Below are 575,452 nucleotides of genomic sequence, written 5' to 3' on the forward strand. Positions count from 1 at the left end.
ATGCTTGCCCTGTGTGTTCCTAATCATATTAATTATCTTTCTGGTTGCTGCGACCCACCACTTGGCATTTGCTGCACATCTCTCCCCAAGCATCCAGGCAATGTTGCAGTCAGCCTGCAGTGGGAGGACCTGGTTTTTAATCCATGCAAGTATGGCATATGGTGGCCGTTGGTGGAGCCGAGGCACTATGGTGTCCTGTCCCTCTCGTCATGACCTGTCCTCTTTCCGGGAGGAAGCAGCCAGCTTTAGGCAGGATGACTCCTGTTCCTCACAACACAGCCGGTCTTTCTCAGGCCTGCTGATGGTTTGGACACATTCTAGGCTCTGAAGATGGTCATCAGGCTGCACTAGCTGCTTTGGCTAAGGCCTCAACCATTTTTATGGAAGCTCTTTCTTGTCTGACCTTGCTTATCAAGCACTGACTAGGAAATTACAGTCCTCAGCACAATTCTGGATTGACGAATTGAGGGTTAGAAGCGGTAATCTTTCAGCCCAGTACCCAGTCTCACACCCACTACTCTCTGCATCACCTCCGTTCACAACGTCTCAGCCCTGTGAAGAACACAGGTCACAGTGTCGCCCTGACACACCTCGACACAGCTGTACGGGTCCGGTGGTCACCAGTTTTCAGTGACCACGTGATGAAACCAGCAAACCTACAGGGGTGTTGGGGGGAGGGCTGCTCCCCAAAGGGAGGATATTTAGCAGATTTCTCTACCAAAAATCAGATCACCAGTAGAGGAACCTCAGAAATTGGCTCTACTGTTAGGCTTTTAAGAGATGAGATCCCTAAGGATGGCCAAAATAGATTCAGGCCCACAGTTCTTGGAATTCTCTTGGATCTGGTTTACCTCGAAAGGCTGTTCGTGTTGTTTTATTTCTCATCTTTCACTTCAAGATCAATGTTTATTTTGCAGATACCATGACATCAGCATTAAGCAATTAGGAAAAAATCTAATCATTTTGTCTTCATTTTAAATGGTTCTTGGAGTTCCTCCAATCTCATTGTGAAAGAGGCAAGGAAAAAAAGGGTAATCTGATTTCTGTCCATATTTTCAGTGTTTTATGCTTTCCATGAAGCCTTGCTAATCTCTGGTGTGCTGTTCCTTTCTAAACTGCATGGTCAAAATTTTCCCCCTCCCCCACTTTTTTTGCCCCCCAGAGTGGCCTGTCTTGGAAAAGTATAAATACTATTGATCGTGGTATTTAATACACTAATGAAACCCATGGTTATTGACTACATAATTAATATACTGTCTAAAAGTGAAGTTTGGCAGCCCAGTGTATAAAGGTTTATATTGACTTGTGTTTCTTTGGCAATATGCCTTCTAAGGTTATTTATAGAAAACGAAACAGGTTGTTGAGACTCTTTTTCACTTGTTAGAAGGCCACCACTCCACTAGTAAATTGATTGTTTCCTTATCTCAATTTCTACCCCACTCCCCACCCCCACCACCACCACCATAAAATGTGTTTTGTTAGCTCTTAGTCTCATAATCCACTCTTGGTAGTGTTCTGGCTTTTATAAACACTTGGAAATAATCAGCTTTTCTCAAAAAGGATAGACTTTAGATGTTTTATTTTTGTTGAAAAAACCTCAACTAAGTATATTTGTTATTAAGCTGGTAAGTATTGTTAATGTCTGTTGAAAAGGAAAGAACTAGGGTCTCTTTGGACCATTGATTATTACTTAAGTAATCCATGTTTTTGTGGAAAAATAACCTACAGATAAAAAATTATCCATAATTCCACAAACCACTTGTAGAGCTGACTTTTCTGTGCATATATATGCATATAAATGTAGTTTTAATTGAAATAGGATCATAGGGGATCCCTGGGTGGCGCAGCGGTTTAGCGCCTGCCTTTGGCCCAGGGCGCGATCCTGGAGACCCGGGATCAAATCCCACATCCGGCTCCCAGTGCATGGAGCCTGCTTCTCCCTCTGCCTATGTCTCTGCCTCTCTCTCTCTCTCTCTCTCTGTGACTATCATAAATAAAAATTTAAAAAAAAAAAAATACGGGATCCCTGGGTGGCGCAGCGGTTTGGCGCCTGCCTCTGACCCAGGGCGCGATCCTGGAGACCCGGGATCGAATCCCACGTCGGGCTCCCAGTGCATGGAGCCTGCTTCTCCCTCTGCCTGTGTCTCTGCCTCTCTCTCTCTCTCTCTCTCTCTGTGTGACTATCATAAATAAATTAAAAAAATTTTAAAAAAGGATTATACTATGCACACTTCTGTAAAATTTTCTTATGGACATTTTTCTATTTCAGTAAAAATAGATGTGCATAATTTTAATTGGTATATGGTGATACGGATGTATAGGTTTATTGAGCTAATTCACTTGCTGGTTAACTCCAGGTTTTTTTTAATTTTATTTTTGTTGGGATCCCTGGGTGGCGCAGCGGTTTGGCGCCTGCCTTTGGCCCAGGGCGCGATCCTGGAGACCCGGGATCGAATCCCACATCGGGCTCCCGGTGCATGGAGCCTGCTTCTCCCTCTGCCTATGTCTCTGCCTCTCTCTCTCTCACTGTGTGCCTATCATAAATAAATAAATAAATTAAAAAAAAAAAAAAAAAAGAGCATGGCAAAACTGAAAGGCTGTAACACTGGCCAGGAAGTTGGTTCCAAGTCTTAAGTACTCAAGTTACTGGCAAATCCCAAACTCTTAGGGCAGGCCCCATGCAAGAGTCCGGAATCTGGCAATTTAAAATGTAAATCTCCTTCCATCACAGCAGTCAGATATTACTTAGAAGGAATGTCGTCCCCTTTGGTGCCATCTTCCTCTCATGGCATCTACACAGCTTCATCTGCAGTGACCCAGAATTGTTGGCCACTACCTGATGGTGCACTCGCTATTCTACGTGGATTAGATGGCCCTGATCTAAAGAAAGACTCCAATTTGCGAATGTCAAATCACTCAATTCTTTGTGAAATCTTTCCTAAGACTCCAGTCTCCAGCAATCTCTTCGTTTACTGATTTTTTTTTTTAAATCTCAAGTTATCGCTATATCCAACGTGGGGCTTGAACACAGCCCTGAGAGATCAAGAGTAGCACACTCTCTCAACTGAGCCAGCTAGGCGCCCATTCATTTACTGAATTTTAATTTGACTTGTGATATTACTACTTTGCCCCAAGCCTTGCTCCAGATAGATCACAGTTCTTGGGGACAAGGTATCTTGATTTCAAATCACGTATAAGGAGGGTAGAATGGGCAATCAAAGAAGACAAGTGTTATATACATTTTTAAGATTTTATTTCACACACACACACACACACACAAAGGCAGAGACACAGGCAGAGGGAGAAGCAGGCTCCATGCAGGGAGCCTGACGTGGGACTCCATCCCGGGTCTCCAGGATCACACCCTGGGCCAAAGGCGGCGCTAAACCACTGAGCCACTGGGGCTGCCCCACATACTCTTCTTGACAACAAAGCCACCATCACAAATATAATTAAAAGCTTTAATAATCATTAACTAATAGCTTTGGATGGAGAATCACTGGCACATACTGATTTATGAAACAAGTCCAATGTATTCTCGAGGCCATTTCTGCCACACTAGCAGAAAACTGGAGGATCTCCGCCTCTTCAGAGTTGCTGTCCCATCCCCATCCATGTGGTAGGTAGGGTAGAGCCACCTATGGCTTCGGAGACTTCCTTTCTCCCTCTCCTTCCTACATTCATCTACCTGCTTTTGCTCCAGAGGATTCTAGGACCTGCTCAAATCACCTGCCAGCCTTGGATGGCACACACGGTTAGAGGAGTTATCACTGGACTAAGGTACAAAGTCATCAGAAAAGCTAACACAGCAAGAAAAAAAGGCAGACCTTTTCACAGTGCCACAAAGGGTAAGTGTTCCTGCCCATCAAAAGCTGAGTTTATAAAAAAAAAAAAAAAAAAGCTGAGTTTATGATAACAATTAGAAAGTATGTGTAACTCTAAAATAAAGACAATGTTACATGCCAATTATATCTTAACAAAAATAAAATTAAACTTTTTTTTTTTAATTTTTATTTATGATAGTCACACAGAGATAGAAAGAGAGAGGCAGAGGGAGAAGCAGGCTCCATGCACCGGGAGCCCGATGTGGGATTCGATCCCGGGTCTCCAGGATCGCGCCCTGGGCCAAAGGCAGGCACTAAACCACTGCGCCACCCAGGGATCCCTGCCATGCTCTTAAAGCTTGTCCCCTTGCACTCCCTACCTCTTAGCTGTTGATAAATCCCTGAAATGTATAAGGAAATGTATAATTTTCAAGAAAGCAGTCTTCTTTTCTTCAGCCTTGACTATAGACCACGTGGAAAAACTTCATCCCACCCACCCTGTGAGAAATACTTATATCCAATTCAGAAGTAATCATGTAAACTTTTTATTTTTTTTAAGATTTTATTTATTCATGAGAGACACACAGAGAGAAAAAGAGAGAGGCAGAGACAGAGGCAGAGGGAAAACAGGCTCTATGCAGGGAACCTGATGTGGGACTCGATCCCAGGACTGCAGGATCATGACCCCTGTGGAGTCAGATGCTCAACCACTGAGCACCCATGTAAACTTTTAATAGTTGTGAGCCATTCTTCTAAAACTGTACCTGCTCCCTAGGGTATCACCCAGTTGGTAATTGGAAGTTTGTGCTGTCATTAAAAATGACGGCTGCCTCAGATAACATGCTTGGTGCTTGTAAAATGTAGATAACTCAGCCTATATATAACTCGTGTGGTGCAGCTTCCTTTCGGTGGTTAGGTTGCTCAGAGGCCAGTGCCTGGTCAAGCAGGGGAGCTCGCGGCAGGGAGCAGTAGCTTTGTGCTCATGAATGCCCTGCCCGGAAACGAAGTCAGAACAACCAGGACTTTTTAAAAAGAAGCCCCAATTGGACTCTCATCTCTCCTCTCACAGTTGACACTGCTGTTCATGTTGAAGTTTATTTATATCTTCAGTCAGCCATGGTGCAGAGGTCATTTCTGTTGGCCTAAAATTTTAGAGGCTTATATGTTTGCCTAGGAAAGCTGATCTCCCCAGCACTTAGGCTTGCAATTCAAAGCCTGTCTTTTGTAGAAGCTGTTCCGTCTCCATAGCACCCCTTCTCCCACCACCAAAGCCACAATTTCCTTCTCCACTGTTTATTTAAAATTTGAATAGCTTTAGAAGGTACATCCCTGTAAATGAGCTCTCCTCCCCGAAATGGGTTCTCTCCAGGCAGCAAACCTTCCACAAAGGAGCCACTAATTAAGCAGAAAACTGTTTGTCTTGCTTAGCCACATTCTATGAATCCAGCAGTCAATTTAGAAGATGGCAACATCTTTCTTTATAGCAATGATTTTAATAATATTCCTGTCTTTCTGCCTGTGGTTGGAGGGTGGGGGTGGGGGTTTTGTCCCTGTTTTTGTCTTGCTCTCCATCTTTAAGAGGCAGACCCATAGTCCACGGACATGGACATAGTCCATTTCATTCTTATGAAAATCTTTATTAAAGTTACTCTTTCAGGATCAAACCCACGCCAAGCCTTCCTGGTTGGATTGCAGTGCGGTGATTTGCAGTAGAGGCACGCACAGGCTTTCAGGGAAGATGCCTGTCAGTCAGATGGGTCTTGGGTGGGGAGAGGCCAGAGCTGCTCTGCCCTCGGCCTGAGGGAGAATCGAAGGTGTTAGCAGGCCTCCCCACCCGCACGGCTCAGCCGGTGCCGCCCGTGCCTTCTAATGGAATCTTTAGCTCCTGGAGCCACCAAGTCTCATTTTGTGTGTGATTAAATCTCGGGTGGCTAGGAAAAGCAGAGCCCTCTTAATTGGAGAGCAACATTCTTGCATAGTAGTTGTGTTCTGTTCAGGCATCATTGTCACAGCAAATTACCAGTTAGGCTAAATATTGAGCTGGTAGTTTTCAGAGCTTCAATTATTCCCCCACCTCCTCCTCCCCTCCCCATCACCTGCTATCCTGCACTTGTAACTTGATCTTCTGCCAAGTGGTAGCTTTTAAGTGAGGCTTAGAGAAGATACACTTTACAGCGGGAGCAATAAATCTGGCTTGGGGCAAGTGATAGGATGCTGAGAACATCTGAATGAGGGGCGCAATTTTTGCTTGGCGTGCGGGGGTGTGCTGGGTCATCTTATGGGCCTTCCAACTCCAGCTATAAAACTCCTAGGTCAGTCGGTATATCTAGCGTGGGTGTCTCTAACATGAAAACCCTACCATTGAGTTGCCACCAGAAATGCAAAGGAAATAGAAGACACGGTCCTTTCTCTCTAAATTTTAATCCATGATGGGAAGGCCCATAAAATGGAGGCACACTTTTTTATAAACAAGCAAAATAACACTGAGCAGACTTGAGTCTACGGTGGTGGAGAGGAGAAGAGAGTCTGGTAGAGGCGAGCTGTCATTGTAAAGGTGAGGACACCGGACTGGCAGGGAGAAGAGAGGTACACTTCCAGGTAAAGGACTGGCAGTCTGCAGAGCCACGGGAGGAGGGGAAGGTGAACCTGGCACAGGTGAGATACTAATGAAATGAGTTTGGTTCGAGTGGTAGACTTCTGTAGAGAAATAATAAACGAAACTGCTGAACATCAAAGTGCACCCTGATTTTCTTGGAGCTTAAGGCGTAAGCCCTGTGGAATGCAGGTCTCAGCGAGTGTCCTTTGTCTTTAATTGACCTTCCCGTTGCTTCTAGAGCTGGGGTTCTGGCGAGCCAGGTCCAGGGAAGGATTGCTCCAGTGCAGCCTGCTCTGCTTAGCCAACTAAAGAGCTGAGGAAATCCTGCAGGGGATGTTATTGGAGTGTTGTACACTCAATTCCTCACAAGCTTCATGCTGGGCTGCTCATTTTCTCTGGACAAAGATAGACTGGCTCCCTCTCTTGTTGACGGAATGAAAATTCTCTCTTGCATTGTGGCTCATGTGATAACTTTGGTGGCGGTGGTGTGGGGATAATGAAAAGTCTCTTAATGGCTCTAGTTAAACCCGGTAATATCACTCTATCAACCTTCAGCCGGCTGTGGGAATCTAACCCAGATTCGTATTCCTAAATGTCTAAAATCTGCCACTGGCATCTTCAAAGTGCTAACAGGGAGCTGGCCGTCACTCATCTGTTTCCTGGAGCATATGTATAAGCCAGCGCTCATTGCTTGACTTTAGAATTGTGCCTCTTCCAATTCCAGCTCCCCGGCCCAAGGTCAGTCTCCTTGGATAAACTTGGGAAGTCGAAGTTATTTCGGCTACAGCACCTGCCCTCGGCAGTCTCTTAGCTGCCGGCATGCTGGTTTTCATGCCCCCAGTCAATGGGAGAGAGCTCATTTTATTCTGGAAAATGGGTAGATGAATTTGCTTCAGGATCTGCCCAGGTCTAATGAATCCAGTGTGTAAGCAGGGCTTGCTCTGTGTCCGAGGCGTGTGCGCAGGTGTACGGCGTGTGTGTGCACGTGCGCGTGACCTGTGAACGCGAATGCCCTCGGCTACAACTAGACAGGTTGGCAGTGGCTGCTGTTGGTTCACGTTGGCCCACTTCACTCCTGCTCGCAGCAGAGTTGGTGCATGTGGCCACCTTCCAACCCACTCGCCTTCCTGGAGACGTCCTCCTGTTCACCCCCAGATGGAGAAGTAGCCAGGTCCAATGTCAAGGCAACTTTTTGGTGCCAGTTCGGAAGCGGAGGCCACAGGCCGAGGTGGAGGAAGGGGAAATGGAGAAAAGGCCTAGGTGGGGCAGAGGTCATTTTAACCTAAATTCAATAATGGGAATGACAATTAGGAACAGCGAGGAGGGCAGTGATTGGGCAGCCGGAACTACAAGACCATGACGAAGGGCTCTCCCGGGAACGGGGCTCAGCCTCCCCTCCTGGAAGTCCAGGCAGGGGTCCCTCCACCCACCAGGGGCGGGAGGCAGGGCCTGGGGCTGCCGGATTTAGCCTGGAAGTTAAAATCGCTGGAGCAGTTTATAGAAACAGCGGAGTGAGCTGTGGCGCACAATCAGTCCGCAGGCTCCACAGACGACAGCATAAATGTTTCAAATGTGCTCAGGGTAATTAGTTTTGAATTACCATGTGCATATTTTAGACATTTAAATGATCATCCCAGGTTTTCGAAAACAGTGTCACGCGAATTCGCGTGGCTCCCCTCCCCCTCCCCGCGACCCCAGGCTGCCCGGGCCGGAGCGGGCGGGCGGGGGGGGCTGCGCTCTAAGCCCCCCAAGCCCCCCCCCCCCCCGCCCCCCAGATCGCATAACCGGGTTTGGGCCGCAGCCTGGGGTCGCGGCTCCGCCCGCTCCCCCGGGACTCTCCTCCCTCCGAGCCTACGTTGTCTGTGCCAGTTTTTCAAAAACGATTCGTTCAGCTTTTAAGTTTTCCATTGAGCATGAAAAGGCAATTCCATCTGGGTTGAGGCTTTGTGTTTTGGTTGTTGGGGTTGTGGTCGTCGTTGTTGTTTTTCCCCCCCGTCTTCATTTTATTTTACGAAGACCCGGACAGCGGGCCGACTTGAAAGATTTGTAAGAACCACATGTGCTATTTTAAGCCTGCGACCATGTCCACCAGTCCATTCAGAGCAAATTGCCTTCCAGCAACTTCGGTGTCCCCGATGTTTGGCCCAGAACGTCAAGAGCAGTTTCTAAAATGCCTAAATCAGTACAGAGTAGCAAAGGGCCAGGTTTTCACGCCACAGCCCTGGAGCCTCCCTCCTCCTACAGGCATTGTTAGAGGGGGCTCCTCCGCACGGTACAGAGGTTCCCTCGAGGCCCTTTGGGCCCTGCGAGGAGAGGTTTAAGTCCGCCCTCCTAACTTCATGGACCTGAATGTAGGGCAGCGGCTCCGGAGCGCCGCCCTGCATCCTTTGCTCCCTGTGCAACGTTGTTTCTCCAGCAGGGGGAGCTGAGAGAATAGAAACTATGAGCCAGTGCCTAGGACCTTTGAGTGGGAGCTATCTCTGCTGAGATCCTGATTGAATGAAAATTGTTCATTATGCAAACTGTCTGGTTCAACACACAGAGGCAGCCCCCAGGCAGAAACCCCAAGTAGTTGCTTTTTCTCTCCCCAGATTAAAACATATGAATTGCTTTGATGTAATCTTATAACAAAGCCTAATAGAAATTTTATTTCTTCTGAAGTTGCCTGTCATTTCTTGTTGCCCCCCTTCTTCTGTCCTATTAATACCCTTATAGTCAGAAATCTGCGGCTGAGTTTAGACTGTGTTTGAGGATGAGAGCAGTATGCTTTTCTTGGTATGGCCCAGGTTATTTAAATACGTTTACTACACCACTTGCAATATGTTTAATCTCTTGGTTTTCCCCCCCTCCCCAACACACACAGTACTATTTATCATTTTAATGGAATGCTACAGAATATCACATTATGCAATGTGTTTAAATTGATAAATTGTATTAGAAAAAATATTGGATAGGATGTTTTAATGGTAAGTGGGTTTTTGTAGAAATATTTTCTCATTAGCAGATCAGCTGCTTGCAGGGTCGAAATTGTAAGGATTTGGGAATAAGCTATATTTATGACCTATTTGACTAATTAAAATTAAAGCATAATTTTAGCATGAAGTTCCTGCAAGACTTTGCAGAGAGGGTGGAGGAAGAAACTTGCCCAAATCCAGTTACTTTTAAATGTCAGTTGCCATAACAACTTCACATGAGCCATATTTTTACTTGAAAATTCCTTTTAGGATTCAGTTGCTATAATAATTTGCCTCAGCTCTTTTTAGGAGGCATATTTTCCTATTTTCCTTTTGTGATCATTTCAAGGCTTTCATTACTGGAACAAAAATGACCATGTAAAACTCAACTCTTCCTTTTTCCATGTATCTGAGCAGAGTGGCCCCCCAAAATAGAAGTGTGGGCTACAGCGAGTTCTTCTGCAGGAAAGGCTCTCCTAGGCCACCAGGTAAAGGGGCCCAGTGCTTAGGGTTCCTTTGCTGCAGGAGTCAGTGCCCTTCTTGGTGGAAATAATTAAGTCAACAGCATTTTTTAAGTGTGACTATTTACCTTTCCTGGGTCCTGGGGATTTGCATGAGGCAAAGACCAGTCTGACCCTCTCAAGAAGGTATGGGTCCACTCGTATATTCTGAAAGCCTGTTGGCTGCTGTCAGCTTGTTCAGTGAAAACACTGGCATTTGATGACTAAGTGAAGCAATCCCTAAAGTATTTACTTAGAGGCAAAGTGGTAGCAGAGTAAAGTTCAGTGGCCTTTCTTTCACTGTTCAGCTGTTAACCTTAATTCATTAGACAATATGACCTCAGAAAAGCACCTGCATCTAAGATCTCTTCTGGCCACAGACACACTGGAGGGGACTCATTGCTGCCAGCCTTCGAGATCTCTCATGGTTGAGGGCAACCTCATGGTCCCAAGGGAAAGGTCTTACAAGTGGGCAGAACACTGGATTTCAAAAGACTTACAGTGCCATCTCCTTGAAGGAGCTTGCCACTCATCTCCCTTATCCCTGGTGGATGCTGCGATCAGGTCTGTGACTTGACCCTGCCCTAGCTTCTGTGACCACTGCTTCTCTTCCTGGGTCTTGCCTTGGATCTTCTTTTCTCTCTCATCTCCTCCCACCCCAACTTTTCGGTGGGATCCCAAATTGTCATATCTTTTCTGGGACTCTGAAGCTTGCAAGGGGACCATGCAACTCCTGCAAAGAGGATAGTAGAGAAAGAGGTGCCCTGGTTACCAGCCTGCCTTCCTCTGGGGTTCCCCGCCCCAGGCAGACTCCTGGTGTCCCCTACCTTTGCAGTGAGGGTAACATCTACCCCCGACCCCGCCTCATAGGGCAGAAGTGACAATCAAATGCAATGGTCTGTGGGAAAGTGAAAGCATAAAACATTCCATAAAGGTAAAAAAAAAAAAAAAAAAAAACCATTCCATAAAGGTATAATAATAATTAAGATTTTATTTATTTATTCATGAGAGACACACAGAGAGAGAGAGAGAGGCAGAGACACAGGCAGAGGGAGAAGCAGGTTCCACACAGGGATTCCGACGTGGGACTCGATCCAGGGACCCCAGGATCACGCCCTGGGCTGAAGGTGGCACTAAACTGCCGAGCCACCCAGGCTGCCTGGTACAATAATATTTATTATTATATTTTCTCTTCTGTGTGACCCAGTCTTTGGAGTTATGGAGCTCATACTCTAGAAAAGTCAGCTGGGCTGGCAATATAAGCTGCTCTTTTCAAACCTCGGTGATGCGCCTCTGCAAGATACTTTGGTGAAGTTTTGCATCTGTTTGGGGATGTTCAACATTTTGATTGTTCTGTACACGTCTGCTAAAATGTAATACTTGACATTTCTCGAGCACCAGTTGTGCTTTAAAAAAAAATGGCTGCTTTTTTTTTTTCTATGTTCAGGGAAATTGAAATAAAACATTGTTGCTTGGTTTAGATGGGAAATTGGAGTTTCTGCTTCATCCTAACCCTCCTTGGAGGACTTTCATCCTTTCCTCTATCTTCCAGCCCCCAGGCAGAGGAAGTGGACTGTTCCTTCATGCTGGAGGGCAAGCAGCAGGCAGGTGGTGGGGAGGGCTCTGTGGTCAGACAGATCTGGGTTCAAACCCCATATCTTCTCCTTACCTGACCTCAGAACTCATTCCTTGCATACAAAGCACAGTTGATAATAATGCATGCCTTTCAGGCCTGTCATGAGGATTAAAGTAATATACATAAACACCTAACGGACAATGGTTTAAATTCAAATCCTGCAGTGCTGGTTGCTACCCATGCTTGTGGAAGCACTGAAATTCCTCTGGTCTATCTGGCCCAGCTGCCAATGACCTGTGACCTCTAGGGAGATATTTTCATCCCCTCAACTGATTAGAATGAAGCAGCTTCCAAGAGCCCGGTGGTGACCTTCATCTCTAGAGTTCCTGAAGGCAAATCTGGGACAGTGGGTGTGGATGGCATTATAGGTAGGTCAGTTTTGACTCAACTGAAGGAAACGTTTTCTAATTATTAGAGCCGACCAATGGCATAATAGGTCACTTTAGAATATAATGAGCTTCCACTTCTTTTCAATTAAAAGGCTGGTAAACATTTGCAAAGCCCCTGTAGGAGAGGAGCCCTGTGCTTGGCCCTTGCAACACAGAGCTTCAGGTGAGGACAGTTGGTGAACAGGTGCATCCTGGCTACAGTGTTTGGTCCAACACTTTCCTTCTGGTTCCCTGGGATGCCTTGTGGACAAGATGCTCTGCTGTGGCCTGCCATCTTAGAAGCTGCCTCAGAGACAAGGTTTTCAGGGCTGAGTGGCACTCTGAGATGGGGAAATGGTTTTGAGAAGAGAGGCCTGAAAAAAAAGGGGAAAAAAAATGTAGCCTGGTTTGAGGAAAGGCTCAGACTCCCAGTGGCTTTGTTACAGAAGCATAATCACAGGGGCAGGCATTGGGTCCAGTAGGAGATGGACTAGTCCTAAAGAGAAGACTCTGTCCCAGGAGCAGTTGTCTAGATGGCTTTGCCTGTCATAGTGGGTCAAATGGCAGCTCCCCAAAAGATATGTCTAAAGGAACCTGTGAATGGGACCTTATTGGAAAAAGGGTCTTTGCAGATGTAATGTGTTAAGCGTCTCTAGGTGAGATGATCCTGAATGCGAGTGGACCTGAAATCCAGTGACAAGTGTCCTTAGAAGAGGAGACAAGACACTCAGAGGAGGTGATGTGAAGACAGAGACTGGAGCTATGCCTCTACAAGCCAAGGAACGCCGAGGATTGCCAAGAGCCACCAGAAACTGAGAGGCGTGGAACTGACACGACCTCTGAGCCTCCAGAAGGAAGCGAAGCTATTGACACCTTGATTTCAGACTTCTGACCTCCAGGCTGGACAGAATAAATTGCTGTTGTTTTTAACCAAGCAAGTTTGTGCTTGTGTGTTCGGCAGCCTTAGGAAACTTGTACAGCGATTGCTCTGCCATCTTGAGTTCTCTCCCGCCCTTTCAGCTGGGACTGTGAGGAGAGCCATGGGGTCACTCATTTCCATTGCATTCTGTGACCAACTGTGATCCCTCTTTGCCGGGGCTGTGCTGTTAGGCTCCTTAGCTCAGTACCACCCCTTATCTCCCCCCAAATGTCTCCTGGCATCTGCTTTCTTCCACAGTCAGGTACAATGCTGTTGTATTCTTAATGGCTGGGGTTTTATTGCTTAATGATGTCTGAGCCACAGCATGAAGGAACACGGGGCCATTAGCACAAGGCCTATGCCCCATGCAAAAAAGGCACATTGCCAACCGGAAGAACATTTTTTGAAAAATCACCTAAAAAAAAAAAAAAAAAAGGAGCACTGAGCATGCCATAAACAGCTCTCAGCTGCAGTCTGCCAGCCATAAATGTAATCTGTTCTGACCTGTACACAGCTGTTTCCCCCTCTTTTTCTTCAGCATCTTATTCTGAACTGGCAGCAGCCAAGTGCCCATTGTCATTGGCAGTGAGTTTTCATGTTGAAAGACACTTTAATGAGAAGAGTTGGCACCACATCCTGCACCTTGGTGGGTATTGTTCCCTCAGCAAAGTTTTTAGCTAACGAGTTTGGGATTTTTGATCTCCAAAGCACTAGGGAGATAGGCTGGAAAGCCTGGCAGTGACATTCTTTTGGAGATGAGCGTGAGAGCCAGTGGGTTTTCTAGGAGCCGCAGATCTGCCAGCAAGGGGTCTGGAGGCTGACCCCGCAGGAGGGGTGGGAATGCTGGGCCCCTCCAGCCCACCCACAGCAAGCCCCCACCCTGGCTCCTGCCTTCTCCCAGAGAGAATACCAGAACTGCTGGGTATGCTTCTCTGAGCTAGGATGGCCCATCCTGCTTTTCTAGAAGACACGTTTCTTCTATGTGCAGCCCAGGATTAGCATGGAAATAGAGACATCATTCTTTAGGGGACCTCTGGTGACATCTCCTTCACATATCAGTATTGGGGAATCAGTCCCTGGGCTGTGCTCTGAGGAGAGAAGATACATTTATCCTGTCTCCTGGCAGGTGGTGCCCAAGGAGCTCTCGCCTTGGACCCTGTCGCTACAGAATGTCAAACATTCTGGTCCTTGTGGATTCTCCCAGCCAGGCCCGGATGTCTGAGGAGTAGTGGCCTTTCTAATTCTCGGAACAAATATAAACCCTTCAAACCTTTTGCTCTTCTTCTTTTTCCCTTCCTTTTAATATTCTTTTCTGCCTGTGTGAAAGCACCAAGCACTCAATGCTGCTAAAAATGAAGGGAGCTGTCAAAAGTCAGAAGGGGAGGCAAAAATCAAAGTCACCCCCAGCGGCAACAGCTGAAAGGCCCGCCGTGACCCGTCCCCTCTCCTCAGCGGGACAGAGTACCTGCCGCAGTGGGGCTGCCGCCAGTCTGTGGCCCTGTGCGGTGGTGAGGGGCATGGGCACCAGGGCACTCTCCAAATGATGCAGCATTTAAACCGCTTTCATGCACGCACCTCTGCTCCGCTTCTTAATCATCAGCAGTGTTTGACTTCCAAGGAAGACTCTCTTGCCCACGGAACCCATTCCTCCCTCCTCCCGGGCACCTGCCGTGGCCTCACGCAGACAGTAGGGTGGCACATGTTGTGGCAGCGGATTGTGATCTGGGGGGCAAGGGTGGTGATCCCCAGAATGGGAGAGATGCTGGGAGAGAGGAGGTCTTTTCCCCCTGGAAGGCGACTCGTGTGATGGAGTTGTCAGCGGATGGCAGAGGGAAGGGCGCTGGAGGGAGAGGCAGGAAGCTGCAGCACGAAGTGTAAATATGATGATTGTTGTCTCTTTTGCGGGAAGTAAATAAATCAGCTCCATGTAGATCCGAGAGGTGGCTGCTGATGCTGTGTATTTACACGGCATCCCAAGCCTGGCCCCTTCCAAGCGCTTCCGACGGTGATTCATGACGCGGGCCGGCGCCCACGGAGGGCGGAGGGGGCAGAGTTATTATCCTTCCTCCGAAGCGGGGGGCCGAGAGGCTAAGAGGCGGTGTGCTGGGAGTGGAAGACTGTAGTCCCAGCAGCGCGTCGCGTGTCTCCGCCACTAGATCATGCTCCACTTAGAAGCAAGTAATTGTCAGGTAACCTATTTTTCGGGGGCTAATTTCAGCATATGAGGACTTTGTCTCCTCCGTATACTTCTTTGCCTGAAAAATGTATGAGTTTATGGAGCAGGAGAGGACAACGGTAACCATGAGCCAAAGCTTGTCTGGGGAACCGAGGGTTTGAGCCAGCGGCAGGAGGATCTGACCCGGCCCGCCCGGCCCCCAGCCCCGCCTAAATGGACTCCCTTGGGCACACGGATGAGCACTTGGAAGGGGGAAATGGGTTGTGTATGGGGAATCGTGAGGCTTATAGCCTGAGGCTTCATGAAAATGTGGATCTGAAATTATTTTCTCATTAGGGATATGTTGCCCAAGTGTCACGAGGAAGGGAGACAGAAGGAGAAGTAGCCAGATGCTTGGGTCCTGGGTTCTGCTCAGTAGCCAGGCTGAGGCAGTGGGACAGCAGCTGGGGTTTGCAAATGGGCGGGAAGGGCAGGAGTTTTTGTCACCCCAGCCAGGAGCTCACCCTTGACTGTAGGATAGGGAAGTCAGGAAGCAAGGAAAGGATGAGATTCAGGCCCAGGAGGGGCAGCGCCTGGGAATAAAGCCTCTGCAATTCTGCTGCCCTGCGCCGGGCTGTCCAGGACTCTGTCCCCAGCCCAGCAGCTCTCTGGGGCGCCTGAGAATGGGAGGTGAGAGTAGACAGTGGCTGGCGGAGCTCTGTCATGTGCGTTACCAAGGAGCAGCCGAACAGAGGAAACTGCCTGCCAGGTCCCCAAAGGCCAATTTCCTCCAGCACCAGCAAGAGTGCAGAGCCGGCACCAAGTCCCCCGCGTCAGGGTGACTGTGGCCCGGCGTCTGCAAACCAGCGCCTCTGGGCACCTGAAGGAAAACAGATCCGGGCATGCCTGCCTGGGCATCACTTCCACCCCTTGTGTGTCCAGGATGGGGAGAGGAAGCTGAAGCAAGCCCTGTCCCTGTTTACTTGGCCCAAAGCAGCAGGGCCCAGACGGATCCCAGCTATATCGGGCAGGCCCCGTGGGGATGTAATAATATGCGTTTAGCACGGGTACTTGCCACCGTGAGAGCTATCTGCCGTGCAACTGCTCCCCCCTTCCCACTCCTCCACTTTATTCTCTCCCTTCTCCTCCCCCCCCCCATCTTCTCTCTTTTTTTTCTCACTTGGCCTCTCTGCTGAATTCTGCATTGACATCAGCGCTTCCAAAAACAACAACAAAGGAAAGTAGGTCACTGAGAGTTCCAGGTCAGAGCTGCACCCTGGTGTCAGCTGAGTCAGGGGTACGGCCGTCTCACTGATGGAGGAGGGACACCCCAAACTCTGTGCTGCTGATGGAGTTGGTTTGCCCTGTACCCTCAGGTGGAAGGGTAGGTGTGTGCACCAGTACTGTGTGTTTGCACACTGGCTCAGGGATGGGGCAAGGGGGAGGGGTGTACCTGTACTAAGGGCAACATTCCTCACATTCACTCTGTCCTGGTCCAGTGTTGGGATTCAAGAGACCCGGGGTACACATACCTGGTCTTGTGAGTGGGAGGCCAGCATGCAAAGACACACATGTATTGCCACACATGTACGTGCACAGGCCTGACAGCTCTGCCTTCTCTGCCCTGCTCCTTGGGGTCTTCACACATAATATTTCCTCTGCTCTCTATGGTCATGGAACTCCCAGTTCTACTTGAAAGATTACCCAACACGCTAATTGGGACTCCTGCTATGATTAAAAAGAAATTTCAGATTAGAGCCACCACATCATAGAGCTCAGGAAGAAAACAGCTCTTTATAAACCCAGCAGGAGCAGACTTTAAGGTGTTTTTGTTTTTGTTTTTTTCTAACTTTGAAGGAAACTGCTTCTTGCTATTGTTTTACCCACCAACAAGTCAAGTGCAAATAGCCATCAGGTACGGTCTGAACCATCAAGAGAGGGGCACTTGTGAAGAGATAAAATTGCCCCTGCCCCCCTTTAATACAACTGTAAGAGAGTTATCTCTATCAGCCTAGATCCTACCTCAGCCAGCACCTCTGGTCTCCTGACTTAGGAGATGACTCCTTTCATTCTGGGTCAGCCTTTGCCCAGGATAAAGCTCTTATGAACAACTGAGGGTGAGGAGCACATTTCAATCAAACTCCCTAAAGTGATTAGCTCTGGAGGTCCCCAGAGGTGGCTGGGGGAATAGGGGGATTAAGCTGTGGTCAGGCAGGAACAGAGGGGAGGACTGGACTTCTGAATGATTTCACTTGTAGGGCTGAGCTCATCACACTGATACTTTTAGATCTCATTAGCTTGGGTGGGGGCAGGCCACACTGTACCAGGCCCCCTGGGCATCTTGCCTTTTAAAGCACCACTTCTTGTTTCAAGTGGGAAAAAGTCCTCCCAAATCCTTTCTTGACCATTAGCCCCAGCTTCCAGCCCCCAGTTAAGATTTTAAAACTTTTTTTAAAGATGTATTTATTTTGAGAGAGAGAAAGAGAGAGAGCACACCAGCAGGGGAGGGGCAGAGGGACAAGAGACTCCCTGCTCAGCAGGGAGTCCCCCACGGGGCTCAATCCCAGATCCCCAAGATCATGACCTGAGCATAAATCAGAAGCTCAGCCAACTGAGCCACCCAGACATCCCAAGATTTTAAAACTTTAAAGTTGAACCCAACCCTCCTTTTAAGGTTCCTCCTTTAGGGGACCATTTGGCTTTATGTAAATAAGTGTCTCCTTAATATTGCCTCATTAAAAGACCCAAGAAAAGAACATCGATGTTTGCTGATGGAAAAGTATGACTGTCTTTAAGGATAATTGGTTAATTATTGCAGATAATCGCAGACAATGGAGAGGCAGGTAATAAAGAGAAACGGGGCTGTTGAGGGGGGGTGCTCTGGCACAGGTCAGCAGGCCCCGGGGCCTGAGTGGGGCAAGGCTAGGGCCAGAGGGTGTATGGCAAGGACTGCACTGCCCAACTCCTCCAAAACCACCATTGGCAGAAAGGATCCCCCAAAGCAGTGAAAGTGCAGAAAGAATCTGGGGGGCCTATCTGGGGTGGCCAGTGTTTATCTGGCCAACTGGAGACCTTAAGGAGCATAGGCTGCACCAGCACCGTTAGTCTTTTTAGGACACCCCCTCCCTCTCCCAACCAAAAACAGGGACATAGTTTCAGAATAAAGGATTATATTTAGATTGCATAAATTTGGCTTAATGAAAAGCTTGCTACATTAATATTTCATTGCAAATCGGTAGAATAGCAATCCCAGGCTCCCCTGGTCTTAGAACTAGCGTTTGCAAACGGCCACTCCTGAGGGGTTAGCTTCTGACGAGGGCCACAGCTTTTTGGAATAATGAGGAAGCTGCTCCTGTCTTCTCACCGCCTCTCCCTTGTGTGAGAGAGTGGGGAAGTAGTATGGGCAAAGCCAAATGAGTTGAAAGGACAAACTGGTCAAGAAAGTCTATTTCCACCACAGCCTCTGTGGCTTTTCCTGCCCTGGTTGCCCTAACAGCCAGTGACGTCATCCCAAAGGCAGAGCGCCACCTGTGGGAGAGTGTGGGAGCTGCAGCGACGTGGAGGGTTCCCTGAAGGTTTGCTTAGGGCGCATCTGCACCCCAGGTCTGTGACCTTTCCAAGGGTCTGATGGGAAGGTCTCTCTAGAAACCCTCACATACTCAGAAGGACTTGCATCAAATTCCAAGAGGTTTATGGACACACTCCGCCCTCATCCCCCCAACCCCGGCGTGGACTCTGGTTAAGCACCCTGAATCTGGCTAAACATTTCTCATCTTTCATTTCTCAGTCCAATGATATATTGATAGTCAAACTTGTAATATTTCAATCAGAAATATCCAAGCAAAAAAAAAAAAAAAAAGAAATATCCAAGCAAAAATGTGACCATTCACATCTTTGTCTCTATCAGTAGCTTTATTTTTTCCTTATCAATGTTGTTTAAATATAAGAAAACTCTACCTAAATAGGTAAACATCATTAGCCAAAAATAAATTTAGACTGGGAAAGGCAAAATAACATGATGTTATGCAAGAAGTGACCATTGGGGAAAACTGAGTGAAGATATATGGAACATCCCCGTACTTTTTTTTTTTTTTGGGGGGGGGGGTAGAATAATTTCCGAATAAAAAGTTTTAAATTTTATTTATTTATTTATTAATGAGAGACAGAGAGAGAGGCAGTGACACAAGCACAGGAAGAAGTAGGATGTGGGACTGGATCCCAGGACTCCAGGATCACGCCCTGATCAGAAGGCTGATGCTCAACCGCTGAGTCACCCAGGAGTCCCATAAAAAGTTTTTTAAAAATGGAAAAAAATGGGATGCCTGGGTGGCTCAGCAGCTGAGCAGCTGCCTTTGGCTCAGGTCATGATCCCAGGGTCCTGGGATGGAGTTCCCAATAGGGCTCCTGGCAGGGAGCCTGCTTCTCTCTCTGCCTGTGTCTCTGCCTCTCTCTGTGTCTCTCATGAATAAATAAATAAAATCTTCTTTTAAAAAATTGAAAAGAGGGATCCCTGGGTGGCGCAGCGGTTGGGCGCCTGCCTTTGGCCCAGGGCGCGATCCTGGAGACCCGGGATCGAATCCCACGTCGGGCTCCCGGTGCATGGAGCCTGCTTCTCCCTCTGCCTGTGTCTCTGCCTCTCTCTCTTTCTCTCTCTGTGACTATCATAAATAAATAAAAATTAAAAAATAAATAAATAAAAATAAATAAAAATAAAAAATTGAAAAGAGTTGGGGTGCTTGGGTGGCTCAGTCGAGAGAACATGCCACTCTTGATTTCAGGGTTGTCAGTTCAAGTCTCCTGTTGGGTGCATAGCCTACTAAAAGAAAAAGAAAAAGAGTTCTACTAAGATAAATTGTAAAAAGTTATAATATAACCTAGGATAAATTAATGTGTGAACCAGTGGTTGTCTGTTCATTTTTAAACCAATTTGCTACTAGCCAACTTAAAATTGGATACAAAATGTTTTTTTTTTAATTTTTATTTATTCATTCATGAGAAACACACAGAGAGAGGCAGATAATCGCAGAAGGAGGCAAGGCAGAAGGAGAAGTAGGCTCCTTGCAGGGAGCCCGATGTGGGACTCAATCCCAGGACTCCAGGATCATGCCCTGAGCCAAAGGCAGATGCTCAACTGCTGAGCCAGCCAGGTGTCTCTGGATACAAAATTTAAAAATTCATGAAAAGGGCAGCCCTGGTAGCACAGTGGTTTAGAGCCGCCTACAGCCTGGGGTGTGATCCTGGAGACCCGGGATTGAGTCCCACGTCGGGCTCCCTGCCTGGAGCCTGCTTCTCCCTCTGCCTGTGTCTCTGCCTCTCTCTGTGTGTGTGTCTCTCATGAATAAATAAATAAAATCTTTTTTAAAAAATTAAAAAAAGGGGGCAGCCCCGGTGGCGCAGCGGTTTAGCGCCGCCTGCAGCCCAGGGCGTGATCCTGGAGACCCTGGATCGAGTCCCACGTCAGGCTCCCTGCATGGAGCCTGCTTCTCCCTCTGCCTGTGTCTCTGCCTCTCTCTCTCTCTCTCTCTCTCTCTCTCTCTCTCTCTGCATCTCTATGAATAAATAAATAAAATTTAAAAAAAATTTAAAAAAATAAAAATTCATGAAAATATTCCAAATAAGTAAAGCAGACATATTTGACTGAAAATTACTATGATGATTTTAAGTTAATTTTCCAAATGAACAAAAACAATGACAAGAAAACACAAATTCCCAGAACAGGCTCAAGGTTCAAAAAAAACTCTGAATCGAGCCTGAAAATCAATGATCAAAAATGCTTGGAGCACAAAGAGTTGTCAAAAATGCAGTCACTTGAGGGAGACGGCCAGGAAGTTACCCGCTTTATGTTTATACATAGGAACCCCCATGTGGGATGATTGTCAGCTTCTAGTAGCCCTTAGCCCACTGTCTTCCTTTCTCATGGTGGGAAGAAATCTCCTCAAAGCACCTTCAGAGGGAAGGACTGTGGGGCCAGGTCTTCTTTCTCTGCTCTCTTGGAGTCCACTGCACTGTTTTTTTTTTTAAGATTTATTTATTCATGAGAGACACAGAGAGAGAGAGGCAGAGACACAGGCAGAGGGAGAAGCAGGCTCCATGCAGGGAGCTCGACGTGGGATTCGATCCCGGGTCTCCAGGATCACGCCCTGGGCCAAAGGCAGGCGCTAAACCGCTGCGCCACCCAGGAATCCCAGTCCACTGCACTTTATGTGGGGTCCTTTCAGAAACAGGGACCCAGCTGTAGCTGTCAAGAAGCTGTTGAGGGTGCCTGGCTGGCTCAGTCAGTGGAGCATGGGAATCTTGATCTCGGGGTTGTGAGTTCAAGCCTGATGCTGGGTGTCGAGATTACTTAAAAATAAAATTGAAAGGAAGAAAGAAGGAAAGAAAGAAAGAAGGGAAGGAAGGAAGGAAGGAAGGCAGGCAAGAGAACTGTTGAAACCACGCTGGCCATCATGGCAGTTTCCTGCCACTGCCCCTTGCTCCTGGAAAAGAAGGCAGAGAGCAAGGGCTCTGCAAGCCGCTTTACACCCCAGGATGGTGACCCAATGACCTAGTTTGGAAAACTTTAAGGGGTCGGGAGCAGAGAACTGCTTGGAAAAAGTTCTGACTTCCTCTCTAGGGCTTTTGCAAATCCATTCTTTGAGCCTGAAGTTCCTGGGGGTGGGAAGCAAGTGGTGGTCCCCCAGGGTGATCCCACTCTTCGCCATGGATCCTGTGGGGTGGGGTCTTCCACTCAGGAGACGGCAGCACAGGGCTGAGCTGGGGAAGAGCCTCTACCTTGGACTTGGAAGCACAGGTTTAAATAAGCAGGAGGCTCATTTCTACATCTATAAAATGGGGATTACAATCAAATCTCCTCAGAGGTGACACTTCCCAGTTAGTTATGAGGCTGTGTCTCCCAAAGGGCTTAAACAAATCAGAAATACTACCCAAGTCCCTGGACTTAGGATGGAGAGTGGACGAGGAGGAAACCTCTGCAAGAAGATAGAGCTGAGGCCCGGCTGGAGCCATGTCAGCAGCTGAAGTGGGTCCGCTACTGAGGAAGGTGGGTCTCTGAGTGCAAAGGCCCAGGGGGAGTGGGCCAGAGGAGGCAGCTGCTGACCTGGCCCTGGGAAGGCTGCTGCAGGACAAGAGAGAGGAGCTAGTAACCCAGGGCTGGGCATGCGTCGCCTGTGAGGCCAGGAAGGCCATTCTGGGGACAGGCGGGGGCAGAGACAGGAAGGTCAACCGGACAGATCTGGGATTGGGGGGCAGCTTGGAGGCATGGAGTTCACAGCAGCTGTGCCTACAGCAATTCCTAGCAGAATGACAGTCCCCACCCATCTCCCCTCCAGGGGCATGGAGCCGAGAGCAAAGTGGGGCTCACCTGGGGTGGGTGTGAGCCCCTTCCCATGAACTCAGGTCACAGCTGACAGGGACACAGGTGAGGAGGCGAGCTTGCAGCAGCTTCTGGAAAGAGGGCTGGTGTGGAAATTCAGAAAAGCCTGTATCTTAGGCTTGCAAAGTGCCAGACACTCTGTGGCACTTTAAATGCCACAGATAAAAAGTGAGAGACTCTCCAGGTGGCAGGCGAGAGGAGGGGTCAGGGACCTGGGGCTCCAGGTTTTATAAAGAATAAAAACACCTTGGAGACCCCTATGACCCTGAGTGTGGGGGGAGAATGTCAATGTGGCCTAGCTGGCCTGGAGCCTTGAGCTGAGACACATGCTGGACGGCACAGAATCTGGAGATTAAAGGCTAGCGGCCTCTTCAGAACCTCCGTGGTGCTGGGAGCAGGGCAAATCCTGTTAGGGTCAAGGCTCAGTGGGAAATGCGGAGGCTCAGGACTCAGACCACAATCTGCCCCTCATCATGCACCTGCCAGTGTCCCTGGTGGATGGTCATTAGCGTGTGGGGACAATAGGCTGGCCCTCTGCCCCTCTCCTGACCACCCCTCTTGGAATCAAATAAAAGGGCTGCTATCGGCTAGCAGGTAGGCCCCTTGTAGACGGGCACTCTTGTTCCATGGCATTCCAGGGTCCGGTGGGGACTTGCACATGCTTGGTGATCAGATCCGTGGACAGCGTGAATGTCCCATGCTCAGTTACATGAGGGACAGTGACAGGATGTGGTGGCTGAGTGATGTAATGTGTGCCTGCAGGTGCAAAATGCCCCTTTCCCTATTGCACCCTCCTGTCTGTCTGCCAGTCTGTCTGCTTCTTTGCCGGCCTCTGACTCTTTGGTGACCTGACAGCCCCCATAGGGCTCTGCTTCCTAGCTCTTGGTGACACTGCAGGTGCGCAGTCTTTGGGGTCTCACTCGGACTTCACCTTTCCTTGCCCACTCAGTGCCCTCCTGGCCCCAGCCCTGCCGTGAGTCCCTTGTGGAGTCATCCTGCAGGCCTCTCCTCATGAAGGAAGTCTTCCTTCGTCCCTCACCTCTCTCTCTGGCTGGAGTGGTGAGCAGCCACCTGGATGCTCCGCATCTCGATTCCAGCCAGCTGCACTCGGAGGGCATCACCGTGTAAACTGTGACTGTTCCTGTACCTGGGCAGTGGAGGGCTCGTGACCAGGAACCGGCTGGTTGCCAGGGAGGCCTCCCCCCTGCTTAGGCCCCCAAGCACTTGCATTTCCTTCTTCCTTAGAGCCTGCCTCCTGGGGAAATGGTACTTACGGAGATTGAAGAGTTCCATACCTCTCTCACCTGCTCTCTCTTTTCTGAGGCCCTGAGAGGGAGCAGCAGAAGCTGTGGCTGGCAGGGGCCCCCTGAGACGCCCAGGTGAAAGAGGAGGGGTGGCGTGGAGACTTAACCAATTTGGAAAGCACTGTGACCCAAGCACATTTTGCAGCAGTATGTCAGATTCGGCCTTTCAGGCATGCCATTAGTGTGCACGCTGCCACACAGAAATCAGCGTCGCAAAAGGCACAGCCTTCCCCACCCTGCCGGTGCTTAGGAACTAACAGCTCTAATGAGAAATGAGAGCTGAAAGGAGGGAGATGGGGGGCAGGCACATCAGTGCGGGCTGGTGCTGAGTCTTGGAGGAGGCTGACCCACTTCTTTTGGAGGTAAGCGGCCTTGTGGACCAGCCCACTGAAATGTCATTTGAATTAACCACTGCTCCCTGCACGGCGGGGGTGGGGGGAGGTGGGGGGGGTGGGGGGGGGTGGGCTCCTTTGTCTCCTCTCCCTTTGTCACTGTGGGAGGGAGGCCTGTCACTGGGGCACCCTTAGTAGTTACTCACTTTGCTTTTCCCTGGGGCATGCCTGGTCCCTTCACCTGGGGGACATTTCAAGCCCCCCCCCCCAGTCCAGCGGCCCCCTTGAACAAGACAGGTAAGGGACAGTCTAAGGGAGAAGGTGTGGGTGGCCACTCCTTGCACTGAGCCTCCCTTTTTTTTCCTGCCTCTGATGGTGCGGTGAGTTCTTTAGCCAACAATAGATGTTTATATCTATTTTTTTTTAGAGCTTGTATTTATTAACAGCCTGCAAAAGGGGAGACCGCGAGATTTATTCCAAAAGCGCAGTGAGTTAAAAGGGACAATTAGGGGAGCAGAGAGAGAGATGGAGCATGGAGCTGTAAAGTATATTTTAATGCACAATCAAAGGGTTCTTTTTTTTTTTTTTTTTTTTTTTTTTTTTTTTAATTTTTATTTATTTATGATAGTCACAGAGAGAGAGAGAGGCAGAGACATAGGCAGAGGGAGAAACAGGCTCCATGCACCGGGAGCCCGATGTGGGATTCGATCCCGGGTCTCCAGGATCGCGCCCTGGGCCAAAGGCAGGCGCTAAACCGCTGCGCCACCCAGGGATCCCCAATCAAAGGGTTCTTGAGATATTTTCCAAGTTGACAGAAGGGATAAGAAAATTGGCCCATTACACGATGATCGTGGGGAATTGGTGACACAGGGTGGAGTAAGGCTGACATACGAAACTCCTACTTGAGGACGGTGAATCCAGAGAGCCAGACTGGGAGAAGACGAGCCAGAACATGACCATGGCCCAGGTCAGCAGGCTCAACCACACGTGTTGGCCTGGCCCCCAGCGAAATGGGACACACAGCTCAGTCAATCAAGGAGTGTGCACAGGGAAAGGCTGGCACCTCTGGGTCGGTGTGGAGTAGGGCCCCGAGGAGCTGGGTCCCAGAGACAAGTCCTGGCCAGGGACTGGGCGGGGGTGGGGGTGGGGTGGGGGGACAGCCTGGGGAGTTGGTGAGACTATGAGGGAAGATTTGCTGCCGGCTCCAGGGAGCCCTCCCAGCAAATGCATTCTCGCTGACCCTGGGCCCTGAATCTTGTCCTCCAAGAAGCTTTCCTGACCCCCTCCCCCCCCAGGCTCTCTGAAACTTGCCAACAGGCCTTCTGGAACTGCATTTGCCATGGTGGCAGAGTGCTGGGTGATTAGTTAGGTGACAAGTAAACATTTGCTAAATGGGATTCTTGGCTCCCTGGTAATGAACAGCCCCTAGCAGGAGAGAAGAGGGGGAGATACTGTCTGGAGGGTTCTAGGGATTGCTGGTGGTCAGCCAAAGTGGGCACAGGTAGAGGTGGCCATGCCTGGAAGCAAAGGAGGGGCTGAGGGCTGAGCCCTGCATAGATGGTAAAGGAGGGAGCATGGGATACAAAACAGCTATGGGATACTTTCTGGGCTTGGAAGCAGCAGGTGTCTGGGAATGGGACTGTGGCCCAGGCAGATTTCCAGAGAGCACTCCAGCTTGCTGGCACGAGGGAAGAGGATCTGGCTGAGCCGAGGAGGCAAGTTAGGATGATGAAACCCACTGTTGAGGAACATTGGCAAGCATGCCACGAGTGAGGGACACGTGCTTGGAGAGATGCTGGGGGTGTCGGGTAGGGAAGAGGACCACAGAAGGGGCCAAACCTCCACTGCAGAATCAGAATCCAAGTCCCTGAGTAGGGTTCCCCCCAAACTTCCCCTTTCCAGGCTCACCTCCCACGCCTCCCCCACACAGGGTTCCCAGTCCTCAACTCACAGCTCTCTGCTGATACCCCAAGCCAGCATGGTGCTGCTGTAACCCTCCAGCCTTCTGCCTCAAATACTCCCCACACTCTGCTTTGGCTACCTCCTCATCTTGCTAGAGCCAATGGGTGTCACCTCCTTCTGGAAGTCCTCCTGGACCATCCTTACCCCAGCTGACTTTCTCATGGGCAGCACTAACATACGTATTTCCATATCTAGGCCCTGCATTCCTTATAGGAGAGTCACATTTTGCCACTTTTATGTCCCCAGAGCCTGGGCCAATGGCTGGCACCTATACGCTTTTGATCAGTACTTGTTGAATGAAGGATAAGGAGCCAACTGAGCTCTGAGGTCAAGGGAAGAGCCTCTGTGGAGAGCTGCTGAGCCGCCCAGCCCCTCCCACAGACCCTCTCCCCAAGAGAAGACAGCTGGGGGCAGGGGGTAAGGAGAGAAGAGGAGATGGCTGTCTTCCAGGGAGCAGGGAAAGTATTGAGTGAAAATGGCAGAGGGACTGGCCCCATCAGGAACAAAGGAAGGGTGGCCTCAGCCCCTGGGAGGAGGACAGGATTCCCAGGGGCAAGAACCCACATCTCCCAGCCCTGAACCACCAGGAGGGACCTATGTCTGGTGAACAGAGAGGTCTAGCCACTGGCTCAGTCAACTTGCTCTGGTGCTTTGGGCAATGGTGTCATCATACCTGCGTAGCATGTGAGCTGCTGAGTGACAAGTGATGTCATCCACAATAGAGCTGCTTTCATTGCCTCTACCCCTTAGAGGAGAAAGCTGCTAAAAATACACCTGGCTGCCTGAGCCCCTCTGCCTTGCCTCTAATACCAGTCGGCAACCAGAGACTGTGCTGCACTTGATAGATGCAGATCATTTGTAAAACATTAGCATTTCTCATACTGACATTTCACTTTCATATTACAGGATCTAAATCTTCTAAAAAATTTTAATAAAGTGCTTGGACTCTTGATTTTCCCACTGAGGACTTTGCTGTCTAAAGTTGGAAATGAGGGATCCCTAGGTGGCACAGCGGTTTGGCACCTGCCTTTGGCCCAGGGCGCGATCCTGGAGACCCGGGATCGAATCCCACGTCGGGCTACCGGTGCATGGAGCCTGCTTCTCCCTCTGCCTGTGTCTCTGCCTCTCTCTCTCTCTCTGTGTGACTATCATAAATAAATAAAAATTAAAAAAAAAAAAGTTGGTGGGATCCCTGGGTGGCGCAGCGGTTTGGCGCCTGCCTTTGGCCCAGGGCGCGATCCTGGAGACCCGGGATCGAATCCCACGTCGGGCTACCGGTGCATGGAGCCTGCTTCTCCCTCTGCCTGTGTCTCTGCCTCTCTCTCTCTGTGTGACTATCATAAATAAATAAAAATTAAAAAAAAAAAGTTGGAAATGAAATCAACAACAGAACATCTTCGGGTTCTAAGGGACAGCTGGGCCCTGGCACCAGCCCCTGGAGAGCACACTGCCCTCCGTGCACATCATTTAGCGCATTTCAAGCCTTGTACCGAGGAGGATTTGTTCCATCACGCCTGAAAACACAGCCCTCCCTCTCTATCTGGAGAAGGGACTTCGTTCTCTGAAACAAGAGAGGCAGGTGTAGCCTCCAGACCCTATTTGCTGCCATCCGGGGTGCAGGGGGTCCTTGGCCTCCTGGAAACCCTCTCTGGGTCCCAGGAACTGGCAGCTCCTTTCCAGCCACTCCTGAGCCCTCGAAGATTCGACAGCTCTGCTGCTGCGGCTGAGGCTCTTGGGAACAGGCCAGGAAGGATCCAGGACCAGCCCACTCCAGGAAGAGCCACAGAGATTGGGCCGACCCAGCACAGCCAGAGTTGTGGGAAGTGAGTCATGTTCTATGAGGGTGAGGGAAGAACCATGGAGCAGAGAACGTGTTTGTGTGTGTGTGTGTGTGTGTTCGCATGCGCGTGCACACATGCATCCCAGTGAGTCAGTGTGCCCCTGCCCCATATGGCTCCTCCTGCCAACAAACGTGCTGTGCCCGGCCAGCCTCACCCACCCCCACAAAAGCCTGGGATCTGCCACCACTTCGGGAATGCAGGGTTAGGAAATGAGAAACAGAGTTCTTGTCCAAGAGAAATTTTTTTATTATTACTTTTCTTTCTTAATTGGATTCGGTGTTTCTTGCTCCTCACACACATCCTCTCTGGTGGGAAATTCAGGTTTGTGCAAAGCTCAGAGGAGATGGTGCCTGCTGGGGCACTGGCCAGCAGCATGGCCAACCTTGACCGGGGTCACTGTCCCCTATCTGGGCTTGCCTGCTCCATTTCCTGCATGTTCCCACTCCTGACCCCTGAGTGTGGCCCACCCCTTCTGCCTCTGCCTGTCCCTGGGCATCTGCAGAAGGGCCAGGCGGGATGGGGCCTTCGTAATGCAGAAGTGCCTGAGATGGTTCTCGAAATGCCCTCTTTGTCCCCCTTCTGCTAAGGCCACCTGATGCTTTCCCTCCTGCCGCCTACACAGGATCCTTGCTGGGATGGCCATCAAAGAGCCTCAAGGAAAAATTCAGCAGTTGAGCCATGCTGGAGGCCTGGGCTCATGCCCGGAGTCTCCCAGGCCTGTCCAGACCGTTGCTGGCAAAACGCTAGGCTGATGACACTGCCCAGCCTGTTGGGCTAACACTGTGGATGCTACCTGCCCGTCGACAAAAAAGACCCTAAGCCCCTCTTTTCCCTTCTCCATCCAGTCCGTCCCCAGGGCCTGGCTCCCTGATGTCCAATGAGCTGCTTCTGGCTTCTCACCTTGACGATAACACCTACAGTGAGGGTGACAGGGTGCTCTGGGGTGGCAGCCAGACTTGTGTTGCGTATAAAAACAAGGTGATGCTCTAAACATATAAGAAGATTGGTCCCCTGAAGTGATTCTTGCTGCCTCCCCTTCTTCTCCATGGCTCTTCCCACTCACCCTTTGCCCTAGGCCCTGGCAAGCCCAGGTTACACGGGGACTATTGTTGCCAAGTTGAGATTCTAGACAAAAATCCTCTTTTCTTGCTAGAAATCACCAATACAATCCTTAGTTCAACAGATAATAGTTTTCCGCATAGTTTATAAACATGAGAAGACATACAGTTTGGTAGGAGAGTGGGGCAGGAGACCTGTGCATTTGTGTGTATATATATGTAGAGAGTGTGTATATATATATATAAGTGGACATAGTTATAAAACTGCACCTCCTGTGAGAAACTCACTGCACTTGATGCAGTTCTAAATTTCAGCCTCTGATGCTCTTTCCTTTGGTAATTGGTTCTTGGAGCCCAGCAGCTGGGCCTAGGTCAGGGTTGCCTGAGACATCAGGAATGAGAGGCGTTATCCCCAAGGAAGGGACTAAGGGTTGGATTCAGGGCAGGTTGACTATGTGGCCTCAGGCAAGAGCGAAAATGCCACCTGCCCCTGTGCTCCCAGATGGCTGGTCTACCCAGCCTCTTGGGTGAGCCTCGTCTGTTCTCTGAGTCCTGCTTCCTCCGGGAATGGCGGGGAGCCCTTCAGACCCCTCCAACGACCGGGATTCCACAGAGCCCAGCTCCTGCGGGGCACTGTCCCATTGTTGCTAATGAAGGATTCCTTTTGCGTGCTTTAACCACCTTGCTGGATGGATGCTGTCCATGGGCGTTCAGCAGGGCCTGGCTGGGACAGCTGGGTTGTGATGTACTAATCCCTTCCCACTCAGAGCTGTACACTTTGGGTTTATAATCCACTGGGCAGGGCCCAGAGAGCAGCCGAAGGCTATACCAGCCTTTGTCTGAAACCCAGCAGATCCTCCGCTTGTTAAAAAAAAGAAAAGAGATTCTGTTCCTTGGTGGATACGTGGCAGTGCTGGCTGCTGGCGCCCCAGGTCCTCAGCGGAGAGTGACCACCAGCCCCAGTATCCAGGCCAGGAGGGAGGCTCCCAGGGAACTGCCCGAGGAAGCCTGCTGCACCCCGCTGGGGGCACGGATGGGGGTCCTGCGGGCACACTTGCCCCTCCTCTTGGGCCGCATGGTGGGCATGATGTCAAAGCTGAACTTGTGCTGGTAGTCGGGTGCGTAGTCCTGCAACTCGGAGGCCTGCTTCCCGGTGCCCGCCTTGGACACCTGGTTGCGGTTCCTGTGGCTGGTGCAGTTCTTGCCCGGCTTCCTGTAGCCCGGGCGGGAGCCGGGCAGATGGCCGTGTGCGTGGCCCCTGTCCCTGGCAGGGCCGCGGGCCGGGTAGTGCTCCTTCCGGGCAGCCCTGTCGGTGGTGGTGAGCGTGTGAGACTTGATCTGGTGCGGGGATGCCGGCCCCGTGCAGTTCCGGAAGTCGTCGGCCCTCAGCAGCTTCAGGTCCTGGCCCTGGCGAGCGTCGGGGGACGCACAGGGGACGGCAGAGCTGGAGCCGCGGAATCTGCGCAGCCATTCCCACAGGGAGCGCGCCCGGCAGCCGCAGTCCCACGCGTTCCCGTTGAGGCGGAGGAACTCCAGGGCCCCCAGGGGCGCCAGACAGTCGCCCTGCAGCTCAGAGAGGCTGTTGTTGAAGAGAAAGAGAGTGGTCAGCCTGCGGAGGTCGTGGAAAGCCTTAGGGTGCACCCACTGCAGCTGGTTCTCGTGCAGCAGCAGCCGGTCCAGGTTCACCAGTCCCCGGAACGTGTCCTGGCCCAAGCTCCACAGCTTGTTACCGTGGAGAAACAGGTGGCTGAGGTTGACCAGGTCCACAAAGATGTCGTCCTGGAGGTACTCGATGTGGTTGTCCTGCAGGTAGAGGTACTGCAGGCTGTGCAGTCCGCTGAAGATGCCCGCCGGCAGGGCGCTGAGCCCACACTTATAGAGGTAGAGGGCGTGCAGCTTCACAAGGCCCTGGAAGGTCTCTGGCGCCAGCGTCCGCAGCTGCCGGTTGTCGCCCAGGTCCAGCTCCTCCAGGTGCACGAAGCCCTCGAAGGTGTTGGGGTCGATGAAGGTGATGTTGTTGGAGTAGATCCACAGGGTGACCATAGCGGGGCTGAAGTGGCCCTGCTGGAGGAGGGTGATGCGATTGTTCTGCAGGAAGATGCGCTCGCTGTCCTCCGGGATGCCCTCGGGGATGGCGGCGAAGTTGTGCGCCTGGCAGCTGACGGTCATGGGGGCCGGGTAGCACACGCAGTCCCGCGGGCAGCCGCCACCCAGGGGCAGCTCCCCCGCTAGCAGCAGCAGCAACAGTTCCACACAGCACCCTGGCGGGAGAGAGAGCACAGCCAGGTCAGGGTGGGCCGGGGTTGGGGGTGGGGGGTGGGGGGCGGGAGGCGGGGACGGACGGGGACGGACGGACCGACTGACGGACCCACGGGAAGCGGGGTTGGTGGGCGCGCCCCCAGCCTTAGGCCAGGCTCTGTCCCGGGCTGTGCCTAACTCAGTGGTCTGGGATCGGAGGCCCCTGGGGGAGGCTCCTGCTGGGGGGAAGGCAGGGGCCAGGCCCAAGGCGGGCCCCCCCGAGTGAGATCGCACTCTGGCGCCCCACCCCTGCCGAGGGTTCTAGCCCCCGCCGGCCCCGCTACTGCGAGGAGAGCTCCGGGCGCGCTCGGGGCGCCCGCGCGGTACCCTCAGCCCCGCCCCGAAAGCCTAGCCCCGCCCCCTGGCTCTCTCCCGGGAGCTGGAGTGGGGCTCACAACCCAGGGCCGGGGCAGCCAGCGTCTGGTTCCCGTCCCAGCTCTGTCACTTGCTCTCATAACAGCACACGATCACAGAGTGATTCAGACTCCGGGTCTAACAAAGTAAATATATGGAGGCCTGGAGAGTCTTTTTATTTATTCTAACAAAGCACGCATGCAAGGGACGCCTGGGTGGCTCAGTGGTTGGGCGTCAGTCTTCGGCTCAGGTCGTTATCCTGGGGTCCCCAGATGAAGTCCCGTGTCGGGCTCCCCGCAGGGAGCCTGCTTTTCCCTTTGCCTGTATCTCTGCCTCTCTCTCTGTCTCTCATGAATGAATAAATAAAATCTTAAAAAAAAAAAAAAAAGGGACGCCTGGGTGGCTCAGCGGTTAAGCGTCTGTCTGCCTTTGGCTCAGGGTGTGATCCTGGTCTCGGGATCGAGTCCTACATCGGGCTCCCTGCGAGGAGCCTGCTTCTCCCTCTGCCTGTGTCTCTGCCCCTCTCTGTGTATCTCTCATGAATAAATAAATAAAATCTTTTTTTTTTTTTAAGAAAAACTCATGCAAGACACCAAAGTTCATCTCAAAAGATGTCTCATTATGGTGCCTCCTGTGACAGCTCACAGTGTGCCTCAGTTTCCTGGTTTCTAAATAGTACTAGTTGTCCCTTGCGGTGCTGTGAGGATGTGTGAAGGGGACACGCATGTGTGGAGGACTGGGGGAGACACCGGGGCTGCCTGGCTTTGGGGACCCCAAGGCGCCACCAGAGTGAGGTTGCCCCCCATCGGGTCCACCTTCTGGCCCCTCTCCTCTCCCCACCTCACTCCCAGGCTGTGTGCTCCCAGGCTGTGGTTGTAAACCAGGCCCTGCCTCCCGACTAGCCGACTGTCCAGAGCATTTCCTCGGTAGCTTCCCTCTAATTGGGCATTAATTAGGCATTCGTTAATGGATCCTTAAAATAATTTATTTTCGGATGTGTCCAGCCTGTGGTCGGATAATAGCCCCGTGCTCATTATCGGAGCAGCCTCATTAAGGAGGATCATCATTACCTGCCTTTTCCCAGGGTCGCAGCTGCCCCGGGCTGCCCGGCAGGCGCGCCGGCGAGTGAGGACAGGCTCCAGGCGGGTAGACTCCCACCCTGCAGGGCCAGGCAGCCATCTCCTCCGGGCCCAGGTTGGCCTCTTGCCCGTCCCTTCCAGCTTGGTCAGCCAGGCCTCTCCGGGGAGGCTGGGGCAGGAGGCAGCTCAGTGGATTCCTGCTGTCAGCTTGGCCCAAGCGCGTAGGAAGAACCAACACTCCCCACCACTCCGACCGGCCGGCTCCCAGCCTCCCAGCCTCCCCCCAACCCCAGGCCAGGCTCCCAGGCCTGCTGCCGCCCTAGCCTCCTGGCCAGTCTGGGGCAGGCCTAGCCACCACTGCCACCCCGTCATTCTTGGCAGAAACAGCATCGTAAATAAGTGACAGTTCCCAGCTGTTGGGAGTTATGGGCTCCCAGAGAGTGGCAGCTGCTTCCCGTCCCCCTGTAATCACCCGGCTTCCACCAAACGTTTCCAACATAAAAATCATCGCATATAATTTCGTTTTTGCATAATTGGGTTCAGTTGTGATTTCAGAGCAATTATGACCTCGGTGGCGGTGGCGGTGGCAATGCAGCTGTGAGGACCCTTTCTGGGAAGGGCCACACTTTATGTGGTTCCTGCAGTCTCAGTCACCACTACCACTGGACAGCCTGCAGGCTAAGCCTGAGGCTGGTGCCTCCTCAGTTTCCCTCTCTGTAACACGGGTAGGAGATGATTGCTTTGCCAGTGTGCCCCATGTGGAGGCTGGGGTCTGACCTCCAGGCCCTCGCTGCCCACCTCAGTTTGGCAGGGGGTCCCAGCTGTGCAGGGGGAAGCAAGAGCGTGAGGGGCCAGGAGCCTGGACCCCAAGCCCCAGCTGACTGTCAGGGAGCCTGCGAGATGCCTTGAGCCTCCAAGGCCTGGGTTAGGAGGAGGGAGCAACACATGCTGGCTTCCACAGAGACTGATACCCCCTTTCCTCTCAGCTGGCACCCCTTACCCCTACCCAGGCTGCTGTCTCCCAGGAACCTTGCCCCAGGGCAGCGCGCCCACCCTGCCACTCTGGGGGAGTCCAGGGTGCCCCTCCCAGCTCACAGGCATTCACAGCCCTCACTGTGTTGAAGGGGACCAGGCCACGAGCCGTGTTTGTGGGACACAGTGCCACAGCAGACCTGTGGGGGTGGTGCTGCAAAGAAAAAGGCTTTTCCCGCCCTTCAGTCTGGCAGCAGAGAGACACTGGCCGTGGGGGCAGGGGTAAGCTGTGTCAGGCTCAGCACTAATACCACTCCATATTTGTGCAGCTTATGAAGTTTACAAGTGCTTCTGCTTGCGCTCCTCTGATCCTCGGCATTACTGTGTGGTGGTGGGGGGGGGTTCTCCTGCCCCTTGGCCTGGATGGGGGCAGACAACCTTCTACCTGCTGTTGTGGCTATGTCTCTGTAAGGTCCTGGAGTTGGGCTTCTCTGAAGTGTCCCCAGAGAAGCTAGGGCCTCATGGAGAGCCATAACCCGTCCTTAGGTGCCCCAGGGAAGGTGGGGGTTCAGGGAAACTAGGTGGAGATCCTAGTTTGGGTGAAAAAAACCAAATGCCCATAAATCTAGGCTGAGCAGCCAGCATATGAACACACTTCGGCAGGTGTGTGGGGTAAAGGTGGCCCCAGGGCAGGAGCCCCCTATGCACTTTCTATGAGAAGGGTCCAGAATGGATCCCTGGGTGGCGTAGCAGTTTGGCGCCTGCCTTTGGCCCAGGGCGCGATCCTGGAGACCCAGGATCGAGTCCCACATCGGGCTCCCGGTGCATGGAGCCTGCTTCTCCCTCTGCCTGTGTTTCTGCCTCTCTCTCTGTGTGTGTGACTATCATGAATAAATAAGTTAAAAAAAAAAAAGAAAAAATTTAAAAAAAAATAAAATAAAGGGTGCAGAAGGAGGCAGGGACCCCAGCCAACCACTTGGAGCTCTCTCCATCCTTCAGTACTGCCCAGCTGCCAGGGATCCAGGCCAGGGATGCTGCCCTTGCACTACCCCTGCCTCCTTCCACTGGGCACTGGGATGGGTTTCAGCTGATTCTGCTTCTCCACCCTGGAAGCTGGTCCAATCTGCAGGGGCCTGGACCAGCCCTCCCAGCCAAATTCACCCACCTCCTGCACCCCTGCCGGAGCCAGTGGGTGCCCTGATCCTGGATCGTCACCCTGTCACCCTGTCGGGTTTCTTCCCAGGGAAGCTGGTACTCCCGTCACTGTACCTCCTCCTGTGTCCCTTCCATGAGCTGGTGGGAGCTCTGACCCACTGATTGCCTGGTTAATTTACTAACAATGAGGCTGATGCCTTTGCCATGCACTTTAGGATTGCAAATTAGCAGCCATGTAAGTCTCTGTGGAGGAGCCTTGCACCCCCTCCCATCTGCCTCCTCAACCCTCTCCTGGGTGGGGCAGGGGTTGCTCTGACTGAGGGGGCTGAAGAGAGCACAGCTGGGCCTCATCCTCACTTCCTCTGGCTCTCCTCCCCCTCTCCTCCAGGACTGCACCCGTCTGACTGCTCCGCTGTTCCCAAACCTCATGGCCTCCCACACATCTGAGCTCACCTGAGGCTCTGCAGCCTCATTCATTCCTTCCTCCATTCAATCCTTGCTCTGAGCCCTGGAATGTCCAAAGTGCTAGGGCAGGGAGGAGCCTTGGGATGAACTGGGCAAGCCCTCAGGGGTTCATTAGCAGATAGGGGCACTCCCAATCCCAGGCAGTCTGGCCAGGTGCCGGGGCCCAGAGTAGGCACCTAAGGGTGTGTGTAGGGGGAAGCTCAGGGAAGGTCCTGCTACCTCCTCCAGAAAGCCTTCTGCTCCTCTGCTAGTATAGAGAATACACAGAAGAGTTGTATTGTTTACACGTCTTCCTTCCTGCAAATCCCCAAACCCTTCACCTGCTGGGCAGGGACTTGTGGGGGAGGGGCGAGTGACCTGAGTATGGGCAGCACCTCACCCAGTCTACTTAGCCACCCCAGATGCGCTTGTGAATGGTCCTGTGGGAGCCGGACCTGGCGGGATGGGTGGGAAGGGCATAACAGACAGAAGGCACAGCATATGCAAAGGCACTGAGGTGGGAGAACAGGCACTGTGTCCCCATCTTACCCCAGACGCCTTCTCTAAGTAGCCAGAGCTCCCAAAGAAGCTGTAATACCAGCTCTGCTAGGCTGGGGAAACCCAGGCCTGGGGAGGCCAGAGTGGTGCCCAGTGAGACTAGTACTGACAGGACCTCTGGTCCAATCCCAGGCCACATGGCCAGAGTGGCAGGGGTGGCAGCCTGCCCACCCTGGAAGCAGGAGGGAACAAACCAAGGAGGACCCTGTCCTAAACACGCAGTAGGTTCTTTATATGGAATCCTCAGACCACCACACCACTGCAGAGGAAATGAAGCACACGGAGGGAAGAGACTGGTTAAGGCCACACGACTCGTGAAGGGGGTGGTGGAACAGGCCTCATCCCCTGACTTCAAATCCAGGAGATCCCCATTGCATGGAGAAGACCAGCCTCATCTGAGGGCTGAGCAGCCCTCTCTGGCCCCAAGGTCTCAGCCTCCCTCTGACCTGAGTCTGGAACCTGCGGCACCAAAGGGGCCACCTTTCCCTACACCTGTGCATGGACAGCCCTGTGGACTGGAATCCCCTAAAGGCCCCTGGGCAGGTCTATGGGGCTCTCTGAGCCTTGGAGACTTGTCAGCCATGTGGCCAATCCTGGCTCTGCAGCCCATCCTCCCTCTGAACAGGGCTGTGCTCCCCCCCACCCCTGCCCTGCCCCAGCCTTGCCAGCTGCTCTTCCCCAAGCTAATCAATGCTAACCAAATGGCTCCGTTGGTCACATAACAGCCTCAGGCCAGGCCGGCTGCGCTCACAGAGCTACTGGCGCCCCAGGCCACTTGGCACTGCCCCTCCATGCCACACCCAAGTGCAGGCCACTCCCCATAGCATCGCCCTCGCCCCGCCCCCCAGCCTAGCCCAGCCCTGGAGACAAGGACGCTAACCCAGGGAAGCTCGGCTTCCCTGCTTGTCCCCCACTGAAGATGCCTGTGACGCAGGCACCTAGATGCCTCCTCTACGTCTCCATCTGGCAAACACAGTCTGTCCAAAGGTGAGCTGCTGCTCCTCCACCGCCTCAGCCTCCTCCACATGCATCTTCTCTGTCTCAGGTGAGGGTGGCACCTTCATTCTGGCTGCTCAGGCAGAGAGGAGTCCTGCCAACTCCTCTCTCTCACCTCGGACCCAATCTGCTGGGAGTCCTGTGGGCTCAGTTCCAGAAGGTACCCAGAGTCCACCCATGTTTCTTGGCCACCACCGCAACCTGGGCCCCCACCATCTCTCACTTGGCCTACTGCCAGAGTCCCCAGGGGTCCCGGGGCTCCCATGCTTGCCCCTACATGTCTGCTAACACCGCAGCGTGAGGGGGAGTCAGAGCGTGGGACCCCTCTGCTCAAGCCCTCCTTGGCCCCATGGTGCTAAGATCCTCTGGTCTTTCCAAGAGCCCTGGCCACAGCCTCTCCTTCCTCTCCCTTCCCTCCCTCCCCCAGCCTCTTCTTGCTCTTCTACACGTGCTGGGTGTGTCCTGCCTCCAGCCTTTTGCTGCTCCCTCCTCCTGGAGCACTGCCTGGGATATCTGCTGGGCCCTTGCCCTCACCCCATCATTCGGGTCTCTCCCAGGGTTACCTTCTCAGTAGACTTTCCCCAGCAGCCTACTTTAAATGGGCTCCTTCCCTGTTTTACTTTTCCCCTTAACACTCATCCTCTTTTTTTTTTTTTTAAGATTTTATTTATTTATTCATGAGAGATATATATAGAGAGAAGCAGAGACATAGGCAGAGGAAGAAGCAGGCTCCCTGCAGGGAGCCTTATGCAGGACTCGATCATGACCTGAGCTGAAGGCAGATGCTCAACCACTGAACCATTCAGGCTTCTTAACATTCATCCTCTTCTAATATATTATTTCATTTATTTATTTATCTTGTTCCTTTTCTGTCCCCTCCTGCTGAGTGTCAGCTCTACAAGGGTAGTGATTTTCTCTGGTGTGTTCCCTGCTGTGCCCTTAGCCTCTAGAACAGTGCTGGGAACATAGTAGATGCTCAATAAACATAGTGGTTCTTGTTAGTACTGAGGCCTCTGGTAAGAGCAGACTCAGTTGTGGCTCAAGCTTTCTCTCTCTCTCTCTCTCTCTCTCTCTCTCTCTCTCTCTCGGGCCCCTGGGCCATCATAGAGGTGACAGGTGGTGGGATGAGTTCTGCAAGGGAAGATACACACCAGGTCTGTTCAAGGCATGGGGCAGGTGACCAATGAAGCTTTGCCTGGGACTTGGGGCTTTCCCAGGACTTGGGACTTCCAGTGCTAAAACCAGTATGTCCCAAACAAACCAGGACAAGTCAGTCACCCTACCCTATTTGAGGCGGAAACTGTGCCTCCCTTCCAAAAAAAACAAAATCTCTGGGCACAGGAAGGGGAGGGGACTAACTGCATGTTTACTGGTGTGTGTACACACAGCCATGTATGCACGTGTATGCAGAAGCTACGTATGTGCACGGATGTGTGCAAGCATGTGTTTGTCTCTGGAGGCCACCAAGAGGGCTGGCAGCCTGGGCCTTTTCATCCTGTAGCATCCCTGAACTCCAGCCCAGAGAGGGGGCCTGGTCTGTGGTATCCCCATCTTATCTCTGCACTCACTCAGGCTTTGCCTTTAGCTCCTGCTCTCCTGACACGCTTTACTACATGCCTACTCCAGGGTCACCCTCAGCTGGGAAGCAGGTGGCCCCTCATCGGAACAGTCCTTGGCTTTTATCTGCTCTGGCTCACCCCCTGTATGGGCCTGGCCGGGATGCCGTGCTAAGTGAGCTGCCAAGCTCTCGGGGGTCTCTCTAGAATAACCTCAGGCTGCCCATCCTTGCCTAGCTGCCTGGCTTTGGGACTGGCCCCCCTGGGAGCACATTTTAGCTGGGCAACCTTGAGCGGGTCACTAAGCCTCCAACGCCTCGACTTTTCAGTCCTGGAACTAGGAGGCAGAGCACTTGCTTAGTGGGTGTTGGAAGCACTCCGTGAGGCTGTGCCCCTGAATGGTAGACCAGGGGGAGCTGAGGAGAAAGGCATTCCCGAGGGTGATGAGTGTGTTCCTGGTGCCATTATCAAAGGAGCTGCCTCTCACCCCCTCAGGACTCTCCCCAGCCCCCCATGTACCCTGGCTTTCACCATACCAACCCTGGCGCTCCCAGGCTCCAGAGGCCTGACAGAGGGACCTGACAGATCAGACACTGAGTCGGGTCCCAGACCCAGGTTCTAGTTCCTTCCTTGCCAGGCCTTGGCTGCCCCCAGGGCACAGCAGATGGGGATGGGGTCTTGACCTATCTGCTTTGCCCTTCCTCCCAGTCTGTTCATCCCCATCTGGAGCTGCCAGCTCCCTGCAGAATGCCCCAGGTGTTTGGGCTCTACCTTCACCTCAGGAAGCCCCTCTAGGACTCATAAGATATGTCCTGTGTTACTCAAATTTGCTACTTGGTTTGGGGGCCCCCAGAATCTGGGCTGTGGCAGCCTAAGGCTGAGGGCCAAGGGCCTCTGAGAGCCAGTCCCACCCAGGAAGTTTTGAGAAGGCTCTGATCCTGCCTCCTCCCTCCAAAGCCTGGAGCCTACTTCTCTCCCCCAGAACCACAGCGAACTATAGACCCACCTGCACCCAGGCAGGTTCACTGGAACAGGAGTGGTATCTTAGGTGTGTCAGGTGGGGCAGGTGAACCTCTATGGGCCTGGGACAAGCCTCAGGGGCAAGCATCTCACTGAGGGGATGTGAGGGAGAAAGAGTAGGGGGATCTACCAAAGTCCTACCTGGCATTGGCAAACACAAAACAGGAGATGGGACCCAGCCTTTGAGAAGCAGGTGCAGAACTCTCTTCCAGGAGCCCTTGTTCCTAGTTTCTGGAACAGCCACCCTTCCTTGTTCTCAGTGAAAGGCCTTCAGAACTCACACCCGGGGTATCGATCAACCTGTTCTGAATCCGTCCCCTAACTCCTCCATTCATATGAGAACAGCTCTGTGCTTGGTGCTGCAATGGTAAGATCTAGCTCCTTAACCATTCTCACAGAGCCTACACATTCTCGCAGGGAGATGATTAAGCAAAGGGAACAGACAAGACCAAACTGACAAAGGGTGGTAAACACTGGGGACACAACGAGGGGGTAAGGACTGAGACAAATGGGAGGACTGACATTACTTTTTTAAAGATTTATTTATTTATTTTATGATAGACCTAGAGAGAGAGAGGCAGAGACACAGGAGGAGGGAGAAGCAGGATCCATGCCGGGAGCCCAACGCGGGACTCGATCCCAGGACTCCAGGATCTCACCTGGGCCAAAGGCAGGTGCCAAACCGCTGAGCGACTCAGGGATCCCCCTGACATTATTTTTGAGCCCATGAAATGCCTCCCTGAGCAGCAGCACCGGAGTTGAAACATAAAGGAAAGGAAAGGAAGGAGCCAAGGAACAGAAGGAACAGCAGGTGCAAAGGCCCTGGGACAGTACCAAACTTGGTATAGATGAGGGAAGACGGGAAGGGTAGGAGATACAATCAGAAAGGTAGGAGGCAGGCTTTGTAGGGCCTTGAAAGCCTCAGTTGAATCTGGATCTAATTCTAGGTGTGGTGAGCAGCCACTGAAGAGCCCCAAGTGGGAGTAATATGATGGGATTTGGGGGGCTGCTATTAGAGCACTGATTTGGGGTGGGGCAAGAGATGGGGCAGGGTCATGGAGTCAGAGAGCAGCGGACAGAATGAGAAATGTTTAGGATGTAGAATTGGCAGGATATATGGTTGGACCAGTATGAGGGATAGGGGGAGGGAGGGTCATGGGGTGGCTCCAGAGCACAAGGGTGCAGTGAGACAGGAGGAGCCTGGGAAAGCAGGCATAGGGGCTGACAAGAGCTCCATTTAGGACACACAAAGTCTGCAGAGCCTTGCAGAGATGTTTAACTGGTGGAAGCTGGATGTGCCACCCTGGAGGTGAGAAGCACACTTGGGAGTCATGGGCACAGGGACGGTATTTAAATCTGTGGGAATGGATGAAGTCACCTGTCAAGGGAAGGGATACAGCAGGATTGAAGCCTCTGGCAACACTATTCTAGAACATAAAGGAGAAGGAATGGCCAGTGACATCAAAGGAAAGCCATGGTGTGTGGTGTGACCGAAGCCAAGGGTGTTTCAAGAAGGAGAGTGGACTTGGCTGTGAGGAGGGAGAGTTCACGTTGAGGGCTGGTTTGTAACACGGAGGTAACTGGTGATGCCAGAAAGTTCATTTCTAGGAGAAAGGTAGGGGCAGAATGCCTATTAGAGTGGGGAGAAGAGTGGATGGGAGACAGCACTGTGTCAGGACAAGTTAGGGCGTGCTAATGTAACAAGTGGCCCCAGGTCTCATTGGCTTACAAGAGAGGCTGGCTTCTCACTGAGGCGGGACAGCGGAGGCTCTGCTCAGGGATATGGGTGGAGAACACATCCTCCACCATGGACCCTGCCTGTCTCATGGCAGAGGGGGACAAAGGCCATGGCCAACTACCAGCTTTTGTTGCATGTAGCACACAGCACTTCTGCAGGTGTTTCATTGGTCAGTCAGTCACATGGCTCAGCCTGTCCTGAACCAGACAGAGAAGAATCCTGGGAGGGGGTGGGAGGGGGTGGGGGGCGTGGTGGTAGCAGGGAACAGTGTCTGGGGGCCCCGGGGGCCAGTCATTCAGAAACTTTGCTGTGGAGGGGGCAGAGAAACAGGGCAGCCCCTGCCTGGAGGGATGTAGAGTCCTGAGAGGTTGTTGTTGTTTTTAATCATTTATTTATTTATTTTTAAGATTTTATTTATTCATTCATGAGAGTCACAGAGAGAGGCAGAGAAAGAAGCAGGCTCCCCGCAGGGAGTCAGATGCAGGACTCAATCCCAGGACCCTGGGATCATGCCCTGAACTAAAGGCAAATGCTCAACCACTGAGCCACCCAGGTGCCCGGGTTGTTTGTTTGTCTCTTTGTTTTTAAAGATTTTATTTATTTATTCATGAGAGATACAGAGAAGCAGGCCCCATGCAGGGAGCCCGAGGTAGGACTCGATCCTGGGTCTCCAAGATCACACCCCGGGCTAAAGGTGGCGCTAAACCACTAAGCCACCAGGGCTGCCCCAGGTTGTTTGTTTTTTAAAGATGGAAGAAACTAGAGCTTGTTTGTGGGCATGATTTGGGAAGAGGGAGGGGGAAAGAAACTAGAGCAGTAGGAGTGGGAGGGCCAAAGAAACGGAGATCCAGAGTGCTGAAGAAACAGCTCTCCACCTGTGACGGAGGGACTCTGCAGATGACAGAATGACTTGGAATTAGTCCCCCAGGGCTCCTTTTCTCCCTGAAGTAAGAGGGCACATTAACGGAGAGCAAAGGTAGGGAGGAAGGCGGGAGTTTGAAGAGAAAGAAGACAGCATGAAGCGGGCATTCCATTTGGTGGGAAGTCAAGCTACCCCAGTCACATGAGAGGTTTGTGGGGGACAAGGAGGTAGGTGTTTCCGTGCCCACTGCCTGGGCCTCTGCCCAAGTCCTCCTCACCTCCTGCTGCACTGCCGGGGCCATCAGCCCCTGTGAGGAGGTCGGCTCACATCACTCCCCTGCTGACAACCATGCATCAGCTCAGCAAACATCCTCTGTGCGGGGCACCATGCCAGGAGGGCTCTGGGGACAAAAGACCCAGTTCCCGGCTTCCATAAGCTGACAGTCTTCCCCAGACACCTTCAGGATAGTATGATATGGACATCCTTCCTTGAAGATGGGCAAAGCCCGTAGCCCAGACTTTGAACTAGGAGTTAATGGCCTAATTAAGCTGGGACCAGTGGTTACAAGGATAAGGGCAGTGGCAGAGCCTGTGTGGGTGGCAGCTGTGCCGGGAACATTGGAGGTCCAAGCAGGAAATGTCTGTCTTTATTTGGGGCATTGCTCCTGTTTGTGGAGCCCTCAACCCTTTGGGAGACTCTGTGGGTTACCTTTAAATTGATCTGCTTTTTTATTTAAATTAGTCAAGGCTTGGGGGCACCTGGGTGGCTCAGTGGTTGAGTGTCTGCCTTTGGCTCAGGGCATGATCCCAGGGTCCTGGGATTGAGTCCTGCATCTGACTCCCTGCAGGAGCCTGCTTCTCCCTCTGCCTGTGTCTCTGCATCTCTCTGTGTCTCTCATGAATGAATAAATAAAATCTTAAAAAAAAAATTTTTGTCAAGGCTGGTTTGTCTGTTGCTTTCAAACAAGAATCCTCACTGATTTGAGGACCCTCCAGCTGAGCACGGCTTGCAAGCCCATCCGTGGTCTGGCTCTGCTCCTCTCATTCCTGCTCTTCGCCCTCATCTCAGCTCAGAGGCTTCCTGTCCCCCTTTCCCTGTCTTCTTACGGAAACAGTTCCCCAAGTTCCCTTGGGAGGACCATCCCTTCTCCACTGCAGGTGATTCAGGAGACAGGGCTATCAATCCAGTGGCCTGGCTCAGCTAATTAAGAGTGTCTCCTAGGAATTCCAACCTGAACGTGAAGTCCAGTGACTCACTTGAGTTGTATCACTCTGGTGGGGCCATCCTGGGGCCACTGCCTACTAGTTCTTTCCACCAAGACCCCCAGAGCCACCCTGGTTCTTGCCCTTCCCAGGCCTGGGTTATTCAGCTTCTTCTCTGGGTCCCATTTTCTTTCTGCAGCGGCCCACCTAACACCCCACTTCTTGGCTGTCAGGTTCCATATTTCATTCAGCTACCAGGTAGTGCTAAGCTCTGGAGGAGCTAGCTCGACTCCTCCCCGGGGGTGGGGAGGGTGGGGAGGGTGGGTGAGGCAGGCTCTATTAGTCTACGCCACTATCAGTGATTGGTTTAGATAGGACCATGTGATTCCATTCTGACCGATGAGACACCAAGAAAATCAACTGAAGGACTTGGAGGCGGGGCAGTGCTAATCTTTCGGAAAGGGACGTAAGGAAGGGATGGATGGATGTTCCCTTTTCTCTGAGTGTGGCTGGGCGAGGATGAAATGCCTGGTGCCTGGTGCCGATCCACTATCTTTCGGCCATGAGGGGACCTAAAGGCCTAAGGGCCAAAGCCAGCTTACCAAAGACTGTAGAGCGAAGAGACGGAGAGAACCTGGATCACAATGACCAAACTTCTCCTTCTTCTTCTTCTTTTTTTTTTTTTTTAATATTTTCTTTATTTAGGGACGCCTGGGTGGCTCAGCGGTTGAGCATCTGCCTTCGGCTGTATGAATTCATGAGAGACACACAGAGAGGCAGAGACATAGGCAGAAGCAGGCTCCCCACATAGAGCCCGATGTGGGGAATCGATACCCCGACCCCAGCATCACGCCCTGAGCGGAAGACAGACGCTCAACCCCTGAGCCGGCATCCCATAATGGCCAAATTTCTCACAGGACATAATAATTCTTGTTATGGCCATTTCGATTTGGGTTTTCAGTGACAGCCCCAAACACAACTTCCAGTGAGTTCCACTTTTGCTTGGTCAGTCAGACTAGATTTTTCTTGCTTACAACCAAAGTCTAACTTAATGTACTTGAATGACTTGGCTCAGACAGTACCGATCCAGGAAGCCTCCCCAGACCTTTCCCTCCGGGTTAGCTCCCTCCGCCCCTCACTGCTGCCTCCTCTCAAGGCCCTCTCCACTCTTAAAGTCACCTGCCTCCAACACCTGAGGTGTGGAACTGCTGGGGTGCCCAATTGGTGTATAGAGCTCATCCATACATGTGTGGAAAGTCAATGAATGAATGAATAAATGAATGAGTTAGCTGATGTAATTCTAGACAAAAGCAAAGAAACCAGGTGCTTTAGTTAGCTGAGGCAGCCTTATTGTGGGTAGATGTAGATACACGGTGATTTTTAGCAGACCGGGGCTCCTAGGTAGCTCAGTCAGTTAAGCATCTGCCTTTGGCTCAGATCATGATCCCAGGGTCCTGGGATTGAACCCCACATCAGGCTCTCTGCTCAGTGGAGAGTCTGCTCTTCTCTCTCCCTCTTTCCCTCTCCTGCTCACATTCTCTCTCAAATATAATCTTAAAAAAAATTATTTTTTAGGAGCCAGAGGCCACCAGGTACCTCATGCTTAAGAGGATAAATGAGTTTATGAGGCATTTGAGGCCTTGTCTCAAGGTCTTTTCCTTCTGACCCCTGGGCAGAGTCTTGACTGGCCACTTAAGACCCCTGCAGGGAATGCTTCAAATGTATTTGTGATGTTATGTATCTTAATCTAAGCAGTGGACCTGGGGATGTTAGTTTTATTATTCTCTATACCTTAAACATAATATATGTTGATGCATGCATTTAATATTTAATAAAAAATAAATCATGGAGGAAAAAAAAAAGACATCTTGCAGAGTCTAGCTAATAATCTCAGGTGTCCCAGGCCAGACTTGCCTCCTCCTTCCTACTATCCTGAGCCCTGAACTTTCTTCAGGGGCCTACCTCCAACCAGCAGGAATACATTACAGCTTCTGACCCCAGGCCTGGGAGCTGTGACCCAGGGAAAAGTGGCATGGGCTTTCCATGTGGTCCCTAAGCCCTATTCTCCCCCCACCCCCTATAAGGTTTTTCTTTTTTCTTTCTTTTTTTTTTTTTTAAGGTTTTTCTTTAAAGTCATCCTTCATAGTTTTAGGTTTTGGTTTTTTTTTTTTTTTAAGATTTTATTTATTCATGAGAGACACAGGGAGAGAAGCAGAGACATAGGCAGAGGGAAAAGCAGGCCCCTCACTGAGGTGGGAGGCCAATGTGGGACTTGATCCCAGTACCCCAGGATCATGAACTGAGCCGATGGCAGACAATCACCAAGCCACCCAGGTGCCATTTATTTTATTTTATTTTATTTAGTTTTATTTATTTTATTTTTTATACTTTTTTAAAGATTTTATTTATTTATCCATGAGAGACACAGAGAGAGAGAGAGAGAGAGGGGGGCAAAGAGACAGGCAGAGGGAGAAGCAGACTCCATGCAGAGAGCCCAATGCAGGACTCGATTCCGGGTCTCCAGGATCATGCCCTGGCCCGAAGGCAGCACTAAACCGCTGAGCCACCCGGGATACTCTATTTTATTTTTATTATTTTTATTTTTATTTTATTTTTTATTTTTTTAAAGACTTTATTTATTTATTCATGAAAGACGGAGAGAGAGAGGCAGAGACACAGGCAGAGGGAGAGGCTCCACACAGGGAGCCTGATGTGGGACTTGATCCCCAGGACCCCAGGATCATGCCCGGGGCCGAAGGCAGGCACCGAAACCGCTGAGCCACCCAGAGATCCCCCTATTTTAGTTTTAAAATAATACCTGCCAGTTGTGGAAAACATGGGAAGTAGACAAGTAAAAGGAAAAAAAATCATCACAATCCCATTACCCTGGACAACCATTGGCAGTGCCTTGCTTTGCTTTCTTTCTGTACTTCATTTATGTAGGGATATATAAAATAAAATAAAATAAAATAAAATAAAATAAAATAAAATAAAATAAAATAAAATAAAATAAAATATTTCACTTAAAGCTGGGAACCTGGGTGGCTCAGTGGTTGAGCATCTGCCTTTGGCTCAGGTCCTGATTCCAGGGTCCTGGGATGGAGTCCCACATCAGGCTCCCCGCTGGGAGTTTGCTTCTCCCTCTGCCTGTGTCTCTCATGAATAAATAAATAAAATCTTTAAAAATTTGTTTTATTTAAAGCAATAAAACTGGGATCATGCTATATATGAGCTCTGTATCCTGCGTCTTCTGCTTAACTTAGACCATTCATCCATTCAGGAGCTCCCCAGGTGCCTACATCTGTGAGGCTCTACAATAAGGCAGCTCAGCAGCCAGAGTGACCCCACCTCTCAGGAGAGTACAGTCTGAAACAGATACTTGTCAGATGGTCACATCCATATATAATCACATCCTGAAAAGAGGAGTCCATAGAGAGAATCCACGTAGATATGAGGAATGTGGGGGCTGATCCCCTTGGCAGTGGGAGTGAGAAGGCTGGGAGAGTGTGAAGATTGAAAAGAACTCCACTGGGAGGGTGGGGGTTGGGTTTCCAGCCAGAGGGAACAGCATGTGCTGAGGGCTTGGGCCAGAGGAAACACACAGTTAAGTAACAGAAGAATGATGTGGTAACAGGCATGATTTGTAGAGACTGCAGAGTATCCTTCTGTATGGACCGATAGAATTCATTTATCTGTGGAACATTTAGATTGTTTCTCATTTTTCACTGTTAGAAATCATCATGACAAAATTGGTTATATTAGTTGCCTCCTGGGAGGACTACTAGAAACTCAGGGATTAGGGAGAGGAGAACATCACTATATACCTGTCAGGAACATTTGGTTTATCATCGTGTAAATGTACTTACTGATTCTTTCAAGAGCAAGTCAAACTAAACAATGTTGGAATGAACATCTTTGTGCATGAAGTTTTGTCTGAATTTCTCAGGCTTTCTCTAAATCAGATTCATTGAAAAAAAAAATAAATAAATCAGATTCATTGAGTTCAAGTCCCCTTGTTGCAAGACGACAAATCACCTTCCAGAAAGTTTAGTTCACAGAGCCTTATTCTATACCCAGAAGATCTCCAGTCATAGGGACTTTCAGAGACCCTACTCTTCCCCGTTGCCTTCCCAACTAAGAGCTACTCAAAAGAGACAAGAGAATATGCCTCATATGGAGAGATCTCTGAGGCTGGGAAGCAAAGGAGATGAATGTGCGTTGAATTCCTCCCATGTGTTGGACTCATCCATAACTGGGGGTATCACATACACTCACTGTTCTAAAAAATTATTTTTTAAAGGTTTTATGTATTTATTCATGAGAAACAAGAGAGAGAGGCAGAGACATAGGCAGAGGGAGAAGCAGGCTCCTCCCAGGGAGCCCAGTGTAGGACTTGATCCCAGACCCCAGGATCACACCCTGATCTGAAGACGGATGCTCAACCACTAAGCCACCCAGGCGTTCCCCCCAAAAATTACTACAAAAGTATTAATATCCCCATTTTTCAGTTGAGAAAAATAAAGCTCAATTAAATATGGGGAGTCACCCAAGATAGTAGAGCTAGGATCCAAAGACCTCTCTCTCTTTTTCAAAAAGATTTATGTACGGCAGCCCGGTGGCTCAGTGGTTTAGCGCCACCTCCAGCCCAGGGCGTGATCCTGGAGACCGGGGATCGAGTCCCATGTCGGGTTCCCTGCGTGGAACCTGCTTCTCCCTCTGCCTGTGTCTCTGCCTCTCTCTTTCTCTGTGTCTCTCATGAATAAATACATAAAATCTTAAAAAAAGAGATTTATTTGAGGGGGGGGATGGGGACGGGGGGGGGTGGAGAGAAAGAGAGGGGGAGGGACAGAGGGAGAAGAAGAGGGAGAGAAGTAGACTTCCCGCTGAGCACGGAGCCCAGCTCGGGGCTCCATCCCACTACCCTGAGATCATGACTTGAGCCAAAATCAAGAGTCGGGCTCTTAATGGACTGAGCCACCCAGGTACCCCTAGACCTCTCTTTTGAGGCCACAGCTCTCTCATGGGCCCTCCTCGAGCCTCTCCCCCCGTGGCCCCCAACAGGCAGCTCCCCTACCTCCCATGAACTGTGTCCTTGCTTCTTTGCCAATAACTTCATTCCTGTCCTTGTCTTCATTATTTCTTTTCTCTCCTGATCCCTCACACTCATGAGGCTGGGGAAATGGACAAGGTAGCTGGGGAAGGAAGTGGAAATTCTGTGTAATACCATCGTCTGTATCACAAAACTTGTCTTAAGTGCCAGCCCCAGGGATTTGCTGGAGTTGGTGTGACAGAGGTGGGGCTGAAGGTCAGATTAAATTGGACTAGTAACCCCAGGGGGATACTTGAAAGGGGTTGCTAAAGAAAGCGTTTCTGGCAGGAATGGAGCGGCAGGCAGCATGTGGGCCAGCCGGCCAGGTCAAGCCTGCTTAGCGGGGCTTGGTGGTGACAGGCTTGGGTTCACACGTCCTCCCCCGGAAACCTGAAATCTTGCCTTTCCCCCCCCAATAATGAGTTGGTATAAAAATGGATCTTGAATAAAATTGTCTGGAGTTTTCAAATTTCAAACTGCATTAGTCAAAATATATCAAATTTCCATGTACTGACTTACCACCTGCTCAAAATCTGATCCTTTTTCAGCTGGAATATATTGAAATATGAATCACCTCTCCTGAGAGGAAAAAGGGAAAAGTAGCAGAGGGAAGGCCCTTTGAAAATGTGCCGGTGGGTGAACTGCAATCCTGGGCTGCTTTGAGCTCCCCTGTCTCCCCTCAACAACGGTTGCTGGGTGGTCCCAGGCCTCAGCCACTTCCCCGTGAAGCCTGATTTCTTGCTCTAACCCTGGGCTCCGGGCAGTCTGTGCCGCCCACTGCACAACATCATCATCTCAAGTCCTCCGATCGTCGGTGAGCACCAACGATGGAGGAGCATGGGTACACCAGAGACGCCAGTCCACACTCACATTGCCCAATCCAATAGTGACATCTTTGTCACTCCTTCATCCACTCACCCTCTTCACAGCGCTGGACACAGCTGGCCCTCCCTTCTGGAAATATTTTCTTCTCTTTACTTTGGAGGCAGGGCTCTGCCTCTTTTTCTCCTACCTGGCTGGTTGCTCTTCTTGGTCTGCTCTGCTGGCCGTTCCTCCTCGGCCTCATCTCTGCATATCCCAGTTCCCCAAGGCTCAGCCCTGGGCCCTTCTATCTTCCACGGCCACACCTATCCCTAGCATCTCTCAGGGGTGCTCAGGTTTTAAGTACCATCTCCATGGGGCGGAAGAGCAGATATGTGTCTCATTGCCACTCCCCTGACCTAGCCTCCTGACCAGCCTCGACGTGCCCTCAAGGCGTTTCCCCGCACAGGCTTCCCCATCTTAGTAACTGACAACTCCATCCTTTTGGTTGCTCAAAGTGAAAATGTAGACATCATTCCATATCTCTCTTTTCCCCCCTGTTCTTTTTCCCTTTAATCCATCAAGTCCCCCTCGCCCCCTACCCTTTAAATGGATCCCAAATCTGTCGTCCCAAGCTGCCGTCCTCCCTCCCCTGGACTGCGGCAGTGGGCTCCCTAACTGGTCTCCCTGCTTTTATTTCAGCTCCATCACCAACCGCAGCCCACACCACAGCCACAAGGATCTTCGAAAACAGTAAGAGCGATCAGGTTACTTTCCTGCTTTTGAAATCTCCCAGTGGCTTTCCATTGCACCAAACAAAATGCAAACTCCCTACCAACCCCCAGTGTCCTCCTGAGGGGCCCCCACCACCTCTCCAGCCCCACCCCAAACCCCCCATCCCTGGCTGCACTAGCCTTCCTGCATGGTCTTTTGTTTTGCTGTTTTATGGTTAAATACACATAACATAAGATGTACGGTTTTAACCATTTTAAAGTGTACAATTCTGTGGCATTTAGTACATTCCCGATGTTATGCAAACATCACCAGTATTGAGTTCTAGAACATTTGCATCATCCCAAAGAGAAATCCCATACCCATTAGCCGTCATTCCCCATCTTCACTCCTCCCAGCCACCACCACCCCGCCCCGCCCTGGCAACCATTAATCCGATTTCTGTCTCTGTGGATTTACCCAAGCTGGATATTTCATACAAACAGAGTGATATAATGTGTCTGTCCGGGAGGTTTCGAACTGCCTGTCCCTGACTGAACACTCTGCCCCAGGCCCTTGCAGGACCACCTTGTCCTTAGCATTCAGGCCTCAGCTCCAGCATCGCTCTCTGAAGCCGATGCCTCTACCAGCCCCAGTTCCTCTGGATTATTTAAGTACCCTGCTCCATTTCCGTCTTAGCACTTGACACTCATGGAGAGTATCATGTTTAATTGTTTGTTTACATGTTTATTGTCTTTTTCCCTGTCTGCTTATTCCCTGTGATGTCCCAGGACAGGACAGGCCCAGGTACCCAGGAGGTGCTCACGCTCACCAACGACTTGCGGGCTGAATGGACAAGCACGTCACCCACGCTGTGATGGAGCATCTAGAATGCTATGGTAACATGGATGGAGAAGAAAGCAGACAGTGCTGCCCCAGTGGAGTCCCAGCAGAAAGGCAACCTCCAAGGGCATTGAGGGGGAGGAGAGGACATTCTGGTGGAAGGGAACTTCACAGTCAGGTCAAAGGCCTGGAGGCAAGAGGGAGCAGTCCTGTCTGGAGGCCTATGCTGTCTTCTCTAGTTGTGATGTGTCCTCTGATTGTTTCCCGGCCTCCTGAAGAGAGGACAGAGTATGTGGCTGGGCACTGTTTGGTTGTTTTTTTTTTTAAGAATTTTTTAAAAGATTTTTACTGGGATCCCTGGGTGGCGCAGTGGTTTAGCGCCTGCCTTTGGCCCAGGGCGCGATCCTGGAGACCGGGGATCGAATCCCACGTCAGGCTCCCGGTGCATGGAGCCTGCTTCTCCCTCTGCCTGTGTCTCTGCCTCTCTCTCTCTCTGTGACTATCATAAATAAATAAAAATTAAAAAAAAAAAAAAAGATTTTTACTTATTTTTTTAACGATTTATTTATTTATTTATTTGAGAGAGAGAGAGAGAGAGAGAGAGAGAGAGAGAGAGCAGCCCTGATGGCCCAGCGGTTTGGCGCCGCCTTCCGCCCGGGGCGTGATCCTGGAGACCGGGGATCGAGTCCCACATCGGGCTCCCTGCATGGAGCCTGCTTCTCCCTCTCCCTCTCCCTCTGCCTATGTCTCTGCCTCTCTCTCTTTCTCTGTGTCTGTCATGAATAAATAAATAAAATCTTTTTTTTTTTATTTTATTTATTCAGAGAGAGAGAGAGAGAGAGGCAGAGTCACAGGCAGAGGGAGAAGCAGGCTCCATGCAGGGAGCCCGATGTGGGACTCGATCCCGGGTCTTCAGGATCACGCCCCGGGCTGCAGGCGGCGCTAAACCACTGCGCTACTGGGGCTGCCCAAATAAATAAAATCTTTTAAAAAAAAGAGAGAGAGAGGCAGAGACATAGGCAGAGGGAGAAGCAGGCTTCATGCAGGGAGCCTGATGTGGGACTCAACCCCAGCACCCCAGAATAATGCCCTGAGCCAAAGACAGACGCTCAACAACTGAGCCACCCAGGCATCCCCAGATTTTTACTTATACATGAGAGACATAGAGAGAGAGGCAGAGACACAGACAGAGGGAGAACAGGCTCCCCGCAGGGAGCCCAATGCGGGACTTGGATGACGACCTGAAGGCAGACGCTCAACCACTGAGCTGTGCAGGTGCCCCTGGGCACGGTTTTCATACTAGATGTAAGGTAACCAGCAGGAAGGAAAGGACAGAGTCCTTTTCATTTGTTTTTCCCACCCTGCTTTCAGCATGTGTTGCACATCCCCGCAGACACAAAGGAAAACAGACTTGCTCTGAGTTTTCTGATTTGGGGGTCACCCTGCAACCAACCACCTTTATGAGAGATAGATAGGGGTGCCTGGCTGGCCCAGTCAGGACAGTGTGCGACTCTTGATCCTGGGGCGGTGAGTTTAAGCCCCACTTTGGGTATAGAAATTACTTAAAAATAAAATTTACTGGGCACCTGGTTGGCTCAGTTGTTTAGGTGTCTGCTTTCTGCTCAGGTTGTGATCCCTGGGTCCTGGGATCGAGCCCTGAGTCAGGCTCTCTGCTTGGTGGGAAGCCTCCTACTTCTCCTTATGCTGCTCTCCCTGCTTGTGCTCTCTTGTTCTCTCTGTCAGATAAATAAATAAATTTTTAATAAAATTTACTTTTTAAAATTGGGGGGGGGAGTGAGCATGAGTGGGGGAAGGGCAGAGGGAGAAGCAGGCTCTCCGCTGAACAGGGAGCCCAATGAGGCAGGGGCTCCATCCTAAGACCCCAGGATCATGACCTGAGCCGAAGGCAGACACTTTACTGACTGAGCCACCCAGGAGCCCCTAAAAATAAATCTTTAAAAGAGAGAGAGAGAGAGAGAGAGATGGGAAAGTGGGAGAGCATGATGATGTATAGTATAGAGAATTGTCAACTGTGTTTTAAGGATGGGGGCCTCTCAGGAGGGAGGCTCTAGGATGGCCCTGCAGCCCCCACACCAGCCCTCTTCATTGGCCTTATCTTTCTGGACTAAGCCACTGGACCCTCTGGATACTGGCCTGTCTGTGAGCCCTCTGTCTTATTTCTCCTGATCAAATCAGGCCTGGCTGACCCAGGCCCTGTGGCTCTGGGAGTCCTGCTGAGCTCCCAGGAGGAGAGGCTCTTCCCCAAAGCCAGGAGGTTCAAGAGGGCAAATTCAATTGTGTGCAAGGCAGGAGCCATTAACCTGTCTGTGGACTTTGGGGCCCCCACCCTGCCTTCCCTCTGTCAGCTGGCCTGTCCAGGCTACTTCTGCTAGATTCCGGCCTCCCTCCATCCCAAGGGTCCTCTACTGCCCCTGGCCTCTTCTCAGCCTCCTCTGTCCTTTTGAGCCCCATAGTTGTTGTTTTTTTTTAAGATTTTATTTATTTATTCATGAGAGACACAGAGAGAGGCAGAGACACAGGCAGAGGGAGAAGCAGGCTCCATGCAAGGAGCCCGATGTGGGACTCAATCCCGGGACTCGATGCCCTAGGCTGAAGGCAGGTGCTCAACTGCTGAGCCACCCAGGGGTCCCAAAAAGCCCCATAGTTCTCATCACTCCTGTCTCTGGGGTCAGGGTGGATTTTGAGCTGAGAAGGAAAGCAAGTCCATGATGAGCTTGCCCTCCTCAGAGGCAAGCCAGGCCTTTGGCCTTTCTTATCCCTCAAACTCCTGGGTGCAATCTGCCCTGAAAAGTCATAAATGAAAAAAAAAAAGTCATAAATGGAGAAGAGGCCTTGGAAGCAGGCTGGGACCATCTGAGCAGAGAATTCTGAGGTCTCAAATACTAGTGTGAGGCTAAGAGCTGTGCAGTAGCTGCTACTCACATGTGGCTTCCGAACACTTGGGATGTGGCTATCTCAAAGGATTAGTACAAAAAAGGATGCTTGTTGTGTTGATTACATGTTGAAATGATAATACTTTGACTATATTGGGTTAAATCAAAACGAAAATATTTTAAACGACTTCACTTGTTGCTTTTTACTTTCTTAATGTAACTACTAAAAAAATTGTAAGTACCCATTGCTCGCATTTCTATTGGAGAGAACTGCTCTTAGAGTGAGTGATGGGCATGGGCTCCAGATAGGCACATCTCCTTGGCTCCATGGACTCCTGGCCCTTTGGGGAGGGGAACAGCAGGAAGAGGGCCAGAGCAGGGGGTGGAAACCAGTCCTGACACCCACCCAAACGGTGTCACACCTGGAGGACCAGTGTAGGGTGGGCCCCAAATGGTCTTGGAGACAGGCCCTGGGAAAGAATTCAAGAGCCCCAGAAGGTGGCTCTGAGCAGAGAGAGCACACAATGCTCTCTGGGAAAGTTGGCTCTGCAGATCCCCCCGCTGGAATGCCACAGACCTGAGAAGGGAAAGAAGAGAGGGAGAAAGAGAGAAGAGAAAGAAAAACTAAAGGAAGATAGAAGAAAGGAGAGTCCAGAAAAAGAACAAGGTGCCTGTGGGTGGTATGGCTCTGGTGCTGAGACCTGATGAGGCTGCTTGAGAGGGTCTGAGCAGCCGTGTAAGGATGCCCAGGATGGGCCCAGGAGGCTGACGGAAGGTTTCTGTATGGGAACGGGGAGGGTGGTGGGGTGCTAGGAGGCTGCCCAGGGTAACATGTTCTCACTAAAACCGGGAGCCGTGGGTGGCACCATGTGGGGACAAGCCGGGGGCTAGATGGAGAAGGAGGGGCTGTCATGGGGCTGCCGGGCAGGGCAGGCTGGGGAAACTGGTCTCCTGGTGGTCTGTTCTCCATGCCTCCCAGGGGCCCTCTGAAGGGACAGCCAGTGTGTTTCCCAAAGAGGAGGGAGGCAGGTTGGGAGCACTTCGAAGGAGGTCTGGCTGACCCTCCCAAGGGCTCAGGGCAGGGTTGGCCTGGGGCATCTTCTGGTGAAGACCCCTGGCCACTCTGTGCCCCTACCCCAGGCCTCAGTAACAGGTGCCACTGTGGTGAAATGTGTGGCTTCTGTCTCCCCACTACCCCCACCTCAGAAAGGAACAACTTGCTTGCTTTTCTGCTTCAAAGCCCACAGCACCCTTTTAGGCTCTCCACTCAAGCTCTGGCTTCCTGCTACAGAACAGGGCCAGCTCAGTTTACGCAGCCAGGGTGAGGAACAAATCGGGAGCACCTCCGGAGCTAATGAATGATCTGAGCCTTCAGCTCCGGTCAGCAGTCCCCCACCAGCCTCCCTGGCCCTCTGTGATGGCTCATTATTCCAGTATTCCCAGGAGACAGGCAGAATTTTCCCCAACATTGCCTAATTATGTTCCCGCTCTATATGATACAGTGACATGTGTCCAAGCCGCACACACAATTCCCAGTAAGACAGAGCAGAGTGTTCCCAAGGAGGGTGTAAACAGGGATGTTTTCATCTTGAAGTGTGCACTCAGAACTGTTACCTGGGAAGGTGCCAGAATGACACCCTCCCCTAGGTCAAGGGCAGGCCCCACCCTGGGTGACAGATAGAACTAGCCCTGAGGCCACAGAGGGGCGGACAGAAAAGACTTCAAAGGGAAGACGGCTGGGGGCGGGGGTGGAGGGTGGGGGGGTGGGGTGGGAGATATGTGTGTGTGTGTGTGTATGTGTGTGTGCGCGCATTTCCTGAGAGCCTGTAACAAGGGATGGCACATGGTTCTGATCAGGAATCTCAGGAGCAGTCCGATTTAATGCAGGGCTCTCTGGGAGTGATTCCTCCCCCATGCCAAGTGGAGCCTCTCATTGTGTTCCCAGCCTGGAAGAGGCCCTGGGGTGGGGGAGGACAGGCTGTCCTCTGGGGCCCTGTGTGGTCCTGAGTCTCAGGGACCTTCCACACCCACTAACAGAGCCATAGGACACCGAGCTGGGTATGGAAGCTCCTGGAGGACAGAGCAGGCTCCTCTGCACCCTCCTGTCCCTCCAGCCCCTGTTCCATCACTCAGGATGTGAGCTGGAGCCTCTGCAGGTCCCTGGTCTCAGCTCTGTGGCTGCCTCAGCATTGTTCTATGTGGCCTTCACAGCTTCCTATCCCAGTCTCCTCCCTGGCCATTCCAAACCTTCTCCTCTCTCCTGGAATCCATACCCTTGGCCTCTGGGCGTGACCCCTCACCTTCACAGCACCTTCACACATCCAGCCTCAGAGCTAAAGCCTTAGGCTGGCTCTGGCCTGGCCCTCTCATCCTTCCCCATTCCAAGGTTTCAATTCAAATGCCTACAGGGGTCAAGCAGGAAACGGAAAGGGGCAGAGATGGGCAGGTGGCAACCCAGAAGCCAGGCCCATCCAGGCTCTAGCCACTGCTGCCCCAAGAGAAGGGAGGCCCTGGGTTATTAGATCTTTCGATTTTGCCAGAAGCTGGAAATCAGGATTTCTGCATGCATTGATTGGCAGCAAACAAAACAAGAAAAAACAAAACAAACAAACAGAAAACACTGCGTGGGCCAACACAATCCCTGCAGGCTGATCTAAACCGTGCTTTCTGACAGCTGCCTTCCTGTGTGGTGTGCCCCCTCTCCCGGAATCTTCTGCTCCCTTTCTGCCTACAGACTTGCTCAGGTCTCTCCCACTGAATGACAAACACTGCCTAACCACAATCTCCCTGCAGCTACCGCCTCCCCGATCCCAGGCAAACTACTTGAAAGGTCTGCCTGGGTGCAGTGGGCCCCCTTCCTCTCCTGTCTCTCTCTGCAACCCACCACACCTGGGACTCCACCCCTTCTCACATACAAACTCCCAGCCCAAATCCAATAGTTTCCATCCAGGCTTGCCCCCTGCTCCCGGGCACAAAGCAGACCTTCCAATCTCCGGCCAGAACCTTTGACACGGTTCTCTCCTGGGTGCACCCTAACTCGGTCTCCTGTGGATATCCCTTCTCAGCCCCAATCATGGGCCCCCACTCCCCTTCTCACTTGACCCACAGTCCTGGGGGCCACCAGGACCCAGGCAATTTCATCTTCATTTGTCACTCTCCAATCCCTCTTTAGGCACCTTCCCTGGATCTCCCAGACTCTTCCTACTCAGCGTTCATGAAACAAACATCACCCTTCAAGCCTCCCCCCCCCCCCCGTCCTGGGCCATTTTCTTGGGGATCCCTACCTTCTCAGTTTGCAAAACACCCAGACTCTGCATTCTCCTTCTCCCTGGGGTCCAATTCACCAGGTCTTACAGCTTCTGCCTCTGGCTTTCAGCCTTGCCCTGCTCTATCTTCCCCATCTGAAGAATTTTTCTTAAACTTGGCTCTGACTCTAGCACTCTAAATGTTTGTGACCCTTCTTTCAGGAGAATGTCTAACTCTTTGCCTAGTGCCCTAGGTCCTAAACCCACATTCCCCTCCCATCATGAGCCCAGTCATGTCAATGTCAGCCTGTGGCAGTTTCTCTCCTCCCAACCCACCCCCTCCTTTTTTTTTTTTTTTTTTAGAGAGAGAGAGAGAAAGATGGTGGGGAGGGGCAGAAGGAGAGAGAGAATTTTTTTTTTAAGATTTTATTTATTCATTCATGAGAGACACACAAAGAGAGAGAGAGAGGCAGAGACACAGGCGGAGGGAGAAGCAGACTCCACACAGGGATCCCAGGTCCCCAGGACCATGCCCTGGACCGAAGGCAGGCGACAAACCGCTGCGCCACCCAGACATCGAAAGAGAGAGAGAGAGAGAAACAGAGGGAGAGAGAGAGAGAATCTTAAGCAGGTTCCATGCCCAGTGCGGAGCCTGATGCAGGGCTGGATCTCACGACCCTGAGATCATGACCTGAGCCAAAATCCAGAGTTAGATACTCAACAGACTGAGCCATCCAGATGCTCCTGCTACAGACTCTTGCACATGCTGTATTCTCTTCCATCTGCAGGCCTTGGGTCATGGCTGGGTCCCTCTGCCTGGGATGTCCCTCCTTCCCTCACCTGCCTGCTAATTCTCACCTGTTCTTCAAACTTGGCACAGGCCAGGAGGGATTCTCCTCACTTCGCACTTACCTAGATCACTGTGTTCATTCACCAGGGCCTCATAGTTGTCAGTTTGCATGTAGCTATCTATTGCTGGGTAAAAGACCGAATATACAAACAGGCCATGACAGACCACATATATAAACAGAACTCTGACCCCCAATCTTCAGTAATTGGCCCAAGAAACCATCCCATTATCTATAGTAACCAGTCCAAGAAGGCAGCCTGCTTCTTGTAGGAAGTCAGACTTGTAGAACATTGAGAAACATAGAGAATACATCTCTAATTGGACCAAAGTCACTCCCATGACAATCAACCCAAAATGGCCAGGACTTGATGAGCTTCCCAAATTCTTGTCCCCACTTCCAACTGCGGACCAAGCAGAGAAAACCAAACGTGCTCCTCTAACCAGTCACAGAGGATGCCCCACTCCTACTTATGTGGGTCCAGTATCCCCATCACAACAGTCTCCAACCGGGGCACACCTAAAGACTTCTCTTTTCTCGACTAAAACTTTTCCACTCCTCTGCCTGACTTGAGCCTCTGCCAAAGTGCAAGTGACAGTGGCTGACTCCCTTGGAATAGCATGCTCTGAATAAATAGCCTTTACCTGTTCTCATTTGGTTGGTGTCTATTTATTTCCATATGTGTAGCAAACCATTCTGGATTTGAGGGCTTAAAACAAAACCATGGCTCTGTGGGCCAAGTGGGTTCCACAGGATGGTTCTTCTATTGTTCTCACTCGGGGTTTCTCATGTGGTTGCATGAAGTAAGATGCTGGAATACCTGAGCCTCTCTTCCTCTCCGTGTGGTCTCGAGGCTTCTCTCAATGGGATCCCTGCACACATGACCTGTCTAGCATGTAGCTCTACTTCCTACGTGGTGGCTCAATCTCCCAAAAGCACAGAAATGAGGCTGCGGTCTTGCTTCAGGCTTGGGACTGGAAACAACACAACCTCACTTCCATTACATTCCACTGGCTAAATCAAGCAGCAGGGCAGCCCAATTCCTGGTAGAGAGGGACCCTCTCAAGGACGTGATGGGGGAGTACATCTTTGGGGACTGGCTGCAGCACCACTTCCTTCCCATGGACACTGCTCTTGGTCTCTAGGCCCTCAGCATCTAACAGGGGGTCAGACTGAGTCCGTACTTAGCAAGGCTTAAGGACCCAGTGAATGGATGGAAGGATGGTGGGTCCAACAGAGGGACAGAAAGGCTCCATACTGGCTTCCCTGCCTCCAGGCCCACACCATCCTGTTTCGTTCACATAAACACTGCTCTCTGCTGCTTAACACTCCTCTATTTTTAAACCTCTCAAGCAGTGAGTGGTGCTTAACATTTTTTGAATCAGGACCCCTTAGGGAATCTCATGAAAGCTATAGGAGACCCTCTCCCTAGAGAACGGCGCCTCTATATAATCACAACCATGCAGCACACTAATGCCAGCTGCCCTTTACTGAGCTTCTGACGGCATGCCGGTGGCTGTGTGCAGTGTGGCAAGTCCATTACCATTGCCTAGGCTTATTGCCCCCAACATGATCACAAGGTAGATGCTACCATTTAGTCCATTTTATAGATGAGAAAGCTGATGCTCAGAAAGGTTAAGGAATAACTAGAAAATGGTACTGGAACTCAGAGCAGGCAGTTTTGACTGCGAAGCCCATACACTTGCAAACCCTGCACTGCACGGTTTCAGGAGGTTCCTGGACCTCTGAAGTCTGGCTAGGAACCCCAAGTTAAGAATTCCTCTCAAGGGTAGCCCGGATGGCTCAGCGGTTTAGCGCCACCTTCAGCCCAGGGCCTGATCCTGGAGACCCGGGATCGAGTCCCACATCGGGCTCCCTGCATGGAGCCTGCTTCTCCCTCTGCCTGTGTCTCTGCCTCTCTCTCCTCTCTGTGTATTCTTATGAATAAATAAATAAAATCTTTAAAAAAAAAAAAAAAAGAATTCCTCTTAGGGAGCCCCCAAAGTCTTCCTTCCTGATTTAAGTATCCTACCTGGCTTCTAAGACCCGAAGTAAGCCAAACCCACTCTGTGCTCCCTCCTGGAGGTCTCGTTACTCTGAGGCCATACCTATTCCTGCCTTCAGCCTGGCCACCTGACCCTTCTCCCTTCATGGTTCTGCCCTTGAAATGCTTTCTCTACCTTTGGTCTTCACCCAAAAGTCAAGGCTCCCTTCTTCTGGAACTTTTCCTGAAAGTCTGCCCCAGACTTATTCCCTCATCTGCTTGAGGTTCTCATCATTTCCTGAGTACTAACTTTCCAATTTAGCTCCAATCCCCTTGGGATTAGAGACCCATCCTCCTGTTTTTCTCACCTTCCTAGACAGACACTCCTGTTCACAATATCAACTGTTCACAAACTCCTCCCAGGCTTATTTCTTCTGCTCCTTTGGTTCCTGGATCCTCCAACCCAAAAACTGAATGAGACCCCAGAGTGGACCAGGCCAGAGAGGGGCTGGCCGAACTGGACATGTCTCCTTCAGGCAGGGAAGCAACTGAAATGCAGTCTCAGAGCCAAGCCAGGACCCCACCCCCACTCAGTCACTCCAGCAGGGATATCTGGTGGCATCTGTTTCTTTCTTTTGCATTCTCAGGGGACACCATGTTGCAGGAGATCCCGTGGTTGCTTTGTTTCCCCGTAACAATGAACGAAGACTAAAAAGAATGTGTACATACTGATTCATTAGACAGCTTCTGTGGGAGATCATGAGACAAAAGAAATACCAACTTCCTGAATCCCATGAGATTCTGTTCTTATGCTGCCCTCCACCCAAACAGGGCCACTGGTCAGTGGTGCTCAGCAGCCCAGCTAATAGATGGAAAGCAGACAGCAGGATGTAAGACTACCATCAGATCAAGGACTGCCGAAGTGACTGATGCCCCCTGCACACCATTTCTGCACTGCATACACACCAGCTCTGTCCTTGCAGGCTGGCCTGTGCTCCTCACGACCAGCCTGAGGGTTGAGGTTACCATCCTCCAGGCCCTGGGTCAATCACTCTGTACTCATTGCAACCACACAAGCAAACTGTTTAACAGTAAAAATCATTTTAGGGACACCTGGGTGGCTCAATGGTTGAGCATCTGCCTTTGGCTCAGGTTGTGATTCCAGGGTCCTGGGATGGAGTCCCACATTGGGCTCCCCACAGGGAGCCTGCTTCTCCCTCTGCCTATGTCTCTGCCTCTCTCTGTGTCTCTCATGAATAAGTAAATAAATAATCCTTAAAAATAAAATAAAATAAAATAAAATAAAATAAAATAAAAATGATTTTATAGGTGAGGGAAACAAACTTCCAGGAAGTAAATGACTTGCCCAGGACTGCTGTTTTAGTCAGGAGTCATTGCATATTTTGAGGATGGTTTAACAGAGACAGTTGACAAAGCAGGGCCTAGGGAATCCACAGTGAAAGCACACATAACAGGCAAGAAACCACCAGTGTCACCATCTCTTGGCCTGGAGTGGGGAAGGGACTGGAAATCAGAGCCCTGAACAGAGCAGCTGTGTGAAGAGCACCCTTTGACAAGACTGACACCAGCCTGGAGGGAAGGGGAATAAATGGCCAGCAAGCACTCTCCCTCCTCCTTCCCTCCGATCACCTGCCAGTGCCTTCCAAACCTGAAGTCAGAAGGCAGGAGCCCCAGGTGTTAGTATACAGGTCAGCCTCTGGCCACAGGGAAGGGGGCAAGCGGAATCCTCCAGTAGCTCAGACTTGCCTGCCCTTCCACTACCGTATTTCCCTGGGGTGAAAGCCGGAGAGGCCCAAAGAAGGGAGCACACAAGTCTGAGGTCCCTCACTGCCCTGGGTTTTGGCACCCCTGTCGATCCCAACTTCTCTCCTTGCTTTGTATGCAGTTCTGACCTCAAAACAGACTTTCTAGTTCTTCCAGAGATATGGTGTTTGAGGAAGTCCCCAGCAGAGGGGGGCTGTGCTTCTACAATTAACTTAAAAGCCTTTTATTAGCGTCTTGGCCTAAAAGGGCCCAAACACCCACACAGAAATGGGTCTCCCCCACACAGACTGGCTTCCAGCTTGGGGTAGAGAAAGGGTTTCAGGGGCACCTGGGTGGCTCAGTAGTTGAGCGGCTGCCTTCAGCTCAGGGCACGATCCCTGGGATGAGCCCCACATCAGGCTTCCTGTGGAGAGCCTGCTTCTCCCTCTGCCCGTGTCTCTGCCTCTCTCTCTCTCTCTCTCTCTATCATGAATAAATAAATAAAAATCTAGAAAGAAAGAAAGGAAGGAAGAAAGGAAGAGTTTCAGCAATGGTGTGGGCAGTCACTCAGCGGTTCAGAGACATGGCACATAGCCCAACCCCCTTGGGCGGGGTTAGGCTCACCTCTGCCACAGGAAGCTCAGGGGGAGCTAATGTCACATCATCTCACCGAACCCTACTCCATTTGCAGATTTATTAAATCAAGAGCCAATTCTGACACAGTTTCTTTCAAGTATTTCTACCTTGCAGGTGTGCAAAATTTATTTGAGATAAAGAAAACCATTACAGAGAGAGCACAATCTTCAAAGCCCACCTCTGAGACCAGAAAGAAATAAAAACAGTAGCCCCAACAAATGTGCAATTAAGTTTCCAAATACTTGGGAGCCAAGAGAAACACCTTCCCTGCGGAGAGCAGGTCTTTAAGGCAATTTTCTTGAACTCTATTCAGCACTCACTCAAAATGCCTTTTAAAAATAACATATGATTTTCCTCCCTTTCCAAAGGCTCCCTTGTTCTTTCTCTTCCAGGTAAGAATGAGCCAGCTCTGGAGTGAGAACTTCAGTTGCTCATTTTGATAGGGGATGATGGACTATGTTTCCAGGAAGGCAGAAAAGAAAGCCAAACAAGCATCCCGGCCCGCTGGTGCAGGAATCTTACTGGGTGTGGGAGACCCAGGGATTGAGGGCTAGACCCAGGGATTGAGGGCTGGCCCCAAGGGTCTTCACCTACCCATAGAAGGCCACAGTGCCTGAAAGCAGACCTGGCTCCACAGCCAAAGCTGGGTTCAGCAAATGCCCACCTTCCTTCCCCAGGTGGAGATCTGATCCCCTGTGAAGGGGAGGAGGTTCATTCTGCTATAAGATTTGCTCAGAATAAAAGGTTCCTTTTTTTTTTAATTTAAGATTTTATTGATTTATTTGAGAGACAGAGAGCACAAGTGGGGAGGGGGAAGGATAGAGAGAGAGGGAGGAGCAGATTCCCTGCTGAGCTGGAAGCCCAGTGCAGAACTTGATCCCAGGATCCTGGGATCATGACCTGAGCTGAAGACAGATGCTTAACAGACTGAGCCACCCAGGTGCCCAAAAGATTCCTCTTTCTACATGAGGCTGAATGAGCTACAAAGAGGTGCAAAACAAAGTCAGTGCTGCAGAGGGAGCCGGGACACACATCCCACACTTGCCACTCGGCAACAGTGTGATTTGGGGCAGGTGGCTTGGATTTCCTGAGCCTCAGTCCCTGAAGCTGTAGAGACACTCAACAGGGCTGTTGGGAGAAAGTGTGGTTTATCTAATGGGTTATATTCCCTGAGGACAGGCAAAAACCACTGCAGCTGGGGCTCAAAACATTGCCTTAGTTCTAGACAGAGAGCCAAAGGTGCCAATATGCAGAGAAATAATAGCACAGGATGTGCCTAAGAGCCCAGTTTTTGGATGGGACTCAGCTATGAATCTCAGCTCATCATTTAGTGTCCACGTGCCCCTTGACCAAAGCCCTTAGCTTCTCTGAGTCTCGGTTTCCCCATCTGTGAAATGGGAATGTTAATACATAATACCAGATCAAATGAGCTAATGCATGGAAAGTGCTTAGCTAGCCTCTGGCACAGCATAAATGCTTAATAAGTAGTTATTCTGTTATCATTACGTTCCTCTAAGATCAGACTCCATGTGCTAAAATTTAATAACATTCTTTCTCTGTATTTATTTCTGTAGTTACTTTCTATTTATGGCAAGTGATACTGAGTTTCCATTTACAGAAGTGTTATCATTTCCTTTTAAGATACATTTATTTGAGCTAAAGTGGGTCAATACACAGAAGGAAAAGAGTGAACACACAGTGCAGGTGGTGCACGGATGGGTGAGGCACTGGGAAGGTGTGAGGCAGAGACGGAAGTTTGGGAAACACCAACAACCTGTGTGTAAAGCCAGAAGCCAGGCCCGGGCCAGGCCGCTTCCTACGCCGCGGACATCCCCAGGTTGCTCAGAGGCCAGGGACCTTGGGGCCCGCCCGGCCTCACCTTCAAGGTCTGGCCTTCGGTCCACCATCCTGTCCAGGCGGAAGCGCCCAGGTTCCCTGAGAAGGACTTTCCCAAAACGAGGCTCCGTGCAGAGCCGCCAGGGCCCCTCCGTGCAGAGTGGGGTGTGGTCCCTCTGAGGAGGGAAACCAAACGCCATCCTTCTACAGCTTCTAAGGAGAGGCTGGGAGCAGCCGGGAAATAAAACACACCCTGGCTCTCGCCACCGAGGTGTTACAACTCAGTCCCAGTTGCCTGGCAACCACGCAGGTGTGTGATAGGGCGAGCGGCGCTCCCGGGGAGCCAACCAGCGCCGGCCGGGCCCGCCCAGGTGAGGGCCTCGGGGGCGGGCCTCGGGGCGGGGCCCCCCTCCCCCCCGCGGCCCCCCCGCGGTCCCCCCGCGGCCCCCCCGCCCTCCTCCTTCCCCCTCCGAGCCGGAGCCTGAGGAGCCGCCGTGGCGTCCCGGGTCGCGGTTTGGTGGCTGCCAGGCCCCGCGCTCCTGCCTCCGCTGCTGCCCGTAGCCAGGGTCGGGGTCACTGGCTTCAGAATCCAAAGGCAAGGGCGCCTGGGTGGCTCCGTGGTTGAGCGTCTGCCTAGGATCCCCGGGTGCTAGGATCAAGTCCCCCGTTGGGCTCCCTGCATGGAGCCCGCTTCTCCCTCTGCCTATGTCTCTGCCTCTCTCTCTGTCTAATAAATAAATAAAATCTTAAACAACAACAACAACAACAAAAAAGAATCAAAAGCCAAGAGCCCTGACCTGGTCCCCGGTGGCCTCCCCCAACCCTCTGCCCCGCACAAGCTCTGGCACACACCAGGCATTTTCAGAGAAAGCCAAGAATGGGGACGGTGGCACCTCCCTCTCTGGCTCGCCTTTGGCACATAGGTACACTTTCTAACCTCCCCAGAGAAAGGGCCAATGGAGCAGAAGCCTTCAGAGGAGGGACAGGCTGGACTCCCGCAACAGGCACCCCACTGGAAGCATCTACGTGGTTCTGCAGCCGGCCTCCCAGCACCAACAGCTAGAAATAGTGGCCAGGAGGGCTGGCTTGAAATTAGGCCTGCATTTGGATTCCAGCTGGGCACACACTGACTGGCTGTGTAACCTTAAGCAAGTCATAAAACCTCTCAAGTTTGCTCACCTATAATATGGTAGAAGAAAACAGACTCACATTATTAAGTAATACATACAGAACATTTAGCAATGTTGGGCAGAGCTGGGCAGATTCTCAGTCCTCAATTTCAGAAAGACAAATAGTTCCATTAGGGCCTGGAAGCCGCTGCTATCAGGAGCAAGTATTGGAGTTGCTGGGGAGACTTCTAATCTCCACTTCCGGTAACATCTGCAGGTGGCCTCTCAGAGGTGGAGCCCAGTGAAGGACAGTGGGTTACTCTGCTCCCTGCGTGGAGGCTGGGCCCACACAGGAGAAGGCAGGGCCCTGGCACTTGCTGCCTTCTGGCACCACATACAATCATCCTAAAGAAATGCTAAATGAGGGGGTAGGGGGTGTGGGCCCTCAAGGTTTCTGCCTCACTCCACCGTTTCCAGGCCCTGCTTTTTCTCTCTCCGAAGTGGTATTCTCCATGGGATCCTCATTAGCCTGCAGTAATGACTTGCCTTCCCACGGCAGGGGCTGCTCACAAGCAATTCAGCACCACTGGCCCCTTCTCCCCCTCCCCCCAACATTCACAGACCCATGCCTTCAGGAAGGGAAAGGGGGCACCAGCCATCCCACTCCCATCCTTTGCCAGGTGGGGCAGTTCTTCTCTTTGGAGAGCGCCTCCCCCACTTCTTCCTTCCATCTTCTACCCTTTCCTGCCTTCCACTTGCTGACAGGCAGGCAAGCAGGCAGGCAGGCCAAGTGAAAGCGCTCCCAGCCCTGCTGGGAAGTGTGTGCAGAAGGAAATCAGTGACTGAGGCCAACCTCATGCAACCTTCTGGGAGATTCCCAGGAAAGTCTTGTTGGACTCCAGGGGGCTTAAGCCCCAGACTCTGTCCTGCACTTCCCTACCTAGGGGTACGTCCAAATCCCTGCATTCCAAATTCCGCTGGGCTCAGATGAGTTTTCTTAAACAGATCAATCCATGGAATCCCTGGCAGGCTTTGACATTGCCGTTTACATGGGTTTTTTAAAAGCTTCTGCTTTTCAGTGAAAAGTCAACATATTAACATGTTAACAGTTGTGCTTGACTCTGCTTTGGCGTGTGGGCTTTTCCTCCCTGTCTCTCTCTCTCTCTCTCTTTTTAAAAAGATTTTATTTATTTATTCATGAGAGACACACAGAGAGAGGCAGAGGGAGAAGCAGGCTTCCTGTGGGGAGCCTGATACGGACTCGATCCCAGGATGCTGGGATCACTACCCGAGCTGAAGGCAGATGCTCAACCACCGAGCCACCCAGGAGTCCCTCCTCCCTGTCTCTTTATAGTTTTCTGTACTTTTCAAAAATTTCCCCAGATGGCATGTTTTACTTTTCTAATAAACATAAATAAACAAAAACAGAAGATTAATTACTGGGCCTGCTCAGCAACCTGTTTATTTTTATTTTTATTTTTTTAATTTTTATTTATTTATGATAGTCACAGAGAGAGAAAGAGAGAGAGGCAGAGACATAGGCAGAGGGAGAAGCAGGCTCCATGCACCGGAAGCCCGATGTGGGATTCGATCCCGGGTCTCCAGGATCGCGCCCTGGGCCAAAGGCAGGCGCCAAACCACTGCGCCACCCAGGGATCCCTCAGCAACCTGTTTAAATTCTTATTGGAAATGAAGTAGGGTTTGGGGGGGAGGGCAGGAAGGGCAAGGAGGCCCTGATGGGACCAAGTAAGTGCTCCAGATGAGCCCCATCTGACCCCCACATGGAATGGCTGTGCTCACAGTGGGCAGCAAGAGGCCAGCAGTTTCCTAGGAGTCACCCGCCCAGGGCACCAGCCAGTAAGTGCCATCTTATGAGGCCTAGAAATGAAGCTGACTCCATCCTGGTACTTCCCTTGCTCAGCTCTCTCTCCGGGGACGTTGGGGAGATGGACCACAGCTGGGGGTATCCCTCTCTCATCCCTGAAGCCGCCTCACCTCCCTTTCCTGAGCCACCCCGTACATGTCTCTGCTCCCAACCAGCCCAGCCTGCTGCCAGCCCAAGGCACTGCCCCCAGGAGCTTTCAGCCTTGACCACTCTTGTCCCAGGAAGCTCTGGACCCCATGGGAAAGGGGCAGGGTCAGCTCTTCCAAAATAATAACTGCAGGACAGGCACTGGGCTCAGCCCTACATCTGTGAAATCCTTAACTTCTTCAACACCCCAGCAAGGTGGGTATTATTATTATTTGTTTTCTAGATGGCAAACTCGAAGCTCAAAGAGAATCAGAGGCTGCCATAATACCCACAAGTAGAAAGTGACAGACCCAGAACCAAAGTCAGGTCCCGTGTGGTCACCCTCTTGTTCAGGACGGCGTCTTTCTCACCATCAATCCTCAGTGCAGGGCCTGGCACACAGCAGGTACTAGTAGACTGAATAAGGCAGGGATGGAGGGAGCCCACAGCTTCTATATCCCAACCTTCCATCTTCCAATGGACCTATCCAAAGCCTGGGCTCAGACAAAATGTCATGCTCTGCTCATCCTAACAGAAATGAAGGGAAGGGGCTAATCACAAACATGGAGACCCTTCCTTGGATGCCCTGCAGGAAGCACTCCCTTCTTCCTGAGCAGAGGTAGATCACCAGGGCTCCCCTATATCGTCAGCCTGCAGATGGGGGGCGGGGGGGGGGGGGGCAGGCAACTTGCTGAGCTAAGGAAGACAGAGGCTCAGCAGGCAACAAAGTGAAAGCAGAGAAAGAGTAATGGCAGACAAGTCATTGTTTACCGGTGAACTGTGCCTGCCTTTACTAGGAACTTCTTGAGGGCAGTGCTGGTCTTTCTACAATTCAATCTCAAGTACCCTATAAGGCAGCAATCAGAAAACTGAGCAAATGCCTCTCCAGGGCACCAAAGGGGCCATTTGGTGGGTGAGCTATGTTGACCCCCACATTCTCCTGAGGACACTTGTCCAGTAAAGGGCACCAGTGGTGGCTGATTTACAGTGATGCTAACAAAGCACCCACGGCCCCTCCCCATGCCTTGCACCTAATTCTATATTCATGACTCGTTGTGCTTTTTCATAGAAGAGGTACCCAAGTTGTATTTAGGGTCCATGAAATCTGGATCTGGCTTAGAATGCCAAAACCTGAAAACTCCTTCTGCCTGACATGGGACCCTCACCTTGCTACATGCTGGCACGTGTACGCCGGTCTTCCCTGGGAAGAAAAGCAAGGCCCAAGCCAGTGACAAGGGTCAGTGGGGGCTGTGAGGCTAAGGAAACCCCAATGACGATCAGGTCTTGATCATGACTGGGGCCATGTATACACCAAACAGAGAATAATGAACGTAAATTGCAGAGATCCCATGCTTCTATTGCTTCAGTTCGTGGGGCTGAGATTCTCACCTCTATTCTCAGAGGTGAGAGGGGTGGGTGGGGCCCTCCCTTTATTCCCATTTAGTCATATTATCATAGAGTCCAAAAGGTTCTTAATCATTTGGCAGAGGGGGTGGTTTGAGAATGACAGGCCTGGATGCTCTAAACTGTGCCCACACAAGGAGGATACTTAGCATTTTAGGGGGTTATGGATGCTTGAGGTCCATCAGTTGGCCCCTGCTATGGAGGCAGCATGATGCGACAATGAACAATGGGCGACAGCTGGGGACTGGGTTCCATCCCAGTTTCTAAGTCTCTTCACTTCCCCAAACATCCTCAGGCCTTTGCATTAAGTGTTCCCTAAATTCCTTCTAATGCTAGAATTCCAATTTCTGTGATATATACAACAAGCATTTTTCATGCATTGCTCACTTAATTCTCTCAGTTACCCTGTGGAACAAATATTGCTGGCTCCATTTTGCAGATCAAGAAATCCCTCTGTCAGGATGAGGGGTAAAAAAACTCCCCAGAGGTGCGTGGTGAGTGGTGGGGGTTGGTTGTGAAACTGCGTCTTTTGCACTGCAGAAGCCTGTGCCTTTACCAGTGGCCACAACCAACGCCTTGGTCCCCTCCCTCTCGCACCACTGTTAGCTCTGCCTTGATATATGGGGCTTTCCCTCCACCTTTGCACTTCTTGTCCTCAAGCCACCTTCCTCCTACTCTCTGTCCCCTGGGCTTGCTAGCTTCCTGGCAGATGGGATATGAGCATCCCATTCCCAAATCCAGCTGGATCAAATTCTACTGCCCCTGACCCTTCCTGGGCCACTGCTTCATTGGAGGACAATTAACAACTGTGGTTGGTTACTGGCTACTTGGGCATGGAGCAGCATCAACCAGGTCTGCATCCCCAGCTAAAAGCCCAGATTAATTGCCCTGGGCTGCTTCTGTCACACACAGGGATATATTTTCTTCTTAGAATTTACAAGTAGTTCTATCCGAGAAATAAACAGCCAGAGATAAAAATTACATTGTCACAGTGCAGGTGTGATAGATGTAGGTAGCAAGCCATTGTGGTTGCCAAGGAGGTGCTCCGCCGACAGAATCTACCAGATGAGACCTGGAGGATCTCCAGGTAAGGGGAATGAGAGAAATACTGATAGGATCTCGGCCTCACGAACTGAAGCAATAGAAGCATGAGATCGCTGCAATTTATGTGTCATTATTCCCTAAATCCTAGGGTTCCAGGGCCAGCCTCGCAGAGCCTGAGTGAGAGGGTGATTGGCACCTCTCCCAGCCACAAGCCTCAGGATTGGGGCCTGCCCACATGGTCAACCCCACTGAGGAGCATTTGGGAAGACACCCACCTCATCTTGACAGCTCTGTCCCCAAGTTGTCAACTCCCTGTCTTGTTTCCACTACCACTAGCTGAAGGGACTATACCTCCCTGTGAAGAAAGCCACCTCAGAGAAGGATGAGCAGGCTGGACCCAGGGTCTGAATACTAACAACAGCTAACATTTCCTGAGCCCTTCCTTAGTGCCTGGCCCTCAATTAAGGACTCGACAGGATTATCTCACATGACAACCTTATGAAATAGGCACTATTTTCCTCTCCACATTACAGGTGACAAACTGAGGTTCGAAGAAGTTAAGTGACTTGCCTAAGGTCCTCGGAATGTATTGAATGGTGGCCTCCAAAGAAATATGTCCCCCTGGAACCTGTGAACGCTAGCTTATATGGAAAAAGGGTCTTTGTAGATGCAATTAAATTAAGAGTCTTGAGATGAGATCATCCTGGATTACTGAGATGGGCCCTAAATTTAATGATAAAATGTCCTTCTCAGAGACAGAAGACAGAGTGAAGCCTCAGGAAGACAGAGGCAGAAATCTGAGTGATGTGGCCACAGGAAGTGCCAAGCACCACCAGAAGCACCACCTTGCTGTTCCCAGCAAGGAGTAGAGCCTTCAAGGGGAGCTTGCCAGCACCTGGATTTCAAATTTCTGGCCTCTGGAACTGTGAGGATATAAATTTCTGCTGTTTTAAGCATCTAAATTTGGAGCAATTTGTTATGGCAGTCCTAGGAAAGGAATAGAGCCCCACGGCTAACAAATGGCAAAGCCAGGATTCGGATCTGGCAGGCTGAGCCCAGACTCAGGCTCTGCTCACTGGGTGATGCCTCCAGGCCCCAAGGATCCACTGCAGTTGAGCTGGGTGACCTTGAGAAAGTTGCTAATCCTCAGTTCTATTCATCTACGAAATGAAGGGTTTGGATGACATACGTGGTGGGGTGCCTCAGGGGCTGCCACACCAACAGGACAAATGGAGTTCTGAGAGGGTATGAAAAGGAGAAAAATAAAAACTTAGCAAACCACCTGTAGCCCACAGTTTGTGTGGGTTTCTGTCCACTTACAACATGTTCCCCTCTTTCTGGACACAGCACCCTGATTTTACTCCCAGGCTTCAGTGACTGGTTTGAGGCAGAATCTAGGCCGATGACAATAGGCCCACAAATTTATCCAAAGTGTGAGGGGGAAGAGAAGCTCACTCTAAATGCAGGGGAAATGTGAACTTAGAGCTGCTGGAACCTTCTGAGTACGAGGCCAAGTCGGGGAAAGCCATGCCAAGGAGCTGAGAAGCAGAAACCAAGTCCTGGTGACACTGTGAGATCAGGTTGCACCTGAAGATGAATCTTTTTAGTTTTGCAAGCTTGTAAGATCCCTTTTCTGTTCCAAGAGTTTGGGTTTCCGTCATTTGTAACCAGAGACTGCCATACCTCAGGTTACCAGTCATGCCCACTTCCAAGTGTCCTTCTAGCCATGAAGCAGTGTGATTTGAGGGCCAGAAAATCCACAGTGCATGGTGTGCGATGTATATGTGTGTGAGTTCACAGGCACATGCACATGTATTCTTTCCAACGTCTCGACAAGAGATCATGGAAACCACACTGCTTGATACCTCCTTTAGAAGGCAAACTGCTCCACTGGGGTCCAGAGCAAGCCTCACCAAACTTTTCCTGGAGTAATCCAGGTAACACCCTGGAGCCTTTGAGTCTAGTTCCTTCTCCTCCTTCTCCTCCTCCTCCTCCTCCTCCTCCTCCTCCTCCTCCTCCTTCTTCTTTTTTAAGTTTATTGAAGGTTTGTTTGTTTGTTTAAGTAAGTAACCTCTACATGTAACATGGGGCTTGAACTCATGACCCTGAGATAAAGAGTCACATGCTTTACCGAGTCACATGCTCTACTGAGCCAGCCAGTCTAGCTCCCTCATGCCTCTGGGGATTGGAGGCCCCCCACATCTCTTCTTCAAGGCAAGCACTCACGTGGTCCCTTCAGGAGTTCCTAATATAATCCATTTTTTAGCATCTTCACTCTTTCATTTGACAGGTATTTACTCAGTACATGACAGGCACAGGTGAGAGCTAGGGATATAAGGTAAAATAGTGGACATAATGCCCATCCTCATACAGCTCCCAGTCCAGAGATGCACGTAACTAATTATAGCACTAAGTAATTGACACAGCCATTCAGCCCTTATATACCACTGAGTGGCAGCTAGTCCAAGTGACCGCTCTCCTTAGGGGCACTGTAGTGTCTCCTAACTTCTCTGTTCTCTTCTATTCTTATTCCCCTGAGTCTCTTTCCCCCTTGGCAGTCAGGGTGGACTTTTAAAAATATGAGGCCCTTGAACATATAAACGAGCCCTTCCTATGGCTCCCCATCACACAGAACATAAATATGCATGATCTGACCAAACTGCCACCTCCCTCACCCTGGTCCCTGAGCCCCTGCCCCTGGGGCCTATCTTGCTGTTCCTGGAATGCACAGAGCACACATCCCTTCAGTCTCAGGGACTTTGCACTGGTTATTTCCTCAGCTTGGCTCTTCTCTTGGCCCAGCCTCCACGGGCTCCTTCCTTCATCTCCCCAGGTCCCTGATCCGTGTCATCTCACAAAGCTTCCTTGAGTACCTTATACTACTCCTCATTTTCTGTGCCCTCACCTCCCCAGTCCTCATCAGCCCTGCCATTGCCTTCTTGTCTACAAGCCCCCCACACCACCCCTGTCCGTTGCAGGACTGTGAGCTCCATGAGAACAGGTGGTGTGAGATGATGTCAAAGGGGGAGGCAGGGACTAGCTTACACGAGGCCTGAAAGCCCTGTTAAAAATCAGGTCTCTAGGGGTGCCTGGCTGGTTCAGTCAGAAGAGCACGTGATTCTTGATCTTAGGGTTGTGAGTTCAAGCCCCGTGTTGGATATAGAGATTACTTAAAATAAAAATAGAAATAAAAATAAAAATAAAAATAAAAATAAGGCCTCTATTCCCAGAGCTATGAGAAGCCTGAAGGATTTTAAGCAAAGTGATATGATCAGATTGTGTTCCCTAACATCACCTGTCTGCATGCAGCATGCAGCCTAAAGACCAGAAGCAAGAGCACCATCAGGAGGCAACTATAAGAGTCTAAGCAACAGATGTGGGGCCCTGGTTTAAGATGGTAGAGGCAGGGGCAATAGATGAGGATGAATTTAAGCAGGATGCTGGTGATGGACTGGATTGGTGGAAGATGACGAGAGAGGATGACTCAGTGGGTGCTCAGCAGAGAGTGAAGCAGGTCCCTCACTATCCTAGATTTGGACATTTCTATTAATGTGGCCAAAGATTATAGGTGCTTTTTTTGGGGTTTTTTGTTGTTGATGTTTTTGGAAGGCACATCAAACTTTCTGACTCACTGTGCCTGCGGGCAAACATTATCTCATCATCATAACCCTTAAGGGGACAAGAAGCCTCTACTGTGAGCGAGCTGGATGGGGGCCGGGGCCCAAGGCATGCTGCTGGATCACAGCCTTGAGAAAGGTGCCAGGGCATCACACACTGGCTGAGGCCAGAAACTGCTGGGGGAATTTCATTTTGAGAATGAAAAGTAGTCTTGGGCAAGAGATATACTCTCTCCTTCCTCCCAGGCAGTGAATTTTTGAGACAAGAAAAAAAGAAATAGGAGGAGAAATGTCACCACACTATATTACCTAAATCTCTGCTTCTAGAGGCTTCCATGACCACTACCCATGTTCTACTAGACTGCCAATGCTGGGCATGATTTCAGAGACCAGAGAAGGTATCCATTGAGGTGGAGGCTCCAGAAGCTAGGGTATGGAAGATGTAAGTGGAAGTCAGGCTACATCTGAGCAAGGGTACCTTCCTTAGGCAGAAATCAAAGGCCACTGAGAGGCGTTTCTCAGACCTCCCCTCCTCCCGCCCCTTTTAACAGCCGTGCTAGTGGTACCATTATAAATCATTAACACAGATCGCATACCAATGTGACTGTACTTAATGCCACAGAACTGAACACTTAAAAATGGCTTCAATAGTAAGTTTTGTGTTATGTATTACAGAGTAAATAATAAAAAATAAACCTTATCATCCACTGAAATAACCAAAAACCTCATACTTTAATTTCTACAAAATGCCTGTTAGCTGGTTGTCTTCCAGCCTATGGCTGTACATACACGACGACAGACAATTCACTGCCATGCTCAGGGACTTTCATCCCTGCACGGAACCTGCTTCTCCCTCTGCCTGTGTCTCTGCCTCTCTCTCTATGTGTGTGTGGGTCTCTCATGAATAAATAAATAAAATCTTTTTAAAAAAGAAAGAAAGAAAGAAAGTTCTTCGAATAGGGATGCCTGGGTGGCTCAGCAGTTGGGCATCTGCCTTCGGTTCAGGGCATGATCCCGGAGTCCTGGGATCAAGTCCCACTTCGGGCTTCCTGCATGGAGCTTGCTTCTCCCTCTGCCTGTGTCTCTACCACTTTCTGTGTCTCTCATGAATAAATGAATGGAAATTAAAAAAAAAAAAGTTCTTTGAATAAACTGGCTAACATTGAACCAGCTAATATTAAAAAAAAAAAAAAAAGTCATCATGGAGCTTTTGGATCCCACTACAGATTTTTTTTTTTTTTTAGATTTTATTTATTTATTTATGAGAAACATAGACATAGGCTGAGGGAGAAGCACGCTCCCCATGGGGAGCCCGATGTGGAACTCGATCCTAGGACCCCAGGATCATGACCTGAGCCAAAGGCAGGTGTTCAACCACTGAGCCATCCAGGTACCTCTGCAGGTACTCTTTTGAGTGAGAATCTTTCCAGAGCTGGGCCTTCCTATCACACCATGTTCCATCCCTGCCTCCTAAAGTCTCTCTGAGATGTGCTTCCAGGAGATGAGAGGGTATCCCCACCTCATCCAGCACTCACTTTCCTTGCATGTGTGGGCTCCTGCTTCCCTATGACTGTGCCCATGGGAGCAAGGGTTTGGGTTCAAAAAGAGCCAAACTAAGTGGGATTTGGAGATCTGACTTGAGCCAATTAGTACCTTGCTCAGTGTAACCGACCGAGTCACAGATTCAATTCAACTCAGCAAACATTTATTGAGCATCTCAGCGCCAGCTGATTCCTGTCTGTTCTATAAGTGCAATGAAGCTCAGCCTTCTCTCTGGATTAGTTATTTGTATTTCAAGGCAAAAGGGTAGGTTTTAAGTACCTGTAAGAGGTGGTAATGGATGCCTTGGGGAGAGGTGGGCATGGGCTGGGGCCAGTGGAAAAGGAGCTGAGAAATGGCTAGTAAGTCAGGGTGGCAAGACCTGGCTAGAGACAGGGGAGGTGAGTAGACTGAGAAGCCAGATAAAGCCAGATTTGTTTTTTCTAAACCGCCCCCCACTTCCTGTTTAATCAAAAAGATAATGCATGCACATAGTAAAAAATTTTTTAAAAGAACACAAAAAGGTATACAATGAAAAATAAGTCTCCTTTGCTCTCCCAGACCTCCAGTCCCTGGTATCTTTCTTCAGAGGCATCCCACTGTTAACAGTTTCTTTTGTATCTCTCCAGAAAATTTCTATCACGTACGAGTGTATCTTTCTTTTTAAAACCAAATGGTAGCGCAGCATATTACCACTGCTTTTTCACTTAGCAATACAAGTTGGCATCCATCCCATATCAGTGCATACAAGGCATCCATTCCTTGGAGCACAGAATCCCATTGTATGGGGGTGTTGTAATCTACTCAATCACTCCCCCACTGATGGACATTTAGGTTGTTTCCAGTTTCTGCTATTACAAGCAATGATAACAAGCGTGCTCCTGTATATACAGTTCTGCCTGCAGGTGCAAGGGAAGCAGTAAAATAAATTCCTGGAAGTGGAATTGCTAAACGTAGACAGCTGTTACTGGGATTGTGGCTGAGAAGTCCTGTTGGAGCTGTGTCTCCAGCAGAGGAGATGGTGTATAGTCTCAAACCACCATCCTTCTAGCCCACACAAGCCCCCAGTTCCCTTACTGACATGTGGCCAGTGCATGCAGGGAACGAGCCCGTCTGTGGGTTCAGAGAGAACCAACCTGTATAGCTGGGGACCTCGTGGAAGCTAAGAGAGAACAGATACCTCCAGTCAGGGGCTAAGAGTATGTAAATGGATCAAAGCTTAATGCTAAGGCTTTTAACACAATGCTCCATCAGCATGAGCTCTAATTGGTATTAGTATTAGTATTAGTATTAGTATTAGTATTAGTATTGTCCAGAGAAATCCCTGTCTGGTCAGTGGCCAGGAGAGCTCCCAGGGACAGTCTTTTCAATAGTCTAGTGGATTCAACAGGCCCAAACTGAGACCTGCTCAGGATTTGGGGCTGGGTGATAGCTGAGACAGGCATTTCCCACTCATCACTGCTTGGCATCTAGAACTCTCGGTCCTTTGCCAGTACCTAATAAACACCATACTTCATGCCTTGCCATTGTCACCCACGCATCCCCTGATGCCTGCTGACGTCTGCCACCGCACACAGTCAGCATTTCGCCTTGGCACGTGGCTCCTTTATGACTTGCTTTCTTTTTTAAGTGGTGGCTGCAGCCCGAATGATGCCACTGTGACATAACGAAACCAAGTGTGTGTTACTGAGGGCAAGCAGGAGTGGAGTCAGTACAACAGAATTTACACACCCAAAAAAGAACTGGCCTTGAGGGATCCCTGGGTGGCGCAGCGGTTTGGCGCCTGCCTTTGGCCCAGGGCGTGATCCTGGAGACCCGGGATCAAATCCCACATCAGGCTCCCGATGCATGGAGCCTGCTTCTCCCTCTGCCTGTGTCTCTGCGCCTCTCTCTCTCTCTCTGTGACTATCATAAAAAAAAAAAAAAAAAAAAAAAAAAAGAACTGGCCTTGAGTTCGGGGACAATGAAATCTGGGTTCCAAACCACAGCTCTGACACTTACAAGCTCCGTGGCCTTGGGAAGTTGTTTAACTTCCTCGAGCCTTAATTTCCCTGCCTGTGAAATGGGCCCAGTGCTTATTCTAATAGGATTGCTCCGAAGAATAAGCAAGATAATGGATTATTTATGAAATTTTTTTTTATAGACTGGCCTTATTCCAAAGATGATTTCAAGCAGTTGAGATAATGTATGTAAAGTGTCTGGCACATAGCAGCAGCTCAATAAGGCATCAGTTCCCTTCCCCTGAGCTTCCAGCAAAGTGGTCACCTTTGGATCCAGGCCCCCATTTCAGGGTAATGCCATCATGTGAAAGAAACACTTCCAGAACTTCCTTGTGAGAAAACTGGCCAAATTCTTGAGTCCCATCTTGGTTTTAACCTAAAAAAAAAAAAAAAAAAAAAAAATCCCAACAACAAAACAAACCCCATTCCGCAAATTGCTCATTCCCTTTATTCACAACACACAGCTTCAAATTACTTTTGGCCTTTTCCAAAAAATCAAACTGACCCTCAAAGGTCAAGGATTGACCACCACCGAGGCTATTAAGAGGAAAATGCTGTGAGATCTGAAGCAATTTTCCAAGAAGGCTCGTCCACTGTTTTGAGCTAGTGCAGCAGAACTGGAATAAGAGCAGGACGCCTGGGTGGCTCAGCAGTTGAGCATCTGCCTTTGGCTCAGGACATGATCCCAGAGTCCGGGATGGAGTCCTGGTCAGGCACCCTGCGAGGAGCCTGCTTTCTCCTTCTGCCTCTGTCTCTGCTTCTTTCTCTGTGTGTCTCTCATGAATAAATAAATATTTTTTAAAAAAGAACTGGAATAAGAGCAAAGCCATCCTCACCTCCCCCCACTCCCACCCCCCACCTCCAGCTCCCTGGCTACCTTGGGACACTTGCAGTCAAAACTTCTTTGCAGGGCAGCCCCTGGCGCAGCGGTTTAGCGCCGCCTGCAGCCCAGGGTGTGATCCTGGAGACCCGGGATCGAGTCCCAGTCAGGCTCCCTGCATGGTGCCTGCTTCTCCCTCTGCCTGTGTCTCTGCCTCTCTCTCTCTAGCTGTGTCTCTATGAATAAATAAATAAAATCTTAAAAAAAAAAAAAAACCCAAAACTTCTTTGCAGGAAAATCCAGCTCCTGCTCCCTGGTCCCACTCTGTGACTCACATGTCCCTGTCTCTGGGGTAAAAGCAGATGTTGCTGCCTCTGAGGAGTGTGTGCTGGGGTGCAGTCAGAGACACTGGGTGTGAGAATAAGGCACTGAGAGGGAAGTGTGGCAGGAGTCTGAGGGGATGAAGTGGCCTCCCCTTGATCTTTAAGGGGTACTGACGAAGGAGCCAGGGATTCTGGGCTGGAGATGGGGTGCTTCAGGGAACAGAGAACAGAAGCTCCCTTGTGCCCACACCCACTTTGTTAGGACAGACCCACAACTCTCCCAGCCAGAGACCTGCTTGACCCTTCCTGGGGCAAAAGCAGGGCAAACTGCCCATGTTCTGAATTTCCTTACCCTCGTCCCCAGAGAGTCTCAGGCCAGAAAATGCCAAAGAACCCACTGCATCCTCTCATTGTGGACCTGCTCCTCCCAAACCCACAATTTGGAAAAATCCCCCACTCCTAGCTAACCTAAAGAAGGCGGCAGGCAGTCCAGTCAGGTGAAAAGACACTAGACTCCAGAGCAGCCAGCTCCATGTGCAAATCGCTCGGATCGCACAAGTAGACTCTGCGGCCTCCCACCTCCAGGACTCAGTTTTCTTGTCTAGGAATAGGAATAATACATACTTGGGTTGGGTGGGGGGCAGGTGGTAGTCAGGAAGGGGGCTTGTAAAGATTACATGAGACTATGAAGGCCTTCCATAAATGGCAGCAAACACTGGCAAGGCCCTTGGGCACAGCCCCATGCCTGAAATGTGTGGCTCCTCTGCTCTCACAGGAAGCCTGGGACCATCCCTAAGCAGACAGGGACAAAACAAGCCACTGAGGCCCACTGAGCTCTGTGAAAGGAGGCAGGGGAGGGAAGCCTCAACAAGCAGAACTGGCTGAGTGAGGACAAGACCTTTGCCCTTCCCTAGCTCACGTCCTAGTGGCTCATCCCAGAGATGAGGGGCTTGACTCTGGCTATGGATGGAAGGACGTCTGCCATAAAGCAAGTAGAGCACCCTGGTTATGCCCAGTTCTCAGCACTGAGAAAACACCCTGTATCTGTATCATCCCTATTAGATGCATTGCTGCAAGATCTACAGTCAGTTAAAGATAAACAAGTCCTTATCCTCTTGCTAATTGGTTCAAATCGATTGACCTTATAAGTGTGTCTAATGTACAACTGGTAAAAGATGGCCTGTATGCCAAGCAACCCGTGCACTTAACTAGCTGTCGCTCAAGCAACTGAACAAGGCACATTAACCCAAATTTCTTAGAACACCTTCTCCTGATAGGCTGCAGAAACAGCGTTTCCCCCATTGGGCTAAATCATTTGCTGGGTCAACAGGCCTGCTTAAAGGCATCGGATCCTATTAGTCGGATGGTGATAATACTAGTGTAGATTCCTTGAGGAGATAGAGGGAGCACCCAGCCTGTGACAAGAGTCCCTAGGCCCTACCCTGCCCTGGTTCAGGCCATTTGGCAGGAAAACGGACTGGGTCCCAAGTGCTGGCACAGGAGGTGCAGGAAGGCAACTTTCCTGGCATGCTCATGATCTGGCTTACATTGCCTTTTGATCTGTTTCCTCACTCAGCCTTTTCCTAGGCAAGCTCAACTGTCTCATTTGAACCCATCTATAAGGCTGGGTCATCGCTGCTTCCCAGGTGGGAGCTGATGTTCAGCTTTTTGTGTTGCCAGTGTGTGGAACGGTCTGGAAACTGGTAAAGACAAAAGACCAGGAGATGGCCTAGAAGCCTTGGCCAGGGTGGGGGTGCATGGTAGCCCTCCCACCTGCCCTCACTCCCCAGTGCCACCCTATGGAGGGCCAGCTGCTGGCCAGGAGTGCCTCTCAGCCCCCAAGGGGCAGCCAGCCACCCCTAACTTTCTGCTCTACTAATAGACCTCAGCTGAGATCCTTCTGAGCTCCCCCTCCTTGGGGTTTGATCCTCACAGCTTTGCCTTATCAGCCTTGCTTTTCACAAGCACTTAAATTCATGAGAAAAGGGAAAAAGTGAAATCAGATAGAAATGCAAGTCTGTTTGCTGTTTTCTCCAATGAAATGGTTCTGGGTAAACAGCAGCCGCCTTTGATGAAATCCCAGCAGGCTTAAACAATAAAGCTGGCTACAAACTCAATCTGGCGGAGATATCAGATCTGAAATTGTTTCAAAAAACATGTCAACATTTTCTAATGCTCCTTAAAAAACTTCCAGGGTTGCCCACTGTGGAGTCTGAGTTGGGGAGATAGGATAGGGGCAACCCCTGGTCTGGGCCTCTGTTCGGTCCCGTGGGACTTTCCAAGGCAGGAGCTTAGGAGCCGGCTACTGGGGGCCCCTCTCATCTGTAGAGGCCTACATGGCCACTTAATTGTCACTGCCCAAGCTGTGCAGGGCACCACTCTCTCTTCTCATACAACACGGCTCCCTCCCATCCCAAACCTGGCCAGTCTGCCTCTATCCTTAATTCCTTAGCTTCTATTCTCCATACTGCAGCCAGCGGAAGCTTTTAAAAATGTAAATCAGATCATGCCATTCCTTTGCTTAAAACCTGTAATGCCTTTGCGCACTGTGCTTAGAATACAGTCCCAACTCCTCCCATAGCCTACAAAACCCTTCGGGATATACCACTGGCTACTTCCCCACTCACGACACTCCAGCCTCTCCAGCCTCCAGCCCTAACCTGGAACACCAGTCTCTTTTCTGCCTCTGGGCCTTTGCACACCCCATAAAAACGGCCAGGGATGCTTCTGCCTCAGCGTATTGTCATGGTTCCCCTCCCTAACCACCAGAGTTAGTGTAGTTCCTCTCCCTGGCCAAACGCATTTTCACATTATAGTTTACTCTCTACACTAAGTTCAGCCACTATCTGAAACTACCTTATGTGTTTACTTATTTACTGTTTCCTCCTTCAGAATGTAATCTCTCTGCAGACCCAGCCTTGTACATCTCCTTGGGTGCAGCTTGACTGGCACGTAGTAGGTGCTCAATAATCATCTGTTGCACGAATGAACAGCAAAGACGTGGTGACCTCTCTAGGTATCCTCCAGGGCAATGCAGCGCTGGAGGCCTGCAGCACACGCCACCGAAGTATTTTGCCAGTTTCTCTATTTGAGGCTGCCCCACTGTGACCATACCCAAGGCCCCTGCAGGCTTTGGGGCCTCCAGGCTTTGGAGGCCAGGTCTGGCCTAGGAACTGGGACGCCCCCCACTTTCACTGCTCCCTTCCCTGGGGTTGCCTCTCCCCCCAACCTCCACCGCACAACAATCGCAAACAAGTACCCTCGGTTCTGGGTGGGCAGGGGCGGGGCGGTGGGGGAGCTGGATCCGATGCCCTCCCAAGGCCTTCTTAGGAGGGCACTGGTCTGCTTGGGTCTGGGGCCCAGGGAGGACGGTGGCCCCCCACCCCCACCCGCCCAGGACGCGATCGATCCCTGCCACTCCCGCCTCATCACTGAGAGCAGCTGCCCGGGCTCGCGGAGGAGCCAGACGGCTGCGCAGGGGGCGGGGAGGCCTCCCTGGCTGCCCGGCCCGGATTAAATATTTACTATGTTTTGTTTGGCCTTTGGGGGAGGGGCGGGGAGGGCGGTCGCATCGATCCCGAGCTGCGGGCGAGGCCGGGGCCGGCGGAGGGCGAGGGCGGCGCCCCGGGCCCGGGCCCCCTGAGCGCCCCCTGGTACCCGCGACCCCTCCCCTCCCCGAGGGTCTCCCCGCGGAGCTCCCCCCGGCCGCGCTGACGCATCCGGGCTACGGCCCCGGGAGCCGCCGCCCGCCCTGGGAACCGTTCCTACCTTTCCGGCGCCGAGACCCGACGGGGGCGGCGAAGACGCCCCGCGCTCGCTGCGCCCGACGGTGGTGCCCGCGGCCCCCGCGACCCACCCCGGCCCAACGCCGTGGCCAGCGCCCGGGTCCCGCTAGGCCGCGCCACCAGGGCCGTGGCTTCCAGCCCCTCGCAGCCCCCAGCGCGCTCCGCTCTCCCATTTGACGGATGGGAAGTGGAGGCCGCGAAGGCTGGATGCGGGGCCAGACCGGTCCACCCCAGAGCCTGGAGGGGGTGGACCTCCGCGGGTCGCCCGCGCTCCGCCGGCGGCTGGCGGCCCTGGGAGCAGAGGGCACCGAAGCGAGGGGCTCTGGGAGGGCTCTGAAACTGCCTGCCGGGGGTAGCCAAATAGGACCCCAAGTCTCTTTACACGGATACACGCACACCTCCTGTCACCCACTTACTATTCCACACACGGAACAGGCCCCACTGGGGGTGAAGTGCAGCCTTCGCCCCACCAGAGCGGCCATGCCCTTCCAGCCCCTCCACTCAGATGTACAAGGTGACAAGGTGACACATGCTCACATGCACACACAAAGGCATGACCGTCCTCCAACAATCCTATTACACCTATGTACACGCACCCTAAAGAGCTGCTTACATCACACTCTACATCTGCAGGGAGATTCGCGCGCCTGTCCACACCGCTCCATCTATACATAGATATGTGTACATATGCCCACATACATGCACACATCAGTAAGGAGTGACCACCCACCATCACGTGTGTGCCCACTAATGTACATACATACATATACAAAGGACTGTCCCATCCCCATACATCCATACATGCACATGTATAAGCTGGCACACACACATTTACACACAAAGAACACCCATCTCTACCTTTGTATGTATTTGCATATACAGACACACACAGAGCGAACCATGCCCTCATCCCATCCCTGCACACACATACAAATGCACCAAGGTGTCCACCCCACTCCATCTCTATACATGTGTGATAACCCCCTACACACACACACACACACATACACACACACACACACAAGAACACATGCATGCGCCGCTGACTACAGGCGCTGGGGAAGAGCTGCAGCCTTCAGCCCTGCTCCTATTTAAAGAGAAGCATTGCTGGAAAGGAACAAAAGCAAAGCCGGCTATAAATAGCCACCTCCCTCCCAGCTTTTCCTGCCCTCCGGCCTCAGGGCCTTGCCTCTCCTCTCCCAGCTCTGGACCACAGCAGCCAAGGCAGAGCTGTCCCCCTGGAATGGCAGTGGGACCCTAGAGGCCAAGTGGCCAAGCACTGACCCCGAAAGCAGGCTAGCAGCTCTGGGCCTGGGTGGGTGCAGGGATAGCAGGGCCCCCATCTGCAGCCAGCCCTGTGTGCAGGTGCCCAGCTCAGAGGGAGGGAGGCCCACTTGGGCCAGGGCTGCTGCCTCAGCAGAACCGAAAGGCTGATAGCTTCAGGGAAAGGAAGGCAGGTCTGCCAAGCATCAGCCACACCTGCCTGGGCACTGGCCTCCCCAGGGCTAGTTCCTGCTTGCATTCATGGGCCTAGAGTTGGGGACACTGGGTGCCAGATAGGAAGCCCCAGAGGGTAGAGGAGAGCATATTGGGGCAGGAAGTGGAGGAGGGGATACAAGTCCACTTTAAGTCCCAGTTCTGTCCCCTCCTAGTCCAGCATCCTTGAGCAAGGCTCCTAACCACACCACCCAGCCTTGGGTTCAACTCCCTCTTCACATGGTGTTGCCAACACTGCATGAAAACAGGTATGCCTGGCAGGCCCTTGGGAACTGTGGAGTACCATGGGATGGGGGAGATTACAGACTGCTCTCTGTGATTGAGAAGAGCTGGATCAAGATAACACTAATAATTTTAGTTTATTCTGTATTTACCACGTGCTAGGCACTGGGCTGGCTTACTTGATCCTCTGTTAGATAGCTAGTTTATATTTCCATTGTATAGGTTGAGAAACTGAGGTTCAGTGGCCTGTTCCAAGGTCATACAGGCTGCTGAAGGGCAAAGCCAGGTTGCAAAGCTCAGCTGGGGCTGTCTGAGACCAAAACCCTCTTTCCTCTGTCCTTGTACTCTGGGGGCCTCAGTCCTCAGGAGCCAGAGGACGGCTGGACTGGGCTGCTTCCCCCAGGCTAGCTTGGGACTGGAACTGGATAGGCTGTGGAGAGGGAGGATGGTGTGGTCCTCGCTTCGGGAGGGCCCCCCCATGCTCCACCACCCACCACTCTGCTCCCCCCTCCCTAGCTCCCTAGAGGGGCCTGACTCCGCCAACCCCAGGGAAGGGTAAGGGAGGGGGTAGGGGAGAGCTCAGGCAGACCTACTTTCAAGGCTTTAATCCTTTTTGCTTAAAGGATTTTTTTTTTGCTTGGGGAAGACTTGGTCTGATCAGAGGAGAGACGCAGGGAGCTGACAAGCTGCAGAGGATGGGGGGTGGTGAGGAGAAAGAAATACATATTTATTACCCTCAATTATTAAAAAATAGATAGTACCAGATTTTAGGTCCTGGCAGACACTGCGGCGGCCTTTGCGCAGTGTCTCTCTTTCTCTCTCTCTCTCTCTCTTTTTTTTTTGTTAATTCTGTTGAGATTGTAATGTGGCTAGCCCGTTAGGAAAACTACCCTGGCCAGTTTCCAGCAGGTGGAGGAAGGCTGGGGTACTGGACAGGTGAGCAGGACCTCCTATTGAAGGTACAGGGAAGGGCCCACACCTTATCTCTGAGAAGGGCAGGGGGTGGGTGGCAGGGGTGTGGGGCCCTGGCCAGCAGGGATCCTCAGATCTTTCTCTCCCTCCATGGCTCTCTCAAGGATCCTGCTCTTTTCAAGGAAGTGGCCAGAGAGAGAAATCCTTTCTGGATTCCTCCCTAGGGAAGGTGACATAGCTTGCCCTGAAGCTTCTGAGGGCTCCACCCAGGGCCGGCTCCCCAGATACACCCTTCTCCTCCCAAGACTGTTAGCCTGTTGAAAAGAGGGTAGGATGTCAGCCTAGTGCAAAGACACTGAGGCATCCCACAGTCCCAAGACCCCCTGCGGCCTGATACACCCCCAGCCTCCCCTACAAGAGGGCAAGGTAGGGCCTAGAACAAAGGAGAGGGGGGTCTACAATGTAGAAAAAAGGCAGAGGAGGCAAAGCCACTGAGGAGAGGACTATGGCGCTCATTTTGGTTCTCAAAGTCCCCTTGGCACACAGTTGTTGAGTAATGGGCATGCGTGATGAAGACAGGGCAGTGGCAGTGGCTCACTGAGGCCTTGCTCCATGCCAGGAAGGTACTACATATCCATGTTGTCAACAATTCTCAGAACCCCTTTAAAAAAAAAAGAATTCTCAGAACCCCAAGAGGCAGGTGGCATTAGCCCCATAGTTCAGACGATGAAACTGAGGCCCAGAGAATTAAAGGCACTTGCTCAAGGTCAGGCAGCTGGAAAGTGGCAGAGCAGGTCCCTGGTTCCCGCCTATCCTGTTCCACAGCCCTTGCTCTCACCTGCTGCAGATACAGAGGGAAAACCTGAGAAAACCAGAAATAAGTTGGAGAGGAACCAGGCAAAAAGCAGTGACTATTTCACAGGTCAAGAGACCAAGGCTCTGGGCTGGGGTTGGGCTTTCCTTTCTGACTGAGGAGACCTTGTTTTGAAGAGAAGGCAGAGGTAAGCTGAGTAGAGGTCAGGGCCTAGGTGATGGGTTGCTGGGTGATGGACTGGATTTCTGGGGTAGCCCCCAACCTCATCTCCTCTTTCTTTTTTTTTTTTTTTTTTTTAATTTATTTTATTTTATTTATGATAGTCACAGAGAGAGAGAGAGAGAGAGACAGAGACATAGGCAGAGGGAGAAGCAGGCTCCATGCACCGGGAGCCCGATGTGGGATTCGATCCCGGGTCTCCAGGATCGCGCCCTGGGACAAAGGCAGGCGCCAAACCGCTGCGCCACCCAGGGATCCCTCATCTCCTCTTTCTAAGCCAATGAAAACCACTTGGGAATGCTTTCCATTGTTCCCCAGCTTCGCCTTAGGGGACTTCTCCCTGACCTGGGGCAGAGGGAGCAGGGAGTTCAGGACAGAATCAGTCTTCTCCAGATGGGGTGGCCCCCTCTGCCCAAAGTGACCCATGTCGACCTGACCACTCAGACTCAGCCCTGGTCACAAAGAGGCAAAACTTCTCAGGGTAGTCAGGCTTGGCCTGCAGGAAGGATGACATAGAAAGTTCTCGCTATTACTGCTAACATTGAGGGCAGCATTGGCAGAGTTCCTGTTGCAGTCAAGCACCAAGAATTTTATCAGGATCGTCTTGTTTAATCTTGACGACCATACAAGTCAGGTATTCTTATCAATGGCCTCATTTTACAAATAGAAAAACTTAAGTTCAGAGAAATCAGATCATTCCCCGGACTTGAACCTGGGTCTGGCCAGATCCTGTGTGCTTAAGCTACCCACCTGGAGGGCTTGTCCACTGACCCCTGGAATGATCTCTCCTTACCAGCCTCCACTTAGCAAGGATAGCCACCAGCACTGTGTGCCCCGCTGCGTTAGAGGTACAGGAAAAGTCTGGGATGGGGTCCTGGACAAATAGGGGCATGTTACCAATGCTACCTGCCAGCAATGCAGCATGCCTGGGGCAATCTAGAGCACACATTACTCCTAATGCTGTGTGATGTTGGGCAAGCCACAGCAGTTCTCTGCACTTCGGTTTTCTCAGCTGAGCTATAAGGTCCCCTCTAGCACCAAATATAAAAAGCCTACAAAACTGTCAAAATCACACAAATCCCCTGGTCCAAACCAGACGCAAGGGGTATGCTCTTCCTCATATTCCATCCTCAGGAGTTTTGGGTGCCACCCTCACCCCAAGGGATTATAACGCCTCTGTATATCTTTCCTTTTGGTTCACCCACAGCCTGCTTCACTGGAGACCTAGGCCACACTCACGGCCCCAATGCACGCATACACTCGCATGTGTGCACACGTAAACACGGACCTGCCTCCTCTCCAAATCACCAGAATCATCAGGTCTAGCTGGCTGCTACTGGGTAGTATCAAGCCCGCCCACCTAAGGGGTGTCACTGACATACCATGATGGCCTCCACACACCTGGCTCCCTGTGTAGACCTTGACATCTCACACTTTTTTCCTTCTCCTACTCAGAAGCCCACACAGCAAATGGGTGTGTGGCACAGGTGTTAGCTAACACCTCTAACAGCAAAAATCTGGGAAGAGCCTCTGTGCACAATCTGAAAGGACAGGTAGTCATTGGATGGAACATTTTGTAGCCATTGTAGCCATTTCTATAGGTTTAGAATTACCAACTTAGAGGGGCACCTGGCTGCGATTCTTGATCTTGGGTTTGTGAGTTTGAGCTCCATGTTGGGTGTAGAGATTAAATAAAACTTAAAAAAAAATTATCCACCTAGAAATTACTTAACCTAGTGTTTGAGATATACTATAGTATACTATAGATTCAACAAGACAGGGTACATTTTTATGAACACAGGAAAGCACACAGGATACCCCAAATGCACCAATCCCAAGTGTGGGATTAGCTTTCCCACACTTCACTCTTTGGGTTGTAGGATTATTGTGATTTTCTTCTTCTGGCCAATCCAATGTTTTCTGTCATGTGTATGCATTACTAGGGAAGTTCAAAAATTTTACTCAGTGTCTGATGAGTAAACCAACCCTCCTCCTCCTGGGAACTTAGGGCTCTGAAGCAATTGGGCTCCCCTCAATCTGCTCTACTGATACACTGCCCCAGGCCAGGAACAGCCAACATGGCCTGTATACAGTCATCAGCTTGCTCTCCAACCTTTCCACTCTGCCTGTCCCTACCAGGCCCTCCTCCACCCACAATGCCTTTGAGCAGGGACCTCCCCTCCTGCCACCTGCGCCATAGGCCCGAAAACACCTTACCCGAAAATCACCCTACCCTAGACTTCACTTCTCCTGGTGTGTGGCTTCTTTCATCAAATGGTAAATTTCCGGGATGGGGATGGATCCTCAGCCTACCACTCACTCCCCACAGTGCCTGGTCCAGAGTGAGAGTTTGATTATTTAGGAAACAACTACAAGGGAGCACAGGGGCTCAAGCCTGGTCAGAGATGATGGCCTAACTGGGGAGAAAAGGCTGATGTATAAATGAAAAAGACAGAACTAAGTTCTGTGTTTCATGCTCAGGGTAAAAGGGAAGGGCTTATGGGAACTGATCTGTGACCTTGTTTTCAGTCTGGGCCATGTTAACAGCTGAGTCAGAAGTATCTGACTTTAATGGGAAAGGGGATCCCTAGACCTACCACTCCTCCTCCTGCCATACTGTTGCTTTGGTTTGTACTTTGGCTCCTCCCCCTAGTCAAGTGGCTGATGAACTTGGGACTGACACCAAGTTCTAGTCCTCTCTCCAAAGGAACCTGACACTACTTCATGGGCTAGACCTCAGAATGCCAGCCCTGTCTATAGCCCCAGAGGCAGCCAGGTATTGTATCAAGAACACTACCACCTCAGGGCATTTGCACTTGTTATTCCCTCTGCCTGGAGAGCTCTTCCCAAGCAAAAGCAGGTCAGATAGCTGCAGAGAGCCCTCTTTCCCTTTACCTAGGCCTCTGTTCAAACGTCACCTTAACAGAAAGCCTTCCCAATCTTTCTAAAATAACACCTCTCTAGTCACCCTCTGTTCCTTAATTAACCCTCTAACAGGCTTTTCCTTTAAGCACCTATCCCTACCCGACAGAATCCAGTTAATTGTTCATGGTCTATTTCCCCCCACTAGAATGCCAGCTCCATAAGAACAGGGGACTTGGTTTTTATTCATTGCTTCATCCTTAGTGCCACGCCAGCAGTAGGCAGGCACTCGATAGTTGTTAAATGTTTGTCAAATGGAGAGACACCTCCCATCCTCCTCTTGGCTGACAGAATAAAAGGCAGCCAGCTCATCTATGGATAGACAATTCATAGGTGGCTGTGATCTACAACATAGAAAAACATGGCTGGCTCGCCTGAGGTCTTCCTTCTGGAAAATAAGGCTGGGATACAAAGAATGTAAGGCAATTAGCAGTGGAGGAGGTGAAAAGCCACCTTGAAGAGCAAGCAGCTCCGAGTGACCATAGTGGTACAAGGTGACAAGTCATGGACAGTGGGGCAGAAGCAGGGGCTGCTGGGTCGGGTGGAAGGAGAGGTGCCACAGAAACATGGCTACTTCCTAGAGCTGCTCCCTTTCCTGGAAGGCTTCTGGAGGCCCAGTCACTCATCTCTCAATAATCCCCCATTTCCAAGGAGCTACCCAGAATCCCTGCAATCAGATTTGTCCATTGAGGGCAGAAATAGCAGCTCACAAGGAGTGGCCGGCCAATTACAGGAAGATGAGAGCCACACCTACCTCCAGGGAGCCCCAGGGCCAACTGCCCTCCCACAGTTTGGAGGCACAATGTCCCCCTTGGCTGGTGCGTTCTCCTAAGTGTGGTCCTGTGAACTACTCTGGCCTCTCTCCCTCTGCTCAGAGATTCTGTTTCAACTGCAGGCTTGGGGCCTGGGCAACAACCCAGGAGCCCACCCACCCTCCCTGAAAGGAAAAGAAGCAGTTTGAAGTAACAAGTCATTTTCATGGACTGGAGAGAAGACAAAACAGATAGTCTCCTCACCCCAGGACCACTTGAGCTTGGCTGATCTCCTCATGTTCAGGCCAGTCTCAGGCAAACATTTCAGATCTCTGAAGCCCAGAGTGCCCACAAGAGGTTTTTATTTGCCACGTAATCAATAGTGCAAAGTTTGTCCCATAAAAATCTGCCAAGGACACCTTAAACTTTTCAGAGTAAGAGTGCTATTTCTTTGCCCAACACAGCTCTCGTCCTGCTAGACATCCTCTGTGGTCCAGCTGGCCCGTCTTTCTGTGCCTCCTGGCTTCCTGGGTCCACAGAGGCACAGAGCTGGGTTACGGTGAGGCAGCAGCAGCCCTGGGCCCTGGATGAGCCACGTAGCCTCTCTGAACCTCAGTGTCCTCATCTGTAACTTGGGCCAATAAGACCGGACTTTTCTGGAATATCTGTGTGGCTCAGCGGTTGAGCATCTGCCTTTGTTCAGGGTGTGATCCCGCCTGGAGTCCTGGGATGGGGTACCACATCAGGTTCCCCATGGGAAGCCTGCTTCTCCCTCTGCCTGTGTCTTTGCCTCTCTCTGTGTCTCTCATGAATAAATAAATTGAATCTTTAAAAAAAAAAAAGACTGGCCTTTTCTGCCTTTAATGAAGCACTGCATGGGAAAGCTGTAAGACTCGGAAAAAAAAAATGTATGTTCTCTTGGTTCCTAGTACTAAAGCCCCAGCCCCAGAGGCAGCCAGGTAGTGTATTGAGAATGCTCCTGCCAAAGGCTGCTGCCTCAGGGCCTTTGCACTTGTTCCCAGGGCCTGCAGAGCTCTTCCCAAGTAGAAGCAGCTCAACAGCTACAAGAGATCTCTTTGTACTTTACTTAGCCTCTGTTCTTTTCTTCTTCTTTCTTTCCTTTTTTTTAAAGCCCTAAGCTATCATGGTTTGATTTTTCTTATGCAAAACAATTCAATTAAAGAAAATGGTGGGGGAGGGGCAGAGGGAGAGAATCCTAAGCAGACTCCGTCCTGAGAATGGAGTCTGACATAGGCTCCATCTCATGACCCTGAAATCATGACCTGAGTAGAAACCAAGAGTCAGACACTCAACCAACAGCCACACAGGCGCCCCACAGAACTATTTAAAAATGAGGTTTTGGTACTACGTTTTTTGGGTTCCAAAACTAGTGATTGTGATTGTGTATGATCATTGAGTCAGCATTTCTAATTAATTCATAAAGACATGACATTATTGATTCAACACTACCCAATGTCACTACGTGCTATATCTTATTTTGTGCAGGATGCTTTTTTGATTGGGTCCTGGTAGTTAATTTGTTGTTGTTGTTGTTGTTGTTGTTGTTTAAAGATTAATTTATTTATTCATGAGAGACACAGAGAGACAGAGATACAGGCAGAGGGAGAAGCAGGCTCCCCGCAGAGAGCCTGATATGGGACTCGATCCTGGAATCTGGGATCATGCGCTGAGCCAAAGTCAGACGCTCAACCACTGAGCCACCCAGGTGTCCCCTGGTAGTTAATTTGATGAGTACATAGTACTCAGAGAATCTGGGCAGGGAAACCGGAAGAGATCCTGTCATTGGCCCCCACCTCCACCCCACCCTCAGGATGAGGGGAGGGAGCTCTTTTGAACCTGGAGCTCCTCCACTGGCAGGAAATGTGTAGCAGATGCTGTGGAGGCCTGCCTATCCCTTGCTTTCACCATTTTAGCACACACCAGCCTGACTTCCAACTGGCAGAACCTGCATTTCTTTGCCTGAGGGCTTTTTCTAGCAGTGGAGCTGGCTTTGCTCACCCACAGAGCAGGCCAAAAGTGGGAGGGGGGGGAATTAATCCCTACACCAGGAACAACACTCAGCCAATGATGGATAGGAGCTGTGTATAAATACCCCTGCTCCCTCCCTTCAGGGAGATAACTTAGAGGTGCATGTCCTAAACTGTACCCCCAAGTTCCCTAGGGGGGATTAAGTTCTGTTGCCCACAGTGTTCATTTGCTCAACCACGGGCCCCTTATTGGCTTCTTTCCTTCTCTGTCTCACTTCCCGACTCACCTACTGGCATTTTCTAGGATGCCTCCCAAATATACGCTTGAATCCTTATTTCAGGCTGCACTTCTGAGAAAATCTTTGGAGGATGATGGAGGGGCAGGAGAACTCATGGCAATTCACCATTGGTTTAGCCCCACTGGAAGCAAGAGGGTGGGGGAGCTCATTCTTGATGTTGGACAGGCCAACCTCCTGGGACAGAGAGCAGATCTGGAGGGATAGGGGGCAGACAGTAACCAGTCTCCTCCTGGAACCTACCTTCCAGTGTGGAGGGTAGAGGATATAAAAGTAATTGCAATAACATAGGCTGAATACAGACCGGGAAGCCACAGGATATTATGGGACATCCAGCTGGGAAGTCGGGACCACCCCTTGAAGAAAAAGAAATCTCCACAGGTGTTTTAAGCAGGGGAAGGGATGAGAGCAGGTGGCATTGTAGAATATAGCCACAGAGCAAAACCTGGATTGAGTGAAGGCAATAGCGGTGGCAGGTTGCTGCCCATAAGGTCAGGGAGAAGGCAGTCGGGCTAGGGTGGAGGCAGGGAGGGGAAAGGGCGGCACTCTGAGATGGAATAACGGGGAGGGGTGGGGTGAGAGGGTTCATGATGGATACAGTCTTGAGGAGAGGGGGCCTGGGAGGTTGATGGTACCAGACATCATGATGGGGGGAAATGGGGAAGGAGTTTCAGACCCCTCCCCAGAGGTGAGCAAAGGGTGAGACAGCAGCACCCAGGGCGATGCCTGTGGAGGTGCCATGTTTGAGGATGGCAAGAAGTGCTGGAGCTGGCAAAGAAGGCTGCGATGGAGCAGCCTGCTCTGTGGGCAAGCAAATTAGGAGAAAGACCAGGGGAGCTGCCATCAGGGAAGCCAAGGGGAAACTACGGCCAACAGTCAAATGCCACCAGAAGGTCAGATGAGGAAGACGGGTGGTAGGGTCAGTGTCAAGCCTGAGCGGTGACAGTCGAGTGACAGAGGACACAGCCTGAAGTCTGGGTTGAGAAGTGAGGTGGGAGGTGAGGGCTAGGAGATGCCAAGTGTAGACAGCTCCCCTCAGAGAGCTAGGTGGTCACAAGGGGTCCAAAAGGAGCTGTGGGAGACTCCTCAGTCTCTACATTGGAGGGGCTGTCAGGGTGTCAGTGAGGTCAGGGTTAGAGGCCCCTCTCCTCCGCTCTGACCAGGGCCACTGACGCTATCTTTTTTATATTCTGGGCTCTGACAGTGGGTATTATTTGAAAAAAACCTGTTCTATTTCTGAAAAACATTTCAAAAGCCATCAACCTAGTCATATTACCGATGGAGAAACTGAGGTCTGGAGAGGAGGAGGGAACATACCCCAGAGTCAGCCACAGGGATGGAACCTAACACAGGCCTGGGACTCCAACTTTGGTATTTTTTCTGCAACCCCATGGCCCCTAGGAAGAAAAAGCCATGGCCAAGCCAGAGCCAGGGTCACACAGAGCCACGGTTAGAGGCAGAGCCTGGTGGCCAGTGAAAACAGAGACAGACAGGAGAGTAAACACAAAAGGGTGTGCTGCAGGCAGCTCATGCCAAGGAGGTGGCCCGCAGTGCAGAACAGCGCCGCCTTCCCCCACGTAGGGCCTGCCCGGGCTGCCCAGCACTGGCCATGGAGTGACCTGGAGGGCCCTACTGCCCCCTAGGCCGGCTGGCCCACTGCTCGGCACGCTCCTTCCTTCTCCCTGCCCGCTCAGGCAAGCCCATGAATAGAACATGAAAGGCAAAATCTTCTAAAAGAAAAAGCAGCTCCCTGGTAGGAGTCGCCCCACTAAATGTCAAATACAGAACAAGGCTTTCTGCCTTGTGTGCTTCTCACTAATGGAGGCACCTTAGCCTCCATATCCCCATCATCCAATTTCCCTATAAATAAATCATTGTAAGAAAAATGCCAATTTTCCCCCTAGGGCCTCATGAATCTCTCTATATAACCATATGTAAAGGCCCCCTTCACTATGGGTTGGCACAGATGCCCAGAGAGAGATGGCAAACTGCTTGGGCAGTTTTAGAGGCAGAAACCAACCCTCACACCACCTCAGTGGGCTGAGAGTTGGGAGCCCAGCTTTCCTCCTGACTTGGGAAGACTTCGGCGCAATTTCCTGTACACCCACCCTGACTACACTGCCATGGCCCTCTGGTATCAGCCCAGGAAGCTGCCAAGAGGCCCATCTCCAGGGTCTGCTGTGGCCTGTCCCTGAGAAGACATAGTGTGCCCCACCCCACTGGGGAGCCACACGCCAGCTCCCCAAGCTCAGTTCCCGCCATGTGGTGCAGAGCCCTGGCCAGCTCACTCCTGGAGGCCCTCCACGGACTAGCTCGTCAGCCCAATGATGGCACCAATGCCGTGCTAGAGGTGCCCACGCGGGCTCCAGGACCCGTGGGTTGGGTGCATGCACCAAGATTCTCTGCCTCAACTCATCATCTTTCTTTTCCAAACCACAGGGGAAACTGGCCTCTGGAATTCAACCATGGCTGGAAAAGGGGCAAGGAGAAGTCCGCTCTGGACAGTTCTGAGCTCTGCAGTTACATTCCAGCTAACAGACTAGGGCCGGGCCCTAGGAACACCATCCCAGGAGTGAAGGAGAACTCCAAAAGTGGGGGGGGCAGCCTGTCAGCTACCATCCCCATGGGCCATATCCTGGGGCTGTTGCTTCCCATACAAGCACCAGCCAGTCTGAGTGTGGCTGTGTTAACAAGTCCACCAGGTTAGCCAGGAAGAGCAACACATGGGGAAGGCCCAGCTCCCAAATAAATGGTGTTCCAGCCTTTCTCAAGGGCATGAAAGCAGGCAGGACGGTACTGGCCCACTATGCCATCTCTATAATGAAGACACTGCAGCAGGAAGCGGCAGGGAGTGGGTGAGGGTGTGACTGCCCAGACACAAAGAAGGGTAGGGAAAAAGAGGACAGGTGAGACCCTGGCTCAGTCCTGGGGCCCCAGATCCCAGCCAGAGACACTCCTGGAGGTACACCAGAAGGGGAGCACATGGGAACTACCAGGGAGTTCTGTAACAAGATACACAAATGATTCATCAGTGCCCAGCACCCTGCAAAACAAATGTCATGTAAATTCAAGGCAGATGGGCATGTGAGATAATGGAGCTTAGGGGTTAAGAGATCAAGGGAAAGAGCATGGTGGCAAATGGATCTGGTATTGCATTGTGACTCAACAATGTGCCAGCTGAGTGACCCAGGGCAAGGCACTTCATTGGTCTGTGCCTCAGTTTCCATATCTGTAGAGCAGGGACCAGTACAGACTGACCTCAGAGGGTGATTGTGGAGATTACATGGCATAAAGCATGGAGTACACTTAGCTTGGCCCATCAGTAATTAATTATAAGCAGTTACTGCCAGTGCATGGACAGGGACTGGCACAAGTGGATCCTTGCTACCCCTGTCTCCAGCTAGCATGTATACCTCCTCCTGGAGGGGCCAACCAGGCATGCTCTGAGACCCAAGATGGTTCAGCTTTGCTCTAGTGATGGACACAAAGTCATTGTGCCTCCTCTCCCCAGTTCAAAGGCATCCAAGGAGGTCCCTGCTCTGGGCCCCCTCATCTAGGAGCTCATGTCTCCCTAGGTTTTGTCCCAGGCCTTGAGGAAGCTCTCACCCCAAAGTCTCTACCCCACTCCTCTTTCTGACTCACTTCTACTCAGGGTGGCCTGGCCAGCGCACCCCGAGAAAGGGCTGCTTCCGGCATTCTGCGCGGAGGTCCTGCCTTCTGCTGTCCCTGGAGGCTCTGTTCCCGTTTCGCCAGCTATTTTGCTTCCTTGGCCATCTGTTCCCTCCCTGTCATCTCCTCTCTGCTTTAACCTTAACCACTACTTTGCTGCAGATGGTACCAAACAGATCTGTTCTTGACATCCTTCACGATGCCTGCCCCCTCCTTCTCATCTCCAGCAAGTGAACTTCTCTGTCCTTTTTCAGGCTGTGATTCCAAAGTTTGGAGCTGGATTCACCCCACAAACCTCAGTCCTCAGTTTCATTTGCTGTCAACTCTGCCACACAGGTCAGAGGACAGACACCCCCCTTTCCCCTGTCTTTTCCTCTTCCTAATGAGACTTCCCCTATTCAAACTTGGCCAAGAACCTCTCCTGGCATCAAGTCCACTGTCTGCTCTAGCTATCTACTTGGTGTTCACAAATAGTGCCCTTGAACCCTCCAGAGGGCTCAGGATCAGTGGCCTGAGACAGAGATTAGAAACTCCAGGATAGCTTCCTGAGGTGCAGGAGCCAGTGTGCCCATGCTGGGAGTTTGCATCCTGAACAGTTTCTCTGTAGAAAATGGGCCTAGGTGGTGCAGCGAGGACTTGGTCGTGCATTTGCATGACAGGAATTGAACCAAAACACATTTGCTATGTGATCTGAGTTCACGAGGGAAACGGTGCACAGCTCTCCTTGCTTTTCTTCTGGCTACTGGTGAGAAAATGCAGGCACGAGCTTTATTTAGCCACTCACTTTGCCTCTCTTCTTCTATTCGTATGTCTTGGGCTTCCCCTAAAATTTCTCCTTTTGGCTTCTCTTTTCTGGCATAAGGACCAGGAGCTTTGAGGAAAGAAGCATCCCAGAGGCTCCCAATGAAAGAAACCATTTCAGTGACACTGGTTCCAACAGGCTAGGCTGCATTCCCTGGGTGGGATACAGTGAGGCTAGGAAGACTCATTTCGTTTCTGCACCAGGATTTGGGATAAAAAAGCCTCACAACTCAACCCTTCCGAGCAAGGCTCTTAGATTTCCCCTTTACACACCTCCTCTGCAGCAGAAAGAAGAGTGTCTTGGCTATCCATGGAATACTCCTCCCTTCTCTTCTCTTGCTAGAGCTAAAGAGGACCATGAGGCACGTACCTCCAAGAAAGGGAGCCTACTGACACCGGGCCACCTGGATACTCTCAGGTCACCTAGGGAACCTCTGAATTCAAATCAACCAAGCACTGACAACCCCACGGTCCCTTCCTCCCTCTGCCTCCCCTTCTTCACACAAAGGAGACCCAATCCAGCCACCAGGCCAGCCCATCTGCCTATGGAAACCAAAAGAACAAAATGATTCTTACTGGATTGCAGGCCTTAATCTAGCTCTTGCTGAATTATTCAAAGATGGCATTAACTTATAAATGAGTGTGTTTGACTGATTTTGTGGTTGATATACAGATAAATTCTAATGAAAGACAGCTACAAGATTTTAAATTATTAATTAGACTGCCACTTAACAAAGCCTATTTGGCACTCTATTTCCTTGCTTAACAAGACAAAAACTTTAAGGATAGGTTCTGTATTAGCCCAGAGGCTGTTGATTTGCATTCTGTTTTTATAGCTCTAAAAATGAAAACCATAGATCCTGACCTTAAGCAGGCCACTTCTGGCAATGCAAAACCCCCAACAAGCTGTCCTTTCTTCCTGGATGGTGCTAGGTGGCTCTGGGCCTGGCTTGCCCTGTCTGCCTCTCATTTCTGACCAGAGGCTTGCTTTTTATATCCCTGGTTCTGCCAGGGTAGGCCAGGAGATAGAAAAGAGGGCAGACAGCTGCTGAAGCCTTCAACTACCAGCACTGGCAGCAGCAGGATCCACTGACAACTCAGGCTGTTCTGGTTCACAGAGGTGTGGCTGTGGCCACTAGAATCCTTTCACTAAGAGAAACAAGGTAGCACCCTCAATTCCTAAAATGTCCTGCCAGGAGAAAGCACCCAGCTTGCTATAATAAGACAACCAGAAATCAGAGCAATGACCCTTATGATCCAATGCCTATACCCGCCTTCTTCCTCTGGGGCTTCAGACTACTGAGCCTCCTAACTCTGCAAAGTACTACTCCATCATCAAGACCATGAGCCTAACCCTTTTACAGAAAAGTAAGAGGGTTTTTCTCTTCCATCCTACCCTCAGAATCTAGGGATGGTTGCTCTTTGCTTTTTTATTATTTTTTTTAAAGATTTTATTTATTTATTCATAGAGACACACGGTGGGGGGTGGGGGCAGGGAGAGGCAGAGGGAGAAGCAGGCCCCATGCAGGGAGCCCGTCGTGGGACTCCATCCTGGGTCTCCAGGATCACACCCCAGGCTGTAGGCGGCGCCAAACCGCTGCACCATGGGGGCTGCCCGCTCTTTGCTTTTTTAAATCCCTTTCCAAACAGAGATTATGAAACTCCCTCAGGTCCAGGACCCTATGCAGGGCTCTGCAGCTGATAGGCAGGGAAACTGCAACAACTGTCTGAACTTACCCTATCACATTTTTGCTTGGAGCTTTGGGGAATAATTCAAGCAACAGAAACTTCAATGGCCACCTCCCTTGGCATTAGCCTCAGGCATACCTTTGGCTTTGAGCACACACCTAGAATCCATCCACACAGAGAATCCCAGTGTCCTGTATATGTGTATCAAAGAAACAAGTCCTAGGGATCAGGACCAGGGGCTGAGAGAGAAGACTGCCCAGCAAAAGACCAAAATAATAGTCCTTTGCCCACACAATGTACCAGCATCAGGCTGCAGGGCCACTGGAGCTGAGCCTCGCCCAGCAAATGGGCTTTTTTGCTCTGTTTTCCTCAAGCCATCCAGGTGGAAACCTCTTTGATGGTAGAACTGGTCTCACCAACCAAGCCATGCAGGAAGGGAAAAATAGCCTAAGTGGTGAATACATGACTGCCAAGCGTCCAGTGACCACCTCTGAAACAGAGCAACTGAGCCTTCTCCACCTGGAGAGGCCCCCAGAATGCACTGGGCTCATCCTGGGTTGGGTCTCTGGTAGCAAGGATGGGGGAGAAAGGCTCCTGGAGGCTGCTCAAGCCACCCTGGGTACCTAAGCCAAGTAAATAAAGTACACGGGCTGCGTTGTGGTTCATTTTTAACTATAAACTGCCCAAAAAGACCAAAAAGAAAATGAGATGTCAGTTCCCCTCTATTATCTCCACCACAGACCCAGTAACCCCAACATGGTGGTCTCTTAAAACTGCCTAGGAAACCTTACTCACCAGGGCAAGTGTACACACTCCAGGTCCAAACTTCTCAGGCCTGGACCTCTACTCGGTTCTGTAAAAATTCACCCTCTGTGTGCAGAAACTGACCAGCACCGCTAGCTGCTGAAACGACTTTAAAGTCCCTTTCTGCAGGGAAAAGGAACTCGAGTGTATCAGTGAAGAGGTTTCTCTGACCGGCCGCAGAGACTTTTCCCACACACAGAAAGAGGCAGTGAGCGTTTCCCCCGCACTGCCCCAACCCACGAGGAAGACACAAGTCACACACAAGTTTGTGACTATTGACACGATGGGGCAACCGAGGCTTCCCGGTAGCAGGCCTGAGCATGCCAGGACCACCACATAGCCCTTACTGCGTCCAGTGAAGGTGTGGTTTCTTCACCCACCCGTCCCACCTGCTTGTGGGGTCTCTTCCACAACCCCCACAGCTGCTCCGCCCCGCCTATCTTGGGGCTACAGGGACTCCGCTTCCCATTCCTCCGCCATCTCCCCCTGCCCGTTTTCTCCTTCCCCATCCTACTGTGAGGTCAGAATCCTGTGCTTACGACACCTCGGTCTGTTGCCATGGAAACAGGGGCGGATTAAGGCAGGAGCGCGGAGCGCAGGGATCAGGCCCCTCAACTACCTGAGCTCCCGCCTCTGCCAGCTCCCGCCTCTGCCAGCTCCCGTAGGGCCCGGGCAGCCAGACGCTGCCGCCGCGGCTCGCCGTCCACCCGGCCCGGCCCAGAGACGACAGGGTCCCGACGAGCGCCGCAGCTCGCCCAGACCTGGGAGGGGCGGGAGGCAGACGCAGAGGCCGGGGCAGCGGGAGACCGGGCTTGCGGGCTCACGGCGTGGTCACCTGCCCTCCCTGGGCCCTGGGGACAGCTCCCCGCGCGGCAGCCACGTGGGGGCGCGGCGGGACTTCCCCAGCACCCGCGCCAACTTTGCAACGCTCTTCAGTGAGCCGGGCTGCGGCGGGGAGCGGGGGTTGAGGTTAGGTTGTCGCGGGGCCAGCTCTCTCCAAGTTGAGCCTGGCGCACCTGCCCGGCACACAGCCGGCACGGCCCCCACCTTCCCATCTCTGCTTCAGGCATAAGGAAAGTTTGAAGAGCCGGACATCAGGCGCTAGCCACCTCCCCTGGGCTGCTGCGTGCCCAGAGCCCGTCCCTGAGGACCAAGGCAGGACTGCAGGGAAGGTGCCCGCGTCCTGGCCCCGCCTGAGAAGCGAGGGCGCGCAGAGAGCGCCCCGGCCGCGCGGCGACTGACCGCTGGCCGCCCTGGAGCGCGGGCTGCACCCGGCCCCGCCAAAGCGGCAGAACTGGCAGCATGTGCCCGCGCAGGAGATGGAGCCGGCAATTGCAAAACTTTGTAATGGCAAAGCAAAGGTCCCAAAAGGCCGGCTCCCCTGCCATCATGGGTAGCTCACAGTGGTCTCGAAATGACCTCGCCGAGCCAGATCCCTAGGCCTGGCCGTTCGATCCATGGTGCAAATCCCGTGTCTCGCAACCGGCCACCGACAGGGGCCGAGCTCCAGCAGCAAACCCTCCGCAGGTGTGTCCCCGCAAAGCCCGCCAGCCCGCCCGCCCGCGGCTGCTTCCCCGGCCAGGAGCTCCGGCGCCAGGATCTCTCGGGTGGCTCCGAGGCTCGAGGCTCTGCCGCGTGCGCACTCAACTCCAACTTGCCCCTTCGGCTCCAACTCACCTTTGCGAAGCATGTTGGCCGCGGGGCCGCCACTCCGAGGTCGGCCTAGGCGCGCTCCCTCCCGGAGTCGGGATTCAAATCCTTGGGCGCCGGCTGCAGCTAATCCGAGCGCGTCGAGGCGGGGGCAAGCCGGGGATCCGCTTGTGCCCGGCAGCCTGGCCCCTCAGGGGCATGGTGAGCCCCAGCCCTGCGCCCAGGGCACCGGCGCCCACTAGCAACCGCGGAGCTGCCTGGCAGCCGGGCGCGCTCGCTCAGCCCCGGGACAATCCGCTTGCTCCGCGGAGCCGGCGGCCTGCTTCTGCAGCCCCGAGCTCTTTGCAGGCGGTTTTGAGGGGGGACGCCGCCCCCCGGCCACCCGGCCGCCGGGCAGCGGCCCCCTCCTCTCCGCCCCCTCGGGCCGCCGCTGCCGCGGCTGCTGCAAAAGGGCGCTCGCACGCACCGCCGAGCTCCGGGGAAAGCGCCCGGCGCGCGTTTGCAGGACCCAGCGATCCGCGGAGCGGGGCGCCTCCCTTCCTCCCCCAACCCCCCGGCTTCCCCCACCTTTCCTCCTCCCTCCCTCGCTGGCTCGCTAGCTCCCTCCCTCTCGCTCCGCTCCCCGCCCCCGCTCACGGAGCGCCTCCCATACAAAATTTATGAAAGTGCTCTCAGCTCGCGGTGTCGAGCGCCGTCCTATTCCCAGGGCAGCGGCGCTCAGCCGCGCGGCGCCGCCTCCCAAGGTGTTTTCGCTTCGTCCGCCCCCGGGGACGATCCTCGGCCCGCTTCGGTCCAAGTACCTGCCCCAACCCCGGGCGGCCGTCGGGCCACTCGAAAGCCCCTCCCGGGCCCCGCGGGCTTCCTGGAGCTCGCACCCGCAGCCCAACCCCCGCCCGCTCGCCCTTCGCGGCTGGAGGTCAGAGAGAGGCAGCTGGAAGCGTGAGCTCTGCCCAAGGGCTGGGACCAGAGGACTGCCGCCCAGAGACCCCGATCACAAGTCTGCACCCCTGCCCATATCCTCTCTAGCCGGCTCTGCTTCCTTCTCGGAGGCTCGACGGCTCCTCCCTGCCAAGGACAGCTCCGGCAAACCCAGCAGCCTCGCAGCCCGCGTCCCAGGATACTGCTCCTTTGGGGGTGGGGGGGAGGTGTGGCGCGCACCCAGGCTGGTCTAGTCCTTGCAGCAAGCATTCAGGAAGGCCCAGTTGCAAATCCTAGAGAAAGAGAAGGATCAATGTGGGGCTTAAGGTGGGCTATCCCCGCCTGGGGCGGCGGGGTCTCTGATCCCCTTCAGTCTACACAGACCCCAGCTGGGGCTTCCTGGAAAATGGAAGAGGCATCGACTGGAAAGTGGTCCCGCAGGGGGCTAGTTGGGCTGAAAATAGAAGGTTCAGGCAGGCGAGATCCTGGGTGGAGGGGGCACCCCCTACTGGCCTGGGATAAGAGGGGTCCTGGGAAAGGAAAAACAGTGGGCCAAGTCACTCGTTCAACACACATTTATTGAGGGTCAATTGTGTACAGCGTTACTATTCCTCAGGATTCAGCCTGCCATTCTGGAGTTTACAGTTAATACGGACCAAATGATAAAAGTCCAGATGAGACAGTGCATGGAAGAAAAGCAAGCAGGGTACAGTACAGAGCTGACACGAGGGGGTCAGGGAGCACTGCAGGTGACATTAAGAGAGCTAATTGGAGGGCAACAATGAGTTGCAATTCCCTGGAGAAAAACTTGGTATGATAGGAAGGTTCAGAAGAAGGCCAATCTCATTCCTTCACTCATACATGCATTCAATGACACTGATTCTCTGGGTTTCGGCTAACTACATAGGCATGTGACTACAGACACTTAGGGCATAGTTGGGGAAAAAGACCCACAAGCCATCTTAGAATGTGACAGGAGATACAAAGTGTCAAAGGGAACTTGGCCAGCTCTGTAAGGGGGTGAAGGACAATCATAGGAAGCCTTCACCAAAGAGAAGCCATTTAGGTTGGGTCTTGAGGGCCGAGTTCATCAGTCTGAGAAGGAAAAGGGGCATTCCAGGGAGGAGAGAAGGTGCAAATGCTTGAAGGAGAAAAAGTAACCTTGTTCTGAAGATCATCAAAATTGGTCCATCTCGGGATGGAACTGAAGGTGAGGCATTCTTTCTCTTAGCTGGGACCAGCTGCAGGTCTGGACTGGCCCCACACCCTGCCTGAAGGCTGCCAGGCAGACATTAAAGCTAGTCTTGATGGCACTGCAGAGGCTTTCCAAGAGTGAACTGAGGCCCAGGGAAGCTGAAAAACTTGCTCGATGTCACAAAGCAGATCAGTGCCAAACTGTAGGCCTGAATCAGGGTATGCTAATCCTACTTCCAACTCCCTGAGCTACCACCCCATGAACCCCCAGCCCCACAAACTCCAGCATCTTAAAGTTGGCCGGGGCTGAGCGTGAGTGTGAGAAGCAGAGTTATTTCAGGCTTTAGGAGGGCTGGGTGCTGCTTTGGAGTCCAGCCAGAGGGTGGGGGTGACTACAGGCGGGTGTTGTGGTATAATGTGGGGGTGCACTGTGCCCGCCTTCTTGTCAGGCAGTAATTACTCAGACTGCTGAGTAACTCAGGCAGGGAGACCCCCCACAAACAGATGGAGGTGTTCTTGGCCCAAGTTGAATGGCAGCCCCCGAAGTCCTTCACTGCATAACTTGGGGGACCTGCTCACATCTGCTCTTGATGTCTAGTTCCCCTAGACATCACCTGGTTTCCCATGGGTGCCAGGGCAGCGCATTCAGCACAAGAGGCTGCAGGGCAATGCTATAAGAGGATGAAGGCCTTCAATCATCAACAGGCCCCACCTCTGCCTAGGGAAAGGCCCTAAGGGGTTGTGCCTGCTAGGGAGAAGCCACTACTCTGCTGAAGTCAGTCTCCCTCTCCCGCAAGTCACAGCCATAGTCAGAGTTATAACTGTCCATAGGCTGGGCTTTAGTGTCCCAAAGGGGGAAGGGCTGGACTAGGGGATCCCTGGAACGGGGATCTTGCACCCCAGGGGTCCACGGAACCTGCCAGAAATGAGAAGTCCAGGCTGGGCTCTTATCAAGGTAAGAGGGGTGTTCTTGGAACCCATATTGGCCACAGTCCCATCCAAAGCCATGACTGTCCTAAGAGTATGGGTCAGTGGCCTGAGGGGCAGAGCACTGACCCCTTCTGATCCTCCCCTTGGCTGCTCACTCTCAGCCAGCCCATACATTCCTCCTCTCTGGGCAGCCTCCCAGGCAGGCCTGTCCCCAGCTGCTTGTTTTTCACTTCTCTGTGCACCTTAATTAGGAGTTTCCAAGCAAGGAGGGCCTCCAGGGGAGCCCCAGGCCACAGAGCTACCTTAAAGGGCCAGCTGTGCTCACATCACCACCACAGAGAGAGGAAGATTGTGCCAGAGGGTTAGATGGGCAAACAGCCCTGGGGGACCATTGCTGTCTGGGGCAGACCTACCTTGCTAAGGGCCAGTCCTTCAGGTATGCTGCTCTTAAAAGGTCAAGGCTGTCTCGCTGGCTGTTATGCCTTCTCTTTGGGATACCAGGAGCCAGGGCCTGATCAAGAGAAAGGCTATCTAGGCCTGAGGGGGAGCCTAGGTGATTGGGATCCTTGGACTGCCCACTCCACCCCACCCCCACCCCAGGAAAGCACCCTCAGGCTTGGGGCCTTCCCTTGGTAGCAGTTTTTCACCGGGGAACCTTTGGCATCAGCACTGTTGATTCTCAAGGTAGAGGGCTCTGGAGCTTCGAAAATCTACCCCAGGACTCAGCCTGGAGCTGGGCTGAGGGGAGCCGAGTTCTGTCTCGCTGAGGCAGCGGGGTCCTCAGAGGTATGGAATGTAGGTAGGTAGGGCCCTACCTACACGGCCTCCACTGCTTACCAGGAGGGGAGACTGGGAGAGGAGCGGAAGGGATACCTGGGGACGTCCCCATTCACAAGACTTGGCCCACAGAACTCGGGCTGGGAGCCAGAAACTAGGGGAGCATGATCTGGGCGTGACGGGGCGGGCAGACGGGGCGGAGGAGACGCCGGGAGGCCGGAGAGCGCCTCTGCCAAGGTACTGGGCTGCTAGGGGCGGGGAGAGCCCGGTCTTCCCGGCTCGGGGGGAGGAGCCGCGGTAGCCCCGCCCCACCGGCGCCTTCCTGGTCCCCGCCCAGCAAGTCCCCGCCCCTCGCTAGCGACCGGCGGTCGATCGCAATGTCTGAGCTCTCGGCGTTCCGCTAGCGCTGCCTTTTTGGTCTCCGCGTGGTCAGGCCTATGATGGCGGCGCTGGCGGCGTCGGCGGCAGCGGAGCCGGGCAGCCGGAACGGCACCAGTCGAGGTGGGTGCTACGGCGCTTCGGCCTCGGGACCTCGCACCGCGAGTTAGGGCCCCCAAGTCAGGGACAGAACCACCCCCCTCTGACGGCGGCGGCGGCCTTTCTCCGCCAGACCAGGAAGGCCCCGCGGTCACTTGCTCCCGAGGCTTTCGCTGAAGCCCAGAGTGACCAGTCTTCCTTCTGCAGCCCTAGGGCGCGGTCGGGAGCAGCCCTTCCTCGGAGCTTGTAGTCCTCAAGCCTCCGTTGGCTGGCGCAGGAGGACTCACGGATGAGGCGGACCCGATGGGGAAGGAAAGAGCCGGGCGCGTTGCAGCGGCCTGTCCACAAGTGGGCCCCCAGGGAGCGCCCTCAGGAACGAGGCAGGTGGCCTCATTCACCAGGCTCTCACCGAGCACTCCCTTAACGCCAGGTCAGGGACTGCACGACAGCCCTGCCCTCAGGGTCTCCGTCTACCGGAGAATATCGATGTAAACAGACGGTCACAGACACGTGATGAAGGAGGAGGCGCCTACTTAGTCTGGGGACAAATTGAGCTACTAAGACCAGCAGCTCCCGCACCCCAACGACCACGAGGGACTTGCCCAGTCAGAGGAACTTCTGTGAGGGACCCAGGATTCTGGGCTGGTTGTTCCAAGGCATTTGAAACAACTGAACAAGAACGATGGCAGTGGTCACATTCAAATACGGTCTCGGGATGCCAGCCTGCCATGTTAATTCTCCACTGCATCATGGTCACTACTACCATCCACCCACAGGCAGAGGGTGAAGGGTCATGTCTGGGAGGGTCCCTCCCACAGTAGTAAAGGGCCCTAGCACAAGCTCTGGCACAGAGTACAGGTTCAATAAATATTTGTTCGATAAATTAGTTTCCTTATCACATTCCCAACCTATCTGGTTCCTAAAGAGATAACAGGGGTTGAGCTAAGTTGAATTGTGGGGAATAGGATGTGAATTAAGGGCTGAGCTTGGGACGCCTGGGTGGCTCAGCTGTTAGAGTCCGCCTTTGGCACAGGATGTGATCCTGGGGCCCTGGGATCGGTCCGCACCCGGCTGCCTGTGAGGAGCCTGCTTCTCCCTCCGCCTGTCTCTGCCTCTGTGTCTTTCATGAGTAAATAAATCTTTAAAAGGAGGGGGGTGGGATCCCTGGGTGGCTCAGCGGTTTAACGCCTGCCTTTGGCCCAGGGCGCGATCCTGGAGTCCCGGGATCGAGTCCCACGTCTGGCTCCCGGCGTGGAGCCTGCTTCTCCCTCCTCCTGTGTCTCTGCCTCTCTCTCTCTCTCTCTCTCTCTATGTCTATCATAAGTAAGTAAATAAATAAATCTTGAAAAAAAAGGGGGGGCTGAATTTTGCTGATGGGCTACAGTGTTTTGTCCTTTAACCAGGGGGTTGCAGTTTGTACACCCTCATTTGCCCCCCCCACCCCCACTAGACTGCTAGGCCCTAAAGGGCAAGAGCACTTATCTGTCCTCACCAGTTTGCCCACAGTCCTAACTAGAGTGTGTTCTTTCCATCTTTTCTGGGGTGGAACAATGAGACCAAGGAACTTGTTAACTCAGTCAAATGTTTGGTGTTTATTTCCCTTTTAAATGAGAGGGAAGAGTGTAGGAATTCACCAGTGTAGACACAGTCAGTGGGACTTGAGTAAAGAGGGCAGTCTCTTAAATTCTAGTACTTAGAACAATTTGCTTATAGATCTCATATCTAGGACCTCAGAACTTCAAGGTGTTCTTAGGGCCTGGGGTGCATTTTCCCAAGCTGCCAGGCTTTTGGGTTTTCCTCGGAGTTTTTTTTTTTTAAGATTTTATTTATTTATTCATGAGAATACACAGGAGAGAGAGACAGAGAGAGGCAGAGACACAGGCAGAGGGAGAAGCAGGCTCCATGCAGGAAGCCCGACGTGGGACTCGATCCCAGGTCCCCAGGATCACGCCCTGAGCTGTAGGCGACGCTAAACCACTGAGCCACCGGGGCTGCCCCCCCACCCTTTTTTTTTTAAGACTCATTTATTTATTCATGAAAGACACACAGAGAGAGGCAGAGACATAAGCAGACGCAGGCTCCATCTCAGAACCCTGGGATCCATGACCTGAGCCAAAGGCAGACTCTCAACCACTGAGCCACCTAGGCATCCCTACTCAGAGTTCTTGATCAAGGAGCAGTTGTTTGGGTTTTTTCCCATTTGCCCCTCAGTTCAGTCTCCTGGTATCACCTCTGTTCTCCGAAGGTAAGGGGTGAACTGTACCCTACTCATGGGCTCAAGGCTTTGATGCCCAGTAATCTTGCAACAGGGAAACGAATTATGCAGATCTCCTCCTGGCTTAATGGGTTGTCTTTCCAGTTTCAGAATGAACTCAGTGGGGAAGACAGCTGGGCCAACCCCCTTGGCATCTGAGATCTGGGCCTGAAACTTGGGTGGTGTTATAGGCTTAACTGGGTCTGGTTCTGTTTTAGGCCAGGTGCTAACTCAGGCCTTGCATTGTCTTAGGTCGAACCCCTCGGGGCCGCTTAGCCAATCAGATTCCCCCCGAGATCCTGAACAACCCCCAGCTGCAGGCAGCCATTCAAGTCCTGCCTTCCAACTATAACTTTGAGATTCCCAAGACCATCTGGAGGATTCAACAGGCCCAGGCCAAGAAGGGTGAGCCCCCCCAAACTTTGAGATGGGGTAGGGTGGAAAGGTTGCCTGGCTCAGTCAGGGGCAGTATCCTCATCCCAGCATTTTCCCAGCCCTCTGCTCTCATGTCTCTACTCTCTTTCAGTGGCCTTGCAAATGCCTGAAGGCCTTCTCCTTTTTGCCTGCACCATCGTGGATATTTTGGAAAGGTGAGATTTGGGCACTGGAGAAGCAGCTAAACCAAGACCTTCCCTATGCCCCTTAGAGCTCTGCCTGTCAACATTTTTTCCTTCTGGACCTCGGCCTTACTCAGCCCCTTCCCACAACCATACACACACAAAGGGAAAAAGCCAAGACTACACTCAGCCTGCTGAGATCCCAGCCTGTCTGGCTTGGCTTATCCATATAAATCTCTCCTTCCCTAAAATATTAAGGAGGGGTGGAATGAGTCGATTCCAGTTATCTTCAAAGCTGGCCCTAGAGCAGGTAGTGGGGCCTGAGGAGGAATCCTGGGAGCTGACCTGGAGTGAGCTGAGTTGTCAGCATCAGGTCTAGCCAAGGGGAACTCTTTTCTCTGTCCTATTTGGGGGAGTATGGCAAGGAGGGGTTTGGTGGGGGAGAAGTGTCTAGGAGATAGTATTCAGTTCCCCTCCCCTCTCTGTCTAAGTTTCTTCATTACCATGAGCCATCCTTGGGAGTGGGGGGTGGGGAGTGCTCAGCCATCTGGAACCAGCATAGAAACAGGGAAGGGGGTTGGGGAAAGGGGAGGTCAGCTCGTGATGGGAACCTCCCACTTTCCTGCTGCTGCGGGGGGCCCCCCCCCCCATCCATTGCCACAGACTCCCTGCCCAGCTCCCACCCTCTTGGCCCTTGGGGATGCTCTCTGGGGCTCGGGGCAATTTGCATACATTTTAATCTATAAAAAATTAAGTGCTCTGGCTGACTCAGACGCCTGGGCTGCATTTTAAGGAGTGGAATAATCTGCTTCTGTGCACAGACTGATTTGGGGAAGGCAGGGGGTTGCTGATTGACAGCAGTTTTGCTTGTACCACCACACCACCCGCAGAGAAGTGGGGAGACCCCAGTCACTAAGCCAGGCTCCATGCTCCAGGGGTGGGTCCCTCAAGGAGGAACTGGTCCTCCAGCTCCATTCCCATGGTGAGTTTGGGGAGTGCGGGGTCTTCCCCACCCACCCCTGTCCCCCAGTGATTCAGGCCTGGCAGCAGATCCTATGGCAATGTGTTGGCCAGAGCCCACTCTTTCTGACGCATGAGGTATGTGGGTGGTGCCATGTGCTGTGGGGGAGCTGTTCATGGGTCCCCCCCATCCTGGGCACAGAGGGCCTAACTCAGGGTGGGGAGATAGCAGGGGGTCTGGTTGACAGGGAGGCTGTGTGTATCCATACATGCATACCCACACACACCATAGTGTCTGGGCATGGGAGTGGGTGCCTTCACATGTGCGTACATGCTTACTGCGCCGGGTGGGATGAGTCAGGACATCAGTATTTGACCTATGTATGCCAGGCTGAGGGGTGGGGGGTCCTTCTTGCAGTCTGAGCTTGGACAGAGCAGCGTGCTACAGAGACCATCCGCGTACAGCTACAGATCCAGGAGCTGCTGCCAGGACTGGAGGATGTGGCAGCTTGGCCCCTCCTACTCTTTTTTGGCAGAAGTGGCAGCTGCCAGCCCAAGTGATTGTAGGGGGTAGGGAGAAAGGAGTTGGGCCCTGAGATAGCCCCACAGGGGTAGGTCTCTCTCCCACCTCACCCCTGTGTCACTGTCTCATTCCCCACCCCCCTCTGCTGCTCCACCCCCCCACAGGTTCACAGAGGCTGAAGCAATGGTGATGGGTGATGTGACGTATGGGGCTTGCTGTGTGGATGACTTTACTGCAAGGGCCCTCGGAGCGGACTTCCTGGTGCACTATGGCCACAGCTGCCTGGGTATGATGGGCCAGGATTCTGGCAGGGGGGCAGAGAGGCAGGACTACACGCTAATCCCCCATCACAGTGCCTTCTTGTTCTGCTTGCAGGCAGGCGGTCCCTCCCAGTTTCTGGGATGGCCTTGGCCTTCCTGCTCTGCAGGTGGATCTTTCCTTTGGATTTGGTTGCCTTGGAAACAGTGTTGCTGTCCCAGATGTGGGTGTTTGAAAGGCTGTTGGTGGCAGAGCAGGCTGGGCCCCTGGCCGAGTGATAGAGAAGGAGCTTCTGACGGACCTGTGACTGCCCCCCGCCTCCTACCCACTCCTTCTATCCGTAGGCAGAAGCCATTGTCCTGGCTGCTCGGAGACCTTGGCCCAGGCAGGCCCCCTGCCCTTGTGGCCTTCCAAAATAGTCTCCTGAACTCTTGCCTCCTCTCAGTTCCCATGGATACCTCAGCCCAAGACTTCCGGGTGCTGTATGTCTTTGTGGACATCCGGATAGATACTGCCCACCTCCTGGACTCTCTCCGCCTCACCATTCCTCCAGCCAGCTCCCTTGCCCTGGTCAGCACCATTCAGTTTGTGTCGACCTTGCAGGTAAGTGGACAGATGGCAGCCAGCCTCCAGTCTGCTCCTGTGCCCCATGGTAGGTGCTCCAGGCTGGTCCTCTGGCCCTGGCTCTCCCTCCTCACTCACTTGCTTCCCTTCCCCTCATCATCCTTACAGGCAGCTGCCCAGGAGCTAAAAGCTGAGTACCGTGTGAGTGTCCCGCAGTGCAAGCCCTTGTCTCCTGGGGAGATTCTGGGCTGCACGGCCCCCCATCTGCCCAAAGAGGTGGAAGCTGTTGTGTAAGTGAAAAACGGAGGGCCAGTTGTAGAGACATAAGAAATGTACCCTAGAAGGGAGCCTGACAATCACTGTGTAGGAAAGGAAACTGAGTCTAAAGCTTTTCAACTGTTGGCTCAAGGTCACTCTGCAAAATGGGGACCAGATAGGGTTTCAGCTTTCCTGTCTCCCTCTCAGGTGCTCTGTCCACCATCTAGGAGGCTATGCCCAGGGTGGGGCACGAATCAGAGGGCCTCATGGGGTTGGGGTGGTGGTGTTGAGGGTGGGCTAGAAATGGTGGGAATATAATTGGAGAAGATGGATGGGCACGTTCAGGCTGCAGCTCCATTAATTTAGCATCCGGACAGCTAACAAGCAGGAGCAGCATGTCTCCTGCCGCCTAATTATTTTAGGTAATGGAAATGCTTAATGTTGTGTGAATGCAGCCAGCCTCAGAGCCGACAGCTCCTCCAGCTGGGACTAGGGAGGGGAGCCCCATTGCTAGCTAATGGCAGAAAAAGAGGGAGGGGCACTCCTCCCTGACTCATCGCCACCTTTGGGGCTGTAGATGCTGGCCCCACAGGCCTTGCTGCTCCCACAGAGGACAGCCCTGCCCTTAGACAGGCTCACATCAGGGCCTACCCCAGACCAGACTTGGAAGCCCTGCTCCCCAAGGGCAGAACTCTGTGCCTGCACCTGCATAATGCTGAACTCCTAGGTGCCTACCCTTGGGGGCTTCGAGGTATATATTGGAGGGAGAGATACCCTGAGTGTTGGCCAGTCATCACAATTCAGTGTGGTCTCCAAGAAAAAAGGAGCTGCCATGGCAGATTGACCTCTATGCTCTGTCTTCTCCATGGCCTGAGGAGCTTCTTTTAGGGATAGGCTTGAAAAAGCCTGGTGGTTAAGCCTAGAGTGGAGTCCCAGATACACTGCTTTTTTTTTTTTTTTTTTTTTTTTAATTTTTATTTATTTATGATAGTCACAGAGAGAGAAAGAGAGAGAGGCAGAGACATAGGCAGAGGGAGAAGCAGGCTCCATGCACCGGAAGCCCGATGTGGGATTCGATCCCGGGTCTCCAGGATCACGCCCTGGGCCAAAGGCAGGCGCCAAACCGCTGCGCCACCCAGGGATCCCCCAGATACACTGCTTAATAGTTCTGTGACTACGGGCAAGTTTCTTAACGTTACTGAACATCAATTGTATCTGTTGTAAAATGGGGATACTATAGGTGGCTTGGATGGTTGTTTGATAAGACTGAGAGAAGTCCTACATGGCAAGTGCTTAGCCCAGGCCTTGTGCACAGAAGGCACAAATCCAGTAAAAGTAGTTGTTACAACTCAGTAACAAGGCCTGAGAGCTAGTTCGGACAGAGGGAGCCAGTGTATAACCCAAAACCTCATTTACAGCATCGATGATACCTTGAACCCTACCTACTTGCCATGTCTGTGTTGAGCTAGGTGAGGGAGAACCTGTCCCGCCACCTCTAAGTTAGGATCTCTAGAGCCCTAAGCAGCCTTTTCATGGCCCTAGGCTGCCCTGCTACTCTTCCCTCAGAAGGTTGGGGTGAGGAGCGGTTCCTAAGTTCTGTATTACATAACTAGAAGGGCCTTATACTCATCCAGTCACACTCCTTATTTTTGCATTTGAGGAAACCAAGGCCTCAGGAGGCAAAATGATGACTTAGGCTAGTGGCTAGTGTACAGACACACACACACACACACAGAGCACATTCAGCGAAGAACTCAATCTGGACCTGCAAGCCACTGCCTGCCTTTTCTACTGCTCCACCCCATCCCATACTCACCATCCCCTTTCTCCACACTGCAGATATCTTGGAGATGGCCGCTTCCATCTGGAGTCTGTCATGATTGCCAACCCCAGTGTCCCTGCTTACCGGTATGGACTAAGGTGGGGTGGCCAGCTAGGGAGGGGGTGGGATTTCCCTGCCACTGAAGCCCTCAGTTGGCCGAAACTTCCTGAATCTGCTGGCCTGACCCAGGGCTACTGCTGCATGGGACCCACCCACCCCCTGCGATTCACACTGAGATCCTAGATCGCCATCCTACTTTTGCCTGCTCCATCTGTAGGACTGAACTTTCCCATGATAATCTCTGCTCTTGCCTCTGTTCCTAATTACCTGCATGGAACCTACAGTTTCAGGAGACCAAGGGGCTGGGTCAGGGAGCTGTGTGTACAAAAGGTACTGTGAATGGCTGTCACCGTAACCCTTATAGCTTCTTTTCCAGATATGACCCATACAGCAAAGTCCTGTCCAGAGAACACTATGACCACCAGCGCATGCAGGCCAACCGCCAAGAAGCCATAGCCACAGCCCGCTCAGCCAAATCCTGGGGCCTTATCCTGGGCACTTTGGGCCGCCAGGGCAGCCCCAAGATTCTGGAGGTCAGAGGGCTTGGGAAGGCCTCTGGAGGATGGAACTGACTAGAAATCCAGCTGGAAAAATCAGTACATTAAAGGATTTAGACTTGGCTTGATCGTGGTGTTCTGAGCTTGGCCTCCCTCTTCCAACAGCACCTGGAATCTCGTCTCCAAGCCTTGGGACTTACCTTTGTGAGGCTGCTGCTGTCTGAGATCTTCCCCAGCAAGCTTAGCCTACTTCCTCAAGTGGATGTGTAAGTTTTCTCACCTTACCTCCCTAGCCATGACTCCGGCTAAGGAAGCTTAGATCTGAGTCCTGCCCAGCACATAATGAAGGCTGGAGTTGTTAGGAATTGCGTCCATGAAATTTTAATGTATACAGAGATTTCATCCAGCAGGGGCTACCTTTGGCTGTGAGTCACACACAGTTTGGCTTGGGGGCTCACCAGTAGCTGCATCATCACAGTCACTCTGTGTGAGATGAGTTTGAGTGGTGTTTGGCACCTGCAGTGTATCAGAACTAAATTAAATTTGATTCTGGGGATATGATCACAGATGAGCTGCCCAGGCCCCGCCCTCAGAGAGCTAACAGAGAGCTCTCCTGGAGGAAACAAGAGAAAACAAACAGCACTATAGTGTTACTCTAAATAGTAGGTGATTGTGTTTACTTTGGAAGTAATAGTAAGCATTCATTGGGTGTGTTGGGGATACAGTCATGTATTTTAGCATGCTGCCCAGAAGGAGGGTACCCTCTCCCCCCCACCCTTGGGTTTGACTTGACTTCCCTTCCTAGGTGGGTGCAGATAGCATGTCCACGCCTTTCCATTGACTGGGGCACAGCCTTCCCCAAGCCGCTGCTGACACCCTATGAGGTAACCCTATGTTTTAAAAATACCCAAGAGAGAGTGGGCTTTGCACCTGGTTCTGTCAAGGGAGGGATCTGCAGTGGGGTGGGCAGCACTTCTTACAGCTGACTCATTTCCTAGCTGTGTGGCCTTGGGTGAGTACCCTAACCTCTCTGAGCCTCACATTTCTTTTCTGTGTTCTGAGGATAATAGGACCTCCACAGGCCATCGTGAAGACAGAATTCATTAATCCTGTGCAGAAAAAGTTGGCAAATGTTATTGCCCCGTTATGCTCCTCTAGGCAGTGGTGGCCCTGAGGGACATTTCCTGGCAGCAGCCCTACCCTATGGACTTCTATGCTGGCAGCTCCTTGGGGCCATGGACAGTGAACTACGGACGGAACCGGCCCCCCCAGGCCCCCAGGCGGCCCCAGCTGGAGAAGGTAGGCAGGGACTGGGAGCTGGAAGAGACCACAAAGCCCAGGCCTGGCCCTGGCCGCCTCCCTAGTGACGCCGGCCGAGGCCGCCGCGGTGCGGCCGCTACGGGAAATGCACAGGAGCGGGGTGGAGGGGAGGACGTAGCCGAATGGAGACCCTGACCAAAGTCTGCGACCTCCGATGCAGGAGGAGTCCACGTGCCACTCTCCAGTCGCGGCTTGCGACGGTTGCAACTGCGGAGACGAAAAGGGAGCGCCGCGGGCTCAGTGAGATCCTGCCTGGGCGCAGGTACCCGCCTCTGCTCCAGCTGCGCCCTACCCCCTCTCTTTTGTTATGGGAACACCTGCTCGCCCTGAGGCCCGCCTTCGGGGTGGTGCCATTTGGTCCCGCCCCCCGTACTTCCGACTTCCGCTCGGGGAACGGCTGCTTCCGGCCCGTGGCGCGTTGCCCGGCGAGATGGCGGCTCAGCAGCCCCTGCGGGTGTTGGCCCTGGCCGGCTTCCGGCAGAGCGAGCGGGGCTTCCGCGAGAAGACTGGAGCGCTGAGGAAGGCGCTGCGGGGCCGCGCCGAGCTCGTGTGCCTCAGCGGCCCGCACCTGGTCTCGGGTGCCGAGGGCTCCGAGGGCGCCGGGCCGGACTCCGGTGAGACGGAAATGCACCTGCGTCTTCTATCGGGATTCGTCTCCATAACTCCCCTCAGCATACTCCCACGCTGTTTCCTCGCCTCATTCCTTCCCCCTGCCGAACCCTTCAGTTCTTCCTTCCCAGACTTCCGCCTTGATCAGTCTTCCCTTCTCCCAGATTTTCTTCTCTCCCCTCGGCCACCTCTTTGCACACATGGTCATTCCCAAGCCTTCCGTCCGTCCGTCCGTCCCTTTTTCATTTCTCATCCCCTAGGTACCTGCTTGCCCTGACCCCATCCTTTCCTATCACTGTAGAGCCCTGCCTTCCGCCGGAGGAGCAGCCTCGAGGCTGGTGGTTTTCAGAACAGGAGGCAGACGTTTTCAACGCCCTGAGCCAGCCCACGGTATGCAGAGGTCTGGAGGAAGCCTTGGGAACCGTGGCACAGGCACTGAAGAGACTGGGGCCTTTTGACGGGCTCCTTGGTTTCAGCCAGGGAGCCGCGTTAGCAGCCCTTGTGTGTGCCCTTGGCCAGGCAGGCGATGCCCGCTTCCCCTTGCCAAAGTTTATCATCCTGGTATCTGGTTTCTGCCCCCGAGGCCTTGGACCCGAAGAATCCGTCCTGCAGGGCCCCTTGTCTCTGCCGTCACTCCATGTTTTTGGAGACACTGACTGCGTCATCCCCTCTCAGGAAAGTATGCAGCTGGCTAGCCGATTCACTGGAGCCATCACACTCACCCACCCTGGTGGTCACTTCATTCCAGTAGCTGCAGCCCAGCGCCAGGCCTATCTCAATTTCTTGGACCAGTTAACAGAGTGAGAAATCAACAAATGTCTCTGCCCCTAATCCCTCACCCCCACATGACCTTGGGGCAGCCTCTGTAATCAGTTCTCTTCCCCCCCCACCCTGCGAGCTCAACTGCTGTTAGTGTTTATCACCATCACCAATTAAGAGACAAGTATCAGTAATTAAGGCTCAAATTATAAGAAGCCCAGCTCTACACTCAAGAAAAAAAAAGGGATTAGGAGCCTTAGTGGACATTGGCATTTGATACTCAAACATGAAAAAGGCCGGTGGACCCCCGGATGAGTGGAGGGTAAAATGGGAAAAGCAGGGGCTGGCAGTGTGGCAGCCACATAATAAAGTGGTGATTGTGATTTTGAGCATCCTTTTCCTCATACAGAAAAACCCATTTTGTAACAGAAGTCTGGATTCCTGCCCATCCACACAGCCTCCAGGGCAGCACCACACAGGGAAGTGTTTCCAGTTTTAAGCCCCCAGGACAAGCTCATGTCTGCACACATTTGGTAGCAGTCTCAAGCCCCAAGCTGAAGGAAAGGAGGCCTTGGTGGCTGAGTTGGAAGAATTTACCTCTGAGCAGTTTTGGGATGAGAGCACCTGGCAAGCTTCTGTCTGGCCTCCACTGAGTTAGGCTTCCTCTGTCCTGACTGTTGAGGGCTGTATGTCAAGCTCTTGGCCTTCTGTCAAGCTCTTGGCTTCTTGAGTTCTCTGCTTTCTCCTCCAGAACTGCTTTAGCCCCTCTGAACTATAAGTTTCAAGTGTGGGGTGGTGCTAGACCTTGGGTAGAGGCCCAGGACCACACAGAAGAAACCCTTTTGCAAATTGCCCAGAAACAGAGTTTCTGGAGCTGATGCTACTCTGTAGTGATCCATCTAAAGCCTAATTGCCCCTCCAGTTTCTTTTTTTTTTTTTTTTTTTTAATATTTATTCATGAGAAACACGGATTGAGAGAGAGGCAGAGACACAGGCAGAGGGAGAAGCAGGCTCCATGCAGGGACCCCGACTGGGACTCGATCCAGGGCCTCCAGGGTCACGCCCTGGGCTGAAGGTGGCGCTAAACCTCTGAGCCACCCGGGCTGCCCGCCCCTCCTGTTTCAGAGTGCATTTGTTCCTAGGCACTCTAGTGCACTTGTTCCTTCTCTTTTTTTTTTTTTTTTTTACAGAATTATTTATTTATTTATTCATGAGAAACACAGAGAGAGAGAGAGGCAGAGACACAGGCAGAGGGAGAAGCAGGCTCCATGCAAGATGCCTGATGTGGGACTCGATCCCAGGTTTCCAGGATCACACCCTGGGCTGCAGGCGGCGCTAAACCGCTGCGCCACTGGGGCTGCCCTGTTCCTTCTCACTTTAGCTGTTGGCCCTACTCTCAGTGTCCCCACCTGTGGCCCACCCTGCTCTCTGATTTCAGCCCTGCTTCTGCAGGTTCACCACCTTGTTCCTTTTCTGGAATATCACTGGAGGCCCTGGTCCAGCCCTCCAGCATGGTTGCCCTCAGAAAGTTTAGTAATGGAGTAGGATTTGGGGTTAGGGGGTACCACACAAATAGTACAGCCCATCCTGAGACAGACTAATGTCCCTTAAATTAACCCAAATCCTGAATTCTTTACCACAGATAGTTTTCTAAGTTTTTCTTGAAGAAAGTTGGGGGCACCTGGGGGGCTCAGTGGTTGAGCATCTGCTTTTGGCTCGAGACGTGATCCTGAAGTTCCGAGATGGGAGTCCTGCATCGGGCTTCTGCATAGAGCCTGCTTCTCCCTCTACCTATGTCTCTGCCTCTCTCGGTGTGTCTCATGAATAAATAAAATCTTAAAAAAAAAAAAAAAGTTGGAGTTAAACAACCCCCTCCCCAAACAGACCCAGTTTACTGGATTTAGGTCCTTTAGAGCAGAAAGTGGGGATGGGATAGGTTCCCCCTTGCCACAGTCTGCCTCTGCTTACACTTAGGTGTTTTAAAGGGATTCCTTCTTTGGCAAGGGGAGGCGACTTGGAAATGGGCCGAATTACTCCTGCAGACCTGTTGCATCTGGCCCATAGGATTTTAGAAAATACTGGATTTACAGTATCTATAATCTTAGGAATTTCACACACAGGAAATCAGATTGCTGGCTTCTCTGGAAATGAGCAGCTGAGAATGAAATGTGGACCTGCACTTCAGAACCTACGCACCCTCATGGCAGTCCTAGGCTGCCCCCTTTAGCAAGGTCCCAAGAGGTGAAAATGACAACTGCTACCACAGCTCTTGCTGCTTGGAATTTTGTGAGGATTAAAGGAGAGAGAACAAAATACAGTAGGGAATGAATTTTAAACCAGGGCTAAAAGGATGAGGGTAGAGCAGACAGTATTAGGTGGAGCAGAAGTGCTCAATGCTCAGAGTGGAATTCTCCCCTACTTCAAGAGTCAGAAAATGTCCACCCTAGAAGGAAAGAGATGGTCCACTGGTTTCCAACAAGTGAGATATCCTCTCTTGTCATGTCCTTCAGGAACAATGGAGGGAGGGCAGCCCAGGTGGCTCAGCGGTTTAGCACCACCTTCAGCCCAGGGCCTGCTCCTGGAGACCCGGACCGAGTCCCACATCCGGCTCCCTACATGGGGCCTGTTTTTCCCTTTGCCTGTGTCTCTGCCTCTCTCTCTGTGTCTCATGAATATCTATGTTTTGCTAAACTGTACCTGGATGTTGCCACACAACACAATAATTGAAAACCACTGCCTGGGGGATCCCTGGGTGGCGCAGTGGTTTGGCGCCTGCCTTTGGCCCAGGGCGCGATCCTGGAGACCCGGGATCGAATCCCACGTCGGGCTCCCAGTGTGGAGCCTGCTTCTCCCTCTGCCTGTGTCTCTGCCTCTCTCTCTGTGTGTGTGTGACTATCATAAATAAATAAAAAATTTAAAAAAAAGAAAAAAGAAAACCACTGCCTGGGATGCCTGGGTGGCTCAGCAGTTAAGCGTCTGCCTTTGACTCTGGGTGATCCTGGAGTCCCTGGATGGAGTCTCAGATCGGGTTCCCTCCGTGAAGCCTGCTTCTCCCTCTGCCTGTGTCTCTGCCTCTGTGTGTGTGTGTGTCTCTCATGAATAAATAAAATATTTATTAAAAAAAAAAACACTGCCTTAGTAGAAAATAAACTGGTAAATACGTGCTAAAAAAAAAAAAAAAAAACTCTGTCATGTTATTCTCATGCACTTCACTAGGGAGGGGGAGAAATCTCTCCAATTAAGAATCATTCATCTAGGGACGCCTGGGTGGCTCAGGGGTTGGGAGTCTGCCTTCAGCTCAGGGTGTGATCCCAGAGTCCCGGGATCAAGTCCTGCATCGGGCTTCTTGAAGGGAGCCTGCTTCTTCTCCTCCCTCTGCCTATGTCTCTGCCTCTCATGAATAAATAAAACCTTTTTAAAAAGTCATCCATCTAATATTTTCAATTTATATCTAGGGGAAATGAGGTCCAGAGGATAGGAATACCATTTATTGAGTGCTAACTATGCCAGATATTGTGAAAAGCAGAGCCTTTAGAGTTGCCCAATTTAATCTTAACAATTTCTTGAGGTAGATACCACAACTGAGGAAACAGGCACAGAGAAGTTGACTTACCCAAAGTTGGACTCAGATCCAAAAGTCATGTTCTTGAGATATTTACTAGTCATTGTTTTCTCTCATGCAACTCAGAGGATAAGCAGAGGCCACTCACCATTCACTACTGTTGGGCTACATGTCCTGTCTGGGTCTCATCTTTCTAATCCATAACATAAGTTTGGGGATGGGGTGCACTTAATGAGATACAGGATACTTAAAAAAAAAAAAAAAAAAAAAAAAAAAAAAAAACTCTCTACAGTCAGTTCTCTGGTTTCTACCCCTCCTCTGACCGACCACTTTCTCCAGATACGTTCAAATTGCAGACCATTTGGTTCCTTTAGAATATACCTACCATTTCTCTCTTTGACTTCTCACTCTATCTTAGATACCTAAAGCTCTTGAGTCCCTGAGCAAAGAATCGCTCCCCTCAACAGCCCCAGTCTGAGAGCTTCTGCTCAGAAAGATGTGCCCCCTTCCCCTGTTCATTTTGCCTAAGTGTCCAGAGCTGGGGTCTTCCCAAGGCCACCAGCCCCTCACAAAGATACAAATAGCCTAAATAGAATACTTAAGATTGAAATAGCATTCTGAAGTTTTCAAAGGTTTTTATGCACCTTTTGATTTGATCCTTAGAGCAAGTCTGCCAAAAAGGAATATTACCTCATTTTACACAAGGCTCAGAAACAACCTGGCTCCTTAAATAATAACCAGTAGGTGATGAAGCCAGGATAGACCTCCTGCTTCCCAGTGCACTACACATTATAATCTGCTCACAGATGTCCCCTGGATTCTAGAATCAAGTATATTTAAGTCTTGGGGTCCTTGAATGGGAGGAAGGAAGCTTGTGGACATTGATTAGCTGTAAAACCAGCACCAATTGTCTTAAAAGTTTAGCAAAGAGGGATTAGGGAGAGGTAACAAAAAGTTGGATTAATGAGTGGCATGACTGGGTTGCATTAACCATTTATTCCCAGCACAGTCCCTAGGGAAATCCATCAGTTAGCCCCTGCGAGTGTTGGCGGTGGCAGGTGACAGACGCGTGTTTTCGAAGAGGTCGTTGCTCACACTTCACTGGATCAATAGGACTTCTTCAGCCCCTCTGATATTCACTTTCCCACTGCAGCGCTAATTTGAGACACTGTCTCGACTTAGAATCCAGCACAGACTGAGGTGAGGCTGCTGATACATCAATGTTTTACCGGGTTTACTTTACAAGCACACTGGCTTCCTGTGGGTTGGGGACCCTTCTTATCTTACATGGATCAGAGGATGTGAGAGTGGGGAGAAGAGTGAGGGAAGGCTGTAACTCCACCAGGGAATGGGTTCAAGGATTAGTCTTGCTTTCTGCCTACTCAGCGAGGGGTTCCCCGGAGAATGCGGTTATGGCATATGAGAAAACTTTACTCCCTCTACTCCTTTCAGTCCCCAGGAGGCCTTCATGTCCCAGCAGTCTCCCTCCCATCGAGGAGATAAAAATAATAACACAAATCCCAGAACTACCCCTTTTCTCGCCGTTCCCTGGCTACAACCTTAGCTAAGAGAACAGGACGGTCACTGAGGCGGCGGTCAGACATGCTCCCCAGCCCGTGCTTCCTTTTCTGTCTCGGTAGACACGCAGCAGTCAGACCCGAGAGTGGCCCGCCCTCCAACACCGCACCTCCCTCCGCGCGCAGTACATCGGCTCTTGACTCGCCGCCCCCGCTTCCTCCTGCTCCTGGTCTCCCCCATCCCCGGCTGGCTGAGCGCGGCGCGGCGCGTGGGCGTGCTGCGGGGCGACCATGGCTGTAGACTGTTACCTCCGGTTCCCACAGTAACAATCGAAAGCCACGGTTGCCCTGGAGACGCGGGGGCGGGGCGCGCGCTGCTGACTGCACCGCGGCAGCTCCAGTCAGGCAGACGTCAGGACAGCGAGTTGGGGAGGGGGCTGGCGGGGGTAGCACGCGCATAGGGAGCGGGCTCGGGGGCCGTGCGATGTGCTTGTGAGCCGGCCGCCCCTCGCAGCCTCTGGTGACCAGGGACTGCACGGCCGGATGGCAGCGCCCGCGCTGGATCAGCACCGCGGACAGCGGCGGCGCGGACCGCGCGCGCGGGGCTCAGGGATCCTGGGGGACAGAGGGGTCGGGGGCGCGGTCCTGGGGCGGAGCCAGGCGTCGGTGGCCGTGACTGGAGACTGTTACTGAGGGCGGCCCGGGCAGTAAGCAGTCTAGAGCCAAGGTGCCGGCGCGCTGCCCGGGCGGGGGTGCCTCCATCGCCCGCAGCTGGGGGCGCTGCTGTTCTTCCTCCCCCGCATCTCCCGCCTTTCTCCGCCCTAGCGCTCGCGGACAGGCACGCGGCCCTTGACGTCAAAGCCCTGTGACGTCAAATATGTCCCTGCGGAGAGGCACTTCCGGCGGCGGGGAGGGGGTCCCCCCAGCTCGGTGGGGGAGGCGGGGCAGTCCGGCCGAGGCCCCGCCCCCGCCTGGTCCTGAGAGGACAGCTCCTCGCGCAGAAGCGGGAAGTCAGGGGCGCAAAGGGACCAGCCCGACGGGATGGGACGGGGAGGGGGAGCCCGGCTGGATGCGGGGTGGGGGTCCCGAGAGAGCTGCGGCTGGGCCGGCGGGCAGGTGGGTGTCTATCCTTCGCCGGCGGCCCTGCTCCGCCGGCCGGGGGTAGCGAGGCTGAGTCACTGCGCTGCGGGGAGGGGGAGGTGGGGGCGCGTCTTCTGGGGCGTCAGCACCTTAACCTCACTTTCTTGGATGGCGCAGGAACCCTAGGAAATGTCGCAGGGACCCTGGGGTCGGTCCTCTTTTCGCTGCTTCTCCGAAGTGGCTGCGTCTTCATCCGGGCGCGGGCAGGTGCAGCACGGGGTTCTGGGTACGCCTCCAGCCCGGCTCCACCAGCTGCGAGGGGATCTTCGTCCCCCACCCTGTTCCCAATCCCACCCGTAGGGGCCCCTCAACCTGCCGTCTGCCGGTCTCCTCATGGCCCTCCCATCCGTGTCCGTGCATCGGTCCATCTGTAGCCCGTCGGTCGGTCAGTCCCGCTTACCTGTCGGGCCGCAGCGCGCCCGCTCCCGCTCGCCGCCCGCAGCACCGCTGGCGCGGCTGCTTTTATAGGCGCGCGTAGTACTCGTGCGGCGGCTCATTCATGCGGCCGCCGCTCCTACACACTGACGCGCTGCCGACGTCAGCAGGGAATTTAGGAAACGGGAAGAGCGGCTATTTATAGTGGCGAGGCGGGGGGTTGGGAGGGGACAAAGGCGACGGGGAGTTGGGAGGGGGAGGAGGGCACACGGAAGCAAGAACAGGGAGGGGAGCCGGCCCCTGTACCGGTCTACAAAGGGTTAACTTTCCGGAACTGCAGGCTGGGGGCCGGCGGGAGCCTAGTGCGGGGAGGGCGGGTGGCCAGTTACACCTCTACTGACTCTGGGACACGGGGGTGCAGTCCCACTCTCCCCCGGCCTTCCGAGGGGCTCGCCCAGTAGCCCCTCACTCCCACTTCTCAGTTCCTGGACCCGACGGCTGTGACGTCACAAGATAACCTTCGGTGGCGTTACACCCCGCATGGCCACCTTCAGTGTCGTCACCCTGGGGTGGACCTGCTGAGCCACCCAAAGCAGCATCTAGAGCTCTGGCGTCAGGGACATAGGGGAAGAACAGTAGGGGCGCCCAGGGCTCTCAGAGGCTTTGTAGGGGTCTGGGTGGAGAAGAAATAGGGGGGTCTAGGTCCCAGTCAGGAGCTGGAGACCCCGGAAAAGTTGAGAAGGGTGGCTTGCCCTCTCTGGCCATGAGCAAGGGGTTCCTCTCTGGGGGTAGTTGGGGGAAAGGTGGCAGGAGAAGGGGGTGAGTGGAAGAGGAAGCCTCCACAAAGAGAGGGGAGGAGGACAGGTTGGCAGTGCCAGTTTCAGAGCCTGGCACCAAGCAGACTGCGTTCAGGACCCATTTGTGGGCACTGGCAGAGCTCCTATGAGGGTGCTAATGAGTGAGGAAGACCAAGGGCTCAGCAGCTTGATAGCGAGGGATCTCCAGAGGGTGGAGAGGCAAGACCACTTCCTGAAGGAGTTAGAGTTTCTGGAGGTATGAATTGACAGGAAGACCCTACGCCATATGGTGCAGAACTTCCCTGAACAAGAGCAGGAGAAAGACTTGAGTGTGGCTCCATCAACTGAGGAAAGTTCTAAATGGAGGAGCGTGAATGTGTTCAGAGAAAGAAGATGGATTGTGTGTGTACGTGGTGGGGGGGAGCAGGGCCACCTTAGTAGGGTGGGTGGTTGCAAGGGAGGGAGGGAAAGATCACAGGCTGAAGAAGTGTGAAGTCCACAGGAAGGCAGCGGGCAGGAGGAGGGGTTCGCAGGTCTGAGAGACCCTCCCATACTGATATATATCAGACAGACAGCCTGACAGACAGACAGCCTGATGGTAGAAATAGGGTCAATGAGTCAATTCAGGGAGTGGGGATCTGGGGAGAGTGTTGAGGAAAAACAAAGACAGTGGGCACAGGGGACACTGCACAAAGGTGAAACTGGGCTGAGGGGCTCCTTGTGGGGCTAGGATCTGGTCCTTTCAAAAGGATAAAAGATTACAGCAGAAACGAAGTCGGAGAGGTCCTGCACAACATTTGGAATCTAACCTCCTGGAGTCCGCCCACCAACTTTTTTTCTTTTGCCTCCAGCCTTCGTCCCTGTGGTTCTCTTCTCCAGGACTGCCTTCTGTCTAGGGGAAGAACTCCTATTCACCCATCAAAGCCCAGTCCTAAGAGCACTTCCTCCGAGGAGCCTTCCCGCCTTTCTCTAGCACTCCGTACACCTTTTTCCCCTTCAGCGCACAACACATCCACTCCGCGGCCAAGATGACCCACCGGAAGCTTCTTGGAATCTCCCTGCAACCCTAGTGAGGAGACCATGGGTAGATGGAGAGGGCTGGAATAAAATGAACCCAGAACACAGAGTAGAAACAGGGTGAGGACAGGGTCGGGACGCGGTGGGAGTCAGGAGAACCAGCGGGAACCGACAACCACCACCTGGCCCCCAAGGCCATGAAGACGTTAGCGGAGGAAAGAGAGAGCCTCTGGGGGGCGCCGGAGACCTTACTGTCCGTCGGGGACCGCGAGCGGCTGCGCAGGCGGCCCCTCAATGAGTGACTCAGCTACTACCTCTGGCGGGGGCGCCGGGGTGGAGGATGGCGCGAGGGGCGGCGCGCACCGCACCCACCAGCCCCGCAGCCCGCGCCGTTGCTAAGCTCGCCGAGGCCTGAGAGAGCCGGGATCTGCGCGAACCTCAGCGGTTACCATGGTAACGCTGCGCCCCAGCTTCTCGCGCGCGGCGGCTGAGGGAGGCGCAGCCAATCAGAAGCCGCAAGCGTTCTCGGGGACCCGCTCCCACCCCCCGGCGTGTGGGCCGGGGTCAGGAGGTGCGGGGAGGAGGCGCTGCGTGGGCCGCGGAGACCCGGCGCTCACCACAGGCCCGATGCAGCGCGGAGGGGGGCAGGCGGGGCCGCTTCCGGGGTAGCGGTGCGCGTGCCCACGCGCCAGAGCGGGGTCCCCTCCCTCCCAGAGGGCGTCACCTGCCAGAGCCGGGCCTTCACGTGGGAGGCAGAACCTTGCCAGGGGATCCCGGGCTGCAGTCCCTGCGGTCACGTTTCGGGTCAGGGGGTTGGAGACGAGGTAGCGCAAGCAGGTCCCTCGAAATGGCCCACGCGGGGAACCTGGGGACTGCGGGGGGGGGGGTCGCTTCTGCGGGATCCCCAGGAGGCGCTGTCCAGCCTTTCCCAGTCGAATATCCGGAGTTCCCTCCAGAGACCTCCAAAGTTCAGGGCAAGCTGTTTGGGTAACAGCCCTGCCCAGGCTCATGGAAGGCCCTACGTGACAGCCTCTGGACTATCCCAGAGAGCCGGGGGGGGGGGGGGGGGGCGGGGGGAAGGGGAGGGGGCGCCAACATGCGCGCCCGCAGGTGTCAGTGCCCGGAGAGGTCTGGGTGCGAATGGGTTTATTCTGTGCACACCTGAACCCGTGTGGCTGAATGAAGGTGGGCGTGTTGGGGGTGCGGCGGGTATAAACGGACAGTCCCAGCCAGGAATGTCTAAGGAGGCGCTCCCCGAGATCTTGTCCACTTTCTTCTTAGGACTTCTGTAATCTCCCTCCCCTCGTCTACTTGCCACCAGAGTCCCCTCCTTGCGGGCAGGACTTCACACCGAGGCAATGTGAGAATCTAGAAATAGGTACATGGGAAAGTTTAGCTCAAAACCCCAGAGTTTGTGGCGCTCGAGGTTCCGGGGCATACTGGGTCCTCACGGGGGCACCTCTGGGAGAGTGAGCCTGCGAATACAGGCCTCTCCCGGGTCCGGCTCCGGCTCCGGCTCCGGCTCCACATCTGTGAGCCTCCAGCCCAACCCAGGTGCGCGGTAGGGAGGTCGCGACTGTGTCGCGTAAAGCCCCGCACGGCCGCGAGGTGGCGCCATAGCTGCAGCAGCGCGTGCCGGCCCGGGCCGCTCCAGATAAGAGTGTGCGGAAAGCGCGGCGGGGCTGAGACGCGACCAGGACGCGGGGAGGACGGACCAGCAGGACAGACCGACCGGGGCCCCGGCGGGCGGAGGGCAGCACAGCCACGTCCCCCCTGGATCCGCCGGCAGCCGGGCCCGGGGCTTCCGACATGCCCCCCAGGTGGGTCCTCAACCTCGGGACCAGAAGGGACAGGGGATCCGGACGGCCCGGTCCTTACGCGCTGGCCGCCTCGGGCGCATCCTTCGGCCTGGGCGCCCCAACGCGGCTGGCGTCCAGGACTCCGGGTGTCGCCCCTAGAGGACTCGGGACCGCCGGGCCGCTGCTCCGCGCCGAGTTCACGGCCGGGTCAGCGGCCCGGGCCCGACTCTGCCCGCACATGGGCCGGAGAGGCGAAGGGAAGGGAAGGGGAGCTGGCGGGCGGGGCTGGCAGGGGCGCTGCCCTGGCACAGCTCGGCGCCTGGCAGCGGGGCGGGTGGGGCGCCGGCTGGGAGCTGCCACCGCCACGGGCAGTGAAGCCGGGTCGGGTTGCGGCCGCAGGTAACGGGCCGCGAGGCCCTGCGGGCCAGGAGGGGAGCAGGGTGGGCCGGCGAACGAGCGGGCAGGGGAGCGCCGAGCTCCGCTCAGGCCCCAGGGCCGCCTGGCTGCCGAAATTGGGAGCCGAGAGGAAAAGCTGGGAGTCGAGGGACTGGGGCTGGCCCGCTTCTCCCGGCCTGTCTGAAGTTGGGAAACTTTTCCCCAAGTTTGGGGCGGCGGAGTTCCCGTGGAGAAGGGGCCGAAGGGAGCTGGGGAGGGAGGCGCCGGGGCCCGCGAATGCAGAGCTGAGGCCGAGACCGGGGCCAGGACGCGGGTGGGGCGCAGGCCAGGGTCAGGGCCGCAGCCGGCTGTGCGCCGTGCCCGCCCGGGGCGCTGCCCCCTCCCTCCCCTGGGAGCTGCGTGGCTCCCCCCTCCCCCCCACCTGCTTCCTGCCTCAGCCTCCTGCCCCGATATAACGCCCTCCCCGCGCCGGGGCCGGCCTTCGTGTTCTGCCGCCACCGCAGCCTCTGCCTCCGCTCCCCGCGCCGCGGCCGCGCCCGGGCCCCAACTGAAGGCCTGACAGCCCCCGGGCAGGGCGGCGCCACGGCGGGCACCGCGCACCCCTCCACGGGATCACTTCCCCCAGCTGGGGCAACTTCTCCCGAGGCGGGAGGCGCTTTTTACTCGGCTCCCTTGTATCCCAATTGGGCAGACTTCTCAGCCCTGAATGACTTTTCCTGAAGCGGACATTTTCCTCAAATCCGGTAACTGTCTCCGAAGGGGTCACTTCCCCCAAACAGTGTTCTCCTCGGAAGTCCCCAGACCCCAGCCTGTGTGCCCGGTGCCAGCCGGGCCTGGGCGAGCGGTCCAGCCTGGCCTCCTCTCCACCAGCCACTCGCCTATGCCTTCTGGTGCAGGCCACCGGCCCAGGCTTCCACACCAGGAGGCCGCCGACCCCTCTGCCAGCGCCTAGGCCGCCGCGCGCGATGCCCCAGCCGAGCTGAGGGGAAGGGGAAGTTGGGGGGAGAAGCGCCGGGTTGGATCCTGGCAGCGAGGGCTCGAGGGCTCGGGTGAGGCTCTGACCCGGCTGCGGTGTGTCCCTGCAGGAGAGTGTGCTGGGCAGACGATGCTGGACACGATGGAGGCGCCGGGCCACTCGAGGCAGCTGCTGCTGCAGCTCAACAACCAGCGCACCAAGGGGTTCTTGTGCGACGTGATCATCGTGGTGCAGAACGCCCTCTTCCGCGCGCACAAGAACGTGCTGGCGGCCAGCAGCGCCTACCTCAAGTCCTTGGTGGTGCATGACAACCTGCTCAACCTGGACCATGACATGGTGAGCCCGGCGGTGTTCCGCCTGGTGCTGGACTTCATCTACACCGGCCGCCTGGCTGATGGCGCAGAGGCGGCGGCGGCGGCGGCCGTGGCCCCGGGGGCTGAGCCGAGCCTGGGCGCCGTGCTGGCCGCCGCCAGCTACCTGCAGATCCCCGACCTCGTGGCGCTGTGTAAGAAGCGCCTCAAGCGCCACGGCAAGTACTGCCACCTGCGGGGCGGCGGCGGCGGCGGCGGCGGCTACGCACCCTACGGGAGGCCGGGCCGGGGCCTTCGGGCCGCCACGCCCGTCATCCAGGCTTGCTACTCGTCCCCGGCTGGGCCTCCGCCGCCGCCCTCGGGCGAGCCGTCTTCGGGCCCCGAGGCCGCTGTGAACACCCACTGCGCGGAGCTGTACGCCTCGGGCCCCGGCCCGGCCTCCGCACTCTGCGCCCCGGAGCGCCGCTGCTCCCCGCTCTGCGGCCTGGACCTGTCCAAGAAGAGCCCGCCGGGCTCCGCGCCTCCTGAGCGGCCGCCGGGCGAGCGCGACCTGCCCTCCCGCCCAGACAGCCCTCCCAGTGCCGGCCCCGCTGCCTACAAGGAGCCACAGCTCGCCCTGCCGCCGCTGCCGCCGCTGCCCTTCCAGAAGCTGGAGGAGGCCGTACCGCCGCCGGACCCGTTCCGTGGCGGCGGCGGCAGCCCGGGACCCGAGCCCCCGGGCCGCCCCGACGGGCCCAGCCTCCTCTACCGCTGGATGAAGCACGAGCCAGGCCTGGGCAGTTACGGCGACGAGCTGGGCCGGGAGCGCGGCTCCCCCAGCGAGCGCTGTGAGGAGCGCGGCGGGGACCCAGCCGCCTCGCCCGGGGTACCCCCGCTGGGCCTGGCGCCGCCGCGCTACCAGGGCAGCCTGGACGGGCCAGGCGCGGGCGGCGACGGCGACGACTACAAGAGCAGCAGCGAGGAGACAGGCAGCAGCGAGGACCCCAGCCCTCCAGGCGGCCACCTCGAGGGCTACCCGTGCCCGCACCTGGCTTACGGCGAGCCCGAGAGCTTCGGCGACAACCTGTACGTGTGCATCCCGTGCGGCAAGGGCTTCCCCAGCTCGGAGCAGCTGAATGCACACGTGGAAGCTCACGTGGAGGAGGAGGAGGCGCTGTATGGCAGGGCCGAGGCGGCCGAGGTAGCCGCGGGGGCCGCCGGCTTGGGGCCCCCTTTTGGAGGCAGTGGGGACAAGGTCGCTGGGGCTCCGGGCGGCCTGGGCGAGCTGCTGCGGCCGTACCGCTGCGCGTCGTGCGACAAGAGCTACAAGGACCCGGCCACGCTGCGGCAGCACGAGAAGACGCACTGGTTGACCCGGCCCTATCCGTGCACCATCTGCGGGAAGAAGTTCACGCAGCGCGGAACCATGACGCGCCACATGCGCAGCCACCTGGGTCTCAAGCCCTTCGCGTGCGACGCGTGCGGCATGCGCTTCACGCGCCAGTACCGCCTCACCGAGCACATGCGCATACACTCGGGCGAGAAGCCCTACGAGTGCCAGGTGTGCGGCGGCAAGTTCGCGCAGCAACGCAACCTCATCAGCCACATGAAGATGCACGCCGTGGGTGGCGCGGCAGGCGCAGCTGGGGCTCTGGCGGGGTTGGGGGGGCTACCCGGCGTCCCCGGCCCCGACGGCAAGGGCAAGCTCGACTTCCCCGAGGGCGTCTTTGCTGTGGCCCGACTCACGGCAGAACAGCTGAGCCTGAAGCAGCAGGACAAGGCAGCCGCGGCCGAGCTGCTGGCGCAGACCACGCACTTCCTGCACGACCCCAAGGTGGCGCTCGAGAGCCTCTACCCGCTGGCCAAGTTCACCGCGGAGCTGGGCCTCAGCCCGGACAAGGCGGCCGAGGTGCTGAGCCAGGGAGCGCACCTGGCCGCGGGACCCGACGGCCGGACCATCGACCGTTTTTCCCCCACCTAGAGCGCCTCCTGCCGGCCCGCCTCGTCGCCGCCGCGTGGCCCCGGCCCGCGTCCCCGGGGAACGGCGGTGGCAGCGCGAGCAGGCACCCCGCGCCCGGACAACTGTAGTAGCAGCGGCAGCATCGCCGCAGTGGCGGCGGCCCCACCTGGCCTCACTGCTTTGTGCCTTAGCCCGGGGGTGGGGGTGGGGGTGAAACCCCGGGACGGGGGTGGGATGGGGGAAGGGAGATTTATATTTTTGATATCAGCTTTGACCAAAGGAGACCCCCGCCCTTCTCCGCCTCTTCCTGTGGTTCGTCGGCCCCCTCCCCCGGCTCCGTGCTGCTCTTGGAGGGAGGGGTGTCACTGTTGGGGCGCTCCCGGCCCTACCTCCGGCCCTTGCGACCACACCCATTCTCACTGTGAATCTCCCCGCTGGGGTCGGAGCGTCGGGCAGAGTTAGGGAGCGGGGAGGGGACTGAGCCGGCCGGAGGGCCCCCCACCCCCTGCTCCCGCCCGCCCCGGGACTGATAATGTGAAGTTCCTCATTTTGCACAAGTGGCACTAGCCCCAGGGCCAACCCTTCCCTCCCTCTGGAGTCAGAGGGCTGAGACAGCCCTGGCCTACCGGTCTCCCACTCCCGCAGTGTCCTCCCCATCCCTCCTTTCCCTGGGGCCCCGGACCATATTTATTGCATGCGCCCCGGGCGGCCCCCCACCCGGAGCCCAGGCTGGGCTGGGCTGGAATGTGGTCTCTTTAGCTCCCTCCTCCCCGTTTGTATATTTCCTACCTTGTACACAGGCTCTTCCAGAGCCGCTTCCATTTTCTATACTCGAACCAAACAGCAATAAAGCAGTAACCAAGGACCCTGGACCCTGCTGCTCTCTTCCGCCCTGCATAAGGACCTGGGTGGGTGGAGGGGCCCGATGTGCACCCTCATACAGGTGCAGAGAGGCTTGGGACCTTCTTCCCTCCCCAGTCCCAGAGACAGATGGGCAAGAGGTCAGGCATGTTCATAACTAAAAATTTATTAAGGAAAACAAAACCAGTGCTGCAAATGGGACAGAAAAGAGAGCTGGGTCTCCCACCCACCTAGTCATTGGCCTTCATCCAGGGGAGAGGATCTCACAGGAGAATCCGGGACCCTGTACCCCAAAGAGCCAGTCTTCTGAGGTCCTGGGGGACTTCATACCCCCAAACCACTGGTGGCTCTCCTGCACAGTACCTCCTCCTCCTGGTATAGTCTCGGGCCTCAGGGAGGTAGGTACAGCTTTGCTCCCATCCTCTGGGAAGGCTGTACAGTCCAGACAGGGAGCTCAGAGGGATGCCCTCTCTGATCCCATCAAAATTTACTCCTGGATCCTCCTCAAAGTCTTGTCTTCCTCCGAGTTCCTTTCATCCCTGTCCCAGGTTTGGGAGAACCCATTTCCAGTAGGAAGCCCCGTGAATGAGTCTTGGGACACAGGTGCCAGCTAAAGAGGTAACCAAAACCTCAAAGGCCAAAAGGTCCCCTGTCAAATTCTTTCTTCCAGGTCAAAGCTAAAAATGGTGTACACTCCAGGATAGGCAATGCCCCTCTCAAGCACTGGCCGCCCTACCTCAGACTGGGCTGCAGGACCTGGAAGTTTCTCAGAGCACAGGGGCCTGAGAAAGAAGGCCAAGGCAGGAAAGCTTTATTAGGTTCCTGCCACAGAGGAGGAAGAGGTACCAGAGGAGAAAGAGTCAGAGTGGGAACCCCCATGGCAAGGACCTGAGGTGAAGAATGTGAGGGAGGTAAGAGGGGTCAACAGGAAAGGGAATGAGGATAAGGGGATGATTCAGGAGGGAGGGAGGGAGGGAGCTGAGAGGAGGGGGGGAACTGAGAAGAGTCTGAAGAAATTTTGTGAAATGGGAACTAGAGCAAAAGGAAGGCCAATGAGGGAGAGGAGCAGGCAAAGGCCACCCAGGAAGCATGAGCCTGAGACCAGATGTCCCTTCCCTCTAGACCCATGACCATCCAAGGGAGAATGAGTGGCAAAGTGTAATGGACCCAGAATGATAAGGACAGGAAGAAGAGCAGTGATGGATGTGTGTTTGGGCAGGGGGTACAAAAGGTGGGGCCTAGGGCTGCTGTTGGGGACATGGTGTCCAGAGAAGACACACCCTGGGCACTCTCTTCATGGCATGACCAAAGCCTCTTGGGACACATTGAGGACAGAGGTTGTGAAGATTAAAAGGACCCATCGTTTCACCTGCACCTGATGGAAATGCAATCCCCTGCTCTATCTCCAGCTGAGAGAGTGGCTGAGTCCCTGGGCTGAGGAGGCCTTCTGCAAGCCCTTGAACTAGACAGGGGGAGGGAGAAAGGCTGAAATCATGGGCGGCCTGTCTGGCTCACCCACCTGCTGTCACTGCAGCCAGCCACCTCTCTGCTAAATCTTGGCAGCCCAGGAGGGTCCCAGCAGCTTCCGCCCGACCCTCAGGAGGGGCTCTGTGAGGAGCAGCTCCCCCACAGCATGGCCACGGTGTGGGTTGGAAGAGGATGGTTTATTGTCTGGGTGGATTGGTGGCTCAGGCACGTGGGCATCTTCGGTGCTACACTGGGCGCCTGGTGGCCTCTCAGGAATGGTTCCATGGGGGGGGGGTCCCCAGTGTGGCCCCCTCAGCCCACCTGGGCCCACGTGAGGAAGGCTGGGATGTCCCGCACAGGCACATTCCTCGTCAGTGCCTTCACACGCAGGTTGCGGTCATCTGTCAACAGCACCACCTCCCGCAGCAGCCGGATTGGCTCTTCTGTAGGCATGAGAGAGTAGAAGGACTTCACTGAGGGCAGGAGGTAGAGAGAGGCAGAGGCTCCCTCTCCTCTCTCCAAGGGGGAATGTGGCCCAGGAAGGGTCAGGGCCAGTTATTTCTTGGCTCTTTTACAAGTCTTTCCCTCACGCCATCAACGAGGGTACCCCTCCCCTACTGGCTTAGGGAGGACCATGCAGGGCCAGGGCTGGCCTTCTGCTTCAGACCCCAGCCTCCAACCCAGGACTTAGTGGCCTCATGCCCAGAGATCTGCCCATGCCACTGGCCTCCACTGACCCCTCTCCCAGGACACTGAACTGTGGGAGCAGATGAAGCCCTTTTCCTTCTGCTCCTTCGGACTGCATGGCTGGTCCTGGGCTCACAATGACTCCTCTCTTCTTGTGCATCCTCTCCCTCCAAGACTAGCAGGTTACTGCTTTAGCTCAAGATGGAATCTAAAGTGTATCCAGGCCCCCAGATGTGAGGAGAAGGGTTAGTTCAACGTAGCTCTGAGGAGAGGAGGGCAAGCAAGGGTCCCTGGTAGAGCCGTGCCAAGATGGCTGAGTTAGAGGCAATTTCCTCTATTACATGAAAGTAATCAATGTAAAGGTAAAGGGTGAGAACCTCTAACAATACAGAAGAGGACAAAGGAAATGAAAAGTCAAAGTCATCCTCCTGGTTCTCTCCCTTCAGGGCTAAGATCTATGCATACTCTGAGATTTTTTGATGCCCATGTGCAAGTATATATACTTGTTACATAAGCTTTTTTCCCAACAACATTACAATCATACTAGCCATATTTATTTTATTCAAATGTTTTTTTTTAAAGATTTTATTTATTTATTCATGAGAGACAGAGAGAGAGAGAGAGAGAGGCAGAGACACAGGCAGAGGGAGAAGCAGGCTCCATGCAATGAGCCTGATGTGGGACTCAATCCTGGGACTTGATCCCGGGACTCCAGGATCATGCCTTGGGCCGAAGGCAGGTGCTAAACCACTGAGCCACCCAGGGATCCCCTATTTTATTCAAATTTGATATATTTTAAAGCCCCTTCTGTATCAGCACAAGCAGCCTTTGTTCTTTTCAGATGACCTCTTAACAAGATGTCTTCCACTACCTCTCTTTTCCAAATTCCCTAACCTTTCAATGTACTGGAGAGAATTTAAGCCAGGGCCAAGTACCCACACGAGTGACATCCCCACCCCAGGTCAGGCCGCTCAGTGGTAGGCCCACCCCTCAGCCCTTAGTCCCAGGCTGGGTATTTCCTGACGGAGGTCCGGCAGACAGTGAGGCACAGGAAATGTCCTGCGGGGCTTACTAACTGCGGGGGGGCTGGCGGGGCTGGGCAGTTGCAAGTGTCCAGGTCTGGACCTGAGCAGTTTCAGGCTTGCCAACTCCAGGCGGGGAGGCTGAGAACTGGCTGTCAGCCTGGGAGGAGTTTGGGGGAAGAGGGAGGGAGAGGCTCATGAGGCTGACACTGGTGGGAGAAGGGGACGGGCGGAAGGAGAATGGGTGGGAGGTGAGGGCTGCGGTGGGCAGACAGGGAGAGGAAAGGCCACATGAGCAGAGATGATGCTCTTAGATGGCTCTGCTGCCTGGGCCTGGCCCTTCAGGCGTGGGTGTGCTGGCTGTGCTTTCTGGGGTTCCCAGCTGGCTGCTCGAGGTAGCCCCACAGCTCCTGTCCTGGGGCTTAGACCAAGAGAGTCCCAGGCCTTAGGATAGACGACTAAGGCCCAGCATTGCTGGCAGGGGTCTGCAGGGGTTTCTGTGGATACTTTCAGACATTTTTAACAATAAACATCCTCTGTTTTGACACTGGTAACTTCACTTTGTTAGAAACCAGAGACTGTCATCTTGTCAGGCCCCATCCGCCATAATCCACATGATTTTAAAATTCAACATCGTTTACACATAAACATTTAGTGACGGTTTCTCTGTGAATCTGACAAGTTAATCTGCTAAGAATTCACACTGACAAATGGGGTTTGATTACACTAGCCATTGCTGATGTAATTCTGATAGGGGCGGTCCCCAGGATGGCAATGGGTTCCTGCAGGCTGTTTGGGGTGAAGTGGGGGTGGAGAGACTAGTAAGGCCAAAGCCAAAATGTGTCTCAGCTAAGAAAGAAACAGTTCCGAGGCTGGGTGGGGCCGTGGCAGTATTGGAACCATACTTCTCAACAAGGCCTTCTGCAAGGTTGCCTACCTCTCTCTCAGAAGGTGCCCCTCTAAGAAGCTGCCTGGGAGCAGAGCCCAAGCTCCTCTGTTGGACCCCTTTCTACCACTTCACTGCTCCAGGTCTGGCCTCAAGGGACAGAACATGCAAGCATCGTGGCAGGACTCCCCTGAAGAACAGCACTGTGGGCTCATTATGAGCCCCTGATGCAGAAAGCCAGGCAGGAGTGAGGGGCTACATGGACACAGGTGGCAGGAGCAGCAGAAGAGAAGACAACCTCCCTACCGGCTTGGAAGCCAGGGCTAGCAAACTGAGCAGGGAAGTGAGATGGGCAACAACCACCAAAAGAAAATGACAAGATGTAGTTCCCTATACATAGTTAGAAACCTAGCAGTAAGAATGCCCAAGTCCGCAGATAACACAGAGCAAGGATGTCCTAGGAAGACATGTCAGAGTCTTGGGAGCCAGGAGCAGAAAATACCCAAGCCCTGCTGACTCTGAAGGGCTGTGCAGGAAAGCGTTCTGGATTGAGGATGCGGTGCTAAAATACCTGAAGAGTCCCAGAGTGGGCCTTTGGCCCAAAGACAGGTCTACTGGTCACCAAGGAGCCCTTGAAAATTGGGCTGAGGGCTCAGTCTTCAATCTGTTGCCTGCCCCCAAAGTCACATGACACAGAGACAGGAAGAAAAGGCCCACTACTGGCTGGGGAAGTACCTCCACTACTGGCCTGCTGGAGGGTAAACATTTAGGGATGAACTGAGAGGGTGAGAGTGGCCAGGAAAAGGAAGGTGGGCCCTAGGGACCAGTGGGGACTGTCCTCTCAGAGCTGCAGAGGGCTGGGTTCAGGAGACCATGGCCAGAATAAGCTACACTGAATCATAGACATTCTTGCTGTCAGAGGACTCACTGAAGACCCAAGAAAGGAAATGGAGTCATGTTGAGTGGGAAAGCTCACTGCCTAGAGCCTGGCTTCCAGGGCTAGGTCACCCCTAGTTGGCCCAGGGTCCACCTGGGATGCGGGGAGCTGTGACAGAGAGGTAGGATTTCCAGAAGGCTGGCCTCAGGCTTGCATCCACCTTCCCAGGCCAGAATTGGTGAAGGGACCCTTCCCTAAGGCTGAGGGTATGGATGATCCTGAGGCAGAGGCAAAACTGTACCTTTGTTGGTGGGCATGAAGTCCTTAGCCTTGTCTTTGCAGTAGTGGAGGCAACAGGAGAGTATCAAGTCATCGTTGTTACCCTGGGGGAAGAAAGTGTAAGAAATGCCACTGGGCAGGAGGGGGCGCCATTCAGAGGAGGCACAGGTATACTTGTGCCATCTGGGGTCTTGGGGAGGATCACATCCCAGAGTCCCTCCCCTACATGTTCTGGCCCTGCTTGGCCAGGCCCAACTGTGCCAAGTGTGATCTAGGGGACAAAGAACTGCCCCTCTGGGGCCTTGATGGTAGCTGCCTGCCCCCAAGCTGTCTGGGCTGCCTGAGCTGTCCGAGCTCCTGGACACCCTGTTCTGAGGGTGGCTATGGGCTCCCCCTTTTCTGCTGCAGGTCTTACCAGTTGCCCAGTGATGTCCTCACTGCGAAAGGCGATGGATTCAAGTTCATTGCCACGGCTGGTCAGGGCCCGTAGACAAGTGTCCCGACTCTCAAATCGCCGCTCGAGGAATTCGATGGACTTCCGGGCCTTTTCCTGCACTACACGGGCATAGCCCCCAGCCCGGTGGTCTGTCTCCTGCCCCTTGGCCAGGCCGTCCAGCTCATTGATCACTGATAAGACAAAGTCCCACAACGTATCAGCCTCAGCAATCAACAATTCTGTCCTCACACTTTAGGCTCACTTTCCCAGCCAGTCCCCCGTCAGACTACAGGCTCCATCCTGTTCACAGGAGTCTTCCAATGATGCTAGGGAAAGGTGGGGGGGCAAGAAGTGTTCCTGACTTGTCACAGAGCTCTATCTTTATGCCTCCTCCTCTGGGCCCCACCCTCCTCCTAGAAGGAACCTACAGGGATTTTCTGGAGCTGCTGTATTCAGAGGAAGAAACCTGGCCCCTCTAATCACATTCCTCAGTTATAGGATCAAATTGAAAGGGTCTCTCAGGAGAGGCAAGGGTAGCCACTAAAGGACAAGAGGTCCTCCCCCTCATCAATCTGGATTTCCAACCACAGCAGTTCATATGGGGCAGAGTTCTCTGCTCCATCCCTTGGCATAGTGCAGGGAGGTCACCAAATGGGAAGCAATAGTCACAGCCTTACTTGCAAGGACCCTGGTATCCCTCAAACCATGCCCTTGGCACATCTACTCCTGATATTGCACGTGTGTTTGTGTGTGTGTGTGTGTGTGTGTGTGTGTGTGTGTGTGTCTGCCTGCCTATGTGTCTGGGACACGGCTTCATTTTCTGGTGAAGATTCTTTCCAAAATTCCAGCCAAAAGCCTGAGGTCAAGTGGGAAATATGTACTCCTTGGGGGCTCCGGGAGAGTTTGGGGTCTGAGGCCTCTCCTCAGTGCAATGATTCATGGCTCAGGGAGTCGGCATGAGCATGCTGTTCCATGGTGAGCCTGGCACTCACTGTCTGGGTATTCGGAGACACTTTCTGGAAAGGGCCTTGTGGGAATACACATACAGACACACACACAGAGCCCAGACTTTCATCAACCTGAGACTGCTGCATGTCCACACAATGTATGGTTGAGGCTGGGAAGTAGTGGTGGACGAGTGTATGGTACAGCAAACAGAACATCAAACACGAAAAACTGGTATTCCATCCCAAAATCTCCTTTCCTGCTTCCAAACTAAACAGGCTTCAAAGGGGAAGCTTGTTTGTGCTTCTGCACCAGGCGGGGCTTCTTCATGCTAGGGTCAGGTCTAAGGAGCAGAAGCAGGTTAAAGAGACAAGAAACAAGCAGGGAAGGCTGTTGGCTTAACCCTTTGTCCTCCGGACACAGAGTGGGAATCCACTGAGGGAGCCTCACTGAACAGGAGTTCCCTTTACAGATCCTGAGAGTCGGGACACTGTCCCACTGAAGAAGGTTCAAAGAGGCGGCCCTGCCCTTCTGTGGCAGAGCTGTCATTTCCTAGCACCCACGGAGTGGGGGGGTGGGCATCTATCTATTCTATGTGTGTCCTCCCCAGGGTTTTTTTTCTCATATATTTGCTCCCTCCCCACCATCTGGCTTTCCCTGCTGAACAAGCTTCTCAAGGCCAAGGGCTTACAGCTCTGCCTTTTGCTGGATCCTCCAGGAATAAGGAGAGTGTGAGCACACAGTAGGGGCACAATCGGTGCTGAGGACCAAGAACCTGGCTAGCCTGGTATGGTGTCTGACACTCTTTCCAAGTCTTAGGGAGCTCCTGAGATGTCAGCAATCTCTCAGTTATCCATTTCCTGACTGTTAGCAAAAGTGACCACTCACTTTCTTTCCCCTAAAAATCTCCGGAGTAGGAAAGAACAGAGACATATTATCTGGATAGCTATCCCATCCCAGGATGCAGTGAGGGAAGAGAGGAAGCTAAAACAACTTGATGGTCTTGCTGCTCTACTTTTGAAGAACAGAAGGCCTTCCCTTAGGTCTAAGGCCTGGATTTAAGAGGTTCTGGCCAGGCCACATGGGGAGGGGGAAGGAAGACAGGGAGGGTGGAGGCGGGACGAGGGCTGCTTCAGTGCCAACATTCTCAGGTGGTGCTAACGTGTTTCCCACAACCCCCCAGGGTTCTATAGCCTCTGCAGGGGCGGATGTTTCCTGCCCTTTGTTTCCACCCTCCTCTGGCACTAAGACACTTGGGACTAGGAGGGGAGGCCCAATGGAACATCTTGGCATGGATGTCAGAGGTGGCTTGGCAGGCAGACTGCCAGTCTGGCAGCTTTTCCAGAGGATGAGGATCCCGAACTTGCTCCAAGTGGCTTCTGAGAAGGAGACACTGAAAAGCCAATCACCTCCCAGACCCTCTCCTTCCATAGGATAGCCATCAGCTGTATCAATTGTATTAGGAGCCCAGAGCTCAAAGCCCATCCTCAGGCTGACCCACCACAGAGCTCCAAGAACTAAGACAGTGCCTAGACAGTTCCCTGGAGACAGCCCAGCTGGGCTCTTCTGGCCTGAGGGTGGAAGAGAGCTAGCTGGGTCCTGAGATGCTGACCCTGCACCAGCACCAGTGACCAGACAGTGGTGAGGGCCCAAGTGGCAGGAATCCACAGGCATGAGCCAAGGGCTTGCTCTGGAGGGTTTCCATCAGCCTGGCCTTAGGGTGACACTAGCCAGAAGAATGCTACCTCGAACCAACAGAATGATCATGAAAAGCTACAAGACAATCAGACCAAAGGCATCTAACCACTTCAAAATCCTCCCAGCCTCCCTGCCAGACCACCCAGCAGCACTGCCGTTATCTGCCAGGGCTGAGTGTTTACCAATAACGGGAACCAGCTTTGCTGTTTTACTGCAAGCTTTATAAGGATAAAAACAAGGGCTGGGCTCATGCAGCCTCTGGTTGCTGGGACACAGGAGTCCATTTGCTCAAGCAGTTTAAGCCATGGATCAGCCATAATAATTTGAACTGCTTTGATTATTAAACAAATTTCCTTGCCCCCCGCATACCCTACTTCCCTGCAAATCCTGTCATACACACATAGCAGGGCTCTCTGCCTGCCCAGCCACCGGGCTGTGGGGCATGTGTGTAGAGGGGGCTGCAGCACACGTGCAGGGTTGTTCTGGCCTGACTCACCAATGAGGGGCACCACCAGGATGTACTTCCTGCTCTCCAGCAGCCGTGCCAGACTGGCCAGGTGGTCAATGAAGCCGTTGGTGTCTGGTACAAGGAACAAGGGTCTGATCTCGAGCTCCATCTGCCTCATCTGACTCTGGTCCTCCAGGACAGCCTACAGGGACACAGAATGGTGAGTGAGCCAGAGTGAGTAGGCAAGCGGGTGGATGAGCCAGGACCCTGACTTCACAGTGTGTCAGCATCCTGCCCCCTGAAACTCTTCCCCCTCCAGAGGGATAGCCAGCCCCTGTCAGGCCTGAGGGTCAGGCCCAAGGGCTGGACAAAGCACTGCAATAAAAATAAACTTGGACTAAGCAGCCTGAGGAATGAGGTGTGCCTAAAACCCTGCCTGGGACAGAGTGGACCCTGATGGGATTAATAATAACAGGTTTCTGAAAGTAAGACCCTGGGCTAAAAGTCAACCAGGGAGAGTCAGTCAGTTTCCTTGGACATGAAAATGGTTTCACTGATGTTATCTAGACAGCGTAGAAAGGGGTACTGCTCAGTGCAAATACGTTATACATGTATCATTTGTTATTTCAGTTTACTGTGTAGTTAGGGAAAAAAAAAGGTCACACTCAACGGCTACACAAAAACAGTGCCGCCACCAACAACGAAATCATTAATACCCGCAGCAGGAGTGTGATGGATTTGGACCCAACTCACATGCTTGCAAAGAGCAACTGAGAACTGCACCCCCCACCCCAACTCACCAGCAGAGCGTTTCTTCAACGTGAGTCTTTGTGTTCTACTTGTGCTCCTTTGCTGCACTTTTGTAGGATCTATTCTATTATTTACTTGATACCTTTCATTAAATTGACTTTAAGTCAACTCACTTTTTCTGGCTTAGCCACTTCTTAAGCAATGATAACCACAGTATCAAGTTTACTAGTGCAAGTTATACTTCCATAGTAAGAAGCTGAAGGTCTCCTCTGTATCACTAAAAAAACCACCTCATGCAGCACCAGTGAGTGGCCTGTGCACCACACCTCGAAAAACACATGGCTGAGGCCTTGTCTGATGGAGGCTCACATCCTTCAGGGAAGCTCCACACACATCTGTGAAAGCCTGACTTTCTCAAGTCTGACAGAGCCCTGAGTGGCAGAAGGGCCTTTGAGATAGGCTCTGGGTATGTCTGTCACTCGAGAACATGGTTGCTGTTGTGCTGCTTCCTCTTGTGGGTCCATGGCCAAGAAGCAAAATGATTTGCTGGCATCTGCCTGGCGTGCTCCCTGTGTACATAGCAGGATGGCACCAGTACAAGCCTTGCAGGGACTGGTCCTGTCACCCCACCTCATGATCTCGCCACACACCAACGTGCAAGGGTAGAGACACAGGCTCAAGGCAGGGGAGGAGATGTGCGTGCCAACTGAGATGGGTCCCACAGTGCTGGGCCTGGCCACTAACAGTCAGTGAGGGAGGCGCTCAGGTTTCACTGGCAATGACAGTAAAATTGAAAGGGCATGCCTCTGAATGCTGGGGGTGGCTTCTCTGTGACCTACTGGGGACCTCTTCCTATGACTAAGTCGTTGCTGCCACTGCCACCACAGCTGGTGGAAGGCACAGGCCACAGGCCACTGGCAGGCATGAGAATTGCAGCTGAGAGCCCCAGTCTGCTGGTCTTCCTACTGCTCTCACCTCATCAGGGGAAAGTACCCCTACTGCTGGCCATCTTCCCAGGGGACTTGGGTCACAGTCCCTCCCCATGGGGCTGCCAACTATAGGATGACACACATTCCACTAAACTCGGCTTGGGGCATTTTCTAAAAAAATTATCTTTTCTTAAGGTATAACAGACATATAACATTGTTTAGCAGCTCGGGACTCTACTCTTCCTCCTCATAAGGAAGCAGCAGCATTCCCATTGCTCATTTCCCCAGGTCTTGCTGTGCTCTATCCAGCTTTTCCACTGCCAGGAACATATTTTTTGGTATCACAGGCACCCAGATCTTTGCCTTTCTGGGTAAGAAGGAACAGAATGGTGACACAGGCTCCGAGAGGGCAGGGGCTCACGGTCCTAAGTTAAGCACTAGGTCTCTGCCACCGCCCCACTGCGACTCTTCACATCTTAGTTTTACTGCCTCCAGAAATGATAGTCCAGCTCTGGTGTGACTCTAAAAAGGAACTGGCTGCCATTCTTTACTCTGTATGAACAGTAATAAGCTCCTTGGACCCTGTACCGGTAATTCCACCTTTAGAGAGCTGGCCTTTAAGCCAGGTGGCCGAGGGAGGGTGGGAGGGTGGGGGCTGGACAGCCTATTTGTGTGTGTGGTTTTTTTTTTTTTTTAAGATTTAATTTATTTATTCACAAGAGACACACACAGAGAGAAGCAGAGACACAGGCAGAGGGAGAAGCAGGCTCCATGCAGGGAACCCGATGTGGGACTCGATCCCTGTATCCCAGGATCTCGCCCTGAGCCAAAGGCAGATGCCCAACCGCTGAGCCACCCAGGCGTCTCTTCACTTGTGTGTTCTGAGGGCAGGGCAGAAGCAGCGCCTAGGAGCAGGGTACAGGGAATCTCTAACCGTCTGAATTCTCTGAGCTCTGGCTCAGGGCCAGAAAGGTGAACAAAGGCCACAGCCTCTTAGGGAGGTGGCAGCCCTGCTGGTTCCCCAGGGGTGGGGTGGGGTCAGGCTATATGAGGGTGGTTGGAGCTGTGCTGCCATCATCCGGTCCCAGGGACGCCCGCAGACAACTTCCCTTAACCTGGCTCTGCCTAGTGAGTCACCACACAACTGCTTCCTGTTCCCCACATACCCTGACGGAGTCTCAGGAGGTTAAATGAAGCTGTTCCCCCTTCTCCTGGGGTACCCATGGGCCTTGAAGGGGTGTCATACCTGGGTCATGACACTGGCCCAGGCCCCTTCAAAAGAATGGCAGACTGAGGAGGGACTGGGAGTCTGCAGGCTTCTTCTGTGGTGTCTGTGATTCCGGCCCTCTCTTACTGGTGGTGGTAGTGGTGGTGTGTGTGTGTGTGTGTGTGTGTGTGTGCATGCGCGCGCCTATGCGCGCACACGTGCACACTTAGCATTTGCCCTCCCAACTTTTCCAGATTTTACCCGTCAGATTCCTGGCAGCTGTGCACGGCGCCTGTGCTGGCCGTCACGTCCCATTCTGATCTCTGGGTCGCACGGTGAGAGAAGGACACAGGATGCGCAGGGAGTGAAAAAGTGATGTCGGTGGGGAGAGTGCCAAGTCCCCACTCATAGCCATGGGACGCTTGGGGAGACGGGGGAAGCAAGCTGCTGCGGAGTTCAGAGGCCGGTAGTGAGATTTATTTTTGTTTGTATGAGTAAAAAGCTGCAGAAGCCTCTGGTGGGGGTGAGGGGGGCTCAATCGGAATGCTGTGATTCAGACAGGCTGGCCCTGGACTGGAGTCAAGTGTGCTGACCCGGAAGGAGAGTTCCACAGGAACCCTCCTTCTGCAGCTAAGACTGGGCCACAGTGGTCCTTGGAGAATGAACTGAGAACTCAAGGAAAGCATGGATGCTTTGAATCAGATCACTGAGAATAAGGACCAAGTTGTCATCAAGCGTGGAAGAAAAAAGAACTCAATTCTGTTTCTGGAAGTGACCAACTTTTCTCTGAAGTATGAGAGCATCCTTGAGTAGGCTGGTGGGAAACTGGAAAAGAGATAATCCACAATAACATCTAATGAGGAAGCTAACAGGCTTGGGAGAAGGGCTCTTTCACAGGTTAAGTTCCTTCTAGATAGTGGGGATGATTTGGGGATGCTGACCCACTAAAAATTGAGACACTGAGAATTACAAATAAAAGGTAACACAATTAGCTCACATGGGAACTGTGGAACTTGGGAGAACCCATGTCATGAAGCAGAGCCACATCAAGAGAAGGCCTTTTCAGGTCTTCCTTCTGCTTAGGGCTCCACAGGGAGTGGGGCTGCTTCCTTCTCTCCTGGGTGACAGGAATCAGTTATCCTGGGCCTCTCTGGCCAGAGCCATGTCTTCACCAGAAGTGAGAAGTTCTGTACCACAGCAAACTTCTGTGCTCACTCCATATATGAAAGTATCTAGGAAAATGCCTGATCCACACATATCAGTTACTTCACAAGTGTCACTTTCCTTTCCTCCTGCCCAGCTCCACGTGTCACCTTCTAAATATCCAGGAGGGAAAACTTCTGGGGAAACCACTCAGGGGCAGAATGGGAGATGGGGAGGGGGGACAGAGAGGACTAGTGATTTTTATGATAAGACTCATGATACTTATTGTTTCTTTTTTTTCTTTAATGACATAGAAGGGTTTTTTTTTTTTTTAATGAAACATGAAAAATGGAAATGAAATAAAAAATAGGAAGAGTTGGTGAGATAACCACCAAAAAGTGCAGATAGGCAGTTCCTTCTTGAGCCACAGAAACCAGAGGGAGCAGATGCTGCGTTTGTGAGAGAAAGCAGGCAGGACCATCCGCCACCCTTTGGAATGTCACGTCACTGATTTAGTAGGGTGGGAGCTCATGGTAAAGTTCCTGCTTAGGATCCCTCCTCTGGTTGTTCAAAGTCAGTACCACAGAACTTACTGAACACTTGTTCTCTTTTTAAAAGTTAAGAGTAGGATGATTTGCTTGTTAGTTCTTATCATTGTGAGGAATGATTGTATTCTCAAATTAGACTGTGAGGAGCTCAAGGAGAATGGCTTCTCTAACAATATCTAGCATAGGTTTTGATATATTATAAGAGCTCAGTAAGCTCAATCACAGAATGTCACAGTTGGAAGGCATTTTAAAGGTACTCTGATTGAATTTTACCCACTAGCTCTCATTGTGAGAATGCCAAAGACCTGTGCCCTTTCCTGATGGAGAGGGAGTGGCAGGGCTGGCATGACCCCTGAGCTTGCTCTAAGCAGCACTGGTCAATGGGTGTGTTCCAGCCAAAAGCCTGACCATTCTGTAGGCAGACAGGACGTTGTGGATGCTGGAGTCTGCAGAGAAGCTAGATTGGGCTCTCGAATGGCTGGAGCAGGGTGGGCGGCTGCCCAGCTCTGCAGGCTGATGTGCTTTCCTGCCCCAGCGTGAACGTGCCCCTGGCCTGGTAGTACACTGGCTCCCACCCTGCCTCCGACAGCTAGGAGCCACGGTTGAGTGTCGGCCTTCCGCTAGCTTCCATACAGGTGTGGGGGGCTCTGTGTGTGCCCCATTGTTCCACAGCACCACCCTCCCCCAGCTGGGTGGCAGTGTGAATGGGCTGCAGCTATATTTAGAGTGAAACTCCTGGGGCCACCACAAAGGAGTGACTGCATCTTCAGGAGGGTGGGTGGGCGGGAAGGGGACAGGGGAGCCAAGCTATTTTCAGAACACATGTCATTGCTGGCTACAGAGCAAGACTGTGGCCATAATGCTGAGGGAAACAATAGCTGTGGCCAGAGGAAGAGTCTGTTATGTTTCAGGTGGGATGTTTGCAACTGCTCAGGAAACCCGACCCCGCCCGACAGCAGCACAAATCACAGCAAAGCCTCGTGGAGGCAGAGAGGAGGCGGGGGATTCACAAGGCCAGGATGAGGTGCCAAGAAGCCACGCCTCATGCCTAGAGGCGGGTTTTCAGTGACTGCTTTGCCCTAGGGGCCTAATGGGGACTGAAACACCTCTGACCAATTTCCCAGACAAAGCATGTACCCTGCGCTCTGGTCTCTGGGCAGCCCCCAAGAATGGCAACGGGAAGGAAAAGGACTCAGTCAGAAAGCATCGAGGTGGGCAGAACCAACCTAATATGAAGAGGTGTCTCTGGCAACAGGCAAAGCCTGGGCTGAGCCAGAGACTCAGCGGTCTCAAAGCCCCAGGTGGGTGGACCTGGCCCCCCAATATTCAAGGACTTGCCTAGGTGCCATGGCTCCAGCTGCACAGGCCCTGAGAGCTGCCCACACCCCTATTCTGACCTCCACTTGGCCCCACTCACCAGCCTCTGTGCAACGCCGGAAGCAGGGAGGGACAGGCTGTGGAGGGAGGCCAGGTCTCGCCTACCCCAGCCCACAGATGAGCTCGGGCCCAGGGGTCTAGGTGGGAGAAGGGAAGTGGGGGTGTGGCTGGAGCCCCAGATCCCAGTTGGACTTTATAGTCATCATGGGGGCCAGGAGGATTTTTTTCAACTCTATCTTCATATCCCCTTCCCCAAACATGTGTGGTTCCTGTTTTGCTGCATCTGTAAAAGGCGCCGGGAGCTGGGGACTTGCCTTACACCTCTCGGTTAACACCCCTGGAGACTGATGGAGTTCAGAGCAGTGTAATTTACAGCCCATCTCTCCGATCTTAATTCACCCGATGCTCCTCTCTTCCTTATTGTATTAGTGTGACCCAGGTACCTGCCAACAATAATGGCCTCTCCAGCTCGGAGCCTCTCCCTGACTCCCAGGACAATTTATACCTTTTCCTTGGGATTTTCCCCCCTTAAATTAAACAAAAAGAGGAAAAATAAGAAAAGGTTAACATGGGTTTGGAGTGCTGCAGCCCCGTGGTTCTGGGCAGAGAGCCAATGGCCTGAGGGCACACACATGTGTGTGCTCTCCCAGAAGGGCCTTCACCGGCCCTGTTTTACAGCCACCTCGGCACAGACTCCAGGGTTCACGCATATGGCCAGACAGATGTGTCTGGCTTACGTTCAAGGCTGGAAAATGAAGAATTATGGAAGTGAAGGGCCCCGGGCATTAAAAGGGAGGGGGGGTGGGAGGAAGGGGGGAATTTTTCCTCTGCTGAGAAATCCTCCTGTGGCTGTGAGGCTGGAGGAAGAAGGCTGACAGGAGGCAGGGCTGCCAGCAGTGGTACATGTGGGGCCGGTTCTTAAAGGGCCCACAGCAAACTCAAGCCCCAGCAGGCCTTTGGTGCACAGGCCTGAGCAGCCTGTTTTGAAGGAGGTGACAGGGACAACATGTGTCTCAAGCAGGGGCAGCCACAGGCACCAGACATCAAGTCTCATATAAGACCTCCTGTTTGCAAGGTACTGCATGTTGCCCGATAGGCTAAGGTGAGAATGGTGCTCTCGACAGGTCATGCCCCCATGGCATGTGCTCCCACAGCATCCTGTATTTCTCTTTGGCAACAATGTACACTCGCCTCAAATCACTGGCTTCTCCATTCACTGTACACTCTGTACATTCTGGGGTGGAACTTCTTTGGTTCACTCCTGTGTCCCCTGACCAGCAGCCTCACAGATGCTCATCATCACTTATTAAACTGAGCTGAAGACACAGTACTTGCTTCTAAGGAGTTCAGAGTACTGGGGGAGAGGGGGTTGGCGGGGGGCGGGGAACAAGTCCAGAAATAACTGTAATATGAGACATGATATAAATATCACAAATGAAGTATAAATCAGTGCCACAGGAACACTGAGCAAAGAGAGATGAATTCCTCCTGAGGGGTATCAGGGAAGGCTTCACTGGGGAGATGAAGTTTCATCTGAGGATTGAAAGAAAAATAGAGTTTCAACAGGTAACAGGAAATGTGGAGCAGAAAAAGGGTATCCTTCTGAGGGAACAGCATGAACAGAGACTGGAGCGTGGGTAAGGGTAGAGTATGTCAGGGGACAGTGAGAGGAGAGGACGGTCAGTGTTGTCCAGGGAGAAGGGCCTTAGTGTCCAGACAGATACTTTACACATAACTTTTTGAGGTAGGTGTTGTTATTACTTTCATATTACAAATGAGGAAACAGTTTCAGAGGAGTGAAATTATTTTCCCGATGTTATACAGCTAGTAAAAACTCATGGGGGATAGGAGAAGAGGCTGGAGAAAGACTGGGAACAGATGAGAAAACCTTTAATGCCATAATCAGGATTCAGACTTTATTAGCAAAGCAAAGGCCCTGATGATTTCTGAGCAGGGGAGTGGCTTTTCTGGGAAGAGAATGATAAAAGCACACAAGGTGCACTGAAAGTGCTGAGGTGGACAGGGGCTCAGTACCACACGACTCTAGGAGCTGCCATTCAGACTACCAAGTGAACAGCACCCCCTGGAGTTGTGCAATGCATGAGCCTTGACTGCTATGATCCAAGTCAGCACGTGGACCAAAATAGCAGTTGTGGCAATGGGAAGACAAGAGAGAAGGGAGTAAGTGAACACATAGGGTTTGATAAGAAATGAGACATAAGGGGTTAAAAGCCAGTGAGGAATTTTAAGAGGATTCTCTAGTTGCTACTGTCTATTAAGTCACCGAACAAATATTTGCTGAGTGCCAACTCTGCAGCTGAGACTAAGAAGTAATAAAAAAGGAAGGAGGGGACCAAGAGGAGAATGGTGGTGAGGAAGCCTAAAAGGGTGGTGTGGCCAACAGAGAGGAGAAGACGAGGGCTCACTTATGCTAAGCTATGGATGAGAGGGCCCATCACTGCAGAGATGCCAATTGTGATGGGGACTGAGACTTGATAAAGACAGGGACTTGCTGACTTCCGAAACAACAATTTCTATAACTGCTGGGTTGAGGGTCAAGACGTGGAGGTGGTGAGTACAGGTAGAACTTTTGGGAAGATTGATGGTGAGGAAGAAAAGAACCACAGGATGGGAAGAAAGACAGCTTGAGGATGAAGTTGCTTTGTAGGTCACAACAGAGAGTTCCATACAGACCCCATAAGGGCAGTCATACCATAACAATGACCTGGCAGAGGTATCACACACTTGACACCAATTGGCAAGAGGGCATAAATGTCTCAAAAACAATGGATCCCTGCTGGTATCCATTCCTCTTCCCAGGGCAGAGTTCTGATTGGTGTTCTGACAAGTATGAGACCACAGTGACCATTTATGGAGTACACACTGTGTGCTACTCATTGTGTTAAGTGCTGCACAATGCACTGGCTCCTGTAGGCTGCACAGTAATTCTAGGAGGTAGGCACTATTACCACTTTCACTTTACAGATGGAGAAAAAGGCTCTGAGAAGTTAAACAATGTGCCCAAAGTCACAAACCCAGTAAATGGTGGAGTCCAGAATGTGATCAGGTCTGCCTGACCACAATGTGCTAAGCTCTGAGCCAAAAGCAAGGGGTGGCTAAAGAGAGGATTAAAAATAAGACATTCCTAAAGAGTCCTGATGCTTCGCCATGCTTATAGTCTTTAAAGGGAGGAGCATGACTGGCTCTTCCCTGTCTGCCTTGAGGCCTAGATAAGAGGAAGTGAGTTTATAGTACAAAGGACAGATCTGGGAGAGCCATAAAGAAAAACCTGCTGCAAGTGGAGGCAGGGGACCAGAGAGCTGATGGGTGGAAGAATCTTGTATGGAGAAGTAGTTTCTCTCTGGGAGGGTCCAGAGTGTCCTGCTCAGAGGGGCTTGGCCATTACATTTGGAGCCCAGATAATCAGACTGTGGCTATGACTTTCTCTTCCCTGGTAAGAGGTGTCCTCTACAGAGTACCTATGACCTCTCTAGGAGTATCGATAAGGTTTAGGGGGAACTCTGAATCTCCTGAGATTGTGTGGATGAGTGTGTTATATGTGGGTATATATTCACAGATCATGACTGGGGAAGAAGCTTTCATCAGATTCTTTGAGAAGAACCTGCTTTTGCCTTCAGAGTCCACAAGGAGGGAGACTCCAGGCACCATATGTGCTATCAGAATTTGGTAATGGAGGAAGAAAATGGGTGGAATCAGTAAGGACACTGCCAGACAGTCTCTTTCTGAGAGGGTCCTGTTCATGCCTACTCTCAACTCACACCCTCCTCATACCCTGTACAGTCACCACCCTGATGGGAACCACCCTCTCCAGACAAGCCCCACCTGGATCTTTTCTTGGCGACGCTGTTGCTCAGCTATCTTCCTTGCCAGAGCCAGCTTCTTGGCCCGAAGTTCCCTGATGTCATCCTCACCCCCGCTGCCTTCGGCCTCTGAATCTTCCTCAAAGTCTTCAATCACCACGTCCTCCTCCTTTGGATGATGGAGTAGGTCAGGGGAGAGAGAAGATGTGAGCCCATGGCCCTTACCATACCCACCCTTCTGTCCGTCCAGCACTCCCAATTCCATGCTTACTTGGATCTTTCTTGCAAAGGGCCTTAAGGTGTGTGCTTCCCTTAACTGAAGCAGAGAGGGAATAGAGAGAAGCTGCCACCTCCCCCCCCCCGCCTCCCAACTGCTCCCTTTTGCACTCCAGGCTCTTTCCTTCTGGAGGCTCACAGGTCCTATGAGAAGTCACTCACACACAAATATACTTCCATGCTTAAACACACAGCTTTCCATTCTCCTCTGCACTCACTAAGTAAAGCTTTGAACCTATTTCCATTTTAAAATCATCAAAGGGGAAAACAACAAAGAAGGTTAAACCACTCAATTTAAGTCTAATTTCTGCTAATGATCTGATAGGCATCCATTCTGGCCATGAGCTGGGAGTTAGGCATGGAAGCTCCCCTGCTCCCCCAGATGGCTTTAGGGAGCAGATGCTGTAGTTCAGCAGACCTTGTCCTGATTTCTTGATTTCTTTTTTTCCTGATTTTTTTTTTTTTTTTAAACCACAGCCTGACTGTGAGGGCTGCTGAGCCCCATTACAGGAATTCACATGACATGACCTTGCTCAGCTGCCCTCCTGGGTCTGGGCAGGCTAGGAGATGGCTTGCTAGCTTCAGGAGCCTCCTGCCAGGCTGGTGGAGCCTTCCCCAGGGATGGCCCTCCCTGCTTGCAGCCTCAGCTTTAAGAAGCCCCCACTCTCCGGGTGGTCCCAGGCTCTGTTCTTCACTCTCTCACTTCTGACCTTGGTCAGCAGAGAACATGCAGCTGCCCAAGAGCATGTCCTCTGAGGGATAGGATTAGCATGGGTAATGGAGTCATTAGTAGAAGATTCCTGTGTTTCTACCTGGATGATGATAATGACAGTGATTATGACAATAACAAGTACATTTACTGAATGCTTACTATTGGCCACCTAACTGGGCTGTTTTTTCATGTATCAACTCATTTAATACTCATGATGGTCTTTTTAAAAAAATATTTTATTTATTCACAAGACACACACACAGACACAAGCAGAGGGAGAAGCAGGTTCCATACAGGGATCTGCTGGGATCATGCCCTAAGCTGAAGGCAGACGCTCAACTGCTGAGCCGCCCAGGTGTCCCTCATGATGGTCTCTGAAATAGATGCTACTATTATCCCTCATTTATTTATTTATTTATTTATTTATTTATTTATTTATTTATTTATTTATTTATTATCTATCCATCCATCTATCTATCTATCCCTACTTTAATAAATGAACACACTGAGGTTTAGAAAGGTAAACAATCTGCTCAAGGTTAACAGCTAGTAAGTGGCAGAGGAGGGATTCAAATCCCCATGAGTCTGACTCCAAAGTGTGTAATCTTACCAAGAGTAGGCAAGAGCACAGGGCTGGGCTCTTGAATCTAGACAGTAAGGCCAAACCAGCCCTGAGTGCCTCAGCTTTGCCAGGCTTCCAGCAGGCCCACCTGGGATGTGTTCCATACAGTCTGCTCTCTCCTCTAACTGTCCATCTCAAGATGATATTCTGATGGATTTTCTTGGCTGAAAGTCATTGGTAAAGTGTGTGGGTGGGTAGGTGATGCTTTGTCTTGGGAGCAGAATCTAGAGGGGTAGGAAGACAGGTGTTTTGGTAGTATCCCTAAGGAATAGGACTCTCTTTGGCTCATGAAGAATGACATCTGAAGAAACAAAGAATCTTCCTCCCCCAACTAGCTTCAGTGACTCAGTCTTTTGGTTTAGGGGGTCTCAGGATGAGGCTAGAACTGCCACCATCCAAGAAGTCTCAGGGGTCTGGGATGCTATCTACAGTGACCATACATCTTACAACCCACAGGCTATAGTGTCACAGGATTCATTTCCAGGAGGCCCAGCATATGAGAAGGCAGAAGACTCTTTGCACACTTACTTCCTTGCTCGTGGGGTTAACCTGGACCAGAGTGAGTGGGACAGGATGGTGGGCCAGCCTATGGGGCAACACTGCCTCTGCCTGCTCTCATCAGGGATACACAGGGTTATCGTGGGGATTGGAGTGAGCTTGACTGAGGTCAAAAGGGGGTCAGTGAGGCTTGTCTGAGGTTCACTCAACTCTCACAGCAAACGAGGAAGTGTGGGGTTATGAAATTACACAGACTAGGGTAAGCAGGGTTTCCCAGGGGCCACTAACATAAAGGAACCCAGGAGGCTCGTGGGAAAAGGAAGAAGTGGGCAGCATGGCGTGGGTCACAACCTCTGTCTGGTCAATAAGCCTTAGGAGAAAGAGTGTGGCACAGCCAAACTTTGGGCCCAAAGATCTAGTCTGCTCCTTGTCAGAGTGGTGGAGACCCTCCTTGGCTTCTACACTGTGCCCTTCTCTGGGGGCCTCACCAGCCTAACTGGATTTGGTACTACAGGCTTCACTGGCCAGAGGACATCTCTCCTAGCAATCCTGGAGAGCTGGCCTTGCTTACTTTCCACTGTCTGCCTCAGCCTTGCAGTGTGGGTGAGAGAGCTGGCTGAGGTGCTGCCCACCCATGCTTCCCTGCACCGTGCCCAGAGCTGGGGTGACACAGCTGTCCTGCTCGAAGCCTGGACACCCCGATGGCTTTAGCAAGCCTGCTGTCCCCTCCCATAATGACAGCTCATTCTTTCCCATTATTCCCTGCCCAGGTTTCATCCGAGTCTGGAATCATGGGCTCAGCTTTATCCCTGGAACCACCTCTGTCCTGGAAGCTGAGCCCTGTGTCATCAGGGGTGGGGTGGGGTTCTCCAGTTATTCTAATGAAGCCAGTCCAAGACTCTGCTGCTCGGAAGACTCTGAACCAAAGGTGGCCACTCTATCACTGCTTCAGATCACAAACGCCAGCTCCCAGCTGACATCTGGCTTCCCCAGCCTGTTGCTGATTTCATCCCTGCACCCCACCCTGCTCCACCAGGCGCTCGAGACCGCTGTGGGCCAAATGACTGTGTTGGCCTACGGCTGACCTGGCCTCTGGCTGGAATCACTTCCGTCCCTTCTTGAAGCCCCACGTTCCTTCCCACCTAAGACTCCTCTGTCTTTAACACTGTGGGGTAAAAAAGGAGAGTCAACTTCCAGGCAAAAGTGGTCTGTGTGTGTGCATGCAATCCCAGACAGGCTTACCCAGACATACAGCAGTGCAGCTGGCAATACTATCAAATGTACACATGTGCCAACACTGTCACACACTCACACTTACTCAAGAACCCAGAGCCAGCAGGGAAGCTGGCAGCAGAGTTCAACTTCAACTGACACACAAACCTAGCACATACAGGCCCATGACAACAATCACCCTCAAAATATACATATCTGCACACATACACGCATAGGAGGGCAACTGTAGGTGGGGTTTAGCCAGGATGGGTACACAGGTTCGTGCGCATGCGTGTGCACACACACATATACACATGGTCTGGAGTGAAGCAAGGGCTACAGGAACAACCAAGGGCAAACAAACAAGAGGAGAATTCCTTAATCACATCAGGATGTGCAGGAGGGAGGGAGGGAGCAAGGGAGGGAGGGAGAGTAGGCCAGGGGAGGGGGTGATTTTCCACACGGGGCCAGCAATGTCAGCTCTTCCTGTACGTGTGCTGGAGGCTGGAGTTCAGGCCTGTGCTGCACTGAGCTCCACACATCTATAAACTTGATCCTCAGCCTGAACCCTAACACCACCCGCTCCCCCCCCTTTCCTAAGCCTCCCGAGCTGCACATTATTAAACTCTTTCTTTCCCTCCCTTCTCCTCCAATGCAACATTAAAAAGAAGCATCTGGAACTCGTAGCAGAGTGAGATGGAGACACTGGGGTGGGACTGGCAGGAAGGGGCACCAGCAGAGTGCACTCTTGAGAAGTTGTCTGGTCACGTCCACATCCATATTGCTCTGAGTGGTTATAAATAACCGGGTAGGAGCAGAAGAAATGGGCAGAGCAGGATTGGGGGTGGGGAGGGGAGCCCTCCCTCTGCCACAGCGGGCTCTCCCCGCACAGTACCTCATCTTCCAGTTGTTTTCCCTCTTGGCTTCCCATTTCCTTTCCCATGGTGTCTGGGACGGGTGCCACTGACACATATTTTCCACCCTTGAATGCCAGGAGAGGCTCTTCTTGTCCACAAAGGGCTTCCAGAAAATACTTCAGCACTGTGACCCTTTTGCAGTCGGCTGCAATAACCTACAGGGCAAGAGGGAGAGAAGAGAAACAGCATTTCTGAAAGGGTAGATGAAGATGACAGGAGTTGTTTGCTGGCAGAGGGGCACATGAGAAGTGTGTCAAAGTTACTGGATAAGGCTGCAGGGTGAACAAGTGGGACTTCAAGTGTGTATGAAATCGTGAAGGAGGGCTGGGGGTGGAGATGAAAGGGCCAAGATCCTCTAGAGGAATAAAGTCACTGTCTCTCTTTAGGTCATCCCCGGAGGAGCAGACAGCCCCATGACCAATGACAGGTACCCTCTGGGGCTTTTGCCTTTCTTCTGAATTCCTGATATAAAAAAGGAATAAATTAAATTTGTCTAAGTTTCATATTTAATTGACAGAAGGATGGAGTGCAGAACACAGCTTCCTGGTACCTTCACTGCCTCCCATTCTCCTCCCAGCTCCCCTCTCTCTAGGTTCCCAAGAGGAACACTTCTAGCCTGAGTGCAGAATGAAGGATGAGGGCTTTCTTGGCTGTTTCATTTCAGCTAGATCACTTTGGGCTTCCCCTGACAGGTTCCTGCCCCACCTAAGAGCTTCTCATACTCAAGAGATTGGGGTCAGGCAGGAAATTGTTGTCAGGAGAAGGGAGACAGGCAAAACAGGTAAGGGGTGTTTCACCAAAGCTCTGCTCCTTCAGGAGTTCACTCCATCCTGCTCCCATGTGGCCACATCAGCACATAAACCAGTGCTGTCAGAGAAGCTGGGGCTGATTTAGCTGAAATGAAATTCAATATCTTGAACAATCGTCAAATCTGTAAGTGTCTCAGATGAAGTTTCCATAGTCACTCTGTCTGGGGTCCTTTGCCTGCTAGACCACACAGGTGTGTCCTCACTTGCAAAACCATCTGCATTGCTGGCACCCTCTCATGATCTGCTCTTCATCTCTGGCCTCTGGGGTCCTTTTCTCCAAGGGAGAGGAGGAGCCCTGCTTGATCTGGAGCTTGGAAACTGGTGAAGACCATCACCCCTTCATCAGCACTGACTCTAGCCCCTGCTGAGTGTCCCGTGTTCCAGAACGTGAAAGAGACTTCTATGTCTATATCACATAGTAAAGTCCTAACTTGGAGACCAGCTTTGATTGTTTGCTCATTGTTTCACAGGTGCATTATGTCCCTCACCTGGACAATAACCCCACTGGTAGCAAAGGACACATTTTGTATTCTTCATGCTTTCCTATTGAGGGGTGCTAAGGACAAGCGGGGCACCCAGGAGGCTCACAGTAAGGACAGATAGGCACAGAGAAGCTTGGCTGGGTACCACAGGAGAATGAGGCAGGCATGATCCAAGTCTTCTAGGACACTGTGGAAGTGAGGAGTACTGTGCCATCTGGCTGGCCAGGGCAAATACAGCACATACTAGTGAACTGTGATTCTATCCTCTGTTGCCTCTCTGTGCCAAACCTCCTCTTCTCCCTGCCTGAGAGTGGCCGTTGCTCACCCTCACCAATGACCCTGGGAACATTATAGGCTTGAATTTCAGGCTAAGTACCTCGACCACCTCCACCTGAGAAGCTGACCTAACAGGTGCTCAGCTACCCAGAGAAGGCTTAGGAGAGGACAGCCATCTTGAATTTGGGGTGCCCAGTGCTGGACTTGGGCCAGGGCAGGTAATCATAGGTCCCACTGCGTGTATTCAAACATGTCATGAGGAAGGCTGGAAATACAGAAGCAGGGCCTAAAACACATTAAAGAAGAGAGCTGCAATGAGTAATGGCCTGGCAGGCAGCACGCACAGTGGCCTCCCTGCATCCCCAGCCTCTCACTTGCAGAGGAAACTTCTGCATTTCCACAAGACTGCCAGTTTCCTCTCTGTGGTCTAATTTTAACCACCTTGTCGTTACAGTGTGTGTCAGCCATCTGACCCCACTATGACCTCTGACCTTATGCCCCAGCTACTGCTTGCACTATGGAGAATTATGTAATGGGTCCAGGACTTTCCTTTTCAGTGTGAGGCTGTTACCACTGAATGGAGAGGAGGTGGGGGTGGAGGGGTGAGAAGAAGACAGAGAAGAAGCTTGCCATGGTCCGTGGCATCACCTGGATGGTGAGAAGTATGCTGGCACTCCTGCTGAGTATGCAGCAGAAATTTGCCCAGAAGAGGAATGTGTGTCCATGGTTGTGTGTGCCCACTGACAGGCAGTGAGAAGAGTTCCTGCTGTTTTAGCATGGGCTGGGTGGCTTGCTCAAAGGCTCAGGAAGAGTGTGATTCCTGGCCAAGAGGGAGAAAGGGCACATGTGTGGACGTGGAACTCTTGGAGATGGGGATTTCCAGGGCACAGTGGGACCCAGGGATGCAGACATCCTGAGCCTGCCTGCAGCACATCCTTAGGGGATCAGTGGGGATTGTCATTCACATGAACACAAAAGCAAAAAAGAGTGCCCCCCACCTTTGATTGTCACTGGAATGTTTAGAAGGAACCCAGTTTCCTTGGGGATTTTGTCTGCAATGGCCATTAGTCTCTTTCCTAGGGCAAGGGCACTCCTGGCTGATTCTGAAAAGGGCTTTGATCCAGTGGGGTCTCTGAGCTGCTGCTAAGAGGTCTGGAAAGAATCCCACGCATTTGCAGAGATAAGAGCCACCCAGCCTTTTGGAATTGTGAACTCTCTACCCTGCAATCCAACTTGCAGGCAAGACAGCTAAGGCTGTGCAGTCTCCTCAGTTTTCCAAGAACACTGTGCATGAGAAATGGGCTTCTAGTTATTTAGTAGATAGGGGAACTGAGGCACAAAGTCTAGGGCTTGTCCAGGGGCAGAGAGAAAACTCTGTCTCCAGCCTGCTGGCCTTTTTTTTTTTTTTTTTTTTTAAAGATTTTATTTATTTATTCATGAGAGACACAGAGAGAGAGTCAGGGACACAGGCAGAGGGAGAAGCAGGCTCTTTGCAGGGGGCCCGATGTGGGACTCGACCCCAGGTCTCCAGGATCATGCCCTGGGCTGAAGGCGGCGCTAAACCGCTCAGCCACCTGGGCTGCCCCCGCTGGCCTATCTGCTAAAGCATTCTGTTCTAAGGTGCGAGGAATGAGCTCAGCAGGGTGAGGACCACTGTTTTCTTGCTCGTGTAGTGTACAAGTGGCTTATGGAAATACTCTCCCAGACAAAGCCTCCAGCACTTGAGTCAGGGAAAAGTTTAAATATGGTTAATAAGGGACACATCATGATGGAAGAAGCCCTTCGATGCACCCACAAAGAGCCAACTCCAAGATGATCTTTGGCTGGTCAAGGAAGACTTCCTGGTAGGCCAGGGGTTAAAGCTGGGTTCCCTGCTTGGAGAGGAAGGAGTCCAGCTAAAGTCTATGACATAATCTCCACAATACTCTGTTCATGAGTACATTTTTCCATTCTATATCAATGAAAAACACAGAACGTAAGTTATTTGTACACTGTAACTCTGGGCAAACTCTAGATTTTCTAGAAGAGGAGGCCTCCTTCCTGGACCATTAACAGGCTGGGCTGGCCTGGCCTATAGCTAGAGGCAGGTATAAGGGCTGCTGGCCAGGGATTCCCTGGGGGAACTCAGGATCCAGCACCTTTCTGGAGGGAGGCGTTGTGTAGGAGAGATTACCAGGAACTCCACAAAGTTGATGGACAAAATGTCTCACACAAATCACTCCAGTCAGCTTTGAGAAGAAAACTGGGACTTTATGTCAGGGAAGAGCTAAAAGAAAGGCACCTTAAGAAAGCCCCTTTCCCTTCCCCTGAAGACTATCTGAGGCAGTAAGCCCCACTAGTGGGAACTGAAACCTCTAGTTTCAGGGCTCCAGTTATCACTGGATCAGGTCCACACGCAAAGAACCAAGCAGAAAGGAAAACTGAAAGTGAGATGTGGCAAGGCGATACAGGAGCCTGGCCTGTCCGAAGCTCAGTTCCTTAGAGATTACAATGTGAGCATGCATAGGGTAAGTGGAGTCTGGAGCTACATGGAAGGTTAGGTCTTGTGGAAAGCAGGAAAAAACCTCTAAGGGTCAAGAGAAAAGAGGGAAGGCAGACTGAGCCCCTGGTCTGGGGTACTTTAGGTGGGGTGGTTGATAAACAAGGAATGGAGTTCTCTGGAAACTCTCTATAGCCACTCAGGAGGAGACAAGCCCAGCCTGGGCAGAGGTGCCCTGGAAGGAACAGAAAAAGAGATCTAAGCTGTCTTATGGAAGATGGGGGAGGGCGAGGGAGAGAGAGAAAAGGAACTGAGCACCAGGTACCACAGACTGATGAACCCTGAGTTGCAAGACTTAATACCTTAGAGCTGCCATGGGGAAGGGAGAACACTCCTCCCTTCCCTGCACCCATGTAGCCAAGGAATAGGAGGAGGTGTCAGAGAGCTGAACCAGGTCTCTGGATGCAAGCTCTAGGGAATGAAGGGCTCATGTCATCTTGACTGGGTTCCTGTTATCTCCAAACAGGCCACTTGGAAGGCATAGGAGCACAACAGCAGCTGGTTATATTTTACAAAATTTCTTTTTTTTGAACTTTTGGTTTGGGGGAATCAGAATTTAAACCTATACAATCAGCCAGTTCTATTTTTCCTGGTCTTAAAAAGCCCTGCTTGCTACTGCTCCTCTGGTTAAAGAGAAAAAATAACATGGGTTTTCCTCTACAAACTTAAGTTTACAGGTTGTTTTTCTTGTTTCTCTAAATGGAGCCAATTATTCTCACATTTGTTGAAACCTTCAATCAAACTTTATAGCTTGTTAATTTTACAGAATGTCCTTAGAGCAAATAAGATGCAGACAGGAAAGTGAAGTCTTGCTCAGATTATTAAGAAAGCTTAAAATAGCCTACAAATCCACCACCAAGGCTGGTGAATAGAGGCTGCTTGGCTGGCTTCTGAGGTCAATTAGCAATGGGTTAATCATCATCTTTAATAAGCCAAGCCTACAAGATTAGCTACAAGAAGCTAAAGTCAGACTAAAGTGTTTTCACAAACTGGGAACCTCTAGTTATTCACAACTCACCCTCACAGGAGCCTGTAGGGTGGGAATGACAATTCTGTAGTGGCCAAGGGTGGGTCAGGATAAGAGGTCTGCCAATGAAAGTTCACACACAGGGAATCCTCTGGAGCTGGGAGAACAGAGGAAGTGGTTTATTCACATTCTTAGCGGGAGGGGCTTCAAGGCAGGGAGCAGACTCCAGAGGCAGGAGGGAAGATAGCCATAAGGATGTACAAGTACTCTGGAGACACAGAAGTAGCTTACAAGACAGACACTTGCAACCTATCTGAATCAGAAGAAATTGGTATTGAATTGTGAGAGGGGGTCATGGGTCAGAGGGGAAAGAAAGGAAGACCCTGTGCAGGTGCTGAATGATAAAGGCAGAGTGAGAAGAGGCATGGGTCCTTGTGCTGGATGCATAACCTAATAACCCCTGAGAGTTATTAGAGTACCATCCAAAGGATCAATTGGCATTTCACTCTTTCCCTATCCCTGCTGCAGCAGGGCCCCATATCTATGCAAGGCAGCTAAACATAGTTCTCTCCCTTAGTCATTTTTGATCTCAATGTCCAGACCCAGCACTCCTTAGTCCTACAGTTAGTCTGTGTTAGTTGAGAGATCAGTGAATCACAAGATGAGATGCTAATGTCATAGATCATCCTAACCTACGTGGCTGTAGGCTGTTTTTTCCTAGTGGAGGCAATGGGGGTCATTATCCATCAACTGACAGTGCACAGATACCTATTCAGAGTGGTATGGCAGCCTGCTCACCTCACCCACACTTACTCTGTGTGTGTTGCATGCACTTGCATCCCTGCACTGCCCTTAAGTCTCATAGTGAATGGTGGGTGAGAACTAGAAGATAGGTAGGTGAGAAGAGTCAAATGCTTAACTGACTGAGCTGCCCAGGCACCTCTTGAGTTCAAATCTTTTAAAAAAAAATATTAACAATTTTACACTTTTATTTATTTTTATGTATTTATTTTTAAAGATTTACTTATGTTTTTGAGCTAGAAAGGGAGAGACTGAGAGGGAGAGAGAGAGAGAGAGAGAGAGAGCGCTCATGTGCACACAAGTGGGAGGGGAAGGAAGAGAGAGAAAGAATATCAAGCAGATTCTGCACTGAGTGCCAAGCTCAACACAGGGCTGAATCTCACAACCCTGAGACAACAACCTGAGCAGAAACCAAGAGTTGGATGCTTAACCTGACTGTGCCACCCAGGCACCCCAAGTTCATGTCTTTTTTTTTTTAAGTTTTATTTTTTTATTTTTTTAAATTTTTATTTATTTATGATAGAGAGAGAGAGAGAGAGAGAGAGAGAGAGGCAGAGACATAGGCAGAGGGAGAAGCAGGCTCCATGCACCGGGAGGGCGACGTGGGATTCAATCCTGGGTCTCCAAGATCGCGCCCTGGGCCAAAGGCTAAACCATTGCGCCACCCAGGGATCCCCCAAGTTCATGTCTTAACTACAACTGCTGGCTGTGTGTCCTTAGGTTACTTAGCATCTCTGAGCCTCTGTTTGCTCAAGTTGTTGTATAGTCTGGAAGTGATAATGCATGTCAAATATTTAGCAAGGTGCCTGAGCCAATGATAAATGAATGGCTATTTTCTTTTTCTTCCTTGCTACATCACTTTACTCAGAGATGTGTGGAAGCCAGATTCAGAGGTAAGGAAGGAAGCATGGGGCTGGTACCCTGGAATGCTCACTTGGCTGAAATATCATATTCAGAACCAAGGTGCTGGATCCAGGCTGCTGGGTAAGTCACCTGCTGGAGGCAAGGCCCAATCTCTCTCTTGTGCCTCTTCCTATTCTCCAAAAAGATTCCTAGACCTAACCATGGACAAATATTCTATGGGACTCTACAGGCCCCAAGGGCCTGGACTTTAGCACAAGCATGCCACTAATGCACACAACAGAAGTAAAGTCCTGTACTGAGTATCATGATTGCCTTGCCCATCTGGTCTCTTCCTTCTGGGGTTGTGTGGTGGCTCTGTCTTTGTTAATGATATCCTTCTGAAATAGGACCCAGCTGGATCGTTGGTCCAGGTTTCTCAATACAAAGGAAATGATGAGGAAATCCCCAATGTGGCATTTTCTACCCACCTGAATTTTCTGAGCTTGGAATTCTGAACAAGGCAGACAGGAGTCTGGATTCTCCTGTGCAAAGTACAGCTTGCTCTTCTTGAATGTTCCGTCATAGAAAGAAACTATTCTCTTCTAGAGCTCTGAGCTCTGGCTGAATGAGCAAGGTACATTCTTGACATGAGCCCGTTGCAGAGAGCAAACTATAGGCAGCAGTAGCTTGGGCTGCAGTCCAATCCACTTCCCCTGTAGAGTGCTCTGAGAGCAGCCACCCACATTGGCAGGAGTCAGGAGTGGATACTGGCACTGCCAACACAAGCCTTTCAGGTCTGGCTGGCTTCAGCTGGTCTGAAACCTGGAACACAGGCGCTGGGGACCTCACTTACTGAACCAGCAGGGGAGGCTACAGGCTCAGCCCCTGGGGATGGAAGTCCTCATGTCTGTCTCAGCCTGCAAATATCCACATGCAGTCTGTTTCTACATTGCCAGTTAGCTCTGGGCCAGGAGCACTATATCTTGGGCTCTAGTCACTCTGAGCTACATTCTTATTTGTTTTCTAAACAGCCAGGATCAGGAGACCACTCTTTAGGTTTGTATTTAGGCTCCTTCACCAAATTTCTTCCTAGCTTTATTTCATGTGTGTCAGGGAGAGCACCCTTTCTGAGACATCTGCAGCATTCAACACATTTAGCTGATAGTCAATTCGACAAATATTTACTAAGTACCTACTGTGTGCATTAGGCACTCTTCCAGACCCTGAGGATTCAGCAGAAAACCAAGTCTTGGCTGGCTCCAGGGGGCTTAAGGTCACATTCAGATCAGGTATATGTAAGATGCCCTGTATCAAGAAAGAAATAAATCACCCTGGCCCTATGACCCACAGCACTCAGGAGGGCAGAATCCTCATTTCTCTTCCCTTAAGGAGGAGGAAGAGGCAGCCCACAGAGAAGAAGACCTCCCTGTAGAGACCTAGCACATTGTTTCTTTATCCCATTTAGGCTGATGGGTCCTCAGGAAGTCAGGATGGAGAATTAATTTGCTTAGGCCCAGCCATGCTACAAGATGAAATCCCAACCTCCCTTAATGCTTTCCATGACCTGTCCAAGCCCTCTACTACCCACTCATCCCTCCCTGTTCTATTTTGCCACTCTTACTTCTTGCTATTATTCTGTAATCCTCAACTCCAGGCCTTGGGCAACCCTGTCTGATACTCCGCCACATGCCATTTGCTCCCTTTTGTACCTCTGAGACTTTACAAGTTATTTCCCCAACCTGCAATGACTTTGCCTTTATGCAATCAATTCATTCCCTCACTTTCCTTTAAGTCTGATTAAAAAGGGGACACCTGGGTGGCTCAGTGGTTGAGTGTCTGCCTTTGGCCCAGAGCGTGATCTTGGAGTCCAGGGATTGAGTCTCGCATCGGGCTTCCTGCCTGGAGCCTGCTTCTCCCTCTGCCTGTGTCTCTGCCTCTCTCTCTGTCTCTCGTGAATAAATAAAATCTTTTTTTTTTTTTTAATTTATTTATGATAGTCACACAGAAAGAGAGAGAGAGAGAGAGAGAGAGAGAGGCAGAGACATAGGCAGAGGGAGAGGCAGGCTCCATGCACCGGGAGCCCGACGTGGGATTCGATCCCGAGTCTCCAGGATCGCGCCCTGGGCCAAAGGCAGGCGCCAAACTTCTGCGCCACCCAGGGATCCCAATAAATAAAATCTTTAGAAAAAAAAGTTTGATTAAAAAAAAAAAGTCTTTCTTCTTAAGCAGTATTATCTAACATGCCAGCCAACTGCCCACAAATTTTTCCTGAGGCTCTACTATGTGATAAGGACTATGCTTAGACATCTTGGACACATGAGACAGACAGAACAAAGCAGATGCAATCCTTGACTTCACAGAACTTCGAGCTCAGAGAGGGATTTCAAAGTAACCTACACTAACTCTCCCAAGTCCATGGGCATCCCTTCAACACCTGTGGGCCACCCTTACACTTCATTCACCTTCTCTGACGTCAGCAGCTACCCTCTGCATGTGTATTACTATTTCCATGCCACAGAGTTACCAGTCATTCAGAGCCATGCTAGAACCTCCTCTGTATCATCTCCTAGGGACCCCACCCTTTTTTGAATATTTCAGGTAGGGAAAAACTCAAGTCCCTGGGGAAGCCTTTAAAACCATCATTACAAAATAATAATAATAATAAAAAAAACCATCATTACTTGGGCAGCCCAGGTGGCTCAGCGGTTTAGTGCCGCCTTCAGCCCAGGGTGTGATCCTGGAGACCCGGCATCGAGTCCCACGTCGGGCTTCCTGCATGGAGCCTGCTTCTCCCTCTGCCTGTGTCTCTGCCTCTCTCCTCTCTGTTTCTCATGAATAAATAAATAAAATCTTAAAAAAAAACAACATCATTACTTAATACTTAAGAAACGTGTTAGTAATTTTATTATCACCTACTTAACAGGCTCCTCTGTTTTTCCTGTTGCCTTCCAGTCTTTTTTTTTTTAATTTTTATTTATTTATGATAGTCACACAGAGAGAGAGAGAGAGAGAGAGAGGCAGAGACATAGGCAGAGGGAGAAGCATGCTCCATGCACCGGGAGCCCGACGTGGGATTCGATCCCGGGTCTCCAGGATCGCGCCCTGGGCCAAAGGCAGGTGGCTAAACCTCTGCGCCACCCAGGGATCCCCACCCCCCTTTTTAAGGATTTTATTTATTTATTCACAAGAGACACAGGCAGAGGGAGAAGCAGGCTCCATGCAGGGAGCCTGATGCGGGACTCAGTCCTGGGTCTCCAGGATCACGCTCTGGGATGAAGGCGGCGCTAAACCGCTGAGCCACCCGGTCTGCCCTTGCCTTCCAGTCTTGGCCATGATGTCGGAGAGGTCTGTTACTATCTTGACTCTATAAGGGGGTTCCTTTCCTACTAGGGAAACCATTCCAGTTTTGGACTTTTCTAATGGGTAGAAATGTCTATCTCTTTAAAGCCCAAATCTGCCTCTGGTGCTTCTAATTCTGTTCCCTGTTCTGTTCCACATAAAATTCTGTTCTACATAAAAAAGCTCAAATTCTGCTTCTATCTAACTGGCCTAATATTATTTGAAGTCAAGTGTGTTATACCTTCCCTAGGCTAAACAGTCCCACTTCCTTTAACTGTCCTTCACTTCAAATGTCTCCTCGACATCCTGCTTATTTTCTTCCACTAATACTTTCACTAAGACTAATGTGTGTCTCTTAGAGTGAGTGCCCACATGTGGTCTGGCAGCCGAGAACAGATGGCATATCTTTTCCTTGTTCCATTCTGGATACCTCAGTTTTTGAATTGAGGCCAAAACTGTACTGGTTTTATTGTTCACCACCTTATAGTAAAGACACAATTGTAAACCCCCCCCCAAAAGATTTATTTATATTAGAGAGAGTGTGCACAAGTGGGGGAAGGGCAGATGGAGACGAAGAGAGAGGGAGAATCTCAAGCAGACTCCTTGCTGAGCACAGAGCCCGACATGGAGCTCCATCTCACAACCCTGAGACCAAGACCTGAGTTGAGACCAAGAGTTGAACACTTAACTGACTGAGCCACCCTGGCGCCCCCACATTGTGAGGTTTTTAACCAACAAATCCCCAAATTGTTTTCACATAAATGGCTAAATAATATCCCCCCCCACCACTACCTACAAGTCCTCCACTATTCCTTTTTCTTTCTTTAAAATTTTATTATTTATTTGAGAGAGAGCAAGAGAGTGAGCACAAGCAGGGAGGAGGGTAGAGGGAGAAGTGGACTCTCCACTGAGCAGGGAGCCTGATGTGGGGCTTGATCCCAGGACCCCAGGATCATGACCTGAGCTGAAGGCAGATGCTTAACTGACTGAGCCACCCAGGTGTCCCCCTTTCTTTTTTTAAAGGTTTATTTATTTGAGAGAGAAAGAAAGAGTGTGGGGGAGGAGCAGAGGGAGAGGGAGAGAATCTCAGGGAGACTCCCCACCAAGCACAGAACCTGATGCAGGGCTTGATCTCACGACCCCGAGATCATGACCTGAGCCAAAACCAAGAGTTGGGTGCTCAACCGACTGAGCCACCCAGGTACCCCCACTATTCCCTTCTAAACAATCCTTCACTGAGGCCTCTCCATGCTATATTTAAAAAAAAATTGTTTATCTACTATTGTGCTGCATGCTACTTGCTATGTGCAGCTGACTTTTTGGATAAAGTAGGATTTCATATTTATTCCTATTTGATTTTATCTTTTTTTTTTAAAGATTTTATTTATTCATACATGAGAGACATAGAGAGAGAGAGAGAGAGAGAGAGAGAGAGAGAGGCAGAGACATAGGCAGAGAGTGAAGCAGGTTCCATGCAGGGAGCCTGATGTGGGACTCGATCCCGGGTCACGCCCTGAGCTGAAGGCAGGCGCTCAACCGCTGAGCCACCCAGGTGTCCCTGATTTTATCTTGTTATTTACTTCTTTCATTGTACTCAATCAAGTTCTATTTGGATCCTAAATTTGTCACCTGAGAATATATTCCCTCTCAAATTCATGACATCCACAAATTTGATCTTTTGTTTATGCTTCTCAGTATCTTTCTCCCATTAATCTGTCCTGCTTTCTCTCCTAAGTAAGATTCATGAGGATAGGCCCTGTAATTTGTAAACACACATACACACACACATGCATATATTTAAAGAAAAATCTATCTGCAGCATCTAACACACACTGGGTACGTGGACAATGTGGATGCCATGATTATGGAGGGGAGCCAGCCACACTATATAGTATGTGAATCATGCTCCTTGTGTTGTGCAATACACAGACACTGGACAGACTGAGAGATGCTACTTTTCTGCTTTGGGTGGTGCTCCCCATGGAGGTTTGGGCTCAGTAAGCAACAGGTGCTCTCTTTTGACAGGCTGCCTACAGAATTTTGGATTTGAAATAAGATACCACAACAAGCTAAGCTCTGGGCACGGTCTGCCTTGTCTTAACTGGAGGGTGTTGCCCCAGGGCAAGGCAATAACACACTTTAGCAAGAGGTAGGACTTACGTTCTTCAAAGCACAAATGTCATGCTCTGAGAAGAAAATGCAGACTCCCCATGGCATATTAAAACTATGGCACACAGAGATTAGGGCTGAGGCAGAAGGCCACATTAAGTTGTATTTTCAGCTTCTATAGCTAAAATCCTGAATCTTAACATGGGGCTCATGCTGGAGATAAGACACGCTTGGCTAACTGAAGCTAACCAACTAAAATCCATCCACAGTTTGAGATAAGGTGTAAGTAAGGTAAATGCCCAGGACACAGAAGAAATTCAAGAAATAATCAGTTCCCTTTTCTAAACCTCTAAACACTAAATTTTTTTTTTTTTTAAAACCACATGAATTGGGATCACATGGTGAGCTTGTTAAAATGCAGACTCCTAAGATTCCACTTTGGACTAAATAGATGAGTGCTTCTAGGCCTAGGGCCCTGGAATGTGCACTGTAAGTAAGTGTTCCAGGATTATGAACACTGAAGTTTGAGAATCAGTGCTTTACTTATTTATTTTTAATGATTTTATTTATTTATTCAAGAGAGACACACAAAGAGAGGCAGAGACATAGGCAGAGGGAGAAGCAGGCTCCCTGTGGGGAGCCTGATGTGGGACTTGATCCCAGGACCCCGAGATCATGACCAGAGCCAAAGGCATATGCTCAAACACTGAGCCACTCAGGTGCCCTGAGATTCAGTGCTTTAAAGGTTAGAAGACTAGGTGAAGGTGGTCACAATTTTAGTCCATTCTTCATAATGCAATTCGTCTTTAATAAGGTACAAAAATGGACATCTGGGTGGCTCAGCGATTGAGCAGCTGCCTTCAGCCCAGGGCGTGATCTCAGGGTCTAGGGATCAAGTCTCGCATTGGGTTCTCTGTGGGGAGCCTGCTTCTCCCTTTGCCCTTGTCTCTGCCTATGTCTCTGCCTCTCTCATGAAAAATAAATAAAATCTTGAAAAAGAAAAAGGTACAAAAACTCCTATGATACATTTTTCTTTTTTTTTTTAAGATTTTATTTATTTATTTATTTATTTATTTTTTTAATAATGTTTTATTTATTTTTTTAATTTTTATTTATTTATGATAGGCACACAGTGAGAGAGAGAGAGGCAGAGACAGGCAGAGGGAGAAGCAGGCTCCACGCACCAGGAGCCCGACGTGGGATTCGATCCCGGGTCTCCAGGATCGCGCCCTGGGCCAAAGGCAGGCGCCAAACCGCTGCGCCACCCAGGGATCCCAAGATTTTATTTATTTATTCATTAGAGTCACACACAGAGAAAGAGAGGCAGAGACATAGGCAGAGGGAGAAGCAGGCTCCATGCAGGGAGCCTGATGTGGGATTTGATCCCGGGTCTCCAGGATCGCGCCCTGGGCCAAAAGCAGGTGCCAAACCACTGAGCCACCCAGGGATCCCTATGATACATTTTTCATGGCACTTTTAGGATCTGGCCATCCTCAGCACCCTATGAAGCAGTTACTATTGCATTCAGGTAATGATAATAGAGAAGAAGAAACTGAAACTTGAGTAAATTCAATGAGATCTGAAGCCAGATGCAAGGACTTCCTAGCCCAGTGTTCATGCCATCTCATTGAAGCTTCTTCCTGAGAGAGCTTTCTGCCACAGTGCTTTAGGCATAACAACAAAACCTGCTGTGTGCTTCACTCCCCCTTAACAGCTATGGCTAACACTTAGCGGATGGCTGCTACATGCCAGGCACTATGCCAAATACTTTACATGCACCAACTCATAATCCCTACAACCCTGTGAAGTAGATGCTGTCATTAACTCAATTTTACAGATGAGGAAATCAAGGTACAGAGAAGTAACTTGTTCAAGGTTATATAGCTGGGAAAGGCAGGAGCTGGAATGTGCTTCTGCTTTTTTTAAAAATTAAGTTTTAAATTTTAATTCCAATATAGTTAACATACAGTGTCATATTAGTTTTAAGTATACAATATAGTAATTCAACAATACTATACATTATTCAATGCTCATCATGGTTAAGTGTACTCTTTAATTCCCATCGCCTTTTCCCCCTATCCCTCCATCCATGTACCTCTGCTCTTAATCAGTGTTCCAACTGCCCACAGCTCTCAATGAATCCAAAGCATTTACCTGTGCTTCAAGGCACAGATTCTCAAAATCCCCCAAAGGGGAAAAGTCCGATTTAGTACAGAAATTCAAAGCGGGCAGTCTCCTGTTGCACACTTCGTGAAGACTGACCTCCTTTGGGCGTGGTACTCTTTCCACAGGCGGCTGACATGCCACAAGTCTGGGGGGAGCAGGGTCTAGCAGAGCACGCTTTCCTAACTCATGTGATCTTGGGCAAGTTACTAAACCTTGTTTGCAAAATGCAGATGATTCTGAAGGTCTCTTTCCATTCTTCAAGGTTTCTATGATTCTGGGCAGTCATCTTGGGAAAGCAGAGAGGAAAGACAGTTTCTGCTACTGACCTTGATGCTGGAGTTCAGCTCTGTCACAGGGGATCAGTGCCAAGAGCAGGGGTTAGCCTTTTCAGAATGGCTGAAGCTTCAGAATCTGAACTAAAGGGAGAGGCTAGAGACAATACATGATGGAAAAAGGCGGCATCGGTTCTTCTCATATGATAAGCCACTCAGGAGGACTTGGAGGGTTTTATGGAATCATTAGCACAGAGCTCCCCTCTGGCCACAGAGCAGGGGAAGAAACAGCAGACCAGTTTATAAAGCTCCAGAGCGGAAAATTTCTGTTGGTGTCCAAACTAAGTTTTGGCTTTCTGTAAAGTTTGGAAAGACTTATACTGATGTTTTAATCACCTGTTTAGTGTTCTGCAGATTTGTCAGCAGCCTCACTGAGCTTGCTCCAGCAGGCAGTGGGGAGCTGCTGGCTCACACACCGTGATCTTTCTGTGAGCCATTTCTTTCCCATGGACATCTCTGACACCCTGTAGCTCTCTCCAGGCCACTTGGAGGGTATGAGCCAAAACTGTGTGCCCTATAGGAGGCTGGGGGCAAGCTTTTTGGCTAACTTCTCACCAAATTCAAAGGCAAGAAGGGCCCATTAAAAAAAAAAAAAACAAAAAAAACCAAGGGGCAGAGAGGTAAGGAGTGGTCTCTGGAGATCAGGGCAGGGCACATTCTACAAACAAAAACTCATGAGCATGCAAGAAGCCCATTAGGGAGGTTGAGGGTAGCAGTATGTAGAACAAGTCAGCATTTTACGGGCAGCCTGGGTGGCTCAGTGGTTTAGCGCCGCCTCCAGTACAGGGTGTGATCCTGGAGAACCGGGATCGAGTCCCATGTCGGGCTTCCTGCATGGAGTCTGCTTCTCCCTTTGCCTGTGCCTCTCCCCCTCTGTATGTCTCTCATGAATAAATGGATAAAATCTTAAAAAAAAAGTCAGCATTTTACTTCCTCTGCAGTTTTCACTGGTCACAGCTTCTCAGTGGCTGAAATACCCCATTTTACTGGGAAAGCTGTGGTAGAGATGAAGTGGTAACTGCTGGTTGCCAGGCATTATTTTATTTCATTTGGCTATCACAGTAATCCTTTGAAACAGAAAGAGGAAGAGGAAACTAAAACTCAGAGGAAACAAACATCAAGTAAGTGGCGAAGTTGGGATCTGAACTCAGATTTGTCTAATTCCAAAGTCTGTGCTCATTATACTTTGTAGCCTCTTGGGAAAGCAATGGTACTTTTGGAGAAAGAGACTCCAAGCTCTGTTCATACCCTGCTTCTCTGCTCAGCAGCAGCCCAAAGGCCCAATAAACAGTTTTGAGGAGTTTGATTCAGGTGAACACAAATCAAATGGATGCCTGGCTAAGCTATGGAAAGAACAAAGATACTGAAATTTAACATTTCTGAGTACCTGTCCTAAAAGGAGTTCTATCATTCAGATTAATTTCACTTCTCTGGACAGAGTATGAGCAAGACCTTAGCTGATCAGTTGATGTGTCTCCTTCCACCTGGCACCTAAAGGCTCCAAAAATCTCTTAATCTGAGAAATTTTTACTCTGTAAGCAATAGGGTATATTGTTCATCTGGCAACTCTTGGTCCTGGAGCAAGATATGAAGGCAGAGAAGGGAAAGAATAGTTTAGTTCTCAGTAGAAAGATCAGGCTGAGGAAGGAGATGGTGGTTTCTGATTGAGTTCTCAGGGCAGCCCGGGTGGCTTAGGGGTTTGGTGCCTGCCTTCGGGCCCAGGGCGTGATTCTTGAGTCCCCGGATCAAGTCCCACGTCAGGCTCCCTGCATGGAGCCTGCTTCTCCCTCTGCCTGTCTCTCTCTGTGTGTCTCTCATGAATAAATAAATAAAATCTAAAAAAAAAAAAAAAAAGATATATATTTGATGGAGTTCTCAGAGAGTACTTCCCTGCCACAGAATTTTGTCTTTCCTGTCTTCTCTCTGCTTTCCAGGGGAAGCTTCCTCAACTGTATGCTCTCTCTGGTTGAGAGTGAACTTCCTTTTGTCTAGCCAGACCACTCCACACATGCCATTGTTCCCTGCCCCATTATGCCTGAGTTCAGGCAGAGAAGCTGCCAACATGGCTTTTAGTAGAGGAAGAGGAGTCTCAAGGGAACTCTGCTTGCTGAGGAAAAAGAGACTCTAAAGTGGCAAATGGCACAGACTGCCCTTCCTCAGTGATCTCAGAGAAACCTAGTTACAAAAGGTACAGTTACAGAGAGGAGGAAGTGAAAGAGAGGGAGACGAAGATCAGAAAGGTTTTAAGTCCCACAGGAATAACTGAGGACGAGGAAAAGGCTGTCTTCTGATGAAGGCAAAATTAACCAGACCCATCTGATTATGACAGAGGGAAGGAGGGTGCTGGGATTATGAATGGGGGCAGAAGCTTACAGACCATTGCATGCATGAGGGGATGTAGGAGAAAAGTGTTCCAAAGCTGATGACAAAGCAGACAGGAAACTTACATGTCCTTGCCGACAGGAAAAAAATAGTGAAATTATGGGTCTCCTCTCATGTGCAGGATTTCTAATAGGCATCTGAAGTTCACCCTCTTCCCAAGGATATGCTGACAGCTGGGAATACTGCCCTTCAGGTCAGGCAGGGCAGGGGTCTAGACCTCTCCAGGGGTTCACAAAGAAATTCAGTAAGGACTCAAACCACGATCCAAAACACAAATGGGACTGCCATTTCCTGTTGGGTTTCCATGCTGTAAAAAAGTGGGAAAGAAATGCCAACTATAAAGTGCTCTGTCTTCTGTGGAAAATGGAGTATGCAATGTATCCGGCTCCAGGTTCTGACTTGTAAATCTAAGTGAGAATTAGTTGCTAGCCTTTAGAGGATTATACTGCTAAAGAGATATTCCAGCACCCAACTTTCCAGCCTTTCTGCTCATTGTCCATGGACTTCTAGGGAGCTGATGACAAAGTTGTCTTGGACCTCTGTGGGAAGGGCAGCCTTGGGCTTTGGCAGCTCCTTCAGGACCTCAGTTCACTGTCCTGTATTCTTAAGCAGCTCTGATGGAACCAGCCATCTGTGAGGGTTATTTAGCTTGGAACTGTAAGAGGGTAAGGATGTGGAAAAAATAAACTGAGCAGCCAAAGGATGGGGCCAGAGAGAGAGAAAGGCAGGTGGCATGTTTGTGAGACTGACTATGTGCCAGGACTGAGAGCAGGGTGGGAATGCAGAAAGGAATGGTGCCGGAAGGAGGCCAGTGTGGGAAGTGCTGAACGCCCACAACAGCATGATTTTATTTCCCAAGTGTTTGGTGTTCTCTGAATGGCTCACAAACCGTCACTTGAGGCCTTTCATGATAGGAGAATCCTGGGAATGTAACTGTTAAGCACACCTGAATTGCTTTTGGAAAAACTACTTGAATCCTGCCTAATTTCTCATTGGGCCTGAATCCTAGCTTGGAAGGTAAATCTAACAGGTTTTCTGCCTCCAAAGTCACCAGATAATGGTGACAGCTGGAAGGGCAGAAAATGGAGCCAGTATAGGGTTCTGAGGGAATCTTGACGAATTAGAGAAAACAGCAACCACAGGGTGTGACCTGGAAGGGATATGGAAATCTGGTGGGACTGAATTGTGACTGGTTGTTCATTTGGAGTCTCCTTAACTGCCCCTCTGCCCAGTATGAAGAAAAAAATAAACCGAGGGAAACTTTTATTTTTAAAATCTAGGCATTTTCGCTTACATTATCTCATTTAATCTTGAAGGAGAGATTATGAATGGATGGACTATCACCCCCATTTTACAGAGTAAACTCAAGCCCAGACAAGTAACTTCTATGGAGATTTTTTATGACCAAAATAGAACATAATGAAGACTATGACTTTCATCTAATTCAGGGAGATTTATTTTTCTACAGGTCATTCTGGCAAAACAACATTAGAATTGATGGTATCTCATCTGATCCATTTCTGATCACCAAGACTATGTATATGTAGTATATCCTCACAGGATTTGCAAGAGTCCAAAAAGCTGCTGTCAGAATATATTTCTGGTTCTTTACTAAATATTTCCAAGTCACTGTACTAAGAACAGGCCTGGACATAATAAGCCAGTAACTATGAATGCTGCTTGTCCTACTTTTAAAGCACACATATAGACATGCAAACAATCATAGACTATAGCTGACCCTTGAACAACACAGTTTTGAACGGCATGGGTCCACTTACATGCAGATTTTTTTCAATAAATACAAGTACAGAGCTGTAAATGTATTTTCTCTTCCTTATGATTTTAACATTTTTCCCTGCTAGCTTACTTTATTTAAAAATTACAAAATATAATACATATAACATACAAAATATGTTAATCGACTGTGTTATTGGTAAGGCTTCTGGTCAACAGTGGGCTATTAGTAGTTCAGTTTGGGGAGCCAAGATTTTTATGTATATTGCCAACTGCACGGGGGGTTGGTTAGCCCCCCGAAGGCCTGTGTTATTCAAGGGTCAACTGTACTCTGAAGTACAGTTTCAGTGCTTCATACTGGTAAGACAGCCTATACTAGGGAAGCTCCCACACAACCTGAATCTTTTTAAATTGACAACACAGAATTAAAAGCTGTCACTGAATTTTGTTATTTAGACTAAAGCCACTCTTGCTGCTGACAAAGCAGAAAAGTTCAATGAGAGCATCTTCTAGGAGGCACTGAAGATATGGTGGCACCTCGGCTTCAAGTATTAGGCCAAACTGAAGTTGCTTAGTAATGTATAGTTTAAACACATGGCACGTGGCAGAAACAAACAGTACAAAAAGCTGAATTTGAAAAACAAAATCTTCTCATTCTGATTTCCTGTTGCCAGTTTCTGGTGTGTCCTTCAGAGATATTTATGCATACATCACCATATATGACTGTGGGCTCTCCCTAAACCTTTTATAAATATATTTGTATCAATGGTGATACACTGCCATTTTTTTTAAAGTTAGGTTGTTTATTTAAGATCTTCCTTCTTTCTTTTTTTTTTTAAGATTTATTTTTATTTATTTATGATAGAGAGAGAGAGAGAGAGGGAGGCAGAGACACAGGCAGAGGGAGAAGCAGGCTCCATGCCGGGAGCCCGACGCGGGACTCGATCCTGGGACTCCAGGATCGCGCCCTGGGCCAAAGGCAGGCACGAAACTGCTGAGCCACCCAGGGATCCCCCACTGCCATTTTTTTTAACTTAACAGCATATCTTGAGATCATTAACATCATTTAAAAAAATTATTTTATTCATAAAGACACACACACACACACACACACACACACACACACACACACACACAGAGGCAGAGACACAAGGCAGAGGGAGAAGCAGGCTCCATGCAGAGAGCCTGACATGGGACTCGATCCAGGGTCTCCAGGATCACTCCCTGGGCTGCAGGCGGTGCTAAACCGCTGCGCCACCGGGGCTGCCTCAACATCATTTTATTTCCCCCAACATCATTTTTTAAAAAAGATTTTATTTATTTATTCATGAGAGACAGAGAGAGAGAGAGAGGCAGAGACATAGGCAGAAGAGAAGCAGGCTCCCTGCGAGGAGCCTGATGCAGAACTCCATCCCAGGACCCCAGGATCATGATCTGAGCCAAAGGCAGATGCTCAACTACTGAGCCACCCAGGTGCCCCTAACTTCATTTGTGAAACACATTTCATACCAAATGCTAAAGAACATCAACAATAAGGTTCTGGAATCATATCCAGAAAACTTAACTAGTTTATTGCAACAGAGTTTCTCTGTGTTGGGAGGACTGAAAAACCTAGAAAAGAAAGCAAAACAAAGCAGATTGGAGAAAAATTCTGTTTGTCAGTCAAGTTCATCAGGCCTGGGAATAGTCTCCAACAAGAGACTCCCTCAACCAGGTATGGTCTCAAATGACACAAAGGTTGGTCAAAAGAGGCTGTATTTACATATCACAAAAAAATATGAAAAGCATATATATGTACTCCCGTCTGTATGCTGCCCAGAAAGAGTACTATTTCTGAAGTACACAAATAGAAAAACATGCAAACAATCATAAAGTACAGTTGACCCTTGAACAGTATAGGTTTGAACTATACGAGTCCACATACACACAGATTCTTTTCAGTAAATACAGGACACAATACTGTAAATGTATTTTCTGTTACAATTTTCATAACAGTATTTTCTCTAGCTTACTTTACCAGAGTGATCAACTTCAGGAGGGTGTTCAACAAACTTGAGGGCCAGAAACAAACATTAACATTTTTTACTGCAAAAATGTAAATGTCTTAATTTCATCTTTAAGTGTAACCCAGATGTTATGGCAAAAGGCACCTTGTACATTCAAAGGCTCAGGCACTGCTTGCAAGTACTAGTCTCCCTGTTAGGGACAATATGCAGCTACCACTGAACACAAAGTAAGGTATTTGAAGTGTTTCTGGCTGATCTCACAGTCTGAGGTTCTACTGTATAAAGGTACCCTCTACTAAGGAAGGGTATAACTTTTTTGCTCCCTAGACTGTACTTCTAAAAACATTTTAAGGTATTCCATTGAATTCATTCAATAAATATTTACTAAGCAACTGTTATGTGTCACAGCCCTTATTCAAGGCATATGGAATAGAGCAGTGAATAAAACAATGTTCCCATTGTCATGGAGCTTAATGTTCTTGTGAGACTCAGAAACAAATAAGCAAATAAACACAGGACAAGTAGTGAGAAGTCCTATGAAAAAAATTAAGTAGGGTGGGATGCCTGGGTGGCTCAGTGGCTGAGTGTCTGCCTTTGGCTCAGGGCGTGATCCTAGAGTCCCAGGATAGAGTCCCATGTTGGGCTTCCTGCAGAGCCTGCTTCTCCTTCTCCCTCTGCCTCTCTGTGTCTCTCATGAATAAATAAATTAAAATCTTAAAAAAAAAATTAAGTAAGAGGGACAGAAAGTAGCAGGGTGGGGAAAGGATAGCTATTTTATAGAATTTGAAGAGGGAAAGGTTCCTGAAAGAAGTGCCATTACTGCAGATGTGAAGGGGTGAGCCACAAAGCAGAGGCAGCCTTGGAAGGGCCTGCCAGCCACACAAGGTAAAGAAAGGAGAACACCCTCTTCTAGCCCAGCTGCATGAGAGGAGAAACCTCGAGAGTTTACACAACTTGCAAGCCCTCCATGCTGTTTCTGGATAGTTTCCATCACAGATGAGAGTTTTATGTTGAATTTTAAGTTGACCACAAATATTTAGCTTCCCTGGACCACAAATGCAGTATCTTCTTTGTGGTTTAGCTGGCACCAAGCACATATTTATGAATCTCTATATGTCTGCCTGCTATTTAAATTTCTTATAGAAGTGCCAAGGTCTTTAATAGTGATTTACTCTCTCCCATTCTGTATTAGTGGGTCTGAACCCTAATCGGACCTGATTCTTAGAGAAAGAACATATCTTTACGCTTGAAGTATAGGGACGCCTGGGTGGCTTAGTGGTTGAGTATCTGCCTTTGGCTCAAGTCATGATCCTGGGGTCCTGGGATCGAGTCCTGCATCGGGCTCCCCTCAAGGAGCTTGCTTCGCTCCCCTCTGCCTATGTCTCTGCCTGTCTCTCTCATGAATAAATATATAAGAACTTAAAAAAATACAATTGAAGTATAGGGTCTTCCTAGTTCAATTTCCCATTATTGCTTTCCTCTTCAGAAAATATCACTGGAGGGTCAGTTCCGAGTTCTTGTATTTGAATTACAATGTAAAAATTAAAAAACTTCTGTGCTTTTTTTCAACCACAAGAGCATAAAAAATAAATCTGAGAAAATCTACATACTTTTGCTACATAAAAAAAATAACAAATAAGCTAAAAAAGCCAGGTGTAATGAACCCCAAACTTCTAAATGTGTGTTCTTATTTACATACCAATTCCTAAGAATTATAACTAACACTAGAGTTACAGAGAATATAGGAAATAGTCCTTGCTCCCCAGCTGTGTCTTCACGAGCTGGCTTGAGCAAGAGCCTCTGCTCAACAAGAACACAAAATTCTGGGTTAGCCCTAATTCTAAGGCCAGTGTCTCTTACCCAGCTGGCAAAAGATCCATGTGGAACTTTAACCAAATAAAGGCACAAAGGCAGATGGTCTGAAACTCCTGAGTTTTAAAACAACCATTCCTACCCCATCGTGGAGATCTGACATTGGCTTCATCTTTTTTAGTACAGCCTACTGAACCTTTGAGCTGCTCATATTCAGGCTGTGATATTGGGGGATATTCCAAATTGCAGAGCTGAGACCAACACAAAAGACTTATGGGACATCTTCATGGATGGTTTCTTCCTGAGTCTTACAGACTAGTACAGCTACTTACCATGAAGTATTAAGACACACCTATAAATCCATGCAAGTATATTTTAAGAATAATGCTTACCTTAATAAAATGAATATGACTCTCATAATATTTAACTTGGAAGGCCAGAAACTCATTAAAAAAACAAAACAAAACAAAACAAAAAACTAGCACTGGCTTGTAATTAGAATGGCTTTAAGTACATGCTTCTATTTTGTCCATGCTTCCAGTTTTCCACTGAAATGCATATGTCAGACCTAGGCAACCATATACCAGAATCCATGAGGAATTTTCTGCAAGACAAACTGCAGATGGGACTGGAATGAGGGAAATCATGGGATGCCTCGGTGGCTCAGTGGTTGAGCGTCTGCCTTTGACTCAGGGCATGATCCCGGAGTGGCGGGATCGAGTCCCTCACGGGCTTCCTGCAATGGAGCCTGCTTCTCCCTCTGCCTGTGTCTCTGCCTCTCTTTCTCTCTGTCTCCCATGAGTAAATAGATAAAATCTTTTTTTTTTTTAAAAAAAAAAAGGAATGAGGGAAATCATAACTGATGTTCAATCCTCTGCTTGATATGTACATAGATGAAACCTTAGCAGTAGTGCCCCACTAACACCCTTATCTTGGAGCAACCAGGATGAGAGCCAAGGTGGGTCATGGTACACTTAGGACTCAACTGGATCCTACCAGGGTATCAGAAGAAACTGTGCAGTTGCTGGCTTATAATTAGTGTGGGTGGCCACATGAGGCAGAGAGAAGACAAAGCTGAGGTTGGCTTCTTTTCTAAAAGAGGCAAATAACCTAAAACAAGAAGCCTAAGTGGAGAAACCTGGTCTACCACAGAAAACAAGGGTTTAGCTCTTTGCAGTAACTATCTCTAGCTCTAGTTTCTTTTCTCCTCTAGCAGAGTTTGACATGAGAAATGTTTCTCTTTTCCTTTTATCTGCACCTGAAAATCTTTTAAAGATTTATTTATTTGAGAGAGACAGAGAGAAAGTGAGCATGAGGAGGGAGGAGGGACAGAGGAAGAGGGAGAGAATCTTGAGCAGACCCCCTGATGAGTGCTGAGCTGGACGAGAGGCTTGATCCATGACCCTGAGATCATGACCGGACCTGAAATCAAGAGTTGGATGCTCAACTGACTGACCCACCCAGGTACCCCTACACCTGAAAATCTTAACAGAGACCTATCAAAGTCCCCAGTATTAACAAATAGAGACTGCTTCAATAAGGATGAAAAAAAATCAAACACATGAAAAGGTGCTAGATTTCGGGGTGCCTGGCTGGCTCCATTAGTGGAACATACGACTCTTGATCTTGGGGTTGTGAGTTCAAGCCCCACATTGAGTGTAGAGATTACTTTAAAAAGAGGTATTACAATTGAACAAAAGGATATAAATCTAAAGAATAAGTAAATCTCTCTCTAGAAGAGTCACTGAAAATTCTGGAAACTTTTAAATTAATACTAATTAAGACTTAACAGTAATTGCACAAGGACAGATAAGCAGAAGAGAAAGTCAGAAAAAGACCCCCCCCCCCAAAAAAAAGACCCAAACATATACAATCACACAACTTATAAGATACCACTGCAGTTCAGTGCAGAAAATGGAACTGTATAAATAATTGGTGCTGGACCAACCAGGTATCTAGGAAAAAATTCACCTTGACTCTACCTCATGCCTTAAACAAAAACTTGAGATGGACTACAAACCTAAATGTGAAAAGTAAAATAACTTCTAGAAGAAAATACAGAATAGCTTCATGATCTTGGAGTAGCCAATATATTTTTTTTTTTTGAAAGAGAGAGTATGTGCTCTCTTTTTCAAAAGGGGAGTCAGGAAGGGGAGAGGGGGAGGGAGAGAGAATCCCGAGCAGGCTCCATGCCCAGCATGGTGCTCGATGCAGGGCTTGATTTCATGACCCTGAGATCATGACCTGAGCTGAAACCAAGAGTCAGATGCTTAACTGACTGTGCCACCAAGGCGCCCCACAGAAATATTCTGTATCTTAATCTGAGTGGCAGTTAGTATGAATACAAGCATGTATAAAAATGTACTGAGCGGGATCCCTGGGTGGCGCAGTGGTTTGGCGCCTGCCTTTGGCCCAGGGCGCGATCCTGGAGACCCGGGATCGAATCCCACGTCGGGCTCCCGGTGCATGGAGCCTGCTTCTCCCCCTGCCTGTGTCTCTGCCTCTCTCTCTCTCTCTGTGTGACTATCATAAATAAATAAAAATTAAAAAACAAATCAAAGCCTTAAAAAATGTACTGAGCTTAAGAGTAGTGTACATTACTTTATTAAAGTTAAAGCTCAATAAAAAAAAGCCACACATACTAAATTGTATTTAAAATTAGACCAGGGGACGCCTGGGTGGCTTAGTGTATGAGCGTCTGCCTTTGGCTCAGGGTGTGATCCCTGAGTTCTGGGATCGAGTCTCACATTGGGGTCCCCGCAGGGAGCCTGCTTCTCTCTGTGTCTTTCATGAATTAATAAATAAAATCTTAAAAAAAATAAAATTAGATCAGGCAGTCATATGAGAAAATGACAAAAACAATAGGTAAGGCAGCAAGTAGCAGTTAAATACAACACCAAAAGAGTGATACAGAACGCTTGCTTGATGCTCTTCTATAGTACAGAATTAAAAATAGAGATGAAAATCAAGTAAAAGAATGTGGAGACAGATCCCTATCTTTATTATTTAATTTTTTAAAAAGATTATTTTAGAGAGACTGAGTGAGTGAGAGAGCACATGAATGTGAGGGGCTGAGGGAGGGGGAGAGAGAGAATCTCAAGCAGATTCAAGCTGAGTGTGGAGCCTGATGCAAGGCTCCATCCCATGACCCATGAGATCATGACCTGAGCTGAAGCCAAGAGTCAGACACTCAACCAACTAAAGCACCCAGGTGGCCCAGATCCCTAATCTTTAAAAGCTACTTCATAAGAGACCAAAATAGACAGGAGAAGAGCAATGATTTCAAAAAATAAGAAAGGGATTCATAAAGAGAGAAGAAACTTCTTTCTTGAAAGATTTAAAGCCTGAACATCCTGAAGACATGTGAAACTTTTTTTTTTTTTTAAGATTTTATTTTATCCATGAGAGACAGAGAGACAGAGAGAGAGAGAGAGAGAGAGAGGCAGAGACACAGGCAGAGGGAGAAGCAGGCTCCAAGCAGGGAGCCTGACATGGGACTCGATCCCAGGACTCCAAGATCACACCCTGGGCCAAAGGTGGGCACCAAACTGCTGAGCCACCCAGGGATCCCATGAAGACATGTTAAACTTAATAAAAGACGAACACTTTCATCAGAGATGGCAAAAAAGTGGGTCTTTTTGGTTGTTGTTTTTTTAAGGAATCAGAGGCTTCATTCGTGTTCAGTGGGAAAGAGTGCTGTGATCAATTAGTAATGCCTACCTTTGGCACAGAATGAAAGGACACCTATCAGACATTTGCCAGACATATCTTGGTTCAGTCTTTAATTTCTAAGTACAACCAGAAAAAAATAATCCTATAGACATTAAAAAACCCCCATACACATACAAATTCAATTGGCCTCAGACTTTTCTGCCTGAACACTAGTTAGCCATGCATATAAAAGAGCAAAAGAAAAAACATTCTCAGGGATACCTGGGTGGTTCAGTTGGTTAAGCATCTGCCTTTAGCTCGGGTCATGATCCCAGGGTCCTGGGATTGAGCCCCGTGCCAGGCTCCCTGTTTGGCTTGGAGCCTGCTTCTCCCTCTCCCTCTGCCGCTTCCCTTGCTTGTGCTCTGACTCTTGCTCTCTCTCAAATAGATAAATAAAGTCTTTAGGAAAAAATTCTCAGGTAAATTAAGACTTAGAAAGATAACATTTTTCTTGCAGAAAAAATATTACTTAAATATGTATTCCAGTAAAATAGGGTATTAGTAAAAACTCAAGAACATTGTTTAAATCAAGAATATCTTCAACAAATAGCATTAAATAGCATTTAAAAAGGGGAGAGATGGGGGACACCTGAATGGCTCAGTGGTTGCGCATCTGCCTGTGGCTCAGGGTGTGATCCTGGGGTTCTGGGATCGAGTCCCACATCGGCCTCCCTGAATAGAGTGCTTCTCCCTCTGCCTGTGTCTCTGTCTCTCTCTCTCTCTGTGTCTCTCATGAATAAATAAATAAAATTTTAAAAAAGTAATAAATAAAAAAATAAAAAGGGGATATGGGAGGGGCACCTGGGTGACTCAGTTGGCAAATGTCTGCTTTTGGCTCAGGTCATGATCCCAGGGTCCTGGGATAGAGCCCTGCATCAGGTAGCCCACTCAGCAGGGAGTTTGCTTCTCACTCTGTTCCTCTCCCTCCTCAAGCTCTCTTTCTCTCAAATAAATAAATAAAATCTTAAAAAAATAAAAAAAATTTAATTCTAGTATGCTTAACATACAATTTTATTAGTTCCATATGTACAATACAGTGATTCAATAATTCTATACATTTCTCAGTGCTCATCATAAGTATATTCTTAATCTCTATCACTTATTTCACCCAGTCTTGTACCTACCTTCCTTCTGGTAACCAGTTTATTTTCTATAGTTAAGAGTCTGTTTTTCTCATTTTCTTTGCTTGTTTTTTTAAGTTCCACATATGAGTGAAATCATACAGTGTTTGTCTTTCTACGACTTATTTCACTTACCCTTTACATCCATCCATCGATGTTGCTGCAAATGGCAAAATTTCATTCTTTTTTATGGCCAAGAAATATTTCATTGTGTGTGTGTGTGCGCATGCATGCATGCATGCATGCACATGCCCTCTTCTTTATCCATCCATCAATGGATACTTGGGCTGCTTCCATAATTTAACTATTGTAAACAATGCTGCTATAAACATAGGGGTGCACATATCTTTTTGAATTAGTGTTTTCTTATTCTTTGGGTAAATACTCAGGAGTAGAATTATTGAATCGTGTGGTAGTTCTATTTTTAAAATTTTTTTGAGGAATCTCCATATTGTTTCCTTTTTTTAAAAAAGATTTTATTTATTTATTTATTTATTTATTTATTTATTTATTAAATATTTTATTTATTTATTCATGATAGACATAGAGAGAGAGAGAGAGAGAGAGGCAGAGACACAGGCAGAGGAAGAAGCAGGCTCCATGTCGGGAGCCCGACGCGGCACTCGATCCCGAGACTCCAGGATCATGCCCTGGGCCAAAGGCAGGCGCTAAACCACTGAGCCACCCAGGGATCCCCAGATTTTATTTATTTATTCATGAGAGACACACAGAAAGAGGCAGAGACACAGAGGGAAGAGGGAGAAGCAGGCTCCATGCAGGGAGCCTGATGTGGGACTCGATCCCAGGTCTCCAAGACTACACCCACCCTGGGCTGAATGTGGCCCTAAACTGCTGAGCCACGGGGGCTGCCCTCCATTGTTTTCTAGAGTAGCTGCATCAGTCTGCATTCCTGCCAACAGAGCATGAGGGTTCCTTTTTCTCCACATCCTCACCAACACTCGCTGTTTCTTGCATTTTTTATTTTAGCCAGTGAAACAGAATTTTTGGGATAATCTGGAGAATTTGAAAATGGAGTATGTCGTATTTACAAATTATTCATTTTGATATGTATAATAATGTTACAGAAGTCATGTTAGAGGGAAAAAAGCCTTACAAATCATAGATACCTACTGAAATATTTTCTTTTCTTTTCTTTTTTTTCTTTTCTCTCTCTCTCTCTCTCTCTTTCTTAGATTTTATTTATTTATTCATGAGAGAGAGAGAGAGAGGCAGAGACACAGGCAGAAGGAGAAGCAGGCTCCATGCAGGGAGCCCGATGCAGGACCCGATTCCAGGACTCCAAGATCATGCTCTGAGCCAAAGGCAGATGCTCAACCATTAAGCCACCCAGGCGTCCCCTGAAATATTTTCAATATGACGAATGGAGTTGGATTTAAAACCTCCAAGGATAAAAATCTGGCAAGGGGACATGGAGAATGATCGAAAAGAATATTGGCAAAAGGCTGACACCTACTCAAGCTACATGGTGAGCTGCATGCTCTTTACTTTTCCTGTATGTTTGAAAATTTCAATAACAAAAACCAACTAAAAACAAAACCTAAGAGTAAAAGTAGATAAATTGTTTTAAAAAACAATGGCAAAAACAAAAAGAGTAAAGATAGTTAATCTATATTAGCAATGTTAAGATTTTTTTTTTTTAATTTTTATTTATTTATGATAGTTACAGAGAGAGAAAGAGAGAGAGGCAGAGACATAGGCAGAGGGAGAAGCAGGCTCCATGCACCGGGAGCCTGATGTGGGATTCGATCCCGGGTCTCCAGGATCGCGCCCTGGGCCAAAGGAAGGCGCCAAACCGCTGCGCCACCCAGGGATCCCCAATGTTAAGATTCTAAAAATAGTACCAATGTTAAAGATTATTCTTTAAAGAGATGATACACAATATACACACCGTATAATATTTATTTATTTACTTTTAAAAAAGATTGTATTTATTTATTCATGAAAGACACAAAGAAGCAGAGACATAGGCAGAGGGAGAAGCAGGCTCCCTGCAGGAAGCCCGATGCGGGACTCAATCCTGGACCCTGGGATCATGCCCTGAGCTGAAGGCAGATGCATAACCGCTGAGCCACCCAGGTGTCCCTGTATAAAAATATTTAATGATAGGAGTGCCTGGGTGGCTCAGTGGTTGAGCATCTGCCTTCGGCTCAGGGAGTCATCCCGGGGTCCTGGGACTGAGTCCTGCATCGGGCTCCCCAAAGGGAGCCTGCTTCTCCCTCTGCCTGTGTCTCTGCCTCTCTCTCTGCGTCTCTCATGAATAAACAAAATATTAAATATTTAATGATAATAGGGTTGAGAGTGTCAAGTGGTTAATCTTGACACTACAGCATAGGTTTGAATTACAGATGTGTGACTTAGGTAAAGTGCTTAATCTGAGTCTCAGTTTATCTGTAAAATAGGGATATAGCAGTATTCACCCCAGGTAAGACTACTGTGAAGATTAAATACTGGCACAATGTAAGCCTAAATAAGTAGCTGATATCATCTAAAATCTCACTGACACCTATAAAAATTAGGAAATGGAGGGAGTGGTGAGACAAGGAGAATGTAGGAAGTCCTATATTTATGCATATGGAGGTATGACAGAAACTGCAAGTTGTATCCCATTATCTGTTCTCCTACTTACTCTTCCTCTGTAACAGGACTCTTGATTTTTAGCTATACATATGACTGCCTAGAATAAAAATATTTCCCAGTCTATACTGCAGCTAGGTTTAGCTATGTAATTCAGTTCTGGCCAACTGAATTAGAAGTGTTTATGAACTCTCATGATAGGTACTTAAAGGGAGAGGTATCTTTAAAATTGTTTTTATAATTGTATTCCTTCTTTTAACTCTTTCTATTTCCCACAGGCTCTGCATCACATGCCAATGACCATCTTAGACTTTATGGGCCCCTGGAAATGAAAATGATATATAGCAGAGCAACAAAATGGAAGGAGGCCTTGGTCCATGACACCATGAAGCGCCAAACCAGAAAACCTCTGGGCTTTCTTTCATTTGAGAGGAAAATCGACTTCTATCATATTTAAGTTACTGTTACTATATTTTGGAATTTTCTGTTTCTTGCAGATGAACATAATCCTGACTCAGATGAGAGACTGCTATCCTGTTTAATTCTTAATGATAAGTAGAGAAAAATAATTTAAAGTATTTTTTTTAATTAAAAAGGAGTGGAATTAAAATTCAATGAATATAGAGGGGGTGGTTGCACAACACTAAATGTTCTAAATGTCACTGAATTATTCACTTAAATGGCTAATTTTGTGTTATATGAATTTCATCTCAGGTTTTTTTAAAAGATTTTATTTATTTATGCATGAGAGACACTGAGAGAGAGAGAGAGAGAGAGGCAGAGAAACAGGAAGAGGGAGAAGCAGGCCCCATGCAAGGATCCTGACATGGGACTCCATCTCTGGTGCCCAGGATCCCACTCTGGGCCAAAGGCGGTGCTAAACCACTGAGCCACCATTGCTGCTCTCATCTCAATTTTTTAATGCAATGTTGTAAGTACAGTTTAGAAGAAACATACCTAAAGCAATGAGATTTAGAAATAAAGGGAGTGAAGGGGAAGATAAGAAAAAAATCTAGTAGGCGGAGATAAATACCAAAACAAAATAAAAAAACAAAGTAGGATTCAAGGCAAGAATGAACTGAAATGAAAAAACAAAACAAAACAAAAAAAAAAAAAACACCGTAAAACAATCAATGTGATTCATCATATCAGCAAGAGAAAAACCAAGAACCATATGATCCTCTCATTGGATGCAGAGAAAGCATTTGACAAAATACAGCATCCATTCCTGATCAAAACTCTTCAGAGTGTAGGGATAGAGGGAACATTCCTCGACATCTTAAAAGCCATCTACGAAAAGCCCACAGCAAATATCATTCTCAATGGGGAAGCACTGGGAGCCTTTCCCCTAAGATCAGGAACAAGACAGGGATGTCCACTCTCACCACTGCTATTCAACATAGTACTGGAAGTCCTAGCCTCAGCAATCAGACAACAGAAAGACATTAAAGGCATTCAAATTGGCAAAGAAGAAGTCAAACTCTCCCTCTTCGCCGATGACATGATACTCTACATAGAAAACCCAAAAGTCTCCACCCCAAGATTGCTAGAACTCATACAGCAATTCGGTAGCGTGGCAGGATACAAAATCAATGCCCAGAAGTCAGTGGCATTTCTATACACTAACAATGAGACTGAAGAAAGAGAAATTAAGGAGTCAATCCCATTTACAATTGCACCCAAAAGCATAAGATACCTAGGAATAAACCTCACCAAAGATGTAAAGGATCTATACCCTAAAAACTATAGAACACTTCTGAAAGAAATTGAGGAAGACACAAAGAGATGGAAAAATATTCCATGCTCATGGATTGGCAGAATTAATATTGTGAAAATGTCAATGTTACCCAGGGCAATATACACGTTTAATGCAATCCCTATCAAAATACCATGGACTTTCTTCAGAGAGTTAGAACAAATTATTTTAAGATTTGTGTGGAATCAGAAAAGACCCCGAATAGCCAGGGGAATTTTAAAAAGAAAACCATATCTGGGGGCATCACAATGCCAGATTTCAGGTTGTACTACAAAGCTGTGGTCATCAAGACAGTGTGGTACTGGCACAAAAACAGACACATAGATCAGTGGAACAGAATAGAGAATCCAGAAGTGGACCCTGAACTTTATGGTCAACTAATATTCGATAAAGGAGGAAAGACTATCCATTGGAAGAAAGACAGTCTCTTCAATAAATGGTGCTGGGAAAATTGGACATCCACATGCAGAAGAATGAAACTAGACCACTCTCTTTCACCATACACAAAGATAAACTCAAAATGGATGAAAGATCTAAATGTGAGACAAGATTCCATCAAAATCCTAGAGAAGAACACAGGCAACACCCTTTTTGAACTCGGCCATAGTAACTTCTTGCAAGATACATCCACGAAGGCAAAAGAAACAAAAGCAAAAATGAACTATTGGGACTTCATCAAGATAAGAAGCTTTTGCACGGCAAAGGATACAGTCAACAAAACTCAAAGACAACCTACAGAATGGGAGAATATATTTGCAAATGACATATCAGATAAAGGGCTAGTTTCCAAGATCTATAAAGAACTTATTAAACTCAACACCAAAGAAACAAACAATCCAATCATGAAATGGGCAAAAGACATGAACAGAAATCTCACAGAGGAAGACATAGACATGGCCAACATGCATATGAGAAAATGCTCTGCATCACTTGCCATCAGGGAAATACAAATCAAAACTACAATGAGATACCACCTCACACCAGTGAGAATTGGGAAAATTAACAAGGCAGGAAACAACAAATGTTGGAGAGGATGCGGAGAAAAGGGAACCCTCTTACACTGTTGGTGGGAATGTGAACTGGTGCAGCCACTCTGGAAAACTGTGTGGAGGTTCCTCAAACAGTTAAAAATATACCTGCCCTACGACCCAGCAATTGCACTGTTGGGGATTTACCCCAAAGATACAAATGCAATGAAACGCCGGGACACCTGCACCCCGATGTTTCTAGCAGCAATGGCCACGATAGCCAAACTGTGGAAGGAGCCTCGGTGTCCAACGAAAGATGAATGGATAAAGAAGATGTGGTTTATGTATACAATGGAATATTACTCAGCTATTAGAAATGACAAATACCCACCATTTGCTTCAACGTGGATGGAACTGGAGGGTATTATGCTGAGTGAAGTAAGTCTGTCAGAGAAGGACAAACATTATATGTTCTCATTCATTTGGGGAATATAAATAATAGTGAAAGGGAAAATAAGGGAAGGGAGAAGAAATGTGTGGGAAATATCAGAAAGGGAGACAGAACATAAAGACTGCTAACTCTGGGAAACGAACTAGGGCTGGTAGAAGGGGAGGAGGGCGGGGGGTGGGAGTGAATGGGTGACGGGCACTGGGTGTTATTCTGTATGATAGTAAATTGAACACCAATAAAAAAATAAATTAAAAAAAAAAAAAAAAAAAAAAAAGAACAGTATACATTTACATGGATTAGAATGTGGCCAAAGTACTAGTAATGGCATATTCAAAGCTCTAAAGCTTTTAAGTAAACTAATAAAAAACAGACTAACATAAAAGATTCAACAAAAGTAAAACTCTAAGACTAAAAGAAAATAAAGATAAAAATAAAAATTGTAATAGAGCTAGTTTTTGAAAGCTAAGAAATTCATACTGCTAATGAATTTAAGAAAAAGAATCCAGAGAACATAAGTCAAATTAGCAATAGAAAGTGGATATAGGGGATCCCTGGGTGTCTCAGCGGTTTAGTGCCTGCCTTCGGCCCAGGGCGTGATCCTGGAGTCCCAGGATCGAGTCCCGCTTCGGGCTCCCCGCATGGAGCCTACTTCTCCCTCTGCCTGTGTCTCTGCCTCTCTCTTTCTCTCATAAATAAATAAAATCTTTAAAAAAAAAAAAAAAAAGAAAGTGGATATAACAACAGATTCTTTTTTTGTTGTTGTTAGTAAGGAGATTAATAAATGTGATGTTAGAGAAATGGATGATTTTCTGGATTATGTAAGTTAACAAAATTGATATAAGAGGGGCATTTGGGTGGCTCATTGTTTGACCATCTGCCTTAGGCTTAGGTCGTAATCGGGGGATTGAGTCCCACATCAGATTCCTATCATCAAGTTCCCTGTGGGGAGACTGCTTCTTCCTTTGCTTATGTCTGCCTCTCTCACTGTGTCACTCATGAATAAATAAAAATAATAATAATAAAAAAAACCCGGGGTGCCTCAGCAGTTAAGCGTCTGCCTTCGGCTCAGGGCATGATCCCGGGGTCTTGGGATCAAGTCTCATGTCGGGCTCCGTGAGGAGCTGAGAGGAGCTTCTCTCTCAGCCTATGTCTCTGCCTCCTCTCTCTGTGTCTCTCATGAATAAATAAAAAAATAAAATCTTAAAACAAACAAACAAACAGAACTGATAAAAGAACAGATAGAAATGTTCCATATCATGATTGTGGTGGTATATACTCTTTTTTTTTTTTTTAAAGATTTTATTTATTTATTCATGATAGTCACACAGAGAGAGAGAGAGAGAGAGAGAGAGAGAGAGGCAGAGACATAGGCAGAGAGAGAAGCAGGCTTCATGCAGGGAGCCCGATGTGGGATTCGATCCCGGGTCTCCAGGATCGCGCCCTGGGCCAAAGGCAGGCACTAAACCGCTGCGCCACCCAGGGATCCCCGTGGTATATACTCTTAGTGTATATTTTTGTCAAACCCATCCAATTGAACATTTAAAACTAGTTAATTACAAAAATAAATAAATAAATAAATAAATAAATTCTAGTTAATTACTTATTCTACATATTTGTTATATCTCAATAATTCTGCCTAAAAATTTGACACAAGAGCTAAAAAAAACATGAAAAGACTAATAAGGAACGAACAGAAAAAGGAGGAAGGTGTCCAAGTTTTTTTTTTTTTTTAAATTTTTATTTATTTATGATAGTCACAGAGAGAGAGAGAGAGGCAGAGACACAGGCAGAGGCAGAAGCAGGCTCCATGCACCGGGAGCCCGACGTGGGACTCGATCCCGGGTCTCCAGGATCGCGCCCTGGGCCAAAGGCAGGCGCCAAACCGCTGCGCCACCCAGGGATCCCGGTGTCCAAGTTTTTCTTTCCACAATTACTACAGGCAGAGTTCCTTCAATTGATCCATGTATTCAGTCAATAAATACTTGCTTATTAGTGGTATGGGAAGGAAAAACTCCAGGAATTGTCCTAAGCACTGGAGATTAATACAGCAAATAAGAATAAAATTTCTACTTTCTGGCAGGAGATAATAAATAAGCAAAGCAAAAACAAAACCCTGTTGTCAGGCAATGGCAATTGTGAAGAAATAAAATAAAGTCCAATAGGGGACAGAGTGCACCTGGGGTAGAATATTCATTTCTATAGATTACAGGTAAAAAACTTTCTGATAAGGCTAACTCCTGAATTGAAATCTGAAGGATGCAGAAAGTAAACTACACAGTGAATGCAGTAGAAGTTCAAAAGCCCAGAGCATGAATTATCTGGCGTGACTGAAGAATGAGTAGGCTGGTTTGGCTAGTGAGGAGTAAGCAAAGAGAAGAGTGGTGGGGATGAGGTCAGAAAGGAAGTAGGCCCCAGTCAGTGCTTGATATTTCTTTCTGAATGAGAGACCCTCTGGAGGGACTTGGAACAGTGGTGTTAAATGATCCAACTTATATATAAAAAGATCACTCTGGTTGCTGTGTTGGGATTGGATGGAAGGGGGCAAAAGTCAGAATAAGTCTACTGTGTAAAAGACGAAGCAAGAGAAAGGAATATTTTAGACCAGGGTAGTGCTACTGGAAATGGATTATGCATGGAGTTGTGTGTGTGTGTGTTTTTTTTTAAGATTTATTTATTTGAGAGAGAGAGAAAAAAAAAATATGAGGAGGGGCAGAAGGAGGGGGAAAGAGGGAAAGGAAGAGAGAATCTTAAGCAGACTTTTTGCTGAGCGTGGATCCTAATGCGGGGCTTGATCCCATGACCCTGAGATCACAACCTGAGCCGAAACCAAGAGTTGAATCCTCAACCAACTGCTCCACCCAGGTGCCTTGGATTCTTTTTTTTTTTTTTATAATTTTTTTAAAATTTTTATTTATTTATGATAGTCACATCAGAGAGAGAGAGAGAGAGAGAGAGAGAGAGGCAGAGACACAGGCAGAGGGAGAAGCAGGCAGGCTCCATGCACCAGGAGCCCGACGTGGGATTCGATCCTGGGTCTCCAGGATCGCGCCCTGGGCCAAAGGCAGGCGCTAAACCGCTGCGCCACCCAGGGATCCCGGTGCCTTGGATTCTATGTGTATTTTATTATTTTATTTTTTAAGATTTTATTTATTTACTCATGAGTGACAGAGACAGAAAGAGGGGGGAGACAGACACAGGCAGAGGGAGAAGCAGGATCCATGCAGGGAGCCCGTGGGACTTGATCCTGGAGACCCAGGGCTGAAGGCGGTGCTAAATCACTGAGCCACCTGGGCTGCCCTATGTGTATTTTAAAGATAGAGTGATAGGACTGCTCAGAGTCTGAAGGTAGAATCTGAGAGAGAGTCATTCTTGACTCTCAAAGTAATGTATACTTCTCAGGTCACAGAAAAAGCAAAGCTGCTTCCCATTCTTTTTATAAAGTCAGCACAACCTCATACTCAAATATCTAAAGAATAAACAGCAAAGACAAAAAGGAGAGGGAAGGCTCATTATGGAAATGTAAGTAAAATAACAGCAAATTGAATTTAGCAGACCATTAAAATACAACTACACCAAACACAACAACAAAAACCCAAACAAACAAACAAAAACTACACTGAGTCCAAACAGAGTTTATCACAATAAGAAATGGACAAGTTTAGAAAATATTATTTAACATATCACTCAAAGAAAGGAGTGATTATTTTAATAGTATTTTGATGAAAATACATCTGTTAAACTTTAGTATACTTTTTTTAGGAAGGGAATATTATAAAGTTTGCATAAAGCATTTAGATGGGAAAAGCCAAAGGATTACCACACCAAATATAAAAAAGAATATGTATAAATTCACTTTGCTAATATTAAAACATATCACAAAGCTACAGTAACTCAAAGAGTAAAGTTGCGTTTCAAGAATATACAAACATAAAACAGCCGAGAAAAAATGCAAGTATGCATCTCTATACCTACAGAATCTAGCACATATATACATATATAAAATATATTATATATAATAAATATATATAGCTAGTATATAATGAAGCTTAACTTTTAGTTAAATAAGGACAGAATAAATTATCTGATAAATGATGCTAAGACCATTTGTAAACTACTTTGAAAAGTTAAGTTAGATCTCTACCTCATATCATTCAGCACAGTAAATTCCAAATAAAAGTTTTAATAATAATTTTTCTAAAGGTAAAATAATAAGACTGTATGATTAGTCATCTAATTGGAGGTTAGGAAGACTTCTGTATGCAAATTTCATAAAGGGAAAATGGAAAGATTTTACATAAAATTTTAAATCATTTACATGAGAAAATTCCATAGATAATGGAAGATAAGTGACAAATTGTATAAAATATTTTCAATATAAATGACTGAAAAAGAATGTTACAACCCTTGCTAGAAAGGCCTTTAAAAAAAAGTGAAAAATATTCAATAAATAATGGGCAAAGGACATGACAAGGTAATTCCCTAACAAAGATGTACAAATGTCAATGTTCAAAAGTACCTGAGGATTCCTCTATTTTTTCTTTTTTTTAAAGATTTTATTTATTTATTCATGAGACACACACAGAGAAAGACAGCAGAGACACAGGCAGAGGGAGAAGAAGGCTCCATGCAGGGAGCTGACTCCTAGGTCTCCAGGATCAGGCCCCAGGCTGAAGGCGGCGCTAAACCGTTGAGTCAACCGGGCTGCCCAGGATTCCCCCCTTTTTTTTTTTTTTTTCAGGATTCCTCTTTTAAACATTTTCAAGATGAGTTTATTAGTTATAGTGGTAATTCTCATTATGTCAAAGACCCATTTTATTTTTGATCCTATAAAGGAATAATTCAACTTCCTCATTTTATTTAATATTTACTGGAAAATATATTTACTATTCTTTTATTTTTTGAAAGGTTTTATTTATTCATTCATGAAAGACAGAGAGAGAGAGAGAGAGAGAGAGAGAGAGAGAGAGAGAGAGAAAGGCAGAGACATAGGCAGAGGGAGAAGCAGGCTCCATGCAGGGAGTCTGATGTGGGACTCGATCCTGGGACTCCAGGATCACTCCCTGAGCCAAAGGCAGACGCTCAACTGCTGAGCCACCCAGGCGTCCCTATATTTACTATTCTTGACTCCAAGTATTGTTCTGGTTATTTATTTATTTTTTTAATTTTTATTTATTTGTGATAGTCACAGAGAGAGAGAGAGAATGAGGCAGAGACACAGGCAGAGGGAGAAGCAGGCTCCATGCACCAGGAGCCCGACGTGGGATTCGATCCCGGGTCTCCAGGATCACGCCCTGGGCCAAAGGCAGGCGCCAAACCGCTGCGCCACCCAGGGATCCCTTGTTCTGGTTATTAAAAACAAAAATCAAAACTAAACTTAAATTCTAACAATTTGCCATCCTTAAGGATATTCAAAAGAATGTGTCATGGGTCCAGAAAGCAGAGATCCCAAACAAAACCCTAAGTGATAGAAATAACACTAATATATATGTATACGAATTTCTATGTTAGCTAGTACAGGAGTTCTGCTTGCATACTTAGCTGTTCACTAAGACAAAAATTTTTCTATCCTCTTAAATTAAAATAGACATCTAATATATACAGATATATATGGGTGGCTCAGCGGTTGAGCACCTGCCTTTGGTTCAGGGTGTGGTCCCAGAGTCTTGGGATCGAGTCCCACATCAGGCTCCCCTCAAGGAACCTGCTTCTCCCTTTGCCTATGTCTCTGCCTCTCTCTCTGTGTATCTCATGGATAAAGAAATAAATTCTTTAAAAAAAATAGATATATAGATCTTCTTAAACCAAAAATCATAACATTTTACAAATGGTGCTGCGACAACTAGATATCCACATGCTAAAGAATTTAGCTAGATCTCTACCTAACACCAAATACAAAAACTCAAAATGGATCAAAGATCTACACTTATGAGCCAAAACTATAAAACTCTTAGAATAAAATATAGGGGAAAATCTTCATGACACTTCATGACATGCAATGACTTACTGCATATGACACCAAAAGCACATGCAACAAAAGAAAAAATAGATAAAATGGCAAATTTTATGTCATGTATATTTTACCATATAAAACAACCTTATCATGGGCTTCAGTATTATTTAAAACATTTTCTGGGACACCTGGGTAGCTCAGCGGTTGAGCATCTGTCTTTGGCTCAGTGAATAATCCTGGAGTCTCGGGATCGAGTCCCACATCGGGCTCCTGCATGGAGCCTGCTTCTCCCTCTGCCTATGTCTTTGGCCTCTCTCTCTCTCTCTCTCTGTTTCTCATGATTAAATAAAATCTTAAAAAAAAACCAAACACATTTTCTAACATTAAATTAGTAAGAGGGGCATCTGGGTGGCTCAGTGGTTGAGCGTCTGCCTTTGGCTTAGGTCATGATCCCAGGGTCCTGGGATTGAGTACCACACCAGACTCCTTGCGGGAAGCCTGCTTGTCTCTCTGCTTATGTCTCTGCCTCTCTCTGTGTCTCTCATGAATGAAAAAATTAAAAAATTCTTTAAATTAGTAAGAATAAAGTTTGTATGTCTTTGAAGCAAAAACAACAAAACAACTCCGTAACATTATCATGTGGGGTTTATAATATATATAATATGTTACATACATAAGTATGTTATGGTATATACTATATAGCAGCCATAATAATAAAACATAGAGCTACTGGTAACTGAAACTTTATGGTTACAAGGTTTTTACGTGTTATGTGAAGTGGTACAATAGTAACTCAAAGTAGACTAAAAAGTTAAGGATGTCTGCAATAATCTACAGAGCCACAACTAAAAAATTGTAGACAGATATAGCTAAAAGCCAGTGAGTAAATTAAAAGAGAATTCTAAAAAAAATTCAAATAATCTAAAAGAAGTCAGGAAAGGAGGTATAAGAGGTATAAAAAGGAGGAACAAAAATCAGAAGAGACAAAACAAATCATAAAACTGTAAGTCCAAACGCAACCACAAAAATAATTACATCAAATATTAAATAAACTACCCCAAATAAAAAAAAGAGATTGTCAGTATGGATTAAAAAGTAAGATCCAACTATATGTTGTCAATAAAAGACACATTAGCTATATAAAGACACAGACTAGTTAAAAGTACATGGATGGAAAAAGATATACCATGCAAATAGTAAACATAAGAAGGCTGAAGTGGCTATATTAATATCAGAAAAAACAGAATTCAAAGCAAACTATTACCAGAGATAAAAGAAAGACATTTCACAATAATAAAATAGCCAATGCATCAGGAAGAATAAAACTATCATAGTTGTATATGTGCCTAATAACAGAGCATCAAAATATAGGAAGCAAAAATTAACAAAATTAAAAAAAAAATACTTGGGAGATGTTAACACTCCTCTCTCAGAAATTAATAGAGCACCTAGATAAAATATTAGTAAAGACATAGAGGATCCAGGGATGCATGGGTGGCTTAGTTGGGTAAGCATTGCCTTTGGCTCAGGTCATATAATCCAAGGGTCCTGGATAGAGCCCTGAGTTGGGCTGCTTGTCTGCTTCTCTCTCTGCTCCTCCCTATTGCTTATATTATCTGTCTGTCTGTCTCTCTCAAATAAATAAATAAAATCGAAAAAAAAAAAAACAAAACCCAAACCTCACAACAACAACAACAACAACAAAAAGACACAGAGGATCTGAACACTATCAACCATCTTGATCTAATTGATATTTATAAATCACTACACCTAATAACTACGGAAAACATTGTTTTCATATACATACAGTATGTTCTTCAAGATAGAAATGTACTACTCCATCAACCAAGTCTCAATGGACCTAAAAGGACTGAATAATGCTCTCTAATCACAATGGAATTAGATTAGGAATCGATAAAAATGAGATACCCAGGAAACCCCTGATTATTTAAAAATAAAATAACACACTTCTAAATAACCTATACATCACTACAGATCCTACACACATGAAAATAATAGCAAAGAATTATTATGAACCATTTTATACCAACAAGTTTGACAACTTAGATGAAATGGACAAATTGCTTGAAACCTAGAACTTATCCAAACTGATACAAGATAAAATAGAAAATATGAATAATTACATATATTAAATAAATGGAATTCATTATCAAAAAGCTTCCCAAAGGAACTCTAGGCCAAGGAGGTTTTATAAGTAAACCGTATCAAACATTTAAGGAAAAATTAACACCAATATTACATAAATTCTTTCAGAAAATGGAGAAATAGGAAGTTATACTTCTAAGTCATTTAATGAAGTCAGCATAACTCTAATGCCAAAGCTTGACAAGATTGGACAACAACAAAATTATAAATATTTCTCATGAACACAGACACAAAGATCCTTACCAAAATACTGGCAAATCCAAATAGTGAATAAGGTTTATTCAAGGAAGGCAAGGTTATTTAAACATTTAAAAATACATCAGTGACTCTTAAACTTAATAATGGGAAAACAATCAAACCAATTAAATGGGTAAAATATCTGAAAAGATACCTCACTGAACTACATATGCATATGGAAAACAAGCATATGAAAAGATGCTCAATATACTAAGCCATTAAGGAATTGTAAATTATTATTATTATCATTATTATTATTAAGATTTTATTTATTCATTCATGAGAGACACAGAGAGAAAGAGAGGCAGAGACACAGGCAGAGGGAGAAGGAGGCTCCATGCAGGGAGCCCGACATGGGACTCAATCCAGGGTCTCCAGGATCATGCCCTGGGGTGAAGGTGGCACTAAACCGCTGAGCCACCCAGGCTGCCCGGAATTGTAAATTAAAACAAACACTCGGGATGCCTGGGTGGTTCATTGGTTGAGCATCTGCCTTCGGCTCAGGTGGTGATCCCAGGGTCCTGGGAGGAGTCCCCGCATCAGGCTCTCCGCAGAGAATCTGCTTCTTTTTCTGCCTATGTCTCTGCTTCTCTCTGTGTGTCTCTCATGAATAAATAAATAATCTTAAAAAAATAAACAAAAGCTATCAGAATGGCTAAAACACAAAACACAGGCAATACCAAATGCTAGTAAGGATGTGGAGCAATAGGAACTTTCATTCATTGCTGGTAGGATGCAAAATGGTATAGCTACTCTGGAGGCAGTCTGGAAGTTTCTTACAAAGCTAAATACGGTTTTATCATATGATCTAGAAATTGCTAGATTTGGGTAAAATTAGGTATATACTCATATAAGTTGAAAACATTCACACAAAATCATGCACACAAAAGAGGAGCTTTATTCATAATTTGGAGTGGCTTTATTTATAATTTCCACTACCTGGTTGCAAACAAGATGTCCTTCAATAGATGAATGGATTAACAAACTGTGATACACCCATACAATGGAATATTTTTCAGGAATAAAAAGAAATGAACTATCAACAAGCCACAAAAATAACTTTAAATGCATATTGCTCAGTGAAAGAAGTCAATCTGAAGAGACTGCATACTATATGATCTCAACTATATGGCATTCTTGAAAAGGCAAAACCACAGAGATAGTAGTAAAATCAGTGGTTACCAGGGCCTAGTGATGATGAAGGGATGGATGAACAGGTGGAGCACAGGGTATTTAGGGTGGTGAAACTATTCTGTATTGATACTGTTATGGTGGATACATGTCATTATACATTTGTCAAAAACCAGAGAACTGAAAAAACACAAAGAATGAACCCTGATATAAACTATGGACTTCAGTTAACAATAGTGTATCAATATTCACTCATCAAGATGTACCACACTAATGCAATATGCTAATAACAAGAGAAACTGCTGGGGTGGTAGAAGTGACAGGAGAAAGAGTATATATGACTTAGGTCTTTTAGCTCTCTTAAAGTAAGAGCCATAAAAGAAAGACATAATAAGCTAGACTTTATCAAAGTGAAAAATTTCTGTTCACCAAGATAATATTAAGAAAAAGGCAAGCCATGGACTGAGTGAAAATATTCACAAAACCTGTATCTGACAGAATACTTGTATCCAGAATACATAAAGATATCTTAAAATTCAACAGCAACAAAACAATTCAATTAAAGAAAATGGGCAAAATAAATGAAGAGATCCTTCACAGAGATATATAAATGGCCAGTAGGGGATGAAAAAATAGGCAACTTCTATATTAGTCATCAGGAAAATGCAAATTAAAAAAAAAAGGAAAATGCAGATTAAAGCCAAAATTATATATTGTCAATCCACCAGCCTCTGCAACTACCATGAGGATGTAGAGCAACAGGAACTCTTACACATTGCTGGAGTATAATATGATGCAATCATCTTTGGAAAATGGTCTAGCAGTCACCAATTAAAAAAACAAACAAAAGGGATCCCTGGGTGGCGCAGCGGTTTGGCGCCTGCCTTTGGCCCAGGGCGCGATCCTGGAGACCCGGGATCGAATCCCACATCAAGCTCCCGGTACATGGAGCCTGCTTCTCCCTCTGCCTCTCTCTCTCTCTCTCTCTCTCTCTCTCTCTCTCTTTCTCTCTCTCTCTGTGACTATCATAAATAAATAAAAATGTAAAAAAACAAAAAAACAAAAAAACAAAAAAACATACATTTACCCTACAACTCAGGAACTCCAATCCTAGGCATTTACCCAAGAGAAAACACACGTCCAGAAAAAGAATTGTGTAGACCTATTCACAGCAATTTCATTCATAATAGTCCCCAAATGGAAATAGGCTAGATATCCATCAATCTATTAGTCAGAGAATGGCTCAACTGTCTCATATTCATAAAATGGAATGTTACTCAGCAGTAGAAACAAGCTACCAATAAATGTAAAAACATGGAAGACTCTAAAAACCACCTGTACATAAACCAAGGAAGCCTTTCTAAAAAGAGTGTATGCTATGATTCCACTTAAATGAAGTTCTAAAAAACGCAAATCTAAGCTATGGTGGAAAACATTAGAATAGAGGCTGCCTCTGAGGATTTAGGTGGACATAAAGGATCATGGTAAGAAGATTATATATATATATTTTAAAGATTTTATTTATTCATTCATGAGAAACACAGAGAGAGGCAGAGACATAGGCAGTGGGAGAAGCAGGCTCCCTGCAGGGAGCCCAATATGGGACTTGATCCCAGGACCCCAGGATCACGATCTGAGCCAAAAGGCAGATGCTCAACCACTGAGCCACCCAAGGCTCTCCAAGGAGATTCTAGATTTTGATAGGTTTTGGATTATATGCATTTGTCAGAACTTAGCAAAGATACACTTAGTATTTGTCCATTTCATTTCATGTAAATTTTATGTCAAAAGAAAAATCCATAAATAAATATTGAACTCTAGCTAATGATACATAAGCACGCTAAAGGATTGAGGGACAATGTACTGATAACATAAATCAAAAAGGAACTGATGAAAAGCACCCAGTTGGCTCAGTCAGTAGAGCATGCAACTTTTTTTTTTTTAAATGAGTTGATCTTAGTGATTTTTTTTTTTAATTTTTATTTATTTATGATAGTCACACAGAGAGAGAGAGAGAGAGAGAGGCAAAGACACAGGCAGAGGGAGAAGCAGGCTCCATGCACCGGGAGCCCGATGTGGGATTCGATCCCGGGTCTCCAGGATCGCGCCCCGGGCCAAACAGGCGCTAAACCACTGCGCCACCCAGGGATCCCCCTTTTTTTTTTAAGAGCATGCAACTCTTGATCTCAGGGTTGTGAGTTCAAGTTCCATGCTGGGTGGAGAGATTACTTTTAAAAAATTGAAAAAAGGGAGCCTGGGTGGCTCAGTTGGTTGGGTATCTGCCTTAAGCTTGAGTCATGGTCCTAGAGTCCTGGGATTGAACCCCACATCAGGCTCCCTGCTTGGCGGGGAGCCTGTTTCTCCCTAACCCACTTCCCTTGCTTGTGCTCTGTCAGATAAATAAAAATCTTTTGAAAAAATTGAAAAAAAAATTGATGGATGGAGAGAGATGTATGATAAAACATGATACAAGTATAAAACAAGTATAGTAAATAAAAAGAGAATGACAGAATCTAGATGCTAAGGATAAGTTTTTTCAACTTCATAGTATGTGACTAAAAACTAAAAAGACAATATACATTTGAATGCAGTGGACACAGTTGTTTGGATTAAAGAAAATCTCTTTATCCCTGTTGCCTTCCCTAAATGGTTGCCTCACTAGCTATTAAGTAAAACATGGTAAGTGTCGGAATGCTGGTTTTGCCACCTAAAAGAAGTTTGCAGCTGCCTGTGTCATAACATTGGCTCTTATATAAATCCCCAAATTCTAAAGGCCAGAAATGTTGAAAATGCAGGCAGTTTCAATACCCTGGAGGGAGGACTGAGGGAATTGAGAGAGATAAATTTGGCTCTAGTACTGGGTAGAGAGGAAGAAATGGCCAAACTAAGCTAGAAGTGGCTGGTCACTTAGAGCCTTTCCAGCTTCAGCAGTTAGTTCTGTATCTGGATGTCAGCCCCACATACTGGCTTAAAAACCTCAAGAAACTAGAAGATCTCACCAGTGGGACCAGCCAGAGCAGCTGAAACATGTCCCTGTAAACAATAAATGTTTATCTGGGCAGATAACCTGGCAGATAGCCGTGTCCTGATCTTAAGCAACTTGAAACCCCACAATAGGACACTGAACACAGAGGGGCCCTTTGCCATTGCCACACGAGTAGGGAGGCAAAGATGGAAGGTGGTCCTGGCTCCTACTACAAGAGAGGCAGCAGGAAGCCACTCTGCAAATGCCAGCTTCTTTTCTACTGAGCCATGGCCAGATTCCCTTAAACACAGAGGGTGGGGACAGAGAAGTCAAGTCAACCAACACTAAACAATGCCACCGCATAAAGCTGGCTGTTAGACCACAGCCCTGAAGGTATGAGAAGCTCTGGTATATTTGGCTGCTGCCACAAGAACCACATTGGCTGAGGGCTTCCCTAGGCCTGGGTGGGAGTCTCATCACTGACTGCGGCCACACACACAGGCTCAGTTGCCACCTTGGTCAGTGGCAAACAGCTGCTGAGAGGGGAGAGGCAGACCCAGGGGTATTGTGCTCTGCACAGCACAATCTGCCACTTTCAGACACTTCAGACAAGATTCACTAAGAGCTATATGGCTGAAATCCCATGAAGGTACCAGGTGAAAGGGAAAGAGGCAGTTGGAAGGAAGGAATCGAAGAATGTTGATGGGACAGAGATTCCTTTCACTGACAACTGTCTCTGCAAATAATTGTACTACTAGTTCTGAAAACCTTACTCCCTTACAGAGAGATTAAATCTTGCCATTGGTTACTCCTGCCATCTATATGCTTCTGCCCACACTCCTATAGGGAAGGGAGAGGATAGGGAAATGGAACTCACAGATTGCCTTTATGGAAATTCAGCCCTCATTCAGCAGACTGGGTCTGAGTTCTCTTCCAGGGAAGAGAATGGAGATAGTTTAGCAAAGGTTCTTTGCTCTGAAATAGTAGCAAAGTTAAGTCCAGCAGAACAATAAGGGTGTGGATCTGGGAAGGAACCTAAAGGAGTGTAAGAGTGTGTGTGTATGTGTTCATCTGTTTTTGGGGGGGTGGGGAGGGTGCCAATCCATTCTTTTGACTTCATTCGCACTTATAGCTGCTTTATAATCATTTCCTGAAAACACAGTAGGAAGAGAGTGGTATTTGTTCACCCCACCCTCCATCTAACACTGGCCCAGCCATCCAACTACGTGCTTTAAACTGAGAGTAGGCCAGCTTTTTGCCTTTGGCAGCACTGAAGGCCAGACATTACCAGCACTCCTGTGAACAGCTCAAGGCTCCACCCAAGTAAGACTGCACATACTGAAATCCAAGAGGAGTATCATTCCAGCATAACAATCTAGGAGAGAGAAGAGAGCTGAGGAGGCTGGGTGGGACAGCTGGGACACTTCTAAGTTCTGATACCAGAACACCCAAGTGGTTAGTACAGGCATTTTGATAGAGTGGTAATAGAGCAATTCCAGTGTGGGAAAATCCAAATGCTGTAACAAAGAACTTATCTCTGTACAAGGAGAGGGGTGAGAATGAGAGTGGGGTATATCTATAGGGCAATAAGGTGGAGAAATCATTTTTAGAGAACTAGGTAGCCACTCAGCTAGTCTAATACTGACTATGCAGGGAGGTTCCAGCCTCTTTTCAGGAGAAGGTAATGTAGAGTGGTTATGGGCAGGCCAGGACACACAAGCTCCATTTTTGGAGTTGATTGGAGGACTCTTCTGCAGGAGAGTCATAACAGAATGTTTATACAAAACCCCACAAACTTACTGTTCCTGACTGTTCAAGGCTTAAGGCATTTTCTTCCTAGAGAGTTGTGTCTGACAGCCTTTAGGTTTTAAGACTCCCAATTTTATTTATTGAGTTTTCCTGTTTACTCCAAGAAAATCTGCAGTTCTCCCTAGGGAGTCTTTAGAGAGATGCTAGGGAGCAGGGTGGCAGGAAGACTGTTGTGAAGAGTACTAAGGACCCACCTCTTTTGTATCTTATTACTTCTTACTTGGCGGGAAAAAGAAATGGACAGGGTAAGGGGTTTCCTAGTTTGACAGCCTAACTAAGTAACTAAAGTGTCTACCATTTGAAAATGGAATTGGATGTACAACAATGCCTCAAAGCATTTTCTGGTTGTTGTTCCTGAAAGAACAAAGTGATGAACAAAGTATAAGTGCTTTAATATAATCACCATCTTCATTTACAGAAGGAATTTCTTTTAAAATACATACCCCATTTAGGGTACCATGGTCTCTGCTTACATGGAAATAGAAAAAGGCAGAAGAAATTCCATTTCTACCAGAGGCAGAGTTTGTTTTCCTGCTAAGTTTTTTGGAAAGCAATAGGTTCTCTTTGGTTCAGAGGAAGGCAGACATTTCTGAGGAAAGGAAAACAGAAAAGGAGAGATCACCTAGAGGAACCTAAACCATCCTGTATGCAGGTCTCTCTAACCATGCTTTCCACATAGTGCAATTATTCTGAGACCAATGATGATTCAGGTGCTATGAAGTCTCTGTAAATATTACTGTAGTTCAATGTCTCAGAAAGAAAAGTAGATCTGAGGATGATTCTCTAGAGCTATGCTATCCAGTATGGTAGTCAATAGTCACATGTGGCTGGACTCTTAAGTTAAAATTACCTAAAATCAAATGTAATTAAAATTTCAGTTTCAGTAGATAGAAAGACATCCCATATTCATGGATTGAAAGACTCAATATTGTTACGATGTCAATATTACTCAAAGTGATCTACAGATTTAATGCAATCCTTATCAAAATCCCAATGGCATTTTTTGCAGAAACAGGAAAAACTGATACTAAAATTCATATGGAATTTCAAGGGACCTCAAATAACCAAAACAATTTTGAAAAAGAAGGATAAAAATTAGAGGACTCACATTTCTCAATTTCAAAACTTATTATAAAACTACAGTAACCAAAACAGTGTGGTATTATTTTACAGACATACACACTAGTAGAACATAATACAGAACCCAGAAATAAACTTTTACTTATATGGCCAATTGATTTTTGACAAAGGTGCCACGACCATTCAATAGGGAGAGGAAAGCTGTCAACAAATGGTGCTGGTTAAAAAAAAAAAAAAAATGGTGCTGGTAAAGCTGGATATTCCTATGCAAAAGAATGAAGTTGGACCCTTGCCTTAATACCATATTAAAAATGAACTCAAAATGGATCAAAGACCTAAATGTAACAGCTAAAACCAGAATATTCTTTATTTTTATTTTTTTTTAATTTATTCATTTATGAAAGAGAGAAAGAGACAGGCAGAGGCAGAGGCAGAGACACAGGCAGAGACACAGGCAGAGGAAGAAGCAGGCTCCACGCCGGGAGCCTGATGTGGGACTGGATCTTGGCTCTCCAGGATCATGCCCTGGGCCAAAGGCAGGCACTAAACTGCTGAGCTACCCCGGGATCCCCCTAAAACCAGAATATTCTTAAAAGAAAGCATAAGGGGAAATCTTCATGATACTGGATTTAGCAATGATTTCTTGGATCTGACACCAAAAATATAGACAACAAAATAAAAAATAAAATGGACTTATCTTCTTCAGGCAAAGGAAACAAAAGTAAAAATAAACTACTGGACTACACCAAAATAAAAAGCTTCTGCACAGTGAAAAAAAAAAACATCAGCAAAATGAAAAGGCAATGTACTGAATGGCAGAAGATATTTGTAAACTTGAATAGACATTTTCCAAAAAAGACAGAGAGCAAACAGACACATGAGAAGATGTTCAACATCACTAATCATCAGGGAAATGTAGATCAAAAACACAATGAGAGGGCAGCCCAGGTGGCTCAGCGGTTTAGCGCTGCCTTCGGCCCAGGGCCTGATCCTGGAGACCGGGGATCGAGTCCCACATCGGGCTCCTGCATGGAGCCTGCTTCTTCCTCTGCCTATGTCTCTGCCTCTCTTTCTGTTTCTCATGAATAAATAAATAAAATCTTTTAAAAAACCACCAAACACAATGAGATACCACCTTACACCACTTACCAGGCAAGTACCAAAAAGATAAGCAATAACAAGTGTTGGCGAGGATGTGGAGAAAAAGGAACCCTCATGCACCATTGGTAGGAATGTAAATTGGTGCAGCCACTGTGGAAAATAGTGTGGAGGTTCCTCAAAAAGTTAAAAATAGAAATACCATCCATATGGTCCAGTAATTCTATTGGTCATTTACCCAAAGAAAACAAAAACACTAATTTGAAAAGATATATGCACCCTTATGTTTATTTCAGCATTACTTACAACAGCCAAGATATGGAAGCAATCTAAGTGTCCATCAACAGATGAATGGATAAAGTAGATATGGTAATACTTAACAATGAAATATTACTCAGTCATTAAAAAGAATGAGATCTTGCCTTACGAGACAACATGGATGGACCAAGGGTATAATGCAAAGTGAAATAATCCAGGCAGAGAAAAAGAAATACCATATGACTTCATTTATATTTGGAATCTAAAAAAGAAAGTAAAGAAAAAATAAATTAAAAAAAGCAGAAATAGACTCATAAATATAGAGAACTGGTGGTTGCCAGAGGGAAGAGGTTGAGGGGATTGCCTAAAAGGGGTGAAAGGGAATGGAAGGTACAGGCTTCTTTCCAGTTATGGAATAAATAAGTCATGGGGATGAGAGGTACAATATGGGGAATATAGTCAATGGTATTGTAATAGTGTTGTATTGGTGACAGATGATGGCTATTAATTGTGATGGGCACAGCATATAGAGCTGTTGAATCACTATGTTGTACACCTGAAACTAATGTAACATTGTGTGTCAACTATACTTGAATAAAAAATTAAAAATTTTTGGGATCCCTGGGTGGCGCAGAGGTTTAGTGCCTGCCTTTGGCCTAGGGCACGATCCTGGAGACCTGGGATCAAATCCCACGTCGGGCTCCTGGTGCATGGAGCCTGCTTCTCCCTCTGCCTGTGTCTCTGCCTCTCTCTCTCTCTCTCTCTCTCTCTGTGTGACTATCATAAATAAATAAAAATTTAAAAAATTTTTAATTTTTTTAAAAAGATTTTATTATTTATTCATGAGAGACACAGATTGAGAGAGAGAGAGGCAGAGACACAGGCAGAGGGAGAAGCAGGCTCCATGCAGGGAGCCCGATGTGGGACTTGATCCCGGGTCTCCAGGATCATTCCCTGGGCCGAAGGCGGCCCCAAACCACTAAGCCACCCAGGGATTCCCAAATTTTTTAATTTTTAAAAAATTAAAATGGACTTACTAAAATTAAAGACATTTATTTGCATATCAAAGGACACACAACTTTTGCATATGAAAAAACAACCCACTGAATGAGAGAAAAATTTTCAAACCCTGTGTCTGCTAAAGGATTAATATCCAAAATATATAAAGAACTCCTACAACTAAACAACAACAAAATAACCTGATTCAAAAATAGGCAAATGACTAGAAAAGACTTCTCCAAAGAAAATAGGCAAATGGCATAAGCATGTAAAAAGATGTTCAACATTATTAGTCATTAGGGATATGCAAATGCAAACCACAGTGAGGCTATCACTTCACACCCATTAGGATGGCTACTATGAAGAAAACTAGAAAATACTGTTTTGGAGAGGACAGAGAGAAATTGGAAGCCTTGTGCATTGCTAGTGAAAATGTAAAATGACGCAGCTGCTATTGGAAAATAGTTTGGTTGTTCCTCAAAAATTTAAACACAGAATTATCATATGATTTAACAATTCTACTCTTTCCATATACCCCCCAAAAACTGAAAGTAGGGACTCAAACAGATATTGGACATATCACTATGTGTGCCACTTATACACCATAATATTCATAGCAGGACTATTCACAGTAGCCAAAACATAAAAGCAACCCAAGTGTTCATCAACATTTGAACAAAGACACAATGTAGTGTATACATACATTCGATTACTACTCAGTCACAAAAAGGAGCTAAATTCTGACACATGGATGAGCATTGAAAACATTATGCTAAAAAAAAAAAGAAAACATTATGCTAAGTGAAATATGCAAGATACAAAAGGATGAATATTATATGATTTCACTTATATGAGGTACTTTCAATAGGCAAATTCATAGAGACAGAGTAGACTACGTGTTAGCAGAGCCTGAAGAGAGGGGAAAATGGGAATTTTTGTCTAATAGAGAGTTTCTGTTTGGAATGATGAAAAAGTTCTGGAAATGAATAGTGGTGATGACTATACAACATTGTGAATGTACTTAATGTCACTAACTTATACATTTAAAAATGGTTAAAATGATAGATTGAATGTTATGTATATTTTACCGCAATTAAAAAAAAATTAAGTCATTTCCTCAGATTGCACCAGCCACATTCCAAATGCTCAACAGCTACATGTGGCTGGTGGCTACCATACTGCACAATGCAGAGTAGAAGATTTCCATCACTGCAGAAAGTCCTATTGGACAGCACTGCTCTAGAACCACATTAAAGACTACCTGATTCTGGGAATCCTGAGTGGCTCAGAGGTTAAAGCGTCTGCCTTTGGCTCAGGGTGTGATCCTGGAGACCCAGGATCGAGTCCCACATTGGGCTCCCTGCATGGAGCCTGCTTCTCCCTCTGCCTATGTCTCTCCCTTTCTCTGTCTCTCATGAATAAATAAAATATTTTAAAAAATAAAAAAAAGACTACCTGATCCTGTTTTCAGTAGCACCATCCTATGTGCTGCCTCTAGCTGCTTTATCTAACCTAATTCCAGTACACCATCCTGCCTACTCATCTAGTAGTCTCTCTAACCACTGTAAACTTCCTTAACGTTGCAAATTTGAAAGTTCGCAGTATTATTTCACAAGTACCATTTCATTTAATATTCAAAACAATTGCTGGTGGCGGTTGTGGTAATCCTTTATCTTAGGATAAAAGATTCGTGTAAAAACGAAGGTCCATAGTTTTGTAAGTGGGGTTGGGATGCAAACTTTTGATTTTAAATTTTGTGTTTTTCTTCACCTCTCTATCACTCTGCCTCTTAGAGGGATTTGTTGTTTTAGTCACACTGACATCACCAAAAAGCACTCAGCTGCATATGATAATATCCTGGAGGCTGTACTGAGGTGGTCATCATCTCCTTAAGAGTGTCCAACCTCAAACATGTATCCCCAAAGGCTTCCTTTTCCAACCTCCCCATTTTAATCAACAGTAGCTCAAATTTTCTAGTTTTTTTTTTTTTTAATTTATTTATGATAGTCACACAGAGAGAGAGAGAGAGAGGCAGAGACACAGGCAGAGGGAGAAGCAGGCTCCATGCACTGGGAGCCCGACGTGGGACTCGATCCTGGGTCTCCAGGATCGCACCCTGGGCCAAAGGCAGGTGCCAAACCACTGCACCACCCAGGGATCCCCTAAATTTTCTAGTTATTTAACCTCAAAATTTTGTAAAAATATTCAATTTTCTCCTCCTTTAACCTAATTATATTTAAACAAATAACCAAGTCATACTGTACTGGTGCCCTCGCATCCATCCTTTCCCTTTTGTTATTACAGATGCTAGGGTGAACTAGATTGTCATCACTATAATCTTAGACATTGCACTACTAACTGGTCTCTTGTTATACTTTTCCTCCTCTCCTAAACGTTGACACCAGATTAGTCCTCTGTATATCCAGTTCTATCATGCTATTCCCCAACATTTTTATTTTTATATGAAAACATTTTTTAAGTATAAAGTATTTTAAAATACTTTAAAAAATTGATATCCCATAAATCCTCACTAACGTAAGGTTGTCCTTTTACTGTAGCATACTCATATTTGATTCAGGTTTCCTCTCTTGTATTCCCTTAGCACAATGAATGGTATTAAACATATAGTTGTTGCTCGAATATTATGTACAGAAGAAATAAATGGCAGGTAGGCAGAATAAAAACACAATAGAATAAATGAAAAATAAGATGTATCTACCATGAAAAAAGTATGGTCAAGAATATGTTCTTTCTGGGGATGGGAGAGTTTAAGAATACACTGAGCTATTTCAGGAATGATAGTTCTACATTAGAAATTAACTCATATGCCATTTTTAAAAAAGTGTTTTTATTTATTTATTTATTTATTTATTTATTTATTTATTTATTTATTTATTTTAGAGAGAGGGAGCATGCTCAAGCAGGGGGAGGAGCAGAGAAAGAGGGACAAGCAGACTGTGTGTGGAGTGTGGAGCCTGATGTGGGAGTTGATCTCATGATCCCAAGATTCCATGATCCCATGACCTGAGCGGAAATCAAGAGTCAATGGGCAGCCCGGGTGGCTCAGCGGTTTAGCGCCGCCTTCGGTCTGGGGCCTGATCCTGAAGTCCCAGGATTGAGTCCCGCATCGGGCTCCCTGCATGGAGCCTGCTTCTCTGCCTCTCTCTCTCTCCCCCTCTGTGTGTCTCTCATGAATAAATAAATAAAATCTTAAAAAAAAAAAAAAGTCAAACACTCAACAGAGTCACCCAGGCCCCCTCCTCCCCATATTAATAGGTCAAAAAAGGAAGACCACATGATCAACAGATGAAGAAAAAATATTTAATAAAATTTAATCTTAATTCATTTATGATTAAAAATAACTTTAGCAGACCAGGAATAGAAGGGAATATCCTTAACTTGATAAAACATATTTATCAGAAATCTATGGCAAATAGCAGATTTAATGACATAACTTTTATTTTTTTTTAAAGATTTTATTTATTTATTTATTTATTTATTCGAGAGAGAGAGAGAGAGAGAGAGAGAGAGGCAGAGACACAGGCAGAGGGAGAAGCAAGCTCCATGCAGAGAGCTTGATGCAGGACTCAATCCCAGAACTCCAGGTTCACGCCTTGGGCCGAAGGCAGGCGCTTAACCGTTGAGCCATCCAGGGATCCCCTAATGACATAACTTTAGAAGCATTGCAATTAAGGTCAGAAACCAAGTAAAGATTTCTCTTATTATGGCAACTATTATCAAAACAAATAACAGTAGAGTTGGTAGACAGAAGATCAACAGAAAAAATAGTACTTATATTTATACTAATAGCCAATGGAAAAATATAACAAAAACTGTGCAACTATTTTAAAAAAAATTTTATTTATTTGAGAGAGAGTGTATGAGTGGAGGGGGAGGAGGTAGGGGAGAAAGAGAATCTCAAGCAGACTTTGTGCTCAGTGCAGAGCTGGATGTGGGGCTCAATCCCACGACCCCAAGATCACTACCTGAGCTGAAATCAAGAGTTGGATGCTTAACCAACTGAGCTACCCAGGTTCCCCAGCTATGTAAGCGTTTTTATGGAAAAGATTACAAAATATCCTCAAACGGCATAAAAGACTTGAATTAAATTAACAGTATATCATGTTCACAGATGGAAAGACTTAGTATTATAAATATGGCAATCCTCCCCAAATTAATCTTTGGGTGCAGTGCAATTTACAAACAAAATCCCTACAGAGGTTCCGTGGAATTTGAAAAGTCAATCTCATCTGGAAGAAGGACTAGGAAGAGTCAAGATATTCCTATAAAACATGAAAAAGGTGAAGACTTGTCCTCCTAGTTTTAAAGACTTATAAACCATAATGGTGGTACTGATTGGCCCACTGGATTAATGAAACAGAACTGAGAATCAAAAAATAAAATAAAAAAAAAAAGGAAAAAAAAAAAGAACTGAGAACCATGAAACTGACCCACATGCAGGAAAACTTGATTTTCAAAAAATAAATTTCAGACAGATCAAAGATATAAATATATAAAGTACAATAAAACTTTAAGAAGAAAAAATGTAGGTATACATTCCTTGTGACCTCAGGGTAGACTTTCTCCCCCCCACCTCCCCCAGGTAGAACTGCAATCAATTCTTCTTGTTGACAGTTTAACCTAACAACAAAGTGGTTTTTAAAAAAAGATCAAATGACAAATCTCATATAGAGATAAAAGTAGGGATCCCTGGGTGGCGCAGTGGTTTGGCGCCTGCCTTTGGCCCAGGGCGCGATCCTGGAGACCCGGGATCGAATCCCACGTCGGGCTCCCGGTGCATGGAGCCTGCTTCTCCCTCTGCCTGTGTCTCTGCCTCTCTCTCTCTCTCTCTGTGACTATCATAAATAAATAAATAAAATTAAAAAAAAAAAAAAAGAGATAAAAGTAATTCTTTACCCCACCAAATTATAAGCCTTGGTCTATTATTAGGGCAATCGATTTTTCCATACAATGAAACTTAGCACATTTGCTATTAAATATATCCCAGCGGACTTATATTTTAAATTTATTTAAGTTTTTAAATTTTAGAATATTTCAAACATATACAAAAGTAGAGATTAGTACAAGTAAATCTGACTACCACCACCCAACTTTAACACATGGCTAATATCATATGCACGTCTAGGAAAATTTTATTTCTTTTTTTAAAGATTTTATTTATTTATTCATGAGACGCACACACAGAGAGACAGAGACATATGCAGAGGGAAAAGTGACGGGGGAACCTGATACAGGCCTGAGGTGAAGACAGATGCTCAACTACAGAATGTCCTATAGGAAGAATTTCTTAAATAAGATATAAAGCATAGGGCAGCCCCGGTGGCGCAGCGGTTTGGCGCCGCCTGCAGCCTGGGGTGTGATCCTGGAGACCCGGGATTGAGTCCCACATTGGGCTCCCTGCATGGAGCCTGCTTCTCCCTCTGCCTGTGTGTCTCTGCCTCTCTCTCTGTGTGTCTATGAATAAATAAATAAAATCTTTAAAAAAAAAGATATAAAGCATAAAGGAACAAATTGATAAAATTTGTCAGAAAAAGAATTTCTATACAAAACACTATATATATGAATTTAAAAGATAAGCTATAGATTAAAGATTTGCAATAATGCACATAGCTGACAAAGGATTAATATCCAAACGTGTAAATAAATAAGGAATCAGAATAAGGTGAGAAAAATGAGCAGAGAATGTGAACATGGAATTCAAATAGGAAATTCAAATGGCTAATTAATAAATGAAAAAATTTTTGACTCCTTTAAGCAATAAGGAAAATGAAAACTAAAACAAGACAGGATTTAAAACCCATCACACTGGCAAAAAGAAAAAGTTTGGAAATGTCTAGTATTGGTGCAGAATACTAGAGAATGCAGAAAACTTGGAACTCATACTTTTATAGGTAGTGTAAACTGGTATGATTATCTTGGAAAGCAATTTGGCAACAGCTAGCAAAGGTGATGGCAAGCATACCTCATAATGCAGCAATTCTGCTCCTAGATATATTTCTTAGAGAAACTCCTATATTAGTATAAAGAAAGTACAGTATTTGTTGGTAGTGGTAAAAAACATTGTGCATCTGTAAGACAGAGATCAATAAATTGTGGTATATTCATATAATGGACTATTATACATCAATTTTAAAATTAAAGAAGGAGGGATCCCTGGGTGGCTCAGCAGTTTGGCGCCTGCCTTCGGCCCAAGGCGTAATCCTGGATATTGGGTATTGGGTATCGAGTCCCGCATCGGGCTCCCTCTGCCTGTGTCTCTGCCTCTCTCTCTGTCTCTCATGAATAAATAAAATCTTAAAAAAATAATAATAAAATTAAAGAAGGAGAACTATACATATCAACATGGATAAATCCAGAGCTGTAATACTAAGGAAAGCAAAGTAGATAACAGAGTATGTCATGTATATAAAGTCTAAATATGCAAAAATACTACTATATTGTTTATGAATATACATACATATATTAAAAAGATACACAGATATAATGAACTCAGGATAGTGGTTACTTTTAGGGAAGGAGAAGGAGAAATAGGATCCAAGACGGATACAGAGAGAGTTTCAACCATATCTATAATGTATTCTTTTACTCTTTTTATTTTTTTAAATTTATTATTTTTAAAAAAAGATTTATTTATTTATTTGTTTGTTTGTTTGTTTATTTATTTATTTATTTATGATAGACATAGGGAGAGAGAGAGAGAGGCAGAGACACAGGAGGAGGGAGAAGCAGGCTCCATGCCAGGAGCCCGATGTGGGACTCAATCCCGGGACTCCAGGATCGCGCCCTGGGCCAAAGGCAAGCGCTAAACTGCTGAGCCACCCAGGGATCCCCTCTCTTTTTATTTTTAAAATATTTTATTCAAAAAAAATATTTTATTCATTCATTCATTCATGAGAGAGAGAGAGAGAGAGCGTGCACGCAAGAGCACAGAGGGAGGAGAGAGAAAGGGACCAGCAGACTCCACTCCAGAGTTCAATCTCATGACTCTGAGATCATGACCTGAGCTGAAATCAAGAGTTGGATGCTCAACTGACTGAGCCACCTAGGTGCCCCTGTATTATTTCTGTTAAAAATGAGTGGATTGTGGGATACCTGGGTGGCGCAGCGGTTTGGCGCTTGCCTTTGGCCCAGGGCACGATCCTGGAGTCCCGGGATTGAGTCCCACATCGGGCTCCTGGCATGGAGCCTGCTTCTCCCTCTGACTGTGTCTCTGCCTCTCTCTCTCTCTGTGACTATCATAAATAAATAAAAATTAAAAAAAAAATGAGTGGATTGTACCCACGTGTTTGCTGACTATTCTGTTTTTCTTTGTGTAAAGATTTCTTAAAAAAAAAAACAAAAAACAAAAAACAAAAAACAACACAACACAACCCCTCCCCCCAAAAAACAACTGAGCAGAGATTAGGATCAGTTACTAAGAGAGTTCTGTGTTGCACAAGGGTGGAGAGGTCAGCCTCTGCTTATGACTATTCACTATCAGTTTTTCTACTTTAAGGGTGGTAAAACTATAGCTCTTAGTAGTAGGTGCTACAACAGGTTATGTGATGGATTCTATCCACTTCCACAGTCAGTCTTTTATCAAATTTCCCCATTTTATTTCCTTCATGGTACTTAACATAAGATGAATTTACCTTATTTCTGGGTTTTCCATTTTTTATTTTTATTTAAAAAAAAATTTTTTTTTATTTAGTTATGATAGTCACACAGAGAGAGAGAGAGGCAGAGACATAGGCAGAGGGAGAAGCAGGCTCCATGCACCGGGAGCCCGACGTGGGATTCGATCCCGGGTCTCCAGGATCGTGCCCTGGGCCAAAGGCAGGCGCTAAACCGCTGCGTCACCCAGGGATCCCCATTTTTTATTTTTTTAAGATTTTACTTATTTATTCATGAGAGACACAGAGAGAGAGGCAGAGACATAGGCAGAGGGAGAAGCAGGCCCCCCATAAGGAACCCGATGTGGGACTCAATCCTGGACCCCGGGATCACACCCTGAGCTGAAGGTAAACACTCAATCACTGAGCCACCCAGACGCCCCAATTTCTGGGTTTTTATTTATTTTTTCAATATTTTATTTATTTATTTGAGAGAGAGAGAGAGAGAGAGAGAGAGAAAGAAAGAGAGAGAGAGGCAGAGACACAGGCAGAGGGAGAAGCAGGCTCCATGCAGGGAGTCCGACGTGGGACTCGATTCCAGGTCTCCAGGATCACGCCCTGGGCCAAAGGCAGGTGCTAAACTGCTGAGCCACCCAGGCTGCCCAATTTCTGGGTTTTTAAAATATTTATTAATTTATTTGAGAGAGCGAGTGAGCATGCAAGTGGGGGAAGGGGCAAAGGGAGAGTGGGAGAGAGAATCTCAGGGAGACAACCTGCTGAGCACAGAACCGGACACCGGCTCGATCTCACAACCCTGAGGATCATGGCCTACCTGAAACCAAGAGTCAGACACTCAACCTACTGAGCCACCCAGGCCCCCCATTTAGCTTTCTCTCTCTCTCTCTCTCTCTTTTTTTTTTTTTTTAGCTTTCTCTTTACTTGATTAATGTCTGTCTTTCTTTACAGCATAAGGTCCATGAGAAAAGAGATAGTGTCTGTTTCATTCACCACAGAACTACTAGTACATGAATAGTGCCTGGCAAAGTAAGTGCTCAATAAATATCTCATGTTAATTGAATGTCAGGAGTCAAACCTACTAGAGTAAATTAAGGGGAGATTTTTAACCCTTGCAGAGATGCCCAGGCTATATACTGACTATAAGTTCAAGTACCAATCTCTATGAGGCATCCACATGGAAGAGACAAGCCACAGTAACAACTAGAACACTGAAGGAGGGGAAGTGGGAGTAAAGAGAAAATACAAAATTAGGAATTATATTGGTGGGGGGGCACCTGGGTGGCTCAGTAGGTTAAGCACCTGCCTTCGGTTCAGGTCATGATCTCAGGGTCCTGGGATTTAGCCCCATGTCCCTGCTTAGCAGGGAGCCTGCTTCTCCTTTTCCCTCTGCTGCTATCCCTGCTTGTGTTCTGTCAAATAAAAACAAAATCTTTAAAAAACTTATATTTGGAAAGAAAATTTCCATTAACAAGATATAGAAACTTCAAGCCTCTGGATTCTCTACAGACATGTAATTAATTACCCAGCACAATCATCTCCTGTAAGTTCCAACATGAGTTCAGGAATATGAACTTTCTAAAAACCTAAATAAAGCATGGTACTTAATCTCTTTTTCCAGGTTCAGGTTTAGAAGAAGAATAGAAGAAGAAAGAACAGGGAATGGAAAAAAAAGAAGACACATCAAATGTATTGTTTCTTTTTTTTTTTTAAGATTTTATTTATTTATTCATGACAGAGAGAGAGAGAGAGAGAGAGAGAGGCAGAGGGAGACGCAGGCTCCATGCAGGGAGCCTGACATGGGACTCGATCCCAGGTCTCCAGGATCACACCCTGGGCTGAAGGTGGTGCTAAACCGCTGGGCCACTGGGGATGCCCAAATGTATTGTTTCTAACACAGTTTCTGAATAATCCCGAGGAGGAGAGCAGCAACCCTGTAGGCGGTATCTGGAAAGCTCTTCCCATGGGGTGTGGTGAAAGCTACCATCCACCTTTAGGTAATTACAGCACTTCCTTAAGAGGCCCTGTAGAGTCGCAGGTGTTCAAATGGGCTCTGGGATTAGACTTCTTAGGCTTGAATTCTGACTCTGCCATTTACTACCTGTGTAATCTTGGGCAAGTCAATTAATGGTTCTATACCTTAGTTTCCTTAAATATAAAATGAAGGCTAATAATAGTACCTACTGAATAGGACTGTGAGGATTAAATGTTTTCATACATGTAAAGCTCTTGGAATAATACCTAAGACACAGTAAGCCTTCAAAAACTGGTAGCTTTTATTATAATCATTCATCTGGGACCTTAATGTTCAATTCTTTGAAAAAAACTGCTTGCCTTGGAGAAAAGGATGACTAAATCATTAGCTAATGAAACAGACAACATGAAACGGGGAAAGCACTAGACCTAAACTCAAAATCCCCGTTGAGGCAGAGATTGCCAGTTACCCCCCAATATCCAATTTCCTACTCTTCAGTAAAAGAACTTTGATTTTTAGCTGGGTACATTTCTGTCTGACTAGGTGTCTTTATTTCCAACTTTCTCTGCAGCTAGGGTAGCCATGTGACTGAGACGTCAGCAGAAGTTTTATGTAAAACCTCAAAAAAATCTTTTAAAAGGTGTGAGGGGGACCTTCTGTGTCCTCCTCCATTATGCTGCCTGCTGATGCTCTAGCAGCTAACCTGGGATGGGGCTACATCCTAGGATATTGGAGTAATGAGCTGGAAGAGGCCTCAGTGGCTGCCAACTAGCCCTCACACTAATGCTGGACTGCCTATTTCTGGACTGTGAGAATAAAACTTTATGTGTGTAGGACTTTGTAGTTGCGGTTCACATTCACTCAAACTTAATTATCTGGGTTCAGGCCTATTATTATATCGTTAAACTGTCTCCCTCTTCTATATTCTTCCTGTCATTACCCCTAATCTTAAATAATTAAGTCACACTTCTTAACTTTACCATAAAGCAGAGCTAACAAACTTCTAGCAATGACAGAAATTTTCTTTTTTTTTTAAATTTTTATTTATTTATGATAGTCACACACACACACACAGAGAGAGAGAGAGGCAGAGAAACAGGCAGAGGGAGAAGCAGGCTCCATGCACCGGGAGCCCGACGTGGGATTCGATCCTGGGTCTCCAGGATCACGCCCCGGGCCAAAGGCAGATGCTAAACCGCTGAGCCACCCAGGGATCCCTGACAGAAATTTTCTATACCAACTCTTGACAATATGGTAGCCATTAGTTACATGTCACTATTAACCACTTGAAATGTGGCTAGTGTGACTGAAGAATTGAGTTTTATTTATTTTCAAGTAATTTAAATGGACTCATATGGCTATTGGCTACTGTTTCTGGACAGTGCAGCCTATAGAGTAAGCTCTAAGAAGGAGGAGGAAACTGTCATTTCCTCATTCCTATTTGATCTCATTTTTAAAAAAGATTTTATTTATTTATTCATGAAAGACACACACACACACACACAGAGGCAGAGACACAGGCAGAGTGAGAACCAGGCTCCATGCACGGAGCCCGACGTGGGACTCAATCCCAGGTCTCCAGGGTCACACCCTGGGCTGAAGGCGGCGCTAAACCGCTGAGCCACCCCGGCTGCCCTGATTTCATTTCTTTACAACACCTATACAAAATGTTTTCTCTTAGCCTATTCCTGATTGCCCAGGAGAGGAGAGGATTTTCCTCTTCCTTCCTCAAAATTGCCCATTCTTGGGCAGCCCCGGTGGCCCAGTGGCTTAGCGCCACCTTCGGCCTGGGGTGTGATCCTGGAGACCCAGGATCGAGTCCCACGTCGGGCTCCCTGCATGGAGCCTGCTTCTCCCTCTGCCTGTGTGTGTCTCTGCCTCTCTGTCTATCATGAATAAATAAATAAAATCTTAAAAAAAAACAACTGCCTATTCTCCTATTCAGGATTTGAGTAATTATTGCCTTCTTTTCAAAGGAGTAAGTGGATTTCTTTCAACACACACACACAGTTCTGAGTGAGACAAACATCCTTTGGGCAAAGCTTTATTCAACACACTAGAAATGATTGGATTCAGTGAATCTACCAAAAAATGCACAGATGATTACTTCCTTGAAAAGGATGGACTGTTTTTTGGCTTTTTGGTTTAAAGATATCAGAAGTTCAATTATCCTTCTTGATAAGCCATTATATATTCAATATAAAACTAGTATGTTCTTCTAACAAGATAAAACAGGTGAGAAACATGCCAAGTCCTGCTCCTAGAAGACCAAACTAAAAGAAATGGCCTGAAACAATGTTACTGACCACGAAGTCTTGCTATAGTAAATAAAACTGTCAAAATAAGGAATCTGTCAGGATGCCTCAGTGGTTCAGTTGGTTATCCGCTTTTAGCTCAGGCCATGATGCTGGGGTCCCAGGATGGAGCCCCACGTGGGGCTCCCTGCTCAGCTGGGAGCCTGCTTCTCCCTCTCACTCTGCCGTGTGCACTCTCTCTCTCAAATAAATAAAATCTTTAAAAAAGATAAGCAATCTATCAAGTGGAGGAATTAGTATCTATGATGGCAGATGGGAGAGGTTGGTTAAAATAATATTTCAGGTAATTTAACTTCTCACGAAGGACAATGCTTCTCAACAATGCTAACTCAGTCTCATGAGGTAAAACTCAATAATTTACTGGCCTGTTCCACCTGCCTGGACAATGCAAGGCATCTTGATTTTTTAAATCATGAGAAACAGATAGAGGCAGAGACACAGGTAGAGGGAGAAGCAGGGTCCCTGTGGGGAGCCTGATGTGAGACTCAATCCTGGCACTCTGAGATCATATCCTGAGCTGAAGGCAGATGCTCAATCACTGAGCCACCCAGGAGTCCCAATGCTAGGCATTTCTAAGTAAGATCGACATATTTCAGCTCAGGACTGGGAAAATTCTCTTAGGTGTCTACTGGTTAGTCTGACAGGCAAGACAGAGAAGAAGCTCCAGAAGAAGAGGGTCCCAGAGGAGGTGGTAATACAGACAAATGTCTTTCTAGCTTCAAAAACATACTAGAACAAATACCCTGACCCTGATGACCCCTCCAGGCTGCTACTCAGGTGCTCATGTTTTAGATGTGAGCAAAGTGTAATTCCTTCAAAAACTCCTTGATGTGAATCCAAGAAATGATGTGACAGTACTTGCTGCAGATTTCCCTTGGAGGCATACCACTACGACCTTTTTCAAATGCAAATTGCCTTACTCATTATAGCTGTCAGGTTTCTTTGGGAAGAGTTTAAAGAAAAGGCAACACTATGCTGTGATCTGAAGAGTATACCTGACCCTAAGTAAGAAGGACGGACTAAGGACACCTGGAGAATGACCCCAGTGAGAAAGCTCCATGGGACTGGATGGGACAGAACTCAGTGGGAAATGGAAATCTCTGGCTCTGCAGATTCTTGCTTGAGAATTCTTGCTTGGACCACCTTGATTTTGGCAGCCCCCCACCCCCTTTGTTGGCTTAGATATTCACTGATCTTAGTACAATATCCAAAAGTCCACCAGAACTCTAAGTCAGCTCTCCCTTATCTTTGGGGCAGGAGTGTCCTAAACCATGTCATCCAGCTATGCCCCACTGGCTTTGACTCACATAGAAAATATTTATCAGGGGATCCCTGGCTGGCTCAGCGGTTTAGTGCCTGCCTTTGGCCCAGGGCGTGATGCTGGAGACCCGGGATCGAGTCCCACATCAGGCTCCTGCATGAAGCCTGCTTCTCCCTCTGCCTGTGTCTCTGCCCCCCTCTCTCTCTCTCTGTGTCTGTCATGATAAATAAATAAAATCTTAAAAAAAAAGAAAAGAAAAGAAAATATTTATCAAACCCTCATGAAATCTGCAGCACCAGATTAGACACTTGGGGATGTCTATGAGAGAGCAGTTACAAGGAGCTCATAATTTAAAGTTCAGTGTGGGGGAAGCCCGGGTGGCTCAGCGGTTTAGAGCCGCCTTTGGCTCGGGGCATGATCCCGGACTCCCGGGATCGAGTCCCACGTCGGGCTCCCTGCATGGAGCCTGCTTCTCCCTCTGCCTGTGTCTGTGCCTCTCACTCTCTCTGTCTCTCATGAATAAATAAATAAAATCTTTAAAAAAGTAAAATAAAATAAAGTTCAGTGTGTAGCCTTAAAGGCAGATGCAGGCAGAAGGGGGGGATAGATGCCCCAGAAGAACTGTGTTCACACAGTTAAATGCCTCCCTATCTTTCTAGGAGTTGTTATACCACAACATGAGAATATAGTTAATTAGTAAGAGGTGGAGGGGAAAAAGCTCTGGAATTTCAGAAATGAGAGAAAAAAATATGGAATAAAGGTAGTACTTAGGATTAATGAAAATGACAGAGTAGAAGCTTCAGACTCTCAAACATAAAGGCCAGGGAAAGGAGGCCTGGAAATTGAAACATGCCTAGATTAAGGAGCCTGTCCCCATCTACAGGAAGTTTATTCCTAACATCTAAATAGTCATGTTTTAAAAATCAACAAGTTTGCTGGTTTTCAGCTGCCACTGACCGGAACCACCAGTGGCTCTGGCTCACAATGTAGACAGACTGTGCCCAGCCGGACTAGATGAAGACATGTAGCCGGAAGTCAGCTAGCCAGCCGGACCCCTCCGAGCTTTGGGAGAAGTTTGAGCCAAATGCTACCCAGCTAAATGAATAGTAGGCAGGACAGTTTAACCCTAGCAGAACAGGGCTATACCAAGGACCCTGCATCTCAATCAGCGGATTCAGAGAGTAGGTGGTCTAAGATCCCAGGGGACTCCAAGAATGAGAACAGAAACCCCACTAGCAAGTTCACCAGGACCTTTGGTCCTCCACTGCAGTTGCATATTCACATTCACAGTCGCATATTTTAAAAATTTGATATAATTATCTCCTAGAAATTACTGTATGTAGCCTCTTGGGATCTGAAGCAATTAAGTGAAGATAAATTTCTTTCATGGAGCAAGCTGTCAAAGGATGAAGCAATTTCATTCCCCATTTGAAGTGGAAGCTTTGGGTCATGCATGGTTTATTTGAAACAATGCCATCACCTAAAGCTGCTGATCTTATCTCTAACTCCATTCTCCATTTCAAACTGCTGGTGATATGTAGCGTGGCACTGCCTGAAGTTATGACATCTGGCTCAAGGCCAGCACAGAACAAGCCAGCTCCTCTTCTAGGTTTTAAGCATAAGAGGACAAAAATCATATTAAAAGAAGATCACTATATAGGTGAAAGTGTGTTAATCCCTGAAGAGGGGAGATGTTCCCAAGGTATCAGTTGTGACTACAGAGGCACCCTAGTGAAGGGGAAGTGGTACAAGAGCAGGAAGGAATGATCCCCCAAAGGGGGAAGAGTGAAATACATGCAGAAAGCAACCAGATTTTTTTCTTCTGGAAGACACCAAACCAAACCAAAGGTGGGGCCTTATTCATGAAACAGCCCAATAGACAGAAAGCATACCAGGCTGAGAATGAACTCTGGGTTCTAATACCAGTATTTGTAAGACAGTGCTTGTGAGATTTGGGGGAAAGTTCTCATTAACTCTTTTTCTTTTGAATTGCAACTGGTACTTTATTTAAAAAATTTTCTTCATAACCATGTTTTACAACATACCAGTTAATGTACTATCTAGGTAATATTATTCAAAGTTTTTTTTTTTTTTAAAGCCACTAAAAGATTCTTAAGGTGAAATCCATGCACATCAGATCATGTTCGAGCACTGCTTTCAACAGGAACCTCGAAGAACTAGAACTGGCTTTCAAGTGTTAGTGCATTGGAATCACCAGAAGAGCTTGGTAAATGTGACTACTAGGGGTTCCACCCTCAGTTTCTGATTGATGGGTCTAGAGTAGGACCTAGAACATTACATATTCTCAGGTTAATCTCATGCTGCTGGTCTTAGCACCACAATTTGAGAACCAGTGGTTCCAGAGGAATCTGGCCAGGAGAATAATTTAGAATTGGAGTGTCTAATACAGGAACCAATAGCCACATATGGGTATTTCAATTTAATTAACATTTCTAATTAAATCTTTGAAAATCTTTAAAATTTCTACTTCTTTCCTGCACTAGTAACATCTGAAGTACTCAAGAGACACACATGTCTAGTGGTTACCATACAGGATAGTGTAGAAACAGATCATTTCCATTATCACAGAAAGTTCTATGGTGATATGCTGGTCAAGAATCTATTTGAGGGCACCTGGGTGGCTCAGTGGTTGAGTGTCTGCCTTTGGTTCAGGTTGTGATCCGGGGGTCCTAGGATTGAGTCCCACATCAGGCTCCCCATGGGGAGCCTCTGCCTATGTCTCTGTCTCTCTCTGTGTCTTTCACAAATAAGTAAATAAAATCTTTAAAAAAAAAAGAATCTATTTGATTTTGGGGTATCTGGCTGGCTTAGAGTGTGTGAATCTTGACCTCTGGGTCGTGGGTTCAAGCCCCACTTTGGGTGTCGAGATTACTTAAAAAAAATAATCTTAAAAAATGAATCTATTTGATTTTGCTAGTGAATGTTTAGCCTAGAGAAAAGAAAACTTAAGAATTTCTCAGATGTTGGGATGCCTGGGTGGCTCAATGGTTGAGTGTCTGCCTTCCGCTCAGGTCGTGATCCCGGGATCTGGGATCGAGTCCCGCATTGGGCTCCCCGCGAAGAGCCTGCTTCTCCCTCTGCCTATGTCTCTGCCTCTCTCTCTTTCAGTCTGTGTCTCTCATGAATAAGTAAATAAATCTTTAAAAGTAAGTTCAAAAAAAAAAAAAAAAGAATTTCACATTTAAGATGTGTCAGGTATTAAAAACATAGACTCTGTAACTCTAAGAGGATCTCTCTAAAACCAGTAAGTGGAAACCATAGAAAGGTAGGCAGTGTTCAGTTTGGGAAAGAATTTTTAAATAATGGCTATTTAAAGATATAGCCACTCTGGGAAGCAGAGTCTATGAGGACACAGGAGATTTATTTCTTAATTTGGTAGAAGACTGACCATGATGTTTTCTAGACAGAAGCCCAGAGGGGAGGGGGGAAAAAAAAAGAAAAAGAGAAGGGAAAAAAAAAAAGAAAAGAAAAGAAAAGAGAGACAGAAGCCCAGAGAGGTTAAATGAATTGTCCAAGGCCACATAACCGGCCTATAGCAGAGTCAGGATCAGAGCTCATATCTGACACTTTCTCTTATTCTACCTTGCCTTCCTTTGCCTCAAAGGGAAAAAGTTAATGTTTGGGTATCCCAAAGCCAATCAAATGAGAAAGTAGAAATTATATTTTTAAAATGTACACAATAAATAGGCACGTAACAAAGACACTCAACATCATTAGTCATTTAGGAAACACACATCAAAGCCACAAAAGGGGGGACGCCTGGATGGCTCAGCGGTTGAGCGTTGGCCTTTGGCTCAGGGCGTGATCCCACAGCCTGCTTCCCCCTCTAAGTCTCTGCCTCTCTCTCTCTGTGTCTCTCATGAATAAAGAAATAAAATCTTAAAAAAAAAAAAAAAAAAGCCACAAAAGGATACCACTTCACACTCATTAGGATGGCTATTATCAAAAACCCAGAAAAAGGGGCGCCTGGGTGGCTCAGTCCATTAAGTATCTGCCTATGCATTAAGTATCTGCCTACGGCTCAGGTCATGATACCAGGGTCCTGCTCAGCAGAGTCTGCTTCTCCCTCCCCCTGTTCTCATGCATGTGTGTGCTCTCTCACCCTCCCTATCAAATAAAAACAACAACAAAACCTAGAAAATAATGAGTGTTGGTGATGCAGAAACACTGGAATTTTGGGATGCTTGGGTGGCTCAGCAGTTGAACGTGTCTGCCTTTGGCTCAGGACGTGATCCCAGAATTCTGGAATCGAGTCCCGCATCGGGCTTCTACATGGAACGTGCTTCTCCCTCTGTCTGTGTCTCTGCCTCTCTCTCTGTGTCTCTCATGAATAAATAATTTTTTTTTAAGATTTTAAATTTATTTATTCATGAGAGACACAGAGAGAGGGAAAGAGAGGCAGAGACACAGGCAGAGGGAGAAGCAAGCTCCATGCAGGGAGCCTGACGTGGGACTTGATCCCAGATTTCCAGGATCACGCCCTGGGCCAAAGGCAAGCGCCAAACTGCTGAGCCACCCAGGGATCTCCCAAAATAAAATCTTAAAAAAAAAAAAAAAAAAAAAAGGAAGCACTGGAATTCTTGTGCACTGCTGGTGGGAATGTAAATGGGGCAGCCACATGGAAAGCAATTCCTCAAAAAACTAAACACAGAAGTACCATCTGATCCAGCAATAACACTTGTGTGCATACATCCAAAAGATGTAAGGATGGACTTGAACAGATATTTGTACATTACTTATGTTCATAGCATTATTCACAATCACTAAACGGTGGAAGAGACCCAATTGTCCATCCCATGGTTGAACAGGTAAACAAAATGTGGTGTGTGTGTGTGTGTATATTATATACATACAATGTATATACAATGTATACATATATACAATGGAATATTATTCAGCCTTAAAAAGGAAGGAAATTTTGACAGGATGAACCTTGAAGATGTTATGCTAAGTAAAATAAATCAGTCACAAAAAGACAAATATTTCACTTATATGAGGTTTGTAGTCAAATTCAGAGAAAGTAAAATGATGGTTGCCAGAGGATGGGAGAGGGAGGAAATGGGGAGTTAAGTGTTTAATGGGTACAGTTCCAGTTGGGGGAAAATGAAAAAGTCCTGGAGATGGATGGTTGGTGATGGTTGCAAAACAATGTGAATATATCTAATACCACAGAACTGTACATTTAAAAATGGTAATTTTTTTTTTTTACGTTTTATTTATTCATGAAAGACACAGAAAGAGAGGCAGAGACATAGGCAGAGAGAGAAGCAGGCTCCATGCAGGGAGCCTGATGTGGGACTCGATCCCAAGACCCCAGGATCATACCCTGAGCCGAAGGCAGATAGATGCTCAACCACTGAGCCACCCAGGCATCCCCCAAATGGTAAATTTTGTATTATGTATATTTTAACAATTATAATTTTAAAAAATGGAATAAGTCTGTTTTAAATAAAACTTTAATGAGGAAAATCTCCCCTCGTAGCTCCTCACCCTCTCTGAAACATTGGTATAGCCACTTTCTACTTTCTGGCATTGACACATAAAGAAGAACAGATTAAAGCTATCAGTGAGCCAAAAGCTACCCTCTGAACCTGGCACATTTTGGAGCAAAGAGCAACCTACGCAGGCCTGTAGTTACTCTTTTGACTTCATGGCCTGATTCTCAAGGCCAAAAACTATCTTCAACTCTTTGCGTGAGATTCTCAGTTCAAGGAAGAACACCAAAGCCTCTCTTTAGTCATCTGCTTATGGGTTGGGCCATCCAGAAAACACAGTTGACTCTTAGTTCTAGAAAGCTAAGTAAGACTTGTATCAAAATGTAAGCCAGTGGCAAAACATCAATTCCAACATTTAAGTTCCATGTCCACGACTTGACTTTAATGCTGTCACAGGGAGGATCCTGCTCATGTTTTTTTGTTGTTGTTGTTTTATTTCTGCTCATAATCTATAATCCTGAAAGGCAGAACTTCCTGCTCTTTAACCTGAGGGCCAGAGGGAATGTAGACTGAGTTCTAGGAAGGTGTTTTTGAAGTACCAACTATATTCATATTCTTGAATATCAAGGGGCTAGTATCAACGCATTGGACAGATGATGTTGTTTTCTACTGTGTTCATCATGATCCCCCCCAAATGAACATGGGTGTGTCCCCACCTAGTCAGGAGTAGCTAATCTCTCAGGTTTTGCTCCCCTGACTGCTAGATGCTATGGAAGTGATCAGACCAAACTCTGATATTCTTTATATGCTGTTTCCAGAGTTAGACAGAAGGCAAATCACTGTAGATCTCTGCCTATATAAAATGTAAGTCTAAAGTAATAAGATAGGTTTAAAAAAAAATCACAAATCAGTATCAGAGTAATTAGGGTACGTGGTAGTTACATCTCATACCGAGGCGGTGAAATACTCTTTCTCCCAGCTTACAAGCCCAGATCTCACTTGAATATGGAGGAGGGATTTTCTTTTTAATATCCATAACCCAGCTGTGACACTTCCTTCCACCTCTACCTGTACATCTGTTTCCTACAGAGTGCTGCTGCTGCAAGTGAGATGCATGAGGCTTCTGTAGATGCTGGGGAACAAGATGGAACAAAAATGCTTCACACCTGGCTCCCAAATTACAGGAACGCTGGACTGGGGCCAACATAAGCTGGCACAGCACCAGCTGAAATGGACATCAATTAAGGAACCTGTCATCTTTCAAGACTGCAGGGTCTTTTTTTACTCTGCGATCCACACTGCTCTACAAACCAGCCGAGGCACCAGTGGTAGAGTTTTCCAGATGGGATCATTTCCCTTAGATTCCACACTTGCAGATTTATTGCAGAACTTGTTTTTAACCCCTCTCTTTGTTGTTAAAGCCTGAACTATTAATCCACATTACAATTTTATCTTTAATTAAATTTATTTGCCCTTAGTAAAGTGAGAAATTTGTACCTACATGAGCAGAAACAGTTTTAGGCCTGCCTAAAAGATGTATTGTTTACAAAAAGGCATTCAAATAACTGAGATTAGTGAAGGGTCAGAAATTCTTCTCTGTATACATCACTCCTACTGGGGTCAAAAGCCAGAAAGCCTTGATCAGACTACATTATCCTAGAGAAATGGACAGACCTCTGGGACTAAAACAGGCCTTCTTTGACCATCACATGCAGTGTTAGTAATCCATGGTATGTGCAGAAAGAAACTACTAGTGTCTAGTTAGTGGCAAATGTTATTTAAGAAAAATACCTTAAGAGTGTCAGCAATTAAAAAGGGACAAGAGTCTGGGAATTAGCCCAGCTGATCAGGATGATCACAGAAGTGCAGCTCACCATCTTTGCCAACATGTTGGGTGTGTCACTCTTCCTGCTTGCTGTTCTCTGATTACTACGTGGCTGTCAACAATCCCAACAGATAGGAATAAAAGTGGCGCTTTCTCCACCCCAGGGTTCCAGGACATAATTTGAGGCAAGATGGAGGGTAGGAGGGGCCTTCACACTGGACTTCATTCCTCCACACATTACAACACACATAGCAACTACACCTGGATCTTTCCAAACAACTTTTATTTCTTCAAAGTCTTCCTTAACCCTATGGAACAAGAAGCTGCCACTAAGTAGGGCCCAGTATAGAGACTTTCTTTTCTACTTCCTTACTCCAATATAAAAATATAGATATATTTGCTTAAAAAGTGACAAGATTCCACCTACTACCTTTTCTTGACTTTTGTCCAATGGGGCAGGACCTATTTTCTGCACTGTACCTAAGTGAGCTGCTGTGTGGAAAAAATTCCATACAACATGAAAGAGTCCCATGATAAATAAATATCTCATCCACATTTAATGCATGTTATGAGAGCTGAATTCCACTGCCTAAGGGGGCTGCCTGTTGCTGCCAATTTGCTTCTCATGGCAGAACCCTGTATGGCAGAGCTCTGACTAGGCTCTGCCGATGCTTGTTTGGAAAAGAGTCCAGCTGAAGATGAAAGCAGCTCTTCAAAGTGGGTGACTCCTTGGAGGCTATCACTTTAGGGCTTGGGAACGATTACTTATCAAAAACGCCTTCAGTGTGGAATATATTTTGGGCAAGAAGCTGACTTGTCCTCTCAGGTGTTCCACTGGAGTTTGCAGAGTTGGAGAGGCCTCAACAGATTTGCAGTGATGGCAGAAACTGAAGAACCCAGTTGAAGGTAAGAGCCCCAAATCCACATCGTAGGTGGGGACAGGAGAGAGAGAAGGAATTTAAAAAAGCTTCAGACATCTGTCTGCACAATTCAATCTTGGCCCACCCCTCATCTTCCTCTTTTATTTTAAATAAACAGCTTCAAAAGGGGTGGTCCTCACATTTTTCTGCCGACTAAGGTCTCGATTTCCTTACTTTCCTCTACCAAAAGAGCCTGAAACCTCTAGCTCTCGGCATTTAATCAGTCAAAACCTAGTCTCTGAAGTAAAAGGACAAGCTAGATCAAGAGAAAGTATGTGTGCCACATATATAGCTAACAAAGGACTTGCATCCAGATTATATAAAGACCTCTCAAAACTCAATAAGAATTTAAAAATAGACAGAAGATTTGAAGACACTTTACTAAAGATATACAAATAGTAAATAAACACATGAAGAGATGCTCAACATCATTAGCTATTAGAGAAGTACAAATTAAAATTGCACTGATGTACCTATTAGAATGACTTAAAACAACAACAGTACAATGTGGAATCAAGTGCTGGCAAAGGATGTGGACAAACTGAAATTCTCATACACAGCTGATGGGAATGCAAAATGGTTATAGCTACTTTGGGAAAGTTTGGTTCTTTCTAACAAAATTAAGCATACCAAAAAAAAAAAAAATTAAGCGTACCACGTATCAAATGACCCCTACATTCATACCTAGGTATTCACTCAAGACAAATGAAAACTTTAGTTCACAAAAAAACCTATATATGAATATTTGTTGTAGTTCTATCCATAATCACCTAAACTGCAAACAACTCAAATGTTCAACTGATGAATGGATAATGGATAAGCAAATCGTGGTCTATCCTACAATGAAATACTACTGTGTGACAAACAAGAATGGATTAGTGATATAAGCAACAACATGGATGAATCTCAAATGCATTACGCTATAATGAAGCCTCAAAATGTTAACTGCTGTATGGCTAATTTACACAACATTCTGGAAAAGGCAACGTCATCTCTATGGGAGAAAAAAGATCAGAGGTAGGACTAGGGGTGGAGAAGGGTTGGTTGCATGAGGGATTTTTTGTTTTTTCGGATGATGGAAATGCTCTGTATCTTAATGTGATGGTTATATGACTGTTTGTTAAAACTGTACAACAGAGTGAATTTTAATGTGTGTAAACAAATTTAGGTCTCTGGGGAAGGGAATGAATTAGAGAAGCACTGTTGCACTCTGCTGGCGGGGGGGCGGGGGGAGGGGGTGTTGGGATACCTGGGAATGCATATGGCCAGAGTGTGACAGGGCTGACATAGAACCCATTTTTACCCCAAAATTGGAGGCAACATTAAAACAGATTCAGATTTCTCTTGCAGTAAAAGGAACTATATTCTCTGTCCCCAAACTTTTCATTGTTGCAGAGACAATGCAATCTTCTTTACCAAGATAAAAAGATACAAAGTCCTGGCGTGGTTTTCCTCTCCCCTTTTCATTTCCTGTTTCATTTGGGCAGAGATCTCCTTTCTACAAAGAGCAAAATGTATACAAGTTTAAAAATCATGAGGGAAGGGACGCCTGGGTGGCTCAGTTGGTTCAGTGGCTGCGTTCGGTTCAAGTCATGATCCCAGAGTCCTGGGATTGGAGCCCCATGTTGGGCTCCCTGCTTAGCAGGGAGCCTGCTTCTCCCTTTCCTTCTACTGCTCCCTGCCCCCGCACTTGTGCTCTCTCTAATAAATAAAATCTTTAAAAAAAAATCATGAGGGAAATCAGAGATTTAGGCTAACTAGAGACCTCTTGGTCTAAATGGGTAAATGTGCACAGAACCCAATAAAACTAAATCCTGAAACATTTTTTTAAAATAATAAACACCTGTGAAACTCTAATTAAAAGTATTCTCCAAGAAATCTGTCATGCTGTCAGTGAGTGAGGTAAAAAAACAGAAAGTATATCTGTAATAATAAAATTTATTTTACTGTCATCATTATCTAATAGTGAAATGATGAGGATGGGCACCTCTGAAGGGGCAATATTTTGAAAGAAAAATTATACCAGAGGATCCCTGGGTGGCGCAGCGGTTTAGCGCCTGCCTTTGGCCCAGGGCACGATCCTGGAGACCCGGGATCGAGTCCCACGTCGGGCTCGCGGTGCATGGAGCCTGCTTCTCCCTCTGCCTGTGTCTCTGCCTCTCTCTCTCTCTCTCTCTCTGTGTGACTATCATAAATTAAAAAAAAAAAAAAAGAAAAATTATACCTTTTATAGTGTGGTCGGAGTTTCATAGAGAGCAAGAAGGTCGAGTAGCTAAAGATGTGTGTTCCATTATTCCCATTCTCATTTTAGTAGCTTATCTTCACACCTCTGCTTCACAGCTTACTCCTTCTAGTACTTCTTGGGTGCCTCAAGTGAGAGGAAGGAAATGGTACTTGGAAACTAACTAAACTAGAAACTCTTAGCTCCCACCTTCGAAGAGCCCAAGTATGGAAGGACACATACACATACAAACGCAGAGAAAGAGCTTTTTAATTTAAATGGAGGAAGCTGCCATGTCTACTTCTATAAGCAAAAATATTAATCATCCACCGTCTGGTTTTAATCCACACGCTCCTGATCCTGCATCTGAATGTATTGTTATCAGGGGAAGGAGCATTTCTGCTCAATCTTATTCACCAGCCAAAAACCTGAAAATGTGAAAACCACATCGGTGAAGTGCCTTCTTGGGGACTCAGAAAACTCTGAGCTGCTCCTTTTTTATTGTTTTCTTTCTTTTAAAATGATGAACAAATGTGAATTTTAGAGGGTCTGGAAAGGAAAAAAAAAAAAAAAAGCTCAAGTTACAGGTCCCTCATATCTTGGAGTGACACTATCCTCAGGGAAATTAGCACTTTCTCTTCTCTATTTCCCAAAGGGGATCCAGCCACACAACCTGATTGATATCAGCCCATCAGAGACAAGCTCGGGCATCCAGGTGCAACGCTTATTGAGCATTTACAAATGAAATGGCAAGCCCAAACAGCAAGTCTTTGCTTCTGGTCTCTGTTCTTCTGGTTTGTGCTTTGCTGGCAGTAAAAGCAGGGACTAACACGCCATTTGAATGAGTCTAAGCATGCTTCTCCCACTATCTGTGGAGACCCTTCCCTCTCCTCTGGTTCACCCTAAAAAGGGTCTCAAAGCCAGTATGTGGGCTTGAGTGCCTTCAAAGCCATTAGTCACCACCCTTGCAGCCTCACTCCAAACTGCAAATGGGGCCACCCGTGACACAAAAACTCTGGCAAGATTAGAGCATAGCAAGAGCAGAAGAAACCACAATACGCCTGAGACTCCCAGGAGAACAATGACTAGTGCTGGTGGGGAACAGACTGACAGACAGAGCAGACAGACTCTAACCAGGCCTTGCTCTGTTTTCGATGCAACACAAATGTTTTCCATTAGAAGTTCCCTGCCCCACAAACACTCATACATGCGGCTATGAAATCCACATACTTAACTTCTGCTTTTCTGGCACTCTGACCCAACTACCTCTTCTTTTCCTCTGGAACAGAGCAAAGTTGAAAGAAAAGAGATTCTAGTACCCCCTGTACAAAGGTAAGGGAAAGAGAATCAGAATCAGATGCATGCTTACTAAGTACTATCTAACATGAGTATGACAGAAAAAGCTAAAGGGAAGGAGGGAGAAAACAAGCACGTTTCTTTTGCCAAGGGAGAAAAAAATACTATAAAGCTCTGGCTCCTATGCTTTCAGTTTAAAGTTTGGCTTTACTGTCTAGTAAAGTCTGCAGCTGATCTTCATCAGGAGATGTCCATTGCCATTAAAAGCAGAATAAGCAAAAACCTCAGAAAACTCATTAGAAGCTTGCAAAATTCCAGTACTAAGAAAGCAGAATACTGGCTGATCAGTAACCGATATTTCAAACACTCGGAACCAGCCGAGTATCACAACTGTGGGAAGAAATCAAACCAGAAAGCTTTACAGAGTCAGCAACCATCCTCCCACTGTCTACTGGGCTTGGCCCAGGCTCATTTCTAATCACAGAGGTAGGGACACATGGCTGTGTGACTAATTAATCTCTTCCCTTAAAAGGAAGGAAGAAGAAAACTACAAATAAGAATTCAAAAGAACAGGGACGTCTGGGTAACTCAGCAGTTTAGCGTCTGCCTTTGGCCCAGAGTGGGATCCTGGGGTCCGGGATCGAGTTCTGCACTGGGCTCCCTACATGGAGCCTGCTTCTCCCTCTGCCTGTCTCTGCCTCTCTCTCTCTCTCTGTGTCTCTCATGAAAAATAAATAAAATCTAAAAAAAAAAAAAAAAAGAATTCAAAAGAATAAAGAAAAAAAAGAATGAACACTGAAAAGAAGGGAAAAAGTGAATTCTTAAAGTGGCATGTAAGAAATAAAAGGAAATCCCCTATTCGGGCAGCTCTGGAGTTCCCTAATTGCACAAGAGCAAAGGACACCCCCCAATATGGATGCCTTATTAAGCAATTGCTCAACCTACACGCGTTGTGCAATTCCAACCCTCCAAAGCTTCTTGCTGCACATGTGCAAACCACGTTTTCCACTGCACTCTAGAATTAGGAACAGTTTCTCATTTTTCTCTTCTTCACTTTAGGGGGACTGTGTGCACGAGGGAAAAAAAAATCTGCTAGATAAGCATTCATTACAAATGAGCTTTTACATTATTTTATCTGGTTATTTCTGAGTTTACTTGTAGTTAAGAAACATTTGGATTTATTCTTAGGCAGCTAAAGATTCATTTTTTCCTGTCACTGACAATAATGATATCACAAAAAATTGTTCATGAAAACATTGAACCTTCAAAATCCTTTGTTCCAAATGGTGGCTATTCTGGAATATTTGGAGTACTTAAAAGTAGCAGTTCCTACTTTGCAGACAAAATTCCAATGGAAGCCTCGGTAAATCACAGTGTGTCTTATTAATCATGATCCTTTATTTTTAGAGAAATCTAGTGAAACAATCAACAAGAACAAATAATAGGTGTATACAACGATAAGGAAACCATGACAAGAAAACCCAGAGGTCATGCAGGAAAAGACAGATTTGACTTCATAAAAATTTTAGGTTTTACACTGTAAAAAAAATATAAAGATTATAATTTAAGCTACCAACCAGGAGACAATATTTGCAACATATAACTACAGTGTTTATGAACTCCCACATATCAATAATATATAACAATATAAAAATAAGCAGGGCCATAACTCTGCAAGTCAGAATGGAATATAAACAGACAGTAAATATACAAAAAGATCCTTTACTCCACTAGTAAGCAAATTCAAGTTAATGTGAGATGCATTTTTTAACCCCCCAAATTAGCAGAAATTAAAAATTTTGCTCTGGGGTACCTGGGTGGCTCAGTGTTTAAGTGTCTGCCTTTGCCTCAGGTCGTGATCCTGGGGGTCCTGGGATCGAGTCCTGCATCAGGCTCCCCACAGGGAACCTGCCTCTTCCTCTGTCTGTTTCTGCCTCTCTCTGTGTGTCTCTCATGCATAAAAATAGAACCTTAAAAAAAATTGGTCTAATACATAGTGTTTGTAAAAGTATGAAGAAACAGACATTTGTAAACTGTTAATGGGAGTGTAAACTGGTATCTTCTTGGAGGGCAAATGGCAGTATTTGTAAAAACAGTAAAATTTGTGTATCTTTCAATAAAGCAATTCTACTTGTAGGAATCTATTCTAGGGGATCCCTGGGTGGCTCAGTGGTTTAGCGCCTGCCTTTGGCCCAGGGCGTGATCCTGGAGACCTGGGATCGAGTCCCACATCAGGTTCCCTGCATGGAGCCTGCTTCTCCCTCTGCCTGTGTCTCTGCCTCTCTCTCTGTGTGTCTCTCATGAATAAATAAATAAAATCTTAAAAAAAAAAAGGAATCTATTCTAGAACAGTATTATAAAAATATAAGGATTTAGGTACAAGGAAGTTCATTTTAGTACTGTATGTAATAACAAAAATGGGACATAGCTAAACAGCACCTAAAAGATGGTGGGAATCTATACTGGTACAGCCAATAGGGAAACCACTATGGAAATTTCTCAAAAAACAAAAACAAAAACAAAACAAAATTAGGGACGCCTGGGTAGCTTAGCAGTTGAGCGTCTGCCTTTGGCTCAGGGTGTGATCCCGCGGTCCCAGGATTGAGTCCCACATCAGGCTCCCTGCATGGAGCCTGCTTCTCCCTCTGCCTCGGTTTCTGCTTCTCTCTCTGTCTCTCATTAATAAATAAATAAAATTTTTAAAAAGTTAAAAATAAAACTACCATACAATCCAGCAATTCCACTCCTGGGTGTTTATCTGAAAAAAATGAAAACACCAGTTTGAAGAGATAAAAGCATCCCAATGTTCACTGCAGCATTATTTACAACAGCTAAAACATGGAAGCAGCCTAAGTGTCCATCAACAGATAAATGGAAAAGAAGATGTGATATAAGTATACAATGGATTATTATCCAGCCATGTGTAATGAAACCTTGCCATAGCGAAATGAGTCAGAGAAAGACAAATTACTGTATGATTTGACTTATATGTGGAATCTAAAAAAAAAATCAACAACAAATGAACAACAAAACAGAAACACACTCAGAGATATAGGAAACAAACTGTTGGTTACTAGAGTGGTGAGTGGTTGGGAGGGAGTGGTTGAAACAGGTAAAGGAGATTAAGAGGTAAACTTCCAGTCATAAAATAAATAAGTCACAGGGATGGAAAGTACAGCATAGGGAATATAGGCAATAATATTGTAGGAATTTTGTATGGTGACAGATGAACTACATTAATTATGGAGATTTCACAATGTATAAAAATATAAAATCATTATGATGTACACCTGAAACTAAGAGAACACTGCATGTCAATTCTTCAGTAAAAAAAAAAGATGCATAAATTTTATCTATAAAATGGAGTACGATACAACTTGAAAAAGACTAGTGTAGATTTATACATACCAATTCAGGAATAGCTGCAAGGTATATATATTAAACAACAAAAAAAAGAGTAATGTATATACAACATGCATTTTTATTAGAAAAGCTAATATTCTGTATTATATTATAATAATATTCTGTATAATAATATAATATTCTGTATTATAATATAATATTCTGTATTATATTATAATTACATTATGTATGTCTGTAAGAATGGTTACCAGACTGTTATTTGCAATCATCTTTGGAAGGAGGGGCTGTACTCTTTTATTCTATAGTTCTATATGATTTTAATATTATTTCAGGGAGCATGGATTACTTCTATAATTGACAAAAACAGTTTACCTTCTGTTTCTCAACATGATGGAGTAGGTGGTACTGAACTAATCTTCCCACCATAAACAGGTTTAAAATATCTGAGGCAACTGTTTGTAGGCAGTGGACAACAGGCAGTGCAAGACTGTGATCCCTAAAACACCAAACTCATTGAGAAAGAGTTCAGATTGTGGTTACCAGAGGTAGGGATAGGGAGAAGGCAAACCAGAGGAAGGTCGTCAAAAGGTGCTCCCATTACAAGACAAGTACTAGGGATGTAATGTATGACACAATGACTACAGTTAACACTGCTGTATGATACATCAGAAGGAGAAATTTTTTTTTGCTTTTTATTGCATCTGTATGAGATGATGGATGAGTCAGCTAAACTCCCTGTGGCAATCATTTAAAAATATATGAAAGTAAAAAGAAATATATGAAAGTCAAACCATCATTTTGTACACCTTAAACACATACAATGATGTATGTCAATTATTTTTCAATACAACTGGGGAAAAACACTAGAAATATTTTTTATGATTAAAGTCTGTTCCCCTTTCATGAGAGGAAAAAAGGACTTTCTCTCTGAGAAAAGAGAAATTCATAAAATGAACCCATGATCACTCAGTCCTCTGCTTGGGGATAATTTTCTAACCACGACACAGAAAGCTGAATCCCAAGGAAATTATGGTGGTCCATTTGAGCTGAAGAGGCAGAGGCAGAATTTGAGGTAGCTGAAGGAGATGGAATCAGCAAGTAAGGAAGAGGACAGGAAGAAGCTGTACAAAGAGAGGACATGAAGTACATGTGAGAATCTTCACTGAATAAGGGGATAAAGGCTGGACTGTACATATGCAACTAAGACCACCAGAGGCTGATCAGAAAGCAGCTGCTGCAGGGTGGTGAGTGGAACAGAAAGCGATCCCACAGCGGTGCAGGAAAAGCACTGCTTTAGGATGGGGGAGTTGGGAGTTCCAACACTGCCAGAGTGAAGAGGTTTTAACATCTTGTTAATACTCCTTGGCAACCATCTGAGAGTCCAGTGGAGCCACACCCTAAGGAGAGCTAATCTAAATCTGCCTTCGTAAGGCCCAGCAGGTTAAGTCTGCCTTTGGCTCTGGTCAATATCCCAGGATTGAGTCCTGCCTTGGGCTCCCTGCTCAGTGGGTAGCCTGCTTCTCCCCCTCCCACTGCCCTTCTCCCTGCTTCTGTGTTCTCTCTTTCAAATAAATACATAAAATCTTTAAAAAAATATATACATTCATAGATCCTAAAACGCAGCCTAAAACAAAGTCTGCAGGGGAGACAGGGCTTGGAGGCTAACAAGTTACTGCGGCTTGGGAAACATCCTAGGTTCCTTCATAGCTGCCCTAATATTATGTAAAAACCAAGCCTACAGAAGTTCAAGATGATAAAGCAGTAATTTAACTGCCCGTTAAAAACAAACACCACAAAGGTACTCTCCAGAGGAAGGTAACAAGATCCAGAATCTCTCTAACAAATTATCCAATGTTTAGTGACTAAGCAAAAATCACCAGACACAAAGAAACAGGAAAATGCAATCTACATTCAATAGAAATCAAATGTGATGGCCCACATGTTGGGACTTGCAGGCAAAGACTTTAAAGGCAGCTATTATAAATATATCCAAAATATTAATAAGAAAGATGTTCATAAATGTGACCTTAATGAGTAAACAAATAGGGATAACAGCAGAGAAAAGGAAATTATAAAACAGAATTAAGTAAAAATTATTTTTTAAAAGATCTTATTTTATAGAGATATTATTTTAAAGATATTTATTTATTTTAGAGAGAGCAGGAGAGAGTGTGCGCAAGAAGAGGCATGGGGGGAGGGAGAGGGAGAGAATCTCAAGCAGACTGTGCTGAGCATGGAGCCCTACTTGAGGCTCAATCCCACAATATTGAGATCACAACTGGAGCTAAAACCAAGAGTCCCGGGCTCAACTAACTGAGCCACCCAGGCGCCCTCCCTGCCAAGTAGAAATTCTTAAACTGAAAAGCAAACGAGTGAAATAAAAAGTTCGTTGGTGAAACATTATATTGAAAATGGCAAAGAAAGAGCCCATGAACATCAAGACAGATTAACAGAAACTAAGTAATCTGAGGGCACCTGGGTGGCTCAGTCAGTTGAATGTCTCACTCTTGGTTTCCACTCAGGTAGTGATCTCATGGGTCATGGGATTGAGCCCTGTGATGGCTCCATGCTCAGTGGGAAGTCTGCATGGAATTCTCTCCCTTTCCTGTCCCTCCTGCAACTTGTGTGTTCTCTCTCTCTCTCTCCCTCTCTAAAATAAATAAATATTTGGGGCACTTGGATGGCTCAGAGGTTAAGTATCTGCCTTTGGTTTAGGTCGTGATCCCAGAGTCCTAGGATCGGGTCCCACATCCATCTCCCCATAGGGAGCCTGCTTTTCCCTCTGCCTGTGTCTCTCTCTTTCTGTCTCTGTGTCTCTCATGAATAAATAAAATCTTAAAAAAATATTTAAGAAAAAAATAGAAACTAAGTAATCTGAAGGCTAGAGAGATAAAACACTAAAGATAAACAGAGACTAACATATGTGTGAGACTACTTAAAAATGTCTAACATATACATAATTGTAATTCCAGAGGGTAAGTAGGGTAGGAAAAAAAAATAATGTCTGGAAGATATCCCAAATTTGATGAAAAATACCAACTTACAGATCCAAAAGGGTCAGTGAACATTAAGCAGGATTAATGTAAAAAGAACTATACCTATGCACATCCCAAACTTCTGAAAAGTCAAAGATAAAAAGAAAATACTCAAAGCAGACTCACCCCAAAAGATACATTTTACAGAGAGGCATATGAATGCTGATTTCTCGAGAAAACACTGGGTGCCAGGTAATAAGAGAACCACATTTTCAAGATGCCGAAAGAAAAAAAACCCTTCAATCCAGAATTCTATATCCAGTTTTTAAAAATATCCATTAAAACCAAAAATAAAAGGGGTGAGTGGGGGAGAAAGAGGCATTTTCAGATACACAAAAGCCAAAGAATTTGTGATGAACAACCTGCTATGTCCTTCGGGCTCAAGAGAAATGATTATCATCTGGAAACTTAGATCTACTGAAAAGAAGGAAAAACACAAAAAGCGTAAGTAGATAAATATTAAAGTCTATATTTCTTTTTGTTTGCAATTTACTTAAAAGACAAGTATTTAAGTTTGGTAGTTTCTTTAAAGTAGTAATATACTTATATGACTGAGCAATTCTATTTCCAGCTATTTACCCCAGAGAAATAATAATAATAATAATGGTAAGGTTTATACTATATGAAAAGCCAAAGAGAAGACAAATGCACTAAACAAGAGGGAATGGGTAAATGGAATTATATTATTTTAAGATGATTACGTTTGTAAAGTATGAAGCAGAAAACAGGAAGCATAGGTGTGAAGTGTAAAAAGGTACAATAGTTACCTTAAAATATATTCTGAAAAGGTAAGGATGCAAATTGTTAGCCCTAGAACAACAACTAGGAAAAAAAAATTTAAGGGTATAGTTAAGAATACAAAAACAAAGATTTCTTAAAACAGAAAATCATAATGGAAAAATTTAAAAACTAATCATAAAGGAAAAATAAAAAAAACAAATTTCATCAAAATTTAAAACATCTGCGTTTCAAGATTCCGTCTTTAAAAAAATTTAAAAAGCTAGTCATCCACTGTGAAAAAATATTCACAGGACACATATCTGACAAGGATTTGTGTCCAGAATATATGAAGAATTTTTACAACTCTATGAGAAAACATCAATATCCCAAATTTTAAAAATGGGCCACAGATCTGGACAGTTCTCAAATGAGGATCTATAAATTGCTAATAAACACAAGAAAAGATACTCCTCATTAATTATGCAAATGCCAATAAAACTAAAATGAGACCATATCACACTTTACTAGAATGGCTAAAATCCTAAAGATTAGCAAATGTTGGCAAGGATGTGAAACAACTAGAATTCTCAAGCACTGCTAGTGGGAATATAACATGGTGAACTCGCATTGGAAAACAGTTTGGTAGTTTCTATAAAGTAGTAATATACTTATATGACTGAGCAATTCTATTTCCAGCTATTTACCCCAGAGAAATGAAATATATATCCACAAAAGACTTATACATTAATGTTCACAGCATTTTTATTCATAACAGCCAAATATATCCCAAAGTTGATGAAAAATACCAAATGTCCAAACCCAAAGTGAATGGATAAACAGACTGTGATATATCCATAAAATGGACTACTACTCATCAATAAAGGGAATGAACCACTGGAAAAACACAACATGCATCAGTCTCACACATATCATGCTGAGTAAATGAACAAGACATAAAAGTACACACTGTATGATTTCACTTATATAAAATTCTAAAATAGGCAATACTAATCTACAATAATAATTAGGGGCACCTAGGTGGCTTAGTCACTTAAGCATCTGCTTTTGACTCAGGTCATGATTCTGGGGCTGAGCTCTAAGTCGGACTCCCTTGTCAGCAGGGAGTCTACTTCTCCCTCTCTCTCTGCACCGCCCCCACCCCCACCCCACTCCACTGGTGCATGTGCTCTCTCTTAAATAAAATCTTTAAAAAACTGGATCAGAGGTTGCCTAGGATAGGGAGAGGGAATGGGGAGATTAACTGCAAAGGGGCACTTAGGAATATTTTGGGGGATGGTAAATTCTGTATCTTGATTGGGTGGTTATTATATATTATTATATAATATTATATATCATATATATTATATATGATCAGTACACCCAAATGTATGATTTTACTGTATGTAAATTATATACCAACAAGTTGATTTTATTTATTTATTTATTTATTTATTTATTTATTTATTTATTTATTTATTTATTTTTTGATAGTCACACAGAGAGAGAGAGAGGCAGAGACACAGGCAGAGGGAGAAGCAGGCTCCATGCACCGGGAGCCCGACGTGGGATTCGATCCTGGGTCTCCAGGATCGCGCCCTGGGCCAAAGGCAGGCGCCAAACCGCTGCGCCACCCAGGGATCCCCAACAAGTTGATTAATAAAAGTAAAGGTATTAACATTAATAAAGATTACTTTTTTCAGATATCTAAAATTTTAAGTAAAAACATGATTTCTTTTTTTTTTTTTAATATTCTTTTACATATGTGAGAATTACATTAAAGAAAATAAAGGGGGATCCCTGGGTGGCGCAGCGGTTTAGCGCCTGCCTTTGGCTCAGGGCGCGATCCTGGAGACCCGGGATCGAATCCCACGTCGGGCTCCCGGTGCATGGAGCCTGCTTCTCCCTCTGCCTATGTCTCTGCCTCTCTCTCTCTCTCTCTCTCTCTGACTATCGTAAATAAAAAAATAAAAAAAATAAACTTAGAAAAGAAAAGAAAGGGTGGGACAGGAAGTAGGGAGGCAGACGTTTGTATCAATAGTTAAGTCCTCTCCTTAGGTATCATACTGTTTCCTCTTGCCCATTTCAACTTTGTCTTTTATTATGGCTCATGTTTATTTAGTCTTTTTTAAAAAAAGATTTTATTTATTTATTCATGACAGACAGAGAGAGAGAGAGGCAGAGACACAGGCAGAGGGAGAAGCAGGCTCCATGCACAGGGAGCCCAATGTGGGACTCAATCCCCGGTCCCCAGGCTCACACCCCAAGCTGAAGGCGGCGCTAAATCGCTGAGCCACCAGGGCTGCCCTGTTTATTTAGTCTTGAGCCAAAGATGATTTGTATGTATGTCCGTTGATAGACAGGCAAACATTCATCACTGACCTTCAGGTTTTTATGCATCAGTTACCCCCATCAACCAACTCCATAAGTGCCTGTTCACCTCCAAGCAATTCTGCCTGTAAAGTTTGGAGCCCAAGGCATTTTTCTGATTTTTTGGTCCTTATAAGTTGCACCATCACTACTCTTAAGATTTTTTTTGCCCTTGGACACACTTCCAGAATGATGTATATCATCCTGTGCGTAAGTTCAGTCCCTCTTAGAGCACCCTCAAGGGCTTCCCAAAAATAAGTTCGTTCTCCAAAAACTCATATTCTAAATACTCAGGTATCTTTGGACTGCGGGGCATTCCAAGATTTGAAGAACACCTAACTCAGAGAGAAAGAATCAGGTAAATTCAATCTAAGCATCCAGTCTCCTCATATGAACTTTTATTTCTTTGTTCATTCTCAAGAACGCTTATGGGAGATCATATAATCTCTCTAAATCAGGTCAAGAATTCCTAAGCTCCTGGTGAGAAATCAAGCTCCTGGTGAAAATAAAAAGACTGTCAAAGAAGAGAACTAGAGGTATACCAAAAATGTTTGTTCAACCACTCTACTACTGTATTTATATTCAAATTAAGAGTGTATGCTCTAAACTTAGATTGCTTGGATTTGATTCCTTCATTATTACCTGTCATCCTGGACAAGTTCTTTCATAAAGTCAAATTCCCACCAGGTCTTTTGTGACATTCAAATGAGATAATGTAAAGCATTAAAACAGTACCTAGTACAAGATAAACACTCATTAAAAGTCAGATATTTTGCTCAGGGCCTTCCTGGTAAAAGAGATCAAGACATGTGACTTTTCACATATGCTCAGGAAAAACATATTTATAGCATTCTGAATACAGCTTTCTGAAGAGCTCAGAAAGCTGTCTGGCAAACATGGAGGCAGAGTATATGAACTCTTAGGTAATACGCCCTACATTCTAAAGTTAAAGATAGAATGAGGAAGAAGACTATTTTACCAGATAACTTTATTATTTTTATCTGGGCTAAAATCTTTGCCTGATGACTACAACCCTGGCAGCCATCAAATTCCTAAAACCAGTTCTTCTCAAAGTGTGGAATTCAAATCATCAACATCACCGGGGAACTTGTTAGAATTAAAATCTCTTTCCCTCTCGAATAATCAGAAACCACTGGGGTTGGGCCCAGCAACTGTTTTAACAAGCCCACCAGGTGATTCTGATGAATGCTAAAGTATGAGAATTACTATCCTAGAACAAAAAGAACACCTAGCCATTGACCTATCCATAGCATGAGCATAAAGATAACAGAGGTCCATTTGGGGAATTGGGTTTATAAATCAGGCAGTAACTGATAAATGTGAAAGTATTGGAGTAAATGGAAATAGTAATCAGTAATTCTATAAATTTATAAACAATTAGTAATAAGCTAAGAGCATAAAAAAAGTGAGAGAGGGCAACAATGAGGTAGGCAGAGAGATGTACATAACACATATGGTCAACACCAAAAGGCCATTGATGAAATGAGTCATCAAAGCATTTAATACACTTCAAATGAGAAGGGGAAAAAAATTTTATAGCATTTGCTAGATAGAAACCAGAGGGCTTCTCAAAACACTGCATAACTTTTACTAAGTTTATACCCCCATCAAGAGCTTCTTCCACTAAATAGGCAAAACAGAAAAGGAAATAGATACAGTTCACAGTTCATTTCTAAATATCTGGCTGGACATGGTTTTCCTTTAGGTATCTATGGACTGATAGGAAAATTTAAGGAGAAGAAACGGATTCAAAGGGTGAAAACAAAAGATCTTATCTAGCATGGTGACAAAGGAACATCCATGTTCCTATTACCTAAAACAAAGAATGTTGCACCCCTCCCAAGTTTCCAAAAGCTATCATCTCATTAAATACGAAACACCTCTTGTATAAAGGCAACCAAATAAAGTTCAAAAGTTATTCATAAATAGCTATCACGTCATTATGAAAAAAATGGATGAGCATTCTAATAGTAAAATGGACAAAGAACACAAGGCAGTTTATGAGAAATGTAATACCAATATATATAACCAACAAGCATAAAAGTTTTAGTAATTAAATCAACTCTACTGGTAATCAAAGAATGAAAATAAAAACAATAAAATATTGTTTTTTGCCCATCTCTAGCAAAGTTAGAAAAAACTGAACCATTCAGTATTGGTGAGGATGCTAGAAAACAAATACCCTCATATACTGCAGTTTAAATGGCTTATCTTTCTTTGGAGGACAATTTAGCATTATCTATCAAAAGTCTTAAAAATATACATACCCTCTTTGACCTACTAATTGCACTTCAAAAGTCAACAAAAGAGGTTTGTAAAGATTTCTGCCCAAGGGGTCATCATTTATAAAGCTGAAAAGTCAGTAACTTTCTAAAATGTCTAAAAGTTGAAGACTTCGCAAATATTATGGTATGTCCACCCAAGTTAATATACTGCATCGATTAAAATTCATGTTATAGGTGAACATGGAAATACATGCAGGATATATTTATTGCTAAGTGAACAGAGTACATTACAAAACAGTATATATAATCTGATTCTGTTAAAAAGCAAAAAATTTCACAAATGTCTGCCTATCTACCCAACCAGGATAGAAGGATCACAAAATCTTTACTTTCCTTATTGATAATTTTGATTATCAAGATTTTGAAAAAAAAAAAAAAAAAAAGATTTTGATTTTTCCTAGTATTTCTAAAATAAATATCTATTTTATAATACAAATAAATATTTTTGTAAACAACAACAAAACTTAAAAAGCACAGACCTCTGAGTTAAATAATTCTAACTTTCTGATATCCCAACTATCCAATATCCCTGTGATCCCTGTCTACTGTGTTCACTGCCATGAATTTGGTATCTAGAATAGTGCCTAATACACAGCAGTCAATAGCTCTTAAATGGGAAAATGCCATCTTACCTGCCGTAAATCATAAAGAATTACTGCTAGGTGGATAGAGGACAAGTGGAAACAGGTCATTAAGAGCCAACTGACAGTTGTATTCCTAAGAAATCCACTTATGACTTATTTTTTTAAGAAGTCAATTTTTAGAAAAATTTCATTTGGTTTGATGTTAGTATGTAGATAAGGAATTGATTTTTGTATACTGACTTTATACCAAGCAACTTTGTTAAATTCACTCATTGTTACTTTTTACTTTCTTTCAGATTTTCCAAGTATGTTTCACATTATTTGCCAATAAAGATAGCATTAGGTTTATTTTTTCCCCTTTTCAACCATTTTTCTAAGATTTTAATTTTTTTTTGAGAGAGAGTGCATGTGTGTTTGTGGACGTGTGCACACGAGCCAAGAGAGGGGCAGAGGGAGAGGAGCAAACAGACTCTTTGCTGAGCAGGGAGCCTGATGTAGGGTTCGATCCCGGGACTCTGGGATCATGACCTGAGCCATAGGCAAACGCCTAACCAACTGAGCCACCCAGGTGCCCCTCCAATCATGTTTTAAATACTTTCTTTTTCTTGTCTCACTGTACTGGCTAGGAACTCCAACATAAACTGAATGGAACTGGTAATTATTACCCTTGCATTGTTCTATTTTTTTACCTGCTTGGTGGTTATATAGTTCCTCATTTTGTGGCAATTTTGTTTAATGCATTTCAATATGTACATTTCATAATAAAAAATGTTAAAAAAGAAAAAGCAACAAGAGAAGTAAGCAATGAAGAGCTTAGAAAAATTCTTCAGTTTGAAAGGGTTGTATTAGTTACCTATTGCTGCTATAGCAGCAATTTAATGGCTTAAAACAATACGATTTATTACCTTACAGTTCTAAAGGTCAGAAAACCTAAAATCAAGGTGTTCACAGGGTGTTGTCAGTTTTGTCAATTGACAAGGTGTTGACAGTGTTCTTGGAGGCTCTGTGGGAGAATATGCTTCCTTCCTTGTCTTTTCTGGCATCTAGAGGCCACCACATCTCATCTTTAAGGCCAGCAGCATACTATCTCCAAATTTTTCTCTCTGGGACCTCTAGTTCTAACATCACATCTCCTTTTTCTGACTCTTAATACTCCTGCATTCTAATAAGGATCCCTGTGATTACATTAATCATACCTGGACAATTTAGGATCATCTTCCCATCCCAAGATCCTTATTTAACTACATCTGCAAAGGTACCTTCGGCTTGTAAGGTTAACATTCAACACATTCAGGAATTAAGAGGTAGCTCATCTTTAAGGGGCCATTATTCTGTCTACCACAAAGTGTGAGGACATAGGGCAGATGCAGAACACCAGTTGGAAGCTTTTTCACTGCTACAAATCAGTAGCACTTATAATCAACCTTTCAGACAGGCCAAAGGGTAAACTACCATACTAAATGGGAAGTGGCCAGGGGCGCCTGGATGGCACAGTTGGTTAAGTATCCGACTCTTGGTTTCAGCTTAGGTCATGATCTTAGGGTCCTGCAACTGAGCCCCACGTCCAGCTCTACGCTCAGTGCTGAGTACTGAGTCTGCTGGGGATTTTCTCTCCCTCTGCCCTCCCACTTGTGTTCTCTCTTAAAAAAATAAAAAAATAAATAAATCTTTAAATAAATAAATGTGAAGTGGCCAGGGAGTAGAATTTCTTCTTGATATGGTAGGCCACAGCTCCAGTGAGGAGGTCAGAAATTGCCATATCGCTTATGTGAAACACAGATCAGACGCAGGAAACTAGCTCTGGTGTAGTAGCTCCACTATATACAGAACAGCAAATGTAGAAAATAAATTCATTTATTAAAATTGCAGGCAGCCCAGGTGGCTCAGTGGTTTAGCGCTGCCTTCAGCCCAGGGCGTGATTCTGGAGACCTGGGATCGAGTCCCATGTTGGGTTCTCTGCGTGGAGCCTGCTGCTCCCTCTGTCTGTGTCTCTGCCTCTCTCTCTCTCTCTCTGTGTCTCTCATGAATAAATAAATAAAATAAAATAAATAAAAATAAAATTGCATAGCACCTGGCCTCCTCCCCACTCTCTTCAGGGTGGTAACTTGGTAATAAAAACTTATATCAACCAGCTGTAGACTTGAGAAGGAGATTCTAAATAGTATTTGTAGACAAAGAAAGAATCTCTTGAGAATCTACATAATCTATTTTGGAGTAAATATCAGACCTGAGGAAATGTTTTTTTTGTTCAAAGAAATAGAAATGGCCAAAATCAGATTGTAGAAATCCAAGTTGGGGCCTTTGAAAAGGATGTGCAACATAAAAAAGGGAGAACATAGCACACAAAGAGATAGAGAAACAAAACATATGGGGGGGGGGGGAGTCAAATGAAGAAGAAGATATTCTTACACAGAATTGTAAAAATCAGACATTGTGAAGTATGATGAAAGAAAAATGACAAAACAAAGACAGATAAAAGGGACTTGGATAAAGGTGGGCAAAAATATAAAGGTTCCAGGACAATACAGGGAAGTGACGTAATGAAACATATAATTCAACAGCAGACATAAAAATTGAGTTAGAAGTAGTAAAACATCAGCATTATAAAAATCTCAATCAATTCCAGAGAAGATAAACTTGAGAAGCTTTCCAAGGATGCAGAGGCAAAGCAAAAAGATTTTAAAGGAGGCAAAGCAAAAAGATTTTTAAAATGATGCCAGAGTGGGACGTCTGGGTGGCTCAGTGGTTGAGCATCTGCCTGTGGCTCAAGGCATGATCCTGGAGTCCAGGGATAGAGTCCCCACACTGGGCTTACTGCATGGAGCCTGCTTCTCTTTCTGCTTATGTCTCTGTCTCTGTCTCTCTCTCTCTGTCTCTCATGAATAAATAAATCTTTTTAAAAAATGATGACAGAGAAAGAGATGTAAAAGAGTGAAGAAAAAAACAGAACATTATCAATCAAGGACACAAGAGATGAAAACTTTCCTGGTTCAAAGATCGAACTGGATCTGTTTATTAAAAAGCTCATTATGGGGGATCCCTGGGTGGCTCAGTGGTTTAGCGCCTGCTTTTGGCCCAGGGTGTGATCCTGGAGTCCTGGGATCAAGTCCCACATCGGGCTCCCTGCATGGAGCCCGCTTCTCCCTCTGCCTGTGTCTCTGCCTCTCTCTCGCGTGCGCGCACGCTCTCTCTCTCTCTGTGTGTCTCTCATGCATAAATAAAATCTTTAAAAAAATTAAAAAAAATAAAAAGCTCATAATGCACAGAGACCAACATCTAAATAAATACTCATACAATCTGAAATTCAAGATTATAAAAACTTGTTAAATCACCCATTTTGGACTAAAAGAAGAGTTTGCCTTCAAAGGAAGAAAAGTCAAACTTTTCTCCAATTCTTCCTCATCATTAGTGCAATGGGATAATACCTATAGCTTTAAGGAGAAAAAAAAGTTGACCTAAGCTAAGTTGACATTTATGTGCAAGGGCAAAATAAGAACAATTTCAAAATGCAAGTGTTCAAAATCAGTCATGAAGAAGGTCCTTGATGAATCTTTTAATGAAAAGAGCAAAGTAAGGAAAAAAATGCATGCCACGCTATCATTTTGATTTTGTAGGTATATATGTATATAAATATGTTTCAGTCAGTATAGAAGTAGTCTAAAAAGGTAAATATCAAATCCTTAACAATTGTCCATGGAGGGTGGTTTTTGACTATATATATGTTTGTGAATTGATTCTTTTACATGAGTATGTGTATTACCACTATATTTTATAAAGTCACCTTAATTTTTAAAGGACATCCATGTTATCTTTGATGAAAATATTCCTCAGTGTCGCATTTGAATAAAAGATGAATCAAAGGACATATAACAATGGGAAAGCCATAGAGTAACAGAACTGATGTTGAGCACTGAGAACACTTAATATAAAATCAATTCTAAATAATTATTGCAAATTTAGAAACAAAATACATATTTGTAAGCAGTCCTAATTTCCGTATCTTAAATATGAGTCAATAGTTTAAGCTTTTTTTCTATTCTTGATGTTGATACTTTGAGAACAGAAGCTCAAGTATGTTTTTTTATAAATTAGTCACTGGTACCACTTAAATATTTTCTAGACCACCAAACAACAAAGGCAATATTTCCCCCAAAACTATATATATGTGTGTGTATATGTGCATGCACATGTATACGTGTGTGTGTGTATACACAATACTCTATATATATGAGTATATAAAAAACATAAAGCAAGAACAAAGCATATATCATATGGTCTAATTTTATGAAAAGAAAATAATAAGTAAACACATAAAAGCATATGGAGGGAAAAGACTGGAAGGACATAAACTAAGCTATTAGCACTGGTTAATTTTAGGTGGTAGTTTGCAGGCGATTTTTATTTTTTGTGCTTTTCTGTATTTTCCATTTAAAACATTTTGGGGGATCCCTGGGTGGCGCAGCGGTTTGGCACCTGCCTTTGGCCCAGGGCGCGATCCTGGAGACCCAGGATCGAATCCCACATTGGGCTCCTGGTGCATGGAGCCTGCTTCTCCCTCTGCCTGTGTCTCTGCCCCCCCCCCCCCCGCCCTGTGTGTGTGACTATCATAAATAAATAAAAATTAAAAAAAAAAAAACATTTTGGGGTAATTATATATACAACAAACAACATTCCAAAAACGTCATTTAACAAATAAATAAGCAGACAAACCAGCAGTTTCAAAAGCTGGACAATTTAAGCCCCACCTTTAACCTTAACAACATACTTTAAGAATGAATGGGATGTGACATGAAACTTAAAACACTCACCTTATAATATAACTTAGAATAATTTATTCCCCAATCAAGCCAAAGAGTGGCCCCAGCATTAGCTTGTTGAAAAGTTCTTCACTTAGTTCTTGGCCAGACAATATGGGGAGGAAGACAAAGAAAACTACAAAAATTAATCTACCTGGGGATGCTAAAATAAGCACTGCTTACATCTATTCATGAAATAAATGCATTAATACCATTAAATAACTAGAGCTTTAGGAAAGAGCGGTTGGGGTTTCAATGACAAAATGAATGTAACAAGTTTAGCGCAGTGCCTGGAACATGATTAGTGACTGCAAGAGCTTAACTTTATTATTATTACATTTTGATTACTTTTTAAATCATTTATGCACTACAATGCAGCAGAAAAGACAGAGAATTTTACTTGTTTTGCTTCCTTTTGGGATGGTTATATCGCTACTCCTTTTAACCACAAGTTATTATAGAAAATTTCACACATATACAAAGGTAGAATACTGTAATGAACTCAATCCACCCATTATTCAGATGTAATAATGACCAATATTTGGCCTTTTTTCCCCCATTTATACTTCTATCCACAAATTATTTTGAAGCAAATCCTAGAAATCAAATAATTTATTAGAATATGAGGGGCTTAAATTTTTTTAAATTAATTTTTCTTAAGTAAACCCTATGCCCAACATGGGGCTCAAACTCACGACCTTGAGATCAAAAGTCACATGCTTGGGGCGCCTGGGTGGCTCAGCTGGTTAAGCATCCAACTCTTGATTTCGGCTTAGGTCATGATCTCACCATCATAAGATTGATCCCTGCATGAATCCCTGCATCGGGCTTCATGGTCTTTGGGGAGTCTGCTTGAGATGCTCTCTTTCTCTCTCTCTCTCCCTCTACCCCTCCCCACTCCCTCTCAGGAAGAAAGGAAGGAAGAAAGGAGGAAAGAACGGACGGATGGATGGAAAAAGCATGCATGCTACACCGACTGAGCCAGCCAGGAGCCCCAGAACAAGAGGCTTTAAAGGACTACAGAAAAGGAAAGGTTCTAATCCTATACTTCCTTACTAGCTACATGACTCTGGGTAAGTAAATTACTTAGTCTTCTGAATTTTGATCTCTGGCAACCACACAACAAATCTAAGATCACTTTCTTTACCCTGGTTGGCTCTAACTGGTTTCAATATCTGTGATATTTCTCTCAAAATGTAACCAGCTCCACTCTATTGCTTTTACCCTCATCTGTACTCTTTATTTTACTTCTGGATAATTCCAGTAGCAACCTGTTTCTTCCTTTTTTTTTTTAATTTTTTTAAAATTTATTTATGATAGTCACACACAGAGAGAGAGAGAGAGAGAGGGGCAGAGACACAGGCAGAGGGAGAAGCAGGCTCCATACACTGGGAGCCCGACGTGGGATTCGATTCCGGGTCTCCAGGATCGCACCCTGGGCCAAAGGCAGGCGCTAAACCGCTGCGCCACCCAGGGATCCTCGCAACCTGTTTCTTACCTCTTGCTCATCCCATTGACAGGTTTTTTTACTTTCTTGTTTTTTAAGCTGAATACTAGTCCTACAAGATGTTCAATAAATCAAAAAAGATCACGGCTGAAGCAGGTTTGGGAAAGATTGCAAAGGATATTCTCATGTACACTATATTAAAAGCTCCAATAAGTCTTAAAGTGTTGGATTCTGTTTAACAGACTTTTTTTTATTTTGAGAGAGAGAGAGAGAGAAAGCACAAGTAAACAAGCACGGGGAGGGGCAGAAGGGGGGGAGAGGGGGAGCGGGAGGGGGAGAGGAAGAGAGAGAGAGAGAGAGAGAGAGAAGCAGACTACCCACTGAGCAAGGAGTCTGACGATGCAGTGCTTCATCTCACAACCCTGAGATCATGACCTGAGCTGAAATCAAGAGTCAGATGCCCAAGTGACTGAGCTACCCAGGAATCTGTGCTTAACATTACTTTACTTATATGATCAGATCATGAAACTCCTTTTCTTTCACCTGACAATTAAGAACCTGTAAAACTAGTTTCATAGAACATGCTTAGAAAATACAATGATATGTTAATGTGAAATCAGTGCTCCTTAAGCAATGCCTTCATTGGACTATTACAGCTCAACAAAGTTTCAAGAGTTCCTCCTTAATTACGTTCAAATTAACTTATGTTGCTTCTCACATCTTTATACATGCCACAAACTACTTCCTAAACTAGGATGTTTGCCTTACAAGTCTAGATCTCTCTTGTTATAGAATACAGATATGCTCAGTAAATACCTGTTGAATGGCCATTAAGGTGGGACCAAACATGTGACCAATCTGAACCAGCAATGAAATTGCACATGTTGCTGCTACCTCAAGTCCTTGAGATACCTTACATTTCTTAGTACTGAACACTAAATGCTGGACAAAATACCTATCTTTTTCAGGTTTTTATAAGGTCAAAGTTCCTAGACATCCCCTCTAACACATTCATACTAACACTCTAGGTCAGCGATGGAGATGACCCATAGAAGTTTATCATCATTTTTCACTCTTATCTTGAGCCTCAATCACCTCTTTCAAAAAACAAAAATAAAAACAAACACTCCCCTGTCCAAAACACAAAAATACTAATATCTTTTTGGCAGGTCCCGGGAGACCTAATCCAGGGACCAGTACATGCTAGATATTCAAGAGATGTTGTTTTTCTCTGCAATGGAGAATAAAGCAGAATAAAAAGAAAAGGAAGGTACAGAATAGCCCGGGAAAACCCCTCTAACAAGGTGACATTTAGAAGGAAGTGAGAGAGCCACAAAGCTCTTTGGGGACACAACGTTTTCAGGTTAAGAGGAAAGTAAGCGCAAAGACCCTTAGACATGAGCGCTTGGCTTTTGTGAGGAATAGCAAGGATGCCAACGTGACTACAGCGTAACACATAGGAAGAAAGCAGTAGGAGCTGAGGTCAGAGTTAAGGGCAGGTAGAGGTGGTATCATATCAGGAGGGTTGCAGGATATTAATAAAACTTTGGCTTTTATTCTGAGAGAAGAAGCCATCAGAAGGTTTTTTTTTGTTTTTTTTTTAATTTTTATTTATTTATGATAGTCACACACAGAGAGAGAGAGGCAGAGACATAGGCAGAGGGAGAAGCAGGCTCCATGCACCGAGAGCCCGACGTGGGATTCGATCCCGGGTCTCCAGGATCACGCCCTGGGCCAAAGGCAGGCGCTAAACCGCCGCGCCACCCAGGGATCCCCATCAGAAGGTTTTGAACAAAGAAGGGACATAATCTTATTGATTTATTTTTTATTTTAAAAAGACCATTCAATTGTTATGCTGAAAACAGACCCGGGAGTAGGAAGGAGGAACTAGAGAAACAGGTCAGAAGGCATTACAATGAGCTGATCTAGGGTGCGGTGGTAGAAAAGAGTTTGTATTTGCATTTATTTTGAAGGTAAAGAAGACATGAACTGCTGATGAATGAGATGAGGTGTGAGAAAAAGTAGCCAAGAATAACCCCCAAGAATTTTGATACAAGCTACTCAAAAGTCAAAGCTACTATTTACCAAGATGTGAAGAATAAAGAAAAACCAGGTTTAGGGGAGAGCATGGGTCTGGAGATGTTATGTTTGACATACCTATTTCAGTCCTTGAGGCAGAGACCTACCTGAGTCTTGAACTGCCACCAGCTGTGTCTGTGCCAGGGTAGCCTGTGAACTACTACTACAGGCTGAGGGCATGGACTGCTGGCTCTGTATTCTTCTGGCCACATCATATACTTATCATATGCTGCACTGTATCATATGCTGTATGACATACACTTATCATCATATATTGACACTACTGCTGGAAGAGTTGATGAGGAGATAGGTGTTAGGAAGTCTGAAGCTGGTTAGGACTCCTTCCTTGTTCTGCACCAAAAGACAGATAAGCCAATATCCAACTCCCAAAAGTACCCTCTACAGTCAAACTCACCTGGAGTACAGAACAGTACGAGGATCCCCCAGCCCAAGCCATGCTTATCCAGTTTCTCTTATAACTGACCATCTTCCACAATGTGTGACTGTGTTAGTTGTCCTCAGCCTCACATATTATAATTCCTCATTATTATCCTCTTCTGAGACTAGAAGAGCAGGATTTCACTCCAACTTTTCATTGGAAAAGCATTAAATGAGTATTCCTCTTGGGAGAGAGAGAGGTTGTCACATTCCCAATATCCCTATTAGTCATTAAACACATTCAAAGAGGAAGTTTTTTATTAAGTCAATATATTTAACTAAAAGAAATCTGTACAAAAATTCTACTATAAGGAATTATATTACTGTTTACAGTAGTGAAAAAATTGAGAATAGTCCCTTGGTTCAACAAAGCAAAGGCTGGTTAAAGAAATCTTGGAATACAAAGTCATCATCAAAAATGATTCCATATGGAGTGCCTGGGTAGCTCAGCTGGCTAAGCGTCCAACTCTTGATTTTGGTTCAGGTCATGATCTCAGGGCCTGACATTGAGTCCTGTGTTGGCTCTCACCATGAAAGGGAATCTGCTTGAGATTCTATCTCCCTCTTCCTCTGCCCCTCCTGCTTGTTCTCTCAAATAAATAAATAAGCAAAATCTTAAAAAAAAATTCCATATAAAAATTTATTTTAAAAGATTAAGTAAAAAAGCAGATTATAGTCTGTATAATGACTCTTAGTTTGTATTAAAAAAGTGTATACTAGAGGTTAAATATGAGTATGATTAACAAAAATAACAGTGATGTTACCACTGGGTAAAAGGATTGTGGATAAATTTTTTTCTTTTTCTTTTTTACTTGTCTGCAATGAACATATACTCTTTTCTACTAAGAACAAGTTTAAACATTTTAAATCTTCAATATAGCAATATTTTTAATTCAATACTATCTCTCTCATATCTCCAGTTTATGGCTGGGATTTAGTTTTTACTGTCTGACATTTAAAAAAAAAACATCTACCTGGGGCACCCAGGTGGCTCAGCTGATTTATCGTCTGACTCTTGGTTTTGGCTCAGGTCACTCAGGGTTGTGGGATTGAGCCCCGAGTCAAGCTCCATGCTTAGCGAGAGTCTGCTTAAGGATTCTCTCTCCCTCTGCCTCTGCCCGTTCCCCCAGGTTGCACATGCTCTCTAAAATATATAAATAAGTCTTAAAAAACAAAACAAAAAAGTCATCTACCCATGTCTCTCTATATGCTTCACCTAGGTCAAAAGACTTCCACCTAAGAAGCCAGTTGTGGACTCTTCCCCAGGGGATGTGATGCTAACAACTCCGCAGAGAGGTCAGACACAGGGTTCCCCAGATCAGCACAGGAGATTTTGTTCCTGGGGTGTGTGGGTACGACTTCTCCAGCCTAGCAACTGCTACATGGGAATGTGAAGCAGAGCAGACTGCCCTACTCTCCACACCTGGCCAAAGACCCAACTGTTAAGCAGAGACGAAGAGTTCCACAGTCCCCACCAGGGCAACAGGCAACGAGCTTTGTTTTCTATAAACAGACCAGGAAAAAGTTCAGGTTAAAACACAGTCCTTAGAGGAAGAAAAATAGAAACCAGGCAGCGGGGAATGCTTCATATTCCTAAAAGCTTTTTTTGTAAGTTAACACATGGTGTCTGCTTCTCTCTAGTCACCTATTTATCACTCTCCTCCTTAGAGAAGGGAAAAAGCCCTGGCTGTTTTCCTAGTGCAGAGTTTTGTGGCTTGGGGGGGGGGGGGAGAAGGGGGAGGAAGGAGGGTGCTTTAAGCATGATGCAAACCATTTGGAGCTGACTGAGAGCACTGCCAACACAAGCTGCACTATTTAAACAAGTGAGGAAATGATCGTATATACAACATGCCAGCGAGCACACACACACACCAAAGGAAGTCGAGAGGGCTTTTTTTCAGGACACAGAGCTGGATGTCAGCGGCTAAAAGGTCGATATTTTCCCTTAACACCCTTCTCAATGACTTAATCATGTTCCGTTTGCAGAGAAAACTTCCCAAGAATAAAAAAGTCTGGAGAATTAAGAGGAGGGGTGAATGGGGAGGGATGTTTGGCCTGGGCCTGACCTTATCCGAGGTTTTCTCCACGTAGCAGGGGTCCTGAGGGGCAGCCAGTAAGGGGACAAAACCCGAGAGAAGCCGATCCTCTTCCAGGATAAGAAGGGTGAGGTCATCGTCCGGGTCCTTGTACAGTGGCACCTCAGACTGATTCACTGCAGTCAGTATGTTACAGAAATCAGCCAGCATCGACCACACGTCCATAGCAACCCTGTGAGAAATAAGGTCAGAAAGAACAGCTCCAAAGAGGGACCAGTTAAAGTATTTTAAGCACTTGTGAGAAGGGAGGTACTGGTGGCAAATGTTGTCTATGGCTGGCAACTGGCAGAAAATCTTACCCAAAAAGGGTACAAAATTGCATCCCTGGCAGTAATCTGGTGGGCGAATGTCCATCTTATGCAAAGTTGAAATTGATTAGGGGGAGTTTTTTTTTTTTTTTTTTAATACTAACCAGAGAGGAAAAAGAATTTAGAGAATCAGTTGCCTAATGCAGGTCCTGTCACCTTTCCAGACAGTGTGCCTGAGACACTTACTCAAACATTCTAGACACCCAGTGCCTGAGGCAGCTCCCAGAATTCCCCCACTTCTGCCCAGCCAAGTATATGCCACAACACAGCAACAGAGCGCCAATCTCCCCTCCTCCCATACAGCCAGAGGGGCCAGTCACACCACGAAGAGAGTCATGTGAGGTTTTTTCTCCCTTATAATACTTTAGAAATCTCTTCCTATATATAAACAGGAAAAAAAACACACGAACAGGTGAAGGGGATGAAGAGTACGCTTATCATGATGAGCACTAAGTAATGTATAGAATTGGTGAATCACTATCCTGTATACCTGAAACTACTGTAACATTGTATGTTAATTATATTGGAATTAGGGGATCCCTGGGTGGCTCAGCGGTTTAGCGCCTGCCTTCGGCCCGGGGCGTGATCCTGGAGTCACGGGATTGAGTCCCACGTCAGGCTCCCTGCATGGAGCCTGCTTCTTCCTCTGCCTGTGTCTCTGCCTCTCTCTCTCTCTCTCTGTGTCTCTCCTGAATAAATAAATAAATAATCTTTTAAAAAAATTGGAATTAAACACCCCTTGGGGCACCTGGGTGGATCAGCAATTGAGTGTCTGCCTTTGGCTCAGGGCGCTGGTCGCGAGGTCACAGGATTGAGTCCCACATCGGGCTCCCTGCATGGAGCCTGCATGCTTCTCTCTCTGCCTATGTCTCTGCTTCTCTCTCTCTGTGTCTCTCATGAATAAATAAATAAAAATCTTTTTTTAAGTCTTTATTATTTTTTTTGGTAAAGATTTATTTAGTTATTTATTCAGAGAGAGCGAGAGAGAGGCAGAGACACAGGCAGAGGGAGAAGCAGGCTCCATGCAGGAAGCCTGATGTGGGACTCGATCCCAGATCTCCAGGATCACACCCCGGGCTGCAGGCGGCGCTAAACCGCTGCGCCACCGGGGCTGCCCAAATAAAAAAAAATCTTAAAAAAAATAAAGGAATTAAACCCCCCTCACACAACCATCCACCTAATAAAAATCTCATTCCTGGCCTGCCAAGATCATCCCAGGACAGTAAAGCTTCCCATGCATCTCGGCAGATGAAGCAGTCTCAGTGCTGTCTTGGCCATCCCACTGCCTCTCCTTTCTCTCATTTGTGGACAGTTAGATATAGGGTGACCGACCATTCTGGTTTGCCTGGGACTGTCCCAGTTTTTGTACCTATGGATGCTAAGTTGTGCCTCAAAAGGAGTGAGCTGCAAAGAAAAGTTTTACAATTAGGGTCAAGAGGTGGAGTGGCAAGAGGCAAGAAGCAAAGAGAGCTACGAATGAGCTACATCCTGGAATCTTCCCAGAGGAGTTACTGCGCATGAGCCAAATCTGCTAGGGAGGGGCCTCTCAGCCTTAAGCAATTTGTTTCTCCTGCAGACTAGGAGCCTTTGGGAGATGGCAGAGAAGAGGGCATTCAAGGGACATGCCACTGAAGGTGATGCTGGGGGAGAAAGTGGAGTGGGGGTGTGGGGACTCCCTGACTGGCTCCAGGTGGAAGGAGCCTGTACTGGTTTATTTACTGTAATCACTACACTAGGAAAAGGCAATGAAATGAAACATCTTGTTTTCAAGAGTGTCCTGGGAACCAGGCGGAACACAGCCCCATTAATCACACAACGGCACATAATCAACACACGTGTACTGCAGAAGTAACTTGCTTCACAGGCTTTGCCCAGGAAAAAGAACATGTTTGGGAAGAATCACCGGAGGGACAAGAGTTTTCTAAAGTCTTCTCTCTGCACAGACACCAACATCCAGACTCATTCACAAAGCTCCATCTTTTGGCTCAGCTGAATTTGGCTGTCAGAAATGTTTAAATATGGAAAAAAATAAACAGTTGCAACACGTTTCTGTGCAGAGATCTGCCTGAGCCCCTTTGTGATGTAATGGGAAACACGGCATTCAGGCTACCAGCTGTAGAATAAACAGAACTTTGAGGGTTAAAAGGAACTGAACTTTCCACGACCCCATCTGCAGAGAAGAAAATAATAAGAGGAATGATGCACTGCCTCACAGCTCTGATAGTTTATCCTCCGGTCCCGGCTGCAGAGACAAGCACCGGATGTGATAGGGCTGCTCAGGGCCGCCTCCGAGGTTAGTGCTGCCCATGGGAGACGCACAGGGAGGCTCTTCCAGCTCCCCACTTCCTCCCCCAGTGCCCTGCTGGCCACTTGAGCCCACTGCCTGAGTCCAATCCCACAGCGCTGGTGAGCTCTGGCCAACAGGCACTGCTCGGCTGCAGAGCAGCAATTTGGAAAATAAACAGGAAAGACGACAGTGAGAAGGAAGAAGGTGAAAAGTCTCCCAGCTGAATTCTTGGCTTAGGGGCTTTGGTTGGTGCTGTGCAGGTCAAGGACCTGACTGCTTCAGGACGTGATCAGGGGTGGGGAGGTGTGGGCAGCATCGCCCATCAGGGAGAGGCAGCAGAAAATTACCCATGGCTGCCACAGTGGGAGGCCCCACATCCCTCTCTCATCCTCCCACCCCTACCATCTTGGATCCAAGACGAAGAAATATGTGGTACCATGTGGTTCTCATTACCATGCTCCCCTGTCCCCTAAGGCTCAGATAAACCAAAATTGACTCCTCCCAGAGACTGCTGGCCACCACCAGGGACCCCTGCCCACAGCTGCCTTTTGCCCATTACCACCCACCTTGTCCCAAAACCTTAAGACTTGCTGCAAGAATGAAGTGGATGAGAGTCTCTACCCGGGTGTTGGTTTGCAAGATAGCAGCTGGTGCCAAAAGACAAAGGAAGTGTCCTGAGTTCCCAACTGAGAAATATAGCGGGGCCCAAGGGCCATGCTAGACTAACCAGAACGAAGGGAATATACAAAATGCTTCAGTGAAAGGTCACTTCTGCCCTGATCCATTCAGACTGGTCTTGTGTGTGAACTCTGATTTTTCAGTGGTTCTGGTATCTCAGTGAGACTGCCCACTTCATCAGTTACCTCTTCTTCCATTGAGCACCATGGACACACACACTAACCAAGCACCCATGAACCATACATTGACTCTCCACAGAGGGAGGGATAAGGAGTGTCAGGAAACTAGTGCTAAAAGGAAGAGGTACTTAGAAAAACTAGGTGAGATGCCTGAACTCAAAGCTAAGGAGGAGGTAATTCCTGGAACCTGGGCATTATCATCTCGGCTTACCCCCAACCAGGCCTCTGGGCTGAGAGGTCAGTTCTGTGGGTGAACATAGGTTTTCTGTCTGAGTAGAAGGGGAAAAGCTTAGCTTTTTCCTGCTCTAGCTCCTTATCCCAGGTAGGAGTGCCTCCCAAGCTTCACCCCTCAGCAGCCCTTCAGTTTTAAGGGCTCAGGGTTAGCCTGGGCCAAGGAGCCCAAAGTCAAATCTTCTAGAAACTCTTGGGAAATGACTCTCCAAAAGGTTTTTCAGACAATCTCCAAAACAACCTTGGGTTCTAAATAGACCCTCCAGAGTGCTATGAACCTGGGCAAGTTCACCTTCAGCTTGCTGTGGTCCCAACTCATATTTTGGGGAAGGTCCCAGAACCCACAAAATCCCACTACAGTTAGGATGCGTTCTTTACCAAGCATACACAAAGCAGCCAGAGAATATGCAACTGCGTCCAACAAGTTCATTTATGGCTCGCAGAATGGTGGCAAGGGAACCTCTCAAACAGCTGTAATGTGATTAGTGAGCAAGGATCAGCAGTTGCTGGGTGACCCAGTGGCCCAACCCCACAGAAACACCACACACCAGGAAAGCAGACCTCTGGCTGGAGTCTGAACACCAGATCCTAGCTTGGGACAGACCAGCAGTGGCTGGTTAGAAGCATGTACTCAGGACCAAGGCTCACTCACTTCCCTACAGACATGCATTCACTTACTCCACCAGGAAAGGAAAAAAATAAGAGTTAATTTACTTTTTATTGCCTCAGAATTCCAAGGTTTAATGTAGCTGTCAGTTTGAGTGCAGTGCAGCTGCTGGCCGATACAATGCAGCCCAGGCCAGCCCAGGTGACTGGGGAAACACATTTCACAGAAATGAACCAACACACACTCTTGGCTGGTTGTTGGGGGGATATTGACTTGGGGAATCAGATTAACCCTTCAGGCTGGGGTTTTTTCTGCACACTGCACTTGAAAAGCAGCTTCAGTCCAAGGAACCAAGAAGCCCTGGTATCAGGTAATAGGTTTCTATGTTCCTGCACCTTTGGAGTTTTCTCACACAGGGTGTTATTTAAAAAAACGCTCTTAAAGGTTAAGGTGTGAGATAGGTGAGGCAAGTTATACCACAATATATCTCCTTCCTAGAACTCAGAAAGAGAGGCAGATCTGCCAGCTCTATAGGGAAAAGGTCAGGTAGGAACTTTTCTACAAGTTCCATCTGGGGCGGGGCCAAGGGAAGGAGACACTTTGGAGAGTGGAGTGCTAAAGGTCCAACCAGGTCTCAGGCCATCCTTCTGGCAAGTCTGAGGAGGACTGAGCCCTCACACACCCCTACATATTTTTACTGGGGGAACAGGCTGACTGGTGATTAATATCAAGTACAATGACCCCATGTTACAAGCCTGCAGGGGCCTGTGGAGGTGGCCATTTCCTGTGTAATACCAGCTTGTTTAAACACTAACATTCAAACTCCACAGCTGCAGAACAAACCCGGAAAGAGTTGAGTGAGAAGAAGCCCTGCATTGTGTTTCAGAGCTATGGAAGATCAGAGTTGTAGTACAGATGGGAAACAAGTTGGGTCTTCTGATTCCTGGGATATTTGAATTCTGCAAATATAGCCAAGGTGGCACAGAAACTAGGCATAAAGAAGCTGGAAAAGAGAAAGCCAAAGACTATAGACACAAAGGGGAAAGACAAAAGGCCACAGCAAGAGAAATGTTCTTAAGATATGCAGTATGCTCTTTTATTTTTTTTTTTTAAAGATTTTATTTTATTTATTCATAGAGACAGAGAGAGGGGCAGAGACACAGGCAGAGGGAGAAGCAGGCACCACACAGAGAGCCTGACGTGGGACTCGATCCCGGGTCTCCAGGATCACGCCCTGGGCTGCAGGCAGCGCTAAACCGCTGCGCCACCGGGGCTGCCCCAGTATGCTCTTTTAAAAACTTGTTTGCCTGTGGATCATTATATTCTAGCCCACAACTCCCAAGATGGGGTTCCATGGGCAACATAAGACCACTGTAGCCCTGAGGACTTCCCACTTATCTGCAGAAAACTGCAGGTGGTGAGCAGCTAAAAGAAAAGGATCTGAATGAACCTAATAGGTATGAAGAATCAAAAGAATAGTACATGGGCTTAAAATAGCTTAGGAAGCCCCTCTGTGAAGCTGAGATGTCATGCCAACTCTGTTTGCAGTGGGATGAGGACCTGGTCCAGTATCAATGCTAAGTAGCTCAACAGGCTCTGGGACGGGGTAGAGATGAGGGTGGTGGGAATCTTTGCAGCTCTGAGATTAAGGAACTGTAGTGTATTTTCCAGACACTGTCATGATATAAAGAGGAGACATGGGTGTCAGAGTTAACTGTTTTAGGAGTCAAGACATGGGCAGCAAGATACCATCCTCCAAGAATAACAGCTGTTTATTAGGTGAATATAAGAACATAAGACTCAGTAAAGGAGAATCCCTTCTGCCTTTCTAGTTTAAACAAACAAGTCAACGTGGGCCCTTGGGAAAGTGTCCAACGTGAATTAATTCTGCCCCATAGGGCAAATCGAATTCTGAAGCCCAGTCACCCTGCACTACTCCAAGAACATAAACTTCTTCATGTTCTAAGCAGTACAGCTGTAGCCTTTTGGCCAACAACAGGTCACAGTAACCTCATTCCAGGATTTCTCAAGTACCTCTACTATGCCTCCCTCAACCTCTATCTAGGTCAGTACCATATGTGATTGCAGTTTTCCCAAGCTACATTCAACACATATAGCCTCTGTTGCATCACTATGGTGTGTTAAACCCATCAGCACTGTGTGTTTGGGAAAGAGCAGCCCCCAAGGGACCTCAACATCTCCACGGCATGAGTGGAGCCCTCGGCGGGCTCCCTGGTGCGGATTCTCACGGTTCCTGCCTTTCTAAATTTTTAGCTGTAACCACTCCAACACGTCTTCTTAGTTTAGCACACACTGGACCCAAATAACCTCAGCCTAGAGCTGGAAAGTACGCTCCCTGGGGTCAGCTGCTATACCCTGTTGGGGTCAGGCTGGAGCCTTAGGCCAACACCCCTTCCTCTCACAAGTCCTGTGAGAGGAGTTGAGAGGGGACAGAGGCTCCTGTTGTGAGAGAGATCACGTGTGTCTCACACTCAGCACTTGGAGGAAGAGGAACCCCCTGGTGCCAGGCTGTAGTGCTGACGCCCCAACCCGGAGCCAGGGAGACTGGGTGGGGAGCCAGGGTAGCAAAGGGGCTTCCCACAGTCACCACCACTTCCTTCAGGGAAGTGCTGATGGACTATTACTTAGTGACCTCCTAAAATGCCCTTTTGGGAAGACGTATTAAGCGTCCTTGAAGGGGTGCCGATTAGACTTGGGATTAGTTCTTATTTTCAGAGCTGCCCTGTGAGGGTGAGTGAACTAGCTGTTTTTTAACTCAAGAATTTCTATCTCGTCTACAGGGTCAACACATGTAGGTTCCCTGAGGAAATCAGCTTACTGCATACTCCCTATATATCCCTATGTCTCCCTATGTGACAGCACTCAGAGGGCTCCCTACAAGCCTTTTCCAGCATGCTCTGTAGACTATACAAGACAAGCCATGGAAAAGTAGCAAGTCCAGGAATTTCTGGAGGGTTTTTTTTTTTTCTTCTTCTTCTTCTTTTTTTTTTTTTTAACAGTACTCCAATCCAACAGTGTGATAAATGCATCCGAGCTACAATTAGGAAGATATATAGCATCAGAATGTGAAGGTCTGGGCAGCCTGGTGAAACGCGGGCTCTCCAGAGCCCCAGCTATGTTTCCCATTATGTAACCCTGGTCATGGGCAGACAGCCAGACTCCAAATGAAAAAGAGACTCTGGCTTGGCACTGGTTCTATTTTCCTATCCTCATTCGGGGTCAGCGCAGTGTCATACAGCTGCAGAGAAAGCTCTGGGGATTAAACCTGGGAAAGCCTCCAAGACCAGGACCTGGGTTCAAGTACCAGCTGAAAGCAATAAACCAACTGCCACAGCTGGGCTAGGTTTGGATGTTCTCAAAGTCCCCTGACTCTTTCACTTACTGAGAACTAGAGATCAAGATGAGGGAAGATTTGGCTTCAGCAGAGACTATGAAATGAGGTAGGCTGTCCCACTGCCCTAGCTTGCCAAAGGTCCCAGGATGTGAGGGGTGACTATGCTTAGGCTCGTGAAAGCCTGTTGCTCTGCAACTCTCCATCACCTAACATTCACAGCTTACTTCGTGCTCACTTGGTAAAGTGGGAAGTAGCTATCTCTCCCTCCTAATGAAAGGCCTAGTGTAGAAACCATGTTCCTCACTCCTCCCTCACACCCCACAAGTAGATGGTCCCTTCAAACAGACTGTAGTCTGTTCTAAATAGACCAAAGCACACTACACTGTCTTTTACCGCAGCCCAAGGCAATTTTCCATACCCTGCTACAATCCCCCGTACTAGAATCTCCTGGGCTATAAAGCCATCCTATTACAGGTACAAATGGGAAGTCGACCTACTTACTTGCTGACTCCAAAACACATACCTATGATGACCACTGTGTGGGAAGGCACTAATGGCCCTGAAATCCTGCCCCTATCACTCTGTGGTATTGGTGATGTCCTGTCATCATCATCCTATGTGCTTCACATCTGCTTAAGTGGCTACTACTGCCTAGGAAATGTAGATTTGACAAGAAGAAAAATATGGGCAAAAAAGGAGAGAACCAAGGAAACTAATGATGAGCTCTGGAATTCCCCTAGGAAAGCTCTGGAATGATTCTGTAACTGTACAAGAAGGTAATGAAACGAAAGACAGAATGGAGCTGGATGAAATAAGGGTCCAAGTGTGTCAGGGAGACAATCTGAGAGTGAGGGTTTCTGGAGGAGAAGCAAATTGAAATGTAAGCTATCGGGGCACCTGGATGGCTCAACTGGTTAAGCATCTTCAGGTCAGGTCTTCTGTCTTCAAGTCAGGTCATGATCCCAGGATCCTGGGATCGAGCCCCAAGTCAGGCTCCCTGCTCAGTGGGGAACCAGCTTCTCCCTCTCCCTTTGATTGCTACTCTGCCTACCTGTGTGCTCTCTGTCTCTCTCTCTGTCAAATAAATAAATAAAATCTAAAAAAAAAAAAAAAAAAAAAAGGAAATGTAAGCTATCTGATCACCTTATTTTAGGATCATTGATGGATCCGTCTTTGCAGAGAACAAATGCAGCCAAAAACCAATGAAAACATGCATAGGAGAGATGTTAAGTAGAAGCCATTTCCTTCCTACTCTCTTGAGAGCATTCCTAAACCCTCCAAAATGAAGATCAGCACAAGAACCTTAGGAGTGTCACAAGGATTACTGTTCTGACATCTACTGAACTATTTGGAGGATGTTATTCCCAATGGCCTTAAAAGAAAAGACTCCAGAGTATGAAAATCAGTGAGCTTAAGAGGCCACTTTGAGATCCACCAAACCACCACACCTTGCCAATCTCTCAATCACAGTATCTACTCAGTAAATGTTAGGCAGCTATATGAGAAACTGGAAAGGAAGGTGGTAAATTCTCATTCCACTTTTCCAGCACTTGGCTCTGACAGCTATGAGGTGGGACTACCCTCAGTGGTGGTCAGGCCAGGTTTTGCTCTGTCCAACAGAGGCCCTAGCCCTCAAACCACCACCATGTCTTGTGGTCAGGCCCCAGGACACCAAAGATCCTCCTTTATGTTTAAACATGCATTCCAGAAACAACCAGCTGCTGATCGTGATTGCAGAGAGAGTGCAGAAGGGGACTCCATTCTCTACCATGCTGGCTGCTCTGGCCTATACCAGATTCCTCAGTGGTGCCCACAGCTATAAAGGAACTTGTTTACCTAGCCAATCAGATTCAATAGATTATTTGGTCATATGTGCTCTCCCTGGGAAGAACAGTCTGAAAAGAAAAAGTAAATTTGTTCAATGTCCCAACCCCCTCTGCCTCTCTGTAGCCTTGGAGGTGAAGCCTAGCTGGGGATGGCTGTAGCTTGGACCACGTGCCCAGCTGCACATTGAATCCTTGCCCAAAGATGGGCAGCAGCTTGCATATGCCAGCAATGGGCCATTTGCTACAGTATCCAAAGAGAAAACAGACTCAGCACCTCAAGCAAATGAGGCCCAGCACTTCCTGTGTGAGCTTTCCATTTCCTCAGCCAAACAAAAGCCAAAGGGAGTGGGAGAGGGAGGAGGGATAGAGGGAGACGGGTCACAGAAGAGAGTTAACAGGACTGATGGCCAGAATATGGACAAACAGGGGCTGGGTGGACCATATCTAAGAGACCTGTGGTTGTGAGGTGAGGTGACCCAGGGAAGGCCCAAGCTCCAGGGACAGATGGTCTGCCTCCCCACCCCAAGAGGAAGGGAGGAACACTCTGTGACCCCTGTGCAGGCTCAGAAGCAGTGGCTTCAGATACTTGGAGAGGAGACCTTCCTTGTCAGTTTCTTTCCAAATCTGCAAATTGCCTGGTCGGCATTATAGATTAACAGCCTGAAAAGTTTGAGGCTGTCCATGTTAACTCTTTAGGGAACACTGCCAGAAAACAGCTGCCCCTAAGCCAGCAGATCAGTCCATTCCTTTGTGTGGCCCCAGCTGCCTAGCTGAGGGCTCAACTGTGGCTCCTAAAGCCTCAGCCTAGGAGGGTTCACGGGGGATGCAGAAAACTGATGCCGTGAGCATCACCCACAGTTACAGAGCTAGAGCTGAGAGGGAATGGGGAGAGAGGGCTTGACAGTCCAGGGGAGCTTCTTGGCATGAGGAACAGGGAAGAAATTTGAGGAAGAAAAGGGGGAAAGAGGCAGACAGTCCACACAGAAAGGTCAATAAACTACTGGCCAGAAATCTCTCCTGCAGCCTTCCCTCTGTGGGACACCCATGAGTTGAGAGAAGCCCCTGGCCCAGAGAAGTGCTATCGGCAGCAGCCTAGGTCCCCATACTCTGCCCTCCAGTATGTGCCCCTCCCAGGGGAGAGCACCAAAGAAGAATGATGAAATGCTGGGCATCTCAAACACACATACATATACCCCACAGAGCCTAAAGGAGCTGAGGACACTGCACCTGCCAGACACCACAAAACAGCACGGGGTGGAGGGGGTAGAGGCGAGAGAAAGAGAAAGGTAAAGGGGAAAGAGACAGAGACAGAAAGAGAGAGGCGGAGGGAAGGAGAGAGATGAAAAATCAACAGAGTTGACCAGAGATGGGCGCCAAAATGCACACACATTAAGAAACTATAGTGCAAACATGAACACACACACACACACACACACACACACACACACACAGTGACACTAACACAAGAAAAGAATAGGATGCATATAGACCAGGAGTCAGCAAATATTCTGCAAAGGGCTAGAAAGTAAACATTTTAGGCTCTGCAAACTGTAACATCTTTATTGTGACTACTCGGCTCTACTGCTGCAGTGTGAAAGCAGCCATAGACAAAGTGTAAACAAATAAGCCCAGCTGTGCTCCAATATGACCTCATGGACCCTGAAATTTGACTTTCTTAATGATTTTCACAAGTCATGAAATATTATTCTTTTGATTTTTTAAAACCATTTAAAAATGTAAACCATTCTTAGCTCCTGGGCCATAGTTGGCTGACCCGATACAGATACACACAAACATCAGAGGCAGGCAGACAGGCAGTAACACCCCAAGATACGCAGAGGCAGGCAGGCGGGCCTAGGTGACGCAGGCAGGGAGAGACAGATGAGGCAGGCAGAGGTAGGTCAATACAGGCAGACTGACATACACAATACTTCCCTTTCCAATAGAGAGATGCAGACTGGCACAAAATGACATGGTCATGGACAAACATGGACACGGATAGTCAAGAACATACATATACACCCCTACAGGACTCAGTCCCACACATAGAGACATGGATAGGGCCAAAGCACACACGGACTGACATGGACCCAGAATCAGAGAGAGACACAGACAGACAAGGATATGGACAGAGACACAAACTGAAACAGACCCCCCATGGAGATACATGAACGTTGCAAAAAGATCCCTACACCCAAGGATAGAAAGAGACATAGACACAGATATGGACACAGCACACAGAAACACATGGATACATATACATGGACAGACACAAACAGGTACACCAAAGATCCTTAGATAAATCCCTAGACAGACACACACAGACCCTCTGACACAGAGAGACAACCAGAGCCAAAGAGGCACACCCAGAGGTAGAACCTACACATAGATATGGACGTAAGAAACAGCCATGTGTGGTGAGCACTTGGGTGGCTCAAATGGCTGAGCATCCGACTCCTGGTTTTGGCTCAGGGTCCTGGGGTGGAGCACAGAGTTGGGCTCCCCACTCAGCAGGGAGTCTGCTTGTCTCCTCTCCCTTTGTCCCTCCCCCCACTCACACACACTCTCAAATCAATCAATCAATCAATCAATCAATCTAGAAAGAGGCAAGCAAGCAAGCCATGCATGGTTAACATCTATGTAAATATAATATGCCACTGAATTGTATATTTAAAAATGGTTAGGATGACAAATTTTGTTACATATATATTTTACCAGAATTTAAAAAAGAAAAAAAAAAGTCACATAAACATATAAACAGATCTATGCAAACACACCCAGGCAGACACATGTACCCCTAGACCAACAAACCCCATATCTAAAATGCTCTGACAGAGAGCACACTGACTCACAGAGATGGGAAGATGGGAAATGAAGTGAGTGGAAGAGAGAGGTGTGCACATTTACCCTCCTCACACATTTCAGTGTGTGAGAGGAAGGCCCAAGCAGAGTGTAGAAGGCAGCACAAGCGGCAGCAGGACACACCCTGAAGGATGCATGGAGATTAACTGAAAGGTAGAGTAGGAGACAAGGCCTTCCCCTCACACCGACGGGTGCCCAGACAGGCAGCTGCAGAGACGATGGGCACAAGCAGCATGAAGTGAGAGCAAGGGAGCAAGAGCAAGGACAAAGGACAAAATAGAGCAAACTATGGAATGACAGAGAAGGACAGAGGAGGAGGAACAGACCAGACAGCAGGGAAAAACAGCTGAGATCATCAGAGGACATGGATGGTGTTGAAGGAAGTGAAAAAGCTAAGTTTAAATGAGGAGGGAAGAGAGGAACAAGCAGGCGGCAGGTAGGAAAAACAAAGAGGACCAAGAAGGAGGCTGAGGGAGCACAGGTGGGCTGAGGCCAGCAGCACCAACTCACTGTGAGGGCAGGTCCAGGGATGTGGGCGGAGGATTCCAGGTGTCTGGGTAGCCAAGCATCCAATCTGACCAGACTTTCACACTGGGGAGCAGTTCCTTCAGGTCCGGGACGAAGGAAGACACCTTGATGTCATCTTGGTCATCCTCGTCCTCAGGGGAGGACAGATGAGCTGCAGAGGCAAAGGGTGAGAGCTGGGCCTAGGTCTGCTGTGGCCCAGGAGTGAGGCCTGGGGCGCTGGGATGGCAGCAAGCTCTTAGGGAAGGGAGACCAAATCCACAGGAAGGCTGGACCCAGAGGCGGAGGACAGGTGCCAGCACCTAAGAGGATTCTGAAAAGCAGGACAAAGAGAGAACCAGTGCACTGGGTCTGCCCCTGCAGACAGCTCTTTCTGCTCTACCTGTGGCCTGGCCGAAGTCGCCACTCAGGCCTCTGGCCACCACCCCCCTCTTTAGCTTTCCTTCAGCATGGCACTGAGATGGCACTAGAGTTCCCGCCAAAATAACCCGAATTTGACCATGAGGAAATATCAGAGAAACCCAAACTGGGGGACATTCAACAAAATAAGTGGCGTATGCATGTATGCTTCAAAAATGTCAAGGTCATGAAAGACAGAGAAAGACTTGAGAAACCACTGAAGAAACCATTCAGGGCAAGATTGCAGGAAACTAAAGGGACACAGCACCTAAATTGCAATGCTTGATCCTGGTGTGGGTCCTAGACCAGAAAATGACTTTTTTTTTTTAGGACAACAGGTACAAACTCAGTAAAGTCTGCAGATTCAACAACAGTACTGTTATCAATGTTGGCCTCCTGATTTTGATAACTGTGCTGTCATGTAAGGGAATATCCTTGTTATTTGGAAATATTCAGTCAACTATTTGGGGGGTAAAGGGCTACCATGTCTACAACTCACAATCAAATGGTTCAGAACAAAAATAAGCATAAGTATATGCATGTGTAGGGAAAGAGAACTTAAAGCAACTACAGTAAAATGTTAACAAATGGGGAATCTGGGTGAAGGGTATGTAAGAGTTCTTTGTATGATTCTTGCAACATTCCTGTAAGTTTGAAATTGTTTCAAAACAAAAAGTTACCTCAACCCTCCCTCCACAATATGGCAGCTGCAGTCTGGAGGCATTCACAAAGTTGAAGTGGCAGGGAAACAATAGAGGGGCCTCTATACTCACCAATATTGGTCTAGGACCTAAGAGAAAGGGGCAACCTTTAGCCCTACTTTACCGGGCTCAGCAGGCAGGATTAGATTTCTAAAGGCAACCTTAATGCATACGGGGACGCGGAGCAACTCAAAGGTTACAAAACAGCCCCTGATCTGGTTCAGTGAGTTGTCCAAGGTGGCTGGTCCACAGTGGTTACAACACCTGCCAGTACCGAAGAGGGACACAGAGATAGAGGGGGGAAACCAAAATATCAATTATGAACAAAAAAGGAAATGTACTTTGCTGGTTTTCTAATGTTGCAGGAACCCGCAGTAGCTCATAGGTACAGTGAAAATCTCAACTATTAGAGAAAAGGGGGAGGGGACAGTCCCAGTCCCCCCAAGGACAGAGGGCCACAGAGGTAAATGGAATGCAAGAGGAGCTAGGGCTGGTTAGGTGGGCAGAGGAAGGTGGAGTACTGGGAAGAGGAAGAACGTCAAATAGAGGGAAGAGATGCTGAGAAGGCGAGGTGGCATTGTGAACTTGTCTGCACGGGACCCAGGCAGGGAAAAGGCCAGCAGTTGGGGGGTTCCTCATCTGCTTACCTTTGGCAGACTCCTTAAGTAAGTAGGTACAGCGCCGCACCAGGAGAGAAAACATGGCCAAGCCCAGTGCTGTGGCTTGCTCCTGGATCACAGAGCGACACTCCTCCGAGAAGCAGTCTGAAAAGAGGCAAATGAAACTCTATCAGTGCCCTCTTCTCTACCTTACTAGGTGCACGTCTTTGGTCAGGTCACTGAACTCCCTTTCCTCATCTAAGACTGGAGGTACTACTATTTCTTCTCTCAAAGTATAATCATAAGGTGAAATAAAATAATGCACATGAAGCACTTACCACAATGGCTAGTGTATGGGTAAGTACTTGATAACATTATCATAGGGATCCCCTGTGTATATTCTGCATCACTTCCCCAGGACCAGGCACTCCAAGGTGGACAGTTTGAGCCAGAACTATATGCTCTGTATCTAGTTGGCTACTAGTAATGTTAAACTATAGTAACAAGAAGTCATGTTTAACTAACTCAGTTCCTCTAATATATAGGTAGCAGGAGTACAAACATCAATTAAAATCACAAAAATACAAATTTAAGTTATCTTCTTGAATCACTAACTTTTCGTTCCATCCTTACCTCCTGTCACTCCTCCACTTACAAATAACCTATTTTCACTGAATGAGCTACTTTTACATAGGAGAATGGGCACATAATAAGCACTTAACCAGTGGTACTTTTTACCTTCACAAATTCTTTCCCCTAGGGCTAGAAAATAAATCTGGCTCCCAATACCAGCACCGTCTCCTCCTCACTTTCTCAGCCTGGCTAACTTCCTTCTGGCTGCAGGTCAGCGAAAGAAGCTATCTTAGTGGTGGCCACAGCTATTCTTTGGCAGAAGCTACAATATATACTCTCAAAACGCTGTCTCTACCTACTCCTTGTCAGTGGCCCGCTCTAATAGCCACTTGATCCAGACTTGAGAGGAATTGGTGACAGAGGGCAGCAGTCCAACTGCAGCCTCAGAGAAGGAGATACCCAATATGCACAGGAGATGGAATCAGGTGCCCGGTCACTTGCTCTGACATCAACTAATATGTTAATTCCCTCCTTCCCACAGGAGAATGAACCCTCAGAATCTCCACGGGTTAAAAGGATAATTAGCCATATGTTTGATCTCTGTGCCTGTTTGCGTGTTAACCTCACAGCTAGAGGAAAGCCCTCCTGCCTCTCTCCTCATTGACACTAGTCTTGTCAATAGGGCCTAATTGAAGTCTTTACTCCAGGAGATGCTCACAACCACAATTATTCCTAACCGCCTTGGCCGCAGTAGCAAACATGACTGGAGTATACAAAGCCAGCCCCAAACCACTTTAGAGAGCCCTAGGAGTGAGAAGGAACAGGCTGCTGCTCAGAAGGTCCCAACATATGAATAGCATCAGTGTAGCAAAGTATTCGTCTGTTGTGGCTTTCCTGCCATCCTTCCAGATGCCCACTGGTCCCAAATGTCACCCTCTAACTTTCCAACTCAATTGTGGCAAGCAGTAAGGAAGTGGTAACAATCCATGTGATTAGAATAGGTCACCACTCTCCTTCTGGTAAGGCCCTAAACCTCTGCTAGAGAGACAAGATACAAGCATCCAAGAACCAAAAGGGGAAAGGGTAGAAAGCAGGGAAGGGGAGGATGTGTATGCCATCAAAAGAAAAATGGCAACTTTTCCCCTGCACACCTTACTATGGGCAGCATCACTGTCTGTACTGCCCCAGCTCAGACCAGGCCTTGCCAAGCGCTGCCAGCAGCCTGCTTCTAATTAGCAACGAGGCCAGCCCAGAATGGGGGAGTAAGTCCAAAAAAGAAAAAGCTACAATAGGATAAGGGAGGCCACATCCTGGTAGCTGACATTAGTGACCCCTTATCAACTGGGAATCTTGGGCATAAGTTACCTGCACACAGAAGGCCCTGAGAAGGTATGAAAGGGGGTGACTTAGCTCAAGGAGATTGGCATTTTGAGAAGCCCAAAACTACAATAAGATACTCTCACTAACCTGAATATGGATAAGATGGGGCAAAGGGAGATTAGTTCCACCAAGCCCATTTCTATTTTTATGACAAATGGCAATCTTAGGTGAGGCTACTTCCCAGAGTGCAAAGCTGTGACCAGGGTTCAAAGGGGAGAATGAACTGCTTAAAAACAATGACAACTGTGGCCTCTGCAGAGTTCAGGTTGACTCTCTTTTCTTTCTTCCTCCTTTCCGTTTCTTTTTCCTTTTTCCTTTCCTTTCTTTTTTCTTAAAGGTTTATTTATCTAAGAAAGAGAGAGAGCACGCATGCGAGCATGCAGGCAGAGAGGGGCAGAGGGAGAGAGTCCCAAGCAAACTCCACGCTGAGCAAGGAGGACGATGTGGGGCTTGATCCCATGACTGTGAGATCATGACCTGAGCCAAAACCAAGAGTCTGACGCTTAACCAACTGCACTACCCAGGCGCCCCTAGGTTGGCTCCTTTTTTAAGCCTCCTGTGATAAGGTCTGGGAGCCAGGCAGGGTAGTAACAACTGGAGCCTCTTTGCTTTAAGTGCGGAAGGACTCGACTATGTCTCAGCAGCAGTTGAAAAGGTAGCTTCATGAATGTTCCATTCTTAGCCACAGTTATGTCACCTCAAACCTTTACCTCCTCCCGTCTCTCTATTCCTGGCGAGGGTCTGGAGATGTGCAAGCACTAAGCCATTCTGCCTGATCAAGCAGGTGGTGTATCACAGCTTTACGGGGGTTAGAATGCCTGGGTCTCAGTCTGCCTTCTGACCACATCATAGGGAGTACTTTCCAGGAGCCCTTCCCTTGTCCATGCTCAGCGGTACCACAAGCACATACTGAACATCTATAGTGTGCCTCACCCTGTGCTGGGTATTATGGAGAACACAGCTACAAATAAAACAGTCCCTGAAACCTTAGGACCTTTCAATTGGATGGAAAAAACTGCTATTTACCTAAGTAACCATGGTAACTCAGACCCAGTGCCTCCAGTGAGTACAACATTAAGTGTTACGGCATCTTTGGAGATATTCTTCGCCTCACTTTGGTTTCTGTAGGCTAGAAGCCATAAGATGCCACTCTTTGAAAAGTATTCACTTTCATATAAGTAAGTTGGAAAACAACATCCAAATTCCCAGAGTCCACCCACTCTGGGGCTAGAGCTAGGAAATTGGCCCTAGTCTGACAAATGCCCATATATATCCCTAGAGTTGGGCTGGGTCAGACCAACAAATGATGTGGGGTGGGGAAGGAAAAAGCATTGTTTGCCTTGGTATTTGCCTGGGTTCCTCTGGCTTTGTGTCAGGTAGCAGGAGCCTGACATGAGCTGAGGAACTCATTAACACTGTGAAACAGCCTTTCCCCTTCTTTCCAAAAGCAGGCTTGCTCAAGGGTTTAGGGGGATGGTTTTGGCTAGGCAAGTCAGATGGAAATATTTCTTACCAAGAAAGTCACCTGAGGTCTGAACTTGATTCTGCGCTTTCCCACATGCTCTCAGATGGCCAGGTGACCAGAGCTCCCACTATTCCTATGCCCAAATACCTACTCAGGCAGAAATATTCTTCTCACTCCTATCTAATGGGGAGACTTTCTCATTTTTCTGAGAACATATTCATGGAAAACATAAACCAACTGTCGTCAAAGTTGTATGAAATCAGGAAACGGAGCGGCCGGGAGAAGGCTGCCATGTGGCCGGATGTTATGTATTTCTAATTAGTGCTATACATCTTTCAACAGCAAGTGTCCTTCTGCTGGGAAACACAACACACTGCCCTTGTTATTGTAACTGTCAGAGAAGTGCTTAAACAGATAATCTCCAGGAAAAGTGATAAACACGTCCCCTCTCCCACCAGTGTATGCGAGACGGTGCTGCCAAAGCAAAGCTGTGCTTGACGGCTCCAGGATGGCAAAGCAACCTCCTGCAGGAAATGGGAATGAAGCAGGAGGAGGGAGAGGGGGCAGGGAGGGGAGAAGAGGCAGGCCCACCTGCCTGGACCCTCTTTGTCTAGCCAAGGGACAGTGGTTCAGAACCCTCACTTCTGATTAACTCCTGGGTCAGGGAGAGAATTGGAGGCAACCAGTATCAGCAGGGATGAGGTTTGGCTGGACACAGAAAAATCTGGCAGCAATGAAACGAGCAGTTTCCCTGATGCACACAGCCTGCTTCCTGGCAAGAGGATGACAAGAGTGCTAAAGGGGAGACACAGGATGGATGACACAGAAGTCTGGTACCCTGACAGTAGCGGAGGGATTCAGAAGGCACTGGGGTCCACTAGCCATTCCAGGAGAGAGAACCAACTATTTGGTCAGCTGTTTCACTAATAGCTGGAGAAAAATGCAGGCAAGACCACTTTATTCACTGACTCCCTTCCCACCAGCTCCTCCCAAAGACAGGAAATGAATGGTCAGTCACCTCCAAACTAACACCACCTGGAGGCGATTTGTTGGCTCTTATCTTTCAGACATAAGGCTGCTTTCTCATGAGTCAGTCACCAGTCAGACACAGGGTTGGCATAGTTCCTGAGCAGCCCACCAAAACCTCCTTGTCTACAGGAAGTGGGCAGTGAGAGCATCTTTCAACTGCTGCTGTTTGGACTACAGAGTTCCCTATGGCAGTTACTGACTGAAGTGGGGTGGAAGAGGCAGTCATTGTATAAGAACCAGATAAAATCTCAGAGCAAAGGCAGAGATGTCCATGCCATCAAGGCATGACTGTATTCCCTGAGAAGTAAAATGAATGCGTCAGAAAAATCAGGCACCAATACACCCAAGCAAATTATTCATACATAAAGGCAGAACACAGGCTGACAGAAGGCCGGCCATGAATGACATATCCCCAAAGAGGGTATAGCCACAACAAAACAGAGGAGCTTGTTTCAGAGGAGCCTGAAAGGTAGTGTTTCCTCTCTAAGAGCCCCTACTGTCATGCTTGCTACTCCTTTTGGATTTTCTAGGATTGTAAAACTCTAACTTCTTTTAGTGGGTAGATGTGAAGGCAAAGGAAATCTCAGCCTAACAAAGTGATCTCTCTCATTAGTTCCAAAGTTATTTATTCATCCCAATGGTGGAGGGCATAATGGAAAATAGGATCCATCCGTAAGAAGATGATAATCTAATGAGGAAGACAGGAAGAATACACAGACTTAAATAGCTACAATTCAAAGAAGATGGAAGTAAGATACTTTCTTTCACCAGAGGGAAAAAAAATCATTTTCAGCTAGGGTATAGCAGAAAAGGTTTCACAGAAGAGAGTACTCCTGAGCAAGTATGCAGAAAACAGAGATGGAACTGGTAGGATGAAGGAGAGACTGAGTGTTGCTAAGGAGGCCATGCAGGTAGGGGCACACCAGGCACACTCCCACACTCAAACAATGCACCAGTGTGCCATATGACAGGGACCACAAAGCACTGGGCCTGTGATGTCAAAGCAAGGAACACAGACCTGACTTGGCAGGTAGTGAGGAGGGCACCCGCTCAAAATTTCCAAATGAAATACAGGTGAGTATTTTATAAAGATTAATCTAGTTAAAACATTTAGGATGGATTAGGGTAGCTGGAAAAATATAATAGGAAGGGAGTCTGGTTGGGAATCCAAGACGGCATGAACTCGTTTGAGCAGAGATAGATTATATGCAGTGTACTTCATAAATTTTATAATGCCAAGTAAATGTAATACCTTTCTTACAGGAGCTAGAAGATGGAATGGACAGAAGTGTACAGATGTGAGAAATACTGCCGAAAGAAAATCAAGAGAAGGTAGAAATGATGCGTGTGGGAGGTAAGGGATTCACTGAAAGGGGCCAAAGACTCTCACCAATAATCTCAGCAGGTTCAGAGGATCCTGAGACCTCAAAAAGGATAACACCTACCAAAGGGGGTCCAGGAAAGGGGCAGAAGTTTGGGATTGCAGAACACCTGGAGTGAGGGGAGGTATGCATCCAGGAGTCCCTAGACTCCCACCCACTTGGCTCTGAGCCACTCCTGTCTTTCCAGAACAAAGACACCTTAGGGGGTCAGAAATATTTGAGGAAGACCTTGCATAAGGAGGCCTGGGAAGTCTGAACTGGCTCTCCCTGTGGAAGCCATTAGATATTCAGCACTTCATTTGTTTCCAATTCTTGCAAGAGTGCAGCTCCAGGCTGTGGGGTGAGAGGCTCCTCTCTGACGTAATCAGGAAGCAGCTGCAAAATTAAGGAATCCCTCATGACATCATAAAAAGAGTAGATGGTTTACTGGGGAAAGTATAAAAATTAATTACATTTTCCCACATGAATCCCTTCCCCTAAATCTGTACACACTCCCTCCCACCCCCATGTATTCTCTCATCAACAACATCCCAAAGCCACCTTACTGAGCAGGATACAAAAGGGAAAACAAAACTCAGGAAGACAAAGTTTTTTGATGCACCCATGGTCTGCCCCATACATTTGGAACTTAACAAGTGATACCCTGTCCTGGAATTTTTATACATATACCATGTTTCCCCAAAAGAATTATAAGCCCCTTGAAGACAAGAGCTATGTCAAGACTTCACATCCTTGAAAATTAGCGCTATGAAGGGGTTCAAAACATGAATGCTGTTCACAACAGTAGGTACACTATGCCTCTCACCTGTGAATCCTAACCAAAAACAACATGATTCCACTGTGGCCTAAAAAAATAACTAAGATATACTAAGACTTCTGTTAGGCACATAGAGAAGAGAGGGTGTGTGTATGTGTGTGTATTTATGTGTGTGTATGTGAAATCTCAAAACTTTAAAAAAGATTTGCACAGGAGGTATTATTTTCCCTCTCTGACAGTTAAGGAAACAGTCAGAGAAGTTAAATGACTTGGGACACCTGGGTAGCTCAGCAGTTGAGCGTCTGCCTTTGGCTCAGGGTGTGATCCCAGGGTCTGGGATTGAGTCCACATCAGGCTCCCTGCAGGAGCCTACTTCTCCCTCTGCCTGTGTCTCTGCCTCTCTCTCTGTCTCTCATGAATAAATAAATAAAATTTAAAAAAAAAGAAGTTAAATGACTCGCCCAAGGTCACAAAGCCATTAAGTGTCAGAGATGGGATTTGAATTCAAGTCTGTCAGCTCTTGAACCCATGCTATTCCCATACTTGGTTTTCAAATGCCTGTGATTCAAGCTACAAGCTCCAACTCTTCCTCTGCCGTTTATATGAACATGAAAACCTCAGAAACTCTCCATTGTTCTGCACAAAAAGCTCTAAGGTAACAAATATGTGGAATCTAAAATTAAAAACACTATACCATTTCGGGGCACCTGTGTGTCTCAGTCGGTTAAGAATCTGCCTTTGGCTCAGGTCATGATCCCAGGATCCTGGAATTGAGCTCCATGTGGGGCTCCCTGCGCTCAGCTGGGAATCTGCTTCTCCTCCTTCTGCATCGCTCCCCCTCCACTCCTAGACTTGTGAGTGCATGCTCTCTCTCTCTCTCTCAGATAATTAAAATCTTTAAATAAACAAATTAATTAATAAAAACACTATCTCATTTAAAATACCAAAGAAAACAAAAAACCTACATATAAAATATTAGATATTTTCAATATTAAATCTAACAAAATATGTACAGAATCTCTATGCTGAAAAATTATAAAATACCAATGGAAGAAATCAAAGACCTAAATAACTGGAGAGATTTACTATGTTCATAAGTTGGATGACTCAATATTGCAGAAAGCAATTCTCCTCACACAGACCTATAGGTTTAATGCAATTACTATCAAAATTTCAGCCAAGTTTCTTGTAGACAAAGACAAGCTTATTCTAAAATTTATATGGAAAGGCAAAGGGCTTAGGATGGTTAAAACCATTCTGAAACAGAATAACAAGTGGGAAGAATCACTCTTCCCTATTTTAAGTCAAAGAAAGGAAAGCCTTTTCTTTTTTCTTAAATATTTTATTTACTTATTCATGAGAGACACAGAGAGAGAGGCAGAGGGAGAAGCAGGCTCCATGTATGGAGCCTGATGCAGGACTCGATTCTAGGATTGTGGGATCATGCCCTAAGCCAAAGGCAGCCACTGAACCGCTGAGCCACCCAGGTACCCCGAAAGCAGAGCCTTTTCAACAAATGGTGCTAGAGCAATTAGACATCCACAGGCCAAAAAGTGAATCCAGACATAAGTCTTGCACCTTATACAAAAATTAAGTGACAATGGATCAAAGACTTAGATGTAAAACAGAAGACCATAAAACTTTTAGAAAAAAAACTGAAGAAAGTCCTCAGGACCTAGGACCAAGTGAAAAATTTTTGGACTTAATGCCAAAAGCACAATCTACAAAAGGAAAATTGAGATACTGAAGCTCATAAAAATTAAACACTTTTGTTCCGTAAAACAATGTAAGAGGGTGAAAAGGCAAATTACAAATTGGGGCAATGTATTTGTAAACTACAAAGGACTGGTATCTTTATGATATAAAGAACTCTCAAAGCTCACTGGTGAGAAAAACAATCTAATTAGAAAAATGGACAAAAGACAGAGCAGACATTTCATCATAAACAGATGAAATATAAGCGCATGAAAAGATGTTCAATATTGTTAGTCATCAGGGAAATGAAAGCTAAAAGTGCAAGACAGCACTACACATCTATTAGAATGGCTAATATAAAAAACAGTAACAACACAATACCAACAAGCTAGTGAGGATGCAGAGGATCACACATCCCTAGCTGACTGGAATGTAAAAATGGCATAGCCATTCTGGAGAATAGTTTGGCAGTTTCTTCTAAAGCTAAAAATGTACTTATGATATGATACAGCAATTATCTTGGGCATTTATCGCAGAGAAATGAAAACTTATGTGCGCAAAAATCTGTACACAAATGTTCATGGCAGCTTTATTCATAACGGCCTAAAACTGGAAACAACCCAAATGTCCTTCAATGGATGAACAGTTAAACAGACTGTGGAACATCCACGGCACAGAATACTACTCCGCCATAAAAAGAAAAGTGATGTATACAATAACTTGGATAGACCTTCAAGGAATTATGTGGAGGAAAAAAAAAAGCCAATTTCAAGAGGTTACATATTATGTGACCCCATGTATAGAATACTCTTGAAATAATGTAATTATAGAGACAGAACAGAGGTTAAGATCTGGGAACAGAAGGGGCCAGGATGTTTCTAAAGAGGTAGCCTGAGGGAGCTTTGCAGTGAGGGAACAGTTCTGCTCCTGGACTGTGTAGCAGTTACATGAAGCTACCTGTGTGATAAAATTGGATAGAACTATACATACACACAAACGTGCAACTGTATAAATGTGTAACTGGCAAAATCTGAGTAGGGTCTGTGGATTGTACCAAAGTCAATTTCATCACATTGATGTTGCACTAAAGTTACACAAGATGCTAACATTAGGGAAGGAGGGATGAAGGGACAGGACCTCTTGTGTGTGTGTGTGTGTGTGTATATATATATATATATATTTTTTTTTACAACTTCCTGTGAATCTTTAATTCAAAATATGAAGTTCAAAACAAGTAAACTCCAAAAAGATCTAACCTAGGATTCCAGAAATGTTTCTCTTTTACAAAGAACAGGGCTACTTAGACATTTTGGGGACATTTTCCCAATTAGCTGATTATTCAGCACAGATCCTGCAGCCCCTGTTCCCATCTTGTGCTGCCTGGACTGAGCTACTAGAGACTACTGTGGCATCTGGACTAAGCAAGAAATTGCCAGGGGCAACCAAAAGGGAAATAAGAAAAAAGAAGGGAAAGTTTACTGAAGACAGAACTTTTGTCTAAAGAATAAGGAGTAAAACAAGAGAACTTCATTATCAAGGCTGTGACTCATTGGATCAGTAAAATCCATGTCAAGCAGCACAAAGTGAAGGTGATGAGAAAGTGAAGAAAGATGACAAGAAGAACAAATTGCAGAAGCTAAGTGATCTGTTTAAACATGTTCTTGCTGCTCAAAAAATAAGGCAAGGTATAAATCTCAAATCAGTGGTATGTGTTATCTTCAAACAAGGACAGTCAGGAGGAAAAAAGTTGCTTAAAACATGTTGCTTAGCACTGTTTTCTTCATAAATGAAACTGCTTATGCATTTTCAGCATGCAATGCTTTAGACTATTAGTCAAGATGTATATTAAGAAGTTTTCCTTTAGTTGGAAATATTAGCTTCAATACCATGTGAAACTATCTCTTTGTCAACAAATCTGTAGACCAAAGTTTAAAGTTAAAAAAAAACCCCAAAAACAAAACTTCATTAAAACAAACACTTCTCTCCAAAAGACAAAAATGAAAAGAGAAGCCAAAGAGAAAATTTTCTTCCTGGGAGAAAGTATTTATAAAACACTTATCTGACAAAGGACTATCTAGAATATATAAAGAACTCTTTCAACTTAAAAAAGTGAGCAAAGAAGATATATGGATGGCAAATAAGTGCATGCTCAACATGTACTTCTGATAAAATTCTCAACATTGTCAATCATTAGGGAAATCAAAGCCACAAATACAACTCCATATCCACTAGGATGGCTGTAACCAAAAAGAGAACAAGTGTTGCTGAGGATATGGAGTACAGGGAGTTCTCACACACTTCTTTGGAAAACAATTGGGAAGTCTCTTAAAGAGTTAAAACAAGGGATCCCTGGGTGGCGCAGCGGTTTGGCGCCTGCCTTTGGCCCAGGGTGCAATCCTGGAGACCCGGGATTGAATCCCGCGTCGGGCTCCCGGTGCATGGAGCCTGCTTCTCCCTCTGCCTGTGTCTCTGCCTCTCTCTCTCTCTCTCTGTGTGACTATCATAAATAAATAAAAATTTATAAAAAAAAAAAAAAAAAAAAAGTTAAAACAAAAAATAAGTTAAAAACACTTATTTACCAAATGAGCTGGTTATACCAGTCCTAGGGATTTACTTAAGAAATATGAAATCATAAGTCCACACAAAGATTTACACTTGTATGTTTGTAGCAGTTTTATTCATAAAAGCCCCAAACTGGGGAAAAAAAAAAAAAACAACTGTCCATCAATAAGAGAATAGATAAACAAATTGTGGTATATCCATACAATGGAAGACTACTCATCAACAAAAAGAAACAAACTACTGAATCGTTCAACAACATGGACAAATGTCAAAATCATTACTGTGGAGTAAAGAAGACTGACCAAAAGACAGAGACAGAGGGAAAGAAAATACTGTCAAATTATAGAAAATGCAAACTCTTCTACAGTGACAGAAAGCAGATCAGTGGTTGCCTAGGGATTAGGAGGAAAGGTTAGGAAAGAAAGGATTACAAAGGGGCACAAATAAATTTTTGTGAGTGAAGGATATGTTCACTATCTTGACTGTGGTGATGGTTTCACAAATGTATACATATGTGGAAAATTCAGCAAATTGTACACTCTACATATGTATAGTCTGATACAAATCAATTAGATCTCAATAAAACTGTTAAAAGTTTTTTTTTTTTTTTAAGAGAGGAATGACATTAAAAGGCCATCAATCTGACTCATCATTTAAGACTTTAAGATCATAACTTAGAGGCTGATTTGACAAAGCTGGACATCTACTGAGTGCCTAATATAAATTTGACACTCAGAAAAACCTTGCAAACTAGCATGGATATTCGCAGTTTATAGACAAGGAAACAAAGCCCCAGAGAGGATAAGAACTTTCTTCATCAAGGTCACACAAGCTGACAAATGGCTGAGTAGAGAATTCAAACCCTTGATCTGGTTGATTCCAAAGCTCTCTATACCATTACAACACAACTGCTACCTTCTGAATGTGAGAAAATGATCTCTAAAAGTGCTAGTAGGCCTTCTCCAGAAGACATCTTGGCTTACCTTCCACCTTATATGGAGCTCTAGAGCCAAGAAGTATCCTGAGGACTTTATCAAAACATCTTGGCAAGACAGACAGCAAACCATCTCTGCTCTCTACAAGGAAAAATGAAAACACTCCTAAAGGAGTGCTTCGTTTTTTCCAGAAAATACCCATGCAATTTTAGAAATGGTACACCTATAGATTTCCTGGAGAAGGCAGGCAGGCAAAAAGGGAGGGAGGGAGGTGAGAGAGGAAGATAGAAGTGGAGTGGGGACAGAGAGAGAAGGAGGGAGGAAGGGCCAGCAGGCAACCAGTCAAAACATACTCTGGCCATTTCCACTTTAGTGTCTCTGGATTGATATTTTTGTCACTCAGAATTTCCTGCCTGATTCCAGGGTTATTCAAATATACATCCCCTCTTAGGCAAGAAGAGTTGCTACAAGCAGAATGGCATGCTGGCACCAGCTAAGTCCCTCAGGGATGGGGCCCAGGGGAAGAGGGCCTGCCATTCCAGCATCTCTTCTGAAGAGTTATAAGTAAATCTTGAAGGACAGAGTTTCTGCTTCTACACTGATTACCACAGGTTTTGTGAGGCTTGCCTCTCTCACAATGTTTGGGGGAAGCAAAGGAGAAGTAAAAAAAAAAAAAAAAAAAGAGTAGCAGCTTCTTAATTACATCAAGCAGGTAACTGTCTCTAGGGAATTCTCTCAAGAGACCTGGGGTGTCTTGTGTCAGAAATTATTTAGGATTGTAGAGGAGAGGAGAAGTGAAGGAGGCTTCCTAAAAGTCATACCCAAAAGGAAACCTTTGCTGCAACAATGAGAAGGAATTAATATAGCCACAACCCTTCTGATGGAGTAGACAGGTTTGGCAGCTGATTTAGACAAACAGCTTGAAACCTGTCATTGTTAGTATGAAGCTTCAGCAGCACTTTGGGTGTCCTAAAGTAAAAGTTAATGAGAGATAATGCCTGCAGACAACCTGATTCGAAGAAAGCTTCTCTGATAGGGCAGGCAGAAGGGCAGAGAAGTGCTCAGCTTCCATTTTAACAGATTAACGCAATTTGTTTTCATTTTATGGCTTCCTGAAGCATTTTTAAGAGTATGATAGAGGGACTCCTGGATGGCTCAGTGGTTGAGCGTCTGCCTTTGGCTCAGGTCGTGATCCCAGAGTCCCAGGATCAAGTCCATCAGGCTTCCTGCATTGGGCCTGCTTCTCCCTCTGTCTATGTCTCTGCCTCTCTCTCTGTGTCTCAAATGAATGAAAAAAAAAGTATGATAGAGTTTACAAACAATGCTAAAATAAGACAATTCTGAGAAAGGTAGGACACAGAGGTACCTAGGATAGGAAGGATCTCTTAGACTCCTTCTGAGAAGCTTCTAGAATGCAAAGATTAGAGCCATCAAATAAATCTTGAGGAGCCAGTATTAAAAAATGAGGTCAATATTAGACATAATTCTTGGGTAGATTTCTTGTGAATATCCAAATCTGCACATTCATCCTGCTCTGGTCTAGCAACTCACTCTAAAAAGTTCCTCAAAGCTTTATAATCTAAGATCAATGCCCAAACTAGATTGAGCAAGCAATGACTTCATCCAACTCCATCCACTGCAAATGGTGTAGTTTTAAAGTAGAATGGAGGTCAACAGAATAATAGCCAAATAAAGCAGTTAAGCCAAGGAAAGGTAGCATTTGATGAAGGTGACCAGAAATCCAATGAGGCATTAGCTAGTCCTCTGACTCAGAAGCTCTAGAAAGGATGTCCCCTTTAGTAAATAGCCCTTCCAAATTTGTAATCAGTTGGCTGATTGGTTAATTTGTCAACAATATAAACTGAAACCTATAAACATTATTTTAAACTAAATTTAATTGTTTTTTTTTTACATTTATTCTTTTATGCCTCACCCCACAAAAGACTTTTGACAACTTAGAGCAAAATCATCTACTATTAAATAACATTAAAGTAGAAGTAGAAAATTAGGATGGAAGAAAAAGGAAAATGCAAACATGCCTATCATGTGCCATGAGTGAACTTAAAATTTACCTCTGATTTTCCTGGCCGCCAAAGCAAAAATGGAAACACCAACAATTGTACAGTTGCCATTATTGGAAAAGGAGAAATAGATCAGTTACTTAGAAAAAACAAATTTTTTCTCAGCACTGAGTTCTAAAATCATTCTTTTTTTTTTAAGATTTTATTTATTTATTCATGAGAGAGAGAGAGAGAGAGAGAGAGAGAGAGGCAGAGGGAGAAGCAGGCTCCCTACAAGGAGCCCAATGTGGGACTCGATCCCAGACCCTGGGATCATGCCCTGGACCAAAAGCAGACGCTCAACTGCTGAGCCACCCAGGTGTCCCTAAAATCATTCTTTTAACATGGATTCTATGCAAGGGATACTGTATGAAAAACATGAAGAATAATTTTGAAAGGTCTTTATAGCACATGGCTTTATACTACATACTGTTAAAAAATACCCAAGAAAAATTGGGGATCCCTGGGTGGCGCAGCGGTTTGGCGCCTGCCTTTGGCCCAGGGCGCGATCCTGGAGACCTGGGATCGAATCCCACGTCGGGCTCCCGGTGCATGGAGCCTGCTTCTCCCTCTGCCTATGTCTCTGCCTCTCTCTCTCTCTGTGACTATCATAAATAAATAAAATAAAAAAAAAAATACCCAAGAAAAATTATCCTGAAGTTATTTACGTAAGTATCACTATCTAACAATGTTTTACCAAAAGCACAGATACAGGAATATTTTATATACTGATAGTATATAGTACTTAAAGAAAATCCTTAAAATTCAGTTAAAATAATAACTAAGTTAGGAGATGATGATTCTTATTTCAAAACAATCCATATAGGGTTTCTTTAAGTGGATAGACCCCTGATGTCCAATGCATTTGTTTGCCCAACATTTAGTCTGACAGAAAGACTGTGAGAGTCACAGAAACCCAAGTATAAGTGGTATATGCAACTGATGACTAAAGACTGAATGAAGTATTCTAATATCTAAAGAAAAACCCTAGATGAATGAGAAAGTGACATGTGCTATCACATGCTATAAAAGATTCTTGTTTTAAAGGACCAAATGAGGGGATCCCTGGGTGGCTCAGCAGTTTAGCACCTGCCTTTGGTCTAGGGCATGATCCTGGAGTCCCGGGATTGAGTCCCAGATCAGGCTCCCTGCATGGAGCCTGCTTCTCCCTCTGTGTCTCTACTTCTCTCTCTCTCTCTCTCTCTCTCTCTCTATCTCTCATGAATAAATAAAATCTTTAAAAAAAAAAAAAAAAAAAGGACCAAATGACCAAATGAGGGCACCTGAATGACTCAGCAGTTGACTATCTGCCTTTGGCTCATGTTGTGATCCTGGGACCCTGGGATCGAGTCCCGCATAGGACTACCTGCAGGAAGCCTGCTTCTTGCTTTGCCTGTGTCTCTGCCTCTCTCTCTGTGTCTCTCATGAATACATAAATAAATGATATAATTTATAAAATAAATATATATAATTATATAGATACAAATATAGATGCATAGATATTAAAGGGGAATTGTCTAATTTGTAAAATTCAATTTCTGCATTTTGGAGATATTTCCAAAACAAAAAGTTTAAGGGCATGCTATGAAGCAGAGATTTATTTATTTTTTATTTTTTTAATTTTTAAAAAATATTTTATTTATTTATTTATGAGAGACATGGAGAGAGAGAGAGAGAGGCAGAGACACAGGCAGAGAGAGAGGCAGGCTCCATGCCGGGAACCTGATGTGGGACTCGATCCTGGGACTCCAGGATCGCGCCCTGGGCCAAAGGCAGGTGCTAAACCGCTGAGCCACCCAGGGATCCCTGAAGCAGAGGTTTATTTATTTATTTATTTTTTTATTTATTTATGATAGTCACAGAGAGAGAGAGAGAGAGGCAGAGACACAGGCAGAGGGAGAAGCAGGCTCCATGCACCGGGAGCCCAACGCGGGATTTGATCCCGGGTCTCCAGGATCGCGCCCTGGGCCAAAGGCAGGCGCCAAACCACTGTGCCACCCAGGGATCCCCTGAAGCAGAGATTTAAAAGCTAAATTTAATATTTGAACATTGGTACAGAGAACAAAGCTCTATAATTCTGGGATTAGCACTCCCTACACAACAGTTTTTAAGCACCAATTCAACTTCATTTTCTTGGTGAGATATCCTACATTTGGAGGACAGAATTGATCTGCTTCTACCTAGTTCAAAAGACCTAACAGATTTATTTATAGAACACTGCCTTACTTCTTTAAAAGGACTACTAAACATCAGAGGAGAAATAATTGAAATAAAGAACAGAAAAACAAAAGATTGACTAAACTAAGAGTTGTTTCTTTGAAAAGATAAACAAAATGGAACAAACCTTAGCTAGTCTAACCAAAGAAAAAGATAAATGACCCAAATCAACAAAATCATACATGAAAAAGAGACAATACAGTGATACCACAGAAATTCAAAGGATTATGAGAGGCTATTTGCCAACAAACTGGACAACCTAGAAGAAATGGAAAAATTCTTAGAAACCTACAACTTACCAAGATCAAATCAGAAAGAGATAGAAAATCTGAATAGATCAATTACTAGCAAGGAGACTCAATCAGCAATCAAAATCTCCCAGAGCAAAGAAAAGCCCAGGACCACATCACTTCACTAGTAAATTTTACCAAATATTTATGGAAGAATTAACACCAATCCTTCTTCAAACTGTTCCAAAAAACCAAAGAGGAGGGAACACTTCCAAATCCATTTTATGAGGCCAGCGTTATCCTGATACCAAAACCAGAAAAGAATACTACTAGAAAAGAAAACTACAGGCCAATATCCCTGATGAATACAAATGCAAAAAATCTCAGTGAAATACTAGGAAATAAAATTTGGCAGCATACTAAAAGGATAATTCATCATGATCAAGTCAGATTTATCCTGGGGAAGCAGGGATGGTTCAACATATGCAAATCAATGTGATACATCACATTAACAAAAAAAAAGAAAAGAATCATATAAATATTTCAAGAGATGCAGAAAAAGCAATAAAGAGATTCAATTACCAGCCATGATACAAATTTTTAATAAATTAGGCATAGAATTCTGGCACATATCTCAACATAATAAAGACCATATAATGACAACCCTGGCTAACATCATACTCAATGCTGAAAGAATGAAAGCTCTTCTTCTAAGATCAAGAACAAGACAAGGGTGCCCATTCTCACCTTCCTATTCAGCATAGTACTGGAAATCCTAGCTAGATCAATTAGGCAAGAAAAGGAAATAAAAAGTATCAGAATTAGAAAGGAAGTAAAAATATCTCTATTTGTAGAAACAGGATTTTATTATAGAAAAATCCTAGACTCAACCAAGAAACAGATCTAATCAATGAATTCAGTAAAATTGCAGGATACAAATTAACATACAAAAATCAGTAGCATTTCTATAGCACAAACAATAAAATTTCTGAAAAATAAAAAATAAATTGATCCCATTTATAATAGCATGAACACAATAAAATACTTAGGAATAAATTTAACTAAAGAGGTGAAAGACCTCTATGCTGAAAACCTAAGAAAATGATAATAGGGATAGGACATAAAAAATGGAGGGCAGCCCCGGTGGCGCAGCGGTTTAGCGCCGCCTACAGCCCAGGACGTGATCCTGGAGACCCTGGATCGAGTCCCACATCAGGCTCTCTGTATGATGCCTGCTTCTCCCTCTGCCTGTGTCTCTGCCTCTCTCTCTCTGTCTCTATGAATAAATAAATAAAATCTTAAAAAAAAAAAAAGGGAAAGGTACCTCATGTTCATGGATTGGAAGAATATTGGTAAAATGTCAACTATAGATTCGATGCAATGCTTATCAAGATTCCATTTTTTAGAGAAGTAGAAAAAAAAAACCTCCTAAAATTTATATGGAACTGCAAAAGACCCCAAATTGGCAAAGAAATCCAGAGAAAAAAGAACAAAGCAGGAATGATCACATTTCCTGATTTTAAGTATACAATAAAGCTACACTCATCAAAACAGTGTGGTATTGGCATAAAAACAGATGAATAGATCAATGGAACAGGATTGAGAACCCAGAAATAAGCCCAAGCATATATGGTCAAGTAATATTTGACAAGAAAGCCAAAAATACCCAAAAGAAAAAAGATAGTCTCTTCAATAAATGGTGCTAATTGGATATTCACATATAAAGGAATGAAACTGGATCTGTATCTTAACACCACTCACAAAATTAACTCAAAATGGATTAAAGAGGGGCACCTGGGTGGCTCAGTGGTTGAGCATCTGCCTTTGGCTCAGGTTGTGATCCCAGAGTTCTGGGATCAAGTCCCGCATCAGGCTCCCCACAGGGAGCCTGCTTCTCCCTTTGCCTATGGCTCTGCCTCTCTCTGTATGTCTCTCATGAATAAATAAAATCTTTATTAAAAAAATGCACTAAAGACCCCCCAAAATGGATTAAAGACTTAAATGTAAGACCTGAAACCATGAAACTCCTGGAAGAAAACACAGGAACAAAACTCCTTGATGTTCCTGTAATAACAGTATATGTAATAAGGAATTAATATCCAAAACAGAAAAAATTCATTAAAAAATAAATTACATTAAAAAAAAATAGGGGTGTTTGGGTGGCTCAGTCAGGTAAGTGTCAGCCTTCAGCTCAGGTCATGATCCCAGGGTCCCAGGATTGAGCCCTACTGTGGGCTCCTTGCTCCAAGGGGAGCCGGCTTCTCCCTCTCCCTCTGCCTGCCACTCTGCCTACTTGTGTGCATGCTTGCACGTGTGCTCACATTCTTTGTCAAATAAATAAATAAACAAATAAATAAATAAAATCTTTTAAAAAATTTTAAAAACTCATACCACCCAATAGCTAGCTAAATAAATAAATAAATAAATAAATAAATAAATAAATAAATAAAACGACTAAAAAATGGGCAAAGGACCTAAATGGACATTTCTCCAAAGAAGATATACATGAAAAGATGTTCTACATCACTAGTCATTAGTGATGCATAGAGAAATGCAAATTAGAACTACAATGAGATATTACCTTATGCCTGTCAGAATGGCCAACATCAAAAAGACCAGATATAAGAAACATGGATATGGACATGGAGAAAAAGGAACCCTTATGCACTCTTGGTGGTATTGTATATTGATGCAAACACTATGGAAACAGTACAGAGGATCCTCAAAAAATTAAAAGTAGAACTATCATATGATCCAGCAATTCTACTTCTGGGAAAGCTGCATACCCATAGGTAATGAAAACACTAACTCAAAATGATACTTGCATGTTTATAGCAGCATTATTTACAATAGTTAAGACATGGAAACAACCTAAACGTCCATCAATAGATGAATGGATAAAGAAGTTGTAGTGTGTCTGTGTGTGTAAAATGGAATATTATTCAGCATAAGAAAATGGAAATAGGAAATCCTGCCATTTGTGACACGAATGGACCTAGAAAGGCATTATGATAAGTGAAATAAATCAGAGAAACCAAATACTGTACAGTTTTACTTATATGTGAAATCTAACAAAACAAAACAAAACAAAACAAAAAAACAAAAAAAAAAAACAAAACCAAAAAAGAAACAACAAAAACAGCACTCATAGAAAAAAGATGAGACTTGTGGTTACCAGAGGTGAGGGATTGGGAAGCAGGAAGGATGAAGCAGGAGATCAAAAGGTAAAAATTTCCAGTTGTAAGATAAATAAGTGATAGGAATGTTATGTACAACCCAATGACTATAACTAACACTGCTGTATGATTTATAGGATAAGTTGTTAAGAAATCCTGGGCAGCCCAGGTGGCTCAGCGGTTTAGCAACGCCTTCAGCCCAGGGCGTGATCCTGGAGACCTGGGATCAAGTCCCACATCGGGCTCCCTGCATGGAGCCTGCTTCTCCCTCTGCCTTGTGTCTCTGCCTCTCTCTGTGTGTCTCTCATGAATAAATAAATAAAATCTTAAAAAAAAAAAAGAAAAGAAGTCCTAAGAGTTCTCATCACAAGGATATATTTTATTTTTCTTTTATTCTTTTTTTTTCTTACTGCATGTTTATGAGAAGACAGATGTTCACGGAACCTATTGTAGCAATCATTTCACACCTGTAAATCAGACCATCATGCACTACACTTTAAACTTATGCAGTGATATATATCAATTATTTCTCAATAAAACTGGAAAAAAATTAAAGAGCAGGGGCACACCAAAAGATAGTGAATGACAATAGCCAAGAAGAAATAAAATGATAAACTTGCCTTTTTAGCCCCAAATGGCCATTCTTCCACCCTTACTCTCCAAAGCCCACCTCTCTCCTCCCCATTATCTAAGTCCTTTCTTCCAATTCTTTCTCCCTCCTAGCCTCCTCCATCTTTTCTCGACATTTTTTTGTCACCACTCCTCCTCCCTCTCCTGCAACTCCTTGCTCAGCCCTGCTGTGTTCACAGCCCTGTGCTGCCTGGGGACAAGGTGACAGACAGCATCCTTCACTGGTTCTGTCCCAAATATCATTCTGCCTTCTCAATCCCACAGGTCCTCAAAAATCAGGAACTAAAAAAGAGATTCCATGAATAGAGAAATTCTGGAATTAAGAATCAAACTATGCAAACAAGAGTTTCCGTCAGAGTCCAGCTGAGCTTTTGAAGACCACCAATCAGCAGAAGGAGAGGACAGAGCAGTTTATCTTCAACCACTTGACACTTGGTGTTTTGAAGAAGGTCAGGGCTAATTTGGAGGTATGGAAACCACTACACCAGTCAGAGCTGTGAAGCCCAACCCAAAACCATTTCCATCTGTCCTCTGAGTGTGCAGGTGATCCCTGACCTACCTTGACCTTTCAAGAGAAGATTTCCAGGTCACCTGTAGGACAGACTCTTAATAAGCATCTTTCTAGTCTTTCCCTGTCATCCCTCCCATCACCAGCCCCTCCTCCTCTGCCATTTCTGTTCCCTCTCACATTGTCATCATCTTCCCTCTTCACTCCACTTACCCCTTCTTTAGGCCAAGTCAGGAATCGAGAGAAATGCAATTCAGTTGGTTCTCAAGGTCAGAGGACATGCAGAGTCTACCTCTGAATTAGCTTCCAATAAAAGGGTCCCAGGGCCAGTTATGCATTCCAGTGTTTCTTAAATAACTTTCTGAAAAAATAAACGCAAGATGGGAACTCTCCTCCTTCTTCCCCCACCCAAAAAAACCTGTACTGTGCTGCCTAATAGGCCTCCTCTTCTATCTGTAACACACACCAGGCACATGGCTCAGAGCTGTCCTAGCACAGGATTCACAATTCATCAAGCTTCTCTCACTAGGCTGGAAATCCCACTATGGCAGGATCTGCAGTACAGACTCCAGTAATTTCCAAGCACTTCTCACAGGGCCTAGTCATCAGAGATAATCTGCTCTGGGTAGTACTTCACTAAGTCCTGGATCATTTCCTTATTCACACAGTCAGCCTTTACTAAGTGGCTACTATATGCAAGGCTCAGTGTTAGGGATTTTGCTTTCAAAAATGATTCAGACACAAACTAGACCCCCAAGGAGCTGAAATCTAGTAGGATTCACACATGTAGTTAATTAACTATAAGTCAAAAAAGAAAGTGAAAAATATCTTAAGATGTAAAGATAATGTATGAAATGATATGAATGAGGAAATTCACTGCTACATAGGTTTGGACAGGAAACAACCTACATGTCCATGAATAGAGAATTTCTTAAATAAGTTATAGGATATACATACAATGGAAGAGATAGTCATTGAAAAGGGTGAGAGAACTCTATTTGTAAAGAGGCATTACACAAAAATAATATAATAATTAATTTGCCAGGAAGGGGAGAAAGTTGAAGAGCAAGAAATCTGCAGAAGGAAGCAGAGGAGAAGATAACAGTTTTGCTGGTTCCAGTCCATTCTATAGGCCTGGCTATATCCTTGTCCTCAAGTTCCTTGTGATACATTTCTTTTCTTGTTTAAGCTATTTCAAGATGGTTCTTGTTTTCTTTTTCTTTCTTTTTTTTTTTTTTTTAAGATTTTATTTATTTATTCTTGAGACACACACACACAAACAGAGAGGCACAGATACAGGCAGAGGGAGAAAGCAGGCTCCATGCAGGGAGCCTGACATGGGACTTGATCCCGGGTCTCCAGGATCACACCCTAGGCTGAAGGCAGCACTAAACCACTGAGCCACCTGGGCTACCCGGTTCTTGTTATTTTCAAACACTCCTAACGTATAGGGTAAAAAAAGGAAAAAAAAAAAAAAGTGGGTTTGGCATTTGTCAAAGGTCATCAAACTGAACACTTAAAATCTATGCATTATTGTTCTATGTGAATTATACTTCAACTTAAAAATATGGGACTCCCTGGGTGGCTCAGTGGTTGGGCACCTGCCTTTGACTCAGGTCGCGATCCCGGGATCCAGGATCAAGTCCCGCATCTGGCTCCCTGTGAGGAGCCTGCTTCCTCCTCTGCCTATGTCTCTGCCTCTCTCTCTCAGTCTGTGTGTCTCTCATGAATAAATAAATCAATCTTAAAAAAAAAAAAAAAAAAGAAAGAAAGAAACAGTGAGGCCGAGATAGCCTGAGTATATGGAGGACACTGGTACCAATAACAGAAATATCATAACATAGGAGGAACCATTCTGATGGGGGAGGAGGTGATTTAGTGCACTGACCAGCACTAAAGTACTCATTCTCCCAACTACCAGGAGTGTTGGCAGTAGATCTCAGCTGATCCCTTTCCCCAACTTGCTCTCAGCTGAAGAAAAGCCCTTCCCCAATGTCATTCCCCCTGCTCAGGAATAATACCTATCCATTTGCTGATTGATGGAGGGGGTATAAAAGGGTATAAAGATCCAGCCCCTTTAGTCCAATTGGGACTACTCTGAAGAGCTCCTTATAGGACTAGCAAAAGCCTTTGTTATAGCTGTAGTGTAGTTCAACTTCTCCCTGTGGTCTATCCTATTTCTTCCATGCACCCTCAGGTACTGACCCTGAGGGCATTCCCCAACCAGCTTCCTGGGCATGCAAATCTACATCTCAAGAGTTTTGTTCCTGGGAAATCTGGCTTGCAACACATGAAAAATAGGATGCATATATTTTTAATAAGCTTGAGATTCCAGGTGACAATGTCTAGAAGAGTAGAAATGTGGGCTAAAGCTCAGGAAAAAGATCTAGGCAGGAAAGAGATTTGGGAGCAATCCACTGAGAGGTGACAAGTAAAACCATGAGATTTTACAATACACCAATAGGGAAAAGATTGAAGACAGGAAGGCCAAGATGATATCTTTAGTCAGTCCTGATACTTAGGATGAGAAAGGGAAGACCCAAGAAACAGGTGAAGAAGGGGAGAACAGAGAGGATACAGAGTTATGAACAATAAAAGCTATTTCTGGAAAGTCTGCAGTCAACAAAGGCAAATCCTACCCAAAAAGCTAAGAAGAATGAGACACAGAATGGATTCTTAACAAACTCTTGTTAACTGAAATGAATGGGACATACAGCCTGCAAGATGCTCAGCTTTTTGTTGGATTGTCTTTGGCAGCTTCTGTCCAATATAGGCACAGAATCTATCCATATGCCCTGGAGCAGACCCACTGTTAGGCTGGCAAGCAAAGTAAAGTTGAAATGGTACATAAACCTTAGCTACATAAACCTTAGTGAACCAATGCAGAGTTGAGCTGCTTGAGCAATGTGGAAGAAACTCCCTTCTGAAAGGCTTTTTCAAGAACATTCCCAGGGATCATCTGAATAAACAGCCAGGATCCTTGAGAAGGATCATGTCTTTATGGACCAAATTCAAACTTCAGTCAAACCCACAGATGTTTAAATATATAGAACTGATTCTAACTTTTTTTTTTTTTTTGGCATTGGCCTATAAGTATAAAAAGAGTGATGCCATCATTTATAGACATTAGCAACATCATCACTGCTTTGAATACAAATAAGCAAACTCATCTTAGCCATGCTATTTTAAAGTAAATAACAACCACACAAACAGGTGTTATTTGACCTTCAGTCCTTGGCTGGAGTAATAAACAGAAAGATTTACCTTCTATGAACAGAAGGAATTTACCTTCTGCTTCTGTGCACAACAAAGCTATGCGATATTCATCCCTGACTCACTAACTTTCTCTGTTTTCATCTGGGTGGCTGGGGGGATCTCCACATCTACATCTCTTGCCCCAACTCCTCCCGCCCAACTTGCAGTCAAAGGCCATGGCACAAAGCATCGTGGACTCCCCAAGAGCCAGTGTGGATATTTTTCCTGCAGAGATCTACAAACCTGTGAGAGTCCCAAAAGTCAGCACCAATTTCAAATCTGATCGGCATCTCTGAAAGTCACAGTTACCATACAGCTGAATAAAATATTTTTTCATAAATTTAACGCCAGCATGTCTGTGTTTGGAAACTTTGGAAATACATGTTGTATGGTTTACTGCACTGGAAAAGGTGCCAACAGACTTTCAAAGGAAGGGAAGTGTATAACTGTTTCCTTTCAAATGCATTTTCCAATGGGATCCATTCAGGGAAAAGGCTGGAACTAACTAAAACATTATTAAAAACTGTTATGGAAAGAGACAGGGAGATGGAAAAAGATAGACTCAAAAAAGTGAAATACATAAGCAAGAGTGAGACAGACATACAAGGAAAAAGAAAGGGGATCTGGGCAGAAAGACAGGTTGGACAGGGAAATGGGGTGAGATGGAGTTTTGTCTGGCAGTTGCTGCTCGTGGTCTCATATTGTTGCAGATCAATCGATCAGGGCTGCAGTGCTGCTGGCCCAGTGGCACAAGACAAACCACAGAATTGGCTTTCAGTTCGGCACTTGCGAACTGCTGACCTTCAGTTTTCAAACCAAAAATATTCTTTGGGAAACAGTAATACCAGGTTCAGCCCAACCAGCCAAGCAAAAACAAGGACTACTAACCTGAAGTAACATCCTATTTAGTTACATCAGGCACCAACCCTTCAGAGGAATCAACCTGGAAGTCTGCAAACCTGCAACCACACCCCACCAAAACTAACTCCAGGTTCTGACTCAACCAACTAGGCAAGGATAACCAGAAATGCTAAAACAAGTGGCATGGTGTTTCAAAGTTGGCTTTACTAGGCCCTACTAAAGCAGGACAGCCAGTCTTCACTCACAGAGCCAGAGATACAGCAATTCTTTCTGAGGTCACATGTGCATGACTCCAGTGGAATCTGCATGCAATGCTTAGGGCAGGGTTTGGCATAACTTACAAAGCCATTACATTTCTAGACAAAGTATTAACAGTTTGTAGCGAATGAGTATTTTGTTTGTTTTTTGCTAAAGTCATCTAAGCTAGGGTGATGCTAAAATTTATCTCCCAAAGTGGGATATTTCTGAGAACAAAAGGATGTGCTATTAATAATTCATAAACAGGGTCTATCTCTGGGCAAACCAGGACTTACCGTCACCCTAGCCTAAGCCTAAGCCATAAGAAAAAAAGCCATAGCTTTTTTTCTCCCTGGGTCAGTATTATAAAATTTTAGCTCACAAGAATCTTTTTTAAAAAGCCAGGACTGAGCAGCCCGCGTGGCTTAGCAGTTTAGCACCGCCTTCAGCCCAGGGCGTGATCCTGGAGACCCGGGATTGAATCCCATGTCAGGTTCCCTGCTTGGAACCTGCTTCTCCCTCTGCCTGTGTCTCTGCCTCTTTCTCTCTCTCTCTTTCTCTGTGTCTCTCGTAAATAAATAAATAAAATATTAAAAAAAAAAAAAAAAAAAAGCCAGGACTGCTCCTGATTAGTGCCAAAGCACTTTCTCTTTGAGATCCTCCAATGGAGAGGTAAACAAATCAATTAAGTTAACTGCAAAAACTAACAAGAAAGATTGAGCTGACAATCTAGGATTCTAGAGAAGCTAAAAATTCCAGGCAGCAGCTTCAGGGGAAAAGGGAAATGTGCCACAGATGGAGCTGTTGAGGCTGATCCACCAGACCTCTCAGTGCTGGGTCCTGGTGCCTCAGCCAGCTTCAAACAGCCGAATGGAGGGCGGGCAGACCCTGGTGCAAGTTTGCTGAGTTCCAGGCCATCATTCTTGAGGGTGTAATAACCATGGGCTGTAGCACACATGTTGAGGGATGAGGGAAAAAAATAAACAGAGAGACAAAAGAATGAGGATGCACTGCCAATTTCAATTGTGCAGCTTTTATTTTTAAATGCTTATCAAGCTGAGAGAGAGCAGAGTTCTTGGAAAACAAGGTTTCCTTTTTTCCAATGCCAGCGTAAAACACCCTCAAGGACGGGCACTGCACAGACTGTAACAACAAGGAACGCAGCTCTGCATCTCCCAGCAGCCAGTCCGCCTGGGTCTCACGCCGCTCTGATTTCGGCTCAGCTGAGAACTCAAAATAACAGGCCCACTGCCTCTGGTAAAAACTGCTCTTTTTAAATTTTTTATTAATCTCTAAACTGGCTGTGTTAGAGTTATAGCCCATTACCTACCAACTCTCTTCACTAATAAAATAAATTTGTAAAAGGCCTAATTACTACTTTTACTGAACTATACTGCCTGGGGATCAAGTACAGGAAGCCAAGGGCTCAACTAGTTAGTTGTCAGTGAGGGGAAGATGGGGAGGGGATCAGGAGAAGACCTGGAGTTACCAGCAGGAGAGAACCGGAGGTCTACAGACAAGCCTCAGAGCCCATGCCCGAAACGAAACAAAAGGGCACTAACCCTGTTCTGTTTCTAAACAGCACCAGGAAGATCCATGCCATCATGGATTTGGGGAGGCCTGTCACGAGTTACATAGGCCTATGCTGCCCACACCCCAGCTGAGTACAAAAAGAGAACTGCAGTCCAACACAGATGGACCCTGGCTGGACTATCAAAAGAAAGCCTGGAGAGTCTGACCAGTAAGGAAACAAACAACCATTCTTCCCACCTATCCCACTCCACCCTTCCACCCCAATCCAGACCCCAAGGGGGAAAAAACAAACAAACAAACAAAAAACAACAACAGGCAATTAATTGCACAATGCTGTATCATGAAGGCGAGGCGGACTACAACAACTTCTGGGCTGTGCCCTGCACCTCATCCCAGAACACTGATTACAAGCTGGAGACGTTATTCACGTGCCGAGCCAGGCAGCCCCTCATCTAGGCTGGTGCTGAGAAGTCTGACTAGAAGCCAGCAGTCAACTCTGACATACTCATTTTTAACAAGAGGTGTGTATTAAACAGACTAGTCCAACTTCAGACAAAGAGTAAGGACAAAACGTGACCTTCATTCTTAATTGTTCACAAAGAACTCTTCTAGGCAAATCCCATACATCTCTTGGACTTTAACAAACAGTATTTCTCCTTGAGAGAACACTAAAAAAAAAAAAAAAAAAAAAAATCAACCACTGCCAAAGAACCTCTTTTTAAAATAATACTGATAAGAAAACCTGCTATGGCAGGTGGGTTAAACCTGTAGCAAAAACCCTTTGGGAAATGAACAGAATGGAACATGGTATTTCACTGAGGCAGAGAGGTCTGCAGTTACTCTCTGCCTGCCACATGTCTCACCCTAAAGAACTGAGGAATGCTCTCAACAGGAAAAACATAGCAGCAAATGCTGTGATACCAAAGCCACAACTCCATGGGCCCCTGGAGCCTCTCAAACTAAGTTGCCAGCTAGGGAGCTAACACTAGCTTTGGATAAAATGCAGCTCTGGTAGAGTAATTAATTTTTTTCTTAACTGGGATTACATTAATTTTCAAGGACTAATGGAGTCCAGCTGTAATGGGAAGAGCGGCTGCCGATGCACAAAGGCACTTGTGCGTACAACATTATAAACACACACATACACACACACACACACACACACAGACCTATAAAAAGGATCCACTATAACAGGATATTTTTAGTTTCTACAATGCTGCACTAAAAATATAGCCCCGGCTGATACATCATGGCAGAACTATTCTCTCTCTGTCCCTTCAGGAACAGTTTAAAACATTTATTTTTGTTTCCTTTTGTGATGGTCAGAGTAGAGAGAAAATAGCAGCTCATTGATAAGAGGAAACGAGAGAGACATGAAAAATTGAAAACTACCTAAAAACTCATGGAGAGGTTTATTTTATTAGTTCTTAATAAATATCTTGCAGATTTCCTCAGGAAATACACCAGATCACATGTAAAATAGTTTGATACTGATGTCAACTGCATCAACATATGAAGTCTATTAGGGTGAAGCCGCAGCAGGGTGATCAGCGTGCTGAAAAACTCCACAGTACTTGGGGGGGGGGTATCTCACGGCCTTCCAAATTCTTCGAGAGGTAAAAAAGTCAGCCAAGACGCAGAGAGAGAGAAAGAGAAAAAAAAAAAAGATCCCACATCCTGCTTTCAGCTGCCAGCAATGTGAAGTGCCCAGAGATTAATTCTACGTCTGGCCTGGAAATGTGACTTTAAAGCATGAGGGAGGGGAGTTGTGGGGGGTGGGGGTGAGGAGGAAAGAGGAAAGAGAAGGGTAGGCTAACTGAGGCTGGCAGTAGGCCACCAACCCCCTCCCAAGCCATGTTTCAATGTAGACAGAAGTAAACCCCAATAGACAGCAGCGCCTCAGCCTGCCAGGCCCTTACACCAGCTGCAGCGCATCTCGCTCTCTGCACTCAGGCCCAAGTGCAGATGTTCCCTACAGCATCACTTCCGTTAGACTTTCTTTTAAAGAAATAGCACACATATGTGGAGGTATTTCCACCACTTTCTAACAGGACTCTCTTTGCCTTTAAGGGCCTCAAAGTGAGGGCAAAAACTCTGACAGCAGGTACGACAGTAGCTGAATAAGCTGCTCTAGTCTCCCTTGCAAAGGAGCACCAGTAGCTAAAGAGCATTAGTTAATTAGTAGCAATTTCTTTATAAATTTGGCTTCCTAATGTCTTCAGAGGAAGAACCTCCATAGTATGGGGCTAGAAAAAAGGGGGAAAAGTATATCACAGATTCTAATTTGGGTTTCTCAAAGCAGTCTCCTATATAGTATTACCATCTCAGAGTTCTCTGATGGCTTTATTATCATGGAGCCTGCATAAGGCAGTTTAAAAAAATATAAATATAATTTTTTATATAAATTTCTTAAACTCATTATATATAAACTCACATATAAATATAATTTAAATGTAATTTCTTCTATGCCTAAACTCCTTTTACACAACCCCAAACCTTGACAAGTTAGCCAATCAATGGATCATTATTGATTAAGTGCCTAATTTTGAAATCTGCCTTCAACACTGTTAGGGCTTTGATAAAATACTATATAGTCTTTCATCCTCATAGAGTACATACTCTAGTTGAGAAATCTATGCATTTTATAAAGATAAAATAATTGCATTTTCTAGAATAGCTGAATATTCTCTACTTGACCTATCAGGTTGTTGGTTCCTCTGGAATGAAAGAAGAGGGTTAGGAGGATCAGCAATGTCAAAGGAAACAAAAGTTGGTAAACCTTCAAAACCAAGCTGCTTAGTTTGAAATTCAAAGTTCAAAAGAGAAAATCATCTCCCCTTAAGGGAAGGTGAGAAATACTAGCAAATCAGTGGCAAACATACCATAGCATTTAAAAATTTTTTACTTAAATTCTAGTTAGTTAACATACAATGTAATATTGGTTTCAGTAGTAGAAATCAGTGGTTCATCATTTACATCCAAAACCCAGTGCTCATCAAAACAAGTGCCCTCCTTAATACCCATCACCTATCTACCCGCCGACGTCCCACCATTACCCTCCATCAACTCTGTTTGTTCTTGCTCATTAAGGTTTTCAGGGTTTGTTCCCCTCTATCTCTTTTCTCCCCTTCCATATGTTCATGTTTTGTTTCTGAAATTCCACATATGAATTAAATCATATCATGTTTGTCTTTCTCTGACTTATTTTGCTTAGCATAATACACTTTAGCTCCATTCACATTACAAATGGCAAGATTTCATTCTTTTTGACAGCTCAGTAATATTCCATTGTATGTACATGTGTGTGTATATAAGAAGGTTTCATTCATTTACTACTTCTTAAATGTCTTCTTTGCACAAGGTACTAGATGTAGAAACAGACTGAGAAGTGGTTAAATAATCTGCATAATACAGCAAATAACACAATCACAATTAGAACCTAGTTTTATCTAACTTCATTTTTTGTCATTACAATTTCGAAAACAATTTCTTACAAAAATATTGTGATTACAGAAAACAAAAAAGCAAGAGAAAACAAAATTTTAAACACTCATTAATTCCACCACCCTAGAGAATCATAATTAAGTTTTGACGTACACCCATCAGTCTTTTTAAATAAATGTATGTACAGTATGTGTAATGTTACAAAAATGTGATTAATTACAAAGTTCATAACCACAACAGCACATGACTTTCAGAGAAGAGAGATTATATTTTTGGTAGATGGCCGCATCCCCAAGATCAATCACCCAGAAAGAGGAATGTCATGACCTGACTCCATACAAGGCAACGTACAACTGTTCCACTTATACCTTCCTCTGAATTCCTTAAACCAAAGAAATGTCAAAAATATATCATTATCCTCTACCCTTCTCTTGCACATCCCTAACCCTAGGACAGTCAGGTACACTGACTAACTCAGCAGAAATGCTGCTCTCAAAGCCAAGACTCACCAATGAAAAGGGCCATCAGAAATATAGGAAACAGCTGTATTGAAAATGTCTCTGGCTGAGTACAATCCCATGTGCTGGTGGGTCAAAGGCCCCTATTGGCACAGCCATACTCCCTTAGTACTCAGCTCCAATGATGGTTTATTCCAGGAGTTTTTACTCCAAAAGAAAGATGTACTTGCTTCCTCAGTAGTAATAGTCTATTAATGCACAGATGATTCATTAGTTAGTGAAAAGAAGGAGAGCCACAAAAGGCAGCCAGCCATATTCTTTCCTCCCTAAAATGGCAGGACAAAATGACTACTCACTGACATACCATGCTAACTTTCCAAGCTTCAACTATTCCCAGCTGGCAAGTTTTCACCTAAAGTGAGGTGAGGTGAAATAAAAGGTCTGACAATGTAGTTCATGATGACTCTAACCTTACCTCACTCAAAGTAATATATATATATATATACCAGGTTGATCTGCTGGTTAGGAACTTTTATATCTGATACAAAAGATCTACTCTCACAGGAGAGCTTGGGTGGCTCAGTCAGTTAAGCCTCTGACTCTTGATCTTAGGGTCATGGGTTTGAGCCCCATGTTGGGCATGGAGCCTAGTCTAAAAAAAAAAAAAAAAAAAAAAAAAAAAATCTACTCCCACAATGTTGCTGTCACATAATTCAGCAGTAGGGTTCCTCATAGTGCTAGAATTTCCTCCAGTTGGTGGAAATGAAAATACATTTGCAGAGCTAGTTAAAAACTTCTCCAGTGGAAAGACCTTATAAAGACTGAGCAACAGAATAAATTACAAATGAAAAATAATGACATTAAAAAAATTTTTTTAAAGATTTTTATTTATTTATTTGAGAGAGACAGAGACAGTGAGAGAGAACGTGAACCGGGGAGGCGAGGGGAGGACAGAAAGAGAAGCACATTCTTTGCTGAGCAGGGAGCCTGATGTGGGGCTCAATTCCAGGACTCTTAGATCATGACCTCAGCTGAAGGCAGATGCTTAACCAACTGAGCCACCCAGGTGCCCCAAGAACAACATTTTTAACTAAATAAAAATTCAAAACTTTTGTACAATGAAAAAAAACCACAGACATACTTAAAAATCAAACACAAATAAGAAAATTATCAGTGAACATAGTAAGGACTTGTTATATTTACCATCTGTAAAGCTCAAATAAATTGATACAAAAGATACCAAGTTGGAATGGAAAAATGAGCAGAGAATAAGACTACAGCAGAACTATAAACAGTTTAAAAAGTAGGAAGAAAATGTCCATTCTCACCAATAATCAAAGAATGCATTTGTTTATTTATTTGAGAGAGAGAGAGAGAGAGAGAGAGAGAGAGAGAGGGAGAGAATGCACAGTGGGGATGAGGAAATGCAGAAGGAGAGGGAGAAAGAGAATCTTCTTAAGCAGGCTCCATGCCCACCATAGAGCCCAACATGGCTCAATCTCACACTCCTGAGATAATAACCTGAGCTCAAATCAAGAGCTGGACACTTAACCAACTGAGCCACCCAGGCACCCCTAAAGACATGCAATTTAAACAAGCTGGAAAACATTTTAGCAGTTTCTTACAAAACTAAACATAGTCTTATCATATGATCTAGTAATCTCATTCCCTGTTATTCACCCAATGAGTCAAAAACTATGTCCACATAAAAACCTGCACACAGATGTTTATAGCAGCTTTATTCATAATTGCCAAAACTTAGAAGCAACCAAGAGGTTGCTTCAGTAGGTTATACCATACATAAACTGTGGTATATTCAGGCAATGGAATATAATTCAGTGCTAAAAAGGAATGAGCTATCAAACCATGAAAAGATGTGGAGGAATCTTAAATGTCTATCAGTAAATGAAAGAATCTAATCTGAAAAGGCTACCTATTCTATGATTCCAACTATATGACATTCTGGAAAAGGCAAAACTATAGAGATAGTACAAAAATCAATGGTTACCAGAAGTTAGGGAGAGGGAGGGATGAAGAGGCAGATCACAGAGGAGTTTAAGGGCAGTGAAATTTTTCTGTATGATACTATAATGGTGGATATGTGTCATTATATATTTGTTGAAACCCATAAAATGTACAAGACCAAAAGTGACCCTTAATGTAAACTATACGCTGTAGGTGATAATTATCTGTCAATATAGGTTCATCAATTGTAACAAATGACTACTCTGGTTCCCGATGTTGATAGTGGGAGAGACTGAGCATGTTTGGGGGCAGGCGATATATGAGTACTCTCTATTCTTTCCAATCAATTTTGCTATTAACCTAAAACTTCTCTGAAAAAAAAAAAACAAAAAAAAAAACATGGGCAGCTCCGGTGGTTCAGCAGTTTAGCGCTGCCTTCAGTCCGGAGCCTGATCCTGGAGACGGGATCAAGTCCCATGTCGGCTCCCTGCATGGAGCCTGCTTCTCCCTCTGGCTGTGTCTCTGCCCCTCTCTCTCTTTTTCTGTGTCTCTCATGAATAAATACATAAAAATATTTAAAAAATAAAAATAAAAAATAAAAAAACAAAGTCTATTAAAAAAAAAAGATGGGTTTTCTTCTATCATTTATTCAATAAATAGATGAATGCCTACATTGTGCCAAAAACTATAAAACACTAAAAACACTTGAAGCCAACAAGAGGTGGTAGCTGGGCATTCTCAAACACTGCTGTTAAAGAGTGTAAGCTGGTACAACTTCTTAAGAAAGTAATCCAGCATAACATACCAAAAGCATTAGAAGGCTTCAAACCCTTTAACCCAAAAACTGAGCTTCTTTAAAAAAAATTTTTTTTAAGATTTTATTTATTTATTCAAGAGAGATACAGAGAGAGGGAGAGATATAGGCAGAGGGAGAAGCAGGCTCCCTGCAGGGTCCCAGGACCTTGGGATCATGACACGCGTCGAAGGCAGATGTTCAACCACTGAGCCATCCAGGTGTCCCAAAAAACTGAGCTTCTAAAAATACATTCTAATAAAAACAATGAAATGCAGACAAAGGTTTTATGTACAAATGTGTTAATTATAGCATTATTCCCAATAATGGGGAAGTGGGGAAAATGTCTGAAAACAGGGTAAGGATTAAGTGAATGCTAACATATTCATATGAGAAATTACTTAGCCATTAAACATGATTATAAAGAGTTTTATAACTGAATACCGCTAAGTGAAAACAGTAGAATCAAACATTTTATATCTAGTCTTCTTTCAACTGTGTTAAAAAAGAACTTGAATATTCATACATTCCTATAGGAATGAATGTCATTTCTGGGGAGCTGGTTTACAGGTGGTTTCTAGCCTTTTTCCTACTTGTTTTGGTACTCTCAACACAACCCAAAATGTTAAATCTTCTAAAAATATTATTTAGGGCTGCCCTGGTGGCTCAGCGGTTTAGCACTGCCTTCAGCCCAGGGCACAATCTTGGAGACCTGGGATCGAGTCCCGTGTCAGGTTTCCTGCATGGAGCCTGCTTCTCCTTCTGCCTATGTCTTTGCCTCTCTCTCTCTGTGTCTCTCATGAATAAATAAATAAAATCTTTAAAAAATAATAAAATAAAAACATTAGTTTACATAAAAAGGACAGAATTGCTCCAGTAAAGTGAGTAAAGATACGATAAGTGAATAAGTGAATAAAGGAGAAATAAAAGAGTAGTACGCACAGGAAGAAAACAGAGAATAAATGATGGAAGATTTAGAGGATGAAAAAGGACAGAACTTATACTGTTCTCCAAGAAATTTTGCTTTCCAGGGCCCCAAAAACATTGACTTCAGGATTAGCAGTAAATATAAAAACACATTTAATGTATTTTAATTCAATGTCAGGATACAAAATATGTATTTGGAAATTATATTTTCTGAAATGTCACCATAACAAAACACAAAGATAGACAGTGAGATTACAAGTGATGACCCCTGATAATAGATGTCCCTGGCCTTCCCATTCAATCTGCATTGCGTAGACTGATTTGTTGAACATTTTTATTGAGAACTTACAGCACACTAGGCACTGTTCTAGAAGCTCATAATCCATCAGTGAATAAAACAAGTCAAGGATCCCTAACAACAGGGAGTTTACATTCTTGCAGAACAAGAGTTGGAGAAATTGAGTAATAAACATATGCACAAAAAGTTACCTAGTATTTAGAATGCAAGTTATAAAAAAAAAATTGAGGGGATCCCTGGGTGGCGCAGCGGTTTGGCGCCTGCCTTTGGCCCAGGGCGCGATCCTGGAGACCTGGGATCTAATCCCACATCAGGCTCCTGGTGCATGGAGCCTGCTTCTCCCTCTGCCTATGTCTCTGCCTCTCTCTCTTTCTCTCCGTGACTATCATAAATAAATAAAAAATTAAAAAAAATTGAGCAGGATAGAGGTGATCAAGGAGTTCAGGGTGGGAGTGCAACAGTGTTAACAGAATAAGGGTAGTCCTCATGGCAGTATCATTTCAATAGACTTATCAGAGGTGAGGTTATTTGCCATGCAGATAAGCTGGAAGCAGAGTATTCCAAATAAAGAAAATTGCTAATGCAAAGTTTCAAAGGTGGGAGAATCCCTGGTTTATCAGAAGACCTGCAAGAAGGCTAGTGTGGCTGAAGCAGAGTAAGCAAGCCAGGGGAAGAACAGTAGTAGCAAATGAGGTCAGAGAGAGGTGATGTAGGAGGGCGGGAAGGAGGGGGAGTTCTCTTGTAAAGACCATGGCTTTTACTCTGACTGAAATGAGAAGCCAGTGGAGGACATGATCTGATGTTTTCAAAAGAATGACTGCAGGTATAGAGAGCTGTGTGTGTGTGTGTGTGTGTGTGTGTGTGTTTAGAGTAGGAAGACAGGGGAATCAAGAGAGACCACTTTGGAGTTTCAAGTCTTTCTGGGTTGTCTTTCTCTTTGTGTTTAAAAAGTTTACAGGGTATGCAGGCCATGTTTGCAAAGAGGATTTTCTCTTCTAATGTGGAATCCAGAACAATGTGTCAACGGCCTGCAATTGTGTCCTTAGCAGGCATCTCAAAATAATGATTACCAAACATTTCTTTCTGCTCATTGCCCTGACATGAGTTCTGGGCATCACCCTTTCTCAGGGGAGAGGTGAAAAGAGGTTATGCAGAACAAGCAGTGATAACAGAATGACGTCACAGGTGTGCCTCAAAGAAGCCCCCAGTGAGTTCAGCTCATAACCACTCTACAGTGATTTACTCTACCCTGCCAACGCCAGCTGGAGAAGGGATGAAGCAAGCTGACACAGCCAAGCCTTGGGCAGGCATTATAAGATCTTTCTCCCTCCAGTCTCTTGCCAGCCCCTCCCCTCTTCAACTGCTGATCCTTGCTTCAGAAGCCAAAGTGTGAACAGCACGTGTCTGGATTTCAGAAACCTGCCCAGCAGTTGGAAATTCCCTACAGTGTGTCAACTGCTGCATCTGCTGTTGGCACTTGGGGCAAGGGATCACACGGGCATTTTCTGAAATAAGCTTCAAGATGGGAGTCCAGTGTCTGAAGAGGGGCCTAAAGAAGCCAGAAAACTGCAATTACAGCAAATAAATTTCTAAATATGTGACAATCTGAGACACACAATTAAACCAAACAGCTCTAAGAACAGCAGAAGTCAAGAATGAAAGCACAGAGCACCCTGACTAATGGAAAGGATTTTATGGGCCAACAGGGCTTACCAGATATGTAATGTAATGTGGCTGAAACTAGAGAACACTCTTTCCAGATCTCCAGCTCAGACCCTCTTGGTAATACATGATTTCTGTCATTTCAGCTGCAAGCCTCCCTCTCCCCTCCCTTTCTTTACCTTTCTTCCCTACCCAATTAGCCTTCTAAGTAGGCTATACCTTCAACACTCTTGGAAAAAAATTAAAAATGTGAGCCTAGTAACACCATCAGTTGTAAAACTAGACTGTAAGAGCTAGAAAAACAGCTACTCTTTGAAAAGCAGCCTACACGCCCTTGGTACCCTGGATACGGGTGCCCCAGCCACAATGCTCAAGCAGGGCTCAAGAAACGCTCATGCCTGGCAGTATCTTCTTTTTTAAAGATTTTATTTATTCATGAGAGTCACACACAGAGAGAAGGAGAGACACAGGCAGAGGGAGAAGCAGGCTCCATGCAGAGAGCCCTATGTGGGACTCGATCCTAGATCCCAGGATCATACCCTAAGCCGAAGGCAGATGCTCAACCACTGAGCCACCCAGGCGTCCCACATGAGTTAGGAAATTAAAAAAGAATCTTCTGGTCAGAAGTAGAGTAAAGATGGGAAACTAGAGATGGAAATGGAATATAGCCAGGCTTTACCCTAAGAACATCTGCTACCTGCTGAACTCAAGCTTTGGATTCCAAGGCTTCATGGGCATAGCTAACCCTAAGAGAGTCCCCAAGATCTCTGCCCTTAAGCTGGATCCCACAGAGCTACATCCAAGTAGGAGAGTGAGTCAGAAAGAACCCTCAATTCCTTGAAAAGACAGCTGAAAAACTGACTATGTCAAACCTGGGCTGACTAGAAGAGAAAAAAATACTGCACTGAAAATATGGACCATACGAAAGCCCTCATAGGAGTACACAGCACGAATTCACATTACCTGCATGGTCTCTAAACCCTCAAGCAGATATTTTAATTTAGAGTGATTATTTTAGATTGTCCATCACCAGGTTGTGGGCAAAAGGAAGCCCAAGTCCTTTGCCCATTTTTATCCCAGATTTCTAAGAATTCTCACTAACAAAATTCCAAAGAAAATAAGATTACAGAAAAAGAAATTTTTTAATTGCACAGGAAACAAGGCACAGCAGAGATAAGAGATTAGCAGAAACTCACCTAAAAGGATCCCTTTTTTATAGTCTCTAAAATAACCATGTTTAATATATAAAATAATATATATATAATATATAAAAGACATGCTCACAAATATGTTCAGGGAATAGGAAACTACAAAAAACCCCAGCAGATTTGAAAAAAAAAAATATCTGGAAATAAAAACATATAATTGAAGTAAAAAACTTATTGGAGCTTATTTAGTACATTAGATATAGTTAAGGAAAGATTCAGTGAACTGCAAGTTATTTGGAATGCAGCGTGCACACACACAAGTCATAGAATGAAAAAGAGGTTTAAGAAATATTAAAGACAGAGGAAGGTCTAACCTTTGACTAAGCAGAGTCATTGAAGGAGAAGAGAAAACATGGTGAGATATAATATTTTTAAAAAGAAGCTAACAATTTTCCAAAACTGCTGAAATTAACTCATAGATACATGAAGCCCAACAAATCCCCAGCAGGAAAAAAAAGTAAATCCAAGTTTAGACAAATCATTAAACTATACAACATCAAAGAGTTTAAAATTAAATAAAAAAAAATTTTTAAGATCTGGAGAACACCCAGAGAGAATAGATTACTTTTGAAGAGTAACAATTTGACTGATGGTTGGCTTTCTTTTTTTTAAGGTTTTATTTATTTACTCATGAGAGACACAGAGAGGCAGAGACACAGGCAGAGGGAGAAGCAGTCTCCATGCAGGGATCCCAATGCAGGACTTGATGTGGGACTCGATCTCGGTACTCCAGGACCATGCTCTGAGCTGAAGGCAGATGCCCAACAGCTGAGCCACCACCCAGGCGTCCCTGTGGTTGGCTTTTAATCAGCAACAGTGAAACCTCAGAGACAATGAATTATCTTAAATGGGGACTGAACGAAAGTAACTGTTAACCTAGAATTCTATTACCAGTGAACATAGATCTTTTAGGAATAAGGAAATTAAAGCCTTTTCAGACAAATAAAAACTGAAAAAATCTGTCATCTAAAGAACTTCACTGGGAGTGTCTGGGTGGCTCATCTGACTCAGGTAGTGATCTCAGGGTCATGGAATCGAGCCCTGTCTCAAGGCTCCATATCAGTATGGACTTTGCTTCTCCCTTTCCCTCTGCCCCCCTCTTCAACCCCCCACCTTGTGCACTCATGTGGGTGCTGGCTCTCTCCCTTAAATAAACAAACAAACTTCGCTAAATACATTCCAAAGAATATACTTCCGGTAGAAAGAAAATGATCCCAGGTGGAGGGTCTGACATATAAAAAGGAATGAAAAGAAAGTAGTAAATATATGGGTAGGTCTAAAGAAACATTTACCAACAAAATAAACAACAACAATTTGTCCTATAGAGTTTAAAAGGAAAAAAAGAACGAAAATTCATGACAATAGCAGTATATAAACTGGGGAAACAATGAGAAGAGAATGAATAGAATTTAAGTATCCCATGGTCCCTGTATTATATAGGAGGAGTGAAAATGTTGAATAACTTGACTTTTGGCAAGGTAAGTGCACATGCTTTAATTCCCAGGGTAACCACTAATAAAAGCAAAGGAAACTAGTAGGGAAAGGGGGAGAAAGAATGGAAAAAGAAATCCAAAAGAAAGAAAAAAGGAAATGGAACAGGTAATGGGAAAGCACTGGGAAAAAATATCTACAAAACATGTATCTGATAAGGGGCTTATATCCAGAGAACTCAAAACTTCAAAATAAAGGCAAACAACTTGACTTTTCAAATGGGCAAAAGATTTAAACAGACACTCACCAAAGAAGATATATAAATGGCAAATAAGCACATGAAAAGTCACTCATCATCCTCAGTCATCAGGGAAACACAGAATGTATTAAAATCAAAACAAAATGGTACCACATATCTACCAAAATAGCTAAAGAAAAAAAAAACAAAAACAAAACAAAAAAACCCTGACAATACCAAATGTCAGCAAGGATGCAAAGAAACTGAACTCTTAGGCCCTGCTGCAAGGAATGTAAAATGATTCAACTACTTTAGAAAACAGCTTAGCAGTTTCTTATAAAGTTACACATATACTTAACATTTGACCCAGGACAACTACTCCTGGGTATTTACCCAAGAGATTAAAATACATTCTCACAAAAAGACTTTCACACAAGTGAAAAAGACTTCTCATACAAGTCTTTGTGGCAGCCTTATTCATAAGAGCCCTCAAAGAGAAACAACCAAAATGTTCATCAACAGGTAACTAGATAAACAAAACTGCAATCTATCCTTACAGTAGAATACTATTTCGTAATACAAAGGAATGAAATATCAATTCACATAAGCAACATGAATCTCAGACACTTTAGTCTGGGCAAAAGAAACCAGAAACGAAAGAGTGCATACTATATGATTCCATTTATACGAAACTCTAGAAAAGACATATCCCATTATAGTGACAGAAGGTGGATCAGTGGTTTACCTGGGACTAGGAATAGGAAAGGAGATCAAGTAAAATGCACACAAAGAAAACTATTTGGGATGATGGAACGCTCTGTATCTTGATTGTGATGATTAGTTACCCGGGTATATAAATTGGTCAAACTCACTGAAATGCACTCTTAAAATGGGTTCTTTTTATTGTGTATAAACTTTACTGTGATAAAACTGATATTTAAAAAATAGGATAGGGGCAGCCCAGGTGGCCCAGCAGTTTAGTGCTGCCTTCAGCCCAGGGTGTGATCCTGGGGACCCGGGACTGCGTCCCAGCATCGGGCTCCCTGCATGGAGCCTGCTTCTCCCTCTGCCTGTGTCTCTGCCTCTCTCTCCCTCTGTGTCTCTCATGAATGGATAAATAAAATCTTTAAAAAAATAAAAATAAAAAGTAGGATAGTATGTATAAATCAAAATACACCAATTATTACAGTAACTGTCAATGGATTGAGTACTCATAACAGCCCCAAAGAGAAAACAATTCAAATGTCCTTAAAATAAGAATGTGTAAACTGTGAAACATGAATAAAATGGAGTTATTATAGCAATGAAAATGAATAAACTACAATCACACACATAAGCATGGACAGAACTCACAAACATTACATGGAACAAAATAAGCCAGAGAGAAAAGAATGTAAATAATATGATTAAGCATGATTCCATTTATATGCAAACAAAACCAAACTACATTTTAAGAGTACATACTTAAAACAACACTATAAAGAAGAGTAAGGGAATGAACTCCACAGGTCAGGATGAGAATTACCCGTGAGAATGAGGGAGAACTACCAAAGGCAGGAGACACAACAGGGAGCTTCTGAGGCACTAACAACATTCTCCTTTTAACTCAGGTGGGCTTCCATGTGTATTCACATTATTACCCTTTCAAATGTTCTACATTCTCATCCTCTTTTCTGCATGAATGGTATATCTACTTTCCCAAGCCCAAAATAAGAATCACAGTCTCCTCTAAAAATGGCATGTAAAAAGGCTTTTTTTTAAAAGCAAGAAAGATATTTGAAAAGATCATGAAAATAAGAAATGATGTTCCGAAAAAGTCCTTTAAAAAAGAGCGAGAGCAAGAACGCCACTACATTTCCCAAAGCAAGACAAAGATGAACATTTCTTTTCCCAACTGGTTGTGAACAATGCTTTCCATTTTAAGAGGGAGGTTCCCTTTTACCCATGAGAATAGTAAATATGGAACCCCAACAAGTCTGATATCCCCAAACCATATCCTTCTGCCAGCTTATTACCTGTGGCCCCACAGGAGATTCAAGCCGCCTGGAAGAATTATGACTCCCCCCAACTCCCTCATCTCTACCTCTCTTCCTCTTCAGTCTCAAATCAGACTCAAGGATCACTTTTTGCATCCAAAAACAGCAGCTGCTCAGATTTTGGGGTGAAGGTGGGGGAAGAAGATGCTTGCATTAACTGTCTCAATTAAGTCCAGAGAAGTTTTTGTGTCTTCTGATACTTAAGATGTGGGTGTAATTTGCTAGCTGTGCAACTTTGCTTAATTAAACCTTTCCGGGGCACCTGGGTGGCTCAGTGGTTGAGTGTGTGCCTTTGGCTCAGGTCATGACCCTGAGGTGCTGGGATCAAGTTCCGCATTAGGCTCCCTGCGGGGAGCCTACTTCTCCCTCTGCCTATGTCTCTGCCTTTCAATCTGCGTCTCTCATGAATAAATAAAACCTTTAAAAAATAATTAAACCTTTCTGATACATTCCTTATCTATCTATCAAATAGCACAGAAAATATCTGTCCCACCTGACTCTGACAGCTGAAGGAAAAAATCAAATGAAAATACATATACAGCCACTATAAAAGGTCATCAGGTATTATCAGTGTTGTTTTGCTGTTATCATCTGTCACTACCTCTGAAAGCTACAATTCTTCCTCAGACCATTTAGTTGGTTAGGATACAAAGTACAACTTATGCCCTTTCACCCCATCCCCAGAACACACCCATTTCCACTGGGTATTCAGCATACAGTACCCATTTGGCCTAAGCCCCCTGTAAGCTACATGTAAAATTTTTCTCCTCAGGAAAAGCTTAAAGAGAACTCTGGAAAGGCAGTTATAAGAGCCCTGCTGCCAACATTCTTCCCAATATTGTCTTCTTTTCAGAAAAAGTCCTTCCTGGAGCAAAAGAAAATCAAATTGGGAAGCTATAAAATGGCAAGAGAGGAGATATCCGGCCCATATTAACTCCTGGGCAATGACGGGATACTGCACTTCAGAACTCCAAACCAAAGACCAAGGACACCAAACCACACTGTCACCTTGAGACAAACACAGAAACGATTTCTTCAACTGATATGGTAAGGGTTTAATTTTATTAATATGATATTCATTTCTTTCACTTTTCAGAACTCTCTTCCCCCAGCCTAAAGTAACAGATACATTCTGAAAACAAGGATCCTGGAAATCAGAGTCAGGAAAGATAGGCAGGTCCCCTGACATACTCGCTTCTTTAATTTTTTTCTTCTTTTCCAGGGAATTCTAAGGAAAGAAGTCTGTAGTAAGCAACCTGCTGAGAGTTATATCTCCCCAAGAGGGATAGAGGGCATAGCTGAAGGATGTGTCCTCTTCTGGCCTGCCTTCTCTGACCTTTGAATAAACTTCTCAAAAAATTTGTTGGCCAAGCTTGCTCTTTCTTTGCTAATTTACTCTAAACTGAGCAGTTCTGAAAATAAAGGTCAGGAAGTGCTGATTACCTGGAAAAATCTACCCATAGATCCTTTAGGAGAAAAAGCCCAAGGGCTTCTACTACTAGAGATAATGGAAGGAGGAATAGAGGACAGTTTATACAGCTAAACTCAGGCCTAACCCTTTATGAAAGGTGGATTTCCTGTACAACTGTTCTGACAAGCAGAGGATTAGGCACTTCATACATTCTGCTTTGGTAAGAGACCCAGAAGCAAATTTTCATAGAGAAACATTGCTGTACTCAAGGTCTGTAAGGTACTTGTAGCTGGAAAACAAAGGAACTCTGGTTGTGAATCAAACTTCTCACCTAGAGTCAACCATCATAAACAACAACAGCATGAAGGTGTGAGGTCTCCACCTCAAGCAACTCAACACCTGGGTTAACCACTGTCAGTTCCATGTAGACAGCTGTGATTCTTTACCTTCTGGAGACACACATGTGGCCTCCCTCTACCTCCTGCAATTCAGGATTACTAACGAACCATAAGAGAAAGCATAAATGGTAACAGAAGGAATGCCAGTCCAGGCCTACCTCAATCTCAGCCCCAAAATGCTTCCTAAAAGCAGGGAGCACCAATGGCACACACCAGAAGTATCTCTTGGGTGTTCTCTTGCTTCCACCAGGGCTTTTCTACAAGGCTGAAATGGAGGCCTAGTCTATGAACTGATAGAGGAGGAAAAGGAGTAGGAAAAAGAGGGGGCCAGGGCACAGAAAAGGGAAGTTATTCCTGTGGTGGCCAATGAATAACATCCAACGATTTATAGGAAGTATAATCCAATAATACAGTAAAATAAAACAGTGTGTGCCTGAGATGGTTTTGATTCTAGGAATTATAAAACATATTTTTTAAAAAGAGAGAGAGGAAGAGGGAGAGAGAAAAAGGGGAGGGGGGGGTGGGGTGGCGGGGTGGCCAGATTGGAGCAAATTGGGCACAGATGGGGGATGCAATGGGTTTCAGTGATGCCCTACCACAAACGTTGCTTCAATTATTCCTCTTTAAGAAACTAGAGTTTATTTCCTTAAATTACAGAATTTTTGAAAAATTAAAATTCTTGGAGTATCTGTGGTTTAGACCAACAGTTCACCCTCCAGCATCATGTCAGCCAATCAGATGGCCACTGAAGTGTTAAATACTGAGGCACGTGGAGAAGGCCCCATTTCTCCCTTCAGGCTCTGGAATGTTGTAGAGAGATTACCAATTGTGACATCACTCTGGGAACCACCTATCTCACCACCATCCATCACTCTCCAAAGGACAATTTTGGATACGGGCCAGGTAAGGAACACACTGTTCAGTGAGAGCTGGCTTGTCCAGAACTGTGGCCTTCTTCATCCATGCATTCAATACAGACTTACTGAGTGCCTAGTAAATACTGGGCACTTTGCTAAGAGCCCCCAAACATCTCTCAATTATCTGTCTCCAACCACTTCAGTGCAGGATTCCAAACTCTAGAGTTCCACTAAAGTAGAATTTTTGCAAAGGGCCCATATGGGAGGAGGAGATAGAGGTTTCCCCCACCAATGGCCCTCAAAACCCATGAATTTTGAGATCACTGCTGAGACCTGAAAGTTTAGTTGGTTAAATGATGTAGCAGAACTCAATTTATTTTCCCCTGTGTTCTGGGGGGGCAAATCTGACCTCATATCTTCTGCCTCCCTGAGCTCCAGGTAGAACTATAACCTGGGAAAGGGGAAAAGATGCCTTTTACCTGTCACTAGCTAAGTATTTTTCCTCCATTTTTACTTGTGCAGTGTCCAATGCTTTTAAATAGTTCTATGTCTCTCTTGACCACGAGGAAAGCACATTTAGAAAGTAATCACATTATAGTGTTAGTAGCATTTCTACCCCTGAACTATTGATATTTTGAAAAAAGGACAATTATACAAAGGCTGGCACTGAACACACACAAAAATGAATCAAAGGCATCAACAAATAACATACTTTTTTAGTAAGGATGTCCCTGTTGCTCTTCAAATCATACTCCTTAGGTACCACATCTACAAGGAAGGCCCAGGCACAGACTGAAAGGATCCCGACTGTCTTGGGGACCACAGATCACCTCTGCTTCAAGCTGGAATATTCCTTCTCCGCAGAGTCCAGGAACTGACATATGCAAACACCCACCCAGTAGGACATGTCCAAGAAAGAATGGAAAGAAAAATGATGGTCCAGATGTTCTGTAACTCGCAGTGACTGCCAAATCACCAAGACCCCAAGCACCTGGGAGGGCCAGGCAACATCAGGCCCTTGCTTCCTGGTTTCAGACAGCCAGGGTTCTGTGGCTGGGTGGCGACTCTGACAGCAAGCAGACTGGCCTGGAGAGAAGCCTTCAGAAGGGCACCAGCTGACAGGACTTGGGGGCTGAACACTGAGGGCTGATTTATCACTTCCTTACTCATAAAAATGTGATTCAAACTGCTGCTGATTAGTGAAGGATTTAAATCTTTACCCTCTCCCCAACCCCCTTCCCTCTCCACCCCCGGCACAGATGCTGCTACTCAGCCACAACACCCCCTTCTTGCCACTGTCCGTGCAAGCACAGCACAGGGGCCCAGAGAAGATGACTCATGTGCTGGGAAATGGAAAAGTGCATCTTCCCACCAACCAGCCCCGCTGAGTGCTCTGCTCACCCCTCTCCCCATGGCAGCCCACACAGTGGGGTCTGGACAGCCGCCTCAACTGCACACCGGGTACTTGGCAGCACATCCGAAGAGCTCTCTGTCCTACTAGAGTGTTATATCCTATGGCCCAGGCTGTTTTTCCCTAAAACATTCTTGGAGCTTCTGACCATCTCAGCTCGTGCTTCCCTGGGCTCCAGGTGCCTCATGTAGGTGACCATCAGGACAGGGCCAGAAATGAGTAGTCTCAAGCACAGGCTTTGACATATCGTTCTAAGCTAGCAGGTCCTCATTATGACCAACCATGGATAGAAAAGAGTCCTAAAAAAAAAACCTTGGCCTCAAACGGTAGAACCACCTTTTTTCTTCTTTCTCTGTTCTCACCATCTCACCTTCCTTTTACCCATATTTTCTTAACCTTTACTTAACAGCAGCTATAAGAAAAGGATTCACTGGTGGCCTATCAAAAGGCCAAGGTATTCCTTTTCATGGAGCAGAAGCTGCTGACAACAGATGCTTCACAGGCAAGAGCTGCAGGTCCTTTACACTCACACCTCCTGAGACTACAGGTCACTTGAGGATGGAATGATATTGTGGCAGGGGCTACAGTTCTGTGACAGGCAACTCACTTTTTAATTGTTTCCTGCTGTTACAGGGAGGCAGGCAAATAAATAGGAGGGCACCACAGGAGGCCCCATCTTCTGACCAGTGAGCTTCCCACTTAGGAGAACCAGCAGAGTAATGATGAACGAATCAATCTCCCTCCCCTTTGGACTTCATAGCTCACCATGACAGCACTTCACAAACTTTATTTCCTCCTTCCTGGAAACCACTACTGCCCCTCAAGATTGCATGCTTCCTCACAGGTATTCTCAGGAATAATTAGCCAAGCTCAAAAAGGCACCTAAGTCTCTGCATCTAGACTTCTGCTGGGAATTCTAAACGCTGTAGCAGGCAGCACAAGAGGAGAGTATCCTCTAAGATTCACATATGATTGAAAACCCAGGCAGACTAGCAGAGGACTTACAGAAAGAGTCCCAGGAGGAGCTAAATTTCAAGGGAAAGTGTGGCACATACACTCATCAGAGGAGAAATCCTCCACCTTCAACACCAGTAAACTGAGGCATAACCCCCAAGTACAAATGGGAAGGGAAATAAATCAACTTCAGAGTGAGAAAAGATGCAACAAGAGAACTAGCGACAGAAAGGCCAGGTCTGTTTTACAATAGAATCTGCAGAGGATAATTTCCACTTCTTGGCATTTCAGATAACAACCTTCCAGTCCTGAGACCAAACACTCTCTGTCAATGCTCTGAAACAATTCTTTGGCAGTGTGGGCCAAATAAACACACAAAACAATGTCACCCTCATGCTACATATTTCTGTCAAGTCAAACCACATCATCCTTACCTAAGGGGGGTGGAGGGGAGGGAAGTGATCCTGGTAACATCCTTCAACAGTGACCTGGTCATCAGAACATTTAAAAATCCTGACAGTCAGCCCCTCCCTCCACCCCCCCCCCCATGTCAAAAAAACCCAGTGTTCAGAAAAGCATGTCAAATGGACACCAGTATAATAGCCAAATTCTAGGCCTGGTGATTTTTGTGCTTCCAGTCTGAGTCACCAAAGCTCATCAATTCACTGTTCATACTCCCTGGCAGGCTCCCACAAGGGATAGCCCATAGGGAACTAGACTTTTCCATACTGAACAAACAGGGTACATGAGTCCAGAAACAGCTATTCCCAATCCCTGCCAAGCGTATGGTCTCTGCAATGAAACATTTCAGCAATGCTTCTCCCCTGGGAGAGGCTCTGGGTCTGTAGCCTCCAAGAGGCCTTGCTGCTGGCTTTAGCATGGCCAGATGTGCAACAGCATCTCTGGGTTGCATATTAAGCTCTATACCCATGATTCCTTCCTTTCATCCCACCCAAGCACTAGAGAGTCATACAGATTTCAGAGAGTAAATTAAAAATCTGAGAAGCAATGATAGGGGTGTGTGTGTGTGTGTACACACACGCATGTGTATAAGGGGGAATGTAGTGGTATAGTAGCATTGGAAAGCAGCCAGATTCAGCTTTATCTGTGTAGATAAAGACGCCAGCCATTCCTTACCTTTCAGCTGAGAGTTGTGTACAGCAAACATGTTGATGGTCATAAGCTGCAGCATGCGGGTACTTCCAATAGGAGGTGGGCTGTGCTGCAGCAGCACCTGGAATTCCTTGAGGACTTTCTCAGCCACCGCAGGGAATGTCTCCATCCTGCAAATACAGCCAGCTCATTCAGGGAGGCACATGCCCAAGAGTGGTTGGTGAGCATACGTGCAAATTCTCACCCCACCTCACCCTGCTATTAATGCCTAGGGGATTTTCTTTCACAAACCTTCCTGGTATCCTAAGGTTGTGACCATATTTAAAAGAAAGAATTGATCAGGGATCAGAGATGGAAACAACTCAACCTGTGGATATATCACTATGAACTATTAGGCTTTGGTATGCTATTTCCTAACCCCTGGTAATCAATCACTGGATTCAAGCTGAAATCAAAGTTTCTCTCTGAAACATTCAGTTTTTGTGAATAGTGAACAAACTTCCTTAAAGCTCTACAACATACATATTCCCCAGACTCCCTGATATGAAAACTGTATTCTATAAAAAGAGGTTCATGAATCTAGAGAGTCTTCACTCAAGGCTTCTCTTCAGGAAACCAGACATAGTTCTGCTGCTATCTTTTAGGTACTATTGCACTAATTGTTCCACCTAGGGATCCCAGACTTCCCCTCAAAGAAACCTTAGACCAAGGGCCCCCATGATCTGTTTCAGTCTTTCCTGTGTTGCTGTCCTCCCTCTCACAAGTCTCTGCTCATCAGGGTCTGTATGTTTTCAGGCCAGTGGAAATCTAATGCCCTGGCCAACTGCCACTCCCAATACAGGAAGAGTCTGTAATGTAGGGAGGTAGAAATCCCGCCAGTGACCTAGGGCTCCTAAAGAGAGGTCATTCAAACCACCGCTTGCCAAATGTGGCCACTGGATCCCAAACAGTGGTGCATGCCTGGAGCTCCTCTGGCAACATGAATAAACCACAGCTCAAGTCCTCAGAAAATAAAAAGCAAATTCAAACTTGGTGCTAGAGAGAGAAACCAGGCACATGGGCCTTAGAGCCATGCTGAACAATTCATGGTCAGCAAAATATCTTTTATCCATCCTCTACCCCCATCCCCCAAACAAACAAACTCCTTGTGGTACACTGGGGGGTGGCATAAGGAACAGCTCCAGGCTGGATTAATAAATAGCTTCTGGAAAGCCACAGGAAAGGGAATCCTTCTCAAAAGATACAAAATGGTTTCAAGTCCTAAACCTTGGTTTTCACCTGAACCTTGGCCCTTCCCCCACTGAGTAGTACCCTCCCCAGGTTAGAAAAAAACTCCAGAGCTTTCTGGCATCTTAGCAATATTCCTTCCCTGCCCTTGGATGGCAACTCCTATTACTGACCTTTGGGTACCCAGGAGTCATGCCACAGTTATGGGTCATTTACAGTTTATACTCCAGTTCCCTTCTCTGCTGAGCTCCTCATTTTCATTGGCACAAAACATGCCATGCCATGTATTTTTTTTCCCCAACGTGCCATTTCAAGTGTCCCTCCACAAAAAAACAAGGAAAAAAAAAAGAGCCTTGTTTTTACTTCCAAAAGTTTCAGAACCATTAAAACTTGGTAGGTTTGGAATGGCAGAGAGTGATATGTTTGGGGCTGGAATGGATCCATTTTTCCCCATGGGCTATAACAAAGGTTTCATTTTAAATCTTGACACTGTGCAGCACTCTTTCTGGTCAGAGGTGGGGAGGGGGGCTAGCACTTCTCATTCCGAGAATAGCAGTGTTCACTCTGCTTGAAAAGCAGTCACAATGGGCAAGTTTCAGAGCCATGTGTCTCAGCGTTGAAAGGCAGTGGAGAGCCAGCACAGAACGACATGATGGAAGTGTCACATGGGACAGTCCTGCTTCGAAGCTGTGTCTGAGGAAGCCTCTTCCCTGGGATGGAAATTGACTCCAATAACTCCCCAGGTCAGACTGAAGTCTCGAATGAGCATCAGGTCAAATAGCCACATCTTTTTTTCTTTTTTTTTTAACTTAAAAAAAAAATAAAAGCTCCTCCCTTTGCCTTTCAACTAGTTCAACATGATTAAAACAAAAGAAAAATCAAATATATAAGGATAAATGTTGAATTAACTTCAATTCTGAGAAGATGAATCCACTCAGACTAAAGCAGCTTTGTTGGGCAATAACTGAGGGATACACAGATAAAAGATCCTTCCTCAGAGCTCAGTAATGGGGTTTCTGCTTCCCAGTTTTAGTGACAAAATCAGCATTCGGCCTCAAACTACCTGTAAGTAGTTTTACGTCTTTCTCTTTGCTCCACTCAATATTACAGAGTAAAAATTATACTAAAATGGAAATAAATACAATGTAAAATTTATGTTTAAAGTTTTATAAAATTATAAAAGAAGTAACAGCAGTAGTAGCAGAGGAGGAAAGTATAAAAAGATGGTAATTTATAACCAAAAAAAAATTGAAACAGCCTCAAATGCCCAATAATCACAGATCATTAAGATGGCACATCCATAAAATTGAATATTATTTTTTAATTTTTCATTTAAACTCAAGTTAATTAACATATAGTGTATTATTAGCTTCAGAGGCAGAATTTAGTGATTCATCAGTTACATTGGAGCATATAACACCCAGTGCTCAAATTCTGTTTTTAAAAGTTGTATTAGATTTTTAATCACGTGGGGGAAAGTTCAATATATATTAAATGAAAACAAGGTAGTTTAATATCATTTGTTATGCATATTTGTAAAAATAAATTTATGATATGTATAGATAAAAAAGATAAAAATATACATCAAGTGTTAAGTGTGAAGAAGTTATCTCTGGAGAGTGAGAAGATGGGTAATTTTTTATTTCTTCTTTTGCTGGGTTTTCTTAATATTTTACAATGAGTACTGTAGATTCTGGAAGTAAGCAGATTTTCCCTACAATGAATATGTCTGGCTTTTGTATTTAAAACTTTTATAATTTTAAAAATAAATCAAGACATAAACATTGCATTTTTCACAATTCAAAGACCAAAATAAATATATCAGTCTTTGAATTCTAAGAGAACTTGAAGCTGTGCAAATAGCGTGACTAAGCAAGCAAGTAAAAACTAAAGTGGTAACTTTAACCAAGGCAATAATGGGAAGCAAAATGACTGTATTCGTCACAAATCAAGTCTCCAGGCTGCCGGTTTCCCAGTCTCTTCAGTGGAGTTCAAGCACAGGTCTGATCTGCCTCTCACCAGGAAAGCAAGCATCTGTGGGAGCTATACGGAACTCCCGACTGAATTCTCTGCCTGAGCCTGAGAGGATTCTGTCCCTATCCTTAAAAATTGCAGAAGATACAATCATTTTCAGGATAAGCCTTTTGCAGACTTAAGTGACTGCTTTCTGAAGTGATCTCTAGAGACACCTTGTCTCATTTGAATGGCAGTTTCAAGAAACCAGTCTTTCGGACAACACCAGGACCTAAACTAGGAGTGGGAGTGACTCAGACAGTGACTAACGGGACAGGACCCAACCTCTCAGATGCTGAGGAACACAGCTGGGCTAGATGACATTCTCTGCAGAAAAGAATCAGGCTTCCTAAATTTTTTCAACTTCTTCATTTTTAAAAACTGAACAAGATAGGAGAAATCCAGTAGCTAAACAAAAACAAACACAACTAAATCATGTGACAGGATACAGAGGAGAAAAAAATCATAGTGCTACAGGACATAAGGACCGGAATGGACCTTGGACATCATCTATTTAAACTGCTGATATGGAAACTGAAGCCCAAAGAGGCTTTTACTTGTTCCCTCTCGAGGTCTTATAATTAGTCAGAGGTGAAAAACAAACTCTTTCCGGCACCCAATTCCATCTTTTGCTCTGAACCTCTTTTTCACTGGACACTGAGGGAGACTTGTGTTGCATGCAGTAGGCATTCAAGTGGGTACAGACGCAATTTGGAACACCTGGCACAGAGGAGGCACAAGCCCAGAGAGCAATGCAACCCGGGGCTTTTCCCAAAAGGCAGGCGGGACAGTGGATGTGTCTTCAGCTGCTCCCCATTACAATCTCCTCACTCTTAATTCGTTTTCAACGCCTCCCACATTTCACATCTTCTCGGTAATTAGGCAACAGTCCATGTTGTTGTGTGTGGCTTGGGCTGTTTTTCTAGTCTTACAGACTACTATTACTTTTTTTTTCCCCCAATAGAAGTTACTGCTGTTTCTGCCTTCCAGAATAAATATGGGGGCTCAATTCTTTTCCCTCCAGGAGAGCACAAGAAGAATACTTACCAAGGGGCTAGAGTGCCTAGAATTTACATATATTTTCCTCATGTGAACACAACTGTAACTCATTTTTTATGAAGGTGAAACTAGACTGGCCTATGCCTTATCTTTTTGCCAATAGAATATGCTATATGCAGGAATGGAAGATGTCCTGGACCACAGCAAACCACTTCTGACAAATGAGATTATCTATTCCTTTTTAAAGCCTTCCAGAGAAGAAAATTCCCAAACATGTTCCCTCTGTGAAATTTTCTTACACCTATCCCAAAATCTCTTTAGCTATAATATAAGCCTATTTTCTCTTGCTGTCATTCTATAGAAATAAAAACTATCTGGTTGACTCTTTTAAACACAGGGTACCACACATGGTACCTCTAAAGAGACCTTTTTTTAACCTTAATTTCTTGTTCTTGTGTGTCTAAGATTTTATTTTTAAGCAATCTCTATACCCAGGATGGGGCTTGAACCTACAACCCTGAGATCAAGAGTTGCACGCCCCCCCCCCCAACTGAGTCAGCCAGGTGCCCCTTATCTTAATTTTAAGATTAATTTTTCCTCTCAGAAATAATTTTCTAGCTTTTTAGTCATTATTGTGGTTCTTTCCCAAAGTTCCTCCAAAATCTATGTATCTATGTGAATTTTTAAAGGGAACAAAAGTAAGATTCTACCTAATACTTAAACTTGACAAAAATATATTGTAAATATTTCCACATTCTAGACCAAGTTTATAACTTCTTTAGCCCCCCAAATCTCTAAAAGAACATTAGTTCCCAATGCAGAGCAATTTTGCCTCCCAGGGAACATTTGGCATTGTCTGATGACATTTGTAATTGTCATGACTGGTAAGGAGAGGAAGGGATACTACAGGCATGTAGTGTGTGGAAGCCTGGGATGCTGTTAAACATCCTACAAAGCACAGGACAGCCTCCAACAACAAAGAATGATTAAGGCTCAAAAATACCAATGATATAACGGTAGAAAAATACTGACTCAGAATACCACAGTACGTGAAAATGGACAGAACACAGGAAAAGGAAAAAAGGAGAGAAATACAGAGTAGAAAGGCAGGAAGGTAGTAAGAAAGATTTTTTTTTTGAGAGAAAAAATGAGAAAATTATGATAAAAATCTGAGAAAAAAGATGATAAAAAAAGGAGCCATAGTTCCTATTTTAAGCGCAGCATAATAGTTGTTTCTTGCTGTGATGTGATTATATGAAATGACATTGATATTATCTTGCCCATCTTGTAACTTCAGCTTTACATGACCCACTAGTGATTGGCCTGGGTCTACTATAACCTACTAGAACACTAGATCCTTCTTTCTAGTCTTTCATAGTCTATCCATTTCTTGTAATGATTTACTCATTCATACAGCAAATATTTTACTGAGTACCTACTGTGTGCCAGGCACTAGGGATACAATAGTGTATCTATTTTTAGTTTATCTATTTTAGTTTATCCATTTTTACTCAAAATAGGAACTATTTTGAGTAAAAACTCCAGGGCAGAGCTTACAGGGAGGGTGGGGAGAAGGGAGAAGCTACTGACACACCTGATTTCCTTTCCCCAAGTTAGTTACTTTACACTTAGTTCTCCTAATAGAGATGCATCAGTTGGCACTACTTCAAGTTTCCCAAGCGATTTCAAAATCAAGACTACCCCTGTGCTAGCCATCACTGTCACTCTTGCCCAGGCTGATGACAAATGAGTATGTACTAAGCATGCTTTCTGGTTCATCATCCATGGAACAGGGATTCCTGAAGGACAAAGCCTTTTAGCTTCTCCCACTAAGGAAACCTTCTAGAGCATTACAGATAGAAGGCTATGACAGAAGGTGAGGGAAACACTAACAACAATCTATAATCCAAAAGATATCACCTTCAAGTGTAGCTCATGATAAAACCTCCAACTGAGAAAATATGAAAACACAGTAGAAGCCCTATCAGAGAGTACTGCCACTTATTCATCTCCTAGACTACAGAAGCATTAGCATACACCTCTATTGTGGTGTGCAGGCATTCATCAGGCTATAAGATCAATCACTAGTTTTATACAGTGAGGAAAAACTCTGATCCACCAAAACATGATCTTGTTTGATACATCAAAACATCATCTTTCTAGGGATTTAATGGGAAGTAACAGGGTTTTGCACATACCACCTTCCCTGAGATTTCTATGTAAATCCATGGCGGATGGGGAACCAAAGAAACCTCTTAGCATTAAGAGATCAGCAATACGGTGCAGGAACCTGAGCAGAGGAGAAAGGAGTATAGTTCAGAAGAAAGAGAAAATGTTACTCTTCACTTTAAGGGACAATTAGTGGATACCATTCTCCCCAAGGAGGACTCCTGGCAGCTGTAACCAGGGACTGAGTATGACTTCCTTAAGGAGCTCACTAGGGGCTGAGCTGGAAGGCAGAGGAAAGAGAAACCAAAGCGATTAGAAGGGGGGGGGGGTGTGTTTAAAAAGGGGCTTTAGTAGAGAAAGAAGAGACAGACAGATGCGGAATAGTATTTCCCAAACTTCACGAGCAGAGTGAGTGAAGAGAAGGTGGAGGCCTCTAAGAATTCACACCCTGTGCCCTCAGTTACAAACACAGTCTAGTTGCTAACAATATTAAATTCCAAAATGACTTGTAATGTAGGAAAATAAAATAAACATCCTGCACACTTACCCAATCCGGGTAAACAGCTTCCCATGGGCATGGAGAAAACTGAGGATGAACCTTTTGTTCAGCTGCATGGGAAAAAGAGAGAGGAGAAAACAATTAAACTTTCCCCAGTTTCCTGTTACTGAACAGAGTCCCTAGTGACACAATAACCTGGCCAGGGTCTAAGGGGTGGGCACTAGAGATGGGAACCAAATGAACATGCCCAAAGTCTCACACAGACCCAGGGCACATGCCCAACAGCAGCTGATCAGCTGAGCCAACATGACGGCAGGCTCGGTGAGTGGACAGCACCCTCTGCTGGCAGTGGTGTCTGTGTACAGGGAATGAAGTGATGGCAGCTCTCTGATCCAGGAGTCAGTCATTCTGGCCCCACAATGATGGAAATGAAACAGAGATAAAGATAGGGAAAATACTTTAATTTTGTAAGTCCCTAATCTTATTTATAAGCTATTTTTCTACCTACCCAAGAAAGCAGGACTATTGTAACCACCAATAAAGTAACTCAGCACTAGCTAACTCATCAAATTGTACTTCTCCAGCTTTTAGGACAAAAATTCAAGCTCTACAGCAGCCCCGATGGCTCAGCGGTTTAGCGCTGCCTTCAGCCGAGGGCGTGATCCTGGAGACCTGGGATCAAGTCCCACGTCGGGCTCCCTACATGGAGCCTGCTTCTCCCTCTGCCTGTGTTTCTGCCTCTCTCTCTTTTTCTGTGTCTCTCATGAATAAATAAATAAATCTTTTTAAAAAATTATTAAAAAAAAATTCAAGCTCTAGGTCTAGAGCTGAAAATTCAAAAGTCTACAGGGACCAGGTACAAAATAGGCTACCAGAGACAGTAGTGCTCACTGCTTGTTCCACTCTAGTTCTGCTCTTCGGAAGCCTAGAGACCATCATCTCTTCTCCCCTTCCTCTTTTAAAGAAAAGCCAAAAGCTAGGTTTTATGCGAAACCGTCTCTCTGCCTTTTAAATGTTGGCTACAAATGGAAAAAATTTAGACATTAGGCAAGCCAAAAACACGCATTTCCCAGCCACATCTAGCTCATGAGCTACCAAATTTAAAATCTTCAGTTCAAGGTTCCAGAAAATGCTTCTATCAAAACCAAGGGGAAAGATTCCTCTGATCAAACCAAAGGGGGGGCGGGGGGAGGAATTCAACTAAAAAAAAAGTGGAGGTAATCTAAAGACCAAACCTTGTTGTCACCTTCTCCAGTTTCCTAGAACCAAAATGCTCAGGGCCCTCTAGCCAAATAGAAAGAGGAGTCAAGTATCTTGATCTCAGGGGAGTGCTCAGAGCAAGGAATAGGCCAGAAACCCTGGATACTTTGCCCAACAGGACAAACTCTTCTGGTTTACACTCTTGCAAAAGAGAACACCAATTAAATCATGGCAGCTCTATGTATTTCATATGGAAACTAGGTGTGGGTAAAGAAATGTATTCATACCTCACCATAACTTCAACAGCAAACTCTATACAAGCTTTAGTCTCTTTTCTTGCTTAAATTATATTTAATCAGCAATAATAGATCGAGCATTGATTCACATAGCAAAAAAGCTTAAGGTACTTCATTGATGGTAACCTGTCTCTACAGTGAGGTGACTCTTGACCAGGGACACTGGGTTCCATGAAAAGAAGGAAAATTGCTGGAAAACAAAGGAACCGCTGTGAAATAAACTGCCAATGACCATATCACTGTTAGTGGCAAAACCTGGGCTAGAATGCAAGTTTCTAGCTCCACTAGTAAAGGAAGGTGGCGAAAAACATGGACTTTATCAAACCCCTGCCATTTACCTGCTGTAGAATATCAGGCAACTGATCTAACCTCCCTAAGTTTTTCTTTCTACACAACAGAAAGAAATAACAGCACCTATATGTTAATGGATTGGTGTATGACATAAGGCAAGTAAAAACATGCCTGACATGCTATAAACACTCAGCTCTTAACTGAACATTCTCTCTCCCAATGAATGACAAAGCAAGTGGTAAAATGTTAACAACTGAAGAATCTGGGTAAAGGATATGCAGAATTCCTTGGATTATTACAACTTTTCTATAGATATAAAATTTTTCCAAGATAAAAATGTAAAATAAAATAAAAAGGTAAAAATGTATTATCTTCTCTCTCTATTCCTATTTTTGCTCAATTATCCCTTTCTCACAGCTGAGAATAACCAGGAGGAATGCTGGTTATACTTACACATATAGGGTACTCTGGTAGGCACAGAACGATACTAACTCCCCTCATCCAAGCTAATTACCATTCTCTAAGGCCCAAGGCAGCTCAGAAATTTAAACAGTTTAAACCAGCAAATGAAGAATTAGAACTGGAACCGAGGTATTCCAATTTCAAAAAAAGTTTTTCTTCCCCTGTACTACAAGTATCTCAGGAAGAGAACTGATGAGACCATACATAAAGGAAGGGATAATGAGGGAGTAAGAGTAACTAAAAAGCACTTCAGTTTTACTTTTAAGTTTTCCCATGAGGTAGGAAACTCATACTGTACAACCCACAATATCTCTTTGGTTAAAATTAAGAGCACTGAGAAGCTTTCTTAATACTGTGGTTCTATCAGGGAGCTTGGTTGGCTCAGCAGGGTGGGCTTCCACTCTTGATTTTGGCTCAGGCCAGGATCTCAAGATCGTGGAATCAAGCCCTGCATCAGGCTCTATGCTCAGCATGGAGTCTGCTGGAGATTCTTTCTCTCCCTCTCCCTCTGTGCCTCCTCCCAGCTCAACCTCTAAATAAACAGTCTTAAAAAAAAAATACTGTAGTTCTATCCATATTTCCCAAATACCCTTCACTTAGGGCAATAAATGAAGTCCACTTAACTACCTCAGTTTATATTTGTCATTATTATATTTCAACTGTATTTAGCAGAATGTGGATTTCAATGCATTGTTTTTCAACTAGTGAAAGTGAAGGAAATCTTAGGGAACTTTTTCAAACTGTACACACATTCTCCCTGACCTTGGTTAGTAAGAACCACTGTTTTATTTTTAGTCTGAAAGTATCTGTCACTCTAAACATAGTTTCTCTTTAAAGTCATCAACAATACTTCAAGTCAGAAAAAAGTTAAAAATGCAGGTACACAATAGAGAGAGGTAAGGCCTATTCTATTGAAGAAAGAGATTTATTCTACATTGATCAAATGGGCCTAAGCAACACTGCATGTAAGAATATGAAGTCAGCTAGTACTCCAGGAAAATTTTTGGAAAACAACTGATACCAAGTCCATAGTAGGAAAGTTTTAGTCTAAGCTTCCTCCCTCTCTAACACATCACCCGGTAACGGCTTCCATTTTGGCAACTTTTGGTTCTTAACAATACAATGGTCTCACTAGGGTACAGAAAGAAATGTTACTCTTTGAATGGTGAGACTATCTGCCTCCAGATCTTCCTCACATATTTACATACTGTTCACCAAAAACTAAAAATGCTTCTTGGGTATACCCTGACAGCCAATATGAGAGTTATTAAGGCTCTTGACTCTTCAGTTCAAGTCCAAAATCAATTCACAATGGACTTTTATAAACCACATTGAGTCTTTTATAAACCATCTAAAGCAATGACCCAAAAAGACACTAATGGCAATAGCTAGATGGGTAGGTCTCTGGATCCTCACAATAAAGTCTATCCTGCCATTAACTATGGAATTATGAGTGAAATGGTGTGGGTTGTTACTCAACTATAAAATTAGAATCTCCACCGCCGGGATCCCTGGGTGGCGCAGTGGTTTGGCGCCTGCCTTTGGCCCAGGGCGCGATCCTGGAGACCCTGGATCGAATCCCACATCGGGCTCCCGGTGCATGGAGCCTGCTTCTCCCTCTGCCTGTGTCTCTGCCTCTCTCTCTCTCTGATGACTATCATAAAATAAATAAAATTAAAAAAAAAATCTCCACCGCCATCTAACTCAAGAGCTTAAAAAGAATAAAACAAAATAATACAAAGTAAAGCATTCTGAGGAGTAAATATTTTATGTAAGCCCTGGTTAACTGTCAGCCAGAACTGCCTAAGTACTTTGTGAACTATGGAGCAAAGAAGAAGCTGCTTAGAGGCAGCAATACAACACAGGAAGTAAGAATTCCAAAATATGCCCAATTTCAATTCCTAAACAGCTGCTCCTCCTTCTGAATACCTGTGTGGAAAATTGAATTTCTGAGAAGTGAATCATTTTAAAGATAGTAAGAGTACTCAGTACTAAAAGAAATGCCAGTGTGCATTTTTACAGTGTTGTGGGGAGCATAAATTATCATTCTCTTAATTTATCCATGTGGAGCACCTCTACAGATATGCCAAATATTAAAAAAACAAACAACAACAAAAAAACCCATAACTTTGTTATGTTTTAAAAAGGGGGATCTATTCTCTTAGATAGGAGCCGACATAGGTGGAAACCCAAATTTCAATGGTACCAGGACTTTCAGAGCATGCAACCAAAGCCCATCTACCATCTCCATAAAGCACTGAGATCATAGGGTACAGGAAAATGTGAGCACAGAGGTGATGCTGTACACTTTCATCCCTGTGCTCCTCCTATCCCAGGCATGATCAAGAACAAACCAACAAGACGGGATCAGCAGTGCCAAGGAACTTGTCCAAAAACAAAAGATAAATAATATGCCAACTTGCCAACTTCCCATTTATGCTCCAAATCCTAAGACAAGGCCCACTGGCTATGAAGGTATCAGGAGACATTATGTTTCCCTTATTGTTACTATCCCTCAATCAGGAAAGTCTTTGAAGGTAAGATCTAAGGAGAAGACAAAGTGAGGAAAGGGGGCCTGGCACATAAATGTGGAAGTCTATCAGTAAGTCAGTAATGCAATACTCATTTAGTAAAGGTAAAAATTATTCATGGGGTGTCTGGGTGGCTCATTTAAACATCTGCTTTTGGCTCGGGTTGTGATCTTGGGGTCCTGAAACCCACGCTGAACTCCCTGTTCAGTGGGGAGTCAGCTTCTCCTTCTCCCCCTGCCCCTCCTGGCTGCTTGTGCATGAGCGCTCCCTGTCTCAAATAAATAAATTTAATTAATTATTCAGTAGGACTTTCAGTATTCCTCCTTCCAGGATACACATAAAGAAAGAAGTATAGGCAAGCCAGGTAGCGCGACTTAAATGTCTCATAGGAAGACAGAGCAAATTCAAAATCAATCCTTCCATTTCTTACCTGGACCAAACCAAGGCTGAGGTAGAGTAGGGACACTGATTACTTGTCACCTTTAGTTTCTCCACCCCTGAACTATTCTGGGCAAAATGACAGCTCAATTAGTTCTAATTCAGCACAAATTCCACGTAGAGATGTCCTACTTAGACAGCTGGATCTGAGCCATGTGAATTCAAGTGTAAAATATGTCTCTTAAAACCACCTCTTCCATACCCCTTGAAATAATGGCTCTCATTCTCACACTGCAGCTTAGTGCTGCCTCAACAAAGTCTTACTTACGTTAAAGCAATTTACTTGCTATTACTTTATTATCTCTCTTTAAAGCAGGGAGACTGGAGGGAAATTAGGCTAAATGTCAAATCAGCAGTCAGCTCCAGAAAACCCAGCCAACAAGCAGAGAGACAGCAGAACTTAGAGTGCCCAGCTGGCTCTCAGGAGGGAAATTGGCACTAGATATAAGGAAAAGAAGGAACCCCACTCTTTCTCTTCAATGAGGTGATGAAACGGTTTGGTGGCACCAGTCTTACAGCAGACACAGACATGCAGACCTTTGTGAAGACCCTAATGGGAAAGACCATCACCCTCGAGGTCGGGCCCAGTGACACCATTGAAAATATCAAAAATCCAAGCGAAAACCCAAAACAAGGAGGGCATCTTGCCCAACTAGCATCTCATTTTTTTGCGGGCAAACAGCTGGACGATGGCCACACTCTCAGACCACAATATCTAGAAAGTGCCCCCTGCACTTGGTGCTTCGTCTGTGAGGTTGTATCATTGAGCCATCCTCCACTAGCTGGCCCAGATATAGAACTGCTACAAAACGATCTACCATGAATGCTATGCTCACCTGCCACAAGAAGTATGGCCACACCAACAATCTACGCCCCAAGAAGGTCAAATAAGGCCCTTCCACCAGCTCTTCCTTTGCCCCCAGGGAGGACTTCTGCTGAGCCCCAAAGCCCTAGGGCCTCGATAAAGTTTCCCTTTCAAAAAAAAAAAAAAAAAAAAGGAAAGAAGGAACGCTGAGTTTGTGACTAATCTGCACTTCAGCATCCGTAAAGTTCTATTGAAACACAGCCACACTCGCTTGTTTGTTTTTTTTTTTTAATTTTTATTTATTTAGGATAGTCACAGAGAGAGAGAGAGAGAGGCAGAGACACAGGCAGAGGGAGAAGCAGGCTCCATGCACCGGGAGCCCGACGTGGGATTCGATCCAGGGTCTCCAGGATCGCGCCCTGGGCCAAAGGCAGGCGCTAAACCGCTGCGCCACCCAGGGATCCCGCACACTCGCTTGTTTACATCTTGCCTGTGGCTACTCCTACAATGGCAAGGTGAATAATTTCAGTAGAGGATATAGCCCCCAAATAGTAAAATATATACTATCTGGCCCTTTACAGAAAAAGTCTGCTGATCCCTTGCCTAGATTTATATAACTCTAGGGTCTCAAAATATTTTTCTATCTGCACAATACTTGAGGGCTACCACACACATGTATTGGAAACAGCAATGATTCTCATGGGCTGACAAGTGAAGAAGGGTAGTGAGGAGGAGGGAATCACCAGTCTACAGTCAGTGTTCCTTCCAATTCTAAAAAGCCCACAAATGTATGATTCTAACTAAATCTAACCTTTCCTGCCAGCTTTTGAATAAGCACCATTCTATTCTATGATAGCAAAAAACTCACCAAATGCCAAAAGAGTGTTCTCAAAGCTTTTGAACTCAAATGCCCCAAAGGCAACAAAGAAACATAAATGGGGCCCTCCAGTTTTCTACCTTCGATGCCACTATGGGGCTAAGTAGCCAAGTGGAAAGAGAACATATCTAAAGCCAATAAAGTTTTTACTTAGGCCAGAGGGCCCCTGGACACTTTCCAAAACATCCATAATCGAGGGAAAGTGCCAGATTAAGGTTTATGAATCCCTGTGCTATGGTCTGACAATCCATAACAACCAGCTCAAAAGTGCCACCAGCCTGTTATCTAAAGGTATACAGAGAAAGAGAGAAAGTTCAGCCAAAGGGCAGCACTGTTGCTCTGACTGGGCTACTTTCTGAATGACTCTTCTTTCTGATTCAGCTCTCTCAGTGCCTGGGAACTCTCATGCCCATCCACCCGAAAAGTAGGTGAGCTGGGACACCCTGTGCCTGCACTGCACAAAGTGAGAGACAAGAGGAAATGGCTGAAGCTCCCACTGAGTGATCAGGTGGGCACCCAGAAAAATAGTTCTCCAAAGGCACATACACAAGCTCAGCCCATCTTACAAATGAATGGGTTGACAGAGTGTGAGGGTGCTAAAGTCATTTATTCATCCAACAAAAACTAACTGGCACCTTCTATGTACATGACACTACACAAACCAAGAACAGAGGCAGAGATGATCCCCGCTCTGTGGGTGACATTAATAAAGTACCATAATTAGGGACATACAGGATGCTCTGTATTTCCATAGCAGGGGCATCAGAGATAGCAGAGGAAGAGATCTTTGAGTTGAAACCTGAATGCTGAGCAAATAGTTGGCTTGGGAGCAGGTAGGGAGTCTTGCCTATGTGTCATAAGTAAATGGAACAGCATATGTGGTGGTCCCAAGGGTGGTATGTGGTAGACTGGCATGAGCAGGTAAGTGATTCTGTAAGAGGGAGGCTGGAGAAACAGGTTGAGCCAAGATGTACAAGTTGTACTCCTTAGTAAAGAGTCTGATCTTAAACTACTGAAAAGTACTGAACAGGGAAGTGACATGAGCAAATCTCCATTTTTGGAAAAACATGCTGGCTACTATTTAGAAATTCTGGTGGGGTAGGGACACCTGGATGGCTCAGCAGTTGAGCGTCTGCCTTCAGCTCAGGGCGTGATCCCGGGCATCTGGGGATCGAGTCCCGCATTAGGCTCCCCACAGGGAACCTGCTTCTCCCTCTGTCTATGTCTCTCATAAATAAATAAATAAAATCTTAAAAAAAAAATTTGGCAGGGCTGGGGGGAACTGGCCAGGGGTCAAATGTGTAGAGTCTAGGAGACCAGTTAAGAAGCTACTCTAGGGATCCCCAGGTGGCTCAGTGGTTTAGCGCCTGCCTTTGGCCCAGGGTGTGATCCTGGAGACCTGGGATCGAGTCCCACATCAGGCTCCCAGCATGGAGCCTGCTTCTCCCTCCTCCTGTGTCTCTGTCTGTCTCTCTCTATGTCTATCATAAATAAATAAATAAATAAATAAATAAATAAATAAATAAATAAATAAATAATAAATAAATAAATCTTAAAAAAAAAAGAAGCTACTCTAAGGGGCGCCTGTATGGCTCAGTTGGTTAGAGGTCTGACCTCAGCTCAGGATATGATCTTGGGTTCCTGGGATCAAGCCCGATATTTCTGTTCCCTGCTCAGCAGGGAGTCTGCTTCTCCCTCTCCCTCTGCCACTACCCTCCACTCATGCTTGCTCTCTCAAATAATTTTTTTTAAAAAAGCTACTGTAATCACCCAATGGCAATGAAGACAGAAAAGAGAGAGAAGATAAAGGAAATGGTTATTCCATACTCAGACAGATTCCTGTCCCTAACTCCCAGAGGTTCTAGTTCTAAATAACTCCACCTACAGAGACCAGCAGTGGCATCAAACCAAGTATGAGTCTTTAGAAAAAGTCCCAAACCAAATGAAACACTGATTTCATTTTTTAAAAATTTTTATTTATTTATGATAGTCACACACACACACAGAGAGAGGCAGAGACACAGGCAGAGGGAGAAGCAGGCTCCATGCACCGGGAGCCAGATGTAGGATTCGATCCTGGGTCTCCAGGATCGCACCCTGGGCCAAAGGCAGGTGCCAAACCGCTGCACCACCCAGGGATCCCCACTGATTTCATTTTTAGAGATAATTCGGATATTCTTATTTCCTTTCAATGATTTTAAATGGCCTAGCATGGTGGCTGGTACTTAAGTACATGATTCAATAAGTGACTGAAGAACATATAAAACACAGATTTGATGGTGATTCTATCCAGGTGCTACACTAAACTCTCCAGAAAAACAGTGCAGTACTAATATTAATGCTGCAGGGAAGTAACATACTCATGACTATTTATGAGAATTTAAATCTAGTTCTTTTTGGAGGATAATTTGACAAAACCCAGACAAAGGTATTCAAAGAAAAACAGAGTTCTATCAGGAATTAAGGATTCTGATCCTGAGTAATAGCAATTCCATCTCCTACATTCCAGCCCAAGAGACTGGACAAAAAGAGACCACAGTTAAATTCAAAATAAAAGAAAAGGCCAGGGCGCTGAGCTGGCTCAGTTGGGGAGGTTCAAGGCCCATGTTGGGTGGGTACAGAAATTACTTAAAAATAAAACCTTAGGGCAGCCCCGGTGGCCCAGAGGTTTAGCGCTGCCTTCAGCCCGGGGTGTGATCCTAGAGACCCAGGATCGAGTCCCATGTCAGGCTCCCTGCATGGGGCCTGCTTCTTCCTCTGCCTGTGTCTGTCTCTGTGTCTGTCATGAATAAATAAATAAAATCTTAAAAAAAAAAAAAAAAAGCACAAATAAGGCTCAGCCAATGAGAACGAAGAATTGGAGAACCTATGCAGTATCCTACTCTTCTACCAGTTTATAATCCACAGAGCAAGGGGAGTGTGATCTAACACCTTACTGGACTATACCTTTCAGAAGCTTGGAGGCAACCCCCAACTGAGGACAAGCTGAATTTACAGAACTGGCTCTGTGCTCTAGGAGTTAAAAGTACCCCAGGCTACTACACATAATTCAGATAATAAGAATTCAAGTTTTTCTAGCTGAACAAGTGTGACGCACCCAAGCACCTTAATAATAATAGTCCAAACTTATACAGCACCTGCTATGCATAAGGCACTATTCTAAGCATCTTGTCTATTAACTCATTTAACCTTACAACAATCTCATGAGTTCAGTAACACTATAATTTCTATATTACAGATAAGGAAATAGAGCAACAGACAGGTTAAGTGACTTGCCCAAGGTTAACCCAGGCAGTCTGGCTCCAGAGTCTGAGCTCTTAATCTTTCACCATTAAAGAAGGCAATCTTTTTGGCAGACCCAAGACAGCCACCAAAGATGTTTATAAAGGCCAAAAGCTAAAGTAACCCCAAGCAAAAACCCACCAATGGCTCCAGCTATCATTCACTAAGAGACCACTAGCTCAAACCAACTAAGAAGTCTTACAAATTAAGGGAAGTAGATACTTCCAGCCCACATCATATCTTGCAAGTCAGTGGAAGCACTTTAATAGATACAGCCTAGGGGTGCCTGAGTAGCTCAGTCAGTTTAGCATCTGCCTTTGGCTCAGGTCATGATCCCAGAATCCTGGATCAAGTTCTACATCAGGCTCCCTGCTCAGCCAGGGAGTCTGCTTTTCCCTCTCCCTTAGCCCCTCCCTCCTGCTCAAGCTCTCTCATGCACACACACTCTCTTTCTCTCTCTCAAATAAATAAGATCTTAAAACAAAAACAAAAACAAAAACCCAAATGCACCCTAGCATAATGCCAGCCAAAAAAGAGAAAAGTGAGAAAACTGAATTAAAAAAGTTTGCTTTCCATACCAGTGAAACAGCAGTAATAGAACTATTAAAATAAAAACCCTAATATTTTTCTAGATGGTCCACAAACTACCTGGTTAGTAGAGAAATAGTTCTTCAAGAGTCAAAGAATGTGTACATTCACACACCATCAAGGGACTGTGCATAATCCAGAAAAAATATCTGAAAACATACCCTCCTGCCTACCCACCTACCACAATACAGGAAAACCCCTGAATCTCTCAGGAAAGGGAGGAGCAAGAACTAATCTAAGAACTCAAAGGAGAACAAAGCTTCAGGTTAAGAAAGATGTGGTCACAAAGAAGGTTTCACAAACCACTCTGCTGTGGGTACCAAAAAGCAAATAATCAGCATACACAGAGCTCTGGCAACCTCATGCAAGCTTCAGATTTAAGCAGGGCACCAAATAAGGGAAGGATTCTGGTGCATCAACTCCTAGGAAAAGTGTTTCAAGTTAAAAATGGTTATTCAGGTTTGGATGCAAACTTCTGTATCTGTTCTTTATCAACAGAGACACCTCTACCTCACTTTCAGCGAGCAGCAAAAAGAGAAGAAAACTGTTAGACCAAAACTAGGTTACACACAGACAACATGACCTGGTACAGCCTGGCATTTTACCTGAACCCCAGAGACAAAACTATAAACATGGCAGCATGGAACTTCTGAGGTTCTGCATCCCAGCTGGCTCCAAGTGTCTCCAGAAGCAAGTGGGCTAAGATGCACACTCTATCCCTAGTCCCCCACAGCCAGATTGTTCAGCATTAAGGCCAAAAACCACAGCACTTTTGGTGAGAAACTCAGTCTCTCCATGACCGAAGGCAAGGCCTGCTTCTATCTAGCTTATGTCAGTTGTGTCTTTTCTGTGCTTGTTTCCAGACCCAAAATACCTTGTTCTAATGACAGGGCAAACATCTTTAAATCTCTTACCTTTGGCCCAAGTCTCCTTTCCTTCTCTCACCAATGAAAAAAATCAATCTTAGCATAGCAGAACATATTAACCAGGGAAAACATGAGCATCAACTTCTTCCTAACTTACAATGCTCTGTCCCCATCACTATTCAAATGGCTTTGATATGTACACTTTTCCGTATGTATTTTACTTTGTATTAAGAGTTTTTCTGGGGGGACGCCTGGGTGGCTCAATGGTTGAGCATCTGCCTTTGGCTCAGGGCATGATCCTGGAGATCCAGATTCAAGTCCCGCATTGGGCTCCCTGCATGGAGCCTCTTCTCCCTCTGCCTGTGTCTCTGCCTCTCTCTCTCTCTCTCTCTCTCTCTTTGTGTCTCTCATGAATAAATAAAATCTCTAAAAAAAAATTTTTTTTGGGGATCCCTGGGTGGCGCAGCAGTTTGGCGCCTGCCTTTGGCCCAGGGCACGATCCTGGAGACCCGGGATCGAATCCCACATCAGGCTCCCGATGCATGGAGCCAGCTTCTCCCTCTGCCTGTGTCTCTGCCTCTCTCTCTCTCTGTGTGACTATCATAAATAAATTTAAAAAAAAAAAATTTTTTTTTAATTACCACAATCTTTTCTGCTATTCCACAAAAATCCTTTTTCCATGGCCAGTACCCCTAACCCCCACACCAAGATTCTAACTCTGAAGTCATAGAAATGAAGGTGACTATGCTAAAAGTTTGGGGCTCCACCTATGTGCAAAAAGCTACACTGATGTCAAATACCAGATCTATTGATAGTGCAGACCAGAGTCCTATTTTACAGATGCAGAAATAAAGAAATTAAGAAATGTGTTCACAGAAATAAAAAACAATTTAAGAATGTATTCCAGAAGATAGAAGTCCTAGTCTCCATTAGCCACAGGGACAGTTTATTGAAAACACTAAGGGCATCTATTAGTGCCTTATTCAACCTTTTGATATGTGTCACTTCGAAGTATTTTAAAAAGCCATACTGTTTTACAGACCTGTCCAGAAGTTTAAAGGAAAATCTGCCAAAAAAAATTCCTCAGAGAGAATGTCAACTGACTTACACATAGTTTGCTTTACAAATTAGGACCTAGTATCTCAGAGATTTGTAGCACAAGTCAGCTCAGAATCTCATTAGACAGAGTAAAGTTTTAGGATCCTTACCAAGAAACACTCCAGAAAAGCATAAATCCACAGAGGGTATTATCCCAGCTCCTCCTTCCCATGTGCTTCTGTACCTGCAGCCCTACTGTGCGTGTGCAGGGCAAGAATAGGACTTATTGCCAATGGTTACAACACAAAACATAACTTCTTCCTAAGCCAAAATGGCCTTGGCTCAGAAAGCTTCCCAGAATGATGGAAGGCATGACTTTAGGATGACTCAACTTTTGCTAATGCATAAAATAAAGCAGAGAACTATTTGAAAGATCCACTTCTAAGCTTGAGCCAAATCAAAAGCCTAAAGTATCTACTTTGTGATGAATCTTCAGCTACAGCTGACTGATTAAATAGCATCAATTTGGATGTCTATAACATGGCCTAAGATACTCTAATTACAGACTCTTGGCTAGGAATCCCAGGAGCAACCACTTGTAGTTTCTAACCATACCATATTTTTACCTATTTGTTCCTTCTGCCAGAAAAGCTGGCTACTCCTATATACCTAAAGAACATCTTTCATCCTTCAAAAGTAAGGACAGATCATCTTTCTAGGTAGCTTTCCCTGTTCATGAGTTAATGTCTTTCTCCTCTGTATTATCCCCGTACAGTGTACATATTTCTATTATCGCCTTTTTAACACTTTTTTCAAGTATTTATTTACTATCTATTTTTCCTACTAGACTGTATTTTGAGGGAAAGATCAGTATCACTTACCTTCTGCATGCACTGCCTAGGATAACGATTAACATATAAAGGGGACAGGGAAAACCTTGATCCCCTCAGAAGAGGACTAGCTTACCTGAGAAAGAGGTTTTACACAACTGAATAAGCAAGAGAAAAAGTCCATATAGAACTGTTATTTAAGGCAATGTACAAAGGTATATACCATACTGCAGCATAAAATAAATTGAAACTGAGAAAGAGGAACAAAAGAGAAAAAGATCAGAAGTCACTATTAGTAAGGACAAGACACAAAATGCATGCCAGAAAGTCCTTTACATTTATTAAAGGAAGTTACAAGTTTGATGCTAACATCTGGGACAATTAAGACATAATTATTCTTAAAAACAAATTCATAAATGTGCATGAAGTTGAATTTAAAAAATGCACACAGCATGACTATCTCTTGATACTAAAAGCAGAAATTTCTTCCATGGGTTTCTAGAAAGAAGATGCCATGTGACACAAATAGCAATGATTCCGTACACCTCTTTACTATTACCTACCTTAATGTAAGCTGATGACCTTACACCAAAGTATAATTTGGTCAAAGCAATACTATTAGGGACCAATATATTACATCCAAGTACACAGTTCTCTGATGGTTCTAGGCATGAATGGCATGGAGAGAACAATAGCAGGAAATGCCTAGTGATTTCCATAACAGATATTCAATTAAGTTCTAGATCAGTGGACAAATGGAAGACAATCTGAATAATTAGTGAAACTCTCAAAAATAAAAATGTGTGGTAAATACATTTTCTAGAGACTCAAGTATCAAAGAGTCTCCACAGTATTTTAAGTTCCTTTAAGTTCCTGTATAATGTCTATACAGTAATACTTGGAAAATATAAAATTGAGCAATACTTCAATATTAAATATTTATGAGTAAAGCGAAAGGCTTCCAAGAGAGGGAAAATCCTGGAGTTTCCCCCTGAAGCCCAACAAATAGTCTGCCGACTGGGAAAAGATCGTCAGCCAAGAAAACAACCTTTTCATATTCTCTATCTTAGCCCAACCATTACATACAAGACAGTGAAAACACAGTAGACAGATGAAATTCTGGAACCTTTAAGAGTAGAGAGGGATTACAGAATGATACAACTGCAGATACACCTCCCCAAGAGTATGGTCAGAAACAAAAAACGATATAGGCAATTAGTGAGAAAGGCAACAGGGGAAAAACGAAAAGTTCAGTACAATCTCTTGTCCTACACAACAGGCAGTATGTTACTATATAAAATGAGCTGCTCCCACAGTAACACCAAATCACTGCTCTATTCCTTCCTAAAGCAGCTGCAGAGTGACAAGGATCCTATGTAAGGGTCTCATTCTTATTTGGAAGGCTCTTCACAAACTGGGAACTGGATCCTAAGGGGGACGATTTATATACACCCTCACATACATTCCAGTTGGCTAGAACTCAGCAGCTGATTGCTCCCTTGTCTAACTTGGTAAGGAGCCAAAGGAGGACTTTTCTCAGTCAACTCTCCCAGGCTGGAAAATTCTCCAACCCCAGAGTTCTGGCTTAAATCTGGATATCAGGTTATTCACAAGATGCCAAAACTATGTCCTTACATTGGCTTTGAACAAGTCTCTCAAATATACCATATAGATTTCCCACAGATCTCAAAATCATCTGGACATTAAGGCCAAAGATGGCCACTCTTCCTCTCACATAGAAAGAAACAGGCTTTAAAAAAAAGAAAAGGAAGAAGGAAACAGGCTTTACAAAGCATGTGCAACATCAAACAAAACTTTCGTAAATTATACATCAATCTGAACAATTCTTTAAGGGCATATATGCAACATATTCATTAAATGGCCTCCTTAGGGCAGCCCGGGTGGCTCAGCAGTTTGGCGCCGCCTTCAGCCCAGGTTGTGATCCTGGAGACCCAGGATTGAGTCCCACGTCGGGCTCCGTGCATGGAGCCTGCTTCTCCCTCTCCCTGTGTCTCTGCCTCTCTCTCTCTCTCTCTCTCTCTCTCTCTCTCTCATGAATAAATAAATAAAATCTTTAAAAAAAAAAAAAAAAAGGCCTCCTTAAAACCTTTTTATTCTACCCTACTGAGAACTCTCCCTATTCCACTAGTTACGCTCTCTCTCACTATGGTCAATCCTATGCCTCAAAGAGCCAAATCCCGAACCTGTCTCTCTAAGAGGAAATGAGAGAGGAAACCTTAACAAGGGTGTTTTTGATCTCATCAAGCTCCGATATCAGTGATTCTCAACCAGAATGGTAGCACTCCTTCCAGGGAGTGCTTAGAAATGTGTGGGTGTCACTAATGGTATCTAGTGGGCAGGGCCAGGAATGCTAAACATCCTGCAGCGACAGTCTCAGAAAGTGAGGAACTGCCCTCCCCACAAAAGGCAAAAACACCCTTAGTAACAATCAATGTCCTAAATGAAGGAACTGCCTTCACCCTTCCCATTCTAGAGCAGTGGTCAGCAAACTTTTTCTGTAAAGGGTCAGACAGTAAATAGTTTAGACCTTGTGGGCCACATTTATCTCTGGCACATATTCTTCTTTTTTTTTTTTTTTTTTTCAGACCACTGGACTTTATTAAGAGGAATCACTGCTAATTACTTAGAAGCTATTGCCTAAGCCAAAATCCATGAGGTCCACATGAACGTACAGTTAAATACGAAACAAATGGCATGGTCAAAACCATGAAATATCCTGATGCCCGGGTGATGAAGGCTGGGGTGAAGTATGCACATTTATTTCAAACTGTGTTTGTGGGCCACACAGTGGTCCTTTGCATGCAGGAAGTCAAAGAGCTCCTCTGTGCAATCCTCCTCTGTCTGTGACCTGGAGGATACAGGCTAGTCACAGAGCTCTAGCCGCTCCCGAGCCTTTACACATTTCTCCAACTGCTGGTATTGCTCTCTCACTGTTGTTGGGGGATCCACTAATTCCTCCTCCTCCTCCTCTTCCTCCTCCTTGGGATCTCCGGACCAGGTCAGCATCTTTTGCTCGTCCTCCAGCCCCATGTCCCGCTACGGTTCTGAATTCAACACCAGCAGCAACAGCAGCACCTATTCCACTTCCCATATTCTTCTTTTTAAACAAGGTCTTATATAAGTATGTTATAAACCACTCCTAGCTTGCAGGCCACTGGCAATCTTTTGTCTATCCCTGTTCTAAACCCCTGTCTATCCCTCATTACAGTCTGTTCACACTGAGAGATGCCAATTAAAATAAAATGTGATGAAGTGTGTTATAAACAACTTTAACAGTGCACTACAATTTTAATGAATGTACTAAGAGCTTCAGAATTTAGACTTATAACCTAAAAACTGGGGCATTATTTACTTCTAGGTAATTAAATAATTCTCTCCTGTCCTCTCCTCCTCCTCTATGCATTTTGGTTGAAAGTCTTCTCCTGAATATTCTTTTTCAAACATGTTTCTCAAAGAGTATTGGTACTGCCTTTCCCCCTCTTCTCAGGATGTGTTACTTCCTATTCACTATGTATGCCGCACAAAAAGTCTCTATAAAATTACTACTGTTAACATTTTCTAAAATGTCTAAACCAAACCAAAGTCTGGAAATTCTGACTGGTATCTGGGTCCTGACTTTCCGGATGGTAACTAAAGGTCACGTGGGGTGGAAAGTGGCCTGTGGGTAACACAGAATACACACATGCACGCGAACAGGATATGTTGGTAATCCGGTTTCCTGAGACCTGGTGAGTTGTGAGAGTTCTCACCAACACTGTTGGGGAAGATGAAAAACCTTAAACTCGGAAATACTGGATTTTAACAAAGTGTCCATTCTTAGAATTAGATTTCTGGCTAGAGCAGAATGGGCAGGTATACTTCTTTCCCCTCACATTTTACTTATCTAAAAACACAAACAAAACAAACACAAAAAATAAATGAAGTTAGTATCTGACAAGGTTTCTTCACAATGTGGAAGCTGGTGTTTGCAGCATGGCTTATGTCACGTCTCAAGCCCAGAAAGATGAAGAGTGTGGTTTTGGTGTTTAACCAGCCTCAACTGCACCCTGGCACTCTGTTTCTTCCCCCAGAGAACTTTGCTCTGCTGAAACCAACCTCACATCTTGAAACGAAACGGCTAGGATAAAAATAAAGCCCTGAAGTGGTTTGGTGACCGAGGTCATATGGGGCGTTAAGGGTTTGTAGGTAGGGCCAAAGTACTTTGAGAAACTTCCACTCACTGCCAACCACAAAGAGACAAAGACATCAGCCCAAAAGTCCAGCAATGATCCAGGCAAGCAACCCTGGTCCTTGCCTGTTAGGGGCTGTTTTCACAGAACACATGATCAATATCTAAAAACCCAGTCCTGGTTCTACCTTTGACACAATCTCACCAAGTTCTATTTCTTACAGCCCAAGAAAAGGAGAGCCAACCTTTAGCCTCTTTCTATAGAAAAAGGCTTTATATACTCCTGTCATCATATGTTCCCAAATCTCAGTTCACAGAATACTTTCAAACAGCTTCCGGGTAGAGGAGAATGACATAAGGCACTACTACTTAACAAAAGTAAAGGGATATATAAAGGACATGATATTCATTTAATTCCCATAGCAACTCTGCAAAACTGTATGGTACCCACTCTACAGATATGATATCTTTATACTTATGAGGCCAAAAAATTAAGCTAACTTTCTCTGCTTTAGTAATTATGGGGCAATGAAGTAACCAAGTTACCACAGAAAAAACATTTACCTATTAGCACAGAGACTCAATTCTTCTCTCACTATAGATTAAACCAATCCTTATGTCATTCAGAGAAAATAAGGCCAAAAGTTTTTCTGAACTGTACCTAATGGCACTGCTTCTGGAAGCACAGCCTAAAGGTTCACAATGCCACAATGGGACCTAAAACTCACTCCAATACAAGGTGAGTCATCTTGTTTAAGAAAGCAGGCCTTCGGGACACCTGGGTGGCTCACCGGTTGAGCATATGCCTCCGACTCAGGGTATGATCCCGGGATCCAGAATCGAGTCCCACATCAGGCTCCCTGCCGGGAGACTGCTTCTCCCTCTCCCTGTGTCTCTGCCTCTCTCTGTCTCTCATGAATAAATAAAATCTTTAAAAAAAAATTGGCCTGCTTCTCCCTCTGCATATGTCTTTGCCTCTCTATGTCTCTTATGAATAAACAAATAAATCCTAAAAAAAAAAAAAGAAAGCAGGCCTTTTAAAACTGTGTTCCAAACTACAGTGTTCATGGGCCAGTGGAGGTGAGGAGAAGATGGAGGTATTAGAGGTGTACCACCCACACATCACAGCTTTCTTTTCAGCACAGTGGTGGCAGTGGCAGCAGCAGCAAACAGCAGCAGCTCAGGTGCACAAACTATGCAAGGGGCACTGAAAAAAACAAGACAAATGGTCTGAAGAAAATGCCACCTGCAAAACACACTTTAAAAATAAAAAAGCCTTCAAACAAATATAACAAGTTGAGCATGTGAAAGCTCTATGCTACAGGCCACCTGATCTGGGTTTCTCACAGTGAAACTGCTCCTTTGTTGGCCAATGTTTACTTTGCTGGTCTCTTGATTAAATGCAAGAAAAAATATGCTCATATACTACCCAGCCTCAAAGAGCCATGCATTCAGTAAAAAAGAAAATCATTATTCTCAACTTATAATAGCACCCTCTAAGGAAAAAAAACCCACTGTGGAAACATGGACACAGGAGATTCAGGCAGGGGCAGTATGCAAAGTTTCAGGCAGAAACCAGGATTTCCAAGCCTAGGGAAACAAGATTCTCACTCTGCCCGAGATTTCAGGTAACAACTAAGAGGCCTGGGGTTAGGGAAAACTACAAGAGACAAGAAATCAATTGGTTTGGTGGATGACATTCAGACTTTACTAGAACATAACCTGAAGCTTTCCAGTTCACACACTTGGGCAGAGTAACTTCTCACTTTTCACCAAGCTTGGCTGCAACAGGATGCTGAGGAAAGAAGCTGTCCCAGAGCTGTGTGTATAGGCCTCCATTCCCAGAGGTACAAATTTCATCATGAAACAAAAGTGATACCTACAGATTCCTTAGGCTCACTACTACACTGCAGACAAAGAAGGAACCAGCCTGGCAGCAGGGCCTACTGCTAACTAGTTTCTGGATCAACACCAATGATAATACCATGTAAAGCCAAGCAAAACATTTATGCCCCCACCCACCACCACCACAAAAAAAAAAAAAAAAAAAAAAACAACCCAGAAAAAGGAAAAAACAGAACAACACTTATGGTCCAATGATTAAGACATTTCCAAGCCGTGACAAAAATCAGCCCTGATTGGGAGGGCTTGCCAATACTAAACAATTTCTGAGAAACAACTTAAAAGCCTAGATTGCAATAACCCATTTTGGTGGCACTTTGAAAGCACCAATCACAAAATTAAATGCCTACACAGACAAGGTAGGTGACAAAAGTGAGCAGTATGTGAGTACAGGAGGGGGATGAGGGAGGTGGAAGGGTAGGGGCAAACTAGAGAACATAAGTTGATGAAAAAGGGGTAGCTTGGCTCTAGGGTTACTTGGCTCTAGCAAATTGTTGCCAGATCTTGATTTTTTTTTTTTTTGTAAATTAGCTGACAATTGAAATTTTAAGACAAAACAAACAAAAATCCACTAAAGTCCCACTTGAACCATCTAATTAGTCTTAGTATCACTAAAAGTGAGATAATCAGACGCCTCCTAATGCAGTGCAAAATGAGGCACACAGCATCACCTATGAAGTACTCCAGCCGAAAAAAGGCTGAACCTGAATCTAACCAAGTTTCTAAAGCTAACTCTCATTTACAGGAATATGGGGGACAGAAAATGGCTAAATGATACTGCAAGGATACAGAGATAAATTCAGAATGTGGGAATTCTATAGGACAACTAACTAGCTTCTTTAACAAGCTTATGACATGAAGAACATTTTTAAAAGGGAAGGCAGAATTGTTTTTGCTTAAAAGAAACTTAGGAAATAAAACAATCAACCATAACATGTAGGTCTTGATTTGAACAAACCAACTCTAAGACATTTGTTAAATAATGTGGGAAATAAAAGTTATGGATCAGATACCAAATGATGCCATAGATGGACACAGCAATGGCACTGTGATATATGAGAAACAATCCATTATTTTTTAAAAGGTGTATACAGAGGTGAAATATGTAGGCTGCAATGATGCATTATCTAGGCTTTGCTTTAAAATACTCCAACCAAGGATGTCTGGGTGGTTCAGTTCATTAAATTTCCAACTTTGGTTTCAGCTCAGGTCATGATCTCATGGGTCAGGGGAGTATGCTTGAGGATTCTCCCTTTAAAAAAATAAAAATAGGGATGCCTGGGTGGCTCAGAGGTTGAGCGCCCACCTTTGGCCCAGGGCATGATCCTGGAGTCTCAGGATCAAGTCCCCCATCAGGCTCCCTGTGGGGAGCCTGCTTCTCCCTCTGCCTATGTCTCTGCCTCTCTGTCTCTCATGAATACATAAATAAAATCTTTAAAATAAAATAAAATAAAATTTTAAAAAATAAATAAAATACTTCAACTGGGAAGCTTGAGAGGCTGTCGGTTAAGTGTCTGACTCTCGATCTCAGCTTAGGTCTTTTTTTTTTTCTTTTTTTTTTTCAGCTTAGGTCTTGATCTTAGGGTCATCAGCTCAAGTCCCACATTGGGCTCCACACTGGGCATGAAGCCTACTTAAAAATAAATAAATAAATAATAAAATGAAATACTTAAACCAAGGGGGGTGGCGCATGAGGGAAAGCTGAAACCAATGTGGAAAAAATCTTGGTAACTATTAAATATGAGTGACAAGTATATGGGGGTTCCTTTTATTATTATTTTCTCTTGTGTGTGTTTGAAATTTGTCATTATTAAATAAAACTCTTCATGTCAAACAAAACAGGTCTGCATTTAAACAGTTGGCTCCCGGGCAGCCTGGGTGGCGGTTTTGCGCTGCCTTCGGCCCAGGGTGTGATCCTGGAGACCCAGGATCGAGTCCCACATCAGACTCCCTGCATGGAGCCTGCTTCTCCCTCTGTCTGTGTCTCTGCCTCTCTGCCTCTCTGTCTCTCTCTGTGTCTCTCATGAATAAATAAATAAATTTTTAAATAAATAAACAAACAAACAGGTGGCTCCCAATCTGTGAATTATCAAGCCTCATAGTTCACTTTGGTTAGAAACAGTAAAAGAGGCAAAAATAAATTTAACAGCTTAAAAGACTATAACAAAATTATAAGTATGTAAATAACAACTACCACTACCAATATATGAGAAGTTATAATATGCCACTCATTTTTCTTCACATGTATTATTTCATTTAGTCTATCAGTATCACCATCTTATCTTCAGAGAAAGAAACTGAAGTGCATGCCCAAAGCCTCACTGCTGATAACTGATAAAACTAAGACTTGAACTTAGAATTTCTCAAAGCCCAAACTGTTAAACTCTGCACTATCCTCCCTCTTACATATCAGATGCTGGACAAAATTAGTAAAATCTATCAAGCTGCCAGCCTCAAAGAGAGATACTATAGACCTGTAGGCAAGCATCATGGAAAGATCTCCCAAATCCAACAGTAATATAAGGAGGGGGGAAGCAAAGATGAGTAACAGTGTGTATGATATGTCACTAATAGTGTAAAAGAGAGAACCATATATATAGGTGTATATTATACACACACAATGTTTTTACCTATTCAAAAATATTTCTTTAAATAATTTAAAAATGCAATCACTCTTCAGCTAGATCTTTCAATCTCCATTCCTACCAATTTAAGAAGTCAACCCCAACACTGCTGCCTAGAAACTTTTCCAACGAGAACCCAGCTTTTCAAAGTCACAAAGTTTCTATGCCCAGGAGGCCTTAATTTAATCCCTCATACCCCAATTTATCTTTAGTTCAAGCTGCTTCCCATTAAATGGACCCTTTCAGATTAATCTTTCAAAATAATAATCAGTCCTATCAGATGTCTAATCTTTCTTGAAGTTGTGCTTCCTTATTCACGTGGCTTGATAAGTTTCTTTTTACAGAGGAGAGGGAGGACATTATCATGTCACTCTAATTGTGCTACTTCGATAAACAAGATACAGGTACCCGTGTTGAATTCAGAAATTAGAGTACCACTTTTCCAATCAAGTTCTGAGTTCACAATTAGGCATGGATCTCTTCTGATTTCTCAGGTTAATGGGCATTAGACATTTCCAATCTAAGAGCTGTGCCCTATATAAACATGCAGGAAAAGCATACCCTAAGATGTCAATAGTAGTTATTGCTAGATGGTAAGAACACATTGTTTATCTGCATTTTCATATTTTTTACACTAAGGATATGCTGGCTTTGTAAATTTTTTTAAAGATTAATTAATTTATTTTTAGGGAGAAGGTGGGGAGGGAGAGGGATGGAGGGTACAGGGGTGGAAGGTGGGCAGAGGGAAAGGGAGAGAGAATCCCAAGCAGACCCTGTGCTGAGAACAGAGCCCCAAGTGGGGCTTGTTCTCAGGACCCTGAGATCACGACCTAAGCTAAAACCAAGAGTCGGAAGCTTAACTGACTAGCCACCTAGGTACCCTGGCTTTGCAAATTTTTAAAAGCAATAAAAATATCAAAATGAAAAGAAAAAAGAGGTTTGCCCTACTTAATTGAAGCCACTGGCAATTTCCTCCAACAATCAAGAAACAAAGAAACACCAGCATCTTCTGCATATTTGAGTCTGGAATGCCTAAAGCACTTAGAGAGTAGCCCTCAAATTTTAATCGACAAATTGTGAGGCAAAAAAAATCAGTTAATTCCATCCTACCTAATTTAATGAATGAAGCAGTACTGTTTTTGCTGGATTAACACTGCAGACATGAGAAGTAAACAATGAAAAATTCCAGAATCCAGAAGTACATCATTTGGGCCCAGCCCATTGACCGCTATCTTATATATACCATAGCACCAAACTAGAAAGTGATTCCCCCAGAAGGCTCAGTCTCTCTCCCACTCCAACTTTCTCACATGATCCTCCAAATTACCATAGATTTAGATATGCTGCAACCCCTCTGCTGTGTCACACCTCCTCTGTCTTGGCCCATGCTGTCCCTTCAACTTGGAACACTCTTTTCTCAGTTGGCCTAGTTAACTTCCAGGAAGCCTTCCAAAGTCCCTCTTCTTTTCCTCACTACAACTCCTACTTCCACCAGGACTGAACCAGGTGTTCTTCTCTGTGCTTCCAGGGTACCCAACGCACGCCTCCCTCACAATACCACAACATAATATGGTCATCGTTATTTGTGAATTTCATATTTGTGAATTCAGCTACTTGCTAAAACTCATTAGTAATACCAACATCAATACCCATAGTGCCTTCACAGTCATTTGTCAACATATCCCAAGTGGCAAAAAATTCAAGTTGCCTGATACACATGTTCCCAGCTAAGGTTCAACAAAATGACTCTCTGCCTTCTTGTCCAAGTTTTCATCCTTTCAGCAAGTGCCCTTCTCATGGTCTATTTAATGCCATGTTTTTCATATTTGTGTGCTTTTTATTGGTGACTTTATTGTTTAAAATAGCCTCGAAGCATAGTGCTGAAATACTGTCTAGTGTTCCTAAGTCCAAGAAGGCTCTGATGTGCCTTACAGAGAAAATGTGTGTCTGTTTAGGCACAAGTGATAGTGGGTCTTGTCCATGAGCTCAATATTAATGAATCACAATATATATTAAATAAAGTGATTTTGTAAAAAGTGATATGTAAACCTACATAAAACAAGCCACTTGGGTGGCTCAGTCAGTTGAGAGTCCAACTCTTAATTTTGGCTCAGGTCATGATTTCACGGTCATGAGATTGAGCCCCGCACTGGGCTCCACAATGGGCATGGAACTGGCTTAGGATTCTTTCTCTGTCTCTGCCCCTGCCTCAACTGCCCCACCCCTCTGAAAAACAAACAAACAAACAAACAAAAACAAACAAGGTATGTATTGATCACTTTATGAAATTCTTATAACCAGAGGCTCATAGAAACCTAATCCTGTATTTCCCTTAGAAGGTAAATGTTTAGTATTCACTAATTCAGTGTCTGTGGTAATTTTATAGCACATAACTACCGCACATTACAATAGCCAACTGTACACTGAAACATTCTGTTTATGTGGCCATTACTTTCACCAGAGTTTGGCAAACTAGGTCCAGAGGCTAAAGGCAGGCTGCCACCCGTCTTTGTAAATAAAGTTTTACTCAAATACAACCATGTTCATTATTTATGTACTATCTATAGCTATTTCGGCACCTCAACAGCTGAGGGGAGTAGTTGTAACAGAGACCATATGTCCTACAAAGCCTCAAATATCAACTATCTGGCCTTTTTCAGAAAAATCTTGCTGACCCATGCACTAGACTCTAAGCTCTGTGAAGTAATAATACTGTCATATTCATCTTTACAACCCTAGCACAAAGCTGGCACAACAGGACAGGTAAACTAAACTTTATTTTGATTAAGCACTGAACCCAGCAATAGCCCTCTACTCCAAAAACTCAAGAGTAATTGCAGTAAATTCTGGATGTAAACAAGTCCTGAGAAAAAATACTATGCTAAGGAATAAAATAAATATTGGCATGTGCAGAGGGAAGAGGAGCAAAATAGGAAAAAGACCAAGGCAAACAATACCATTTGGTGGGTGAAATAAGAAAGATTCAGATAAAGAAAGGCCAAATAATAGGTATTAGGAGCTACTAAGGTACAGTCCAGTCTGAACCTCAAAACACACTTACAATGATGAAAGAGCTTAAAAGGTTTGTCAAGAGTCTGGCCAAATATACAGTGACATTTCATTACCTAAAGCCATTTTCTACACATAGCACCAAACATGTTATAGGTATAGCAACCACAGTCAGTTGAGGAAAATGCTGGGAATGGTAAATCAAATCGTGTTAAAACACGAGAACTCACTAAAGTTTGAGAGACAAAAATCTATCAATGGTTCCCATTCTTTGCTCATTCTTCCCCAGTAGACAGATTCAAGTTACATTCTATTCAAGATATGAACAGAGCAGTTCCATCAGAAACCGTGGCCTCTCAGTGTGAAATCTTTTTTTTTTTTTTTTTTTAATTTGAGAGAGAGTGAGCTCACAAGTGAGATAGGGCACCCTGGGGGTGGGGGCTGGAGGGAGAGAGTGGAGACTCCCTGCGGAGCAGAGAGCCTGACCAGGGGGATGCCATCTCAGGACCCTGAAATTATCACCTGAGCTGAAGGCAGCCACTTAACCGACTAAGCCACCCAGGTGCCCCATGAAAACTGTTTCTGATGCTATAATCCCTTAATTAACTATCTGCAAAAAGTCATTTGTTAAGCAGCAATTCTTTTCTGATTTCCAAAGACAGCCGAGGCATAGCAGAAGGCACATCCACTAAATAAAGAATGCTTGTGATCCTAGTGACATTGAATTTGAGTAGCCTAGCTGGCAGGGATAGAGTTTAAATATAAGTCTCAATTAGTTTAAAAGGATGCCACTTACAGTTGAGGTTGGCAGTCCCTCCCCAGGTAGTACGTTCAGTCCAAACCACATCTCAAGGCTGAAAACCAACAACCCACAAGCTAACCTCCTGTAGCCATTCAGAGAGAGATCCAAAGCTTGTGCTTGGCAGAGAGAAAACAAACTAGTTGGGACTCTCCTATCATTACAACAATTACCTGAAGCCAAACTTTCTGTTCCTTATTCATGGATATAAATTTTAGTAGTTTGTGGTAGAGACTCTCTAGGAATTGTCAAAGGAGCAATTCCTAGTAAGGCTAATCACCCAAAAAAAGACCACTAAAATGAAGAGGCATACACAGCAAATAATCAAACAGATAAGATAAACAAATAACATATACCTTTATAATGAAGTATTATTCAGTAATACTAAAAACACACCAAGAAAAGATATTCTTAGCCAAGTGGAAATACAGACAGTTCTGCTAATCTTTGCTTTGAAAATATGTATTTGTACTATTGCCATAAATATACTGAGGAACAATTTGAGCATAACACAAATTTTGCATCTCCTTATGTGTGATTTTGTTCATGAGAAACACTGAGTGAACACAGAAAGCTGCACTTTGCTGAACTGAGCTACAAAGGAATAGAAAACACACACTCGGGATCCCTGGGTGGCGCAGCGGTTTGGCGCCTGCCTTTGGCCCAGGGCGCGATCCTGGAGACCCGGGATCGAATCCCACATCAGGCTCCTGGTGCATGGAGCCTGCTTCTCCCTCTGCCTATGTCTCTGCCTCTCTCTCTCCCTCTCTCTGTGACTATCATAAAAAAAAAAAAAAAAAAAAAAAGAAAAGAAAACACACACTCTCTCCAAATATCTACTAGCTACTGCAGTTCACCAGGTGAACTCATTCGAAACCACACTTATCCATATCTGGTGTTACACCTACCCATCCAATGTCAAAAAACCCTCCTTTCGCCACTTCACAGTAGCAACTCAAGCTGCAATCCTTCTAAAGTCCACTTCTATAGACAAAGTTCATTTCTTCTTCAAAACCGTATTTATGCATTTCTTAACCAATGGACATGTATAAAACTGCACAGTTTTACTAGGTTCATATCTTTTTTTAAAAAAAATATGTCACTGAGGATATTTTTGAGTGTTGTGCCCCTAACCACATCTTGCTTACAAGCTCTGTGGCTTTTTTTCTGTGCAATTTTACATAGCACAGTGATTTTTAGGACTGTATGTGTTACATTATAACATTAGAACAGAACTGACTGCATGTCCAATTGATAATTTAAAAAAGCAAATTAGGGCAGCCCCGGTGGCACAGGGGTTTAGCGCCGCCTGCAGCCCAGGGTGTGATCCTGGAGACCCGGGATCGAGTCCCACATTGGGCTCCTTGCATGGAGCCTGCTTCTCCCTCTGCCTGTGTCTCTGCCTCTCTCTCTCTCTCTGTGTTTCTCATGAATAAATAAATAAATAAATCTTAAAAAATAAAAATAAAAATAAAAAAGCAAACTAGGCACCTGGGTGGCTCAGTTGGTTAAGTGTATGCCTTTGAATTTGGTATGATCTTAGGGTCCTGGGATCAAGCCCCGAGTTGGGCTCCCTGCTCAGTGGAGAGTCTACTTCTGCCTCTCCTTCTCTCCTTCTGCCCCTCCCCACTGCTCTTGCTCATGCTCTCTCTTTCTCTATTTCAAATAAATAAATAAGAAATCTTTTTAAAAAATACATAAATAAAAATTAAAAAGCAAGCTATAGGGGCCACTGGGTGGATGATGATTAGGCTAAAAACAAAGTTTCACAAAATAGTTTTAAAAAGAAATGACCACTTTACTCTGTATATATCTCTAATTGTTTGAAATTTCTACCAAAAATACATCTATATTATTATTTGTATGATTAAAAATAAAATAATTAATACAAGTTAATAGATCTAATGACAGCCCATATGCTGAAAATGCCTTCTCTGAGATGCTTAAAGTAAGAATAAAAACACAAACTTATAAACACATTACTTAAAAATCAATGATATACCTAGTGGAAGAGAGAGATCTATAGAATATTAGTCATAACCTTAACCCTTATGAAGGATACTGCCCAACCTTGAGGTCAGGTCAAAGAAAGCTATTAAATGCTTTCTCAGGGAAGCGCGGGTGGCTCAGCAGTTTAGCGCTCCCTTCAGTCCAGGGTGTGATCCTGGAAACCCGGGATCAAGTCCCACGTCAGGCTCCCTGCACGGAGCCTGCTTCTCCCTCGCCTGGGTCTCTCTGCCTCTGTGTGTGTGTGTGTGTGTGTCTCATGAATAAATAAATAAAATCTTTAAAATAAATTAAAATAAATAAATAAATGCTTTCTCAAATTGTTACTTTCACTTTATTTATTTTTAAAAATTTATTTAAAAGATTTATTTGAGAGACAAACAGATGCAAGAAGACAGGGAAGGGCAGAGGGAAGGAATCAAGCAGATTCTCTGCTGACCATGAAGCCCGGTACAGGCCCTGAGATCATGACCTGAGCCAGAACCAAGAGTCAACATTCAACTGACTGAGACACCCAGGTACCCCTGCTGCTTTCACTCTAAAGGCAGACAGTGGAGCTAACCCAATAGAACAATTTTTCTGTAATTCAAATAGGCTTCCTATTTGGGACTGTAATATCCAAACTAGAAGAGGGCAGCAGTGAGAGAGTCTACCATAGTGGCAACTCCTCTGAAGCACCCATGCAAACCATGGCACATGGCATATTGGATGTTTCATTTATAAATAATGACTACTTGCTTGTAAATCATGCAGAAAACAGTTAAATACTAAGAAAAAAATGGAAAATTTATTTAAGATTTTATGTATTTATTTTAGAAAGAAAGTGAGAGAATAGGGGGCAGAGCAGAGGAGAGAGACAAGCAGACTCCATGGTGAACATAGAGCCCAACTCAAGGCTCGGTCCCACAACCCTGAGATCATGACCTGAGCTGAAACCAGGAGTCAGGTATCAACCAACTGAGCCACCCTGGAACCCCAGAGAAATGGAAATTTTAAATTAAATCCCAAAAAAGAAGTCCTCCTATCCCACCACCTTTGATTCATTCTTAGCAGACCACTACATCTCCAATTTCAAAAAGAAAACATCAAAAACGTCCTCCCTCATCTTCCTCCTACAACACCCACAAACTTACCAGACTCCCTATTACCTGTTCCTTCTTTCCCTCAAGCATAAGAAAGAGGGATCTCTCACCCACATTCAAGCTAATCCTGCACTTGTGCTCCAAATTCTACTCCCTTCCAATCCTCTGCAAGGACCTCTCCCTGCCATCTATCTCCTCTCTTAGTTGAAGATCTAAGAGATTGTTGTTTTTTTTCTCAAGTGACTAAATCAACTGTAATGACTTCAATTCCATCTGTAAGAGGATGCCTTCAAATATCTTCATCTCTAACTACAATGCTCTCCCCAGCTTCAGATGTTAGCCTTTAAACCTCTCTTCAGGGACGGGGATCGAGTCCCACATTGGGCTCCCCACAGGGAGCCTGCTTCTCCCTCTGCCTGTGTCTGTATCTCTCTCTGTGTCTCTCATGAATAAATAAATAAAATATTTAAAAAAAAAAACTCTCTTCAATGTCCTATAGAAATTCCAACATGTCCAAAACTAAATTCATTTTTCTCCTAAAACCGATTCAATTCTACCTCTATTCTCTATCTCAAGAATAGACCAGCATTCACCCAGTTTCCAACCCAGAAACACCTCAGTAGATGTTACTTCTGACTTCCTCTTGTCCTTGAGCCCCCTCACGTCCAATCAAGTTCTTTGGATTCTACCTCATATTTGTTCATTTCTCTCCATCTCCAAAGCTGTTCCCCAGTTTAGGTCCTTTTCACATCACACTTGGATTATTGTAGCATCTCTTATACTCTTATTTCTAGTTTTATCCTTCTCTACATTTTTCACAAAGCAGCCAAAGTTGTATTTCTAAAATGTGTATCTGACAAGTTACTTCCTTACTTAAAGCATTCAACAGTTCCCTACTACCTTCAGGATAAAGGTCAAATTGTTTACTGCATGACCCTTCAAGATGTGGTCCCCTCTGACCTCACCACCTACTCCACTGTGATTTTTACTTTCAAGGGACAATGAACCAGCCATTTGCAGTTTTCCTACTATGCTCTCTCCTCCTAGCTTCATATAATCCCAACAGAATCCTAAAGCATCATATTGGTGACTCCAAACCCAAAGCAGCAAAAAATTCTCATACTTTATCTCAGTAAATCTTCCTTTAGAAAAACCAGTTTTACCAAATTCTACAGTGCCACATAGTGGTAAGAGAGGGAAGCACATAATAAAGATGAAGTGTCTTCAGAAAGCGTGAAGCGATTTACCTTTCCTTTAATGGGAAATGGCACTTCCCTTTAATGGAGTGCCTCACTGCAACTCCACGCAGTTGCATGTACTAGGGCACCTATGATTACTTAGCTAGTCTTGCTCATTATATCACCCTCAGGAACTTACATCACTTGGGCTCAGGCTGCCCAGCCCATTCTCCTGCTCAGAATCCTTCCCAGATTCAGTGCCCTGGGAGGACCGGGGATGTGATGGATGGATCCAGATCTCTAAGCGAGTGGTGTCATCTCCCACATGCCGGAAAGTAGACTTCTTTCCTTTCCGCCACTGGTCAGGGCTCAGTTCCAATTCCTCATGTTGCTTTTTTTCCATCTGTTCTGCCTGTACAATATACAAACACATAAGCTCAGACTCTCCTGGGATTCAGCTAATAAAAACAGGCAGTCACCTCATGTGAGTTTATTGCCCAGGGGCTATAAAAAGTAAAGACTTTGCTATAGTCCCTAAGTAGCAAAGTATTATCTTCTTTGACTCATAGAAGTTATTAATTCCATAATCTAGATGTACATCCAAGGGCCCTGGAGAACCCTCCTAAAGATGAGTTTGGTTCTACATAGGGGCTGACTGGCTCCATCAACATAGCCCAATGGGACTCCTTGAGGACATTATATGTCATTCCCCTGAGGACACAGAAGCACTGAGAAACACATTCTTTTACAAAGAAATGAATCTGCCTGCATCCCCACTCACCTTTCGTTTGGTCTCCTCAAACAAGCTCATGAGACTCTCCTTGGCAGTCAGGATAGGGTTGCTGGCAGCTAAACTGCGCATATAGTAATAGACAGCATCAAGCTTCCTCCTCTGCAGAAAGAGGCCAGAGACATCAAGTCAACCAATTCTTTTCCTGACTCTAGCCTGAGTCAACTGACATAGAAAACCTTAGTATCTCTCCCAGGCTGTGAGGAATTCCAATAAGAATATCAGAATGCGGGCAGCCCGGGTGGCTCAGCGGTTTGGTGTTGCCTTGGGCCCAGGGCCTGATCCTGGAGACCCGGGATCGAGTCCCACGTCAGGCTCCTTGCATGGAGCCTGCTTCTCCCTCTGCCTGTGTCTCTGCCTCTCTCTCTCTCTCTCCTCTCTGTGTATTCTCATGAATAAATAAAAATCTTAAAAAAAAAAAAAAGAATATCAGAATGCTATCCACAGTAGAAGCCATGGCAATTACATAAGAGATCTTTCCTGGAGCAGTACTCTATCTTACATGGAGAAGTACTCTAAAAGCCAAGTACTCACAAGAGGGAGAAGAGAATAAAGAGCCTCATAAAATATAAAATCCAACTACATTTTGGTTTTAGAGAAAGAAATGTTCAACTCACTAGGTATTGTTCAAAAAATTATATATAACAATGACAACATCATTAAGCATAACGAGAAAAGTGACCATCACTTCACAGATTTTTTACCTCTAAACCTAAGAACACTGCCCCATAGGCATTATTATTCCCATTTTATTTTTTTTTTTTTTTTAATTTTTTATTTATTTATGATAGTCACACAGAGAGAGAGAGAGAGAGAGGCAGAGGCACAGGCAGGGGGAGAAGCAGGCTCCATGCACCGGGAGCCCAACGTGGGATTCGATCCGGGGTCTCCAGGATCGCGCCCTGGGCCAAAGGCAGGCGCCAAACCGCTGCGCCACCCAGGGATCCCTATTATTCCCATTTTAGAGATGAGGAAATAAGAGCGCAGAAAGACTATTATCTAACAACATAACATGTCCTACAAGGTCTCCAAGCCAAATCCTGGATATACCATTATATAAACCTAGGTCTGTCTGGTTCCTGAGTTCAGGTTTTCACTATTTCATACTGACTCTGCTGAGAAAGGGAAATATGAATTACTATCCAATGAATTCAGCAAATAAATATTTCAAGTCTGTTTTACAACCGACTAACAAGGAAAAGAAGTAAAAGAAAGGGAGAAAGTCAAAAGGCGAAAGAGAAACACTAAGCAAAGGGGGAAAGATGTCAAAAACCTTTCTCCCAAATTCATATACATTTCCCCCCTTTTCTTCTGTTTTAAAATGCATCTAGAATACTAACTTCTCTCTCTCCCCAGTAACTCATTCTTTAAAACTTACATCTTAAAAAAAAAAAAAAAAGGAAAAAAATCTCACACCTTCTATTCAGCTAACATGGTTAAAGCTACTCATTCTAAGGTCAACTGCCTAAGTTTGAACCTGGTCCTGCCACTTACTAGGTAGATATTTATTAGAAGATATTTATAAACATATGGCTTCTAAAATGAATAAAAATTCATATAATACATACAGTTTAACAGAATATCTGACATACTGTTAAATGTGGGCTATTTTTTGGTTTGTTTCTTGTTTTTTGAGATTTTTTTAAGTAATCTCTACTACACCCAATGTGAGGCGTAAACTTACAATCCCAAGATCAACATGCTCAATGAACTGAGCCAGACAGGCACCCCTAATGGGGGCTATTTTTAATATTCCTTCAATCTATACTAATCTCGGGCTATACTACTCACTTGATTTTAGACTGTATTTTGTTGATTCTACAATGATTTTTTTCAAATCTTAACATTTTTGAAATCAAACAGAACTTACAATCAATATCTACCATTATGTCCCACTTATAAGAATCACATATTCTTTCTTAGTGGTCCAGAAAATAATGGTACATCTAATCAATTGCATCACATTTTATGACATCTAATTTGTATCACTGTCTACACACCTCACTTGTCTTTTTAATGTATTTTTCAGAGCAGAAACCATATCACGTATTCATGACTCATAGCACCTAGCAAAGTACTGTACACAAGGCATGCTCTCACCGAGTTTTTAGATTCATTGAATGACTGGAGACAGAAAATAGAGAAAGTGATGTTAATAGACAACTAGGATAAAAGGGAGACAGAAAAAGAGGGACAGAGGAAAAGAGCTTGAAAGGAGTACTAATTTAGGTCAGAGGTCTATGAAAGAAAAATACGCTGATTTAATCAGAATGGCAAAAAGCCACTGAGGGAATTCAGTGAAGTTGTAAGACATTATGATCAATGCTCAAAAATCAGTTATATTTCTACACATTAGTAATAAACAATCCTTAAAAGAAATTAAGAAAATAATTCCATTTACAATAGCATCAAAAAGAATAACATACTTAGGAATAAGTTTAACCAAGGAAGTGTAAAACTTAAACACTGAAAATTATAAACATGTCTGAAAGAAATTAAAGAAGACCTAAATAAATTAAAAACACCTGTGTAAATACTCTGTAAGGCAACTACACAGTCAATGTAATTCTTATGAAAATCCCAATGACTTTTTGCAGAAATGAAAATGCTTATCCTAAAATCCATATGGAATTATAAGAAACCCCGAACAGCCAAAATAATCTTGAAAAAGAACAAAGGTGGAAAACTCATGTATCCTGATTTCAAAATTTACCACAAATCTACAGTAATTAAAACAATGTGGTGCTGGCATAAGGGTAGACATATGGATCTATGGAAGAGAACTGAGAATTCAGAAATAAATCCAGACACCAACTGATTTTCAACAAGGATTCCCAAGACTAGTCAATGGGGAAAGAACACAAAAGAATGAAGTTGGACCCCTATTTCACGTCATATACAAAAATTAATGAAAAATGGATCAAAGATCTAAATATCAGAGCTATAACAATAAAAACTCTTGGAAGAGGGGCACCTGGGTGATTCAGTCAGTTAAATGTCCAATTCTTGGCTTTAGTTCAGGTCATGATCTCATGGGTTGTGAGATAGAGCCCTGCATCAGGCTCTGTGCTCAGCCAGGAGTTGCTTGAAGATTCTTTCCCACTGCCCTTCCCTCAAAACTCATTCACACTCTCTCTCTAAAATAAATAAATCTTAAACAAAAAAACTCTTAACATGATGAGATGAGCATTGGGTGTTATACATTGGCAAACCGAATTTAAATAAATAAAAAAAAAAAAAAGCCTCTTAGAAGAAAACACAGGGACAAGTCTTTTTTTTGGGGGGGGGAGGGGACAAGTCTTCTTAACTCGAATTTGGCAATAGTTTCATAGCTATGACACCAAACACAAGCAACAAAAGAAAAAACAGTTAAATTGGACTTTATCAAAATTTAAAGCTTTAGTGCATCAAAAGACACCATCAAGAAAGTGAAAAGACAATGCACAGAAGAAAATATTTGCAAATCACATATCTGAAAAGGGTAGGAATAAAGAATTCTTACATCTCAACAACATAAAAGACAACCCAATTTTAAATATGCAAAGGATCTGAATACACATTTCTCCAGAGATGATATTCAGATGGGCAACAAGCACACGAAAGTATCACTACTTATTAAGGAATGCAGGCCACATCACCATGCCATACCACTTCAGACCAGCTAGGTTGAGTACTGTTTAAAAAAACAAAACACACACACATAAAAAAAATAAATAAATAAATAAATAAAATAAAATAAAATAAAATAAATAAAATAAAATAAAATAAAATAACAAAACAAAACAAGGGGTGCTTAAGTGGCTCAGTCAATTAAGCGTCTGCCTTCACTCAGGTCATGATCACAGGGGTCCTGGATCGAGCCCCCGTCATCAGGCTCCCTCCTTCAAGGGGAGTCTGCTTCTCACTCTGCCTCAATCCCTGGCTTGTGCTTAACACCCCCCCCCCCCCCGCAATCAATCAATCAATCAATCAATCAATTAAATCTTTAAAAAAGAAAACAGAAAATAATGCACAAGGACAAGGATGTGGAGATACCGAAATCCTTGTGTGCTGTTGTTGGGAATACAAAATGATGCAGTTGCCAGTAGGGTGGCTCCTCAAAGAACTGAAAATAGAATCTAGCAATATGATCCTGCAATTCCACCTCTGGGTATATTATCAAAAGAATTGAAAGCAGGGTCTTTTTATTTTTCTTTTTTAATATTACTTGTTTATTCATGAGAGACACACAGAGAGAAGCAAAGACATAGGGAGAAGGAGAAGCAGGCTCCCTGTGGGGAGCTGATGTGGGACTCAATCCCAGGACCCTGGGAATCACAACCTGAGCCAAAGGCAGATGCCCAACCACTGAGCCATCCAATCTCTGAAAGCAGAGTCTTAAGGAGATTTTTGTACACTCACATTCATGGCAGTATTATTCACAATGGTCAAAAGGTAGAAGTGTGCACTAACAGATAAAATGACAAAATACGGTATATATATACAACTAAGTGCTCTTCAGTCTTAAGGAAGAAATTCTGACACAAGCTGCAACATGGATGGACCTTAAAGATATAATGCTAAGTGAAATAAGCCACAAAAAGACAAATACTATATGATTCCACTTACACTGAGTACCTAAAGTAGACAAATTCAGAGACAGAACCTAAAAGGGTAGTTGTCAGTAGTTGGGAGGGACGGGAAAATGGAGAGTTGCCTAAGTAATGGGTTTAAAGTTTTAGTTTTATTATATGTTCTCATTCATTTGGGGAATATAAATAATAGTGAAAGGGAAAATAAGGGAAGGGAGAAGAAATGTGTGGGAAATATCAGAAAGGGAGACAGAACGTAAAGACTGCTAACTCTGGGAAACGAACTAGGGGTGGTAGAAGGGGAGGAGGGCGGGGGGTGGGAGTGAATGGGTGACGGGCACTGGGGGTTATTCTGTATGTTAGTAAATTGAACACCAATAAAAAATTTTAAAAAAAAAGTTTTAGTTTTGCAAGACGAAGAGAGTTCTGGAGATCTGTTGCACAACAATGTAAATGTAAAATGGGTAAGATGATAAATTTCATTTTATGTATATTTTACAATTAATTTTTTTTCAATTTAAGAAAAAAAATGAAAAAAAAAGAAAAAATGGGCAAAGGATTTTTTTTTTAATTAATTAATTAATTTATTTATGATAGTCACAGAGAGAGAGAGAGAGAGAGAGGCAGAGACATAGGCAGAGGGAGAAGCAGGGTCCATGCACCGGGAGCCCGATGTGGGATTCGATCCCGGGTCTCCAGGATCACGCCCTGGGCCAAAGGCAGGCGCCAAACTGCTGCACCACCCAGGGATCCCCTGGGCAAAGGACTTAAATAAACATTTCTCCAAATAGCCCAAAAAGGTAGCTCAGTATGATTAGTTTTTAGGGAAATGCAAATCAAAACTACAATAAGATACTACTTTAAAATCAACAGATTTGGGACAGCCCCAGTGGCTCAGCGGTTTAGCGTCACCTTCAGCCTGGGGTGTGATCCTGGAGACCCGGGATCGAGTCCCACATTGGGTTCCCTGCATGGAGCCTACTTCTCTCTCTCTCTCGCTCTCTCTGCCATGAATAAATAAATAAAATCTTTAAAAACAAACAAACAAACAAATAAATAAATAAATAAAACCAACAGATTTGGGACGCCTGGGTGGCTCAGCGGTTGGGCGCCTGCCTTTGGCTCAGGTAGTGATCCCCGGATCCGGGATTGAGTCCCACATCAGGCTCCCTGCGAGAAGCCTGCTTCTCCCTCTGCCTGTGTCTCTGCCTCTCCTCTCAATCTGTGTCTCTCATGAATAAATAAATAAATCTTAAAAAAAAAATAAAATAAAATCAACAGGTTTGTAGATAACAACAAAAAAATTCTAAAGTTTATATGGAAAGGCAAAAGATCCAGAAGAGCCTACACAAAACTGACAAAGAAAAACATGGTCAAAAGACCAAATTACCCAACTTCAAGACTTATTATAAAGCTACTGCAACCAAGATAATGTGGTACTGGCCAAAGAACAGACAAACAGATCAATGGAAAGCCCAGAACCACACAAATACAGCGAGCTGATCTTTGGAAAAGGAGGAAAGGCAATTCAATGGAGAAAAGATGATCTTTTCAACAAGCGGTGCTGAAAGAACTGGATACTCACATGCAAAACAATAAATCTATGCACAGACCTTACACCTTTCATAATATGTAACTCAAAATGGATCATAGACCTAAACATAAAATGTAAAACTATACAACTCCTAGAAGATAACACAGGGGAAATCTAGGTAACTGTGGGCTTGGTGGGGAGTTCTTAGATATTACACCAAAAGCAAAATCCACAAAAGAAAGCGCTGGAAAGCTGGATTTCATTAAAATTAAAAACTTTTGGGCAGTCTGGTTGACTCAGTGGTTTAGCGCCATCTTCAGCCCAGGGCATGATCCTGGAGACCGGGGATCGAGTGCCACATCGGGCTTCCTGCATGGAGCAGGCTTCTCCCTCCCTCTGCCTGTGTCTCTGCCTCTCTCTCTCTCTTTCTCTCTCTCTCTCTGTCCTTCATGAATAAATAAATAAAATCTTTTAAAAAAAATTAAACTTTTGTTCTGTGCTAAGAAAATGAAAAGATACAGAAAAATATTCACAAAACACGTATCTAATAAAGGACTGGTATTAAAAATACACTCTTAAAACTCAATTAAAAAAAAAACAAAAAACCAACCTGGGGCACCTGGATGCCTCAGCCAGTTAAGCATCTGCCTTCAGCTCAGGCTATGATCCCAGGGTCCTGGGATGGAGGCCCACATCAGGCTCCTTGTTTAGCAAGGAGCCTGCTTCTCCCTCTCCCTCTGCCTGCTACTTCCCCTGCTTGTGCTCTTTCTATGTCAAATAAATAAATAAAACCTTAAAAGCAAAACAAAAACAGGCATGCCTGGGAGGTTCAGTGGTTGAGCGTCTGCCTTTGGCTCAGGCCGTGATCCCTGGGTTCTGGGATCCAGTCCTTCATCAGGCTCCCCACAGGGAACCTGCTTCTCCCTCAGCCTATGTCTCTGCCTCTCTGTCTCTAATGAATAAATAAATAAAATCTTTAAAAATATATAAATAAATAACCAAACAAAACAATTTAAAGATAGGCAAACGATCAAAACAGACACCTCACCAAAGAAGATACAAAGATGGCAAATAAGCACATGAAAAGATGTTCCATATCATATGTTAAAAATGAGTTAAAATGAGATAACACTACATCATTATAGAATGACCAAAATCCAGAACACTGAGGACACTAAATGCTGATGAGGATACAGGCAACAGGAACTCTCATCCACTGCCTGTGGGAATGCAAAATGGTACAGCCACTTTGGAAGACAGTTTGGCAGTTTCTTCCAAAACTACATACACTCTTATCATACAATCCAGCAATCACACTTAGTATTTATCCAAATCAGATGAAAACTTATGTCCACACAAAAACCACACACAAACATTTACAGCATTTTTATTTAGAGGAACAGAGAAATTATGGTACATCCACACAATGGAATATTACTCAACAATAAAAAGAGCTATCAAATCACAAAAATAACCCTAAATGCAATTACTAAGTGAAACAAGCTAATCTGAAAAGGCTGCATACTATATAGTTCCAACTATATGACATTCAGGAAAAGGCAAAACTACCGAGACAGTAAAAATTAAGAATGCTAGAGGTTGAGAGGAGTGAGGAGGGATGAATAGGTGAAGGATAGAGCATGGGGAATTTTTAGGATGGTGAAACTACCCTGCATGATACTGTAATGATGGATGCATGTCATTAGAACTGTTCAAATCCACAGAATGAACAAATCAATAAAAGTGAACCCTAATGTAAACTAGCAACTTTAGCTAGTGATAACATATCTATACTGGCTCATCAATTAAAACGAATGTATTACATTAATGCAAGATGTTAATGACAGGAAAAACTGAGAGGGGAGTTGAGGGAGTACACGGGAACTCTTTGTACTTTCTGCTTAATTTTTCTGCAAACCTGGGGATCCCTGGGTGTGGCTCACCAGTTTAGCACCTGCCTTCGGCCCAGGGCATGATCCTGGAGTCCTGGGATTGAGTCCCACATCAGGCTCCCTGCATGGAGCCTGCTTCTCCCTCTTCTGAGTCTCTGCCTCTCTCTCTGTGTGTCTCTCATGAATAAATAAATAAAATCTTTAAAAAAACAATAATAATAATAATTTTTCTGCAATCCTAAAACTGACACACAAAAAAAAAAGAAAAAAAGGAAAGAGAAACATTAAAGAAAAAAAATGTTTCCAAGTGGGGGGAGAAAACCCACCATGAGATATCACTTTACACTCACTAGGTTGGTCATAATCAAAGAAATGAAAATGTTGGTGGAAAAAAAAAAAAGAAAATGTTGGTGAAAACGTGGAGAAATTAGAACCCTTGTACATTGCTGGTGGGAATGTAAAACGGTGCAGCCTCTATGAAAAAGTTAAACAGAGGGGGTGCCTAGGTAGCTCTGTCAGTTAGGCATTTGACTCTTGATTTTGGCTCAGGTCATGATCTCAGGGTCATGAGACTGAGCCCTGCATCATGCTCCATGCTCAGCAGAGAGTCTGCTTCTCTCCCTCTCTCTCTGCTGCTCCCCTCACTCACACATTCACACTCTCTCTCTCTTAAAAAAAAAAAAAAATAGGCGTAGCCATGGCAGCCAACGCTACCACTAACCCATCGCAGCTGCTGCCTCTAGAGCTCGTGGACAAATGTATAGGATCAAGAATTCACATTGTGATGAAGAGTGATAAAGAAATTGTTGGCACACTTTTGGGATTTGATGACTTTGTCAATATGGTACTGGAGGATGTCACTGAATTTGAAATCACACCAGAAGGAAGAAGGATCACTAAATTAGATCAAATTTTGCTAAATGGAAATAATATAACAAGGCTAGTTCCTGGAGGAGAAGGTCCTGAAGTATGAATGGATTTCCTTACTCTCTTTTGTCCTATAATGACAACAAAATCGATTTTTTTTTTAAGCCTTTTAATGTTTGGATTCTGTAAAGCTAAGTTTCCCGTTAAAGGGAAATGTTTTGAAGATGCATTGTAAATGCCCATTTTTGTAAGTTAATCATTATTATTTTGGAAAAAGAAGAACAGTTCTTCTCTGAAGACAAAAATGTTTTTGGTTAACTGTCAAAAAATAAATAAATAAATAAAATAAACAAACCTTAAAAAAAAAAAAAGCTAAACACGGAATTACCATACAACCCAGAAATTCCACTCATAGGTATAGACTCAGAAGAACTGAAGACAGATATTCAAATACCTGTATCTCACAAAAGCACTATTCACAACAGCTAAAAGGTGAAAACAATGAAAATGTCCAACTACTGATGAATAAAATATGGTATATCCATACAATGGAATATTATTTGGCCATAAAAATGAAGTACTGAGACATTCTACAACATAAACAAACCTCAAAAACTTTATGCTAAATGAAAGAAGTCAGATGTAAAAGGTCACATACTGGATGATTCCATTTATATGAAACAATCAACAGGTATATCCTGAGAAAAAAGCAGACTAACAGTTGCCAGAGGCTGGGAAGTAGATGAAATGGAGAGTAATGGGTATGGAGTTTCCTTTTGGGGTAATGAAAATGTCTTGAATTAGAGCTGATGGCTGCACAATACTGTTAATGTACTAAAGAGAATAAAAAGTGAATGAAGACATTCAATAGATATAGATGGAAGTGTCTCTATCAACCACACTACTTAATCAACAATTTCAATCCATCATGAAGTGTTAGGAATTTCTTTGAACCTTTTATTGAACATAGGGGAATAAAAAATAAAAATTTTAATTCAAATATTGTTTACAAAAAAAAATAAAAAAAAAAATAAAAATAAAAATAAAAATAAAACAAATATTGTTTACTTGGGCAATGAAATTTACAGCATTATGAAAACTCTACCAGCTAAATGAGTATGTTAGCTGCTTTATATTTAAATCTTTTTTTTTTTTTTTTAAGATTTTATTTATTTATTCATGACAGACACAGAGAGGGAGAGGGAGAGACATAGGCAGAGGGAGAAGCAGGCTCCATGCAGGGAGCCCGATGCAAGACTCAATCCCAGGACTCCAGGATCACACCCTGGGCCAAAGGCAGGCACTCAACCACTGAGCCACCCAGGCATCCCTATATTTAAATCTTTGATACCTCCCGTTGACCTTCCCCCCTTTCAATTCAATTTCCTTATTAGGGGCTGTTATTAGCTCCCAAGGCTCTCTGATAGAGGCATATTTAGAGGAGTCTGGTAAGACCTAGGAAGATACAATTTAGCACTAAATGCTTCTGCTAAAACTTAATAGGAATAGGGGATAATCTGAGGAAAGGAAGGAAGGATCTCACTACTTAGGGCTTTAAGGAAAAGTGAAAGTTCCCTGGAAATGAGTAACTTCATTCAACAGGACAGGGAAGGAAAGCAAGACAAGATTCAGTGCAGAAGCCTTGGTCAAAAACAGAGTGGTGTTTGGCTATAGCATGAACATACCCTGAGGAACTTAAGTGCAATGAAAGGGGATGAAGTACAGATTCAATTGGAATAAGGAATCACTGACAACTAACCTCTGAAAGTAACAAGAGGAATGTGAGGATGGAAGACAGGAAAGGATATTTTTTAGGTTTAGTGTTCAGATGAACTTTAGCCCCAGGAGCAGAGATGCTATCAAAAGCCATTCTTTCTAAGATACTGCCTGCAAAACACTCCCCATCCATAGGATTGCTTACCGTGTACACTGCCAGCAGAGCCAGCTGGTTATAGGGACGCCCATTCTTGGGAGCAATATGCTGTGCCTTTAGATACCAACTGGAATAGAAAAACAGTAAAAAAATGCTAGCTTCATATCAACACTTTCCCAATTCATCACCTGATAACCCTAACTGCTTAAGACATAAGCTGGAGTGTTAGATGTAGTTGGAGTGGTAAAGCCTGATTACAAAGACCCACAGGGACAGCTGTAGGGCTTCCATATGGGAGGCAGCTTGGGTGGCCCATTGTCCTAACACGGCTTAGCTTAATGCCACAAGGAAAGAGAAGCAATGAACAAGAGGCAAAAGTACCTGCGTGCTTTCCCGTAGTTTGCTGTGTCGTTGGCTTGTTCCCGATACCTAGCGATATCTCCTTGGCAAATCATACATCGCTGGGCACTGATCAAAGCATATTTTACCTTCAGGAAAAAATGATCAGTTAGCAGTATACCCAAGAAGCTCTAACTTCAACCCCAAAGGACAAAGATAGGATCAAAGTGACCAAACAGCATTAATAAATCAGGCACTAGTAGTCCTCAACAAAGTAAAAAGTTTTTAGTCTAAGCTAGGCTAGCAAAAAACATGTGATACAAAATTTAATGAGAAGAAATGACAGAAAAGAGAAGAGGTCATTCTTATTTCATGTCCCAGGTAAACAGAAGAAAACATTCTGAAACCAACAGTCAGGAAACCTAACTATACGAAAGAGTTGTGTGATCTTCCATAGGTCTTTGGGATTGTTTTGGGGACTCAAATTTCTTTATCTGAATACAAAAATACATATTCCATAGGGTAAGTGGAGAGAATAAGTGTTAAATACTTCGCAAACTATAAAGTGATATACAAATACTATGACAACTGTTTATTCTGTTATGTTCCTGTCATCACTATAGTCTCTCTCTCCTCAAATTCTTTTTTTTTTTTTTTTTTTTTTTTTTTTTAAATTTTTATTTATTTATGAGAGTCACACAGAGAGAGAGAGAGAGGCAGAGACATAGGCAGAGGGAGAAGCAGGCTCCATGCACCGGGAGCCCGACGTGGGATTCGATCCCGGGTCTCCAGGATCGCGCCCTGGGCCAAAGGCAGGCGCTAAACCACTGCGCCACCCAGGGATCCCTCAAATTCTTAATATCACTGCACTGTTACTGCATTACATTCACTTTGCAAAACAATAACAAATCCCTAAAACAATAGCATAGTTACCCTTTACCAAACACCTACAAGAGGGGATCCCTAGGTGGCTCAGCGGTTTAGCGCCTGCCTTTGGCCCAGGGCGTGATCCTGGAGTCCCGGCCCGCGTCGGGCTCCTGGCATGGAGCCTGCTTCTCCCTCTTCCTGTGTCTCCGCCCCCCCATCTCTCTATCATAAACAAACAAACAAACAAATAAATAAATAAATCTATGTATCTATCTATCTACCTATCTATCTATCTTTAAAAAAAAACAACAAAACACCTACAACAGTGCCCTGGACTGGGTAGTTCTCACTCCCTCTCTATATGTGTTTTCTCACTAATGGGATTTGCATCTGTCCCTCAGTGAGAACACAACAGAGTACACCCTTAACAATCACAAGACACATGTCCAACCAAAAAACCTAAGGAACATCACTTCATAACATACAATTCCACTCTACTTCACACATAAGAAATTAACACATCACTGAATAAAGAACAAAGCCTTCAAGGAGAAGTAGATGTTGCCCTTAGGAAGGCTCATCCACTAGCTAAATAACTAGTTACTGTACATCAACCTCTTAATACATAATAAATGTGTGCCTCAGCAAAGTTATATACCACTATATGCCATATACCTTCAGAGTCCTGACCATTCCACACTTTCTATGAACACCAAGAGCCCTTTGTATTTAACTAATGAAGTACAAAGAAAACAGATTATGTTTCCATACCACAGCATTCTGCTATCTCAATGCAGGGAAGAAAAAAACAAATTTCACCAAAGGCAGCCTGCTATCCTCTGGATAAAGTCCCAGATGATCTAGCTTCTGTTCACCTCTTCAGCACCATTCTCCCCCACACTCTGTCCCTCAGTCAGACTAGACTTTTCTCAGTCCCCCCAACACACCATGCCTCTTGCTTGCTTCAGGACCTGCACATACACTATTTCCTCTCCACAGAATGTTGTAGCATCTTCACATACACCTCCACCTGGCTATAACATCTCAGGTCTTCAGCCCCAGCTTAACTGTGACTTCCTCAGTCTTCCATGATCCTCTCAATTCCTTTATATTATACCACCACCACAATATCCTTTCCAGAAATCACTATATCTGCAATTACTAATACACCATCTATACTCACCCCTAATCAAACTCTAAACTCCATAAGTTGGGATCATGGCTTTCTTGTTCCACAATGAATTATATGTGCCTAGAAAGACACATGGCGGGAAGCCTGGGTGGCCCAGTGGTTGAGCATTTGCCTTCGGCCCAGGGCATGATCCTGGAGTCCCAGGATCAAGTCCCGGATCGGGTTCCCTGCATGGAGCCTGCTATTCTCTCTGCCTATGTCTCTGCCTCTCTCTGTATGTATCTCTCATAAATAAAATCTAGAAGAAAAAAAGAAAGAAAGAAAGAAAGAAAGAAAGAAAGAAAGAAAGAAAGAAAGAAAGAAAAGGAAAGGAAAGGAAAGGAAAGGAAAGGAAAGGAAAGGAAAGGAAAGGAAAGGAAAGGAAAGGAAAGGAAAGGAAAGGAAAGGAAAGGAAAGGAAAGGAAAGGAAAGGAAAGGAAAGGAAAGGAAAGGAAAGGAAAGGAAAGGAAAGGAAAGGAAAGGAAAGGAAGGAAAGGAAAGAAAGGAAAGAAAGAAAGAAGGAAAGAAAGAAAGACAGACAGACATGTGGCATGTAGGAGAGTCTCAATAAATACTTGTTGATTAGTAACAGAGTTTGTGTACAGCAATCATCAGGAGTAGAAAGACAAGAGGAAGTCTCTGCTCCATAAATCATGTGCACTTTTCTAATGAGTCTTTAACCTCTTCCTTTCCCCTGACCCTTTCCTCTCAATATAGAAGTCTCTACCAGCTTAAAAACAAACTTCTCAGGGGATCCCTGGGTGGCTCAGCAGTTTAGCACCTGCCTTTGGCCCAGGGCATGATCCTGGAGTCCCAGGATCGAGTCCCACATCAGGCTCCCTGCATGGAGCCTGCCTCTCCTTCTGGCTGTGTCTCTGCCTCCCTCTCTCTCTCTCATTAATAAATAAATAAAATCTTAAACAAACTTCTCTTGACACTATGTTCTCTTTTATTTATTTATTTATTTTTAAAGATTTTATTTATTTATTCATGAGAGACACAGAGAGAGAGAGAGAGACAAAGACACAGGCAGAGGGAGAAGCAGGCTCCATGCAGGGAGCCCAATGTGTGACTCGATCCCGGGTCTCCAGGATCACATCCTGGGCTGATGGTGGTGCCAAACCGCTAAGCCACCAGGGCTGCCCTATGTTCTCTTTTAATTACTATCTTCCCTCCTTGCATTCACAACCAAAATTCTTACAAGAATGGTCCAATATATTACTCCCTTCTTGTATCTACTGTCTCACTTCTTATTCTCTGCAATTTGTCTTGCATCCTCTCCAATTGAAATAAATTGGGTAAATTCATCCAATCCAATGGACACTTTTAGTAATCTTAACATTCAATGACTCTATAACACTTAGCAATTCTACCCACTAACATCTTGAAATCTGATCCCCCTCGCCCCACTCTGGCTGACTGGCCAGTATCCCAGTATCCCAACTTCTGCTTCAACTATCACTTATAGATTGATGACTTCTGAATCCGTATCACCAACTTAGCTCTTTCCCAAGCTTTGAACAGACCAGAACATTCATCTGCTTATTTTCAAGTTCCTCCATTTATGTAAGCCAAAACTGAACTAATCTCTTCCTTCCCTGCCACTCTCCTAGACCACAAGCTGGGAGATGATATAGACTCCTTATGCCTCCTATCTCATCATTCGCACCAAATCAGCCAGCAAGTCAACTCTACTTCCCTTATATATTTCCAATTTGTCTCCTCTTTTCCACTTCCACTATCTCTACCTTAGTTCAGGCCTACAACCTGATTCTCCAACCTCTATTCTTGCCCAAACTCCTCTACTATTTGCCAGAATGACTGGTTCTAAGAAGAAATCAATCCATGGCTCTGCACTACTTTCAGAATAAATTCCAAAGTCTTCAGTATAGATACCAAAGTTTCTGATCTATCCCTTTCTACTTCAGTTTTACCTCCTGTAACAGCCCAATGCCACATTACAAAAACCAGAATACTGAACTTCTTACACTTTCCAACAAGCCCTGATTCTCTCCTGCTGTGCCCTATACTGCCCCTTCAACTCCTAGTCGTGTTTCAAGACTTGATAGTCTCTCAGAAGTTCCCCTTGACACCACCAGTCTGAATCAGAGCTACTTCACTCTATGCCCCTTCCACACTGTATATGTAACATTACCATAGTACTTACTACATGATTATTACTGGTTTACTTGGTCTGTTCCTCCACTGGACTGTATCTTTTTTTTTTTTTAAAGATTTTATTTATTCATAGAGACACAGAGAGAGAGGGGCAGAGGCACAGGCAGAGGGAGAAGCAGACTCCACGCAGGGAGCCTGACGTGGGACTTGATCCAGGGTCCCCAGGATCACACCCCAGGCTGCAGGCGGCGCTAAACCGCTGCACCACCGGGGCTGCCCTGGACTGTATCTTTCATTCTGTACCTCAACATCCAGCACAGTGCCTAGCACAAAACACTAGACAAATGCTTACTAAACGGATGATTAAATTTAAGATAAAGAAGCTGGCTTACTGTCTTGCGTAATGGCTTGCTGCGAATGGCAAGACCATCCATGTAGTCCTCCAGTTTGAACTTGTAAGTAACCTGCAGCTTCTGAAGCAAACTATCAAAGAAGTCACTACCCTATAAAGACAAAAAATAAGAAACAGCTGAATCAGGCTGTTGTGATCCAATCTACCTACCAGAAACTAGGACAAATAACCTGTTCACAGTTCTGCTAATGTTTATTCATCCCATGTAAAGAGAGTATACACAGTATTTAGTGGTCACCAACTAAACACATATTCATAGCATAAGCCCCTTTTTGAAAGCCCAAATGATTTTCAATTGTTTTAAAAATATGAACACACATACACACCACAGACACACTTTCTCTCCCTACAGCCACCAACCCCCCACCACCAAATAAGACATTCAGAAAATTTCCAAGCTCAGAACTAACTCCAATTGCCAATAAGTTATGGTCCCAAGGAAAGCAACAAGGTAGGGTAGGCCTAAACCCAAGAAAAGAACATAAAGTTTTTGTCAATGTTCTGCTATAAATCATCGTATTTCAGGTGATAAAAACCCATCACAACTATAGATACAGAATGCTAAAGCCTTTATCCTGAGAACAAAAAGATGATGGTTTACCTCATCCAAGAGCTCCAAAAGTCTGTTCCGAATCTGCTCTGGGTTCTCAACATTCGGATCCTTGAGAAGCTGCCTGAACTTCTCAATCACCTGATAGAAAGCATTCTTCCACAGGATCTGATCCACATTCTGATTATCAGAGAACTCAATATCTAATAGGATACAGCGCTCATATAGCTGCAGCAGTTCAGCTCTGGAATAAAATACATGCAACTTCTAGCTCCACATGTATCACAAGAAAGGCTAGATCCAAGATCCAAGCTTCTTGCAAATTAAACACCTTCCTTCACAGGAAATCCAAAATGCCACCAGGTATAGTACTCATTTGACTTTTCATTCTACACAGCAGAATGTCATTCTACAGACAGTTATGTCTAGTAGTTTTTCCCCATATGCCTCCACCTAAATTTAACAGCTGAAAGATCTTTGCCACAAGCTATATGTTGTTCACTTCTTGGCATTCTGGAAAGTCTTTCCATTTCCAGATTCCATGTACTCCTAAAGATTTTTTTTCTTAAAGAAAAAGTGGGAAGCATCATTTCTAAGACTAGAAACAAAATTTTGTTATTTTTCCAACTGTCCCTTCCTTTAAAAATCAATGTGAAAGGGATTTAACACCCAGTGACTGGCCAAAAAAGTTTCTACATTCCTCAGTCACTAGAGCCTATATACCTCCAGCTTATCCCCATTTCCCTCTAGCCAGGATGGAACACACCATACCTGAGCTGAGCCATCTTCTCCAGGCCCTCAGGACTGATGCGGTCCCTGGAGAGAAGGTTGCTGAGCTGCAGTTCCTGGTTGTCAGCCACCCGGAGAAGCCTATGTAGCTCCTGCTGCTGCATGTTCCTCATGTGCTGTTCCATCTCTTCAGGACTCATAGTGTTGGCAGGGAGAGGGCTACAAATATACTGTCCTGATGCAGTTGGGTAGCCTGGGTAGTAAGGCCCAGGGTACACACCATTCGTGGGGCCCACGGGGTACTGCAGAGCACTATAGCTTGTATAGGGATACTGAGAGGCAGGGCCTGGTGTCCGGGGATAATAATAGGGGTTGTCAGAGTTTTGAAACTTATAGTAGGATGCTTGGGCCTGGCGGGAGTCACCCCAAGTAGGGCTGACTTCATCATCAGTGTCTAAGAAATGCAGCTGGGGCATCTGGCTCTTAAGAGCAGGTTTCTGATCAGGATTGTTTGGGTCCCATAATCTCCGAGTGGTGCCTCCTCGGCCCCAACTCCGAGATCCCTTACTACCAGATCCAAACAAAAGCCGAGGTCCCAAAGGTGCAGATTCCGGAGAACCAGTTGAATTGACAGATAGGGTGGTATGGGCAGGCAATATCAGAATGCCACGTCCACGACCTCGAAGTTCTTGTTTCAGGTGTTTGGACTCCTGCTTCTCAGAGCCTTTGCCCCCACTGCTCAAGCTTTTGTCAGGCTTTATCCTATCCACATCCTCCCTGGATGATATCACCATGGGAGAATCTTTGTTCATGGTTTCTGCATCAAAAGTGACACGAAGGGTGCCTCGATTTTCTTTTCCGTTGCTTTTCTGCTCTCCCTCCCCACGGCCAGACCAGCTTCTTTCTAAATGTTTTTTCCTTTCCGAGCTCCTCCTGGGCTCATCAGGCTCATCAATTCTGTCCTCATCTAAAGAGTCAGTTGAGGACATAGATACTTGCTTCTTCAGTCGTGGCCTCTCCTTGGTCCTGTCCTGTCGGCGGCGACGACATCCGTTATCAGTCAGGCCAGCCCCTTCAGCACTGTTGTTGCTGCCAGCTGAGCTAGTGCTACAGGTGCGGTAGCGGTTCCTCCGCTTGTCTGAGCGGGAGTAGCGCTTTGCAGAACCCGGCTTCCCCTGTGCCAGGTCATCATTTCCTTTCCTTATCCCCTCCCCCTTCTCAATCCTCTTTCCTTTTTCTCCTTTTGCAGCCCTTACTCTGTCACCATTTAGGCTCTTTTCTGCCTCATTTTTGTCTAGTTTATTCATGACCTCCTCTTTCACATTTCCCCTATAGTCATCTTCTTCTACTCTCAGTTGTTCCACCTGGTTGAGGATTTCTTCCTCACCCACCCTGCTGGTCGATTCTTTGGTAAGAGTCTGCAAACGCCTTCCAGGCTGATAGATCTGCATATCAGGTTTCTTTGTTCTCTTGATAATTCTTAGACTTCGATCCTCTTGTCCAGAAGTCCTAGGAAAGGACTCCTGAGCCCCAATATTTTCTGGGTCTACAGGACCATTTTGATGTTGGTTATCCAATTCCTTGCATATGTCTTTAATGAGCTGTGTATCATTTCCAACAGCAGAGGAATCTCTGTGATTAACAATTTCATCCTTAAATTCGTCACTCCCAGAAGGTTCCTTGATTTTAGGTTTGTTCCTCAGTCGAGAAAGACCAGGCTTATAGATTTCCAGATCTGGGCGCCGGTTATCTTTGCGTTGCCTGGGCTCCTTCATGTTTTCTATTATGTTGAGGAGGAACAGGTAGGAGAAAATAAAAGGGAGGGGAGGGAGGAAAGGAAAAAAACAACAACCTGTCATTTTGGTTAAGTAAGAGAAAAGCCCAGCAAAAATAACACGTGGAAATGCTAATATTGATGGACAAGGAAGGAAATTTCTGAAGAAGCAGAAATTCTACTAGGTTTACAGTATGTGTTTAGCAACTGGCAAAGCTAAGAAACTTCAATATGTTAGAGCTATCTACACTTGGGTTAGGGAAACTGGAAAACAACAACAACAACACGCTCTCTTGCGTTACCCAAGTCCTATCCAGATGTCCAAGACCCCAAACTACCTTATCATTGCCAGAATAAGCGATCCCTAATCATTCGAGCATCAGACTACGCATGTTCCTCATGGAACCCTTAGATCCATTTTATTAGTCTTATCTTCTAGTGCTTCTAATATTTTTCCAGGGTGGTTAAGCCCTTTTTAACACAGTAGTAGTTGGGGGTAAGGGAGAAAAAGAGAGAGATGCACAATAACCCACAGTTCTGGACACCTTTGGGGAAAAAGTTTGCAATTCCAGTCCCTGAACAATCCTCTTGTTTTAGGATATCAACTGCCCAAACACATACCTCTTGTTGAAGCAAACAGGAAGCAGTTCCTTTCACATTTTTCAACTCCACTCATGCTCACCAACTCTCTAACAGCAACCAGCAGTCATTCCAAGGAAATACTGCTCAGACTATTATCATTAGAATACTGGGACTAACTGCTACTATGATGTGGAATATGAGAAAGAAAAAGTTCCAAAAGGATCTTTCTCTGGAGGATGATGGAGGTATTGTGACATGCTCTCAAAATACCAAGGACTGCAGCTCTTAAGAATAAGAGTCTTTCGAAACTACTCTCCAGGCTCCATAAATTTACCCAAGGGCAGATAAGCAAGTACCTACTTTTTGTATGTTACCTTCATCTGTTAAGGGTAGAGACTACTACAAATAGACACTAAATTTGCCAAGGGGAAAACTAACAGGAATTAGTGAGATTAGAAAGTACTCAAAACAGGGCAGCCCTGGTGGCTCAGCAGTTTAGCGCCACCTAAACCAGGGTGTGATCCTGGAGACCAGGGACTGAGTCCCATGTTGGGCTCCCTGCGTGGAGCTTGCTTCTCCCTCTGCCTGTGCCTCTCTCTCTCTCTCTGTCTTTCATGACTAAATAAATCTTTTTAAAAAGAAAGTACTCAAAACAGAATGCTTTATAAAATCCTAGTGCTGAGGCAGCCCGGGTGGCTCAGCGGTTTAGCACCATCTTCAGCCCAGAGCATGATCCTGGAGACCCTGGATTGAGCCCGCATCGGGCTCCCTGCATGGAGCCTGCTTCTCCCTCTGCCTGTGTCTCTGCCACTCTCTCTCTCTCTCTGTGTCTCTCATGAATAAATAAATAAAATTTAAAAAAGAATCCTAGTGTTTGTTCTATAAACACCAATTCAAACAAGCTCATAACAGGAATAAGTAATATTCTTCAGCACTGAAACTCATAGGCCTAACAAAACAGAAAGAAGCAAAAGCAAAAAAAAAAAAAAAAAAAAAAAAGCCCCTGAGGTGTAAGATAGTGCTTCAGTATTTTCAAAAGCTTAAAAGACTACCTCACCAAGCACGAATAAAGGTAAAGCAGCTTACCTCCAGAATAACTCACTCTCAACAGCCTTTGTAACTTAGGTGAAAGTTGGGGTGAGAAAAGCTACTACTACTTTTCAGAGAAGAGGGAAAAAGCCTGAATAATCCCATTCAGATGACAAAAAAAAAAAAAAAATCACAGACTTTGGCCACAAGCCTGCACAAGCACAACTAGCATTCTACACAACTACACCTAACAAAGGAAAGATGAGATACTAGAATCCTCCTTGGAGCTTTCCGGGTGTGGATGGAGACTTTAATTTGCAAGATAACCATTCTCTCTGATAAAAACTGCTCCTACACACGCCAAGGGCAAACCAGAGTAGAGTCAACTCTCTACCGGAGGTCCTGGATCTCTCCGGTGGCGCAGCCTTCAGAACCCTGCCTTGAGGGAAAAAGTTCAGCAAGGCAGTCCCAAGCTGTTCAATCTTTCTCTTCGATTTTTCTCAGTTCCTTCTCTCTAACTCTAAAGGGATGACAGGACCGGCATGCGGAGGATTCCTCTGGGAACGACACACCTTGGGGCCCCTCCCAGACCCCAGCGCCCACTCCTCGCCCCGTCCCCTGAGGACTAGGAATCCACAAACTGGCCTGAAAAGGCTGGGGCAATAGAACAGTCACCTTCGCGGTGAGAAAGGGGGCGGAGGCAGGAATTCGGGTAGGGCTCTCCGGGAGCGGGCCGGGGCGGGCCGAATCCGATTCCAACAGGGGCCTCAGGCTGGAGGGACGGCCAGGGGACCGCCCTCGGCCCCCGCCCCCACTGCTGGGGGAAGGGGCGGGGGCTTCGGAGCTCCGCGGACTAAGCAGGGAGGAGGCAGAGGAGGGAAAGGGAGGCGGGGCGGGCAGGCCCAGCCCAGGAGCTGGGCGGTGCGACTCACCTCTGCTCCCGGCCTGCGGAGCCAGAGCGGCCAGGATCCCTCGCAGCTCCGACGCGGAGATCCGGACACGCTCCAACCCCTCCGCCATCTTCGCGGCTGCTGCTACAGCTGCAGCCACTCCGCCACCGCCCCGCGCAGCCAGGAAACCACGACCGACGGGCGGCGCGCGCGCCTGCCCACCTCCCACCCGTGTCCCCGCCCCCTCCCGCCTTCCTCCCCCAACGACGGTGGCCGCACAGGGAGGAAAAGCTCAGAACTCAAGTTCAGCGGCTCCAGAGGGGTGGGGAGGCGGGCTCTGCGCGTGCGCAGAGGTGTGGTCGGGAAGGTGAGCTGAGGCTGGAATTGGGAGCGCGGCGCCTGTGAGGTGAGGAGAGAGGCCAGGCCACGCCAGGCCGGGCGACGCGGGCGTTCGCGGCGGTGGCTGCTGTTGCTGCTGTGGTGGCCATCGAGGACACTGGTGCTGGTCTGGGCTCGGGCTGACGGAGACACCCCACAATTGGCCGCCTCCGGTCATCTTAGGCCAGGGTCTGCCGCGACAGACCCGGACTAGTGCCCCAGTCTTTTACTTGAGGACCTTAAAGGTCTTTTAAGAGCAGTTATTATCTGCCTCGTCCCCCACCCCCCTCCTTTTTTTAAGTTGAGGAAACAGTCCTAGAGAACCATAGGAAATTGCCCACGGTGACACGGTAGAGAAGTACCAGAGTAATGGCGGACTACATCCCCAAGACTCCTTTTTTTTTTTCTTCCCCCACCCCCGACCTTTCTTTTTAAAAAATACAGTATAGTTGGCTCTTGCTGAGGGAAGATTGTGTGTAAGTAAATCAAGAGGTACTGTAAGTCGATTTGGGAAGTTCTGTATCATTGTGGATTCTGGGGAAAATGACTTGACCGGTATTTTAACTTCTTGTTCCTGAGCCACTGTTCCGAACTGTGGTGAAACTCCCTCCCCAAGCTAACCGACACAGTCTACTGGACCTCTACACCATCAAAAGAATAGTTACCAGTAATTTTCCTTAGACTAGGCCGGAAGACCTAGTCTTAGACTCTGACGGAAGTCACTTAGTCCCTATTAGGTGGCACACATTTCGCCACCTTAGAGGGCTAAGCGCTTGTGGAGAAAGTCAATAGATATGCGAAAAGATACAGTGTTTCTAAAGGTGGTTGGTTAATTTGAGTTCGTCAGAGCAAATGGCAATCTTTAAAACAAACCAAAATAGGAAGAAATATTAATAACTAATTCATTTTAACATTGAAGTTATAGAGGACCTTGCGTCAGATTTTTTCAAAAGATGGAAAAATAACCTGAACAAAATTCTTAAGAAAACCATTGTTGCCAAATTGATGCAACAGTCCCTGTACTGTATATGAGATATGCCAAGAGTTTAACTCAAGAGAATTTACCAGAACTCAGAGAGGAAAATATAAAACTATGAGAGACAAGAATAGAACACATGGAGAATAGATCCAGAAAACTAATTATGAGTTCCAGAAGGTGTTAACAAGTGACTGAGAAGGAGTGGGAATCAAAGAAATAATAGAAGAAAATTTACTAAGTTAATGGGGAAATTTAAATTTAAGACAAATTTAGCCCTCAGACGCAAAGGTTCATGAAATACCAAGGTAAAAATAAATGAACAGGGCAGCCCCGCTGGCTCAGCGGTTTAGCGCCGCCTTCAGCCCAGGGTGTGATCCTGGAGACCCGGGATTGAGTCTCATGTCGGGCTTCCTGCATGGAGCCTGCTTCTCTCTCTGCCTCGCTCAGTGTCACTCATGAATAAATAAAATATTAAAAAAAAAAAATTTTTTAAATGAACAATCATATTTAGACTTGTATTACAATGAAATCTTCTGAGATTATTAAAATGTGTTTGACATGATACAGTCAAGATGTGTAATTTTAAAAACCAGTTGCAGAACAAAATATAGAGTATGGTTTCATCTGAGCAGCATATAACTATTTATTGCATATATAAGTTTCTGTAAAAATAAATACAAAGAAGGAGTGCAAGAAAACACCAAACTTTTTAAAGTGATTATCTTTGTAGAAGAGAGTAGATTTTAAAGGTTAAAGAGTGAAAAATCCTTATATTTCTATCATGTTTTAAATTCCTACAGTAGAAATTTGGTCACTTATGAGTAATCAAAAAACAGGTTAATGGGGAAGGAAGGAATTCAATTTCTAAAAACAAAAATTGTACAGGTCATGTTTGCTGAGCACAGAGTAGTAAAACTAGAATTAAATAACCACAGATTCAGCAAAATCTAACTACTTGGAAATTTTTTTAAATTTTAAATAACTCAGCTCAAAAAAAGTAAAGCTTGGATTGTGGATGCTTTAAAAATTAAGATTAATAAAAAATTAAAATTAGGGCATCCATTTACAGCAGTAAATCTCTTCAAAAACCTCTTCTATGGTGAGGATTCAGTTATTTCTAATTTAAAAAGCCAGTAAGTGGTAAGAGGCTTAATATTCCTGAATGAAATGTGTATCTGAGTAGTGACAACCTGCTGAACTTCAGATTTTTTCTGATTATAGATATCAAGTGCATTTTGAGGGTAAAGGATAAAATAAGTGAGCTCTATCATGACTCGCTATTCTAAACTTGCATGACCTTTACTATGTTTCCTCTTTGAATATTCTTGAAATTTTAGTTGGCTAACCATGGCTTATTAGACTGGCCAATCTTTTGCTCGTCTGTATCTTTGTAAACAAGTGATATGCCCTTAAAATTGTGTCCAAGCTGGTATATGCAACAGTGTGGAAGTTCCTTATCTGATTTAATAAAATGCTTGAAACACAAAAAAATAAATAAATAAATAAATAAATAAATAAATAAATAAAATAAAAAATTAAAATTAAAAAATTTTAAATTAATTAAAATCATTAAAGCGGTGCTCTGAAAAAAATTAATAGCCTGAGTGCTTTTATTTTTTTTAATGTAAGATTTTTTTTATTTTATTTATTTATTAATGAAAGACACAGAGAGAGAGAGGCAGAGACACAGGCAGAGGGAGAAGCAGGCTCCATGCAGGGAGCCTGACGTGGGACTTGATCCTAGGTCTCCAGGATAGGCCCTGGGCTAAAGGCAGCGCTAAACCGCTGAGCCACCAGGCTGCCTGAGTGCTTTTATTATTGAAGAATGTGATCTAGTAATTGCACTTCTGGGTATTTACCCCCAAAATACAAAAACACTAATTCAAAAGGGATATATGCACCTTTATGTTTATTGCACCAGTATTCACAATAGCCAAATTATGGAAGCAGCCCAAGTGTCCATCAACAGATGAATAAATAGAGAAGATGTGGTACGTGTATATAATAGAATATTATTCAACCATAAAAAAAGAATGAAATTTTGCCATTTGCAACAACACGGATGGAGCTAGAGAGTATAAAGCTAAAAGAAGTAAATCAGTCTGTCAGAGAACACAACCCGATTTCATTCATATGTGGAATTTAAGAAATGAAGGGAAAAGAGACCGAGAAAAAGACTCTTGAGAACTGATGATTACCAGAGGGGAGATTGGTGGGAGAATGGGTGAAATAGGTAAAGGGGATTAAAGAGTACACTTACCCTGATGAGTATTGAGTAATGTGTAGAATTGTTGAATCCCTATATTATATAACTGAAACTAATATAGCACTGTATGTTAACTATACCAGAATTAAAATGTTTCATTTAATGAAAATTTTTAAAAACTTCAAAGTTTTAAAAGGATGAAAATGATAATGGAACACCTGGTGGCTCAGTCAATTAAGCATCCAACTCTTGGTTTCAGCTTGGGTCATGATGTCTCAGTCAAATTGAGACTCATCAGACTCCAGGATCAGTGCAGAGTTTGCTTCAGATTCCTTTTACCTCTCCCTTTGCCCCTTCCCTGATCGCATGCTCTCTCTAAAATGAATGAATAAAATCTTTTTTAAAAAATGAAAATAATTACTAAACAAGAGAGAAAACAGTAATAAAGATCAGAAATTAATAAAAGAATAGCACTTGGTAAATAAAGAGCACATTCTTCAGAAATAAAATAGACAGGGACACCTGGGTGGCTCAGCGGTTTGACACCTGCCTTCGGCCCAGGGTATGATCCCGGACTCCTGGGATTGAGTCCCGCATCAGGCTCCCTGCATGGAGGCTGCTTCTCCCTCTGCTTGTGTCTCTGCCTCTCTCTCTGTGTCTCTCATGAATAAATAAAAATAAAATATTTTTAAAAAAATAAATAAAATAGACCTTAAAAATAGACACATTTCTGGCAAGGGAAAAAAAAAGACATCCTCTTGGATGTCTCATAATTCAAACTTAGCTCATCAAATCTCTGATTTTCCCTTAAAATACTTGTTTCTTCACTAGTCTTATATCTCAATAAATTATGCCATCATCTAAGTCAAAACACCGAAGTTATCCTTAACACCTCCACCTCTGTCACTCCCACATTTAATCCAATATCAGGATAGGTCTCTTCTATCTGTATTGGATAGCTATGGTATTCATTACCTCAACATTCTCATTTTTTCTCTTGAAAACTGCCGCACTTCTCACTCAGAAGTACATTTTCTTTCCTTTTTTTCTTCTCACTTCTTTCATTTGCTTTTTTCCCCTCAGGTGCAGAGATTTGAGGCAGTCATACTATTTGGTTCATCAACAAGTCTTCTCTCATTTTCTGTCATCAACAAGTCCTTTCTCATTTTCTTTTTCTCCTTCATTCTAGTTATTCGTGTTCCTTCCCTCACTTCTTAGGTAGCCACTCTAATGTGTTTAAAGACAAAGACATACATATATGTCTTTGGATATACATGTGTCTTTAAATAATATATAGTATCATTTTATGTATGTTTTTAAATGTACATGATTGATATTGTGTTATGGAAATCATTGTTTCTTTTTCACGTTTCTGTAAATACTTCTGACTATTGCATAGTATTGTCAAATGACTTTACACCCTTGGCCACTGGTCCTGGGCTAAGATGTGCCAATCAGGATCCTTATCCAGAATTTTTGAACTGAAACTAAGGGGGGAAAAAATCCCTTTCCAGTGTGGAAGCCATCAAATATAAAACACAGAAGCTGTCAGCAGTCAAATGTTCCTGCCACGTGGAACCAGCTGGTCTCCAATGAAAAAGAATGAAGCCAACATGCAGAAAACAGCAGAGGTGAGGAGAAAGTCCTGGAAAAATCTCAAGTCCTGGAAAAATCTCTACTAGATTTCCTGTTGTTCCTGAATTCCATATTCCTGCCCATGGTTCAGCTCTTCTTGAATTCCACGAACCAGTAAATCTCATTACTTCCATCTTGTGCCTAAGCCAGTTTGTGTTGGGATCCTGTGACTTGCAACTGAGAGGCCTAATTATAATTTCCAAAATGTATCTCTTGTGCATGTGTTTGTGTATGACTTTTCTCTTAATTGTGGTAAAGTCCATGTAACATGAAATATACCATTGTAACCATTTTAAGTGTACAGTTCAGTGGTGTTAGGTGCATTGACATTGTTGTACAGCCAATCTCCAGAACTCTTTTTATCTTGGAAAACTGAAACTATACAACTTCCCATTCCTCCCCTCCCTCCACTCCCACCCCAACTTTTGATAACCACCATTTTAGTTTCTATGATTCTGACTACTCTAGGTACCTCACACAAGTATAATCATACAGTATGTTTCTTTGTGACTGGCTTATTTCACTTAGCATGGTATCCCCAAGATTCATCCATGTAGCCTGTCAATTTCCTTCCTTTTTAAGCTTGAATGATATCCCATTGTGTGTGTGTGTATATATATATTTACACACACACACACACATTTTATTTACCCATTCATCTGTTGATACCTGGGTTTTGCCCACCTTTTAGCTATGTACAATTATGTCTTTGAAACATTCTTTGAATTCTTTTGGGTATTTAACCAGAAGTGGAATTGCTGGATCATATGGTAATTCTGTTTAATTCTTTGAGGAACTGACATAATGTTCATACCAGCTGCACCATTTTATATTTCCACAAACAGTGCACAAAAACTCAAATGTCTCCATATCCTGGTAGACCCTTGTTTGTTTAATAGTAGTCATCCTAATAGGTGTAGGGTGTTATCCCATTGTGGTTTTCATTTGAATTTCCCTAGTGATTAGTGATGTTGAGCATCTTTTCATGTGCTTGTGTCCATCTGTATATCTTTAGAGAAATGCCCATTCAAGTCCTTTGCTCATTTTTAAATCAGATTTGTTTTTCCAAAATGTATCTTGATTATTTTTTCTATCCTCATTTCCACCATCTAAGCACCTGTGGATTTTCATGTAGAGAATACTTTGTAAATGGACTCTCTGATTTCCATTATCTCTTTCCTTTTCATTCAACACAATGAAGCCAGAGTGATTTTCTGAAAATACAAATTCTAACATGTCATTTACCTACTCAAAATTGTCCAATGACATTCCATTGCTCTTCAGAAAAAAATTCATGAGTCATTGGTCCCTGCCAATTTCACTCTTTTTTTTTTTTTTTTTTTTTTTTCAATTTCACTCTCTTATCACACTCCCCTTTGATCACTATTTTCAGATACATTGGCCTTTTAGTTTCTGGAATATGCTATGTTCCTTTCCTCCTTAAAGTCTTCACACATATTCCTTCCAAATGAAACACTTTTCCATCTACTCTGCCCATTCACCTTATGGGCCACAACTTAAATTTGACTTCTCTAGAGGACCTTCCCTAACCTCCTTCCTTAATCTAAATGCTCTCCCATTATAGTATCCTATCATAACACATTTCCTTGATATCACCTATCAATATTTGTAAATATGTACTTATTTTTGGATTATTTATTATACATCTCTCTACTAGATTATAAGCTTTCAGAGCAGGCACAAGTCTATTTTTCTAACACCATATCCCCAGATCAAACAATATCTGATACATAGAGGTACTTGTTCAATGTTTAAATAGTACCAAAGATAGGAAGAATGCTTAGAAATATTAATATATTCAACTTTATACTAATACATTTGAAATTTCAAATTAGAGGATTTCTCCAAAAAATTAGATCTAAATTATCAAAATTAATTCAGGCGGAAGTGGCAAATCCTGATAAACCAAGTAGTTGTGAAGTCACTGAAAAAATTACCAGAGGTATTCTTATAAGGAAAAACAAATTATCTTTATTTGCAGATGGTGTTATTGGAGGGTGAACTATAAAATGATTAGATCTAACAAGGTAATCTAGTTAAGTATCCTATTACATGATAATTATACAAAAATTACTTTATATATATATCATCGGTAAGCAATTTAAAAATCTAATTAGGGGATCCCTGGGTGGCTTAGAGGTTTGGTTCCTGCCTTCAGCCCAGGGTGTGATCCTGGAATCCCAGGATCAAGTCCCACATCAGGCTCCCTGCCTGGAGCCTGCTTCTCCCTCTGCCTGTATCTCTCCCACTCTCTCTCTCTCTCTCATTAATAAATAAATAAAATATTTTTTAAAATCTCATTAAAAAATACCTTCTCTCAAAAGCAACAAAAATTATTGTACTTAGGCATAAATTTAATCAGTCTACACAGGACTTACATAATGAAAATCTTACTGAGAAACCTAAACCAAAAAGATTTTACTAAGTTGAAAGACACCCATGTTCATAGATGGGAAGGCTCAGTATTTTAAAATATCAATTATGCCCCCAGTTCATATATCTTAAACTGGCAACCTTGATAAAGGATTTTGAAAATTCATTTGAAAGAACTGATGTGTGAGAAAAACCAATATGTTTTAGAGTATTCGTGACAACGTATTAAAACAGTGAACTGGAGAAAGGGATTGGCAGTCTAATTAGTGGAACAAAATACAAAGTCCAGAAAGGTTCCAAGCGTTAATAGAAACTTAATGTTTCTAAAAGATTTTATTTTTTTTTTTTTAAGATTTTATTTATTTATTCAGGAGAGCAGAGAGGCAGAGACACAGACAGAGGGAGAAGCAGGCTCCATGCAGGGAGCCTGACATGGGACTCGATCCTGGGTATCCAGGATCACGCTCTGGGCTGAAGGCAGCGCTAAACCACTGGGCCACTGGGGCTGCCCAGAAATTTAATTTTTGATAAACATCACATTTCAGAAAAAAAATAGATGACTTGGTCAGTGTTATGTTAAAGATTCACAAAAGAATGTGGCCAATTATACAGGAAAAAGTTTAATCACTAGTAAAACATATCCAAACTACTACACACATTTCATTAAATTGACAGATCAAGTGATACAACAGGGTGAAGGGGAAAAGGCCATTCCTTAGAAACAGCTGTTGGAAGTGTAAATCAGTGTAATCTACAACTTCTCTGGAAGTTAGTTTGGTGGGCAGCCCAGGTGGCTCAGCAGTTTATTTTATTTTTTATTTTATTTTAAAGATTTTATTTATTTATTCATAGAGATGCGGAGAGAGTAGCAGAGACACAGGCAAAGGGAGAAGCAGGCTCCATGCAGAGAGCCCAACGAGGGACTCTATCCAGGGTCTCCAGGATCACACCCTGGGCTGCTGGCGGCGCTAAACCACTGCGCCACCGGGGCTGCCCTGGCTCAGCAGTATAGTGCCGCCTCCAGTCCAGGGCATGGTATGCATGGAAGTTAGTTTGGGAGTGGGTATCAAATGTCTTAGAAATGTGCATACCGTTAGATGGAAAATGCCATTTGGCAGAATCTACCCACAAAAATCTTGCAACTTATCTGTTTATTATATTATTATAGAGAAAAAGTTATAGACAAAAGAAACTAAATGATCAAGTTATGTAAAACTTTTTTTAAAAAAACTATGGCAGCCCGGGTGGCTCAGCGGTTTAGCACCACCTTCAGTCCAGGGCGTGATCCTGGAGACCTGGGTTCGAGTCCCACATCAGGCTCCCTGCATGGAACCTGCTTCTCCCTCTGCCTGTGTCTGTGCCTCTCTCTCTCTGTCTTTCATGAATAAATAAAATCTTTAAAAACCACACCCTTAAAACTATGGTATCTTTAAAAAGAAGCAGCCATTTAAAGTGTCCTGTATCTATTGATAAGCAAAGATTCATATTCATAATATTGTCTGAGAAAAAGCAAATTACCAAACCTATCAAAAAAGTTTTGTGTGTAGATGTATCTGGACCCGAGAAGATAAATCCTAAAACTTAGATAGCAATTGTCTTTGGGGAGAAAAGAGATAAATTTTTTTAATTAAACATGCACTGCTTTGCTTGTTCATAAGGAATAAAGAGAAATTTCATGTTTAAATGCTACATTAAAAATAGTGAAAAATAAAAAACAAAACAAAGTAGTGAAAAATAAGGATGCCTCAATGGCTCAGTGTTTTGAGTATCTGCTTTTGGCTTGGGGCATGATCTCGGGGTCCAGGGATTGAGATCTGCATCAGGCTCCCCATAGAGAGCCTGCTTCTCCCTCTTGCCTATGTCTCTGCCTCTTTGTGTCTTTCATGAATAATTAAATAAAATCTTTAAAAAATAGTGAAAAGTGGAAACAAGTTATTAAAAATTATAAAATTTTGAAGAAATTGAGACTAAAATAGGAGTAAACAAAATGTTATCTATGATTTTAACTGTCATATAATGTATGTATATAAAAAAAACAGGAGACAGAAAATGAACATTATTAAGGTAGGATTGTAAGCAATTTTTCCCCTTGTTAAATAATTTAAATAAAAATATATAGCAGATTTTGAACCATTCAAACTTCACAACAATGATGAAAAAGTAGAGACCACTGACAGTGCCAAGAGATGGATGGTATGGGTGAGGGGTAAGCTTTAAGCCTTCCATAATCACCAATTACTTCCTATAAAGCTTCACCAGGAAAAAAACACATTTACTAAGAAATTCAGCTTCAAGACAAGTTCCCTTCTATACAGATTCTGGAGCCCCAGAATTAGAGACCATTCCATTAATAACACAGACCCCAGGTGTATTTTCCTGTTGTGCATTTCCCTTTTTCCCCCTTTGAGATTTTTTTTTAGAGCAATTTAAGGTTCACAGCAAGACCGATGGGTAGTTAAGACTTCTCACATATCCCATACCCCCACAAAAGCAGTGCTTCCCCCATTATCAACATCCCCTATCAGAGTGGAATTGTTATAATTGAACCTGTATTACTCATCATTACAACTCAGTCTATGGTACATTATGGTTCACTCTTGGTGTTGTACATTCTATGGGTCCGTTTGCCATTTTCAAAATCTTTTCATTAAACATATTGTCCCAGGCTTTGCTTTCATCCCTTTTTTATTCCTGGGTTCCAGAACCATGTGTGCTCAGTACTGCATCTCCTTTGCTGATGTTGAAAAAGCTCATGTCAACATTCAAGATTTTATTCACCTCACACCAGTGCTAACAAGCTTCATTTTGAATCAAGTAACAGGGCGCAATCTTTTCTTCAAATGTGAACTCTTCCAGAAAACTGGATCTTTTAAGGTAACAATTCCTTTTGATACTGTATCATGTATCTTTTCAAACCAGTTCACATATATATACGTTTATTTGGTCCTCCTGACCACCCAGGGAAGTAGGTAGAATTATTTTTATAGCTGAAGAAACAGCTTTGATCAAGCCCTGGTTACTTAGCATCGTGGTATTTACAAGCCACTTTTCCATAATCTCAGAATTTCTTATATTGGGGTAATGATAGAAAGATTAAAAAAAAAAAAAAGATAGATTTCTGGGGGTGCCTGACTGGCTCAGTTGGAAAAGCATGTGACTCTTGATTTTGGGGTGAGTTTGAGCCCACTTTGTGTATAGAGATTAAATAGGTTTTTAAAACTTAAAAATACATAGATTTCTGTGTCCATTCACTGCAGTAATTTCTGTTGAGTTTTAAGATCCTTTCAGGTAAAAATCTGAAAGTTGCATTTGGCACTGTGCCTGACAGGTATTAGTACCAGTTAAGTGGTATTCTAGGACTACCTTTTCCCCATCCATTAATAAGCATTTTTATGATAAACACTCTATTCTCTTTTGCCCTTTTCTTCTGCCATGGCTTTTCATTCATCCTACATCAAATACTTATAATCACTAGCTATACTAGGCACACACACACACACACACACACACACACACACAACATACACAGGTTTTGTACTATTTTCCACACTTGCAGGGGAAGACAGGCTAGTCAACAAGCAGATTAATGACAAGTAACTTGAGAGATACAGATAAAATGCCATGGCATGAAAGGCCTAGTTTTGCATGGGAGATCAAGGAAGTTGAACTAGGTGATGTTTGATCCAAATTTTACAAGGTGAGTACTTTTAGCGATATCCAAGAGTGAAGTAAAAGAATTATAGGTAGGGGTACCAGCATGCTGAGAAGTACAAGGGTGTGAGCTAACCTGTAGGAGGGAAACTGGAAGCAATTTAGGATAGCTACAAAAGTGACAGAAGCAGTAAATGTTTTAAAAAGACTGCAACTTGGGATCCCTGGGTGGCGCAGCGGTTTGGCGCCTGCCTTTGGCCCAGGGCGCGATCCTGTAGACCCGGGATCGAGTCCCACGTCGGGCTCCGGTTGCATGGAGCCTGCTTCTCCCTCTGCCTGTGTCTCTGCCTCTCTCTCTCTCTCTGTGACTATCATAAATAAATAAAAATTAAAAAAAAAAAAGACTGCAACTTAAAAGGAATTTGTACTTACAAAACAGGCAATTAAAAAGCTAACTTTTTAAAAGGCACTTTCATAATCTAGTGGAAATATTTGAGAATGATCCTTGGGGAAGGATCAGTTGAGGTTTGGGAACATACAAGTTGAGAAATGAGGCTTCACCAAGTTAGTGGCAAAGGCGCACATGAGATATTTCAGAGGTACAATCAACCGGATTTCATGAGGAAATAATGTGCAGTGCTAGGAAGAGAAAAATCTAGGAAAGCTCCTTGGTGTTTTGAAAAGAAATTTTTAAATAAAATACATGGTCTCACCATCCCTCTTCCAGATTCGTGGTGCCATTAATGCAATCAAAGGCTTGACTCCTGCCACCTCAGAAGATAAGCCCAAAGCTGTGGTTACTCACAGCAGTGGAAATCATGGCCAGGCTCTTGCCTACGCTGCCAAATTAGAAGGTACTTGACTAATTTCTCAAGATACTGGGTAGGATCAGCAGAGAAGGAAGAGTGGAAAGGTATTCTTTCAGTGAGATTGGTAATAACTGTGGGAAGGTCATTTCCAGGTTCCTATCTCATAATAAGCAAATTGAACAGTTTCTATCCTAAATTCTCCTGATCTGTACTAACTATACGTTTCTCCCACCCAGGCATTCCTGCTTATATTGTGGTGCCCCAAACAGCTCCCAACTGTAAAAAATTGGCAATACAAGCCTATGGAGCCTCCATAGTGTACAGTGAACAGAATGATGAGGTAAGGGAGAGCAGCGTTCAGTGTCACCATAACAACTTTCACCATCAAATAAAACTTCTCTTCCTAACCTATTAGCTATTTCTTTTTTTTTTTTTAATTTATTTATTTATGATAGTCACACACACACACACAGAGAGAGGCAGAGACACAGGCAGAGGGAGAAGCAGGCTCCATGCACCGGGAGCCCGACATGGGATTCGATCCCGGGTCTCCAGGATCGCGCCCTGGGCCAAAGGCAGGCGCTAAACCGCTGTGCCACCCAGGGATCCCTTAGCTATTTCTTATATACCGTTTCCTCTTCATCTCTCCATCTTAGCATGCCCAACTTTTTATCTACCTATACTAAGACGAGATCATTAATCTCATAGTTTAAAATATCACCTATACTCTGGGGCACCCCCGTGGCTCAGTCAGTTGGGTGACCAACTCTTGGTTTTGGCTCAGACTCAGTATATAACCTATACTCTAATTCCAGCCCTGACCTTTGCCCTTAACCCTTGGGCCTTTCCCTTTAAGACTTGGATTGGGTATGTCCAATGATTATCTGATACGCCCACTTGGAATGTCTTAATAGGCATCTCAAACTCAGCACATCTAAACCAAACTCCTGATCTTCCTCCCAATGCTGCTCTTCTTCCAGTCCTTTCCTTCTCAGTAAATGGCAACTTTTATTCTTCTAGTTGCTCAAAATAACTAACAGCCTCTACCATCAATGCCGATTCAAACAGAGCATCAATTTTCACTTAGACACAGTAGCCTAACTGGTCTCTTTCTACCTTTGCCCCACTTGTCTATTTTCTGAGAAACAAGAACTATCCATTTAATAAGTCAGAACTTGTCTCATCAGCTGAAAATCCTCCAATGGTTTCCTATCTTTTATACAGTGGTAACCAAAGTTCTTGCAATCATCCAAGGCCTGGATGAAACGGTCATTCCAGTTTGACATCATCTTCCACTACTACTGTCCCATCAAACATCCCACACCAACCCCATTAACTTAGCCTTTTCTTGGAAAAGCCAAGCACTCCTACTTTGTGGTCTTTGCACTTGCTATTATTCTCCCCCTGGAATATTCTGGAGATCCACAGCACTTGTTCAAACCTATTAAAATGTCACATTAGCAAAGGACCTTCATCATGAGCACCCTCTAAAAAACAGATTCACTTCTCTCCATAGCATTTAGACATACCATGTATGTAGTTATATGCCACCCCTCCCCTGCATATGAGAACTTAATTCCAGGGCTCCTGGGTGTCTCAGCTGATTAAGATCTGTCTTTGGCTCAAGTCATGATCTCTCAAGTCCTGGGATGAGGTCCCCTTATCAGATTCCCTGCTCAGTGAGGAGTCTGCTTCTCCCTCTTCCTCCTGCTCACTCACATCCTCTCTCTCAAATAAATAAATAAATAAAATCTTAAAAAAGAAAAATAGGGCAGCCCGGGTGGCTCAGCAGTTTAATGCCGCCTTCAGCCCAGGGCCTGATCCTGGAGTCCTGGGATCGAGTCCCACGTCAGGCTCCCTGCATGGAGCCTGCTTCTCCCTCTGCCTGTGTCTCTGCCTCTCTCATGAATAAATAAATAAAATAACTCCACTGAGCACAGGGACTATTTTCTTCATTGTTACATACCCAGTGCCCAAGAAAGTCTGAAAAAAAAAAAAAGATGGCTAATGAAGTATTAATGAAATCTACCTTGTTGGGAACTCTAGTAAATACAAATTAAATACATTAAAATTTTTTGAATACATTAATTTAACTTATTCTTTCAGTCCAGAGAAAATCTTACAAGAAGAATTATGGAAGAAACAGAAGGCATCATGGTACATCCCAACCAAGAGCCTGCAGTGATAGCTGGGCAAGGGACAATTGCTATGGAAGTACTAAACCAGGTAAGAGCTGTTTATTTTTTTTAGCTACCAGTAAAACTGTTGATATTTGGCTGTAGAGTCAATTATTTTATGTATGTATAAAACTGGTTATTAATAGACTTCTATTTTATATTCTTTTCACTAAAGGTACCCTTGGTAGATGCACTGGTGGTACCTGTAGGAGGAGGAGGAATGGTTGCTGGAATAGCAATTACAGTTAAGGTAAGAAAATAGCTTCTGGAGGACTTGCTGCTTCAGGCATAGAGAATTTTATTTTATATTGTAGTACACTGAGGATATTTGGCTCAACAACCCCCCCAAATTGCTATTCCTTCCCATCAATCCTTGGCACTTGAAATAGAAGGCTCTTCTGTGCCCTGTTGTTAATCTGTTGCAACTTTACAAGGCAAAAAGCAATTACAGTCCTTTCTCTGAATTACACCTCAACAACTCACTATCCAAGTCAGAAGCTACTCCTTTCCCTAGTTACCAGTAGAACCAGATGTGACCTAAGCAACATCTAATGGGTAGTATTAGGCATACAATTTAAAATGCTGAAGGTCTAATTTTTATTACATTGATCAAAGGAAAGGCTCTTGAACAGAACTGAATTACCTGTATTGCCTATTTTACTATAGGTATGCAGGCAAAATGCTGTGGCTAGTTGTAAGGTGTCTAATATTCCTCTTCCCAGGCTCTCAGACCTAGTGTGAAGGTATATGCTGCTGAACCCTTGAATGCAGATGACTGCTACCAGTCCAAGCTGAAAGGGGAACTGACTCCCAATCCCTATCCTCCAGAAACCATAGCAGATGGTGTCAAATCCAGCATTGGCTTAAACACGTGGCCTATTATAAGGGACCTTGTTGATGATGTCTTCACAGTCACAGAGGAAGAAATTAAGGTGAGGCTCTGATAGGAAAATATGAAAGAATGAAGCAACTTCTTAGGCCAAAGAGTCTTCTCCTGTTATAAGTAGCAACTTATTCCCTGGGGACTTGGCTAGGTGACTTCATGATGTGTGGGAGGGTGCCCCAGATTTATTAAAACAACCCTCAACAGTAGAAGCAATTAGGATGGGGAAAAAAGCCCTGCCCTTCATTGGCAAGCATATACATATGGCCAAAATGAAAAGTCAGACTGGGTATATAACCTTACTTGGCCTTTAACTGTAAAGGCCAATCAGCTAGGCTCTTTCCCCTTCTCCCATTTCACTAATTCTTACTCCCTTCCATACCAACAGTATGCAACCCAGCTGGTGTGGGAGAGGATGAAACTGCTTATTGAACCTACAGCTGGTGTTGGAGTAGCCGCTGTGCTGTCTCAGCATTTTCAAACAGTTTCCCCAGAAGTAAAGAACATTTGTATTGTGCTCAGTGGTGGAAATGTAGACTTAACCTCCTTAACTTGGGTGAAGGAGGCTGAAAGGCCAACTCCTTATCAATCTGTTTCTGTTTAGTTTATGCAAGAGATTGGATTCAGTGTCTCTAGATGCTTGGAAAATTTGGTTCCTGGTTAAACTTCCTATCTTCCTCTCTTAAACAGCTTTCAAATTCCTAATGGAGAATGGATGTTTCAGTAAATAGTTTTTTCTTTTTTAACTAGCAAGAGAAAAACATCCATAGTTTACTGAGACACTTTGTCAAGGCCAAGAAAAGCCTTTGCAAAAAAGGCAGCAGATCTCTGGGCTAAAGTAGAAAACACAAACTTTGCCCAATTACAACCTATCGGCTCCCATCCCTAGAGTGTTCACTAGTAGCAATGAGACAGAATCTCAATGAATCTATTACTCCATGTCCACTTCAGGCACTGCTAAAGAAATCTCACTTTTCATCCATGGTACTGGGTCTGGTACATATGGATCATAAGTCCATTTGGGGAAAACTCGTTTATAGAGGTTCATCAGTACTGTGTCCTGAGATTTTAGCTTCCCATCAAAACTGCACTTCATGTGGCCATGAGTACCTAGAAAGAAAACAGCAAGTTGATCAAATTAAAATAGAAAATTTAAAAAAATAAATAAATAAATAAATAAATAAATAAATAAATAAATAAATAAATAAAATAGAAAATTTTAAATCAGTAGTCTTCTAACCCAACAGTCATTTAGTAGCACTGGGAAAACCTGGATAAGGTGCCAAATCCCATGTTTTCTTACCCAAAGGTTCCTTGATGTGTCCCCTGCGGCCCCACTTTGTTCTCAGTTCCACGGGTTTAAACCACAACACATCCTCTTAGAATGAAACACACAGAAGACCAAGATGAAATATATACCCACAAAACATAAACTCAACCCTCACCCCGGAAAGGCAATCTGATCCCATCCTTCACACCTACCTCTGCTGAAGAACATGTAACGCACTACTGCCATCTTAGTAAAAATTTTGAAAGGATGACCACTCAAAACAATTCTCTTGATGACCATTCTGTCTGGATCCACTGACAATAAATAGCCTGTGGCAATGAGGCTGTGCATGCCTAAGGAGCAAAAGCAGAGCAGCAGGAGTCTATAAGCCAAAGCCTTCATTTATTGCTCTAGTCCATTGAAAGACCTAAACAAGATCTTAGAGAAACTTAAAGTAGGGATATATTATGCTGTCCTCCTGGGTCCATGGCAAAGATCATTATATGAAATCCCTGCTAATCCTGTCACCAGAAGCTACCCTAAATATAGCAGTCTGAGCATCTACCAATTAGCTGTGGTTTGTAAGAAAGATAAAACTCCGTTGGTCATCCTTGCCTTAGGCCATTATGGCTGAGACGGATATTCCAAAAACTATCATTACCTTCTTCATACAATATGGCTCTTAAATCTAAATACAAAAAATAGTTTTAAACCTATAGAGGACTTGCAGGCCTGTTTCCCTCTGTGAACTTAACTTACCATTGCTATTCTGTTTGAAAAGCAGCACAGATGCAGGAGGAAACGTGATTGGGCCATATATTGTCACCACCAAGGCCACATCAGCAGTCAGGAATCTCTGAAATTTATGTTTATCCGCTGCCATAATAGGGGTTAAAAAAAATAAACCAAAAACATTTTGAGAAACCATAGGTAATCCAGAAGCCTGTGAAAAGCTACATCACTGCAACTCTTAAACCTAAGGTAACTTAGGTTTCTTTACCTGGCCAGTTCAAAATAATTCCTACCTCAATACAACTTAAAGATACAACTCCGTTCCTCAGAGTGATTTTTCAACTGGAGGCAGAATTGTGGAGCTTGGACTGTATTTGGGGTTTGAAAAGGTTCTCCAGGTGACTGATTCTTATCACCCCTTCATTTGAGAAACAATGCTCTAGAGAATATCTCCACTAAATCAACAGTTCTTAATCTTGGACAAGGATTGGCAAACATTTTCTATAAAGGACCAGATAGTAAATATTTTAGGCCTATGGTCACACAATTTCTGTTTCAACTACTATTCAACTGTGCCACTATTGTAGAAAAATACCCATACATAATACTAAGAAAAAGGGGTTAAAAAAAAAAAAACCACAACTGTGTTCCAACAAAATTTTATTTAACAGAAACAAGAGGTGGGACAGATTTGGCCTACGGGCCATTCATACTTTGCTGATCTTTGATCTTGAGGCTTCTGCTTTTACCTTCAATGAAATTCTAACCCCTTCTTAATACTGAAGTTATAGGAAAATAAAATATTTTAAAGGAAAGAGAGGTTAATCTCTCATTTAGAGAGCAAGGCTAGTAAGAACAAAAATTATCCAGAGCACCCATTAATACTGCCTTTCTCATCTTCCTCCATCCATTAATGAGAGCTAAATATGTGTAGATGTTCAGAAGCCTCCGCCTCCAAGTTAATGCAAAATATCCTTCCACTCCTAATGTGTAGGAGTATAATCATTTTACCATGAAAGTGCCCCTGGTCACCACTTTTAAACATCTAGTCTCAACATCTCAGACGCCACATACCTTTTACCCAACTGTGGGCTACCCTTTACCCACACTGCCACTGGCCAAGAAATGCTAAATAGTCTACACTTTGACACACCATTTTATAGAGCCACTGACTCCCATTCCAAACCATTTTGGAACAAATACTCATGGCAGAGAAGCCTCAGCACCACAGAAAGATTGCATCACTGGGATGCTTCAGACAGGTTCAGACATTGTGAATAAAAACATCATTGGCTCCTAGACCAGAGTACCAAAAATATCCCTCACCCAGAAACCTAGAGTTCTAGAATTTGAAATTGTGTATTCTGCACATCCCCACTACAATAATAGTCACCCAGAAGACATTAAGATGCACAAGAACCCAGAACTTCCCCACTGCTTTACCTGCAGTGTGCTGAGAGAATAAAGGTGAGGCTCGGAAGCGCCTGAACCCACAGTGGAAGATTAAATCCTCTTTGGCTTTCACAGGTTCAATGTTGCCAGGGTGCCGGCTCACCACCATATTTAGTACTGACATCTGGTGACCACATAAGAAAAACATCTTCATATCTGTAACAGAGTAGCCTTAATCGAAAGATGGTGAACCAAACTAGCAGTTCAGATTCACTTTAACACTTACTTATGGAGAAGTATAGTGGACAAAGTGAGAATTACCTTTACCAACAATTGGTATTCAAGTCAAACACAGGCTGGTTTTTAGAGCCTTTTGTGTATCTTTCTATATGAACTAACATTGCAAAAGCTGAACATCTGCCACAAAATCAGTGCCTTTAAGTCACTCCCTCACCACATGCCTCAAAACTATCTCATTCAAGATGTTTCCCTCCTCAACTTTTACGCACAATGACCAAAGGCCAGAGCTCTCACATCCACCCCAACACACTTGACTGCTGGCCACCAAGAGAAAGATCTAGGCTGAGGCATAACCCCTACCCCCCTTTAAGGCTCCCAACCTTTGGTTAAAATCTGATCTGACAGGCATACTTAGAGAAGTCTCAGAACACAGAGATTGCATCACTGAGATGCTTCAGACAGGGTGACAAGTTGGGTAACACCATCATGGACTTTTCTATCATATTCTCTGATTTCCTAATCCTAAGGCAGATTCTTCACATCCCAGTGAACAAAATGTCACATAAAATTTTAGACTGTCATACAATATAAAACTACTTGGAAAGTTTCATAACTCCCTATTTCCCAAGACACTAACTCACCTTCTGTTCATGAGGTAGTAAAGAAAATGCAATCAAGGGTGCTCCTCGCTTAAAGTACTCAACCACTGAGAGAGGAACTTCAGAGACGTGAAGTGTGACATACCAGCCAACCTGCCAGAAGAAAACAGGAAATAATCATGCAGTTACCCTTAAGGTCTCAATAATGAAGCATCTCTCCAAATATGTTAGAAGTCTCTTAGACTACCTTTAAAATTGCCTTTCATAGATGCCTCAACTACCCAGATTAAACTTGTTCAGTAACCATCTGATACCTCTTTGTTCTCAACGTCACTCTTACCAGTGGCTCCTTTCCTTTAGTTCAGCTATGGGCAGCACAAAACTAAATAAGGTACTCATGTCAAGAGAAGGAATAAAGGACAGGGGCACCTTGGCAAACAAAAGCACCTTATAGGGATGAACAAAAGAAGGCAGATACCTCAGCTCCTTCAACTTCTTTTTCCTCAATTTCTTTAAAAATGCGTTTCCTAGTATTAGTAAAGTTCTGAAATTGAAATATCCGAGCATAATCTCGAGGAAGGTTTTCCTTAGGATCCCACGGAGATGTCCGGAAGCTCTTGAGACCTCTGTATTTCTGAAATCTAGATACGAGAGATTTTAAAGAATAGTCAAATTTATATGGTGCTACTTATTCACTCAAGTCACTTCTAAAATAGCTAAGGTTCTAGCTTAAAAAGAAAAAAGAAACAACTCTACCACTATCTCTCAAGATAATCTAATAGCCTAAAACCACACTTCAAACAGCTTCTACAGGGGCACCTGGGTGGCACAGTTGGTTAAGCGTCTGACTCTTGGTTTTGACTCAGGTCATAATCTCAGGGTCCTGGAACTGAGCCTCACACCTAGCCCCATGTTGCACTGGGAGTTTGGCATGGAGTCTACTTGGGATTCTCTCGCTCTCAAATAAATAAAATCTTAAAAAACAAAATGAAACAAAACAAAAAACCAGCTTCTAACAAATACTTCAGAGCCAAGCCCCAATCCCTCACTGACAAGACAAAAGTCCTTATAGTGGCTCCTTCAGGGAGTGGCTCTTTAATCTGGTAATCAAGGTCCTTGATAAAAGTCTTACCTCTCCCTAATATCCACCATAAACTCTCTGGCTTCAGTCAGACTCACTTCCAGAGCAGACAGACATGGTGATTTGCTCTTCATACTTTTATTCTTGCCCAAACTCCCCCAAATCTCCAAATGTTTTATACTTTTAGTATTAGCTCCTATAGGAAGCCTTTGCTGATTCATCTTAGTATCTCTTTCATTAAAGTATGGTAACATTATTAGTCTGTAACCATACAGCCTAGCACTTGATTATGTATTACTGTTTCCTGTATGCATGTCTTACCTTCCCAAACAAAATATTAGCGCTTCGGGAGTAGGGACAATGTGTTTGTCTCCTTGCATCATATGGACATAGTTCTGAACTACAGAAATTTTAAATAAAAACATACTGATTTTAGACTTGTTGACTAACCTAATTCTTGCAGCCACATCACGGGGGGTATCTATTTCATCTGGAAACATCTCTTGCAGTCTTTCTTGTTTATATTTCTCCAACATTTTTTCCTCAGCCTCATCATCCACATTCTCATCATATAGATCATCATGGACAGACTCTCCCATAGTCATAGTTTCATATTCCTCCTCCTCTTCCTTTTCACTGCCCTCATCCTGTAGAATAAAGAGTACAGTTTCACACCTGTCTCTACCCTACATGCCACTGAACTAGAAATACAATAATTTCACTGGACATCCAGTCCAAACCAATATCAATTCTAATAGAGATGAAGTTTTAAAAGTCTCATTTCTGGCTGCTACAAGTCATTCCTAGGAAATTGATCACATACACCCCCTCAAGGTCAGGATTGCACTTTGCCTTGCATTTGGGGCTGTACATGGAAGTGGACCAAGGGTCCATTTCTTTACCTGAGATTCCTCTTCAATAAAATCCTCACGTTGCATATCATCATATTCATCTTCCCCATCACTTTCACCATCCTCATCCAAAATCCATTCAGCTTGGTAACTGGATGTCCCTTTGGGAACCTTCTTTACCACCTTGGAACTTTCCTTCAAGAAGTCTATAAAAGCCCAAACAAATTAAGCTAAATTATACTCTTTCTTTCCCTTATTATTCTGGGTATTCTCACCGAGGCAAGATACTAAATACTGCTACCAACACCAGAAGTTCTGATACTATGAGTAGAACAGACTACTTCCAAATTTAATTCAGCTGCCTCAGGACTAGCGCTACTTAAGAGACGTAGCAATACTACACAGCTAAATAAACTTTGCAGCAAATCAAAGTTGTTTGCCTGTTTATTAAAAAAACAGTAACACAAGTAATTTTGAAAAATGGAGCAAAGCTGTGTCCAATGTTTGTTTGCTTGGTGCAAACATAGCCCTTAAAGCTAAGAAAACTAAAAAAAAATAAAAAATAAAAAAAAAATAAAAAAAAAAAAATAAAGCTAAGAAAACTGATGTCCAAATACATCCTCATCTCACTCTACCCTAAATATGAGCAGCTAGAGAAAATCCACAGTTCCAAGCCAGACGAATTACAAACAAGTTTGCCAATACCAACCATTTGCTTCACTAAGCTCCTCCTCTGTGGGCCAGGTCTGCTCCCCCTCCATTGGATCTAGGTTAACCTCTGTTTGCAAAGATTCTTGTTTATCAGGGTCTGCCTTCATTACGACCTTAAGGTCTTCCTCCATATCAGCTACAGCATCCATAGCACAAATCTGAAAAATAAAATAGTTGACGCCAAGCATTACCCAAAAATCTACCAAATCTAACAATGTAACCAGAAAGATCCAAAAAGTAAAAGAATGAAGTAGAAACAGCTGAAATTTGTCAAATGTTTCAAACATTTCAGTTTTCTAGCATTTTAAGTCTAACCTCTGGTTTTGAGGGCTTTCATAATCTGGTCTCACTCCTACCCATTTGTTACATACCTTACTTCCATCAAGCTGATTTCTTCAAAGAAACCCTCTGATCTCTCACTGTGCCTAGGTTCACGTGGTCTCTATCTTCTTCAATACGGTTTCATCTCTCGTCAACTCACAAGTCACATTCATCCCTCTTAAGACCTGGCTCAAGCCCGCTCTTCTATGCAGCTCACTACTTTCTTAACTTCCACAGCAGGTCTATACCCTAACCACACCTTTTCAATTTTTTTTCACAGCTGTTTGTCGTTTTTTCTGATCTAAATAAGTTGTCTAAGGAAAGAGACAGCATCTTGTGTGTCTTCTATAAACTCAGAACCAACTGCTGTGCAAGGCACCTCCAAGTGCTGGATAAATACGTGATATGTCAACATTGTTCATAGCTGACAACTGCCTTACTTCAAACTAGCAGTTACCTCCAGAGACTTGTCCAAATGCAGACTTCTCTGATTATTAGTTCACACCCTACACCAGCTTACACATGCATCTACAACATACAATCTTTAAGAACATCAGTCTTGGGGAGACTGGGTCGCTCAGTGGTTGAGTGTCTGCCTTTAGCTCAGGTTATGATCTCAGGGTCCTGGGATCAAAACCCACATCGGGCTCCCCGCAGAGAGCCTGCTTCTCCCTCTGCCTCTTGCTCTGTGTCTCTCATGAATAAATAAATAAATCTTTTTAAAAAGGAGGCGGGCGGGGGGGTGCCTGGTGGCTTAGTGATTGAGTGTATGCCTTCAGCACAGGGCGTGATCCTGGAGTTCCAGGATCATGTCCTGCGTCAGGCTCCCTGTATGGAGCCTGCTTCTCCTCCTGCCTGTGTCTCTGCCTGTCTTTCTGTCTCTCTCATGAATAAATACATAAATTAAAATAAATAAATAAATAAATAAATAAATAAATAAATAAATAAATAAATAAATAAATAAAAGAAGAACATCAGTCTTACCTCCATTGTCACACCCGGGTCCTCCTTTTGGGATTTGATCATTCTAAAATTTAAAGGGAAAGGGTCCATAGGGGCATCTATCTGTTTCATCTGGAAATCACCCTGTCCAATGATATGCAGCAAGCTATTTACATTTAGAGTCTGTCCACGAACATAGCCTGAGATTTTTAAGGTGCCCACCAAGTTATTTTCTTCACTCGGCACAAAGTCAGCAGCGTGAGCAAACAGGTAGGCCCGTCGATCTCGAAAGGCAAGATGCCGTTGCTTTTGGTTGGCCAATTGCCTGAGCAGCATCTCTGCCTCCTGCTGAGTGTCTAACAGAAGAAGTTTGTCACTAGGAAAACGCTTCTCTACTGTTTTACTTAGCTTCTTTCTGGCATCTATTTGTTTCCTTGGTGGGAGGCCAGAAATGCCCTGGACAGCTAGCGCTGTGAAGAAGAGAAAAAGGGTTTTATCTGTTGCTTTACCACATGTAAATCCCCCCTGTAGTTCACAAACAAGCTAACAGTTCAGTTGTGAGCTCAGAGATCACCGAAAAACCCAACATTCAACTACTCTAAAAAATTTTATAACGAAAAAAAAATTCATATTCTTCTTCCTCTAGAGAAAGAGCAGCCCAGAAATAAAAAGGCACCTTGATAGATAATTTCTAAGTGATGGACCAAATTTAAGCCATACATGTACTATCAGCCAAATACAACCCACCAGTTATATCCCTGTATCATGTTGGACACGGTGCCTGGCAAATTATAGGTGCATAATAAAATGCTAATTAACTTCCCTCCTTTGCCTTTAATACTCCCAACTCACTTACTATAGGTGGGAAGGCCCTGAGCAAAAAGGCAGGAAAGGCAGTAATCCCCAATGCTGTCCCAGCCTTCTAGTGGATCAAGGAGGAAAAGGATGGTATCCGCCACTTTGGCCATGTCTAACACAGTGTGCAGATCCCCTATAGATATAAAACGATGTTATTAGAAAGTGGTGTTTGGCACCATCACGTTATACTAAAAGAACATTACCAAACTCAAAACATAACAATAGAAAGTACTGTTGTATGCTCTAACCTGGCCTTGCAGATGTGAAAAACCACCGATGTTTCAAGCGAGGGCATAACAACATAAAGCTATGGGTGCTTCCGCATTCATTCAAGTGTACTGTTCCGGTGTCTGTATCCTGAAGCAACCGAAAGGCCTCTGGCAGGGAAATCTTGTCGTGGAGGGGCACCACCAGTACCTGATGAGGAGGACCATCCTTGCTGCCCAACTGTCTCTTCTCTGCCAGAACCTAATAGAAGGAATCCATGTTTCAGTATTGCCTTTCCCACAGTATGGATGCCCCTTCCTCACCCCTCACTCCCCACTCCCAGCCCACTGCATTTTTCTTGTAAAAGGAGGCATGTATGCCTGGAGAGTGAGCAGGAACTCGGACCAAAGCAAAGAATGCCCTCGCATGAGTCTAGATCTGCACGCCTGACATGTGCTCCACAGTTATTCTCCATTCCCAGCCCCTTCCCGGGGTCACATTTTTTAGTTCGACGCATTATCCGCCTAGAACAATTAGAAGCCACACCATTCCCCAACCCCTGCTCCTCTCACCGCCTCTTTCTTCTGCTTTCGGAGCTGGCTAGCGCGATGCCTCTGGTCTACTTTGCTGAGCTCTTTTCTCACCTTCTTGCTTAAGATTTTCAGACCTAGAAAAAGATCAGTAAGGGATCTTGTCCTTTTGGACAAGAAAGTGGACCCACTCCGCCCAACTTAAGAGTGTCCGCGGGGTCCAGGCCAGAGATAGGAGCTCAGTCTGGACATAAAGGAAAGCAGCTGATATCGACTAAACTGCCCTTCTTCCTCCAACCCTATCTCCTCACCCTTGCCGTCCCGCTGCGCGGATCCCCGACCCCGATGCCGTCCGCCTTTATGAGCTTTATTCTGCTGCTTGAGCGGGCCAGAACGGTGGGCCGCCATGTCCCCGCTCACGTGCACGCAATCAGCACTAGTTCCGGGCGGGACCCAGCGCTTCCGGCCCCCTCTTTGGACGGCCCTCTCGGTGGCGGGCGGAGCTCCCGTTTCCTCTCGCGATAGGTCTCCCGACCAGCCTTAGAGAGCTGGACGTCCGCGTCTCCGCAACGCAGCGGAGAAAACTTTTCTCACGCGGCGGTTGGCCGCTGGGGGTCTTGAAAAACCGGATGTAGTTAAGAGGTTTGGGCTCTAGGTGCCGGATGGCTTTTTTGCCACCTATATCTTCATTCTGGGATCTACCAAGTTGTATCACTAAGGAAGCTGCTTAAGTTTCTGCATTCGTGCGAGAGGGCTAAGCCCCTCCTCTCAGCTAGATTTGTGCACGTCCTTCCTGTTTGCAGCAGCAGGTGTGTTCCGCTTTGAGCAACCCTTTCTTCTGTTGGGTGCTCAAGTCTACGGGGCAAATGGTGTGGAAGGCACTTCTCTCACCTTTATGGGCTCCATACCAGTTACGGCTGGTCCCAGTTACTCCAACTCGCGCCCCTACCACCCATGTAGCTTCAGGAAGGACAAGACCGGAGAGGGAGAGCTGACCTTGACCTCTTCAGGCTCGGGGCGGCTGTGCTTCCACCCCTCTTCCCAAAGCTTTGCAGCAGAGGGATCTAGAGGAACGATGGAGTTCTGGCCTTTCAGCCAGGAGACTAACGCTGTTTTCCTGGTAGCCAGATTCCAGGGGCGAGGGACCCTGGCCATTCCCGTCGGGAAAACGAGCGGGCAGGAATCAAGGAGCGTCTGGCTGGTTGGAAGCCAGTTCCGATGTGAGCAACTTTCCCTCAGTCGTGGGGTCCGGGGCGCGCCACCACCCCGCTCAGTGTTGTGCAGAGCTGGCTGCTGGCGCTCACAATGCTGGTTCGCACCCTCGGGGCAGGAGTCGGCGCGTTGCCATGACAGCGGCCCGCGAGGCGCGCGCCCGGGGGCCCACCACCCCCAGGCGCGCGCTACTCCCCCTTTCCGACCTCCCCTCCCCCTCATTGTGGAGCGCAACCCCCCCCCCGCCCCCGGCTGTGGGAAGGGGCCGGGCCAGCCGCCTGACGTCTGTGCGGGGCTCGGAAGAAGGCTGCGGAGCCCAGCACCGGGCAGTGGCTGCGGCGGCGGGCGGGGAGCTCGGCGCTCGGGGGCTCCGCCTTGCGCGTGGGGCGCTGAGCAGAGAGGCGCGGAGGCGGCGAGGGTGCGCGGGGGGCTTAGGGGGTAGCTCGGCGTCGTCTCCCCGCCACCCGCCGCACCATGGGCAGCGCGGAGGACGCAGTCAAAGAGAAACTGTTGTGGAACGTGAAAAAGGAGGTAAAGTCCGGGGAAGGACCCCCGGGGGCTCGCGCCTTGCCCCCGGGCCCCGGGTTGCGGAGCGGCGCGAGCGGGCCCGCCCTCCCCTCCCCTCCCCCTCCCCCCCGGACGCCGCCGCTCTCGGGCCTGGGCCGGGCGGAGACCGGGTCCTGGACTCTCTCGGATCTAGAGACAGCACCCCTCGGTCCGAGGGACCAGGCCGGCGCTCCGGCGCTGGTTTGCTCCAGGATCCCGCAGTTCCCGGCCTGTGACGGCAACAGTCCTGGGAGACCAGGGTCGGGGGAGGGGTGGCGGCGATTTCTGGAGAGGTGGTGCTACCCGTTCATTGCCCCCGCGGCCTGGGGAGGGCCCCGCACGGGCCTCCACCTGCGCTAAACGGTTTGGGGGCTTAGCTCCGGTTTGCGCTACGCCGGTTTCAGGGATTCCCCTGGGAACTGAGTCGCGACTGCGGGAGGGTTTGTCGCACACCGCACTGCTGCCACTCCACGCCCACCTCCCTACCGAGAGACCACGATGAAGGCGCGGTTGAAAATGGTTTTTAAGACTTACTTTCTCCTATTTGAGGAGCGCACCCCCCACCCCAAAAGTCAGGAATAGAGGAGTCCTTCCCTGTACTGATGTCCTTTATCTTGACCCTGCTCTAAAGCCCATTTCAGTTTCATTGTGTGTTTGGGGTGGGGGGGGACCCATAGGAATGACTCACCGTGTATGAGAGCTGGAGAGCTCAAGCCTGCAGCATGGATTAGAATGGATTAGGCCTCTAGAATGTGAACTCCTTGCACCTACCTTTGTGGCTGTCTTCTACCAGTTGTTCAAACTCCACAAGGGCAGGAAACCCGTCTGTTTTGTCCACTGTTGTGTCTAGGACTTGGCACACAGTAGGCACTCAGTGAGTTTTTGATAAATATCTTGGAGACTGCAAGATGGTGGGGATACATAACCTTGGAATACTCTGAACCTAGCTCTGTGTTACTTGAATAAGTTATTTAATCTCCTTGAATCTTAATTTCTTCATCTCTGAAAGGATGTGTACTTCATATATGAAAGTTTACCATATTGGTTCCTTTACCCCTTCCTAGAGTTTTAGGATTGGAGAAGACTCTGGGTTCTCATAAACTTCTGTAAGGCTCTAGATGGTTCTGCTGCATTAACTATGGCCTGACTACATGTATTTGTTCCCTTCTTTTTGGCAAAGAAGTGGTTGAAGCCATCACCTTTCCAGCTGTGTGTGTGAGAAGCTCTCTTGTAAGGTGGCCAAGAAAGTATTTTAGGCCAGGAGTATTATCAAATCAGCATTTAAACCCCCCAGCCCTGTGCTCACGTCGGCAGCACATATACTAAACCCCTCAGCCCTGATCTCCCCCAAGGAAAAGGGAAATCCCAAGTCTTAGTTTATCCTCAGGAAACAGTCTAGTGACAGAGACTCATGTGAGCAGTATAAATAAAAAGTAGCCATACCTAAACTATGGACAGATGTGCTAGGATTGTTGGTGTGATCCAAATTTAGGGTTGATCGGGGATGTAGGAAAGATTTTTTTTTTTTGTATATTGTTTTATTGGAGTTCGATTTGCCAACATATAGTATAACACCCAGTGCTCAGTGCTCATCCCATCACGTGTAAGAAAGATTTCTGAGAAGACTAAGTATAATTCTTTTTTCAATACTTAGAAGGCTATTTATACTACTCTTAGAATTATTCCTTTTTTTATTTTATTTTTTATTTTATTTTATTTTTTTAATTTTTATTTATTTATGATAGTCACACAGAGAGAGAGAGAGAGGCAGAGACACAGGCAGAGGGAGAAGCAGGCTCCATGCACCGGGAGCCCGACGTGGGATTCGATCCCGGGTCTCCAGGATCGCGCCCTGGGTGGCCAAACTGCTGCGCCACCCAGGGATCCCGAATTATTCCTTTTTTAAAAATATTTTATTTATTTATTCATGAGAGACACACACAGAGAGAAGCACAGACACAGGCAGAGGGAGAAACAGGCTCCACGCAGGGAGCCCGACATGGGACTCGATCCCAGGTCTCAGGACCACACCCGGGGCCGAAGGTGGCGCTAAATCGCTGAGCCACCCGGGCTGCCCCTATACTACTCTTAGAATTATTCCTAAACAAATCTGAGAAATGTCCAAAATATGCCACAGCTATGTATATTGCCTGACAAAGTTTAACCTTCTCTCAGTTCTTAGTTCCCTTCTCCCTTCAGCACTTAAAGAGAACCATATCCTTTCCTCTTCTATGAGTAGAAACAATGGGGCTAATTATAGGCAAGAGCAGTCTTTCAACACAAAACCTCTGGTATAATTCTAGAGTCATCTGTAGGTCCTTCTAACCCCAGAATCTGCCCTACCAGCCTGTTTCATATGCCTGCAGGTCTTTGAGCTGTGACTTTATGCTTTGTTTAATACAAATCCCTTAGAATGTAATCTAAGATGCTTTTAACGGTTTAGAATACAGGATCAATCTGATTTCCCTCTACCTAACTGCTAACCACGAGCAGCTTCCAATAGAGAGAAGCCACTAGGCCCTTCTTCCCTCCTCCCCAGGCTTTAGAAGCTTTACCATTCTCCAAACTGTACAGGCCTAGATAAGGGCCTTGGGAACAAGGGCAGCATTAGAACACTGAATGCCGGGCAGCCCCTGTGGCACAGCAGTTTAGAGCTGCCTGCAGCCTGGGGTGTGATCCTGGGGACCGCGGATCAAGTCCCACGTCAGGCTCCCTGCATGGAGCCTGCTTCTCCCTCTGCCTGTGTCTCTGCCTCTCTCTCTCTCTCTCTCTCTCTCTCTCTCTCTCTATGAATAAATAAATAAAATCTTTAAAAAAAAAAAAAAAAAGAACACAATGCCATGACCAAAGAATGGCAGACATCTCTGCCCAGAGCTTACTTTTTTTGTAAGATTTTATACTGGGATTGAGGTAATCCATTTCTCTAATCTTCCCTTCTCTTCCCATCCTTATTTACTCTCTACTCTGCAAGTGTCTGAACCCAGACTAGGAAAGCAGGACCAAGCTATTTATTTGCTCACAAGCCTTTGGTTAGAAAAAGAAATAAGATGCTGCCCTTTTGTCCACAGGTGAAGCAAATCATGGAGGAGGCTGTCACCAGGAAGTTTGTGCATGAGGATAGCAGCCACATCATTGCTCTGTGTGGTGAGTGACTGGGGGCAGTGAGAAGTAGGTTTAATACGGAGGACAGGGAAAGATGAGTCCTTAAGTTTAGTAGTTTTCAAATATGGCTGCAAATTAGAATCCAACTCTGAAGCATTTGAGATCTCCCTGGGCCTGGTCCCCAACCTACTGAATCAGGATCTCCAGGGCCCGAGGATATCTATATACATCTAATTCCCTTGATCTTTTGTATGCATCAGAGTCACCCGAAGAGCTTATTAAAACACAGATTCCTAACACAACCCTGGAATTTCTGACTCAGGTAGGTTTGGGGCAGGCCTGAGAATTTGCATTTCTGACAGGTGGTTCTGAAGCTGCTGGTCCAGGACCACACCCTGAGAACCAATGACCTAGGTAATTCTGGTTTGGGAATCACTGCTCTGGTTTATTTCTACTTTAACTTTGGGGGAAGGGTTTGTATTTTCGGGTGCTTTCTGTGCCACATCTACTTTCTAATTAATCCCACCTGGCATCCCAGCTTTCCAAGCACTGGCTTGGGTGCAAAACAACAGGAGCTATGACAGGAGGGAAAGCCAAAAGCCCTCCCACCTTACAAGAGGAAAAGTCTGTAATAAAGCATCCCTTCCACTTCACTGTGAAGACTTCTGACTTTGCAGGGACAAGCCTATCTCTATATACAATAGAGTTCTCTTAAATTTCCAAAAATTTGATCTTCCTTTCAGCTCCCTTTCTAAAGAGACAGTTTGCCATCTCTCAAACTGTTGTTTTCCTTGGCCTCTGAGATTGGTGTTTGGGATTTGTGAAAGGGAAATTGTGTATTTCCGAGAGGAACAAATGAAAGGAGCACTGTTTGACAGTAGCGTGGTGAGGCAAATAGAGCTGCCTGTCATCAGTCCAACAACAAATGCTGAGGGTGTGCTGGGAGCCAGATACTGTTCTTCAGGTAGGGAAATAGCAATAACGAGATGGACAGTCTCTGCCCACAAGGGCTTACATTTTGTGGGGAGAGAGAAAACCAAATGCACACATAAACATATGCTATAATAAAGATATGAATAAAGTTAAACAGAGATGGGACACCTGCTGGCTCGTTTGGTTAAGCGACCAACTCTTGGTTTCGGCTCAAGTCATGATCCCAGGATCCTGAGATTGAGCCCTGAGTGGGGCTCCCTGCTCAGTGGAGAGTCTGCTTGTCTCCCTTTCCCTCCCCACCTCCCCCCATTGGCATTCTCTCTCTCTCTCTCTCTTTCTCTCAGATAAATAAATAAATCTTTAAAGAATAAATAAAGCAGAGAAATAAGGAAAAGCGACTGGGGAGAAATGGTATGTGAGCAGAGCCTAAGTGACAGACTGAGGATTCACATGAATCCTGGTGTTCTGCTTAATTAAGTCATCTTGGACAAGTTTCTTAACTACTGTCACCCATAGTTTGCTCCCCTTAAAACAGGATGGTGATTCCCACCCCAAGAAATGTTTGTGAGGATTGAGATGATGCATGTGAACATTACTAGCACTGTTAGAGCTCAGGAAATATCTGTCTTTCCTTCTCCTTTGGATGTTGAGGCTGAAACTAGGTTAGCCGGATTTGAGTTCCCACCATTTTCCTTTTGGGTAAGTTTCCCTGTTCTTTGAGATGATGTTATGATTCCCAGGTTTACAAGCAGCAATCTAATCTCACCTTTCCTCAGGCAGGACCTATGTAAGGGGAGAAGCATGATAGTCTTGCAATAAGTGACTTCCAAGAATATTAGAACTCTACTCCTTTCTACCTGTGTTGTGTGCCCCTGATATCAACCACTGTCTGCCATTGTCACCAGACTCTGCTGGTGGCCCAGTCATGCATGGCTTAATTCCTTATCCAGACCACATACAACAAATACAGAAAACAGAATAAAATAGTGCAAACAGCTTGTGCATGGGCGCCACACGTGGGTGGCCGAGAGTGGGGGGAAGAGAGTCAGGGAGAAAAGTTGTGGGTATTTCACATTCAGGCCAATTAAGATGAGAAGAAACTGTCATTTCTCCTCTGATCAGTCTAGGGGCCCCCAGGAAGCAGTGGAGCTTTCTCTTTTGTCTCCTGCCTAGAAGCCCAGGGCTCTTTCTAGCAGGCAGAGATCCTACCCTCAAAAGGAGTGATGTTTCTGCTTTCAGCCACTTTTAGTTTCTGAAACAGAACAAGGGTCTATAAAATAGACCCCAGTCTCCAGGGTTCTTCTGCTCCAGGGTTCTGTTGGAGGTTTCTTTGGTCTGCTAGTGCAAACTTAAATGTCCACAATCAGACGAGAAGAGTGTCTGGGTGTGAGACTACAGGCAGTGGTGGTAGGACCTGAGGTGAACTGAGTATTGCTTGCCACCAGTCAGCTCCTGCAGGAATGCAAGCCCCAGCTTGCCTTGGCCTTTGTTTTATTTTAAGAGAAGCTAGAAGTCTGGGTTTGTTTTTTGTTTGTTTGTTTTTAATCATGAGAGACACAGAGAGAGACAGAGACATAGGCAGAGGGAGACACGGGCTTCCCCAGGGAGACCAGTGTAGGACTTGATCCCAGGACCCTGGGATCACGACCTGAGCTGAAGGCAGACTCGCAACCACTGAGCCACCCAGGTGCCCCAAAGTCTGGGTTTTTATATGAAATTCCCCAATTTTTAAAGGTTGATAACTAATTTCCATTATATATATATATATATTTTTTTTTTTTTTAATAAGTAGGCACCAGGCCTAACATGGAGCCCAATGCAGGGTTTGAATTCATGATCCTGAGATTAAGAGTTGGACACTTAACTGACTGAGCCACCCAGGCGCCCCACAAATCCCATATTTTAAAAATGTGTGGGCCAAACAAAAGGCATCTCCAAGGCTCTGCTTGTTTGCGGCCCCTGCCTTGCTGTCACTGAGGAGAATGTTAGCATGAGGGGTTGCCAACAGTATAAAGCTAAGTCAAGCCCATGGAAAAAGGAATCCTTGGGCTTTATCAAAATTGTTATTCTGTAGTGAGGTAAATCCCAACTTGAGCTCAAAAGAAGGTATATTTAAAGTAATGATTATCAAACTTTTTTTCCTGTCTACAAGCCATTTACATGCATCGTACAGTAGGATCATTATCAGGGATTCTTGGGAGGAGGCAGAGGAAAGAATAGGTATGTATTGATGGAAAACTCCACCCCTCTGGCTTTTTGAAGATTCTGATATGCTAGTCATCTTCACTTCTGGGCAAATGCTGGTCAGAAATGCATCTCTAGTCTGAAGTAGATCCAGTCTTATCCTGGGTCCTGCTATTGGCCCAGCCACATGCAGCATTCAGCTTTATTCTGGGAAGAATTGGAGCGCAGAGAAGATACTGAGAGATCTGAGCACAACAATGGTGTGAAAGTTAACCACAGAGTGGCCACCTTCCCTGGAACCTTGGAGAGCACTGGGGCCATGGACCCCTCTGCACTTTTCTGGCCCCTCTGTGCAGGGCCTGGGTGAGATGATCTACTCTCAGCTTCCTTAAGGTAGAGATATTTGAACTGGCAACAGAATCTTCTGGAGAGACTTAGAAACAGAACAAAGAATCCCTGGGTTGAACCCTGACCCTGGGCAAACCCAGGAAAACTGTGCCAGACCCCTTTTCCTATTACCCACGAGAGGAGTGAGATTCCCAGGACTGGGTGAGAAATGTGTTGTTTCTTGTGTGTGTATTGTGGTTCCTAAACCTGTTTGTCCAAAAGCTGGTCAGGCCCCTGTAAGTAGAAACTTTGTGAGGAAGCTTTGCTGGCAAGCCCTGGCTGGCAGAGAGGGGTTCTCTGCGTGCTATTCTCCAACCACCCAGCATGACTGTCAGAGGATTAGGCCTGTGTGACTACCCCTTCCCACAGGTGGAGACTGGGTTTTGGGGTGTGGGCCCAAACCTACCACTGTAGGAAAGGGTTCTTTGATATCGCCATGTTATTATCTTAAAAAGGTTTATCAAGTTTGCATTTCATTTCATAATACAGTCTTTGAAACATTTGTTATAAAGACATACTGTTGAATCAGATTAATGCACCTTGTTTTCTCTGTGGCTTCTTAAATCCCCTGGTGTAGGCTGATAACTCCTGCTACTGCCTCCTCTCCAGGGCAAGGTGCTTTCAGCTTTTTTAAAAGTTTTATTTATCTAATAATCTCTACCCCACATGGGGCTCAAATTCATGACCCCAAGATCAAGAGTCACATACTCCACTGACTGAGCCAGCCAGGCACCCCTCATGGTGCTTTTAACTTTTGCTTTTGGGCAACTCAGCATTAGGGCTGAACACCAAACTGTCCCAGATTTCATCTTTGAACTCTTCATTCATAATAATAATTATACATGCTTAAATAAGACACATTAACTCTCTTCCCATCATGGATCTGAGGTAATTCAAGCACCAACCTGAAAAAGTTTGGATCATCAGCACTGGAAAAGCCATATTTCTGGACCTGCCCTTCCTCAGGCTCATGTCTAGGTGTGGCCACCTCCACCGTATTTCTGCATGCTCTGTCCTGCTTGGGCACTGAGTTTGGATTTTAACCTTTGCTGGGTAGAACAGGTTTACAGAGCTGGCCTGGCACAGCAGGTTCTCAGACTCTTAATGTCTCTTCTACATGGAAGGTATTGGGGGTAGGACCCAGGCCCAGGTCAGCCCTGCCCCTCAGTCACCAAGGTCTTGGCTCACCCTGCATAGATCTTTGGATCCTCAATTGGAAGATTGTTGCTTCTGATTGAAGATGAGCTGTAATGGGAGATGGGTGGAGTCTATGGAGCTGGGAACAGCATCAGGGCCTTATTAACAACCCACTTCCTGCTCCCCGTTGCTAAGCAGCTTTCATTAACCTGGAAGGTCTGCTGCGGTGAACTCCTCTGGGGAATGGTGTGGAGATGCTAATGAGCTGGGAGAAAAGCAGGTGCTGTGGAAGGATTGCCTCTCACCTGAGACACTGCAGCAAGAGCTTTTCAGCACATGTTGAGATTCAGACTCCAGGCAGTTTTTAGTCTAGGTAAGGGATTTCTTCTGTCTTCTTCCCACCTATACTGAATGAAATCCCTAGGTAAGGGATTTCTCAGGAAATCTGACTTCTGCCTTCCATCTGCAAATAATCAAGCAGGAAGGAAGGCCCTCTGTGGAAGTGGGTCCTCTCATCCTGTCTTGGGATGAGGCTGAGGGCATATGGTGGTGGTCTGTAGGCGAGACACTTAAGTTCGTGACTTTGGCCAGTTATTCAGCAGCTGAATAACTGCTACCCCAGAAGGCTGATGTGAGGACTAACAGAGTGACACAGTAAAGCACACAGCATGGAACCAGGTACACAGTAGGTCCTGAATAAATATTGCCATTATCATTATCAGCACCACCAGCACCTTTTACTTTTTCTTATAGGTGATCCTACAAGGTGGGGCATGGGTAAAATAGGTGAAGGGGATTAAGAGTATGCCTATCGTGGTGAGCACTGAGTAGTGTATAGAACTGTTGAATCATTATGTTGTACACCTGAAACTAATACACCACATGTTAATTACATTGGAATTTAAAAAGTGATCCTAAAGCCTTCCCCATCAAGCCTTCTAGAACCTTCCCCAGGATTTCATCTGAGAATCCATGTTTCTGAGAGTTTGGAGCATCTAGACAACTAGAGAAATTTGAACTCCAGGAACTCAATCAGGGAACTTAAAAAGAAATTTTATTAATTTTGTAGGTGCAATCAAGATATTATATACATCTTTATAAAAGAGTCATCTTTTACAGATACCTACTGAAATAGTTACAGATAAAAATATATGATAACTAAAATTTTCTTCAAAATAATCCGGGGGATAAGTGAAAAAGTGGTTGGAGGTGGTATAGCTGAAATAAGATGAGTCATAACTTGACCATTGTTTGGGTTAGGTGATTGGTATGTGGTGTTCATTCTATCATCCTCTTTACTTTTGTATATATTTGGAATTTTCTGTTATGAATTTTTAAAATTTTTATTTTAATTTTTAAAAATATTTTTTATTTATTCATTTATGAGAGACACAGAGAGAGGCAGAGACATAGGCAGAGGGAGAAGTAGGCTCCATGCCGGAAGCTCGATGTGGGACTCGATCCCAGGACTCTCAGATCATGCCCTGAGCCAAAGGCAGACGCTCAACCACTGAGCCACCCAGGTGTCCCCATAATGATTTTTTTTTTTAAAGAGGAAGAGAGGATGGGAGGAGAAAGAGATATAGTGAATATAGACAACTCTCCTGAAAAATTTTATACAAAAGGGAGCAGTTAAATTGTTCAATACCTGAACGGGGATATAGGGCCAAGGGAGATGGTGGTGGTGGTGGTATGTGTGTGTGTGTGTGTTTTTTTTTTAATTGGAGAAGTTATAGAATGTTTATCTACAAATGGGAAGAACCCAGTAAGAAACATTAAAGATATAGGGAAGAGAAGTGATGTTTGCTGGAATGATGCCCTTGAGAGGCGAAGTGGCTGAAATCCAATGTGTAGGTAGACAGGGTGCCTTAGGGAGGAGTACAGCCAGACCATCTGTAAGGACAGAAGAGAAGGCAGGGGATGGGCCTGAGGTGCTGGGAAGAAAGGCACCAATGTTTTTTGGTTTTTTTTTTGAATGATTAAAGATGTCTTTATAAATAAAGTTTGTTCATGGGCAGCCCCGGTGGCTTAGCGGTTTAGCACCACCTTCAGCCCAGGGCATGATCCTGGAGACCTGGGATCAAGTCCCACATTAGATTCCCTGCATGGAGCCTGCTCCTCCCTCTGCCTGTGTCTCTGCCTTGCTCTCTCTCCTCTCTCTGTGTATTCTCTTGAATAAAGAAATAAAGTCTTAAAAAAGAAATAAAGTTTATTCATGATTACATTCTAAATACACAGAATAAAAAAATGATGTCCGCTCATTCGTAAGACACCAACCAGAATTTTCTTATACTGTCTCAAAATTTAACAATTTCCCAAAAAGGCACCAATGTTAATGATCACCCTCAGTGTATTTGAGAAATTATAAAGGAAGATTTTGCATCTTCACAGCCTGTTGCTTATAATCACTCAAAACCTATTGAGACAGGATCTGTTCCTTTCCCTAACTGCACCAAAGCTCAGAGAGATTTACTGGTTTGCACAAAGTCAAATAGCTAATAGGAAAAGGACCCGAGTTTGAATCGATACCTGTTTTACTCCAAAGCCCTACTACCCAGGGATGAGTCTACCCATGTAGCCTGTCTAGGAGAGGAGCCTTGAAGTGTGGGGCATTGAGGAGCAGTTGGCCCTTGTGGAGACATAGCTCAGGTCACCAAACAATGGACTTAGGGTGTTCAGAGATACTCTGGAAGACAGTGGATCCCTTGCTGAGCCAAGCAAGGCCAGCACTGGCCTGGTTCCCTGGAAAGTGCTGTCTATGCAGATTCTGCTCTGCATCTCCCATCACGGCAAAGTAGATATATGTGGTAGGAATTTCATTTCCCTCACCTGCTGGGTTCTGGACTATCAAGGCAGTGCTTTCTTCTCACACTGAGAGTCTGGATGGGAGAGTTGCTTTCTCAGGATATTGAACAAGGCTGACTGCCTCTAAAAGCTGATGCAGTCAGCATCACTAGTGCCTGCTGAGAGAAAATATACTCTAGTTACCATAGAAATGCTCATTCCGGGTGGAAACAACTGTTATAAATCCCTGGGTAGAAATAGCCAGCCAGGGAAGTGGGGAGGAGAGAAGTGGATGAGCCTGCCCTCTCGTCTTGACTTTTCCCACTTTGTCCACTGCAGAAAAAACATTGATTTCTCCCATTGGCCATTGAAGGAAGTTCCAACTTAAGAGGCTGGCCATCTCACCCATTCCTTTATCTCCAGAGAGGCTGCTCCTCTCCTGGCAGTCTTGATTCTACCATCCAAGCCATTCAGCTTTAAAAAAAATTTTTTTTAAGATTTTTATTTATTAATAAGAGACACAGAGAGAGAAGCAGAGACATAGGCAGAGGGAGAAGCAGACTCCATATAGGGAGGCCAATGTGGGACTCGATCCCAGAACTCAGGGACCATGCCCAGGCAGACGCTCAACTGCTGAGCCACCCAGGCATCCCCAAGCCATTCAGCTTTTAAAAATTCTGCTCTAGGGGCACCTGGCTGGCTCAGTTGGTGGAGCATGCACCTCTTGATCTCAGGGTCATGAGTTTGAGCCCTACATTGGGCATAGAGACTACTTTTAAAATATTTTTTAATAATAAAAACAAAAGAAAATAAAAATTTTGCTTTAAGGGATATGGCTCAGCGGTTAAGCGCCTGCCTTCGGCCCAGGGCATGATTCTGGAGTCCCAGGATCAAGTCCCACATCAGGCTCCCTGCATGGATCCTGCTTCTCCCTCTGCCTGTGTCTCTGCCTTTCTCTCTCTGTGTCTCCATGAATAAATAAATAAAATATTTTTTAAAAAATTTGCTTTAAGTAGTATCCTCAGAAACTCCAAACCAGCCACCTGTGGCTGACTGCTCCACCCAGCACTTTCCTCACTTGATTGGGTTCTCTATGGCAACTACAACCGAACTCCCTCGTTGCACAGATGGCAGCCAGCAGAGGTGGGAGAGCAGGAGTTACTCTCCACACCTCTTCCCATTACCATCCCTTCTTGGCTTAGAGCCTTGGGCTTAGCCTTCATGTCAGGCTGTGCTAATTCTGGATGGAGTGTCCTTATATCTCAATCAATGGCCTAGTTCTCTTTAGGCCGTTCAGTGGATTCCCCTATTACCAGGCCCCTGGGCTGAACACATAGCTATGTATATGAGAGCCAGGGTTGTTGCTGGGGCTCCCTGGGCTGATTGAGGACCCTTTTCAACCACTGCTGCATGTCTTGGGCAGCCACAGTTTTAGTCCATTGTAATGGGCTCTTGGGATACCTCAGCTTGTCCCAGCTCACTGAATTGTTTCTCTGGTCCTTCCGCAGCTCAGGTCACCTGTGGCTAAGCTGAGCAGAACCCAGCTGCCCCTGTGGGGGTGGGGAACCAAGCCAGTTGGGAGAGATTGCCAAGGGAGCTAAAGGACTTGGTGCCCATGGCCAGACCCAGCCCTTCTGGGTTTTGTGAGTTTTGATTCACCTCCAGGCTAGAGAAAGTCTCTAGCATCATCTCATAATAGAATCGTGGTATCTGGGTTGGATGGTCAGCTGTTTAGTTATTATAATTATTATTCTGGATTGGTAATATATTACCTGGTTCAAAAATCAAAACTGGAAAAAAAAATCAAAACTGTACAAAAGTATACAGTGTAAAGTTTACTCCTTTACCTGGCTCCATTCACCCACTTTCCCTCCACTTACCCATTTCTACATAGGTAACTACTTCCACTTTTTTTTTTTCCAGATTTAATTTATTTATTTATGACAGACACAGAGAGAGAGAAGCAGAGACACAGGCAGAGGAAGAAGCAGGCTCCATGCAGGGAGCCCAATGTGGGACTCGATCCCTGGACCCCAGGATCATGCCCTGAGCCGAAGGCAGACGCTCAACCGCTGAGCCACCCAGGCATCCCACTACTACCACTTTTGTTTCTTATGCATCCTTACAGAATTTTTTATCCTAGTAAAATAAATTATATTCTTTGTTTCCCCACAAACAACACCCTTTTTGTAATGAAAAGGTATGCAATCATACTGCTTTGCATCTTGCTTTAGGAGATTTTTCATTGTTAGTTTCTAGAAAGCATCTTCAGTCTTTTTCAGAGTTGTATAATCTGTTGTATGAATATATCGAATTTGCTTAACCTGTCCCCATTGATGGAGATGAGGATAGTTTCCAGTCTTTTGCTGTTGTAACTAAGTAATCCTGCAGTTGTATCTGTAGACTACATTCTCAGAAGAGGGGTTACTGGGTCAGATGTTATTTGCCCTGTTGATAGATAATGCCACACTGCCTCCATAGGGGGGTGCCGGTTGGGACATCAGAGACTGGTGAAGGAAGGTTCTAGGACTAGTCTGGGCCTATAATTCTCAGCTTTTCCCTGGGAAGATGGTGCCGGACCTTTTGGGAGAGGAGACATCCACAGCAAGGTTCTTGTAGTTCCTTGAGCTCTCTTGTCAGTGGGATGGGATGACAGAGTAGGGAGCCCAGTACCCTGGGCTCATCTGACACCATAGTTCCAAAGTTCTACTGGAAGACCAAGGTGAGGAGTGAGGGGGTTGTTTATGGAATCATGTCTGTTTCTCTGTTTCAATTTATTCACCCAGATCTTTTCATTGCAACCAATGACCAAAAAGAGTATTGGTTTTTATTATTATTACATATTTGTCCCATATGAAATGAGCTAGATGGTGTCAGGGATGTGCTTAAGCCATGACAGGCATCTCCTGCCATGGCCTACCACCCTGGGGAGGGTGGGACAGAAAGCAGAATAAAGTGCTGGGATTCTCACCCTGGGACAGAAAGCAGAATAAAGTGCTGGAATTCTCCTTGGTGTTCTGGGCCTTCAGTCAGGAAAGGAGAGGCATGGGTCTCTGGATGGTTTCTCCTGGGAAAAGGGTGCTTGACGGTCTGTGAGAGGCCCTCCCTGGGGAGTGTGGGCAGCAGGAGAGTTGGACCTCATTGCTGATGGCTCTGCAGCCAAGTTCTGAGTGGTGTTCACTGTACATTGTGGGGCAGGGAGAGTCTTTATACTTGCACCTCTGAGTTTCGACCAATGGACAGTTCAACCCAAAAGTCTTAAACAGGGAGTCTAAAACTTTCAGAGGTCAAGTACCCCTTTTAGAGGCTAAAAATCAGGGATGCCTGGTAGCTCAGGGTTTGAGCATCTGCCTTCAGCTCAGGTCATGATCCAGGGATCGTGAGATCGAGTCCCGCATCAGGTTCACCATGGGGAGCCTGCTTCTCCCTCTGCCTATGTGTCTGTCTCTCTCTGTATCTGTCATGAATAAATAAATAAATCCTTTTTTTAAAAAAAGGCTAAAAATCATGGATACCTTATCCAGAAAAACACTCACCTGAGCATGCTGGAGCACACCAATAATTTTATATGCAATATTTGGGGGTCTTTGGAAGGCACAAAAGCTCATCCACAAACCCTCTCAGGATAGTAGTTCTCAATTATTTTTATTTTTTTTTTTAGTTCTCAATTATTATTAGTGTCATTGTTATTATGTTATTTTGTCTACATGCTGCACACAATATTTTTCATTGCATGTACTGACTTTCTGGGGGGTAGGGGTGAGGGGGGACCAACAGCCCTATGGGAATGGGGAAGGTCAAGTGTAGTTTGAGCAGCCACTGCCCAGGGAGCCCATGGAACTGGGTTAAGAATACCTTGGCATAGAGGGTCGTTTACTTTGCTCCATAGGTAGAGAGTTGAAAGGGATTTCTCCTTCCACAGACATTGCCTAGCACCTTGCCTGCATTTCATAGAAGGAACTTAGCAGTTCTGGGGTGAGCAGGAGGATACTCTGCATGATCTTGGGCTTCTCTCAATATTCTCTACTTGCAGTAATTGCTGAGGAATGCCTCTGGTCACCCCAGAGCACCCTAATGCCTGTGCTCAGAGGCTGCCTAAGAGTGTAGGTGAGGTCAGGTGGGATGGGAGTGCTGCTACCCGCCTTTCCCTGGCTCCCCAGCCTGGCTGCATTTGCAATCTCCTGGGGAAGGTGGGAAGGCTAATGGCTCATTATGCCTGCAATTAGTCACATCATGGAGGCACATGATTCCCTACAGGACGGCTGCCACCTGCTGCCACTCTGGCCATGTTCAGTGCTGCTTCTCTCCCACTCTGAATGGGGAGTGCAGTCCCAGGACCTAGAGACTGGAACTCACTCACCTGTACACCACAGGGCCACACAGGACCTCCATGGACCAAGGGGACAGCCATGGGGTGGAGTATGTCGACACTTAAGCAGAGATTCCCCCACATGCCCCATATACACATAATATGTGTAGACTTATCTGTCTGCATACACATGTCCACATACATGTATGAACATGCTGTGAGGAAAGGCTGTGCCTTATAAAATAAAGTTCCCTGAGGCCTAAGCAGGGAAATGCCCAGCAGGAAACTTCTAGGAGGAGGATCCTGCCTTGTTTCCCCACTCTTGGGAGGCTCTTGCTGGGTCTAGCCTCCAGGTCTGTCCCTGGGACTCTTTCCAGCTTCTTGACTTCAGTATAAAAGAGGACCAGAAAAAACTCTTACAGGATAGCAATGACTGCCTGTCAGTTACTAAAAATGGCAACAAAAACCAGGTGAAAGCCGGAGATCAGTGGCCATTTCCTAAGGCCAGGCTTCATATTCTAACAGCACTAGTCATAGTCAACTCAATGGGGCCTCTCAGTTGCCCTATTCTGAAAGAACGGCATCTCCACCCACCTCTGGGGAGCCTGTGATCCTCTCCCCTCTTCCTGCCAGGGAGAGGTCTTACAAAAACCCAGCCCTTGCAGGTTAACTGTGGAACAGGATCTTGGCAAAAAGGGCTGAGGACTCAGGAACCAACAAGGACCGAGTGCCCCCTGTGTGCCAGACTCATGAAAAGACTTTAACTCAGTTCATCTCGTGTAATGGGTCATGCCAGTCCTAAGAAGTAGCCCCATTTCATAGATGAAAACAGGCTCAGAGTGTTATCACCCATGTTTCCTAGGGATAGGGAGTGGCCATGCTAAGCATCAGACCATGTTCTGACTCCCGCCTCTAGCATAACAGTTGTCAATCCATTTGGAAGGGCACCTGTGACATGAGGGGAGCACTCCTCCCACCTGTGGGCCCCCTAACACACCTGGAAGAAGTAAAAGGGGCTGGGTCCTGGGTCATGGTCCTGGCTCTGCCACTACGGGACTGTGATTAAATCCCTTCCCCTTTCTGGGCCTTTCCCTCCTCATGATGGCTAAGCACCACCACCCCCGCTGCCATACCTACTAATATTTTCAGAATCTATACATGCCCAGGGCAACCCCCTATCTTCCCCCCCACCCAAGTCCTTCTTCCTTCCTGCAGGATCCAGGCGAAGAAGATAAAGCATAGCCCCTAAAAACATGAAAGTGAAGGGAAATCCTCCTGGCACGGGAAGTAGAAATCTGTCACTCTTGGATGCAGGGCTCATCAATAATTCAGGAGCCACTGTTGGATCTGATCTCTGCAGTGGCATTATCAATATTTCAGCTCCTTCCCAGAGCCCTGTTCCTTAGCAACCACATCATCCGTGCATTCCAGGAGGGCTGTTGGGCTGTGTGCTCCCTGTGTCCCCTGTCTTATAGGTGCTGTCCATGCTTGCCCTCGTGGGCAGGGGAGGAGCCACTGAAACTGGCAACTTTGGTTGCCAGCTCACAGCTCCAGGACAATGCTACACACAGGAAGCCTGTACACACCAGATGAGGGACAGGGAGGGGTTCAGCATGGTACCTCAGCCCCTGCATGTCCACCCTGGGCAGGGACAGAGAGACAGAGACAGGAATTTTGGAAAGCGGACAGGGTATATCTCCCTGACCTGCCTTAGACTGAAACCCCTCCCCCTCATCCCAGCATGGGTCAGGGCCTGCCCTTACCCTCTGTTCCCCATAGATAAAAGGAAGAGGAGTGTTTCTCCCTTTCCCCCTCTTGCCCAGGCTCAGGTGATGGTTCCCTTTGTGGCTCAGGTGCAGTAGAGGCTTGCCTCCTACATCAGCTGAGACGCCGTGCTGCCGGCTTCCTGCGCAGTGACAAGATGGCAGCCCTGTTCACCAAGGTGGGGAAGACGTGCCCAGTGGCTGGGGAGATTTGCCACAAGGTACAAGAACTACAGCAACAAGTAGAGGGCAGGTGAGCCGCAAACCCTCCCATTACTCCCTTCTGCTCTTTGCACTTGTCATTTACTCCTTCCCAGGTTAGCTTCCTGGGCTCATTTCTTACAGGGCCCCTTGGGGTGAGAGAGCAGCCTGAGGGTGGGGGCTGGCTCCTTTTGGACACAAGCCCCTACTTCAACCCTCATCTTAGTCCTCTGGGTTCTTGTGACACCAGACACTGCTCCTAATGCCACCAGGCCTGGGGCTTACACCCAGGCCCTCACACTTCTGAAGCTTACCCTCTCTTTGCAGGAAGCCTTTGGCGGGCAACCAGGATGCCCTACGGAGACAGGGCTCTGCCAGCGGGAAGGCCCCGGCTCTCAGTCTGCAGGCCTTAAAGCACATATGGGTGCGCACAGCGCTCATCGAGAAAGTGTTGGACAGGGTCATGCAGTACCTCGTGGAGAACTGCAGGTGACTGCCCCATCCTTAGGGCCCACCTCCTGAGCACTCCTTCCGCCATCCCTCAGCAGGCATCATCATCCATAAATCTGTAGGCATGCCTCATCTTCCCCTCTAGCACCCAGAAAGCATAGACTACACCACGCAGCCCATAAAGCTCAGTCCATGTGGACTTATCTCTACTTAGTGACTCACACAAAAGGGTGTTTGTGGGGATGTCCCTACTTGGTGAGCTTGACTGCCCTAGAATGAGCCCCTATCTGTCTCTCCCTCTGACAGCAAGTACTACGAGAAGGAGGCGTTACTGGCAGATCCTGTGTTTGGCCCCATCTTGGCCTCACTTCTAGGTGAGCCTGACAGCAGAGAGGACTGGGCCAGTGGGGGGCTGTGGGGCAGGTGTTGAGGGGGCACCATCCAAGCTAACTGTCCCTGTTTTCCCAGTGGGACCTTGTGCCTTGGAGTACACCAAGCTCAAGACAGCTGATCACTACTGGACTGACCCCTCTGCTGATGAGCTGGTCCAGAGGCATCGTATCCGGGGCCCTCCTAATCGCCAAGACTCCCCAGCAAAGCGCCCAGCCTTAGGAGTAGGTAGCACTCTCCCCACTCCTTGTACTTACCCAGGCTATGCCCATGGGCCTGTGAGGAAGGGCAGCTTGGCCTCCACGTTCCTTGCAGGTACAAGCCAGACCTTAGAGATGCACTGAGGTAGTGGCCACCCTCAGGAGAGCCTTTTATCCCTGCTGGCACTTACATAAATGCCAGGAGCACACCACGGTCCATGGCTAGAGAGCAGAGGGTGGCCAAGAGCAGACCCAGAACAGAATGGATCCCTGGGTCAGCTGGGGAGGGTGTGCATGGAAGCCCAAGGTTGTCTGAGGCTGATTTCCCAGGACTAGGTGCTGAGCTGTGCCTTTCTGCACAGATTCGGAAGCGGCATTCAAGTGGCAGTTCATCAGAGGACAGGCTAGCTGCCTGCGCCCGTGAGTATGTGGAGTCCCTGCACCAGAATTCAAGGATACGGCTACTCTATGGCAAGAACAACGTGCTGGTGCAGCCAGTAAGAAAACTTAATGTTCACCCCTCCTCTCCCTCTTTTGAAAGGCCTGGGACTAGAATCTTCCAGTCACATTTATCCCTTTCCTCAGGAGGCTTGACTAGAGAGAAGGGGAGATGAGCCCTATTCCTCACTTTACAGTTTCATATACCTCATGCCTAGCCTTGAGAACCCCTTAGTTAGCATCTGCCCTGCTAATTGAGAACCTGGCTGTCCAAAGATGGGAATGGGAGCCAGGAAACAGGATGAAGACCTGGCTCGGGTATGGCTGGATGTACCTCCAGAATGTGCCTAGCACCTAGGAGGCCGACAGGACAGAGCCAGTAGCACCAGGCCAGCCAGCGGGAGGAGGTGCCCACATCTGTGTGTGATTCGTGTTCTCCCGTCCTTCCTCCTGGCCTCCATTCCAGAATCCTGTGACTATGCTACCTCAGCCCCCCCAGCTCCTGCCTGGAGCTTATTTCTCAGAGGCTTCCCCTGGGAACCTCAGCACCTCATCACCTCTGCCTTCTGCTGTTATCTCCTTCCCTTAGAAGGAGGACATGGAGGCTGTCCCTGGCTACCTCTCCCTGCACCAGTCTGCAGAAAGCCTAACTCTGAAGTGGACTCCCAACCAGCTCATGAACGGGACTCTGGGGGACTCCGAGCTGGAGAAAAGGTGGGGGCTCTGGGACTCTAGGCAGGGGGATGGACAGACTCCACTTGCTCTAGAAGGCAGGCATCTTATTCTGGTGCCAACAACTGCAGGAATAGGCTGCCTGGGGAGATTCCCAAGCTCTCTAAGATCAAGCCAGGCCTGGGCATGAAGAGGTTTGCCTGAGCCAAGCTCTAGGCAGCTAAGACTGCCAGGCTCTGTGCCATGACAACACAGCCCAGATGGACATAGCTGGCTGAGGTCACTTCTCGGCTATTGGTCCTCCTTGTCTTCAGGGTAGTTTCATGCGTTTTGGTGGTGGGAAATGAAGAAAGTGAGATGACGGGTCTTGCAACAGTGACACTGATCTGGTTCCTTTCCAGCGTTTATTGGGACTATGCCCTGGTTGTGCCCTTCAGTCAGATCGTCTGCATCCACTGCCACCAGCAAAGTGAGCCTCCCTTGTCCTAGGCACAGGATTGAGGAGAGACTGCCTTCTCCCAGCCACACACTGTGCTCAGCTCATTGGATGTCTTGTCGTCCTCTGGTCATCCCCATGCCCCATTGTTTTCCTACCCAGTTGGGAGGCCTGGCTGTCAGGCTCTGGTGGTGGTGACCAAAAGGTCTCAAGGAGGCCTGCCCTCACCTGCCCGTGTACACCCCACAGAGAGCGGCGGCACACTTGTGCTGGTGAGCCAAGATGGCATCCAGAGGCCCCCACTGCACTTCCCACAGGGAGGACACCTGCTGTCCTTTCTGTCCTGCCTGGAGAATGGGCTTCTGCCCCAAGGACAGCTAGAGCCCCCACTCTGGACCCAGCAAGGGAAGGTACCTCAGGGCTTGGGGCACTCTGTGTGAAGGGGTATCTGAGAGGGGTTCTCTGCTCAACCTTCCTTCCTTTCCCCACGTGGAGAGGCTGCCTTGGGTGGGACCCTGGATCAGATGCTACCCTGCACAGGCCAACCACTCACCCTTCCCTCCATAGGGGAAAGTGTTCCCTAAGCTACGGAAACGTAGCAGCATGCGGACTGTGGATGTGGAGGACATGGGCACCAGGCAGGCCACAGACTACGTGTTCCGAATCATTTACCCTGGCCACAGGCATGAACACAGTGAGTCTCTTAAGCTCCATCCATGGAGGAAGAGAGAGGGACACTCAGGGAGGTGGGGGAGTAGTGTTACATAGGAGGGGTGCCAAGCAGGGTCTGCTCACTGACCAGGCCAGGTTGAGAGGAGCAGTTCATTACTTAGCCTCTCACCAGACCTTCCCCTGAGAAGCTGCCATCTCTCTGAGAAGCTGCCTCTCTTCTACCTAGCTGTCTTCCCCCACCTTGTCACCCCAAGATTTTTGGCTCAGCCAATGTTGTACAATATTCTCTTAGCCTTTCCAGCCCTGGCCCAAGTAAAAAAAAAAAATGTGGTGAGACTAGCAATAGAAGGTGGAGAACTCTCCATTCCTCCTTGGCCCATGGCCTGACCTCCACAAGGCAGCCTCAATGCAGGATCGGTGCTTCCTTTTGGATGGTGTAAGTTGTTTCCTAACTCCCCTAGAGCCCAAGCCCTCCTCAAACCAGATACTGATCAGAGGAGCTTTAGCTGGAGTAGGGATGCATCTGAAGAAGGTGAAACTTGGAGCTGTCCGGGGGACCTTGAGGACTTGGGGGGTGGGTGTTGCTAATGATGGCTTGGCACTCATGGGTCCTGCCCCACCTGGACACATACCTTTGGGCCCACTGGGCCTGTCTGTAGGTATCAACCACCGCCAGAGTTCCCTTTCTCGTCTGGGTGCTGCTGCTCCCTAGAGGCTTCTGTGGGCCAGACTCACCATAAAGTCAGGGAACTTACTAGCATAGAGCATTTATTGCCACATGGACCACATGTTCCCTAAATTCCCTAATTTGTACCAATAAGTTGTCAGCAAGTTGTTTTTGTGTTAGCAGATGGAAGACCCAGATAGCAAACACACAGCCACAGTGCAGGTACCCCCAGCAGGCCTGACAGTCATGAGACATGGGGATACCCCTCCCAGAGGTGCCTAACTAGGAGCCTTGCCTTATGTCAGAACAAGTTTGCAAACCTAGCATTCAATCTTGGGCTGCTGTTCAGCTGAGATGACTCAGTGTCCATGTCCCTTCTTTAAGCTTTGGCATCTCCCAATTCTGGTCACTTTGCTTCAAGGACTGCACCTCCAGAGGGGCAATCCAGGGCCCCAGGAGCTGACATTCAGCGGAGTGACTCTAGGGCAGCTCTGAGCAAACCTTGGAGAAGTTGTTTGTATTTACAATCTGAAGAGGGGGATTTGGGGTCATCTGCAGATCTGGCTCAGCCTGGCCATGATGTGAGCTGAAGAATGATCAGGATCCATCAGCCAACAGTCGTGCCCTGCTTGGGCCAGGGCTGGGGAGCTCCTGAGCTGCCTGCCTGTCCTCATGGGTCCCTGTTTCTCACTCCCCTTGCTCCCCTGTCAGTTCTCCGTCTTCTGTTCTTCCTAGAGAGGGCCTCCTCCAGTGGAGCTCTGGAGCTGCTGTCTTCCCTCACTCCATTCCCACACTCTCCCCAGTAAATCATCCAGAGCGTTCTCAGCCCCCCAGCCCTTTCTCAGTGCCCAGCAGGTTCAAGGCGACCTAGACTCTGGTTCCTCCCTGTGAGGAGGGCGGCTGGTGCCTCCTGCCAGGACCAGGTCCTCATGCCTCTGCCTCTCTTGCTGTTCTCTTTGAGCAGTCACTATTAACTACCACCACCTAGCGGCCAGCCGCGCGGCCTCGGTGGACGATGATGAGGAAGAGGAGGATAAACTGCACGCGATGCTCTCAATGATCTGCTCGCGGAACCTCACAGCTCCCAATCCGATGAAAGGTTTTTATCCTTGTCCCACCCCACCCGCCCCCTGGCCCACCTGCCACCCACCACAGGGGCTCGGACGGCAGTGTTGGCATTATGGGACTGGGGTGGCCCCCCATCAGGAGGCAGGTCAGGGAGGGTGGAAAGAGGTGCTGGCAAGAAGAGAGGACTGTGCAGAGAGCAGGTAGCTAGCTCTGGGCTCCCCACTGAGTCTGTAAGGGAGAGGGCTTCATGCCTGAGAGGGAGGATGCTCTGGTAGGAAGATCTGACTATCTAGTCTCTTGGGAACCTGAATGTTTTTCCAAGCGCTATTCCCACTCCTGGGGGTCATGCTGGCAAACCTGAGACAGTGTCTCTTTCTTTCTCCCCTGCTGGTTGGGAAGACTGACCTTCCGGCCCTGGACCTCTGACTTCTGACTTAACAGAAACAGGATAGAGGTACAGGCCCCTCCTGGGCAGGGGTGGGGGCTGGACAGCTCAGGCAAATGAGTCCTGTGGCTCAGGTGAGGTGTTGGAGCCACCTTGGAAAGAGACCCAAGCCTGGGTTTACCCATCAGGACTGAGGGTTCCAGCAGGTACTGCCTGGTGCTTCAGCATGAAATCTAGAAATAAATGTGCAGAGATATAAGACAGGTGTTTCCCACCCTCACAGACCTCAAGGTCCATAATTATAGACACAGCACAGTGCCCGTAGGTCATCGGCATTGGTTCCTCTGTCCACCACCCATCCTTCTTAGCACAGAGCTAGGTTGGTAGAGAAGGAGAACCCAACTTTTTTTATAGAGTGTGATGGGCCAGGGGACCTGAGATGTCTAGGCTGGATGCTCAAGTGAAAATTGGTAATGAAGGGGCTGGGGCCAGCTCTCTTGGAGTATAGGGGAACCTCCCCATCCCCACTGATTCCCATTCTGCAGAATTAATTTCTTATCCCCTTTTTCTGCCCTACAGAGGGTATCTAAGAATGTGTGACATATTCCTTATGCTTCCACAAACTTCTGCCAAACAGCCCAGTTCCTTAGCCCAGCCACCAAATCAGCAACGAGTACCCCCACCCCCAGGAAACTAAGTCTGTGGCCTAGCACACCCTCAGCACTGCCCTAGCAGCTGCCCCTTACCCCCTACATGCCTGTCCTTAAGCCTCTCCTCCCTTGTAGCCCTCCTGGCAGGAGCGCAGGGGAGCTTCACTTCTGATGCTATGTGCACACAACCTGCCGTCTGACTCCTTGAAAACCTGGCCTCGGCTGATGCTTATTTACAGGTTAAGGGACTTGGAACACTGTAGGAAGGCTGAGTCAGAAAGGACAGGGATCCCTTTCTTACCCTGTGAACTGATACCAGGTTGGAGGCTGGGGGCGGGGGTCCTAGCAGAGCCCCTGTTTTGGCAGACTTGGCACTAGGAAGCCCAATGCCAACTAGTCTTAGGGCTGAGGACTCCAGGGTCAGAGAACCCTCTGGAATCCAGAGGCCTCAGGGCTTGTCTGAGCTTCTTCTTGGGGAAGTTGGGAACCAGACCAACCCAATACGCATCCCCTGGGCCCCTAGTACTTGGGGAAAAGAGAGGAGGCATCAGAGGAGAATTGGCAGGTGGTTGGGGATTTGACATGGGAGCCCCCACCTCTACCCCAATCCATAATGACAACACTGTTAAGTCCGTTCTACTAGCCGTTGCTTTTCAGGCCTGCCACATGCTTGACTTGTGCATGTGAATCAAGTGGCAGGTGTCCAGATTCTCCTCTCCGTACCCCCACCTCTCCTCCTTTTCCTGCTACCTTCCCACAGAGCAGAGATGCTGTTCACTCTAATTCTGCTCCAGGCCAGGTACCTTTCATTCGGAGTCTTAGGGGCTGTGGGGTTCAACTACCCTGATTGATTTTTGCTTTAGACTTTCCTCATGCTCAGAGGAGAGAGTCAGAGTCAAAGCTGGCCCAGCAGATTCCCACCCTGCCACCTCCCCCATGTCCAGCCTGCTGCCCCTCACCCAGTCACTCCAGAGCTCCAGCTGTCTGCACTGGGTTAATTCAGAGATACGATCTTCAATGTTGACTGATTCAGCTCCTTCCTGGAGAATTAAGGTGAAGAGCATTGACCCAGGCAGGAGTCTTGCCTTGGTTGGGCCCTACTTTCTGGGCATGAGCTTGTTTCCCTGTGTGCCCACCGTTCATCCTCTGCACCTGTTATCCCCCTCACTCCCCACCCCTGCCTGCCCGCCTGCTGCCTGCTGCCTGCCTGGCTGGGCCTGTTTTCACCCCCCTCCCATGACTAGACTTTCTCCTGCCTGTTGCAGGGGCATGAGCTGGGCTCCTGCCCCATCCTACCTGCATTTGTCCCCTCCCTCTTCTTCCCAGTTTTGGGCATGGCTTGCAACTCCTCACTCCCAGAGCCGCAGCCCCTCCACACCAAGTATGTTCCCTTAATTTGCCTCCTGGCGGAGCTGAAGGGCCAGATATCTATTAAAATCTCAGCTGTGGGCCTGGGAGGAGAGCCTCAGACCAAGACAAAGCATCTCCCTAAGGGGATTGGAGGGGGCTCAGCTCAGCCCTCTCCACCAAGGCACATCCAGAGCTGGAGTCTGGTTCCAACAAAAGCCAGGCTTGGGTCTGCTCCAGACTCCTAGCAGGCCAGGGCCCAGGCTATGACTTGTAGGAAAAAATGCTGCTTGAAAAAAAGTTTCTTCTTGAAACATACAGCTCTCTTTCCTTCTTCTTTCCTCTTCTGTACTCTCCCCCTCCCTCCAGGCATCATCTCCTGGTCCTTACACTTTCTGCCCTCACTTTGCTTCATCTTTGTGACTCACTGGACCTGCCAGAGTCCTTTCTGGACAGTGTTCTACCCACTTGGGCCCTAGGAACTCTCAATGGTCTAGAGTTCTGATTCAGACCACCTGGGCTGGCTGAGAAGGCTCCATCTGCTGGTGGTGTAGATGTGTCCAAGGAGCCATCTTCTGAGGCTTCACTGGGCACATTCTTCTAGGTAGTGGAATTAGGTACCCAACTACCACCCCCACAATGGCCTAGCAGTGCTGGGACTTTTGTCCTTCCTGCCAGCACACCTGTGTGTTTGGAGGGGGCCACCATGCTAACACAGTCAGGCGGTGTAAGGATGGAGAACTCAGGAAGAACCCATGTGAGTTGTCTTGGGTGGGGAAGCCTGCTCCTCCTTAGCCACAGGGTCTAGAACCCTCTGAGGGGTGAGGTCTGGGGACTGAGACAAGTGGCTCCGGGATCTTCAGGAGCTTTTAGCAGTGGAGACTCCTGATGTGGAAAGGTTCAGAATATTGCAGCATTCCAGGCACGTTCCTGCCCATCTCAGAGTTTGTCCAAGAGGACCAAGCTGAATTCTTGAAGGCCAAGCCAGCTGGTGGCATTTCAGAGAGCTTAGGCTTTCGTTGTTCCTTCTCTTTTTTCTCCTCCCTCTAGAAAAGCAAGTGTTTATTCCATTGCTGATGGCAGGATAAAGAGAACAGACACAAGTATCCACAACTCAGTCCAAGTATTTTATCACACACAGACTAGATGGAGGGTGGGAGATGTCAGGCACCCTCTCTCTCTCCACCATTTCCATCTCTGGGCTCTGGACGAGGCAGGCACCACCTTGGTGGTTTTCTACCAATGGGTGACTTCATGCTGCAGCTCTGGGCACAGAGGTGGGCATGCTACAGGGTGTTTGAAGGGAGGAGGCCTGCCAGGCCCTGACCATAGCCCCCTTCCTGTCCTCAGATGCTGGTGACATGATCGAAATGCAGGGCTTTGGGCCCAGCCTGCCAGCCTGGCACCTGGAGTCCCTGTGCAGCCAGGGCTCCTCCTGCCTCTCCTGCTCCACCAGCAGCTCCCCATATGCAACCCCCAGCCACTGCAGCTGTGTCCCCGACCGGTGAGTGGGCAGGGCCTAGAATACCAGCTCCCTGTGGCTGTACCTGCCTGTGTGCATTCTGCCCTTAGGGGCCATGTCCCTTGTCTGACAGGGTGGCCTCAAGTTGGACAGACCTGGGTTCGATTTCCCTTCTGCTACCTATGTGACTTTGGCAAGTTACTGAGTCTCTGTGAGCCTCTACGTTTCTGAGCCTCAGTTTCCTCATCTGTAAAATGGGAATATTACCTGCTTCCTAAGGTACTTGTGAGGACTAAATAAGGTGTATGACTTAGCACCCAGAGCTTGCCTGGCACATAGTAGGTACTCAGTACCTGGAAGCTCCCCTTCCCAGTGTGGACATAGATCCTGCCATTAGGCTGTACATCTGAGGATGCACACCAGATATCTGGGCATCGCCGTATGCCAGGAATGGTGTACAAATGGCATGTGTGTGAGGGTCCTAGGCCAGCACTTGATGCTTTTGCAGGCTCTTCACTTTAACCTGTTACTTCATTTTTTGCCTATTACTCCTAGTGACCCTGAGATGGTTCTCTCTGTTTTCATATGAGGAAACCAAGATTCACTAACATGAAGTGAAGTTAGTTGCCCAAAGTCCCTTGGGTGGTTGGGGGCCAGGCTGGGTCCCCAGCAGTTCTACCAAGGATGGCTGACAGGGACAGGGAGCCCACAGGTGTTCTGCTGGGCTATGGATCCTACTCCTCCTACCACCCAAGCACCTTACTGGCCCCTAAGCCAGAATGTCCTCTCTCAACCTCCTCTCACCAGAGGGGCCACAGCCCCTTTCCTCTGAGCCAGGTTATTTCCACAGGTTGCCCCTCAGGCTGCTGTGTGAGAGCATGAAGAGGCAGATTGTTTCCCGGGCCTTCTATGGCTGTGAGTATTGGGTGAGGTGGGGCTGTGAGGGGTGGGAGATCGGGGAGGTACCACTGTCATATGTCTTCTCCCCCGGCGCCCCCACAGGGCTGGCCTACTGCCGCCACCTGTCCACGGTGCGGACCCATCTGTCAGCTCTGGTGCGTCACAACATCATCCCGCCGGCCCGGCCCCCAGGGGCTTCAGGAGGCCTCACTAAAGATGTGTGGAGCAAATATCAGAAGGATGAGAAGGTATACACTCTGGAGTGCCAGGGCCAGAGGGTAGATCAAAGGACTAGGGGGGAGCAGCAGCGAGTACAGAGCAGCCTGCCCTGGGAGCAGCTATCATAGACCAGATGGGCATTCAAGTACAATGTAGTAGAGGTCAGGACTGATGGCCTTGGAGTGGCCCAGGTCACGGTAGACTCTTAGCTGGTTCTGTGGGTTTCCATGGGAAGGGGGCTGGACTGGTTCTAGTCTGCTTCCACATTATCTGAAACCTTGGGCAAATCTCTGCATCTCTCTGGGCTCTGTTGCCTATCCTGGAAGGAAAGGAGGTTGAACTGGATCTCATCCAGCTATAATCTGGAGCAGGGAGGACATGACCATCCCAAGGCAGGGTTTGCCTGGGCTTCAGTAGAGTGACTGTGCCCAGCCCCAGCACTCCATGGGAGGGATGGAGATGGGGTCACCCAGCTGGACTGCAGTGACCATGGGGGCTACGCAGACTTTACTTCCTGGATCCCTCAGAACTACAAGGAACTGGAGCTGCTACGGCAAGTTTACTATGGAGGCGTGGAGCATGAGATCCGTAAGGATGTCTGGCCCTTTCTGCTCGGCCACTACAAGTTTGGCATGAGCAAGAAAGAGATGGAGCAGGTAAGGAGACCCCACTCCCATAAGGTAGGGAGATGGAGAGTGGGCCCAGAGACCCCAGCGAGGGCCCTCTGAAGCCTTGGCCCCTTCCCAGCTAGAAAGAAACATGGCAGAGGAAGGTGTTAGAAGAGCAGCCCCACTGTCTTCACCCCTAGGCCCAACCCTTTTCTCCAGCTGTCCCAAGAGGACACTCTCATTTCCATGGTCATGGTGTGCTCTGAGACAGGTGGACTCAACAGTGGCAGCAAGGTATAAACGAGTGCTGGCAGAGTGGAAGGCCTGCGAGGCTGTGGTGAGGCAGCGGGAGCGGGAGGCTCAGCCAACCACCCTCACCAAGTTCTCCTCGGGCAGCAGTATCGACAGTCATGTGCAGCGCCTCATCCACCGAGATTCCACCATCAGCAATGACGTGAGCCTGACGGGACCTGGGGGAGCCAGGGGCAGGGGCCACCAGCGTTTTATGGGAGTAAGACAGAGTCCTGAGCACCAGCCTGAACTCTAGGAGTCACTGACACCGGAGCCCTGGGCAAATGGCTTAATGTGTCTGTGTCTTGTTTTCTTCTGCTAGAAAACCAGGTGACTTGTCCCCCTGCTGCCCGCTTCTCTGAGTGTCACAGGAATAAAATGACATAGTGCTCCGTGTTCTGTTTTCATGGACAAGCAGGGAAGGAAGAGTGTTTCAGGATTTAGGGAAGCCTTCCTTCCTTGTAGAGAGTTCTCTCAAGGCTAGAAATAGGCAGCCCAGGGTTAGAGTCCCAGGTCCCGCAGCCAGTAAGATGAGGGGTCATGGTGTCCCCTCAGCTCCACTGTCCTCTGACTGGGGGGTTTCACCAAGTGTGATTGGTCAGAGACCAGAATGACACAGAAGGGTCCTGTTGGTATGTCCTGGCCAGATCTGCCCTCCTACCCTGGCATCTTCATCCCACTATAGAATGGACTGTGCAGAGCTCATTTAGAGGCCACGCACTGCCTCCAGCAGCACCCCTGACTTTAGATGAAGAGCAAGTCCCAGACCATGGGTGTTTCGGTTTTAAGAATATTCTTTTTATTATCTTATGTTTTTTCCTTTCTTTCTTTTTTTTTTTAGCTAAAGACTTTATTTATTCATGAGAGACACAGAGTGAGAGAGGCAGAGACATAGGCAGAGAGAGAAGCAGGCTCCATGCAGGGAGCCCAATGTGGGACTCCATCCCAGGACCCCAGGATCACGCCCTGGGCTGAAGGCAGGCGTTCAACTGCTGAGCCACCTAGGTGTCCCTGTTTTTTTCTTTAAAACTATCTCTCTAGATAATGTATATATATATTTTTTTTAAGATTTTATGTATTCATGAGAGACAGAGAGAGAGAGAGAGGCAGAGACACAGGCAGAGGGAAAAGCAGGCTCCATGCAGGGAGCCTGACATGGGACTCGATCCCGGGTCTCCAGGATCACGCCCTGGGCTGAAGGCAACGCTAAACCACTGAGCCACCTGGGCTGCCCCAGATAATGTATATTCTTGTTAATTTACTAAAGCCTTACACTAACAGAGAACTGAAGCTGGAGCAAGACTTAAAAGAGATGATAATCACCAAGGGAATTCCTTGCGCTCCTTTCTATGTGCTCTGTTCTTCCATCCCTTTTCTCTCTGTCTTTGGGTTTTGTGCGGTCTCAAGTCCACACGGTGCCCCAGCTGCTTAGCCCATGAACTGCTGTAGCTCTCCTTGCGGGCATTAATATGAGACTCTGTGTTGCTGTAGGATCATGGCCTCCCCTGACTCTGACTCCACGCTCCGTGCTTCTTCCCAAAGTGAAAACTCCTTTCAGCATCCCTTTCTGTGCATAGTCCAAGCAGAAAAACAAAACCTTCTGTGTATGTCTCTCTTATCTTCCCTAGGACATGTATACAGTTTCAAATCAGTAGAACAGGTTACCTTTCACTTGCTACCCCTCCTGAGCTTGTGTGAAGCCCATGTAACTGATTAGGCACCTACTAGAGAAGTTTCCTAGCTTGTTCTGCTAAACATCCAGTACTGAACATAAGGAAGAACTTGTTTTCCTAACACTCTCAGGCTGCTGCCCACTTTGGCCACACCAAAGCTAGTGGCAGCCTTCATTAGTACACAGCTCCCCTAACCTGAGGCGGCCTTGTGACTTCGGGGCTTTGTAGTATTACACGCTGCTCACGTTGGCTGTCGAGTGTCTGAGCCTCCAGTTCCCCTTCCCTGCAGCCGCCACAGAAAGTCATAAAGTCCTGGATTGGTTCCCGCTTTTTCTCTGGCCCTAGAGAGGGGCCGAGGCAGGGGACCAGATAGGGCTAAAGATGGTGTTTTTATGTTTGCTTGGAGCCTGATTGCTCTCCAGCCGGTCGCAGGGGTCAGAAGGAGAGGCTGGGAAAATTGGGTGGGGGCGCGGTGTGGAGGCCGTGACATCGTCTGTTCGGACCCCCAGAAGGAGACAGCAAGCTGAGGGAAGGTGCTGGAGTAGGAGTGTGAGCCCCACCATCTCTTCACCCCCACCAGGTATTTATCTCTGTGGATGACCTGGAGCCCCCACCGCCCCCGGGCACTGAAGATTGCAGAGCTGAGCCTGAGCAGGAGCTGGGAGCAGGGCCCTTGGGCTCCACCGTGGTGGGACAACAGCAGTCCGTGGAGTTTGACTCTCCAGACTCAGGACTGCCATCCTCTCGCAATTACTCTGTGGCCTCAGGCATCCAGTCGAGCATAGATGAGGGGCAGAGCATGGGCTTCGAGGAGGAGGATGGCGGTGGGGAGGAAGGCTCCAATGGGCCAGTCCCAGCAGCCGGTGCTTTCTCCGAGTCCCAAGATCCCAGCCAGCAGAAGGCCCCGCAGGCTAGGGAGCTGGAGGCAGGGGAGGAGCTTGCGGCCGTGTGCGCTGCTGCCTACACTGTAGGTGGACATCCCCTGGGCACTGTTCTCAGCCAGCCCCAAAGGCCCTCCTGACACCCTGAGGCTTGGGGGTAGGGGTTGGTGGGTGGCAGATGGGGGTGCCCTGACTGTCCTGTGGGGGCCCTGGGCCCATCCCTTGGCATCCCCAGAGGGTTCTGTTCTCAGAGTCCCTTGGTTCCTGCATTTGCTGCATTCCTGTATATAGGCATCCCTTCCAGCCCCCACTGACGACTCAGGGCTACCCACTCTTCCAGATAGAATTACTGGATACTATGGCCTTAAATCTGCACCGCATAGACAAGGATGTACAGCGCTGTGACCGCAATTACTGGTACTTCACGACCCCCAACCTCGAGAGGCTCCGAGACATCATGTGCAGGTGCCACTGTGGGGCAGGGTTCAGGATGGGAGGCAGGGCCTCTGCTGTGTGAGAGGTTAGGTTGGGCAGGGGCCCTGCTCCTCTGCCTCGCACTGCATCACACTCAGCTCTCTGTCTGGAACACTTTCCCTGCCATGCCCCCCACCCACCTCACCCCACCCCTCCCCTCTTCTTTCTTCAAGGTCTTTCAGATCTCAGCTTCAGCCATACTTCTCCAGGAAGCCTAGCTGATTGCCCTCACCTCAGCCTGTTCATTGTGTCTTTCCTTGAGCTCCCGAGTGCCTTGAGGATGGAGGCCATGGGTGTTTACCACTGTACTAGTACTTTAGGACCATAGAAGGGCTGACTTCTGGGTAGCAAGCTGCTCTAGGAACCATCTCCCAAGGGGTCCCCGCAGGGAGCACAGGATGGCACACCCATAGTGACTGTGTACCCGGCATTTCAGCTACGTGTGGGAGCACCTGGACATAGGCTATGTGCAGGGCATGTGCGACCTGCTGGCACCTCTCCTGGTCATCCTTGACAACGGTGAGGGACCGGAGCCGGAGGTGGGGGTAGACAGTATTCCCAGAGTGCCATTGGGATTGGGCTGATATAAGCTGGAGAAAGGGAAGGAAGACCAATAGGTCTGGAAGGGTGGGGATGTAAGCCAGCCCTGTCCTCTGGGCCACAGGACACCCCCTGTAAAGTGAGGCACTGGGGTCACCTGCCTTGCCAGCCTCACACCCATCTCCTCTCAGATCAGCTGGCCTATAGCTGTTTCAGCCACCTCATGAAGAGGATGAGCCAGAACTTCCCCAATGGGGGCGCCATGGATACCCACTTTGCCAACATGCGCTCCCTCATTCAGGTGAGGTCAGCAGCTGCCTGTGGACTCATGACCAGGCACCACTGGGCTCATCTATCATCCACAGGGAGGCCAGGAAGCATTCCAAAAATGTCCTTTCCACATAAGCTTAGTATCTTTCACTTAAAGAACTATTGTTTTCAATGTTACAAGCCCAGGGGGCATGTCAGTATGTGAATACTGTGCTCATGAAACTTCTGGTGAGTGGTGTGATTGACAGTGAATCAAACACCCAGAAAATTGTACAATTCCAAAAAGAGTACCTCCCAGAGAAATGGGTGGAGCAGCAGAGCTTAGCCTTCACCCAAAGAGACCAGAGGGTCTCGGGAGCCAGGCCCACAGCCCCCTGCAGTGGACGAGCTGGGTGGAGCACACAGGGGTGGCTGCAGTGGCAGCAACAACTCAGCTCCACTCCCTTTTTTTACTTCTGCAAGATCCTGGACTCCGAGCTGTTCGAACTGATGCATCAGAATGGAGACTACACCCACTTTTACTTCTGTTACCGCTGGTTCTTGCTGGATTTTAAGAGAGGTAAGAGGTGTGGGATGCATGGTGGGGCTAGCTAGGGTCAGGGCAGTGGGAGATCCCTCTCCCCAGAGTAAGTGGTTACTAACCATAACTGCACTTAGGAACCCCCTGGGGAGCCTTTTAGACACACAAGTGCCTTGGCTCCACCTAACACCAGACTTAAGAAGTGTGGCTGCCTAGGCATCCACAATTTGACGAGCTCCTGTGATTCCAAAGTGCTACTAACAATCACCCTAAGCCAATGGTTTTGGGGCTGTTTTCAAACCAAATCTCAAGCAGCAAGGCCTATAAAAGAAGAGCCGCTCCAGCTGACAAGAGTGCAGGTGTGCTGGAGTCATAGAGGAGAAAGGCAGGGTCTGGACCTGGGGTACAAAACCCTACTGGTGGACTAGGCTCTGTGTAATGGGGAGAATCCCAGGACTTTGGGCCCTGGAGCTGTCTCCACATTTGGCTCCATCCAGAGGCCCCTGGGGAGCCAGGCTCAGCCTTAGCTCCTTACTATCCTCAGAGCTGGTATATGAGGATGTGTTTGCTGTGTGGGAGGTGATCTGGGCAGCCCGGCACATCTCATCAGAGCACTTTGTCCTGTTCATCGCACTGGCCCTGGTGGAGGCCTACCGTGAGATTATCCGGGACAACAATATGGACTTCACCGATATCATCAAGTTCTTCAATGGTAGGAGCTGCTCCAGCCATCCTGACTGCCCCCAGTAGGGGCATGGGGGCCTCCACTCCTGGCCTGGGCAGGGTGGGAGGGGCTCTCAGAAATCCCCAGTCCCTTCCCAGGAAGCAGGTGGAAACAGCAGGCTGGGCAGCCACAGGGCTCCTCCCAGACTAGTGCCCCTGCTCCAGCATCCCCACAGTTATGTGTGTTTCCCCCAGAACGGGCTGAGCATCATGATGCCCAGGAGATCCTGCAGATCGCCCGTGACCTCGTCCACAAGGTGCAGATGCTCATAGAGAACAAGTGAGGGCTGCGGCCAAGAAGCAGCAGCCAACGAGAGCCTGGGCTCCGGGCCCCCAGGCCCGACAGGGAGAGGTGTGGGGCAGCTGAGACTGCCAGACCCCCAGCTGGCCCCGCCTGCCCACCTGTGTTCCTACTAACAAAGTGCTTGTGAGCCTGGGATTCGACTCCAGGCGGTGCTGGCCCTGTAAGGGCAAGTCAGGGGGCCTGGATGCCTTGGTCCAGGCAGGGCAGGGGTGGGAGGTCAGCCTCAGGGAGTGGCTGCCTTGGGGGACACCTACTCTATTCCCCTCTCAAACACCTGAGACTAGCCCCCCCGTCACCTGCATCCTCAGCCTGGACTGCTCCTCATGGCCTCTCCTAGGTCGGCCTGGGCCCTATAGAGTAACGGGGCTGTAGCTGCCTGGCCCCACCTGGCATGGGTCATGTAGGTGAACCAACAACTCTGCACTGTATCTCTTCTTCAATTCCCTTTGCAGGCAGAGTGCACATACCCACCCCAGCCCCAGTGGGGGCAGCCAGAACAGCTACCAATTCAGGCATGTGTCCCTGGTGCAGGAGACTGTGAGGCAGTCAGATGTGGGCCCCAGGTGGGAGCAGCCCACCTCAGCAGCACTGCCACTGCCTTTGGCCACCTGACCAAAGGTGACCCCGTGCATTGCCCATCTGTACAGAACGCCCACATGGCATCTGTACGGTTTCACTCTCACAACCTGGCTCTTGCTTTATACATTAGTTGCTTCCCTGACAACTGTGTAAGTGACACTTAAGCCAGCCAGATGATCTGCAATGCAGTGGGAGCACTCACTGTCAAGAGGAATCCCAGGGTGATTCTTTAGGGAGGAAATCCTCCCATAGCGTCCTCTTAGGGATAGGCTCTGGAGCTTTGGAGCAGCCCATTGCCTGTCTCAGGCATCTGCTGAGTCCCTGGATCTGGAGGAAGAGGAGGATGACTGGGTCTTCCCTGTGTGTCCCTGGTGAGAAGCAAGGCTAGCTCTGCCTGCCACGTGCTTCTCAAGGTGTGGAGAAGCCTAGAGACCCAGAAATCCTTTTGGAGGAGCATCACTCATAGGGATGCTAGGAAGGGCCTACCTCCTAGGCACGCTGCTTGCTCTGTCATCCCCACTTCCCCTCTACCACTCAACACAAGAGGCTAAGGCTTTGCCCTGGGGCCAGGAGGCCACTCTGCCACAGGGGCAAGGTCCTGTCCAGTAGTCACCTAGATCTGGAGACTTCTGGCATTTGAGAAACAAGGAAAGGGCCCAGCAGCCCTGCTGCATCCAGCACAGTCTCCCCAGCCCACCCCTGTCCTGGGCACTGCACAACCTTCCTAGGGGCCAGCTGCCCCACTGCCTAACCCCCCTTGTTTGTGAGTCCTTGGCTGCCACCAAGCATGGTGGCCATTGTGTGCCTGCCTTAGTGACTCAGTGGTTTTGTGAGAGGCAAAGTATGTATGTTTTTTGTTTGTTTGTTTGGCTCAGAAACTATACTCATCAGTGTTAACAGACCAATAAACACAGCATTTGGCAACATTTGAGGCTTTGGGGGCTGCTTGTGGGCTGGCAGTGGACAGTGACTTTGTGTATTGGGAAATTCTATAAGCTCCACAATTGAACTGTAAAGAGGGCCAGCCCCACAAGACAAGGATGGTGAAGAGAGAGAACCAAAGTTTCCAGGAGAGAGGGACCTCAGCTGTGGGCTGGTCAGGGGCAGATGCGACAGCCAGACCCCAAGTACTCAGTGGGGGAACCCCACCGCAGAGCCAGTGGTCCTATCTCACACTAACCAATGACCTGTCCAGCCTCAGGATAAGTATAGGTCCCTGTCCCACTCCTTCCTCAGCCTGCCTGCCCTCTTGGCCAGCTACAATGAGGAGTTGATGCTTGAATGGGAATCTGCAGGAGCCTCCTGGCCTCTCCAGCCAGTGGGGGAGAACCCTGCCCCTCTGGCCCTGGCTCTTGCTCACTGAGCACGCTGAGCTGCCTGCTTCAGGCTGGGGCACGAGAGTGATGAGAGTGTCAGGAGGGATCAAACCTGCTGAGGCATGGAAAGGGCCCAACTATAATAGTAGGTTCCCAGCTGCCTTCCCCCACCCCAGAGGATTACTGCTATCATCAGTGGCTCTGGGTGGAGGGCTCCAGCCACAGCCACCAGCATGTAGTCTGGTCTAGATGACACAGGGTTTCTGGGCATTAGGGCCTGTTACCAACTGACAGCTGCCAAGGCAACAGAACTAGTTGACATGGGGAAATCGGGCCAGGGAACCTTATAAGCCCCTCAAGGCAACCTCCCCACAACCCCCCATCCTGTTGCCCAGAGCAATCAATTTCCAGTGCTAGGACTCACTTTAAAGAAATTCACCAAAGGCCCCTGATAAACTAGCCTGGGAATGGCCTGGTTCCTTACTCCCCTGCTCCTTCTCCACCCAGAAGTGTTGGCGCACTCTGTCCCCCTAGCTGGGCTTCTAGGACCAGAGGGAATCCTACAACCAAAGTGATGGGTGTGCTAAGGGCAATGCCACAGGCAGATTAAGAAGTAGGAACACCTCCTCAGGGAACCCTCCAACCCTAGAAGTCCCTCTCACATAGAGCTGCTAAATGGAAGCTCCTGGATTCCTACTCAGGACTTTTTGTATTCTGTTGCTCTGATCACAGGCCCATCTCTTGCAGGCTCCAGCTGAGCCGGGGGAATTTCTACCTGCCCTTTAGAGTGATAGCCCTCAGACGATACTGGGTCATCACTACCAGGGACAGAGTCTTCACCTTCTACCCAGTGCTAGACACCATGACACTAAATATGCACTCAGAAAATACCAGTCCTAGGCCTTCCCTCAAGTTAAGGGACTCAGCGCTTCCTGGAGCTACCAGCAGAGGGAGCCAGCATCTCAAAAGTGAAAGCAGAGGTGGGGGAACTGGGTCCAGCCTTTCTCGAGGCTGGTGCTTCTTCAGAAAGGGGACCCTGAGACATTTGTGGCCACCACTTCCTTCCCCAAGGATAACCCATCCCAGGAAGAGATGCGGAGTCTGTTCCTCTGGCTGGGCCTGGGAGTGGGGAAGGTGTGGTCAGGGCATTGGACGAGGCAGCCAGCCTGCTCTATGGCTCAGCCTTTCCTCACCTCCCCACTCCCTCCAGAGACAGCCTGCCAAAGGGCTGTTTTCCCCTGAACTGGGAGAGATGTCGTTATAAGGACAAGAGTCTTCGAGGCCCATCTTAGAACATGGTTCTTTGAGTCCTGACCTCCAACTACTTCCTTTTTTTCCCCTTTCCCTTATGGACTCCCTAGATGACCTGCCCTGACTCACCACCTCAGAAGCACATCTCCTCTCAGGAAGCCTCTTACTCTTCTGTGCATAGATCCCCTCCACTTTCCTACTGGAATTTCCTCAGGTTAAGGAGCTCCAGGTCTACAGCAGGCCCAGGCCAGCTAGCTGTGTGACCCTAACAAGTCACTTGGCCACCTCAAACCTGTTTTCTCACCTGCCACAACAGGGCTAGTTCTTGGCTTATTTACTCCACCGTGCTGTTAGGAGATGAAACAAGATAGTGTTTGTAAAAATGGTTTGGGGAAGTGGAAAGTATTACAAAAGTCTAAGATGAGAACTGCAGTTCTCAGAGCTTGCTTGGGACTGAACATTGGCATTAGAGCCAGAAGGTCCCAAATCTTCTCTAAAATTGACCAGCACTGAGCTGCTTGAGGACCTGTGCCCCTCAAATGTCAACAGGGTCAGGCCCCCGAGGCTTCTTGCTGGAGGTCCTTCCCAAGAGGTCTGGGGGCCTCCTGTTGCAACACAGTGACCCAGATGCCATAGCCTGGCAGCTCCATCTCTGGTTTCAGTGCAGGTTTATTCAGTTTTATATTTTATTCCAGGCAAGTGCTTATTACATGGATAGTATTCATGTCTCAATACCTAAAGTCTTGGAGCATGAACAGCCACTAGAATACAGTTCAATAGTAAAAATACAATATGTACAAAATTAGGGTTTTTTGTAGGGTTTTTGTTTTTTTCCCACACAGCAGATGTATCCAAACACATAAAAATCTCTACAGTCTGGGGTCGCTACAGTTTATATTTCAGGAAACGGAGACACAGTGACCAGAGTCCTCACTGTAAACAAGGGCCACCTCTTTGGGGGATGGGGATGGGACCCTGGGATGGGGGAGAAGCTGTTCCTGGAGAGCCAGGGCTTTAGTAACCCTTAATTCCCCTCCAGGCACTCCCTGCCCTTCTTTGGCCCCCCAAGGAACCAACCTCCCCCTCTCCCCGAGGTAAAGGCTCCCAGCCAGTGAGCCACTCCTAACGTCAAAAAGTAAAACACGCATGAGAGGTAAGGTGTGTGTGTATGTGTGTTTGTGTGCGCGTGCACGTATGCACACACGCGCGCGCAGCCCCCAGGCTGGAAGGGCTAGGGAGGGGAGGGGCAGGCGGTCCCACAGGGTGAGGACAGATGTGGTCCTGACAGCTCTCAGAAGGGAGATGCCCAAGGAAGGGCTGAGCGGTGGCTGCCCTCTAGGGCACACAGCATCACAGCGTTCACAAACAACAACAAAAACAACAGCAACAACACCCATCGTCACCAATCTGGACATAGTCATTCGGCACTAGATTCGAAGGCCCCCACTGCTAGGGGTGGGGAGGGGCAGGGGCGGTGAGCGGGCGGATGAGGTATCTGTGCAGGCCCGAGAGGCCACTGGTTGACACACTTTCAACTCTGAAATGGCCTCAGAATGCAGGGAGGTGAGCAGAGCCTGAAAGGAAGGGCAGGTCCCCTGATGCTTCTCTGTTCCTGGGCACCAGGCCCAGCTGGCTCCCTCTGCTCTTGCAGTCCCAATCACTCAGGGAAGACTGTAAACTGGTTTCCCCAAGAACCAGGGTGGCAGGTGGTGGCTGCAGGAGTAGGAGGGCAGCAGGCTTGTGGGGTGGAAGTGCTATGCTGAGGTGGGTGTGAGGCTCCCTCTTGGAGGCCTCTGGGGTGACCATAGGCCTTCCCTTTCCCCACCCCAGGCAAGACCAATGAGAACAGTCCCCTGGGAGGTTTCCAGGACTAGGAAGGAACTGAAAGGGAGTTAAGTGTCCTGTCCCCTGCCCCCAGCCTATCAAAGCAAACTTCACAACTAGAGACACTGGCTTTCTCTCCCCACAAAAGTGTGTGTGTGTCCAGGTGGCGAGCTGAGTGTGCATGTGTGTACAACTGAGCATGTGTCTGACACAAGGCCACTTGTAATAAATACCCACATAAGAGAGAAGCCAAAGCAGTCAGCAGAGGCAGAGGTGGGGAAACCGGCACGCCCTGCACACAGGCCCCCTCACTCCTCCCCAGCCCAAGCTCAGTGCGGCCCTAAGTCCAACTAAGGGCCTTCCTCAGAGGGAGGTGGTGGCCCACTCAGAGTAGCTCACTGCAGAAGCAGGTGTTCAGGGGGAAAGACAGAGATGACACCAAGGACAGATAAGTTGGGGCAGAAGTAGCAGCCCTCCCTGCCCTGCAGGTTGCCAGGGCATCAGGAAAAGGGCTCCGGGATTTGCCCCAGCCCCTAGATTTTAACTTCCTGATGGCCTCAGCAGTGTGGCTTCAGGCTCCCAGGACCCAGACCAGATGCCAGTTCACTTCTCTGAGCTTACAGGGGAGTGCACAGCACTGAGCAGAGGCCAGGGACCTGGGGCAGAGAATGGACAGCACCCCTCCCCTTTGCCTTTGGGAAACCAAGAGCCAGATCCAGGGATGGGGACAGGTCCAGACCCAGGCCAGGGGTGTGGAAGGGCAGCATGGGGGCAGGACAGCCAAGCCCACCCCTCCCAGCAGAGTGGCCACTTCCTAGGATCTGTCACCTTTAGAGCAGAGCCTCCTGAGCACCCAGCTTTCTGGGCCAAGTTGCTTCGGTTCTGCCCCCTAACCACCACCCCCACCGCCCCCCCCAGGCCTGGGCAGAGAAGGCCACGGCTCAGGATAGAGGGCCCGGGCACTCAGCCGCCTCATCAGCTAGAGCAATATAGCAGCAGCAGCACAGGAAGGCAGGCGGGGTAGGGAAGTGGGGAGAACACAACACCCACACGCACGGGAGGCAGGGGACAAGGTGGGGAGGTGGGAACATCACTGGAGCTGGCACCAGGCCAGACGAGGGGCACATTCACCAAAGCATCTCATCACTTAAGTCCTAGTGCAGTGGGGTCACACCCTGCCCCGCGCCCAGCTCCCTGGGGTGGCCCTCCCTCCCCTGGCTCAGAGTCTCTGCACCCCCTTCCCCTAGGAGGCCTGGGGGTGGGTGTGGGTGGGGCGGGCCTTGGCCTGGCTGGAATGTGTGGAGCTGGTGGGTGGGAGAGTGGGGGGTGGGTCCCCCTCCCTGCCCCCACTGGGGGCCTCTGAGTGGCCTCATCCTCAAGCCAGCTTGAGCGTGCTGACCGGGAAGGAGGGCATGGTGACCATGGTCACAGGGTTGAGCACTGTCTGGCCCACCAGCTGGGGGTGGTGCACCACCTGAGCCCCCACAGCTGGCTTTGCCATGACAGTCGCTGGGGGCCCCAGCCCAGCTGTGCCATTCACTTGCTGGTGTGAGAGGGTGTGGGCGATGTGGCTCACTGCCACAGGCTGGCTCACCGCCACGGGCTGTGGATACAGGGGCAGCTGGGAGCCAAGGTGGGCCACATGGTTGAGGGTGGCAGGGTGCACTGTGATGTGGCCAATGGGAGGTGTGGCGGGTGCCAGCTGCACAGCAGGGCTGGGGGCTGAGGGGGCAATGTGGGCGATGTGCTTGCCGCCCGGCCCCTGTAGAACGTGGTTCACAGTCTGGATGACTGAGGCATGGGTGGTGGCCGTGTGGGCGATGACCGTGGAGCCTCCTCCAGCTGCAGCCACCAGATGGGCTGGAGCAGGCACCAGCGTCTGGGCGGGGGCCGGTGGGGGAGGAGGGGCTGGCAGAGGTGTCTTCTGCTGTGGTGGTGGCTGCTGCCCAGGCAGGTGGACAGGAGACAGAGCCACAGGCTGGGAGTGGGAGTGTGGATGGGGAGGCAGAGGTGCGGGGGCGGTGCTGGGCGGTGGCTTCGGCAGCTCCGGGTGGGGGCGATGGCTCAGTTTAGGTGGGCCCAGGCCGGCCTGGTCCTCCTCCATATCCTCATCTATGTTGTCCTCACCCTCTGTGGGGAGACATGGGGACAGGGATGGGTCAGAAGAACTTGGGAAACAAGAGGCTGGAGTAGTAGTAAATGCCCCTGGGGCCTGGGGACATGGGGCTGGGGGACAAGGGCCCGGCCAGGGAGGGGCATGTAGGGCTCACCAGAGGCTGTAGAGGTGGAGGCCTGGTCGTCCTCCGGCTGGCCAGTCTGTCGGAGCACACGGTCAATCTCCAGCACGTCCATCCACTGGCTCAGCTCGTGCTTGAGCTCTGCCAGCCGCTGCTGTGTGGCAATCTTCTCGCGTGCCAGCCGCTCCATCTCATGCTCATATTCCTTCTCCTTCCTCTTCAGAGACTGGAGAATAAGGCAAGGGCCCGAAGGATACCCTGAGCAGGAGCTAGAGGGCCCACAGTACTGCAAACCTGCAAACCTCTCCCCACAAGTGTCCCCACCCCCATCCAGGCTGCAGGTCACTCCACCCCCAGGCACCACTGACTGCACAGATGCAGGCTGGCCTCTCCCCCGCTCCCACCCGCATCCACTTTGTGCGGGAGAGCTTCCTGGCCTCTGGCCCCATCCACCCTCCTGGCAGCCTCTTCCGGCCATTCTGTGGAGGACAGGAGGGGTAACAGTCACAGCTAGGGTGCTGGTCACGCCCCCGCCACCACTCATACCACGCTGTCTGGCACCATGCCACAGGCTACCCTCCTTGGAACTCATTCCCCAAAGAACTCCAAAGGATATTGCCCTTCTTTCCACAGCATCATTCATTAGTCTCAACTTCAATGTCCCCAAGGATGGCCCTCAGACCCTGTGCTCTGTGGCACCCCCCACCCCTGTGTATCTCCTCCAGACCTGCCTCCATCTCATTCATCCTGGGCAGCTGCTGGCTCTCCCCACTCCGCTCGGGCCGGGACTGCTCCTGCCGCCCCACCTACATGAGCTGCCTCTCAGAAGTGCCCAAGGCCGTCCAGATTCCCCAGGCTGCTGAATGATCCCCGGAGCCCTGGAATGTGTCCCTCCTTCCACACCTCTAGCTGGTTGCACTGATCAGTGAGAAATGGCTCAACAGCGTCTCTGATCTGAGCACCACTGGACATTTTCCTCTGAGCACCACTGGACATTTTCCTCCTTCACCACAAGTTCCAGATGGTTCCCGCCCCATAACACTGGGAACCACCCCCCCCCCCCCCCCCGCAACTCGGAACACCAGCAGGCAGCTCCCCTGGCCGTAGAGCCATCGCTGCCTCAATTGCTCCTGAGCTGCTAGCTTCCAAAGTTTGCCGGTCACGGCAGGTACAGGACCCAGTGACCCTTCATACACCAAATTATCCAGCTCGTCTTAAGTTTTCCTCCCTGAACCCTGTCTCATACACAGATCCTCCCTTCTCACCCCTCTACATCTCACCTGCTTGTACTCCCAGACCACACCTGAGCCCCCACACCTTCCCCATCCCACACCCTCACCAGTGAGTCCTCTTGCCCTGGAGCCCTTCCTGATATGGCTCCATATACTTCAGCATTTAATAAGACTGGCAGGATTTAATCAGACACTGGCTCATGTGACCCCCCCTAAAAACTTCATGTTCTGTTTTTCCACCTCAATCTGTCCCTGTCAAACACTGTAAAAGCAAGATATTCTATAATTAGCTTTTTTCCCCCTGACCCTACCAGTGGCCAGAAGTATGCTTATCCCAGCCCCAGGGGAAGGATCTGTGAGGATGTTGATTCCCACTTCTATCCTGTCTCTCTCCTTTATCACAGCAGAATCAGTCACCCGTTAGACTCGAGTTTCCACTGATTCGATTTACTACGAGCAGTTTTACACCAACCTTCCTGACTGTTCACTTGCCCTTCCAGGGTATGGCAGCGTCTTCCAACTTCACCCAGTAAACTTGGTCTGATTTCCCTACACTCCTCCTGTAGCCTCACACTCCTCATATTTCTGACCTCACCAGAAAGAAATGCCTTAAACTATTAGTGCCCACAACATGTAACCCAGATATGACCATACTCTGTTCTGGCCTGAAACTTGGTACTTTACAATTCTGCCAGCAGTCCCAGGCCACACACAGCCTCCTCTATGTCCTGGCTTTGAGATTTAACTTGGTTCTCTACATAGTTCTGCCAGAAAGATCCCTCCCTTACATACACACATCTCACCAGGCTTCTCACCTGGCTCTACCCTGAGAGGCCAGTGTTGGACATGACATCAGATGAGGCCATATCAATGATGGGGCCTGTGGTGAGTCAGCTAGCTACCACTTCAGCCTGGCTGCAGGGGGCTGGAAGTGGCAGTCCTAGCAGGAGAGTAGATTTCTGGCGCTGAGGGAAACTCAGAGGCCAAGACCTCTTCTTCTTCACTAGCCTAGTTCTCCAGAGACCTAGAAGCCCCTGCAAAGTTTCCCCAGGGTCTAGCTCTTGTCCACATTGCTTCATTTTAAAACATTTCATAAGACTGGCTGGATGCATAGTTAGGTACCTGCCTACTCCTCTTTCTGGTTTTGTTCACTTCACCATGGGTTTCTTCAAATCCTTTAGCATCTTCAAGCCATTCTGAGCGGGCTGGGGGCTATAACCTTCCTACCTCAGCACACACCCAAAGCCTTTGCTCTACACACCTAATGTGGTCTCTCTACTATTCCCTTTTGACTCCCATCTAGTGCTCTGCGGCCCTCATCTCTACATGGCAACCCTCATGACCACCTTTACTTTCCAAAACTGCATCCCCCTCCTTCCTTCTGGAGAGGAGCCGGCCTGTGCTAGGCCTTCTGCCATCTGCTGTGCCTAGGTCACCCTGAAACCTTCAGGTCTCAGCTCGAATGCCCCTTCCTCAACAATAACTTCCCTTGCTCCCCAGAAGAAATTCTGTGATCCCTGTCCCTATTACATCCTCATGGCACAGGCCTTAGTTTAAAATCTGCCATCAAGGGCAGCCTGAGTGGCCCAGCAGTTTAGCGCCGCCTTCAGCCCAGGGTGTGATCCCAGAGACCTGGAATTAAGTCCCACGTCGGGCTCCCTGCATGGAGCCTGCTTCTCCCTCTGCCTGTGTCTCTGCCTCTCTCTCTCTGTGTGTTTCTCATGAATAAATAAATAAAATCTTAAAAAAAAATCTGCCACGACTGAACCAGTAAAGATACAGACCATACTTTGTTCTTTGTTCCCTGCTTTATCCTCAAAATCAGACACAGAACTGTCCAAAGTACCTAAATGAATAAACAAATGAGGTTGAGGATTTACAAAACCTTGTAAGTTTTCTGTTTCTGCTTCCACTGTCAGGACCTGTAGAAATAGATCTCTATGAACAGCCCTGGGTACACCTCACTGCCTACTCAGCCCAGGCCCATGTCTGCTGGTTCTACTGAGTCTCTGCTTAAAATTTATTTTCAAATCCAGAGATCATGCAAGCAAGGCTCTTCCCCCTAAATATGCGTCTAGAAAGTACAATGTGCTTCCTACATCTCAATAATTGCCATTAAATTGGTATTTATAGAAGGCCAATCCTCCTAACATCCCTATGGTAAAGATATTATTTTTTCCTATGTAGCAAAATGGCAGCACAGAAAAAGCTGATATTCACAGAAAACGTCACCGCATTTGGACAAGAATTTGCTCGTAGGCCATAGGATTGTGAACCACTGAAGAACCAGTAACATTCCCAAGCCCAAGTTCTGCAAAAACAAGCCAGAAGTAGGCCTCCTGGGGACCCTCCAAACCCCACCCCTCCGGCCCCTCCTCCTCCAGGCCCGGCCGGCCGCAAGCGAGGCCCCGCCCCTCCCGGAGCACGCGCGCACCCACGCGGACCCGGCTCTGCAGCGTCACGGCCCGCCGGCCGCACCCCGCCGCTCGGCGCGCGGAAGCTCCGCCCCCAGCCCGGCCCCGCCAATCCGCGAGCCCGGCCCCGCCCCGCCCGGGTGCCGGGAAGCAGGCTGGAGCCGCGCCAGCCACTCCCCCTCCGCAGGGCGGGCGGAAGGGCGGGCGCGCGCTCGCGGGAGGCGGGGAGGGAGCCGCCGGCTGGGAGCGGACTCCGGTTACCTCAGGGCTGTGACCCCGCAGTCCTGGCCGGGGGAGGGGCGAGGCCCCGCCTCGGGCTCCTAACGCGGTCGGACCCCTCGGCCGCCCCCTCCGCCGGGGACCAGGCGCGCGGCAGGAGCGCGCCGACCGGGAGACCCCGAGCCTCCCCCGCCCCCACCCCGCGCGGGCAGGGAGCGCGAAGCCCCTCCCACTGCCCAACGGCTCGGCTCCAACTCGCGTCTCCGCGGCAGCCAAGCGTGGCCGCCCGCCCCACCCCCACAGCCTCCTTCCCGGCACGCGGAAACCTCGGCCGGTTTCCAGGGAAACCGAAACACAGGGCCGTCATGGCAACAGTCTTATCTGGCGGGCGCCCCCCACCCCGTACTGCAGAGGGAAGCCAGTGCCCAAGGCGGGGGGTGGGAGGAGGCACAAGGCCAGGAGGGCCCCTTGAAGAGGCTCTTAAAAATCCAAGCAGGCGGAGAGCTTGGTTTTCAAGGGTTCGGTGACCCCAGGGTTATTTGGTCGCCCAGACCGCCACACTCCCCGGTCTCCAGGTGTCAGCCCCAAACGAGTCGCGGCGCTTCGACGCGCTCGCTGGATCGCAGTCCCTCGGGCTGGAGTGGGGGGCCTCGCCGGCGCGCCGCCTTCCGCCAGGAGCCACGCCCAGGGGACTCCCCACCCCCCCGCGAGCGACACTCCCGGGCCGAGTCCGGCTGCCGCCCAGGCACCGCGGGCGGGGTGGAGGCGCCGGGCCGCTCCCCGCCCTCCTCAGCCGCGGGGGCACCAGCGGCGTCAGGCAGGAGCGCGGGACCGGCCGCCCGGCCGCCGGGTTTGAACACCGAGCTGCGCGGGCGGCGCAGATGGCAGGGCTCGCGGGGCGGCCGGAAGGGGGCTGGGGGAGAGGGGAACGCCGCGGCCGCCCTCCCCCGCGCACGCGCACGCGCCCCCCGCCCCCTCGCGGGCGGGGAGCCCCGCTGACGTCAGCCGAGCCATGTGCTCCGCGCCCGCGTGGAGGCGGGCGGGGGAGCCGGAGGGGGAGGGGGGGAGTGAGGGCGGGGCGGGCCGCGGCGAGGGGAAGAGGGCGGGCGGGAGCGGGGAGGAAGCCGGCGCCGCGGCCGCCGCCCGCCCTGCTCTCGGCGGAGCCTCCCTCCCCCATACCTGGATGTACCGCAGCGCCGTCCGCAGCACGCTCAGGTTCGACGTCTTCTTGTCGTCCACGTTGGGGATGTTGCGCTTCAGGGTCTCAAAGCATTCCTTCAGATGGGCCCTCCTGGGGAGAGGGGGAACGCTGGTTGGCCCGCGACTGGGGGGCGGGGAGAAGAGGCCCCAGGGGGGCTTGGGGGACCAAGGGGGGGCCAGAGGCACGCGCGCACGCACACACACCTGTTCTTCTCCAGTTTGTTGTGGACTTCTCTGGTTCCGATCCTGAAACCCAGACAGGAAGGAAGTTGAGGGAGGAGGGCCCAATTAGGTGGTCTTCTGCCCCCCTGCTCCCCACATTCTGTACAAAGCAGCAGTGGGAGATGTTCAGCCTGTGTAGAGGCACATACAGCCCCTGGACGGCACGCGTATGCTCATAAATCACAATCCCTTTAACCCTCCATCTTGCCCTTGTCCACCTGTGAGGAATCGGAGGGCCTCCTGGAGCTCACAGAAATAGCCAGTTGACCCCAGCCCTCACCAAGAGGTCCTCATTCCAATACTCTCGCCAAAGGCCTGGAAATGCCAATGGGCCCATCCCTGAGCAGGTCAGAGAACACAGAAGCCTGACAACAGAGGGCAACAGCCATTACCCACTCCTGGGTGGGGATGGGCACAGGCACAGACCTGTCCAAATACGGATAAGATGCATCTCAGGTGGGGAGGGAGGACATGGCTTTGAAGAACTAGCTTAGGAGGGGCTACTTTCTTTTCCACATGGAGCCCAGAATGTGGGCAGTTCTCCATCCCATCAGCCCGGATTCAGCCACACCTCACTCACCCCCCGGGCCTCTTCTTCTGTTCGCTGGATTTGACTTCTTCGGCTGGTGCCAACTTCAGGGTCCCAAGAGTGGATGGCGGTGGCTGCTGGGGAGCCAGCTGGGTCTGGACTCCAGGGTGAGGTGCTATGGTCAGGATGGGTGTGGGGAGGGGCTGCAAAGGCTTGGGGCTGCCAGTGGGCGGAAGGGTGGTCTTGGAGTCTGGCAGCAGGGGGGCAGGGTTGGGCACCTGTGGCCTGGTGGGCAGGGGAGCAGAGTCCTTAATGCTGAGTCCAGGGGTGCTAACCAGGGCTGGCTGGCGAGGCGCCAGGGGCAAAGGCTGGGCGGCAGGAGGCAGGGGTGGGGGCAGAGGTTGAGGAGAGTTGGTCACGACTGGAATAGGAATGACAGTCAATGGGGTGGGGGTGGCAAGTGGCGGTGGGGGTGCTGGTGGGGGTGCTGGGGGAGACAGAGGTAGGGGTGGCGCTTCAATGCGGGGTTCCTCCACAGGCAGGGCATGGGCCAGCCTGGCCAGGCTGCTGGCCTTCTTCTGCTCTTGCTCCCTCTCCCGCTCCAGGCGAAGCCGCTCCTGCTCCTCTACGCAGAGAGAACACAAGGGATTTCTCAGTGGGCCAGCAGTCCTGGGCCCCAACTTCTGAAGTCTTCCACCATAACACATCTTCTGACTCTGTCCCAATCAGTGCTCAGTGACATGCCTGCTCAGCCTGAGAGACACCCAGCCAGGCACTTGGGCTAAGGGTTGGGAGCACAGCAGTGAAGAGTTTAAACACACCTGGTCTCTGCCTTTGGGGAGCTAGGCCTAGGGGGTGAGGGGAAGGACAAGTAACAGAGGATAAGGATCCAGGCTGGAGAGGAGAGGGGCTGTAGAAAAACAGAGCAGGAGGTTGGGGGCCTGGCAGCCTGAAGGTAGAGGGGTTAGACTGGGGCAGGGAGGTTCAGGAACAAGGCTGAGGGTACTGTGGTGACAGATAAGCTGGGCAGAGGCCAGTCAGCAAAAGGCCTCACAGGCCATCATGGAAGAATGGACTAGGGGTGGGACGGGGCGGCAGGCGAGGCGGGGGGGGCTGTGCTGGACAGATCATGGCTTCTAGGGAAGGCCTTCAATAGTATTTACAAGTACCTTCCAGAGGGCAGGCAGCATCTTCATTTCAAGATGAAATAAATTAGCTCAGAGAGGCAATGATTTGTTGAGGATCACAGAGCAAGTCACAGGTAAAACTGAAACTAGACCCAGCCAGGAATTCTGACACCTGGCGGAGCCTATACCAGCTGTGTCAGCACGTGCTCACTAGGTGTCTGTCCACACACACACACAAACACACGCGCGCGCGCACCGCTGGGTCCCCACAAGAGTGCACGCCACAGGCAGGGCAGGGACATCACCTTCAGTTCACACATGAGGAAATGAGGCCCAAGACTCCCAAGGTCTGGTTTCCTTAGGGACCCCACAAAACACATTCGGTCCTTCTCTGACCTTTGTGGTCCTATAACTTGTTACACCCAAATGCCCCCGTGTCCCCACCAGCAGCAGCACAACCAGAAAGGTACGAGGCAGGCAGAAAGAAAAGAAAGGCAGCCTTGCACCTGTCAGTTCAGCATCTCTCCTGAAAGCCCTGCTGCAAAGCAAGGCCTGCTCAGGACCTCCCTGAGCACACGGAAAGGGGGAGGGCCCTTCCTGAGCCAGAAGCATCTCTCCACCTCCACCCTGCCCTGCACTCTCCAGGTCCCACAGTTCTGGTTCCCTGGCTCCAGCTGGGAAACCCCAGGCCTGGGAGCAGGCTGGTCAACCAGCCCTCCTGCCTGTCAGGGATTGGCCACACCGCTGCTAACTGATCTGACGCTGCTAGCTGCTAACTGAACGGACAGGTAGTTGGCAGACACGCCTCAAACATACCACCCCACAAGGGGTGGGGCTGGAGGACCAGGTAGGCTCAGAGCCCCCTACGGAGGAGGGCATCAACCCCCAGCGCCCCACGTGTCTCTGGGGCTCAGCCCTTAGGACCACCAACCACTGGAGTGTGAGCCAGGACTGCTCCAAGCCCTTCCCTCCCACAGGGGAGAAGAGGCAAAGGAGGAAGTAGAGAAATGTGAGAGGGGAAGCACTCAGCGGTTTCCCAGCAGCCCTGGCCTCTTCCGTAGCTCCCCAGCCCTTCAGGAAGGGGAGCTGCCAGGCCTGCTCCAAGGAAAGGCCTTCTCTCCTGGGCCTTTCTGTGGCCCCCGCACTGGCTTAGGTTACAGGCCCAGAGAAAAACCAGCTCTCTGCCCTCCAGCTTCCCAGAGAGCACACTAGCCAAGAAGTCTGCGGAGTTCCTCCCGCCAGCTTCCCAGTCCATCCCCCACATTGCTCCCTATCCCACCCCTCTACCCCCCTCCCACCCCCATCCCCAAGCAGCTCAGGGCCCGACACACAGCCCACCTTCATGCTTCTGAGCTAGGACCCAAACTTTCACTGGCTTTGGGACCAGTGTTCCACTATCCCATTAGCAGTGGGACTGAGAAGGCCCCAAGCCCCAAGGACAGGTGTCCTGGGAACCCAAACTGAGAGAAAACCTCATAGTCCCCATATGTTAAAGCAACTGTACAGCTCACCTAGGAGATGGAAACCTCCTTCTCACCTACCCTCTCTCTTCCAGAGTCAGGCAGGTACACCTCACAGGTGCCAGGAAGGAGCCAGGTGAATGGCCAAACTCTATCACGCCTGGATCGGCATGAAAAATCTTGACTGATGGTGAAGAGGGGGTGTCCCAGGCCAGATCCAGCCCACCAAAGCTTTCTGTCTCCTCCCCACCCAGCAGTGACCCTCTTCCAGTGCCCTGGGTAGGGGGAAACAAAGTGGGGGGGGGGCACGAACTGGCAGTCACTCAGGGGATGCCCTCAGGAACAACAGATTGAGGCTCTGTAAAATTTGCTCTGCTGCACCCATGGGTGCACTCCCTCTCCCACTCCCAAACACATACATACATGCTCTGACACCTTCCTTGGGCTTCCCAGAGGCTGGCCCCGGAGAATTTAGCATGACCCGTCGGGTGATTCAGGAGCCACAGGAGTCTACACTGGGTAGCCCCCACTGTTCAGGAGGAACTCCCCCCTTCTTCATGCTAACAGGAGACCTGGTGCGTAAGGCAAGCCCCAGGATGTGACTAGGTCGGGTAGAAGAGGATCCTGTTTGGGCCATCTTCTGACTGCTGGAAATGAGCGGGCCTCCTCCTGACCACCTCTGCCCTCTCACATGCACATGTGCACACACATCCCCAGGTTCATCACATGAGCAGTCCGGCTCCCTCTGGTTGGGAAACCCACCCTGGACACTGAAAGGGCAGTGTGGACAAGAGGATCCCCATTCAGAGCTGCTCCTTAGGTACATACCCAGGCAAGCAGTTCTGGTCAGCAGGTCCACACACTACCCCTTCTCTCCCATTGTCCCCACCCCAAGTCAGAGGATAGAACTTCAAGGAGGGGGAGAAAAATGAATCTGTACCTGAGCTTTTGGGGTGAATCTGGCTTTGCATCATCCATCCCCTAAGACCCTCCTGCTCCACCATGAAGGAGCTGTGACTGGTCAGTTAAACTGGACCTCTACTCAGCTCCCTGCCCCGGCTTCTCACCACCGCATGGGAGGGGCAGGGCTCTGCTACTTCTTAGGAGAGAACCATTCCCAGGCTCCTTCACAGTGTCGCACACACCGACCCTGTCCTTCTAACTGCCAGCTCTGGATTTAATATTCTGGAAAGGGTGGGAGAGATGACAGCGGGGAGGAAGGGACAGGAGGGGGTGTCTTCTCCCCTTCCTCATAAGGCCAAGCAGCCTGAGGGCACAGTGAAGGTGAAGTGAGTGCTCCCTTGGGGCAACAGCAGGGTCAACCCTATTCACCTCTAGCACAGTGCCTGATACACAACAAGGACACAATAGATGCTCCTGAATTGCACTGTGTTGACGGTAGCAGGAAGGGACTCAAGTCTCTCCAATTCTGGTTGCACGCACCCCATCCCCCGCCCTGTCGCTGCAAGCAGGACATTCTCCGTCACCGCCAGCACTGTCCAGGGCCTGACCCTGCTCAGGACCCCGAAGCCAAGGGGGAGGGGCACGCGGGCTGATGTCCCGGCCCAGCAATTCCACAAAACCCAAGCACCTCAAGCTTACATATCTCGAGTGACTCCTGACCTTGAGAGGCCGGTCGACCGACTAGGCCGGGCGGACCCGCCGCTCCCCCGCCCCTGGCCCGCCGCCGCTCCCCTCACCCCACCCCCTCCGCCGCCGAGGCCGCGGCAAAAGCTGCAGGGCGCGCGCGCACACAACACACACTACTACCTCCTGCATGACTCATCACTGAAGCAACAATAGGCAGAGAGAAAGGAAAGGAGGGCGAAGCACCCTCTCCAACACAACCAACCCGGCAAAAGGGCTGGGGAGGGGAGGCTGCAGGGGACATGAGTCCCCAGATACTGCACACACACCGACCCAGGGCCGAGGCCCTCGCAGTGGTCCGGGAAACGGAGGTCTTTCACTCCAGCCCCTATTCCTGCAGCACCCTGAAGCCGGGGACCACCGACAGGGCGGGTGGGAAGGGGAGCATCTGAAATCGTTTCCTGTCGAGGGAACGCCGAAGTTTGCCCCTTCTCAGCCTGGCTCATCCCACAATGTGGGTAGGCGTACTGCCGGGAGGTCCCGGTGAGAACGTCCCCCCCCCAACGTCAGGGGGAATATGTGAGCTCTAAATGCCCCGCCGCCCTGCTATTCCGAGGGTTTCCCTCGCCCCAGGATCAAACACTGGAGGTCGGAGCGAGAACGGACAGGTGAACGCGGCGGCTCCTCCTCCAGCGCACAGGCTCTCCCAGGAGGAGCCCGGCGGCCGCAGCCAGGGCCCAACCCCGCGCCAGGCCACTCGCCAGCCCCGCCCCGGCCCCGCCCCCGGCCGAGCCGCTCCGTCCCCAGCGGGAGTGTCCCCCGTGCACGTGGTCGGAGGCGGGGCCCGTCCACGTCACCACCCGGTGTAACCAACGGGCTTGGAACGCAGGCACACGCAACATTCCAGCCGAGAGCGGGTTTGGAACGCGCAGACACGCCACATTCCACACCGGCTAAAGTGGGGCGCCGCGAGGGGGGCCCGGGGGCTGCCCCCAGCGACCTGCAGGCCGCTTCGCAGACACCCAATCAGCCAAGCTCTCCCCCAGAGCCCTGAAGCGTGACCCAGCCCAGCTCTGGGAGGCGGGGTCAGGCGGGGCTGGCCAGGATCATAAGACACGCGATGTCATTTCATTCTGCAAAGGCCGCCTCCGCCCCAAGCGGCGCGTAGCCCGGCCGGGAGCGCCCCCCGCACCCTCCCCACGGGGCCAGGGAAGCCGGGGAGCTGCTCGGCGTAGAGTAATTCCCACCCCCACTCCGTTACACACACGCCCACTCGTGTGCACTGTACACTCGCCCGTGGACACGTCCGTTCACGGCTCTCCTCGAGGCTCGCATCACACATCCCCGTGCACACACGCACGCACAGGCGGGTCTGCCACCCCCACGCAGCACCATCCCGCACCCCACCCCCACCGGCTCACACGTCGTTGCTGCGGAGGGCGCCGCTGGCCCCCGCGGACGGAGCCCCCGCGAAGGGCACACTCGGTGGCAGGCAGCTCCCACAGGAGCCGGTCCCTCACGGCATATTAACGAGCCCATTAATTACTGTTCCTGCCCCCAGCACCCCTCCCCGGGCGGCGGCTCCTGCGCGGACAGTGCGCTGCCTGGCGTCGGGGCCGCCGGGCTAGGGGTGCTGCCCGCGGTGTCGCACGGGCTCCGAGGCTAGGGTCGCGCGTCTCCCCGTCCCCGGTGCCCCAGGGGCCCAGCCCGGCCGCTCACCACGTGCTCTCTGTTGTTGCTGCGCTTGCCATTCCAGGAAGCGGGCCGCCTCCAGGAGCGTCTCTATGCTCATCGCGCCGAGAGCCGCCGGGGGCGCGCCGGGGCCGAGACTGCGGCCCGCGAGCCGGGCACAGGTCAGGCTGGCGGGCAGGCAGGAGGGCGGGATCACCTCCGGGGGGCGACAGGGCTGGGCGGCGCAGCGCACTCCGCAGGGAAGAACGGGAGAGCGCGGAGAGAAAAAATTAATGTTTTCCAAAATATTTGCAAAATAGAATTTGCAAATTAAAAAAATTTTGATGCAAAAAAACAAAAGGCGGCACTGCCTCCCTCCTTCCCCTCCTTCTCTTATTCCCCTCTGATGCCTCCCGCCCCGCGGCCCCCGGGAGTCCCGCCGACAAGAAAAGGCTTTGCAACAAGATGGCGAGGAGGCACCGACACACACAACAAGGGAAGGAGCCGCGCTGCCCCCGGCCGCCGCCCCCGCTACTACACCGGGGCCGCAGCCAAAGCCCGGACCGGAGCCCCCGCCCGCAGGGCCGCGGCGTCTCAGGAAGGGAGGGGCGGGGTCCCGAGCGGGACGGCCCCGCCCACCACAGACGGCGCGCGCACACGTGGCCCGGGTGGGGGCGGGAGGACACCCAGCCCTGCCCGCGCCCCGCATTTCCGCTTTCTCGTCTCGCCCCGCCCCGATGGCCAGCCACGAGTTGAGCAAGGGCTGCGTGTTGCGGTCATTCACAACGAGATGTGTCCTGCTAGAGGAAAAGAAGGATGGAAAATTTAAGACTTAAGTTAGCTCAGATAAGGATATTGTAGGTCAGGGAAACCTTGGGATGGTAGAGACTAGCCTGACCCCTGGGTCTCCGCTCCTTACCCACACGTGACCTAATTCCTGCAACCGCCCGGCTGTCGCAATTCCCCCGGGATCCGCCCGTGGGCGGAGCTGACGGCGGGAGGCTGCCAGAGACCAGCGGACGGAGCGGAGTGGTGATCCGGATCCACGTCTTGTCTCCGTTCCTCCCCCCGCAGTGCGTTCGCATCCTATTAGGCGACGTCACCGGGCCGCGGGCCAATGGGCGGGCAGGACAACACGGCATGGAGCAGCTCCACATGGACACCCCGCGCCGCCAGCCTTCTGTTTAAAGGGCCAGTGTCTAACACGGTCACATTCGTGGGTGCGGATGGGTCCACTGAGAAGGGAGGGTGGGAGGCCGAGGGAAATTCTGCAGTCGTGCCCTAGCCTACCCTTTACTTATCGCCACCCTCCTTTCAAACCCAAGCTTCTCCTTTCTTCCCCTAAACTCTTGTCTTTTGTCCACGCATGTCTAATGTGGATGGCCCACAGGCCCCCGCCTTGCTCTGGGGCCGAGGCGGGGGTAGTTACGGCCAGGCATACGCAGCCCAGACCAAGGGGGCGGGGCCCGTATCGGGAACAACAACGTGGAGGGCGGAAGCCTGGCCCTACCAGCGGCGGGGCAACCGAGGCCTCGGGCGGGGCGGGGCGGGGCGGGGCGGGGCGCGGGCTCCGGCGCCCGGCCTGGCCTCCCCCGCGCTCGCTGATAGGGCGGGACCCCGGGCTGGCGCTCGCTGCCGTCGCTTCTTCCGCTAGTGTTTGGGGGCGCCTCCGAGTGCACCCAGAAAGTTACACCCTGTCAGCTTACCCAAATCCTCTCATTTTGCAGATAAGGAAACTGAGGCCCAGAGACCAGAGAGGACGTGTCTAAAGTCACTCAGTATTCCACTTGCTGCATTCCCCAGAGGGAGGAGTATTTATCTGATCCGCTGGACGACTCTTTTGAAGGCAGTTCTGGAGCAGGGCAACCAATTCGGAAAAAAATCATGGAGGAGCATCAAACTGCCTGCATGAGGCAGAGTTTGCCTACTTACCATGTTGTAGTCGGTTTCTCAAAATCTTCACCTAAAATCCTGCTGTTCTGCTTGTTAGGTGCAGGCCACACAAGCCCCACTGGTGCAGTTGGCGGGGACACAGAGGCCCCCTGAAGGCACTCTGGTAGTACTGGATGCCAGCAGTCCTAGGGCCCCTGGGTCCTAGCCTCAGATTCTGCTACCAGTTCAGAGTGCGACCCGGCCAGTTGGGTTCAGGGTCCTGCAACTTGGGCTTCACCATCATACAAAGCTACAAAGCAAGACTTTTTGAGTACGGCTGAGTGGCAGACCATCCTGCCGGTACATCTCATCACAGCCCATTCCATCCCCACTGTGCCCTTAGAGAGGTATGTTCCTATTTTGGAGTTTAGCTAGAAGCACAGAAAGCCGGTACAAACGCAGCCTGCTGGCTTTGCTCCTTTCCTTTGAGGGCATAATGCATACTAAGGAAAGAGAATCTGCACAGATCTTGGAAATCAGGAACCTAGTGAACAGAAGGAAGGGGGTGGTTTGCCAGCGGCAGTCTACAGAGGGCTCTGATCTTTGCACAGTTAATGCCCCAGAGTCTGTAGCTGAGCAGAGAGGCAGTTGCTCACGTCCAGGTGCCACTAGCTTGGCTTATGATGGAGCTGTAAAGGAAGGTGTGGGAACAACATAGCCCAGGTGCCCTTTCCCTGGGACAGAGAGATCTGTGCTGGTTATTTTAGATATCTGCCGCCTGCTACTAGTGTGGCTGGGCCTGGCCCTCTGCACAACCAAAGAACAGGACAGTTTAAAGGCAATACCAGATGTGTGTGTTGGGGTGGGGTGCTAAACAGGGTATGTAATATACATAATAGACACCTGAAATCATGTTGTTGACCATATTTTCATTGTTTGGGATCAGCACTGTGTACTCTGTCATGGCCCAAGATTCTCAGAGAACTCCATCCAGCTGTACCTTCTGCCTTCCTCAAGTGCTCATAGCACTCACATCACATAGCCCTGAAGTCTTGTAGAGGCTGAAGTCCAATTTTTGACTCTTCTTGTCAGATGCCAGCTCTATTCCATTAAAAAGGCACTCCTCTGAAAGGGAGCATTCCAAAGACACTTTTTATTTCGGGAGTGGGTAAGCAAGAGATAAAAGTGGGGTGAACAGAGTCAAATGGCAGCCTCTCCCTTGCCCCCAATACCCCATCTGCTCCAGAGCTTAGTGGAGATGCTTGCTATTTAAAACAAACAGCCTTACTGGCTTCACATGATCATCTGTTTATTTGGGTCATGTGGGGACAGCAGCCAGGGGATGTTAGGCAAAAGTAAGGGTTTAGAAAATAAGCTTTTTTTTCTGAGCCTGTTGTTGCCTACAGGAGCCTAAAAATGGCTGAACAGAATTTCTTACCAGTCAGGGTTTCCCCAACTGGGGAATGGGCAGTTGGGAGACTTAACAGTGGGGGTGTAAGCGGAGAGAGCAATGAATAGAGAGCCATTTAACATTTTAGCCCCAGCTTCTTGTTCCAAAGGGATGGAACTAGGGTAGAAGCTGGCAACTGTATTCATTCAAAGGAAAGCGAAAAGAAGTCTTCTGATGTTTCAGCAGAAAGGTGAGCACTTTGTGGGAATGATCCAAAGCCCGGCCATCTCCAAAAAGTTATACCTGAAGTTCTATTTTATGCTTCTAGGTGCTTAGGACCTTTGGAGCGGGAAGACACCTGGGCCACTCATCATTGTGTACTTGCTCATTAAAGGATTTCTATTTCACTCTTCCTCCTCAAGTCTTGTGCATCCAACTGCCCAGTTCAAATCCCTCCATTTTTTAATATGCAAAGCTAGAGATATTCCCTTAATGAGACTGTCTTCTACCCCACCAACAATGCATGACATCTATAAATATGCAACTCCAAGAGCTATGAAAATCAGTTTCCTGACCCCTAAGATGCATACATAACGAAATGGCAAAAAGGGAGTAAAGCCAAAGTCAGAAGATATCCTACCTGTCAAGACCAACTTCTCAAATTCTACAAGTGTTTTTTTTTTTTTAAGATTTATTTATTTATTCATGATAGACAGAAAGAGAGAGAGAGAGAGAGGCAGAGACACAGGCAGAGAAAGAAGCAGGCTCCATGCTGGGAGCCCGATGAGACTCAATCCCGGGACTCCAGGATCGCGCCCTGGGCCAAAGGCAGGCGCCAAACTGCTGAGCCACCCAGGGATCCCCTCTACAAGTGGTTTTAAGGAGCTTTTCATTTATCATAATTAAGACAGGACCAAAGAGAGAAAGTCAGCCAGGATAAAGAAAAGACAGAAGACTAGTAGTACACCCAGGGTCACAGCACAATTCATTTAACAAATATTTATTGTATGCCTAACATGTGCCAGGCACTGAGCTAGGTATCCCTGTAGCCAAAGCCAGGTGACCTTTGGTAAGCCAGGATGGGGTAAAAGGTCACAAAGCAAAACTCAACTCTACAGTAATACCTGGTAAAGGCTAGCTTTCCTCTCTACCACCGCCATGCTGGACACAGCGTAAGACCTCATATGACCACACAAAGACCCTACAAGCATGCTGATGTACTCATTTAGGTTAGGTTCGCAGATAATCATACTTTTCGAAGGATAAGAAGAAATTAAGTAGACTGAACCTGGTTCCTGACAAGCCCAGTATGAATGGTGAGTGGGATTTTGAACTGATTTGATGAAAGTGTATCCCGTATAGTATTCAATCAGTCATCTGTGAAGTGGGCTCCTAAGAGCCAGAAGTTTCCAGAGTCCTCACCTACCTTCCTCCACTCCCACCTACAAAATAGGTACAATCAAGTCATGTGCTTTCCCCTCTTCCTAGCCTCATATGATCTCAGAGCTGGAAGAGTCGAGATTATATAGTCTAACCTCCCAAGAGAAGGTGTCTTACCCAAGGTTACAAAGCTGCTTAGTGTCAGCTGGGATGAAAATAGGCCTGGTTCTCCCTTGACTGCTTTGGATAGCCAAGCCTGGGGAAGTGGGTCCAGAGTCCTTGAAAACCTCACAGAAATGGGTGATGATAGGGAGATAACTTCTCCCCTTCTGGCTAAAGACAGGAATAATCATTAACTTTGTTGTGGTGCCCAATAAACAAGCTTAGCAGATGCGTGAGAAGGCAAGAAAAGAGAATCAGACTTAGGATCCAGAGGCTCAGACCTCAGCAACTTAGGCTGTGGAGGAATTAAGAGCTTATAACTGGGCCTGGGTGGATAGCCACTCCTCACTGGTGCCTATGTCTGGCCTGAAAAGGTAACTGGGAGAAAGGGACAGATTTTTATCCAGGCAACCGCCCTGGGTGTGGACACTGAGTAATAAGGAAAGAAATGCAGTTCAGAAGCAAAAAGGGAGGAGCCATGCACTTTGAGCTTTTCTGAGAAACCAAAGAGGCTAGCCAAACACTGCAGCTAGAGATGGGGGCTATAGGGGGCTTGGTAGGAATAAGTTGATAAAAGTGGAAGGGCATGAGGGAAAGGATAAGAATTTTAGCTATTCCTCTAATTAAAAAAAAAAAAAAAAAAAAAAAAAAAAAAAAAAAAGACCTGGCTTTATGAGGGAAAATGAATTCAGGTCAGTGGGAATGAGACTGTGCAAGGTTGTGAGGAGAGCAAGGTGTAGTCTTGTAAGTCAAGAGCCAACTGGGTCAAGTGGTGGTGGTGGTGGGGTGCCCATGACAGAGGAGGAGCCCAGGGCAGAGGGGCTGGACTATAATACCCCATGGAAAGGACTGACATCGACTGTCCCAGCAATCCAAGTTCACACCCAAAGGTAGGCTGCACAGTCAAGTCGTTACAACCCAAGAGATCAGCTACCTGTGCTCGTAACTGACACCCTCTCAGAACAGTATGTAAGGCTCTGAGCGGTGGCCCATCACTGGCTGGACTGCCAAGATCCAGAGCTCAGCTCCACACCCACAATTGGACTTCTTTCTAAAGCCCCAGGGCCCACTGGAGAAGTCTCTACTGACAGTGCTGGGGACACTGGATCCAGGATACTCCAGGAGCCACATACCAGCCTGTATCTCTCCTCCCACTTCCAGGCTGGGGGCTGATATAGTTCATGACCCACCACCAACCCACCCCCAGCCCATGGGAGTACCTCTCCCAATACAGAATACAGACACTCAGATGGCAGTTCTAGAGGTTACCAATCATCTCTCTTAAGAGTTACTCTGTGATGACTGGGAACCATTCGTTAAACACAGGTTCTTCAATATCACATCATATATACCAACATAAATTCAAATGTTACACGAAAAAAATATTGCCAAAAAGAGCCATAATAAAATGCAAGGAAACATTTTTTCCACTCTAACCAAGGGTGGTGAAGGAGATTTCTACCCATGAAGACAAAGAAAGAAAATATAAAGGCAGATAGGGTGCCTACATGGCTCAGTCAGTTTAGTGTCCAACTCAGGTCATGATTTCAGGGTCTTGAGATCGAGCCCCAAATCAGGCTCCATGATGGGCAGGAAGCCTGCTTGGGATTCTCTCTCCTTCTTCTGCCCACCCACCCCTCCCTGGTGCACACGCACACTCTCAAAAAAAAAAAAAAAAAAAATGAATACAAAGGCAGAACATGACAGATTTGATTACATAAACCCTCTACAAGCTCTAACTGTAAAAACAAAACAAAATCACCATAAATAAAAGGAAAAGGCAAATGACAAAATGGAGGGAAATATTAGCAAATGGACTCTTGCAGTTCAAAAACAAAAAGAACACTTGTATAGAAAAATGAACACAGAACATAATTCAAATATTATAAAATATATGAAATAACATGCAACATAAATATGTATAAATATATGAAAATGCCTGACCTTGCCAATACCATAATTAAATTAAGACAATGGAAATATTCTTCTCTATCAATTGATAAAGGACTTTTAACAAGATTTTATTTCCAAGTAATCTGTACACCCAACATGGGGCTCCAACCTACAACCCTGAGATCAAGGGTTGCAAGCTCTACCGGCTGGCCAGGCACCCCACCCCAATAATGGATTTTTTTTTTTTTAATTAGACTTGGGGTATCCATGTGGCTCAGTCGGTTGAGCATCCGACTCTTGATTTTTGGCTCAGGTCATGATCTAAGGTCTTGAAATCAGGCTCCACCTCCGTCCTCGCTCTGCACAGTTTGCTAGAGATTCTCTCCCTCTCCTTCTGCCTTCCCTCCCCCCACCCCATTTGCACATGCTCTCACTAAAATAGCTTAAAAACAACAACACTAAAAATTAGCCTTGTAGTGGCTAACAAAGGAGCAGAAAAACTGGCACTTACGGAAATGTAAACTAGCACAACCTTTTTAGTGACCATATTGGCAATATACACAAATAACGTTTTTTGTTGTTGTTGTTGTTGTTGTTGTTTTAAGATTTAAAAAATTTGTTTCAGAGAGAGAAAACAGGGTGAGAGAGAGAGCACAATGGACCAAAGGAGAAGAGACTCCCTGCTGAGCAGGGAGCCAGATGTGGGGCTTGATCCCAGGGCCCTGAGTCAAAGGCAGACATCCAACCAACTGAATCACCCAGGTGCCCCTCACAAAGAACCTTTAAAACAGTCATATCCTCTGCTTCAGTAATTCTTACATGTTTATCCTAAGCAATAAGAAAATACATCAAGATTTTCTTTTTAAGTAAACTCTATCCCTCCCATGAGGCTTGAACTCACAGCCCTGAGATTAAGAGTCACATGCTCTACTGACTGAGCCAGCCAGGCACCCCACACATAAAGATTTTTATACAAAGAGATTCACTAAAGCATTATTTACAATAGTGAAAACCAGAAAACTAAAATTTCCAGCAAGGAACAATTGGTTTAGTGAAATAACACTCACAATATGGCATAAAGAAAACAGTTGTTAGTAAACCAAAATATTAGTGGTGGCTGTCTCCGAACAGTGTGATTACTGGTAATTTTTATTTTTACAAGTTTTCTGACACAGAGATTAGTCTTATACTCAGAAGGTTATCACAATATATTGCTACATGAAAAAGATTACAAAAAATCATATACAATATGATCCTACATTTGCTATTTAAAAAAATATGTATGCATATAAAAAATATTAACAAAACGTAAAATAACTCCATTTGAATAGTGGAATTATAAATTTTTATTATTTTCTAAATTCTTATAATGAGAATCCATTACCTTTGTAACTATGAAACAATTAAAGGGAGAAAAAAGTTTCTCTTGTGCTTTCTCAGGAAGGGCCTCATATCTCTTGATCTCAACCAATGTGACCTGTTGCTATGGATCTACTTTCCATCCCAGTCCTTGTTCTGAAAGTGCTCCTGTTTCACTCCCAACATGGGTCTCTTCATCTCTCTCCCCACCACTAAACCTATCTAAACCTCTTTCTCCTACTCAGCTCTGAAGTTCCCTAAAAATGGTTTAGGCGACCCTTCCGGTCCTGGTGAGAGATGAGGAAGAGCACTAAAGTAGTGGCAGTCTGGAAGGAAAGACTGGGCTGAATTTAGGAGATATTTGTAAGGTGAAAGACTTTAGTCACTGGAGGTGAAGGGGAGAGAGGAACAGATTTCTAATCTGGACAGCTCGAGATGGATGGTGACCAAGAATATGGGAGAAAAACAGGTTTAGAAAGTAAGTTGAAGGGGATCCCTGGGTGGCGCAGCGGTTTGGCGCCTGCCTTTGGCCCAGGATGCGATCCTGGAGACCCGGGATCGAATCCCACGTCGGGCTCCCGGTGCATGGAGCCTGCTTCTCCCTCTGCCTGTGTCTCTGCCTCATTCTCTCTTTCTCTCTGTGACTATCACAAATAAATAAAAATTTAAAAAAAAAAATTAGAAAGTAAGTTGAGTTTCACACTACAATGGTCCTGGGGGAGATGTCCAGTAGGTGGTGGTTAGGTATGTACATGTTGAAAGTTAGGAAAGGTCTAGATTTGGGAATGATGACTCTATGAGTAAACAGCAGTTGAAATCATGGGAGTGGATGCAGTCAGCCAGAAGTGCTAGGAGCAAGGAGCAAACAAGGATCCTGGATGGAATCTTTGGGATTCTCTCTTAAGAGGTGAGAAGGACTCTATAAAAACAGACAGGTAGGCAGCAAGCCACTTGAGTAGCTGAGGTAAATGAGAGTTAGGGGAAGTAGAGGCAGTAAATATTTAGACAGTCCTATCACCTGGTGGTGGAAGAGGTCAGAAACTGATGGTCTAGGTTTTAAAGGAATACTGAATTAGCTGTCAGGATTTACAATTAAGTAAATTTCTCATAAATCTGGATTTCTGGTCTCTTGCAAAAATTCAGAAGATCCAATAAACACTGTTTTTGCATGGCCAATAGGAACAACCAAGAGGGATCAAATAAAAGCTACTTCCTTTTAGTCAGCCAGGAGCTCTATCCCTGCTTGCCTAGCCCTTGCTTTATAGAGTATGAGGAAATACTTCCCTTTGTGAATGAATCAAGTCCTTATTAGTACTTATCTAGAGTTCAGAGAAATAATAGGCTAGAGTTTGGTTCATAAAGCCCCACACGTGCCCCTGAATGCAGGAATCCTGGGACAAACACACCTGAATCCTGTACCAGAGCAGATTGGGAACCCCCCTTTCCTAGCAAGTGACATCAAATCTCTTGAATCACAGAATTTATGGGAGCAGGCCCATGCTTCCTCAGTTGTCCCAGGAAGGGTCTGGCTCCACAGTGTTCTCTGCAGAGCCTTCTCTTTTTGGACAGCAGTATCACAAGTGGCCATTTCCCTAGAGGCTGATTGGCTGCTGAAGCCAGCCAAGTCCCCTAGCTGGGAATTTCCTGGCTCTAGTTTCTAGACTCTGGGCCACACTCTCTGAATGGGTCCACCAGATGGCAGGCAGCCTTTTCTTTCCTCTAGACTTACACAAGGTTCATTCACCTACCTGGGGAAGATGACTTGCTGTTTTTCTGACAATTGCTACTTTCTCAGCAAGATCAAAAAGCACATCAATTCTGTAAGTGAAATATTTGGAGCTGCCTATTAAAATATAAAAAAGTAAAACCCTTCCTCATTATACAATTATGTATTGTCAAAGAGTCATTACCTAATTATCAGTTATTTTACATTGATTCTGATCCAACATGTGCTTGCAATAGCATTTTATTATGTGGTTTCACTAACTACTTAATTATCTGCACTGCTGCCAAATACAAAATTCTATGAAGACTTGGTAGCATAAATTAAGAACTAATTATAAGCAATTTCAATTATCAAATCTTACTCATTGATCAGAGGCTTGAAAATAATACTATCTTAAAGTGCTACATGAAGTGAAGCTGGTTGAGATGCTTTGTCTCTCTTCCCTATGCCATATAATAGAGGTTTTCTTCCCTACAGGTATGTCAAGTGAGTCTAAAAGTCCATTTTCATTTAAAATGTAGCATCTGTAACAAATCTTGAGATTCAGTACAAGATCTCCGTCTCAGATTTCTGGACCTGAGTTCAAACCTGATCTCTGTGACTTAGCTCTATGAATGACCTTAGGGCAAGTCACCTAAGCTCTCCGAATTTCCATTTTTTAAAGCTATCACAGAGGGACACACAACACCACTGTGCTGGGTTACTAAATGAGACAACTGATATAGAAGACAGCTAATCAATTTGGTTCCTTATTTGTCACTCCAGCACAGGAAAGCGTAGGTTTTATTCTTGGTCAAAAAGTGGTACTCTACACCTGCAGTGATACACTTGAGGTCTTGGCCTTTTGACATGAATATTGGTAGAAGATGTTCTGACCAGATATGGCAAACTCAAAGAAAAATACAAAGAGATGAGCAAGTTGAGAAAACCACTCTGCTTACGCACCCCTCCAGGTGTTTTAGTACTTCTCTCACTTAATTGCTGCTACTACTCTGCAAGGCAAGAATCCTCCGTCTGTCAAATGAGGAAGCCAAGGCTTAGTGAAACTGACTTACTCTGCAAGTGCAACTGGAACACACAGCCAGGTCCGATGACTACAAAGTCTCTTTTCTGCTTTTCATTCCCCTAGGGTGGTTGGAGAAGCATCTGGGATTAAATTTCCTTTGCCCTCTTAGGCCCATCACACACAAGCCAATTCTACCAAGTCCAGCTGCAGTTTCTGGTCCACTCCTCCTTATCTCAGTTTCCTGGCTTACCATGAGCACCTGAGACCCACCACTTCTCTAGGAAAAGCCTAGAGTCCCTAACGTTTTTGCCTGGACGAGAGGCAGATAGGCCACACCTCAAAGGGCACTCAGATGTGCAAGGCCTTCACTCAGTCACAACACAGTCCCCTGCAGTAAAGCACAGCCTCCGAAAGGCAGCATTAGCTGTTCCAAAAGGCAGCATTAGCTGTTCCAAAAGGGAGCATTAGCTGTTTCAACCAGTAATTAAAAAAATAAACTGCTGTTTTAGTCATTTGGGTAAGTCACAGCAGAGGATCTAAATGTCTTCACAGAACAGAGAGGGAACTCTCTGGTATGTGTGCGAGGCTCTGCTGCTAATGGGTAAGCCCCCCATGGGGCTTTTAAGACCACGCTAGCACTAGCACCAAGACTTTGTACCTGGGAGTATTTAGAAAGGTTCAATACAACCAACACTTTGCTCCAGGAGGCAAAAGCCAATTCGCTCACAGTAGTAAAACTCTTCTTTTTTTTTTTTTTTTTTTTTTTTTAAACTCTTCTGTGTCTTACTGGGGGTTAGTGCGCATTCAGCAAACCAAACCTCCTGGGCGCCAACTTCTCTAAACGAGATGTGGTCACGTCCCTTTTCTGAGGGCACCTCCTGGATGGCTGTAAACCTGCTGCACCTTTGAGACTTCCTTCTCCAAGGGGGCTTCTTAGTTTTCCAGACAGGACCTTTTTCCTCCTAATGTGCAATCTGTTGGGTGGCCACCCATCACCTCTGATTCTGTACCATAACAATAAGGGTAGATGGAACTTTTCCTTGAAAGCTCACAGGCCCCAGATTTATATATATGTTCTACAGAGAAACATCCTTTGTGGGAAACAAGGTCTAGCTAACCTATATAATGTACACAACAGAGAGCCAAGTGTGCCAACTTCTGATGGAAACAACACATATGCTAGTCAGCCAGCCAGATAAAACCAAAACAAGAATTAAAAGACAAAAGAACAGCGAAAGGTTTTTTAAAACTCTCTATATTAACTCTTCCTGGAACCAAGACTTCTGAGAAATTAGTGTTTAAGATAACTAATTACTCCCTCCAATACCCCCATTAGCTAGATACCAATAAAAAGTTAATCCAAAGAACTGACTCAACCTGGACATATTCTAGAGTAGCAGGATACACGAAAATAAAAGAAAATACTGTCAACTGGGACCATAAAGAAACATAAAAAGTTGAAATATTATAATCAGAAAAAAAAGATCATGAGGTGTTTTTTCCCCTCATTCTTTTATTTTTCAGATTTTTATTTACATGAAAATGTACTTGTTTGCATAAAAATTATTATCTAGGTATCAAATGGATATTTCAAGAAAATACCAAGGACACATTTTATGCATTCCTGCAGTAGTTAAGATGCTCGATCAAAGGCCAAAGATGCCCCCATGTGGCCAGAGAGGAAAATGCTGAGGTTTAGGTAAGATGAAGGGCTACTTACTCCCTTCTAAGAGGCCTCGGACTTTCCACAGGCTTTTGCATCTTTCCCACATCTTGCAGTTTTATTACTTGTCAGGGCTTAGAAGTTGGTGTACTTACATCGTTTCCATCAAGAGAAGAGAGGTTTCATATTTCAAAAAAATACATACTAAAATTTTAAGTAATCAACATGAACCCTTTAGATGAGCTGAAACTCCACCACGGCGACACCAACCTTTCTAGGACATGCAGCAGAGCTCTGGCATGTGAAGAGCAGGGCAAGGATGTGGGGTGAAGGAACCACACTGCTGGAAGCAAAGCAGATTCCAAAGAACAAAAGCAGCTCTGATTCCCCCTGGAAAACAAGTTCAGCTTCTGTCTCTACTTTAGTTACCAAGAGATCAGAAGCCAATGCCAGGGATCTGAATAGAATTTAAGATAATACCACAAGGGCTTAGGTCCATAAAATCCATCAACATGAACTTGACCTCGAGAGGCACTTAAGGCAAGCATCACTCAATCATATGATACACTGGTCAATAACCTATTTCTTTAAAGAAAAAAATTCCTCTTGCCATTCATACCAAAAGTGTATGCTATCACACATCACACAATTATAAAATATATGCATAATTAAAATTAAAAGTTTAATGTCTTTTAAAAAAATGTTTTCAGTGTCCTCTCTTTAGAAAATAAAACTATTCTTCTCCGAGAAGAAAATGAAGACCTCCAAGGGCAAACAAAGAAGGCACCCACAGCTCTAGCAGGAAGCTTCCCTCATCAGGGTGGTAAGAGCATGAGCTCAACCACCTATAAAACCTCCCCCAGGACACTCCTTAAATCCAGAGCACCAAAGCACATAGAGATGCAAGACACATCTTCCATGCCTCCCATCACACAGCACTTTGTGGGCAGCCCTCAGCACCAGACTTAAATGAATGTAATACTGTGTCTGAAATGCATTTTGAACAGGTAAGGAGTGTATGTAAATATCCTATTGTTCTAACAGACAAATACAAGATGATAAATGAAGAGAAGTGTAATATAAAATTAAATACACAGTATGAGTACAACCCAAGTTAAGCTCACATCCTTACACACTCCATCTACAGAAAGAGACTAGAAGGAAACATTAAAATCCCAATAATGGTCATAATTGGGAAAACTGTGATGAGGAGTGATTCTGTTGCTGTTTTCTACCCTCATTTTCCAAATCTTTAATGAGCATATGCTACTCTGTGTGACCCTGTGTATTGGTTTCCTCATCCTGTCAGAGATTCTTCTCTCCAGAGGGGTGAGGGAGGGCGGTGTTCACAGCTTTCAGAAATACTCCAGGAGGTTTCTGGATTCTCTACAGGTCCTCAGACCAGGTGAATAACGCTAGCTAACATGTTCTCTTCTGCAGCTCTGTCTCCGCCAACAGAAGGAAGTACAATATAGTCCTATTTTCAGTTCTCTCATCTCTGCTAAGGGACACATCTTGGTGCTGCTGTAATATGCCAAGTTCAGTTGCCTGCCCTAACCAACAGCCACCTTTCAAAAGTATAGCTTAACTGCTCAGCCCCAGTCTTCTCTGCAGTTAGGAAAGGGCTCTGGTACCGTACTCAAGAGACTTCAGCCTAGATAGAGCCTTAGATGACTAGTGTAAAATCAAGGTGTGAAAGTTACGCACAGCAGAGGGTAACTGAGACTCCAGGAAGAAGAGACTCCTTTTCCAGAGCCATTCCTACCGAGCCCTGCAGCATTCCACTGAGAAACAGGCTTGAAGAGCATGATCACCCTGGCTTCAGAATCCTCTAGTGCAAACAACCTAAGCACCAAAGGGATTCCAAGGAAGCCCACAAAAAGTGGTATTTGATCAGCTACAAATTCTCTGTCAATAGAGGAGACGTTCTTAAGCAACCTACTGCTCATATCTATCTCGTTCCATTTCTTAGTTCTATCATTAGTCACTTACCCCTTCAAAGCTACGAAAATATTCCCCCGAATCCCAGGATTCAAACAGAACTGACAGATTTCAATTGTGAATATGCTTATATTAAAAATAAAACAAAGCTCCACTTCAAACGTCAAAAAAAAAATCATACATCAGGAAAACTGCTACAAAACAGTACTTTCAAACAGGTTGGAAGAAGGGGTATGGCTTCATTCTGTTGTGTCTCGGTCACGTATGGGAGTTTTGCTTACCTAATTCCATTTCTGAAATAAGCAGCATCAAAACAGACGTGAGTCAGGAATGTGACGTTTCCAGGGCCCTCCCAGTTCAGTCCTTCTTCCTGGCATTACTAAGCTTTCTCCCTGACTCTCTCACCACCTATCATTAGGCCAGTTCCTTCCTCAGGACTGATGCAGAGGTATACCCTGGGCACAGGGCCTATCTGTCTGGTGTACTGCCTCCATTTAGAGAATGAGAAAGCCACCCGTCCTCAAGAAACGACTATAAATGACAGAACAGGATGCTCGGTAGTTCAGACCAAGACCAGACTCCAAAAACAATCTTTTGGCCTTAGCCTAAAGCTAAGGTGATCAGCTTAAGTCAGGTTTAAATCCCTCCTGACAGCTTTCTGTTGATGCTGGTAACAATTTTTCCTCATGAACTACCATATGCCCAATAACTTTAAAAAGGGGGGTGGAGAGATTTTAAAATAGATTTATTTATTTTTTAAAGATAACTGCACATAATATCAATGGGCCTATGGTGGAATGCATCTTGTCACCCCGAAGCAAGCTGCTTTACAAAAACCTTTCCAACTGTGCAAGAAGTTAACTAGCAACAAGCCTGAAAATTTGGTTACGTATATAGGTACAAAGCTGGTTCATTAAATCCCTGTTCTGGCCCTCAACCCAATGCATTTCAACTAAAGCATCATCCACCTCCTTCTTTACGTTTATCAAACACTTGAATAGGTAATGTCCAGCCACTCCTTGGAGATGGCTCCGCTTTTCAGACACTGGACTGCTGAATTGCTCAGGAGCCTCTCGGTCCTGGGCTCCATTGCTAGAGCCTTTACAACTCTCCAAAACCTCTATCCCTCCCTTTTCCTCACTCCTTTCATCCTCCACAGGTTCTGGGTTTTCTTCTTGGGAAAGCAGATCCTGGCTTGAGCAATGGCCCTCAACAGTGGTAGCCTCGCCTTCCTGTACAGCAGGCCTGCATGAGATACTCTCCTGGGTGCCCTGGGCCAAATCTTGGCTACTGCCAGACTCTTTGGGGGTGGACTTTTTCTCCTCCAAGGCTTGAATGACATCCTCAGGAGCTCGAGGAACTTCTCTCAGTTGTCTCACTCGTTCTCTTTTCTTTCTCCTTAAATGAATCCAGGAGTTTTCTATTGCTGTCAGAAAAAGGCTAACTTCTTCCTTTCCACAGGGAACTCGCTTATGCTGTACCTATTTGGAGGAAAAATACGGTTTTAAAGGAAATTACTTTTCTCCTCTCAGAACTCCTTTAAACAAACAAAGAAATAAAAGAGAAAAAAGATATTGTAAGTACTTCTTCAATGGGCTTAACCAAGTACCTTCAGATCGGTGAGGATTTTTTCAATCCATGCTGTTACAACTACTATTCCTTCTACTGTCTCAGAACCCAGAGAAGATGCTTTGAGGGACAATTCTTTCATCACAGACTCCAACACTACAAATGTAATAGGTTTTCTTGACTTCTCTAGTTTTCTTCGCTTACTGGGTGGTGACTGAAAAAAAGAGAAGGCATGGGGAAAGAAGGGAAAGTTATCCAAATAATCAAATCTCATGCATTATAATGAACTCAGCTAGGGAACATTTCCATGACTTTTACTACCAAATGCAGACTATTAAAAATACAAAGGCCTTCGCATGTTTATTTTCAATGCTTAAGACAACTCTGCCAAATAGATTTACTATCTCTTCCATTTTATAGAAGGGAAAACTAAGATACAAAGATACATAACCAATAACCAGCTCAGGGTCACACGCTAGTAACTGGCAAAGTTAGTAGTGAACCCCAAACCCAGGTTCTTCGCCATACCATGCCATGTTCAGGCCTCCAGTATATAACACCCTTTGATTACTAAAAGTCCTTAACCTATGTGTTGTGCCCAACACATGCCTGTATAATTATCTATTTCATGGCAGCTAAAGGACCCTGGGGGCACCATGTTCTCTTCCATAAGAACTGCATGATTTAAAACCATCTGTATGTAGTCTAAGTCTATACTTGCTGAGGCCTGAAGGAAAGCAGCTCGTTAGCCACAGCTTGTGAGATTACATGCGAAGAATGACCAGGGTCATTAAGATCACATGGGCAGAGAAGGAGGCCTGCCGGATCTTGGCTAATGTTAGGAGCAAGCCAATGGCTAAGGTGAGCACTGCCTCTCTGCTTGAAAAGGAGATACCAGCAGTGATGAGAAGAGTGGATTGATTGATTGATTGATTGATTTATTATGATAGTCACACACACAGACAGAGAGAGAGAGAGGCAGAGACATAGGCAGAGGGAGAAGCAGGCTCCATGCACCGGGAGCCTGATGTGGGATTCGATCCCGGGTCTCCAGGATCGCGCCCTGGGCCAAAGACAGGCGCTAAACCGCTGCGCCACCCAGGGATCCCAGAAGAGTGGATTTAAAAGCTAGTTCTAGGGCAGCCCAGGTGGCTCAGCGGTCTAGCGCCGCCTTCAGCCCAGGGTGTGATCCTAGAGACCAGGGATTGAGTCCCACATCAGGCTCCCTGCATGGAGCCTGCTTCTTCCTCTGCCTGTGTCTCTGCCTCTCTGTGTGTGTCTCTCATGAATAAATAAATAAAATCTTAAAAAAAAAAAAAGCTAGTTCTACATACTTCAAGACTGTCATCTTTCTATGTCAAGCTTAGGAAGTGAGTTATACTTTACCCACTAGAGGGACTCAAGTTCCATTTTTAAAACTAAATGATATTGCTGGATTTAAAATTTATTTCTTTAAAATAAAAATTTCCTAATTTTTTAAATGACTCTTAGCTAAGCCCAGGTATATTATGAACACTTTAAGAGACAGACCTGTTTGTGTTGGCAAAATGTATCAAAACGTTAAAAAATTAAGAGAATTCTAAAGGTCAGGGTCAAAATGAGCAGGTAAGGATTTTAAAGAGAAAGGCTCATAAAGAGTTAGCTTTGAAGACCTTTTCCTGCAAAAAGCAGTCCCTGAGTTGTGCTTTTTGCTAACTGCAACTCTACCTGGAAGCAGGGACAGAGCACATGCATATACACACAAAGGTGAGGCCTTGGAAGGACTAACCAGCAACTCCACATCTCATAAATACACATAACAACAAAATAGCTAGTTTTTCCTATGCTAGATCATTTTTCTAAGAAATAATCTATATTTTCCCTTTATACCAGATATTAACTAAAAAAATTAAAAATAAAAAAAGGAAATTAAGACTAGAAAACAAGCTTAGAAGAAAAGGACCAGGGGTGCCTGGGTGGCTCAGTGGGTGAAGTGTTTGCCTTGGACTCAGGTCATCATGTCTGGGTACTGGGATCGGGCTCCCTGTTCAGTGGTTAGTCTGCTTCTTCCCCTCTCTCTTCCTCTCCCCCTGCTTGTACCCTCTCTGTAAAATAAATAAAATCTTAAAAAAAAAAAAAGGAAAGGAAAGAACTAAAAACAAAGGGTACATATATGAGTAAGAACCTGCTCTTGAAAAAGGAATCACAGACTTCAAGCTCTGAGTCTGAACTCGTTCAATTAATGTTTCAGACAAGATGAGACAAACTCATATTGAAATTAACACAGAATTATTGTTATTTCTCAGTCAGCATAAGAAAGATAATTTCTACAGTCTACTGAGAACCTCACATTTTTCTCTAAGGAACTTAAAATATGATTATTATACTTCAGAGGAGGAAACATGGTGGTGTGCGGGAGGGGGAGGGGGACAAGAACCAGATTCCCCATCCTACTTTCCAATACCCAAGGCTGTTACCATGGACAGGTCACTGTAACAGGATCATCCCTGACAGCCCACCCAGCACCCCAAAGATCACCAAGAATGTGGCTAAAAGGACAGTGGCTGGCTATCTCTTCTGATAGAGATGGTAATCCTTTGTGCTTACAAATTCCAATGAGCAAAGTGAAGACGTTTTGTTTCTTTTTTTTTTTTCTTTTAAGCTTTTGATGCTGTTGTTTCTTAATTTGTCATGCTACAGACGGCCTACAATACTCTTTCTCCAAAAGAAAGAACTCATCATTTGTAGAACTTAAAGGAGAGAAATACATCCTTACTGAACCTAATAAGAGCTCTATCATGGATCCACTTTCCAAGTTCTGAAGGAGTTGGAAATAACAAAATAGACAATTTATTACCCTGTTACCCCTAGATGAAAATGAAAACTTCTGTATCTCACATACAGCTCCTTTACCTGGCATTGTGGCCACAGTTTTTCATGTATAGTGGCCAACTGATAAATCCGGTACTTCTGAATATTTGTGAATTGCTTTAAAGATTTTATTTATTTGAGAGAGAGGGAGAATCTCAAGTAGATTCCCCACTAAGCACAGAGTCAGTTAGTTGGGCTCTATCCCGTGATCCTGAGATCACAACTTGTGCCAAAATCAAGAGTTGGACATTCGGGGCACGGTGGCTCAGCAGTTGAACATTGCCTTCGGCTCAGGTCGTGATCCCAAGGTCCTAGGATCAAGTCCCGCAGCCCACTTCTCCCTCTGCCTGTCTCTGCCTCTCTCTGTGTGTGTTTCTCTCATGAATAAATAAATAAAATCTTAAAAAAAAAAAAAAAAGGTGTTGGTCACTCAACTGACTGAGGCACGCAGCGTCCCTTTAGTAAATTGCTTTAATACACACATATGTAATTCCAGGACTGTTTTAGTTTTACTCTATTATAGAAAGTAGGCACTCAAGAGACAGATAATTCATACTCAAGAAATTTTCAGTTTTTTCCTTTTTTTTAAATTTATTTATGATAGTCACACAGAGAGAGAGAGAGAGGCAGAGACATAGGCCGAGGGAGAAGCAGGCTCCATGCACCGGGAGCCCGACGTGGGATTCGAATCCGGGTCTCCATGATCGGAAATTTTCAGTTTTTAAACATGTTTTAAAAGATGTATCCATTTATTTGAGAGAGAGCAAAAGAGAGAGAAAATGTGTGCGCAAGACCAGGGGGCGGGGCAGAGTGAAAGGGAGGAGACAGAGAGAAAAGAAGACTCCTGGGGCTCAATCCGACAACCCTGAGATCATGACCTGAGCTGAAATCAAGGGTCAGATGCTTAACTAACTGAGCCACCCAGGGGCCCCTAGAAATTCTTCAAGGTTTTTTTTTTTTGTGTTTTTTTTTTTAATTTTATTTATTTACTCATGAGAGACACACACAGAGAGAGGCATTGACACAGGCAGAGGGAGAAGCAGGCTCCATGCAGGGAGCCTGATGTGGGACTTGATCCTGGGTCTCCAAGATCATGCCATGGGCCGAAGGCAGGTGCCCAACCGCTAAGCCATCCAGGCATCCCATTCAAGTTTTTAAATAATTAAAGTTTAACATAATCTTGGCTTACAGAAATCATTCCTTTCCCCCACATGTTTGTACTGAAATTTCTTGGTAGGCAGGGCTAGAGTAAAATATAGGAGCAGGCCTTGAGAAATAGTTAAATTCAACCCTACAGGTCTCTAGTAGTACGTAATTTTATACTGTGTCACTACACAAGTAAATAGAAGCTATTTCCTTCCAAATAAGATGAACTTACTTTGCAAATATGCTTATGATCCTAAACCACAAATATTTTATTTTATTTATTTTTAACTTTTTTTTAAAAGATTTTATTTATTTATTCATGAGAGACACAGAGAGAGAGAGAGACACAGACACAGGCAGAGGGAGAGGCAGGCTCCACGCAGGGAGCCCAACATGAGACTCGATCCCAGGTCTCCAGGATCACACCCTGGGCTGAAGGTGGCGCTAAACCGCTGAGCCACCCGGACTGCCCTATTTTACTTATTATTTTACCACAGATATTTTATTTTTTTAAAGATTTTATTTATTTATTCATTCATGAAAGACACACAGAGAGAGGCAGAGACACAGGCAGAGGGAGAAGAAGGCTCCACGCCGGGAGCCCGACGTGGGACTCGATCCCAGGTCTCCAGGATCTAGCCCCGGGCCAAAGGCAGGTGCTAAACTGCTGAGCCACCCAGGGATCCCTACCACAAATATTTTAATTTTTTTTTAATTTATTTATGATAGTCACAGAGAGAGAGAGAGGCAGAGACACAGGCAGAGGGAGAAGCAGGCTCCATGCACCGGGAGCCCGACATGGGATTCGATCCCGGGTCTCCAGGATCGCGCCCTGGGCCAAAGGCAGGCGCCAAACCGCTGCGCCACCCAGGGATCCCCCTACCACAAATATTTTAAATGAAGAGTGCTACACTGTCTAACGTACTTTAAGCAGGCAAGGTATCATACATAATTCAACATTTTATTTTTATTTATTTTTTATTTTATTTATTTATTCATGAGAGACATAGAGACAGAGAGGCAGAGACACATGCATACTGACATGGGACTCGATCCAGGTCTTCAGATCATGCCCTGGGCTGAAGGTGGCGCTAAACCGCTGAGCCACCTAAGCTGCCCATAATTCAACATTTTAAAGTATAAAACAAAATCACTTCTTATAATGGCTAATTCAGTTTAATATGAAGAACCAGAGGTGAACTTACAACTGACTTTGAATTAGAAGATGTACTATTGGGGGATCCCTGGGTGGCTCAGTGGTTTGGCACCTGCCTTGGCCTAGGGCGCCTGCCTTTGGCCCGGGATCGAGTCCTACATCGGGCTCCCTGCATGGAGCCTGCTTCTCCCTCTGCCTGTGTCTCTGCCTCTCTCTCTTTCTATGTCTATCATGAATAAATAAATAGATAAATCTTAAAAAAAAAAAAAAAAGATGTACTATTGTATTCTCCAGCTGAAAGCACAATATGAAAGAAGTCTTGTGAGGAACTGCAGACCCCTTTAGGGATATTGGCTTTGTATCTTTTGAATGACAAGGATTTACTGAATAACAATCAATGGGGATGGGTCTCAAGTGTTATTTTGTTGCATCCTTAAAAATGCACTAGATTGAAACCATAAATTAAACAAAAACAGTCTTAAAATTTTAAAATATACTTTACCTAGCAGGACTGTCTATACAACTCTTAAATCCTCACTCTCACTTTCATTTCTAGATCTCAATGGTACAATCAGTCAAGAGCCTTTCAAATGAGGTACATACTTGACATAAATCCACGTAGCATCTGCTATGCTGCCTGTTGTTAATTATAACTAAGGCAAAAATCCCAGAGAAGCCACAAACTACATGAAATCAGTTAAGTTCTCCCTTGTATCTGCAGGAAAAGAAGAGAGCCATTCACTAGGCAACTGCTAAGCATGTAGTCATAGCCTCCTTATTTTGACAGAGCAATCTCCAGAATGGTCTTGAGGGCAAAGGAGTGCTCTTGCTCTTGGCCACTGCAGTGGAGTCCTTGCTGTTCTGCCACACTCTGAACGGCTGCTGCCCCCGGTCCTCCAGGAACAAGCCAAATGCCTAGGAGCTGTGATTCTGCACAGGCTCTCACTATTTGGAGAAAGAGAGCCAAGGGGCCAACAGTGACCCCTGACAAGAATAAAGACAGGAGGTGTGCTAGGAAGGACAGTCAGACTAGCTTTCCCGCTATGCCTTATTTGAACGTGTATCAGCTCTGCTGCCATGAAGTGGATTGAATATTTTGTTGTCTAAAGGTGTAACTTCCTTATTAACAAGCAGTTCAGTGGACATTTCCATTGCTATCTTAATCTGACAGGTTACTGTTTAAAATGTCCGAAATCGGGGTGCCTGGCTGGCTGAGCCAGTAGAACATATGACTCTTTATCATTATTTTAAAAGATTTTATTTATTTGAAAGAGAGAGCTGGAGAGAGAGTGAGCAGGGGGAAGGAGCAGAGGGAGAGGAGAAGCAAGCTCCACACCAAGCAGGGAGTCTGATATGGGGCTCAATCCCAGGACCCCAGTCGGGATTACGACCTAAGCTGAAGGCAGATGCTTAATCAACTGAGCCACCCAGGCATCCTGTGGTTCTCTTTTTAAATGATTTTATTTTTAAGTAATCTCTACACTCAATGCAGGGCTCAAACTCACAACCATGAGATCAAGAGTCACATGCTCTACCAACTGAGCCAGCCAAGCACCCCAAAGAACATGTGGCTCTTGATCTCAGGGGTTGTGAGCTTGAGACCCACACTGGATGTAGAGATTACTTCAATATAATAATAATAAAATAAAATGTCCTGAAATTATCCCGGGGTATATGTAAAAATAGTAAAAAGTAAAAAAGCAAGGGGGAGAAAAGTCTATGTGGAACGCTATCTAAGAAGGGTTGTTTCATATTTTTTAAAGATTTTGGTGGGGGGGGGGCACCTGGATGGGTCACTTGGTTAAACATCCAACCTCTTGATTTCAGCTCAGGTCATGACCTCAGGGTTGTGGGATAGAGCCCCATGTCAGGCTCCACACCCAGCAGGGCGGAGACTGCTTTAAGATTCTCTCCAGGATGCCTGGGTGGCTCAGCCTGAGTGACTCAGTGGTTGGAAGTCTGCCTTCGGCTTGGGGCATGATCCTGGGGTTCCAGGGTCGAGTTCCGCATTAGGCTCCCTGCAAGGAGCCTGCCTCTCCCTCTCCCTGTGTGTCTCTGCCTCTCTCTCTCTGTGTCTCTCATGAATGAATGAATGAATAAATAAAAGATTCTCTCTCCCTCTGCCCTTCCCCACTAAATAAATACATAAAAAGATTTTTTTTACGTAATCGCCACACCCATCATAGGGCTCAAACTCATGACCCCAAGATCAAGAGTCACATGCTCTTCCAACTGAGCCATCTAGTCATGGTGGTTTGAACCCTACATGTATATATCCTATGTTAAAATGCCTGTGCATACACACTAAGAATAAATTATAATGAACCATGTAGCAGTGAGGGATTAGGATGTTTCAAAGAGACAAGAGAACCTAGATTACTGACTATAGGTCTTTTGAGATTTGACTTTGAAACCATGTATCTTTCACAACTACAAAATTAAATAGCTCACAAAAAGAAATCCCTAAGAAATGAAACAAATGAACCTAACTGTGTATGGATTTAGCAGCCTAAACCCACAAAGAAACATTCCAAATGACTTTAAAATTCATCACAAGACAGCCCTCAAGGACCTAAGAAATGTAAAAATGACAAAATAGTTATTTTCACATATCATTCTGTTGATGGTAACATTAATTTTGAGACTGCTGTGGTGAGTCATGGGTCAACACAAATTAATAATTATGTAAGCATGGTTGAGGACTAGCCTGACTTTGTAGAGCCCCGTTTCCTCATCTAGAAAGTAAGGATACTACTATTTCACTTGATTGTTGCCAGGTTTAAGTAAAATGACACAATGTGTGTGATGCATTCAAGTAACAAGAATGACCATCTCCAGTGTTTCAAATCTATTGGGCCTATTAATGTCCTGTTCACAATGTTACACACCTTAGTACAAATCTTACACCATTCTTTTTAACATTTAAAGAAAACTTACTGAGCACCAGTCAGACACTGACCACTCCTCCATCAAGTCAGCTCTGACTTGCTCAGCCAGAACTGCTTTCATACTGGGAACTCCTTTACTCCCAACCATTCATTTCAGCACTTACTCAGATATAATTCTGTAGCAATGCTTTGTGTGTGTTTCCCTCCCATAAAACTTGCCATTGTAAAGACAAAATGGTGTCTTCTTTCTTTGGTATTATCACAATGAAGATCACACTTCATAAGATAACTAGGAAGAGAGTCCTTCTGGAAGGACTGGCCAGAGCCTGGCTCTGGTTGCATCTGTTTTATAGACTGGTATAGTACTGGTTTTCAAACCATTTAACAGCAGAATCCGTTCAAGAAATAAAATCAATATATAATATCAATGCAAGCAGATCATCTCTGGTTAAAATGAGAACAAGGCCTGAAGTACTAACCTGATTATCTGCCCCCAGTTGTCATCCCCCTGTGGCACCCTACACCGAATCTCTATCTAGAACCAGTGTGAAAGCTATGCAGTAGTAACCACATCACTGCCAGGAGACCCCAGCTCTGCTAACAAGGTTACCTGATTAATTTGACCCCTTCCCTCCATCTGCTTTTCAAAAGCCCTCTAAGGGCAGCCCGGGTGGCTCAGAGGTTTAGTGCCACCTTCGGCCCGGGGTATGATCCTGGAGACCCGGGATCGAGTCCCACGTCAGGCTCCCTGCATGGAGCCTGCTTCTCCCTCTGCCTGTGTCTCTGCCTCTCTCTCTCACTCTTTCTGTCTCTCATGAATAAATAAATAAAATCTTAAAAAAAAAAAAAAAAAAAAAAAAAAAGGCCCTCTAAGTTTACTCCCTAGACAGAAAGTCTCCAGACTTAAAAGGAATGTCTTGAACACAGGAGATAATTTTTTTAAAACCAGACTTCTAGGGTAATGCTCGTACCAAGAGTGCACAACTTACTGGGACCACACTATTTTTCCTTCTTATTTAAACAAGTGTTAAATTTCTGAAAGCAAAGCAAAGCTAACACCCTGGGCAATTAGAGGAGAAGCTGGGACAAAGAGGCATTCTAAGCGGCTTGTTAAATCTGTAAAGAACAGTCTTCACAATATGCTTCCTTATATTCATCATCAGTCAGGAATGATTGTACAAAAATTCTATCAACACTAGGACTCATCTTTTTGTTGCTAAAATAAATCCAGACAAGAGCAATGGACTTAGTATAGGCACCTGAATCAAAATTTTTTTAGCATTCAGCACTAGCAGAAACAGAGTCAGTGGGCCTGAGATAAGTGAAAACAGAAGTTGCCATAGTAACTTGCACATTTACCCTAAAAAAGCTGGAGTGGGGGTGGGGTGGGGAAGTAGGTCAATATTTCTACCTAGCTAGCTCTAGTCCTTGGCTTCCCCGCATTGCAAGCAGCATGCTTCTACCTCCCCATCCCTAACAGCAGCAGCAAGAGGGGAGAAAGTCAGGTGAGCATTTCAAAACGCAAGGGGTGGGGAAGAGGTCCAGGTGAAGGGAAGGAGAATCAAGAGGATAGCCCACTGAAAACCTCACTAGTGCCCTGGGACTACCCTTGGGAAAGCAGCTGCTGATCAAAGGAACCAGTGCTAAGAAACTGTTGCTGGGCTACTGCAAATCAGAAATTGCCATTTTCCCTGTAGCAGTTTAAGTGCACATAATGGAACACTTGGGAAGGCATTATTAACAGCTTTGGATTGAGGGTATCGGTGGGGAGGGAGGTACTCTCTCTGGCAAGGGAGAAACCTACAGCAATCTCCAAGAGGCATTCTTTGATGGCTGAAACTATGAACAGGGCTCAAGGATGGCCTAATGACAGGGAGGGAGAAGGTTCCTTCTCAAAATAAGCTGATTTTGCTAACACACCGCCCTTTGTTATTTTGATCTGAAACAGCTACTAATCCAAAGGGCAAAGGTTGACTCTGGGCTCTGAGATGGCAAGGAAAGTGCCAGAGCCCATTATAAGCTCTTCCACCTGCCAACAAATGTGGGAAGCAGGTTAAACAGAAAGCATGTGCCAATAGGCACAGTTCCACTTTCCTGCCAATGTTAGCATCTGCAGAGGGATAACCCAGTATCTACACAGGGATAACCCAGGACAGTACTAATGGTTTTAACAATTTGGGGTGAAAGCCCCAATTTTTTAGAAAATGACAGAAAGGGTAATCCTACGGGGAGGTAAAAAAAAAAAAAAAAAAAAAGAAAGAAAAAAGAAAAAAACAGGGATCCCTGGGTGGCTCAGCGGTTTGGCGCCTGCCTTTGGCCCAGGGCGCTATCCTGGAGACCTGGGATCGAGTCCCGCGTCGGGCTCCTGGCATGGAGCCTGCTTCTCCCTCCTCCTGTGTCTCTGCCTCTCTCTCTCTCTCTCTAGGTCTATCATAAGTAAATAAATAAATAAATATATATATATATAAAAAGCAAAAAAACAAAAAACCAGCACCATCTTTTTAAACAGTGAACATTTCAGACACTAACCTCTAGTTTCCCCATTGCATTGTACAGAGGTGGATATGGGCTTCCACCGGGTAGATCATTCAAACTTGACTGGGAGACTTATTTCCACCTAGCAGCACACCCAGCGGAATACGAGAAGGACAGGCTCAGTTTTAAAGCTGAGCTCATGTATTCTAGAGCCATCTGCAAATTGTCCCTTTGTAGTTCTGCACATGTCTCTAATCCTCTGCCCTATGAGAGAAGGGGAAGAGGCTCATAGACACAGCAACATTTAAGATGACTTGAAAGAGGGATCCCTGGGTGGCGCAGCGGTTTGGCGCCGGCCTTTGGCCCAGGGCGCCATTCTGGAGACCCGGGATCGAATCCCACATCGGGTTCCCGGTGCATGGAGCCTGCTTCTCCCTCTGCCTATGTCTCTGCCTCTCTCTCTCTGTGTGTGTGTGTGTGACTATCATAAATAAATAAAAATTAAAAAAAAAAAAAAAAAGATGACTTGAAAGACCAAGTGCAACTAAGACTTTGGGAGAGGAGCTCCCAAAACAAGCATATTATATGGCCAGGGGATGAGGAGTACCTGAAGGACCAGATACTAGGCCTCCACAAATACCATGGGAATAGGGAGTACAGTTCCGAGCACTGTGTGCATAACCTAAAGATGGGAAGCCCCAGGTAACAAGGTCAATCACTTTTGTGAAGGAACTGTGAGAACAAACAGATGCTGTTCCATTGCCACCTCTTAGTACAGCCCAGAAAAATTATTCAGTCTAACCAGTTCAGAAGTATTTTTCCTTTACATACAATAGCACAGAATACAAAGAGAAGTTTGTGGAACAAATTATTTTTTAAAACATCCAATTTCAGGGGGGCTCAGTGGTTGAATGTTTGCTTTCCACTCAGGGCATGATCCCAAAGTTCTGGGATTGAGTCCCACATCAGGCTCCCTGTGGGGTAGCCTGCTTCTCCCTCTGCCTGTGTCTCTGCCTCTTTCTCTGTGTGTCTCTCATGAATTAAAAAAAAAAAAAAAAATCTTAAAAAAAAATCTTTAAAATACATACATACATACATACATCCTATCCCAGAAAATGTTCGAGCTTAAGCATATGCAATGTGGAGAGACTAAGAAAAAGACCTATCACCCAGCTTCAAAACTGACCAATATTCTAGTGGTAATTTTAAAGCTAAGAGAGAACTTTCACTGGAATTATCCTTAAATGTTATATATCAAAAGCCTGCAACCCAAAAATAGCACTTTCTATATTCACCAGTAACTCCAGGAGACAGCTAGTCTATGAAAGTATCAATAGTAAAGGAAAATAAAGGCTTCAATTTCAGTTCTTAAGGAATATCCAACAGAATAATTATACCTGCAAGGTGTTTCTACAGGTTATATTACCTGAATTTTTAATTCATTTATATTTGCTGAATAAAAATCATTGTGTTGCACAACCCCACAAAGAAAGGCTCCAAGGCCACCACAGTCAGCCTTCTAGGACTGTGTCTGGTTTCACAACCACTTCCCATTCTGACCTAAGCATTGAGGCAAACTTCAGGAAAACCAAAGTAGTAAAGATTTTTCATTTCTAACCTAGTAAAACCCACTATGCGCTGGCATTTGAAGAAACTAAATCAAAGTCTCTACTTACTGGTACTGTAACATCATCATAAAAACTCCAAGCTAAAGCCCATCTCATTGTCCGACCTTGACAGAATTCAGTGTAGGTGACTTTAGGAACCTGAAACCAACAAACACGTCATCTCATCAAACTAAAGTCGTTCTATCAATATGCTTTGGGTTGCTGCCTCAAGTTAATTATGTCCTGGTTTTTCTTTTTATCAGTTAACAAACACTACTGTCCTGAAACAGTTATGCATGGCTATCTAATAATCAATGAATAAATTACCTCTCAACAAAGTTGTGGGTTTTCTCCTCTCATAAAACAATAGAGAGAATTTAGAGTTCTGGCTTGAAGGTCCAAATATTCAAAACACCCCAATTAACACAGCTCTTCAAAAAACCACTGGTAAGTGATTAAAATGGTTTTGGTTTTTTTCTTTCCTTTTTTTATGGAAAGAGAGCCAATAATGCCTGGCAATCTCCCTTCTGTCAGATTTTGGGGGGAGGAGGGGGGAGGGGCCTACTTTGTGGCTGTTGGAATTTTAACAAAGAAAAGGTGTGATAGGGAAAACAGGATGAGTACAATATCAGAGAGAAACCAGAAATCAGAAACTTGGTTTCTGCCACTGACCACACATCTGACCCCCTTCTCTGAAAAATCACCTGGCTCATGCTGACTTATGCCCAAATCCCATAAACTGGGAGAGGAGGCAGGGGGCAGTATTAATTTGCCACCTGCTTTTCAAAAGAGAAGCAGGGGCTGAACTCATGTGAACTGCACCATAAAGGGAAACACAGCGGACTGAATATCATTCTAGTTGTAGGCGATCTTTGGTAACTAGATCTGCGACCCAGAATAAGCCCCTTAACTTATATAGCCTTCAGTTTCTGCAATTAAAAAGGAGTCAAATGTGGGGTCAGTGGTAGGTAAAACCAGGTTTTTTTAATTTCTGGTATATCTCTAACATTTATTCATTTGTTTCCCCCCATCTTTTCTCTATTATAATTGTCAAAGAAGGCCTTTTAAAAATAATTTATACAAAGCTTCTTTTACAAAATTAAAAAATAAACAAAAATAAAACAAAAAAAAATACATTTAGAGTTTTAAAGTATAAAGGAAAATTCCATACTCTATCATTAAAAGTAGATATACCAGAATAGTAATGACAAAGCCTTACCCCTTGTATGCGAAGTTCTTCCTTTAGAGGAGCCAGGCTGCATTTTTTCCCCAGCATACAGCTATACCACCTAGGGGGAAAAAAACATCAGAGAAGTAAAACACTGTTTATGTGGTTACATTTTTTTAATTAAGCATTTCTCATGTGAACAAAATGAAAGCAATAGTAAACAATTTTGAGTTAAGTCACAAGTGACAATAACAAAAATTGTACATAACGTATTTAGACAAAGAGCAAACCTAGCAAAGGAAAACAAGGGCCCCTGGGTAGCTCGGTCAGTTAAGAAATTGCCTTCAGCTCAGGTCATGATCCCTGACCTGACCATGAGCGCTGGGCTCCCCTGCCTAGTGGAGAGTCTAGTTCTCCCTCTCCCTCTGACCCTAATCCTCATACTCCTGCATACATGCATCCTTTCTCTCAAATAAAATCTTAAAATATAATGTTCTATGTTCAATTGAACTTCAATTAAAAAAGTATAAACAGCCCCCTATACCATCTTAACAGAGATTGTAAAATCTGGAATGGATCTATACTTTGAGATGGCCTCATATGCAAATGATTTCAGGATATGTATTAGTGTTTCAAAAAAACATGAAATCAATCTCTTCTATAGTAAACATATATCTAGAAGAGGGAATGGGGAGAAGATGGAGTAAACTGCTTTAAAGGTAAATAGAATTTAGCCTATGAAAGATTAACTATCATGCTTTCTATCATAAGCAACTAGAAAACTTGACAAAATATGTGTAATAATTGTTTTTTAGACATTGGACAACTGCAGTGAAGAGCTATAATCTCAGAGAGAGAAACAAACAAAGTTAGCCCTGTAACTGACAGAACTTGCTGCCTAAAGAAAATTTCCAAGCAGCAATACAGGGAAAGGAAACTCAAACAGAGCCCCATGATCCTGAACTGGTGAGAGATTACATTTCAAAGGCCCAGGCAGTAAAGATTTGAAGAGCAAAACACAAGAGAGGAAGGACATGCACAGAGAGAGAATTCTGAGCATCTGCAGAAGAGTTACTTGGAATATTTTGCAGAATAAGGATTTGCACATGTGAGATGGAACTCCATGCAGCTAAAATTCCCAGAGGAGTGCCTGGGTGGCTCAGTCAATTAAGCATCGACTTGGGTCATGATCTCAGGGTCCTGGGACCAACCCATGCATTGGGCTCCTTGCTCAGTGGGGAGTCTGCTTGAGGATTCTCTCTCCCTCTCCCCTCTGCATTCCCTCTCAAATAAATCTTAAAAAAAAAAAAAAAAAAAGAATTCCCAGAAAGTAATAAGCTTACTGATTCCTGGAGTCCAGACAGCTAGATTAGTTTGCAGTTCTACTGGCCAGAGCAGAAAGCACCTTGTTAATAAAAGGGGCATCTATCTAGTGGAGTCCTAGAAAGACACTGCTTTGTAATAGGTCTAGAGGCTACTCTATATTTACCCTAATGAAGCTTAAAAGCAAAACTCAAAAGGATCCAAGTGACTTAAGTAAGCATCAGAATCTAACATTCTTTAAAGGAACATGATGAAATGCAGCACTCCAAAAATAAGATTTTCAATGTCTAACATCTAATAAAAAATGACCAGATATTAAAAGCAGCAGCAAAATTACTTGCAAGCAAGATAAAAAAGAAAAAATATATATCATGAAAAACAAATCAGGAGGGGTGCCTGGGTGGCTCAGTTGGTTAAGCATCTGCCTTTAGCTCAGGTCATGATCCCAGCATCCTAGGATGGAGCCCTGTATTGGGCTCCCTACTCAGCATCTCCCTCTCTTCTTTGCTGTTCCCCCTGCTTGTGCTCTCTGGCTCGCTCACTCTCTCCCCCTCTCTCTGTCAAATAAAATAAATACGTCTTTAAAAAACAAAAACAAACAAAAAAAATCAAGAAACAAGAGGTGATGAAATTTGCAGATGATAACATTAGAACAGCTCTTAGAAATACGTTCTATGACTAAACATGGACATGGGGAGGAGGGAAGATATAAAAACCAACCAAATGGAACTTCTAGACATGAAAATTATGATATCTAGGGCAGCCCTGGTGGCACAGCAGTTTAGCACCGCCTGCAGCCCAGGGTTTGATCCTGGGGACCCTGGATGGAGTCCACGTCAGGCTCCCTGCATGGAGCCTGCTTCTCCCTCTGCCTGTGCCTCTGCCCCTCTCTCTCTCTCTGTGTGTGTCTCTATGAATAAATAAATAAAATCTTTAAAAAAAAAAAAAGAAAATTATAATATCTAAAATGAAAGCTTCACTGGATGGGACTAACAACATATTAGACTCTGCAAAAGAAAGACACAGCAATAGAAACTATCCAAAATAAAGCACAGGAGGGAAAAAAGACTTAAAACAAAACAAAACAAAACACAGAGCACGTGTGACCTGTAGGACAATATCAAGCAGCAGACATTAAGTGGTGTTTCAGAAAAGGGGTATAATCATAATTAACTAGACTACAAAACAGTAACAAGTGAATCATATTTTCTCAAACATTTAAATCTTATATAAAATGTTAAAAGTATGATGACATTCCCAACACTGGGAATGATGTCCACTCTCCACTTCTAATCAAAGTCATACTGGAGATTATAGTCAATCCGATCAAGTGATAAAATGCAGACAGACTAAAAAGAAAGAAAATTGTTTTTCTTAACAGAAGACATGACCATCCATGTAGAAAATTATTTGAAATCTAGGGAAAAGTCACTAGAATAAATGAATTCAGCAAGGTCACAGGATAAAAGCTCAATATAAAATCAACTATATTTCCTTAAAGTAGTAATACATAACTAGAAATTAAAATTTAAAAATTTAATTTACAGTAACATCAAAATACATGAAATATTTAGGAATAAAATGAACAATATGTGCAAGAAAACCATCAAACACTACTAAAAGAATCCTAAGATCTAAAGAAATGAAAAGCTATACCATGTTGGGATGGAAGATTTAACATTGTTAAGCTATCAAATCAATTCTCTCCAATTTGATCTATAAAAATCAATAAAATTCCAGTAGGCTTTTTCATAGAAATTGATAAACTGATCCTAAAATTTATATAGAAATGAAAGATTTCGAATAGCTAACCACTGAGCCACTCAGGTGCCCCGGAATTTGAGACTTACTAATAATAATTGCGGACTTTATTGATATCAATTATTAATGACCTTATGCACATAAAATGATATATTTATTATGAGTAAATAAGTAAAATCTTAAAAAAAATGAAGAGATGGAGCTAGCATCAGAACCACACATGACAAGAATGCTGGAGTTATCAGACTAGGAATTTTTTTTTATTATTGATGAGAGACACAGAGAAAGAGGCAGAGACATGGGCAGAGGGAGAAGTAGGATCCCTGCGGGGAACCTGATGCAGGACTCAATCCCAGGACCCCAGGGATCACGACCTGAGCCAAAGGCAGACGTTCAACCACTGAGCCACCCAGGGGCCCCTTAGACCAGGAATTTAAAACCTCTATGATCAAGGTGCTAAGGGCTCAGGGCACCTAGGTGGCTCAGCTGGATGGAGTTCCAAGCCAGGCTCCCTGCTCCAAGAGAAGATTGCTTCTCCCTCTGCCTCTCTCTCTCATGAATAAATAAAATCTTAAAAAAAAAAAAAAAAAAAAAAAAAAAAAAAAAAAAAAAAAAAAAACAAAGAAAGAAAGATGCTAAGGGCTCTAATGGATACAGTAAACAGCATACAAGAACAGATGGGCAACGTAAGCAGAGATAGAAATTCTAAAAAAGAACCAAAAAGAAATGCTAGAGATCAAAAACACTGTAATGCCTTTGATGGGCTCATCAGTAGACTGGACAAAGCTGACGAAAGAATCTTGGAGTCTGAGGACATCTCAACAAAAACTGCCAAAAGTGAAAAGCAAAGAGAAAAAAAGCACTGGAAAACAACAAAAAACCAGAATACAATATCCAACAACTGTGTGACAACTACAAAAGGTGTAAAATATGTGTGACTGGAATTCCAGAAGGAAGACAGAAGACACAGAAAAAATAATGACTAAGAATTTCCCCAAATTAATGTCAGACACCAAACCACAGACTCAGGAAGCTAAGCAATCACTGAACAGGCAAAATGCCAAAAAGATTACACCTAAGGCATATGACTTTCAACATACAGAAAATCAAAGATAAAAAATACTGAAAGAGACCAGAGGGGAAAAGCTATATTCTTTATAGAGGAACAAAGGAAAGAATTACATCAAACTTTTCTTAAGAAACCAGCAAGCAAGAGTAGCAGAGTGAAATGTTTAAAATGTTGAGAGGGGGGAAAAAAATCCACCAACCTCGAATTCTGTACCCGGCAAAACTGTCCTTCAAAAGTGAAGGTGAAACAAGACTTCCCAGACATAGAGATATTGAGGGAATTTGCTGCGAATTTCTCTAGAATTTCTAGAGAACTTCTCTTAACATTTACAAGACCTTACAAAGAAGGAAAATGATATAGGTCAGAAACTCATCTATATTTAAAAAATGAAGAACACGGGATCCCTGGGTGGCTCAATGGTTTGGTGCCTGCCTTCTGCCCAGGGCGTGATCCTGGAGTCCCGGGATTGAGTACCACAACGAGCTCCCTGCATGGAGCTTGCTTCTCCCTCTGCCTGTGTCTCTGCCTGTGTGTGTGTGTGTGTGGGGGGGGGGGGGGTCCTCTCATGAATAAATAAATAAAATCTTAAATAAATAAAAAATAATAAATAAATAAAATAAAATAAATAAATAAATAATGAAGAACAAGGGAGAAGAAATAAGTGAAGGTTAAAAATGCAAAAAAATCAAAACTTTTGAAATTCTTAATTGATCTAACAGGTTAACAGTTTGTTAAAAATAACAATATACAGCAATGTATTTGATTATGTATGCTTATGAATATGTATGTATAAATGATAGCAAAGACACAAGAAACATGAGAGGAGAATTTTAATATTTATACCAGTTTTATTAAGATATAACATATACAGTAAAATTATCCAATTTTAAGTATATAATTTAATGAGTTTGACAAATGTGTACATTAACCCCACCACAATCAAGGTATAGTACTTTGACATCACGCGAAAAAGTTCCCTAGTCTTTCCTCCCCTACTGGTCTCTAGTGACCACCAATCATGCTCTTAATAGTTCTGCCCTGTTCCAGATGTTCATATAAATGCAATCACAGAATGTTTTTTTATCTGTCTTTGTAAATACACTGGCAATTTCATACGGTTGCAACTTAATACATTAAATAATATAAATAAAAATATCAGTTTATAGAAATATGAGAAATACTATTATATGGCTATAGAAACAGTATGCACTAACCAATACTCTGTCTTCATTGTTTGTGGATTCAATAACAGGTGACTGTCTCTATTTTTGTTTAGTCAGTCATTTTTCCCTTTGAAAAGACAAAAAAATAATTTTAAACTACTTTAAACAAACCTTGGTAATTTTACTTAGAGCGTATAGTCCATTCCATTTGGTGGTTTTAAAATGTTTGGGACAAGAGCAAAATGCTCCCTTAAGAAGACAGTATATAAACAGAGAAATCACTAACTAGGAATTAAAAGCCTTTGGTACGTTAAGAACAAGATGGAAAAAAAAATAAAGAAATTAAGAGCAAATAGTGCTCACACAGTAACAGCATAAAAAGGGTAACAACCTTTCCTTTAAGATCAGCAGTGCTGGGCAGCCCCGGTGGCTTAGGTGGCTTAGCGGTTTAGTGACGCCTTCAGCCCAGGGCGTGAATCTAGAGACCCAGGATCGAGTCCCATGTGGGGCTCCCTGCATGGAGCCTGCTTCTCCCTCTGCCTGCGTCTCTGCCTCTCTCTCTCTAGCTGTGTCTCTATGAATAAATAAATAAAATCTTAAAAAGATCAGCAGATTAGGTCAGAGTCACCAGAAACTAAGAAATAGCCTGAACAGAGACAAAAGAAAGATATTATACATTTCCTCGGGAGATGAAGGAAAGCAAGGAAAGCATATATATATATATATGTATATACACACACACACATATATAAAGCATTCATTCATTCATTCATTTAAGAGAGAAAGAGAGCACTAGCAGGGGAGAGAGAGAGAAGCAGGCTCCCTGCTGAACAGGGACCCCTCCCCCACACCCCAAACGGAAGGGGAAGCAGAGTCCTGGGATTGTAACCTGAGCCAAAGGCAGATGCTTAACCTACTGAGCCATGCGGGCTCTCCATAAGTCTTGAAACAGTTAAATATGTCATTGGTAGTTAATAGAGGCTTGGGAGAGTTTACATTTCTTTTAACCCTTGCTGTAAGCTGAATACTGTATTGTGAATCTTTTCAAATTTAATCTTATCAATAACTTTTCTGCAACATATATATTTCTTAAAGGAAAAGCAGAAAGAAGTAACAGGGTGTATTAAAATTCTGAATTCACTTCAGAAAATGCCTCCCCATTAAATCCTAGATACTCTTAACAGGTATCCTGTGGCAACTAATCAAAATGCAAGCAGAAAAAAATGAACAAAAGGAAGATCTAGTTACCCAGGAGACTTTGAACCCATTATACTATTTTAATGATGAAAGTAGCACTCTACTCATTACCGCATTTAGCAAGTCCTCTGAGACAGTAGCTTTCAAGAAAAATTATTTTTTTTAAAGACTTTTATTTATTTTGGGCAGCCCAGGTGGCTCAGCGGTTTAGCGCCGCCTTCATCTCAGGATATGATCCTGGAGACCCAGGATCAAGTCCCACGTCAGGCTTCCTGCATGGAGCCTGTTTCTCCCTCTGCCTGTGTCTCTGCCTCTCTCTCTGTGTGTCTCTCATGAATAAATAAAATATTTTAAAAATATTTTTTAAAAAAAGACTTTTATTTATTTATGAAGACAGAGAGAAGCAGAGACACAGGCAGAGGAAGAAGCAGGCTCCATGCAAGGAGGCCGATGTGGGACTCAATCCCGGGACTCCAGGATCACACCCTGAGCCAAAGGCAGACACTCAATCGCTGAGCCACCCAGGCGTCCCACAAAAATTATTTTGAAATAATTTCAAGAATACAGAAGATTAGTACAAATGATTCCAATATACTTTTTTTTTTAAAGATTTTATTTATTTATTCATGAGAAACACACACACAGAGAGAGAGAGAGAGAGAGGCAGAGACACAGGCAGAGAGAGAAGCAGGCTCCATGCCGAGAGCCTGATGTAGGCCTCGATCCCGGGTCTCCAGGATCACGCCCTGGGCTGAAGGTGGCGCTAAACCGCTGAGCCACCGGGCTGCCCTCCAATATACTCTTCATCCAGATTCATCAATGAACATTTTTCCTCCATTTGCTTGCTCTTTTTTAAAACCATTTGAGAGTTAGCTCCAGACACCATCATGCCCCTTTCACCCTAAATATTTTGGCATTTATATATGTGTGTGTATGTGTGTGTGTGTGTGTGTGTAATTTTTTTTGAAGATTTTATTTATTTACTCATAAGAAACACAGAGAGAGAGAAGAGAGGCAGAGACACAGGAGAAACAGGCTCCATGCAGGGAGCCTGACGTGGGACTCGATCCTGGGTCTCCAGGATCATGCCCTAGACTGAAGGCGGCGCTAAACCGCTGAGCCACCCAGGCTGCCCTGGCATTTCTATTTTTAAAATGAGGACATTCTCCTTCATAACCACAGAATGGTTATCAAATTGAGAAAATGTAACACACAGTACTATTTATTATCAGGAATACAGTTCATTTCAAATTTCACCAATTATTCCTATAATGTCCTTCACGGCAATTTTCTCCCCTGATGCATGATCTAATCTAAGATCCTACATTTCATTTACGTGTCAAGTCTCTTTAGTCTCCCTCAATCTGGAACAGTTCCTCATTCAGCCTTTTCTTTTTTTCTTCTTTTCATGACCTTTATATTTCTGAAGAAATACTTTACAAAACCTCTCAAGTTGGTGTGTCTGAAGTTTCCTCAGTTAGATTCCAGTTATACATGCTGGACGTAAAGAGTACAGAGAGCTATTGTGTCCTTCTGGGTGCAGCACATCAGAGGTGATCACCTGTTCGAGGTGGGATTCCCCCAGGCTTCTGTACTATAATGTTACCATATTTCTTTGTGATTATAAGTCATCTGTGGGGAGATATTCTGAAACTATTAACACCCCACCCCTCTTCAAATTTTCTATTGCTGACCTTCAGTGAATCAATTATTACAATAATGATGACAAAATGGTGATTTTTCTAAGTTTTTTTTCCTTCTACATGTATTAGTTGGCATTACACTTTAACAAAGAATTTTTCCTCTATCCCCTCTGCTTATTTTTGCTCATTTTATTTAATGGGTTAAAATTCATTATTGGCATTATTTATTATGAAATCATATTATCCCAGATTTGATTTCAGCTGGCTCCTATATCCTTTTATGTCATTTTTGAGCACTTGCTTATTTTTGTTATTATAAGACATTACAGGCTCTATTTAAACTTGAGCTTACCCAGCACTGAAATCACCCATTTCTCCAAGGGGCCTGGTTCATTTTAGCACGGATTGGTTATTTTACAACACCAAACCTGGGGCACCTGGGTGGTTCAGTTGGTTAAGTCTCCGCCTTCCACACAGGGCATGATCCCAGGGTTCTGGGATTGAGCCCAGCATCAGGCTCCCTGCTCCGTGGGGAGCTTGCTTCTCTCTCTCCCTCTGCCTGTTGCTCCCCCTGCTTGTGTTCTCTCTATATCAAGTAAGGAAAATCTTTTTAAATAAAATAAACCATAATTGAAGGAATGGGGTAATACCGTAATACAGGAAATGGGTAACAGGAGAACTTTGGCATGTAGGGGCAATGAGCATAGTCTAAAAACTTCTCTAGTTGTAGAACCTAACATTTTGCTGCCTGTAACGAATTACCAGAATAAACGCCCCTAGGCATGCAACAGAGCAGCCCTAATGTCCACCAAATCTCAAAACTTACCATTTAAACTACCATAAATTACAAATCTACATGGCTAAAAATAAACTTTTATTCTATATTTTTCTTAAAAAGTGGTTTAAATTATTCACACATTTTGTACATGTGTAAAAAACATGGTAATGAGATTCTCTAAGGCGGTAGGACCAAGGCTTTTCACCTTTTGGTATTCCTTCTTATTTTAAAGTTTTTTTTTTTTTTAAGATTTTATTTTTTTGAAAGAGAGCACGTACACACAAGCATGGGGATGGGCAAAGAAAGAAGCAGTCTTCCTGCTGAGCGTGGAGACAGATGCAGGGCTCAATCCTAGGGCGTGGAGACTATGACCTTAGCCAAAGTTAGATGCTTACCAGACTGAGCCACTCAGGCACCCCTTGGTATTCTTTTTTGTAATTGTCTAATGTACTAAAAATACATGCTTTTAACAATTCTCTTCTTTGATCACTTTTTAAAAAATATGTTATTTATTTATTTATAGAGACACACACAGAGAGAGAGGCAGAGACACAGGCAGAGGGAGAAGCAGGCTCCATGCAGGCAGCCTGATGTGGGACTCGATCCCGGGTCTCCAAGATCACGCCCCAGGCTGCAGGTGACGCTAAACCACTGAGCCACTGGGGCTGCCCTCTTCTTTGATTACTTAATGTAGAACCAAGAACTACCTACTATAAGGTGGATATACCATAAAAGTTTAAAAGTTGATACAACAAGCTCATCATGGCATGAGCCACTGGATTCAACCTTTTCTCCCTAAGACCTTGGAGGAGTCACCAATCAATGAGGCTCTGTCACATCAAACTTGAAAGGGAATTAAACTATGATACCTAAATTAAAGTGATGAAAAGCACATAATCTAATTCACCAGAAAAAATAATAAAGCAGCTTTTCATCCTTCAGGTGGCTTATTCTTCATCTTCCTACTTTAGTAGGAAGAAAAAAATCAAAATACCAGCATCTGGCTCTTGTGGAGCTCACAATTAAGAAATGCTCTAAGGTTTATTTATTTATTTAAAGATTTTATTTATTTATTCATGAGAGACATACATAGAGAGAAGCAGAGACACAGGCAGAGGGAGAAGCAAGCTCCATGCAGGAAGCCCGACGTGGGACTTGTTCCCGGGGCTCCAGGATCACACCCTGAGCCAAAGGCAAATGCTCAACTGCTGAGCTACCCAGGCATCCCAAGAAATACTCCTAGGTTTAAACTGAGAAAGTGCTCTCCTACCTGAAAAACAAGCTAGTATACTATCTGTCCCCCAAGACATCTCTACCTACTGTATATGCGTAGTGAGTTAGTACATTGGAGCAGGGGTGCATTTCTTTCTCATGACACCAAAAAAACACTTTCATTGATTTGCAACCCTATGATGGGTCCCATTCAAAGATGAAACCAGCAGTCAAAGATAGTGAGCCATCCACAATAATAGTCTCATTAGACTTATCTGTGGCAGTTCAGTAACAAATAAGAAGTGGTATGTTCTTTATAACAGTAAAAAAAAGAATAAATATAAAGCCCAATAATAAGGATTACTTAATTATGGATGGTTGTCAAGCTATTTAAAACTACAACTATCCATATACACAGAAATAAAGAAACAAAGGAATGAAAAAAAGTTAAAAACAAAAGCAGGAGACAAAATTGGTATTCATGATTACAACTGTGGGAACGAAAAAAGGGGGGAACTGGTAGGAAATGCACCCAAAATGAGCTAACAGTTGTATCAAAGTGCTGAGATCAATATCAATGTTTTTTCCATTTTCTAATTTTCTGTAAGTGTGATTATTTTAAGAGAGAAAATTATAGGGGCGCCTGGGTGACTAAGTCAGTTGAGTGTCTTAACTTTTTTTTTTTTTTAAGATTTTATTTATTTATTCATGAGAGACCCAGAGAGAGAGAAGCAGAGACAGAGGCAGAGGGAGAAGCAGACTCCATGCAGGGAGCCCGACATGGGACTCAATCCCGGGTCTCCAGGATCACGCCCTGGGCTGCAGGCGGTGCTAAACCGCTCGCTGCACCACGGGGGATGCCCTGCCCAAGTGTCTTAACTCTTGGTTTCGGCTCAGGTTATTTCTTAGGGTTGTGAGACCAAATCCACCTCAGACTCCACGATCAGCATGGAGTCTGCTTGAGAGATTCTCTCTCTCCTTCTGTCCCTCCCCCAACTGGAGGGAAATAAAATAAAAAGAAATAAAATTTTTAAAAAGAGATAAAAATTATAAATAATAATATAAATGTTTAGTTTATGCAACAGTTTATACAATAGTATATATACAATATTTAGATAGCACTTCAGTTTCTATGTACATTCATATGTAATTTCTCTTCATTCTCTGAACAACTGTAGGAGGTATTATCCTAACCTCGTAAACAAACAAACAAAAAAAATGAATTGGCTTATCCTTTTATAAAGGCAAGTCAAAGTTCATAATAAAATAGTCTTTCAGCTGAAGAACTGACAAAAAGCTCAATTATAAAATCTACAATTATTCCCTGCAACTATTACTTAAGTATCCCATAACCATACTGCACCTACTTAAAAAAAAAAAAAAAAAAAAAAACAGAAGGGGAAGGGTGCCTGAGTGGCTCAGTTGGTTGGTTAAGTGACAGCCTTTGGCTCAAGTTATGATCCTGGGATCAAGCCCCTTGTCAGACTCCCTGCTCAGCGAGGAGTCTGCTTCTCCCTCTCCCTCAGCATTTGCCCCCCACCCCCTTCCTTGCTCTCACTCTCACATGAATAAAATCTTTAAAAATTTTTAAAAATTAATTAAGAGGGGAGCTCTTTATTAAAATAACATAATACTTATACCTTTCAACACAGTGGACCACAGCATGTAAATCTACCAAATTCCTAGAATAGTTAAGACGATCCTATTTGATAGTCATCATATCGAGTATGTCTTCATTTAATTCTATGACCACCCTATGAGGTGTGATGTTAAATATTATTATCCCATTTTACCAATAAGAAAACAAAATTTAAGTCAAAGAATAACATTCAAAAGGCACAGATTATATTCAATTTATTGCCCATCACCAAATATGTGGATTATATACAAATCCAAGAAGTATCTACCATCTGATAGGGGGTAGGGATTAGAAAAGAAAAAGCAATAAGAGGAAAAATGGTAAAATCTGTATTAAGTTAGAACTTTGCCAGATACAGGGGGATCCCTGGGTGGCTCAGCGGTTTAATGCCTGCCTTTGGTCCAGGGCGTGACCCTGGAGACCTGGGATCAAGTCCCACATCAGGCTCCCTGCATGGAGCCTGCTTCTTCCCTCTGCCTGTGCCTCTCTCTCTGCATGTGTCTCTCATGAATAAACAAATAAAATCTTAAAAAAAAACAAAAACAAAAACAAAAAACTTTGCCACATACAGAGGTCTTGTTCTTGGAAAATCATAAAATAACTGCCATAAAGGGTATCAGCTACAGACCTAATAACCTGTGACAAGAGTGGAATTCAGACTGAGAGGAATTTGACCAAGTCTGATTTAGAAGCTTTGATGAGTGAGTTTCTAAAAAAGAAAATGCTATGAAGTAAGCTCAAGTCACAGGCACAAAACGTGGAAGGTAAGGATGACAAGCACTTGTAAATATTCATCAACTCTAGAAAGGCTGTCTACTTAAAAGTCTAGGGGCATGCTGGGGCTGCAGACACTACACAGGGCAGTGGAAAGAGTACTAGACCACAATCAGGAGATCTGGATCCCAAGCTTCTAATCTGTAACACTAGAATACTGGATAACTTTACTTCCTAAGAGCCTCCTCCCAGCTGCCAAATTCTTTAAGATACAAAACAACAATGCAGGTGCACTGACATAGGTGAGGTATGAACTATAACAGGGAGATGAGCCACTTGAGTGCCATCACTGAGATCAGTCCAACAAATTTAACTGATTTGACCCCATATTACAGATTTTGCTTAGTTCCTACACTTTCTCAGGAATAAGAAGAAAAAAATTCTAGCGGGATAAGGAGTAGGTGGTAGGGTTAAAATACCTGTTTTTAGTCTCTCATTCAGAGCCTCAAAATAGAGGCACATCTCATTTTATTGTGCCTTCTTTTATCGCACCTCACAGATAATTGGTGTCTTTCTCAAATTGAAGTTTGTCAAAGTTCATAATAAAATAGTCAAGCAACTCTACTGACACCATTTTTCTAATAGCAATTGCTCACTTTGTGTCTCTATGTCACATTTTGGGAATTCTCCCAGTATTTTATTTTATTTTAAAGATTTTGCTTATTTATTCACGAGAATATATATATATATATATATATATATATATATATATATAGAGAGAGAGAGAGAGAGAGAGAGAGAGAGAGAGAGGCAGAGACACAGGCAGAGGGAGAAGCAGGCTTCATGCAGGGAGCCCAACATGGGACTTGATCCCAGGTCTCCAGGATCATGCCCTGGACTGAAGGTGGCGCTAAACTGCTGAGCTACCTGGGCTGCCCTCTCCCAGTATTTTAAACTTTTTCATTATTATACTATTTAAGACAATCTGTGATAGTACTATTATAATTACTTTGGAGTGTCACAAATCACACCCATGTAAGACAGTGAACTTGATCAATGAATGCTATGTGTTCTGACTGCTCTACCAACCAGTTGTTCTTCCTTTCCTCCTCATTCCCTGAGACACCACGATATTGAAATTAGGCCAATTAATAACTAACTCTACAACTGCCTCTAAGTGTTCAAGTGAAAAGAGGGTCTACATCATGATCAAGTGAAAAGAGGGTCTACATCACCTGACATTCAAAGCAAGAGATGATTAAGCTTAGTGAGAAAGGCATGTCAAAAGCCATGATAGGCCAAAGGCTAGGGCTCTTGAGACTGTTAGCCAAGTTGCAAATGCAAAGAAAAAGTTCTTGGAGGAAATTAAAAGTGCTACTCTAGTGAACATATGAATGATGAAAGCAAAACAGTTTTACTGCTGATACAGAGAAACTTTTAGTGGTCCAGAGAGAAGATTACACCAGACATAATATTCTCTCTTTTTTTTTTTAAGATTCTATTTATTTATTCATAGAGACAGAGAAAGAGACAGAGAGAGAGGCAGAGACACAGGCAGAGGGAGAAGCAGGCATCATACAGAGAGCCTGATGTGGGACTCGATCCAGGTTCTCCAGGATCACGCCCTGGGCTTCAGACTGTGCTAAACCACTGCACCACCGGGGCTGCCCCCAGACATAATATTCTCTTAAGCCAAAAGCTACTCCAGAGCTGGGCCCTATTTCTCTTCAATACTATAAAGGTCAAGGAAGGTAAGGAAGCTGCAGAAGAAAAACTAGAAGCTAGTAGAGGTTCATCCATGAGGTTTTACAAAAAGAAGGCATCTTCATAACATAAAAATGCAAGGGGAAGCAGCAAGTGCTGATGCAGAAGTTGAAGCAAGTTAACCTATCTAGCTAAGATCATTAATGAAGGTAACTTAAAACAACAGATTTTCCACGTAGATGAAATAGTTTTATATTGAAACAATGTGTTATCTAGGGTTTTCATAGCTAGAGAGCTTCAAAGGACAGGTGGATTCTCATTAGGGACCAACACAGCCGATGATTTAAGTTGAAGCTAACGCTCACCGAACATTCAGAAAATCCTAGGGACCTTAAAAATTATGCTAAATTTATTGTTTGAGCTCTATAAATGGAACAAAGCCTGGATGACAGCACAATGTTTGCAAAATAGTTTATTGAATATTTTAAGCCCACTATTGAGGCCTACTGCTCAAAAAAAAAAAAAAAAAAAAAGATTCCTTTCAAAATATTGCTGCTCAATGACAATACACTTCATCACACAATAGCCCTGATGGATACACACAATGAGATAAATGTTTCCATGCCTGCTAACACAACATCCACTCTACAGTTCGTGGATCAAGGAGTAATTTTGATTTTCAAACCTTATATTTAAGAAATACCTTTCATAAGGCGCTAGCTGCCATAGATAATGATTCCTCTCATGGATTTGGAAAGGATTCACCATTCTAGATGCCACTAAGAACATTTGGGATTCATGGGAAGAGGTCAAAAGAACATTAACTAAAGTTTGGAATCCTGCATGAATGTCTTTTGGGGATTTAAGACTTTAGTGGAGGAAGTAACCATAGATGTGATGGAAATAGCAAGAAAACCAGATTTAGAACTTCAAGACGTGACTCAATTGCTGCAATCTCATGATTAAACTTGAAAGGATGAGGAGATGCTTCTTGTGGATGAGCAAAGAAAATGGTTTCTTTTTTTTTTTTTTAATTTTTATTTATTTATGATATTCACAGAGAGAGAAAGAGAGAGAGGCAGAGACATAGGCAGAGGGAGAAGCAGGCTCCATGCACCAGGAGCCCGATGTGGGATTCGATCCCGGGTCTCCAGGATCGCGCCCTGGGCCAAAGGCAGGCGCCAAACCGCTGCGCCACCCAGGGATCCCAGAAAATGGTTTCTTGACCTACAGTCTGTTCCTGGTGAAGATGCAATGAAGACTGTTGAAATAACAACAAAGGATTTAGGACAAATTGATGCAGCAATCTTCACTGTTGTCTTATTTAAGGAAACTGCCACAGCTCTTCCCGAGTGGCCTGAGGTAACCTCCGGAAATGGTTCACTACTCACTGGGCCCAGAAAACCTACAAAATCATGCAAGTCAAGAGGTTCAAATCTTCGTATTCACTTTAAGAACATGCGTGAAACTGCCCAGGCCATCAAGGGTATGCATATCCGAAAAGCCACCAAGTATCTGAAAGATGTCACTTTGTAGAAGCAGTGTGTGCCATTCCGTCGCTACAATGGTGGAGTTGGTAGGTGTGTGCAGGCCAAACAGGGGCTGTACACAGGGTTGGTGGCCCGGGAAGAGTGCTGAATTTTTACTCCACATGCTTAAAAATGCAGAGAGTGATGCTGAACTTAAGGGTTTAGATGTAGATTCTCTGGTCATTGAGCATATCCAGGTGAACAAAGCCCCCAAGATGCAACATAGAACCTACAAGGCTCATGGCTGGATTAACCCATACATGAGCTCTCCCTGCCACATTGGGAGATGTGATGATTCTTACTGAAAAAGAGCAGATTGTTCCTAAACTAGAAGAGGAGGTTGCACAGAAGAAGAAGATATCCCAGAAGAAACTGAAGAAACAAAAACTTATGGCCCGGGAGTAAATTCTGCATAGAATAAATGCAAATAAAAAAAAAAGAAACTGCCACAGCCACTCCAACCTTCAGTCACCACCAGTGAGCAGCCATCATCACTAAGACAAGATCCCACCACCAGCAGAGAGCTTATAACTCATTGAAAGCTCAGATGACAGCATTTTTGTAGCAACAAAGTATTTTTTTAAAAGATTTTATTTATTCATAGACACAGAGAGAGAGAGAGAGAAGAGAGAGAGAGAGAGGCAGAGACACAGGCAGAGGGAGAAGCAGGCTCCACGCAGGGAGCCCGATGTGGGACTCGATCCCGGGTCTCCAGGATCACACCCCAGGCTGCAGGCGGCGCCAAACCGCTGCGCCACCGCCAAACTGCTGCGCCACCGGGGCTGCCCGCAACAAAGTATTTTTATTTACCTTTCTTAAAGATTTATTTATTTATTCATGAGACACAGAGAGAGAGAGGCAGAGACATAGGCAGAGGGAGAAGCAGACTTGCTCTGGGGAGCCCGATGAGGAACTCGATCTCAGGACCCCGGGAGCACTATCTGAGCCAAAGGCAGACACACTCAACCACTGAGCCACCCAGGCACCTCATAATAAAGTATTTTTAAATTAAGGTATGTACATTTTTTAAAAAGATTATTTATTTATTAATGAGAGACACAGAAAGAGAAAGAGAGGCAGAGACACAGGCAGAGGGAGAAGCAGGCTCCATGCAGAGAGCCTGACATGGGACTCGATCCCGGGTCTCCAGGATCAGGTCCCAGGTTGAAGGCGGTGCTAAACCGCTGAGCCACCCGGGCCGCCTTGTACATTTTTTAAAAAAGATATAATGCTATCTGTTCGTGCATATACCATATGCACTGGGAAACCAAACAATCTGATCTGTTTTTCTTGTTTTTAAAGATTTTATTTATTCATTTGAGACAGAAGGATAGAGACAGAGAGAGACAGACAGATAGACAGAGAGCACATGAGCAAGGGGAGAGGAAGGAGCAGGAGAAGCAGACTCCTCACTGAGCAGGGAGCCTGATATTGAGCTCGATTCCAGGACCCAGAGATCACGACCTGAGCCAAAGGCAGACAACCAATGAGTTGCCCAGGTGTCCCAATTCATTTGATTTGTTTCATACTGCAATATTCACATCATTGCTGTGGTCTAGAACCAAACCATTACCTCCAAAGGCACATTTGTATACAGTTTTCACAGCACCTAAAATTTGAAGAGTTGCATAACGCCTGGGTGGCTCAGCAGTTTCAGCATCTGCCTTTGGCTCAAGGCATGATCCCGCGATCCTGGGATCGAGTCCCACATCAGGCTCCCTGAATGGAGCCTGCTTCTCCCTCTGCCTACGTTTCTGTCTCTCTCTCTCTCTCTGTCTCTCATGAATAAATAAATAAAATCTTAAAAAAAAATAAAATAAAATTTGAGGAGTTGCATAGTGATATTAACAATGTCAACTATAAAAATATGCAGGAGAACATGAACTGGTACTTTGTACAAATGAAAGTCAACATAGAACAACGTGAAGTTATAAATAATATGAGAAATACTGCTTTATTATCTTTTTAATAAAAATTAATTCATTTCTTTTCCCCTTTTGAGTATCCCTCTCAATCTGCCTGAGTCCTACTAGAGCAGACAAGACTGCTGAACCCTATTTTTAAATGTATCATGGACAACGCTTTCCATCTATAATACCGAGGTTAAAATGGTCAACTCTCCAGGGATATGATGGGCTCTAGCAATTTATTCTTCCTAGCAAACACATACCTTTCATTCAATTTGGAGGCTGCCACTGAGCCAGATATAGGCAGACCTGGAACATATCGATCAATTTCTCTCCCCTAGAATGGTGTTCCTTCAAAATATATTTTTGTAGTTCGGGGTGTGCCTGGGTGGCTTAGTCAGTTAAGCATCTGACTCTTGATTTTGGCTCAGGTCATAATCTCAGAATTATGGTATCAAGCTCCGCATCAAGGATTCTCGCTGGTAATGGAGCCTGCTTAAGAATGTCTCTCGCAAAAAAAAAAAAAAAAAAGAATCTCTCTCTCTGGGGTGCCTGGGGGAGCGCTATTGGTTAAGCATCTGCCTTTGGCTCAGGTCATGATCCCAGAGCCCTAGGATCGAGTCCCAAGTCGAAGCAGGGAGCCTGCTTCTCCTTCTGCCTGCCATTCCCCCTGCTTGTGCTCATTCTCTCCCTCTGTCAAATAAATATTTTTTAAAAAGATTCTCTCCCCCTCTCCCTCTGTCCTATACCCCTTCCCTAAAAAAATAAAACATACTTTTGTAGTTCAAATGAGATTTCAGAAATAACAGAAATTTACTGATTGAAAAAATTTACTAATTTACCAATTGAAAAAAAAAAAAAAAAACCTGAAAACAACCTTCCCCATTTTCCTGGTTGGCTCCAGTTCCCTCAAAAGCCAACAGTACGGGATCCCTGGGTGGCTCAGCGGTTTAGCGCCTACCTTCGATCAAGTCCCACATCGGGCTCCTTGCACGGAGCCTGCTTCTCCCTCTGCTTCTCTAGGTGTTTCTCATGAATAAATAGATAAAATCTTAAAAAAAAAAAAAAAAAGGCCAACAGTAGATTCTAAAGTAGCCACATGGCCCTGGTACCTCTTCACAATTTCAGTGCTTTGCTATCTCCTTTAAGCTTACTTTACTTATTCAAACTCTTCTCAATGCTCAGTAAGTCACTTTCCTCTTCATACCCTAATATGTATTTCAAGAAATCAATTTAAAGCAGAAATGACTTAACCTTTGGCTTCAACGATGTGTAAAGCTTCTGAGGCGGACCACGCAATTATCTAGTTGCTTTGCACAAATGTATAAACTTACATTTAACAAATTAGGATATTCACTGCTTTGGAATTGGCCTTTAAGTAAAATAGGCAGCTTAAACACATATAAATCCAAAAGAAAAAGAAAAAGTCTACTTTATCTGGTAATTTCATTGGATTTATACACAAAAGAAATGGAAGTCTTACAAGGTATTTGCACACCCATGGTCACAGCAACATTAATTCACAATAGCCAAAAGGAACCCAAATGTCCATCAACAGATAAACGAATATACAAAATGTGATATATACAATGAAATATTAACATTATTCAGCCTTAAAAAGGAAAGATATTATGACACATGCTATAACATGGATGAACACTGAGGACACTATTCTAGTCCCAAAAGGACAAATACTGTAAGTCCCTAGAATAGTCCAATTCATAGAGACAAAAAAGACTGGTATTTGCCAGACACTAGGCTAAAGGGAGGAATGAGGGATTGCTGTTTAACATGTAGAGAGTTTTAGTTTTACAAGAAAACAATTCTGGAGACTAGCTGTATAACAATATAAATGTACTTAACACTACTGAACTATACACTTTAAAACATATAGTTTCATGTTACAAAAAACTTTTTTTGAAGATTCCATTTATTCACAAGAGACACAGAGAGAGGCGGAGACACAGGCAGAGGGAGAAGTAGGCTCTCTGCAGGGAGCCCAATATGGGACTCGATCCCAGGACCCCCAGATCACAACCTGAGCCGAAGGCAGACACTCAACTGCTGAGCCACCTAGGTGCCCCTAAAACTATAAATTTCATATTATGTATATTTTATGACAATTCAAAAAAAATCTTCTCTATGTCCCAAAGCTAAATCCTAGGGTTAAAAGCCCTTTTACTTTTGAACTCCCACATTATCCATCATTTCAACACCATTTGGCAGGGTGAGAAGTCAAGCGAGACAAATCACATTTTTCCAGTACCTTATGCTGCTTAATGACAGGTGTGTTGTCCAAAATAATTAGCTTTTAAAAAGGAATAGCCTTGACTCTCCTCTGGAACTGGTTAGTGATCTCAGTTTCCCTTCATTAAGTTCTTGACAGCTCAATGTCCTCACATCTGTCATTGTTTGGGAGACTGATTCCAAGAACATAAACTGCTTCAAGGACTAGGCAACAAATTTATTCTGGCTAATGGGACAGATCTGAACCCATCTGCTTTCTAATCAAAAGCCATATTTGAATCAGTTTTGTTCCACCACAGTACCATACCAAAGGGAGCAATGTAATCATACGGTATTTTCCTCCTTTCTATTCATGTTGTACAAGAAACACAAATCAATTAAAAGCATAAGAGCATCCTCAAAACAGGGTCTCTGCAACCTGTGGAATCTGCAACCTTTTCCATTTTTATCTGTTTATTCTTCGGACTACTGCGATGACATTTCCTCTAAGTGACATGGTCTCTTTTAGAATTACACAGGGAGAAAACAGTCACACGTTGTTATAACTAACTTACCTTAATCTTTTTTTAAGTTGTAAACTGTCATGGATGATCCTTTTAACAAACTCTAATTCACCTCCTTCTGCCATGATTTCTGTAATACCTCCTGTATTTACAGAACTAGGTGGAGGTCGCCGAGGATTTCGAGAGTTTACTCCCTGCATGACAACAACAACAATGATATCTGGTGAAAATTTTTTATGCTGTAAGACTAATTCTTTAACCATAATCTAATTTTAAATGAGAATGCTCAGGTGTAATTTAGCTTCCAAATATCATGCTAGATCTAGGATTTAAAAATCATACAGCTGTTGCAATATTACATTTTAAGCAACTGCATTTATCCTAATATTCTTTCCCAGGATCTTTTTTACTTTCTTTTCTTTTCTTTTCTTTTCTTCTTTTCTTTTCTTTCTTTCCTTTCCTTTCTTTTTCTTTCTTTTTTTTTTAATTTTTATTTATTCATGATAGTCACACAGGGAGAAAGAGAGAGAGAGAGAGGCAGAGACATAGGCAGAGGGAGAAGCAGGCTCCACGCACTGGGAGCCCGACGTGGGATTTGATCCCAGGTCTCCAGGATCGCGCCCTGGGCCAAAGGCAGGCGCCAAACCACTGCACCACCCAGGGATCCCTCTTTCTTTCTTTTTTAAGATTTTATTTATTTAAGAGACAGAGTGAGCAAGAAAAGAGAACACACAAGCAGAGGCAGAGGAAGAGGGAGAGGGAGAAGCAGACTACCTGCTGAGCAGGGAGACCAATGTATGGCTCTATCCCAGACGCTTATGTAACTGAGCCACCCAGGTGCCCCATCTTCCACCTTTGTGATTTAACATAAAAAACTTTACCTTTTTTTATGTAGCCTGTCACTTTTCTTTATGTTTTGTCTTGGTATCATATAGAAAATATTGTATCCAAAGATTATATAAATATTTATTTTCTTCTAGCACTCCTATGGTTTCACTTTTTAAGTTTAAATATTTAATCCCCTTCTACCCCAAATCATATTAAAAATATTAAATACATCAAATATCTAAATATAAAAGCTAAAATTAAAAACCCTTGGAAGAAAACATAGGAGTAAATCTTCAAGATTGGATTGGGCAATAGTTGCTTAGAGAAATTGGACTCCTTGAAATTAAGTTTGTAGGCTGCAAAGAACACAAAGAACGTGAAAAGATGAGGTGCCTGGGTGCTTCAGTGGGTTAAGCAGCTGCTTTCAGCTCAGGTTGTGATCCCAGGGTCCTAGGATAGAGCCCTGTGTCAGGCTCCCTGCTCAGCAGGGAGCCTGCTTCTCTCTTTTCTCCCTCACCCCCTTCCCCTACTTGTGCTCTCACTCTCTCAAATAAATAATATCTTAAGGAAAAAAAGGTGCAAGGACAATCCACAGGAGAAAATGTTTGCAAATATTAAATCTAATAAGGGACTTGTGTCTAGAATATATAAAAAATTCTTACAATAATAATAAAAAGAAAAATAATCCAATTTTTAAATGGGTAAAGGATCTCAATAGTCATTTCTCAAAAGAAGTAGACAAACTGCCAAGAAGCACATGAAAAGCCATTCAACATAATTAGCCATCAGGGAAATAAACATCAAAACCAAGACGAGATACCACTTCACACCCACTAGGATGGCTATAATCAAGAAGACATATAATAACCAGCACTGACAAGCATGTGGAGAAACTGGAAATTGGAATCCTCACACACGGATGCTCACATCAGCATTTTTTCTAACAGCCAAAAAGTAGAGACAACCCAAATGTCCATCAATGAATGAATGGAAAAGTAAGATGTGGTATTTCCATATAATGGAATATTCTTTGGCAATAAAAAGAAATTAAGTACTGATATATACTGTAATATGGATGAACCTTGAAAATATACTATGTTTAGTGAAAGAAGCCAGTCACAAAACAGCACATATTGTATGATTCCACTCACAGGAAATGTCCAAAACACGCAAACCCATCAAGACAGAAATTAGACTTCTGGTGACTTGGGACTATAGGAACTGTGAGAACTGAGAGTAACTGCCAATGGGGATGGGATGGGTAGGGGAGTGATGAATATGTTCTGAAAACGGACTGTGGTGATAGTTACACAAATCTGTGAATATACTAACAATAATTAAATTCTACCCATTACGTGGGTGAATTATATGGCATGTGAATTATATCTCAATAAACCTGGTATAAAAAGAAATTTAGTTCTGATGCTAGTAATATTCTATTTCTTCATCTGGATGCTAGTTCCACAGGAGTGTTCACTTTGGAAAATCCAGTTTACACTTACAGCATGGGGTATATGTCTTCATAGATACATAAAATATACTGCTACTGGATTTCTCATATATGGTAAGCCAATAAAACTTCTTTTATTAAATCAATCTGAATTGAGTCCTCAGGTGCTTGATACCAGAAGCATCCTAATTCAGTTTCCAAAATAAAAGTTGTTCCTTGCCCCTATCTTTGCAAACATCAGCAACTTAGATAAATAGTTAATCTTAAACCAAAAGATGCTTTACCTTGGCTTCCAACTGATTGGCAAAAAAGGGAGGGTTGCACATGCAAAAATCATAGATTATCTCAGATTCTTCTTTAAGGGCATCCATCAAGAGTGTCTTCTGTGGTACTTTTACCACTAGGAGAAAAAAACAGGAACTGTTAACTACTCTTAATGTTCTGATAGTTTTCAAATATGACCACAGATTCTATGACACTAGTTCCTTCAATAGATAAGAGTTTAATTTCCCTCTCCTTGAATATAGGCTGTACTCAGTGACTCATTTTTATTGAACAGAATGAATATGAAGTGAAAGGATGTCACTTCTGAGGCTAGGTCATCAAAGAAAAATGGCTTCTTCCTTGTCCTATTTCTTGAATTAACTGAACTAAGAGAAGCCAGCTAACACACTGTAAAGTGGCTCAAGTGGCCTAGAGGAGAGATCCACGTGAATGAATCAAATTTCCCACCAACAGCCATGTTATGTGAATCATCTTGGAAGCAAACCTCTATCCCCAGTCAATCCTTCAGATAACTGCAGATTCATCAGCCTGAACCAGAACCACCCATCTAGGCCATGCCCAAATTTCCTGCCCACACAAATTATGAGATAAATATTTATTGTTTAAAGTTACTAGATTTTGACAGGCACTAAGGAGAGCACTTGATGAGTTGAACACTGGATGTTATACTATATGTTAGCAAATTAATTTAAAATTTTTTAAAAAGTTGCTAGATTTTGGAGTAATTTATAACACAGAAATGGACAACTGAAAAACACATAATGATATGCTTAACACCAGTGAGAAAAGCCTAGTTTCATAAAAAGACCTAAATTCTCTTTAATGAAAAAAAGAAAAAATGAACTACTCTTCAAATATACCATAAGGACAAAATTAATTAAAAGTAACTGGTTACTAATGGGGCTTGACTATCTGTGGCACAATTTCATGTACTGAAATAAAAAAGATGGTATATAGCAGGGTTTTACTTTTAAAATCCTGGTGACTAGGTTATTTTATATACAATTATTTTCCATAATTCATTCATAGTAGTTATGTTCTATAAAGCCACCATGAATGAACACTGAGTTGGAACCAATGGCTCCTAAGAGAAATATAGGGTTAGGTAACTGTGAGCCTCTGATCAAACATTCTCAACAACTGAACAATATTATAATTATATATGTGTTTCTGTTTAAAGACACTTTAATATACATTGTTGATTCGTTAACACTAAAATGGCGGCCCATAGCACAAAACTCATCTGAATGAAGCTTTTCTTTTTTTTTTTTTATTTATGATAGTCACAGAGAGAGAGAGAGAGAGAGAGAGAGAGAGAGAGGCAGACACAGGCAGAGGGAGAAGCAGGCTCCATGCACCGGGAGCCCGACGTGGGATTCGATCCCGGGTCTCCAGGATCACGCCCTGGGCCAAAGGCAGGTGCCAAACCGCTGCGCCACCCAGGGATCCCTGAATGAAGCTTTTCTAACTCATGTATTTGCTCTGTAACATTCATCATAGTCTTCTTATACTTAAGGAACACCTACTAGATAGCACTTAACCACTATGTTTAGGGGCCATTTTAAATAGCAAAATCACCAAGAAAATGCACAAAAGTGCAAAGAACGTGACATTAAATGGACTATGAAAATGACACTGTCTACAGGACAGAGTTGAAACAAGACAGGGCATCACCTTGTTCAATTTCAGCTGGGAACCTGCATGTTGGATAACTCAATTTTTTTGCCACTCTACACATGTCTGTGAATGACCATAAAAGTACCTCAAGTACTGATTTTGAGGTTAAACCCCAAAAGGCAAATTCACAAATACAGAATCCAAAAATTATAAGGATTAACAGTATTTACCATATTTCCTTTAGAGTTAACTCTGATAACAAAGCTGCAAACCTCATTACAATGTACCATTTTTTTTTCTGTTCTACTTATTTCCAAGATTTTATTTAAATTCAAGTTAGTTAATATATAGCGTATTAGTTTCAGGAGTATAATTTAGTGATTCATCACTTACATATAACACGCAGTGCTCATCACATCCAGTGCCCTCCTTAACCCCCATCACCCATTTAGCCCATCTCCCTGCCCACCTCCCCACCAGCAACCCTGTTTGTTCTCTATAGTTAAGAGTCTCTTATGTTTTGCCTCCTCATTTTTATCTTATTTTATTTTTCCTTCCACAATGTCCCATATTTTTTTAAATTACCAAAGTCTGTATATTAAAGCAAAAAATGAGATGTGTTAAATTATAAAGAAAGGTTAATAAACAGTGCTTGAAAGGACATTTATTCTGTAGAGCTAACCTTTTATAAGATCAGATAAATTATTCTGTTCCACATTTTTCTTCGCATAGTTGAAGCACATGTCATCTACTTCTGTTGCAAGGAAATACCAGCCATTTAAGGTTGTTCCAAGTAAAGGATAGATGCACGATGCACCAGTACCTAGTAAAACAAAAATTCAAAACACATTGCACACAGAGGAGAGAGAAGTGAGAATAACAAGCCAAGACACCATTCTTCCTTTCTTAGAATTCGTCTTATAACCTTAACAGTTTAAATCCTAAGCTGATACCTGATTACATACAATAGCTGCTGGGCTCTCTAGTCATTTCAGAGAAGTCAGTTTTACCTCAAAACTGGATTCAAATTTCTTAGAGGACAGAAATTCTGCTGCTCTCTTCTTTTGTATGTTGTATGTAAAATGAAGTGTGCATATCTGAGTGGGGATCAAGGACTACAAGACTGATAAACTAAAAACTGTCAAAACAAGTTAATTTACTTCATAAAATTTTTCATTTTAAATCTCACAAAACACTCAATTTTATGAAATGAAATCAAAGCTTGGAATAGATCAGTGTACATCCCATATCCCAAAAGCAAAAAAAAAAAAAATAAAAAATACATAGGATATAAAATTTTTATGATTATTTAAATGACCAACTCCCCACATATCTGTAAGTTGTTACTTGAAGGAAATCAGTAGTTTTTAAAAAACTAACAAAACAAAACACACAAAAAACAACCAAAAAGATAATTCATTTCTTAGATGCGATGACAGAGAAAAACATCTGATCCTGATCCAAAACATCAATCATTGGCTTGCCCCACCATAGTTTCAAGGAAGACATTTCAAGGCAAATGTTTCAGGCAAAGATCACTCTTTGACAACTAGGGTTTGGTCTAAACTTCTATGTAGATCCCTCAACCATGGACTAGACTATATACTAACCACAAATACTGCTTTATAACCACTCACTAATCTTGGCCAGAAAGATCCAAAAGCACACATTCAAGAGAAGAGGAGCCAGTGATTCTCCTGAAGGTCTAAATTTTTTTTTTTTAATTTTATTTATTTATGATAGTCACACAGAGAGAGAGAGAGAGGCAGAGACACAGGCAGAGGGAGAAGCAGGCTCCATGCACCGGGAGCCTGACGTGGGATTCGATCCCGGGTCTCCAGGATCGTGCCCTCGGCCAAAGGCAGGCGCTGACCTCCTGAAGGTCTATGGAAGTCAGCACCTACCAGCCTTGCTTTCCCCTGACCACATCTTGGTGCCAATCTAGTCTTCTAAGGATTTGGCAGGAAGAGATGGGGGCTAAAGATATCCCTCACCCAGAGGAAAGCTAGGGTCATTGTACTGCTTTTTCTTTAAGCATTAATTAAGTAAAAGCTAGGACAATAACTAACAGCCCTTTGACAGTCCCCTAGATAGCTATTCTTCCTATCATGTTTACCCAATAGCATCCTGGCCCTGAGGCAACTGGTCAAACACCTCCCTGGGGATGTATGAGATAGTGACAGAAGGGGTAAAGGGAACTCAAGCTTCTCTCAGAGGCCACAATTATTTAGTCCCTGCTAACCATTCTGGTAAACCAGAGTCATTCAGAGTAAGAACATTTAAGAAGCTCTACGAAAAAATGTCTGGACCAAATACCAGGCCCAGATAACCACCTCTTCATACTTCAATTCATTTAAAAGCAAAGACCAAAAAAAAAAAAAAAAAAAAAAATACACTTTCTTTCAATTGCCCAAAGATCAGGCACCTCCAAAGTAATAAATATGTAGGTAGGGGAACCCAGGTGGCGGTTTAGCGCTGCCTTTAGCCCAGAGTGTGATCCTGGAGACCCGGGATCGAGTCCCACATCAGGCTCCCTGCATGGAGCCTGCTTCTCCCTCTGCCTGTGTCTCTGCCTCTCTCTCTGTGTGTCTCTCATGAATAAATAAATAAAATCTTTAAAAAAAAGAATAAGTAAAGGATTTGTCCTCTGCCAAAAAAATCAAATTTCTTCATTCTTAAGACCAAAAAGACTTGAATTGTAACATCCTAATCCCCTCAGAAAGCTGAGTGACATTTAAAAATGGACAATAATTCTTGTAATGATAAATAAAAGTGGAAAGTGTATAATCATAGAATTAGAGCAAACTGATGGAGTCTAGGGGAAGAATTTATATAAAACCCTAATTAGAATGAATGTGATTTCAGCAAGAGTGCTCCTTATGAAGAGCTAACATCCATTAACCTCTTATATCCCCCAAGTGTTATTTTAGATGGTTTGGGGCATAATTAAAATAAACTAGTACCAAGTAGGCTCTACGCTTCTTAAGCTTTCTATAACCCATCAGCCAATCTTCTGCCATGAACATAAAAGGGCAGAGCTTTTATTAAACCCCTCATTTTTCAATAGTACTTAGCTCCTGTGGGGTGTCCAGAATTTTGAATGTTGAAATAATGATGGTATTTATCCAGGAACATTCAACAAATTATTTACTGGATACCTACTATGTACCAAAAATTTTGGTGGGCCTTGGGATGTTATGGTAAGCAAAAAAGTAACAGGCTCTGCACTCTGTAATCTAGTGGTTGAGAAAGACATTAATCAGACAAGTGAATGCGTGGTTAAAAATAAATCGAATACCATGAAAGAAGAAACATGGTTTTCTAAAGTTCATAATCAAGGAACTTGCCTCTTGCTGGAAGGTCAGAGACGGCTTTCTTGAGAAAATAAGGCTTGAGTTGACAACTATACAATAAATGAGATTAACAAGGTAATAGTGGGGAAGTTACAGACAGAGGGAACAATATAAATAAAAGCTAAAGTCATGGTGCCTTACTTAGAAGAACTAAAGACAGGATGCCTGGCTGGCTCAGCGGCTGAGCGTCTGCTTTCGCCTCATGATTCCGGAGTCCTCGGATAGAGTCCCATATTGGGCTTCTTACATGGAGCTTGCTTCTCCCTCTATGTCTCTGCCTCTCTCTGTCTCTCTATCTCTCTATGTCTCTCATGAATAAGTAAATAAAATCTTTAAAAAAAAAGAAGAAGAAGAACTAAAGACTACAAGTATAGAAAACAAGGAAGAGAAACACATTGGATGAGGCTTAGAAAGGCCCAAAGAAGAGGGAAGGGAACAGACAATGGACATGCTAACAGACTAAGGCAGAGAGTATTGGTTATTTATCAGAGCAATACAAAGGTCATTAAAGTGGTAACATGTGACATGTGAGCAGGTATGGATTTATACATACTTCCTGAAAAATGAAAATGTGGAGGCAACAGAGTGGGTGAGAAGAGTAAAAAAGTAATTCTGGGGGCAGCCCAGGCGGCTCAGTGGTTTAGCGCTGCCTTCAGCCCAGGGTGTGATCCTGGAGACCTGGGATCGAGTCCCACGTCAGACTCCCTGCATGGAGCCTGACTCCCTGCTTCTCCCTCTGCCTGTGTCTCTGCCTCTCTCTGTGTCTCTCATGAATAAACAAATAAAATCTTAAAAAACAACAACAACAAAAAAGAAATGATGATAGACATTCTTGGTGAGAAAGGGGAGATATATCAAGGACTATCAAGGATGGCGGGTGGAATGTGTGGATTTGCTGAAATAAAGAATGAAGAAAGAGGACCAAGATCAGAAAGAAAAGAATAGGAGTCTGGTCTAGGACATGGCAAGTCCACAACATTCTTGAGATATCCATATTTTGGACATATGGGACTATAGCTCAAGATCTGAGTTGGCAGAATATATGAATTTGTGAATTGTTTGCATGGAGGTGGAAAAAAGTCACAGAGGTGGATGAAATTGCCTAGAGTTAGAATTCTGAATAAGAAAAGGGCTAAAGACTGAGTGAACTTTAAGGATTCTCAACATCTTATGGCCAGGTATAGGAAAGTAACAGGGGAGAAGAATGACTAGAAAGGAGAGGAAAACAGGAGGAAGCCATGGAGGAGCATGCATAAAGGGGGAGCCAATAAACGACCTGAAAAGGTCATGTATGAGGATGACTAAAAATGTTTGCTAAAAATGCATGCAAATGTCAAAATTAAACATTTACAATTATCTAGAAAGTATCTTTCTCTACCATGATTAGAAATAGAGCCATATAGCTTTCTTTTTCCCCACAAAGGATTAGTACCGGCCAAAGGATTAAAAATGTTCTTAACCCTATCACCTTAAAACAGTGGCTATGCTAAACATACCCTGGCTTCATTTCCTTATGTATTTCCTCTAATTTCCCAAATGAATAAACTAAACAGTGTTTTCTACTGCAACAGTTTACAACCAAAAGAATATCTTAATGACTTTTTTCCTCTCTTTAATTCTGGATTAAATGCCCTTTATTAATAATCATCCAAGAGATTCCTGAAAGTATCAGCTCACATGATCTTAAACGGCCATCATAAAATAAACGGCCATCATAAAATATCCCAATATGGGGACTGCTGTACTAACACCAAATAATCCAGAGTAAAAATAACGTCCAAAAGATGCAGACATCAATACGGTAATCTGAAAAGCTAAGAAAACAAAAGTCTCACTTGAATTCTGCACTGTTATACCCCTGCTCCGTTTGGTGCTGAAAATCCCTTCTTGGGAGAAATAAATGGCAGAAAAGCCCAAGTATAGCAAACAAGAACAGTAGTGTCTGTAGCCAGCGTCTTTTACACACAAATATCCAGAAGAGAAGCTTACAAAGAAATTGACCTTGTAAAATTTATGAAATTTATGTTTAGCTAAAGAAGAATTGAAAAAAAAAAGAAAAAGAAAAATTGAAAATCATATATACCTATGTCAATTCCTCTTCGGAGAGTACTTTTGTCAGAGCCCTGATGACCAATGAGATCTTCTACCCAATGAATGTAGTTGAGTCTCAAGGGAACTGTAGGAATCAGTCTTTCCAATGGAATATCAATAGAAAGTCCAAAATCTTCCTTTAGAAGAGTACAAGTCAGAGCTCTGACTGCTTCCGGGTCTTTAAAATTCAGACTGAGGGGCGGAGAAAAAGAAATAAAATATTAGTAAGATTCAATATGCTACACAAGCTCTATGGGGGCCAGACAACACCGAATCCCCATTTGAATTTTCTTGGAGACCACAGATAAATAGCTATGTAGAGCATTCAGTGCAGTGACAAACACGTGGGTGTTCAACAGAGTCATAGAATATGAAAAGCAGTATAAACTGCCACCAAAAACACTGCATTTTCACACAAGGAACATGGAGGACATGAGTGCCTCTGTTCCAATTCCTGTTTGATGGTCTCCTTAGTTATGACTTTGGACAAGTTATTTAACCTCCATGAGACTGTTTCCCCAGCTGTAAAATGGGGATAATAATACCTATATTATATTGTTGCTGTGAGATAATCTGAGAAAAATTAGCATAATGCCCAGTAAGTATCATACAAATGCTGGCTGTTTTTACTCTTATCATTTTTTTTTAATTTCTTTTTTTTTTATTTATTTATGATAGTCACACACAGAGAGAGAGAGGCAGAGACATAGGCAGAGGGAGAAGCAGGCTCCATGCACCGGGAGCCCGACGTGGGATTCGATCCCGGGTCTCCAGGATCACACCCTGGGCCGAAGGCAGGCGCTAAACCGCTGCACCACCCAGGGATCCCCAACTCTTATCATTAACATCATTGGACATTAACACTTTAAAAAAAATTGTGTATACACACATACATATACACACACAACACACACATATATATTAAGATTTTATTTGACAGAGAGAGGGAGAGAGAAAGAGAGAGCACAGGTAGGGGAAGGGGCAGAGGGAAAGGGGAAAAACAAACTCCTGACTGAGCAAGGAGCCCAATGTGGGGCTCCATCCCAGAACTCCAGGATCATGACCTGAACTGAAAGTAGATGCTTAACTGACTGAGCCACCCAGGCGCCTAGACATTAGCACTTTTTGAAAATCATATTTAAAGATGGAAAGAAAGCAGTATAAAATGCTTAATAATGAAAACAGGATAAGATACTTAAATATAATAAATATAATAATTTTAAACTATTTTTAGTTTAAAAAACTATTTTTAGCAGCTTTACTGAGGTATAATTTACATAACACTCGTTAAGTATACAATTCAGGAACCCCTGGGTGGCTTAGCAGTTGAGTATCTGCCTTCAGCTCAGGGCATGATCCTGGGATACAGGATCCAGTCCCGCATGGGGCTCCCTGCATGAAGTTTGCTTCTCCCTCTGCCTATGTCTCTGCTTCCCTCTCTGTCTCTAATAAATAAATAAAATAATTTTTAAAAAAGTATACAATTCAACAGTTCTTATTATATTAAGAGTTGAGCAACTATCACCATGATCCAATTTTAGAACACTTCCATCACCCCAAAAAAGACATCTCATGCCCGTATGCAAGCCATTCCTTATTTCTACTCTCAGTTCTAGGCAACCACTCATGTACTTTCTGTCTCCACAGATTTACTTCTTGTGGACATTTCATCTAAATGAAATCATAAAATATGTGGTCTTCATGTCTAGATTCTTGCACTTACCACAACATTTAGGAGATTCACCAACAGTGTGGCATGTATCAGTACTCCATTCCTTTATGTGGCCAAGTAATACTCCATTGTAGGAATAACTGCATTAATGGTTTGTCCTGTCCATTTACCACTTAAGAGACATTTGGGTTGTTTCTACTTTTTGGCTCCCATGAACAAAGTGCTTTAAATATTCACATCAAGTCTTTGTTTATGATCCATATATGATATCTATGTTTAACTTTTTAAGAAACTTGTGCCAATATAATTGCTTTAATGTTAAAATGGTGATAAGTGAAAACCTTAAAACAAAACCAAAGATCTTATTTATAAATGGGGCAATGTAAGAGCAAAAAGCCAGTAGTTGGGGCCAAATTAAAAAAAGGAGCTTTGAAACTTTGAAATTCTGGCCTAAAGTTGTATGTTCCCATTTTAGCCATCAACTGACCCATCATTTTGAAAAACTCAATGCTCAGACAGACAGAAGAGAGTAATTTATCCACCTCGATACCATGGAAACTTCAGGTAGATACCATGGACCAAAACTCCACAGTCACCCACAGCAAAAATATTCTAGAGTATGGGAGTTCAGAAATCTTGAATCTGCAAGCAACTAGCCACGAACTGAAGGTCACTTCAATTCTTAGGTCTCAGTTTCTCCATCTATAAAACTAAGGGATTGTACATAAAAATCCAAGGGTTCTTCCAGATAAAAATTTAAGGATTTATGATGCATACTATGAATTAGTACAATGATATTCACTTAAATATTTGTAGAGCAAATTAGAGAGACATGGAACAATTAATACAATTACTGAAGACATAGAATAACTAAACAGTAAAGATTACCATTATCCTCCAGTCTAATACCTAACAAATTCTTTATCCTTCTGCTTTAGGATATTAAGCATATAACACTATTGAACACGTATTAAGGAATATACAATCAATGGGTATAGATGACATGATCTTTTTTTTTTTTTTTTTAAAGAGGATGGGGCAGAGGAGAAAGAGAATATTAAACAAGCTTCACTCCCAGCTTCGAGTCAACAAGGGCTTGACCTGACAACCCTGAGAGACATGATGTACTCTTTTAAAAAAACTGTTTAGAAAAAAAAAAAAGAAGCTGTTTAGAAAAACACAACTTGAATAGTAAAAGAATTTGTGAAGAGTGATGATGAACAGGATTAGATTTCAGAATTTAGATGTTTGTTATCTATACATAAACTACACTATGAATAAGGTTTCTTATGCTATGTAAGAATGCTTCAGGGTTGGGATGCCTAGGTGGCTCAGGGGTTGAGCATCTGTCTTTGGTTCAGGGCATGAACCTGGGATCCTGGGATCGAGTCCTGTAAATGGCTCCCTGCAGGAGGCCTGCTTCTCCCTCTACCTATGCCTCTGTCCCTCTGTTGTCTCTCTCATGAATAAATAAAATCTTAAAAAAAAAAAGTTAAAAAGAAAAAGTGAAACCACACACACACAAACACAGAGGAATACTATTCAGCCATAAATATGAATGGAATCTTATCATTGCACCACCACTGGTGGACCCTGAAGGCATTATGCTAAGTACAATAGATCTGAGAAGGGCAAATGCTGTATGATCTCATTTAAATGCAGAATCTGGGGATCTCTGGGTGGCGCAGCGGTTTGGCACCTGCCTTTGGCCCAGGGTGCGATCCTGGAGACCCGGGATCGAATCCCACGTCGGGCTCCCGGTGCATGGAGCCTGCTTCTCCCTCTGCCTATGTCTCTGCCTCTCTCTCTCTCTCTCTGTGACTATCATAAATAAATAAAAATTAAAAAAAAAAAAGTAGTCTTAAAAAAAAGGGGGGGGGGCAGCCCCAGTGGCACAGCGGTTTGGCGCCACCTGCAGCCAGGTTGTGATCCTGGAGACTGGGGATCGAGTCCCACATCAGGCTTCTTGCATGGAGCCTGCTTCTCCCTGTGTCTCTGCCTCTCTCTCTCTCTCTCTCTCTGTGTCTCTCATGAATAAATAAATAAAATATTTTAAATGAATGAATGAATGAATGAATGCAGAATCTAAAAAAAACAAAAAACATCTCATGGGGCACCTGGCTGGTTCAACCAGTAGAGAATGCAACTCTTGATCCTGGGGTTCTGAGTCCAAGTCCCACATTGGGGGTAGAGTTTACTTAAAAAACAAAAACAAACAAACCAAAAAACTCATAGACAGCATGGTTGCCAGAGGCAGGAGGTGTGTGAAGTGGTGAAGGGGGTCAAAAGGTATACATTTCCAGTTATACAATAATTAAGTTATGGAGAAGTAACGTACAGCATGGTGGCTATAGCAAGTAATACTACACTGCAAATTTCAAAGTTGCTAAGAGAAACTTAAAAATTCTTATCACAAGAAAAAAATTTTGTAACTATATGATGAGAGATATTAGACTTTGTGATCATTTTTAATATATACAAATATTGACTCATCAGGTTATATATGTAATTGTAATTATATTTCAATTTTTAGAAATGAAAGTTTAGGGCAGCCCAGGTGGCTCAGCAGTTTAGCGCTGCCTTCGGCCCAGGGCGTGATCCTGGAGACCCGGGATCGAGTCCCACATGAGGCTCCCTCCATGGAACCTGCTTCTCCCTCTACCTGTGTCTCTGCCTCTCTCTGTCTCTCATGAATAAATAAAATCTTAAAAAAAAAAAGAAAAGAAAGTTTAATAATATCTATAGCAAAACAGAAAGAAGATGGCTATAGTGGAATCTCAAGAGATATAATCAGAACCTAGAAGCCCTGAAAGAAAGAAAAAAAAGAAAGAAAGAAAGAAAAAAAGAAAGAAAGAAAGAAAGAAAGAAAGAAAGAAAGAAAGAAAGAAAGAAAGAAGAAATAAGAGAAAAGAGAAAAGAAAAGAAAAAAACGAAAGAAAAAAGAAAAAGAAGAGGAGAGGGGAGGGGAGGGGGAAGGGGAAGGGGAAGGAGAAGGAAGAGAAGAGAAGAGAAAAGAGAAGGCAGCCAGTCTGGGTGGCTCAGCGGTTTAGTACCACTTCAGTCCAGGGCGTGATTCTGGAGTCCCAGGATTGAGTCCCACGTCAGGCTCCCTGCGTGGAGCCTGAGTCTCCCTCTGCCTGTGTCTCTGCCCCTCTCTCTGTGTGTGTCTCTCATGAATAAATAAAATCTTAAAAAAAAAAAAAGACCCTAGAAGTCCTAAGCATACCCAGAGTTCCAGATCTTGGGTTTCCAAATACCACTCCCACTAAAAGGAATCAGAGTTCTTTAGCTGAATTGCTATTCCAGGTTTGAAGTAGGAGAAAGTATAAAATGAGCCTGGAACACTACATTGTATCAGAAAACAGGATATGTGGATTCCTGGGTGGCGCAGTGGTTTGGCGCCTGCCTTTGGCCCAGGGTGCGATCCTGGAGACCCGGGATTGAATCCCACGTCGGGCTCCCGGTGCAAGGAGCCTGCTTCTCCCTCTGCCTATGTCTCTGCCTCTCTCTCTCTCTCTCTGTGACTATCATAAATAAATAAAAATTAAAAAAAAAAAAAAAGGGATCCCTGGGTGGCGCAGCGGTTTGGCGCCTGCCTTTGGCCCAGGGCGCGATCCTGGAGACCCAGGATCGAATCCCACATCAGGCTCCCGGTGCATGGAGCCTGCTTCTCCCTCTGCCTGTGTCTCTGCCTCTCTCTCTCTCTCTCTGTGACTATCATAAATAAATAAAAATTAAAAAAAAAATAAAAAAATAAAAAATAAAAAAAAATAAAAAAAGAAAAGAAAACAGGATATGCTCAAAGATGAGGAAAATCAAAGGGACATGAGCCAGTTAACTGGCTCCCACTGACCAAATGTAGCACAATTTGAATGAAGAATGCTAACAAGGGATTATAGCCCATAGAATAAAATTAAAAAAATACATGAGTCCATACTTACATAAACAAATGAGGAAGAAAGGACAACTCTTATTTACAGTAGAATAACTATCAAATGTAGAAGAAATGAAGGAGCTAGAAAATTATTTTTTAAAGATTTTATTATTTGTTTATTCATGAGATCCAGAGAGAGAGAGAGAGAGGCAGAGGGAGAAGCAGGCTCCCCGCAGGGAGCCCAACATAGGGCTGGATCCCAGGACCCCAGGATCACCCCCTGAGCCAAAGGCAGACCCTCAACCACTGAGCCACTCAGATGTCCCAAGGAGCTAGAAAATTACATTTGGCAATACTAATAACCATTTGAATTAAGAATCATCAGTGGATGCTAAAAACAGCAGATGAATGTTCAATGAGAAACAGAATACTTACATGGTCTCAAAGTACTTCCCCACAAATTATCAATTACAAAGAAGAAAATAGTAACTCTATAATGAAGAAATTCGACAAATACCACCTTAAACAAGTAATCAAAGTTAACACCACTAATCATGGGACAAACTGACATCATATGCTTCAGTGATACATCAAGAAGGACAAAACAGGATAAAGAAAACAAGAACACATGCAAAATGAAATGGAATTCAAGAATGAGATAGTGGTGATAATGGCAAAATACTGTCCACATAATAAAAACTAATTACACAATTTAAAAAGGTGAATTTTATAATATATGAACCCTATCAAAATAAATGAAATGAACATGATGTTAAAAATAGAGAAAAAGGGATCCCTGGGTGGCGCAGCGGTTTGGCGCCTGCCTTTGGCCCAGGGCGCGATCCTGGAGACCCGGGATCGAATCCCACATCGGGCTCCCGGTGCATGGAGCCTGCTTCTCCCTCTGCCTATGTCTCTGCCTCTCTCTCTCTCTCTCTCTCTCTGTGTGACTATCATAAATAAATAAAAAATTTAAAAAAAAATAGAGAAAAAATAGGGATGCCTGGGTGGCTCAGCGGTTGAGCAGCTGCCTTTGGCTCAGGTCGTGATCCTGGGGTCCTGGGATGGAGTCCCGCATCAGGCTTCCCATGGGGAGCCTGCTTCTTCCTCTGCCTATGTCTCTGCCTCTCTCTCTTTCTCATAAATAAATAAAAACCTCAAAAAAAAAAATAGAGGAAAAAATAATTGGAGCACCTGGATGGCTCAGTCAGTCATGTATCCAAACTCTTGGTTTTAGCTTAGGTCATGATCTCAGGGTCATGCAATCCAGTCCCATTTCTGACTCCATCTCCAAGTCGGGGGATAAGCCCTGCCTCTGGCTCCAGACTCAGTGGGGAGTCCCTCTCCCACCACTTCTCCCCCGCCCCACTGACCATGCTCTTTCTCTCCCTCTCTCCCTTTCAAATAAATAAACCTTTTTTAAAAAGTTAAAGACAGGGATCCCTGGGTGGCGCAGCAGTTTAGCGCCTGCCTTTGGCCTAGGGCGCGATCCTGGAGACCCAGGATCGAATCCCACGTTGGGCTCCCTGCATGGAGCCTGCTTCTCCCTCTGCCTGTGTCTCTGCCTCTCTCTCTCTCTGTGACTATCATGAATAAATAAATCTTAAAAAAAAAGTGTATAAAAAAAAACCTATGTGGGCAATAAACAACTCAGGCTGACAGGCTGTACTGTAAAGTGGAATTATTTTAAGAAGGTGGGGTACTTGGCTCCCCTATACTGTTAAAGATGAAGTATAAAAATGTTTCACTCCTGAGTTGCCTGGCTGGCTTAGCTGGTAGGGTATGTGACTCTTGATCTCAGGGTTCTAAGTGTGAGCCCCACACTAGGTATAGAGATTACTTAAAAAACAAAATCTTTAAAAAAATGTTTCACTCTCTTTGAGCACTACTTTGTTCAACTGAGTTATATGGAGTTGTGACAATGGGCATTTATTCCTTTATTCATTCAACATTTATCACGTATCAACTATGTGCTAGACATTGTGTAAAATGCTAGAGATATTGCATATGCAAATACAGACATGCTCTCTCCCTTCCTGACAATGACAGTCTGGTAGAATCACTCAAATACGTGTAAAATTGTCACTGTGATGAATGCTGTAAGATAGGTACAAGGTGCTGTGAAACCTACATAATTAGTGGGAACTACCTTAGAAAAGTCAGAAAAGGTAACCGTGCTAGTAACTGAGAGAAGAATAAAAATTAACAAAGAATTGGAGGAAAGGAACATTGCATTAACATGAGTTAAGAAGCTGGATAAAGGTGGCAGTGGCAAAGATAGCAGAAAGTAAAAAGAATTAAGAGATATTCAGGAAGGAAAATTTACAAGATGTGGTAATGGACTTGTATGTGAAGTGAGAAAGCATGTATTCATAGAAGTTCCCTAGAGATCTGGCTTATTCAACAGGATAGACCACTAATGACATTCACTAAAATTGGGTACTCTGACAAGAGAATCATTTTCTAGGGTAAATATCACAAATCTGAGCTGAATTGGAGACATTCAAGCAGAGATACTAAGGAAGCAGCAATCTCTAGGTATAGAGGCCAGAAAATTCATCTAGGGAAACAAAGGTATGAGTTATTTGCAAACGGACAAATGAGGCCCTGGAGTGATGAGAAAGTTTAGGGGGAAAACACAATATTAGAAGAAAAGAGAGCTCTGCACTAAGCCTTGAAGACTCCTTTAATGGTAGTATATACAATCACTACAAGGAAGCAATGCAAGGAGACACAAAGGGTAGAAGAAAAGTGTAGTGCCAAGGAAGCCAAGGGAAGAGGGTATCCATGAAGAACAGTGTCATTGTAAAGTAACCTGCTTCTCAAAAGTAAAATAAAAACCAAAACTGCATTTAGTGACACAAGACCACTGGAGACCTTTTCAATTAGAAACCACCCTGCAATGAGCTGAAGATTAAGTATGGTGTGGGAAAAATGAAGATGGCAAAAACATTCTTCAAGAAGCTGAGTGGTGCAAGGGAAGAAGTGAGATGGGGCAGTGGAAATGGTAGGGTTGATGGAGAGATTTTATTAGTAATTTTTTAACTGAAGAATTTAAAAGTCAATGGAGGGCAGCCCAGGTGGTACAGCTGTTTAGCGCCACCTTCAGCCCAGGGCCTGATCCTGGAGACCCTGGAGTCCCTCTGTGTCTCTCATGAATAATAAAATCTTAAAAAAACAAAAAAAAAAACAAAAAACAACAGTCAATGGAAAGTCACAAAGATCACATATTATGATTCCACTTATACGAAATGTCCAAAACATGCAAATATGTAGAGAAAGTAAGCAGATTAGTGGTTGCCAAAGGCTACAAAGAGAAGGGAAGGAGTTGGAAGTGACTGCTGAATAGTTTTCTTTTGGAGGTGACAAAAAATGTTGTGGAATTAGTGGTGATGTTTGCACAATCCTGTGACATATTAAGAACTGAAATGTACATTTTAAAATAATGATTTTAGGAGCACCTGGGTGGCACAGTTGGTCGAGCATCCGACTCTTGGTTTCAGCTTGTGTCGTGGTTGTGAAACCAAGCCCCATGTCAGGCTCTGTGCCAAGTACAGAGAGGTTTCTCTCTTCCTCTACCCCTCCCCACTATGTGTGCGCACTTTCTCTCTCTCAAATAAATAGGTAAATCTTTAAAATAAAATGATTTTATAATATGTGAATTATATCTCAAATTTCTAAAAGTCAAAGAGAAAAAGCCAGTTGATAGAGATTAAATAATTAGAAGGGAAACTTAACTAAGGTTCCTAAGATGAGGGGAGAGTATGGGATCCACATGCCAGATCTGATTAGAACATAGTAATAATAGTAATAGTGCAAATTATGAATAATAATTGAACAAAACCCAAAGCAGACCCATGGTCTTTCGTTGTGTTTTCCACCAACTCATACTTCTCCACAACTGATTTTTGTTTAGAGAGGGACAGAAAGAGGAGAGAGGTGGCCAGAGGGGGAGAGAGAGAGAATCTTTTCTTTTTTTTTTTTTTTAAGATTTTATTTATTTATTCATAGAGACACACACAGAGAGAGAGGCAGAGACACAGGCAGAGGGAGAAGCAGGCTCCATGCAGGGAACCCGATATGGGACTCGATCCCGGGTCTCCAGGATCACACCCCGGGCTGCAGGCGGTGCTAAACCGCTGTGCCACTGGGGCTGCCCACAGAGAGAGAATCTTAAGCAGGTTTCATGTCTAGTGCAGACCCTGACACAGGGCTCAATCTTACAACCTGAGCAAAAATCAAGAGTCAGACACTTAAATGACTGAACCACCCTGGCATTCCCCCTTAATTTTTTTTTTAACTTAAATATCCCAAGGGTCAAATAAGCAATTAGATCACAGTATCATACAGAAACAAAGATCCTGGGGGCACCTGGGTGGCTCAATCAGTTAAGTGTCTCTTGGGCTCAAGTCATGATCTCAGGGTCCTAGGATTGAGTCCTGCATCGGGACTGTTTCTCCCTCTCCATTGCCCCCCCTGTTGTTCTCCCCACTTGTGCTCTCTGGTTCTCTCTCTCTCTTTCTCTCTCTGTCAAATAAATAAGTAAAATCTTTTTTTTTTTTTTAAGACTTTTATTTATCTATTCATGAGACAAGAGAGAGGAAGATACACAGGCAAAGAGAAGCAGGCTCCCCACAGGGAGCCCGATGCAGAACTCGATCCAGAACTCTGAGATCACAACCTAATCCGAAGGCAGATGCTCAACCGTTGAGCCACCCAGGTGCCCCAAATATGTAAAATCTTAAAAAGTAAAAAAGTCTTTGAATAAAAGCATATGTGTACATTTTGATCACATTCTTACACACACACACACACACACAAACCACCAAAAATCCAAAACCAGACAAAAACAATCCCATGTGTGTAAATGCATTAAAAAAGTATTGAAGGGTAAGAGCCACTTCTGGATATGCAAATGGGCGAGTGGGTGAGCAGGGCAGACACCTCCATTCTCCTCATATTTTTATCTGAATACCTGCTATATAATATCAACCTTCATAACAGAGGTTTATAACTATATGGAAAATGCTTAAAATGTCAAGGGGATTAAAAAAGTCCTATTATTTATCCATATCAAAATTACAATCACAAAATATACTATATATGCATAAGGAAAAAGACTTAGGAATACAAAGCAATTTGATCTTCTGAAGGTGGAAGAACGGTGCCTTTTTTTCTTTTACGTATGCAACATTACTATCATAAATGTAGTTAGGAAGGATATATTTCTATAATTTTCCCATTAAGGGTTTAATGATGTCTGTATAATTTCAAAAAACAGGAACCCCCTTTCCAAAAAAGGATAACAGGCCCATGGTTTCAGGATACTTTTCCATGAAAGAAGGATGATTCTGTTGGAAACCAAACCCAGATATTTCCTACAGTGACGACAATCACCAAAAGACAGTACTGCAGCTTAAGCATTAATTACATAGCTTTGTGAAACATCTGGAGCAAGAGAAACAGCACTTTAATTAATGTTTTCTTAGGACCTTCAAACAGAGTTGTTTATATAAACAATTCTTGTTATTAAAAAATACGTATACATTAACATTGACGGACTACAGCATACAATTTATTAATAAGAAACTATATCCTTTTTTTTAAACTAAGTAGGTTCCATGTCCAGTGTGGAGCCCAATAAGGGGCTTGAATTCATGACCCTGAAATCATGCCCTGAGCTGAGATCAAGAGTCAGATGCTTACCCTACTGAACCACCCAGGCACCCCAATAAGGAACTACATTCTAATCACCAAAATGTAGGAGACATCAAGCAGAGGCTAATCTAATTAAAAAAACTGAAAATAATCTATGAAGAGCTGATTCTTAGACTTTGTTAACAAAGCAGGTATTCATTATCTTACTTCGAAGAAAACACAGACACTAATCTGAGGGTTGGAAATCCTTTTGTAGGACAAAGTCTAGTCATCCAGCTCTACTAGTTAAATATCTAGGTCACAGTAGCACTCTGGGACATTAAAAAATCCTGAACACAGGCAAGATCTTTTTTCATTCTCATTTCTGAGATCACGGGAACTAAAATTAGCTCTCACGTGGAAATTAGCAATTTATTCCATCAAATCTTTGTTGTTTAACACAACAAGCTTCACAAAATAGCCTATTGTCAACAGGATCATGTCCAATTTCCCCAGAATGACTCCTGCTCTGCTCCTGATGAATACTTATCATCATATTATAGATGGAGTTTGGAAGGATACATTCTGTAACCTAGGGTTAAAATAACAACCATTCTAACACAGAGACTGAACCTCATGTAACAAAAATAAAGGCTAAAGTGGCCCAACCTAATTTTCTGACACTGGTTTTTATTAATTAGATCTTCACTGATGAGTTAAAAATGTACAATCTTAATGTATGACAAAACTCTTCAATGCTGGGTCTTTGGTTTAAAAATAAATCCATTAAGTGTCATACTCTATCCAAACTCAACTGACAGGGCTCAAATAAATTGCAAGTATCTCCATGGGGCTGGTTACTGTGAAAAAAGTACAAATTAAAACCTAGTTGCCATGGTATGATTACAACAAAGCAGTGATGGCTGCAGAGAAAAAAAACAGGGAGGGAGATCACACAGGCAATCCTAGTCACTTTATCTAATACACCAGACACAATAGTCAGAGTACCTATTTATTTGCTAAGTGTCTATGTCACTTTACATGCATTATCCCTAACCTTTATGACAAATATCCAAAGTATGTCCTTTTATCCCTCTTTTTCAGATGAGAAAATTCAGTCTCAGTAAAGTTAAGAAAATAATCTAAAACCTCTAGAGCCACTATGTGGCACCCTCAAGACTGACTGGTCCTAGGATGACTGACTCAGAAATGAGTCTCCTCTGTCCACACCATTCCTTGCTTAAGAATTGAGCAAATAAATGACACTTTGATCCATCTCAGGTCTACCATTTTATCTGATATTCCGTTTCCATCATTAGCTGGTTTATATTTTGGCATTCTTTTTCATACATCTCATGGAATTAAATAAAAAGCCATTATAGGGCAGCCCAGTTGGCTCAGTGGTTTAGCACTGCCTTCAGCCCATATCAGGCTCCCTGCATGGAGCCTGCTTCTCCCTCTGTCTGTGCCTCTCTCTCTCTGTGTCTCTCATAAATAAATAAAGTCTTTTTAAAAAAAGCCATTATAAAAATAAACATTCTATCAATGCAATCATCAACAACTCTTAACTAAATAAACTGGAAGGGACATAATACCTAGGAGCAGCTAGATTCCTTCTAAATATGCTTCCCTGCTAACTATTAATAATCTTATATTGCAAAAAAATAATAATAATAATCTTATATTGCTTCCATCCTTTTTCTTTTTTTTAAAGATTTTATTTGTTTATTCATAGACACATACAGAGGCAGAGACACAGGGAGAGGGAGAAGCAGGCTCCATGCAGGGAGCCGATGTGGGACTTGATCCCGGGTCTCCAGGATCACACCTCAGGCTGCAGGTGGCGCCAAACTGGTGCGCCACCATGGCTGCTGCCCTATTGCTTCCATCCTTAAAGAAATAAGAGGAGGCTCTATGGCCTGGGGGGCTCAGTCAGTTAAGTGTCTGCCTTCAGCTAAGGTCATGATCCCAGGGACCTGGATCAAGCCCCACATCGGGCTCCCTGCTTAGCAGAGAATCTGCCTCTCCCTCTTTCCCCACTTGTGCTCGCTCTCACTCACTCTCTCTCAAATAAATAAAATATTTAAAAAAATTATTTTAAAAAAAAGAAAAAAGAAGAGGCTCTCCTCAAGCTTGCCTCATCCTCTTCCTATCTCTTCATAAACAAGTTTGTTTTATCCTGCAAAAATTTATTTTTTTTAAATTTATTTTATTTTATTTTATTTATTTATGATAGGCACACAGTGAGAGAGAGAGAGAGAGAGAGGCAGAGACACAGGCAGAGGGAGAAGCAGGCTCCATGCACCGGTAGCCCGACGTGGGATTTGATCCCGGGTCTCCAGGATTGCGCCCTGGGCCAAAGGCAGGCTCTAAACCGCTGCGCCACCCAGGGATCCCTCCTGCAAAAAATTTAAAATTACTTTTGCCTAGGAGCGCCTGGGTGGCTCAGTTGGTTAAGCATCTGACTTCCGCTCAGGTCATGATCCCAGGGTCTTGGACGGACCCCAGCATCAGGCTCCATGCTCAATGGGGAGTCTGCTTGTCCCTCTGCACCTCCTCCTGCTCTTGCTCTCCCGCGTTCTCTCTCATAAATAAAATCTTTGAGGCACCTGGGTGGCTCGGTTGGTTAGATGTCTGTCTTTGGCTCAGGTCAGGATCCCACCCTGGGATGGAGCCCCATGCCAGGCTCCCTGCTCAGCATGTCCCTCCCCTTCAGTCATGCACATGTGCTTGTGCTCTCAAACAATATTTCTTTCTTTCTTTCATTTTTTAAAAGATTTTACTTATTTATGAGAGACACAGAGAGGGAGACAGAAACCCAGAGGGAGAAGCAGGCTCCTCACAGGGAGCCTGATGCAGAACTCGATCCCCAGACCTGAGATCATGCCCTGAGCTGAAGGCAGACACTTAATGGCTGAGCCACCCAGGTGTCCCTTTTTTTCTGTTTTAAAGAGATTTTATTTATTTATTTGAGAGAGAGAAAGAGATCATGAGCGGGGGAAAGGCAGAGCAAACAGACTCCCCACTGAGCAGGGAGCCCGATGTAGGACTGGAACCCAGGATCCTGGGATCATGACCTGAGCCGAAGGCAGATGCTTAGCCAAATAAGCCACCCAGGCACCCAATAAATAAAATCATAAAAAAAAAAAATCTTACTTTTACTTATTACAAAAGCAACATCAATGTGTTTGACCGTCACAACTCATAACCTTCTGGTTCCTTTCTATGCAGAGCAATCAGCAGACACTTCGGTTTTAGCTTGAAACAAAATTATGTTTTATAATCTACAAGTACACTCATTCTAGAGGTCCGAAGATATTCCATGGAACTGCACTGTAAGTACCTACATACTAGATATTTAGATTATTTCCAATTTTTCTTGTTATAAACAGCTGGAGGATAAATATCCTCAAACACACATTATTTAAGTATGCTATTTAGAACTTTGCAGGCTGCAGTTTTACCACCATTTTCTGTATGTCATTCAACTCCCATTTTTGCCATGGATGGGTATTTTATTTATTTATAAGATTTCATTTATTTGAGACAGAGAGCGAGCGAGCAAGTAGGAGGAGGAATGGGGCAGTCCGGGTGGCTCAGCGTCTTAGCGCTGCCTTCAGCCCAGGGAGTGATCCTAGAGACCCGGGATCGAGTCCCACATCGGGCTCCCTGCATGGAGCCTGTTTCTCCCTCTGCCTATGTCTCTCCCTCTCTGTATCTCTCATGAATAAATAAATAAAATCTTTAAAAAAAAACTGTACACATGTAACTATAGAACAAAGATTTAAGAACAATGGTAGGGATGACCTAAACAAAGAGAAATACTAACTCAATCCTTCTAAGGTTTTCTACAAAGTAAGGTGCTGAAAATAATTCCTTAGAGTATGCAAAGAAAATATTAGATCTCTTATTTAAATATATGTTTAATTTCTACTTTCAATTATGTTTTCTAATGTCTTTAATACAGTAACACAGTCAGTTGTACAAGCATTCACATATGGAACTTTCCTCAACTTTTAACTGACCAGACAAAAAAGCTTGGAAACCATAGTTCTAGGGCATTACATCTTAACCTTTGTGTACTGGGAGAGGAAGGGAGACAGACTCAGAATCTGATGAAAACTAAGGATTATCTCCCAGAAAAATGAGTATAAATATACTTATTTTAAAACTTTTATATGATTTCTAGGCCATCTTGCCCCTGAAGTTAAATCCTGCCTTAGGACCTCTATTTCTAAAGCTATAAGGAGACTGCTAGTAGGAAGAGGTCATCAAAATGCTTCAAGCCCTTGGGATGCCTAGGTGGCTCAGCAGTTTAGCGCCTGCCTTTGGCCCAGGGCATGATCCTGAAGACCCAGGATCGAGTCCCACATCGGGCTCCCTGCATGGAGCCTGCTTCTCCCTCTGCCTGTATCTCTGCCTCTCTCTCTCTCTCTCTCTCTCTCTCTTTGTGTCTCTCATGAATAAGTAAATAAAATATTTAAAAAAATAAAATGCTTCAAGCCCTATGATACTATTATTCCTTACCTGCCCTTTTCTCCACAATCCTGCTCCTCCTCCTCCTCATAGTTGAATCACCACATCTTTCCTCAGGAAGGCTTGGAATGTCCAGCCTATAACTCCCCACAGAGTTTAAGAATGTAGTTAAAGATGTCCTTCTTAAAGGTGTAACACATAAATCAGTTATTCTCATACCACTGTCATATTTGCCATTTCCCAAAGCACTCACATTATTTTAATTTTTAAAAATCAACTTTTTAACTAAATTTAACTTTTTTTAAAAAAAAAGTTTATGAGAGAGTGAGAGCAAGCGCATGAGCAGGGAGAAGAGCACATGAAGAGGGACAAGCTGACTCCTTGCTGAGCATGGAGCCCTATACGGGGCTCAATATTACAACACCAAGATCGTGACTTGAGCCAAAATCAAGAATCACTTATCCAACTGAGCCACACAGTCGCCCCTTAATTAAACTTAAGTTTAAATTTATTGACATCCTAAGTAATAGTATCTTTGAACTCAGTTTTGGTGTCTGGTTATTATTTTCCTACCTACATCAAAGTAAAAACATGCTTAAAATAAGGACTCTAATTTAAACTTAAAGATAGATAGATAGATGATAGATAAAAAGGACTCTAGATCCTCATCAGCACCATGTTTTAGAGCCCAATCCCAATGTTTCTGCACTTACTCTGGGATTTTTATTGGTTAAGCAAAAATTTGGACATCAAGTTTTCTTAAAGCCAGAAAGAAACTTAAAAGCATTTGGTTCAATCCTCTTAATTTATAGCTTAAAAAGATGAAACAGGAGTGCCTGGGTGGCTCTGTCAGTTAAGCATCCGAGTCTTGATTTTGGCTCAGGTCATAATCTCAGAGTTGTGAGATGAAGCCCTGTGTAGGGCTCCGCACTAGGCAAGGAACCTGCTTAAGATTCTCTCTCCCCTTCCCCCACCTGAAAAAAAAAAAAAAAAAAGAAAAAAGATGAAACCCAGATGGTTTAAGTGATTTGTCCAAGATCTGATGAGAAATTTCAGGAAACATCTACGATTAGCATTCAGGTATACTATCAGTCCAGTATGCTTTCCACTACCCTGTGTCCATTCAGATTACACTAGAATAATACAGTATTAAGAATTCTTTATCTATTACCTACCTCACTCTTCCACTCAGATTTATCTGAACATGCTGCTTAAAATCTGGATATTTGGATGCCAGATATGCAAAGTCAGGAGGTTTGTCCTTGTATCTATTTCTTGCATGCATTGATTTACTCAGAGCCATCTTTAAAAAGAAAAAAAGGAAAAAAGCATATTTAGTCAAAAAATACATTAATGGGAAAAAGCTGTGGTTGCCAAGTCAATAGTTAGAGCCAACATTTTTTGCCACTCAACTGAGAAAGCAGAAGTTATATTTTTTAAATGTACACAACAAATAAGCACAAGATGTTTAACATCACCCTAAGTCATTAGGGAAATGGAAATCAAAACCACGGTATCACTTCATACCCAGTAGGATGGCTATAATCAAAAGATAAGTATTGGTGAGGATATTAGGAAATCGGAGCCATCATGCATTGCAGGTAGGAATGTATACAATGGCTACGGAAAGTTTGGCAGTTCTTTAAAAGTTAAACATAGGGGAACCCTGGGTGGCGCAGCGGTTTAGCGCCTGCCTTTGGCCCAGGGCGCGATCCTGGAGACCGGGGATCGAATCCTACATCGGGCTCCCGGTGCATGGAGCCTGCTTCTCCCTCTGCCTATGTCTCTGCCTCTCTGCCTCTCTCTCTCTCTCTCTCTCTCTCTCTCTGCCTCTCTCTCTCTCTCTGTGTGACTATCATAAATAAATAAAAATTAAAAAAAAAAAGTTAAACATAGAATTACCATATGATCTAGCAATTCCATTCCTAGGTATATGCCCAAGAGAACTGAAAGCAGGGATTCAAACAGGTATTTGCACATCAATGTTTACAGCATTATTCACAACAACCAAAAACTAGAAAACAACTGCAAGTGCCCATAAATGGATAAGCAAAATGTGGTACACACAATGGAATGTCCTTCAGAAAAAAAAAAAAAAAAAAAAAGCAATGTCCTTCAACCATAAGAAAGAATAAAATTCTGATATACCCTGCAATTATGGATAAATCTTAAAAATATTATGCTAAGGGAAATAAACCACATTCAAAAGGACAAATATCGTATTATCCCACTCCTATGAGGTACCAAGAATAGGTGAATTCATACAGAGAGCAGAATAGAGATTACCAGGGTTTTCAGAGGAGATAGGAATGTTGAGTTATTATTTAATGGGTTTCTGTTTAGGATAGTGAAAAACTTCTGGAAATGGACAGTAGGGATGTTACACAACAGCGTGAATGTACTTAATGCCACTGAACAGCACACTTAAAAATGCTTAAAATGGTAAATTTTATGTTATGTATATTTTATCACAGTTTGAAAAACATACATGACTTTTTTTAAAAAACCATGAAAATGGGATACTGTTCTTTTTTTATTATTATTATTTATTCATGAGACACACAGAGAGAGGCAGTGGGAGAAGCAAGATCCCTGCAGGGAGCCTGATGTGGCACTCGATCCCAGGACCCTGGGATCACAACCTGAGCCAAAGGCAGCACGCAACCACTGAGTCACCCACGTGCCCCAGAAACTATTCTTTTTGAAAGCATCAAAGGGTCAAAAGGCAGTAAAATCTACAGCCAAGAACTAATAGAGGTTAGTTTCTACAGGGGTCTTATACAGACTGAGTATTTGGTAGCACACCATAAAGTCACTAATGTTTCAAAATATACCTTCTAGGGATGTCTGGGTGACTCAGTGGTTGAGCGCCTGCCTTCAGCCCAGGGTGTGATCCCAGGGTCCCGGGATCGAGTCCCACATCACGCTTCCTGCATGGAGCCTGCTTCTCCCTCTGCCTGTGTCTCTGCCTCTCTCTCTGTCTCTCTCATGAATAAATAAACAAAATCTATCTATCTATATCTTTTATTTTATAAATTTCAGTCTTGTCATCCCTAGGTAGCTAAAACCAAATGAAAACAATCTGGTCTTCCAGATTACAAAAAGGAAAAAAAGTAAACACGTTTATGGCAAGACATAAAACTGGAAGAAAAGCCATTGATTGTAGTGGTTTAGTAAGTTATGCAGTTTGTAATTTAAAAAAACATCTTGGGGATCCCTGGGTGGCGCAGCGGTTTGGCGCCTGCCTTTGGCCCAGGACGCGATCCTGGAGACCCGGGATCGAATCCCACGTCGGGCTCCCAGTGCATGGAGCCTGCTTCTCCCTCTGCCTGTGTCTCTGCCTCTCTCTCTCTCTCTTTCTATGTGACTATCATAAATAAATAAAATTAAAAAAAAATTTAAAAAATTTTTTAAAAAATAAATAAATAAATAAATAAAATAAAAAAACATCTTAATGCATATCGCTGAGTGGTGGTTTGTATTTTCTTTCTTATATCATTCTCTATTTTCTGCTGTTTTTTTTTAAATAAGGCACATTTATCTAAACAGTGTTATGTAAGCCAGAATCCTAGGCACCACCTGATAGTTCTATACCTTTCATATCCCAACAAATCAACAATCATGTGGATTTTACCTGCTAAATACCTCTCAAATCCACTTATTTTTCCCTATCTCCACCAATATCTGGATTGCTAGAATAGCCTGGATTGCTACAATAGCCTTTTTATTGGTCACCCTGAATTCACTCTTACTCTCTCAATTTCCTTTTCCCACCTTGCAATGATTATCTCCTAAATACAAATCTCATTATGTCTATGCCCACTTGCTCAAAACCATAGTTAAGATTAAAAACAAAAATCAGGGATGCCTGGGTGGCTCGTGGGTAAGCATCTGCCTTTTGCTCAGGGCATGATCCTGGGATCCGGGATCGAGTCTCACATCGGGCTTCCTGCAAGGGGCCTGCTTCTCCCTCTATGTCTCTGCTTCTCTCTCTGTCTCTCATGAATAAATAAATAAAATCTTAAAAAAAAAAATCATCACTTGATCATACAAAGGCCCAGGCATGATGTGTCCTTACCTATTTTTTCACCATCACTTTGAGTCACACCTCCTGTTGCTCTTCTGTCTCTCCACACTGACAAACCAGTCTTTAGTTTATTCCCTTTGTCTATGATTTCTTTCCTCCTCTTCATCTCATGAATTCCTACTCATCCTTACAGTTCAAGCATCTCTTCTTTAGGAAAGTTTTTCCTTCCCTAATCCCCTTAATTAAGTCACATCCCCTATTATAAAGTCTCCTAGCAATGAGCACCCTTCCTTTGTAGGCTTTATTGACATAGTAATAGATCTGCTAACACTCTATGTCAGAAAGTTTTTCTGACAGCTTTCTACAATGAAAAAGGTTTTGGGCAGCCCCAGTGGCGCAGCGGTTTAGCGCCGTCTGCAACCCAGGGTGTGATCCTGGAGACCCGGGATCGAGTCTTCCTGCATGGAGCCTGCTTCTCCCTCTGCCTGTGTCTCTGCCTCTCTCTCTCTCTCTCTGAATAAATAAATAAATAAATCTTTTTAAAAAAGAAAAAGGTTTTAAATTTTTTAATTCAAGTATAATTAATATACAGTGTTATATTAATTTCAGGTGTATGATATAACAGTTCAACAATTCTATATATTCCTCAGTGCTCATCAAGGTAAGTGTATTCTTAATCCCCTTTATTTCACCCATCCCCACCCACCCACTGCCCCTCTAGCAACCGCCAGTTTGTTGTCCACATTTAAGAGTCTGGGTTTTTTTTTTTTTTGCTTGTCTCCCTTTCTGTTTGTTTTGTTTTTTAAATTCCACATGAGTAAAATCATATGGTATACGTCTTTCTTTGCTTACTTATTTCACTTTGCATTATACCCTCTAGGTCCACCATGTTGTTGCAAATGGCAAGATTTCATACTTTTTGATAGCTGAGTAATATTCCATTACACACACACACACACACACACACACAGACACCCCTTTTTAAAAATATTCAATATAGGGGATCCCTGGGTGGCTCAGCGGTTTGGTGCCTGCCTTTGGCCCAGGGCGTGATCCTGGAGTCCGGGATCGAATCCCACATCAGGGTCCCTACATGGAGCCTGCTTCTCCCTCTGCCTGTGTCTCTGCCTCTCTCTCTCTCTCTCCATGTCTCTCATGAATAAATAAATAAAATCTTTAAAACAAGATATTTATAAAAAAATTCAATAGTTAACATACAATGTACTATTAGTTTCAGGGGTAGAATTTAGTGATTCATCAGTTGCATATAACACCCAGTGCTCATTATATCCAGTGCCATCCTTAATGCCTATCACCCAATTACCCCATCCCCCCAACCCATTTCCCCATTAGCAACCTTGTTTGTTCCCTATAGTTGAGTCTCTTACTTGCCTACCTCTCTGTTTTTATCTTATTTTATTTTTCCTTTCCTTCTCCTATCTTTATCTGTCTTGTTTCTTAAATTCCATGAGTGAGGGATCCCTGGGTGGCTCGGCGGTTTAGCTCCTGCCTTTGGCCCAGGGCACAATCTTGGGGTCCCAGGATCAAGTCCCACATCGGGCTCCCGGCTTGGAGCCTGCTTCTCCCTCCTCCTGTGTCTCTGCCTCTCTCTCTCTCATAAATAAATAAATCTTAAAAAAAAAAAAAAATCCATGAGTGAAATCATATGGTATTTGTCTTTCTCTATATCTTGTTCATCAATTCTTCTATTGATAGACATTTGGGTGGCTTCCTTATCTTAGCTATTGTATACAATGCTGCCTTAAACATAGGAATGCATATATCTTTCTGAATTAGTGTTTTCATTTTCTTTAGGTAAATACCTAGTGATGGAATTACTGTAGCAGATGGTAATTCTTTTTTCAGTGTGGGGCTTGAACTCACAACCCTAAGATCAAGACCTGAGCTGAGATCAAGAATTGGGGACTTGACCAACTAAGCTACCCAGGCACCCAAAATGGTAATTCTATTTTAAATTTTTTGAGGAAGCTCTGTAGTGTTTTCCACAGTGGCTGCACCAAAATGCATTCCCAACAGTGCAGGAGCATTTCTTTTCTTCCACATCCCTGCCAACACACTTGTTATCTCCTTGTGGCTTTCATTTTAATTTCTCTGATGGTCAGTGACGTTGAGCACCTTTTCATGTGTTTGTTGGCCATCTGTATGTCTTCTCAGGTCCCCTACCCATTTTCTAATTGGATTATTTGGGGGTTTTGGTGCTGAGTATTTATATTCTTTATATATTTCGGATATTGACCCCTTACTGGATATGTCACTTGCAAATTATCATCTTCTACATTGAAAATTTAACAACCATTTTCAAAGAAGAATTGTCTTCATCCTGGACCTTTCCAAATCATATATCCAACTGTTTACTGAACTTGCCACTTGAATGGCTCAAAACTACTTCATGCACAATGTCCAAAACTAAGTCATCTCTACCCACTCCAAACTGGTCCTTTTTTATCATCCTTATTTCACCAAATAACACCATACCTTTCTTGTGGTGCTCAGGCCAGAAATCATTAGCACCTTCTCCACCCCATCTTCTCCATTCCAAACACACCATGTCCTGAATATTCTCTACCTTCTGATTATTTCTTGACCCTACCCATTTCTGTCACAACTCCACAACTCTACCCCAGATCATTATTTCTCTTGGATTACCATAATAGCCTGTAACTGATCTCTCTATAACCATTCTTGCCTCGGCCATCCACTTTTCACCTAACAGACAAGCCTTCCCTCTCTCCCCCCATGCAAAAACTGGGGTCCTTGATAAACTCCTTCAGTGGCTTCCTAAAACTATTAGGCTGATAAAGTCCAAAATTATCAACAAGGCATACGTAATCTAGGCCTTGCATATCCCTCCAACCTCATTTGTTGCCACTATTCTCCAGACATACTTTTGTTTTCATTTTCTCTGCTGCATAATAATCTGTCCCACCATCTGTTACTCTTATTGCCTAAAAGGTTCCCTTCACCCTCCCACCATCCATTCTCCTTGTGAAGGCCTGTTAGTCCTTCAAATCACACTCTAAGCATCATTTTCTCAGGTAGGCTTTCTCTGACATCACATATCCAATCAGATGCCCACTCTGTATGCTTTCAAAGGATTCTATGCTTTCCCTCCAAGCTCTTTTGTTTACATTTGTCTGTCCTGTCCACCACCCCACCTCCCAGGCAGCAACCATATCCATCTTATTCTTCACTGTATACTCTAGCAACTGGCATACAATAAATATTTGTTGAGTGAATGAATAATTCAGAATTTAGGGGAATTAATAGTCACCTGGAAGTTTTTCAGCATACTAACTTACCACCTTTTGCCCCTAACTCAGAAACTCACTATATACAAGTTGTAATTTCCTAACATTAACGTATCCTTACAGACAACCAAGAAAGAGGGCAGCATAAAAGAACAAGAATCAGCCCCCATGAAAAATTTGAAAAAGGGGTGCCTGGCTGGCCCAGTCAGTGGAGCATGCAACTCTTGATCCTGGGGTTAAGTTCAAGTCCCACAATGGGTGTAGAGATTACTTTTAAAAATCTTTTAAAAAGAGACAGAAGTTGAAATGGAAAATGTTTTCCTTTCTTGTGATTCTGGAAAACAATAACAAAATAAAGTATTCTAACAGTAATTTCTACAGACACTTGGTATGTTAGGGGCTCTGCAGCACATTAATATTCTAAAGACTGCATAGATGACATCAGTGTACACACATGATACTTTGAACATATGTGGAACAAATTATAGATATGGCAGATTCAATTTATATCCTACATTAATCAACCTTTCCGGTCAGAACAGATAAAGACAGTCAGTAAAGCCACTTTTTTTTGCTAACCAACCTCTGAATGCAGGTAATGGGATCTTAGCTAAATCTATCCTATTCCTTAGAATTTAACTGAGTGTCAACTCTTACCTGGCATTAACACTCACTCCATCTCTCTGGCCTAATCTACTTTTCTCTTCCTGGCTCATTCTTATCTAGCCACATTGGTTTCCCCCAATTTGATTTTTTAAATCAAATCTGGCACACTCTTGCCTCGAGGATTTTATACTTTGTATGGACTGCTTTTCCCTCATATAGATACATACAAAGTACCCTCACCTTGTTCAGACCTTTGATAAAACCTCACCTTCTCACTGCCTTTAAAAAAAAAGTTTTTTTGGGATCCCTGGGTGGCGCAGCGGTTTGGCGCCTGCCTTTGGCCCAGGGCGCGATCCTGCAGACCCGGGATCGAATCCCACGTCAGGCTCCCGGTGCATGGAGCCTGCTTCTCCCTCTGCCTGTGTCTCTGCCTCTCTCTCTCTCCCTCTGTGACTATCATAAATAAATAAAAATTAAAAAAATAAAATAAAATAAAAGTTTTTTTAAAGTAAGCTCTATGCCCAATGGGGGGCTTGAACTCATGACCTCAAGATCTAGAGCAGCATGCGCTACCAGGCATGGCTAATTCCTTTTCTTAATGCAGTGAGTGAACAATTAAAAGTGAACACACTCCTCTCCCTAAGAGTTTATGTCCTCTACACAGAACTTACTCATCTGACATTCCATATACAGCATTTACTTACTTTTAAAAATCTGCCCTGCCAGTAAGCTTCATGAGGGAAAATATTCTATCTTGTTCACTGTGATATCCCAGCGCCTAAATTAGGGCCTGGGAGAGCAAGTATTTGTTAAGTACTTGACTGAAAACATGATGAAACTCTTCACCATCCCAAGCCACTGAAACACAGCACATCATTCTTTGTAATTTGTCCTCAGCTTGACACTCAAAAAGGATCAGCCCTAGTTAGGGCTGGAGCTTTTTCTTCTGGGTTCCCAGATCAGTCCAGAAAGCAAAAGCAGTACACTCTTGACTTCGACTTTCTTCGATCTTTGCCATCCATGCTATTGTTTCCTTGTTTTCTCCTGACCCTTATCAACTACCACTTATCTTAACACAAGAGTCTAAATTCCGCTTCGAATTCTAATTTCCGCTTCTAACTTACTTCTTTTGCATAGATCTCTCCCAGTTCAACCCCAATCTCCGTTTTCTCTCCTCGCATTCCTTCATAAGGCCGACTTTTCCCTCTAGTTCCACCACTGCCATTTCTCCACCTCCTCCCACACGCTCATCTTACCCACTCAGTCTTCTGCCTCAGTTTCGTATCTCTAAAACTCCTCAGCCGGGATCCCTGGGTGGCGCAGCGGTTTGGCGCCTGCCTTTGGCCCAGGGCGCGATCCTGGAGACTCCGGATCGAATCCCACATCAGGCTCCCGGTGCATGGAGCCTGCTTCTCCCTCTGCCTATGTCTCTGCCTCTCTCTCTCTCTCTGTGTGACTATCATAAATAAATAAAAAAAAAAAATTAAAAAAATTAAAACTCCTCAGCCCCTGGGGTCTTTCCTACTTCAACCCTAGTCTCCATCCTAGGTGCCATCTCCTCCCATCCACCGCACCGCTCTTACCCTTCTCCACTGCGTGCGCGCACACACACAGACCCACTCATCTAACCCATTCACTCACCCATGTGGTCTGTTTCCCTAGGCCTCAAGTCAGCACCTCACCAGCCCAGAACTCGAGAATAAGGAACGTGGCCCATACATCGGTTAAATGACCTCTCAGCCCGCCCGAGAGACATTAAATAACTCACATCTAAAGTCAAAGTTTCTTCCAGGTGCTGGTCTGGAGTAGGCCCCTATAGTTCCAGAGTTAAACCACCAGCAGAACGAAGGGCCTAGAAACGCAGATGTTACGCTCCTAGCGCGCCGCCATGTTGGGCAACCACCCAGGCTCGTGATTGGACGAACCACTCTCGCGCGACCTGTAGCAGAGTCTGGAGAAAGAAAAACCATCGCGAAACCTGGAGTTAGCTCCTGACACAAGGAAGGGGCGTGGCAACAAGCCAAATCCTAACGTGAGAGCACGTGTGTTATAATCTGGGGACTTGTTTTTTTTTTTTTTTTTTTTTTTTTTTTTTTTTAATTTTTTTTTTTTTAATTTTTATTTATTTATGATAGTCACACAGAGAGAGAGAGAGAGAGGCAGAGACACAGGCAGAGGGAGAAGCAGGCTCCATGCACCGAGAGCCCGATGTGGGATTCGATCCCGGGTCTCCAGGATCGCGCCCTGGGCCAAAGGCAGGCGCCAAACCGCTGCGCCACCCAGGGATCCCGGGACTTGTTTTTTTAATGTAAGAGTTTTAAAAATGAAAATGTAGCTTTCTGGGCCCCACTTCAGACTTACTAAATCACACTCTGGGGTTCGGCGGGAATATGAGGATGGTGGAAGGCGGAGGCGGGGAGCTTTAGGAATTGATGGCGGGCAGTTAGCCCCTTATTGTGCAACAGGTCCCTTGTTTCTTGTATTGTCTCTTTTAATCATCGCAAATAAACTGTGATGTGAGAAGGAGTAGTCTCATTTACAGAGGGAAGGACTGAGGACGGCCCGGGTGGCTCAGAGGTTTAGCGCCGCCTTTGGCTCAGGGTGTGATCCTGGAGACCTAGGATTGAGTCCCACGTTGTGCTCCCTGCATGGGGCCTGCTTCTTTCTGCCTCTCATGAATAAATAAATAAAATCTTAAAAAAAAAACGAAAAACAAAAAAACTTACACCCGGGATCTTGTTCTTTGTGTTTCCTCACCAGTCTCTTGAGCTGGAAGATCTGTTGTTGTTTTTTTTTTTTTTTTTAATTTTTTTTTCAATTTTTATTTATTTATGATAGTCACAGAGAGAGAGAGAGAGAGAGAGAGAGGCAGAGACATAGGCCGAGGGAGAAGCAGGCTCCATGCACCGGGAGCCCGATGTGGGATTCGATCCCGGGTCTCCAGGATCGCGCCCTGGGCCAAAGGCAGGCGCCAAACCGCTGCGCCACCCAGGGATCCCTGGAAGATCTGTTAAATGCGTTTTGGTTTTCTTTTCAAATAAGTTATACTAATTTTTACTCTCTGGTAAATGTAGTGGGCATTAGTCTCATTTCACAATTGATACTGAAAGGTAAATCACTTTGAAAAGGCATACGGCTAAGACTAGGAATAAAGTCAGCCTCTGGACCCTCACCTAGTAATTCTTTCCATTAAAGCTTGCCTGGGTCCTAGTAATGTAAAAGCTTCTGGCAAAATATTGCTATAAAACTGAGAAATAGAGGGTAATAAATGGAGACTTAAGCTGTATGCAGAACAAAGTGTACCAGTAGTCACCCAAGGAAAGGCAAAGAGGTGTTCTCATTATCTATTGTGTAATAAGCCACCCTAAAATGTATAGCTTAAAACAACAGCTGTTTTATTTGCTCACTGTTCTGCAATTTGGTTTGAAATTAGCCTAACCATTCTTGTTCTGTTCTTGCTGTTGGTAGCATCAGCTGGTGGCTGGTTCAGCTTGAGTGGCTGGACCCCTTCTCTCCCTGTAGTCTCAAATTCTCTCCAGCTCCCTGTAACCTTTCCATATCATTTCTCCAGCAGAGAAGCCAGACTTCTTATATGTTCACTCATGGCTCCCCAAAGGGCAAAATGTAAGCTACTAGGCCTTCTTAAGGTTTAGGTCCAGAACTGGTCCTTTCATTATTCACTTAATTCTATTTGTTAAAGGAAGCCAAAGGGTCAGCCCAGATTCAAGATGAGGGGACTATGCCAGGACACACCACAGTACTGCAAGCCATGGTTCACTGGATCTACCAATGAACAGAAAGTTTTTTGTCTTTAATTGGTAGTGACTTTTTACAGTATTTAGTGCTTGCCAGAAAGGTAAAAGAGAAAATGACATTGGAGGTATGACTATAAGGTTGTAAGTAGATTATATTTTAGATGCTGGTGAATTTCTCTTATCAGCTCTAAACAGAGATCTAATTCCCCTATGTCAAACCAGACAGATCTTAGCTCTACAGCCAGGGAATTTTAGGCTTTTTTTTTTTTTTTAATTTTAGGCTTTAATCATGCCCCCAAATACATACTAAACCTGTGATGTTGGACAATTTACTTAAACTATTCAAGCCTGGGAAACAGGATAGTAATCTCAAAAGGTTGTTGTGAGAACTCAGATGATACATATATAACAACATAGTTTCTGGCACATAGTAAGCTATCATTATTATTACTATCATTATTCCTTATCATTTCTTTGGTCGGTTTCCATTTTTAAAAATGATTTTATAATGATGAAACATGTTCATTATAGAAAATTTGTAAAAATTTTAAACAAGAAACTACAAGAAAGAAAGCAAAAATTGTCTACAATCTCACTACCTAGAGCCAATTACCAAAATTTGATAACCTTACTTCCAGAGCTCTATATGAAAAAAAATAATGTGTGTGTGTAAGGATATATAACCAAACTTTTTTTTTTTTTTTTTAAGATTTTACTAATTTGGGCAGCCCTGGTGGCGCAGCAGTTTAGCACCGCCTGCAGCCGGGTGTGATCCTGGAGACAAGGGATCGAGTCCCACGTCAGGCTTCTTGTATGGAGCCTGCTTCTCCCTCTGCCTGTGTCTCTGCCCCTCTCTCCCTCTGTCTCTATGAATAAATAAAATCTTTAAAAAAAAAAAAAGATTTTACTAATTTGACAGAGCACAAGCAGGGGGAGTAGCAGGCAAAGGGAGAGGGAGAAGCAGACTCCCCACTGAGCAGAGAGTCCCACATGGGTTTTGATCCCAGGATCCCAGGATCACAACCTGAGCCGAAGGTGGATGCTTAACCAACTGAGCCACCCAGGCACCCCTAAACGTTTTTTTATAGAAATAGCTTTATAGGGATTCCTGGGTGGCTCAGCGGTTTGGTGCCTGCCTTTGGCCCAGGGCGCGATCCTGGAGTCCCAGGATCGAGTCCCATGTCGAGCTCCCGCCATGGAGCCTGCTTCTCCCTCCTCCTGTGTCTCTGCCTCTCTCTCTCTCTCTCTCTCTATGTCTGTCATGAATAAATAAACCTTTAAAAAAAAAGAAATAGCATTATATGGTTTTTTTTCTTGGAAATCTTGGAGATTGGGACGCCTGGGTGGCTCAGCGGTTGAGTGTCTGCCTTTGGATCAGGACGTGATCCTGGAGTCCTGGGATGGAGTCCCGCATCCGGCTCCCTGCATGGAGCCTGCTTCTCCCTCTGCCTGTGTCTCTGCCTCTCTCTCACTCTCTGTCTCTCATAAATAAATAAATAAAATCTTTAAAAAAAAAAAAAGAAATCTTGGAGGTTGTCCTACATCAATTAATATATTTCTGTATCATCCTCTGTGATAAGTGCATAGCATTCCATTGTAGGGAATTTTTAAAACTAATTTCCCTATAGGTGGACATAGATTTGCCTGCTCCTAAAATTATGGTACAATTATAAATGCATCTCATTTTTTAAAATTTGTGTTACAGTAAATGAATATTGTCTAGTCTCCACAAAATAGATTAATAACATTCAACATCTGCCTCTGAAGGCTTACCCTCCAATCCCCAAGAATTTAATCTTATAAGAGAAGTCTGTCCAACTTCAGTAGCCCATCAAAGACAGTATAGGAGTTCAATTAGCCTACTACATCCCTTGCTTTTTGCTGCCTTTTTGATGTAGGAAACGGATTCTGCACATTGATAATGCTGCTGATTCTGAAATGTTACATAGTTGCATCTCCTGGGCTGAAATGAACCCTTGAAGGCATTATCCTGAACTCTCACTTTACTGAAGTTAATTGTTTCAAAGAACTTGTTACTACCCTGCCACTTTCCTTTGGCCAGCACCAACCAGACAATGTCCACAGGTCTCTCTAACTTCATGTTTTAGAGAGCCATGGTTATCAATTCCTTCTATCCCAGAAGGCCATAATCTCCTTATGTAAATGTAAGGAACTCCTTCTTAGGGACCAAGTTAATATATCAAAGATCTAATGGCCACCTTAATTAAGTCTTACAGTCCTGAGATTGAGACCCACATGGGGTTCTGTGCTTAGTGCTCAGCATGGAAGTCTCCTAAAGTTTCTCTCTCCTTTCTCTGTCCCTCCCCACCATGTGTACTCTCTCTCTTTAAATAAATAAATCTTTAAAAAATAATAATAGGGGTGCCTGGGTGGCTTAGTTGGTTAAGCGTCTGCCTTTGGCCCAGGTCATGATGCCAGAGTCCTGGGATCAAGTCCCACATCAGGCTCCCTGCTCAGTAGGGTGTCTGCTTCTCCCTCTCCATCTGCTCTTCTGCCTCCCCCTGCTTGTGCTCTCTCTGTTCGTGCTCTCTGTCTCAAATAAAAAAATAAAATCTTTAATAATAATAATGCTGAATTCTTTCAAGACTTGAAAAGTAAATTTCAAAAATTCATAGCTAGTGGAAGAAATGGATCTAAATGTACATCTGACTACTCTCCTTCCTGTTCCAAGTCCCATAAAACAGAATATATTAATTTAAAAAACAATAAATTCCAAATAGGACTGAAAACCCCAAAATAGTGCCATTGACAAACCAGAAAATTTGAGGATACTCTGGAAAAAAACAGGACACAAATAAGAAGAGCAACTGAAATGCCAAGATATTTTTATAGGGAACTGCAGATGATTTTGAAATATATCTGGAAAACAAAATGTGCAAGAATAGCTAATTTTTCCAGTTGGAAAAAAATTATGCCACACATTAAATAAAACCCATATGGATAATAAACAAAACAATTATAAAAACAAAATCAACTATAAAAGTGTTAGAAGAATGTAGAAGATTTTTTTAATTAAAAAAATGGAGATTGTCTCCTAAAGACACAAAACTCAAAAACCATAAAGGAAATGATCACTAGATTTGATTATATAAAAATTTTAAAATTCAGTGTGATAAAAGATATCACAAATAATTGACAACAAACAGGGAGAAAATATTTACAATACATATAACAAAAAGTTAATATCCAAGATATTAACCCAATGTTAAAATGAACAATAGATATGAAAAAGAAATTCACAAAAGAGCGTATATAGTGGGATCCCTGGGTGGCGCAGTGGTTTGGCGCCTGCCTTTGGCCCAGGGCGCGATCCTGGAGACCTGGGATCGAATCCCACGTCGGGCTCCCGGTGCATGGGGCCTGCTTCTCCCTCTGCCTATGTCTCTGCCTCTCTTTCTCTCTCTGTGACTATCATTAATAAATAAAAATTTTAAAAAAAAGAGCATATATAGTAAACCAATGAATATATATGAAAAAATGCTAAACACACAAGTAATCATAGAAAGGCATAGTTAAATAACTATACCATTTTTAATACAAATTAATAAAAATTAAATATATTGATAATTTTCAATTATGGTAAAGGTTAGTGTGTTAGTTAGCTTTTGCTGTGTAACAAGCCATCCTAAAACTTAGTGGCTTAAAACAGCATCATTAATTATTATTCACAGTTATGTATATCAGCTGGGTAGTTATTCTGGTCCACTGATCTCTGCAGTTTGCCAGGGGTTAAGCTGGGGCTTGGATGCTCTAGAATGACCTTATTCACATGCCTGGTGTCTGGCAAGCTGGTTGGTCTAGGGTCAGGGTCAGCAAACTACTGCCCCTGGGCCAATCTGGCCACACCTCTTTATTTACATATTATTTATGGCTATTTTCACAATACAGCAGCAGAATTGAGTACTTGCAAGAGAGGCCACATGGTTCATAAAGCTGAAAATATTTACCATGCAGCCCTTTACATAAAGTCTGCCAAAACCTGGTCTAGGAAACTCAAGCGGGGAGTGTTGCCTCCTCTTCACAGTTTCTCACCCTCCAGTAGTATAGACAGATGGCAGCAACATTCCAAGAGAGTAAGAAAGTAAGCAACAATAACAATAACCTAGGCCAACCTAAATGTAAGGCGTGGGAAATAGAATTCACCTCTGGATAGAAGGAACAGCAAAGAACCTATGATCAATTGCAATTTATCATAGCTGGTATAAATTGCCTTTTCAAAGTTCATTTGGCAATGTACATATTATTTTTTAAAGTATTTACTTATTTATTCATGGGAGACACAGACTGAGAGAGAGAGGCAGAGACATAGGCAGAGGGAGAAGCAGGCTCCCTGTCAGGGAGCCTGATGTGGGACTCAATCCCAGATCCCGGGATCACAAGCTGAGCCTAAGGGAGGTGCCCAACCGCTGAGCCACCCAGGTGTCCCAGGCAATGTACATATTAAAATCCAAAATGTGCAATCCAAGAATATCTGTGAAAGGAAGAAACTGATGCCAGTAATTTTTTCTGGAGTAAAGAACTAATGACTGGGAGATAGGAATAGGAGGAGACTTGCTTTTCAATAGGATTGATTTTGTACCTTTTGAATTTTGTACTAAGAGTATACTGAAAAAGTAAATAAATGTGTATATATTCTTCTAACCCGCAATTCCATTTTTTAAAGTTATGTCCCAAAGAAATACATATTTACAGTGAGGTTGAAGTAGGGATGTTCATTGGTTACATTATTATGGAATGCTGTGTAACTATTATAAATAAATAAATCGATATCCACTGACATGAAAAATCTCCAACACATAAAATAAGGACAAAGGAAATTGTGAAACAGTAAGTTTATTCTGATACCATTTATAGAAAGCAAAAACAAAACATATTTCAGTATGAAAATATGAAAGTAACCATAGGAGAAGATCTAAAAGGAAAAACTAAACTCATAGTAGTAGTTAAGTTGCAGAAACTAAACGAAAATATTACAGGTGGAGCATGAGAGTTTTAATTTTTTTCTGCGTCACTTAAGTATTTTACAATAAGATATATTTGTAAAACTTAAAAGTAGATCTAAAATAATAAAAATTAAAAGGAGACAAAATCAGGTTTGTCAAAAACAAAACAAAACAAAACACAGCTTTGGGGCGCCTGGGTGGCTCAGTCAGTTAAGCATTTGCCTTACCTCAGGTCATGATCCCAGAGTCCTGGGACAGAGGCCCATATCAGGCTCCCTGCTCAGTGGGAGCCTGCTTCTCCCTCTCCCTGTGCCCCTCCCCACTCATATTCTCTCTCTCTCTCTCAGATAAATAAAATAAAATCTTTAAAAAAACTCCACAGCTTGAAACTCATGTAAGAAACAACAGCTTGGAGGGGAAGCAATGTTGGATGAGATAAAAGAGACTTAGAAGATATATCCAGAAGCTCCGACTCTGTTCAGTAGGAGTTCCAGAAGGTAAGAACACAGAAAATAAAAGAATAATGGAAGAAAAAACAGAATAATGGAAGAAAATTTCCTAAAGCTGAGAATGATGTAAGTCTTCAAATTGAAAGAGTTCACTGTATATCAAACTGAATGAATTCTAAAAGGCCCATGCAAAGTCAAGCTGTTAGTGTGAATTCTAGTCCAATATGACTGGTGTCCTTATAAGGAGAAGAGATTAGGTCACAGACAATGCAGACAGAAGAACCATATGAGGAAACAGCAAAAAGGCAGCCATCTGTGAGCCAAGAAGAGAGGCCCCAGAGAAAACAAAATCTCCCAGCACCTTGGTCTTGGATTTTTAGCCTCCAGAATTGTAAGAAAATAAATCACTGTTGGAGCCACCTAAGAATGCAGCTGCTTGGTTGCGTTTATTATTAAGTATTTTATTCTTTTTGTTACTATTGTAAATGCAATTGTTTTCTTTTCTTTTGTTCATTGTTAATATATAAAATGCAACTGATTTTTGTGTGTTGATTTTGCATTCTGAATATTTGCCAATTTTTAAAATTCATTCTAAGAATCTTTTGGTGGATCTTTAGGGTTTCTACATATAAGATCATGTTAATGGTCAATATAGTCCATTTTACTTCTTTCTTTCCAATTTGGACATCTTTTATTTCTTAATCTTGCTTAATTGTTCTGGCTAGAACTTCCAGACTATGTTGAACAGAAGTGGCAAAAGCAGACATTTTTGTCTTGTTCATCATAAAGGTAAGCATTTGGTCTTTTACCATGGAGTATGACATTAGCTGTGGGCTTTTCATATACAGCCTTTCTTATGTTGAGATAGTTGCCTTCTATTTCTAGTTTGTTGAGTGTTTTTGTCAAAAAAGAGTGCCAAGGGGCACCTGGGTGGCTTGGTTGGTTAAGTGTCTGCCTTTGGGTTAGGTCATGATCTCAGGGCCCTGGGATAGAACTCCACATCAGGCTCCCTGCTCAGTGGGGAATCTGCTTCTCCCTCTCCCTCTGCTTCTTCCCTTGGCTTGCATTCTCTCTCTCTCACACACTCTTTCTCAAATAAATAAAATCTTAAAAAAAAGAAAGGTGCCAAACTTTACTAAGTGCTTTTCTTGTATCAGTTGAAATGATGTTTTTTTCTCTTTATTCTTTTGATGTGGTGTATTAATTGGTTGATGTTCATATGGTAAACCATTCTTACATTCCAAGAATAGAACCACTTAGTAATGGTGTATAATCCTTTTTATATGCTATTGAATTCAGCTTGCTAGTATTTTGTTAAGGATCAGTTGGTTTTGCATCAGTATTCATGAGACATTGATCTGTAGTTTCCTTTTTTCGTAGTATCTTTGTCTGGTTTTGCTGTCAAGTTATTGCTGGCCTCATAGAATGAGTTTGGAAGTGCTTCCTCTTCTTTGATGCTTTTTTTTTTAAAGACTTTATTTATTTATTCATGAGAGACACAGAGAGAGAGAAAAAGAGAGAGAGAGAGAGAGAGAGAGAGAGGCAGAGACACAGGCAGAGGGAGAAGCAGGCCCCACGCAAGGAGCCCGATGTGGGACTCAATCACGGATCCTGGGATCACCCCAAGCCGAAGGCAGACACTCAACTGCTAAGCGTCCATTCTTTGATGCTTTGGAAGAGTTTGAGAAGGATTGGTGTTGATTCTTCTTTGTTATTTTTAATTTTTTTTTATTTTTAAAAAAGATTTTATTTTCAAGTAATCTCTGTACCCAATATGGGGCTTAAATAGTCAACCCCGAGATCAAGAGTCACATGTTCCTCCAACTGAGCCAGCCAGGCACCCTAGCATTAATTATTCTTTCTTTATTTATTTTTTATGGTGAAAAAAATTTATATTTAGATTTATAGCTGGCTGGGCTCAGTTTAGATGATCCTAATCTGATCAAGGTGTTGACCTTGGCCACATCAATGTCATAGAGCTTCTTCACAGCCTGTTTGATCTGGTGCTTATTGGCCTTGACATCCACAATGAACACAAGTGTGTTGTTGTCTTCTATTTTCTTCATGGCTGACTCAGTAGTCGGGGGAACTTGATGATGGCATAGTGATCAAGCTTGTTTCTACTGGGGGCGCTCTTTCGAGGATATTTGGGCTGCCTTCCAAGGCGCAGGGTCGTGGGTGGTAGGAATGTAGGTGACATGCGGATCTTCTTTTTTTGTGTGTGTGTGACTGTGCACGCCTTTCAGCACTGCTTTCTTATCTTTCAAAGCCTTTGCTTTGGCTTCGGCTTTGAGAGGGGCAGAGGCTTCCTTCTTCATCTTCGGCACCATCTTTGTGAAAGGGTTTTTCTTTTATTTTTTTTTAAGATTTTATTTATTTGTTTGTTTATTTATTTATTTGAGAGAGAGAGAGAGAGAGCACAAGCAAGGGCAGCTGTAGAGGGAGAGGGAGAAGCAGGATCCCTATTGAGCAGGGAGCCTGATGTGAGGCTCCATCCCAGGACCCTGGGATCATGACCTGAGCCAAAGGCCGACTCACAACCACTGAGCCACCAGGCATCCCAAAAGCATGTCTCTTTATTAAGGTACCCATCCCAATTTTCCCTCTGTAGTTATTTGTATTCTTCTCTTATTGGTCCCCAATCAACAATCTTGCATTACAGCAATAGGTTTCAACAAAGTGTACATCAGAATTCAGGGAAAAACCCACATGCTTTGATCCCATTTTGAGAAATTCTGCCTCTGTAGGCCTGAGGTGGGGCTCTGACAGCAATATTTGGCATGTGGATACTGAAAATTCTCCACAGGTATTCCTTGAACCTCTGGTGGAGAACCACTGTTTTTAGCTAAACTTCATGAATGTCATGTATATGTGGCTATTATCCTACTGAGTCTTGGCTCCTTGAGTACAAGGCCTATTTCTCATTTGTCATTGCTCTCGTTTGTCCCCAAGTACATGGCCCAGTAAAGGTTTGGTAGGTACACCTGCATTGAATCAAACCTGGCACTAAATGGCAACATTTTCCCTATTTCCATACCCTTACTACCACACCACCCACTACTGGCCATAGTCACCAGCCTGCCACCCTCCCTACAGCCTGAGTACTTCAGTGGGCACAGGAAAACAGGAGAAATGCCGCCCCCATGGGTATCCATTGCTACAAGCCTGGTGCAGGAACTCCAGGAAGCCTGATCCCAGAAAGCAGGCAAGACTGGAATTTGCATAACGTATAGCTGGGCTACTCCTCTGGATCTTGGTTTCCTCATCTGTAAAATGAGAATAACTCCATTAGCCATTCCTACTTTTCAAGGAGAGTGTGAGGCTCAGAAAAGAAAAGAGCAATGAGTGTGCTTTCACATTGTCCACCAATTTACACAGGTGGGGGTTAGCACGGGTGGGGGGGTTACACAAGTAGCTGTTAGCACTTCTGTTCCAGGGATCCCACCGCAGCCCTCCACTTCTGTTTCTAGAGCCCCAGGGGAGAGATATGTGTCTCAAGAACGGCAGTTCTATCACACAACCATCTTACGGATCCAACTATCATCCGCTGAAGGCCTATCACGTGCCAGCCTGCGGGGACACAGTGTGGAAAACCAGTTCTGCCTTCAAGGACCCCAGAGGTCTACTGGAGCCTAAGGGAGGGGCACGGTTTGGATCCTCTGTCCGCTGTTTCCTTTTTTTTTTTAATTTTTTTTTATTTATTTATGATAGTCACAGAGAGAGAGAGAGAGAGAGAGAGAGAGAGGCAGAGACACAGGCAGAGGGAGAAGCAGGCTCCATGCACTGGGAGCCCGACGTGGGATTCGATCCCGGGTCTCCAGGATCGCGCCCTGGGCCAAAGGCAGGCGCCAAACCGCTGCGCCACCCAGGGATCCCTGTCCGCTGTTTCAAATGAAGAAAAAGCAACTTCGCAAACAATCTCAGACTAACGGAGGAGACCAGGGAGCCGACCGAGCCCTGTCAACAGAGGGTTAGCGCCAAGCCCACGGCGCGCCCTCGAAGCGAAGGGGCAGGGCGCGGGCAGGGCGCGGGCAGGGCGCGGGCGGGGCCCACTTCGCGGCGGCGCTGTCCCGGGGTTTCCGACGCCCGCAGCACTCGTGGTTCGTCCAGGCCCCGGCCTCCACCGGCCCCGCGCCCTGCCGCCCACCGGGTCTCAGCTCTCTGGGGCCCCCGCGCGCCACGGCCCTCGAGTCCGCCGCCTCCCGCCTTCCCCCGGGCGGCGCAGGCCTTCCCCGCGGGCCGCGCTGCGCTGCGCTGGGCGAGAGCGGCCGGTGGGCCCCGCGCCGGGAGCGTCGGCCCCGCGCAGGCGGCGGGAGCAGGAGGGGGCGGGTCGCTGCGGGGCGGTCGCGGCAGCTCGAGGCGAGCGAGTGCGCCGGCAGCCACGGAGGAGGCGCTCGGTGCCTACCAGCTAGTATGGCCTTTGCCTGAAATCCGCTCCTGCTGCGCTGCTCCGTTCTGCTTCAGGCAGCTGCTCGTTCTGGGAGCAGAACTCTGCCCGCAGACAGCGGAGTGGAGTGTTTGCTCCGGACCCGGCACTGCGCCTGCGGCTTTAAAACATGATTATCTCTTCTAATTTTTAGCACCGGATGAGATAGGGACTGTTGTTTGCCCCATTTCAGCGATGAGGAAACGAAAACTTAGATTAAAAATCCTGCTCAAGGGGGGATCCCTGGGTGACACAGCCGTTGGGCGTCTGCCTTCAGCTCAGGTCGTGACCGCGGGGTCCCGGGATCTAGTCCCGCATCGGGCTTCCTGCAGGGAAGCCTGTGTCTCTGCCTCTCTCTCTGTATCTCTCACGAATCATCAATCAATCAATCAATCAATCTTAGAAAAGAAAAGATTTCTGCTCCAGATCTGGCAGCAAGTAAGTGAAGGAACCGGAACTCTGACCTCGGGTGTCTGGCTCTCCGGTGCTCATTTAGATCATGATGTCCTGTCCTACCCCAGGACCCCCGCGGGTCCTGCGTGCCAGGGGTTCTGGGCCAAGTGGATTTTATCCCTGGGACAACTGGAGGGAAAACATGCACATTGGGTAGTGGTTCTTATAAAATAAATACTTTCGACTCAAACACACCTGTTTTATTGTTTAAGGCAGCTTGAAATTGGGTGTTCTGCTACAACTGAATGTATTCTTATTGAGACAAAATTTACATAGGATAAAATTCACCATTTGATCATTTTAAAGAGTACAATTTGGTGGTTTTTCATATATTCACAATGTTGTGCAACGACCAGCAAAACATTTCATCCCAAAAGAAACTCCATTCCCTTTAAGCAATCCCTCCTCATCTCTCCCTGCTTCCAGCCCCAGGCAACCACTAATCTAATTTCTGTTTCTATAGATTTACCTATTCTGAACATTTCAGGTAAATGGAATTATATAATATGTGACCTTTTGTGACTGACTTCTTTCACTTAGGGTAATGTTTTCAAGGTTCATCCATGTGGTAGTATATGCATCAGTACTTTATTCCTTTTTTATCGTTAAATCATATTCCATATGGATATGCCACTTTTTACATATCCATTCATTAGTTCATGGACGTTTATCTTTTTTTCTTTTGGTTATTGCAAATAATGTTGAACTAATCTTGTACAAGTTTGTTTGTTTGTTAAGATTTTATTTATTCATGAGAGACACACAGAGAGAGGCAGAGACACAGGCAGAGGGAGAAGCAGGCTCCGTGCAGGAAGCTCCACGCAGGACTCAATCCCAGGACTTCCGGATCATGCCTTGAGCCAAAGGCAGACGCTCAACCGCTGAGCCACCCAGGCATCCCTATCCTGTACAAGTTTTTGTTTGAACACCTGTTTTCAATTCTCGTGAGCATATTCCTAGAAATGGAAATGCTGGGTCATGTGGTAACTCTCTGTTTAATTTTTTAAAGTTAATGGCTGCATCATTTTACATTCAATCATCAGTGTATGAATGTTCCAGCTTTTATTATGAGAATAATGAGTATACCTAGTTTTAAAAAAAATAGTGCTACAAGGCTTATGGCAAAATACAACAGTATTTACCCAATCCCCTGTCTCATTCCCAAAAGGCAAACACTTAAAATTCTCTTGTTTTTTCCCCTTGTTTTTCTCCATGCTTTAAAATAATATGCATATGCTATAGTTTCATAGTTTATCAATCATAAAGCATTGTGCTGACTCACAGTACTCTATTTTCTTTCTTCTATAATTTTTTGGTTTCCCTGAAATTACCAGTATCCATATTTTCATTTGCTTAGTTTTTTATATGAATTTTTTTAAATTAAGATTTTATTTATTTATTCATGAGAGACACAGAGAGAGAGAGAGAGGCAGAGACACAGGCAGAGGGAGAAGCAGGCTCCATGCAGGGAGCCCAACGTGGGACCCGATCCTGGGTCTCCAGGATCACACCCTGGGCTGAAAGCGGCGCTAAACCGTTGAGCCACCCGGGCTGCCCTACAGTTTCTCTTTACTGTAAATGATGCTGTGATGCATGTCTTGCACACACACACACAGACACACACACACACAGATGTTTCAGTTAAAGTGATCTCCTTATCCCTGCTGCCCTGAGGGACAGTGAAGGCAGGGGAAGGGTCCTGGAAGAATAAGATCCAACTTGGCCCTCATGGAGGAGTTGTTGGAGAGTATTTGAACCTGCCTGTTGATGCCCTTGGCCCAACCTCCCTAACAGCAGTGCTTAGAGCAGCAGCTCTCAAACTCGATGTGCACATGGATCATCTGAGGAATGTGTGGAATAAGCAGGTTCCTAAACTGCATCTCAGAGAGTCTGATCCTGTCTGAAGAAGGTTCTGAGAATCTGCGTTTTTAATAAGCACCCCAGCTGATTCCCATGGAGATGGCTGCTGGGCCAGGTGGGAGCTACCCCAGGTCATCAGCAGAGATAACTAAGGTTAGAGATGCTGCTAGAAAATGGGAGAACACCACCAAGTCTTGGCAAGGATGTAGTGCAGCAAGAACTCTCATAAGTGGATCGTAAATTGGTCCAGCCACTCTGAAAAATGATTTGACTCAATAATTCCACTCCAGGATATGTACCCCAGAGAAACTTACACTTGGGTTTCAGGAAACACAAATGTCCAGGATGTTCTTAGCAGCATTGTTGAAAACAGCAAAAAACTGGAAAGAATCCAAATGCCCTTGGATAAAAAAGTGGATAAATTAGTTGTAGTGTATTCACACAATGGAATACTATATATAGTACAAATGAATGAACTATTTACACATCAACATAGAAGAACTTTAGAAACAATAAGAGTGAAAAATGTGATTCATAGAATACATACATTCTTGTTAATTTAAGTGTAAAACTGGTGGCACCTGGGTGGCTCAGTGGTTGAGTGTCTGCCTTTGGCTCAAGGCATGATCCTATGGTCCTGGAATCAAGTCCTGCATTGGGCTCCCCGCATGGAGCCTGCTTCTCCCTCTGCCTGTGTCTCTGCCTCTCTCTCTGTGTGTGTCTCTCATGAATAAATAAGTGAAATCTTTTAAAAAATAATAAATAAATAAATAAATAAATAATAAATATAAATAAATAAATACACATAAAACTGAACATTATACTGCTTGGAGATTTATGTGTGAAAAAGTCAAAAGAAAAGCAAAATATTGTGGGACAAATTCAGAATAGTGGTCCCCTTGGGTCAGGAAGGGGATGAGACATTTGAGCATGGGCAGTGTTCTAGTTCTTAAATGGGTGGTGGGCTCACAGGCATTGTTTTATTATTACGCATATACATAAAAAAATTTTTTAAAGATTTTATTGGGACGCCTGGTGGCTCAGCAGTTGAGTATCTGCGCTGGCTTAGGGTGTGATCCTGGGGGTCCCCAGATGGAGTCCTGCATTGGGCTCCCCATAGGGAGCCCACTTCTCTCTCTGCCTGTGTCTCTGCCTCTCTCTTCGTGTCTCTCATGAATAAATAGAGGCAGAGACACAGGCAGAGAGAAAAGTGGGCTCCATGTAGGGAGCCCAATGCGGGACTCGATCCTGGGACCCCCAGGATCATGCCCTGAGCCAAAGGCAGGCGCTCAACTGCTGAGCCACCCAGGTGTCCCTACATAACAAATTCTTTTGGCTATATCAAATATTTCAAAATAGAAAAAATAGAACAATTGAAATCCCCTGGCCACTACTGTGGTCTCTCAAAGTCATTTATCTTTTGCACCCATTCCATCTCTTCTCCAACAGGCATCATGGACCAGGAAGTAAGATGTCAAGCCTGAAGAGGCCAACAGAAGCTTATAAAAATCCAGCCCCACTCACCCTTCAGAGACTAGAGCAAGCACCTATTCTGCCCCTTCCTGGTCTGTGTATCGATGACTGTACCTGTCACTAAGTAATGGCCTCGTTCCCAGCCAAACTGATTGCATGGTTAGCTAACATGGCAGTTTTCTATGACAAGGATCCTGTGCTAGGGGCATTGTTTTCTGAACAAACAAGCCATCTTAGCACTTGCTTTTTTTATCTTAATGTGTCCCTAGCACCCACTCTTTCCATTCACCAGGCTAATATCTGGCTGGGTCATCAGGCTTTCTTTTGCATCTCTGGTGATAACGCTTCTGTAGCTTCCTTCCTCACTCCCTCTGAGCTCAGCAGCAGGCCTGAGGCTCTCCTGTCTTGAAGGCTCTCCCCCTGCCATATTTCCTAATTTAAAGATGACTCAACCTTTGGAAGTGGGACAGTGCTCCTGAGGTGAGGTTTTGCCTTAACTGATGCAGTTGAATAGATTAGGATTCTGAATAGGTGAGTTCCAATCCCCCATAACCCCCTGTCTGACTGTGTGACATGGGGTGGGCCCTCATTCCCAAAGAGCCTATGGTTTCCCTAAGAAATGGAGAATATTGTCTTTTGGGCTGTTGATAATGTGCAAGGATGATTAAGAGGTAGAAAGGAACTTAAATTTCATCCAGTTTAACCCCCCCTTTTTAAAAAAATTTATTTAAGTGATCCTTGGGTAGCTCAGCGGTTTAGTGCCTGCCTTTGGCCCAGGGCATGATCCTGGGATCAAGTCCCACATCGGGCTCCCTGGATGGAGCCTGCTTCTCCCTCTGCCTATGTCTCTGCCTCTCTCTCTTTCTCTCTCTGCATCTCATTAATAAATAAATAAAATCTTAAAAAAAAATAAAAAAAATTTATTTAAGTAATCTCTACACTCCACGTGGGGCTTGAACTCACAACCCTGAGAACAAGAGTCACATGCTCCTCTTACTGAGCCAGCCAGGTGCCCTTAACCCATTTATCTTGAAGATGGACAAACTAAGGCTAGGATGGGGAGGATACCTGAATGAGCCAAGAATGATTTAATGGCAGATATTAGAGTAGAACCCAGGCCTCCTGTCTTTCCATTATCTTGCCTTGCTGTTGCTTGCTGAGGCATGGAGGTGAAAGGAGGACATACAGCCACTTAGACCTGCCTCCAGCTCCATCCAAGGCTAAGACACTCAATTCTTAGAAGATGTGGCTTTTGAAATTGCTGATGGGTCTGATGCTATCTGGGGGTGGAAGGAACCTGCCTCACCTATCAGCTGGTCCATTGCATAATCTGGCAAGCCAAGGCCTGAGACTCTTCTTCCTACATTAGTCCCAGCTGTAGAGAGGAAAGGTCAGGGTGCAGAGAATAATAGAAAGGTTGGAGAAAAAAAAAAAAAAGAAAAGAAAGGTTGGGCACTACTCCTACCTCTCCCTCGGGCCCTACCCCCTCTCTCTGAAAGGGCAAGAGAGGCCTGAGGAGGGGAAACGGGTGGGGAAACAAGCTCTCTGTAAGAGTTGGAGAGAGGCAGAGCTAGTTCTCCTGCTCACTATCCAAGGGGTCTTCTCTTTGCAGGAGGGAATTTGTGGACAAGGTAGAAACAAGGAGGAAAAAGCTTTTGGCTTGGTCCGTTTTTTTTTTTTTTTTTAAGATTTTATTTATTTATTCATGAGAGACATGGAGAGAGACAGGCAGAGACATAGGCAGAGGAAGAAGCAAGCTCCCGGTAAGGAGCCTGATAGGGGCTTGATCTCAGGACCCTGGGATCACGACCTGAGCCGAAGGCAGATGCTCAACCACTGAGCCACCCAGGTGCCCCTGTCTTGGTCCTTCTTTCAGTTCATGAGTTGAGAGCTTATGTATGACATGGAGAAATGGGAGAAGGTGAGGCAGAGAGCCGAGCTGCATCTGTGAGGCTGCCATTGGAGAGTCTGATGGAGGCAGTGGAGACTGACTCTGTGCAAAGATGTCTGGGCTCCCAGTTTGGTGCCCTGAACTGGGAGGCTGCAAATGGAGAGGCCAGGACTACACATGACCTCTCACAACTGTGACCCACATGCAGACTGTCAGACTTTAGCCCCAATCTGAAACATAGCCACTATTCAAGAATTCCATCAAAGGCCCCTGAGCAATCCAATTAGACTTTTAAAAAAAATTTATCTAATGGTCATATATGAGACCACATGACTGTAATACAAAAGGGGAGTTTTTTTTTTCATACAACATTGCAATATATATATATATATATATATATATATATATATATATATATATATAAAATCAGGGTCAGATCTCACGATCAGGTATTTAACATTTTCCATGCTGTTTATGTCTACAATGGACAGAATTCCCATAATTGAAGCTATGCCTTTCTGTCGCTACACTCTAGCCCTCAAACTCAGGTATAAGAAAGAAAGCTGGCGTGGGGGGAGACGTTCCTCATTCCCATGAGTTATATACTGTTTGGGGAGAGCTTTTCACTGGGGGCCTCATCAAGCAGTGGTCCCCACAGGTCAACTGTTTCCATTCCCAATTTGGTGACACCTGACTCTGTCTCTGGATGCAGTGAGCTGCCACATCCTCCCAGAGGAATCACAGACTCACAGCCCTTTGCTCTTTCTTTCTTTCTTTCTTTCTTTCTTTCTTTCTTTCTTTCTTTCTTTCTTTCTTTCTTTCTCTTTCTTTCTTTTCTTTCGTTCTTTCTTTCCTTCTATCAGCCTCGGGGAAATATTTTTTAAGATTTTATTTATTTATTTATTTATTTGAGACAGAGAGCGTGAAAGAGAGAGCAGGAGCCCTGAGAGCAGCAGGCAGAGGGAAAGGGAGAAACAGACTCCTTACCAAGCAGGGAGCCCTATGTGGGGCTTGATCCCAGAACCCTTGGATCATGACCCAAGTCAAAGGCAGATGCTTGACCGACTGAGCCACCCAAATGCCCCCAGCCTTGGAGAAATATTAATGTAGAATTATTAAAATAGTTTATTATTTTTTACAGTGTTATTTATGTTGAGAGAGAGAGCAAGCACAGCGGCACAGAGCCCGACATGGAGCTCCATCGCATGACCCTATGATCATGACCTGAGTCAAAATCAAGGTTTGGATACTTAACCAACTGAGCCACCAAGGTGCCCTCAAAATATTTTAAACACAGACCTCTGGTATAATAACATATGGATTTTTTAAAAAGCATATTAAATACCAACATCTAGTGAAGAGTACAATAACTTCATACTTTTAAAGTAGTGATAAACGTAAACAATATTTCAATATATTGCAGCAACCATAATACGATATGAAAATCATTATGTCTGCTGATGCCAAATGCAAGAGTACAACAGCGGCCTTCATGTTGTTAGTACAACAGTGGTCTGTTGCCTACATATGTAATTGAAGGAAATACTATGTTTCAGATACATATTGGTTAAAATAAAGATATAATTTTTTCCCATCCAAGTTCAACGGCCCCAGGCCATAAGAAACCATTGTCAGAAGAAATTCATCTCTTCTCAATCCCTATTTCTTCAATAGAAGCCACAAACTATCCCTGAGACTAGTAGAACAAAACCTAGTATCTGGGAGCTTGAGTGGTTCAATCAGTTGAGCATTCAGCTCTTTATTTCAGCTGGGGTCATGATCTCAGGTTTGTGGGGTTGAGCCCTGTGTTGGGTTCTGCTCTGAGCGCAGAGTCTGTTTCTCTCTCTCCCTCTACTACTTCCTGGTTCAGGCTCGCTCTCTCTTAAATAGATACATACATACATACATACATACATACATACATACATTTTTTTTCTAAAAGTCCTACTATGTCCTTGAGTGAAGAGGAAGAGTCTGTCTATAGGTTAATATCTCAGTAAAACTTTTCCATTTTACCTTCATTAGGGTTTATTTGCTCCTAGTTTGCACACAATCCTAATATATCTGATAATCTCTTTTCTTAACTCACAGAAAAATAGAAGCAGTACATTAGAAAAAGGGATTTGGAGCTGCTAAGAGAACATATTTGTAATACCTAAAGAGACTGCACACAGCCTGAAATGTAGGGAGATATTTTTTAAGGAGACAAGAATTCAAAAATCATAGAAAATTGGAAAGATTTAGTTAGTATAGAAATAAGTAACTATATGTACTTTAATTTCCTTGATTGCTTCTCTGAGATTGCAATAACATCTCTATTCAATATTCATCTCTATTGAATACTCATCTCTATGACCCTCTATTCTGAAGAGAAAACTCAATTACGCATGCTTGTTAACCTATACTTAGGAAGAAGGATGTAAGGAAAAAGGATGTAAAATATTTAGTACGATTTCTAGCAAGATAATTAAAATAGGCTCCCCTGGGAGTAAAGGGCATGGGGGGATTATGGGACCATCAGAGGAGAACCCATATCAGTTCAATGGCAACATTAATAGCAAATTACAGAGTGTGGAGAACAGAGCCCATGTGACTCCCATTCATCCCAGGTGATTAGTGGGTTCTAAACTTCAGAATTCTGAAATCTTTCCCCTTCAAAGCTAAATGTCCTCAACTTCCCTTGGACCGGGGCCTGCCAAGAAGGGGCAACAGGAGAGTTATTAAGGGCTGACACTGGAAGAGACTTCTGAAGTTGGCTGCTTCAACATCTGCCTTTTACAAACAAGGAAACTAAGGCCCAGAGATGATATTAGTGTAAAATTAGCATAATTTCTTCCTTAAATATTTTAGTAGAATTCAAATAATAGAACCATCTGGGCCTGGAGTGACTTGGAATATTTTTAAGTATTGATTTGATTTCTGATTTCAATCATAAGTGTAGAATGATGCAGATATTCCATTATCTCTTATGTCCATTTTGTATGTTTTATTTTTTCTCATATTTGCCCATTTCAAAAAAATGCAGAAACTACTGGAATAAAGTTGTCCATAATATCATTTAAAAATATTTGTAGATTCTATAATTATATGTGAGCTTTTTATTCCCAATAATGGTTATTTTATTTTTTTTTGAAAGACTTATTTATTTGAGAGAGGGAGTATGAACAGGTGAACAATCTGAGGGAGAGAAAGAATCCCAAGCAGACTCCATACTGAATGCAAAGCCCAATGTGGGGCTGGATGCCAGGACCCTGAGATCATGACCTGAGCCAAAATCAAGAGTCGGTCGCTTAACTGACTGAGCTACCCAGGTGCCCCCCAATAATGGCTATTTAAACATTTTCTCTTCTTGTTCTTGATCAGTTGTGCCAGGGGTTTAGCCATTAGTCCTTTCAAAATACAAACATTTGTCTTTATTAATATTCTCTGTTGTATGTTTGCCTTCTACTTCATTAAGTTCTTTTTTTTTTTTAAAGCTTTTATTTATTTATTCACGAGAGACACAGAGAGAGAGGCAGAGACATAGGCAGAGGGAGAAGCAGGCTCCATGCAGGGAGCCCGATGTGGGACTCAATCTGGGACCCCAGAATTACGTTCTTAGCCAAAGGTATGGGTATGTTGTATTTATATCAGCATTTAGTTGAAACTATTTCTCATTTCCACTGAGAGTTCCTCTCCTATAGATTATTTAGAAGTGTATTTTTTTTAAAGATTTTATTTATTCATGAGAGAAACAGAGAGGCAGAGACACAGGCAGAGGGAGAAGCAGGCTCCATGCAGGGAGCAGGACATGGGACTCGATTCCAAGTCTCCAGGATCAGGCCTTGGGCTGAAGGTGGCTCTAAACTGCTGAGCCACCCAGGCTGCTTTATTTAGAAGTGTATTAAAAAACTTTTATGCATACAGAGATTTCCTTGTTAATCATTCTGTTATTAATTTTTTAAAAGATTTTATTTATTTATTCATAGACACAGAGAGAGAGGCAGAGACACAGGCAGAGGGAGAAGCAAGCTCCATGCAGGGAGCCCGACGTGGGACTTGATTCCGGGTCTCCAGGATCACACCCCAGGCTGCAGGCGGCGCCAAACCCCTGCGCCACCGGGGCTGCCCTGTTATTAATTTTTTAAACAGGCTCTGCGCCCAGTGGGGGGCCCAATGCAGGGCTTGAACTCAAGCCCTGAATGGAATCTTTAAAAAAAAAAAAATTGTCTTTTTAAAATTTTTTAATTATGGTCAAATACGTGTAACACAAAATTTACCATCTTAACCATTGTTTACCTTTATTTTTTATTTGCATATAGATTTTTAAAGATTTTATTTATTTATTCATGAGAGACAGAGAGAGAGGCTGAGACACACAGGTAGAGGGAGAAGCAGGCTCCATGCAGATGCTCAGCCACTAAGCCACCCAGGCGTCCCTATTTACATATATTTTTAATTCGAATATAATTAACATAGAGTGTTATGTTCGTTTCGGGCGTACAATATGATGGTTCAACAACCCTATACATTTCTCAGTGTTCAAAAGGTAAGCACACTCTTAATCGCTTTTATCTATTTCCCCCATCCCCCCACCTAGCTCCCCTTTGGCAGTTAGTCCTTTGTATTTAAGAGTCGATTTTTTTTTGGTCTCTTTTTTCTTTGTTTATTTATTTGTTTGGTTTCTTAAATTCCACATATGAGGGACGCCTGGGTGGCTCAGTGGTTGGGCACCTGCCTTCCGCCCAAGTTGTGATCCTGGGATCTGGGATCCAGTCCCACATCGGGCTCCCTGCATGGAGCCTGCTTCTCCCTCTGCCTGTGTCTCTGCTCTCTCTCTCTCTCTCTCTGTGTCTCTCATGAATAAATAAATCCTTTTTAAAAATTCCACATATGAGTATACTCATATGGTATTTCTCTTTCTCTGATTTATTTCACTTAGCATTATATCACCTAGGTCCATATATGTTGCAAATGACTTGATTTCACTCTTCTTTACGCCTTAGTAATATTCTGTTGTGTGTATTTACACACATCCTCTTTATCTGTTCATCTACCAATGGATACTTGGTTTGCTTCCATATCTTGCCTATTGTACATAATAGTGCAATAAACATAGAGATGTGTATATCTTTTTGAATTAGTATTTTCATTTTCTTTGGGTAAATACCTGATAGTGGAATTACTAGATCAGATAGTAATTCTATTTTTTTAAAGATATTTAAAGATTTTAGAGATTATTTATTTATTCATGAGAGACACAGAGGGAGGGAGAGAAGGAGAGAGAGAGAGAGAGAGAGAGTGGCAGAGACACAGGCAGAGGCAGAAGCAGGCTCCACGTGGGGAGCCCAATGCGGGACTCGATCTTGGACCCTGGGATCACGCCCTGAGCAGAAGGCAAACGCTCAACCACTGAGCCACCAGGTGTCCCAGTAATTCTATTTTTATTTTATTTTATTTTTATTTATTTATGATAGTCAGAGAGAGAGAGAGAGAGAGAGAGAGGCAGAGACACAGGCAGAGGGAGAAGCAGGCTCCATGCACCGGGAGCCCAACGTGGGATTCGATCCCGGGTCTCCAGGATCGCGCCCTGGGCCAAAGGCAGGCGCCAAAACGCTGCGCCACCCAGGGATCCTATTTTTAATTTTTTGAGGAAACTCTCTAATGTTTTCCAGTGGCTATACCAATTTGCATTGCTACCAATAGTGCAAAAGGGTTCATTTTTCTCTACATCCTAGCCAGCACTTATTATTTCTTGTGTTTTGTGTTTTGGTCATTCTGACAGGTATGAGGTGATATACCTTATTATAGTTTTTTTTTAAGTTTTTTTAAAAAGATTTTATTCATCCATTCATGAAAGACACAGAGAGAGAGAGAGAGGCAGAGACACAGGCAGAGGGAGAAAACAGGCTCCATTCAGGGAGCCCGACGTGGGACTCGATTCTGGATCTCCAGGATCACGCCACAGGCGGAAGGCAGGCCCTAAACCGCTGAGCCACTCGGGCTGCCCTTAAGTTTTTTGTTTTTGTTTTTGTTTTGTTTTGTTTTTTTGATTTGTTTAAATAGTCTCTACACTTGAACTCATGAGACCGAGATCAGAGTCGTGTGCTCTTCGGCCTGAGCCAGCCAGGGGCCCTTCATTGTGATTTTGATTTGCAGTTTCCTGATGATCAGTGATGCTGAGCATCTTTTCATGTGTCTGTTGGCTACCTATATGTCTTCTTTGGATAAATGTCTGTTCATGTCTCTGCTTATTTTTTAAAGATTTTATTTATTTATTCATGAAAGACACAGAGGAGAGAGAGAGAGGCAGAGACACAGGCAGAGGGAGAAGCAGGTTCCATACAAGGAGCCTGATGTGGGACTTGATCCCCGGACTCCAGGATCACACCCTGGGCCAAAGGCAAGCACTAAACCACCAAGCCACCCAAGGATTCCCATGTCTTCTGCTTATTTAAAAAATTGGATTGTGGCGATCCCTGGGTGCCTCAGCAGTTTAGTGCCTGCCTTCAGCCCAGGGCGTGATCCTGAAGTCCCAGGATCCAGTCCCACATAGTGCTCCCTGTATGGAGCCTGCTTCTCTCTCTGCCTGTGTCTGTCTTTCTCTGTCTCTCTGTGTGTCTCTCATGAATAAAAAAAATTAAAAATATTAAAAAAGATAAAAAATAAAATAAAAATTGGATTGTTAAAATAAACAAATAAATAAATAAATAAATAAAAATTGGATTGTTTTTTGGCTTTGATTTGTATAAATTCTTGATGTGTTTTGGATATTAACTCTTTATTGGACATATCATTTGCAAATATCTTCTCCCAATCAGTAAGTTGCCTTTTTGTTTTGTTGATTTCCTTTCCTGTACAAAAGCTTTTTATCTTGGTGTAGTTGCAATAGTTTAATTTTGCTTTTGTTTCCCTTACCTTAGGAGACTATCTGAAAAAATGTTTCTATGTCTGATATCAAAAAAATTACTGCCTATGTTTTCTTCTCAGAATTTTATGGTTTCAGGTCTCACATTTAAGCCTTTAATCCATTTTTAGTTTATTTTAGTGTATGATGCAAGACGGTAGTCCAGTTTAATTCTTTTGCATGTAGCTGTCCAGTTTTCCCAACACCATTTGTTGAAGAGACTGCCTTTGTCCCATTATATATTCTTGCCTCCTTTGTTGTGAATTGGCCACAAATGTGTGGGGTTATTTCTGGACTCTTCTGTTCCATTGATTTTTGTGTCTATTTTGTGCCAGTACCATACTGTTTTGATTACTACAGCTTTGTAGTATAACTTGAAATCTGGAATTGTGAAACCTCCAGCTTTGTTCTTTTTCAAGATTACTTTGGCTTTTGGGGATCTTCTGTGGTTCCATACAAATTTTAGGATTATTATTTGTTCTAGTTTTGTGAAAAATGTTGGTATTTTAATAGGGATTGCATTAAGTCTGTAGATTGTTTTGGGTAGTACAGATGTTTTAATCATATTGGTTCTTCCAATTCACGAGGATGAACATCTTCCCATTTGTTTATGTCATCTTCAATTTCTTTCATCAATATTTTATCTTAATCTTTTAACAGAACAAGACTTTTGATTTTTTTCTTACTCAAAAGAGCTTCTTTTTTTTTTTTTTTTTTTAAGTAGGCTCCATGCCCACTGTGTGGCCCAATGCTGTGCTATAACTCCCAATCCTGACATCAAGACTTGAGATGAGATCAAGAGTTGGTCACTCAATCGACTGAGCCATCCAGGCACCCCTAAAAGCTTCATTTTTAAATTTAACTTTCTGACTCCGTACTTATGCCTTCAATACTTTCAAAATGACTTTCTGCTCCTCAATAAAGAAAGCACACTTGATCCTGTCACAAGCACACTTAGCACACATAGAATCATCACAGGCTCTACTGATGTGTTTTTCATTTTAGACAACCTCTTAAGAACTGTAGGTATCACAGATCCTTTAAGTCGGCCTGGGCACACACCACAGTGGCTTTTGGTGCTTTCCCAACTGTCGGTATAAAGGTAAATGATTCTATTACCAGGTGTTCAGGGCAGCCTAGTATTGTTAGAGGCTATATTGTAGGACAGACTACAGCAGTATGTCAAACACTAGACCATTCAAATACCTATACACACCATCCCTGGAAGAATCACCTTAACCATTTTTAGGTTTACAACTCAATGACGTTAAGTATATTCATATTATTGTGCAACCAATCTCCAGAACTCTTTTTATCTTGTAAACTAAAACTCTTTACCCATTAATGCCCCTTCTTCCATCCCTCAGCCCCTGACAACCACTATTCTATCTCTATAAATTTGACTCTTCTAGGTACCTCATATAAGACGAATTATACAATATTTGTATTTTTTTGACTGATTTATGTCACTTAACATAATGTCCTCCAGGTTCATTCATATTGTAGAATATATCAGAATTTTCTCCCTTTTAAAGCTCAGTAATATTCCATTATGTGTGTGCGTGTACAGACATTTTGCTTATCCATTCATCTGTTGTGAATAATGCTGCTATGAACATGGGTGTACAAATATCCCTTTGAGACCCTGCTTTTAATTCTTTTAAATCCAGTAGAATTGCTGGATCACATGGTAATTCTATTCTTGAATTTTTGAGAAACTACCATACTTCTTTCCACTATTTTATATTCCTACCAACAGTGCACAAGAGTTCCAATTTCTCCATATCCTTGCCAACACTTATTTTCTGTGTTTTAGGTTTTTTAATAATAGCAATTCTAATGGAAGTAAGGTGCTGTTTCGTGTGGTTTTGATTTGCATTTCCTTAATGATTACAATGTTTGCATATATTTTGTTTGCTTTTTTTGCCATTTGTATAGTTTATTTGGACAACTGTTGTTCAATCCTTTTCTTGTTTTTCATTTGGATTGTTTTGTTATTGTTGAGTTTAAATTTATTACATTCTTTTACTTCCATCCCTCTTGTATCCTTATATTTAAGGTGTGCTTATTTTAAGAAGCATATGGTTTTAAAAAATCTAGTTTGAGGGGCAGCTCAGTCACTTAGGTGTCCAACTCTTGGTTTCGGCTCAGGTTGTAATCTCATGGGTCATGGGGTCGAGCCCTGTGTTGAGCTCCACTCAACAGGGAGTCTGCTTGAAAGATTCTTTCCCTCACTCTTTCTCTCACTTTCTCTCTGTCTCAAGCAAATGAATAAATTTATTTATTTATTTATTTATTTTTGAATAAATTTTTATTTTTATTTTATTTATTTTTTTTTTAAATTTTTTATTTATTTATGATAGTTACAGAGAGAGAGAGAGAGGCAGAGACACAGGCAGAGGGAGAAGCAGGCTCCATGCACCGGGAGCCCGATGTGGGATTCGATCCTGGGTCCCCAGGATCACGCCCTGGGCCAAAGGCAGGCGCCAAACCGCTGCGCCACCAGGGATCCCTGAATAAATTTTTAAAATAAAAATAAGTAATCTAGGTTGAAGGATACCTGGCTGGCTCAGTCAGAAGAGTGACTCTTGATCTCATGGTGGTGAGTTCAAAGCTCCACACTGGGTGTAGAGATCATTTAAAAATAAATAAATAAAACTTGTAAAAAATATCTAGTATGAGAATCTTTCTTTTAATTGGAGTATTTAGCCAATTATAATTACTAATTATTATCTATTACTGCATTACAAATTACCCCAAAACTTAATGGCTTAGACCACAACAAACATTTGGCAGAAGCTCAGCAGGGTGGAGGCGCCTGGATGGTTCAGTTGGTTAAGCATCTCTGCTTTCATCGCAGGTCATGATCCCACAGTCCTGGGATCAAGCCCCATGTCAGGCTCTCTGCTCAGGAAAGGAGTCTGATTCTCCCCTCCCTTCCCCCATTTCTCTCTCTCTCTCTGTCTCTCTTGCTCACTCTCTCTCTCAAATAAATAAAGAAAAATCTTAAAAAAAAACAAAAAACAAAAAACACCTTAGCAGGGTGGTCTGGCTCATGACTTCTCATGAGGTTTCAGTCAAGGTATCAGTGAAGGCTACAATCATCTAAAGACTTGACTGGGGGGGGGGCGGGTACCTGGGTGGCTCAGTGGTTGAGCATCTGCTTTTGGCTCAGGTCATGATCCTGGGGTCCTGGGATCGAGTCCCAAATCAGGCTCTCTGCGGGGAGCCTGCTTCTCCCTCTGCCTATGTCTCTGCCCCTCTCACTGTGTCTCTCATGAATAAGTAAATAAAATCTTAAAATAAAAAGAATTGACTGGGACTGAAGGATCCACTTCTATGATATTTCACTCACAGGGCTGTTGGCAAGAGGTCAGTTCCTTGCCACATACACCTATCCACAGGACTGTTTGAGTGTCCTCACAACATGGCAGCTGGCTTGTCCCAGAGTGAATAATCCAAGAGAGAAAGCAAGGAAATGTCTGTGTAGTCTTTCATGCTCTACTCTCAAAAGTCACATACCATCACTTCCTTTATATATATTAATTAGAAGCAAGTCACTAAGTCACTCAAGGCATGGGAAATTAGGCTCCACCATTTCATAGCAGAAGTAGTCCAAGAGTGGATATATCTGAGAATCACTGCCATCTCCTGGCAGAGAGAAAATAATAATTTTTGTATTATTTACATTTCTCATACATGCAAAATACATTTACTCTTCTATGATTCCCCCAAAGTCTCCACCTGTTTCAGCATCAATTCCAAGTTCATAATATCATCATTTAAATTAGATCCGGGTGCAGATAAAGCTCCTTGGGTCTGGTTTCTCAAGTACAGTACCCTTGATTGAAGTAAAGCGATAGGTCTTCCATACATTCAACATACAGTGCCATAGGATAAGTGCTCTAGACCCTCCCATTCAAAAAGGGGGAAAATAGGAGGCACACAGGAGTCAATGTTCCACAGCAATTCTGAAATTCAGCTGGGCACAAGCTGGTAGCTCCTTGATTAGCACTCAAGGTCTCAGAATAATCCTGCATGACTCCTGGTTCTACTGAAGTCTCAATGCTGCCATCTAAGTCATTCTTCATCTGTGAAAGGTAGGTTGTGTTTTCAACTGGTTAGTTTTGTCACCTTTCTTACTGCTAGTAGATCCAGGGTGGTAGGAGGTGTGTATAGGCCTCTTTTCATGCAGTCTCAGTCCCAACTGGCAGTGGTCCTATCAATGCAATATAATTATTTAAAATTTTTTGTGAGTCTATTATTGACCTTATTATTATTGGAATTTCAATCCCTTAAAAAAAAGCTATGCCCACAAGTCTTCTAGATAATCCCTATCCTGACTTGGGATTTTACTGAGACTGAAGGAGGAACGGTTATTTTATGAAATTGCTGCTGAGACTTCACACACACACACAGCTGATCCTCTCTCTGCACACTTCTAACATGCATAATCTCAGTTACCATGGTTTAATTGAATGATACCAGTGCCCCAACAACATAGTTCCAATTTTAGTAACCACAGTATATTACCTGTAATTAATGATATAAAGTGCAAACCTTCATTGTTAGCAATTTAGTCCACAAATCACCATGTGAATAAAGTGCACATCATAATCAGTGATGAATCATGTCACTTCTTTCAAAATCTGTTGGTGATTGGTCCTTGTATATCTGTTATTCAATTCCCTCACAGACAGCAGAGTGTGTATTGGTATTTCCTCCTTGTCTCCAAGTGATAAACCCACATGAGATTTTACAAAAATGGAAAAGCAAGAGAGAATTGGCCAACAAAAATAAAAGTGAAGCAAAGAAAAGAAAAATGAAAAATGTTAGAAGTGAAACTGGATGTGATTAGAAGATTTGAAGACAGTGACAACAAAGATAGGAAAAGACCCAGACCCATATGAAGCTGTCTTATGAATCATACTGAAAAAGGTTTGATGAAAAAGAAAGAAAGAAAGAAAGAAAGAAAGAAGAAAGAAAGAAAGAAAGAAAGAAAGAAAGAAGTGAAGGTCACTCTAACAGGTTTTCATATAAATCACACAAGAAACAGAAAGCCACTTGTGGATAAAATGGAGCATTTACTTGCACTTCCAACTGAAGAACATGATAATTTTTGTTTTTTTAAGCAGTTTGACTAGAGTTTGGGGCAGAGGGATGCCTGGGTGGCTCAGTGGTTGAGCGTCTGCCTTCAGCTCAGGCCGTGATCACAGGGTCTGGGATCGAGCCCACATCAGTCTCCCAACAGGGAGCCTACTTCTCCCTCTACCTATGTCTCTGCCTCTCTCTCTGTGTCTCTCATGAATAAATAAGATTTTAAAAATCTTTAAGAATAATTTGGGCCAGGGCAGCCCAGGTGGCTCAGAGGTTTAGTGCCGTCTTCAGCCCAGGCCATGATCCTGGAGACCCGGGATCGAGTTCCACGTCGGGCTCTCTGTGTGGAGCCTGCTTCTCCCTCTGCCTGTGTCTCTGCCTTTCTCTCTGTCTCTGTGTCTCTCATGAATAAATAAATAAAATATTTTTTTAAAAATAAAAAATAATAATTTGGGCCAGAGCATTGAAGTTAATAGCCACATTGGAAGAAAATGATCATTTCAAGGAGACTGAAAAAAAAAATCTTTCACTGCTATATAGCTGGTTCTGCCATTTCAGAAATCAGCATGAATTGATTAATATTAAACCAAACTGGTGCGACTACTAGTACAGATAAGGGCACTGCTGTGACATTTGCATCCTGATTCTAAGGCAGGTAGTTATGCAAAAACATGAAAGTGCCCTAGAGGAAATTATGGTGGTAAAAGTGCTTAATGTTAAAGGAACTCTAAGAGGTATTTCGTGACATTGAAAGCTCAAAGGATAAAATACTAAAAAAGTAGACTCAAACTTAGAAAGGAATATGGCGTTCACCAAGCTGTAGAAAAGATGCTTGCTCTGTAAGTTATATGATGAGGAAAAGAAGAAGGCAAGCATTGTTGATAAGTTTTTTTTACAAAGAAATAAAACAAGGATGCCTGGGTGGCTCAGTGGTTGAGTATCTGCCTTTGCCTCAGGTAATGATCCCGGGGTCCTGGGATCGAGTCCCACACCTGTTTCTCCCTCTGCCTGTGTCTCTGCCTCTCTCTCTCTATCCCTCTCTGTGTGACTATCATAGATAAATAAAAATTTAAAGAATAAATAACAGTGTACTAAATAAATATTAACTTTTCTGTTTTCATTTCCCTATACACTTATAATAGTAGAGAGTTTTTGATGTTTGACCAAAATATTTAAAGATCACAGAATGATCATACTTCTTCTCGGTGACTATTCAGATTGGTTTGAATGGTTTCAACTTGCACTGTCATTTTTATAGTCCTGCATTACCATGCAGAGCAAAGACAGCCTGTATATATTTATTACAGAGATTTGACCTTATATAATTGTTAGCTGGTTAAACAGTTTCTGGAAGGCTGTTGTCTTTTACTGCTGATTCTGGAGCTTGAAATCTACAGGGCAAGTATTTGGGAATGGACCATGAATATTAAGTGGACATGAGGAAGGATAAGTTGGAACTCACAAGCATGAGCTGAGGCCCATGAAAACTGAAAGAAGCCCCCATCAGTTTTTGTTGCCTCTAATGTTAGTGGGGTGAGGTACTGCCCAAGTCAGGGCACTTTGTGCAGAGCTAATCACCCACACCCGGCTCAGGAGTCAGAGAAGCTGAAGGGAGATTGAGAGGAAGGCAAAGCTGTTATATCCCTTCCCACTGTCCATGCTAATGAGATAAGACAGCAGATAACTGGCAACATGTGTTAGCTATAAAATGGCTGCTGCTTTACTTCTGTCCTCTGGATCTCCAGCAAGACTCTCTCTTGTGGCCCATGCTAATTGGAAACATACTGAACAAGGGAATTCTGGGAAATGTAATTCAGCCTAGACAAGCTGATACATTTCAAAGCTTTCCTACTTAACTCTATAACTTATTGGTTATGAAGACATGCCCCAGAGTCAGACTTCCTAGGTTTGAGACAGCTCCTTTATTCAAGCTGTGTATTCAAAAGTAAGGTACTTAGTTTTTTTGCACCTCAATTTCCTTGTCTATTAAATGAAGATAGAACTTAACCTTAGAAAATTTGTGGGTTTTTAAAAGATTTTATTTATTTATTCATGAGAGACACAGTGAGAAAAGCAGAGACACAAGCAGAGAGAGAAGCAGACTCTCTGCAGGGAGCCGGAATCGGGACTCGATCCCAGCACCTGAGATCACGACCTGAGCCAAAGGCAGACGGTCAACCACTGAGCCAACCAGGTGCCTCTTATATGCGGTTTAAATGGGATAATACATATTAAGCTGTTGATTATATTATTCATACATTATCACTAAAACTTAGTCTACTGGAAAAGCTCAATAAATATTAACTATTATTAGTTGTGCGATCAGGGGCACATCATTTCTTAAAAAATATTTTATTTGGGATCCCTGGGTGGGTCAGCGGTTTAGCGCCGCCTTCAGCCCACGGCGTGATCCTGGAGACCCGGGATCGAGTCCCACGTCGGGCTCCCTGCCTGGAGCCTGCTTCTCCCTCTCCCTCTGCCAATGGCTCTGCCTCTCTCTCTCTCTCTCTCTTTGTTTCTATGAATTAATAAATAAATAAATCTTAAAAAAATACTTTATTTATTTATTCATGATATACAGAGAGAGAGAGAGAGAGGCAGAGCCATTGGCAGAGGGAGAGGGAGAAGCAGGCTCCAGGCAGGGAGCCCGACGTGGGACTCGATCCCGGGTCTCCAGGATCACGCCGTGGGCTGAAGGCTGAAGGCGGCGCTAAACCGTTGAGCCACCCAGGCTGCCCTGGGGGGCGCGTCATTTAATCTTTTTTTTTTTTTTTTTTTTTTAAGATTTATTTATTTATTCATGAGAGAGGCAGAGACACAGGCAGAGACCCAGGCAGAGACCCAGGCAGAAGCTCCTTGTGCGGATCCTGTCGTGGGACTCAATCCTGGAACTCTGGGATCAATCGCTGAGCCACCCAGGCATCCCCATTTAATCTTTTTGATCTTCAGGCTTTTTTAATCTGTCAAGTGTGGATAACTTTCTTGGGCCATTTCAAAGGCCCCTCCTGAGGGGATCCCTGGGTGGTTCAGCGCGCCTGTCCCTGGCCCAGGGTGCGATCCTGGAGTCCCGGGACCGAGTCCCGCATCAGGCTCCTGCCATGGAGCCTGCTTCTCTGCCTCTCTCTATGTCCATCATAAATAGATCTTTAAAAAAAAAAAAAAAAATGTGAACTGAGGCAGAATGCCAGTTAAAAAGAAAAAAAAAAAAAAGGCTTCTATTGAGAATTCAATGAAATGACCCATCTTAAAGTCTTACTCAAACATGAATAGTGGATAATAGCTCTTTATTTGATATGTCATTTGCAAATATCTTCTCCTATTCTGTAGGTTGTCTTTTAGTTTTGTTGACTGTTTCTTTTGCTGTGCAGAAGTTTTTTATCTTGATGAAGTCCCAATAGTTCATTTTTGCTTTTGTTTCCCTTGCCTTTGTAGATGTATCTTGCAAGAAGTTGCTGTGGCCAAGTTCAAAAAGTGTTGCCTGTGTTCTCCTCTAGGATTTTGATGGATCCTTGTCTCACATTTAGATCTTTTAACCATTTTGAGTTTATTTTTGTGTATGATGTAAGAGAATAGTCTAGTTTCATTCTTCTGCACTTGGCTGTCCAATTTTCCCAACACCATTTATTGAAGAGACTGTCCTTTTTCCAGTGGATATTCTTTCCTGCTTTGTCAAATATTAGTTGACCATAGAGCTGAGGGCCCATTTCTGGGCTCTCTCTTCTGTTCCATTGATCTATATATCATGCTGAGTGAAGTAAATCAGTCAGAAGGACAATCATTATATGGTTTCATTCATACGAGGGAATATAAAAAATAGTGAAAGGGATTATAGGCGAAAGGAGAGAAAATAAGCAGGAAAAATCAGAGAGGGAGACAAAACATGAGAGACTCCTAACTCTAGGAAATGAACAAGGAGTAGTGGAAGGGGAGGTGGGTAGGGGGATGGGGTGACTGGGTGACAGGCACTGAGGGGGGCACTTGATGGGATGAGCACTGGGTGTTATACTATATGTTGGCAAATTGAACTCCAATAAAAAAATATACATATAAAAAATGTGAATAGTGGTGATGGTGATGATAAGCACCTCCAGCCTCAGGACTGATACTTACCCCAGTGACTAATCTAAAGTGAGCTCTTAAGTGATTATTCATTAGAAAAGTGTTTCTCCAAATAGATCATATTAATATAAGATGTCGATAATAAGGGAAACCGGTAGAGGGGTGTATATGGAACTCTGTACTATCTTTGCAATTTGTTTGTAAAGCTAAAACTACTCAAAAAATATTTTAAAAGCCCAATCATAAAATAAAATAAAGCTTAACAAAAGACAGTGGTTCTCAAACTTTAGCAGGCATCAGCATCCCCTGGAGGGCTTGTTAAAATGTACCTTGGTAGGCCTACTCCCAGAGTAGTGATTCACTAGGTCTGGGGTGTGGCCAGAGAGGTTGCATTTCTAATAAACAGTGCTGACTCTGCTGATCTGATGATCATACTTTGAGAATCACTGACTTCAACTATATGGGCTTTCCTGTATTTCCCATGAACAGAGGTTCCCATTCATCATAACGTGTCATTTCTTGGCTCATTCAGTCCATGACATCGCCTAACATTGACTTACCAGGCAAGAAGAAGGAGACAGCTCATGACCAAGCTCTAGGCCATGGATCAAGCCATACTTCAACTAATACATATGCATACATACTTAAATATATATAAGTTTCATTATAAAGAAAAATGTACTGAGAAATCTGGGTGGCTCAGTCAGTTGAGTGTCTGACTTTGGCTCAGGTCGTGACCTCTGGGTCCTGGAGATGAACTGGGCATTGGGCTGCCCACTCAGTGGGTAATCTGCTTCCCCTCTCCCCTCTGCTCGTCCTCTCCCCCTGCCTCAGATAAATAAATAAAATCTTAAAAAAAAAGAAAAGAAAAGAAAAGAAAGGGCAGGTCAGTGGCTCAATCAGCTAAGCGTCTGCTTTCAGCTCAGGTCATGATCCCAGGGTCATGGAATGGAGCCCCAACATCAGGCTCCCTGCTTGGAGGAGAGTCTGATTCTCCCTTTGCCTGTCCCCTGCTCATTCTCTCTCTCTCTCTCTCTCTCTTAAATAAATAAATAAATAAATAAAATCTTGGGGGGTCTGGGAATCAAGTCCTGCATCGGGCTCCCCACAGGGAGCCTGCTTCTCCCTCTGCCTATGTCTCTGCCTCTCTCTCTTTCTGTCTCTCCTGAATAAACAAATAAAATCTTTATTTTTAAAAAATATTTTATTTATTTATTTGGTAGAGAAATAGTGAGAGAGAGCATGAGCCAGATGCAAGAAGAGGGAGAAGCAGAGCCCTTGCTGAGTGAGGAGCCTGAAGTGGGGACTCGATCCCAGGACTCAGAGATCATGACCTGAGCTGAAGGCAGATGCTTAACTGACTGAGCCACCCAGGAGCTCCTGTTCCCCTCTTCTTAATGTTCTAGTTTTTCTAATTCTTCATTATTGTAAAGGGAGGTTCAAACTACAGCTACAGGAAATCAGGTGAGGAAAAGTATAATTTTAGTTTCTTATAACTGAACTAAATTTCCTTCTTAAACCTCAAGTCTCTGGAAACACAAAAGCCTAATTAGGTCACTTCCAGGTAAACTCAGTTGTACTCAGAATCTTTCTGCTCTTCCCAGCTCTTTACCTCTCTGTTGCTGAGAGACTTTTGGAAATGTCACCAAGAAGTAAATAGGGGCAGGAGGGAGGGGGAACAATCTCTTCTTGATCTTCATCTGCTTTGTCCTGTGGTGGCCTCCTATTTCAAAGAGGCAGGCAAGCCACCCCTGTCCTGGGGGCAGAAAGGCCACAGTGGTGGTAATGTGGGCGGGGGGAGTGGGAAGGATCCCTCCTTGGTGCTGACAATCTACTGACATCCTCACTTGTCCACGTGGCATCCTCCTAACCCATCCAGCAAACCCTGCCCCACTCCTGCCCATGGGGAGCAGAATCTGGGAGCATCTATTCCTGGTTTCAAGCCTAGTCAGGCCAAGCTATCATTTTTATTCCATAGAATCTGTGACGTAATGCTGGGAGATTTGCCCAGAAGGCTTGTTGCCTGCCAAATCCTTGCCCAGGAATGAAGGTCTTTTCAATCCCCAATGAAAATGGATTTCCTGAACTTCAGATGGGGTGGGGTGCCCAGCTCCTGCTGTTCTGCTTCCACTTCGAACCTTCCACCTGTCTTCCTCTTTAATAAGGTCTTGTCTTCTCTGGGGTGGAGGTGGGGTTTGGACATGTTTTGACAGGTCTCTTCCTACATCTCTCGGTCTCACACTTAAGCACATGGCTGGTGAGTTTAAAGGATGAAATTTTATTGAATTTCTTCTGGGGCTCTATACTAGCAAATTCTTTAAGTGGCTTCAAGCCTTGCAACCTAAAAGGAAGAATGATGGTCTTGGGTTAAAAAGAATTGGAGGTAACAGAAAGAAAACACCAGTTATTGTCTCAGATTATTATCCTGCCTCATAAATAGTGCTGCAAAAATACTTAGGTATATGTCACCAGTGACCTTTGACAGACAGGGTGGGGCAGACAATTGTGTATGAACCGAGGCCTCATGTCTTTGAGGAAGGTACGGGAGGTTCTGGAGGCTGAGGGTAGAGAGAGTGATATAAGCAAGGGGTCCACCTTTTGAACAACAGCAGCACTGTCCAAGGAACCATGAGTAATCGCCTGCCCCTCCTTCCTTTGAGCAAAGACAGGGAGAAGGCTCTGACACACGGATGCCCTTTTCAATGCACAGGAACAGCAATGATAGTCCAAAGCAATTGGTTTACTCAGATAGCCCCCAAACTCCAAAACTATTGTCTATCTATCTATCAGCATACATTTTTTATATGTGTGTGATTTAGTTACTTTCTTTAAATATTTTCCCAGAAGTGGAAGTACTGAGTCAAAGGATAAAGCTTGTATAATTTTAATGTTAAAGAAGAGATGTACAATCATGCTGTGTGACTTTATTTTTATTTTTTAAAAGCTGTTTATATATTTGAGAGGGAGAGATTGCATGCAGAGGGAGAGGCAGAAGTAGGCTCCCCACCAAGCAGAGCTCAACATAGGGCTCGATTCCAGGACCCTGAGACCATTCATTAGCCAAACCAAAGGCAGACACTTAACCAATGGAGCCACCCAGATGCCCCTTAGTACATGGTCTTAATACAAAAAGTGCCAAAGCTGTTAACTCAGGGGTGATCAAGCATCAGATACTGATAGTAAAGAGTAAATTTGTACAGTCCTTCTGCAGGGCAATTTGTCAATATGTCGATATATACACCACACTTTGACCTAGCCCCTCCACTTTTGGGAATTTATCTGGAGGAAGGATGTATGTGCTAAGATGTTCAAATAAGCATTTTCATAATAGTTAAAAATAGACATTATTTAAATATCTAGTAATAAAGGATTGTTGCACAAAAATAGCATATCCATATGATCAAACAACACGTCATCATTAAAAATTAATTTAAAGAGGATCCCTGGGTGGTTCAGCAGTTCAGCGCCTGCCTTTGGCCCGGGGCGTGATCCTAGAGCCCCAGGATCGAGTCCCACGTCAGGTTCCCGGCATGGAGACTGCTTCTCCTTCTGCCTTTGTCTCTGCCCCTCTCTCTCTTTCTTTCTATGTCTATCATAAATGAATAAATAAAATCTTTAAAAAAATTTAAGGCTGAATATTGACTGAGAGGAAAAATATTCATGGTATAATGCTCAGTGAAAAGAACAGATTAGAAAAAGAACATATATAGTATTATCTTTTTAAAAATTATAGTTACATATGCATGAAAGTAAGGACCAGAAGGAAACATGCCCACATATTAGTAGTGGTCATCAGTAGGTGGTGGGGTCTTTTCTTATTTACTCTTTGCCATATTTTTTACCTTACATTACTTTTTACATTAGGGGGGGAAATGCTGAAGGGAAGCATATGTGATTAGATTACTTGGAATATATTATTTTACACATTCTAATCTGCTACTTACATAAAGTTCTACCTGCACTGAAATAGATTTCTTAGACTCCATGCTTCTTTTCACTTTACACAGCTCAAGCCCGGTTTTTCTTTTTTTTTTTTTTAAGATTTATTTAATTGCTTTAGGGAGTGGTGAGGGAGGAGGGGCAGACGAGAGAGAGAGAGAATCTCCAGCAGATGCTCCCCCTGAGTGGGGAGCCCCAATGCAGGGGCCCTGTCCCACGACCCTGAGATCATGACCTGAGCTGAAACCAATAGTCAGACACGTAATCAATTGCACTGCCCAGGCACCCCAGCCCTGCTCTTTTTTTTTTTTTTTTAAGATTTTATTTATTTATGAGAGAGGCAGAGACACAGGCGGAGGGAAAAGCAGACTTCCCACAGGGAGCCCCGACTGCGGGACTCGATTCCTGGTCGGGGATCAGGCCCTGAGCCGGAGGCAGACGCCCAACCGCTGAGCCACCCAGGCGTCCCCCTGCTCTTCTTTTGAAGTAACTCCTGTCCCCTACCTTTTGTTGCCTCTGCCTCCTCCCACACAAGAGCCCCTTTTCTGTTCCCACCAGCCATCCTTAGTATGAATTCTTTCCAAAAGTGGGCCTTGCTCCCTTGTGACACCTCTCTGAAGTGGCTCAGCCTGGATAATCTCCAAGGATGTTTGCCCTTTCCTGACCTTCACTGCAACCAGACTTGAAGGTCACAAGCACCCTCCAGCATGGGGCCTGGCATGGACAAGTGTACCGGCCAAAGTGGCACTTTTTGGGGAGGAGGGGAAATAAACAAAGTCCACTGCCAAGTAGTCACCTGGGCTGGGCCAGTAAGGGGCTCTGATAAGCCACTAGGAAAGTTTAGTCTTCAACCCTTGGACTCCAGCCATGGGAGGACTCAGCAAAACTCAAGATCCATCTCATGCAACTGGCTTTGGGCCTCAGTTGTGCCAGCTCCTGCCCTAAAACCTAGACACTGGGAGTGAGGGTGGAACAAGTAGGAGGGAAGCCTCCTGCAAATACAGGAGGGGATCAAACTTCCCAGACGCAGCCCAAAGGCATTCACTTTCCCTTCTGCTTTACTTCTTCAGCAAAATATTAGGGCTGACACCGTCTTGGTGACTTTGGATCATGAGCTCATATAGGACCTCAGAGCTCGAAAGACCATCAGACATCATCTCCAAGCTTCTCCCTTTAAAGCACAGAGAAGCCAGGTGACCTGCCCAAGGATACTTAGTTTATGTTTCAGCAAGTACAGAGTCCAGGCTCCCTGACTCCTAGCTCAGAGCTTTTGCTTTAATATAACTCCATTTGACTTCTTCACAAATAAAGTATTTCTAAAGCAAACTGTTTAATGCCTTGTGTCATTTTACTCTGAAATCCACACCGACCCAGTATATGACTGTGAGCCGTCAAAACTAGAAAATAAATGGATCTAACCTATTTTACAAAGGAGAAACTGAGGCCCAGAGAGATTACCCAGGGTCACTTGGCTGTCCCGGTTTAGAGCCAGATCTCTGGTCTCATTCACAGCTATTTCCATTACTAACTGCCCAGATTCTCAGCCAAAGAGGACTGAGCACGATGGAAAGCAGTTCTATGTCTCTGGATACACAGAATCACCAGGAACTCCTTCAGCAGATAATTATTCTCTGCCCCTCTTTCATCTTTCTTTCTTTTTTTTTTTTTTTAATTTTTATTTATTTATGATAGCCAGAGAGAGAGAGAGAGAGAGAGGCAGAGACACAGGCAGAGGGAGAAGCAGGCTCCATGCACCGGGAGCCTGATGTGGGATTCGATCCCGGGTCTCCAGGATCGCGCCCTGGGCCAAAAGCAGGCGCCAAACCGCTGCGCCACCCAGGGATCCCTTTCATCTTTCTTTTAACTGGGTGTTCTTGTACTCAATTCCTGGAAAGATGAGTGACCTAGTATCTGTGGATATTGGTGTTAAGGAATAGATATCTCACCTAGGAACAAGTGAATAAGAGAAAATGAGAGGTAGAGCTAGGACATGTGTGTGTGTGTGTGTGTGTGTGTGTGTGTGTGTGTGTGTTAGGGAGAAAGTTTAGGCCAAGTTTGAAGGTGTTATAGTGACCGCATTTTCCAAATAAACTATTGAGACTGTGGTCTAATGCTTAATTTAGTTAAAGGGAAGAATATTTGAAACATGGATTGTTTTTGTTGTAAATAGTTTGAAATTCTGAAGATATTTTGAATGATTTGTTTGTCTGCATCATCCAGGCCAGACAATTGCCAAATCTTAGAGCAGAAAGTAACAACAAATCAATACTCTGTCCCCAGCTTCTAGGTTGGTAAATTTCTCAACAGCCTGATATAAATGGCTGTCCTTTCTCTTCTTGATATCTCCAGAAAGATGATATCACATTTCTTTACATGTCCTCTGAGTGATTACATAGTAAGCAAAAACAGGAGATGGAGTATGCTAGTTGTCCTGGTCTACAACCTGTGCCCTTCCCTGGGACTGGGGTCTGGGATAAGCTTCAACCAACCACATAGATTGCAAGTGGGAGTGGTGGGTCTCCAAAGGAAAATTAAGAGACCATTATTAGAAGAAGGGAATATGGATAAGAGGTGGAACAAAAATACCTCTGCCCATAACAGAGACAACAATGAGTTCCTAGAGATGATGTACTAGAATTTCTGTGCAGGATTTGGATTCTCGGCATCTACTCCAGTGGTCCTTTCTGTGCTACAGAGGCTGAAAATACAAAGCTACACTTCCCAGATTGCATGCAGCTAGGATTTTGGGTGTGTATTAGGTCCTGACACTTAGACCCATTTCTGTGAGATTTGAAAAGTTGAAGTGAGGTGGGACTGTGTCATATTCTTGAAGCTTTTCTCTGTTTGCTTCTTCTCAGGAAAGCTATGAGATGCCAAAGTCCCATCTCCAGGTGCACGGTTGTTGAGAGGAAATTGTGGAGGTAGCAGCAGCGAATTTCACATTCCAGTGTTCAAGTTGGGGTGATAGCAAAAGCCCCCAGCCCCCGTCCTCTGATACCTGATTTATAGCTTGAGTAGTAAGTCCTAGAACTCAGTCTGTGATGGTGACAGAAGGGATGACTCTCCTGGAAGTGTTCTGGGAGTCATTCATGCAAGCAAGCCTTGAACATACTTCTCTGCCTTTTCAGGGGTTTGGTTATTACCTCATCTCTGTGCTGAATCCATTCCGTGTTGAAACATTACAAGTAATTTATTTCCTCACCTGATTCCTGGCTGGTACACCTGTGTGGT

The 575,452-nt window shown here is 45.4% G+C and overlaps 11 protein-coding genes, 3 long non-coding RNA genes, 2 other non-coding genes and 2 pseudogenes across 52 annotated transcripts; 8 read left to right on the forward strand and 10 right to left on the reverse strand.

Annotated features, from left to right (window-relative positions):
* Window positions 1-27,985: 27,985 nt before the first annotated feature.
* Window positions 27,986-100,081, reverse strand: RTN4RL1 (reticulon 4 receptor like 1). 2 transcript variants are annotated; one of them, XM_025476135.3, is made up of 2 exons: window positions 99,621-100,081; window positions 27,986-31,082 (listed from the first exon to the last, which is right to left on the reverse strand). In XM_025476135.3, exons 1-2 carry the CDS (start codon window positions 99,631-99,633, stop codon window positions 29,758-29,760), a joined length of 1,338 nt encoding a protein of 445 aa, XP_025331920.1. In that variant the 5' UTR covers window positions 99,634-100,081; the 3' UTR covers window positions 27,986-29,757. The 2 variants fall into 2 exon arrangements, with proteins under 2 accessions (XP_025331920.1, XP_035577338.1); XM_035721445.2 differs by lacking the exon at window positions 99,621-100,081 and adding an exon at window positions 32,544-32,846.
* Window positions 76,370-98,650, reverse strand: LOC112677562 (uncharacterized). Its single transcript, XR_003147072.3, has 3 exons — window positions 98,333-98,650; window positions 97,935-98,066; window positions 76,370-76,806 (listed from the first exon to the last, which is right to left on the reverse strand). It is a non-coding gene; the product is annotated as an uncharacterized LOC112677562 (long non-coding RNA).
* A 3,673-nt stretch (window positions 100,082-103,754) lies between the features above and the next one.
* Window positions 103,755-113,921, forward strand: DPH1 (diphthamide biosynthesis 1). Its single transcript, XM_025476136.3, has 13 exons — window positions 103,755-103,913; window positions 106,396-106,548; window positions 106,670-106,733; window positions 108,348-108,469; window positions 108,887-109,044; window positions 109,174-109,295; window positions 111,103-111,171; window positions 111,522-111,678; window positions 111,808-111,908; window positions 112,448-112,526; window positions 112,801-112,941; window positions 113,123-113,224; window positions 113,873-113,921. Exons 1-12 carry the CDS (start codon window positions 103,850-103,852, stop codon window positions 113,204-113,206), a joined length of 1,314 nt encoding a protein of 437 aa, XP_025331921.3. The 5' UTR covers window positions 103,755-103,849; the 3' UTR covers window positions 113,207-113,224; window positions 113,873-113,921.
* On the forward strand, window positions 113,253-114,713 carry OVCA2 (OVCA2 serine hydrolase domain containing). Its single transcript, XM_025476137.3, has 2 exons — window positions 113,253-113,576; window positions 113,873-114,713. The coding sequence occupies exons 1-2, from the start codon at window positions 113,270-113,272 to the stop codon at window positions 114,373-114,375; spliced, it is 810 nt and encodes a 269-aa protein (XP_025331922.1). The 5' UTR covers window positions 113,253-113,269; the 3' UTR covers window positions 114,376-114,713.
* Window positions 114,714-120,347: 5,634 nt separating this feature from the next.
* Window positions 120,348-129,024, forward strand: HIC1 (HIC ZBTB transcriptional repressor 1). 6 transcript variants are annotated; one of them, XM_049114886.1, is made up of 3 exons: window positions 120,348-120,525; window positions 122,573-123,191; window positions 126,019-129,024. In XM_049114886.1, the coding sequence occupies exon 3, from the start codon at window positions 126,039-126,041 to the stop codon at window positions 128,178-128,180; it is 2,142 nt and encodes a 713-aa protein (XP_048970843.1). In that variant the 5' UTR covers window positions 120,348-120,525; window positions 122,573-123,191; window positions 126,019-126,038; the 3' UTR covers window positions 128,181-129,024. The 6 variants fall into 6 exon arrangements, with proteins under 6 accessions (XP_048970843.1, XP_025331908.1, XP_048970842.1 ...); XM_025476123.3 differs by lacking the exon at window positions 120,348-120,525 and adding an exon at window positions 121,300-122,127; XM_049114885.1 differs by lacking the exon at window positions 120,348-120,525 and adding an exon at window positions 121,300-122,123.
* A 144-nt stretch (window positions 129,025-129,168) lies between these two features.
* On the reverse strand, window positions 129,169-371,897 carry SMG6 (SMG6 nonsense mediated mRNA decay factor). Of its 9 annotated transcripts, none has more exons than XM_025476105.3 (19): window positions 371,675-371,897; window positions 367,400-369,137; window positions 366,680-366,872; window positions 366,059-366,169; window positions 361,553-361,659; window positions 361,220-361,298; window positions 350,426-350,536; window positions 349,844-350,056; window positions 319,399-319,460; window positions 312,468-312,613; window positions 265,403-265,519; window positions 263,641-263,809; window positions 250,768-250,969; window positions 151,756-151,932; window positions 147,563-147,709; window positions 137,814-137,967; window positions 134,654-134,865; window positions 134,261-134,342; window positions 129,169-130,930 (listed from the first exon to the last, which is right to left on the reverse strand). In XM_025476105.3, exons 1-19 carry the CDS (start codon window positions 371,760-371,762, stop codon window positions 130,800-130,802), a joined length of 4,239 nt encoding a protein of 1,412 aa, XP_025331890.1. In that variant the 5' UTR covers window positions 371,763-371,897; the 3' UTR covers window positions 129,169-130,799. The 9 variants fall into 9 exon arrangements, 7 of the variants coding, with proteins under 7 accessions (XP_025331890.1, XP_025331891.1, XP_048970836.1 ...); XM_025476106.3 differs by lacking the exon at window positions 371,675-371,897 and adding an exon at window positions 369,753-369,900; XM_049114879.1 differs by lacking the exon at window positions 366,059-366,169 and having other exon boundaries at window positions 371,675-371,883.
* On the forward strand, window positions 308,771-310,155 carry LOC125755839 (uncharacterized). Its single transcript, XR_007413229.1, has 2 exons — window positions 308,771-309,011; window positions 309,725-310,155. It is a non-coding gene; the product is annotated as an uncharacterized LOC125755839 (long non-coding RNA).
* LOC125755838 (cytochrome b-c1 complex subunit 6, mitochondrial-like) lies at window positions 333,175-336,015 on the reverse strand (annotated as a pseudogene).
* LOC112677554 (U6 snRNA-associated Sm-like protein LSm5) lies at window positions 359,103-359,602 on the forward strand. The gene has a single exon (XM_035721452.2). The coding sequence runs from the start codon at window positions 359,129-359,131 to the stop codon at window positions 359,402-359,404; it is 276 nt and encodes a 91-aa protein (XP_035577345.1). The 5' UTR covers window positions 359,103-359,128; the 3' UTR covers window positions 359,405-359,602.
* On the forward strand, window positions 371,884-392,495 carry SRR (serine racemase). Of its 8 annotated transcripts, none has more exons than XM_025476125.3 (9): window positions 371,886-372,038; window positions 376,279-376,826; window positions 381,927-382,098; window positions 383,603-383,729; window positions 383,921-384,024; window positions 385,791-385,910; window positions 386,037-386,111; window positions 386,584-386,793; window positions 387,133-392,495. In XM_025476125.3, exons 2-9 carry the CDS (start codon window positions 376,798-376,800, stop codon window positions 387,346-387,348), a joined length of 1,053 nt encoding a protein of 350 aa, XP_025331910.1. In that variant the 5' UTR covers window positions 371,886-372,038; window positions 376,279-376,797; the 3' UTR covers window positions 387,349-392,495. The 8 variants fall into 8 exon arrangements, with proteins under 8 accessions (XP_025331912.1, XP_025331910.1, XP_025331911.1 ...); XM_025476126.3 differs by having other exon boundaries at window positions 371,888-372,038; window positions 376,710-376,826; XM_025476127.3 differs by lacking the exon at window positions 376,279-376,826 and having other exon boundaries at window positions 371,884-372,038.
* On the reverse strand, window positions 386,140-397,099 carry TSR1 (TSR1 ribosome maturation factor). Of its 2 annotated transcripts, XM_025476118.3 has the most exons (15): window positions 396,790-397,099; window positions 396,521-396,615; window positions 395,990-396,209; window positions 395,740-395,874; window positions 394,926-395,353; window positions 393,619-393,778; window positions 392,961-393,115; window positions 392,509-392,705; window positions 391,456-391,618; window positions 391,020-391,130; window positions 390,190-390,322; window positions 388,774-388,890; window positions 388,227-388,367; window positions 388,048-388,122; window positions 386,140-387,854 (listed from the first exon to the last, which is right to left on the reverse strand). In XM_025476118.3, exons 1-15 carry the CDS (start codon window positions 396,884-396,886, stop codon window positions 387,676-387,678), a joined length of 2,406 nt encoding a protein of 801 aa, XP_025331903.1. In that variant the 5' UTR covers window positions 396,887-397,099; the 3' UTR covers window positions 386,140-387,675. The 2 variants fall into 2 exon arrangements, with proteins under 2 accessions (XP_025331903.1, XP_048970840.1); XM_049114883.1 differs by lacking the exons at window positions 386,140-387,854; window positions 388,048-388,122; window positions 388,227-388,367; window positions 388,774-388,890 and adding an exon at window positions 389,110-389,247.
* On the reverse strand, window positions 389,953-390,047 carry LOC112677760 (small nucleolar RNA SNORD91 family). Its single transcript, XR_003147192.1, has one exon. It is a non-coding gene; the product is annotated as a small nucleolar RNA SNORD91 family (small nucleolar RNA).
* Window positions 390,788-390,877, reverse strand: LOC112677761 (small nucleolar RNA SNORD91 family). Its single transcript, XR_003147193.1, has one exon. It is a non-coding gene; the product is annotated as a small nucleolar RNA SNORD91 family (small nucleolar RNA).
* Window positions 397,100-397,152: 53 nt separating the features above from the next.
* On the forward strand, window positions 397,153-432,781 carry SGSM2 (small G protein signaling modulator 2). 7 transcript variants are annotated; one of them, XM_049114882.1, is made up of 25 exons: window positions 397,269-397,287; window positions 401,305-401,380; window positions 401,701-401,752; window positions 414,926-415,088; window positions 415,364-415,525; window positions 415,793-415,860; window positions 415,955-416,100; window positions 416,439-416,573; window positions 417,104-417,228; window positions 417,588-417,655; window positions 417,872-418,032; window positions 418,190-418,316; window positions 419,926-420,060; window positions 423,762-423,915; window positions 424,724-424,788; window positions 424,876-425,021; window positions 425,520-425,648; window positions 425,872-426,054; window positions 428,145-428,531; window positions 428,786-428,910; window positions 429,356-429,438; window positions 429,651-429,760; window positions 430,192-430,288; window positions 430,794-430,961; window positions 431,168-432,781. In XM_049114882.1, the coding sequence occupies exons 2-25, from the start codon at window positions 401,348-401,350 to the stop codon at window positions 431,254-431,256; spliced, it is 3,111 nt and encodes a 1,036-aa protein (XP_048970839.1). In that variant the 5' UTR covers window positions 397,269-397,287; window positions 401,305-401,347; the 3' UTR covers window positions 431,257-432,781. The 7 variants fall into 7 exon arrangements, with proteins under 7 accessions (XP_025331898.1, XP_048970839.1, XP_025331895.1 ...); XM_025476111.3 differs by lacking the exon at window positions 397,269-397,287 and adding an exon at window positions 398,062-398,221; XM_025476113.3 differs by lacking the exon at window positions 401,701-401,752 and having other exon boundaries at window positions 397,153-397,287.
* Window positions 432,782-435,073: 2,292 nt separating this feature from the next.
* On the reverse strand, window positions 435,074-450,698 carry MNT (MAX network transcriptional repressor). 2 transcript variants are annotated; one of them, XM_025476119.3, is made up of 6 exons: window positions 450,193-450,698; window positions 444,351-444,924; window positions 443,753-443,794; window positions 443,528-443,639; window positions 438,517-438,709; window positions 435,074-438,376 (listed from the first exon to the last, which is right to left on the reverse strand). In XM_025476119.3, the coding sequence occupies exons 1-6, from the start codon at window positions 450,263-450,265 to the stop codon at window positions 437,622-437,624; spliced, it is 1,749 nt and encodes a 582-aa protein (XP_025331904.1). In that variant the 5' UTR covers window positions 450,266-450,698; the 3' UTR covers window positions 435,074-437,621. The 2 variants fall into 2 exon arrangements, with proteins under 2 accessions (XP_025331904.1, XP_025331905.1); XM_025476120.3 differs by lacking the exon at window positions 450,193-450,698 and having other exon boundaries at window positions 444,351-445,006.
* LOC112677556 (uncharacterized) lies at window positions 443,441-453,813 on the forward strand. 7 transcript variants are annotated; one of them, XR_007413233.1, is made up of 6 exons: window positions 443,441-443,563; window positions 444,293-444,466; window positions 444,838-447,706; window positions 451,219-451,364; window positions 451,872-452,423; window positions 452,963-453,813. It is a non-coding gene; the product is annotated as an uncharacterized LOC112677556 (long non-coding RNA). The 7 variants fall into 7 exon arrangements; XR_007413231.1 differs by having other exon boundaries at window positions 453,735-453,813; XR_004819092.2 differs by having other exon boundaries at window positions 444,838-447,165; window positions 447,454-447,706; window positions 451,872-453,813.
* A 10,832-nt stretch (window positions 453,814-464,645) lies between these two features.
* Window positions 464,646-534,897, reverse strand: METTL16 (methyltransferase 16, N6-methyladenosine). 2 transcript variants are annotated; one of them, XM_025476103.3, is made up of 10 exons: window positions 534,738-534,897; window positions 526,243-526,370; window positions 509,401-509,600; window positions 504,647-504,787; window positions 502,347-502,462; window positions 499,836-499,978; window positions 479,447-479,516; window positions 478,297-478,386; window positions 466,146-466,319; window positions 464,646-466,017 (listed from the first exon to the last, which is right to left on the reverse strand). In XM_025476103.3, the coding sequence occupies exons 2-10, from the start codon at window positions 526,368-526,370 to the stop codon at window positions 465,394-465,396; spliced, it is 1,686 nt and encodes a 561-aa protein (XP_025331888.1). In that variant the 5' UTR covers window positions 534,738-534,897; the 3' UTR covers window positions 464,646-465,393. The 2 variants fall into 2 exon arrangements, with proteins under 2 accessions (XP_025331888.1, XP_025331889.1); XM_025476104.3 differs by lacking the exon at window positions 534,738-534,897 and adding an exon at window positions 533,674-534,170.
* Window positions 534,898-542,331: 7,434 nt separating this feature from the next.
* On the reverse strand, window positions 542,332-544,467 carry LOC125755688 (60S ribosomal protein L23a-like; annotated as a pseudogene).
* Between the last annotated feature and the right edge of the window lie 30,985 nt (window positions 544,468-575,452).

Source organism: Canis lupus, chromosome 9 (genome assembly GCF_003254725.2).
Source record: "Canis lupus dingo isolate Sandy chromosome 9, ASM325472v2, whole genome shotgun sequence".
Classification (NCBI taxonomy): Eukaryota; Metazoa; Chordata; class Mammalia; order Carnivora; family Canidae; genus Canis; species Canis lupus.

Excerpts from the sequence above, each read along its gene's own strand:
- RTN4RL1 (XM_035721445.2), bottom strand. The coding sequence starts at position 32,652 with ATGGCTGCCTGGCCCTGCAGGGTGGGAGTCTACCCGCCTGGAGCCTGT. Across the intron at positions 31,083-32,543 it reads GCGACCCTGGGAAAAGGCAG|GGTGCTGTGTGGAACTGTTG; the intron begins GTAATGATGATC and ends CTCTCCCGCCAG.
- DPH1 (XM_025476136.3), top strand. The coding sequence starts at position 103,850 with ATGATGGCGGCGCTGGCGGCGTCGGCGGCAGCGGAGCCGGGCAGCCGG. Across the intron at positions 109,045-109,173 it reads AGTTTGTGTCGACCTTGCAG|GCAGCTGCCCAGGAGCTAAA; the intron begins GTAAGTGGACAG and ends TCATCCTTACAG. Across the intron at positions 109,296-111,102 it reads AAAGAGGTGGAAGCTGTTGT|ATATCTTGGAGATGGCCGCT; the intron begins GTAAGTGAAAAA and ends TCCACACTGCAG.
- OVCA2 (XM_025476137.3), top strand. The coding sequence starts at position 113,270 with ATGGGAACACCTGCTCGCCCTGAGGCCCGCCTTCGGGGTGGTGCCATT. Across the intron at positions 113,577-113,872 it reads GGGCGCCGGGCCGGACTCCG|AGCCCTGCCTTCCGCCGGAG; the intron begins GTGAGACGGAAA and ends CTATCACTGTAG.
- HIC1 (XM_025476121.3), top strand. The coding sequence starts at position 125,640 with ATGACTTTTCCTGAAGCGGACATTTTCCTCAAATCCG. Across the intron at positions 125,677-126,018 it reads GGACATTTTCCTCAAATCCG|GAGAGTGTGCTGGGCAGACG; the intron begins GTAACTGTCTCC and ends GTGTCCCTGCAG.
- LOC112677554 (XM_035721452.2), top strand. The coding sequence starts at position 359,129 with ATGGCAGCCAACGCTACCACTAACCCATCGCAGCTGCTGCCTCTAGAG.
- SMG6 (XM_025476105.3), bottom strand. The coding sequence starts at position 371,762 with ATGGCGGAGGGGTTGGAGCGTGTCCGGATCTCCGCGTCGGAGCTGCGA. Across the intron at positions 366,170-366,679 it reads TTTTGGAGCTCTTGGATGAG|GGTAGTGACTTCTTTGATAG; the intron begins GTAAACCATCAT and ends TTGTCTTTATAG. Across the intron at positions 137,968-147,562 it reads GTCGCCAAGAAAAGATCCAG|GCTGTCCTGGAGGACCAGAG; the intron begins GTGGGGCTTGTC and ends GTGTCCCTGTAG.
- SRR (XM_025476125.3), top strand. The coding sequence starts at position 376,798 with ATGAAGCCAACATGCAGAAAACAGCAGAG. Across the intron at positions 382,099-383,602 it reads AGAAAACTGGATCTTTTAAG|ATTCGTGGTGCCATTAATGC; the intron begins GTAACAATTCCT and ends TCCCTCTTCCAG. Across the intron at positions 386,794-387,132 it reads TCACAGAGGAAGAAATTAAG|TATGCAACCCAGCTGGTGTG; the intron begins GTGAGGCTCTGA and ends CCATACCAACAG.
- TSR1 (XM_025476118.3), bottom strand. The coding sequence starts at position 396,886 with ATGGCGGCCCACCGTTCTGGCCCGCTCAAGCAGCAGAATAAAGCTCAT. Across the intron at positions 396,616-396,789 it reads CGCGCAGCGGGACGGCAAGG|GTCTGAAAATCTTAAGCAAG; the intron begins GTGAGGAGATAG and ends ATCTTTTTCTAG. Across the intron at positions 396,210-396,520 it reads GAAAGCAGAAGAAAGAGGCG|GTTCTGGCAGAGAAGAGACA; the intron begins GTGAGAGGAGCA and ends TCCTTCTATTAG.
- SGSM2 (XM_025476110.3), top strand. The coding sequence starts at position 398,165 with ATGGGCAGCGCGGAGGACGCAGTCAAAGAGAAACTGTTGTGGAACGTG. Across the intron at positions 415,089-415,363 it reads CAGCAACAAGTAGAGGGCAG|GAAGCCTTTGGCGGGCAACC; the intron begins GTGAGCCGCAAA and ends CTCTCTTTGCAG. Across the intron at positions 415,861-415,954 it reads CATCTTGGCCTCACTTCTAG|TGGGACCTTGTGCCTTGGAG; the intron begins GTGAGCCTGACA and ends CTGTTTTCCCAG.
- MNT (XM_025476120.3), bottom strand. The coding sequence starts at position 445,006 with ATGTGTTATGGTGGAAGACTTCAGAAGTTGGGGCCCAGGACTGCTGGC. Across the intron at positions 443,795-444,350 it reads CAGAAGAAGAGGCCCGGGGG|GATCGGAACCAGAGAAGTCC; the intron begins GTGAGTGAGGTG and ends TCTGGGTTTCAG. Across the intron at positions 438,710-443,527 it reads CGGCGCTGCGGTACATCCAG|TCTCTGAAGAGGAAGGAGAA; the intron begins GTATGGGGGAGG and ends CTTATTCTCCAG.
- METTL16 (XM_025476103.3), bottom strand. The coding sequence starts at position 526,370 with ATGGCTCTGAGTAAATCAATGCATGCAAGAAATAGATACAAGGACAAA. Across the intron at positions 479,517-499,835 it reads CAACTTAAAAAAAGATTAAG|GTGGTATAGCTGTATGCTGG; the intron begins GTAAGTTAGTTA and ends TTTTCCCCCTAG. Across the intron at positions 466,018-466,145 it reads AAATCCTCACCGATCTGAAG|GTACAGCATAAGCGAGTTCC; the intron begins GTACTTGGTTAA and ends TCCTCCAAATAG.